This window comes from Heptranchias perlo, chromosome 22 (assembly GCF_035084215.1).
Source record: "Heptranchias perlo isolate sHepPer1 chromosome 22, sHepPer1.hap1, whole genome shotgun sequence".
Taxonomy (NCBI): Eukaryota; Metazoa; Chordata; class Chondrichthyes; order Hexanchiformes; family Hexanchidae; genus Heptranchias; species Heptranchias perlo.
The window spans coordinates 19,282,083-19,858,798 of NC_090346.1; the positions used below are offsets into that span (position 1 = coordinate 19,282,083).

The 576,716-nt window shown below is 43.7% G+C and overlaps 5 protein-coding genes and 1 long non-coding RNA gene across 13 annotated transcripts; 3 read left to right on the plus strand and 3 right to left on the minus strand.

Annotated features, from left to right (window-relative positions):
* The first annotated feature begins 40,180 nt into the window (after nucleotides 1-40,180).
* On the plus strand, nucleotides 40,181-110,726 carry eef2kmt (eukaryotic elongation factor 2 lysine methyltransferase). Of its 5 annotated transcripts, none has more exons than XM_068003107.1 (9): nucleotides 40,181-40,402; nucleotides 40,739-40,801; nucleotides 46,041-46,121; nucleotides 46,519-46,620; nucleotides 58,290-58,423; nucleotides 58,999-59,309; nucleotides 70,737-70,895; nucleotides 70,983-71,011; nucleotides 110,185-110,726. In XM_068003107.1, exons 1-9 carry the CDS (start codon nucleotides 40,196-40,198, stop codon nucleotides 110,197-110,199), a joined length of 1,101 nt encoding a protein of 366 aa, XP_067859208.1. In that variant the 5' UTR covers nucleotides 40,181-40,195; the 3' UTR covers nucleotides 110,200-110,726. The 5 variants fall into 5 exon arrangements, with proteins under 5 accessions (XP_067859208.1, XP_067859206.1, XP_067859205.1 ...); XM_068003105.1 differs by lacking the exon at nucleotides 110,185-110,726 and adding an exon at nucleotides 81,721-81,916; XM_068003104.1 differs by lacking the exons at nucleotides 70,983-71,011; nucleotides 110,185-110,726 and adding an exon at nucleotides 81,721-81,916.
* Nucleotides 81,604-133,489, minus strand: alg1 (ALG1 chitobiosyldiphosphodolichol beta-mannosyltransferase). Of its 2 annotated transcripts, XM_068003101.1 has the most exons (13): nucleotides 133,175-133,489; nucleotides 130,969-131,049; nucleotides 130,490-130,593; nucleotides 130,243-130,391; nucleotides 127,427-127,516; nucleotides 112,357-112,467; nucleotides 111,948-112,069; nucleotides 110,257-110,295; nucleotides 100,148-100,207; nucleotides 99,751-99,861; nucleotides 99,190-99,304; nucleotides 97,371-97,446; nucleotides 81,604-84,608 (listed from the first exon to the last, which is right to left on the minus strand). In XM_068003101.1, the coding sequence occupies exons 1-13, from the start codon at nucleotides 133,449-133,451 to the stop codon at nucleotides 84,465-84,467; spliced, it is 1,479 nt and encodes a 492-aa protein (XP_067859202.1). In that variant the 5' UTR covers nucleotides 133,452-133,489; the 3' UTR covers nucleotides 81,604-84,464. The 2 variants fall into 2 exon arrangements, with proteins under 2 accessions (XP_067859202.1, XP_067859204.1); XM_068003103.1 differs by lacking the exon at nucleotides 130,969-131,049.
* Nucleotides 133,490-170,086: 36,597 nt separating this feature from the next.
* Nucleotides 170,087-255,673, plus strand: c22h16orf89 (chromosome 22 C16orf89 homolog). The gene is made up of 8 exons (XM_068003112.1): nucleotides 170,087-170,495; nucleotides 189,758-189,910; nucleotides 212,558-212,708; nucleotides 223,053-223,170; nucleotides 228,042-228,204; nucleotides 232,729-232,830; nucleotides 249,054-249,137; nucleotides 254,428-255,673. The coding sequence occupies exons 1-8, from the start codon at nucleotides 170,333-170,335 to the stop codon at nucleotides 254,529-254,531; spliced, it is 1,038 nt and encodes a 345-aa protein (XP_067859213.1). The 5' UTR covers nucleotides 170,087-170,332; the 3' UTR covers nucleotides 254,532-255,673.
* Nucleotides 255,624-411,414, minus strand: ift70 (intraflagellar transport 70). 3 transcript variants are annotated; one of them, XM_068003109.1, is made up of 20 exons: nucleotides 411,213-411,414; nucleotides 405,808-405,873; nucleotides 402,608-402,817; nucleotides 401,687-401,743; nucleotides 397,699-397,834; nucleotides 363,661-363,765; nucleotides 359,212-359,340; nucleotides 354,712-354,761; nucleotides 341,205-341,357; nucleotides 333,529-333,594; nucleotides 304,958-305,011; nucleotides 303,188-303,253; nucleotides 294,648-294,724; nucleotides 289,586-289,796; nucleotides 276,640-276,669; nucleotides 269,988-270,059; nucleotides 265,597-265,700; nucleotides 262,782-262,860; nucleotides 257,622-257,751; nucleotides 255,624-256,285 (listed from the first exon to the last, which is right to left on the minus strand). In XM_068003109.1, exons 1-20 carry the CDS (start codon nucleotides 411,264-411,266, stop codon nucleotides 256,149-256,151), a joined length of 1,986 nt encoding a protein of 661 aa, XP_067859210.1. In that variant the 5' UTR covers nucleotides 411,267-411,414; the 3' UTR covers nucleotides 255,624-256,148. The 3 variants fall into 3 exon arrangements, with proteins under 3 accessions (XP_067859210.1, XP_067859212.1, XP_067859211.1); XM_068003111.1 differs by lacking the exon at nucleotides 411,213-411,414 and adding an exon at nucleotides 408,537-408,555; XM_068003110.1 differs by lacking the exon at nucleotides 276,640-276,669 and having other exon boundaries at nucleotides 255,625-256,285.
* A 59,755-nt stretch (nucleotides 411,415-471,169) lies between these two features.
* On the plus strand, nucleotides 471,170-477,963 carry si:ch211-76l23.4 (uncharacterized). The gene is made up of 4 exons (XM_068003689.1): nucleotides 471,170-471,257; nucleotides 471,475-471,613; nucleotides 472,132-472,261; nucleotides 477,469-477,963. The coding sequence occupies exons 2-4, from the start codon at nucleotides 471,514-471,516 to the stop codon at nucleotides 477,713-477,715; spliced, it is 477 nt and encodes a 158-aa protein (XP_067859790.1). The 5' UTR covers nucleotides 471,170-471,257; nucleotides 471,475-471,513; the 3' UTR covers nucleotides 477,716-477,963.
* Nucleotides 477,964-516,471: 38,508 nt separating this feature from the next.
* On the minus strand, nucleotides 516,472-524,143 carry LOC137340578 (uncharacterized). Its single transcript, XR_010966829.1, has 2 exons — nucleotides 523,580-524,143; nucleotides 516,472-523,480 (listed from the first exon to the last, which is right to left on the minus strand). It is a non-coding gene; the product is annotated as an uncharacterized lncRNA (long non-coding RNA).
* Between the last annotated feature and the right edge of the window lie 52,573 nt (nucleotides 524,144-576,716).

Consider the following 576,716-nt stretch of genomic DNA (forward strand, 5'->3'; position numbering starts at 1 on the left):
AGATTTGGCGATGCCTCACTGCAGCAGCTACTGGACGGGGTGAGGAGGAGGAGGGAAAGCTTTTACCCCGCGGACGGGAGGAAATGCCCTGCCTCTGCCACCAAGAAGGCCCGGCTCGAAGTGGCAGAGGAGGCCACCAGCAGCAGCAACATCTCCCGCACCTGGATCCAGTGCAGGAAGTGCTTCAATGACCTAACTAGGTCAGCAAAAGTGAGCACACTTACTGATTCTCCTGCATTTCGTGTTTCACATCACCCCCGCCTCAACTCATTCTGCACTGCCAAGACTGCTCCATCACATCACTCCTTGCACCCACTTAAGGCTCATCCTCAACTTACTTGCATGTCCTCAGCACTTCCTCACCTCCCCATTAGTCACCCCACCACTACCACTCACCCCAATCCTCATCCAATGTGATGGTTCTGACTCATACTCACCCTCTGATGCATCTCTTTCACGGTCAGCCTCACCCAAAGCAATGCATTCATCTGTTGGCCACATCACCATCACTCATTCACATCTGTTCTTTGGCCCCTCTAGGAGAAGAGAGTGCAAAATGCACTCGAGAGGATGAGGACTGGAGGGGGGCCACAACAAGTAGTGGTCCTCACACACGCGGAGCAGAACAAAGGCAGTACAAAGAAGGTTCACTCGGTTAATCCCGGGGATGAGGGGGCGGACATATGAGGAGAGGTTGAGTAGATTGGGACTCTACTCATTGGAGTTCAGAAGAATGAGAGGCGATCTTATTGAAACATATAAGATTGTGAAGGGGCTTGATCGGGTGGATGCGGTAAGGATGTTCCCAAGGATGGGTGAAACTAGAACTAGGGGGCATAATCTTAGAATAAGGGGCTGCGCTTTCAAAACTGTGATGTGGAGATGCCGGTGATGGACTGGGGTTGACAATTGTAAACAATTTTACAACACCAAGTTATAGTCCAACAAATTTATTTTAAATTCCACAAGCTTTCGGAGGCTTCCTCCTTCCTCAGGTGGTGTGGAAATGAAATTTTCGAATCCTTCGCATTTGAAAATCACAGAACAATGCCTGGTGATTACTGCCCGTTGCCAAGGCAATCACAGTGAGCAGACAGAGAGGTGTCACCTAAAAGGCCACCGAATATACAAACCCCCAACAAAAAAAAGAGAGAAGGAAGACAGTCAATGACCCGTTATATTAAAAACAGATAACATTTGTTCGTTGGTGGGGTTACGTGTAGTGTGACATGAACCCAAGATCCCGGTTGAGGCCGTCCTCATGGGTGCGGAACTTGGCTATCAATTTCTGCTCGACGATTTTGCGTTGTCGTGTGTCTCGAAGGCCGCCTTGGAGTACGCTTACCCGAAGGTCGGTGGCTGAATGTCCATGACTGCTGAAGTGTTCCCCGATCTCAGTTTCAAAACTGAGATGAGGAGAAACTTCTTCACTCAGAGGGTAGTAGGTCTGTAGAATTTGCTGCCCCAGGAAGCTGTGGAAGCTACATCATTAAATAAATTTAAAACAGAAATCGACAGTTTCCTAGAAGTAAAGGGAATTAGGGGTTACGGGGAGCGGGCAGGAAATTGGACATGAATTTAGATTTGAGGTTAGGATCAGATCAGCCATGATCTTATTGAATGGCGGAGCAGGCTCGAGGGGCCGATTGGCCTACTCCTGCTCCTATTTCTTATGTTCTTATGTTCTTAGAAGGCGCTGGAACTGAGCCGCACCCTCGAGTGCCCGTCCGTCGGGGACACCAAGACTGGCACCTCACATACGTCTGGTGACACAACTTTAACATTCAGCACACACAATTGATGTTAACAATGCTTGGCATGTTGAACACCTCATCGCAACATGACACATCTGTGATGATGCTTAATATTGCGTTCTGTTCTCTTACAGGCCCTTCAACGACTGCAGTGATGGCAGAGCGCGATTCCTTAGAGGACCTGCCAGCATCTGAGGGTGCACCATCACATCATAGCGAGCCAGTCATCAGCGCAGATACTCACACCTCGGTTGGTCCTAATAGTGAGTTAGTTGAGTTGGCACCTGGTGAGCTACCACACACAAGTGAGGCACGAGCAGACACTGGTGGCAGGGGCCGCTGTGGAGAGTCCGTGTCGGTGGGCACACTCCTCTTCAGGCTCTGCTCAGCTGGTTCCAGGTGCTGAACCCGGGGGTCATCCTTTAAAAGGAGAATGATCAAGGGAAAGCAGCACATTTGCGAGGTACTGGAACAGGTGCCACGCGCACTCTCCACAATAGCGCAGAGGATGGTGTAGTCCAACTCCTGCATGAGTGGAATGGTGGCACAGGTACATGAGGGAATCTCTGAGATGGTGTTGCGGGGACATGAGCAACTGTCTGAGATAGTGTCACAGGTAAGTGTGGGAATGTCTGCGATGGAGAGAAGGTTAGCCTCCGTTGAGCTTCAAGCACACAAATGAGTCTATTCAGGCCCTAACAACGGTCGTTCGGACTCAGGGTGAACAACATTCTGCCGCCTTAAACAGGCGGACAGATACTTTACAACTGGGCTTCCAAGGCATCATACATGTCCTCCAAACTGTTGTCCAGCAGGGTGGTAGGAGTGATGTGGGCCTGGTCCAGGAGAGGGATGATGGCGAAAGGGGACATGGAAGTGGGGACGCCACTCAAAGCGCTCCCACCTCTCACCCGTTGCCCCCCTCTCAACCAGCACCCGCAATGCTGCCTCCTCTCCAGGTGGCTGAGTCTGCCCCTGCACAGGTGCAGGTGGAGCAGTCTTTGGAGTAACCCTCACGGGCTCCAAAACCCAGAGGGCGTAGGCCGAAAGCATCTAAGCAGCCAGGGCATGAACAAGAGCAACCTGCCACTACCTCTGCTGCAGCCATAGGGATTGCAGTACATAGAAGCGGTAGGAAGAGGAAGCCTAAGGATTTGTGAGCATGAAGGGTATGCACAAGGGTATCTGACAGATGGTCATATTTTTCATTTATATTTGTTTTTTGATAAAGTCACACTAAATGTTATCATTCTCACCACTACTGCCATGTTTTGCCCATTCTTGACTGGCGACACTTGATGCCACCCATTAGGTCACTTTACAGTGGGTGTATGTGTAGTTGCAGGACTGTTTTGTGCAGGAGGGGGCTGGTGTTGGCGCTGATCTTTCCAGGTGGTGCGAGGACTGGACTCTTCACACTGTCTGATGTTAGGAGAACTGTTCACATATCAGTGACTCTCTGGCCTCATGAGTAGCCAGGTGAGCCGCTGCTCTGCCCATGGGTTCCTCCTCCTCCTCTACCTCCTCCTCCTCCTCCTCAATGCGGATGGCAGATGTGGATGGGGCCTCCTCATGCGGCACCCCTCTCTGTTGTGACACTTTGTGCAGGACACTCCTCACAACAATAATGCATCCCACTCTGTCTGGTGTGTATTGAAGCTCCCCCAGAACAATCAAGGCATCTAAATCACATCTTGAGCAGCCCTATAACATGCTCAATTGTAGACCTGGTGGTGATGTGGCTGTCGTTATATCGACGCTGTTGCTCGGTGGTGGGGTTCCTCAGAGGCGTCATGAGCCACGTGAGCAGGGGGTATCCCTTGTCCCCGAGGAACCAACACTTAAGGGTGTTCGGTGCGTGGAAGAGGGGCAGGATGTTGGATTCCCTCAGAATGAAGGAATCATGGCAGCTGCCAGGGAATCTGGCGCACATGTGAAGGAATCTTTTGCGGTGGTCACAATTGAGCTGAGTGTTGATGGAGTGATAACCCTTCCTGTTGATGAACAGTCCTGGCTCGTGTGGAGGTGCTCGGATTGCTATATGGGTGCAATCGATTACACCTTGCACCCATGGGAAGCCAGCCATAGAGTGGAATCCCACTGCCCTCTCCATCTGGCTGAGGTCATCTATGAGGAAGTTGACGTACTGCGAGGCCCTGTGAAACAAGCTGTCGGTGACCTGCCTTATGCACTTGTGTGCAGACGACTGAGAGACCCCAGTGATGTCCCTGGTGGCACCCTGGAATGATCCGGAGGCGAAGAAGTTGAGGCAGTGGTCACTTTAAATGCGACGGATAATGTGATGCCACTCGGCCCAGCTGGGAGCAGCTCGGCATGAAGGAGGCTGAAGATGTCTGCGACCACCTGGCGACTCACTCTGAGTCTCCGTATGCACTGCTTCTCAGAGAGGTCCAGGAAGCTAAGCCTTGGTCTGTAGACCCTGTGGCAAGGCTATTGCCTCCTGCGACGTCACTCTCTCTGTTGTTGCCGTCTGTGCTCTTGTGCAGGTGCCTGTGGCACAGCATTGTGTTGTGGAGCTCTAAGTGGCGGATGTGCACGCCGTGCCTGGCGAGGCTGGTGATGTTGCTCGTCCTCGGATGTAGTGGTGAATGCAGCCATGGCACCCCCCCATCCTGATGGCGTCAGTTTGAGGGGGTCCGAAAAGTTGGTAAATATGTGTGAACAGAAGAATTCTGAGTGGAAACTAAGAATTTTCAGTGAAAACATAAAGATCTCGCAGCCAAAAATTTGTCTGCTGCAATAACTCGCCTTTCATCCCCATCTGTCAAACAAGCATTTGAATGTCCAATGGCTGCTGGCTGAAACACATCTCTTGCAACATAGAGTTTTTCCGCAGCTCGAGAAACACGCTGAGGTTGAATGAAAATTAGTCCCCTGCCTGAATGACCATGAAATTAACTAGTTCAAATACTTAACTATCTAACTAACTGTCTTAACTGTCATCCCGCTGGCTTTAATTGCCGGTGGGACTTCCGCATTTGTGAGGCCCGTGCGCACACAAACGCGTCAGTGGGGAACCTGGAAGTCGGCTTCTGAACCCGCTCGGGATTTCCCCGATTTTCGGAGCCCCCCCACCCCCAACGCACCCACACTTTAATTCTAAAATCGGGGCCATAGAGTACAAAAGTATGGAAGTCATGATGAACCTTTTATAAAACACTGGTTCGGCCACAACTGGAGTATGGTGCCCAGTTCTGGGCACCGCACTTTAGGAAAGATGTGAAGGCCTTAGAGAGGGTGCAGAAGAGATTTACTAGAATGATTCCAGGGATGAGGGACTTTAATTACATGGATAAACTGGAGAAGCTCGGGTTGTTCTCCCTGGAATAGAGACAGTTGCGAGGAGATATGACAGAGGTATTCAAAATCATGAAGGGTCTGGACAGAGCAGACAGAGAGAAACTGTTCCCATTGGCAGAAGGATCAAGAACCAGAGGACATAGATTTCAGGCAATTAGCAAAAGAACCAAAGGTGACATGAGGAAAAACTTTTTTACTCAGCGAGTGGTTAGGATCTGGAATGCACTGCCCGAGGGGGTGGTGGAGGCAGATTCAATCATGGCCATCAAAAGGGAAGTACTAAGTACTTGAAAGGAAAAAATTTGCAGGGCTACAGGGATTGGGTGGGGGAGTGGGACTAGCTGGAGCAAGTGGGATGTGCATAGAGCCGGCGCGGACTCGATGGGCCAAGTGGCTTCCTTCCGTGCTGTAACCTTTCTAAGATTCTATGATTCTAATAATGAAACACCATGGATGAATAAAGAGATATGGGCAAAATTGAAAGTAAAGATAAAGGCATGCACTAAGCACATAACAATAACAACTTGCATTTATATAGCGCCTTTAATGTAGTAAAATGTCCCGAGGCGCTTCACATGAGCGTTATCAAACAAAATTTGACACAAAGCCACATAAGAAAATTTTAGGACAGGGGATCAAAAGCTTGGTCAAAGAGGTAGGTTTTAAGGAGCGTCTTAAAGGAGGAGAGGTTTAGGGAGGGAATTCCTGAGCTTTGGGCCTAGGCAGCTGAAGGCACGACTGCCAATGGTGGAGCGATTAAAATCAGGGATGTGCAAGAGGTCAAAATTGGAGGAGCACAGAGGGTTGTAGGGCTGGAGGTGGTTACAGAGATAGGAAGGGATGAGGCCTTGGAGGGATTTGAAAACAAGGATGAAAATTTTAAAATCGAGGCGTTGTTGGACCGGCAGCCAATGTAAGGTTCATAAATATAAGATAGTCACTGATAAATCCAATAAGGAATTCAGGAGAAACTTCTTTACCCAGAGAGTGGTTAGGATGTGGAACTTTCTACCACATGGAGTAGGTGAGACGAATGGCATAGGTGCATTAAGGGGAAGCTCGATAAATACATGAGGGAGAAAGGAATAGAAGGTTATGCTGATAGGGTTGGATGAAATAGGGTGGGAGGAGGCTCGCATGGAGCATAATCATTGGCATAGACCAGTTGGGCTAAATGGCCTGTTTCTGTGCTGTAAATTCTATGTAATTCTAATGATGTGGAGATGCCGGTGATGGACTGGGGTTGACAATTGTAAACAATTTTACAACACCAAGTTATAGTCCAGCAATTTTATTTTAAATTCACAAGCTTTCGGAGGCTTCCTCCTTCACATCGTTCACCTGACGAAGGAGGAAGCCTCCGAAAGCTTGTGAATTTAAAATAAAATTGCTGGACTATAATATGTAATTCTAGGTATAGATAAAGCCATTAAAGAAGCCAATAGCACTTTGGGTTTTATAAACAGGGGCATACAATATAAGAATAAATAAGTAATGATCATTTTATACAAAACATTGGTTAGAGTACAGTGTGCAATGTTAGACACCCCTTTATAGAAAGGCTTTTAATCCCAGAGAGCGTGTTGAGCATAGATTTACCAGGGTGATGCAAGGGATGGGAAACTATCATTATGAGTATGGATTTGAAATCCTAGACTATTTCCACCAGAACAGAGAAGGAAATTTAATAGAATTTTTTAAAAATTGTGAACTACTTTGATAATGAATAGGGCGAGACTATTTCTTCTTTGGGGAGTCAATCACGAGGGATAATCAATTTAAAATTGTCGGTAAGGAAGTGAAAAGATAGGAGAGATTTCTTTAAACAAAGGATTGTTTGAGCATAGGAAAGAACATAGGAACAAAAGTAGCCCATTCATCCCCTTGAGCCTGTTCCACCATTCAATTAGATCACGGGTTCGCGGCAGGGGGGCCATTGCGCCCGTTGAAATCAGTGTGCTCCAGCACGCAATCGCAGGCTAATTGGATCCACTTACCTTTGCTTCCGGGTTTCCCGCTGCTAAGCTGCGCGGCGGGCGGACTGCGCATGCGCAATAATCTCTGTCAGCTGGAGGAGCTCTATTTAAAGGGGCAGTCCACCAATGCTCCTCCTGCAGCAAACAACCAATTCCACAGAATGGAGCAGGCCAGAGGGAAGGCTGCCCCAAGATTCTCAGACTTCTCACTGCAGCTGCTGCTGGACGGGGTGAGGGAGAGGAGGGAAATATCTTCCCGTCGGATGGGAGGAAGTGCCCTCCCTCAACCACGAAGAAGGCCTAGCTGGAGGTGGCCGAGGAGGTCACCAGCTGCGGCAATGTGCCACGGACCTGGGTCAAGTGCCGGAAGAGATTTAATGACCTAACCAGGTCAGCCAAAGTGAGTATACTTCCGCATTCTCCCACACTCCATCTTCCACATCACCTCCACCACCACACAACCCCTTCTGCACTGCCACCACAACGCTCTCGCATCACTCCATACATCCACCCAACTATCATCCTCACCTTGCCTGCACTTACTCACCGCCCCAGTTCCCATTCGAACACTACCACGCAACCCAATCCTCATACAATATCATGGCTATGTTGCACACGCACCCTCCCATGCATCTCCCTCACGCTCACCCCCACCCACACCAATGCATGCAGTGGGTCACCATGCAACCATCACTCAATCATGCTTCTGTGTTTTGCCTTGATTGGAGAAGAGATGCCAGAACGCCCGGGAGAAAAAAGGACCGAGGGGGCCCACCACACCAGGTGGTGCTAACGGACACGGAGCAGCAGGCGTTAGAGATCAGCCGCACGCTGGAGTGCCTGTCCGTGGCGGATGCCGAGGCTGGGATTGCACAAGCGGCTGGTGACAGAAAGCTAACACTCAGCACTCACGATAGCGAATGATCTTAGCATCACTTGGCATCTGCAGCACCTCAACATCTGTCCACATGCCTAATATTGCTTTCTGTTCTCTTGCAGGGCCGTCTGCAAGCGCCGTCACTGTGGAGGGCGAATCGTCAGAGGTCTCTGAGGGTCCATCGTCACATCCGAGCCAGCCATCCACCAGCGCAGATACACACACCTCGGTGGGTCCCCGTCCGCACTTAGCTGGGCTTGCACATGGTGAGTCACCACGCACATGTGAGCACGAGCAGACCCTGGTGGCAGGGGCAGCCATGGAGAGTCCGTGTCAGTGGGAGCACTCTTCTCCAGGCTCTGCTCAGACGGACCCAGATGCTGAACCCTGGGGGCCAGCTGTGAAAAGAAGAGTCATCGAGGGGCAGCAGCACATTGCCGAGGCGCTGGAACAGTAGCCACGCGCACTCTCCACAATCACGCAGGTGATGGAGGAGTCCAACTCCTGCACGAGGGGAATGGTGGCACAGCTACAGGAGGGCATCTCCGAGATAGTGTCGCAGGGACATGAAGGCGTCTCTGAGATAGTGTCGCGGGTAGGTGCGGGAATGTCTGCGATGGAGGGAAGGCTAGCCTCCCTTGAGCATCACGCACGGCTCAACAATGAGTCCATTCAGGCCCTGACAACGGCCGTTCGGATTCAGGGTGAGCAACATTCTGCCGCCTTGAACAGGCTGACAGATACTTTGCAAGTGGCCTTCCAAGGCCTCACACAAGTCCTCCAAACTGCTGTCCAGCAGGGTGGAAGGAGTGGTGTGGGCCTGGGCCACGAGAGGGATGATGGTGAAAGGGGACATGGGAGTGGGGACGCCACTCAAAGCGCTCCCACGTCTCACCCGTTGCCCCCCTCTCAACCAGTACCCGCAATGCTGCCCCCTCTCCAGGTGGCCGAGTCTGCCCCTGCAGGTGCAGGTGGAGCAGTCTTTGGAGGCGCCCTCATGGGCACCCAAACCCAGAGGCCGTCGGCTCAAAGCATCTCATTGGTCAGGGCATGGACAAGAGCAAACTGCCACTCCCTCTGCTGAAGCCACAGGGCTAGCACCATGTAGGGGTTCCCGGAAACGCAAGGCGAAGGTTTTGTGAGCACAAAGGGAATGCACAAGGGTGTTTGACGATTTGTCATGTTTTTTATTTCTATTTGTTTAATTCACTTGCACAATAAATCTTATTATTATCACCACTACTGGCACGTCTTGCCCATTCTTGACTGGCTTGTGGAATAGGTCCCTTTCATGGGGTTCACCATGAACATGCACACTTGATGCCACCCATTGGGTCACTGCAGAGTGGGTGTAGGTGTGTTTGCAGGGCTCTTTTGTGCAGACAACTGAGAGACGTCGGCGATGTCCCCGGTGGCACCCTGGAAGGATCCGGAGGAGAAGTTGTTGAGGGCAATGGTGACTTTGACCGTGACAGGTAAGAAGATGGTGCTCGGGCCAGCCAGGATCAGTTCGGCATGAAGGAGGCTGCAGATGTCCACGACTACATGTCGAGTGACTCTGAGCCTCCATGTGCACTGCTGCTTAGAGGTCCAGGAAGCTGCCCCTCGGTCTGTAGACCCTGTGGCGTGGATAGTGCCCTCTGCGACGCATCTCTCTCTGCGGTTGCCCTCCCTCCTGCTGTGCAGGTGGATGTGTCACAGCACTCTGTTGTGGAGCTCCACGTGTCAGAGGTGGACGGCGTGGCCGCGAGGCTGGTGATGCTGTTCGTCCTCCGAGGAGGTCATGACTGCAGCTACGGCGGCCCCCATCCGGAAGATGTACATCTGAGGGGGTCCGCAAGGTAAGTACCTCCTGACATCTAAACTAGATCTGATCTTGTACAACTTAAAACTGTGACCCCTGGTCCTCCCTAAAGTATTTAATTGGAACAAACTGTCAACTGGAACACAATCTATTCCTTTCATCATCTTATAAAACTCAATCAGATCACTCATAAGTCTACACTTCTCTAAAGTGTAGAGTCCTAGGTCTTTTAGCCTATCTTGATAACTAAGATGCTTTAAGCTGGGAATTCTCAAAAGGTGCATAAAGTAGAAGATTATCTGCTGAAGCACAGAGCTGAAGCACAGAGTGGGCATTGCAAAGAGTGGATCATGAACCGAGTGGGAACTTGAGAATTTGGTGAGAGTGGGAATTAGGCGTACAGGGGGAAGGAGGTGCTAAATCTTTTTAAAAACCGAAAAAAGCAGACCAAAAGGTAATTATCTATAAATAAATATAGACTAAGATATGGCAGAGCAGGTTGTGTGTCTGGTCTGCAGTATGTGGGAGTTTGTGGAAATCAAGAATGTCCCGAGCAAACACATCTGCAGTAGATGTCTCCACCTCAAATCTCTCCAGCTCAGTCATTGAGTGCGAGTTGGAGACACTTTGACACACAATGGAGGGAGAGGAGTATCTGGACAGTTTGCTCCAGACCTTGAAGAGAGATACAGGATCAGAACGGGTTGGTGTCCACCGATAGTGTACAGAGTAAGGGAAACCCACGTGAGAAAGAGAATGAGGATCCGCAGAAGCTGATCCTATCCAACAAATACAATGTACTTGCTACCTGTGAGGATAAGGATAAAGACTGTCGGAAAGACAGCTAGAATGCACTCTGGAGCAGGAGGTTGTCCAAAAGGGGGAGGAGGAGGGGGAGAAGCGTGATGTGGTAGTTGTAGGGGATTTGATAATTAGGAGGACAGATGGCATCCTATGTAAGCAGGATTGAGAGTCCCACATGGTATGTTGTCTACATGGTGGCAGGGTGGGAGATATCTCGAACCTGCTTGAAAGGATATTGGAGAGAGAGGAGGAGGATCCAGTCATTGTGGTCCATGTTGGGACCAACAACATAGGAAAGAGTAGGTAAGAGGTCCTGTTCAGAGAGGACCAGGAGTTAGGAGCTAACTTAAAAAACAGGACTTCAGGGGTTATAATCTTTGGATTATTACCTGAGCCACGTGCAAATTGGCATAGGGATAAGCAGATTAGGGAGGTGAACACATAGGTGAAAGAGTGGTGTGGGAAAGAGGGATTCCATTTCATAGGACACTGGCACCGTACTGGGACAGGAAGGAACTCTACCGTTTGGATGGGCTTCACCTGAACCGGGCTGGGACCAGGGTACTAGTGGAAAGGATAAATAGAGCGGTCACAAGGACTTTTTACAAATAAAAGCGGGGGGGTTGGGCTCAGGTGGAAAAGTAAACGGTGGGGAGGGGGGCTCAGGTGAAAAAGGTAGTATAAATAATAATCCTAAAACAACGAAAAGGAAAAGAGTAAAGTGATAAGTCAGAAATTATGCTTTAGGCGCTATAGGTAAAGGGAAAACTAAAAGATGTAAAGTAAATTAGGAGAGAGAAATAAGAAATGTGTGAGAAAAACAACATTAGAGCAGAAGGACAGGTTAGGGTGTGTGGCCCAAATAAGTGTTCTTAAGGATAAGGAACAAATTGAATGAATTGCAGGTATAAATTCAAATTAGAGGGTACGACATGGTAGCCATTACTGAGACATGGCTGCAAGACGGTCAGGACTGGGAACTGAATATACCAGGTTATAAGGTCTATATGAAGGATAGGGAAACTGGTAAAGGGGGAGGTGTAGCCTTAGTGATTAAGGATGAAATTACTTCAATGATAAGAGAGGACATAACCAGAGATAAACAGGCAGTGGAGACTTTATGGGTAGAATTAAGAACTAGAAAAAGATTTAAGACTGTAGTGGGAGTTGTGTATAGGCCCCCTGGTAGCAGCTGTGAAGTAGCAGAATGTATAAATGCAGAGAGATTAGTCAAGCATGTAGCAAAGGCAGACTGGTTTTAATGGGGAATTTTAATTTCCATATTGATTGGGATAAGCAGACGAGCTCAAGTCAGAAAGGTAGCGAATTTCTTGAGTGTGTTCAGGACAGCTTTATGCAACAATATGTCCTAGAACCAACAAGGGGGCAGGCTGTATTAGATTTAATAATGAGTAATGAGCCAGATTTAGTTAACAGCCAAACGATAAACATTTATCGAATAGCGATCATAATATGATCGAGTTCAACGTTGTGTTTGAAAGGGAGAAACCCGTAACAGCTACTAAGATTCTAAGTTTAGGTAAGGCTGACTTCACCGGGCTGTTCATAGTAAACTGGGCAAATCTGGTAATGGGTAAAAGGACAGAAGATCAGTGGGAGGTGTTCAAAAAAGAATTTAATGTGATACAGAACCAGTTTATACCCCTAATGGGCAAGAGCGCTACTTGCCAAAAAAACAGCCATGGACGACAAAAGAGGTAAGGAATAACATAAAACTAAAAGAAAAAGCAGACAAGAATGCAAAAAATAGCACAGATCCTGGCGACTGGAAGAGATACAAAACAGATAATATGAACTACAAAAAGGGAGTATAAAAGAAACTTGCAAGGGATATCAAAATCAACACAAAAATTTTTTTACAATTATATTGGGAAAAAGAGGGTGGTCAAGAGCAATGTGGGCCCCTTAAAAACTGATAATGGTGATATAAATGAAAATAAGGAAATGCCGGACATGTCAAATAATTACTTTGCCTCAGTATTTACAGCAGAGGAAGAGGATGCTGGACACCCCAAGGAAACTAATTTTGAATCAGGGACGGGGACTCACCATAATTAACGTAAGCAAATTAACAGTAATGAAGAAAATAATGGCACTAAAGTGTGACAAATCCCCAGGACCAGATGGTTTCCATCCCAAGATTTTAAAGGAAGTAGGTGAGAACATTGCAGAAGTCTTAACTGTAATTTTCCAAAGTTCTCTTGATTCAGGAACCGTTCCTATAGTTTGGAAAATTGCACGTCACTTCACTACTTAAGAAAGGTGAGAGAGGGAAACCAGGGAATTATAGGTCAGTTAGCCTAACATCTGTTGTTGTGAAATTACTATAGTCTATAATTAAGGATAGAGTGACTGAACACCTTGAAAATTTTCAGCTGATCAGAGAGAGTCAGCATGGATTTGTAAAGGGCAGGTCATGGCTGACGAACCTGACTGAAATTTTTGAAGAGGTGGAAGTAGTGGGCAGGAGAATGTCTATGGATAATGCTTAAATGGACTTCCAGAAGGCATACGGTAAAATCCCTCATAAGAGACTGTTAGCTAAAGTTGAAGCTCATGGATTTGAGAACAATTTATTGACCTGGTTAGGAAATTGGCTGAGCGGCAGGAGTCAGAGAGTAGAAATAATGGCTAGGTACTCAAATTGGCAGGATGTGACTAGTGGTGTCCCACAGGGATCTGTGTTGGGGCCTCAACTATTCACTGTATTTATTAACAACTTAGATGACGGGATAGAGAGACACATATCCAAGTTTGCCGATGACACAAAGATAGGCAGCATTGTAAGCAGTGTAGATGGAAGCACAAAATCACAGAGAGATATTAATAGATTAAGTGAATGGGCAAAACTGTGGCAAATGGATTTCAATGTAGGCAAGTGTAAGGTCATCCACTTTGGACCTAGAAAGGATAGATCAGAGTACTTTCTAAATGGTGAAAAACTTGAAACAGTTGAGGTCCAAAGAGACTTAGGGGTCCATGTACACAGACCATTAAAATGTCATGGACAGGTACAGAAAATAATCAAAAAGGCTAATGGAATGCTGGCCTTTATATCTAGAGGACTAGACTATAAGGGGGTAGAAGTTATGCTACAGCTATACAAAGCCCTGGTTTGACCACATCTGGAGTACTGTGTTCAGTTCTGGGCAACGCTCCTTAGGAAGGATATATTGGCCTTGGAGGGAGTGCAGCGTAGATTTATTAGAATGATACCTGGATTCCAAGGGTTAAATTATGAAGAGAGATTACACAAACTAGGATTGTATTCCCTGGAATTTAGAAGATTAAGAGGTGATTTGATTGAAGTTTTGAAGGTATTAAGGGGAACTGATAGGGTAGATAGAGAGAAACTATTTCCGCTGGTTGGGGAATCTAGAACTAGAGGACATAGCCTAAAAATTAGAGCCTGAACTTTCAGAAATAAAGTTAGGAATCACTTCTACATGAAAAGAATGGTAGAAGTTTGGAACTCTCTTTCGCAAACAGCAGTTGATGCTAGCTCAATTGTTAACTTCAAATCTGAGATTGATAGATTTTTGTTAATCAAAGGTATTAAGGGATATGGGGCTAATGCAGGTATATGGAGTTAGGTCACTGATCAGCCATGATCTCACTGAATGGCGAAACAGGCTCGAGGGACTAAATGGCCTACTCCTGTTCCTATGTTCCTAATTAATCTAGCGGCCCTCCTCTGTACCCTTTCTAAGCCTCAATATCACCCACCATGTGAAGAGACCAAAACTGGACACAATATCCCAAATGAGCCCTGACCAAGGTCTTGAACAAGGATAAGAACATAAGAACATAAGAAATAGGAGCAGGAGTAGGTCATACGGCCCCTCGAGCCTACTCCGCCATTCAATCAGATCATGGCTGATCTTCAACCTCAACTCCACTTTCCTGCCCGATCCTCATATCCCTTGATTCCCCTTGAGTCCAAAAATTTATCTAACTCAGCCTTGAATATATTCAATGACTCAGCATCCACAGCCCTCTGGGGAAGAAAATTTCAAAGATTCACAACCCCCTGAGCAAAGAAATGCCTCCTCATCTCAGTCTTAAATGGCCAACCTCTTATCCTGCAACTATGCCCCCTAATTCTAGAATCACCAGCCAGGGGAAACAACCTCTCAACCTTTACCCTGTCAAGCCCCCTCAGAATCCTATATGTTTCAATGAGATCACCGCTCATTCTTCTAAACTCCAGAGAGTATAGGGCCATTCTACTCAATCTCTCATCATAGGACAACCCTCTCATCCCACGAATCAATCTAGTGAACCTTTGTTGCATCGCCTCTACGGTAAGCATATCCTTCCTTAGATAAGGAGACCAAAACTGTGTACAGTTTTGGTCTCCTTATCTAAAGAAGGATATACTTACTCCAGATGAGGTCTCACTAAAGCCCTGTACAATTGTAGTAAGATTTTCTTACTCTTGTACTCCAACCCCCTTGCAATAAAAGCCAACATGCCATTTGCTTTCCTAATTGCTTGCTGTACCTGCATGCTAACTTTTTGTGTTTCTTGTACAGGACACCCAAGTCTCTCTGGACAGCAACATTTAATAGCTTCTCACCATTTAAAAAATATTCTGTTTTGCTATTCTTCCTACCAAAGTGAATACCCTTACATTTCCCCACATTATACTCCATCTGCCACCTTCATGCCCACTCACTTAACCTCACAGCTTACTTTCCCACCTAGCTTTGTATCATCAGCAAACTTGGATACACTATACTTTATATAGATATAAAATAGTACGCTTTGTCTTACAGTCAATTGTCCTACAAATGCACCCCAACACCCTATTAACTCTAGCTATCGCTTCACGGCATTGCTCATGAACCTTTAGAGACCTTTGCACTAGAACGCCCAGATTCCACTTTTACTTATCTGATCGTAATCAGAGCATCTCTACTAATAGCTTCTCTTCCCACCCCGCACCATCACTACCAGAGAGCCCAACGATCCATCCTCATTTAGATGCTGCCCCTTGGCAATATCCTCCACAGACATAGGGTCAGCTTCCACATATATGCTGATGACAACCATCTCTACTTCTCCACCAGCTCTCATGCCTCTGTGGCGTCAGAGAGCTTGTCTGACATCCAGCCTTGAATTTCCTTCAGCTAAACACTGGGAAGACTGAACCCATGATATTCAGATGTTGCCACAAACTCCATCAGACATGGTTTCAGACTGAAACAGACTGATTGCAACCTTGACAACCAACCCTAAATCCTCTCCATATCAAAGACCACCTCCGTCCCTACCTCATACCATCTTCTGATGGAAGCCACATCTATGCCTTTGCCCTTTTAGACTCAACATTCCAATACTTTCCTGATCAGCCATCCATCCTCCATTAACCAGCTCATCCAAAACTCTGAGGCCCAACATCCTATCCCACACCAAGACCTCTTGATCAATCACTCTCATTGGCTCATGGTTCCCCAACAGCTCAAATTTAAAATTTGTATCCTTACTTTGAATCCGTCCATGGTCTCTTCCCTCCCTATCTTTGTAAACTCCTCCAGTGCTACAACTCCTCCACCGAACTCTCCATTCATTTGATTCAAACCTCTTGTATTTTCTCCGCTCGCTTTGCCTCACTATTGGCAGCCATGGCTTCAGCTAGGTCCCATACTCTGGAATTTACTCCCTGTCCCTCCATCTCCTCTCCTCCTTTATGACACTCCTTAAAACCCACCTCTTTGAGCAGGTTTTTGGTCACTCCACCTAATATGCCCTTCTTTGGCTTGGTGTTCATTACACATGTTCCATTACACATCTGTGAAGCACCTTGGGATGTCCTTCCACGTTAAAAGTGCTATATAAATGCAAGTTGTTGTTACACAATTGCATTTTCTGTATTTAAAATGCCTGTAACTTAGTTTTCGTAAGAAGCTTGTGCCTCGAGTTCATGCAGTTTCCAGACCCATCACTGTCAGCTGAACAGATTTAAGATAGCAGTCTCCGGTTCCAAGCATTCAACTTTTAGAAAATGTTTTGATTTTCAGCAAGACTGGCCGTTCGCAGTGTGTCAGGACTTACTAGTGTTGCCAACACTCCTGGATTGTCACAGAGTCTCCGAGAAAGGAACATGAATCTTCCTGGCACCGCTGCTAGTATACCAATAGAAAAGTAGAAATTTTCCCCTTAAATTTTCCGCTGCAGCAGCTGCTCCCCCCCGCCCCGTCTCCGCTCCGTGACGCCACCACTTGCCGCCGCAGAGAAACTGCCTCCCATTCGGTAACATCACCCCCCGCCACAACAGAGAGCTGGCCCCAACTTAGGTAGTGACCGAAAACAGCTGGTGGAGAAACAGCCGGGGGTCTGAGGGCGACGAGAAAGAAATTGAGTGGGGATAGGTGCAGGGCTGGGCCAGAAGGGGGTGACTGGGGATTGGGACTCAGAGTGGGGGATAAGTACCAGAGGGTGACAGGGGACTGGCGGTTGGGGATTGGGTCTTGCGTGGACAGGAAGATTGGGTACTGGGAATTGGAGGACGGGGGCCGGGAGATTGGGGCTCCCAATCTTGATCGAGGATTCTCACTGGAAAAACCAAGAGGGAAGGGAGAAGGAAAGCTTTTGCACTGAGGGCTATTACACCATGAGATGCTTCACCACAAGTGGATATTAAGGCAAAGACCAGAACATTATTTAAAAGGGAATTGGATAAGTATTTGAAAAAGAGGAATATAAAAGGATCTAGGTGGTATCTCGGCATCCTCTTTGATCCTGAGCTGAGTTTCTGACCCTGTATCCTCTCCATTACCAAGACGGCCTACTTCCACCTCCATAATATCACCCGTTTCTGCCTCAGCTCATCTGCTGTCTTTGTAACTGCAAGACACGATTATTCCAATGCTTTCTTGCCGGTGTTGGCTAGGGGCTGCAGTAACCTGAGACGTCGGCTGCTGATACACACAGGCTGGAACGACTTTTGAACTAAAGTAACCTGAGTTCAGTCCTGGCCTGAGCTGGCTGGAACCGGTTTGAATTAACCAAGTTTTGTGAAAGACAAAGGAAATGTGATAAGACACAAGTCCTTATTTAGAAAAGGAGTAATGAGGTAATGCTACCTAAGTCCTTGGGACAGAGCCAATGAGGAGAAGACACAGGGTAACCAGAAAGCCTAAACCAACGAAATAGAGAGACAGCACAGCCTGAAGAGATAAGATTCGGAATAAGAATGAAGGATCTGGGGCATGGAGCCAGAGCGAAGACTCCGGAGACCAACCATCGCAGAAGTGGAAGACCCAACGTCAGGGACGTAGAGACGACATCGAGAGAGGGAAAGAGAGAGAATGGAACGCCTGGCCAGCGTCAGCTCTCCTTTTTGGGTATTACCCTTTATATTCTGTGACCACTCAGGGAGTGTCAGAGAAACCTAGTGGGTGTGCGTTCAGATCTAAGTTTGGGTATAAGACTGTATAACCTGGTGTAAACTGCATGCCTATATCTAACCAGACGTATAAGCTATATGTATATGATCTAACGGCGTGAATAAAGTGAATTGAGAGTTAAGAGAGAATTGACTCTTCTCCTCTGTGTACTAAGCCAGTAACCATAACCGGTGACCTCCGGTCAACACCGGCCTCCCACCTCCCCCCGCCTTCGTAAACTTCAGCTCATCCAAAACTCTGTTGCCCATATCCTAACTCGTTGTGCTCGCTGACCTTGTGGGGGTCACAACCCCTTTAACAAAAGACATTTGAAGGAAAGGGTTAACTGTGCCCCTTTTAAACAAAGACATTTGAAAACCTGCAAACACAGTAATGTAATAAACTGTGTTCTCGCAAATCCTGTGTTTCCCTCAGTGACGCTGATGGCATTGGAGAGTATAAGTTTTGAGATCGAAGACATTGTACTGTGTGTATAGATTTCTAGATTATTAAATAAATAAGTTTGATGGATAATATTGTGTTTAAGGGGTTGTTAGGCTTTTGAAAACACAAGCTTTTCATTGCTGTAGGGGGTAATGTAAAAGAAGGAAACCTGTTGCATACATCAAAGGTTGCTTACTACAAACTAGATATCAGGAAAGCAATAATAGATGTGAAAAGGCATGAGGCCTTGTATATCTTTCTGGTAATCCATTTAAAGAACTGGGATTTGTAAAACATCAAATAGTGTTGCATTCAGCATATGGTATACTATAAAAGCAAATGGTACGAGGAACAGATTTGAAATCATTGAAACAATCAAAATTGGAGAATTCAGTACTCTTAAGGATGTCTGTGTATAGAAATAAAAGGGACGATTTCTGCATGAAAGACCATAAATAAAGGTAGTGAAGTGGCTCCCACATTCCATGATTTGAGCACATGGTCTTTTCTACGTCAAATGGTCCACACATTCCAGACACATGATCAAAGCCTAAATTGTCAATCATTAAGGTATGTTATTAGTATCCTATTAGTAAAAACAATCTAAAAAGAAGACCCAGAGAGAAGAGCGGTCTGTCCACCTTACGGCAGTCGAAAGGAATCACGCACACTGCAGTCGAATATCGCACAAGAAGAAGAGGACTTCGTGGACAGAAGAGCTGATCAACCTTCAGGCCTCGATGAGCAAAATCCTTGCTTTAAGGTTATATGTATTTAATGATTTGCCTGATGTGTGTATGAATTGTTATGTCATTAAATAATAATGTTGCAAATTATTATGTGTATAACGGGATTTTATAGAGGAAAGTCATATGCATGGTTTGATTTTGCTTCATGAATGCTCGTATGAATTATAACATCTTTAAATAATTACTTTTGATTAACAAAACTACTGTGAGCGAGGGTGACTTTCTTTGTTTAACCACTCGTCCAGTTCCAAGAAGCACAGGAAATAAGGATTTCGCTACAACCTACATTGGCTCCCGGGCTGACAATACCTCGATTTTAAAACTCTCATCCTTGTGTTCAAATCCATCCATGGCCTCGCCCCTGCCTATATCAGTAACCTCCACCAGCCCTACAACCCTTTGAGATCTCTGCACTCCTCCAATGCTGGTCTCTTGCGCATCCCCGATTTTCATCACTCCACCATTGGCGGCCATGCCTTCAGATACTGAGGCCCTAAGATCTGCAATTCCCTCCCTAAACCTTTCCACCTCTCTACATCACTCTCCTCCTTTAAGTCGCTCCTTAAAACCTACCCCTTTGACCCAGTTTTTGGTCATCTGTTCTAATATTTCTTTATGTGGCTCGGTGTCAAATTTTGTCTTAAAATGCTGTAAAGCACCTTGGGATGTTTTTACTACATTAAAGACGCTATATAAATGCAAGTTGTTGTGTTGTTGTTGAATAGAGCTAGAGGAGAGAGAGTATCAGCACCGGCACAGTCCAAAGCACAGTCCAAGCAGATAGTGAGAGAGACTATCTATGTTAATAGTAGGAAATGACAGGGGAGCCTGACTGCACTTTGTGCAGTGCAAGGGGATTGTAGCTGTAGCTACAGGGTGAATATCAGTGGGTTATAGGTTTATGGGTAGGATATCAGGGCATTACACATATTACCACCAGTTCCATGTAGACTTTCAGTAAGCTATTGTATTGTTGGTTATGAGGAGAATCTGAATGTTACCAGTATTATGATTTCAGTGAGTTACTATTAGTTCCTGGTGCAAAAGAAGTTCCTCCCGACTCTGGTTTCTCCCCTGCAAATCCCTCCCCCACCTTTAATTTCCCCTCTTCCCTGTCCTTGGTTTCCCTTCTTCCCTGCCTTCCATTTCCTCTCCACCCATCCTCTCCCTCAGATTCTGGTCCCTCTGACATTGGTGCCCCCTCTTTCCCTTGTATCTTCTCCTCCCTCGGTTTCTTCTCCCTCGTCCACTGCCCTAATAATTTCTCCTCTTTTCCTCTCCCTTCTCTTCTGTGTTTCTCCTTTATTTCCTCCCCACCATATATCTCACACTGGTGTTTATTGTCCATACATGAGCCTCACCAGGCTATTCACCTTGTAAGGCGTAATAACCGATCCTGATTCTAGCCTCGTCTGACATCAACTGACAGTTTCCAGCAGGATTCACTGGATAGCGTTCCCTCTCTCTATCCCAGGGTCACTGATAATTGATCAGGAGCAGGAACCCTGGCTTATGTTCCCTCTCCCTATCCCAGAGTCAGTGGGTAGAGATCAGGGTTAGGGTTATGTTGTGGACTTTCCCATTTTGTCTGGGAGTCTCTAGGATTGGAAAGTTAATCTGCCAGGCACTGCTGCTAGCAATTCAGGAGAAAAGTAGAGTTCACACTGCATTCGCAGTTCGCACCTATGGTTTGCACCTGTGTACTTTCTTCACCTGCTCATGGATGACCTCCTGGTTCTAGGAATCTTTCGCCGGCCATCTGATGCTGCAAAACCACGAGCAAAGATACCCAACTATAGAGGGCCCAAACTTTATAGAAAGAAAGAAAGTCTTGCGTTTTATATCGCACCGTTCACAACCTCAGGAAGTCCCCAAGCACTTTACAGCCAATGAAATTTTGAAGGGTTGTCACTGTTGTAGGAAACATTACTTTATGAAGTAAATACAATAACATTTCTAAGTGCCACATCATTAGATGTCACTTGATCAAACCTCCAGGAACACTTCCAAGCAGAGTTGTCAAATCTAGGACTTACTGTAATGAAAGCTTGCTCTTAGTCCAATCTACAACAAGAGCAAATTGTATTTATATAGCGCCTTATGTAGAAAAATATCACATTAGGAGGGGTGACCAAAAGCTTGATGAAAGAGGTGGGTTTTAAGGAGGATCTTAAAAGAGGAGAGGGAGGTGGAGGAGTTTAGGAAGGGAATTCCAGAGCATGGGGTCTAAACGACTGAAGGCAACCCTGGGGCAAAGGGAGGGGGAATGTACAAGTGGCCAGAATCACAGGAATGTAGAATTTAGAGGAAGGTTATAGGGCTCAGGGAGATTACAGAGATAGGAAGGGGCGACGCCATAGATGAATTTAAACACGAGAATGAGATTTTAAATTAGAGGTGTTGGGGGATCAGAAACTAATGTAGATCAGAGTAATGGGTGAATGAGACTTGGTGTGGCGTAGGATATGAGTAGCAGAGTTTTGGATGGGCTGAAGTTTACAGACTGTGGAGGCTAGGAGGCTGGCCAGAAGAGCATTGGAATAATCAATAATCAAAGACATGGATGAGAGTTTCAGCAGCAGATGCTCCTCCACAGCTCTTGGCTTTTCATCATTTAGAAAATACTCTGATCTATCTTTCTTAGGTCCAAAGTGGATGACCTCACACTTCCCCAAATTGCACTCCATCTGCCACAGTTTTGCCCACAGACCTTAGCTATCAATATTCTGCGCCCACCAACATTAATTACTTAGTGTTGTCGTCACACTTGGATATAAGGCTCTCTATTCCTTCATCTAAGTCATTTATAAATATAGTGAAAAGCTGAGGCCCAGTACTGATCCCTGGGGGACACCACCACATAGGTTTGGACGTTCAACTCAGGGTTAAATCAGATGCCAAGGTTGCAAATAGTCTGGTTCAACCAGAGACAGTGGCTGAGGAGATAGAATCAGTTGCAAGGGTACAGATTTTGTTGCAGGGTCAAAGACGATGGCTTAGGCCTTCCCAATGTTTAACTGTAAGAAGTTACAGCTCATCCAAGACTGGGGGGGCCGATTTTCGGATGGCCGAGTGGGTGTGTTGGGGGCGGGGGGGCTCCTAAGTTGGCGGAATCCCGGAGCGGGTTCGGAGCCCAGCTCCAACCCGCTGACTTCCAGGTTCCCCAGTGATGTGTTCGGGTGCGCGCGCAGCTCCCGAATGCGGGACTCCCACCAGCGATTAAAGCCGGCGGGATGCTGCTTTACATAGTTATTTAGATACTTGAGGTACTTGACAGACCTCATTCACTGGAGATTTTGGCTGGGGTGCAATTTTGAAGGCTCCTCAGCGTGTTTCCCGTGCTGTGGGAAACACTCTCTGTTGGAGCAGACGTGTTTCAGCCAGCAGCCAGTGGGAGATGCAAAGGATTATTTGACAGGTGGGGGGAAAACCTCATTTATTGCAGCAGGGCACTCTGTCACTTCAGACAAAGTTTTGGCTGCAACACCTTTGTCTTTCCACTCAAAATGCTTAATTTATACCCTAAACACTGCTGTGCAAACACATTTACCAACTTTGCGGACCCCCTCAAACTCATACTGTCAGGATGGGGGGGGGGCGCCATAGCAGCCTTCATCACTTCATCCGAGGACAAGCAACATCACCAGCCTCGCCAGGCACGCCATCCACCTCCGCAACACAGTGCTGCGCCACAGGCACCTGCACAAAATAGTCGTGCAACTACACATATACCCATAAATAAAAAACATGACGAACCGTCCAATACCCTTGTGCATCCACTTTGCGCTCACAAAACCTTTGCCTTATGCTTACGAGTACTCCTACGTGGTGCTTCCCCTGTGGCTGCAGCAGAGGTAGTGGCAGTTTGCTCTTGTTCATGCCCTGACCGATTAGATGCTTTGTGCCTACATCCTCTGGGTTTTGGTGCCCGTGAGGTCCCCTCCAGAGACTGCTCCACCTGCACCTGTGCAGGGGCCGACTCGGCCACCTAGAGAGGAGGCAGCATTGCGGGTACTGGTTGAGGGGGGGGGCAATGGGTGAGACGTGGGAGCGCTTTGAGTGGCGTCCCCACTCCAATGTCCCCTTTCGCCATCATCCCTCTCCTGGGCCAGGCCCACACCACTCCTACCACCCTGCTGGATGACAGTTTGGTGGACATGTGTGAAGCCTTGTAAGGCCAGTGCTAGAGTATCTGCCTGTTTAAGGCGGCAGAAAGTTGCTCATCCTGAGTCCGAAGGGCCGTTGTCAGGGCCTCAATGGACTCATTGGTGAGCTATGCTTGAAGCTCCATGGAGGCTAGCCTTCCCTCCATCGTAGACATTCCCGCACTTACCCACGACACTATCTCAGAGATGCCCTCACATCCCTGTGACAGTATCTCAGAGATTCCCTCCTGTACCTGTGCCACCATTCCACTCATACAGGAGTTGGACTCCTCTATCCTCTGCGCGATTGTGGAGAGTGCGCGTGGCACCTGTTCCAGCACCTCGCAAATGTGCTGCTGCCCCTCGATCATTCTCCTTTTAAAGGATGGCTCCCAGGGTTCAGCATCTGTGTCCAGCTGAGCAGAGCCTGGAGAAGATTGCTCCCACCGACGTGGACTCTCCACAGCTGCCCGCCACCAGTGTCTGCTCGTGTTCACGTGTGTGGTAACTCACCATGTGCGACCCCAACTAAGTGAGGACGGGGACCCACCGAGGTGTGTGTATCTGCGCTGGTGGATGGCTTGCTCAGATGTGACGGTGCCCCCTCAGAGTCCGGCAGGTTCTCTGAAGAATTGCCCTCCGCTGTCACGGCGGTCGCTGAAGGCCCTGTAAGAGAACAGAAGGCAATATTAAGCAGGATGACAGGTGTTGAGGTGCTGAAGATGGCAAGGCATGTTAACATCATTTGCTATTGTGAGTGCTGAATGTTAAAGTTCTGTCACCAGCCGTTTGTCGGGTGGCAGTCTCGGCGTCCCCGTCGGACAGGCACTCGATGGTATGGCTTAGTTCAAGAGCCTCCTACCCCACGCCCGTGAGGACAACCAGATGTTGCAGCCCCCCTCCGGTCCTCGCCCTCTCCCGTGCATTCTGGGCTCTCTTCTCCTATAAGGGGAGAAAGTAGAGAGGTGTGAGTGAGGGATGGTGATGTGGCCAACTGGCTGAATGCATTGGTTTGGGTGAGGCTGACTGTGAACGAGCTGTAACGGAGGGTGAATATGAGACAGAGCCATGACATTGTATGAGGATTGGGTTGAGTGGTCGTGGTGGGATGAGTACTGAGGAGGTGAGTAAGTGCAGGTAAGTTGAGGATGAGCTTTGAGTGTGTGTGAGGAGTGATGTGATAGAGTAGTGTTGTCAGTGCAGAAGGAGTTGTGGGGTGGGGGCGGTGATGTGGAAGACGGAGTGTAGGAGAATGAGTAAGTGTACTCACTTTGGCTGACCTAGTTAGGTCATTGAAGCGCTTCCTGCACTGGATCCATGTGCAGGAGATGTTGCTGCTGCTGGTGACCTCCTCTGCCACCTCGAGCCAGGCCTTCTTGGTGGCAGAGACAGGCCACTTCCTCCCATCCGCTGGGTAGAAAATATCCTTCCTCCTCCTCACCCTATCCAGTAGGACCTGGAGTGAGGCATTAGTAAATCTGGGAGCAGCCTTTCCCCTGGTCTGCTCCATTCTATACTTTTGGTTGTTCGCTGCAGGAGCAGCATTGGAGGACTACCCCTTTAAATAGGGCTCCTCCAGCTGACAGCCTGTGATGCGGGTGCGCAGGTTGACGACAGGAAACCCGGAAGCCACGGTAAGTGGCTTCAATTTATCTGTGATCGCGTGGGGAACGGACGGATTTTACTGGGCTGGTTACCCATGTGCCCAGTCGCCCCCCCTGTTGCCATCTCACCTCCCTGGTAATATCGGGGCCTGGATGTTGGACGAGCAATCTGACAGCGCAAAGGCAGTGGAGGGGGTGAAAGAATGGTGAAGTGGTAGAGTTGGTTGTCATCAGCGTACATATGGAAGCTGACCCCATGTCTTCGGATGATGTCGTCAAGATGAGCTTTCAGAGTGCATGAGGGGAAATAGAAGAAAATAAGAGAAAGATGTAGGATTCAGTTAGGGCGGGGAGAAGCCTGGGGTAGGTTTGGCTTGGTGGATAAGGGGAAGTGGAGAAAGCAGCAGAGGCAACAGAACAGATGGTCTCAATGTTAGTGACAAAGAATTTGTAGTTGGAGGAAAGGGAGGGCCAATAGCAGTTGATGTGGTCCAGCCATCTCTGGTGAAGGATGGCTAAGTTGTGCACCAGATACACTCAAGTCTGTGTCCCTTGAACTTGAGGTATAGAGGATCGGAATCATACCACTCTAATGGAGCAATCGAGAATGCAAATGAATATGGTTTAAATACTAGGAATAATCAAATATGCCAGCTCGCAAAGTGCCAAATCATTTGAGCAAGAGGGCGAATGTTAAAGGGAGGGGGGCAGAGTTCAGCATCTCTGTGAGAATAAGGACAACTTACACAGCACAACATCAGGGAGGCCATATATAAAATTATGACAGGACCAGATAGAGTGGATAGAGAGGATCTATTTCCCTTAGCAGAGGGGTCAGTTACCAAGGGGCATAGATTTAAAGTAATTGGTTGAAGGATTAGAGGGGAGCTGAGGAGAAATTTTTTCATCCAGAGGGTGGTGGGGTCTGAAACTCACTGCCTGAAAGGGTGGTAGAGGCAGAAACCCTCAACCCATTTAAAAAGTACTTGGACGTGCACTTGAGGTGTCGTAACCTACAGGGCTACGGAGCAAGTGGGATAAAGCTGGATAGCTCTTTTTCAGCTGGCACAGACACGATGGGCCGAATGGCCTCCTTCTGTGCCGTAACTTTCTATGTACTCAGATAAGAAGGGCCACGCATTCCTCAAAGGAGCAAACAGCTTGTAATCAGGGAGGAAGGGTTGAGGTCATTGGCTACGTTACATACAACAGCTTATCTTGAGTTGCTAATGTGGCGTCAGCACAGTGGGATGACTTACAAATAGGAGATAAAAGACCAGAGATGCTCACATGCAGAACAACGCAGCCGAATAGCATAAAGATAGGGCATGCTCTCTCCCAAAGGTCAGAGCTCTCGAGAGGACATTCGGAAGTCCACCGCCCCAGGCAGCCATGGAGGTCAGACCTGATCAATCTGAGTCCGAGGGAAAACCAGGTTGTATTAATTGCTTGCCATTTAATGTAATCTGAAGACAGTTGTATACACTTGGATCAGAATCGAGCGGAAGTTGTTGTTGGAGGATTAGCATCCCTTTTGTTGCGAGACAGTAACGGAAATGTCCGCTAACAAAACCTCTGCCCCACAGCTGCAAAACTATTTTTAGGACAGTGAAAATAATTGGAATGTGTTTTTTTTCCAAATTCCTTAAAATCAAAACATGAACTCCAACTTTTTGAGGCTATTTTCCTATATAATAAAAGGACACATCTATGGGATATGCCGTTTTAAAAAAATTCATTCATGGGACACGGGCATCGTTAGAAAGGCCAGCAATTTAAAAAAAATTTAAAAATTAATTCATGGGATGTGGGCGTCGCTGACAAGGCCAGTATTTATTGCCCATCCCTAATTACCCTTGAGAAGGTGGTGGTGAGCCGCATTCTTGAACCGCTGCAGTCCGTGTGCTGAAGGTTCTCCCACAGTGCTGTTAGAAAGGGAGTTCCAGGATTTTGACCCAGCGACAATGAAGAACGGCGATATATTTCCAAGTCCGGATGGTGTGTGACTTGGAGAGGAACACGCAGGTGGTGGTGTTCCATGCACCTGCTACCCTTGCCCTTCTAGGTGGCGGAGGTCGCAGGTTTGGGAGGTGCTGTCGAAGATACCCTGGCAAATTGCTTCAATGCATCTTGTAGATGGTACACACAGCAGCCACGGTGCGCTGGTGATGGAGGGAGTGAATGTATAAGGTGGTGGATGGGGTGCCAATCAAGCGGGCTGCTTTGTCCAGGATGGTGTTGAGCTTCTTGCTTGTTGTTGGAGCTGCACTCATCACACTCCTGACTTGTGCCTTGTAGATGGTGGAAAGGGTTTGGAGAGCCAGGAAGTGAGTCACTCGTTGCAGAATAACCAGCCTCTGGCCTGCTCTTGTAGCCACAGTATTGGTCCAGTATGTAGCTGGTCCAGTTAAGTTTCTGGTCAATGGTGACATCCAGGATGTTGGTGGTGGGGGATTCGGCGATGGTAATGCCGTTGAATGTGAAGGGGAGGTAGATAGGCTCTCTCTTGTTGGAGATGGTCATTGCCTGGCACTTGTCTGGCGCGAATGTTACTTGCCACTTATCAGCCGAAGCCTGGATGTTATCAAGGTTTTGCTGCATGCGGGCACGGACTGCTTTATTATCTGAGGGGTTGTGAATGGAATTGAACACTGTGCATCATCAGCGAACATCCCCACTTCTGACCTTATGATCGTGGGAAGGTCATTGATGAAGCAGCTTAAGATGGTTGGGCCTAGAACACTGCCCTGAGGAACTCCTGCAGCGATAGCCTGGGGCTGAGATGATTGGCCTCTAACAACCACCACCATCTTCCTTTGTGCCAGGTATGACTCCAGCCACTGGAGAGTTTTTCTCCTGATTCCCATTGACTTCAATTTTACTCGAGCTCCTTGTTGCCACACTTGGTCAAATGCTGCCTTGATGTCAAGGGCAGTCACTCTCACCTCACCTCTGGAATTCAGCTCTTTTATCCATGTTTGGACCAAGGCTGTAATGAGGTCTGAAGACGAGTGGTCCTGGCGGAAATCAAACTGAGCATCGGTGAGCAGGTTATTGGTGAGTAAGTGACACTAGATATCACTGTCAACGACATCTTCCATCACTTTGCTGATGACTGAGAGTAGACTGATGGGGCGGTAATTGGCCGGATTGGATTTGTCATGCTTTTTGTGGACAGGACATACCTGGGAAATTTTCCACTTTATCAGGTAAATACCAGTGTTGTAGATGTACTGGAACAGCTTGGCTGCGAGGCATGGCTAGTTCTGGAGCACAAGTCTTCAGCACTACAGCCGGCATGTTGTTGGGGCCCATGGTGTTTGCTGTCTGCAGTGCACTCAGCTGTTTCTTGATATCACGTGGAGTGAATCAAATTGGCTGTAGGTTGGCTTCTGTGATGGTGGGGATATCAGGAGGAGGCTGAGATGGATCATCCACTCGGCTCTTTTGGCTGAAGATGGTTGCAAATGCTTCAGCCCTGTCTTTTGCATTCGCATACTGGGCTCTGCCATCATTGAACATGGGGATGTTCACGGAGCCTACACTTCCAGTTAGTTGTTTAATTGTCCACCACCATTCATGACTGGATGTGGCAGGACTGCAGAGCTTTGATCTGATCTGTTGGTTGTGGGATCGCTTAGCTGTGTCTATAGCATACTGCTTCTGCTGTTTAGCATGCATGTAGTCCTGTGTTGTAGCTTCAACGGGTTGGCACCTCATTTTTAGGTTCACTGGTGCTGCTCCTGGCATGCTCTTCTACACTCCTCATTGAACTTGGGTTGATCCCCTGGCTTGATGGTAATGGTACAGTGAGGGATATGCCAGGCGATGAAGTTACAGATTGTGCTGGAATTCAATTCTGCTGCTGCTGATGGCCCACAGTGCCTCATGGATGCCCAGTTTTGAGCTGCAAGATCTGTTCTGAATCTATATCATTTAACATGGTGGTAATGCCACACATGATGGATAGTGTCCTCAGAGTGAAGACGGGACTTGGTCTCCACAAGGACTGTGCGGTGGTTACTCCTACCAATACTGTCATGGACAGATGCATCTGCAACTGGTAGATTGGTGAGGACGAGGTCAAGTAGGTTTGCTTGTGTTGGTTCTCTCACTACCTGCCGCAGGCCTAGTCTGGCAGCTACGTCCTTTAGGACTCGGCCAGCTTGGTGAGTAATGGTGCTACTGACCATCATTGCCAATCCTCTCTGGCTACAGGTGTAGTGCTGGACGACTGGAGGACTGCTAACATTGTACCATTGTTTGAAAAGGGAGAAAGGGATAGACCGAGTAATTACAAGCCAGTCAGCCTAAACTTGGTGGTAGGCAAATTATTTGAAACAATTCTGAGGGACAATATTAATCGTCGTTTTGAAAGACACGGATTAATCAAGGATGGTAAGCATGGATTTGTTAAGGGAAGGTCATGTCTGACTAACTTGATTGAATTTTTTGAGGAGGTAATAAAGAGGGTCAATGAGGGTAGTGCGTTTGATGTAGTCTACATGGATTTTAGCAAGGCTTTTGACAAGGTCCCACATGGTAAATGGGTCAGAAAAGTAAAAGCCCATGGGATCCAAGGGAAAGTGGCAAGTTGGATCCAAAATTGGCTCAGTGGCAGGAAGCAAAGGGTAATGATCGACGGTTGTTTTTGTGACTGGAAAGCTGTCTCCAGTAGGATTCTGCAGGGCTCAGTACTAGGTTCCTTGCTTTTTGTGGTATATATCAATGATTTAGACTTAAATGCAGGGGACATGATTAAGAAGTTCGCAGATGATACAAAAATTGGCCGTACGGTTGATAGTGAGGAGGAAAGCTGTAGACTGCAGGAAGATATCAATGGACTGATCAGATGGGCAGAAAAGTGGCAAATGGAATTCAATTCGGAGAAGTGTGAGATAATGCATTTGGGGAGGGCAAACAAAGCAAGGGAATACACAATAAGTGGTGTGATACTGAGAAGTGTAGAGGAAGAGAGGGACCTTGGAGTACATGTCCACAGATCCCTAAATGGAGCAGGACAGGTAGATAAGGTGGTTAAGAAGGCATACGGGATACTTTCCTTTATTAGCCGAGGCATAGAATATAAGAGCAGGGAGGTCATGCTTGAACTTTATAAAACACTAGTTAGGCCACAGCTTGAGTACTGCATACAGTTCTGGTGACCACATTACAGGAAAGATGTGATTGCACTGGAGAGGGTACAGAGGAGATTTACAAGGATGTTGCCAGGACTGTAGAATTCTAGCTATGAGGAAAGGTTGGAACAGAGGAGGCTGAGGGGAGATTTAATTGAGGTGTATAAAATTATGAGGGGCCTGGATAGTGGATAGGAAGGACATATTTCCCTTAGCAGAGAGGTCAATAACCAGGGGGCATGGGCAGACATAAGTTCTGCCCTACCACTTTACCAATAGTGTTAGGGAAACCATCCAATTTTTAGCATTTTGACAGAGACACAATTCTCTATTTCTGACCTGAGCTGACATCTTGCATCGACTGACAAAGCACCCATCAGTGATGCTGCACCGACGGACCCAGCACCAAAACTGGCACCTCCAGCGGGCATGGCCCCCAATTTGTCAATGCATCAACGGCTTTACATTCTCCCATTGTCTGGTTGATTGTTTTTGCTAGCCCTTATACAGGAACTACTGACCCCAGCTCCCGAAACTGACACCCAAAGTTCGACCAGAGCTGCAAACTCCCAAACTGCATCAAACCATCCCAAGAAGACTTGCCAATTGAAGCTGTCCCTACACCCTGAGGAGGCAAAGCGCTGTAGGCTGACAGAACACTCACTGCCATTCCAAGGAATTACAACTAGCACTTTCAGCACCACTCCAAACTAATAGTCCAGAAAAACCTACAAGCTATCCAAAGCACTAAGACCTATGGTATGGCCCATCAGCCAAGGTGACCTGAGTACATCAAACCTCCGAGGTTAGACAAGGCAATCTGTGAGAGAACACCCTTCATCAGAGAGCTTTAACAACGCAGGTTTCAACAGCAGCAGTCACAAGATCCGGAAAGGAGAGGAGACAGTTGGAAAATCTCGTGTGGGCCACCCACACCCTGTTAGGCCTACCTGTGACTCTAGTCTCAAAGCGGTTTACTTGTCATGCCCTATGGACTAGCAAACCATCATCTGTAAACCAGTCTCTCTCCTCCATCTTTGATGCCTTCGGCCCCATTAACACATTCCCCTCTACCATTCTGCTCATTCTTCCTGGTATGGCCCACCTTCACTCCTTCAGGCCCAAGGGCACAGACCAGGGATGCATCTAGTGCACAACAGGCTTAACCATCGAAGATCATAATCAGGTTGGACCACATCAAGTGATATTGGGCCTCACCCTGCTCTTCCAAGACCACCCATTCTGGATCATCCTCCACAGCAAAGATCTGCCAACCATCTCCTTAAACCCCTCCACTTCCCTCTTGCCTCCAAGTTGCGAGGAATGCACTGTGGCTGTGGTGCATTATCTCTCCTCATTCTTTTCTACCTTGACCCGTACTTTTGAGTTGCCATCATTCCAGGGGACTAAGTGCAAAGTGCAGTGTGGAAGTGCATCTCAGGAGCAGCAGCAGGTGTACCTTTAAATGGGTTATGAACCTAGCAACGCTGCCATAAAGGGCTGTCTGCATGCTAAACACCAAAAGGCAGCAAGCTCTAAGCAGAGCTAAAGTGTCCCATAACCAATGGATATGTGGCCCTACCTCATTCTTGTCAAGAAAGGTGGACAACCTGACAATTGGGAGGACGCTCCATGAACCTCCTGAATCCTGAAGGGGGTTGAAGCCCTGCACTGGGGTACCGAAGACTGCGGTTAAAGTGTATACAAGCATCTTCAGCCATAGGTACTAAGTGCACGATTCTGCTCGGCTTCCTCCCGAGGTCCCCACCGTCACAGGTACCAGTGTCCAGCCTATTCGGTTTATTCCACATGACATTGGGAAGCGGCTCAGTGCACTGGGCACTGTAAAGACCATGGGCTGTGAGAACATCCCTACAGTTGCAGAAAACCCGTGCACCAGAGCTGGCTGCTCCCCTAGCCAAGATGCTCCAGTGCAGCTATGACAATTGCATTTACCTGTTAATGTGGATGGTCACTTAGAAAAACAGGATAACTCTAACCCCACCACATACTGCCCTGTCAGCTTCCTCCCAATCATCAGTAGTGATGGTAGAAATCAGCAACAGTGTCATCAAGCAACACCTGCATACCTGTTCACCGATGCCAGACTAACCCAGCAATTGATTTGTGGTCCCCTTCAAATATATGATCCCATGCAACAGTACTGCAAGCTCATGTGGGGAGCTGTAGCTGTTTCTCCTCAGTGCTCTTGCTTTGCTCTTGCATGTGTTCTCAGCACAGACTCTAAATCTTCCCAGTAAGCAGGATAACCCCTCACACTGCTCAAGCCCTGCTTATTCTGCTCATTGATATCAGGCGATTGCCAGTGTGTGCTGTGATCTGATTTCAGAGCAGGTAGAGGATAAGCATGTGAGAGGGTTAGTGGGTAAAGTAGCAGATAGTAGAAGGGAAGGGTGCCATCTGCAAGTATATAGCACTCCGGCTAATCTTATCAATTAATAGGTCCAAGAGTCTAGTTTTAGCAACTTTAATGCTTTATTAAGAGACACAAGCTTTAGCTTCTACCTTATCCTATATTGATATATCAATCATAGCAAACATAGAATTACACTGAATGTACAGCACAGAAACAGGCCTTTGGGCACAAATGGTCCATGCTGGTGTTTATACTCTACACGAGCCTCCTCCCATCTCTCTTCATCTAACCCTATCAGCATAACTTTCTTTTCCTTTCTTCCTCATGTATTTACCTAGCTTCCCCTTAAATGCATCTAAGCTATTCACCTCAACTACTTCATGTGGTAGCAAGTTCCACATTCTAACCACTCTTGGATAAAGAAGTTTCTCCTGAATTCCCTATTGGATTTATTAGTGATTACCTTATATTTATGGCCCCTAGTTTTGGTCTCCCCACAAGTGGAAACATCTTCTCTACGTCAACCCTATCAAACCCTTTCATAATCTTAAAGACCTGTCAGGTCACCCCTCAGACTTCTCTTTTCTAGAGAAAAGAGCCCCAGCCTGTTCAATCTTTCCTGATAAGTATAACCGCTCAGTTCTGGCATCATCCTTGTAAATCTTTTTTGCACCTTATCCAGTGCCTCTATATCCTTTTTTTTATAATATGGAGACCAGAACTGTGCACAGTGCTCCAAGTGTGCTCTCACCAAGGTTCTGTACAAGTGTAACATAACTTCTTTGCTTTTCAATTTTATCCCTCTAAAAATGAACCCCAGTGCCTTGTTTGCTTTTTTATGGCCTTATTAACCTGCATCGCTATTTTTAGTGATTTGTGTATCCGTACCCCATAATCCCTTTGCTCCTCTACCCCATTTAGACTCTTATTTTTCAAGGAGTATGTGGCCTCCTTATTCTTCCTACCAAAATGCACCACCTCATACTTATCTATATTGAAATTCATTTGCTAATTACATGCTCATTCTGCAAGTTTGTTAGCAAGTACCATGAATCCGCACCACTTACATGAGTTAGCCCGCTAAATAGAACCTTGGATGCCCTGAGGTTGATCTCCAGTATCCTAGGTTCAAGCTGCACACTTATACCAGTATATTCTCAATTTTATATGCTACAGTGATCTACCTATGTCACATGACCCTCCTTTGTCTTCTCTCCTGCTTTTGGCACAAAACTAGCAATAGCAGCTGGAACAAAATTGCGATTTACAAGGACAGATTCCTTGCAGCGTATCCCCAAACTAGCTTGCCTACTGTTAATTATGTTACAGTATTTCTTATAGTTTCACAATCATTGGTAAAAACATCACACATTATAATCTAATCTATTCTATTATTCACTCTTGCTTAAGCTTGTATTGTAGTTAACAAAGTCCTGTTCTTTATCCTTATCTGATTACGGTTCCAGCTAGCTGACTCGGAGGAATGTCTTATCATTGTTGCCTTGGTGACCTATCTGCAGCAGTGCCTGTCTAACTGTTTCTAACTCAGACTAACTTCTGTAATGCATATTACATCAGCCATTTTCTGTCAATGTATGTTAGCCATTTACCCCTAAAACCTACACGATCCACTGACACTTTCAAGTATGCTGAGGACAGGTGTGTTTTCCATTCAGGCAGTCCCAGAAACTCTCAGCGATGCCTAAGGGACACCATATTTTCAGGGCAGCACTTTAAAGGGAGGCCAGAAATGAAAGGAAATGGGACGTTCATGTGCCTCGGCTCGTTATGATGCCGGGCCCGTCGTATTGCGGGGCTTCAGCTGAACATTCACCCCGCCGATCGGCAGACTCGATCGTCACTGCACCAGTGACAAACTGAAAGGCGACACAGGCTGTAATTCAAAGATTGTATTGATGCAGGATTCAAAGACAATTGGCACAGCATGAATTTTACTGATGAAGGATCTCCGAAAAAGACTTCCATGGAATTTATTGACACAGGATTCAAGAGACAAACAATCGGCATAGTATGACTCTCATGGATTTAATAGATACAGCAAGAATTTCATCCAACGAGAACAGCAGCAAGAGGAAGTGATGTCATCAGAGTAGCGCCGCACATGTGCGGTGTGACATCATCCAATGGCTGTGTACAAATGATGTCATCGGACTGACCGAAAACACTTAGACTGTGTTGCTAATGACTGTTTTAAATTTTGCAAGCTATTTTGCAGAATAGCTTGCAAAATGTCTTTCTTTTTTGTTTATGCTTAGAACTCAAAAAACATTTTCATATCTACTGATAGCAACAAGTGAGAAGGACTACACCACCGTTCAAATTTGGAGGAGTCTGAATTTATCATTTTTACTAAAAAGTTCTGCTTAAATATAGACTCGTGTTGCAGGCATACCTGGTAAAATATTCAAATAAGAAATGATTAAAATAAGATTTGATATATTTTTGCCCTTTGCTAGAACATGTCATATGCTAAACAGATGGGCTCCTCACATTACATGTAAAAATGTATTTATTTTCTTTTAAATGTGAGGGTGGGGTTGCCAACTCTGGTGAGAGGCATTTCTGGAGTGTTGATCACGTGACAATCTGACCACATGACATCTGCAAATGTTATTGCACTTACCTTATAAAGGTTGGGTCCCCTGTAGTTGAGTATGTTTGCTTGTGGTTTCGCGCCAGCAGCTGTTGTGCGAGAAGTTCCAAGAATCAGGAGGCCACCCTCGAGCAGACGAAGAGGGGAAACTGGGGCAGGGAACAAAGGAAGCCGAAGGTGGGGGAGCGATTTGCTATGAGGAAACAAGAGGTGGCAGGAACTTTGATTTCATCACTGAAATTGTGCTGATAACTTTCCAATACTGGTAACACTCAGATTGCCCTCATGACCAACAGTAATACAATAACTCATATGGTAGTCTATATGTAACTGGTAATAATAGGTGTAGCACGCTGATATCCTACCTGTAACTAGTAGTAATCCTATAACCCACTGATATTCACCCTGAAACTACAGCCAGATTCCCCTGCACTGCACTAGGTCCGGTCATGCTCCCCAGTCGATGCCACTTTTAACAGGCTCCATCTCTCTCCCTGTCTCTGTGGACATTGGTTTGGACACAGGTTCTGTGTAAAGGTGATCACTCTGAACTGTCAGAGATAGGGCGGTCAGGGATAGGGGGCTCGGAAGAGGGGATTTCCTTTAAATGCGAGGTGGGGTTGCCGATCTGTACTTGGATTTCACAGGTCAAAACCAATAGATCACACAAAGGGCAATGGCCTTGGTGTTTGAGGCACTTCTCACAGAGCACATCACCCTAAACTCAGCTCAGCAACAACATTTCTAAACCAATCCCTGGGTTTGGACTCAATAAAGAAGAGTTTTTATAGAATGATGGAAATTACAGTACAGGAGGAAGCCATTTGGACCCCAGTGCCTGTGCTGGTGCTGGCACTCTCTCCTGAAATCTCATTCCTCCCAGATCCTTTTATATTTCTCATTTTCAAGTATTATTCCCATTCTAAATGATATTCTAGTCTCTCCCTCAATAGTCATTTGTGGTGAAGCATCTTTCTCCCTTCCTCTTTGGTACTTCCAGTGAGAATCCCCTCCGTCCGCTTGTTCCCCATTCATTTACCAGTAAAAACAATCTTTCACTGTTTTCCCACAGTAAAGTCCCCAGATTTCACTCACCCCTTAACTGGGTGCTCCTGTCTCTATCTCACCTGTTGCTGCAGCTGATCCCTGCTCTGCGGGAAATGCTGATCCCTACATCCATCCCATCCTCCATTCACTGTCTCTCCCCAACTCCTGAGCCCCAATTACTCTCTCCTCCCGACCCCATTCCCCCTCTCTCTCCCCCGAAGGCCCCATCTCTCCCCAACCTCCAGTCCTCTCTCCACGACCCGCATTCTCCCTCTCCATCAATCCCATTCCTCTCTCCCGAGCCCCCATCCGAGAGCGGGAGGAGAGTCCCAGAGGTGAGCGCAGTGTAAAAGGAGAGTCCGAGAGCAGGAAGAGAGTCCGAGAGGTGAGAGCAGTGTAAAAGGTGAGTCCGAGAGGTGAGCGCAGTGTAAAAGGAGAGTCCGAGAGCGGGAAGAGAGTCCGAGAGGTGAGCACAGTGTAAAACGAGAGTCTGACAAGTGAGCGCAGTGTAAAAGGAGAGTCTGAGAGCGGGAGGAGAGTCTGAGAGGTGAGTGCAGTGTAAAAGGAGAGTCCGAGAGGTGAGCGCAGTGTAAAAGGAGAGTCCGAGAGGTGAGCGCAGTGTAAAAGGACAGTTCCGAGAGCGGGAAGAGAGTCCGAGAGGTGAGCGCAGTGTAAAAGCAGAGTTCCGAGAGGTGAGCGCAGTGTAAATCTAAGGCAAATCATGGCAGCACCCGTGATATGCTCCTCCTGCACTATGTGGGAAGTCATGGACACTACAGGTGTCCCTGGCGACCATGTGTGCAGGAAGCGTGTCCAGCTGCAGCTACTGGCGAACCGCATTTCGGAGCTGGAGCTGCGGGTGGATTCACTGTGGAGCATCCGCGATGCTGAGATTATCGTGGATAGCACGTTCAGTGAGGTGGTCACACTGCAGGTAAAGATTACGCAGGCAGAAAGGAAATGGGTGACCGCCAGGTAGAGTAAAAAGACTAGGCAGATAGAGCAGGAGTCCCCTGGGGAGAAGCAATAGTGGAAAGCAGAGAAAACAAGGGCGAAAAACAAATAGGGCCATAGTGCAAAATAAAACTAAGATGACTAGCAATCTTAAAAAGACAAGTCGAAAGGCATTGTGTGTTAATGTGTGGAGCATTCGCAATAAGGTAGATGAATTAACAGCGCAGGTAGATATTAACGGTTATGATATAGTTGCGATTACAGAGACATGACTGCGGGGTGACCAAGGATGGGATCTGAACATCCAGGGGTATTCAATATTTAGGAAGGACAGGCAAAAAGGGAAAGGAGGTGGGGTAGCATTGTTAGTAAAGGAGGAAATCAATGCAATAGCAAGGAAGGATATTGACTCAGAAAATCACGATGTGGAATCTGTATGGGTGGAGCTAAGAAACACCAAGGGGCAGAAAACGTTGGTGGGTGTTGTCTATAGGCCCCCAAACAGTAGTGGAGATGTAGGGGAGGTCATTAAATAGGAAATTAGAGACGCATGCAAGAAGGGTACAACTATAATCATAGGTGACTTTAATCTACATATAGATTGGTCAAACCAAATTAGCAATAATACTGTGGGGGAGGAATTCCTGGAGTGTGTACGTGATGGTTTTCTAGACCAATACATTGAGGAATCAACTAGAGAACAAGCAATCCTAGACTGGGTATTGAGCAATGAGAAAGGATTAATTAACAATCTTGTTGAGCGGGGTCCCTTAGGGAAGAGCGACCATAACATGATAGAATTCCTCATTATGATGGAGAGTGAAGTAGTTGAATCCGAAACTAGGGTCCTGAATCTAAATAAAGGAAATTACGAAAGTATGAGGTGCGAGTTGACTATGATAGATTGGGGAACTTTACTAAAAGGGATGACGGTGGATAGGCAATGGCTAATATTTAAAGAACTTGTGCAGGAATTACAACAATTATTCATTCCTGTCTGGGGCAAAAATAAAACAGGAAAGGTGGCTCCCCCGTGGCTTACAAAAGAAATTAGGGATAGTATTAGATCCAAACAGGAGACATATAAAATTGCCAGAAAAAGCGGCAAGCCTGAGGATTGGGAGCAGTTCAGAATTCAGCAAAGGAGGACAAAGAGATTGATCAAGAGGGGAAAAATAGAGTATGAGAGTAAACTAGCAGGGAACATAAAAACTGACTGGAAAAGCTTCTATAAATATGTCAAGAGAAAAAGATTAGTGAAGACAAATGTAGGTCCCTTACAGTCAGAAATGGGGGAAATTATAATGGGGAACAAAGAAATGGCAGAACAATTAAACACATACTTTGGTTCTGTCTTCACAAACGAGGACACAAATAACCTCCCAGAAATGTTAGGGAACCAAGGGTCTAGTGAGAGGGAGGAACTGAAAGAAACCAGTGTTATTAAAAAAATAGTGCTAGGGAAATTAATGGGGCTAAAGGCTGACAAATCCCCAGGGCCTGATAATCAACATCCCAGAGTACTAAAGGAAGTGGCCTTGGAAATAGTGGATGCATTGGTGATCATCTTTCAAAATTCTATAGACTCTGGAACAGTTCTTACAGGTTGGAGGGTGGCAAATGTAACCCCACTATTTAAAAAAGGGAGAGAAAAAACAGGGAATTACAGACCAGTTAGCCTAACATCAGTAGTGGGGAAAATACTAGAGTCTATTATAAAAGATGTAATAACAGAACACTTGGAAGGCATTAATGGGATTGGACAAAGTCAGCATGGGTTTATGAAAGGGAAATCATGCTTAACAAATCTACTGGAGTTTTTTGAAGATGTAACTAGTAGGATAGGGGAGAACCAGTGGATGTGGTGTACTTGGATTTTCAGAAGGCTTTTGATAAGGTCCCACACAAGAGGTTAGTGTGCAAAATTAAAGCACATGGGATTGGGGGGAATATACTGGCATGGATTGAGAATTGGTTGACAGACAGGAAACAGGGAGTAGGAATAAACGGGTCTTTTTCCGAGTGGCAGGCAGTGACTAGTGGGGTACCGCAGGGATCAGTGCTTGGGCCCCAGCTATTCACAATATATATCAATGATTTGGATGAGGGAATGGAATGTAACATTTCCAAGTTTGCAGACGACACAAAGCTGCGGTGGAATGTGAGCTGTGAGGAGGATGCAGAGGCTCCAATGTGATTTAGACATGTTGGGTGAGTGGGCAAGAACATGGCAGATGCAGTATAACGTGGATAAATGTGAGGTTATCCACTTTGGTTGTAAAAACAGAAAGGCAGATTATTATCTTTTTTTTTATTCGTTCACGGGATTTGGGCGTCGCTGACAAGGCCGGCATTTATTGCCCATCCCTAATTGCCCTTGAGAAGGTGGTGGTGAGCCGCCTTCTTGAACCGCTGCAGTCCGTGTGGTGACGGTTCTCCCACAGTGCTGTTAGGGAGTTCCAGGATTTTGACCCAGCGACAATGAAGGAACGGTGATATATTTCCAAGTCGGGATGGTGTGTGACTTGGAGGGGAACGTGCAGGTGGTGTTGTTCCCATGCGCCTGCTGCCCTTGTCCTTCTAGGTGGTAGAGGTCTGAATGGTGATAGATTGGGAAAAGGGGAGGTGCAACGAGACCTGGGTGTCCTTGTACATCAGTCGCTGAAAGCAAGCATTCAGGTGCAGCAAGCAGTTAGGAACGGGAATGGTTTGTTGGCCTTCATTGCAAAAGGATTTGAATTCAGGAGCAGGGATGTCTTACTGCAGTTATACAGGGCCTTGGTGAGACCACATCTGGAGTATTGTGTGCAGTTTTGGTCTCCTTATCTGAGGAAGGATGTCCTTGCACAAAATCCCCCGGGCTGCGAGGAGCATCGTCCGGGAGATCCATGACCCAATCCGGGATGGAAGTTTCTTTACACCGGAGGGTAAATATTATTTATTTTCCAGTAATCAGTCAACAATCACTGCATTATCCCTGGGGATAGTTCCTTTCCAAATGATGTTACTGGACATTTGCCCCTCCTCCCAGATCAGCTTTACTGTCTCCCCTTTTACTTCTGTTCTTGGTTTGAACAGAGCCAACAGCTCCTCTCTCGACCACAGGGCGCCATTGGCTCTTCTCCATCCACACTGTGGTCACCACCTTCCACCCAGGTGGCACCGCCTGCCGCCGATGACCCGGCAGTGCTGCTGTCGCCGGGGCGGGGCGGGGCGGGGCTTCAGTCGGAGGGAGAAGGGGAACGCGGTGATGAGCGGTGATGGGTCATTGGAGGTCCAGAACAACGAGCTCGAGTGGCGGGAGCGGGAGGAGCGCAGCTTCTTGCTCAATTTCCAACGTTCGTTCTTCGCCATGTGCCGCCTGGACAACTTCCCGATGGCGGTGAGTGGGCCGCGCGCTTCGGTCACTCACGGTCACATCGAGTGGCCATTTTCAGCCGCGCACTTTTGGTGCAACATTTAAACTGACTCCGTGTGGTAACTCCAGCCGGAGCTGTGGTTCCACCTCCACCTCCAAGAACCTCGTTTGTTTCTTTATTTCCCTTCCTCAAGTTACTTTTGTTGCTCTGTTACGAAATATACAACTGTGGCGTTGTATTTTGTAACTCATTTCTTTTTAATAGATGACGTCGTATAATGGCCCCAGTTGCATTTTGAACTAAATGCTGAAGTGCTTTGAAGTTTCAACTTTTAATTTGATTTTTAATTATTTTTTTAGGAACTTGAAGAAAGGTTGAGGAACAACAAAGATTTCACTTTATTGCAACAGATTTTGCGGCAGGTATACAGTAGTACTGGATTCCCGTTGTGTTAAGTGTAATTTGAGATGGGAGGTTATGGAGACAACTTAATCTATTCGTCCTCATTTATAGATAGGTGTAAATCCACGTACTAAGTCCAGCGTAGTTCAAACGTAATTGGAACAGAACCAATAATATCTCAAGGTGCATGGGTGAAGGACTATTAAAGTTGGAGAAAAAAATGAGACTGGGGAGTGCAAGGTAAGTAGCTCACATACAGCACTGTCATAAAAGATTTTAAAAATGTATTCATTTGAATTGTTTTGTAGAGATTCAAACTTTTCCCTTCTCACAGGAGACAGCTGCCAGGAAGAGGGGTTTCAACAACCTGCATGCCCTCCTGGATGAAATAGAGGGAAGGCTCCTCAGCTCCCCAACATCCCAGTCCTCACATGTGGTTAGGAGGTGGACATGGTCGGAGATGGCAGAGGCACTGAGTGCCACATCAATTATGTCCAAGACGGCAGAGCGGTGCTGCAAGAAATTGAATAACCTGACCTGAGTAGTGAAAGTAAGACGCTCACCATGCTGTACCTTTCTCCCTCACCCACTGTGGTCACCATACTTGAGTATCTAAGGCAAAACTAGTTGATCATTGAGAACTCCTGTAAAGATGCAGACCAGTAGTTTGCTCAGTTGTTCCACACACTCAAATGACTGCAAGCTAATTTTCTCTATTTTATTCTTTTCAGGGCAAGAGTGCGCACAACACCCTGGTGAGGGCAAAGTGTTTGTGGGGGAGGTTTCCAAACCTCCGGTCTCTGACCCCACCACCACAAGAGGGAGGATGTGAACCACTGTGGCTGTGGGCAGGGGAGAGGGAGGGGGAGGAGATGGAGGGAGCAGACTCTTGCTTTGTGCCAGACTGGGGTGGGTCGATGGAAAGCTAGAGCTTCACATCGCGCTCTTTACTGGAAGTGCAGTCTCACTCTCTTCAAGCAACCCCCAAGCAGAGTCAGTTACCTGGCTCTCCTCAACCGGGTACCAGCGTGGACACATTCCACTGGGGCAAGCAAGTGCTTCAACACCAGGAGAGCACTCTAGTGTCAGAATCCAGTTTCGGGGAGGTGCCACAACCTCTCCGGAGAGACTGGCTAGAAGGTGGTCATGAACTGCTGAGTCAGTGGAGTGTGACTTGATGGCTGCAGGCTGAAGAGGCCCCTGCTAGTGGAGCATCAGAGGGGTATGTGGACTCTGGGATCCATCAGCAGCAACATGGTGCTTCTTGCATGTTATGCTGTGATGCTCAGAATCAACTTCACACAGGTGATGTTAGAACAGCGAGAACCAATGCAGCAGGTCCCACCCCCAGCAGGGGACGGTGAGGGAGAAGTTGGGGATACCATCTTGATGGAAGCTCAGACCTCTGCTCTTGAGGCATGAGGTGACAGGCTGGAGGGCGTGATGAGGTGTGGCTTCCAGTCTCTTACTGAGGCTTGTGGGATCTTACTGCTGCCATCGTTCCACCCATCAGGGTGATCGCTGGGGCTTTAGATCAAGACCATAGTGAAGGGCAGGAGGTGCGGTCCAAGTGCCTGCTAGCGGCAGCACTGCCCTGGGCTCTGGCATTCCAGCAGCAGGCACGGTGCCCCCTGTACACGGCAGGTTGCACGAGGCATCTCTGGATCTCCATCGTGGGATGCAGGCAGGAGCAGCCCTGGTCCAGGAACACACGGCTGTCAGCCCGGCATCTTATCACCCCGTCCCATCTCTCCGGTCCCGATGGGACCACGCAGGGTGGCATTTGGCTGAAGGGATCGTCTAAGCGTTGGTGCCAAGTGGGGTGCCTTGAGGGAGTAGGGTAAATTTAAATCCCGTCTCTACTACCTCTTTCTCCTCCTTTGTTGTGAAGGAGGAAGCTGCCTGACTGGAACTTTGTATCTGTCACAGTCATGGTCTGCTGATATTGCTGCTAATGTTTAAGATTTTCAAAAGTTGCACAAAATTTCTAATGTTTACATTGTTTGAACTCAGGTTTCCAATGGTTTGTAATGTTTATAATTGTTGATTAAAGGTATTTTCCTGTAAATAGTTCAAATTTCTAAACAGAGTTTAACATTGCAAAAAAAAACTTGTAATTTAAATGTTTCTGGGGATTTATTTATGTAAAATTCTTTAAAATTTCTAAATATAGTTTAACTTTTTCAGTTTGCATTTCAAGTTATGAAACATTTTTGTAATAAAACACTTTCAAGTTTGAGAGCTGTGCCTGACTTGTTTTCTGGTTGTGATCTCTACCATGGCAGGAGTTCATTGAGTGACCTCTTGAAGAGATGCCTCCTGAGGATGTGCCATGTCCCTTTGCTCCGGCTTCACAGGATCTTCTGCCTCTATTGGCTCCTCTGGCAAGGTCCAGACTTCTAGTAATGGCGAAGTTGTGCAGGCGCAGCATACAACAACAGTCCAATCTATTCTCTGGGGAGTTTTGAAGTACACCCCCCAGACCTGTCCAAGCCCCCGAAGCGGCTTTTTAGCACCTGATCTGGTGGACGCATGCAGCTAATTGTACTTCTGTCTCCTCCACTTCGCTCTGTGGGGCGCGAAAAGGTATCGTCAGTCATGGCAGCGGGGATAATCCTTGTCACTGATTATCCATCCTTCCACTGGGCCCATCTCCAAGCATGACAGGTACCTCTGCTGCATGTTCACATGTAATGTGCAGCTGGGCATCACAGACCACTTTGCCGTTGAAGGAGTGGAAGTCCTTTCTGTTCGTGTAGCTTTGCAGGTTCTACAGGGGAACCTTCAGTGCCAATTGTGTTCTGTCATTCACTCACTGTATTCTTGGGAAGCCAGCAATCCACTGCAGACGTTCCAAATTTATGAACACCCCAGCCCTAAGGAACAGGGCATCATTCATTTGCCAAATGCAGGCCCACACTGTCTCTTGACTAATCTGACACAGGTCCCCTGTGGATGCTCGCAAGGATCCAGACCCGTAGAAGTTGAGGGCTGTGGTCACCCTCATTTCTACAGTTAAGGCTATGCTACATGTGGACTGGGGCTTTAAATCAAGTCGCACGGTGGTCTCCTTTGTAAATTGCAGCCAATGCACAGTCAGATCCTCAGACATCTCCTGGAATGTTAGTCGAGGTTTGTATGCTCTTGTGTACATAACTCGCAATATAGTAATTGATTTGCACTCTAGTTAAATATGGAGGAAATTCAAGGCCTCCACTATTCAACCCTAGGGCTTGGCAGTGCACATTGCTGGCTCAGATTACCAGATGGAGGAACAGATTACTTTAAACTGGCCACTGAGATTCTTGAACTCCATACGATTGTATATTTGCTCAGACAATCTGTGTGCTTATTTTTTAAGTTGGTAAGAAACCTAGCAGAACAAACAAAACACAATTGACTAGTGTAGTTTGCCATTTTTCTGTAAGCCCAGACCTAAGGTTCCCATCCAATACAGGAATTGTTATAGGATTGGTAGCCTTGAAATGTATGCTCGTCTTTGAACTTCCCAGGAAACTTTAAATCTGGTCCCCACTGCTTATAGCATGTATTTGTGGGAACACGATTTGCTCGCTATACGTGATGGCTGGTATAATGGAGTATGGTCTGCATGTCACGGCTGGTTAATGTAAGAAATTTCTTTACTAATGGAATAATTCCTCCTAAACATCACCTCATGACCGGTATGCTGACACTTTCCTCATCTTTTTCTCTTTTATCCCCCCCCCCCCCCCGCCCCCCCCGCAACCAAAAAAGAATCATAAAAGAAAGTTTGGGATGTCCGCCTGTTTAAATATCATAGAAAGCCAATAAGTTAATAACACTTGCCGTTAATATAATTTAGCCTTTCATACACATCGGACTGACTGCAATGTTCTCAGTTTTCCCCCTACCAGTTCATGCTGGCACTGTTCTTCCACAATTTTCTCTTTACTCCTACCTGTTGCTCTGGAGCAATTGAAACTTTCCTGCATGCAGTGGGCAGTAGCTTTTGTAGATCAGGAATTCCTGTACATAACAGTGTAGCAGACTTTGGATTCCTGGAGTAGCAGCATCAGGTAGCAGAAGGGGAAAATTGATTTTAATCCACAAATGCCGACAGGCAGATGCGATATCTGAAACATGGGCAGCTGCAATGCACACAGACCAGGGTATATTAATGCCTCGGTGGCTGTGCACCTCTGTGAAATCTGTACCAAACATTTATTAAGTTATTGATCAGGAATTGTAGAAATCTGTGAAGCCTAGAAATTGCCGTTAGTGTAAAGTATTTTGCTGGTTGCAATTGTGCCATATTATTTGTGGAATAGCCTCTTAAGTTTGTCGTATGAGTGAGTAAGCAAAGCTGTTTCTGCCCAAAATAAACGGAGCACTTAAGACATCATAACCGGCAACTTTGAAATTGACGTTAATGCAAATAACGCTGATAAAAGCGACTGCCCATTTCAAATGTGGACGTTTTAGTGATGGGGACTGTACTGACATCAAAATTGTGAATCCATTAGAGTGAGCACATAGTGCAGACACCAAATATCAGTACGCTCCCTATCATGACAGAAATGAACCAACAATAAGATAAAACTGCCGTATATAAAATTGCAATATAATAACACATGGCAAGGTGTGTCTTGAAGACTTCTTTACACAGACTTGTGAGGCTGTAGAATTCACTTCCAGGGTTAATGATTGAGGCAGAAACTATCTTAACGTTCAAAATTAGATTGAATAGATGAATGAAGGGACATTTGAACAGGATGGGTACATTTGATTGGAACTATTTGTTCATGTGGATGGTAAACGCCGATATGTACTGGCTGAGTGGCCTGTTTCTATGTTGTAACTGCTATGTATTTCTATGTATACATTTCAATGAAGACTGAAATTCATGATTAGATTACACACATCGTTGAAGATTCTCGATTGTGGTCTTACAAGTTTGGTGTACAATCTGTTCTCACAATTTTTAAATTAATGGCAATGTTTCTTTTGAAAATGTAAATATTAAATATTTAATTGAGGAAATCCAGAGGATCAGATGACAATCCAAACAAACAAAAACACAATTAATTTATGCCAATGATGTTTCTTCAAATTACTTCTTGCTGTTTAAGGAGTGATGTGCAAGGTATGTGCAGTATAGTACAATGTGTTACAAGTTCGCTTCTGTCTATATCTGCATTGAACACATTTCATTAAAATAGTAGTTCAATTGATTTGTAAGAACTATAACTAATTTGCATTTCTCAATTATTTTGTTAGACAGTTCTTCATCCTCTTTGCAATAAATATCCTCCTTCGGTGAAGTACAGAAGACTTTTTCTAGCTGAGCTAATTAAAAAGGTACATTTTTCCTAACTACAGTCTTGACAGTTTGAAGAATTGCTTGTGTAGGGAAATAATAGTTAAACCTAAAAAAAAGCATATTTACAAGGGATGACACTTGATTATTTTATTTTTCAATTGTAAACCTAGGATAAATGTTGTAAATAGAATATCACAGCCAACCACAAGATATGATAAATATTGCCCTTTTTGAGGTGACCATAATTCAGTTTGTGATTTTTGTAACTGATGTGTTATCCATTAAGCTGCGTCTGTGAAATTACTTACGATGTACATTATAGCTGGCCATGTCACTCCATCTGTTGATTTCATTTTGTATACATGTAGGATATTAGTCATCTGATTTTTCTGAGAAATCATGTCTGCCAAAATAAAATGTTTCTTCTTGATGCAGCATGAAATCACAAGCACTGAGCGTCTAGATGATCTGTATGATGCACTGGGTGAAGTACTAAGATCAGAAGATTCAAAGATGTGTCACAAAAATTACTTTCTGGTAAGTGTACAATTCATTCATTTTGTACAAAATCGAAGCATTTGGCACAAAACCTAGTGAAAGTAGAATTGTAAATATTCAAATCACTGTAAAGTTTATAACAATGCATACAGCACGTATGACTTACATTTAGTGGTTAAAAGTGATTAGTTAGCAGGTGTGTTTGTTACCATACCCAACTCAATAAACAAGCGACAATGCATCTGAGTTCCCATTTCAGTCTTGCTGCCGTGGGATATAATAACCAAAAGTGCCTTGGGGGATGGGAGGAAAAAATCAGATGGTTAGTCTCCAATGGGTCTTGACTCCCTGAAGCTGGCCAACAGCAGCGTTCACTCTAAGTCAGGAGGCATCTAGGAATGTAGGAACAGGAATAAGCCATTCAGCCCCTCTGGCCTATTCCGCCATTCAGTTAGATCATGGTTGATCTGCACCTCAATACTATTTTATCGCCTTTGCTCCATATTCCTTGATAACCTTACCTAACAAAAATCTATCTACCTCAGTCTTGAAAACTCCAATTGTCCCAGCATACACAGCCTTTTGGGGGACAGAGTTCAAAATTTCTCTCACCCTTTGTGTTATAAAAAGTGCTTCCTGATTTAACTTCTGAATGGCCTAGTTCTAAATATAAGATTATGTACCCTTGTTCTTGATCCCCCCCCCACCCACCACCAGAGGAAATAGTTTCTTTGTATCTACCCGATCAAATCCTTTTAACATTTTAAACACCTTGATCAGATCACCTCTCAATCTTCTTTACTCAAGGGAATACACACCAAGTTTAAGCACCTAGCCTCATAATTTAACCCTCTAAGTCCTGGTACCATTCTGGTGAATCTGCGCTGCACACCCTCCAAGGGCAATATATACTTCCTGAGGTGGGGTGCCCAAAATAACGCAGTATTCCAGATGTGGCCGGACCAAGGTTTTACACAACTGAAGCATAACTTCCTCCCCTTTGTATTCCAGCCCCCTTGAGATAAAGGCCAACATTCCATTAGCCTTCCTGATTGCCTTTTGTACCTGTCTGCTGACTTTTAATGATTTATGTACTTGGACTCCCAAATCTTTTTGCTCCTCTACAATCCCTAGTTTCTTACCATTTAGAAAATGCTCCTTTCTTGGGTCCAAAGTGGATGACCTCACATTTGCCCACATTGAACTCCATTTGCCATGGCTTTGCCCACTCATTTAATCTGTCTGTGTCCTATCTGCACTACTTACTGTCCCTCCTAACTTGGTGTTAGCCTGTGAGGGACCAGGAAGGGACGAGGTTGGGGAGGAAGAGGCTGCATTCCCCCTCATAAGGGTACAAAACCTCAAATGAAATAAATTTGGAGTTAGATACTTTGCCACAATTTAGATATATCATCAAAACAACTGTGGAAAATGTTTATGGCTGTTGCAGTACGTAATAAGCATGTTTTTTATTAATGTGGTGTAAACAATGTCAAAATAAGCATAACATCAAATGATGTGGCAAAGATACTGTTTTTTAAAGCCAAGTCATAGAATGGTTACAGCACAGAAGGAGGCCATTCGGCTCTTTATAACAGCAATCCAGTTAGTTCCATTCCCGCGTTCTTTCCCCATAGCCCTGCAAATTTTTTCCCTTCAACTATTTATCCAATTCCTTTTTGAAAGCCATGATTGAATCTGCTTCCACCACCCTTTCAGGCAGCGCGTTCCAGACCATAACTATCCGCTGTGTAAAAAAGTTTTTCCTTATGCCTTTGGTTCTTTTGCCGATCACCTTAAATCTGTGTCCTCTCGTTCTCGACCCTTCCGCTAATGGGAACAGTTTCTCTGTATTTACTTTATCTCAGGTCAACTCAACTCCGGTCAACTCATATTATGGTTATGTTCCATTACTTTTATCAGTTTGATTCCAGAAGAATGTCTCCTTGAGTAGTTAAACTTCGCATTCACCTGTAGAAAGCATGGTCTTTAATATACCTTACTCATTCTTATCTATGTTCAGTTAGAAATAGGCTGGCTATACGTGATTAGGAACAGTAGCTTTAAATTTATTTTCAGTTTTGTTCTATATAAAAGTCTTTATGCAGAACCTGAATTTATATGGTACATATATTGTATATAACCTAATATCATAGTAAATAGTAAAAAGATTGTCAAAGGAAGGGTGGGGCCAATTAGGGATCAAAAAGGAGATCTTGTGGAGGCAGAAGGCATGGCTGAGGTACTAAATTAGTACTTTGCATCTGTCTCCACAAAATAAGAGGATGCTGCCAATGTCACAGTAAAGGTCGAGGTAGTATAGAAATTGGATAGGATAAAAGTAGATAAAGGGGAGGTATTTAAAAGGTTGGCAGCGCTCAAAGTAGAAAAGTCACCTGGTCCGGATGGAATGCATCCTAGGTGAGGGCAGAAAGGGTGGAAATAGCGCAGGCTCTAGCCACAATCTTTCAATCCTCCTTAGATTATGGGAGTGCCAGAGGATTGAAGGGCTGCAAATGTTACACCCACGTTCAAAAAAGGGGAGAGGGATAAACCCTGGAACTACAGGCCAGTCAGCCTAATGTCGGTGGTGGGGAAACTTTGAGACAATTATCCCGGACAAAATTAATTGACACTTGGAAAGACGGGTTGATAAATGATAGTCAGTACAGATTTGTTAAAGGCAAATCGTGTCTGACCAACTTGATTGAATTCTTTGATGAAGTAACGGAGAGGGATGATGAACGTAGTGCATTTGATGTTTTGTATCTAGACTTTCAAAAGGCCTTTAATACATAATAGACTTGTTAGCAAAATTGAAGCCCATGGGACTAAAGGGGCAGTGACAGCGTGGATACGAAATTGGCTAAGGGACAGAAAGCAGAGAGTAGTGGTGATCGGTTGTTTTTCAGATTGGGGGGACAGTGGTGTCCCCCAAGGGTTGGTATTAGGACTATTGCTCTTTTTGATACATATTAATGACCTGGACTTGGATATACAGGGCATAATTTTAAAGTTTGCAGATGATACGAAACTCGGAATTGTAGTAAACAGTGAGGAGGATAGTAGCAGACTTCAGGAGAACATCGAGAGACTGGTGAAATGGGAAGACCCATGGCAGATGAAATTTAATGCAGAGAAGTGTGAGGTGATGCATTTTGGAAGGAAGAATGAGGAGAGGCAATATAAATTAAATGGTACAATTTTAAGTGGTGCAGGAACAGAGAGACCTGGGGCTTTACGTACATAAATCAGTGAATGTGGCAGGATAAGTTGATGAGGCTGTTTTAAAAAAAAAAAAAAGTATATGGGATTATTGGCTTTATAAATGGAGGCACGGAGTACAAAAGCAAGGAAGTTATGCTAAATAAAAAGAGAAATTGCTGGAAAAGCTCGGTAAGTCAGGCAACATATGTGGAGAAAGAATCAGAGTTAACATTTCTGGTCGAAGACCTTTCGTCAGAACTGCAGTATTTTGCTTTTGAAGTTATGCTAAACTTTTATAATGTGGAGATGCCGGTGATGGACTGGGGTTGACAATTGTAAACAATTTTACAACACCAAGTTATAGTCCAGCAATTTTATTTTAAATTCACAAGCTTTCGGAGGCTTCCTCCTTCCTCAGGTGAAGTCAAGTCTATTTTCACATCGTTCACCTGACGAAGGAGGAAGCCTCCGAAAGCTTGTGAATTTAAAATAAAATTGCTGGACTATAACTTGGTGTTTTAAAATTGTTTACAAAACTTTTATAAATCACTGGTTAGGCCGCAGCTGGAGTATTGTGTCCAATTCTGGGCACCACATTTTAGGAAGGAAGTCAAGGTGTTGGATAGGTCGCAGAGGTTTACTAGAATGGTACCAGGGATGAGGGATTTCAGTTATGTGGAGGGATTAGAGAAGATGGGATTGTTCTCTTTAGAGCAGAGAAGGTTAAGGGGAGATTTAATGGAGGTGTTCAAAATTTTGAGGGGTTTTGATACAGTACATAGGGAGACACTGTTTGCACTGGCAGGAGGGCCGGTAACCAGAGGAAACAGATTTAAGGTAATTGGCAAAAGAACCAGAGGGGAGATGGGGAGAACTTTTTTTACGCAGCGAATTGTTATGATCTGGAATGCACTGCCTGAAAGGGAGGAGGAAGCAGATTCAATAGTAACTTTCAAAAGGGAATTGGATAAATACTTGAAAAGGAAAATTTGCTGGGCTATGGGGAAAGAGCAGGGGAGTGGGCTAATTGGATAGCTCTTTCAAAGAGCCAGCACAGACACGATGTGCCGAATGGCCTCCTCTGTGCTGTATGATTCTATGATTCGGTTTAAAGTAGTTGTGGAAAAGGACAAGGAACAATCAAAGATGAAGATACTCAACTGGAAGAGGGCTAATTTCAGTGAGTTGAAAAGCGATCTGGCCCAGCTGGTTTTGAAACAAAGATTGGCAGGTAAAACAGTAAACGAGCAATGGGAGGCCTTCAGGGAGGATGTAGTTCGGGTACTGACTAAACACAATCCTATGAGTGGTCCCAGCACCGATCCCTGTGGAACATCACTTCCCACCTTCTGCCAGTCTGAGTAACTACTCTTAACCCCTACTCTCTTTGTTTTGTAGCCAGCTTGCTATCAATTCTACTACTTGTCCCGTGAGTCTACATATGCTCTGACCTTAGTCATGAGTCTACTATATGGTACCTTATCAAAGGCCTTTTGAAAATCCATGCATATTACATCTAATACATTACCCTTGTCTAACCTTTCTGTTACTTCATCTTCAAAGCATGACCTTCCCTTTTGAAATCCATGATGACTTTTTAATTCTATTTTCATTTTCTATATGTTTTTCTATTACATCTTAGAGTAAAGATTGCATTATCTTTCTTACCACCGACATTAAGCTAACTGGTCTATAGTTCCCTGGACTTGTGCTATCTCCCTAGCAAACCTAGTTGAATTTTTGAGGAGGTAACAAACGTGGTAGATAAGGAAGCGTCTATGGATGTTATTTATACGGACTTCCAGAAGGCATTCGGCAAGGTTCCGCAGAGATTGTTAATAAAATGAGAGAGCATGAAATTGGAGGCAACCTATTGGCTTGGTTAGGAAATTGGTTAGGAGGTAGGAGATAGAGAATAGGGATAATGGGTATGTACTCAAATTTGCAGAATGTGACTAGTAGTGTCCCCAGGGATCTGTACTGGGGCCCCAGCTTTTCACTATATTTATAAATTACTTGGATGAAGAAATAGAAAGCCATATATCCATGTTTGCTGATGACACTAATTTAGGTGGCACAGTAAATAGCGTAGATGGAAGCATAAAGTTGAAAGGGACATTGATCGATTAAGTGCCAGGCAAGACCATCTCCAACAAGAGAGAGTCTAACCACCTCCCCTTGACATTCAACGGCATTACCATCGCCGAATCCCCCACCATCAACATCCTGGGGCTCACCATTGACCAGAAACGTAACTGGACCCGCTACATAAATACTGTGGCTCCAAGAGCAGGTCAGAGGCTGGGTATTCTGCAGCGAGTGACACACCTCCTGACTCCCCAAAGCCTTTCCACCATCTACAAGGCACAAGTCAGGAGTGTGATGGAATACTCTCCACTTGCCTGGATGAGTGCAGCTCCAACAACACTCAAGAAGCTCGACACCATCCAGGACAAAGAGCCCGCTTGTTTGGCACCCCATCCACCACCCTAAACATTCACTCCCTTCACCACCAGCGCACCATGGCTGCAGTGTGTACCATCCACAGGATCCACTGCAGCACCTCCCAAACCCGCAACCTCTACCACCTAGAAGGACAAGGGCAGCAGGCACATGGGAACACCACCACCTGCACGTTCCCCTCCAAGTCACACACCATCCCGACTTGGAAATATATCGCCATTCCTTCATTGTCGCTGGGTCAAAATCCTGGTTCATCAACACCTTCTCAAGGACAATTAGGGATGGGCAATAAATGCCAGCCTTGCCAGCGATGCCCACATCCCATGAACGAATAATAAAAAAAATGAGTGGGCAAAACTGTGGCAGATGGAGTTCAATATGGGGAAATGTGAGGTCATCCACTTTGGACCTAAGATAGATCAGACAATTTTCTAAATGGCGAGATGCTAAGAACTGTGGATGAGCGTAGAGACTGAGTAATTTCTGTACTTGAACCCCTAAAAGCTAGTGGACAGGTACAAAAAATAATTAAAATGACTAATGTAATGTTGGCCTTTATCTCGAGGGCTGGAATACAAAGGGGTGGAAGTTATGTTACAGCTGTACAGATCTCAGTTTAGACCCCATCTGGAGTACTGCATGCAGTTCTGGGCATCATACCTCAGGAAGGATATTTGGCCTTGGAGGGGGTGCAGCGCAGATTAACCAGAATGATACCGGGGCTAAATTATGAGGAAAGGTTGCATAGACTAGGCTTTTATTCCCTTTAATATATAAAATCAAGGGATGATCTAATTGAGATGTTTTAGTTGTTCAAAGGAGCTGGTAGGGTAGATGGAGAGAAACTATTTCCTTTGCGGGGGGAGTCCGGAACAAGGGCATAACCTTAAAATTAGAGTAAGGGCGTTCAGGGTTGATGTCAGAAAGCACTTCTGCACACAAAGGGTAGTGGGAATCTGGAATTCTCTCCTCCCAAAAAGCTGTTGAGGCTAGTTCAATTGAAAATTTCAAAACTGAGATTGATAGATTTTTGTTAGGCAAAGGTATTAAGGGTTACTGAACCAAGGCGGCTAGATGGAGTTAAGATGCAGATCAGCTATGATCTAACTGAATGGCGGAACAGGCTCGAGGGGCTGAATGGCCGACTCCTATTCCTATGTTCCCTTTTTAAATACAGGAATAATATTAGCTGTCCACCAGTCCTCTGCACTAGTCCCTTTTCTAATGAATTTTTTAATATATATATGCTTCTGCTATCTCTTCCCTAGCTTCTTTTGGTATGTGCAGATGCATCCATCCGGACAATGGATTTTATCCTCTCTAAGTTTGACTACTTTATCAATTATCTCCCCCCTTTCCACCTTAAATGTTTTGATATTTTTTTGAACTCTTCTTCTGATGTCAGGTCCACCTTATTAGTCTCCCTGGTAAATACTGAGCTGAAGTAATTATTCTATATTTCTGCCATTTCACTATCATTACCTGGAAACAGGAATAGGCCACTTAGCCCCTCGAGCCTGTTCCGCCATTCACTGAGACCATGGCTGATCTGTGACCTAACTCCATATACCTGCCTTAGCCCCATATCCCTTAATACCTTTGATTAACAAAAATCTATCAATCTCAGATTTAAAATTAACAATTGAGCTAGCATCAACTGCCGTTTGCGGATGGGAGATCCAAACTTCTACCACCCTTTGCGTGTCTCCTAACTTCACTCCTGAAAGTCCTGATTCTGATTTTTAGGCTATGTCCCCTAGTCCTAGACTCCCCAACCAGTGGAAATAGTTTCTCTCTATCTACCCTATCAGTTCCCCTTACTATATTGAAAACTTCGATCAAATCACCCCATAATCTTCTAAATACAACCCTAGTTTGGGTAATCTCTCCTCATAATTTAACCCTTGGAGTCTAGGTATCATTCTAATAAATCTACGATGCCACTGCACTCCCTCCAAGGCCAATATATCCTTCCTTAGGTGCGGTGCCCAGAACTGAACACAGTACTCCAGGTGTGGTCAAACCAAAGCTTTGTATAGCTGTAGCATAACTTCTACCCCCCTTGTATTCTAGACCTCTAGATACAAAGGCCAGCATTCCATCTGCCTTCTTGATTATTTTCTGTACCTGTCCATGATGTTTTAATGACATAGACCCCTCAGTCTCTTTGGACCTCTACTGTTTTGAGCTTTTCACCATTTAGGAAGTACTCTGATTTATCCTTTTTAGGTCCAAAGTGGATGACCTCACACTTGTTTACATTGAAATCCAGTTTTGCCCATTCACTTAATCTGTTAATAGCTCTCTGTAATTTTATGCTTTCATCTACACTGCTAGCTATCTTTGTGTCATTACCTTGAGTTTATCTTATCCCTTAGTGGCCCCTATCCCTATCCTGATTTTCCTTTCATTTATCTGCCTGTAGAATAAGTTACTGTTTCTTTTTACATTGTTTGATAATTTAATTTCGTAGTTTCTCTTTGCTTTCCTAATTGTTTTTTTTACTTCTTTCCTGATCCCTTCGTATTCCCTTTTGTCATCCTCTCCTTTTATTGTCTGTGTACTTAGTCTATGCCTCTTTTTTTAGTTTCAATTTTGCCCATGTCTCTTTATTCATCCATGGTGTTGCATTATTGGCTAGTTTGTTCTTGTTTTTTAGCAGAATATATTTCTCCTGAACACTATTGATTACCGTTTATCTCTTTATTTGTCAATATTTTTAGGCAACCCCTCAAAATTAGCTTTTTTTCCAATCTATTACTTTGGTCTTTCTCGATCATTATGTTAAACCTTATCATGTTGTGATCGTTATTGCCTAGATGTTTCCCTATGCTCACTTCTCTTATTTGCTCTGGTTCATTTCCCATTACTAGATTCCTCTCTTGTTGAGCTTCTTATGTACTGAGTAAGGAAGGAGTCCTGTTTACACTACAAAAACTCCATTCCCTTTTCCCCCTACACTACCTCTTGCCAGTTTATTTGGGACTACTTGAAATCTTCCATGATTATTCTGTATCTTTTGCTCATGGATTTGCCTACATGTTTCTCCCTCCGCTTCCCTTCCACTATCAGGTGCTCTGTAGAATACCCCTATTAGTGTGATCGATCCCTTCTTGTCCTTTGTCCCAATCCATATGACTTCTGTTTCTATCTTTGTTAGTTATGTCCCTTTAATCTACTGCCATTATGTTATCACTCTTTAGTACAGCTATCCCTCCTCCCTTTTCTGTGCTTTCCAAATATGTTAAAACTTGCAATATTTAATTGCCAGTCCTGTTGCTTTATGTAGCCATGTTTCAGTTTTCCCACCACATCGGGTTTCTCGCTATGAATTATTGCCTCCAGTTTCCCTGTTTGTTTCGGATGTTGTGCACATTGTACAGGCAATTTAATTCAATTTTATTAATTGTCCCTCTCACTTTATTTTTAAGACATTTTATACTTTTGTTTTTTAAAAAAAGTATCTGATCTCTGACCATTTATGTTACCCTTATTCCTTACCTTAGTCTGACCTTTATTCTCATGTCCTATTTATTTTATCTTCTGGCTTATGTTATTTTCACCAGATTCGTCCCTCCATGTTACCAGACTAAAGTCGTATCCACAGTGCTATTTATTCTTTCCACTAGGGCCCTGGTCCCATTCCAGATCAGGTGGATCCTATCCCATTGGTACAGCTCCTTCCTGACCCGGTATTGGTGCCAGTTTCCCATAAAGTGGAACCCCTCCTTCCCACACCACTATTTTAGCCATGCATTTACCTTCCTGATCGGTCTATCTCTATGCCAATTAGCAGGTGACTCGGGTAAGTAATCCCGAGATTACCACCTGTAGGTCCTGCTTTTTAATTTAGTTTCTAGCTTCTGATACTCCATTAGCAGGACCTCCTCCCTGTTCTTCCCTATGTAATTGGACCATGACAACTGGAACTTCCCCCTCCTTTTCCAAGTTCCTTTCCAGTTGCTCCGAGATATTCTTTACCCTTGCACCAGGTAGGCAACACACCCTGGACTCTTAGTCGCCTAATTATAGAATCCCCTATGACTACAACCTTTCCATTCTGCTCCTCCGTTTCCCCCCCCCCCCCCCCCCCCCCAAAACCCGGCCCAACTTGGATTGCCTCCTGCTCCACAGTTCCATGATTAGCATTCTGACAACGCTCCCTGCAGCCTTCATCCTTATCCTCACAGGTAGCAAGTACATTGAACCTGTTGGATAGGACCAGTGTCTGCAGGACCTCCTTCTCTACCTCCCCTAGGTTATCCCTACCCTGCTGACAAAGTCACACACACCCTTCCTGCACCTGTGCTTTCCTCTGAGTAAACTATCCAGAAATTCCTCCCCCCTCCCTTATGTGTCGGAGTGTCTCTAACTCGCACTCCAACTCAATGACTCTGAGCCAGAGTGTCTCAAGGCAGAGACATTTCCTGCAGATGTGGGACAATCTCGCTGCCACAAATCCCCACATACTGCAGTCCCGACACACTGCCTGTGATGCCATTTCTAATTTTATTTATTTATTTATTATCAGTAATCAATTTCTAGAACCAATAGAATCATTTGAGGTCTAGATTATATTTAGTAAATAGATTTAGCTTTCGATGGATTTCAAATTAATTAATAATTAATCTCTGATTATTTATTTATTAACATAGAATTTGCAGCACAGAAACAGGCCATTCGGCCTAACAGGTCTATGCCAGTGTTTATGTCCACACAAGTCTCCTCATCTAACTCTATCAGCATAACCTTCTATTCCTTTCTCCCTCGTGTTTATCCAGCTTTCCGTAAATGCATCTATGCGATTCGCCTCAACTACTCCATGTGGTAGCGAGTTCCACATTTTAACCTCTCTCTGGATAAAGAAATTCCTCTGGAATTCCCTTTTGGATTTATTGGTGACTTTTTTATTTATGGCCCCTAGTTTTGGACTCCCCCACAAGTGGAAACATTTTCTCTACATCTACCCTATCGAACCCCTTTCATAATCTTAAACAGCTCTAAGAGGTCACCGCTCAGCCTTCTCTTTTCTGAGAGCCCTAGCCAGCACAGTCTTTCCTTTTCCAGTGCCTCTATATCCTTTTTTATAATATGGAGACAAGAACTATGCACAGGACTCCAAGTGGTCTATTCTATGAAGCGACATGGTGAGCGGTGTTTCACAGGGATCTGCATTGTGGTGGCACTTACTGTACATAGAAATAATCTAAATTTAAGAATTGAGGGAAAAATATTGAAATTTGCTGATGACATCAAATTGGATGATATGACATTGGAACATGGGGTCAAAAAACTGCAGGAGGATAGAAAGGCTGGTGGGATGGGCAGATAGGTGGCAGATGCAGTTTAATGTAGATAAATATGATATAGAGAAATACGATATCATATATTTTGGAAGAATAGGGAAAATGAAATACACGTTAAACAGTAAGATTTTAAATGGAACGGAGAGCAGTGATGTTGGAGTACAGATACACAGGTGATTTAAAAATCGCAGCGCAGGTATACGGCCATGAAAAGGCTAACAGAATCCGAGGTTATATATATATAGAAGTATGGGATACAAAAGCAATGAGGTACAATCTTGTACAAGATCGTAGGACATAGTTGGAGTACCGTGCACAGTTTTGGGTGTTCAATTATAGGAAAAATATAAAATAAATTGAAAAGGGGCACTGTAGATATACCAGGATGTTTGCAGAGATAAGAGGTTATAGTTATGAAGAGAGATCTGTAAAGTGAGTTTTTTTTCACAAATCCCGAGAAGGTTAAGCGGTGACTCAGGTGGAGAAAGTACAGACTTGACAACTGAATGCCCTGTTTCCATGCTGTAATATTCTATAATTAACATCTGTACATATAAGCAGATGTTTAGGTATAGTGAAATGTGTTGTATATAATTGGCCATTTTTAAATGTTTGCTTGTTAAGAAAAATATATGTAATAAATTCCTATTGTCCACGGCATTTAATTGCTCAAAAATGAGCAGTGGGAAAAAATGTTTCTGTGCTTTGACTTCAAAAAAAATTGTTATTCAGTTGTCAGGAGAGTATATTACACTCGCTGAAAATGTGGCAATAATCTCTGAAGGAACCACTGGTCTGGTCACATGGGAAGCTGCACTGTACTTTGCAGAATGGGCGATGGAAAACTCTGAGGTGTTTAACTGCAGGTCAGAATTGTTAGAATCTAAATCCCATGCATAAAATAAACACTGGAAGTGGTAACAATGGGGATTGATTTTACTCCTGTAAAAAGGAAATTAATATTTTCTGATTGTCTTGTACTTAATTTAAAAAGGGATAAAATATATTTTATGTTCTCCCATCTTTCAGTTCTCCCATATACCAAGGCAAGAAGCGACTGCACCTCTGTCAATGCTGCTCTTCTGCAAGTTACAAGGAGGTGTAAGAGCATGGCCCGGGGTGACTTGCTTGGTGATTTTTTTTTATGTAACACATCAAATGCGATTGCTGAGATAGGGAACTCCCTGTCTGAGGAATCATGGGAAATTCATAAATAAATAATACAACTCCATGTTGGTTCACCAATGTATTGAATTGTCTTTCTATTTTTATATATTACAATTTTTTTAACTAATTCTTTTATAGTTACAAAACTCAATGGAAAATGCTTATAGCTCTGTTATAACCTAATTAACTATTTTGTTTGGAAAATTATCAGTCATTAACATGCTGCTAATGATCCATTTTTGAAGGAAGTAATTGTAAGCTTTGTCTGTATCAGAACCATTTTGGAGTTGGGTAGTGGAATTGGCCTCACTGGAATTGCCATCTGCAAGACTTGCACCCTCAAACAGTACATATTCAGTGACTCTCATCCAAACGTACTTCAGCAACTCAGGAAGAATATTTTTAGTAATGGCCTGCTACTAGATTCAGATACCTGGAACTCAGTAGGTTCTGAAGTAGAGGTCAAGAATAACAATGGATCTGAAAAAGGCCAGAGACCAAAAATTACTGTTGTGGGACTGGAATGGGCAGAAGTTACCCAAGAACAAGTTGCAGAGCTTCAATCAGATATCATTATTGCAACAGGTATCAGTTCATTCTTGAAGATTATCAGTTTTCTTGATGATGCATAAGAAGTCATACATATACAGAATGTTCAATGGTTGAAAGTACAAGACTGTGATCTAATCAATACTTTCAGATAAAATAGCTACATAAGGAAAACTAGAATAGTTTATAACTATTATCTGAACCCTGAAGACTTTGAACTCATTAATGCTCATTAAGGTTGCTATTTGTTTCTACTTCCTTAACTTCAGCAATTCCTGTACTAGAAAAGCTCTACAATTGATGTATATAATTTTCTTCTGATGTCATGAGTAATGGCCTGCTACTAGATTCAGATACCTGGAACTCAGTAGGTTCTGAAGTAGAGGTCAAGAATAACAATGGATAACAATGGATCTTGATAAATTGGGCCAGTGGGCCGATGAATGGCAGATGGAGTTTAATTTAGATAAATGTGAGGTGATGCATTTTGGTAGATCGAATCGGGCCAGGACCTACTCCGTTAATGGTAGGGCGTTGGGGAGAGTTATAGAACAAAGAGATCTAGGAGTACAGGTTCATAGCTCCTTGAAAGTGGAGTCACAGGTGGATAGGGTGGTGAAGAAGGCATTCGGCATGCTTGGTTTCATTGGTCAGAACATTGAATACAGGAGTTGGGATGTCTTGTTGAAGTTGTACAAGACATTAGTAAAGCCACACTTGGAATACTGTGTACAGTTCTGGTCACCCTATTATAGAAAGGATATTATTAAACTAGAAAGAGTGCAGAAAAGATTTACTAGGATGCGACCGGGACTTGATGGTTTGACTTATAGGGAGAGGTTAGATAGACTGGGACTTTTTTCCCTGGAGAGTAGGAGGTTAAGGGGTGATCTTATAGAAGTCTATAAAATAATGAGGGGCATAGATAAGGTAGATAGTCAAAATCTTTTCCCAAAGGTAGGGGAGTCTATAACGAGGGGCCATAGATTTAAGGTGAGAGGGGAGAGATACAAAAGGGTCCAGAGGGGCAATTTTTTCACTCAAAGGGTGGTGAGTGTCTGGAACGAGCTGCCAGAGGCAGTAGTAGAGGCGGGTACAATTTTGTCTTTTAAAAAGCATTTGGACAGTTACATGGGTAGAGAGGGATATGGGCCAATTGGGACTAGCTTAGTGGTATAAACTGGGCGACATGGACATGTTGGGCCGAAGGGCCTGTTTCCATGTTGTAACTTCTATGATTACTGCAGCCTTATTGAAAAATAATCTGCAGTTGATAATGAAGAAATTTTTTGTGCAGCATATGGTTAGATGCTCTGTCTACTCCTCAAATCAGTAAGGTTCTTACACATTGAGGTCAGTGTTCATAGTTTATTAAGCATACAGTAATTGCAACAGTGCTTAACATACACTTAAAAGTAATTACAACCACACCAGGTCATAGGTTCCCCACTGAAACGCGTTACAGTTCTGAGCTCAGCATATGAATGTACGAAGTTGATGGGCAGGAAAAGACCAGCTGGTCCATCAAGCCTGCCACACACCACGGTGGCCGGAGCATCGTAACTAAATATTTCCTCCCTCTCCCACCCTGGCAGCCATGTAATCTCCTGGGAGAGGCAAAAAACCCAGGACCAATAGGGAATAAATACTTGGAAAATTCCTCTGACCCTCCCCCCCCCCCCCCCCCCCGGCCAAAGGCAATCGAAACCAGTCCAGGAGATCACATGGACAAACTGTTATCTGTAAAGACACTTACCTTCTATATGATGCGATCTCTGCCCCGGGCAAGCTCCCTCTTGAAGACATACAGGGAGTCAGCAACCACCACAACAGCCAGCAATGTATTTTAGAGGCTCACTACTCTTGGGAAAAGAACCACTGGCTAACATCCAGTCTATTCGTACTCTTACATTGTTTAAACTCGTGTTCCCTGGTCCTCCCTAATCTGTTAAACTGAAATAATCTATCAATAGGGATGCTATCCAGTGCTTTAATTATTTTATAGATCTCTATGTCTGCGCTGCTCTAAAATAAATAGACCAAGATCCTTGAGCCTATCTGAGTAGCTGAGGTTCTTTAAGCTAGGAATCATTCTTGTAGCTCTCCTCTGGGCCTTGTCCACAGCCACTATATCATCCAACATGTGGGGGGACCAAAACTGGACCTAGTACTCCAGATGCGGTCTGACCAGTGACCTGTATAGGTACAAAATGGTGTCCTTTGATTTATACTGAATGGTTCTATTAATACAACCCAATACTCTGTCCTGGATGGTGTCGAACTGCACTCATCCAGGCAAGTGGAGAGTATTCCATCACACTCCTGACTTGTGCCTTATAGATGGTGGAAAGGCTGTGGGGAGTCAGGAGGTGAGTCACCCGCCGCAGCAGACCCAGCCTCTGACCTGCTCTTGTAGCCACAGTATTTATATGGCTGGTCCAGTTAAGTTTCTGGTCAATGGTGACCCCCAGGATGTTGATAGTGGGGGATTTGGTGATGGTAATACCGTTGAATGTCAAGGGGAGGTGGTTAGACTCTCTTGTTGGAGATGGTCATTGCCTGGCACTTGTCTGGCGCAAATGTTACTTGCCACTTATGAGCCCAAGCCTGGATGTTGTCCAGGTCTTGCTGCATGCGGGCATGGACTGCTTCATTATCTGAGGGGTTGCAAATGGAACTGAACACTGCAATCATTAGTGAACATCCCCATTTCTGACCTTATGATGGAGGGAACGTCATAGATGAGGCCGTTGAAGATTGTTGGGCCAAGGACACTGCCCTGAGGAACTCCTGCAGCAGTGTCCTGGGGCTGAGATGATAGGCCTCCAACAACCACTACCATCTTCCTTTGTGCTAGGTATGACTCCAGCCACTGGAGAGTTTTCCCCCGATTCCCATTGACTTCAATTTTACTAGGGCTCCTTGGTGCCACACTGGGTCAAATGCTGCCTTGATGTCAAGGGCAGTCACTCTCACTTCACCTCTGGAATTCAGCTCTTTTGTCCATGTTTGGACCAAGGCTGCAATGAGATCTGGAGCTGAGTGGTCCTGGCAGAAACCAAACTGAGCATTGGTGAGCAAATTATTGGTGAGTAAGTGCCACTTGATAGCACTGTCAACGACGTCTTCCATCACTTTGCTGATGATTGAGTGTAGACTGCTGGGGCGGTAATTGGCTGGGTTGGATTTGTCCTGCTTTTTGTGGACAATGTGGGCAACTTTCCACATTGTCGGGTAGATGCCAGTGTTGTAGCTGTACTGGAACAGTTTGGCTAGAGGCGCGGCTAGTTGTGGAGTGCAAGACTACAGCCGGGTTGTTGTCGGGGCCCATAGCCTTTGCTGTATCCAGTGCACTCAGCCGTTTCTTGATATCACGTGGAGTGAATTGAATTGGCTGAAGACAGGCTTCTGTGATGGTGGGGATATCGGGTGGAGGCCGAGATGGATCATCCGCTCGGCACTTCTGGCTGAAGATGGTTGCAAACGCTTCAGCCTTGTCTTCTCTTCGCTGTTTACTACATTTACAAGTTATGTGTCATGTCCAAACTTTGAAATTATGCCCTGTATACCCAAGTCCAAGTCATGTATATATCAAAAAGAGCAGTGGTTCTCATACTGACCCCTGGGGGACACCACTATATACTTCTATCCAGTCTGAAAAAGAACCGTTCACCACTACTCTCTACTTTCTGTCTCTTATCTAATTTCGTATCCACGTTGCCACAGCCCCTTTGATCCCATAAGCTTCAATTTTGCTAACAAGTCTATTGTATGGCACTTTTATCAAAAGCCCTTTGAAAGTCCACATACACAACATCAACCCTCTTATATACAATTTGACTTTAACAAATCCATGTTGGCTGTTGTTTACTAACTCGTGTTCTTCCTACTGAAAATTCATTTTGTTCTGGATTATGGCCTCAAGAAGTTTCCATACATTAGGCTGACTGGCTTGTTGTTACCTGGTTTATCCCTCTCCCCCTTTTTAAACAGAAGTGTAACATTTGCAACCCTCCAGTGCTCTGGCACCATTCCCATATCCAACAAGTATTGAAAGATTGTGTCTAAAGCCTCCGCTATTTCCACCCTTACTTCCCTCAGCAACCTAGGATGCATCTGTACCGGGTGACTTTCCTACTTTGAGCGCTGTCAACCTTTTAAGTACTTCTCTTTATCAATTGTTATCCTATCCAATTTCTCTACCCCTCCTCCTTTACTGTGACATTGGCAGCATAATTTTTTGTGAAAACAGATGCAAAGTACTTATTTAATACCTCAGCAGGCCCTCTGCCTCCACAAGATGATTTCTTTTTTGGTCCCATATCGGCCCCATCCTTCCTTTGACTATCCTTTTACTCTTTATAAAATCTTTTAGTGTTTCCTTTTATGTTACCCGCTAATCTTTTCTTATATGCTCTCTTTGCCCCTCATTTCTTTTTCCAGTTCTTCTCTGCACTTTCGGCATTCTGCTTGACACTGCTGTATTATGAAGCTGACATTTATCATAAGCCTTCTTTTTCTGTTTCATTTTAATCTCAATTTCTTTAGTCATCCAGGGAGCTCTAGCTTTGGATGCCCTTCCTTTCCCCCTCATAGGAATGTTTTAGTCTGTACCCGAATTATCTCCTCCTTGAAGGCCTCCCATTGCTCATTTACCTGTCAATCTTTGTTTCCAGTCCACTTGGGCCAGATCCCTTTTCAGCCCACTGAAATTAGCCCTCTTCCAGTTGAGTATCTTCCTCTTTGATTGTTCCTTGTCCTTTTCCATAACTACTCTAAACCTAATGATCAGTGTTTCCCAAATGCTGTCCCACTGAAACATGCTCCATTTGTCCCACTTCATTCCCCAGAACGAGATCCAGCTTAGTGGGCTGGAAACATACTGATCAAGGAGGTTCTCCTGTACCCGTTTCAGGAATTCCTCCCCATCCTTGCCCTTTACACTGTTCTTTTCCCAGTCTGTATCAGGATAATTGAAGTCCCCATTATCAGTACTCTATTGTTTTTACATCTTTCTGAAATTTCCTTGCAAATAGACTCTGTCTTTGAACCCTCAAGCACATCATCCCTTTCCATGTCTGTAACATTGCTGCGCTTTTATAAGTCATTGCCACTATATCATAACCCCAGGTGGCAACTTGTGCCTGCAGCTCACCAACCTTTTTAGTCACGCACCATGCACTCCAAACCCTCCTTAGTCTGCTTTGCATTTCTCCCCAGTCTGATCCCCCCTCTTTCTGGACTACTCTTCATTCTAATGCTGTTTGCCTCTCCCAATCCTCTGTGCACCTTGTTTCTCCTCTCTGCATCATCCTGGTTCCCCTCCCCCACAGCACTAGTTAACCTCTCCTCGAGGAGATTGGTCCCAGCCTTGTTCAGGTGTATTTGACCTGAGCTTCCGACCCCATATCCTCTCCATCACAAAAAGTTTGACCTCTATAATATCACCCGTCTCGTCCCCTGCCTCAGCCTATCAGATGCTGAAACCCTCGTCCATGCTTTTGTTACCTCCAGACTTGACTATTCCAATGCTCTCCTGGCTGGCCTCCCATCTTGCACCCTCCGTAAACTTGAACTAATTCAAAACTCTGCTGCCTGTATCTTAACCCACACCAAGTCCTGTTCACCCATCACCCGTGTATTTGCTGACCTACATTGACTCCTGGTTCACTAACACCTCAATTTTAAAATTCTCATCCTCTGTTCAAATCTCTCCATGGCCTCACCCCTCCCTGTCTCTGTAACCTCCTCCAGCCCTACAACCCTCCGAGAACTCTGTATTCCTTCAACTCTGGCCTCTTGTGCATACCCCACTTCCTACACCTGACCATTGGCAGCCGTGTACGCCCTATGCTCTGGAATTCCCTCACCAAAATTCTTCACCTCTCCACTTCTCTCTCCTCCTTTGACCAAACGTTTGGTCACCTGTCCTAATGTCTCCTTCTTTGGCTCTGTGTCAATGTTTGTCTAATTACACTTCAGTGAAGTGCTGTGGGATGTTTTACTACATTAAAAGCGCTGTATAATTGCAAATTATATTGTTGTTGTACAGGTCCCTCCTGCCTCAGAACTGGTCCCAATATACCAGGAATCTGAAGCCCTCCCTCCTGCATCATTTCTCCAGTACAGTTATGTCAGTAATTCAGCATTAACTGCTTGTTGATTTATAAATTTACAGTTGAGATCAGTGTCTGAGATTATAAATTGGTGAGATTAATTTAGGATAACTGACAGATTATCAGCGTTAGAGAGCCAGTTTATTGACTAGATTAAAGTCTATATGCTTGTAGATAGCAGTGTTTCTAGAACTTATACAACCATGTCCTTATAAGCTGATATGAATGAACTGGTTGCCTGGCCTTCCTTTTGGAGGATGGTTACGAGCCTTTTGAGATGTCAGGATGATGAAACTCCATCTGTAGGGATGCATCTGGATCCTCTGCTCCTGGGTAAATTTAACTTCTGCGCAGATAGCTGTATCTGGAACAGCTGGCTTTAATTTCACCTACCTTGATCTCGGGGAATCGCCTGTATCTTACGTAGAATGTACAGTACAGAAACAGATATTCGGCCCGACAGGTCTGTGCAGGTGTTTATGCTGCACACGAGCCTCCTCCTAACCCTCTTCATCTAACCCTGTCAGCATAACTGTCTATTCCTTTCTCCGTCATATGTTTATCTAGCTTCCCCTGAAATGCATCTATGCTGTTCGCCTCAACTACTCCTTGTGGTAGCAAGTTCCACATTGTAACCACTTTCTGGGTAAAGATGTTTCTCCTGAATTCCCTATTGGGTTTATTAGTGACTATCTTATACTTACGGCCCCTAGTTTTGGTCTCCCCCACAAGTAGAAACATCTTCCATACATCTATCCTATCAAACCCTTTCATAATCTTAATGACCTGTATCAGGTCACCCCTCAGCCTTCTCTTTTCTAGAGAAAAGAGTCCCAGTCTGTTCAATCTTTCCTGATAGGTATAACCTCTCAGTTCTGGTATCATCCCTATAAATCTTGTTTGTACCTTTTCCAGTGCCTCTATATCCTTTTTATAATATGGAGACCAGGATTCTGCATAGTACTCCAAGTGTGGTCTTACCAAGTTTTGATACAAGTTTAACATAACTTTTCTGTTTTCCAATTCTATCCCTCGAGAAATGAACCCGAGTACTTTGTTTGATTTTTTTTAAGGCCTTATTAACCTACATCGCTTCTTTTAATGATTTGTGTAGCTGTACCCCCAGATCCCTTTTGTTATAAGCTGGATAGCCTGGTGGTGAAGGATAGAATACTGGAGCCTGGTCTTCAGTTGCTTCCAAGCCTTTATTCACAGAGCTCCACATTACACACCACTCTCTTATATGGATACGAGAGCCCCAGTTGAAACACACCACCTGAATACAATTAATACTAATTGATATAAATCACATGGATACAATTAACACCCTTTGCTCTGCTACCCCATCTGGACTCTTATTTTCCAAGGAGTATGTAGCCTCCTTGTTCTTCTTAACATTTATCTATATTGAAATTAATTTGCCAATTACACGTCATTCTGCAAGTTTATTAATAGCCCAGAAATTACTTACCTTTGGATGCTGTATTGCAATGGCGTCCTCTCTGCCGGCGAAGACAGGGAGCAAGTCGGTGAATGCGCACGTGAGTACTAAAACCCAGAAATCGCGAATTTGCTCCCACTAGTTCGCCTGCGGTTTGACAGGTCTGAATTAAAGCCACACTTTCAAAACACAATTCCTAGCCAATAACATCACTAAACTCACCCATCTGCCCAGCTGGAACGAAGATACTTACGCCACCAAAAGGTACGCTGGAAAATACCAGCTCTACACTATTTTTAAAAGTGTGATGACTGTTAATGACTGAGAAACAACAAAAAATTACATTTTAAAAATGTGGAATGTCATACAACTCTTCATATTTTTTGATCATTAAAAAAAATAAAAATTTAAATTTTTTTACTTTTAACTTCTGTAAGTTTCATTAAATTAAATCATTTGCTTAGCTTTTTATAGTAAGATATGTTAAATTTTTATTTAAACTAACATACAGAAGTTAACTGTAAAGGAATGATCTCTACTTGCCTGCTTGTGGGCATGACTTCTCGTGACAGATTCTGTGGGTGTGGCTTCCATTTCCACAGTCTCTATCGATATGAAGGAACATGTGCTGATTTAAAAAAAATTGAAGAGGGAGCAAGTGGACGTCAAAGACCACGTGGTAAGTATTTTCGTCTTGCCATGCCAGTCGGAGCAATTTCCAGCCCATAGTCGTCTTGTATTTTGTTGCAGTCCTCCTCAGTATTAACTATAACCCCAATTTGGTGTCGTCCGCAAATTTTGAAATTGCACTTCCCATTCCCGAGTTCAAATCGCTTCTGAAAATGGTGATCACTAGTGGTCCCATCACTGATCCTTGTGGAACACCACTTCGTACCTTCTGCCAGTCTGAGTAATTATCCTTAACCTCTAATCTCTGTTTTCTGTTTTTGTAGCCAGCTACTTGTCCCCTGACTCCACATTAAGCGAACTGGTCTATAATTCCCTGGACTTATTCTATCTCCTTTTTTAAATATAGGAATCATATTAGCTGTCTGCCAGTCCTCTGGCACTATTCCCTTTTCTAATGAATTTTTATATATATGTAATCGTGCCTCTGCTATCTCTTCCCTAGCTTCATTCAGTATGTGCGGATGCAATCCATCCGGACCAAGGGTTTTATTTTCTCTAAGTTTGACTAGTTTATCAATTATCTCCACCTTTCTATCTTAAATGACTTTATATCTTTTTTGTTCTCTTCTTCTAATGTCATGTCTGCCTTGTTAGTCTCCCTGGTAAATACTAAGGCAAAGTAATTATTCAATATTTCTGCCATTTTGCTGTCATCTGTGAGTTTATCTTGTGCATCCTTTAGTGGCCCTGTCCCTATCCTGTTTTTCTTTTGTCATTTATGTGTCTGTAAAATACTTTACGATTTCTTCTTATATTCCTTGATAATTTAATTTTGTGGTTCCTCTTTGCTTTCCTACTTGTTTTTTTGACTTCTTTCCTAACCTCTTCGTATTCCCTTTTTAATCCTCTCCTTTATTGTCTATATACTTATGGAATACCTTTTTCTTTAGATTCAATTTTACTTTACCTCTTTATTTATCCATGGTATTTCATTATTGGTTACGTTCTTGGTTTTTTTAGTGGGATATATTTCTCCTGAACTATATTGATCATGTTTTTAAATATTTCCCACTGCTGTTCCATCTTTGTCAATTTTTTTTCCAGTTCACCTTCCCTAGTTCCATTCTCACCCCCTCAAAATTAGCTGCTTTCTAATCTATTACCTTGGTCTTTGTCTTACTCAGTCATTATTTTGAACCTTATTATGTTGTGATCGCTATTGCATAGATGATTTCCTACGCTTACTTCTCTTATCTGCTCTGGTTAATTTCCCATTACTAGATGCAGCAGCGAGTCCTCTCTTGTTGGGCTTCTTACATATTGGGTAAGAAAGGCGTCCTGAATATACTGTAAAAGTTCTATTCCTGTTTCCCCTTTCCCTATCTCTTGCTAGTTTATTTGAGGGTAGTTGAAGTCTCCCATGATTATTATTCTATGTCTTTTACTCAATTCATAGATTTTCTTACATATTTCTTCCTCCACTTCCCTTTCCACTATTAGGTGGTCTGTAGTAGATCGCTATTAGCGTGATCAATCCTTTATCTCAATCCATGTGGATTCTGTTTCTAACTTAATGTTAGTTATGTCCCTTTTTTCTACTGCCATTATGTGATCTCTAATTAGTACAGCTACTCCACCCCCTTCTTTCCCTATCCTTTCTAAATACGTTATATCCTGGAATATTTACTGCTAGTCTTGTTCTTTATGTAGCCATGTTTCAGTTCTCCTTACTACAACTGGCTCCTCCAGTTCCCCTGTTTTGTCTCGGATTCTGTGCACATTGCTCTACAGGCAGTTTAATTTTTTTTTATTAATCGTTCCCCTCACTTTATTTTTGACAGTCATTTTATACTTATGATCTATAACTGTAGTTGTTCCCTGACTGTTTTTGTTACTCTTAATTCTTACCGTTGTCTGACCTTTACTCTCATCTCCTCTTATTTGTTTTATCTTCAGGCTTGTTATTTTCACCAAATTGTATTTAGTAGATGGATTTTAGCTTAATTACAACTAATTAGTAATTATGCTGAATATTTCTTGATTTACTTATTTAACTATTTATTTAATGTTGATAGATTGGTTTATAGTTAAAAATAGTGTGTGCATTGTAAATTGAACACTTAGCTTAATTCTCTCGGGCTCCACCCCTCCTCTCTGCGCTGACTATGATGCCACTTTTTGAGATTTTTCTGTGCGCTTGTTTTACTGGGCTGGGCTGGCGCTGGTCTCCTTTTAAAGGTTTCCATTTTCCCGCTCTTTTTAAATGCTACGCTGGGCTGGCGCTGGTCTTTTAAAGGGATCCGATTTCCTGCTCTTTTTAAATCTGGCTGGCATAGCTGTACAATTTTAACTTTGTAACTTTTTCTCTTGGAGATGTGCTTTCTGATTTTACTGAGGCAAGTTTCTACCGTATACTAGATGAAGACCTCCTACACCTACTCCTTCAAAACCTACTAAAAGCATGAGAAACAAAAAAGAACTGAGGACCAAATACTTTACTATCAAAAACACCATCTTACATATCCACCTCATTTCTATTGAGCAAACTGAGTGACACGTGTTAGAAGAGTTCAGCCCTTTCGCTATTAAGTCACCTCACACAGCCATGTTGGTACCCCTGATAACCTCCAAATCAATGAAACGCTGGCACCTAGACATGCCAGGTAACTCATTTAATCCTTGCTTGCAAAGGGTCCAGATATGTCTCCCTTAGTGGCCTGTAGTCTTGATGGCTTGTCTTCTATCCCTGATAAGTAATGTTTTGTTTGTATAAGCCTTCATGGTTTAATTAGCCCTTTCCTTTCTAAGCATTCAGTCTAACTACTGACTCCATTTTGAGGACACATTTAAGGCAATTTAAATGTTCTAAGGGGCATTTTCCTACAAAATTAAAGATATATGCTTGAACTGAGTAGCGAGTAACATCAGACATCAGATATTGAGCTGATTTGAGGTTCCTTTTGCAGATAACTATATTTATCTGTAATTCATCCCTGGATGGCTGTTCTTTTGTAAAAATGAAAAATATGCAGTGCTTATTTATGTCTGGAAAAATAGCGAGTATCAAGGTAATGAAGAACAATTTGTCTGTAATATAACAAGTACAAAGCTGTCTAACATTGGAGGTGCAGAAATGCAGAATAGTTCATATGTTTGTGAATCTTTCTCAATTAAAACATATTGTGTGTATGTTAAATCAAGAGGCTATTTAGCCAGAAATATGAGTAAAATGTAACTGAAGTCTCATTTCTTTCTTTCGTTTCTCTTCACAAACAGATGTAGTTTATGACCCTGAGGTGATTCTTTGCCTAGTTTCTGTACTGGAAAAATTTCTTATTGATTCATCTGGTGAAAAAACGAAAAGAAGTTCAGTTGTATATTTGGCATCTACAATACGTAACCCAGAGACGTATCACCTATTCAAAATGGAGCTTGGTAAGTGTCTGTTACTATTAAATTTTATTGCTGATCAGTCTTTTTTAAGCATTGCAAGAATTTTATTTCCATCTTTATTCTTCACAGCTATCTTGCTTCCAGCTTCTATTTTGCAGGTGGGTAAGATTGAGAATTCCTCTGGTGTTTCAATGGCACTCCTAGATTTATAGGAGGAACAGCAGGTCTTGGGGAGACAAGAAAGGCACATGCAATTATAACTCATACTTTACATATACATGTGATTACATACTTGGGAATTGGGCAGACGATGAATTAAACCCTGGCTGGAGACAGCAATGGATGAACGAAGCCCTGGCTGGAGACTGCACTGTGTCTCTGGGCTCCCTGTCCCCAGGTTCCCCGCCCCCGGTCTCCCAGCCCCAGTACTTTCACTTAGCTTCACTAATATTGACAGATTACTGGAGCCAACATCCCACTCCATTTATTCTTCTCTTTCTCTCCAGGGGATGAATTTAATTCCTAGGACATTTCTCACCAGAGAGAGGCACAGGGAGAGAGGGGGGCACAGAGAGAGAGAGAGACACACACACACACACACACAGGTGGCAGATGAATCTCAATGTAGAGAAATGCAAAGTGTGTGACAAAGGGAGAAAAAAATCCTGGTAAGTGTAGCATGCTTGGGAAAAACATGCAACTTTAGAACTATGGTTCCCAAAACTCTCCACCACTGGGGTTTTCCTCAAGTCATGTCTGGAACTGTTGCAGACAAATTGATAGAGATTGATGCAATGATTAGTCAACAAGTCCATTATCGTTGTATCATGCCATTACCAGGATGGTAGATGGCGAACTAGATAGACCGTGGTCTTTTTTCATCTAGCAATTCCTATGTTCCTATAAGGTTCAGACAGTTATTCCTGGGCGTATCAGGATATCTGTCTTCAGCGTTGTGCTTCATAAGAGAGGCTGCTAAACGGCTGAGCCAAAGTCCTTGAACGTGTTTTCACCTCCCTATTCCGTACCCATCTTACCAGCAACTCCATGTTTTAATCTATACAATCGGGATTCAGCCCCAGCCATCAGCATTGAAACGATCCAAATCGAAGTCACAAATGACAGCCTGTGATTATGATTATGGTGCATTATCACTCCATGTCCTTCTTGACCTCTTTGTAGCCTTTGACATGGTTCACCACACCATCCTCCTCCAATGCCTCTCCTCCGTTGTCCAGCTGAGAGGGACTGCCTTCACATGCTTCCACTCTTGGCTATCCAGTTGTAGCCAGAGCATCCAGCAAAGGCTTCTCTTCCCACACCTGCACGAGTACCTCTGGAGTCACCAAGGATCTATCCTCGACCTCCTCTTCCTTATCTACATGCTGCCCCTTGCGAACATCATCCGAAGACATCAGGTTCCACATATACGCTACCACCACCCAGCTCTACGTCTCCTCCGGCTCTCTTGACCCCTCCGCTGCGTCTATGTTGTCAGTCTGCTTGTCAGACATCCAGTCCTGGGAAGACCAAAGCTTTTGTTTTCAGCTCAGTCACTGATTTCATCCTCCTTTGTGCATCCACCCCAATCTCTTTGTCCCACCACTGGCAACCATCTATGCCCTATGCTCTGGAATTCCTTCCCTAACCATCACCACCTCTCTCCTCCTTTAAGACCCTCCTTAAAACTTATCTCTTTGGATGCACAAGAGGCCAGAGGTAGAGAAAGGCAGAGTTCTCAGTGGGTTTTAGAGCTGGAGGAGGTCCCCAAAAATTGGAAGGGGTAAGGCCATGGAGGGCTTTCAATTACCCCATCTCATATCTCCTTTGGCTCGTCGTCCAGTTTTGTCCGACATTTTTGTACGTTAGAGGTGCTTTATGAATGCAAGTTGTTCTTACCATAGTAGGTACAGCACAGGAGGAGGCCATTCGGCCCATTGTGCCTATGCTGGCTCTTTGACAGAGCTATCCAATTAGTCCCATTCCCTTGCTCTTTCCTCATAAATTTTTTTCCTTCAAGTATTTATCCAATTCCCTTTTGAAAGTTACTATTGACTCTGCTTCCACCACCCTTTCAGGCAATGTATGCCAGACCATTACATCTTGCTGCATTAAAAAAAATGTTTCCTCATGTCGACTCTGGCTCTTTTACCAATCACCTTAAATCTGTGTCCTCTGCTTACCGATCTGTCTGCCACTGGAAACAGTTTCTCCTTGTTTACGCTATCAAAACCGTTCATGATTTTTGAACACCTCTATTAAATCTCTTAACCTTCTCTGTTCTAAGAACAACAACCCCAGCTTCTCCAGTCTCTCCACATAACTGAAGTCCCTCATCCCTGGCACCATTCTTGTAAATCTGTTCTTGCTGTCATTGTATAAAAGGAACATGAACTATTTCAGAACCAGTACCCTATTTTTCTATAAGCCAGCATAAAAATGAACAAATCAAACATACATACATGCACACACTTTTTCAACTCTCAGCTAAATCTCCAGTGCATTTTAACTGTACGTTAATAAATCGTGAAATCAGTATTTTAGAAATTAGCTGATTTATGGGCATGTGAAATTAAAACGAACAAGCCAAACAAAAGCATGCTTTGTGTTACCATAGTGTTAAGGATTGTTAAAAAGTTCAGGTCTGGTGCTGTTAGCAGTCTGAGCATCTTACGTTCAGGAGTGCGCCTGTGCATAACCTGAGGGTGTAATAATAGGGCCCCTTTGTGATCTGAACGGGATATCATGCTTTTCACGCATGCCCTCGTACGTCCTTCTCCAATCTTTTCAGAGGTGGACCGAAAAACACGTGCTGAGACGAGGCCAAATATGTTAAGCTGCTTTATTTCACACAGGAAATTAGAGTAACAGGCAAAGCACAGCCCTTTTGTGGGCTGACACTTGTTTTAGGCATTACTTTTATAGACAGCTTCTAACTGCAAAAACAGACCTGCATTTTTGCTTCCAGCTCTGGGTTTACATAGTCTCTTGTTTAATACCTGTCTTTTTGACCATTTTTTCCATCTACATGCCCAGTGGGAAGGCTATGACTTGCTAATCAGTCATTCACCAATAGGCCTGTCAATAAAGCTGGCAACCTCTCTTTCCCTCCTTCCCTCCGAGTTCCAGGTTTAAAGAAAACGTGTCCTGCTGATAACGTAATCAAACATCACCAAGTCCTACCTCCCTCCCAACTGCCTCACCCCCCTCTAGTTTCTTTCCCGTCTCCAGGCTCATCTTGTCTACGTTCCCATCTCCTGCTCTCAATCCGATTCCCAACTTCTCTTCCTGTCCCAAATGCTAGCTGACTTTGTGAATGGTTCCCTTTCTTCTATCTCTTTTAAAACTGGTATCACCACCTCCTGGAAAAAAAAACTCTGGAGATGGAGTTTGGAAGAACATTCAGTTTCCTCTCAAGTCCTCCAACGTGTTGTTACCTTCGAACTCTATTTCACTCTCATTGATCAGGTTCTTCCACAGCATCAAATGGCCCTAACCCAAGTTAGAAATGATGTGGAGATGCCGGTGATGGACTGGGGTTGACAAATGTAAGGAATCTTACAACACCAGGTTATAGTCCAACTGTTTTATTTGAAAATCACAAGCTTTCGGAGGCTTTCTCCTTCGTCAGGTGAGCGAGTGTGGGATTCCATGGAAGGTTACTGCATTTATAGTCAGAGAACAATACCTGGTGATTACAGATAATCTTTCCAACTGCCCGTTGTCAAGGCAATCAAAGTGTTCAGAGTGATGTTACCTACAGGACCACCGAATACACAAACGGCCAGAACACAAAACAGAGAGAGAGAGGGAGAGAAACATCCGAAAGGAAGAGAAAGACAGAGAATGACCCATTGTGTTAAAAACGGATAACTTTTTTTCACTGGTGGGGTTACGTGTAGCGTGACATGAACCCAAGATCCCGGTTGAGGCCGTCCTCATGGGTGCGGAACTTGGCTATCAATTTCTGTTCGATTTTGCGTTGTCGTGTGTCTCGAAGGCCGCCTTGGAGAACGCTTACCCGAAGATCGGTGGCTGAATGTCCTTGACTGCTGAAGTGTTCCCCGACTGGGAGGGAACCCTCCTGTCTGGCGATTGTTGCGCGGTGTCTGTTCATCCGTTGTCGCAGTGTCTGCATGGTCTCGCCAATGTACCATGCTCCGGGGCATCCTTTCCTGCAACGTATGAGGTAGACAACGTTGGCCGAGTCACAGGAGTATGAACCATGTACCTGGTGGGTGGTGTCTGTGTCGATGATCTGGCATGTCTTGCAGAGGTTGTCGTGGCAGGGTTGTGTGGTGTCGTGGACGCTGTTCTCCTGAAAGCTGGGTAATTTTCTGCGAACGATGGTCTGTTTGAGGTTGGGTGGCTGTTTGAAGGCGAGTAGTGGAGGTCTGGGGATGGCCTTTGACGACGAACACCTCGCTAAGGCCATCCCCACACCTGCACTACTCGCCTTCAAACAGCCACCCAGCCTCAAACAGACCATCGTTCGCAGCAAATTACCCAGCTTTCAGGAGAACAGCGTCCATGGCACCACGCAATCCTGCCACGGCAACCTCTGCAAGACATGCCAGATCATCGACACAGACACCACCATCACACGAGAGGACACCACCCACCAGGTACATGGTTCATACTCCTGTGACTCGGCCAACGTTGTCTACCTCATACGTTGCAGGAAAGGATGCCCCGGAGCATGGTACATTGGCGAGACCATGCAGACACTGCGACAACGGATGAACGGACACCGCGCAACAATCGCCAGACAGGAGGGTTCCCTCCCAGTCGGGGAACACTTCAGCAGTCAAGGACATTCAGCCACCGATCTTCGGGTAAGCGTTCTCCAAGGCGGCCTTCGAGACACACGACAACGCAAAATCGTCGAACAGAAATTGATGCCTTGACAACGGGCAGTTGGAAAGATTATCTGTAATCACCAGGTATTGTTCTCTGAATATAAATGCGGTAACCTTCCATGGAATCCCACACTCGCTCACCTGACGAAGGAGAAAGCCTCCGAAAGCTTGTGATTTTCAAATAAAACAGTTGGACTATAACCTGGTGTTGTAAGATTCCTTCCATAAGTTAGAAATGGCTGTCTCTATGACTGTGCTGCATTATCCCTCCATATCCTCTTTACAGCCTTTGACATAGTCGACCGCATCATCCTTGTTCAATGTCTCTCCTCCGTTATTCAGCTCAGTGGGATGACTTTGGTTCCGCTATTATTCATCCCACCAAAGCCAAAGCAGTGGCTTCTCTTCCAGCCCTTGTACCATTTCCTCCAGAGTCCTCTAAGAATCCATCTTTGACCTCCCCCACCCCCACCCCCACTTCTATTCTGTATGCTGCTTTGGTATCATTTGCAGATATGGGGTCAGCTTCCACATCTACCCTAATGACAGCCAGCTCCCGCTCTCCACCGTTCCACTGCCTCTATTGTCAGACTGCTTATCCAATGTAGAGAAGACCAAAGCCATAGTCTTCAACTCCTGCCATAAACTCCATACCCTTGCTAATTCCTCCATCCCACCCTCCACGCCCATCTCAGCATGAACCAGGCTGTTCATAACCTTGGCATACTATTTGACCCCACGTCCTTTCCATCACAAACACAACATCCACCTCAGCCCATTTGTTGCTGACCCTCGTCTGTGCCTTTGTCCCCTCCAGACATGAACTATTCCAATGCACTTAGAATCATAGAAATTTATGGCGGCCATTCGGCCCATCGTGTCTGTGCCGGCCTAAAAAGAAGTTTCCAGCCTAATCACACTTTCCAGCACTTGGTTTGTAGGTTACAGCACTTCAAGTGCATATCCAAGTATTTTTTAAATGTGATGAAGGTTTCTGCCTCTACCACCCTTTCAGGCAGAGAGTTCCAGACCCCCACCACCCTCTGGGTGAAAAAATTTCTCTTCAGTTCCCCTCTAATCCTTCTACCAATTACTTTAAATCTATGCCCCCTGGTTAATGACCTCTCTGCTAAGGGAAATAGGTCCTTCCTATCCACTCAATTAAATCTCCCCTCAGCCTCCTTTGTTCCAAAGAAAACAACCCCAGCCTATCCAATCTTTCCTCATAGCTAAAATTCTCCAGTCCTGGAAATATCCTCGTAAATCTCCTCTGTACCCTCTCTAGTACATCTTTCCTGTAATGTGGTGACCAGAACTGTATGCAGTACTCAAGCTGTGGCCTAACTAGTGTTTTATACAGTTCTAGCATAACCTCCCTGCTTTTATATTCTATGCCTCGGCTAATAAAGGAAATTATCCTGTATGCCTTTCTACCTGTTCTGCTGCCTTCAGGGATCTGTGGACATGAAATCCAAGGTCCCTCTGTTCCTGTACACCTCTCAGTATCCTCCCATTTATTGTGTAATCCCTTGCCTTGTTTGCCTTCCCCAAATGCTTCTCGCACTTCTCTGGATTGAATTCCATTTGCCACTTTTCTACCCACCTGACAAGCCCATTGATCTATTCCTGCAGTCTACAGCTTTCCTCTTCACTATCAACCACACGGCCAATTTTTGTATCATCTGCAAACTTCTTAATCATGCCCCCTACATTTAAGTCTAAATCATTTATATGTACCACAAAAAGCAAGGGACCCCACTGGAAACACTCGATTGTTACCCTTTGCTTCCTGCCACTGAGCCAATTTGGATCCCATGGGCTTTTACTTTTTTCACCATCTGCCATGTGGGACCTTGTCAAAAGCTTTGTTAAAATCCATATAGACTACATCAAAGGCACTACCCTCATCAACCCTCCTTGTTACCACTTCTGGCCAGCCTCCTATCCTTCACCCTGTATAAACTTCAGCTTATCCAAAATGCTCACATCCTATGCTGCACTAAGTCTCTTTTATTAATTAACACCAGTCCTTGTTGTCCTACAGTGGCTCCTAATACCCAAATGTCTCAAATTAAAACTTGTCATCATAGTCTTTAAATCCCTTCATGTCCTCACTTCTTCCTATCTCTGGGGCCTCTGCTACTCCTACAAATCTCTTCCCCCACCAAGCTTTGTTCTTCTGACTCTGGCCTCTTGTGCATCCCTCTCTGTTCACCCCACCATTGGTAGCTGTGCCTTTAGCCGCTTAGGCCCACGATCCGGAATTCCGTCTCTACACTTTCCTGTGCTCTTTGACCAAGCTTTTGATTACTCCTCCTTTGACTCTACTGTCCCTTATTTTTATTATGCCTCAGTGAAGTGTTTTGGGACATTTTTTGACATTAAAAGGCACTATATAAATGCCTTTAAGACATATGAAACTGTCTAGGACATCAATAAAATTCAAGGGGCATTTTGTAGGATTATAGAAAATGCAGTCCCTGTTGTGTCTCTAGTAATCCAAAAAATACACAAAAAACTGTATCTAATTGAAGATACATTTAAAAATAAGCACAACATAGGTTCTGAGGTATACTTATAAGATTTGTTTTAATAAAATCCAAAATGTTCTTATAGGATCATACATTAGCTACCTTCATTTCCACCTAAACCATGGTTGTGATTCATGCTGGGAATGGTTCTACAGCTATCTGCTGCCCTCCACTACTATGGCTATGTGGCCCTTCATGTAGCAGCAGGCTTTTCAACCGCAGAATGGGAGTAGCAGTTAAGTTTGATCTTGTTCTCAGCAAAATCCACACTTTCCAGCTAGGCTCACAGGACAGTGGGCAGGAGCAGGATCACTTTTCTTTCTAGCTCAGAGATAGTGTGTGGGGGAGGGGAATAGTTAGATTAATATCAGGACTGGGGGGGGGGTGGTCAGAAAACTAAAATTGAGACTGGAAGGCTGGCAGGAGAAGATGATCAGAACTCGGGGGTTGGGAGAATAAAATCACAATCCGGGGGGGGGGGGGGGGGGGGAAAGAGGAGATGAGAATAAAATCAGGACTGGGGGTGTGGGGAAGAGGGAGATTAAGATCAGGACTCGCTGTGGGGGGGGAGGGGGGACCATCAGGAAACAGATCGGACTTGGGTGGTGGGTCGGGAGATTAAGATTGGAACTTGGTGGGGGGGGGGCGGGGGGGAAGAAGTGGTCGGGAGGCTCAGATTGAGACTAAGGGGGTAAACAGGAGTTTGAGGATGAGGGGGTGAGGAGATTGGGACTGGGGAGGGGGGAGGAGGGGGAGGTGGGCCGGAGAGTAAAAGCAATGAAAGATTGGACCTAATCGTGCTGGAATTTTTTTTCTTAGATTTCCTCTGTCTTTTTTTTTCCTCTCTCTCTCTCTCAATCCAATCTTCCTTTCCCCTCTCTCTTTCTCTTTCTGTACCTGATTTGACCCTAATTCACCCTCCTCCTCAGTCATTCCGATTTCTTTCTCAATCCTTAAATCTCATTGGTTAAGGAGGTAGACTGTTCGTTCCGGCATTCACTAAGGTCCCAGATGCCCCATTGCCATCGCCACGCTATTAGCTCACATCTCCAGTATCACAGGAAGCAGCTGTTCGGCCCATCGGGCTAGTGCCAGCTCTTTGAAAGAGCTATCCAATTAGTCCCATAGCCCTGTAAATTTTTTCCCTTCAAAGTATTTATTTAATACACCTTTTTGAAAGTTACTATTGAATCTGCTTCCACCATCCTTTCAAGCAGTGCATTCCAGATCATTACAACTTGCTGAGTTAAAAAATGTCACCTCACCTCGCCTCTGGCTCTTTTACCGATCATGTTAAATCTGTGTCCTTTGGTTACCTCCCTTCGGCCACTGGAAACAGTGTCTCTATCAAAAATGTTCATGATTTTGAACACCTATCAAATCTCCCCTTAACCTTCTCTGCTCTATGTGCAGTTGATGTGTCTATGGACTTTCAAAAGGCATTTGATAAAGTACCACGTAATACTAGTTAGCAAAATTAAAGCCCATGGGATTAAAGGGACAGTGGTAGCATGGGCACAAAATTGGCTAGGGGACAGAAAGCCAAGAGTAGTGGTGAATGGTTGTTTTTCCAGACAGGAGGGAAGTATACAGTGGTGTTCCCCAGGGGTCGGTATTAGGACCACTGCTCTTTGATAAATATTAAATGACATGGTCTTGGAGGGTATAGAGGGTATAATTTCAAAGTTTGCAGATGACACAAAACTCAAACCTAGTAAACAATGTGGAGGATAGTAACAGACTTCAGGAGGACGTAGACAGACTGGTGAAATGGGCAGACACATAGCAGATAAAATTTAATGCAGAGAAGTGTGAAGTGATGCATTTTGGTAGGGAGAATGTAAACTAAATGGTACAATATTAAAAGGGGTGCAAGAAGAAAGACCTGGGGGTATATGTGCAAAGGTCGTTGAAGGTGGCAGGGCAAGTTGAGAAGGCTGTTAAAAAAGCATATGGAATCCTGGGCTGTATTAATCGAGGCATAGAGTACAAAGGCAAGGAATTTATGCTAAACCTGGTTAGGCCTCAGCTGGAGTACTGTGTTCAATTCTGGGCTCCACACTTTAAGAAAGATGTCAAGGCCTTAGAGAGGGTGCAGAAGAAATCTACTAGAATGGTACCAGGGATGAGGGACTTCAGTTATGGGAAGAGACTGGAGAAACTGGGGTTGTTCTCCTTAGAACAGAGAAGGTTAAGGGGAGATTTGATAGAGGTGTTCAAGATCATGAATGGTTTTGATAGAGTAAATAGGGAGAAACTGTTTCCAGTGGCAGAAGGGTCAGTAACCAAAGGACACAGATTTAAGGTGATCGGCAAAAGAGCCAGAGGCGGCATAAGGAAACATTTTTTTTAATGCAGCGAGTTGTAATGATCTGGAATGCATTGCCTGAAAAAGTGGTGGAAGATGATCAATAGTAACTTTCAAAAGGGAATTAGATAAATACTTGAAAAGAAATAAAATTACAGGGCTATGGGGAAAAAAATCAGGGGAACGGGACAAATTGGTTAGCTCTTTCAAAGAGCTGGCACAGGCATGATCAGCCGAATGGCCTCCTCCTCTGCTGTACCTACTATGATTCAATGAACAATCCCAGCTTCTCCAATCTATCCACATAACTGAAGTCCCTCATCCCTGGTACCAGTCTAGTAAATTTGTTTTGCACCCCCTCTAAGGCCTTGACGTCGTTTCTAAAGTGTGGTGCCCAGTTACGGCGTAAAATAATTTCCAGCTGAAGGGTACAAAAAAAAATCTTAACTAACGGTGCACGCTGCAAGATTTGGCCCATTGTTTCAACTGGTAGGCAAATGGGGAGTGAGGGAATGGAGAATGAGAATTAGAATTCTCACTGCGCTCAGAGCATCACAAGATCCAATACAGGGGAGAAGACACAGGAGAGCCGGCAGTGATGCTGGAAGGAGCACTCCTGCTCCTCCACGCTTCACAGAAGGGGAAGTAAAAAAAAATAATTTCCTAACCATCTCTTCAGGGATCCCTTTAAGGACCATTGTTTAGTCAGTTGTCATGCTGGAAAAACTAGTTGGAGCTTGCACAGCCCATGCTCCACCTAGTTTTTGACACATTTTGCATAAGGGTCCTGAAATAGGCACAGGCCCCTTTGCATATTTAAACTGATCCAACGCTGATTTCAGGCAGCCGCTAGGTCTACCTAAAACAGTGTGAACCAATATCGCAATGTCTATGTCACCAGTGCAGAAGGAACAGTGTACCTGTTTTATGCCCAAAAACAGGCAAATGCATACCAATTTCTACCGGTGTGTTCAGATAACTTTTGCAAAATGTGGCCCATATCAAGTCCACCATTGAGTTTGATACCCCTGTATTAGAAAATAGACTTTCAATATTATTAAAAAAAACAAGCTTTATTTTCAGGACTTAAGAATATTTATGATGAATTTGCTTTAGTAATAGATTAAGGTACATTAAGTAATAAAGTTTGCTTTTTCTTTTTAAAACAGATAAAATTGGAGTTGGACACCAGGTGATTACAGGCCCTACTGCAAAGGTGTTTCCTTACAACAGATGCACAAAAATAGAGCTTCTTAAATTATATCATGAAACTTAAGTGTTTGGCCAACATTTCTGACATTCTTTTAAGAAAAATTGAAAACCATGAAAATTAAATGGGTTATGTTAGTAATCCATATGCTCAAATGTCTCATCTCTCCCTTTTTCAAGTTTCTTACACCACATGCTATTTTTCACACTAAGAGGTTGGATAGGTGTTCTGCTCTTAAGGCACTGCTAAAACTTTTAGATAGTACATGGCCACATTCTGGATTAATTTCTACTTTAGCTTTTCCTCCTTCCATATCTGGAAATTCCTGGCATCCAGCAGCAAAGCAGACATTATAGGGTTGCTGTGTGGGGATTGCCAGTGTCAACCTGAATTGTATTTTGTAATAGATGCATTAGGACATGAACATGCCACCCCGCCCATGATAATTCAAGCAAATGAAAGAATTAAATTTACATTTGACAATCATAGTTTAGCACCTGAGCAGACACTGTGTAGTCCTCTTAGATCAGTAGTGTCTAAGATACGCATCGATTTTTCAAATCAGGAAATGATATTTAAAAAAACATCCGCGGCATTAATAAATCAACACAAAGATGATCTATTTTAAAAAGTTGAAGTTACATCAATTATTACAAAATAATATTTTACCCAAAAAATAAGTCTTGTAGAACTTTGAGTGCTCATGTAATCAAACTACCAAATAAATATAAACAAGACACAAATTATAAATGTCTTTTCAACTTTAAAGATAAGGAGGAGTGAAATTCAACTTCTACATTTAAACCAAACCAAATGAGTGATGGTGATTTAGGAAGTTCTTCAATGTTAGCAAAATTCTGCACTGGACCATCAAATCAATTTAGCAAAATGTTCAAGCAGCCAGACGTTCCCATTTGAAAAACACACTTCAATCCTTATTTTCTTCTGCGGCTTCAAAGACTTTTTAAATTTAAAACTGAAAACGTTGCTGTTAAGTTTTTAAAAAAATTCATTCGTGAGATGTGGGCGTCGCTGGCAAAACCAGCATATATTGCCCTTGAGAAGGTAGTGGTGAGCCGCCTTCTTGAACCGCTGCAGTCCGTGTGGTGAAGGTTCTCCCACAGTGCTGTTAGAAAGGGAGTTCCAGGATTCTGACCCAGCGACGATGACGGAATGGCGATATATTTCCAAGTCGGGATGGTGTGTGACTTGGAGGGGAACGTGCATGTAGTGGTGTTCCCATGTGCCTGCTGCCCTTGTCCTTCTAGGTGGTAGAAGTCGCGGGTTTGGGAGGTGCTGTCGAAGAAGCCTTGGCAAGTTTCTGCAGTGCATCCTGTGGATAGTACACACTGCGCCGGTGAAGAGAGTGAATGTTTAGGGCGGGTGAATGGGGTGCCAATCAGGCGGGCTGCTTTGTCCTGGATGGTGTCGAGCTTCTTGACTGTTGTTGGTGTTGCACTCATCCAGGCAAGTGGGGAGTATTCCATCACACTCCTGACTTGTGCCTTGTAGATGGTGGAAAGGCTTTGGGGAGCCAGGACGTGAGTCACTCGCCGCAGAATACCCAGCCTCTGACCTGCTCCTGTAGCCACAGTATTTATGTGGCTGGTCCAGTTAAGTTTCTGGTCAATGGAGACCCCCAGGCTGTTGATGGTGGGGGAATTCGGTGATGGTAATGCCGTTGAATGTCAAGGGGAGGTGGTTAGACTCGCTCTTGTTGGAGATGGTCATGCCTAGCACTTGTCTGGCACGAATGTTACTTGCCACTTATCAGCCCAAGCCTGGATGTTGTCCAGGTCTTGCTGCATGCGGGCACGGAGTGCTTCATTAGCTGAGGAGTTGCAACTGAACAGTGTGCAATCATCAGCGAACATCCTAATTTCTGACCTTATGATGGAGGGAAGGTCATTGATGAAGTAGCTGAAGATGGTTGGGCCTAGGACACTGCCCTGAGGAACTCCTGCAGCAATGCCCTGGGGCTGGGATGATTGGCCTCTAACAACCACTACCAACTTCCTTTGTGCTAGGTATGACTCCAGCCACTGGAGAGTTTACCTCCCGAGTCCCATTGACTTTAATTTTACTAGGGCTCCTTGGTGCCACACTCGGTCAAATGCTGCCTTGATGTCAAGGGCAGTTACTCTCACCTCACCTCTGGAATTCAGCTCTTTTGTCCATGTTTGGACCAAGGCTGTAATGAGGTCTGGAGCCAAGTGGTCCTGGCGGAACCCAAACTGAGCATCGGTGAGCAGGTTATTGGTGAGTAAGTGCCGCTTGATAGCACTGTCGACAACACCTTCCATCACTTTGCTGATGATTGAGAGTAGGCTGATGGGGTGGTAATTGGCCAGATTGGATTTGTCCTGCTTTTTGTGGACAGGACATACCTGGGTAATTTTCCACATTATCGGGTAGATGCCAGTGTTGTAGCTGTACTGGAACAGTTTGGATAGAGGCGCGGCTAGTTCTGGAGCACAAGTGATCATGTTTATGCATCAAAACTTCTAATCCGGAAATTAGCTAGCATTTATTGGTCTACCGAGGGTGTATCCAGCATCAATACTCTGATCAGCACCGACACTCTTTGGGTTTTATTCTGAACAGAAAAAAAAAGTATTCTGGTCCACAGCATTCCATGATCCTGCCGGCAAGAGCCAACAACAAACAGACTGGACAGTCTGCTAACTAGTCCCAACACAATAGTCACAAATTTGAGTTACTTCCTACCAGAAGAGGAAGTACTGTTTCATCCCAATTTTCATCCCATTGAACCATTTTAGATTCCTTCAGATTTCTTTTAAATATGCTGAGTTTGCTTTTTACATCTTGAAAGTCTGTGAAGAGAAGCTGAAGAGAACACAATTTATAAGCTATATATAGTGTACAAATGGCATTTTTTACTTTTATAGTTGCATGAATAGCTAAAATCTCAAATCAAAATTATTTAAAGAAAAACGTTGCTGGTCACAGTAATAGTACCATATAAATGTAAATGAGAATTCCTTGGGCCCTTACTGAACTGATTATACCTTTAGAATTCTACACATAGCTACTGCAGTGGGACCCTACTTACTTTTTGCATGTTGTTATTCTAATGCAGCTATATATTATTGCAAAAATGTTGGGAATAAGGTTTTATCAAGCTACCAGGCATATCAGCTATCCATAAAATTTTCTTCATGAAAATACTAGATATCCAACATTATATGGACGCGTGAAGTAATGTGTCTTATACTCCTGCCACAGATTAATAGTATACACAAAACCAATCTGCTGGAAATGCCTTGTCAACATTTGTAATTCATAGATTCATATAATCTATAAGGTCATTTGGCCCATTGTGGATTAGATGTTATTTGGATTTTCAAATGGCTTTCGATAAGGCACCGCATTGCAGACTCATTAATAAGGTCAGGGCATGTGGAGTCAGGGGACAGGTAGCAGAATGGAGAGCAAGCTGGCTACACAACAGGGTTAAGGGTAGCTACTCAGACTGGCAAAAGATGGGAAGCGGTGTTCCATAGGGATCGGTGTTGGGACCACGGTTGTTCACAATATACATTAACGATTTGGACTCAGGAATCGGAAATACAATTTCAAAATTTGCAGATGAATTGGGGGGTGTAGTTAATACAAAAAGACATTAAACTTGCAGAACGGGCATATAATTGGCGAATTCGTTTCAATATATAAATGTGAGGTGGTGAATTTTGGTAGGAAGAAAAAGGAGGCCACATCTTGCTTGGATAAGCAGAGTCTAAATGGGATAGAGGAGCAAAGGGATCTAGGGGTACAGATACACAAATCACAAAGTAGTAGGTTAATAAGGCCATAAAATAAGCAAACCAAGCACTGGGGCACATTTCTAGAGGGACAGAATTGAAAAGCAGAGAAGTTATGTTAAACTTGTATAGAACCTTGGTTAGACCAGACTTGGAGTATTGTGCACCGTTCTGGTACTATAAAAACGATATAGAGGCATTGGAGAAGGTGCAAAAAAGATTTACATGATATCAAAACTGAGAGTATATACTTATCAGGAAAGGCTGAACAGACTGGGGCTCTTTTCTCTTGAAAAGAGAAAGCTGAGGGGTGACCTGATCGAGGTCTTTAAGATAACAAAAGGGTTTGATAGGGCAGATGTAGAGAAAATGTTTCCACTTGTGGGGGAGTCCAAAACTAGAAGCCATAATTATAAGATAGCCACTAGTAAATCCAATAGGGAATTCAGGAGAAACCTCTTTACCCAAAGAGTTGTAAGAAAATGGAACATGCTACCATGAGGAGTAGTTGAGGCAAATAACAGATGCATTTAAGGGGAAGCTAGATAAGCACACGAGGGAGAAAGGAATAGAAGGGTGTGCTGATAGGGTTAGATGAAGAAGGGTGGGAGGAAGCTCGTGTGGAGCATAAACACAGACATAGAGCAGTTGGGCCAAATGGCCTGTTTCTGTGCTGTAGACTCAGTGTCTGTGCCAGCTCTTTGAAAGAACTATCCAATTAGTCCCACAACCCTGCTCTTTCCCCATAGCTCTGCAAATTTCTTCTTTTCAAGTGTATATCTAATTCCCTTTTGACAATTACTATTGAATCTGCTACCACCACCCTTTTAGGTAGTGCATTCCAGATAGTCACCATTTGCTGCGTAAAAAAGTCTAATTTCCCCCAGGACTTTTTGCCAATTATCTTAAATCTGCGTCCTCTGGTTACCGACCCTCCTGCCAGTGGAAACAGTTTCTCCCTATCCTATCAAAACCCATAATTTTGAACACTTCTATTAAATCTCCCCTTAACCTTCTCTGCTTTAAGGAGAACAATTCCAGCTTCTCTAGTCTCTCCACATAACTGAAGTCCCACATCCCTGGTACTATTCTGGTAAATCTCTTCTGCAACCTCTCCGAGGCCTTGACGCCCTTCCTAAAGTGTGCTGCCCAGAATTGGACACAATCCTCCAGCTGAGGCCTAACCACTGTTTTATAAAGGTTCAGCATAACTTCCTTGCTTTTGTACTCTATTAATAGAGGCCAGGATCACATATACGTTTTTTTTTTAAAAACAGCCTTCTCAACTTGTCCTGTCACCTTCAAAGATTTGTGTATGTGCACCCCCAGGTCGCTCAGTTCTTGCACCCTTTAAAATTGTACCATTTAGTTTCTATTGCCTCACCTCATACTTCCTACCAAAATGCATCACCTCACACTTCTTGGAGTTAAATTTCATCTGCCATGTGTCTGCCCATTTCACCAATCTATGTCCTCCTGAAGTCTGTTACAATCCTCCACATTGTTTACTACGTTTCCAAGTTTTGTGTCATCTGCAAACTTTGAAATTAAACCCTCTATACCAAAGCCCAGGTCATTAATGTATATCAAAAACAGCAGTGGTCCTAATACTGACCCGCTGGGGAACACCACTATATACTTCCATCCAGTCTGAAAAACAACCTTTCACCACTACTCTGCTTTCTGTCCCCTAACCAATTTTGTATCCATGCTGCCACTGTCCCTTTAATCCCATGGCTTTAATTTTGCTAACAAGTCTGATCATGTAGTACTTTAGCAGATGCCTTTTGAAAGTCCATACACACATTAACTGCACTACGCTCATCACCCCTCTCCATTACTTCAAAGAATTCAATCAAGTTAGTGAAACACAATTTTCCTTTAACAAATCCATGCTGACTTTCATTTATTAGCCCATACTTGCCCATGTGCCAATTTATTTTGTCTCAAAGTTTCCCCACCACCGACGTTAGGCTGACTAGCCTATAATTGCCAGGTTTATCCCTCTTCCCCCTTTTTGAACAGGGGTGTAACATTTGCAATCCTCCAGTCTTCCAGCACCATCCTCATATCTAAGGAGGTTTGGAAGATTGTGGCCAGAGTCTCCGCAATTTCCACCCTTCCCTCTATAGTTCTTGCATCTTTCTGTAATTTGCCTGCAAATGTTCTCCTCTATCTCCTTGTCACTATTTGGTTGCCAATAGCGTAATAACTCCTCTATTGTTCCTTAGTCCTAACCAAATAGATTCTGTCTTTGACCCCTCAACTACATCATCCCTTTCCAGTGCTATAATAGTTTTTTTTTGACAATACTGCAAACCCCTACTTTCTTTCCTTCCCTATCTTTCTTGAATAACTTGTAGCCAGGAATATTAAGTACCTAATCCTCCCCTTCTTAGAGCCAAGTCTCTGTTATTGCCACTATATCATAGTCCCATGTAGCGACTTGAGCCAGCCGCTCACCAAGCTTATTTACCACACTACATGCATTTACACACATACATTCCAATCTCATCTTAGACTGCCTCGCATTTGTCCCCTGTCTGATTCCTCCTATCTCTGAACTATTCTTTACTCTAGTGCTACTTGTCCCTCCCAGTCCTCTGTATGCCTTGTTTCCCCTCTTGAAGGGAAAACATTTCAAGGGCTATGGGAAAAAAGCAGGGGAATGGGACTAGTTGGATAGCTCTTTCAAAGAGCTGGCACAGACACAATGAGCCAAATGGCCTCCTCCTGTGCTGTACCTATGATACTATTTATATGCTTTGAATATGTACCTTTTTATGTTAACGCCCTAATCTTTTCTCATACATTCACTTTTCTCCTTTTTCAGTTCTCCTCTACACTTTCTGTATTCTGCTTGATTCTCTACTGTATTATGAACCTGTCATTTATCATAAGCCTCCTTTTTCTGTTTCATTTTGTTGTAGTCATCCAGGAGCTCTACCTTTGGATGCCCTTCCTTTCCCCCTCATGGGAACGTGTCTAGTCTGTACCCAAACTATCTGGTACTTGAAGGACTCCTAGTGCTCATTTATTGTTTTACCTGATAATCTTTGTTTTCATTCCACCTAGTAGCAGTTTCATAGTATGATACAGCACAAAAGGTGGCCATTCGACCCATCGTGGCTGTGCCAGCTCTTTGAAAGAGCTATGCAGTTAGTCCCACTCCCCTGCTCTTTCCCTTCAAGTATTTAACAAATTCCAATTTAAACTATGAAATTAGGATTCACATTTAGCCCACGGCAAGATGAGGAGTGGAGTTGACCATTAGCTACTGCATCTCCATTGGACCCCTGCATGGTTAATAATTGACTCTCCACTCCAACACAACCCTCCGATTCAATTGGACAACCTCCAGGTCTCACTGATACTCTGTCCCTCAAACAGCTTCTGGATCCACTCCCTCAGCACAACTCTCTCCAAACCGGGACAGTGGTTTGTGAACGTTCCAACTCTACTCCAGCTTGTCTACAGCCAGCAGAACTGTAGAATGTATTCTAAGTGCGGTCGTACCAGTGATTTATAAAGTGACATGATTACTTCACAATTTCGGCTCAATATTGACCTTTTAACGCATTTCAACAAGTGATTTGCTTTAGTCATTACCACTGAGCATTGTTGTGATAGCTTCAATTTAGTGTCATTCGGGACCCCCAGATCTCAATCATTTTCCATGCACATTATTTTCTTTTCATTTAAATAATAGTCCCTTCCTGGATTTTTTGTCCCCATGCGAAGCCCTTTGCACTTCTCATGATTGAATTTCATCTTCGACCTATCTGTCCAATTCCCAAGTATATTCAAACCATCCTGTAGCTTATCTTGTTCAGCTTTGCAGTCTACCACCTTCAATAGCTTTGTATCGTCTGCAAATTTAGTCACTATATTTGTGACTTCTAACTCCAGGTCATTTATGAAGATATTAAACAAAATAGACCCATGAGACCCCACTGGTAACACTTCTCCGAGACTGGGTGACATCCCTGCACCACACTCGCACAGTTCTAACAGTCAACCAATAACATATCCATTGTAAAATATTTCCACTAATTCCCGCTTTCTTTATTTTCACTACCACCCTTTCCAGAGGAACTGTATCAAAGGGTTACTGAAATCCTAGTACATCACATCCACTGCCATATCCCTATCAAACTCCTTTGTCACACCCTCAAGAAAACCAGGAAATTAGATTGGCAACACCTCCCCTTCATGATCCCATATTGATTTCATTTCTATCTGGATGCTCCTCTCCTGTCAAATCCCCTTCCTGTCACCCAGTCATGCCACCTTTCATTTCTCCCTTCTCAGGTACTTTTTCCCCTCCCCAGTTCCTACTCCTATTCCTCATCAGTTTTCCTACTCTTCTGCTGCCATCCCAGGCTGAAATCCCCCTTAAACCCCACAGCTATCCTCTGTGCCTCTCATGGCATTCTCCAAAGGGCCCAATGAAGCACCCGTCACTGCCTCCATACGATCAGCAGCTCCTACTACCTCATCCTTCTCTCTTGCCAACCTTCTAGCCCAGCACATCTGCTGGAGCTAACCTCACCAACTCCTTCCTGTCCCACTCACCCACCACTGCCCTCAAAGTCTGGTAGCGCACCAATAATCACTGCCCCTCTCCGCAGTTCCTTCCAGAATGTCCGTTCACTTGTGAACGAGGATCTTGCCATTTGTGATCTTATTGTGAATGACTGCATTGTCATCCAGGCTTTGACTGAAACTCGGCTGTACTTTCCACACCTGCTCCACTCAAACCAATGTGGTGGGAGTACAGAAAAAAAAGTGGTGGGAGTGGTATTATCGCCAAATCACACTTTAGTTTCTCTCCCTACTCCTCTGGTAATTTCTCCGAGCCGTAAAGAGCGGGGGGAGGGAAGAAAGAGCATTACTGGATGAGAAATCCGGAAGAATGGGTTTCCCGGTCATCCTTACAATTTTGACCTAAAGACGCCTTTTAAATTTTTTCTGCACAACAAAGCAGCCGGGGAGCAGATGCCAGCAGGTAAGTCCAACATCGCAGCCGGGGGGCTTGGTGTCAGACATCGCGGGGAGCTGGACATCGTTTGGGGTGGGGGGGGGGGGGCGGAAGAGGTCAGGCATGTCGTCACTGCATATGTCGGATCGAGGCAGGTAGGCTTGTTGGGCCTGGAGGATACACTCCTGGCCCAGAAGCAGTGCAACAAAGGAACTTACCTGTTCATCCGGCCCTTCTCGCCTCCTCTTACGCCCGGGAATCCCAGCCCCAGGAATTAAAAGTAAAAAAGCTATTAAAATGTAGCCTCCTTAAAAGATTTTAACTGACCAACTCACCTCCTCAGAGCGAATTGGTTGCCCGTCCCCAGACCCACTTCTGTTAAAATAGGAAGTGGGGGGTTTGGGGTCGAGTTTTACATTTTTACCTTTCCATGCAACCGTCCTTGGGTGGTTAAAATTACCCCCATGGGGTCCGCTTCTACATGTACACTGATGACACCCAGATTTACATCTCTACCAGTTCTTTCGACACTTCCACTGCCTCTGAGTTGTCAGACTATTTATCAGACATCCAGTCTGGGATGAACCGCAATTCCCTTCAGTTGAACACTAGGAAGACCCAAGACATTGTTTTCAGTCCCCACTCTGTACGCTTGTGACCAATTCCGTCCCCCTCCTCAGCTACTATCTCAGGTTGAACCAGATTGTTTGTAAGCTCGGCATCTTAATCAACCCCAAGTTGAGCTACCTGCCCCATATGCTCTCCATCATAAAGACTACCTACTTCCATCTCTAACATCGCCCGCCCCCAGCCCACCTCAGCTGAAAGCCTCATCCATGCCTTTGTCATCTCCAGAGCTGACTATTTCAATGCTCTCCTGGCTGGCCACCCATCCTCCACCCTTCGTTAGCTTCAGCTTATCCAAAAATCTGCTTCCCTTATCCTATCCTGCATCAAGTCCCACTCATCCATCACCCGTCTTTGCAGACCTACGCTAGCTCCCGGTCCCCCAACGCCTCAAATTTAAAATTCTCATCCACATGTTTAAATTCCTTCATGGCCTCGTTCCTCCCTATTTCTGTAATCTGGTCCAGTCCTATTCCCTCCCCAAACTCTCCTTTCTTCCATCTGGGGACCATGCTATGGAATTCCCTGCCTCTCCACCTCTCTCTCCTCCTTTAAGACCCTCGATAAAGTTCACTTCTTAATCTCTTAATAGCTCCTTCTTTCTCTGGAATGTAATCTCTGGGGTGTAATTCTACATTAAAGGTGCAATATAAATGCAAGCTGTTGAATGTCTCCTCTCTGCTAGACATATGGTCCTAAATTGAATGAATTTGTACAGTTCTGTTTAGGTCCACAGTAAAAAAGCATTATCTTGGCAACCTCTCTTCGGCCATTATGATGCTGCTGTGACAGGTGGCAAAATTCACATTTTGTGGGGCACAGCACCTATTTACTTTGCTTCTGTTCCTTACTGTAGCTGACCTTGGAGTGTTTGATGCAGGCACTCAGTGCCAAAGTGGGATACTTGCGTTGATGCCACTCAGCATGACTAGCAAAAAATTTAGCAAAAGCCAAATTAAAAAATTTGCCCAATGGTTTCCTTCAGGTAATGATGTGAAAGGACATAGCAATTTGTGCATGTTTGGATTGCTAAGAAGTACAGTTATATTGACACTGTAAATAAAACACTGAAGCTATTTGAAAGAATGTGCTTATTAACATGCATTCCTTTTGTTTACACCTTAAATGAATCAGAAAATAAATCTTGGGGTGACAACTGGAATCGAGCTCTTGATTGTAAAATTCTTGCCATGTTATATATCTTGGGGGAGGTGAGGGCTAACTTGAAGTAAAAATGTTATTTTTCAGTAACCAAAGTGCCAAAAGCGCACTTAATACTTTATGCCGCTCTATGAAACTACTACTGTTAGAAACTAAGGTAAAAGAGTTAGATTTAGAAAAATAGCAAACAAAGCCAGTTATATATGTGGCATGCCATGATGTGGGCCTTCCTGCATCCACAAGATATCCAGGAGGAATACACCATGCATGAAGTGTTGGAAGGTTGTGTTGCTCAAGCAGAAAACTGCTGTGCTTGAACATTAGTTGACCATACTCCACACCATACAGAAGGTATCTAACCCTATCAGCATAACCTTCTATTCCTTTCTCCCTCATGTGTTTATCTAGCTTCCCCTTAAATGCATCAATGCTAGTTGCCTCAGCCACTTGTGGTAGCGAGTTCCACATTCTAATCACTATCTGGATAAAGAAGTTTTTCCTGAATTCCCCACTGGATTTATTAGTGACTATCTTATATTTATGGCCCCTAGTTTTGGTCTCATCCACAAATGGAAACATCTTCTCTACGTCTACCCCATCAAACCCTTTAATAATCTTAAAGGCCTCTATCAGGTCACCCCTCAGCCTTCTCTTTTCTCTTTAAAAGGAGAAAAAAGTCCCAGCTTGTTCAATCTTTCCTGATACCAGAACTGAGAGGTTATACCTATCATCCTTGTAAATCTTTTTTGCACCTTCCCAAGTCCCTCTATATCCTTTCTATAATATCCTTTCTAGAACTGTGCACAGTACCTTGAAGTGTGGTCTGACCATGGTGCTAAAAAAGTTTAACATAACTTACTTCCTGTGTCACGCGCTGGGCAGGTTAGGCAAGGGCAGATTAGAGCCATTAATGCGTGGCTTGAGAGATAGAATCATAGAATGGTTACAGCACAGGAGGCCTTTCGGCCCATCGAGCCCGTGCTGGCTCTTTGTAAGAGCAATCCAGTTAGTCTCATTCCCCTGCAAATTTTTTCCCTTCAAGTATTTATCCAATTCCTTTTTGAAAGCCACAATTGAATCTGCTTCCACCACCCTTTCAGGCAGCACATTCCAGATCATAACTACTCGCTGCGTAAAAAAGTTTTCCTCATGTCTCCTTTGGTTCTTTTGCCAATCAACTTAAATCTGTGCCCTCTGGTTCTCGACCCTTCTGCCAATGGGAACAGTTTCTCTATCTAAACCCTTCATGATTTTGAACTATCAAATCTCCTCTCAACCTTCTCAGCTCTAAGGAGAACAACTCTAGTTTCCCCAGTCTGCCCATGTAACTGAAGTCCCTCATCCCTGAAACCATTCCAGTAAATCTTTTCTGCATCCTCTCTAAGGCCTTGACATCCTTCCTAAAGTGTGGTGCCCAGAATTGGACACAATACTCCAGTTGTGGCCGAACCAGTGTTTTATAAAGGTTCAACATAACTTCCTTGCTTTTGTACTCTATGCCTCTATTTATAAAGCCCAGGATCCCATTTTTTTTTTAAAAACCGCTTTCTCAACCCATCTTGCCTTCTAAGATTTGTACACATATACCCCCAGGTCTCTCTGTTCCTGCACCCCATTTAGAATTGTACCATTTAGTTTATATTGCCTCTCCTCGTTCTTCCTGCCAAAATGTATCACTTTGCACTTCTCTGCGTTAAATTTAATCTGCCATTCCACCAGCCTGTCTATGTCCTGCTGAAGTCTATTACTACCCTCCTCACTGTATATTACACTTCCATGGTGCAGGAGTGAGGGTTTCAGATTCCTAGGATTGACAGACTAGTATGGCAGGAGGGAGGGGAAAGAAGAACAACAGAATTTACCTTAAGAACAATTAGGAAAGAAAGAGCAATGATATTAAAGAATAATCTGAATTGTTCTTCTATGAATGCAAGGAGTACAAGGAATAAAATGTCACAGCTTCAAGTGCTGGTATATAGGGAGGAAACAGATGTCGCAGGAGTTACTGAAAGCTGGTTGAAATAAAATAACGATTGGGGAGTTAACATGCAGGGTTTTATGTGTTTTAGGAAGATAAGGCAAGAGGTGGGGTGCCATTATTTGTTAGAGAGGGATTAGTTACAAGAGTTGGATGCTGGACGTGATACAGAGTTCCTTTGAGTAGAATTAAAGAGCTATATAGAGAAAAAATTAGTAAAAGTTAGTAATGCTACAGGCAACCAAATAATCAAAAGGCAGCTGATGCAGTTTTGTGGGAGACAATAAGACAAATGATTGCCAAGTCTTCAGTAGTAATCCTGGGTGATTTCAATCTTCCTCATGTTGACTGGAGTGCCCAATGGGGACAATCTGCATGCGAGCAGTAATTTACTGAAACCGTGAAGGACGTTTCAAAAACAGTATATTAAGAAACCCTTAGGGGTAATGCAATATTGGATTTAGTTCTAACAAATAAGCAACGTAGAAGTTAAAGAACTTTTGGGATTTCGTGACCGTATTCTGACATTCAAGGTAGAAAACAAAAGAAAGAATTAAAAAGCTGATTTTAAGGGTATGAGAGAATGCATGGGAATAGTAAAATGAGACCAGAATAAAAAGGAAGGAAAGCTGAATAGTTTCAAAAGGATAGTTTTTAAGATGCAGAGGGAATTTATCGCTGAAATAGGCCAGGGATGGAATAGAAGAGCAAGACTAGTGGCGGCTTACTAACTAGGTTGTGAAAGGCATCAGGGAGAAAGATAAAGCGTACAAAATTTTTAAATGTACAGGAAACAAACAGGATAGGGAAATCTATAAAGATAGGTTGATGAATGCCAAGAAACTGATAAGGGCTGCAGAGGGATCACAAGGGAAAAAAATCTGGAAACATGAAGTAGAACAGCATGTCAGGAATAAACAAAGAGTGAAAAGAGTGGCTGGTCCACTAAAAATTGACAATGGGGAAGTGATGTCCGAAGATAGAGAAATTGCTGAAGTACATAAAGGAAATGGGGGAGAAATGCCAGAATTGGGGCTACAGTTCAAAGGTGAATGAGGAGGTTATTGAAGCTGAAGGTAGATAAGGCTCCTGGCTAACTACTTTCATCCCAGGGTTCTGAAGAAATTGGCTCCAACGATTGCAAGTCCTCTTGCCGATATTTTTCAGATTTCACTGGACTCAGGCCAAATCTTGAGGGGCATGAGCTAATCTGAGACGGTCAGCATGGTTTTAAGTGTGAGGTCATGCTTGACTAATTGATTGGACAACTTTGAGGAAATGACACACAGTAGATGTTGTTATGTACTTGGATTTCATTAAATCATGTTACACTGCCCTACATAAGGTTCACATCCATGGGATAGATCAGAATGTATTAAAATGGATTAGCAAATAGTTGGTTGGTAGATAGCAACGAATGGTAGTGCAAGGGCAAATATCTGGTTGGCAGCCAGTTACCAGTGGAATGCCACAAGGTGGGGGCCAATATTCATAAATTATTTGGAGAGAGGAATTGTATCCAAATTTGCAAACGATACATAGGAAGAGGAGTAGGCCATTCAGCCCCTCAAGCCTGTTCCGCCATTCAATTAGATCATACCAATTAGGAGTAATGGCAAATGATGGACATCAATGCACACAAATTCAAAATGAGCTTAACAAGCTCGATCAATGGGTGGAGAAATGGTAGATGTAATTTAATACAGGAAAATGTAAGGTTGAGAAATTTGGTAGAAGGAAATTTGATGTGGCTAAATGGGAATATTCTTGAGGTATCATGGAGCAGGAGAGATCATGGGGTTTTAGTGGACAGGTCACTAAAACCATCCAATGTTCCTAGACTGTTAGGAAAGTAAACATAACGTTGGGACGCGTAACAAGGGTTATAACATAAATCCAGCAAAGTCATTTTAAAACTGTATTTGGATCTGGAACGACCACATCTGGGAGTACTGGGTGCAGTTTTGGTCTCCTTGTTTCAAAAATGATATTCCATTATTAGAGGGGGTCCAGAAAAGAGCTATACAATTGATCCCAAAACTTAAGGGAATGACATGAGGAAAGGCTGACTATCCTGGGTCTTTCTTGAAGAGAAGACTGAGGCGATATGATGGAAGTGTTTAAAGTTATGAAAGGTTTGGACAAATTGGATCCAAGAAAGCTTTTATGCTGTGTACAGAAATTTAAGCACAAGGGGTCGTATTTACAAATTTAAGCATAACAAAACAAAATAGGAAATACAGGAGGAACATTTTTACTAAAAGGGTGACAAGTAATGTAGGATAGTATGTAATACAACAGGTTAATAAACTATTAATCATAGGTTGATATGGGTAAAAGAGCATCATAGGTTAATTGGCATAGAGAGAGAGAGCCTGAAATACAGAGACATTTCTGTGCAAAAACAGACAGCTTGAGCATGGTCTGGGATGAACATAGATGTAATTAACTGTACTCCTGTAGACGATCCTTTAGATGAGAATTGGATCATATGATTTTAGCAGTATACAAGTTTACAATAGTTAAGCAGGGTTACCATTGGATACAAAAGTATAGTGGGAAAGTGCTGAATATGGCAACCTTTAAGAGATAAGGCCTAATGTCCGAACAGCAAGACTGGACAAATCTGGTTTGGGGCAATTTTTCAGACAAAGAGAATTGCACATGGTGTGGTGGTTACATCATATCCTGTGATCAAAAGTAGGTGCATTATAGAAGAGGTATAAAGGTTGGTGTATCCTTGTGTCCTGAGGGAGCTGGAACTGAAGACATCAGAGGTAAAGCTCAAGACGTCCAAGGTTTCATCCAACGCGTGTCACTTGCATGTTTACTATGATTGATGTATCAATTTAAGATTAGGCAAAGGACAGAAAATCTGCTAAACCTTGAATTTCTTAATAAAGTATCAAAGTTGCTGACACTAGACTCTCAGACCTAATAATTGATAAGATAAGGCAGAAGTCAAAATCTTACAAGTATGTGGCATAAGTGGTGGAACAAGAAACCTTAATGGGTTTCAAAGGGATAGTTTTTTAAGATGCAAACATTCAATATTTCTTTCAGTGCAATAATTGCTTTACCTTTAGTTGCTCAGCCAGTTCATGAGAATTTTTAAATATTAAACCATTTTCTTCATGTTTCACAAGTTCATGTAAACTGTAAAATGGGGAAAACAAGAGTTACAGTTTATATTATCAGAGAAGGAACTATTTAAGCACCATAAAAGAATTTCCTACAAGTCATACAAAGTTTCAGGTAACATTTACTAGGTTTTTATGCATTCACCCAATCCTCCAGGTGAAGAAGCTCTTTGCTAAATTTAACCTCGCATCTGAACAGCCTAACTCGACATGTTGTGCAGAGAATGCTTAGGGTATACCTGGTTCTTACACTTGGGAGGGGAGGGGAGGGGCGCGGAGGGAGGGGAGGGGGGCACATAGGAACAGGAGTAAGACATTCAGCCCCTCGAGCCGGTTGCGCCATTCAATGAGATTATGGCCTGTTTCCTTACTTCTTTTACCTGCTTTGGCTCCATATCCCTTAACATGCTTGGCTAGCAAAAATCTATATATCTCAGATTTAAAATTAACAAACGAGCTGGCATCAACTGCCGTTTGCGGAAGAGTTCTCCAAACTTCTACCACCCTTTGCATGAAGATGTGTTTCCTAACTTCGCTCATCAAAGTTCTGGCTCTAGTTTTTAGGCTATGCCCTAGTCCTAGACACCCCAATCAGCGGAAATAGTTTATTTATATCTACCCTATCAGTTCCCCCTAATAGCTTCAAAACTTCGATCAAATCACCCCTTAAACTTCTAAATTCCAGGGAATACAACCCTAGTTTGTGTACTCTCCTCATAATTCAACTCTTGGAATCCAGGTATCATTCTAGTAAATCTACACTACACTCCCTCCAAGGCCAATATATCCTTCCTTAGGTGAATGCCCAGAACTGAATACAGTACTCCAGGTGTGGTCTAACCAGGGCTTTGTATAGATGAGGCAGAAATTCTACCCCTTTGTATTCTAGTCCTTTGGATATAAAGGCCAGCATTCCATTAGCCTTTTTGATTATTTTCTGTACCTGTCCATGACATTTTAACAATCTATTTACGTGGATCCCTAAGTCTTTTTGGACCTCCGCTGTCCAGACATACAACCTAGTTTATATAATCCTTCCGCATTTAACCTTGGAACCATAACATTCTGGTGAATCTGCACTGCACTCCTTCCAAGGCCAATATATCCTTTCTAAGGTGCGGTGCCCAGAACTGTATACAGTGCTCCAGACGTGGTCTAACCAGGACTTTGTGTAACTGTAGCAAAACGTTTTCCTCTTTATATTCTAGCCCTTTAGATATAAAGTCTAACAGTCCATTAGCCTTTCTGATTAATTTTTGAACCTGATCACTACATTTTAGTGATCTATGTACGTGGAGCCCTAAATCTCTTTGGACTTCCACTGTTCCTAGCTTTTTACCATTTAAAAAATACTGCTAGTGTGACTGGGACCATGAGCATAATAGCTGCATACTTAACAACGAGAAATCCTATTGAACGGACACCTGCAGGCATGATGAACTGTTGACATTTTAACAAGGCAAAAACCCATAAGAGATGTTTACCTGCCTCTGGAGCTCATGACCCACTTACCAATTTTATTATGTAGATGAAGGTAATAAATTATTAGAAGAGTAGTGTCTCACGATACATCAACATACTGACAAGTTTGGCCAGCCTCATTTTTAATGAGATGAAATCACTTAGCAGGGTTTGTTAAAATTAAAAGAAAAATAGTGTTCACAGACAACAATCTATAACAAAACTACTTCCATTCAGAACCCTCAGTGATGGATGTGAAAGCAAGAATCAGAAATGTAATATTTTGCCTTATACATACCACTGGAAATCAATTGCACATACAGGCAAACAGCAACCAAACATGTCTACCACCTTCATGGGCAAATCTAGCCCACTGGTTGATTTGTGAAGACAAACTCCAAGATCACCAGATCCTGAAAAATTGTTGCAAAATATAAGTTATGGAGAAAAAATACATTAAAGTAAATGTTTGATTTCAATGCATTATGGAATTTCTGTTTCACTAGAAAATATTTCAGTGAAAATATTTTTCAACCATCTTTGGGAATTTTAAACCCTTAGTGATTTTAATGAACAAAGTTGCAGGGTCCTGTAGCTTTACACAATTTCCAATGTTTGTATGGATACTATAAAATTCTTCACCTTCGGCACCCGATTTTACCACCAAATATTAAAGCTCATTGAGCTCAATTATGTTCCCTAGAGAGCAAATCAACTACAAACTTCATAAGACGAGACGCTGAGGTCTGCATAATGAATGTGTAATGATGGTTTAAACAGATTAATTTTGCTATTCTCTTCCATCAGGTTTGAATAGTAAAGTAAAATAAATGCTATTTAATTATCTGAGGTATTTTACCTATCAGCACTGGATAGTCCTCAGCTTCCAGCCATAGAGTGCAAATTTGAACATATTTAAAATGCATTTCTTCAATTAGATGGTTATAAAATTCCTTTAGTGGACCATTCCCTGAAAAACAGGAAAATAAATTTATGCAACAAATTTATATTCAATGACCGGGTTTTGGGGGGAGGGGAAGCAAGGGGCGGAAAAGAAAGGGAAAAAAGAGAGGGGAAGCGAGGGGCGGAAAAGGAAGAGAAAGAGGGAGGGGAAGCGAGGGGCAGAAAAGAAAGAGAGGGAAAGCAAGGGGCCAGGAAGTAGGTGGGGGGTGAGTGAGGGGGTGGGGGGGGGGGGGGGGAGGAGGAGAAGAGAACGAGGCCAGGAAAGAGGTGATGAAACTTGTATAAAAATATACCTGTAATGACGCAAACAAGGGATGGTAATATTATTCCACTGTTTATGAAACCTTCATACTCTGTCAAAAGAACACAATTAGACAAAACGCTAAATTTAGAAAGGTGTGCATAACTATTCCAGAATTTCAAAAGCAAAATAATACAAAAGTAATCCACCAAGTACAAGTTAATTTCTGTTTCATGAATAACCAGTTTACCACAAAACTAACTACTTATCAGGAGTGATCATACTAAGATTTTAACAGTTATTTGGTTAAGGTGTCAGCTATGGCTCAGTGGTAGCGTTCTTGCATCTTGAATCAGAAAGTTGTGGGTTCATGCTCCATTCCGGAGACTTGAGCACACAATCTAGACTAAGGGAATGCTGCACTGTCAGAGGTGCCTTCTTTCGGATGAGATGTTATACCAAGGCCCCATTAAATGTCTCAGGTGGATGTAAAAGATCCCATGGCACTATTCGAAGAAAAGCAGGGAGTTATCTCAGCATCCTGGCCAACACTCCTCCCTCAAGCAGCACCATCGTTCATGGTCGTTCATTTCATTTGCTATGTGCAAATTGGCTGCCACGTTTGCCTACAGAACAGTGACTACATTTCAAAAAGTAACCAGTTGGTTGTGAAACACTTTGGGATAGAATTATTTCAGCACCGAAGGAGGCCATTCAGCTCATCGAGCCCGTGCCAGCTCTTTGTAAGAGCAATCCAGTTAGTCCCATTCCCTTGCTCTTTCCCCATAGCCCTGCAAATTTTTTCCCTTCAAATATTTATCCAATTCCATTTTGAAAGCCACAATTGAATCTGCTTCCACCACCCTTTCAGTCAGCGCATACCAGATCATAACTACTCGCTGTGGAAAAAAGTTTTCCCTCACGTTGCCTTTGGTTCTTTTGCCAATCACCTTAAATCTATGTTCTCTGGTTTTCGACCCTTGCGCCAATGGGAACAGCTTCTCTTCATCTACTTTATCTAAACTCATGATTTCGAGCACTTCTATCAAATCTGCTCTAAACCTTCTCCACTCTAAGGAAAACAACCCCAGCTTCTCCAGTCTATTCACATAACTGATGTCCCACATTCCTGGAACCATTCCGTAAATCTTTTCTGCACCCTTTCTAAGGCCTTCACATCCTTCCTAAAGTGCGGTGCCCAGAATTTGACAATACTCCAGTTGTGGCTGAACCAGTGTTTTATAAAGGTTCAACATAACTTCCTTGCTTTTGTACTCTATGCCTCTATTTATAAAGCCCAGGATCCCATATGCTTTAACTGCTTTCTTAACCTGTCCGGCCATCTTCAAAGATTTGTGCACATATACCCCAGGTCTCTGTTCCTGCACCAACTTTAGAATTGTACCATTTAGTTTATATTGCCTCGCCTCGTTCTTCCTGCCAAAATGTATCACTTCGCACTTCTCTGCATTAAATTTCATCTGCCATGTGTCTGCCCATTCCACCAGCCTGTCGATATCCTCTTGAAGTCTATTACTATCATCTTCATTGTTTACTACACTTCCAAGTTTTGTGTCATCTGCAAATTTTGAAATTGTGCCCTGTATACCCAAGTCCAAGTCATTAATAAATGCCAAAAAAAGCAATGGTCCTATTACCGACCCCTGGGGAACACCACTGTATACCTTCATGCAGTTCGAAAAACACCCGCACACCACTACTCCCTGTTTCCTGTCACTTAGCCAATTTCGTATCCACACTGCCACTGCCCCTTTTATTCCATGAGCTTCAATTTTGCTGATAAGCCTGTTACATGGCACTTTATCAAACGCCTTTTGAAAGTCCAGATACACATCATCCGCACTGCCCTCATCAACCCTCTCTGTTACATCATTACACCATTTTCTGAAGCAGTTAGCTGGAACTCAACCATTGAAATTTCAAGCTGTAACTAATTGAGAACTGAGTTGCCTAAAATTTCCTTCTATAAATTCCCAAACACTAAATGCCCCAACAACATATGGACATTATGGTCTAGAAATTCCGGAGTGCCCAGTTCCCTCCACGCACAAATGGAGAGATCCGAGGAGCCTCGGACCACAATCGAATAGGAACGGCGCTGCAGGAGGAGCCCAAGAAGGTAAGTGGAGGAAGATCAGGCCACTGCTAGCGCTTCAGGTAAGTGATGGCCTCGGAGGTGGTGGAATTGCAGGTCTTGGGGAAGGGGGACTCTGGGCCTCGTGGGAGGGGGGAGCTATCGATGGTTGTGGGCGATCGGTAGCTGCCGGGGGGGGTGGGGGGGGTGGAGAAAAAAAAAAAGAGAGGATAGTGGCAGCATCAAGACCTGGACGTCGGGAGTCTCGGGGCAAGTAACTAACCTTTTTTGTTGCAGGTGTTCTTTAGGGTTGGTTTCTCGGAGTGCAGCCCGTGATGGCGCTGGCTGCCTCCGGACAAATCAATCTTGCAGCAGGTGTTAGGCCCGTTATTTGCATATGCAAAGGGTCTAACATCTGATTCAGGCGCAGGTAAAGAACGCCACTTATTTGTCCTTGGGAACTTAGGAGGCTACACAGCCCAATTTCTAGGCTCATATGTCCCACACACTCCCCATCAACAACACATGTAATATAATTCCTACCCTATGATACAGCTGATGCAGTGCTTTTAATTGTAACTTTGCACTCATGCAAGTTGGGTACCTCTTTCATTAGACCTGCTCTTCATTTTGATCTCCATCTCCCAGGTTTTGGCGCATGTAAATTCAGGTCAAACCCCAAATTCATAGTAGAATAGAGTACCACCACTAGTTCATTCTTTCCATCACCTTCTAGAATCAGTCTCCTTACATGGGTAGTGTTAGAAGATCAGATTTAATATGAAAGTAAAATAGATTTAGAGTTTGGCTTTACATATATATATATATAAATAAATGTGTATGTATGTTTAGTATTGATAGACTCAGTTAAACAGATGTGTATATGTAAGCTATTGGGCTTGTGATCAATTCAGACTGAAGGCAGTAACAAATATAGATAAACTTTGCTTTTGACATAACAAGCTTTGAATTAGCATAGTTTAAGATTCTGTGGGAGAGCCGAATGGAACTTAAGACTATTTGTCTTTCGAAGTTCACAAGGTAAAAACAAATTTATATCTTAGGAGTGGGAGAGAGGCCTCTAGTGAAACAAGAAGATGGATAAACAACACCATTCTGTTATCCAAGACTATATGGTATAGCTGGCATGTTAAGGAATTTATAGCTCCAATTAGGGATATCCAAATAGCATGGTTGTGGAAAGCACGGAGGCATAAAGATGACTTTCCGAAATTACAGCCATCAAATGGAATGTTTTGTTTGATACGATGATAAGAGAATAACATTGAATTCTTCTGAGGTTCAATGTCCTTTCATTAATTTCACTCTTCAAATGTTTTATTCGTAATTGTCTTGATCGACAGATATAACCAAAGTCACATAGGCTGTACCTTTTTAGGCTTTAAGTACAGGAGCAGTTTCAGTTTAGAGTTAGAACCTACCCCACGGGGGAAGAGACAGCTTGCCAGCTACAGTTAAAGGCAGAACATCTTTTTTTGCCTCCCAGCCTAGACGATTACTAAATCTGATCGGTTATGAATTTTACTATACAACAATATAGTCGTACAATATTATGGTAAGTACAATATTATAGTTAAATAGTAAAATTCATAATCTGACAAGCTGTATCCAGAAACTATCAGATTTAGTATTCCTTTGTAGACCCTCTTATATGTTAAATATTTTGTACTCATTTAGTATACAAGCTGTATTATTGTGGAATCTAGAAATTAAAAATAAAGCCTGACCCCCAGGGAGACCTGTGGAATGTTTCATCGAAGGTCTCGAACCAAACTAGAAATAAGCGTAAAAGATAACAGTAGACCAACTGTTCCAGATGGTTGGGTAATATCCAGTACACCTGAAATCAATTAAAGCATACTTCTAATCAAGTAAAAAATTTCCTGTAACACTTTGCTATCATGCCAATTTCTTTCATGCTATTTCTGTCATCCTTTCTGGCACAATTACATAGAATGTACGACACAGAAACAGGCCATTCGACCCAACTGGTCTATGCTGGTGGTTATGCTCTACACAAACCTCCTCCCGACCCTCTTCATCTAGCTCCATCAGCATAACCTTCTATTCATTTCTCCCTTATCTGTTCATCTAGCTTCCCCTTAAACGATCTGTTATTCGCCTCCACTACTCCTTGTGGTAGCGAGTTCCACATTCTGACCACTCTCTGGGTAAAGACGTTTCTCTTGAATTATTTATTGGATTTACTAGTGATTATCTTATATTTATGGCCTCTCATTTTGGTGTCCCCCACAAGTGGAAACAGCTTCTCTACGTCTACCCTATCAAACTATTTCATAATCTTAATGACCTATGTCAGGTTACCCCTCAGCCTTCTCTTTTCTAGAGAAAAGAGCCCCAGCTTGTTCAATCTTTCCTGAAAGGTATAACCTCTCAGTTCTGGTATCATCCTTGTAAATCTTTTTTATACCTTCTCCAGTGCCTCTGTATCCTGATTATAATAGGGAGACCAGAACTGTGCATGGCCAAGTGTGGTCTAACAAAGATTCTATACAAGTTTAACATAACTTCTCTGCTTTCCAATTCTATCACTCTAGAAATGAACCCCTGTGCTCTGTTTGCTTTTTTTATTGCATTAACCTGCATCACTACTTTTAGTGATTTGTGTATCTGTACCCACAGATCCCTTTGCTCCTCTACTCCTTTAGACTCATTTTCCAAGGAGTATGTGGCTTCCTTATTCTTCCTAACAAAATGTACCACCTCACACTAATCTATATTGAAATTAATTTGCCAATTACACGCCCATTCTACAAGTTTACTAATGTCTTCTTATATTTTGTCGCATTCTCCTTTTTTATTGTAGTGTTAACTACACCTCCAATTTGGTGTCATCTGCAAATTTTGAAATTATACTTCTGACTCCCGAGTCCAAATAGTTAATGTAAACTGTGAACAACAATGATCCCAGCACCGATCCTTGTCGAACACCACTTCCCACCTTTTGCCAGTCTGAGCAGCTACACTAAACCCCTACTCTCTGTTTTCTGTTTGCTATCCATTCTGCTACCTGTCCCCGACTCCACAAGCTGTGACCTTAGTCATGAGTCTACTATGTGGTACCTTATCGAAGGTCTTTTGAAAATCCAAATATATTACTTCTACTACATTACCCTTGTCTATTCTTTGTTACTTCTTCAAAAAATTCAATAAGGTTGGTCAAGCATGATGTTCCCTTTTTGAATCTGTACTATTCAATAGTTACTATATTTGCAGTTTCTAGATGTTTTTCTATTACATCTTTGAGTAAAGAGTCCATTATCTTTCCCACCACCAACGTTAAACTAACTGGTCTAATGTTCCCTGGACTTGTTCTCTCTTTTTAAATATAGGAATCACATTAGCTGTCTGCCAGTCCTCTGGCACTATTCCCTTTTCTAATAAATTTTTATATACATGTGAAAGTGTCATTGCTATCTCTGCCCTATTAATATGCGTGGAAGCAATCCATCCGGACCTAGGGTCTTATCTTCTCTAAGTTTGATTACTGCATCAACTATCTCCCCTCTTTCTATCTTAAATGTCTTTATACCTTTTTTGATCTCTTCTTCTAATGTCATACCCACCTTGTTAGTCTCCCTGGTAAATAGTGAGGCAAAATAACTATTCAATATTTCTGCCAAATCACTCATTACCTGTGAATTTATCATGTGTATCCCATAGAGGTCCTGTCTCTATTGTAGAATCATAGAAAGGTTACAGCATGGAAGGAAGCCATTCGGCCCATCGAGTCTGTGCCAGCTCCATGCGAGAGCAATCTAGTCCCACTCCCCATTTCAAAGGATATGGGGAAAAGGCGGGAATGTGGAGTTGAGGTAAAAACCAGATCAGCCATGATTTCATTAAATGGCGGAGCAGGCTCGAAGGGCCAAATAGCCTACTCCTATCTCTTATGGTGCCCCTCCCTATCTCTGTAGCCCTACAATTTCTTTCCTTTCAAGCACTTATCCAGTTCCCTTTTGAAAACCATGATTGAATCTGCCTCCACCACCCCCTCGGGCAGTGCATTCCAGATCCTAACCACTCACTGTGTAAAAAAGTTTTTCCTCACGTCACCTTTGGTTCTTTGACCAATCACCTTAAATCTATGCTCTCCGGTTCTTGACCATTTCGGCAATGGGAACAGTTTCTCTCTATCTACTCTGTCTAGACCCTTCATGATTTTAAATACCTCTATCAAATCTCCTTGCAACCATCTCTGTTCCAAGGAGAACAACCCCAGCTTCTCCAGTCTATCCACATAACTGAAGTCCCTCATCTCTGGAATCATTCCAGTAAATCTCTTCTGCACCCTCTCTAAGGCCTTCACATCTTTCTTAAAGTGAGGTGCCCAGAACTGAACACAATACTCCAGCTGTGACCGAACCATTGTTTTATAAAGATTCATCATGACTTCCGTACTCTATACCTCTATTTATAAATCCCATATATACTATATCCTGATTTTTCTTGTTATTTATGTGTCTGTAGAATACTTTACTATTTATTTTTATATTCCTTGATAATTTCATAGTTCCTTTTTGCTTTCCTAATTTTTTTTTGACTTCTTTCCTAACCTCTTCGTAGTCCCTTTTATCATCCTCTCCTTTATTATCTATGTACTTAAGAGTATGCCTTTTTCTTTAGTTTCAATTTTATCCTTATCTCTTTATTCATCACTGGTGTTTCATTATCGGTGAGTTTGTTCTTGCCAATTCTACTTACCTATTTATTTTACTTGGTTAGACCACACTTGGAGTACTGTGTACAGTTCTGGTCTCCATATTATAATAAGAGGCATATTAGAGGCACTGGAGAAGGTACAAAAAAGATTTACAAGGATGATGTCAGAACTGAGGTGTTTTTAACTCTCAGGAAAGGTTGAACAGACTGGGGCTGAAGGGTGACCTGATAGAGGTCTTTAAGATTATGAAAGGGTTTGATAGGATAGACGTAGAGAAGATATTTCCACTTGTTGGGGGGGACCAAAACCAGGAGTCATAAATATAAGTTAGTCACTAATAAATCCAATAGGGAATTCGGGAGAAACTTCTTTACCTAGAGAGTGGTTAAAATATGGAACTTGCTACCACAAGGAGTAGTTGAGGCGACTAGCACAGATGCATTTAAGGGGAAAGCTAGATAAACATATGAGGGAGAAAGGAATAGACGTTGAAGGGTTAGATGAAGAGGGGTGAGAGGAGGCTACTGGGGAGCATAAACACTGGCATGGACCAGTTGGGCCAAATGGCCTGTTTCTGTGCTGTACATTCTATGCAATACTCATTTAATGATTGAGTCTTCCAAGGTTTGCCTCCAAGGTAGGTGGCGCTCTGGCCTATTCAGCTTCACGATACACCAGATGCATCGCCAAGATTACTGGCACTGAAGTTACTACAATCAGACCAGAGGCGTATTGCTGCTACCCTGCTCCCGAATACCATCTACCCCCTGTTGCTACTGGATTCCCTCTCCATTGCTGCTGCCTCCCCCAACCTTAGCCAGTCTCTCCTCCTTCTTCCCCTCCCCCTCGGCAAGTAACTGAAGAAACGATTTTAAGAAATGGCATCCACCCCAGCCATGAAAGAAATGAAAAAAAACCCTCCCCCCATTCCATGACCAAACCCAACTCCTAACCTCATCACAGGCTCAGTAGCTGCTCACTGCAGCTGAATGGGGTGTCTTAAAAGGGTTTCCTGGTGACCTATGCAAACCTGTATTATTCAAAATAATTACTCAGCTGGATTTTAGATAATTTAGGTTTCAGTAAGTCATTGCCCGGAAAACCCTCTTAAGAAATCATGTGTCGCAAACTACACCCATCTTCCCGCCCTGCTATTGTCCCCCATCTCTTCCTAGTGCTCCCATACACAACTGTGCCACCTGGTTCTCCCCGACGCTTGCTCCCCCCCCCCCCCATGCTTCCAGATCCCATTAGGTCTGCTCCCAAACCTCAGGACTATCCTTTCAACAGTACTAACTGACATGGCCACCCCAACTCCCCACAACTGCTATATGCAGTTTCTACCGAAAACATCTTCCTTACCATCTTCCTCCACATCCAGGGCTTTTAAAAAAAGTTAAGAAATAAAATAAACTACTGAATTAAAGGGACACTTAATTAAAAACCACTAATTTACAGTTCCCGCACAAATACGGACATGATTCTACCATTTGAGCCTGAAAATATCTCCTACAATACTGTGTAATAGAAACACAATTTGACTTCATCGCAATAAATCAGTAGCCCTGATACTATATTAAATGTTACATAGCATACAACTGCACCATTAGGAACATCTTGACTTGTGTCTAGTTATACTTAAGACATCATGCTTCAAAGAGAATGGCAGTCATTTTATGTTAGTTTCTTCTGACCTAGAACTAGATATTTATAAGTACCCCTCAATCCATCAACTTCACTCACCAAGAACAATTAACCTCTAATTGACATCAGGATTTACAGTAATTAGACTGTGGACAGGCCACCTTAAAACACCACTGCTCCTTAGCAGCAGAATAATACAAATGTAAAAGGAGAAGAAACCTGCAAACGTTGTATATCTGAAACAACAGAAAATGCCACAGAACAGCATCTGTATAAGACGGGTTAATGTTTCTGACAAAGGGTTTACACCTGAAACATTAACCGGTCTTTTTACAGATGTTGACAGATCTGCTATGTATTTTCAGCATTTTTTGTTTGTATTTCAATAGAATAATACATTGTTTGTTACACGCTACGACGCTCGTGTCATTATAAAATATATCTAAGCTGGCCTCTCACCTTCTGTAAACTTCAGCTCATCCAAAACTCTGTTGCCCGTATCCTAACTTGTGCTGTCCGGTTCTCTCATCATCCTGTGCTCGCTGACCTACACTGGCTTCTGGTTCAGCAAAGCCTCAAATTTAAAATTCTGATGCTTGTGTTTAAATCGCTCCATGGCCTCAGCCCCTATCTCTGTAACCTCCTCCAGCCCTAGAACTCAGAATTCTGTGTTCCTCCAATTCTGGCCTCTTGTGCATCCCTGATTTCCTTCGCTCCACCAATGGCGCCCGTGCCTTCAGCTGTCTAGGCCCCAAACACTGGAATTCCCTCCCGAAACCTGTTCTCTCTCTCTCTCTCCTCCTTAAAACCACCTCTGACCAAGGTTTTGTTCACCTATCCTAATATCTCACGATGTGGCATGGATTCAAATTTTGTATGATAATGCTCCAGTGAAGTGCCTTGGGACATTTTACTGTATTAAAGGTGCTATATAAATGCAAGTTGCTGTTAGCAATATCACGGAAAATCTATTTGTATTCATAAAAATTGTCCCCCAGGTTGGGTATATTCTTGCCTACGTACCTGAAAATTTGCCAAATCCAATCCCCCACAGTAAATAAATTCTCCACTATTCCTATTTTACTCTTGCCATACTCCAAAGGCTCACTGTTTAGAATCAACTTCAGAGTTGATTCCCTGACAAAAACTAAAAAGAAAATCCAAAATTAGTTGAAACTGTTTCAATAGTAAAATTCTTACTAATAACAAAAACAGGAAGAAGAAAGCCATAATAATAATGAAAATCTACTGCCCCAACAACCAACCCATATCATCAGTAAGCAAAAACAAAATTACGATGAAGAAAAACTACATGGATTAGAATGGGATGTCCACAATGGGATTCTGTAGAGTACAAGAAGTTCAGCTCACAGCTTAAGAGGCCTTCAAAACAATTATAACATTCTGCAGTTTGTACCAGACTGAAGACCAAAAGTTAATATTTGAAAAATAAAAACTGTGGTGATTCATTTTAATATCTCTTTTTAAATTAAAATGATTTTGAAGGAACAGTGTTCCCATGGTTTGTTATGCCTTTGTCAATGTGTACACAGGAAGTGCAAAGTAAAAGGGTTTTAACAGTTAACTATACAATAATGATCCAGCAGTTATCCATTTAATATTTTTGTATGTGTATTATTCACAGAATTCTTTAAGATAAGGATGATAGTGTGCTGCACACTTAGACCACAAGAAATACAAATGAACAGAAACCTGCCTTCCAAAGCTTTCAACAGAATGGAGAAATCTTCATCCTCTGAAATTAAAGAAAGGTATTCCATTAATGGTTCAAGTCAGAAGTATCCAAGGTGTTGTCTTCCTGGGCCACATAGGTTCAAACTATGGATCCTCAGGAGCCACAAGCCAAGTTTTAATCCATTTCACATTAATTTACATAAATCTCAAGATGGTGGTACAAACAGGTTTTGCTGCTTTGATTCAGTATTCATGCATCAACAGTACTAAAATTAGCCCCCTCTGAACTACCAGGCCCAAAACATTTACAGGACAAACTAGCAAATAAGCATAAATGCAAAAAGGATTGTTGTCTGGACATTAAGGGCTGGAGTGCTAGGATTGCATATGGCCCGAGTCACAAACTGGAAATCCAAGATCTTTATTACAGCATGACTATTCTGGAGAAAATTAAGATTGACTGAATGTTGCAAAATAAAAATGATTCTTGCAGTTGTCATTGATTTTACACCTGAATTGCAAAGAAGTTCAAAACTAGAAAATGAATTCTTTAGCCCTCAAAAAAAATCTTATTTGTTATGCAAAAATCTCCTACTATAACACTAACATTTACAGAGCATTAATAAACTTAGCAAGGTACTAAGTTACACAAAAATCTGGTAAATTATTTTAACATCCGATGTACAAGACTGTAAATGTTAACAGCTTAGGCGATGTTCAACAACCAATTTAGTTTCTACCAAAATACCCAAAGGAAAGCTTCAACTGTGCAAATTTTCATTTAATATAATTTTATGCACAATTAGCAATGACATTATGTATTATACATTTTTTTACAAAAGATGGGGAACCATAGTTTCAATACTATTGAAGTAATTTGTAAATCAGATATCTAAGGCATTTTAAGGTCGGTAATTCTACTTCAAACTCTTCAAAGTCCATTTCAATTTTTTCTTTAGTTTTTATTTTTGGTAGCAGTTACCTTATTCAGCCATAGGGTGGTGATGTTACCCAAGAAATTGTATGTACTGCTGTAAAATCTCATGGGCTATCATGTAATTTAGGAAACGTGCTGAATATATCTCTAGGTATGACTGCAAAATGCTTTTGTTAAAAAAAAGTTGTAATTTTATTTTAACCTTAGTAAATTTTAGGTGTTTTCATAATGTAGGTAAAAAGCAGCAGTGTCAAGGGCAGTTTCCCTCCTGGAAACAAAATCTTTAACATGTGGATTGCGCATACTCCCTCATGTCAAAAAAAATCTCTGCAAAGTTAATACACATCATTAATGATCGCAGATAGCTTCCAAAGACATGATAGATAGGATAGGTTAGATATTGCCAATATCTACATCTATAGAGAAGCCATCTGAGGCTTGTCAATTTATTTTCATTGAATCATAGAATCTTACAGCACAGAAGGAGGCCATTCAGCCCATCATGCCCGTGCCAGCTCTTTGAAAGAGTTATCCAATTAATCCCAGTACCCTGCTCTTTCCTCAAGGCCTTGCAATTTTTTTCTTTTCATCTCGATTTTCTATTCATCCATCTCTCTAACCCTCTCACTGCCACTCTTACCATCTCTTTCTCGCTATTCCTCTCCCACCAACTCTTCCTATATTGCTTTCATATTAATATGCGTAACTATGCTGATATTAACAAGTACAGAAAACAGTACATTAAAACTGGGTATTTTAAAAAAAATCTGACTGACCTGTCCAGCTAGTACTGCTAAGCAGTAATGCAGGTCTTCCTCGGACATGTGTGACATTGCTGGTGCCAATACTCAGTTCTGTAAAGGCTGTCTGCTCCAAATTAGAAGACACAGGTTCGGTCCTAGTTTCACAACAAAAATGTATCAACAGCATCAAACTACAGATTCATCTGAACCACAAAACTATAGTAAAATTATTTGTGTATTACATCATTAAGTAGGTTTACTCTCTACAAACATTTGTTTAGAAAAACACCAGTCACGTCACAAGTGGAAATTTTCTATATTTGATTTCAACCTTTTTTGAAATAAAAATTAAAGTACTAAATTGTCAGGCACTGTTCAGTTTTTCAGTAACAAAATGTTTAGTTACAGTATTAATATTTTCTAGCAAAAATATAAAACATACCTTGCTTTAAATGGGGAAAAATCATTAGCAAGCTTCTTAAACAGCTTATGTTGCAACTCTAGAGGAGTTTCTTTAAAAATGGGAGGTGGACAGTCATATAATGTGATTGCCCTGTGATAGAAATTTTTTTTTAGTTAAAATATATTCAACATATTAAACGCAACAATAAAATGGGGACAATAACCAGTTGTTTGCATGAACGTCTACAAAAGCATATTATGAAAAAGACTGAACTATGTTTTTCCTCTAACGAACTTGAGTGAGATTTCTGTATTTTACTTTAGAAATAACTAGAGCTGAAATGGAAACGGTCTTTCCTAGTTAAATTTCAAGCCAAAAACCAGAGCCTGGTTGCCTGTGAGTCACAGGCCAGGTTGTTTGATCTGTAATTTGGTCAGAATACAGAGAATTTGTCTTGGGTGCCAATTCAGTTCTACTTGGTGAAAGCATCAACAGGTCCTGGGTAACACTTGCTCAATCGTTCTACGTAATAAGCTCTAAGCTCCATTATGACCGTGATCTTGGTTGATTGATAACTCAGTCTGCAGGGGCAGACGGTCTGAAATATATACTGAAGACTTCTCTCTGCATCTTTAGCTCCATATAGGGATCTGATCTCTCAGGATTGGTCATTTCACACCACCAACTTCATATTGTGAAAGTCTATGAAGAAATAAGTCATCTAAAAGTCATATTGTTTACCAAGAAATATGTTCACAAAAGATATTTTTTAGCCCCATGGATCTTAAATGAGAAAACCAGGCAAAAGAATAAAGGTCAATGTTCCAAAAAAAATTGGAGTCAGGATTGATTGCACAAAATATTCAAAACAAAATTGGACAATTAGATACATTCATAACTTGAGGGATATGATTTACTAGCCAAACAGAGATATGGCTTAGCTTTGGACAGGACTGGAAACTTAATATTCCTGGCCCAAATTAACTGGGCAGAAAAGATAGGAATATGATTGACAGATCAACAGTGGGAAATCTTCAAATAGGAGATAGATACAGTATAAATTACATAGTTACAAATACATTACAAATTAAGGCAAGAAGGGAGTGCAAAGAATAGGTCCGGGTAAAGAGAGAATAAACTAAACAAACTTAAAAGAGAGACGTATATGATGCAGTTGTTACGGTAATGATATTAATCATAATCATGAGAAATACAAGTACTGTAGGGAGGTGAAAAGGGAGATTAGAAAAGATGAAAGAAAATATGAAAAAAAGGTAGCAGATAAAAGGAAATAGCAAGGGCTTTTATAAGCATTTATAAAAAATAGTTAAACCACTGCGAAAGTGACAGCATGAGTATACTAGAGGAGGATACATTGGGGAAATGGTAGAGTTCCGAAAAATTCTACACATAGAAGCATTTGGGAGGAGCATAAAGCATGAAAGAAATGGCTGAGGGGAGCACTAGAAAACAAATGCAGAGAAAAATCTGAAAAAGTGATGTCAGAGCAGAGGGAGGTGCGGCGGAGGCCAAGGAATTACAGCTAAGTGTTTTATTTATTATATAAATAAGTCGTGTTTAATTTACTATATAACTGAGCTAAGTTGCGGAGCTGAGAGTTCCGAAAAAATTAGCAGATCTTAAAGTGGATAAATCACGGTAGGCTGTTGAAAGAGGGGAGACAGCTGAGACTCTGGCCACAATTTTACAATCCTCATTAAACACACAAATTGTGTGACTGGACTAGAGAACTGCCAATGTAAAACTTTTGTTAAAGAAGGAGAAAGATAAACTAGTTGGGCTAAAGTCAATTGTGAGCAAACTCGAGATAAAATTAGACAGCATTTAGAAATGCATTTAGACAACTGGTCTTTCACAAACTTGAGGTTTTTTTTGAAGAAATGACTGGTTGGATAAAGGGAATGCAGTAGGTGTATCATTGAATCATACAGCATACACGGAGGCCATTCGACCCATCGTGCCACTTCTGGTTCTTTGAAAGAACTATCCAATTAGTCGCACTGCCCCACTCTTTCCCCATAGTCCTGCAATTTTTCCCTAGCAGCCGAGCGGAGCGCACAGCGCGGGAGGAGCGGCCGAGCGGAGCGCACAGCGCGGGAGGAGCGGCCGAGCGGAGCGCACAGCGCGGGAGGAGCGGCCGAGCGGAGCGCACAGCGCGGGAGGAGCGGCCGAGCGGAGTGCTGTAAAACAAACGCAGGGAAAAATCTGAAAAAGTGACTTCAGAGGGAGAAGCGGCGAAGCCTGAGGAGTTACAGCTAAGTGTTTAATTTACTAAATAATTGAGCTATGTGTTTAATTTATTATATACTGAAGCTAAGTGCTTAATTAATCAGATCTAAGGGGATAAAACAAAAACTAAATAGAGGATAACAACATTAAACGGTTCCAAATTTCATTAAATTAGAATCTGATATTTATAAATAGGAGTTAAGGATATAATAAAATAAAGAAGTTAATAAACAAAAACCAAGGTTAATTAGCTACAAGTTAATCTGAAATCAATTTAATTCCATCACTAAATATAACTAGATGTCAAGTAATTGTATTATATCTAGAACAAAATTAATACTAAATCAATAAATAAAAACTAGAAATGGCAGTGCAGCTATGTGGCGGGACTGTAAGACGTGGGAGTTTGTAGACAGCGAGGCTGCCCGGATTGCCACATCTGCAGTAAATGTCTCTGGCTTGAGACACTCTGGCTCAGTCTTTGAGCTGGAGTGGGAGTTAGAGATAATCCGACACGTAAAGGAGGAATTTTTGGATAGTTTTCACCAGAGTACAGTCACACCTCAGAGGAAAGCACAGGTACAGTGAGGGGAGAGCGTGACTGGTAGTCAGCAGGGTAAGGGGAACCAAGGGGAGATAGAGGAGGTCATCCCGCAGACACTGGTCCTGTCCAACAGGTACAATGTACTTGCTACTGGTGAGGATAGGATGCAGTTTGCGGGGCCGACAGCCAGAATGGTAACCATGGCGCCGTGAAGCAGGAGATAGTACAAGGTGTGTGGGGGGTGGTGGAGAAACAGAGTAGAATTGAAAGGTTATAGTCATAGGGGATTCGATAATTAGGGTGACAGATAGCAGTCGCGACAGAGTCCAGGAGGGTGTTTTGCCTACCTGGTGCAAAGGTAAAGGATATCTAGGAGCAACTGGAAAGGAACTTGGAAAGAGAGGGGGAGGATCCAGTTGGCACGGTCCATATTTAGACCAATGATATGGAGAGGAAAAGGGAATATCAAAAGTTAGGAACTAAATTAAAAAACAGGACCTCACGGGTGGTAATCTCGGGTTCACCACCCGAGCCACGTGCTAATTAGCATAGGGATAGGCAGATCAGGACGGTGAATGCGTGGCTGAAAGACTGGTATGGGAAGGAGGGGTTCCAGTTCATGGGATACTGGCATCAGTACTGGGACAGGAAAGAGCTGTACCACTGGGATGGGCTTCACCTGAACCAGTAGGGATAACTGAAACATGGCTACATAAAGAACAGGACTGACAGTTAAATATTGCATGATATAGTGTAATTAGAAGGATAGGGAAGGAAGGAGGGGTGGGTGGTGGTGGAGTAGTTGTATTAATTACAGACAACATAATGGCAATAGAAAAAAGGGACACAAGATAGAAACAGAATCCATATGGATTGAGTCAAAGGATAATCAGGGATCGATCACGTTAATAGAGATATTCGACCGACCACCTAATAGTGGAAGGGAAGTGGAGGGAGAAATATGTAGGCAAATCCATGAAATAAGTTTAAAAAGGGGAAAGGGGAATGGAGTTTTTACAGTGTGTACATCACTCCTTTCTTATCCAGTATGTGAGTAGCCCAAACAAGAGTGGAATCACTGTTGCATCTAGTAATGGGAAATGAACCGGAGCAGATAAGAGAAGTGTAGGGTAACAGTTAGGCAATAGCGATCACAACATAATAAGGTTTAAAATAATGATTGAAAAAGACAGAAGTAAGACAAAGACCAAAGTAATAGATTAGGAAAGAGCTAATTTTGAGGGGATGATAATGGGACTAGAGAAGGTAAACTGGAAAAAAATTGACAAAAGAGACAGAACAGCAGTGGGAAATATTTAAAACGATGATCAATAGAGTTCAGGAGAAATATATTCCTCTAAAAAACAAGAACTAGCCAATAATGAAACACCATGGATGAATAGAGAGATAAAGGAAAAATTGAAACCAAAAAAAAATGCATACACTAAGTACATAGACAATAAGAGAGAGGATGCCAAAAGGGAATACGAAGAGGTTAGGAAGGGTGTCAAAAAAGCAATTGGGAAAGCAAAGAGGAACTATGAAATTAAATTATCAAGGAATATAAAAAGAGTGAAGTATTCTACAGACATAAATAACAAAAGAAAAATCAGGATAGGGATAGGGCCACTAAGGGAGGCACATGATAAATTACAGGTAATAACACCGAAATGGGAGAAATATTGAATAGTTACTTTGCCTCAGTATTTACCAGGGAGACTAACAAGGTGGGTATGACATTAGAAGAAGAGATTAATAAAGTATAAAGACAATGGGCTCGATGTTACCAGGGCTGCGGGTTCGTGGCAGGGGGGCTATTGGGCGCGTGGGTAACGCGCCCGGTGAAATCAGTCTGCCCCCCGCGCGATCGCAGCCTAATTGGAGCCACTTACCTGGTCTTCCGGGTTCCCCACTGCTGATCTGCGCGTGGGGTGGACTGCGCATGCGCAGTAAGATCTGTCAGCTGGAGGAGCTCTATTTAAAGGGGCAGTCCTCCACTGACAGATGCTGCAACAAATAGGAAAAATGACAGCATGGAGCAGCCCAGGGGGAAGGCTGCTCCCAGTTTAATGATGCCTCACTCCAGGTATCATTAGATGGGATGAGGAGGAGGGGGAGGACAGAGGTCTTCCCCCCGGCGGGCGGGCGGGAAGTGGCCTGCTTCTGCCACCAGGAAGGCCTGGCTCAAGGTGGCAGAGGAGGTCACCTGCACCACCAACATATCGCCCACCTGCATACAGTGCAGGAGACGCTCCAATGACCTCAGTAGGTCAGCCAAAGTGAGTACACTTACTCATTCCCCTACACTTCGTCTGCCACATCACCGCCCCCACCCCACATCTCCTTCTGCACTGCCAACACTACTCTGTCACATCACCCCTCACACCCACCCAAAGCTCATCCTCATCTTACCTGCACTTACTCACCTCGCCAGTACTCATCCCGCCACTACCACTCAACCCAATCCTCATACAATCTCATGGCTCTATCTCATACTCACCCTCTCGTGCATCTCTTTCACAGTCAGCCTCACTCAACCTGCCACTACCTGTGCTGCAGCCACAGGGCATGCATCACATGTGTGCAGTAGGCAGCGTAAGGCAAACGTGTCGTGAGCATGAAGGGGATGCACAAGGGTGTTTGAGGGTTTGTCATGGTTTTAACTTATATTTAATTTCTGACCAACTCACATTACATATTATATTGGCACCACTACTGCCACGTCTTTGCGAATCTTGTCTGGTTTGTGCAATAATGCCCTTTCCTGAGGATCACAATGAAGACCCACAACTGATGACACTCACTGTGTCACTGCAGAGTGGTGTAGGTGTATTTGCAGGGTTCTTTTGTGGAGACGTCGGCGACGTCCCCGGTGGCACCCTGGAAGGATGCGGAGGAGAAGTTGTTGAGGGCAGTGGTGACTTTGACAGCGACAGGTAAGAAGATGGTGCTCGGGCCAACCGGGAGCAGCTCGGCATGAAGGAGGCTGCAGATGTCCATGACTACATATCGAGTGATTCTGAGCCTCCGTGTGCACTGCTGCTCAGAGGTCCAGAAAGCTGAGCCTCGGTCTGTGGACCCTGTGGCGAGGGTAGTGCCCTCTGCGACGCATCTCTCTCTGCGGTTGCCCTCCCTCCTGCTGTGCAGGTGGATGTGTCACAGCACTCTGTTGTGGAGCTCCACGTGTCAGAGGTGGACGGTGTGGCCGGCGAGGCTGTTGATGTTGTTCGCCCTCCGAGGAGGTCATGACTGCAGCTACGGCGGCCCCCATCCGGAAGATGTACGTCTGAGGGGGTCCGCAAGGTAGGTAGATGTCTCTGGACCCCGGGGTAAGTGTGCAAGTTGGTGAATTTTCTTGTCAGGAGGAGGGTGGTGGAGGCCAAACTTTGTCCCAAGTGACAGAGTGGCTTCCTGCAATGAGTGAGGGTCTCCCCCCACCCCCCCGCCACCTGTCAAATGGACCTTTGCAGCTGCCACAAGCTGACAGCTGCAACACGTCCATTTCAACTGGGAGTGTTTCCCCCAGTATGGGAAACAGTCCCAGTTGTTTGTAAAATCCCACCCCTCCTCACATAATCCCTTAATCAGGTCTGTTAATGACCTGAAATAGCTAGATAAATATTGTCAAGTGGCATCCCGCTGGCTTTAATTGCCTGCGGGATTCCCACATGCGGGGGCTGCGCACGCACGTCGGCGCGTCTGTGGGGAACCCGGAAGTGGGTGGGTTGGAGCCGGGCTCCGGACCCACTCCGGGATTCCCCGATTTTCGGAGCCCCCCCACCAGGAAAGCACCCGACAGCGGGTGCTAAAATGAAGCCCCATTAAGATAGAAAGGGGGCGGGGAGATCATTGATAAACTAATAAAACCCTTGGTCCAGATGGATTGCATCCGTTCATATTAAAAGTTAGGGAAGAGATAGCAGAGGCACTATTACATATATATAAAAATTCATTGGAAAAGGGAATAGTGCCAGAGGACTGGCTGACAGCTAATGTTCTATCTCCCTTTTTAAATACAAGAATAACAAGTCTAGGAACTATAGACCTGTTAGCTTAATGTCGGTGGCAGGAAAGCTAATGGAATCTTTACTCAAAGGTGTAACAGAAAAACATCTAGAAAATGAAAATATAACAGAATAGTCAGCATGGATTTCAGAAGGGAAAGTCATGCTTGACGAACCTTACTGAATTCTTTGAAGAACAGAAAGAGTAGACAAGGGTAATGCAGTAGGTGTAATATATTTGGATTTTCAAAAGGCCTTCGATAAGGTACCACATTGTAGACTCATGACTAAGGTCACAGCACGTGGAGTCAGGGAACTGGTAGCAGAATGGATATCCTACAAATCAGAGTAGGGATTAAGGGTAACTACTCAGACTGGCAAAAGGTGGGAAGTGGTGTTCTACAGGGATCAGTGCTGGGACCACTGTTCACAATTCAACTTGGGAATCGGAAATACAATTTCAAAATTTGTAGATGAACCAAATTTGGGCGGGGGGGGGGGGGGGGGGGGGGGTGTGCAGGTGTAGTTAATACAAAGGAAGCCGACATTAACAAACTTGCAGAATGAGCGTATAATTGGCAAATGAATTTCAAGTGTGAGGTGGTGCACGTTGGCAGGAAGAATAAGCTGGCCACATACTGCTTAGATAATAAGTCTAAATGGGGTAGAGGAGCGAAGGGATCTCAGGGTACAGATATACAAATCACTAAAAGGTAACGCAGGTTAATAAAGCCATAAAAAAGGCAAACCAAGCACCGGGGTTCATTTCTAGAGGAATAGGATTGAAAAGCAGAGAAGTTATGTTAAATCATAGAATTTAAACTTGTATAGAACCTTGGTTAGACCACACTTGGAGTACTGTGTATAATTTTGGTCTCCATAAAAGGGATATAGAGGCATTGAAGGTGGTGCAAAAAAGGTTCACAGGAATGATACCAGAACGGAGAGGATATACTAATCAGGAAAGACTAAACAGGCTCTTTTCTCTGGAAGAGAGAAGGCTGAGGGGTGACCTGACCGAGGTCGTTTAGATAACGAAAGGGTTTGATAGGGTAGACGTAGAGAAAATGTTTCCACTTGTGGGGGGAAATCCAAAACTTGAGGTCATCAATATAAGATAGTCACTAATAAATCAAATAGCGAATTCAGGAGAAACTTCTTTACCCAAAGAGTGGTAAGAATGTGGAATGCACTACCACAAGGAGTAGTTGAGGCAAATAGCATAGATGCATTTAAGGGAAAGCTGGATAAGAACGCAAAGGAGAAAGGAATAGCAGGGTATGCTGATAGGGGTAGATGAAGGAGGGAGGAGGCTCGTGTGGAGCATAAACGCCAGCATAGACCAGTTGGGCCCAATGGCCTGTTGCTGTGCTGTAAACTCAATGTAATTTATGCAATTCCCTTTTGAAAGTTACTACTGAATCACCTTCCATCATCCCTTCAGGCAGTGCATTCCAGACTATAACTCGCTGCGTAAAGAAAATTCTCTGAAATGTATCACTTTGCATTTTTCTGCGATAAATTTCAGCTGCCACGTGTCCGCCCATGCCAACAGCCTGTCTATAGCCTCTAAAAGTCTATCACTATCCTCCTCATTGTTTACTACCCTTCCAAGTTTTGTATCATCTGCAAATTTGGAAACTGTGCTCTGTATACCCAAGTCCAAGTCATTAATATATATCAAGAAAAGCAGTGGTCCCAGCACGACCCCTGGGGAACACCACTGTACACCTCCCTCCAGTCTGAAAAACAACCGGTCACCACTACTCTCTGTTTCCTGTCACTTTGCCAATTCTTTATCCATGTTGCTACTGCCCCCTTTATTCCATGGGCCGCAATCTTAATGATAAGCCTACCATACAGCACTTTATCAAATGCCTTTTGAAAGTCCATATACACCACATCAACTGCATTGCCCTCATCTACCCTCTCTGTTACCTCATCAAAAAACTCTCAGGTTAAACACGATTTGCCTTTAACAAATCCATGCTAGCTTTCCCTAATCAATCCACACTCGTCCAAGTGACTGTTAATTCTGTCCCGGATTATCATTTCTAAAAGTTTCCCCACTGCTAATGTTAAGCTGACTGGCCTATAGTTGCTGGGCTTAGCCTTACACTCTTTTTTTGAACAAGGGTGTAACATTTGCAATTCTCCAGTCCTCTGGCACCACCCCCATATCTATGGATATTTGGAAGATAATGGCCAGTACCTCCGCAATTTCCACCCTTACTTCCCTCAGCAACCTAGGATGTATCCCATCTGGACCGGGTGACTTACCTAATTTAAGTACAGCTAGTCTTTCTAGTACCTCCTCTATCAATTTTTAGCCCATCCAGTATCTCAACTATATCTTCCTTTACTGAGACTCCGGCAGCATATACTTCCTTGGTAAAGACAGATGCAAAGTACTCATTTAGTTCCTCAGCCATCCCCTCTGCCTCCATGAGTCGATCTCCTTTATGGCCACTAATCGGTGCCACCTCTCCTCTTACTACCTGTTTACATGCCTGTAGAAGACTTCTGGATTCTCTTTCATGTTGACCGCTAGTCTATTCTCATACTCTCTCTTTGCCCCTCTTATTTCCTTTTTGACTTCCCCTCTGAACTTTCTATATTCTACCTGGTTCTCACTTGAGTTATCAACCTGACATCTGTCATATGCCCCTTTTGTTCCTTGTCCTTTTCCATAACTATTCTAAACCTAATGATATTATGATCACTGTTCCCCAGACGCTCGCCTACTGAAACATACTCTACTTGTCCTACTTCATTCCCTAGAATTAGATCCAGCACCGTTTCCTTCCTGGTTGGGCTGGAAACACACTGTTCCAAAAGGTTCTCGAACACATTCAGGAATTCCTTCCCCTCTTTGTCCTTTACACTGTTACTGTCCCAGTCTATATTGGGATAATTGAAGTCCCCCATTATCAGTACTCTATAGTTCTTTCTGTAATTTGCCTGCAAATGTTCTCCTCTATCTCCTTTCCACTATTTGGTGGCTATAGTATACATCTAGTAGCGTAATAGCTCTTCTTTTGTTTCTTAATTCTAACCAAATAGATTCTGTCTTTGACCCCTCAACATCATTCCTTTCCAGTGCTTTAATAGTTTCTTTGATCAATACTGCCACCTCCCCTACCTACTTTCCTTCCTTACCTTTCCTGAATACCTTGTAGCCAAGAATATTAAGTATCTAATCCTCCCCTTCTTTGAGCCCAGGTTTCCGTTATTGCCACTATATCATAGTCCCATGTGGCGACTTGAGCCTGCAGCTCACCAACCTTATTTACCATGTTATGTACATTTACGCACATGCACTCCAATCTCATCTTAGACTGCCTCGCATTTGACCCCCGTCTGATCCCTCCTATTTTTGAACTATTCTTTATTCTAGTGCTACTCATCCCTCGCAGTCCTCTGTGCATCTTGTTTCTCCTCTCTAATGTTTCCTCCTGGTGCCCACCCCCCTGTCAAATTAGTTTAAACCCTCCCCCCACAGCACTAGTTACCCTTCCAGTGAGGACATTGGTCCCAGCTCTCTTGAGGTGCAACCTGTCCATCTTTAACAGATCCCTCCTGCCCCAGATCTGGTCCCAATGCTGCAGGAATCTGACACCCTCCCTCCTGCACCATTGCTCCCGCCATGCATCAACCTGTCTTATCCTACTATTCCTATTCTCACTGGTGCGTGGCACTGGGAATAATCCAGAGATTGCTACCTTCAAGGTCCTGCTTTTTAACTTCCTCCCTAGCTCCTGAAACTCTGACTGCAGGATGTCCACCCTTTTCCTTCCAATATCATTGATTCCCAAATGGACCACGACTTCTGGCTATTCCCCTTCCCCCCCCCTCTCAGTGATGTCCTTTACCCTGGCACCAGGGTGGCAACACACCATGCAGGACTCACGTTGGTGGTTGCAGAAACGCCTATCGAACCCTGACTATCGAATCCCCTAAAACTGTATTTCTTTTGCTCCCCCTGTGCAGCCAAATCTCCCACAGTGCCGTGGCTTTGCTCCTGACTGCACTCCCCCACATCCTCACCTGGTATTCAACAATGAATACTGGTTGGTGAGTGCCACACTCCAGGGAATTCCTGCACTGCCTGCTCCTCTAGTCTGTCTGGTGGTCACCCACTCCCTCTCCACCTGAACTCTCTGTAGCTGCAGGGTGATCATCTCCTGAAATGAGCTATCCATGAAACTCTTGTGCACATAATCTAGGTTGACACTTTAGTACAAGACTGAGGGACTGCTGCATTGTTGGAGGTGCCATCTTTTGGATGAGACATTAAAACAAGGCCTCATGTGCCAACACAGGTGGAACTAAAAGGTCGAAGAGGAGCAGGGGAGTTTTCCTGCCCAACAACTCATGTTAACCAACACCACCAAAACAGTTTAACTGGTTATTTATCTTCAGAAATGTAATTAATTGGCTGCAAAGCACTTTGGGACGTTTTGAAGACGTGAACTGCGCTATATAAATGCAAGTTCTTTCTTCTTTAAAGACATCAAGAACGTACGAATTAAGAGGAGTAGGCCATTCGGCCCCTCGAGCCTGCTCGGCCATTTGATAAGATCGTGGCTGATCTGATTGCGATCTCAACCCTACTTTCCTGTCTACCTACTATAACCTTTGACTCCCTTGTTAATCAGGAATCTATCTAATTCAGCCTTAAAAATATTCAATGAACCTGCCTCCACCACTCTCTGGGGAACGGAGTTCCTCAGACTCACAACCCTCAGAGAAAAAAATTCTTCTCATCTCCGTCTTAAATGGGAGACCCCTTATTTTTAAACTGTGGCCCATAGTTCTAGTCTCTTCCACAAGGGGAAACATCCCCTCAGCATCTACCCCTTCTAGTCCCCTCAGGATCTTATATGTTTCTAGATGTGGTCTCACCAATGCCCTGTACAACTGTAGTAAAACATCTCTACTTTTATATCCCATTCCCCTTGCAATAAATGACAACATTCCATTTGCCTTCCTAATCACTTGCTGTACCTGCATACTAACTTTTTGTGATTCATGTACTAGGACACCCAGATCCTTCTGTATCTCAGAGTCCTGCAATCTCTCCCCATTTAAATAATATACCACTTTTCTATTCCTCCTGCCAAAGTGGACAAGTTCACATTTTCCCACATTATACTCCATCTGCCAAATTTTTGCCCACTCACTTAACCTCCCTATATCCCTTTGCAGACTCCTTATGTCCTCTTCACATATGTCCTCTTCACAATTTACTTTCCTACCTACCTTTGTGTCATCAGCAAATTTAGCAACCATACATTCGGTCCCTTCATCCAAGTCATTGATATAGATTGTAAATAGTTGATGCCCAAGCACTGATCCCTGTGGCACTCCATTCGTTACATCTTGCCAACCTGAAAATGACCCATTTATGCCTACTCTTTGTTTCCTGTTAGCCAACCAATCCTTTATCCATGCTAATATGTTACCCCCTACACCATGAGCTCTTATTTTGCATAGTAGCCTTTGATGTGTCACCTTGTCAAAAGCCTTCTGGAAATCCAAGTACACCACATCCACATTGCTTCCTCAAAGAACCCTAATAAATTAGTCAAACATGATTTCTCTTTCACAAAGCAGTGCTGACTCTGCCTGATTGCATTGAGATTTTCTAAGTGCCCTGCTTTAACCTCCTTAATAATAGATTCTAGCATTTTCCCTGTGACAGATGTTAAGCTAACTGGCCTGCAGTTTCCTGCTTTCTGCTCCCTCCTTTGTTGAATAGAGGAGTTACATTCGCTATTTTCCAATCTGATGAGACCCTTCCAGAATCTAGGGAATTTTGGAAAATACATACCAATGCATCTACTATCTCTGCAGCCACTTCTTTTAAGACTGTAGGATAAAGTCCGTCAGGACCTGGGGACTTGTCAGCTTTTGGTTCAAATATTTTTTTCAGAATCCTTTCCCTGGTGATTGTAAATGTTTTAAGTTCCACCCTGCCTTTCACCTCTTGATTCACCATTATTTCTGGCATGTTATTTGTATCCTCTACAGTGAAGACGGACGCAAAATATCTGTTCAATTCATCTGCCATTTCCTTATTCTACATTACTAATTCCTCAGACTCACTCTCTAGAGGATGACCGCTCATTTTACTTACTCTTTTCCTTTTTAAATACCTGTAGAAACTCTTACTATCTGTTTTTATATTTCTAGCTAGCTTTCTCTCGTACTCTAATTTCTCCCTCCTTATTACTCTTTTAGTCATTCATTGCTGTTTTTTAAATTCTGTCCAATCTTCTGACCTGCCATTAATCTTCGTGGAATTGTATGCTTTTTCTTTCAATTTGATACTATCTTTAACTTCCTTAGTTAGCCACGGATGGTACACCCTTCCCCTAGAGTCTTTCTTTCTCACTGGAATGTATCTTTGCTGAGCATTACGAAATATCTCATTAAATGTCTGCCACTGCATCTCTAATGACCTATCCCTTAACCTAATTTCTCAGTTCACTTTAGCCAGCTCTGTCTTCATGCCCTCATAATTGCCCTTATTTAAGTTTAAAACACTAGTCTTAGACTTACTCTTCTCTCCCTCAAACTGAATGCGAAATTCAATCATATTGTGATCACTGCTACCTACAGGCTCCTTTACAATGAGGTCATTAATTTATTCCTGTCTCATTACACATTACCAGATCTAGAATAGCCTGCTCTCTGGTTGGCTCGAGAACATGCTGCTTTAGAAAACTGTCCCGAAAGCACTCTATGAACTCATCTTCCAGGCTACCTTTGCCAATCAGATTCTTCCAATCTATATGTGGATTAAAATCACCCATGATTATCGCTGTTCCTTTCTCACAAGCCCCCATTATTTCTTCCTGTATACCCTGTTCTACAGTGTGGTTACTGTTCAGGGGCCTATAAACTACTCCCACAAGTGACTTCTTGCCTTTACTACTTTTTAATGTCTTCCCAAACTGATTCTACATCTTGATCTTTAGAACTAAGGTCATTTCTCTCTATTATACTCATGTCATCCTTAATTAACAGAGCTACCCCTCCACCTTTCCCTAGCTTCCTATCCTTCCGAAATGTCAAGTACCCTTGAATATTCAGGTTCCATATAGTGAGTGTAAATTGTGGTCAGATGAATTTCCCCCATTCTTTGGTGCACCAGAAAGCAATTTTGAAACCCCCAAGTATCACCAACAGCACTAAATCATCATAACGTAAAACAGAAGAGGACCTCCAAGCCAAGCCAGAAAAAGAAATATAGCCTGGGAGGGACCTTCACACCTGAAGTTTGACTTCATTCAAAGAAGAAAGATAACTAGTTTTCTAAAATTCTTCATTTTTGCAACCCTCCACATACAAGCAGTCATCTAACAAAGTACACAAACTGATGGCAGCATTATATGATTGCAATTTTTTCCTGATGTGGAAACAAGAAAGTTATCAGCTGGAAACAAAAAGGAGAAAAAGAACTTAGGGAATGGCCCAGAAAGGTCTTGTGTACAGCACATTGGGGGAACAAGTAGGCAAATTTCTCAAAAGCTGCACTCCGCTGTGAGAAGCAATATCCTATTTTTCTGTAAAGATTAAACGAATGAGGCAGAAAGAATGATTCACTGGGTTAAGATACATTAGTTAGATTCCTTTAAGACTGCAATGTTTCATTGTTCAGGTTGAAAAGGAATTTGTAAGTCAAATGAAAACACATTTATCTATTCTCAAAACATGTGAAAATCTTACAGATCAATTGAGAGAACTGAAATAAATGGACATTAATAACTATCAAAGCTGTGGTGCGTATAAATTTGCAATTATCAAGTTCTCCAGATAAAGAAATACTGTGGGTTTCAACACAATTTCTACAGTACTTGTTTCATGCATACTCTTTATAATTTAATAACTCTGAACCATGGGATGTGTATAAATCCAACTTCTGCCATGATTTTTTTCATCACTATGTTAATGTTACTGTTCATACAAAGCTGCTTCATACTGTATACTATGCCTCAAGTAGGATGATGTGCCAGGCAACTTTCCACAAAAATCAGTATATTAGCTAGCCAGAAACTTCCAAGTTATACAACAGAACACAAACAGTCCATAATGACAGCAACCTATCCCAAATGCACTATAGAAATACTAAGTAATGGATTCCCATTAATGCTCCCCAGTGGAAAAAAATGTTACAAGCTGGGTTTACTCACAGCACTGAATAGTGCAGAATATGCTTTAGGAAATTATGTTCATTAGGCTAGGGTTTCCATCTATAATTTTAAAATATACTTTAAATACAATATATGTGTCAGGACATGCTCACTTGATATTCCAGTTCACTCTCAAATCTTCCTTCATAGCTTCAGTGACACACAGATTTGAATCAGAGAGCTTGCCAAAAAAATGTTCATACCTAATTTTTAAAAAAAACATAGCAAACATTAATCACAATATCATAAATTGTGTAACTATAATAAATGCATTAATTTGGTCTTGAGTATTGAGTGTTTTTAACTTTCAAAATAGATACTTTTTCTCCAGAGAGCGTATGTAAAATATTAAAAAACTATAAATTTCCATTTTTTTTGATAGATCTATAATATATTACATTCAGTTTGTAGGGGGCATCTGTTGCATTAAAAACTCCTACGATAACCTCCTGTGTCAGCTGTGGCCTCTGAGTTAGAAGGCTGCAAGTTCAAATCCCACTCCAGGGCCTTGAGCACAAAATCCAGGCTGATACTCCAGTGCAGAACGGAGGGAATGCTACACTGTTGGAGCTGCCGTCTTTCGGATGAGACGTTAAAACCAAGGCCCCGTCTGCTCTCTCAGGTGGACGTAAAAGATCCAATGGCACTACTTTGAAGAAGACCACTGCTTTCCCTGAAATATACTGATGACTTGGGTTTGGGTGTATAGGGCACAATTTCAAAATTTGCAGATGACACAAAACTTGGAAGTGTAGTGAACAGTGAGGAGGACAGTGATTGATTTCAAGGGGACATAGACAGGCTGCTGGAATGGGCGGACACATGGCAGATGAAATTTAACGCAGAGAAGTGCGAAGTGATACATTCTGGTAGGAAGAATGAGGAGAGGCAATATAAACTAAAGGGTACAATTCGAAAGAGGGTGCAGGAACAGAGAGACCTGGGGGTATATGTGCACAAATCACTGAATGTGGCAGGGCAGGTTGAGAAAGCAGTTAAAAAAGCATACGGGATTCTGGACTTTATAAATAGAGGCATACAGTACAAAAGCAAGGAAGTTATGATGAACCTTTATAAAACACTGGTTCGGCCACAACTGGAGTAATGTGTCCAATTCTGGGCACCGCACTTTAAGAAGATGAGGGTGCAGAAAAGATTTACTAGAATGGTTCCAGGGATGAAGAACTTCAGTTTCATGCATAGACTGGAGAAGCTGGGGTTGTTCTCCTTACAGCAGAGAAGGTTGAGAGGAGATTTGATAGAGGTGGTCAAAATCATGAGGGGTTTAGACAGTAGATAGAGAGAAACTGTTCCCATTGGTGGAAGGGTCAAGATTTAAGGTGATTCGCAAAAGAACCAAAGGCGACATGAGGAAAAACTTTTTTTTAACACAGCGAGTGGTTATGATCTGGAATGCACTGCTTGAGGCAGATTCAATCATGGCTTTCAGAAGGGAATTGGAGAAGTACTTGAAGGGAAAAAATTTGCAGGGCTACGGGGAAAGGGTGGGGGAGTGGGACTAGCTGGATTGCTCTTGCAAAGAGCCAGCATGGGCTCGATGGCCGAAAGGCTTCCTTCTGTGCTGTAACCATTCTAAGATTCTACATAGAAATTTAAAGTGTAAATATAAGGACAGAATGTATGCCTTTAAAATTGGGGCCTGAATTTCATGCCCTGGTCCAATTATCCTTGGCCTCTAACACCACTTCATCCAAAGGCTATACTTAGTCTTAAGACCTTTTGTGCAATACTATGGATGATCTGCACATAGGAGTGTTTAAAAAAAAATCTACAAAATTACAACCATTTATATTCATGGAATAAAAATGTTCATTTTTATTTAGGTGAAAAATATTACGAATTAAGTGCTAAAAATGTTAAAATCCAACCTAGAACAATATACTTTAATCATTCTGCTATTACATTAAAATCATACAATTTTAAAGGGGGGGGGTGGGTAGGTAGGAACCAAGAGAAGTGGAGGTTCACATATACAAATCTCTGACAGTGGCAGGACAAATTGATAAGGATGTTAAAAAAAAGCTTATGGGATCCTTGGCATAGAGTACAAAACCAAGGAAGTTATACTAAACCTTTATAAATCATTGGTTGGGCCTCAGCTGGAGTATTGTATCAGATTCTGGACACCGCACTTTAGGTAGGATGTCAAGGCATTGGAGAAGGGCAGAGGAGATTTAACAGAATGGTATCAGGGATGAGGGACTTCAGTTGTGTGGAGAGACTAGAGAAACTGGGATTGTTCTCCTTAGAGAACTAGAGAAGGTTAAGGGGAGATTTAATAGGAGTTGAAAATCATATGAGATTTCGATAGAGTAAATAGGGAGTATCTGTTTACACTGGCAGGAGGGTCGGTAACCAGAGGACGCAGATTTAAGATAATTGGCAAAAAATCCAGGGGGGAAATGTGAAGATTTTGTTTTATGCAGTGAATTGTTACGACCTGGAATGCATTGCCTGAAAGGGTGGTGGAAGTAGGGGATTCAATAGTAATTTTCAAAAGGGAATTGGATATATACTTGAAAAGGAGAAATTTGCAGGGCTATGGGGAAAGAGCAGGGGAGTGGGACTAATTAGATAGTTCTTTCAAAGTGCCATCACAGATACAATGGGCCAAATGGACTCCTTATGTGCTGTGAGATCCTATGATTATTTATGACTGAGTTAATCTGGAACATTCAGATCGGCTTTCTTTGCATCAAAAGGGAAAGATTTTAATTTTAGTGTGAAAGAAAATAAAGTTCACCAGTTTGTATTCAACATTTTAATCCAAATATTTCAGACTTAGTGATTCTTTAGAAATAACTAGATGTAAAATGACACTACAGTATAAAGAGCTAAAAGATCATTTATATCATAATTAAATATAGAATAAAAGTGAATTGCATACTGAAAACCATTCTGTACTAACCATTTGGCAATCAGCACAATAGGGTGATGATCTCCATGTGTCAGGCTCATAATGGTGTAACCATAATTGTGCCAGTCAATAATAAGTTTACTTCCTCTCAGCAAACATACTGCCCACATAGCTGCCATAGCAGGGAGGCCTGGTGGATTCTGTTTGGAATTGTGAAAGTAAAGCAAAGGAAATTTATCTTACCACTTTATTCAAGTAGTTCAATTAACGGAAAATATAACAAGGCTAAGCTTTTTACCTGTAGGAGCATAAACGAAGGTGCATCAATCTTTAGGAGGACATAACATATTTGCAAACTCTGCACAAAGATCTTGACACCATACTGAAAAATCTTTGATCCAACTACAAAATATAAAAACAAACCTTAATCATCTATAAATTGTGCTGGTTACAGAATGTTTGTGAAAAACAGATACCTGTATTTTCACACAGATATTTACTGTTTTTACCAACAAACTAAACAAAGCAGACGTTTACTAATCAAAAGCAAAATACTGCGCATGCTGGAAATCTGAAATAAAAACAGAAAATGATGGAGAAGCTCAGCAAGTCAGGCAGCATCTGTGGAGAAAGAAACGTTTCAGGTCAAATACCTTTTGTCAGAACTGGAAGATTTTAAAAGAGTTAGTTTTTAAGCAGGTACAGAGCAAATACAGATGCCTACTAAAGGCCATTAAAGGCTTTCAAGGACAGTTGTATAAAGATAATAACACTTACATTTAATTGCTGTCATAACATCTGTTATGTAGACAATGTTAATTTTATCATTATTTAAAACATCTTGATGAGGTTTTGCACCTGAAAAACATAATTCAGACTAAGTTTTTAAAAATTAGTAAATATGCATGTTTTGGACAGCTAAGATGTGTAAAAGCAAATACATCAAAGTAAAGCAACATGGCATTGTGTTTTGGATCCTGTGATTCTCCTAGATAAACTGAACAAATCTCATTCGCAACATTTATGGAATTATACTTGTTCTATTAATTATTGTCTCTCATTGATATGTAATATGCAAAACACTTTATACTGTACAAAATGGTAAAACTTCTGCCTATGGGTGCAATCGGCAATTGGGTGCAAATTGCGTCCAAAAATTGAGCCGGCTGGGTTAGTTCGAGTTTCCGCTAAAATGCATTTCATAGTATCATAAAAGGTACAGCACAGGAGGAGGCCATTTGGCCCATCATGCCTGTGCCGGCTCTTTGAAAGAACTATCCAATTAGTCCCATTCCCTTGTTCTTTCCCCATAGCCCTGTAAACTTTTTCCCTTCAAGTATTTGTCCAATTCCCTTTTGAAAGTTACTATTGCGTCTGCTTCCACCAGTTTGCATGATCACAAACGTAAAATTTTCCTTGAACGAGTACAATGCGGCAGCTTAACAGAGCGTAATCATTTTTTATTTGCAATAAAAAATATACATTGATGTATTTAAGTGTAAGCTGGTGCAGTTGTATTAATACAGTTGAAAATGGGTTTATCACAAAAATTAAACATTTTTAAATAAGGATGTCTAGTCCTCCACCTATGAGTAATCTGATTTAAAAATCACTGAAATGACTTAACTGTACTGAACCATTTACTACTTTCATTGGTGCACACTAGTCAGTTTCTTAGTAAATTAAATATTTTTTAATGTGTAAAAATATTTAAAACATGCCTACTAGTGTCTGTGCCCCTAAGAAAACGAGCTTAATTTGAAGACCCTCCTCGAACGGCCGCAGGAGGGCGTAATCGACGGAAACTCGCCATCTTCGTTATTTCGTTCGGGGGCGGCTTCAGCGCAATGATTTTTGAACCAGCGCAAAAGATCGCGGAAACTTGAATTATGCTGGACATAATTCCTCAATCTTTTGCATTGATTCGGCCAGATTGCGCTGATAAAACCAGCACAATCTAGCGGAAATTCTACCCCAAAGTTTTTAAATGAAAAAAAATCGAATTATTTGTTTCACTTGTTCAGTAATTTATATCCACAGTATTAGCACCCCTAATCTTCCACACAGTACTATCAATATGGAAGATGATAGCAGTTAAGTTAAAGGCAAGACTGCTGATATCAACTTTGCCTGTATATGGCTTCTGTTAAGAGTCTTAACTATTATTTGCACAGACAACTTACATATGGAATAATTTTATCTAAACTCATTTTCCCTTTCAGTGATGATTTACTATTGATCTATATAACCTGTTAAGTTTATATTATTGTTTTAAAATGTACAATAATGGTCTTGTCATCATCCAAAACTCTGCTGCCTGTATCCTAACTCACACCATGTCCCGTTCACTCATCACCCACGCTTGCTGGCCTACAATGGCTGTTGGTCCAAGAATTATCATCCTTATTTTCAAATCCCTCCATGACCTTACCCTTCCCCATCTCTGTAACCTCCTCCAGCCCTACAGCCCTCAGAGCTCTACGCTTCTCCAATTCTTGCCTCTTGCCCATGGTGGAAAAATTAAAGTTGTGGATATGCATGTGCCTTCAGCTGTCCAAGCCCTAAGCTCTGGAATTCCCCCCTAAACCTCTCTCTCCTCCTTAAATCCTGCTTCTTTGATCTAGCTTTTAGTCACCAGTCCTAATGTGGCTCACTAGCAAATTTTTGTTTGACAACGCTCCTGTGAAGCACCTTGGGACGTTTTAACTACATATAAATGCAAGTTGTTATTGATTGGCACAAAACATAGATAAGTCAAAATATTAATGTCCCGACACTAACTACTCGTAATTTTATTAACTATTCCTGACTTTTATACACACACAAATCCAATATACTGCTGTTTTGGTTAAATTATTTTATATAAATGGTATAAATCTCTGATATTTAATTTAATGTTAATGGTGCTTTTATTAAAGATCACTGTGAGCTGCAACATCATACAATTTAACAGGGTAGCTTCTCATTAGAACATTTATCTCACCAGAATATCCGACGACGGTAACGCTGAAGCCGTGCCTGGCGAAAGAGAGTGTGTGATAGAGCATACGGGGGCTGCGGCCCAGATCCCCCAGAACCAGCACACACACTGTCCTGCGGCGGGCAGCATCGCCCCGGCTCCGCTTCCACCTAACCAACAGAACCGACACTAACAGCGGCACTGCCCCATACAGCAGAGATACGCCTAGGTACGTGAAGAAATAACTCCAGACGGCGCCCACCACGAAGAGTAGAGCGAACTGCAACCAGAGCCCGCCCATGGCAACAGGAACTTCCAACCGACGGACATGGCCACCTACTAACGTGACTTCAGGAGAAATCTCGCGAGGCCAGAGGAGAGGCACCCCCCCAACAAAGGCGGTGCATTAAAAGGCTTGATGTGGAGGTCAACCTGCACCTCTTCTTACTGCCACCTTGTAGTCTGGTGGAGGACCCCAATCCAGGGAGGGCTCTCTACGCGGGAGTCCTTCCCTGCACCATTGGGGATCTGGGGTGGAGAGTGTTGCACCGAGCAGTTCCGTCAAACAGATTTTTAAGTCACTTCATGGACTCCCAGACCATCTGTAACCTGGATGAGTCCGTGTTTCACGTTTTTACCCAGTGTGAGATGTTGCACCCCGTGTTCCGTTATTTGAAGGGGCTGCTGCTCAACTTCTGGCTCCACTTCAGTCCCACGCTCCTGATCTTTGGCCACTTGGTGCGGAGGGGAGTGGGCAAGTTGGAGGACCTCCACGTGGGTCTGCTTCTGGGCCTGGCCAAGGTGACCACCCACGGGTCCAGGTTGGAGGCAGCCCGTGGGGGTGGTTGCTCTGGCTGCCTGCCTCTCTTCCGTGGTCTTGTCCGCGCCTGGATGGCCCTGGAGAAGGAGTACGCGGTGTCCGCCGGTACACTTGAGGCCTTCCGCGACCAGTGGACACTGCAACGACTGGAGTGTGTACTGGACACGGGAGGAAACATTTAATTTGTTAAGTTTCCTTTGTCATTTTTATGATTTGGATTTTATTAGTTGTGCCCCTCTAAAAAGGGGGCATTTTTGTTTGATTTTTTGTTTGATTACACTGGGTTGCCCCAGTGTCTCCTAACAGGTATTTTAGAAAAGGCATCTTCCCACTGCCATCTTGCCATCCGGCGGAGGCGAGGGACCTCAAGGGAGGGCCCCCTACACGGGAGTCCTTCCCTGCACCATTGGGGATCTGGGGTGGAGAGTGTTGCACGGAGCAGTTCCACAAACAGATTTTTAAGTCACTTCATGGACTCCTAGGCTGCCTGTAATTTCTGTGGCCTGGATGAGACCATGTTTCACATTTTTACAGTGTGAGAGGTTGCAGTCCCCGTTTTATTATTTGAAGGGACTGCTCCTCAATTTCAGGCTCCCCATCAGTCCCACGCTCCTGATCTTTGGCCACCCAGTGTGGAGAGGGACGGTCAAGTCAGAGGACCTCCTCGTGGATCTGCTCCTGGGCCTGACCACGGTGGACATCCACAGGTCCGGGTTGGACATGACCTATGGCGATGGTTGCTCTGACTGCTTGCCTCTCTTCTGCGTCTTTGTCCGTGCCCAGGTGGCCCTGGAGAAGGAGCACGCGGTGCCCGCTGGTACGCTTGAGGCCTGGGTACTAGAGGGCGTGGTGGATAGTACAAATAATATTATTTAAGTTCTTAAGTTTCCTTTCTTTTTGCTTAAGTTCTTTATTAGTTGTGTCTCTTAAAAAAGGGGGCACTTTTGTTGGTTTTTTTGTTTGATGACACTGGGGCAATCCACTGTCTCCTTATAGTTTAAGAAAAGACATCTCTTCCCACACAATTTAATTCATTCTAGCACAATATGCACCCTATTTCAGCTTTTTTTAAAAAAAGTTTCCGTGCAGTGCCACCAGCACTCGTTTCATGCTTCATCTGTAATATCTTACATTTCTGACAAAGGGTTATTCTGTACCTGAAATCTTAACTTTTTTCCTATACCTCAGGTGCTGTCTGACCTGCTGAATGTTTCCAGCATTTTCTGTTTTTGTCCCTATCTTTTTTTGGTATATATTAATGACCTGGCTGAGTATAGGGAGTACCATTTCAAAGTTTGCAGATGACACAAAACTGTGGTAAATAGTGAGGAGAATAGTGACAGACTTCAGGAGGACATAGACGCAACAAGTTGTTATGATCTACAATGCACTGCCTGAAAAGGTGGTGGAATCAAATTCAATAGTAACTTTCAAAACTGTATTGGATATATACTTGAAAAGGAAAAAATTTGCACGGCTATAGGGAATAAGCGGGGGAATGAAACTAACTGGATAGCTCTTTCAAAGAGCCGGCACAGTCATGATGGGCCGAGGGCTTCCATCTGTGCTGTATGATTCTATGAGAGGCAGAGAGGTGTAGGGAGGGAATTTCGGAGCCTAGTCCTTATACAGCTGAAGGTACTGCCACCAATGATCGGCAAATGGAATGGGGGACGCACAAGAGGCCAGAGTTGGAAGACTTTGGCGTTCTCGGAGGGTTGTAGGGCTTGAGAAGGTTACAGAAGGTGATTGAGAAGATATGGGGTCGAAGTTTAGTTAGGAGGTCGAATAGGACACCAAGGTTGCAAGCAGTCTGGTTCAGCCTGAGACAATTGTCAAGGTGGGGATGGAATCGGTGGTGAGGGTACAGAATTTGTCAGGGGGGCCAAAGATAATGATCATCCCAATGTTTAGAAGGAAATGCAGTTCATCAAGGACTGGACCTCAAACAAGTAGTCTGATAAAACAGAGGTGGTGGATGGGTGGAGAGAGGTCAAATAAAGTACATGTGGAACCTGACCCTATGTCTTAGGATGATGTCGTCAAGGGGCTACATGTAGATAAGGAAGAGAAGGGAGCCAAGGATAGATCCTTGAGAAATTCCAGCAGTAAAGGTACAGGGGTGGAAAGAAGCTATTGCTAGAGATGCGTTGGCCACGATCGGATCAGTAAGAGTGGAACCAAGTGAGGGCACTCCAAGTGAGCTAGACAATGGAGGAGAAGCGTTGTAAGAAGATTATCTTTGTCAAAGGCTACAGAGAGATTGAAAAGGACAAGGAGAGATAGTGCATGGTGACTTTAATGAGGGCCATTTCAGTGCTGTGGCGGGGTAGAAACCTGATCGGAGAGATTCAAATATGGAGTTGCAGGAAAGATGGGCATGGATTTTGAAGGCAACAGCATTTTCAAGGACAGTGCAGAGGAAAGGGAGTTTGGAGATATGGCAGTGGTTTGCAAGGACAGACGGATCAAGGGGTGAGTTTTTTTGAGGAGACCAAGGATGGCTGTTTTGAAAAGGGATGGGGACAGTAGTGAGGAGAGGAAACCATTTACACTATCAGCTAGAATAAAGGCCAGGAAGGGAAGTTGGGCAGACAGCAGTTTAATAGGAATGGGGTCAAGGGAGCAGGAGGTGGGTCTCATGGACAAGATGAGCTCGGAGAGGGCATAAGGGGAGATAGGAGAGAAACTCGAGAAAGATACAGATTCAGGGATAGAGCGGGGGAGTGGTTTGACTTGGTGGTTGCAGCAGAGGGAGCTGAACGATGGTCTCAATCCTTGTGATAAAGAAATCCATGAGCTTCTCACAAGTTGTCGGAGGTGAGGGTGGAGGGGGCAGGGAAGAGGGGTTTAAAGAGACATTTGGTAGTCAAGAAAAGAAGCCAGGGGTTATCTTTACTCTTCATGATGATCCTGGAGGAGAGCAAGACCAGATAGTGATTAAAAAGAATAAAAACAGAAAATGCTGGAAAAGCTCAGCAAGTGAGGCAGCATCTGTGGAGAAAGAAACAGAGTTAACGTTTCAGGTCGAAGACCTTTCATCAGAACTGATCTTTGTGGAGAGTTTATTCCAGAGATAGATAGGAACATAGGAACAGGAGTAGGCCATTCAGCCCCTCGTGCCTGCTCCGCCATTTGATAAGATCATGGCTGATCTGTGATCTAACTCCATATACCCGCTTTTGGCCCATATCCCTTAATATCTTTGGATGCCAAAAAGCTATCTATCTCAGATTTAAATTTAGCAATTGAGCTAGTATCAATTGCCGTTTGCGGAAGAGAGTTCCAAACTTCTACCACCCTTTGTGTGCAGAAGTGTTTTCTAATCTCACTCCTGAAAGGTCTGGCTCTAATTTTTAGACTGTGCCCCCTACTCCTAGAATCCCCAACCAAGGGAAATAGTTTCTCTCTATCCACCCTATCTGTTCCCCTTAATATCTTATAAACTTCGATCAGATCGCCCCTTAACCTTCGAAACTCCAGAGAATACAACCCCAATTTGTGTAATCTCTCCTCGTAACTTAACCCTTGAAGTCTGGGTATCATTTTAGTAAACCTACATTGCACTCCCTCCAAGTCCTTCCGAAGGTGCGGTGCCCAGAACTGCTCACAGTACACCAGGTGCGGTCTAACCAGGGTTTTGTATAGCTGCAGCATAACTTCTGCCCCCTTGTACTCTAGTCCTCTAGATATAAAGGCCAGCTTTCCATTAGCCTTTTTGATTATTTTCTGCACCTGTTCATGACACTTTAATGATCTATGTACCTGAACCCCTAAGTCCCTTTGGACATCCACTGTTTTTAACTTTTTACCATTTAGAAAGTACCCTGTTCTATCCTTTTTTGATCCAAAGTGGATGACCTCACATTTGCCTACATTGAATTCCATTTGCCACAGTTTTGCCCATTCACCTAATCTATCAAAATCCCTTTGTAATTTTATGTTTTCATCTACACTGCTTACAATGCCACCAATCTTTGTGTCATCAGCAACCTTAGATATGAGACTTTCTATGCCTTCATCTAAGTCGTTAATAAATTTCATGAATAATTGAGGCCCCAAGACAGATCCCTGCGGGACTCCACTAGTCACATCCTGCCAATGTGAGTACCTACCCATTATCCCTACTCTCTGTCGCCTTTCACTCAGCCAACTTCCTAACCAAGTCCGTTCTTTTCCCTCGATTCCATGGGCTTCATGGATGCAGAAGGAAGTCAGGTTGGAAGGAGATAGGGGGATGTGGGTGGTGAAGGATACAAGGAAGTGGTCAGAGATGGCCTTGTCTGTGATTGAGATGATGGGAGTAAAGAAGCTACGGGAGATGGCAAGGTTAAGGGGGTGACCATGAATATGAGTAGGAGAGTTTATACGGAGGGTTTAAAGGGAGGACAAGAATGCAGTGAAAGCAGGAGGAGAGAGGGCAAGGTGAGTTCAGGTGGAGATTGAAATCACCGAGAATGAGGAGTCGCTCAGTGCAGAGGTTGAGGGAGGAAAGGAGAGAGGATATCTCGGTGAGAAGCTTGGCTTGGAACTTGGGGGGCTTGGGGCATAAATACAAGGATTTTAAAGGAGAGACGAGAGGGATAGAATAAGGTGAGGTACTCGAAGGAGGAGAAAGGATCAGATTGGAGGGAGAGATCAAGGGTAATTTGGTCATTATTAAGGAAGTGTTAGGAATCAGTGAGGAGAGCTTTTTTTTTTGAAACAGGAGGGCCAATACAAGTTTTAAATCAGTATAAAACTTGGCTAAGTAGCAAACCAGAAATTTAAAAATTGGTCTGAGAGAAAAAGGATAAATTAGTCTATGATGGAATAAAGGAAAGGGAAAGATTCCACCCTATTTCTACTGTTACAAGCTACAGTATTTCTTTTGTTTTAATGTACTGCATCTTTAAATGTGTCTGTGATGTTTGCTTGCGGTGTTTCATGCTGCAGCTCTGCCCCCTTTTCTTTTCACAGCAGCCTAACCCTTAACCCTATGTAATTCCTGTCATTGCTATTAGAAGTAATAAGCATTTTAATCATTGTGTTTTCTATAAGACTCGCCACAAAAATATATCCCTGTGAGGAGGAAAGACTCCACAAAAAAGGTGAACCAACCATGGCTAACTAAGGAAGTCAAGGATGGTATCAGGTTAAAAGTAAAAGCATACAACATGGCAAGCCCGAAGATTGGGAAAACTTTAAAAACCAGTAAAGGATGACTAAAAGAATAATAGAGGGAGAAAATAAATTACGAGAGTAAACTAGCAAGAAACATAAAAACTGACAGTAAAAGCTTCTACAAGTATATGAAAAGGAAGAGAGTAGGTAAAGTAAACTTTGGTCCCTTAGAGGATGAAACTGGGTAAATAATAATAGAAAACAAGGAAATGGCAGAGGAAATGAACAGATATTTTGTATCTGTCTTCACAGTAGAAGACACTAGTAATATACCAATAACAGTAGAAAATCAAGGGGCAAAGGGGAGGGAGGAACTAAAAACAATCACTATCACGAGAGAAAAAGTACTAGGTAAACTAATGGGTCTAAAGGCTGACAAGTCCCCTGGACCTGATGGCTTGCATCCGAGGGTCTTAAAGGAAGTGGCTACAGAGATAGTGGATGCATTGGTTGTAATCTTCCAGAATTCACTAGATTCTGGAAAGGTCCCAGCGGATTGGAAAACCGCAAACGTAACACCCCTATTCAAGAAGGGAGTGAGACAGAAAGCAGGTAACTATAGACCAGTTAGCCTAACATCTGTCATTGGGAAAATGCTAGAATCCATTATTAAGGAAGTAGTAGCAGGACATTTGGAGACTCATAATACAATCAAGGAGAGTCAACATGGTTTTATGAAGGGGAAATCGTGTCTGACAAATTTATTAGAGTTCTTTGAGGAAGTAACGGGCAGGGTGGATATTTGGATTTCCAAAAGGCATTCGATAAGGTGCCACATAAAAGATTACTGCACAAGATAAGAGCTCATGGTGTTGGGGGTAATATACTGGCATGGATAGAGGATTGGCTAACTAACAGAAAACAAAGAGTCGGGATAAAAGGGTCATTTTCAAAATGGCAATCTGTAACTAGTGGGGTGCCGCAGGGCTCAGTGCAGGGGCCTCAACTATTTACAATATATATCAATGACTTGGATGAAGGAACAGAGTGTCTTGTGGACAAATTTGCTGATGATACAGAGATAGGTGGAAAAGCAAGTTGCGATGAGGACACAAAGGGCCTGATTTTAGCAGGCCTGCGGGTTTCCGGCGGGTTGGGTTTCGGGTGCGTGGCCTCCGCGCCCGGTGAAATTAGTGGGTTGCCCGCGCGATCGTAGCAGGCAACACACTAATTGGATCCACTTACCTGCTCATCCGGGCTCCGCGCTGCTGGTCTGCGCGTCGGGCGGGCTGCGCATGCGCAGTACGATCTGTCAGCTGGAGGCTCTCTAGTTAAAGGGGCAGTCCTCCACTGACAGATGCTGCAACCAATGGAACAAATTACAGCATGGAGCAGCCCAGGGGGAAGGCTGCTCCCAGTTTAATGATGCCTCACCCCAGGTATCATCAGATGGGGTGAGGAGGAGGGGGAGGACAGAGATCTTCCACCCGGCGGGCGGGAGGAAGCGGCCTGCCTCTGCCACCAAGAAGGCCTGGCTCGAGGTGGCAGAGGGGGTCACCTGCACCACCAACATATCGCCCACCTGCATACAGTGCAGGAGGCGCTCCAATGACCGCAGTAGGTCAGCCACAGTGAGAACACTTACTCTTTCCCCTACACTGCGTCTGCCACAACACTGCCCCCACCCCACATCTCCTTCGGCACCGCCAACACTACTCTGTCACATCACCCCTCATACCCACTCAAACCCCATCCTCGTCTTACCTGCACCTACTCACCTCGCCAGTACTCACCCCGCCACTAACACGCAACCCAATCCTCATACAATCTCATGGCTCTATCCCATACCCACCCTCTCGTGCATCTCCCTAACGGCCAGCCTCACTCAACCTGCCACCACCTGTGCTGCAGCCACAGGGCATGCATCGCATATGTGCAGTAGGCAGCGTACGGCAAACGTGTCGTGAGCATGAAGGGGATGCACAAGGGTGTCTGAGGGTTTGCCACGGGTGTTACCTATATTGAATTTCAGAGCAACAAACATCACACATTATATTGGCTCCACCACTGCCATGTCTCCACGAATCCTGTCTGTTGTGTCCAATAATGCCCGCTCCTGGGTATCACTATGAGGACCCACCACTGATGCCACCCATTGTGTTACTGCAGAGTAGGTGCAGGTGTATTTTTCAGGGCTCTTCTGCGCAGACGACTGAGAGACATTGGTGGTGTACCCGGCTGCACCCTGGAAGGATGCGGTGGAGAAGTTGTGGAGGGCAGTGGTGACTTTGGCAGCGACAGGTAAGCAGATGGTGCTGGGGCCAGCCAGGAGCAGGTCGGCATGAAAGAGCCTGCAGATGTCCACGACTACATGTCGAGTGAATCTGCGCCTCCGTGTGCACTGCTGCTCAGAGAGGTCCGGGGAGCTGCGCCTCGGTCTGTGGACCCTGTCGCGAGGGTAGTGCCCTCTGCGACGCGTCTCTCTCTGCGGTAGCCCTCCCTCCTGCTGTACAGGTGGATGTGTCACAGCACTCTGTTGTGGAGCTCCACGTGTCAGAGGTGGACGGCATGGATGGCGAGGCTGGTGATGTTGTTCGCCCTCCGAGGGGGTCATGACTGCAGCTACGGCGGCCCCCATCCGCAATATGTGCATCTGAGGGGGTCCGCAAGGTAGGCACATGTCTCCGGACCCCGGGGTGAGTGTGCAGGTTGGTCACTTTGACTGTCCGGAGGGGGGTGGTGGAGGCCACACTTTGTCCCAGGTGACAGAGCAGCCTCCTGCAATGGGTGAGGGTCACCCCCCCACCTGTCAAATGGACCTTTGCAGCTGCCACAGGCTGACGGCTGCAACACGTCCAGTTCAACTAGGACTGTTTCCCCCCAGTGTGTGAAACAGTCCCATGTTTCCCCAAAATCACACAAAGTCCCTTAATCAGGTCAGTTAATGACCTGAACAAGCAAAATAAATACACTCAAGTGGCATCCCGCTGGCTTTAATTGTGAAGTGGGAAAATGTGAAGTCATCCACTTTGGGAGGAAAAATAAAAAAGGAAAATATTATTTGAATGGAGAAATACTACAAAATGCTGTGGTACAGAGGGATCTGGATGTCCTCGTACATGAAACACAAAAAGTGAACAAAAAGTCAGCAGCAGGAAATCCGGAAGGCAAACGGAATATTGGCCTTTATGTCTAAGGGGATGGAGTATAAAAGCAGGGAAGTCATGCTACAACTGTACAGGGTGCTGGTGAGACCACACCTGGAGTACTGCGTACAGTTCTGGTGCCCTTATTTAAGGAAGGACATACTTGCATTGGAGGCAGTTCAGAGAAATTTCTTCTCCCAGAGGGTCGTGAATCTTTGGAATTCTTTATTCCAAAAAGCTGTGGAGGCTGAGTCAGTGAATACATTCAAGGCTGAGTTAGACAAATTTTTGATCAGCAAGGGAAACAAAGGATATGGGGAAAGGGTGGGAAAGTGGAGTTGAGGTAAAAATCAGATCAGCCATGATCTCATTAAATGGCGGAGCAGGCTCGAGGGGCCGAATGGCCTACTCTTATGGTCTTATAAGTGTATGCTATCTTAAGTTTGTTAATTGTCTTCTCTATACATGACATTAATTTCAATTTAATATTGTGCCTCCAAAATCTTGGGAGATTTAATGGTAAAGATTGGGAAACGGTAAAGATTGGTAAAACTTTTGTGCTTTCCCAAAAGAGTGGCTTTATACATTTTAAATTAATGTCACGTAGTATGGATTTATTTTGACTGAAATTTACATTAAACCTCTGTTTAAAAAAAAACCTCTGTGCATTTTAAGAAGCAAAAAGCAGCTTTGATGAATTACAAAGTTGCAGTTATATGTCTGGTTTTAAATCAATTTGAGCTTTTTCAAAGAACTGTTCTTTTTAAATTTGCCCACAGCAAGTCTGAAACTGCTGTTGTGGTGACTGACTCCACCCGCCCCCCAAAGTTTTTCACAGCCAAGAAGTAATTTACTTCAATTTACCATGTAACGCCATTCTATACCGAGGGGCTGCAATCAGGGAAAAAAAAACCCGGGCAGAATGTAAAATTCAAATTGCTGTAATGTACCTGTAATGAATCTGTAATCAATAATCTGTATTGAGTATAATGCAATGAGACACCCCAGAGTGTCATGAACTGTAATTATGTGCAATGTGTTCATTGAACTGTACTTGATTTAACCTGCAAATTGTATAATCTGTATTGTGTACATTTGGAATGTGATATGACAACTGTATTGTATGTTTTGCTACAAATTTTATGAATAAAGTATATTTTTTGAAAAAAAAAGACATGGGGATAGAGTTTCTGCTTGTTTTGCGCTCAGATTTCATTGGAAAGATCTGGGAATTTTAAACGTGAGTTATGCCCAAAACCACTTATGCTTGTGTTTTCCGCTACCTTTTCCGCTGGTTCAAGATTCAATGCACCCGAATCTGGCCCTGCTCACAAAACTGGCCACGCCCTCTGGTCGAAATTGAGAGATTCCACTGATTGCGCTGGTTAGGGATGGCTCTTCAAATTGTGCTCATTTTCTTAGGCACACAGGCACTAGCACGCAGATTTTAAAAGCTTTTTCATATCGAAAAAAAGAAACTGACTAGTGTACACCAATGAAACTATTAAATGGTTCAGTATAGTTTTTTAAAGTCATTTTTAGTGATTTTAAATCAGGTTGCTCACAGGAGGACTGGACACCCTTATTAAAAATGCTTATTTTTAGTGATAAACCCATTTTCAACTGTATTAATAAACTACACCAGGTTACCACTCAAATACATCAAGGAGTACTTTTTAAATGGAAAAAAAAGAAATGATTATGTTCTATTACGCTGCCTGATTGCACTGATTCATGGAAGATTTTGGACCAGATTTTGCTGTAAAAATATCAGTGAGGCTAACAGCGTTCACCATTATTCATGTGCCAATCGGACAAGTAACTTCCGGCGACCGCACGTGCGCGGTTAGACGCGGAAATCCGGAAGTTGCTGACCGAGATGCTTCCTCCCTCTGTAAGCTGCGCGAAAACAGCATCTCACTGTCTAGCTCCCCGTGCATGAAGTTCCTGTACTTACCAGGTAGAGACGAACTAAAGTCGCCAAGAAAAGTTACGTTAAGTCATTTCAAGTCTAAGTACCCCTTTAACAGGGTGGTAAGTCTTAATTACTGCCAAACAACCTCTCTGGCACTGAAAATTAACTTTAACAAGTGTGGAGTCTCATTCCTTCAGATTTTAAATATTGTTGGACATTAAAAAAAATTTAAATAATTTTTTAAACTTTTTCTTTCTGTCTGTTTTATCTCTGTCTCTTAATTCAACCTTTCTTACTCTCTCTATTTTGCTTTCTGTACCTGATTTGGCATTGAACTCATTATTCTAACGTGCACTTCCTGATTTTGACAGTGCTGTTATTAACAATGCTTCAATCTGATTGGTTAAGGAGGTACACAGCTACTTGCCCTGTTCACACAGGTCCCAGATGCCCTGTAGAGGGCACTGCGCTGAATGGATCTCTAATTTCCAGGAACTTACGGTGCAAAAGTTCATAGAAGGTCTGTGGGCAAGTGCAAGTCTAATAAATGGCGCTCACAGCAAAATCCAGCGCTTTACTTCTGTGATTAGACAAATAAATTTTAACAGAAACTTGAAGCCTAACCTAACCAGTGCAATTTTACGCGCATTTCCCGATTGCGCCCAAAGCGGAAACTCTACCTCATGCTCTATTGGATTTTTTTTTGTAAGTGAAAGGACATGTTAAGAAAGTGCCAACTAAAATTCCGAACGATCAGGTACATGAAGCCGCTAAACACGCAGCCATTTCAGGGACCCCCATGGGAACACCCAGCAGCAGCTCCAATAGCTGTTGTCACAACCAGAAGTCAGTCTGACACTTTTGATCTTCTAGCACTTCAATCTGCTGACCCACAGCTTTCTGTGTGGAAAGAACAGTTACAGGAGAGTCAGACCATTACTGTATAAATGGACCCTTTGCCCCTTAGCCAGGACAATGACATTCTTTTTGCTCACCCTGATGTCCCTCTGATTTTTGTAGCTTCTACAGCCCTACGCCGCGAACTCATTCGGACAGTACATGATATTCCATCAGGTGGTCATTTAAGTTTACAAGCTACCCTTGAAGGCCTCAAAATTGTGGTCTGGTGGCTGTAGTGGAAAGATGACATCAAGGCCCATTTTGATAATTGTCTCCCCTGTGCACATCACAATCCTCCCTCCCGAAAGAAGTGAGCCTTGCTCCTTAGTCAACACCCTAAGGGACGTTGGGAACTAATGCAAATTGACTACATAAGTGAGCTGCCTCAGACCGCACAGGCAAATATATATTTTCTAGTTATTGTTGATTCTTTCACTAAATAGGTTGAAGCTATTCCTACTCATTGCTGTACTGCTTTAGTGACTGTAAAAGTACTTATTGAACAAGTTCTTTCGAGATGGGGTATGCCACAAGTGATAGACAGTGACAGTGGTGCAGCATTTGTAGATCAGGTGATGAAAGAAATACGTGCAATACTGGAGATAGACCAAAAAATTCACATGCCCGCACTATTCTAAGACATCTGGTCAGGTTGAGAGAGCAAATCGTATCATCAAAACGATGTTGATGAAGAAATAAGACATCAAAGGCAGACACAACATAGGAACAGGAGTAAGCCGTTCAGCCCCTCGAGCCTGTTCCACCATTCACTTAGATCATGGCTGATCTGTATCTTAACTCCATTTACTCACCTTGGTTCCATAACCCTTAATACCCTTGCCTAACAAAAACCTATCAATCTCAGTTTTGACATTTACAATTGACCTAACCTCAACAGCTTTTTGGGGAGAGAGTTCCAGATTTCCATTACCCTTTGTGTGAAGTAGTGCTTTTTGATAGCACCCCTGAACTGCCTAGCTCTAATTTTAAGGTTCTACCCCCCCCCCTTGATCTGGACTCTCCCATCAGAGGAAATAGTTTCTCTCTATCTACCCTATCAATTATTTTAATAATCTTAAACACCTCAATTAGATCACCCCTTAATCTTCTATACTAAAGGGAACACAAGCCTAGTCTGTGCAACCTGTCCTCATAATTTAACCCTTTTAAAAGGGTAACAGCAATTGTGTCAACAGGATACACACAGAGAGGTAGTGATGACATCTGATCCACATATTTGTCCTACGTAATGAAACATAAGAGTACCAAAATTCTGAAGCTCAGAGTAAAAGGGAACTCTTCGATCTGCTCTTTCTGAGGCTAGAATAGGCAACATCTCCTGAAGTATGTGAGTATAATTGGTTCCTATATCTGATACATACTGCATGTGTAAGAAGTGTATTTCCCCTAGGAGAATACCCCTTCTTTATCTAATGATTCGACTTGACTCCATATTGGTGAAGAACAGATTTATTAAATTATCACACTGATTTGCAATACAACGATAGCTAAGCAGTAACTAACAATTCAAGTAGGCAAACATATTACCCCCTCAGTTGGTCAGCCGGCGCAGGTGGCGAGGGATTGGGTTCTCCCCAGCTCTCTAGGCTACACAGGGTTAGGCTCCAGCCAGCATCCACCTCCCATGCAAGTATCTAGCCTGGTCTCAGTTCCGACTGCAAACCTGATGGCTGAAAGCCAAGCTTTTTTATCCTATTCCTACCTGAGGAACGTGCAATTTTGTATGAACCGTCTTGCATGGGAGGGGCTAAGAAAAGTGAAGCGCAAAAGATCACCCTGCGGTTGCTACAATGTTTGAGGAAGGTTCTCCAAACAAGCTATTGTAACAATTTCTAAAGTGTTTACAGCTTTCCTGTCATCCGACCACATTGTTATGTTAGAAGGGTCAATAGTTTTCATTATACTTTGCCCACTGCCTGGTTCTGTCACCTAGTCTTTTTAGTTCTTAACTCATTTACAACTGACTTCATATTTAATGGACTGCTAACCTATTTACACTTTCTCACACATGTAAGGGGTTATGTTTTATTATCTCATGGACTTGATTTAATAAAGTATTAATCAGACTTTTTTCGGTGTTTCCCTACTTCTCAAACTTGTATTCGAGATAAAGGCTGTATGTCAATCTCCTATAATAGCACCTTCACATAAGGGCAATAGGGATTTATGACAATATCCTATATAAATCCAACACATCTCCGTTCAATATTGCGCTCATTTCAGACCCAGACTCCTAAATTTGTTTGCACTAGTCAGAGTTTGCGATGCACAAGCTCCGACTGGTATTTCTGGGTCTTGAGCAGCCTAACCAGCAGTTCTAAAAGGCCCCAAAATTTGTAAAACTTTTAATACTTTGTGCTTCTCCTGGCTCTACCAAATAACTGTGGGCTGCTACCGGCCCGTACTCGACCTCTGTCCAGATCGCATCCCCCACCCTCCCTCCCGTCTTATCCCTGCGCATCTCCGTTTCAGTGTACTGTCAATATCCGACACCTGAATCGTGCCTGGGAATTTAGGTCTCAACATTTCTCTGCAGGAGTTGCCAAATTGGTAGGGGTTGGTTGGGAGAATTCGAAGAGGGGGAATGGAAAACAGTCATGGAGTCTCAAGACTCTTGCCTTTTTTTGAAGTACGTAACTGGTTCCTTTTTTGTGTACAGGATTTTTTTGCAAAATTGTAAAATTCACTGTTTGCTTGTTAGTGCCCTGTTAACATGTCGGATATTTTCCCACACTCTACCATCATGCACTGGACAAAAACTTGAAATTATATAGGTACAATTATGTATGCAATAATAAATATGGATCATAATGGCCCAGAATTTGCTGGGCAAATAACAGAGAGTTTAATGCACACGCCATTATGGTGTTAAAAAACACAGTAATTTGTGGCAAGGAAGAAGTGAGCTGCAAATCGCCACAAATTGCTGGCCGATTTGCACCGCTTCACTGTCAGTCTCACAAAAACCAGAGCACACTGTCAACCTCCCCATGGGTTTCAAGAAATTGCTGCATTTGAGCTGTTAAAACGAATTAAACTTACCTCAGAAAGATGGGGCTGGTATTTAAGGTATCCTTTTAATGACGAGATTTATCTTCCTGCAATACCACTCAACCTCGGAGGCCCCAAAAAGGGAACAATTGAAACTGTGGAGTCTCATTCCTGCTGGTAGTAAAAGGTTTTTTAAAAAAACTTTTCCTTTCTGTCTTTTTTCCTCTCTCTCTTAATTCACTCTTTTTCCCTCTCTATTTCTCTTTCCGTATCTAATTTGACTCTAATTCACCCCATTTCCTTCTCCGTCGTTCCTGTTTCTCTATCCTTAAATCTGATCTGTTAAGGAGATAGACCGTTGGTCCCGTACATTCACCAAGGTCCCAGACTGATCTCGCCATGCCATTATCAACTCGTACTTCCAGTAATTTGCAGCGCAAAAATTTTTCAAGCTGAAGGGTGAGGAATAAAATCTAACAAAGAGGCCACAGGCAAGATGCCCCGCTCCAGCAAATTCTGGGCCATTGAATTTGCTCCCAATTTCTGCAATAAATGTCTGGGAACTTCTGGCTACAAGTAATTTACCTAGCATATTTAATTAACTACATAATAATTATAATTTATATTTGTGAATGTTTCTTTTGATAGTGATGAAATAAAACAATAAAATGTAATTGATCATGTCGTTAAAAATATGCTTCTTACAGTGATACATTAATATTGTTTCGATCTCCTTATTTGCACTATACAGAAACAACAGTCTTGCTGACCATTAGCCATTAAATCTAAACATACCATTTCACTTATAATTTTAATTATGATTTGAATGTGTAAAATTTGCTAATGCTTATTTTCACATTTATTGCAGCTTGTGTAAAATACACATCCTGATAAAAACACCCACAAAAACTAAGGTTGTGAACCAGCAGATGGCAATGTAGCCTTGCATATAAGAATGTTCATTCTAATCTGTAACAAATATGTGGTGATTTCTCTTCTATTTTGATGTTTCTGAGATACACACAGAAGCTTTTAGAATTAGAAAAGTATAACTTCAGTTTTTTTTTGGGGTGGGGGACAAATTGGAGGAGTTGTGTTCAACAAGATGGAGGAAAGTTCTGACGAAAGGTCTTCGACCAGAAACATTAACTCTGATTCTTTCTTCACAGAGCTGCCTGACTTGCTGAGCTTCTCCAACATTTTCTGCTTTTATCGGAGGAATTGAAATGCCAGTGCTGTGAAACAGATTTGGCACATGGTATCAGCATCAAACACTCTTTAAGATAAGATAAAGCATGGGTTTAGATGGAGGTTAAAGTTTCCTCCACACTGATCCAACAATGTACTTTAAAAGGACTACTACATAGGAACAGGAGTAGCTGAACTATACCTCAACATCCATTTCCCCGTCTTTGTTTCATATCCCTTGATCCCCTTACCTAACAAAAATCTATCGATCACAGTCTTGAAAATTTCAATTGGCCCAACATCCTCAGCCTTTTAGGGGAGCAAATTCTAGATTACTACTACTGAATTTGCTCCTGAATGGCCTAGCTCTAATTTTAAGATTATGTCCCCTTGTTCTGGATTCCTCACCACAGCATATAGCTTCTTTGTATCTACTGTATTGAATCCCTTTATCAATTTAAATTCGTCAATTAGGTCACCCCCTCAACATTCTAAACTCAAGTGAATACAAGTCAAGTTTATACAACCTATCCTCATAATTCAACCCTTTAAACCCTGGTATCATTCTGGTGAATCTGTGCTGTACCCTTCCAAGGAGGTTTGGTGCTCAAAACTGAATGCAGTACTCCAGATGGAGTCTGACTAAGGCTCTATACAACTGAAGCATCACTTCCTCACATTTGAATTCCAAACCCCTTGAGATAAAGGCCAACGTTTCAGAGAAAACTGTCTTTGTGAACTTTACCCTAATGTCTACCAGTTTCTAATGTTTAAATGTATTTCATTGTTCAGTTCAGAAACAGACATTCCCACATATTGATACAATTGTGGCCATTAAACTTGTCTTGCATTCATTTTTGGAACACCTATAATGCTCAAAATTGACAGGATAATTGAGTGCTGGTTCCTGAATTTAAAATGAAATGAAAACTATTTTTAAAAAATGCAGCTTGCTGGGAAGACTGTATATTTGAACAATAAGATTTTATTTTCAATATAATGCGCAAAATGTTTTATTGCTGCTCTGCTCTCCCGATGTGCTTTGCTGCTGCCGGATCGCATGCTCTTTTTATTGCTGCTCTGCTCTCCCCTCCCTAACCAACAGGTACGATGTACTTGTTACCTGTGGGGTCAAGGTTGCAGGCTGCAAGAGGGATGGCTAGAATGCTAACCATGGCATCATAGTGCAGGAAGCAGTCCAAGGGGCACGGGGCGGGGGAAGCAAAATATAAATAGAAAGATTGTAGTTGTACAGGATTCGATAACTAGGGGGATAGATACCATCTTCTGCAGTCGCGACCAAGAGTCCAAGAGGATATGATGCCTATCTGGTGCAAGGGTAAAGGATATCTAGAAGCAACTGGAGAGGAACATGGAAAGGGAGGGTGACAGTCCAGTTGCCATAGTCTATATCAGGACCAATGACATGGGAAAGAACAGGGAGGAAGTCCTGCTAAGGGAGTGTCAGGAGCTCGGAACTAAATTAAAAACAGGACCTCACGGGTGGTAATCTTGGGATTATTACCCGAGCCACGTGCTAATTGGCATAGGGATAGACAGATCAGGAAGGTGAATGCATGGCTGGAAGACTGGTGTGGAAAGGAGGGGTTCTATTTCATGGGTCACTGGCACTAGTACTGGGACAGGAAGGAGCTGGACCACTGGGACGGGCTGCACCTGAACCGGAATGGGACTAGTGTCCTAGTGGGAAGGATAAATAGGGCTGTAGATAAGACTTTAAACTAGTAATACGGGGAGGGGTCTGGTAGGAATAACAAAGAAATAGGAGATGAGAGTAAAGGTCAGACCAAGGAAAGGAATAAAGGTAGCATAAACTGTCAGGGTACAGATAAAGTTATAGAACATAAGTATAAAATAACTTAAAAATAAAGCGAAAGGCACGATTGATAAAAGCAAATTAAATTGCCTGTACGGCATTGTACACAGCATCCAAAACACAACGGGGGAACAGGAGGCAATAATTCATAGAGATGAACCAGATGTAATAGGAATAACTGAAACAGCACTGCGTAAAGTTAAATATTGCAGGATAGAACTTATTTAGAAAGGATATGGAAGGAAAAAGGTGGGGCTATTGTACTAATTAGAGATAATATGGCAGTAGAACAAAAGGACTTAACTAACATTAAGTTAGAAACAGAATCTATATGGAGTGAGATAAACAATAAGAATGGATTGATCGCGCTAATAAGGGCATACTACAGACCACCTAATAGTGGAAGACAAGTGGAGGGAGAAATATGTCGGCAAGTCTATGAAATAAGTAAAAGACATAGAATAATAATCATGGGAGATTTCAACTACCCCCAAATAAACTGGCAAGAAAAGATAGTGAAAGGGGAAAAGGCAATGGAATTTTTATAGTCTGTACAGGACTCCTTTCTTACCCAGCACACAAGAAGCCCAACTAAAGGGGAATCACTACTGAATCGAGCAATGGGAAATGAACCAGAGCAGATAAGAAAAGTAAATGTAGGGGAACATCTAGGCAATAGTGATCACAACATAATAAGGCTTAAAATAATGATTGAGACATAAGTAAGACAAAGACCAAAGCAATAGATTGGAAAAAAGCTAATTATGAGGGGATGAGGATAGGGAAGGTAAACTTAAAAAAAAAATTGACAAACAAAGAGATAGAACATCAGTGGGAAATATTTAAAAAGGTGATCAATAGAATTCAGGAGAAGTATATCCTGCTAAAAAAACAAGAACAAACTAGCCAATAATGAGACACCATGGCAGAGAATCATGGGAGAACCGGCACATTTAAACAGGGTCAGGGTCAGAGCAGCAGATACAAACACAGGGGAAAATCTGAAAACGTGAAGCCATTGTCAGCGCAGAGGGAAGAGCGGCAGAACCGGAGCTAAGTATAAACCAATCTATCAACTTACAGTAGTTAAATAAATATTCAGAGTAATTAATTACTAATTAATTTGAAATCAAGCTAAAATCCAACTACTAAATATAATCTAGACCTCCAGTGATTCTATTAGTTCTAGAAATAAATTACTGCTAACTAACGAATGAATGAATGAATGAATAAATAAATAAATAAAGAATAATAGTGGCAGCACAGGCAGTCTGTCAGGACAGCAGTATGTGTGAGTTTATGGACAGCGAAACTGTCCCAGATTGCCACATCGGCAGGAAATGTCCACGCCTTGAGTCACTCCAGCTCAGAGTCATTGAGCAGAAAGGCGAATCAGAGATACTCCGACACATAAGGAAGGGGTAGGACTATCTGGATAGTTTTCTCTAGAATACCGTCACACCTCAGAGGAAAGCACAGGTGCAGGAAGGGGAGTGTGAGACTGTCAGCAGGGTAGGGGAAACTTAGGGGAGGTAGAGAAAGAGGTCCTGCAGACATGTCCTATCCAACAAGTACGAGGTACCTGCTACCAGTGAGGATAAGGAGAAAGGTTGTGGGAAGGACAGTGGGAGGGGGGTTTAAAGAAGTATTTGGGAGAATACAAGACCTGAACATACTCCCAAAGGGCGAGAGCTCTACTTGTATAATTAAACAACCTTACTCAACAAGGATACTGGGTACGGTAGCATAGTGGTTATGTTACTGGGCTAGTAATCCAGAGGCCTGGACTAAAATCCAGAATCATGAGTTCAAATCCCGCCACGGCAGCTGGCGAATTTAAATTCAATTAATTAATTAAATTCAATTAATTAAATAAAAATCTGGAATTAAAATACTAGTATCAGTAATGATGGCCATGAAACTACCGGATTGTCATAAAAAACCCATCTGGTTCACTAATGTCCTTTTGAATTCAATTCCTCTGGCCTATATGTGACTCCAGACCCACAGCAATGTGGTTGATTCTTAATTGCCCTCTGAAATGGCCTAGCAAGCCACTCAGTTGTAAAATCTCGCTACGAAAAGTCATAATAAGAATAAAACCGGACGGACCACCTGGCATCGGACCACAAGGCACCGGACACGACAACGGCAAAACACCAAGCCCAGTCGACCCTGCAAGGTCCTCCTTACTAACATCTGGGGACTTGTGCCAAAATTGGGAGAGCTGTCCCACAGACTAGTCAAGCAACAGCCTGACATAGCCATACTCAACAGAATCATATCTTTCAGCCAACGTCCCAGACTCTTCCATCACCATCCCTGGGTATGTCCTGTCCCACCGGCAGGACAGACCCACCAGAGGTGGCGGTACAGTGATATACAGTCAGGAGGGAGTGGCCCTGGGAGTCCTCAACATTGACTCTGGACCCAATGAAATCTCATGGCATCAGGTCAAACATGGGCAAGGAAACCTCCTGCTGATTACCACCTACCGTCCTCCCTCAGCTGATGAATCAGTCCTCCTCCATGTTGAACACCACTTGGAGGAAGCAAGGGCACAAAATGTACTCTGGGTGGGGGACTTCAATGTCGATCACCAAGAGTGGCTCGGTAGCACCACTACTGGCTGAGTCCTGAAGGACATAGCTGCTAGACTGGGCCTGCGGCAGGTGGTGAGCGAACCAACACGAGGGAAAAACTTACTTGACCTCGTCCTCACCAATCTACCTGTCGCAAATGCATCTGTCCATGACAGTATTGGTAGGAGTGACCACCGCACAGTCCTCGTGGAGATGAAATCCCGTCTTCGCACTGAGGACACCATCCAACGTGTTGTGTGGCACTACCACCGTGCTAAATGGGATAGATTCAGAACAGATCTAGCAGCTCAAAACTGGGCATCCATGAGGCGCTGTGGGCCATCATCAGCAGCAGAATTGTATTCCACCACAATCTGTAACCTCATGGCCCGGCATATTCCTCACTCTACCATTACCAACAAGCCAGGGGATCAACCCTGGATCAATGAGGAGTGTAGAAGAGCATGCCAGGAGCAGCACCAGGCGTACCTAAAAATGAGGTGCCAACCTGGTGAAGCTACAACTCAGGACTACATGCATGCTAAACAGCGGAAGCAACATGCCGTAGACAGAGCTAAGCGATTACACAACCAACGGATCAGATCAAAGCTCTGCAGTCCTGCCACATCCAGTCGTGAATGGTGGTGGACAATTAAACAACTAACGGGAGGAGGAGGCTCTGCAAACATCCCCATTCTCAATGATGGCGGAGTCCAGCACGTGAGTGCAAAAGACTAGGCTGAAGCGTTTGCAACCATCTTCAGCCAGAAGTGCCGAGTGGATAATCCATCTCAGCCTCCTCCCGATATCCCCACCATCACGGAAGCCAGTCTTTGGCCAATTCGATTCACTCCACGTGATATCAAGAAACGGCTGAGTGCACTGGATACAGCAAAGGCTATGGGCCCCGACAACATCCCAGCTGTAGTGCTGAAGACTTGTGCTCCAGAACTAGCTGCGCCTCTAGCCAAGCTGTTCCAGTACAGCTACAACACTGGCATCCACCCGACAATGTGGAAAATTGCCCAGGTATGTCCTGTCCACAAAAAGCAGGACAAATCCAATCCGGCCAATTACCGCCCCATCAGTTTACTCTCAATCATCAGCAAAGTGATGGAAGGTGTCGTCGACAGTGCTATCAAGCGGCACCTGCTCACCGATGCTCAGTTTGGGTTCCGCCAGGACCACTCGGCTCCAGACCTCATTACAGCCTTGGTCCAAACATGGACAAAAGAGCTGAATTCCAGAGGTGAGGTGAGAGTGACTGCCCTTGACATCAAGGCAGCATTTGACCGAGTGTGGCACCAAGGAGCCCTAGTAAAATTGAAGTCAATGGGAATCAGGGGGAAAACTCTCCAGTGGCTGGAGTCATACCTGGCACAAAGGAAGATGGTAGTGGTTGTTGGAGGCCAGTCATCTCAGCCCCAGGGCATTGCTGCAGGAGTTCCTCAGGGCAGTGTCCTAGGCCCAACCATCTTCAGCTGCTTCATCAATGACCTTCCCTCCATCATAAGGTCGGAAATGGGGATGTTCGCTGATGACTGCACAGTGTTCAGCTCCATTCGCAACCCCTCAGATAATGAAGCAGTCCGAGCCTGCATGCAGCAAGACCTGGACAACATCCAGGCTTGGGCTCATAAGTGGCAAGTAACATTCGCGCCAGATAAGTGCCAGGCAATGACCATCTCCAACAAGAGAGAGTCTAACCACCTCCCCTTGACATTCAACGGCATTACCATCGCCGAATCCCCCACCATCAACATCCTGGGGGTCACCATTGACCAGAAACTTAACTGGACCAGCCATATAAATACTGTGGCTACGAGAGCAGGTCAGAGGCTGGGTATTCTGCGGCGAGTGACTCACCTCCTGACTCCCCAAAGCCTTTCCACTATCTACAAGGCACAAGTCAGGAGTGTGATGGAATACTCTCCACTTGCCTGGATGAGTGCAGCTCCAACAACACTCAAGAAGCTCGACACCATCCAAGATAAAGCAGCCCGCTTGATTGGCACCCCATCCACCACCCTAAACATTCACTCCCTTCACCACCGGCGCACTGTGGCTGCAGTGTGCACCATCCACAGGATGCACTGCAGCAACTCGCCAAGGCTTCTTCGACAGCACCTCCCAAACCCGCGACCTCTGCCACCTAGAAGGACAAGAGCAGCAGGCGCATGGGAACAACACCACCTGCACGTTCCCCTCCAAGTCTCACACCATCCCGACTTGGAAATATATCGCCGTTCCTTCATTGTCGCTGGGTCAAAATCCTGGAACTCCCTTCCTAACAGCATTGTGGGAGAACCGTCACCACACGGACTGCAGCGGTTCAAGAAGGCGGCTCACCACCACCTTCTCGAGGGCAATTAGGGATGGGCAATAAATGCCGGCCTTGCCAGCGACGCCCACATCCCGTGAACGAATAAAAAAAAAAGGAGAGAGATACTATAAAATTAAAAGAAAGGGCTTATACGAATGCAAAGAACAGTTGAGATCCTGAGGACTGGGAGAGATATAAAGAACAGCAAAGGGAGAGAAAGAAAGTAGTAAGAGCTGCAAAAATGGAATAGGATAAAAAATTTGCAAGGGATATTAAGGACAACACTAAAGATTTTTAACAAGTATATTAAGAAAAAGAGGGTGGCTGAGAATAATGTGGGCCCCTTAAAGATGCAGGTGATAATTGTAATTGAAAATCAGGAAATGGCAGACTTGCTAAATACTTTCAGTCTTCACAATAGAGGATGCGGATAAAATAATGGAAAAATAAAAATAAATGAAGGGAGGAACTTACAGTTTAATATAAGTAAGAAAATGATCATGGAGAAAATAAGGAGACTAAAGATAGACAAATCTCCAGGACCTGAATGTTTCCACCCCAGGGCATTAAAAGACGTAGGTGAGGAAATTGTAGATGATCTTCCAAAACTCTATCTATTCAGGAATTGTGTCCTTGGATTGGAAAATTGCCAATGTCACTCCACTATTTAACAAGGGTAAGAGAGATAAATTAGGAAATTATAGGCCTATTAGTCTAACGTCTGTTGTGGGGAAGTTACTAGAATCTATTACAAAGGGACAGCGTGACTGTGTATTTGGATAAACACAAACTGATCAGAGAGAGTCAGCATGGATTTATAAAGGGTAAGTCATGTCTAATGAACCGAGCTGAATTTTTTGGGACAGTAACTAACGTGGTAGTTAAGGGAATGTCTATGGATGTTATTTATATGAACTTATTGACATGGGTATGGAATTGGTTAGGAGGTAAGAGACAGAGAAAAGGGATAATGGGTATGTACTCCAATTACCAGGATGTGACTAGTGGTGTCCCCCAGGGATCTGTACTGGGGTCTCAGCTTTTCACTATATAAATGACTTTGGTGAAGGAACAGAGGGCCATATATCCAAGTTTGCTGTCGATATCAAGTTACGTGGCACAGTAAATAATGTAGATGGGAGCAGAAAGTTGCAAAGGGATATTGATAGATTAAACGAGTGGGCAAAACTGTGGCAGATGGAGTTCAATGTGGCGAAGTGTGAGGCCATCCACTTTGAAAGATAGATCAGAGTATTTTCTAAATGACGAGGAGCTAGGAACTGTGGAGGAGCAGAACGATTTAGGGATCCAAATACAGAAATTACTAAAAGCTAGTGGACAGATCCCAAAAATAATTTTAAAACCTAATGGAATGTTGGCTTTTACCTCAAGGGGACGGGAATACAAAGGGATGAATGATGTTATAGTTATACAAGGATCTGGTTAGGCCCCATTTCGAGTAGTTCAGTGCTGGGCACCGCACCTCAGGATGGATTTATTGGCCCTGGAGGGGGTGCAGTGGCAGTGCAGATTCACCAGAATGATACCGGGACTAAAAGGGTTAAAATATGATGACAGTTTGCATGGACTAGGGCTTGTATTCCCCTTGAATCTGAAAGGTTAAGGGATGATCTAATTGAGGTGATTAATGGACTTGATAGGGTAGATCGAGAGAAATTATTTCCTCTGATGGGGGAATCCAGAACAAGGGTGCATAACCTTAAAATTAGAGCTAGGCCATTCAAGGGTGATCTCAGGAGGCACTTCTTTGCACAAAGGGTAGTGGAAATCTGGAACTCTCTCCAGGTCTAGGTTAATTGAAAATTTCAAAACTGGGATTAATAGATTTTTGTTAGGCAAGGGTTTTAAGAGTTACGGAACCAAGACGGAGTTGAGATACGGATCAGCCATGATCTAACTGAATGGCGGAACAGGCTCGAGAGGCTGAATGGCCTACTCCTGAACCTATGCTCCTGTGAAGTAGTAAAGTATTCTACAGACACAAATAACGAAAGGAAAATTAAGATTGTGCCCTTGCTCATTAGTACAGTGGGCAAGTGAAATAGCTGTAATGGTGGATGCGTAAATCAAGCAGGACTGATATCAAGGCAGGAAGCTCGTAAAACCATTAACTTGGAGGAAAGGCTGCCTTAGAATTCTGCCTTCTGGCCGGTTTACATAAATAAGCTAAAAGATGAAACAAACATCCTCGACTTGGTTAGGGCTGGGACTCTAATCAGATGCTGGGTAGTCGTAAAACAATGAAGCCTTATGGGTTGGTCCAGGACACCTGGCCTGGAAGTTGGAGGAGTCAAAGAAGGCCTGGGGAAGATGGATTCCCATTCTTGACAAAGACAAAAACAGTCTTCAGCCACTGTGTAAGGTGATGATTGGTTAAGGCCAGAGGTGGGACACTAGTTGTTTTTGCAGACTTCTAAAAAGGTGGAAGATAGTGGGGAAGGTTGACCCTTTTTCCTTAAAGAAACAAAGAACTCGAGGCACCATTGGACACCTTGCTTTTTTGGGAGACCCCCAATAGGACAAGGGCCCATGAAAACAGCTAACCCTGGGTCCACTCCAAAAGGGGCATAAAAAAAGCACCCTGCACTGATATCAGGTTGTAGAGACTTAGCAGGAGTAAGGTAACTACGGCTGACTTTGAAGGCCCACCAAACAGCGATACAAGTAGCTCCAGGCGGAGCAGGACTGAGGGCGAGGAGTCCAAGAGGTCACCCCTGGCGGGGCAGAAGACGCGTGAAAGAACGAAGGTACCCCATGCGGGGTGGGAAGCATGCTTTCTTTAAGACACGACTCTACCCAGTGCGGAACAGGTGATATGATCTCTTACTCTGTGTTGTAAACCACTGCCCCAACATTGCCTGTGTTGGTCCTTTTGTGAATTTCAATAAAGCACCTTTTTACCAAATTGGACTTAGGTCAATTACCGATAACTGAGAGTAAAATCTCATAATAGGGCCACTAAGGGATGCACAAGATAAACTCACAGGTAGTGACTGTGAAACGGCAGCAATACTGAATAATTACTCTATCTCTGTTTTTACTAGGGAGACCAACAAGGTGACTTTAGACGAAGTGATCAAAAAGGATATCAACATTTAAGATGGAAAGAAAGGAGATAATTGATAAACTAGGCAAACTTAGAGAAGATAAAACCCCGGGTCCGGATGGATTGCATCCATGCATACTCAAAGAAGCTAAGGAAGAGATAGCAGAGGCACTAATACATATGTATATACATAAAAATTCAATAGAAAAGGGAATAGTGTCAGAGGGCTGGCGGACAGCTAATATGATTCCTATATTCAAAAAGGGAGATGGAACAAATCCATGGAATTATAGACCAGTTAACTTAACTTTGGTGGTAGAAAAGATATTGGAATCTTTACTCAAAGATGTAATAGAAAAATATCTAGAAACCGAAAAAATAAGAAAGAATAGTCAGTACGGATTTCTAAAAGGAAGGTCATGCTTGACCAACCTTATTGAATTCTTCGAAGAAGTAACGGAAAGAGTAGACAAGGGTAATGCAATGGATGTAATATACAATGGTACAGAAATTGCACTGAGCGGTGAACAAACATTGCCCACTGCTCGTTAGTTATAAACTCACCCACAAATTATGTGCGGGCTTTAGTGCGGGAACTTCCTCTAATGGTAAGCTGCAAGAAGTGCAGAGTCCTTTCCCGGGCTTCTCTGAGCTGCGAGATTGGAGAAAGGAACACCCTCTCCCCTCAACCAATCAGCTTGAAGCATCCGTGCAGAATCAGAACCAGGAAGTGAAAGCTACAACAGTAAATTCAATGTAAAATCAGTTAGAGAAAGTGAAATAAAGGGAGGGTAAGAAATATCAAATTAAAAGACAGAGATAAATGAGACAGATAGAAAAAGTAAACATTTTTTTATATAAATGTCCAACAACAATTAAAATCGGAAGTAATGAGACTCCACATTTTTAAAAGTTAATTTACAGTGCCAGAGAGGTTGTTTGGCAGTCATGAAGTCTTACCATTCGCAACCCCTCAGATAATAAAGCAGTCCATGCACGCATGCAGCAAGACCTGGACAATATCCAGGCTTGGGCTGATAAGTGGCAAGTAACATTCGTGCCAGACAAGTGCCAGGCAACGACCATCTCCAACAAGAGAGAATCTAACCACCTCCCCTTGACATTCAACGGCATTACCATCGCCAAATCCCCCACCATCAACATCCTGGGGGTCACCATTGACCAGAAACTTAACTGGACCAGCCACATAAATACTGTGGCCACAAGAGCAGGTCAGAGGCTGGGTATTCTGTGGTGAGTGACTCACCTCCTGACTCCCCAAAACCTTTCCACCATCTACAAGGCACAAGTCAGGAGTGTGATGGAATACTCTCCACTTGCCTGGATGAGTGCAGCTCCAACAACACTCAAGAAGCTCGACACCATCCAGGACAAAGCAGCCCGCTTGATTGGCACCTCATCCACCACCCTAAACATTCACTCCCTTCACTACCGGCACACTGTGGCTGCAGTGTGTACCATCCACAGGATGCACTGCAGCAACTCACCAAGACTTCTTCGACAGCACCTCCCAAACCCGCGACCTCTACCACCTAGAAGGACAAGGGCAGCACGCACATGGGAACAACATCACCTGCACGTTCCCTCCAAGTCACAAACCATCCCAACTTGGAAATATATCGCCCTTCCTTCATCGTCACTGGGTCAAAATCCTGGAACTCCCTTCCTAACAGCACTGTGGGAGAACCTTCACCACACGGACTGCAGCGGTTCAAGGCGGCAGCTCACCACCACCTTCTCAAGGGCAATTAGGGATGGGCAATAAATGCTGGCCTTGCCAGCGACGCCCTCATCCCATGAACAAATAAAAAAAAATGTTAGTTTAGACCTAAAATACCCAGCGTACCTTTTTTATGAAGCGATTAGTGCATTTCCAGCTGGGCAGGAGAGCAAGTTTGCGCTAGTCCATTCAATCAGTTGGGGAGCTGTCCTACCCACGCAGCTTTCAAACGAGCAGGGCAAATGGTATAGCAATTTCTGGATTTCCGCATTTGATTGCGCACGTGCACTCGCTGGAATTTGCTCTTCCATTTGCCCTGAAATAATGGTGAGCCCTGTTCACAACGCTGTTATTTTATGAGCAATTTCCAAAAGGCCTTTGATAAGGTACCACATAGTGGACTCATGACTAAGGTCGGAACATGTGGATTCAGGGGACAAGTAGCAGAATGGATATCAAACTGGCGACAAAACAGAAACCAGAGAGCAGAGGTTAAATGACTCAGACTGGCAGAAGGTGGGAAGTGGTGTTCCCCAAGGATCGACACTGGGACCACTGCTGTTCACCATTTACATAAATGATTTGGACTCAGGAATCAGAAGTACAATTACAAAATTTGTGGATGACACCAAACTGGGAGGGGGGGAATAGTTAATACTGAGGAAGACTTCAACAAAATACAAGAAGACCGTAACAAACTTGGAGAAGGGGTGTGTAAATGGCAAATAAATTTCAATATAGATAAGTGTGAGGTGTTCCATTTTAGTAGGGCGAATAAGGAGGCCAAATACTCCTTGGAAAATAAGAATCCAAACGGGGTGGAGGTGCAAAGGGATCTAGGGGTACAGATTCACAAATCATTAAGGGTTATGGAACCAAGGGGGGGGAGATGGAGTTAAGGTACAGATCAGCCATGATCTAATTGAATGGCGGCAACGGCTCGAGGGGCTAAATGGCATACTCCTGTTCCTATGTTCTTCCTATGTTCCTATTAAAAGTAGCAATGCAGGTTAGCAAAGCCATAAAATGTGCTAACAAAGCACTGCGTTTCATTTCCAGAGGAATTGAATTCAAAAGCAGAGAAGTTACGTTAAACTTATAGAACCGTGGGAATTTACAGACACCAGGGTTCACAAAATACTATTTTGATAGTACTCCTTAAACTTAAACCTCAGAATGTGCCCCCTAAAACTCCATAATTCTGGTAAATCTATGCTATACTGCTTCTGAAGCCAATCTATCTTTCTTGAGGTATGGTGCCCAAAACCGAACGCAGTACTTCATATGGGGTCTGACTAAGGCTCTGTACAACTGAAGCATCACTTCCTCACATTTGAATTCCAAACCACTTGAGATAAAGGCCAACATTTCAGAGAAGGTTCAAAAAAATGTTTTAGTAGTGACAGTTCTATTTCTCACCAGTCATCTTTGTTGCCTTTGAGTAAAACGATCAATCTGTACGAATTAATGCCATTTAAGGGTCGTTATGTGCTGTGTATACGGACAAGTAGATTAAGAATATCCAAGCATATTTCATTCAGCCATCAAAGGGAGAAAACATTGATCTCATCAACTTAGCTATTTTCATAACCAAATTTCAGAAATGGAAAAAGAGTTTTCTTATCTAATGTGACATTGGGTCGCAGCGCATTTTTTTCACTTTACTGGAACTTTAACTCTTGCTGAGGTACATTTCCACAGGCATCAATTGACATTTTTGATCTGCAAGCCTAGGCAAACTATGCAACTATGGAGGGCATCACAGTAAATCTATTCCTGTTGTCATATGATGTCCACTTTCTAGCAGGAATCACTGGGTAGAGATGGGGGGTTAATTTTGAAATTTGCTGCCTGGGTGGTAATCTGGTGGAGCAGATTGCCCGCCAATGTAGAACCCATCTGACTTTCACCAATTAAAATCAATAGGATGAAAATCGGGCAGGGTCTTCAGTGGTGGGCAATCCTCTCCACCGGGTTACCACCCAGGCAGCAAAGTAAAAAAATCGCCCCCAGCAGCTGGAATTCTGAATGATTTGTCTCCTCCCTAACTAGGGTTACCAACCCTCCCGGATTGTTCGAGAGTCTCCTGGAATGGGGCATGGATCTCCCAGGCACTGCTGCTAGCAGTCCGGGAGAACTTACACATTAAATTTCCCAGCGCTTCGTGGTGTCACCAGCTGTTGTCTCGGAGCAGCCTCTAGCTCGGTGACGTCACCCCTCCTGCCCAACGAAGAGCCAGCTTCTGCTTAGGCGTGGCCAGAAACGAAACCAGCTGTTTGTTGGGAGTCTGGGGGGTGGAGGGAAGAGGTCGAGATGGAGCAGAGAGAGGTGCAGGGCTAGGGTGAACAGTGGCTAGAAGGCAGGGGATTGGAGATCGTGGGAGGCTGGGGGGGCAGGAAGTGGGTGACCATGGGCTAGGTGGTTCAGGATGGGGGAAAAAATGTCCGGACTGAGGGTTGGGGAGAGAGAGACAGGGGACTGGGGGCCGGGGGATAGGAATTGGGCGAGAGGAAGACTGGGTATTGGGGCTTGGGGCTTGGGAGAAAAGAGGGAGATTGCAGAATGGGGGTCAGGGAGAGGGAGACTTGGTGATGGAGTCAGGGGATTGGGGATCGGGGCAGCGAGGTAGATTGGGGAATGGGAGTCAGAGAATGGGGACTCAGGAGAGAGGGAGACTGGGGAACGGTGGGGGGGGGGGGGGTTGGGAAATTTGGCCTCGGGCAGGTGGAAGAGAGAGAGACTGGGAACTTGGAGTTGGAGGGTCTGGGGCAGGAGGAGGAGAAGGAGACAGAGGAATGAGGATTGGGAGATTTGGGTTTGGGTGGGAGGAGAGAGGGAGATTAGGAACTGGAGGTCGGAGGGATTGGGTACCGAGCAGGGGGAAGAGGAAGAGACTCGGGAATAGGTTGGGGCCCAGCATTTCCTGCAGATCCGGGAGCAGCAGCAGCAGAACAAGTGGGAGTGGCACTGAGAGAGGAGCAGCCAGTAAAGGGGTGAGTGAAACTAATGAACTTTACTGTGGCTAAATAGTGAAAAATTGTTTCCACTACGGGCTAATGGCGAACAAGGCAGTGGAAACTGAAAATTTTCACTGGAAGAACCAAGGTCAAAGGAAGGTTTGTGAACTGAGAGTGATTAGATCATGGGAAGCTTCACCACAAGTGGCAATTGAGGCAGAGCCTAGAACATCATTTAAAAGGGAAAGGGATAAGCATTTGAAAAGGAGGAATATAAACACCGGCACTGTGCTGTAATTTCTGTTATTCTGTGAAAACTTCCCTTTATTGAGTCTGAGCCCAGGGAGTGGTTTAGAAATGGTGATGCTGAGCTGAGTTTAGTACAACGTGCCCTGTGAGAAGTGCCCCAAACACCGAGCCCACTGCCCTTTGTGCGATCTCTCAGTTTGATTCAGGTCGGTCTGTGCCGGCCGGTTTTGATGTGTGAAGTTCCAAGTACTGATTGGCTCTGACTGAAGCTCTCAGTTCAGATTCATCACCTTTGCACAGCACTCGGTCACAAGGAGATAGGGGGAGAGATTGGACCTGTTAAAAGTGGCATCAACTGGGGAGTCTGAACGCACCTTGGGCAGTTCAGGGGGATTCTGGCTTTAGTTGCAGGATGAATATTAGCAGGTTATTGGATTACTACTAGTTACAGATAGGATATCACTAGCTATTACTACCAGTTACATGGCTCAAAGAAGGGGAGGATTGGGTTCTTAATATTCCTGGCTACAAGGTATTCAGGAAAGATAGAAAGGGGGGGTGGCAGTATTGATCAAAGAAACCCATTGCACTGGAAAGGGATGATGTAGTTGAGGGGTTTAAGACAGAATCTATTTGGTTAGAATTAAAGAACAATAGAGGAGCTATTACGCTATTTGGTGTATACTCTGGGCCACCAAATAGTGGGAAGGGGAGAACATTTGCAGGCAAATTACAAAAAGATGCAAGAACTATAGAGTAGTGACAATGGGGGACTTCAATTATCCCAATATAGGCTGGGACAGTAACAGTGTAAAGGGCAAAGAGGGGGAGGAATTCCTGAAATGTGTTCAAGAGAGCTTTCTGGAACAGTGTGTTTCCTGCCCAACCAGGAAGGAGACAGTGCTGGATCTAGTTCTGGGGAATGAAGTGGGGCAGGTGGAGCATGTTTCAGTGGGGGAGCATTTGGGGAACAGTGATCATAATATCATTAGGTTTAGAATAGTTATGGAAAAGGACAAGGAACAATCAAATGTGAAAATGCTTAACTGGAGGAGAGCAAATTTCAGTGAGTTAAAAATGGATCTTGCTCAGGTGGATTGGAATCAAAAATTGGTAGGCAAAACAGTAATTGAACAAAGGGAGGCCTTGAAGAAGGAGTTGGTTTGGGTACAGAGTAGACACATTCCTACAAGGGGGACAGGATGGGCATTCAAAATTAGAACTCCCTGGAGATATAGAGATTAAAATGAAACAGAAAAAGGAGGCTTATAACATACATAAAGTTCATAATACAGTAGAGAACCAGGCTGAATACAGAAGAGATCAAAAAAAGAGAATAAGAGGGGCAAAGAGAGAGTATGAGAATAGATTAGCAGCTGTCATAAAAGGGACCCGAAAGTCTTTTCTAAACATATAAATAGTAAAAGGGTAGTCAAAAGAAGTGTGGGACTGATTAGGGGCAAAAAAGGAGATCTTCTTGTGGAGGCACAAGGCATGGCTGAGGCACTAAATGAATACTTTCCCTCAGTCTTCACTAGAGAAAATTATACTGCCTTTGTAGCAGTAAAGGAGGATGTAGTAGCAATATTGGATAGGATAAAAATAGATAAAGAGGAGGTACTTAAAAGATTGGCAGTACTCAAAGTAGAAAAGTCCCTCGGTCCAAATGGGATGCAGCCTAGGTTACTGAGGGAAGTAAGGATGGAAATTGCAGAGGCTCTGGTCACAATCTTCCAACCCTCCTTAGATATGGGGACGATGCCGGAAGACTGGAGGATTGCAAATGTTACACCCCTGTTCACAAAAGGGGAGAGGGATAAACCCGACAATTACTCGGTTAATCCCGGGGATGAGGGGGCGGACATATGAAGAGAGGTTGAGTAGATTGGGACTCTACTCATTGGAGTTCAGAAGATTGGGAGGCGATCTTATTGAAACATATAAGATTGTGAAGGGGCTTGATCGGGTGGATGTGGTAAGGATGTTCCCAAGGATGGGTGAAACTAGAACTAGGGGGCATAATCTTAGAATAAGGGGCTGCTCTTTCAAAACTGAGATGAGGAGAAACTTCTTCACTCAGAGGGTGGTAGGTCTGTGGAATTTGTTGCCCCAGGAAGCTGTGGAAGCTACATCATTAAATAAATTTAAAACAGAAATAGACAGTTTCCTAGAAGTAAAGGGAATTAGGGGTTACGTGGAGCGGGCAGGAAATTGGACATGAATTTAGATTGAGGTTAGGATCAGATCAGCCATGATCTTATTGAATGGCGGAGCAGGCTCGAGGGGCCGATTGGCCTACTCCTGCTCCTATTTCTTATGTTCTTATGTACAGGCCAGACAGTGCAACTTTAAGAGACAATAATATGGAGCAAAATAAATTGGCACTTGGAAAAGTATGGGCTAATAAATGAAAGTCAGCACGGATTTGTTCAAGGAAAATCATGTTTGACTAACTTGATTGAGTTCTTTGATGAAGTAACGGAGAGAGTTGATGAGGGTAGTATGTTTGATGTCGTGTATATGGACTTTCAAAAGGCATTTGATAAAGTACCACATAATAGACTTGTTAGCAAAATTAAAGCCCATGGGATTAAAGGGACAGTGGCAGCATGGATACAAAATTGGCTAGGGGACAGAAAGTAGAGAGTAGTGTTGTTTTTCAGACTGGAGGGAAGTATACAGTGGTGTTCCCCAGGGGTCAGTATTAGAATCACTGCTCTTTTTGATATATATTAATGACCTGGACTTGGGTATAGAGGGTATAATTTCAAAGTTTGCAAATGACATGAAACTCAGAAATGTAGTAAACAATGTCGAGGATAGTAACAGACTTCAGAAGGACATAGACAGACTGGTGAAATGGGCTGACACATGACAGATGAAATTTAACGCTGAAAAGTGTGAAGTGATGCACTTTGGTAGGAAGAATGAGGAGAGGCAATATAAATTAAATAGAACAATTTTAAAGGAAATGCAGGAACAGAGAGACCTGGGGGTGCACATACACAAATCTTTGAAGGTGGCAGGACAAGTTGAGAAGGCTGTTAAAAAAGCATATGGGATCCTGGGCTTTATTATTAGAGGCTTAGTGTACAAAAGCAAGGAAGTTATGCTAAAACTTTATAAAACACTGATTAGGCCCCAGCTGGAATATTGTGTTCATTTCTGGGCACCACACTTTAGGAAGGATGTCAAGGCCTTAGCGGTGCAGAGGACATTTACTAGAATGGTGCCAGGGATGAGGAACTTCAGTTATGTGGAGAGACTAGATAAGCTGGGGTTGTTCTCCTTCGAACAGAGATTTGATAGAGGTGTTCAAAATCATGAATGGTTTTGACAAAGTAAATAAGAAGAAACTGTTTCCAGTAGTAGAAGGGTCAGTAACCACAGAACACAGATTTAAGACAAAAGAGCCAGAGGCGACATGAGGAAACATTTTTTGATGCAGCGAGTTGTAATGATCTGGAATGCACTGCCTGAAAGGGTGGTGGAAGCAGATTCAATAGTAACTTTTAAAAGGGAATTGGATAAATACTTGAAGGGAAAAAATTTACAGGGCTATGGGGAAAGAGCTGGGGAATGGGACTAATTGGATAGCTCTTTCAAAGAGCTGGCACAGGTACAGTGAGCTGTACCTACTATGATACACCAGGGGTGTCACACGTATGGCAGGCGTGCTGAGTCTGGCCCATGGAACAGTTTCACCAAGTGCTATCTCAAGTCTCCTGGAATGGGACTTGAATCTCTCAGGCACTGCTTCTAACGACCCAGGAGAACGGAGCCGTTTAAATTTAGTGCCGCAGCGGTGGCCTCCCTGTTCCGTGATTTCACCCCTTCTGCCGGCAGAGAGACAGCCCCCACCTAGAGGTGACCGGACAAGGGACCGGCTGGTGGAAGGGAGATAGATAAAGCGGGAAGAGGCATGGGGTTGGGCTGGATTGGAAGAGGTTGAACAGGGACTAGGGGGCAAGTGTTTGGGACTCGTGGAGATTGGGACTTGGGGGGGCCAATCTACCAAACACCTTTCCCCCCCCCCCCTTGCCCTGGGAGTCAGAAGATTGGGACAAGTTGAGAAGTCTGTTAATAAAACATGTGATCCTTAGCTTTGTAAACAGAATCAGGAGATTGAGTCTTGGGGGGAGGGATCGTTAGATTGGCTTTCGGGGGAGTCAGGAGATTGAGATGAAAGGTGGTCGGGCTTGGGACAGGGAGAGGGTGATTGGACTGGGAGTCGGGAGAGTGATAGGGGTCTGGGAGTCGGGAGAGAGACTGACAGAAGCTGAGGGTCAAGGGAGAGGGTGTCAGAGGACTGGGGTTAAGTGGGATTGGGGTTTGGGCGGGGGAAGAGTGATCTGGCGAATGGGGTGGAGCCCAGTATTTCTGGGGGGGGCGGGGAAAAGAGAGGGAGAAGGAAGATTTTGTACTAAGGGTTATTAGATCATGGGATGCTTCACCGCAAGTGGCTATTGAAGTAGAAACTTAGACTGGACATTATTTAAAATGGAATGAGACAAGTATTTGGAAATGAGGAATATAAAAGGATCAGGGGGAGAGATGGGGTTACAGGAGTGAGCGCGAGCAAAGGCACAGGGGGCCAAATGGCTTCCTTCTGTGCTGTAATTTCTGTTATTCTATGAAAACTCTTTATTGAGTTTGAGCCCAGGGAGTGGTTTAGAAATATTGTTGCTGAGCTGAGTCTAGGACGATGTGCCCTGTGAAAAGTGCCTCAAACACTGAGCCCGCTGCCCTTTGTGCGATCTCTCAGTTCAGTTCACGTGTGAAGTCCAAGTACAGATTGGCTCTGACTGAGGGAGGCTCTCAGTTCAGAGTTGTCACCCTCACACAGAACCTGAATCCAAACCAGAGTCTAACGAGATAGGAAGAGAGAGATGGGCCCGTTCAAAGTTCCATCAACTGGGGAGCCTGATTGAACCTTGTGCCATGCAGGAGGATTCTGGCTGCAGTTACAGGGGGATTATCAGCGGATTATAGGATTACTACTAGTTGCAGGTAGAATAGAGGTGGCACACCTATTACTACCAGTTACATAAAGACTATCGATGAGTTACTGTATTACTGTTGCTTATGAGGAGGGTGTTACCAGTATTGGATATCGGTGCAATTTTAGTGAGCTGCTGTTAGTCGTTCCTTCTGCCTGTGGTTTCTCTCCTGCAAATCCTTCCTCCACCTCGGTTGCCCTTCTTCGTTTCCTGGTTCTCTCAGGGTAATAAACCCCACAAACAACCCTGGGCCTGACACCCCTCCCTCCACCTCAACTGTTGGCTCTTCGCTCTGGATCTCGCAGAGTTTGCAGCTCCAGTCAGCAACAAAAGGGAATAGCTGAAAGCTGGGATTCTAGGGGGAAGACAGGTTGTCCTAGTGTGGGGATCATTTTTCTATATTTCTTTTGAGTAACATATTTGTATTCATTTTTTGAAGAGCATCTCACTCCTCCAGGTATTCTTTTGTTTTTAAATGTTTGGAACAATAGCGAGATGGTTTGAATTTTTTTTCCAAAATATAAAAGGTGAATGGATTTAGAATATTTACCTCTTATACAGGTGAATCCTGCACATCCTGCTTAGAAAGTCAAATTAGCTTTGGTTCTTGTCTTGTTAGGTCCAGGTGAAAGTTGTTTTTGGAGTAGTTGATAAAATTCTAGATCCCACAGGGCAATTTAGTAGCAAGGTATTGTACAGTATGTTAGTAGCAGCACACTGCACTCCTGGCTACTTATTTGGAGGAAAAGGTGAATTTGTAAAGTAAGACCATCCAAAACAGGATGAGTTAAAGTAAGCACACTCTTTGAAACAGAATCCAGAGGAGAGAGGTGCCATCTTTAGTTTGAAATAAAAATGCTGGATTTATCGGTGATTTTGCTACAATTACACAATTATTCTGACTTCATGAGTGTTGAGGCGCTCATCCCTGAGACGCAATGTGTATACTCACTTTAATGGCTTCGCTTCACTTCACTTTTGGATGCCTGCTGCAATAGCGTCTGTTTTGTATAACCAGTGCAAACTGGTTCCATTTTAGACAATCAGTTGCCGCTCCCATCCACTGAAACCTTTTTGTGATAACTATTTTTTAATATATAAAAGACTGCAAGAAATCGCAAAGCCGATCTTATCTGTCGGCTTTGATGAGCATAAGAACAGATAAATGTCAATATAATTATGCAGTAAGTACAGAGATAAAATCCAATAGCGAGTGAATGTAATACACAGAAGTCACGCATAAAGGTAACTAAATCCCAAAGGAAAACACCACACAAGCAAACGACCTCATAAGTACAGCTGGTGGATATTCAGAGGGTGGAAAGAAGACTGAAGAGGAAGTATGAATTTTGCTCTGATCGCATTTACCACACTAAGTTTCGTTTTAGCAAACGAACAAAAGCTCAACGATGTTATTTCCAAATTGGAGAAGGCAACTTTCTTCTTCGAAAGTACATATGATCATATTAATTTGGATGGAGTGGTAGGCTACCGCCTATTACAAGGTAAATTAAATAGACTGCATATATATATTGAAACGGGATGTCAGCCAATGAGTTGCTTACAGCGTGCGGGCTCCAGGCGTGATTGAAGGGGAAATTACCCATTCATCCACATTCTGGCTGGGACTGGTGTCACATTAAGCTGTGCGTTTTAATTTATGCAAGATGAAATAAGGAGTAATTTAAAAATGTTAGCTGGAGTTTTGATAGGATGTGTAAACCTTTAGAAAGCTGGTGTAAAATATAACAGAGGAAAGTGATAAATATATTCGAGATAAAGAGGTAATTCAAGCTGCTCGAACAGTAAATATGGGCTGTCTGATTTATCAACTATGTGCGTTGGACCTAGCACCACTGGGTTGAGTTGCAGAGGACATACAGTGATGGAGGTTTTCACAGCTGAAGGCAAATCATAATAAATAGTTTTGCTCTGGTATATGCTCATATTCATAAATAGAGGATGCTGCATGCCCAACATAAATTTAATTTATCAAATTATTGGTGGACTACAGTTGGATTTCTATATGAAACTGAATTATAAATAGCAGCACTTTTAAAAAAATGATGGATTTAAATGATTGACTATGTGGGATACTGCTTTAATCCACAGTATATCCCACAACACTGTTTTATTTATATATTTCTAAGTTGCAAAGAAGATCTATGGTTAAGGAAATCTAACAATTTTATTTTAGTACCTGCCTACTTTATTCAGAAAAAATGCCAATGAATCTTAAAATTATAATTTCCTCAGATCCTGTTGGGTTGAAAATGAATACTTAAGTGCAAGTTTTCAGGAAAAAAAAAATTCTGTAAGATTTTCGTAACATTTGAATGTATCTGCAGTTGTACAAGTGCTTACATAAAAATTGTTGGTAATAAATCTGCAGATTAGGCTTGGGTTGTTGATGGCACTTTGATTTTCTTTAAGGATCAGATTTAAGATTAGGGTCCAAAATTTGGCTGTTCATGATAACAAATGTGCCAATGCAGTCTGAATCTCATTGCATTATACAGTTATCTGCTTAAACCACTAGATTACATAAACATTGTAGATGTTGCCTATGGAATTTGATGCTGTTTATGTTTTATTAATGAAGATGAACTTTAGAACTTGTTGAATTAAAAATGTATTTTTTTTTATTCGTTCATGAGATGTAGGCATCGCTGGTGAGGCCAGCATTTATTGTCCATCCCTAATTGCCCTTGAGAAGGTGGTGGTGAGCCGCCTTCTTGAACTGCTGCAGTCCGTGTGGTGAAGGTTCTCCCACAGTGCTGTTAGGAAGGGAGTTCCAGGATTTTGACCCAGCGACGATGAAGGAATGGCGATATATTTCCAAGTCGGGATGGTGTGTGACTTGGAGGGAAACATGCAGGTGGTGTTGTTCTCATGTCCCTGCTGCTCTTGTCCTTCTAGGTAGTAGAGGTCGTGGGTTTGGGAGGTGCTGTGGAAGAAGTCTTGGCGAGTTGCTGCAGTGCATCCTGTGGATGGTACACACTGCAGCCACTATGTGCCGGTGGTGAAGGGAGTGAATGTTTAGGGTGGTGGATGGGGTCCCAATCAAGCGGGCTGCTTTGTCCTGGATGGTGTCGAGCTTCTTGAGTGTTGTTGGAGCTGCACTCATCCAACAAGCGGAGAGTATTCCATCACACTCCTGACTTATGCCTTGTAGATGGTGGAAAGGCTTTGGGGAGTCAGGAGGTGAGTCACTGCCACAGAATACCCAGCCTCTGACCTGCTCTTGTAGCCACGGTATAAAAATGGCTGGTCCAGTTAAGTTTCTGGTCAATGGTGACCCCCAGGATGTTGATGGTGGGGGATTCAGCGATGGTAATGCTGTTGAATGTCAATGTATGTATAATATAAAATGTCTTTTCTATGAACATGGACATATGAGAACAAGACTATTGACTCTTTGCCTTTTTTTATTGCTGGGGAATGCAGAGATATGTTCAGACCTGGATCGTTCGAATTGAATGCTAACACCCCTATGAACTGATCAGACTACCAACACAATAAAGGACCTAGAAACATTCTCTACTACTTACCTGCAAAGGAATGGCCATTTCTCTTCCACTAGATTGCCTGGAAAAACCTTATTAACAATTTGGGCTTTCTCCCTTAACACACTTTCACGGTAAAGAGAGTTTTCATAAGCAGGCCAAACGGCCTATGAACTGAAACTTACAATCTTTTATGCATGCAGTGAATGGGATAGTGTGCTATAATTTCCCAATTACCATGGTATTTTGCAGCAACAGACTTTGTGGATTGCTCACCACGTTCCCCTGTTCACTCTGAAAGGCAGTATGTATTATAATGTAGGGCTATAATCAAGTTTAATTTATTTAAAGTGAGATAATTACACAGAAGCAGAAAACACACATAGCAAGAAACTAGAACGACAATATTTGACTTCTACAATTCTCAAACTTTTCCAAAACAACACTCAAATATTTGTTTGATTTCCAGCTTCAGCAGTATTTTGCTTTTATCCTATTGTTTAATTCACAGCCACTTCCCTTCCAGGAATGCTCACCTTGAAGTTCTGCTCATCTCTCCGACAGTTCTAATGAAATGTCATCGAGCTGAAATGTTAACTCACTCTCTCTCTCCACAGATGCTGCCTGATCTGCTGAATGTTTCCAGCATTTTCTGTTTGTGGTCCAAAATATTTATTGTTCTTTCATAATCTTTTAACTTGGTTTTTGATGATCTTTACAGAGCCCTCATGATCATCTCTGCTGGAAATACAAAGTCAAAACAAGGAATTAGAATTCCTAGGTAAACCTTCAGCTCTTGTACAACTTTCTAGAGTTTCCAAAGACAGTTTACAACACCCAACATCAAAAAGCAAGGCAATTGAAATGTTAATTATCTCTACCACTTAAGTAATAATTGTAAACAATTTTACAACACCAAGTTATAGTCCAGCAATTTTATTTTAAATTCACAAGCTTTCGGAGGCTTCCTCCTTCCTCAGGTGAACGTTCACCTGAGGAAGGAGGAAGCCTCCGAAAGCTTGTGAATTTAAAATAAAATTGCTGGACTATAACTTGGTGTTGTAAAATTGTTTACAATTGTCAACCCCAGTCCATCACCGGCATCTCCACATCATGACTTAAGTAATAAGGTATGAACAGCAGCCTGTTAAGCTGTCTGGTTTTAAGTTTAACACCTGGTCATAACAGAGATTCTTATTAGATCAGCCTACAAATTTCCAGGCATAAACACTTCAGAAATATGAGACTAGCAAAACAAATTTGACCTGATTAGTTTCTGAACAGACAGTAATAGCAAAACAATGCCTGGCCACATAACTTCAGAGTTATTTCTAGACAGCTTTGTGTATTGATTTTTTTTTTTCTCCCAGCACCAAGCCAAACGAAACAGAAAATGCTGGAAACACTCTGGTCAATCAGCGTCTGTGGAGAGAACAGTTAATGGTTCAGGTGTAGACTCTGAAATAAAATAACTATGTTGCTGCTGCAGCTAAACAATGTAATTTTGAAAGGCATTATTCTGTCTATTGTAAAATTTATTTTGTATTACAAAAATGTTAGTTGAAGCAGAATATTCTAACCATATATGTCAGGAGAATCAAATAAACATATGGTTCATGGAAATGAAACAGTCCTTAACACACATTTGGCGATATTCAGCTTGCCATGAAATAACCCCAAACCTTGAGTCAATTAAGTCAAGCTCCTTCTAATTTGCCCCAGTCTTAAGTGTAGCTCACAGTAAAGGAGGAGGTAGTAGAGAAACTCAATAGGATAAAAATAGATTATAAAGGAGGTACTTAAAAGGTTGGCAGTGCTAAAAGTAGTAAAGTCACTTGGTCCAGATGGGATGCATCCTAGGTCGCTGATGGAAGTAAGGATGGAATTTGCGGAGGCTCTAGCCACAATCTTCCAATCCTCTTTTAGATATGGGAGTGGTGCCAGAGGACTGGAGGATTGCAAATGATACACCCCTGTTCAAAAAATGGGAGAGGGATAAACCCGGCAACTACAGGCCAATCAGCCTAACGTCGGTGGTGGGGAAACTTTTAGAGACAATAATCCGGGACAAAATTAATTGGTACTTGGAAAAATATGGGTTAATAAATAAAAGCCAGCATATGTTTGACTAACTTGATTGAGCCTTTCATGAATTAATGGAAAGGGTTGATGAGGGTAGTGCGGTTGATGTGTATAGGGACTTTCAAAAGGCGTTTAATAAAGTACCACATAATACACTTGTTAGCAAAATTGAAGCTCCCGGAATTAAAGGGCCAGTGGCTGTGCAGATATGAAATTAGCTAAGGGACAGACAGCAGAGAGTAGTGGTGAAAGGTTGTTTTTCAGACTGGAGGGAAATGTGCAGTGGTGTACCATAGGGGTTGGGACCACTGTTCTTTTTGATGTATATATTAATGACCTGGACTTGGGTATACAGGGCGTAATTTCAACGTTTGCAGATGACACGAGACTCTGAAATGTAGTAAACAGTGAGGAGGATGGTAACAGACTTCAGGAGGACTATAGACAGACTAGTGAAATGGGCAGACGCATGGACGAAATTTAATGCGGAGAAGTGTGAAGTGATTCATTTTGGTAGGATGAATGAGGAGAGGCAATATAAACTAAATGGCTCAACAACAACAACAACTTGCATTTATATAGCGCCTTTAACGTAGTAAAATGTCCCAAGGTGCTTCACAGGAGAGTTTTCAAACAAAATTTGACATCGAGCCACATAGAGTTATTCGGACAGGTGACGAAAAGCTTGGTCAAAGAGGTAAGTTTTAAGGAGTGCCTTAAAAGAGGAGAGAGAGGTGGAGAGGTTTAGAGAGGGAATTCCAGAGCTTAGGTCCTAGGCAGCTGAAGGTATGGCCGCCGGTGTTGGAGCAATTAAAATTGGGGATGTACAAGAGGCCAGAATTGGAGGAATGCAGAGACCTCGGAGGGTTGTAGGGCTGGAGGAGGTACTGATAGGGATGGGCAAGGCCATGAAGGGATTTGAAACCAAGGATGAGAATTTTAAAATCGATACATTCCTGGACCAGGAGCCAATGTAGGTCAGCGAGCACAGGGGTGATGGGTGAATGGGGCCTTGTGCATGTTAGGATACGGGCAGCAGAGTTTTGGATGAACTCAAGTTTAATGGAGGGTGGAAGATGGGAAGCCTGGTTGGAATAGTCAAGTCTAGAGGTAACAAAGGCATGGATGAGGGTTTCAGCAGCAGATGAGCTGAGGCAGGAGTGGAGAGAGGCGATGTTACGGAGGTGGAAGTAGGCAGTCTTGGTGATGGAGCCAATATGTGGTTGGAAGCTCATCTCCGTCAAATATTGATTAAGGAGAATATTGCAGTACTGGAGAGAGAGAGAGAGGATGTCCTTGAGGAGTCAAGGACAGAATCTATTTGGTTAGTGTTAAGAAAAAATAGAGGTGCTATTACACTACTGGGTGTATACTATAGGCCACCAATTAGTGGGAAGGATATAGAGGAGCAAATTTGCAGGGAAATTACAGAGAGGTGCAAGAACTATAGAGTAGATATAATGGGGGACTTCAACGATCCTAATATAGACTGGGATAGTAATAGTGTAAAGGGCAGAGAGGGGGAGGAATTTCTGAAGTGTGTTCAGGAGAACTTTCTTGATCAGTATGTTTCCAGCCCAACGAGGAAGGAGGCATTGCTGGATCTGGTTCTGGGGAATGAGGTGGGTCAAGTGGAGCAAGTGTCAATGGGGGGACATCTAGGGAACAGTGATCATAGTATCATAAGGTTTAGACTAGTTATGGAAAAGGACAAGGAGCAGTCTAGAGTAAAAATACTTAATTGGAGGAGGGCCAATTTCAGTGAGTTGAGAACAGATCTGGCCTGGGTAAATTGGAATTAAAGATTGGCAGGCAAAACTGTAATCAACAATGGGTGGCCTTTAAAGAGGAGATGGTTCGGCTACAGTCTAGGTACATTCCCACGAGGGAGAAAGGTAGGGTAACCAAAGCCAGAGCTCCCTGGATGACGAAAGAGATGGAGAGTAAGATGAAGCAGAAAAAGAGGGTGTATGATAGATGTCAAGTTGATTAATACAAGTGAGAACCAGGCTGAATATAGAAAGTACAGAGGTGAAGTGAAAAAGGAAATAAGAGGGGAAAAGAGAGAATATGAGAATAGACTGGTGGCCAACATAAAAGGGAATCCAAAAATCTTCTCTAGGCATATAAATAGTAAACAGGTAGTAAGAGGAGGGGTGGGGGGATTTAGGGACCAAAAAGGAGATCTACGCATGGAGGCAGAGGGCATGGCCGAGGTACTAAATGAGTACTTTGCATCTCTTCTTACCAAGGAAGAAGATGCTGCCAAAGTCACAGTAAAAGCGGAGGTAGTTGAGATACAGAATGGGTTAAAAATTGATAAAGAAGAGGTACTAGAAAGGCTGGCTGTACTTAAAGTAGATAAATCACCTGGTCCGGAAAGGATGCTTCCTAGGTTGCTGAGGGAGAACCTTTTCACTCATTCACCTGACGAAGGAGATAATCTCCGAAAGCTTGTGATTTTAAAATAAATTTGTTGGACTATAACCTGGTGTTGTAAGATTCCTTACATTTGTCCACCCCAGTCCATCACCGGCATCTCCACATCATGCTGAGGGAAGTGAGGGTGGAAATTGCAGAGGTGCTGGCCATAATCTTCCAATTTTCCTTAGATATGGACATGGTGTCAGAGGACTGGAGAATTGCAAATGTAACAGCCTTGTTCAATAAAGGGTATAAGGATAAACCCAGCAACTACAGGCCAGTCAGTTTAACCTCGGTGGTGGGGAAACTTTTAGAAACAATAATCCGGGACAAAATTAATAGTCACTTGGACAAGTGTGGATTGATAAAGGAAAGCCAGCACGGATTTGTTAAAGGCAAATCATGTTTAACTAACTTGATTGAGTTTTTTGATGAGGTAACAGAGAGGGTTGATGTTGTGTATATGGACTTTTAAAAGGCGTTGAATGTAGTGTCACATAATAGGCTTGTCAGCAAAATTGAAGCCCATGCAATAAAAGGGGCAGTGGTAGCATGGACACGAAATCGGCTAAGTGACAGGAAACAGAGAGTAGTGGCGACCGGTTATTTTTCGGACTGCAGGTAGGTAGACAGTGGTGTTCCCCAGGGTTCGGTACTAGGACTGCTTTTTTTGATATATATTAATGACTTGGACTTGGACTTGGGTATACAGGGCACAATTTCAAAATTTGCAGCTGACACAAAACTTGGAAGTGTAATAAACAGCGAGGAGGATAGTGATAGACTTCAAGAGGACATAGATAGGCTGGTGGAACGGGCAGCCACATGGCAGATGAAATTTAAAGCAGAGAAGTGCAAAGTGATATATTTTGGTAGGAAGAACAAGGAGAGACAATATAAACTAAATGTTACAATTCTAAAGGGGGTGCAGGAGCAGAGAGACTTGGGGCTATATGTGCACAAATCTTTGAAGGTGGCAGAACTGGTTGAGAAAACAGTTTAAAAAAGCATATGGGATCCTGGGCTTTATAAATAGAGGCATAGAGTACAAAAGCAAGGAATTTATGTTTTTATAAAACACTGGTTCAGCAACAACTGGAGTATTATTTTGAATTCTCAGCACCGCACTTTTGGAAGCAAGTGAAGACCTTAGAGAGGGTGCAGAAAAGATTTACTAGAATAATTCCAGGGATGAAGGACTTCAATTACGTTGATAGGCTGGAGAAGCTGGGGTTGCTCTCCTTGGAGCAGAGAAGGTTGAAAGGACATTTGATGGAAGTGTTCAAAATCATGAAGGGTTTAGATAAAGTAAATAAAGAGAAAATGTTCCTATTGGCGCAAGTGTCGGGAACCAGAGGGCACAGATTTAAGATGATTGGCAAAAGAACCAAGGTGACACTTTTTTATGCAGCGAGTAGTTATGATCTGGAATGCTGTGCCTGAAAGGGTGATGGAAGCAGATTCAATCGTGGCATTCAAAAAGGAATTGGATAAATATTTGAAGGGAAAAAAGTTGTAGGGCTATGGGGAAAAAAGTGGGGGAATGGGACTAACTGGATTGCTCTTACAAAGAGCCGGAATGGCTCGATGGGCCGAATGGCTGCCTTCTGTGCTGTAACCATTCTACGAATAGGATGCCAAGGTTGCGAATGACCTGTTTCAGCATCAGACAGTGGTCAGGGAGAGGGATGGAGTCGGTGGCTAGGGAACGGAGTGTGTGATGTGGACCAAAGACAATGGTTTTTGGCTTCCCAATATTTATTTGAAGTAACTGTCTGCTCATCCAGTACTGGATGTCAGACAAGCAGTGTTACAAATCAGAGACAGTGGAGGGGTCAAAAGATGGTGGTGAGGTAGAGCTGTGTCTCATCAACATGCCTGTGGAACAATTTTTAAGGGGATGCTTTGAAGGTGGCAGGCCAAGTTAAGAAGGCTGTTTAAAGGAATACGGGATCCTTGGCTTTATAAATGGAGGCATAGAGTACAAAAGTAAGGAAGTTATGCTAAGGCTTTATAAAACACTGGTTAGGCCCCAGATGGAGTATTGTGGCCAATTCTGGGCACCACAATTTAGGAAAGATGTCAAGGCCTTTGAGAGGGTGCAGAGGAGATTTACCAGAATGGTACCAGGGATGAAAGACTTCAGTTACGTGGAGAGAGTAGAGAAACAGTTTGTTCTCCTTAGAGCAAAGAAGGTTAAGGGGAGATTTGTTAGAGGTGTTCAAAATCATGATGGTTTTGATAGAGTAAATAAGGAGAAACTGCTTCCAGTGGCAGAAGAGTCGGTAACCAGAGGACACAGATTTAAGGTAATTGGCAAAAGAACCAGAGGCGACATGAGGAAATAAAATTTATGCAGAGAGGCAAATTGGATCCAAAATTGGCTCAGGGGCAGGAAGCAAAGGGTAATGGTCAACGGGTGTTTTTGCAACTGGAAGGCTGATCCCAGTGGGGTGCCGAGGACTTGGTATTAGGTCCTTTGCTTTTTGTAGTATACATTAACAATTTGGACTTAAATGTAGGGGGCATGAATAAGAAATTTGCGGTTGACACAAAGATAGGCTGTGTGGTTGATAGTGAGGAGGAAAGCTGTGGACTGCAGGAAGATATCAATGAGCTGGTCAGACGGGCAGAAAAGTGGCAAATGGATTTCAATCCGGAAAAGTGTGAGGTAATGCATTTGGGGAGAGCAAACAAGGCAAAGGAATACACAATAAATGGGAGGATACTGAGAGGTGTAGAGGAAGTGAGGGACTTTGGAGCGCATATCCATAGATCCCTGAAGGTAGCAGGACAGTTAGATAAGGAGGATAAGAAGGCATATGGAATGCTTTCCTTTATTAGTCGAGGCATAGAATATAAAAGCAGGGATGTTATGCTGGAACTGTATAAAACACTAGTTAGGCCACAGCTTGAGTACTGTGTACAGTTCTGGTCACCACATTACAGGAAGGATTGCACTAGAGAGAGTGCAGAGGAGATTTACGAGGATGTTGCCAGGACTGGAGAATTTTAAGCTATGATGACAGATCGGATAGGCTGGGATTGTTTTCCTTGGAACAGAGGAGGCTGAGGGGTGATTTGATTGAGGTGTACAAAATTATGAGGGGCCTAAATAGAGTGGATAGGAAGGACCTATTTCCCTTAGCGGAGGGGTCAATAACCAGGGGGCATAGATTTAAAGTGATTGGTAGAAGGATTAGAGCGGGAATGAGGAGAAAATTTTTCACCCGACGGGTGGTGGGGGTCTGGAACTCACTGCCTGAGAGGGTGGTAGAGGCAGAAACCCTCAATTCATTTTTAAAAATACCTGGATGTGCACCTGAACAGCCATGACCTGCAGGGCTACGGACCAAATAGTGGGAAAATGGGATTAGACTGGGTGGCTCGTTTCTCAGCTGGCACGGACACGATGGGCCGAATGGCCTCCTCCTGTGCTGTAAATTTTCTATAATTCTCTGATTTCTATGATTCCATGTTATGATTTGGAATACACGGCCTGAAAGGATAGTGGAAACAGATTCAATAGTAACTTTCAAAAGGGAATTGGATAAATAGTTGAAGGGGAAAAATTTACAGGGCTATGATGAAAGAACAGGTGACTGGGATTAATTGGATAGCTCTTTCAAAGAACAAGCATAGGCGCACTGGGCCGAATGGCTGCCTTCTGTGCCATATTATTCTATGATTCTACCATCTCCTGCAGCAGAGCTACGTCCTGTGGCCTCTTCGAATCAGATTGTCAAAGTAGGGACAGTTTTGTGCTAAGCTCACTAGGAACTAGCTTGAGACAGCCCAAACTCATTTCACATTGGTCTCTCAGAGGCCTTTCATCCCATCATTCTATCCTAGTTTTGAAACCAGGTTGAGTGAAAAGCCCACTGCACCATCTCTGTTGTTTTAATAGCTTGAATTTTAGAATCTTATAGACATTGCCATCCATGTTGCTTCCTAACCTCTGGATCAGTGTAAAAAAAACATGCAACACAAAATTGTGCAATTAGCATAACAAGTGATTCACCAAATCTCTCTTCCTGGCATTGCTGAGAATGGTTTGTATGTCATGGTGGTGGCCAATTTTCTTGTCAATCTGCCGGGCTGGTTATTCTCAAACTCCTGGCAATCTTGTGAATCTTTAATTCAGTATAGGAAACTAGTCAAGGGTGCTATATAGTTTAATTTTAATTCAAAGTTGCTTTCTTCAAATTATCTGATTCACTTTTTTTTTAAGCACTAAATTCCTACTTAATTCAAATGAGTGGATAATTCATTTTTTTTCTTTTAGCACAAAGAACTTAGAATTATCAGGAGTAGACTGTATACCCACTTGCACCTGAGACTTCAGATACCGATTAATCTGAATTTAATGGATACCAAATTTATCCCAGAGTCTCAAAGCCACAGTTCAAATTTATTCAAATATTGGCCCCGATATTTGTGGGGAGGGGACGAGGGGGGAGGCCGGAAATCCTGGGAACACGGAGCTCCTGCTGAATTTAATGGCAGGACCTCGTTATCATTTTTAATGTAGAAGTTTGGAACTCTCTTCCGCAAACGGCAATTGATTCTAACTCAATTGCTAAATTTAAATCTGAGATGGATAGCTTTTTGGCAACCAAAGGTATTAAGGGATATGGGCAAAGGCAGGTATATGGAGTTAGATCACAGATCAGCCATGATCTTATCAAATGGTGGAGCAGGCACGAGGGGCTGAATGGCCTACTCCTGTTCCTATGTTCATTTCCCGCCTGGCAGCTATCCAAATTGACAGGCTGACCGGCTGTTGGGAGGGAAAGTCAGTGGTAGAAGACTGCAGCCGGGGACCGTTGGGGACGATCTTTGGCAATCAGAAAAGAGGGGGGCTTGGTGGGCGAGGGTTTGGAGCACGGCAATCGGGAGGGACAGATCGTGGGTTGGGGGGGAGGTCAGTCGAATACGGCAGCGAGGAGAGGCTGCGATCAGCGGAACGTTTGCTTGAGGGGCCTGGGGGAGCACTCTTGCTCCTCCTGGCTCTCAAGCAGTGATATAAAAAGCACTTGCCTGCTTGATCCGGCTGCGCTCGTCTCCATTTAGCTGCTGGGTTTCTCGAGCCCCGGGAAATCTGGCCTTCCAGTGTTAAATTTAAATCAAGCTCCCAACTGCACTATAGGAGCCTGATTTAAATATTATAATAAAGTGTCCTGCCTTTCGAGAGCGGCACACAGACATGCCACGCAACCCGCCGCCGTAAGAACATGTCAGGTTGGGGTTGTGTTCGTGTTTTTAATTTTTAACCTGCCCCTGACACACTCCTGCCCATCATGAGGGGTTAATATTGACCCCATTATTTCAAATAGGGGGTAATTGTTTATTCCATGAGTAAGAAAAACCTGATCACTAATCTGGGATAAAGTGCTGAAGGAACCTTTATATAAAGGAAACACAATTATACCATCTTGTACCACAGATTTGAATAAAGCAGAAGTGATTTAGTACTTTAGTCTTGAGAGTCACATAGTTTGACAAACCTGTTTTAGACAAACTCATTTTTTTTCTTCGTAAATCGTACCCCAATTATGTGTTGTCTGTCCCAACATTTTCTTCAGCTTCAGTAGCCATAACATTTTCTAATAGTGTAGGAATATGCTGAGATAGGAGAACAAAGTGATAAATGCACAAAATACTAATCTAATGGTATAACTAGTTCAAGATCCTCATTGTAGGATGGTGTCTCTTCATTAATTTGTTTGAAGTGGGGTCAATGAATGTCTTAACTTACTAATGAACTGCAACATTTGTTACCTGAAATAGGATAATGTGAGTATTGTGATTTATTTATATAGATCATAGAATGGTTACATCACAGAAGGAGGCTATTCGGCCCATTGAACCAATGTCAGCCCTTTGTAAGAGCGATCCAGTTAGTCCCATTCTCCGCTCTTTCCCCGTAGCCGTACAATTTTTTTTCCTTTAAGTATTTATCCAATTCCTTTTTAAAAGCCACAATTGACTCTGCTTCTACCACCCTTTCAGGCAGTGCATTGCAGATCATAACTACTCAATGCGTAAAAAGTTTTTCCTTATGTTGCATTTGGTTCTTTTGCCAATCACTTTAAATCTGTGTCCTCTGGTTCTCGACCCTTCCGCCAATGGGAACAGAATCTCTTTATTTACTTTATCTAAACCCTTCATGGTTTTGAACACTTTTCTTAACCTTCTCTGCTCTAAGGAGAAGATTTGATAGAACAACCCCAGCTTCTCCAGTCTATCCATGTAACTGAAGTCCCTTATCCTTGGAGCCATTCGAGTAAATCTTTTCTGCACCCTCTCTAAGTCATTTACATCCTTCCTGAAGTGGTGTCCCCAGAATTGGACACAATACTCCAGCTCTGGCCGAACAATGATGTATGTATGTATGTATGTATACTGACTTACGTCCGTCCGTCCCCACTGTGGGGGAAGGTTCCCCCACAGTGCTGGTAGGAAGGGCGGTCCAGGATTTTGACCCAGCGGTGATACATGTCCAAGTCGAGACGGTGTGTGAATTGGAGGGGAACGTGCAGGTGGTGTTCCCATGTGCCTGCTGCCCTTGTCCTTCTAGGTGGTAGAAGTCGCGGGTTTGGGAGGTGCTGTCGAAGAAGCCTTTATCTCTCCAATTCTGGGCACCACACTTTTGGAAGGCTGTCAAGGCCTTGGAGTGGGTGCAAATAAGATTTACTGGAATGGTACCAGGGATAAGAGACTTCTGTTTTGTGGAGAGAGTAGAGAAATGGGTTGTTCTCCTTAGAGCAGAGCAGGTTAAGGGGAGATTTAATAAAGGTGTTCAAAATTATGAAGGGTTTTGATAGAATAAATAGGGAGCAGCTGTTTCCATTGACAGGAGGGTCGGTAAGCAGAGGACACATTTAAGTTAAGTGGCAAAAAGCCAGTGGTGAAATAAGGAGAAATCTTTTTTTACGCAGCGAGTTGTTACGATCTGGAATATATTACTTGAAAGGGTGGTGGAAGCAGATTCAATAGTAACTTTCAAAAAGGAATTGGATAAATACTTGAAATTTGCAGGGCTCTGGGGAAAGAGCAGGGGAGAGGGACTAATTGGACAGCTCTTTCAAAGAGCCAGCACAGACACTATGGACTGAATGGTCTCCTTCTGTGCTGTATGATTCTGTTTAAAATGGGGTTCTCCTCTGCTGTGTTGTGGTTGTTAGAGGCAGCTAATGTTACAAATAAAGCATCAATTTAGTCCACCTGCAGCATAGCACATTGTTACTTGCTATTATAAAATACTGGCATTCAAAGATGAAACAAAAACCTTTGAGAATTATTTAGAATTGTGCTGTTTTGAATAGAAATCAATAACTTTGTTCACAATGCTAGCTGTTTGGGATTATATGTGATAGTAATAATATAAGGGGCAAAGAGGGGGAGGAATTTTTGAAGTGTGTTCAGGAGATCTTCCTTGACCAGTATGCTTCTGGCCCAATGAGGAAGGAGGCATTGCTGGACTTGGCTCTGGGGAATGAGGTAGGTCAAATGGAGCAAGTATCAGTGGGGGAACATTTAGGGAACAGCGATCATAGTATCATAAGGTTTAAATTAGCTATGAAAAAGGACATGGACCAATCTAAAGTAAAAAAATACTCAATTGGAGGAGGGCCAATTTCAGTGGGATGAGAACTAATCTGGCCCGGGTAAATTGGAATCAAAGATTGGCAGGCAAAACTGTAATTGTACAATGGGCGGCCTTTAAAGAGGAGATGGCTCGGGCACAGTCGAGGTACATTCCCACGAGGGAGAAAGGTAAGGCAATTAAAGCCAGAGCTCTCTGGATAACAAAATAGATAGAGAGAAAGATAAAGCAGAAAAAAGGGGCGTATGACAGATGTCAGGTTGATAACACAAGTGAGAACCAGGCTGAATATAGAAAGTCCAGAGGTGAAGTGAAAAAGGAAATAAGAGGGGCAAAGAGAAAATATGAGAATAGACTGGCGGCCAACATAAAAGGAAATCCAAAGGTCTGCTATAGGCATGTAAACGGGTAGTAAGAGGAGGGGTGGGGCCCATCAGTGACCAAAAAGGAGATCTACTCATAGAGGCAGTGGGCATGGCCGAGGTACTAAATGAATACTTTGTATCTGTCTTTACCAAGGAAGCAGATGCTGCCAGACTCTCAGTAAAGGAAGATGGAGTTGAGATACTGGATGGGCTGATAATTGATAAAGATGAGGTACTAGAAAGGCTGGCTGTACTTAAAGTAGATAAGTCACCAGGTCCGGATGGGATGCATCCTAGGCTGCTGAAGGAAGTAAGGGTGGAAATTGCGGAGGTACTGGCCATAATCTTCCGATCATACTTAGGGGGTGGTGCCAGAGGACTGGAGAATTGCAAATGTTACATCCTTGTTCAAAAGAGGGTGTAAGGATAAACCCAGCAACTACAGGCCAGTCAGTTTAACCTTGGTAGTGGGGAAACTTTTAAAAACAATAGTCCAAGTGACTGCTAATTCTGTCCCAGATAAGTGTGGATTGATTAGGGAAAGTGTAGTGAATGGTGAGGAGGATAGTGATGGACTTCAAAAGGATATAGACAGGCTGGTGGAATGGGCGGACACATGGCAGATGAAATTTAACGCAGAAAAATATGAAGTGATACATTTCGGTAGGAACAACGAGGAGAGGCAATATAAACTAAAGGGCACAATTCTAAAAGGGGTACAGGAACAGAGAGATCTGGATGTATATGTGCACAAATCATTGAAAGTGGCAGGGCAGGTTGAGAAAGCAATTTTAAAAAAAAGTATATGGGATCCTGGGCTTTATAAATAGAGGCATAGAGTACAAAAGTATGGAAGTCACGATGAACCTTTTATAAAACACTGGTTCGGCCACAACTGGAGTATTGTGTCCAGTTCTGGGCACCGCACCTTAGGAAAGATGTGAAGGCCTTAGAGAGGGTGCAGAAAAGATTTACTAGAATGATTCCAGGGATGAGGGACTTTCGTTATGTGGATAGAATGGAGAAGCTGGGTTGTTCTCCTTAGAACAGAGAAGGTTGAGAGGAGATTTGATAGAGGTATTGAAACTCATGAAGGGTCTAGACAGAGTAGATAGAGAGAAACTGTTCCCACTGAGAGAAGGGTCAAGAACCAGAGGACATAGATTTAAATGATTGGCAAAAGAAGCAAAGGTGACATGAGGGAAAATCTTTTTTATGCAGCGAGTGATTAAGTCCTGGAACGTACTGCCAGGGTAGGTGGTGGAGGCAGATTCAATTGTGGCTTTCAAAAGGGAGCTTGAAAGGAAAAAATTTGCAGGGCTACGGGGATAGGGCGGGGGAGTGGGACTAGCTGGAGTGCAGTTGCGTAGAGCCGGCAAGGACTCGATGGGCCGAATGGCCTCCTTCCTTGCTGTAACCACTCTATGATTCTATTCCCTGTTTGGTCTTTGTGATTTTTCTGTCCCGGATTTCTCTCTCTTTTTCTTGATATGTTTGTTTCTTTGGGTGAATATTTGCAGCCTGCCTGATATTGCTTGAAGCCTTTTTGTGACATAATTTGGTTTTGATCGATCATTTGTTTCTGTAGCTACGTCTGTTCTCGAATTGTTGCGACTATGCCATTTTTCCAATAGTGGGTTAGTGCAATTTGTGCCACATCTCCGACACTGATGAGTGGTCAGTTTTTATTCTTTGTAGTGATGTGTGTGGTGTAGGTGTTTGGGTTAATGTGTTGAACCAATGGGTGTGTCATTCGATTTTTTTTTAGTTTTCGATCACATTGATTGAAATTTCATGTGTTGTGTTTTTGTTGTCTATCTGCAGTTGTTGCCATGTCTGTCTCTGCAGTTATTGTGTTGATCTTGTGTTTATGCATGGCATCTGTCTGTCTTTATCCATTTGTTTTGATATACATTATATTTTGTGGGATATTGGGGATCTTGTACTAAAGTTGTAGTTTTGTCCCTGTGAGTATAAGTACTTGAGTGGAATATATCAGTGTAAGAACATAAGAAATAGGAGCAGGAGCAGGGGCAGGCCATACGGCCCCTCGGGCCTGCTCTGCCATTCAATCAGATCATGGCTGATCTTTGACCTCAACTCCACTTTCCTGCCTGACCCCCACCCCGTCCCTTAATTCCCTTTGTCTAAAAATCTATCAATCTCAGTCTTGAATATACTCAACGACTGAGCATCCACAGCCTTCTGAGGTAGAGAATTCCAAAGATTAACAACCATCTGAGCGAAGAAACTTCTCTTCATCTCAGTCTTAAATGGCTGATCCCTTATCCTGTGACTGTGCCCTCTAGTTCTACACTCTCCAGCCAGGGGAAACAGCCTCTCAGCATCTACCTTGTCAAGCCCTCTCAGAACCTTTTATGTTTCAACGAGATCACCTCTCATTCTTCTAACCTCCAGGCCCATTCTACTCAATCTCTCCTCGTGGGACAACCCTCTCATCCCAGGAATCAATCTAGTGAACCTTTGTTGCACTGCCTCTCTAAGGCAAGTATATCCTTCCCTAGGTAAGGAGACCAAAACGGTACACACTACTCAAGATGTGGTCTCACCAAAGCCCTGTACAATTGCAGCAAGACTTCTTACTCTTGTACTCTAACCCCCTTGCAATAAAGGCCAACTTACCATTTGCCTTCCTTATTGCTTGCTGTACCAGCATGTTAACTTTCTGTATTTCGTGTACAAGGACACCTAAATCCCTCTGAACAACAACTTTTAATAGCTTCTCACCATTTAAAAAAAAATTCTGTTTTTCTATTCTTCCCCCCCACCCAAAGTGAATAACCTCACATTTCCCCATGTTATACACCATCTGTCACCTTCTTGCCCACTTACTTAATCTGTCTATATCCCTTTGCAGACTCTTTGTGTCCTCCTCACATCTTACTTTCCCAACTAGCTTTGTATTGTCAGCAAACTTGGATACGTTACACACGATCCCTTCATCTAAGTTATTAATATCGATTTTAAATAACTGAGGTCCAAGCACTGATCCTTGCAGCACCCCACTGGCAACAGTCTGCCAATCTGAAAATGACCCCTTTATTCCTACTCTGATTTCTGCCCGTTAACCAATCTTCTATCCATGCTAATATATTACCCCCAACCCCATGAGCCCTTATCTTGTGTAACAACCTTTCATGTGGCACCTTATTGAATACCTTTTGAAAATCCAAATATACTACATCCACTGGTTCCCCTTTATCTACCCTGGTAGTTACATCCTCAAGAAACTCTAATAGATTTGTCAAACACGATTTCCCTTTCATAATACCACGTTGCCTCTGTCTAATCATATTACAATTTTCTAAATGCCTTGTTACCACGTCCTTAATGATGGATTCCAGCATTTTCCCGACGACTGATGTCAGGCTAACTGGCCTGTAGTTCCCTGTTTTCACTCTCCCTCATTTCTTGAATAGCAGTGTTAAATTTGCTGCCTTCCAATCCACTGGGACCCGTTCTAGAATCTAGGGAATTTTGGAAGATCACAACCATGAAGGATACTGGCGGAAGTTATAAATATATCGTGCCTTTCATGATGTTAGGACGTCCCAAAGTCCTTCACAGCCAATGAAGTATTTTGAAGTGTAGTCACTGTTATAATGCAGGGAAATGTGGCAGCCAATTTGTACACAGAAAGGTCCCATTAGCAGCTATGAAATTAATGATTAGATAATCTGTTTTGGTGGTGTTGGTTGAGGGATAGATATTGTTCAAAAAGTGCCATGTGATATTTAATGCCCATATGAGAGGGCAGGCAGCACCTTGATTTAATGTCTCATCCTAAGGACAGCTCCTCCTACAGTGCAGGGCTACACTGAAGTGTCGGCCTAGATTATGTGCTCAAGTCTCTGGAGTGCGGCTTGAATCCATGACCTTCCGATTCAGACGAGTGCTGAAGTGAGCAAGGCTGATACCTTGACTTTATTGTTTAAAATATAGGTTATGATATATAGATAATAGCAATATGGTGCTCTGTTAATCCCCAATATAATAATTGAGAGGAACTTTGTATCATTTGTGTATTTGTGGTGTCCTTTCCCTAAAGGTAAGAACTTGTTTAGTTATATTGGTGGGATTGGATTCTGACCAATTCTACCATCCATTAAAATCTCGTTAAAATATATTCTTCCTGTTTGGAGTTTTGCAAGACCTGTGGGAATATTAGTTTCTAAAAAACAATGTAATCTAGGGGCGTGGCATTGCTGGCAAAGCTAGCATTTATTGCCCATCCCTAGTTGCACTGAGAAGGTGGTGGTGGGCCTTTTTCATGAACCGCAGCAGTTTGTGAGTGGCATGCTCGGCCACTTCAGAGGGTCTGTTGAGAGTCAACCATCTTGGTGTGTGACTGGAGTCACCAGCCAGACTGGGTAAAGACGACAGGTTTCCTTCCCTAAAGGACATTAGAGAACCAGTTTCTTTGTCCACAATGGTAAAATAAATCGGGTGGAGAGTACAACAGGCAGCCGGTCCACTACTGTCAGTTTCCCACCTGGCGATGAAAGTTTAAAATCTACCCTGAAATGTCAAAGTATTATCTTGTAGCGATGCATTTCTTTGTTATTAAAGCAAAAAGCTTCAGGATTTGTTAAAACTGAAGTCTGCAAAAGATCAATCTTTTTTTCCACCAAGCTGATATTAAGCAGACACCACTGCATCAAATATTTTTTAAAAATTACACTTGACATTTTTGGCCATCAGATTTTGTAGTAGTACTGGTGCTGAGTTTGTGTATGATTGGTACTGTTTTGATCACGCAGCTCAGCTGGAAGATACATTGAAGAGATGGTCACCTTCAGGACCTGAAACTGCCTCACAGCGTGCAAAGGTGGATGATCTCGTAAGAAGACTGGACATCACAGCAATAAAAGCTATCAAAGAAATAAAAGCAAATGATCCTGTGTATTTCAATGGTAAACTTAAATTATTACATTTATAAGGTTATTAAATGGTAATTTCCATCAGCTTTTCAAGTAAAATTCACAAATCTACACTGTAGTAATTATAAGAGAGATCATAGAATCATAGAAAATTTATGGCACAGAAGGAGGCCATTGGGCCCATTGTGTCCGTGCTGGCCGAAAATGAGCCACCCAGCCTAATCCCACTTACCAGCGCTTGGTCCGTAGCCCTGTAGGTTACAGCACTTCAGGTGCACATCCAGGTACTTTTTAAATGAGTTGAGGGTTTCTACCTCTACCACCCTCTCAGACAGTGAGTTCCAGACCCCCACCATCCTCTGGGTGAAAAAAATTTTCCTCAGCTCCCCTCTAATCCTTCTACCAATCACTTTAAATTTATGACCCCTGTTGAGGGAAATAGGTCCTTCCTATCCACTCTATCTAGGCCCCTCATAATTTTATACACCTCAATTAAATCCATTCGGCTTTCTCTGTTCCAAAGAGAACAACCCCAGCCTATCCAAACTTGCCTCATAGCTAAAATTCTTCAGTTCTGGCAACATTCTCGTAAATCTCCTCTGTACCCTCTCTAGTGCAATCACATTCTTCCTGTAATGTGGTGATCAGAACTGCACACAGTACTCAAGCTGTGGCCTAACCAGTGTTTTATACAGTTCCAGCATAACCTCCCTGCTCTTATATTCTATGCCTCGGCTAATCATAGAATCATAGAAAATTTACGGTACAGAAGGAGGCCATTTGGCCCTTTGTGTCCGCGCCGGCTGAGAAACGAGGCACCCGGCCTAATCCCACTTTTCCGCAATTGGTCCGTAGCCCTGTAGGTTACGACACTTCAAGTGCACGTCCAAGTACTTTTTAAATGAGTTGAGGGTTTTTTCCTCTACCACTCTCTCAGGCAGTGAGTTCCAGACACCCACCATCTTTTGGATGAAAAAATGTTTCCTAATTTCCGCTCTAATCCTTCTACCAATCACTTTAAATCTATGCCCCTGGTTATTGACCCCTCCGCTAAGGGAAATAGGTCTTTCCTTTGCACTCTATCTAGGCCCCTTATAATTTGTACACCTCAATAAAATCACCCCTCAGCCTCCTCTGTTCCAAGGAAAACAACCCCAGCCTATCCAATCTGTCATCATAGCTAAAATTCTGCAGCCCTGCTTTTATATTGTATGCCTCGGCTAATAAAGGAAAGCATTCCATATGCTGCCTTAACCACCTTATCTACCTGCCCTGCTACCTTCAGGGATCTGGGCACAAGCACTCCAAGGTCCCTCACTTCCTCTACACCTCTCGGTATCCTCCCATTTATTGTGTATTCCCTTGTGTTGTTTGCTCTCCCCAACTGCATTACCTCACATTTCTCCGGATTGAACTCTATTTGCCACTTTTCTGACCAGCTCATTGATATCTTCCTGCAGTCTACAGCTTTCCTCCTCACTATCAACCCCACGGTGTCATCCGCAAATTTCTTAATCATGCCCCCTACGTTTAAGTCCAAATCGTTAATGTATACCACAAAAAGCAGAGGACCTAGTACCGAGCTCTGCGGTACCCCACTGGAAACAGTCTTCCAGTTGCAAAAACACCCGTCGACCATTACCCTTTGCTTCCTGCCACTGAGCCAATTTTGGATCCAACTTGCCACTCTCCCTCCTTCCCCCTCATGAGCAAGATGAAGGCTCTTTCACTACTTAGGGTGTTACAAATGATTTACGGATAGGTTGTATGGGATTCCGATCACAATACCAGTAAGAGATGCTGTCCAAAGTTTATTGTTGCCAATATAATCTAATGTTAAATAAAAACAGAAAATGCTGGAAAGCACTCATCAGGTTAGGCAGGATCTGTGGAGAGAGAAAAGGAGTTAATGTTTCAGGTCAGTGTCCTTTTAATCTAATGTTAAGTTAATGCCGCATCTACTTAAACATTACAACAGTGACTACACTTCAAAAATGCTTCATTGGCTGTAAAGCTGTTTGGGAAGACCTGAGATTGTGAATATGAGATATATAAATGCAAGTTCTTTCTTAATAATTAGTTGCTGACAATCATGTCAATGTCTGAGAATATATCACAATTTGCTCAGCACAGAAACTTTATTTTACAGTGCAATTATTAAGAATGCTAACTGAGACCTAGGACAGGGTTAAAAGGATATCAACATGTAGGTACGATATATAAGAAAGTACAGGACCAGAAAAGCTTATGCAGACCACGTGGCTGGTTGCAAAAAAACAAATACTTCTTAAACAGCCACTCCATCAAATATCCATCCAATTCTCCCTTAAATTTTTCCACAATATCTGTCACATTTCACACATTTACTACCCTCTACATAAAGTAGTTAAATCTAAGCATCTGTGCAGCTTGCCTCTTTTATTTTTGACCCTGTGTGGCTTGGTTCTAAAGTTTATGGCAAATAAGGGACCAATTTAGTTATTCCCCTAAGAATCTTCAACAACAACTTGCATTTATATAGCACCTTTAACATAGTAAAACATCCCACGAGCGTTATCAAACAAAATTTGACACCGAGCCACATAAGGAGACAGTTGGCCAAAGAGGTAGGTTTTAAGGAATGTCTTAAAGGAGAAAAGAGAGGAGGAGAGGTTTAGAGAGGGAATGCCAGAGCTTAGGGCCTAGGCAGCTGAAGGCACAATATTCTTGCCAATATTGGAGCGTAAAAAATTGGGGATGCGTAAGAGGCCAGAATTGGAAGGCTGCAGAGATCTCGTCGATTTGTAGGACTGGAGGAGGTTTACAGATACAGGGAGGGCGAAGCCATGGAGTGATTTGAAAACAAGGATGAGAATTTTAAAATCGAAGTGTTGCCAGACTGGGAGCCAATGTAGGTCAGCGAGCACAGGGGTGATGGGTGAACATTTCGAGTTAGCATACGGGCAGCAGAGTTTTGAATGAGCTCTAATTTATGGACGGTGCAAGGTGGGAGGCCGGCCAGGAGAGCATTGGAATAGTCGAGTCTAGAGGTAACAAAGGCACGGACGAGAGTTTCAGCAGCAGGTGAACTGAGGCAGGGGCACTTGAATAACATCTCCTGATGTCTCTCTTCTTCACAGTAAATAACCTCAAACTCTTCAACGTCTTCCCATACCTTTATAGGTATCACTTTGGTTGCTGTTTACTGCAATGTTTCAGTGCTTAGATAGCCTTGCTGTAGTATGGTGACCACTACTTCAGGTGGCACCATACCAGTTCCTTGTACAGACTCCAGCTATACATTCCTAAGATCCTATTAGCTTTCATATGCTGTCACTCACTATTGTTTGTTTCAGTGATCTATGTACAATACGTCCAAGTCCTTCTGAGTTGTGTCCTGTTGCCTAAAGGCATATAGTTTATATTTCCTCTGTTTATTTCCTTTCCAGCCTCATTACTGCTTGACTGCATTAAATGTCATTTGCCAGTCATCAGCCCATCTTTCTAACCTAACAATTGCACTTGTTCATGTACATGTTTAATTTATTTAACTACAAAGGTCCTATGTCTAATTCCTCCACGTTGATCTAGTTGTCTATTACAGAGCCCATTGTTAGTTTCCATCTCCCATGCCTCTCAAACCTGTCCACAGTTTTCACCTCAACCAGAGGGGTTCATCTCAGTTACAATCAAGTTCTCTTTCATATAAATGTTTCCACTTGTGGGGGAGACCAAAACTAGGGACCATAAACGTAAGAGGGTCATGAATAAATCCTATAGTGAAATCAGAAGAAACTTCTTTACCCAGAGAGTGGTTAGAATGTGGAGTAGAAGGAGTAGTTGAGGCGAATAGCATAGATGCATTTAAAGGGAAGCTACATAAACACATGAGGGAGAAAGGAATAGAAGGATATGCTGATAGGGTTAGATGAAGAGGGGTGGGAGGAGGCTCGTGTGGAGCATAAACACCGGCAGGGACCAGTTGGGCTGAGTGGCCTGTTTCTGTGCTGTACATTCTATGTAAAAGTCTACACCTCCTCCAAAGTTTGTCTTTATTTATTTTTATATATATATATCTATTTCTATATCTCTGCATGCTTACCCAACATGTATTGTTGTTGAACTGGATCTCTGATGCCTGTAATGTAATATCCTCCCTCTTCAGCAAGGATCTCCAGTTTTCTAATTTATTTCCAAGACTCCCAGCATTTCTATATAGAACGTTGCATCCATTTCTCCCAGTCTCTGGATTGATTGTTTATTTTGCCTTTATGGTCCAATCAGTGGCCTCTGTCGCTTTAATCCCTTTCCCTTGCCTATCATGCAAAATCTTCCCCCGCCGTAGCCCTGAACACAAGACTGTCTCTACTTTCCTTATTTTGTCCATGAAACCCACCTCTGCTCCTTTGACCCCATTTTTCCTAAACTGTTGACCATGCAGTTTCCCTTCCTGGTCCTGCTAGCTGATGTCACAAATGCTTCCTTCTCAGATACGGTTCCTCTCGCATTTATCATCATTATCATCACCCCCTCATCATCATCATCATCGTCACCCCCTCATCATCGCCGCCGCCGCCCTCGTCGCCCCTCCCCCTCACTGCCGCCCCCTCCCCGCCACCACCCAAATCCATGCCCATCTTTCCTGCAACATCAGGTTTGAAGCTCTCCAATCAGGGTTCTGTCTGTGACTCTGACCATGGACATTTATCTTTCCTCAATCTCTGCAGCGTTTGATATTGTCGACCACACCATCCTCAGTGGGACTGCTCTCACTTAGTTCCACTCCAGTTGTAGCCAGAGCATCACCAGCAATGGCTTTTCTTCCCATCCCTGTGTAGTTACCTCTGAATACCCTAAGAATCTGTACTTGGACCCCACCCCCCACCCTTCCTCATGTACATTCTGCCCCTTGGCAACATTAATTGCAAATGTTGGTTTAGCTTCCACTTGTACACTGACAACACCTCTCCACCACTTCTTGACCCATTCACTGCTTCTCTGATATCCACTCTTGGACGAGCCGCAATTTCCTCTAGTTAAACATTAGGAAGACTGAAGCAATTGTCTTCAGCTCCTGCCACAAACTCTGTACCCTTATCACTGATTCCATTCCCCTTCTCAGGCATTGCCTCAGGCTGAATCAGACTGTTCACAATTTCAACATCCCATTTGACCCTAAGCGCAGTTTCTGACCCCATATTGCATCAGAAAGACTGCTAGGAACTAAATTAAAAGGTAAGATCTCACTGATTGTAATCTCAGGTTTACTACCCAAGCCACGAGCTGATTGGCATAGGGATAGGCAGATCAGAAAGGTGAATGTGTGGCTAGAAGAGTGGTGTGGGAAGGAGGAGTTCAATTTCATGGGTCACTGGCACCAGTACTGGGACAGGAAGGAGCTGGACCATTGGGACGGGCTCCACCTGAACTAGAATAGGACCAGAGTCCTAGTGGAAAGGATACATAGGGTGGTGCATAAGGCTTTAAACCAGCAAGATGGAGGGATCTGGTAGCAATAACAAAAACTTAAAGATAAAAGGAATAGGAGATGCGTGTAAAGGTCAGACCAGAGTCAGGAATAAAGATAACATAAACGGTCAAGGAACAAATACAGTTATAAAACAGAAGTATAAAAGGACTGTTGAAAATAAAGAAAAAGGAACAACTATTACAGATGAATTAAACTGCCAGCAATGTACACAGCGTCCAAAATAAAACGGGGAAACAGGAGGCAATAATCCGTAGTGAGGCGCCAGATGTAGTAGGACTAACTGAAACAAACATGGCTACATAAAGAACAGGACTAGCAACTAAATATTACAGGTTATAACATAATCAGAAAGGAGAGGGAAGGAAGAAGCGGGGGTTTGGAGTTGCTGTACTAATTTAGAGATAATATAATGGCAGTAGAAAAAAGGGACAGAAGGCTAGAATCAGAATCCATATAGATTGAAGCAAAAGATAAGAAGGGATCGAATATGCTAATAGGGCTATACTGCAGATCACCTAATAGTGGAAAGGAGGTGGAGGAAGAAATATGTAAGCAAGTATGTGAAATGAGTAAAGGACATAGAATAATAATCATGGGAGATTTTAACTATCCCCAAATAAACTGGCAAGAAGAGGTAGGTAAAAGGGTACAAGGAATGGAGTTTTTACAATGTGTGCAGGACTCCTTTCTTACCCAGTATGTAAAAAGCCCAACAAGAGTGGAAGCATTGCTGGATCCAATAATGGGAAATGAACCACAACGGATAAGAGAAGTAAGCGTAGAGGAGCATCTAGGCAATAGCGACCACAACGTAATAAGGTTTAAGATAAAGATTGAGAAGGAAATAAGTAATTCAAAGACCAAAGTAATAATTTGGAAAAAAGCTGATTTTCCAGGGGATGAGAATGGAACTAGGGAAAATAAACTGGAAAAATTTACTGATAAACAAAGAACTAGTACAGTAGTGGGAAACATTTAAAACGGTGATCAATAGAGTTCAGGAGAAATATATCGCACTAAAAAGCAAGAACAAACTAGCCAGTAGTAATACACCATGAGTGAATAAAAAAAAATAAGGACAAAATTGAAAGTAAAGAAAAAGGCATACACCAAGTACATAGACAACAAAGGAGAGGATGACAAAAGAGAATACGAAAAGGTTAGGAAAGAAGTTTATAAAAACAATTAGGAAGGCAAAGAGAAACAATGAAATTAAACTATCAAAGAAATTATTAACATTGTAAAAGAAATAGTAAAGTATTCTACAGACACAAAGAATAAAAGAAAAATCAGGATCCAGATGGGGCCACTAAGGGATACAAACAATAAAATCACAGGTAATGACAACAAAATGGCAGAAATATTAAATAATTACTTTGCCTCAGTATTTACCACGGAGACTAACATGGTGGGCATGACATTAGAAGAAGTAATCAAAAAAGATATAAAGATATTTAAGATAGAAAGGGGGAGATAATTGACAAACTAATCATAAACCGCTGGTCCGGATGGATTGCATCCGTGCATATTAAAAGAAGTTAGGGAAGAGATAGCAGAGTGTATATATATATTAGAAAAGGGAATAGTGCCTGAGGACTGGCGGACAGCTAATATGATTCTTATTTTGAAAAAGGGAGAGAGAACCAGTCCAGGGAATTGTAGACCAATTAGCTTAATGTCAGTCGTAGGAAAGATAATGGAATCATTACTCAAAAATGTAATAGAAAAACATCTAGAAACTGAAAATATAATAAAGAATAGTCAGCACGGACATCAAAAGGGAAGGTCATGGTTGACCAACCTTAGTGAATTCTTTGAAGAAGTAACAGGAAGGGTAGACAAGGGTAATGTGGTAGATGTAATATGTTTGGATTTTCAAAAGGCCTTCGATAAGGTACCACCTAGTCGACTCATGACGAAGGTCAGAGCATGTGGAGTCAGGGAACAAGTAGCAGAATGGATAGAAAGTTGACGACTAAACAGAGAACAGAGAGTAAGGGTTAAAGGTTGTTACTCAACTGTCAAAAGGTGGGAAGTGGTGTTCCACGAGGATCGGTGCTGGGACCGCCATTATTCACCATTTACATGAACGATTTGGACTCGGGAATCAGAAGTACAATTTCAAAATTTGCAGACGACACCAAAATTGTGGGGGTGGAGGTATAATTAATACCAAGGAGGACTGCGACAAAATTCAGGAAGACAATAAACTTGCAGAATGGGCGTGTAATTGGCAAATGAATTTCAATATAGATAAGTGTGAGGTATTACATTTCGGTAAGAAGAATAAGGGGGCCACATACTGGATAATAGTGTAAATGGGGTAGAGGAGCAAAGGGATCTAGGGGTAAAGATACACAAATCACTAAAAGAAGCGACGCAGGTCAATAAGGCCATTTAAAAAAAAAGCAAACCAAGCACGGGTTCACTTCTAGTGGCATAGAATTGAAAAGCAGAGAAGTTATGTTAAACTTGTATGGAACCTTGGTTAGACCACACTTGGAGTACTGTGACAGGTCTGGTGTCCATATTATAAAAAGAATATAGAGGCACAGGAGAAGGTGCAAAAAAGATTTACTAGGATGATACCAGAACTGAAAGGTTATACCTATCAGCAAAGATTGAGTAGGCCGGGGCTCTTTTCTCTAGAAAAGAGAAGACTGAGAGGTGACCTGCTAGCGGTCTTTGATATTATGATAAGGTTTGATAGGGTAGACATAGAGAAGATGTTTCCATTTGTGGGGGAGACCAAAACTAGAGGCCTTAAATATAAGATAGTCACTAATAAATCCAATAGGGAATTCAAGAGGAACATCTTTACATAAGAACATAAGAACATAAGAAATTGGAGCAGGAGTAGGCCAATCGGCCCCTCGAGCCTGCTCCGCCATTCAATAAGATCATGGCTGATCTGATCCCAACCACAAATCTAAAGAACACAAGAAGTCGGAGCAGGACCCGGCCACATAGCCCCTGGGCCCTCTCCGCCACCCACAGGGCATTGACCGATCCGAACTCAGCTTCATGTCCAATTTCCTGCCCGCTCCCCATAACCCCTAATTCCCTTTACTTCTAGGAAACTGTCTATTTCTGTTTTAAATTTATCTAATGATGTAGCTTCCACAGCTTCCTGGGGCAGCAAATTCCACAGACCTACCACCCTCTGAGTGAAGAAGTTTCTCCTCATCTCAGTTTTGAAAGAGCAGCCCCTTATTCTAAGATTATGCCCCCTAGTTCTAGTTTCACCCATCTTTGGGAACATCCTTACTGCATCCACCCGATCAAGACCCTTCACAATCTTATATGTTTCAATAAGATCGCCTCTCATTCTTCTGAACTCCAATGAGTAGAGTCCCAATCTACTCAACCTCTCCTCATATGTCCGCCCCCTCATCCCCGGGATTAACTGAGTGAACCTTCTTTGTACTGCCTCGAGAGCAAGTATGTCTTTTCTTAAGTATGGAGACCAAAACTGTATGCAGTATTCCAGGTGCGGTCTCACCAATACCTTATATAACTGCAGCAATACCTCCTTGTTTTTATATTCTATCCCCCTAGCAATAAAAGCCAACATTCCGTTGGCTTTCTTGATCACCTGCTGCACCTGCATACCAACTTTTTGATTTTCTTGCACTAGGACCCCCAGATCCCTTTGTACTGCAGTACTTTCCAGTCTCTCGCCATTAAGAAAATAACTTGCTCTCTGATTTTTCCTGCCAAAGTGCATAACCTCACATTTTCCAATATTATATTGCATCTGCCAAATCTCCGCCCACTCACCCAGCCTGTCTATATCCCCTTGCAGGTTTTTTATGTCCTCCTCACTCTCTACTTTCCCTCCCATCTTTGTATCATCTGCAAATTTTGATATGTTGCACTCGGTCCCCTCCTCCAAATCGTTAATATAGATTGTAAAGAGTTGGGGACCCAGCACCGACCCCTGTGGAACACCACTGGTTACTGGTTGCCAGTCCGAAAATGAACCATTTATCCCAACTCTCTGCTTCCTGTTTGATAACTAATCCTCCACCCATGCCAGAATATTACCCCCAATCCCGTGATTTTTTATCTTAAGTAATAATCTTTTATGTGGCACCTTGTCGAATGCCTTCTGGAAGTCTAAATACACTACGTCCACTGGTTCCCCTTTATCCACCCTATACGTTATATCCTCGAAGAACTCAAGCAAATTTGTCAGACATGACTTCCCCTTCATAAAGCCATGCTGACTTTGTCCTATTAAATTATGCTTATCTAAATGTTCCGTTACTGTCTCCTTAATAATAGACTCCAAAATTTTACCCACCACAGATGTTAAGCTAACTGGCCTATAATTTCCAGCCTTCTGCCTACTACCCTTTTTAAATAACGGTGTTACATTAGCAGTTTTCCAATCTGCCGGGACCTCTCCTGAGTCCAGGGAATTTTGGAAAACTATCACCAAAGCATCCACAATCCCTACTGCCACTTCCCTCAAGACCCTAGGATGGAAGCCAGAGAGTAGTTAAAATGTGGGACTCGCTACCACAAGGAGTAGCTGAGGCGACTAGCATAGATGCATTTAAGGGGAAGCTAGATAAACACGAGGGAGAAAGGAATAGAAGGTTATGCTGATAGGGTTCGATGAATTAGGGAGGGAGGAGGCTCATGTGGAGCATAAGCACCTGCATGGACCTGTTGGGCTGTACATTCTATGTAATATTTCCACCTATACAACATCACCTGTCTGTCTCCTGCCTCAGCCTGTTTGCTGCTGGAACCCTCAACCATGCCTTTGTGACCTCCAGATTTGACTATTCCAATGCTCTCTTGTCCAACTTACCATTCTCCACCCTCCATAAACTTCAGATCATCTAAAACTCTGCTGCCCAAATCCTATCCTGAAGCATGTCCCGCTCACCCATCATCCCTGTCCTTGCTGACCTATATTGGCTCCTAGTCCACCAATGCCCCATATCTAAAATTCTCAACCTCGTGTTTAAATCCCTTCATGGCCTCATCCCTCCCTATCTCTATAACCTCCGCAACTGTCTAGGCCCGACGCTTTGGAATGCCCTCCCTTTCCTCTTTTTAAGGCTCCCCTTAAAACCCACCTCTTTGTCTTGCCATCCATTTTTGTCTGACTACATCTCTGAAGTACCTTGGGATACTTTTTCCACATTAAAGGGGCCATGTATTCTTCTATTCCACACCTTTATCTGCTGTATCAGTATCTACACTTGGACTGCCAACTACCAGTTCTGTACAATAACTTGTAACTTATTTTTTCTATCCCCATCAGTCTTTATTTCCACTTTTTGAATTATCGGTTTGCTTCGTTGTATTAGTTTAAACCCCCCTTGCCCACACTACCTTAAATATCCTTTCTCTACGGAAAATTATATTAGTCCAATTCAAATGAAGTGTGCCCCATCTGTATAATTTCCCATTCCCCAGTATCGGAGCTTGATTGTGGTGATTCTTAATCGCCCTCTGAAATGGCTTAGCAAGCCACTCATCTGTACAATCTCGATACAAAAATTCATAGTAAGAATAAAACCGGACAGACTACCTGGCATCAGACTGCTAGGCACCGGACATGCCAAAGGCAAACCAAGCCCAGTCGACCCTGCAAAGTCCTCCTTACCAACATCTGGGGACTTGTCCCAAAATTGGGATAGCTGTCCCACAGACTAGTTAAGCAACAGCCTGAAATAGCCATACTCACAGAATCATACCTTTCAGCCAATGTCCCAGACTCTTTCATTACCATCCCTGGGTATGTCCTGTCCCACCAGAAGGACAGACCCACCAGAGGTGGTGGTGGTACAGTGATATACAGTCAGGAAGGAGTGGCCCTGGGAGTCCTTAACATTGACTCCAGACCCCATGAAATCTCATGGCATCAGGTCAAACATGGGCAAGGAAACCTCCTGCTGATTGCCACCCACTGCCCTCCCTCAGCTGATGAATCAGTCCTCCTCCATGTTGAGCACCACTTGGAGGAAGCACTGAGGGTAGCAAGGGCACGGAATGTACTCTGGGTGGGGGACTTCAATGTCCATCACCAAGAGTGGCTTGGTAGCACCACTACTGACCGAGCTGGCTGAGTCCTGAAGGATATAGCTGCCAGATTGGGCCTGCAGCAGGTGGTGAGTGAACCAACACAAGGGAAAACCTACTTGACCTCGTCCTCACCAATCTACCTGTCGCAGATGCATCTGTCCATGACAGTATTGGTAGGAGTGACCACTGCACAGTCCTTGTGGAGACGAAGTCCCGTCTTCACATTGAGGACACCATCCGACGTATTGTGTGGCACTACCACCGTGTTAAATGGGATAGATTCAGAACACATCTAGCAGCTCAAAACTGGACATCCAAAACTGTGGGCCATCAGCAGCAGCAGAATTGTATTCCAGCACAATCTGTAACCTCATGGTCCGGCATATTCCTCACTCTACCATTACCAACAAGCCAGGGGATCAACCCTGGGTCAATGAGGAGTGCTGAAGAGCATGCCAGGAGCAGCACCAGGCGTACCTAAAAATGAGGTACCAACCTGGTGAAGCTACAACACAGGACTACATGCATGCTAAACAGCGGAAGCAACATTGCTAAGTGATTCCACAACCAATGGATCAGATCAAAGCTCTGCTGTCCTACCACATCCAGTTGCAACCATCTTCAGCCAGAAGTGCCGAGTAGATGATCCATCTCGGCCGCCTCCCGAGATCCCCACCATCACAGAAGCCAGTCTTCCGCCAATTCGATTCACTCCATGTGATATCAAGAAATGGCTGAATGCATTGGATACAGCAAAGGCTATGGGCCCCGTAGTGCTAAAGACTTGTGCTGCAGAACTAGCTGCGGCTCTAGCCAAGCTGTTCCAGTATGGCGACAATACTGGCGTCTACCCGACAATGTGGAAGATTGCCCAGATATGTCCTGCCCACAAAAAGCAGGACAAATCCAATCCGGCCAATTACCGCCCCATCAGTCGTGTCTCAATCATCAGTAAAGTGATGGAAGGTGTCGTCGACAGTGCTATCAAGTGGCACTTACTCACCAAAACCTGCTCACCGATGCTCGGTTTGGTTTCCGCCAGGGTCACTCGGCTCCAGACCTCATTACAGCCTTGGTCCAAACATGGACAAAAGAGCTGAATTCCAGATGTGAGGTGAGAGTAACTGCCTTTGACATCAAGGCAGCATTTGACCGAGTGTGGCACCAAGAAACCCTTGTAAAATTGAAGTCAATGGGAATCGGGGGAAAACTCTCCAGAGGCTGGAGTCATACCTAGCACAAAGGAAGATGGTAGTGGTTGCTGGAGGCCAATCATTTCAGCCCCAGGACATTGCTGCAGGAGTTCCTCAGGGCCCAACCACCTTTAGCTGCTTTATCAATGACCTTCCCTCCATCATAAGGTCAGAAATGGGGATGTTCGCTGATTGCATAGTGTTCAGTTCCATTCACAACCCCTCAGATAATGAAGCAGTCTGTGCTCGCTGCAGCAAGACCTGGACAACATCCAGGCTTGGGCTGATAAATGGCAAGTAACATTCGCGCCAGCCAAGTGCCAGGTAATGACCATCTCCAACAAGAGAGAGTGCAACCACCTCCCCATGACGTTCAAAGGCATTACCATCACCGAATGCCCCACCATCAACGTCCTGGGGGTCACCATTGACCAGAAACTTAACTGGACCAGCCACATAAATACCGTGGATACAAGAGCAGGTCAGAGGCTGGGTATTCTGTGGTAAGTGACTCACCTCCTGACTCCCCAAAGCCTTTCCACCATCCACAAGGTACAAGTCAGGAGTGTGATGGAATACTCTCCACTTGCCTGGATGAGTGCAGCTCCAATAACACTCAAGAAGCTCGACACCATCCAGAACAAAGCAGCCCGCTTGATTGGCACCCCATCCACCACCCTAATCATTCACTACCTTCACCACCGGCGCATTGTGGCTGCAGTGTGCACCATCCACAGGATGCACTGCAGCAATTCGCCAAGATTTCTCCAACAGCACCTCCCAAACCCACGATCTCTACTACCTAAAAGGACAAGGGCAACAGGCACAGGGGAACAATACCACCTGCACGTTCCCCTCCAAGTCACACCCATCCCGACTTGGAAACATATCGCCGTTCCTTCATCGTCGCTGGTTCAAAATCCTGGAACTCCCTTCCTAACAGCACTGTGGGAGAACCTTCACTGCACGGACTGCAGCGGTTCAAGAAGGCGGCTCACCACCACCTTCTCAAAGGCAATTAGGGACGGGCAATAAATGCTGGCCTCGCCAGCGACGCCCACATCCCATGAACGAATAAAAAAAGAACAGAATGGTTTAGGTGTGCTGATTAAAAATCAGGATCTGGGCAAGACTTCAGTGGTTACGACACCCGGTGAATTTTAACTGTTTACTCACCTAGTTTCCACTGGGTGGATAGGGTTAAAATCCACCCCCAACGTGCATTGCATTGGTACACCAACACACTGCAGCACTACCTCATGTGAGAAGACAATTTGATCTATCTATGAAGACTCTTTGTCTTATAAGTAGCGCATTAAATTCCAGCGACAAGCAAGCTTCCTTACTTATACACATGTTTTTATCAGCCAGGATCTAAGGTGACCTTGTATCTGTTTTCTGTCCTGTCCTATTAAGTACTCATCAATGACCCATGGTCACATGTAGAATTTGAATAGCCTATTTGTAAAAGATGAGAATATGTCAGAATAGCATCTTAGGAAGTAAAGAATTTTATACCTAGTCTTTTTCAATATCTTCCAACAATGAAACTTTTTTGTATGATTTAATAAGTTATACTGCTTTCCTTTTTTAAAAAAACAGAGCAATTTACATCATGTGCCATGTTACAAAACCACAAGTTAAAATGGAAGAATGATTTCTTTACAAGAGATTTTTTGGCTAAGTACAAGATTTCTTTGAAAGCTTTTTGTGATGTAAAGTTAGTTAGTTTTCACCCAGGTGGAATGTTTGGCAGAAACACTAATTTCAGCCCATATTTCAGGAAATGGGAACTAAAATCCAATCTAAAATAAATAACAATATCTATTCACTAATCAGCATAAAGAGCTGTCAGCCAACAGGGTGCTCAGTATTCATATGTTTAATTCACCTTGCAATTAAATCCACTGATTGTCAACAGTTTATACAAAGACATTACACTATGCTAAATTATGCAAGTTGTTGAAGATTATAACTTGATGTAATTTTCAAAAATGAATTCTGAAATAAAGTATTCCAGTGTTGTCAGCTTTGAGGCATCTAGAGGAGTATCAGCTTTATACCATCATGACTACAGTGTAGACAATTGAATTGGTCGGTAGACTCCCATTCTATTGTGCTGTGTCCAGTGAAAGAGCTAAAGCTCTTATTGTTATTCCGAATGAACTCACATTCATTAGATCTAGAAATTGCACAGAACCACCGAAGTAATAGAGGCCTCCCACTGGAAGAAAGCAAGGATCAGTTATGCAAGCTTACTACATATTTACAACTCAAGAACATATTGGGCATTAAAGGAAAGGACTTGTATAAATATACAGTGCCTTTCATGTCCTCAGGACATCCGAAAGCACTTCCCAGAAATTGATAAGTGTAGTCACTGCTATGTAAGAAAACGCAGCAACCAACCTGCGCACAGCAAGGTCCTACAAACAGCAATGAGACAAATAATCAGACAATCCGCTTTAATGATGTTGGCTGAGGGGAAAAAAGTTGGCCAGGTTACCGGGCCATCTCCCCTTCCCTTCCTCAAACAGTGCCATGGGACCTTCCAGGTCTACCCGAACAGGCAGGCAGACAGGGCCTCGGTTCAATGTCCCATCCGAAAGACGACATCCATAACAGTGCAACACTCCCTCAGAACTGCATTGAAATGCCAGGCCAGGCCTTGCGCTCAAGTCTGTGGAGTGGAGCTTGAACCATGACCTTCTGACTCGGAGAGGGGGGGGCGATACCACTAAGCCAAGGCTGACTTGATGTACTACTGAGTAAGTAACTCAAAATTTCTCTTCCATGTTTACAATATTCAGGAACTTTTATTCTCCCAGAAATCTAATCTTGAATTTTGACATTGTTTCTGCCTCAATCACTAACACTGGAGTGAGTTCCACAGCCTCACAACTCTCTTTGTAAAGAAGTTTCTCCTGCCCTTTATTCTAAATCTCTTAAATTTAATCTTGTATCTATGAATCACAGAATCATGGAAATTTACGGCACAGAAGGAGACCATTTGGCCCATCGTGTCTGTGCCGGCTGAAAAAGAGCTATCCAGACTAATCCCACTTTCCAGCTCTTGGCCCGTAGCCTTGTAGGTTACAGCTCTTCAAGTGCACGTCCAAGTACCCTTTAAATGAGTTGAGGATTTCTGCCTCTACCACCCTCTCAGGCAGTGAGTTCCAGATTCCCACCATCCTCTGGGGGAAAAAATTTCTACTCCGCTCCCCTCTAATCCTTCTACCAATTAGTTTAAATCTATGCCCCTTAGTTATTAACCTCTCTGTTAAGGGAAATAGGTCCTTCCTATCCACTCTACCTAGGCCCCTCATAATTTTATACACCTCAATTAAATCTCCCCTCAGCTTCTTCTGTTCTAATGAAAACAACCCCAGCCTATCCAATCTTTCCTCATAGTTAAAATTCTCCAGTCCTGGCAACATCCTCCTACATCTCCTCTGTACCCTCTCTAGTGCAATCACATCTTTCCTGTAATGTGGTGACCAGAACTGTACGCTGTACTCAAGCTGTGGCTCTTTGTTCTTGACCCTTCACCTACTAGAAACAATCTCCTTCTATTTGCCCTGTCCCAGTCTTTCAGAATTTTAAACACTTCTATCAAATGTAATCTGCATTGTTCTAATGGAAAAAGGGCCAATTTTTTAAGGATTTGTTTATATTTGTATTTCCTCATACTTGGCAGCATCATAGTGAATCTGTTATACCTTCTCTAAAGCTTCATTAACCTTCCTAAAGTGTGAAGCTCAATACTGCTCACAGTACTCCAACTGAAGTCTTATTCAAGTTTTATATATGCTCATCATTACCTCTTGGGCTTTTATATTCTATATATCTCTTGTGATTAAAATCTAGAATTTCATTAGCTATCTTACAGCCTTATCAACTTGAGGCTTCTTTTAATGTCCCGTGAACCTATACCTCCAAATCCCTCTGTTCTTCCACAGCGCTGAGCCCACTCCCATTCATTCAATGTCAGCAAGGTGAGGTGATGCATTTTGGTGAAAAAAACAACAGCGGTATAATTAATGTTTTTTTTTAACCGAAGTGCATCATCTCATACTAACTGACATTGAATTCCATCTGCCACTTTTTAGCTCATTCCCTAAACTCATCAATATCTCTTTGGAGCTTCCTTTTGTCTTCTAAAGAATTAACTATGCCTCCTATTTTGGAATCTTCTCCAAATTTCGACACCACTCCCTCCAGACCTATATCCAAATCATTGATATACACAGGAACAGAAATAGCCCCAGGGACACCACTGCCCATTACTCTTTAAAAAAATGCCCTTAACTCCTACTCTGTTTTCTCCCTTCTAACTAATTTTTAATGCAGGTTGCTATCCTCCCTTAATTCTATGCCCATTAATCTTTCTAATAATCTCTAGTGTGGTATCCTGTCAACTTCCAGGGATCAGCCTAATCTTGTGAAAAGTTATAGAACATAAAAATATGGGAAAAACTACTAGAATTAAAATTTATAATGAAATATACTTTGAAATGACCCTGGCTGATGCTGCTTTGGTATATCAAGGCTGACAAATATCTTCATGTGTATTACAGCTATAAATATGGCAGCTAATTTCCACTCTCTTTTAAAACATGAACATTATTTCACTTTCCAACTCTGTCTGGCCCAATTAACCTTCAAACATATTAAGTATTATCATAGTTATATCAAGTTGCTATAGGTAAAATGGCTCAACTAAAGCCTTGTGCCTTTTATCTGATGAACTGTCTTGCCAGCATTTCATGATGTTGATATAATCAGCTATTATAACGTGTTGCCTTTTTAATATTGTCCAAATATTCTCATTACCTGACCAAGTGTTCATGAGCATTTTTGTTTCTATTATCTCAAGATTTGACTATTTTTACATTTATAGTGGAAAACAATTCCTTGTTGAGTAAAACTCAAAAACAGTCTATTATTTTTATACATTTTTTAATTGTACAGTCATTTTCCCCTTTTTGGACTGTTTCTTCCCTCCTTCTCCTGAAGATATTAGTATAGATTTTATAATCAGGCATACGCCAACCAGAGTTGTGGTGGTGAATTGTAGCATCTGTCTTATAGTGTCCCGACCCCATGTCAACTTCCAAGGATCAGCCAATTATAAAATGACTGCTAAGCTCCAGGTATGGGAAACACCTTTGGGAGCTTGGCCATTGGGTTGGAGGCAATCATGTACCGCTGTAGGATTTACAGTCCTGGAACAGTTAAAAGGAAATTAAAACATGGTGATAAAGTTTTAAAAGCTAATAAATTTTCTGGTGGGAGAGGAGAATGATTGGGAGGATTGAAGTACAGTGGCCCAACTTGATATTGGAGTCATCGAGATTCTTCTTGAGGAAATGGGGCAAAGGATTCTGAAGCTGTCCAGGAAAAGCAGCACAGGGGGTTAGGAGGAGACCACAAGTTATCTATTAATACCTCCTCACTAACACAGAAGTGAACATGGAAACAGTGCAAGAAAAAGTTCAATAACCTTACCAGGATAGCCAAGGTAGGAGAACCTGCTATCTCTAACAAGAATCTTGTGTCTGCACATATTTCCTGTCTACAAAACCTTGCTTCCTGTTGATACACTTTGTTGTCAACTTTTACCATTATAAATGTCTGTGTTCATATACATAATGGAAACTGCCTATGTAAACTTGTCATACAGGACAAAGCAGCCCACTTGATTGGCACCCATCCACCACCCTAAACATTCACTCCCTTCACCACTGGCACACTGTGGCTGCAGTGTGTACCATCCACAGGATGTACTGCAGCAACTCGCCAAGGCTTCTTCGACAGCACCTCCCAAACCCGCAACCTCTACCACTTAGAAGGACAAGGGCAGCAGGCACACGGGAACAACACCATCTGCACGTTCCCCTCCAAGTCACACACCATCCAGACTTGTAAATATATCACTGTTCCTTCATCGTCGCTGGGTCAAAATCCTGGAACTCCCTACCTAACAGCACTATGGGAGAACCTTCACCACATGGACTGCAGCAGTTCAAGAAGGCGGCTCACCACCACCTTCTCAAGGGCAATTAGGAATGGACAATAAATGCTGGCCTCGCCAGCGATGCCCACATCCCATGAACGAGTAAAAAAAAATAATTACACCAGTGGTGGCACCATTGCACATTAGTTTTTCACCTCTCAGCTCCTCAGCCTGTATTGGCCAATGTTCCAAACAAATCTGGTTACCAAATTGCTATGTTTTTTGCTACTTAACTATAAGAGAGCAGCCAACTGCTTGGGGTTTATTACCAACTTCTGTTTTTCCTTCTCATCCTATTTTCTCCTTCACTATCTGTCAGCAAAATATATATTGAGGCCCTTTACCATGTCACCCCTTCTACTGAAAGGCTGTTCATAGGACACCATTGTAACATGTCGTCTTCACCTTTCTTTAGATATGTCATGCCCCATATCTTCACCCATGCCAGCAATTCACAGCACATGCCCTCACTCCCCGTCCCTCCCTCCTGAACACCAGCTCCAATACATCTTTTCTAAATCCTCCTAGATAATGTTCCAGTGAGGAGTACGCTGGGTGAGTCATGCAGCATAAGTGATCAAGAGGAGCTAGTTGTGGTATAAGAGTAGGATATCCTTGTTGTCTGGAGAGCTAGCTTGTGGCGTGCCTCAGCTGATGAGCCTGCTTTCAGGGAATCTAGCATTGTTGCAGGCATTGGAGGATGTGCTGAATGACATACTACAAGATGGGGGTAGTTCATTAGCTGCTTTGGAGAGAGTGTTAGCTCCAAGGACATCTGTAGCTGAGTTCCCCATGTCAATGGCCCCAAGGGGAGTAGGGCATTTCCGATGGATGCTCCTGAAGCAGCTATAAAATCCTGGGGCACTAGATTGGAATGGGCTATCTCTTCCAGCCTTAATAAGATTGCTGATCATTATAACCCTGAGAAAGGGCTTCACTGATCTCTTTCAGACTATTAGGTCTTCTGTCATGCAGATGAGTGGTCATGATGAGGCAATGCCCAGTAGCAGTGGCATGGACATGGATGATGGTGCTGCACCTTAGGGCCGCAGTATATTGGGACCCTTCCAATGGCTCTCCAATACCTCCACAGGTGACACAGAGCACACATGGCTAAGTTGCTCATGCAACTGGAAAATTCATGTAACTTGCAGCAGGTCCATCTCAATTGCTGAGAGGGGAGGGGCACCCCCATGCAAGATTCTCCTATTGATGCACAGCAACCTCATATGCCTGCCAACTAGAAGAAGCAAAAAGTTAGGTTTGAGAATGTGGTCACCAAGGGGAAACATTTGTTACAAGCAGTAGTGTAAGATCGTAGCTGATGCCTTGTCTTACTAATTAATAGGTTTGAAAGTGTGGTGTCAGCAAATTTAATACTTTATTAATAAATATAAGATTAGCAGATTTTCCGTCTCCACCGTATCTTCTACTGATACATCAATCATAGTAAATACTCAAGTCTCTGCGTCCATGGTAACTTATATCAGTCAGCCCACTGGACAGAATGTTGGTGTCTCAAGTTCAAGTTGTCCCCTTACATCAGGAAACTCTTTAGTGAACAATCCATGTCACCTGACTGACCCCTGACTTCATGCTTAGTTATAGTGTGAAACCACAGCTGCAACTGAGCCCCTTTCTTATCTGAGCTTTACAAGGACACATTCCTTGGTGCTTAGCAGCATTCAGTTGCTTTTCTTCAGTAATTTTCTCATTATTCCTAAACTAACTTGCTTATTGTTAATTATGTTATTTCTCATAGTTTCACAATCATAGGTATAAACATCACATCTGATCTATTCTATTACTCACTGTCTTAAACTTATATTGTGGTTAATAACAGACAAAGCCCTATTCTTCCTCCTTATTTCATTCTGTTCCATCTAGCTGGCTCCAAAAAATGCCTTATCAGTGTTGCCTTGGCAACCTGTCTGCATTGGAGTGTTTGTCTGTATGTCTAACTTAAGCTAGCTCCAATTTCCCATAATGCATATTATATCAGCCATTTTATGTTAATGTACGTCTAAAAGGTACAAGGAGGCACTCACACAATGTATGGCTATCCAAATGACAGTTGTTAATGTAGCGTATTATTGCCAAGATTTGGAATTAAGATTAACCAGGTGGCATTAAGGAAAGATTTGTGAGTTATGTTGAAAAGAGAAAGAAAGCACAGTGGGGGAAGATGAACTAGGCACATTTCCAAGTTAAGAGAAGATCTCTCTCTCAGCTGACAAGTTCTCTTCGGGCTGCTCCTGCTTCTCAAGCTTGTCCTCGTGGACCTGGGAGCTTTCCTGCTTTAGAGTCTTTATTGTGATTTCACCTTACAAAGAGGAGTTGTGCAGTATATTGCACATTACAACAATCTTAGAAACCCTCACCAAGCTGTATTGCAGAATGTACCCGGATCGATTCAGGCACCTGAAACACTGGTTTACCATGCTTGTAAACTGCTCCAATTCCACTGTAACTGGTATCCAAGTTGTCCAAATTCGGTCTGCTGTTTGCTGCTTTAGTTTTCCCCAAAAAATAAAAAGAAAGACTTGTATTTACATAGTGCCTTTCATGACCTCGGGTCCATGCCTAAAGCGTTAAGCACTTCTGAAGTGTAGTCACTGTTGTATTGTAGGAAAGACGCTCAATTTGCACACAAGATGCCACAAACAGCAATGAGATGCTGACCATATAATCTTTTTTAGCAATGTTGGTTGAGGGATAAATATTCGCCTGGTCACCGGGGAGAACTGCCCTGTTCTTCTTTGAAATAGTGCCATGGGATGATTTATGTCAACCTGAGAGAGATGGGGCCTTGGTTTAACGTCTCACCTGAAAGTGTATCACTCCCTCAGTACTGAAGTGTCAGCCTAGATTTTGTGCTGAAGTCTCTGGAGTGAGACGTGAAACCACAAACTTCTGACTCAGAGGCGAGAGTACTACCACTGAACCACGACTGACACCCAATCACAGGGTGCACCATGAGGACATTGCATCCCATGGAAAGCATGTGGAAATGAGTATGTTTAAGTGTGGTGTTTTGAAACAGTTAATTTGCCAAAGGTTTTTTTAAAAAGCTACAAGACGTGTATTAAAGCCAGGCGCCACTTTGTGGTATGTCGCAGCTCACAGTCTATTTCAAACTGATGCAATGAGGGGCAATTATCCCATCCCAGGCTCATCAAGTGTGGCCTCTAGACATGTTGAGAATAGCAGAAGATGTTTTCCTTATACCCACACTCCCAGAGGAACTCCCTTCCGAACAGCACTGTGGGAGAACCGTCACCACACGGACTGCAGCGGTTCAAGAAGGCGGCTCACCACCACCTTCTCGAGGGCAATTAGGGATGGGCAATAAATGCCGGCCTTGCCAGCGACGCCCACATCCCGTGAACGAATAAAAAAAAAAATTGGGGGTTAAATTAGTTAACAGAAGGAGGGGCATCCTATATCCGCAGGGGGGCAAGAGGCCCTCCAGACATATGCTGCCGAGGCAGTGGGAGACAGTAGGGGACGAGGTCAATGCCAGGAGCATAACACCATGAACGTGGATGCAGTTCAATGCTTTGACACGAGTGGTCAAGGTGCGTGAGTTCAAGTGGCATGTCCTACCAACTGGACCACTAGCCACATCCACTGCTCCACACACTTCCCCCTCCCCACAACAAACCAAATGGCATAAATGTAAGAATGAGCAAGTTAATGCATTAAAATGGGAACAAGTTCTATTGAATGAGTCAATCCGAATGAGGCAACTGATCCAATGTATGCTAAGAGTTAATCGTATTTGGATCAAGTCATCTAGCCTTGTTGTTAATAAAACATTTCTAATGAATGGCATTATTAGATATAAATAATGTGAGATTTTATCACAAAATGTTGAGGCTTTTTAATCACACTTTTATTTATCATTTTGCTAATAGTGCTGCTTTAACATTGAGGTATTTTATTTCTTTACATAGCCTTTGAACAAATACTACACACTAATTTCTGGACTCTCACTCCTGGTTGGACACAAACAGACACCAAATTGGTTTATCCTGAACTGAGGGCTACAGAATGTTTTGGAGAGGATATCAGTGACAAGTGTATCACTCAGCTGTTGGGTACTTGGTATGTCTTGCCTTCAAATTCTATAAATGGTTGATATTATACAACAATGGATATTAGTGACAATTGATGTATGCTTTCTACAGTAGGCAAAATGAATGTTACTGTTCCACTAAAATAATTCTCTACAATGAAATACTTTGTAAAACTTTAATCTTCTAACATTAAGTTAATATTTCTTTTTAATGAACACAAATTGTAATTTTCTATTGGCTACAAAATGTGTAAATAACATATTATTTTATCAATGGATTCTGCCATCAGGGTCCAAGATTATATTTTAACCCCCAAGAATGGGGGTGGGTGTAAGGTTAAAGTAGCAGCTTTTTGGAGTGGGATCGCATCCTAGCTCTGGGTTTAACCCAGGCACGTTAAGATGTGTCCGCAAAACAGAAACCTGGAAGCCCCGTCCCCACTTAAAGCCGGCAAGCCGATATTTAAAGGGCCAATTCAGGTAGTTGAAACACATCAGGTTCTTAAGTTCTTGTGGATTCTGCAACAGAAATGGATTTAACTATTCCTGAACGTGTTTCCCGTGGCTTCTGCAACACTCCACTAAAACGGAGGCGAGTTGCAGCCGAAGCTCATTTGGCCCTTTAAACCTGTGATTGACACATCTCAATAAAAGGTGAGGTATTGGAGCTGGGCACTCAGTTCTCTCAGGTAAATGTTTGATTGGGTGTTCTTTGTGTTTAGACTGAGATTACTTTGTTGAGACTCAGAATTCTTGCGTTCAGACAAATTTAGCTACATTTTGGAGCCCCTCAAACTGACAAGATCAGGAGGGGGGAGATGCAATGGATCTATTCAACAGTACATCTGAAGAGGAGGAAAATTAAGATGGGGAACCCATCGCCAGAGCAGCCGCACACATTGCTGCCTGTGATGCCAGCGATGCCCTCGTCCCTAATAGGCTTTCGTAATGAGATGTGCAAATTGAAGACTTTGAAATACTCAGGCCGCCTGGAACAACCACCTCTGCTAATCTCGCCCCCCCCCCCCAGCTTTGCACAGAACAGTCCACACATGGACTCATTAGACATGTGCCCAATGGGTGGCATCATGTCTTGAAATTCATGATAAAACACATGAAAAGGCGAATTCAAAAAGGGACCCAATAATGGCCTAGATGTGGCAGTGGTGTTGATAATGATTAAATTTAACATGCCATAACAAAAAAATATATAAATTAACAAAATGGCAGCTCATCAAACACCCTTGTGCATACCCTTGGTGAATTACAATTACTTAACCTTTCTCTTTACCTACTGCTTCTACGTGGTGCATCCCCTGTGGCTTCAGCTCAGGTCGCTGCCCTGACCGCTGAGATTCTCTCGATCTATGACCTCTGGGTTTTGGAGCCCGCAAGGGCCCCGCCAAAGACCGCTCCACCTGCACCTGTGCAGGGGCAGACTCTGCTATCGGGAGAGGAGGCAGCATTGCAGGTACTGGTTGAGGAGGGGGCAACAGGTGAGAAGTGGGAGCAGTTTGAGTGGAGTCCCCACTTCCACATCCCCTTTCACCATAATCTCTCTCCAAGGCTAGCGCAATATCACTCCCAACACCCTGCTGGCCAGCAGGTTGGTGAGCAGGTTTGTGACGTTATAAGCCCATGGCTAAAGTATCTGCCTGTTTAAGGTGGCAGGCATGTTGGCATCCAGAGTCCGCACGGCCTGCATGGACTCATTTGAGAGCCATACTTGAAGCTCAATGGAGGCCACCATTCTTTCCATCGCAGACATTCTCGCACTTACCTGCGCCTCCAATCCATTAACGATGGAGTTGGACTCCTCCATCCCCTCCGCTATTGAGGAGAGTGTGTGTGACACTTTTTCCATTACCTCACAAAGTTGCTGCTGCACCTCTATCATCCTCCTTCTCAATGATGGCCTCTGAGGTTCAGCATCTACGTTAGTTGCAATTTCATGCTTAGAGATGTATTTTTAACAGAATTATGTGAGCTTTGCATTTTCTTCCCACTATTTCTGTCAAATAAGATGCTAAGCTTGGAGTTCTTCTTATCCATAGAATAACTAACTTTAGTTTTGCTTGTGGAAGAGGTACACAACACAAAAACTTTACTTAGTTTTTTACAATTCTGCTCTTCCCATGCATCATTCTTAATTTATTGTTTTTCTGGGTTTAGATTGTCTACAATCTCAGTCAATCAGAAGCTAACACTTTTTGGAACAAAGAGTTTGGACAGGATGTCCAGAATTTTCAGGGGAGGCTTTTGAGAATGGATCTGGTGTTGGACAGAACTTTTGCCTGCCCTAAGGATATACCCATGACCTCATCACATATCCTAGGGTCAGGAGCAATAACCAATTGCGATGGATCCTGCTGTCATCTTCGGCACAGGTTTTTTTTGGGGGGGGGTGAGGGGAATTTCATTGTGGTACATCGCCAATGCATTATGGGGACTAGTAGTCTGGGGAAGTGCCTAAAAATAACTTGAAGTTTTCCTTTCCATTTGTCGATTTCTGTAATGCACAATTGTTGCTTGGTCGCAAATGATGTAGAAATACATTTGTTTTTGTGTGACAACAGCTTACGTTTATATAACACCGTTAATGTGGAAGACATCTCAAGATATTTCACAGAGATGTTGAGCCGAAGGACGAGATCTTAGGAGTGTCTTGAAGGCAGAGAAGGAGTTGGTGGTGTTTAGGGAGGGACTTCCAGAACGTGGGTCCTAGGTGGCTGAAAGCACAGCCCCTGATGGTGGGGAGCTTGTAAGGATGGAGGAGGTGACAGAGATCAGGAGGGGCGAGGCCCTGAAGGGATTTAAGCACTGTAAGGGGTTTCTTTTTTACTGTTTCTCGGGCTTATAATAGGTCAGCCAGTTATGTTTTCCTGAGCTGCCCTGCCCGCAGTGCGGTTGCGAATCGCTTACCCCTTCCTGATTCTGAGCTGAGGACTTATCGAGTGGTAACAAAGACAGACAAACAGACCAGTGGATTGGTACAAGGAAAACCAATGTTTATTAATAAGAAAACTAAAACTACAAAGTAAACAGTATTATACAGAAGATAAAAAGAAATCGCTATGGATGTAATACAGTCTTACGCTTAACAGGTTGGAAGAAACGGACACATCGAGGGAAAATTCTAAAATCACAAGTTTAGCAATATCCCCTTTAACCCCCACCCTTACACTTATGCTAGGTTGTCTTGTGGCAGCCAGAAAATTAATGCTCACCGGTGAAAACAGATGAAAAGGCCTGGCCTCTGATGCCCTGCTGCTGCCGTCGACATGTGGTTGCGAGGTTTACTGGATGGCTTCCTTCTTAGTTGCTAGCAGACAGCAGGACCCCGAGCCAGGAGGCGAAGAGAAAAGAGAGAGAGATACTGGGCAGCCCCAGTTATACCCTCTTGGTAACAGGTTTTTTTCATACCTCATCAGCTTGTTTCATTGTTTGATTTAAGCACGAAACGTAAGACAAAGGACCCCATCTCTGGCCCATTTACATTAATGGCCATTTCCTGTATCGATCTGTTTGCTAACTGCTTTACCATTGTTCCGAATGTACCTTGATGGTTCACCTTTTGTCCTGCGATCACTTCCTGCTCGAATTTTGATGTGTTGGCCGGCCATGTTGATAGCTTGCCTCAGGGCTAGAATGCAGCTGCATTGTTTAAAGAAATCTGTCTGAAACACGAAGCCTGCCGAGTTGTTGAGAATGCAATTTCAAATCTGCCGGTCCTCGGCCATGTGTCTGACTGCAGCCATTTTGAGAGACCTTGGATTTTTTAAAACAGTCACACCAGGGTTTCTTTAATAACTCCAATAAATCTTCGGGGTGGGGGGAACATGTGAAATTTTGTGAATCCCTTCAGCACAAGGATAAATTTGAGGCATTGTAGGACCAGGAGCCAATGTGGGTCAGTAAGGATAGGGTTGATGGCTTGGTTTGGGATAGGATACGGGCAGCAGAGGTTTGGATCAGCTGAAGTTTACAGATGGTGGGAAACAGGAGCCAACCAATAAAGCATTGGAATAGTCCAGTCTGGAAGTGATAAAGTTATGGTTGAAGGTTTTGTCAGTAGATGGGCTGAGGCAGGGTCTGAGGAGGGTGATGTTACAGAGGTGGAAGTAGGCCGTCTTTGTGATGGAGAGTATATGGGGTTGCAAGCTCAGCTCGGGGTCAAATAGAATGGTGAGATTGCAAACAGTCTGGTTCAGCCAGAGATGTTAGCCAGGGAGGGGGATGGATATCAGTGAAAGAAACAAGAAAGACTTGCATTTGTATAGTGCCTTTCATGACCTCAGGACACCCCAAAGCGCTTTACAGCCAATAATGTACTTTTGAAGTGTAGTCACTGTTGCAATGTAGGAAACGCGGCAGCCAATTTGCGCACAGCAAGGTCCCACAAACAGCAATGTGACAATGACCAGATAATCTGTTTTTCTTAATGTTGGTTGAGGGATAAATATTGGCCAGATCACTGGGGAGAACACCCCTGCTCTGCTTCAAAATAGTGCCTTTTACATCCACTTGAGAGGACAGATGGTTTAACATCTCATCTGAAAGATGGCACCTTCAACAGTGCAGCACTCCCTTAGTACTGGACTGAAGTGTCAGCCTAGATTTTTGTGCTCAAGTCTCATGAACCCACAATGGGGGACTTCAACTATCCTAATATAGACTGGGATAGTAATAGTGTAAAGGGCAAAGAGGGGGAGGAATTTCTGAAGAGTGCTCAGGAGAACTTTCTTGATCAGTATGTTTCCGGCCCAACGAGGAAGGAGGGATTGCTGGATCTGGTTCTGGGGAGTGAGGTGGGTCCATTGGAGCAAGTGTCAGTGGGGGAACATTTAGGGATGAAGAGAAAATACAGAGGAGAAGTGAAAAAGGAAGTAAGAGGGGCAAAGAGTGAATATGAGAATAGACTGGCGGCAAACATAAAAGGGAATCCAAAAGTCTTCTATAGGCATATAAATAGTAAACAGGTAGTAAGAGGAGGGGTGGGACCGATTAGGGACCAAAATGGAGATCTACGCATGGAGGCAGAGGGCATGACTGAGATACTAAATGAGTTTGCATTTGTCTTTACCAAGGAAGTAGATGCTGCCAAAGTCACAGTAAAAGAGGAGGTAGTTGAGATACTGGATGGGCTAAAAATTAATAAAGAGGAGGTACTAGAAAGGCTAGCTGTACTTAAAGTAGATAAGTCACCTGGTCTGGATGGGATGCATCCTCGGTTGCTGAGGGAAGTAAGGGTGGAAATTGCAGAGGTGCTGGCCATAATCTTCCAATCCTCCTTCGATATGGGAGTGGTGCCAGAGGACTGGAGAATTGCAAATGTTACACCCTTGTTCAAAAAAGGGTGTAAGGATAAACCTGGCAACTACAGGCCGGTCAGTTTAACCTCGGTGGTGGGGCAGCTTTTAGAAACAATAATCCAGGACAAATTTAATAGTCACTTGGACAAGTGTAGATTAATAAAGGAAAGCCAGCATGGATTTGTTAAAGGCAAATCAATCATGTTTAACTAACTTTATTGAGATTTTTGATGAGGTAACAGAGAGGGTTGCTGAGGGCAACGCAATTGATGTGTATATGGATTTTCAAAAGTACCAGATAGTAGGCTTGTCAGCAAAATTGATGCCCATGGAATAAAAGGGGCAGTGGCAGCATGGATAAGAAATTAGTTAAGTGACAGGAAACAGTGAGTAGTGGCGAACGTTTGTTTTCCGGACCGGAGGAAGGTATACAGTGGTGTTCCCCAGGGGTTGGTAATAGGACCACTGCTTTTTTAAATTTATGTTAATGACTTGGACTTGGGTGTACAGGGCACAATTTCAAAATTTGCAGATGACACAAAACTTGGAAGTGTAGTAAACAGTGAGGAGGATAGTGATAGACTTCAAGAAGATACAGACAGGTTGGTGGAATGGTCGGACACAGAGGGCAGATTAAATTTAACGCAGAGAAGTGCGAAGTGATACATTTTAGCAAGAAGAATGAGGAGAGGCAATATAAACTAAATGGTACAATTCTAAAGGGGGTGCAGGAACAGAGAGACCTGGGGGTATATGTGCACAAATCTTTGAAGGTGGCAGGACAGGTTGAGAAAGGTTAAAAAAGCATACGGGATCCTGGGCTTTATAAATAGAAGCATAGAGTACAAAAGCAAGGATGTTATGTTGAACCTTTATAAAACACTGGTTTGGCCACAGCTGGAGTATTGTGTCCAATTCTGGGCACCGCACTTTAGGAAGGATGTGAAAGCCTTAGAGTGGGTGCAGAAGAGATTCACCAGAATGGCTCCAGGGATGAGGGACTTCAGTTATGTGGATAGACTGGAGAAGCTGGGGTTGCTCTCCTTAGAGCAGAGAAGGTTGAGAGGAGATTTGATAGAGGTGTTCAAAATCATGACGGTTTAGATAAAGTAAATAAAGAGAAATTGTTCCCATTGGTGGAAGGGTCAAGAACCAGAGGGCACAGATTTAAGTTGATTGGCAAAAGAACCAAAGGCGACATGAGGAAAAACTTTTTTACACAGCGTAGTTATGATCTGGAATGCGCTACCTGAAAGGGTGGTGGAAGCAGATTCAATTGTGGCTTTCAAAAAGGAATTGGATAAATACTTAAAAGGAAAAAAATTTGCAGGGCTATGGGGAAATTGCGGGGTAAGTGACTAACTGGATTCCTCTTACAAAGAGCCGGCACGGGCTTGATGGACTGAATGGCCTCCTTCTGTGCTATAATGATTGTATGATTCTACGCAACTTCTGTCTCAGAGGCGAGAGTGCTACCACTGAGCCACTGCTAAAACCTGACAATGGCGAGGGTGCGGAGTTTATGTTGGCGGTTAAAGAGGATGGCTTCAGTCTTCCATTGTTTAACTGGAGAAAATTCTGGCTCTTCCAAGAGTAATCATTATTTTACAAGTAGTCCAAAAACACAGAAGTAATAAGGGGGTTGAGAGAAATGTAACTGGGTGTCATTAGTGTACATATGGTAGCTAACCCCATTTCGATGGATAATGTCACCAAGGGGAAACATGTAAATAAGAAAGAACATAAGAAATAGGAGCAGGAGTAGGCCAATCGGCCCCTCGAGCCTGCTCTGCCATTCAATAAGATCATGGCTGAAATGAGGAAGAGGAAGGGGCCAAGGGCAGTGACAAGGCCAGAAACTTCATTGGAGAGATTCAAACATGGAGTTGTGGGAAAGATGAGCATAGATTGGGAGGCGATAACACGTTCAAGGACTTTGGTGAGGAAGGGGAGATTGGAGACGGGGTGGTAGTTTGCAAGAGGGATCAAGGGTGGGATTTTTGAGGAGGGGTGTGATTAATGATGGTTTTGAAAGGTGGGGGGTGGGCAGTACCTGAGGGGATTTATTTTGTCAGCTAGGAAGGGAAGTTATTGGTTTAGTGGGAATGAGAGTCAAGACTATAAATACGAAGATAAGGCAATGTAAACTTACTTCTAAATATTGCACAGTAAAATGGTAGGAAATAATACAAACTAACATAGTAAGGTTTTGAGCAGGAGAGGATCATTAATCCACCTCGCCTACCCTTCCAAACTTCCCATTAGGTTTCATACTCTGATTCTAGAACCAATTACCCTGAATCCTATTTACTAACAGGATTTCATCCAATCCTTTTTAAAAACCTGCAGGAGTATTGTAGTATAGTGATTCCATCACTCCCACTGATAATCTCTTCCACATTTCTATTACCTTCCTACTGAATGAATGTTGCCAAAAGGTCTTTACATAAGAACATAAGAAATAGGAGCAGGAGTAGACCATCCGGCCCCTCGAGCCTGCTCCGTCATTCAACAAGATCATGGCTGATCTTCTACTTCAACACCATTTTCCTGCACTATCCCCATATCCCATGATGCCTTTAATATCTAGAAATCTATTGACCTCTGTTTTGAATGTACTCAATGACTGAGCCTCCACAGCCCTGTGGGATAGAGAATTCCAAAGATTCACCACCGTCTGAGTGAAGAAATTTCTTCTCATCTCAGTCCTAAATGGCCTACACCTTATTCTGAGACACTGACCCCTGGTTCTAGAACTCCCAAGCCAGGGGAAACATCCTCCCTGCATCTACCCTGTCGAGCCCTGTAAGAATTTTGTATGTTTCAATGAGATCACCTCTCATTCTTCTAAACTCTAGTGAATACAGGCCTAGTCTGCTCAATCTCTCCTCATACGACAATCCCGCCATCCTAGGAATCAGTCTGGTGAACCTTCGTTGCGCTCCCTCTATGGCAATTATATCCTTTCTTTGGAGACCAAAATTGGACACAATACTCCAGGTGCGGTCTCAACAAGGCCCTATATAATTGCAGTAAGGCATCTTTACTCCTGTACTCAAATCCTCTTGTAATAAAGGCCAACATACCATTTGTCTTCCTAATTGCTTGCTGCATCTGCATGTTAGCTTTCGGTGACTCGTGTACAAGGACACCCAGGTTCCTTTGAACATCAACATTTCCCAATCTCTCACCATTTAAAAAATACTCTGTATTTCTGTTTTTCCTACCAAAGTGGATAACTTCAAATTTTTCCACATTATATTCCATCTGCCATGTTCTTGCCCACTCACTTAGCCTGTCTATATCCCCTTGAAGCCTCTTTGCATCCTCCTCACAACTCACATTCCCACCTGGTTTTGTGTCATCAGCAAACTTGGACATATTACATTTGGTCCCCTCATCCAAATCGTTGATATAGATTGTGAATAGCTGGGGCCCAAGCATCGATCCCTGCGGTACCCCACTAGTCACAGTCTGCCAACCTGAAAAACCTACTCTCTGTTTTCTGTCTGTTAACCAATTCTCAATCCATGCCAGTATATTACCCCCAATTCCATGTGCTCTAACTTTGTTCACCTCCTGTGTGGGACCTTATCGAAAGCCTTCTGAAAATCCAAATAAACCACATCCACTGGTTCCCCCTTATCTATTCTACTAGTTACATCCTCAAAGAACTCCAATAGGTTTGTCAAACATGATTTCCCTTTCATAAATCCATGTTGACTCTGCCAAATCCTATTATTATTTTCCAAGTATCACCCTTAATTTTAAACTCTGTCCTCCAGTTTTCGGATCTTTTGCCCAATAGAATTTTCCTGGATCCAAATTCTCCATACCCCTGAAAATTTTTACAGAACTCCATCAAATCATCCCTGACCACCTCCTCACAAGAGAGTGAAGTCTCAGGGTAGACAATCTTTCCTCATAATTCATACAATATAGAGACCAAACGGAACACAGTGGTTCAGATGTAGTCTCGCCCAAAGTCAGGAACAAATTCAATATTTCCACTTTTTGACATAAATCACACCTCTAGTTATACATGCCAACATTTTCTTGACTGCTTGTGAGCTCTGGTTTTAATGATCTATTATCTGAAATGACTAGATATATTTCTTGCTTTGTTACCCCAACCACACTGCCATTTAATATGTATGCCCCGTTTTCACCTCTACCTCACCTCATGATTTTACACTTCCAGCTATCACCTCTTTGCCCATTGATCTAACCTGTTCGGATCCTTTTTGGATTATTGCATATTGATTAGCATTGTTGCACGCAATTTAGTGTGATCGCAAACTTAGACACCTGGGCAATATCCTGTCCTCCAAATTACTTATAAAAATTATAAAGTGTGACCACACTGACTCCATCAAATTCTTTTTTAAGAAAGTATATCTAATCTAAACATTTTTGCCCAGTAACTTTAATTGCTGGAGTGTTTTTATAAAGCATGTATAGTGTTAGAGAGAACCAGAATATGAATTTAAATTGATCAATGTGACTAATCAGAAAGGGTCCGGAGGCACCCCATAATTGTGCCAAAATTATTTTTGTAGAGACAAAGCATGCTGCCCAGTGAAAAGTGGCAGAAAACAGAGCTTTAAAGCATGGGGATTTGGAGCTTAACATGAGGAGTTATCAAGATTGGCCAGTTCCTCTCAGCGGCACCACCTTGTCTCTAGCAACTAGGAAACATGTTCAACTTAGATAAACTAGATCTGTTCCAATACCTCCAAATTGATCACTTCCTCTAGAACTCAGCGAACTGTGGAAACTCCAGTAAGAAGTGACACCCACCCAGAGCCACATTTCCTCAGCACCAGAGAAACCCCAAAATGTGTCCTCGTCCCATAAACCACGCTTGCATCTGCCTCAATAGACTCCACAGAAAGTGTGAAGGAAGCCTTAGAGCAAGACCGCAGCTGTTTAAAATGTGAAACAAAATATTTTTAAAGCGACAGGTGATCAGTTTACTATATCATTTCACATGAACTGGTAATGTTTTTGTAATCCACTAAAAATAGTTTTATAAATGTTTGTTCATTCTTTTAAATCAAGGAAGGATTACGGAGTCCCTTGCTTGGAAACAGGTATATGTAGGAGACTGATGACGGCTTTAAATTGCCCAGATTACTCCCTATCACACCAGCTGCTGTATTTCATTATTGCTGAGCATGTAAGCAAAATTATTTACTGATTAACAGCTACTATTGAAAAACAGTTTTATCTCCACTGTCTGTTATTGTAATATCGCTTTAAACTGTAACTGTGATCTCTGCATTCCAATTGTAGGGCATTGGTCATAAGTACTACTCCCATCGTACTTTCCAAAGACCTATGTCAGCATTCCCTGAGCCAACATTTTTACCAATAATACTTATTTACCCCGAACCCTGCATTTGTCTGCTACATTGAGGCTGCTAGATTTGTACTTTTCACTGCATATATACTTGGCTGTATCTGTTCAGTACAATTCACTGGCATTTCTGCAAATAGGCTGAAAAAATCATGTATTCCGAGGCTGAACCAAAAGAATGAGAATCTGGCCCCCTTCCAGCAGTTGGTTGGCATATCAACACCGTTAGATGCCAACCTCCTGTGTGGGACCTGTGTTAATGCACGTCGTTATTAATGCGCAAATCGTCCAGCAAGTTCAGGGGATTAAGCAATAGGAGTTGCAAATCTCCAGAACCTGCTGGACGATTTACGCTGCTTCGCACAAACGGCATCTCGCCCTTAGCCCTCATTATTTTTTTTAAGAACTTACTGGATTTGTACATTAATTGCCCATTAAACTCACCACAGAAAGTTAGGGCTGGTGATTAAGAGCGTAAGTACCCTTTTAATGACTTGATAATTGTTAATGCAATGCCAAACAACCTCTCTGCGCAGAAAGGGAACAATTTAAACTGTGGAGTCTCATTCCTTTAGGTGGTAAATTGTTCTTAGAGATTTTTAAGATATAAAATGTTTGCATTTTTTTTCTTACTTTTCCTTTGTCTCTTTTTCACCCTCTCTTAATCCAATCTTTCTTTCCCTCACTTTACTTCTCTTTCTGTACCTGATTTGACTCTACTTCACCCTATTTCCATTTCCGTTATTCCTCTGTTTCTTTCTCAATTCTTAGGCCACATTAGTTAAGGAGATAGACTATTGATCCCACCATTCACTAAGGTCCCAGATGCCCTGTTGACCTCACCGTGTCATTGTCAGCTCACACTTCCAGCAAGTTATGCCACAAGTTGAGCTGAAGAGTACAGGAAAATGTCTAACTAACGGCATACACCACAAGACGCCCCGCTCCAGCAAGATTTGGCCCAAAAAACAATTATAATAAAAAATATTAACTGAAATATCCATTTATGGGGAATGCGAACTTTTGGCACCAGTTTTTCAGCAATGTTACTATATTTTTTAAGGCATTTGGGGAAGGAGTTTTCTTGTACTTATCATTACCCACACATACAAATTAAGAATTCAGACGGGTAAGCCATTCAATCTAAAATCAACTTAGACCCTAATTAAATGAGCATTGTTTTATAGCTCTTAATTTATATGAACATTGTGTAACGGCCTTAAATTAACTTGTTGCCACTTGCTATTTATATTAATTGGTAGAAATGAGCTATGATTAAATCCCCAATGATCAATTTTCACCTTGGGGTAAAACTGTTCTCTACATTATAGGGCTCGATTTTAGGATCGTGTTTCCGGCGGGTTCCCAGCGGGGTGGCCCCGAAAATCCCGATCTCCGGTCACGTGACCGGATCGCGACGAAATCCCGGCCACTTCCGGGTACCGCGCTGACGTGCGGGGCTGCGCGCGCAAGCCCCGCTGGTGGGAATCCCGCAGGCAATTAAAGCCAGCGGGGTTCCACTTGAGAGTACTTACCTTGCTCGTTGTGGTCAGTTAATGAGCTGAAGCAGCTGTCGAAAGAGGAAGTGTGGGATTTTAGGTTCAAGGCAGTGAGTTTCCCACACTGGGGGAAACAGTCTCCCTCCAACCAGGCGTGTTGCAGCCAGCAGCCTGTGGCAGGTGCCAAGGTGCGCTCCACGGGGGAGAGCCCTCACCCACGCAGGAGGCCAACGCGTCACATAGGGCAACCCCTGCCCTCCACCACCCCCCGCCAAGCCAGAGGACAGACCGACACGAAACCGCAGCCCCAGTCCGAAGAACCACACACCTACCCTGCACAACCCCTCAGACCAACACCTGCCAGTTGGGTGGTGTGTGGAGACCCTCGGAGGGTGAAGAGCATGACCAGCACCAGCAGCCTCGCAGTCCACGCCGTCCGCCGCAGAGACGTGGATCCCCCCAACACGGTGTTGTTGCACGCCCACCTGCACAGCAGGAGGGAGGGCTACCGCAGAGAGAGACGCGTCGCAGAGGGCACTACCCTCGCCACAGGGTCCACAGACCGAGGCGCAGCTCCCCGGACCTCTCCGAGCAGCAGTGCACAGGGAGGCGCAGATTCACTCGACATGTAGTCGTGGAGATCTGCAGCCTCTTTCATGCCGAGCTGCTCCTGGCTGGCCCCAGCACCAACTGCTTACCTGTCGCTGGCAAAGTCACCACTGCCCTCCACACCTTCTCCTCCGCATCCTTCCAGGGTGCAGCCGGCTACACCGCTGATGTCTCTCAGTCGTCTGCGCGGACGAGCCCTGCAAATACACCTGCACCTACTCTGCAGTAACACGATGGGTGGCATCAGTGGTGGGTCCTCATAGTGATACCCAGGAGCGGGCATTATTGGACACAACGGACAGGATTCGCGGAGACATGGCAGTGGTGGTGTCAATATAATGTGTGCTGTTTGTTGCTCTGAAATTCAATATGGGTAACACCCATGACAAACCCTCAGACACCCTTGTGCACCCCCTTCATGCTGACGAGACGTTTGCCTTACGCTGCCTACTGCACATATGTGATGCATGCCCTGTGGCTGCAGCACAGGTGGTGGCAGGTTGAGTGAGGCTGGCCGTGAGGGAGATGCACGAGAGGGTGGGTATGGGATGGAGCAATGAGATTGTATGAGGAGTGGGTTGCGTGTTAGTGGCAGGGTGAGTACTGGCGAGGTGAGTAGGTGGAGGTAAGATGAGGATGGGGTGTGAGTGGGTATGAAGGGTGATGTGACAGAATAGTGTTGGCGGTGCCGAAGGAGATGTGGGGTGGGGGCAGTGTTGTGGCAGACGGAGTGTAGGGGAAAGACTTCGTGTTCTCACTGCGGCTGACCTACTGCGGTCATTGCAGCGCCTCCTGCACTGTATGCAGGTGGGCGATATGTTGGTGGCGCAGGTGACCCCCTCTGCCACCTCGAGCCAGGCCTTCTTGGTGGCAGAGGCTGGCCGCTTCCTCCCGCCCGCCGGGGGGAAGATCTGTGTCCTCCCCCTCCTCCTCACCCCATCTGATGATACCTGGGGTGAGGCATCATTAAACTGGGAGCAGCCTTCCCCCTGGGCTGCTCCATGCTGCAATTTGTCCCATTGGTTGCAGCATCTGTCAGTGGAGGACTGCCCCTTTAACTAGGGAGCCTCCAGCTGACAGATCGTACTGCGCATGCGCAGCCCGACCGACGCGCAGGCCAGCGCCGTGGACCCCGGAGGAGCAGGTAATTGATTCCTATTAGTGGGTTGCCTGCTACGATCGCGTGGGCAACCCACTAATTTCGCCGAGCGTGTTGACCACGCTCCCGGAGGACCACCCGCTGGGAACCCGCAGGCCTGCTAAATTCGGGCCCATAGTGTATTAGATATAATGGGATAGATGGAAAATTGGGTGGGGTCTGTTATGGGTGTGCAATGGTCCCCAGACTATCTTCCTCTGGGTGTGCAATGGTCCCCAGACTATCTTCCTCTATGCACTGTGCTCATGGAATCTTTTGTACCATGTGCAATAACAGGAACATCTGCTGTAATAATTCCAGTTTAGAGTAGTTGACCAATAGTGCACAAACATTTGGGTATGCTCCCAGATTCCAGTTTCAAAATTTTGGAACCTGATAAAGGAATGGCTAAGACTTGAAACTTACATAAGAGGCGATGTTGATTGAAGAGAAAGAAAGAAAGAACATATAACTCCTTTCACAACCTCAGGACATCCCAAAGCACTTTACACTTCAAAAGTAATTCTTTGGCTGTAGTCTCTGTTGTGATGCAGGGAAACGTGGCATCCAGTTTGTGCACGGCAAGACCAAACAGCAGTGAGAAAATGAGATAATGTTTTTTAGTGATAAATATTGGCTAGGATGCCAGGCGGACTCCCCTGCTCTTCTTCATGGGATGTTTTATGTCCACCTGAGAGGGCAGACGGGACCTCTATTTAACATTTTATCTCAAAGATGCAACCTCTGACAGTGCAGCACTCCCTCAGTATTGCACTGAAGTGTCAGCCTGGATTATGTGCTCAAGTTTCTGGAGTTGGACTTGAACCCATGACCTCCTGCCACTGAGCCAAGGCTGACACCTTAAAATCATCCTCACAGCAACAGTAGGAAAATCTGAAGGAGAGTCTTGCTGGGTTGATCTCATTGATATTATGGTTTCCATTTGCACTCATTGACAGAAGTTGGTGAGCAGGCCACCTGTCCAACCTTTTAGTTAAGGGATGGTGCTTGATGTGTGGAAGGGAGAGGCAAGAGAGGGTTAAAGAAGAAAAAAAGCTCACTTTGAAATGTAAGTTTGGAATAGATGATTATGGGAATCAAATGGTTTTTCATTTCATTTCATTATGTAGCCCTTAAGTTTTGATGATCTTCAAAATTTAAAATTGAAACCATTAATAAATTGGGGAGAGGAATAAAAGTGTCCCTTTTTAGACTAACAAGGCTCTTGAGAAAGAAATGTGACTGAATATAAGACTGAGTAAGAAGACAGGGTATTCATTCTAAGAAATGATAAACAATGCTAGATATTTAGTCATTATTTCAAAGAAAAAAGAAATCAAGATTATATATTTAAATATGAGACAAATCAAACTTTATGCTAAAATTAATTTTGATAAAGACAACATCCTCTTCCCAAATAATTTCTTTTTCTATTCAAATTCTAGAAAAGATGCTCAAGTATTGTAGGGGCACAGCACATGGAATCAAAAGCTTCACTCTTTATTCAGGATTATAAGAAGATTTTCTGCTCCAATATGATGCGAAGAAACCTGGAAATCGAAGATAATGACTTTCCATTTTATCTACGAGATTTATTTATGGAAAATAGTAAGTAGCTTGAATTTAAGGACAAATTGCTATGATAAAATTGATAGCTGCTGAAAAAAATAGAAGATTAGGTTTATAGTCTGAAATCTGAAATTCTCTCCATTATTCCCTTTACAAGAATCTTTGCGCTGTGTATCTTCCTCCAGACAGGGCCACTGTCATTGCAGTGCTCTGGCCAACAAGAGGCATCATTTAAGGGGAGGGGTATACTTCCTCTGAGCTATGTGTAACAAAATCATATATTCATTTCTTTAAGCATGGGTGAGTTTGAATAATTCAGTTCTTCAGTTGCTGTTGCACGGTATCTCAAATTGCTGCCTGGCTCAGATCTAACAGAATTCAAATATCTGGGCCAGGCAATTTTGAGTGACTGGTACCTCTGGAACTTGCACTCTATGATCTCTTTGTCTGTCAAGCATTTAGTCACATGAGGTCCTTGGCCACCCTATAAGCTATTGTTTTAAAAGGGCACTGCTTTCATGGAAAAAAAAGCTTTGTTAAACTTTTTACTATTTGGGGAGAGTAAAGAGCCAGAAGTGTCATGCCTATTTTATAATTTAAAAAAAATCACAAAAGCAGGCAGCTGTCTGTTTTTAAAAATAATTTTAAAAGCAGATAATAATGCCTAATTTTTTTTTAAACGTGGTGAGCGTTTAGTTGTGTTTGGGGAACAGAGAAAGTATCTGAAATTGTGTGGCTGTGTATGAGGGAAAGCTTAGATTCCTAAAGCAGTATGAAAATTCAGAAGAGATGTGGTATCTGAAAAGAGAGTATGTACTAAGATCATGTAAGATTTTTATATTTTGGGGTTGGTAATCCTGGATTGTCTTGACATGATTTTTGTTATTACAGCACTCTCAAGAATACAAGATAGAGAGCTCATTCACTCAGCACGCCCTTACAATACCCCAATCACAGCATCTAATTGTTTCTTAAATCATTCCATTGTTTACAATTCTATGTTATCTGGAACTCCATTTTATGTGTTAATCACTTTGTGTGAAGAAGACCTTCCTGAAAGCACTCCTAAATTTGTTTTTATCTCTGCAACCGTACCCTACTATCTCGGTCTAATATGAGGCATTAGTCTTGGTTTTCTTTTAAATGGTCGCTACTCAGTTACCTTGTCCTGTAAAGGCTGAACATTTTTTCCAGTTTTTAATAACTCTGTTCTCGGTGCCAGGTCTGGTCACTCTTCTTTGCACTGTCTTCGAAGCTTAAACTTCTCTTTTGTCTCTTGGTGACCAGAACTGGACACAATAATTAAGATGTGCTCTGAACAGAACATTGTACAGTTCAAGTATGCCTGTAAATAAATAAAGAAAACGTTTTCCAAACACTTTTTTGCATGAAGATAAGTCACCCTTTTAAATATTTCCCTTTACAAACACCTCCAGTTAACTTTTGATATTCAGACAGGGGGAGAGTTTCCACTCATTTACGCCAGTAATATCAATGCAATCTGGGCAGAGTCGGCTGAACCAGCGCAATCGATCAGGGAATTTTAAACCTTAGTGAGTTACACCCAAAATCACTTATGTTCATGTTTTCCGTGATCTTTTACGTTGGTTTAAGATTCAATTCTGGCCAGGTCAAAATTGCGCTGATTGCGCTGGTTCGGGAAGGCTCTTCAAATGGCGCTCATTTTCTTAGGCACTAGTAGGCACATTTTAAGAGTTTTTTCATATCAAAAAATATTTAATTTACTAAGAAACTGACTAATGTACACCTATTAAATGGTTTAGTATCGCTTTTTAAAGTTATTTTCAGTGATTTTAAATCAGATTACTCACAGGTGGAAGACTGGACCATTGACCTCAGTTTTGCTCGGTCTCTTTGGTGCCATACTCAATTAAATATTGTCTTGATGTCATGAGAATAACATCATGAGAACTCTGAGTCTGGCCTCCTCATTTCTGCTAACCAGCACCAATTTAAAACCCATCTGAGGAAACAGCGGAACGCACTATTTTGTGAGATTGAATTATGCTATTAAATTCATAGAGCTGAACTTGTTCATTGTTTCTGGATTTTAGGTTATTTTCCTGACATTCCTTTCACAAAACAGCCAAAAGACATAAATGTACAGAAAACAATCACATTCTTCCTTCACCTTTTTATTCTTCTCTTGCAGTGTCTACTTGCTTTTGGCTCAGCACTGAGGAATGATCGATCTGATTTCTTTTGTTTGCCTCAGCCTCTTTGAGTGTAAGGAATCTTACAACACCAGGTTATAGTCCAACTGTTTTATTTGAAAATCACAAGCTTTCGGAGGCTTTCTCCTTCGTCACCTGACGAAGGAGAAAGCCTCCGAAAGCTTGTGATTTTCAAATAAAACAGTTGGACTATAACCTGGTGTTGTAAGATTCCTTACATTTGTCAATCCCAGTCCATCACCGGCATCTCCACATCTTTGAGTGTAGATGAGGCGATGGTTTGAAGTGAGAGGATGTCCTGTTGACACTCTGCTGTGAGCCCTCCTTCATTTTTTTTGGTGGGGGCTTGTTAGAGCATGATGGGTAATGGCTCCATCAAGTTGTCCTCAGAGGGTGATTTTGACCCACCTTTCACTTATGAAAAATTGGCAGCAGGGGTTTCTTTGGAATGTGTATACTGTTGTGGAATACATCTCCTCTTAAGCAAGTTTTCTCCTGTTGGTGATTTTGCTTATGGTGGGGAATAACTGATTTATCACTGGCAATATGGGCAGTAAATTCATTACAGCCTAATACCATAGTTTTCCCCTTACAGCTGGTTGTGACTATTTAACCAATCCCTTCTGGTTGTGCCCCCAACCCCTCTCCCAGTGCTTCAGTAATTGCTAATTATTGCTGCTGTTGTGAAAGGGAAAATTAGAAGTCCAGAGATGTTGGCAAAAATGCATTATTACCAGGCGGAAAATCAAAATACTACCAGCATTTACACGTTTCCTGCTTGAGGAAAAATCACTTGCCATGTTTTGGATTCTTCCTTTTAATCCATATACTGAATAACCTAACAATCACAGATGACACAAAACTTGGAAGTGTAGTGAACAGTGAGGAGGATAGTGATAGACTTCAAGAGGACATAGACAGGCTGGTGGAATGGGTGGACACATGGCAGATGAAATTTAATGCAGAGAAGTGTGAAGTGATACATTTTGGCAGGAAGAACAAGGAGAGGCAATATAAACTAAATGGTACAATTCTGAAGGGAGTGCAGGAACAGAGAGTCCTGGGGTATATGTGCGCAAATCTTTGAAGGTGGCAGGACAGGTTGAGAAAGCGGTTAAAAAAGCATACGGGATCCTGGGCTTTATAAATAGAGGCGTAGAATACATAGAGCGTAGAGCAAGGAAGTTATGTTGAACCTTTATAAAACACTGGTTTGGCCACAACTCGAGTATGGTGTCCAATTCTATGCACTGCACTTTAGGAAGGATGTGAAGAGAGGGTGCAGAAAAGAATAACTAGAATGGTTCCAGGGATGAGGGACTCATCCAGGATGTGAATAGACTGGAGAAGCTGGGGTTGTTCTCCTTTGAGCAGAGAAGATTGAGAGAAGATTTGAAAGAAGTGTTCAAAATCATGAAGTGTTTAGATAAAGTAAATAAAGAGAAACTGTTCCCATTGGCAGAAGGATCGAGAACCAGAGGACACAGATTTAAAATAATTGGCAAAAGAACCAAAGGTGACATGAGGAAAAACCTCTTTACACAGTGAGTAGTTATGATCTGGAATGCACTGCCTGAAAGGGTGATGGAAACAGATTCAATCATGGCTTTCAAAAAGGAATTGAATAAATATTTGAGGGGAAAAAAATTGCAGGGCTACGAGGAAAGAGCGGGGGAGTGGGACTAACTGGATTGCTCTTACAAAGATGGACCGAATGGCCTCCTTCTGTGCTGTAACAGTTCTATGATTTTATGATCACATTGTTGCAATTATTATTGGACATGTCAGACAACAAAATTGATAGTTCCTTTTTACTTTTTAAAAACAATATAGGGCTCTGCAGATAAGTTAACAGGTCTAATTGTAATACTTTGTACGTTTCATACTTATTCCAACAATAACTCAGTCATGTTATTTTGGAATGTAGTACTGAGCTGACATACAGAACAGGTGTAAAAAAATCAAACAGGAACAAAAAAAGTGTATTGCCCTCACCAACAGGATCAATTGGACTGAACATCAATTCTAGTGAATTTTATTATTTGAACCTTTAGAATCTTGAATTTCTGATCTAAATGTATATATTATAATCTCAATGTTAACCAAGAAAATAAGGGATTCTAAAAACCCATTTAGTAATTTCAAACAGGTATTCACGAAACCAAAGAAATAAGAACAATATAGCCAGCTAAGGGATGATGCACCAAATTTGAAATAGAAAGAATGTTGAAAGACGATAAATTCTTTCTGTACCCTGTTTCTAGAGAGTACCTAAAGGGCGTGAGACAGATTGACAAGTACAGTGAATATACTAGTTCTAGTTTTCCTTTAGTTGTTTGAAATCACAGCCGATGACTAATTTTTCCAGTAATGCTTTGCGGACTGGTTGGATTTTCTGATTTCTACAAGGCCCGATGGCTTGAAACCATTCTGATGTGGCAGCAGACTACTGGTTGCTTTGGAAAGTCTGGTGAGTTGATTCATATTAAACAGTGCATATTAATCAATGCCGTACTGTTCACATGTCTGTGAAGCTGTTTTAAAAGGGTCACATAGAAATATATAGAAGTTACAATATGGAAACAGGCCATTCGGCCTAACCAGTCCATATTGGTGTTTACTGTCTACACGAGCACATAGTCCTAATCGTATTTACCCACCCTGTTCCTCTATCCCTAAATACAGAGAAGTATTTTTGTCAAACCTTGTTATACTTTGTTAGAAGCACTGGATTGGATTCAGCTCTGTGATGCAACATATTAATGTACTAATTGGCTGCACCACAAGAGTCCAAAACTCTGCTGCCCATCACCCCTGTGCTTGCTGACCTACATTGGCTCCCGTTCCAGGAATGCCTCAATTTTAAAATTCTCATCTTTGTTTACAAATCCCTCCACGGTCTCACCCCTCCCTACCTCTGTAACCTCCTCCAGCCCTACAACCCTCTGAGATCTCTGCGCTCCTCCAATTCTTGCCTCTTGCGTACCCCCGATTTTAATTGCTTCACCATTGGCGGCCGTGCCTTCAGATGCCTAAGCTTCACTGCCTCTCTACCTCTCACTCCTCTTTTAAGATGCTCCTTAAAACCTACCTCTTTGACCAAACTTTTGGTCACCTGTCCTAATATCTCCTTGTGTGGCTCAATGTCAAATTTTGTTTGGTAACGCTCTTTTGAAACGCCTTGGGAGGTTTTACTATGTTAATGGCACTATATAAATGCAAGTTGTTGTTGCTAGGATGTCTACGATTCCTCACACAATAGATCTGTTGTTCATCTGTATGAAGTACAGGGTGCTTCCTCCCCTCTCCCATTAAAGGGATGAAAAATACAGAGCAAATTAACCAGGTGCACACTTGGGGACTGGCAAGCAACCAGTTCTAAAGCTGAATGGGATCAGCTCACCTACTCTATTGCAAATGGTGCTTTTTATTATTGAAAAGTTTAGGTGCAGAACACCACCTAGGCTAAGAGAGTAAGACAGAAGGCAATGAGATCATGAAGGAGTAATTAGTGACACCAAGTTGAGCTTTTAAAAACACGTAGATTTTAAGAGACACGGAAACATGAGGGAGCTGAGGAGTTTCGCAGTTTTGAGGTCCTGGGAGAGAGTTGAGTTAGAGGAGAAGACAGAAGTCTTTATTTTGACACAATAGTGCAGGGGATGTTTTTAAAGGAGCAGATAAAATAATCTTAAAAAGTAAGTAACAAATGTAGTTAGGTGAGATAATAGCTGGAATAACAAATTCAATAATTAGGATTATATTTTTCTCAATTCTAGTGAAAAAGTGTACTTTAGTAAGTACAAGGCACAGAATATCACTTCGGACTCGTGTCTGCTTTTTGCTAAAATTAGCAGAGGGAAATGTAACCCCTAGTGTTGGAGTTCCATTGCTGCATGTCAAACGATTTTTATGCGCAATAATCATAAATCAAAATTTGATGTACTAAAATTGGCAGTGCGCACACACACTGTCGCAGTCGTTGCTTTTTAGTAGAAATAACAGCTACATTTTGATAAAGGAGACTCCTCATCTTTGGATCTTTTTGTTAATGTAAAAAGAAGATAATGTGCATTTTGTGACTATTATGGAATTTGTTGTCCAGCGAGTTCACAATTAAGAGGATTACGGGGTCTAGAAGAATGAGTTTGTTTTAATTTCCAGTTACAAACTGCTGCAACACTCCTTAAAAGTAAGGCATGAGTTCAGTGTCTGGATGTTTTGACAGACATCTAGACGTACAAAGAACCCTAGAGGTGAAATTAGATTTAAGATGGGTAAAAGGGAAGCAGGGGTGTAGTGACTAAACATCAACAAATACTTCCATTTATAAATGCTTTGAATGGAAAGAAAGAAGTTTTAAGCTCTTCACAGAATAAATTTATGGAAAATGAATGCTGATCTAAAAATTAAGAGATTAAGTGGGGTGGCTAAAAGGTTGATTAAAGAGATGGGTTTTGAAGTTTCTAAAGGTGTGACATGGAAAGGTTTAGTCAGAGAGTTCAGAATGTTCGGGGGGTGGAGAAACATAGGGCTGGAGAAGGTTGCAGTGACAGGGTGGGCCATGGCCAGGTGAACGATTGTAAATTTAAAGTTCTGAGGGATGTGGAGCCAATGTAGGTCAATAAAGACAGCAATGATAGGTGAAATGAACTTTGTATGGGACAGGATCTGTTAGCAGAATTTTGGACAAGTTGGAGTTTATGAAGGTTGGTAGATGGGAAGCCAGCAATGAGATCAGTAGAATCTGGAGGTGACAAAGGCATGTTTGAGAGTTTCAGTGGTTGAGGTTGAGGTAGAGGCAAAGCTGAAAAAATGCAGAGGTAGAAGTAGGCACTTTTAGTGATGAAGAGGTATACAGTCTTAATCACCACTCAGAGTTCAACAGAACAGCAAGGTTGTGAACAGTCAGCTTCAGCTGGAGACGGTGGCTGGGAAGAGGGGTGGTATCGGCGGCTTCAGTCTCTGCCACAAACTCTGTTCCTTTGCTAATGGCTCAGATCTTCCCAATAATAAGCTGGAGCAAGTTTTGGCTCATCCAGAGTTGGATGGACAAACAGTCTATCTTCATGGAGGCAGTTGAGGGATCAAAGGAGGTGATGGAAAGGTAAGAAGCCAATGATCAATTCTTGGGGGTGACAATGCAGGGACAGGAATGAAGCCATTGTTGTAGATGCTCTGGCTGTGCTCAGAAAGATTGGAATGGAACCAGTCCCACAGAACTGGACAATGGAGGTTAGGCACTGGGAGGAGGATGGTTGGTAAGGAGGATGAGGAGGGATAATGCATGACAGTTACTGTCACAGAGGATGTTATTTATGAATTTGGTTAGGGCCATTTCGATTCTGAAAAGGGTGGAATCCAAACCGGAGGGATTTGAACAGGGAATTACAGGAGAAAGGATACAGACCTGGGAGGTGATGACACATTCAAGGACCTTCGAGAGGAAAGGAAGGCTGTAAATGGGATGTAGTTGGCAATGGTAGCAAGGCCAAGAGTCAGCTCTACTAAGAGGGGAATGATAATTGTAATTTTGAAGGGGAGATGCCTGAGGAGAGGGAGCCATTGACTATGTCAGCTAGCTTTGATGATGTCAATTACAGGGAACATCCATGGCTCCTGGAAATAAAAACAGAAAAAGCTGGAAATACTCAGCATTTAAAAGGAACAGAACAAGGGAAAGGGAGAGAGAAAAACACACACACACAGGAAAAGAAATAGAGACCTGTGAACAGCTTGGGTGGAAAACAGGAGGGGCGCTAAATTGGGACGTGTAGCGCCCATTGTTTTGGCGCTACACGGCCCCTCTGACATCCAAGATGGCGTCTTGGATGCGCATGCACGTTTCCAGCATGATGTGCGTCAGTTGCTATCTTGGTATAGGAGTTAGCGCATTCGCAAATACAGGACGCTGGAAGCATGTAAAGTAAGGAGAAAATGCGTGCAATCAGTGTGCAACGCTGATTTAAAGTAATAGACACCAGTTTGGACCTTAACGCTCAACTCAATGCAAAGTCTTAAGCCCGACCATCTAAACGTTTCTTACAGTGCCTGAAGGAGCCCCCACCAGCGCTATTTAAAGGGGCCATGCAGGTGTTGCAGGTTAGTTGCTGGATTATTGCTTCTGGCTGCTGGAGGAGTGGGAAGTGTTTTTTGACGCTCCCTACTCTTACTGAGAGTTCCTACACTACTTTTGAGAGTGGTTTGGCAGGTACTGCCTTACGGGTCGGAAAGTTACATCTGTGGTTGAACAACATTCCTGCCAACCATTGGCGGTCTGCTAGAGGCTGGGCATTGAGCATGACTGGGAGCATGCAGAGAGGCCCAGCAGGTCAAGCTGTGAGGGGACGGAGGACGAGGAGGTGCAGGGCACTGAGCAGGAGGCCCTACCCAATGAGGGCCTTCCGGGACCAATTCTCTTACCTCAACATGACCGAGGAGGATTGTATCCGACGCCTGAGGTTCACCAAGGAGGCCATGACGGAGATCTATCAACTGGAGCGGCCACAACTGCAGCCTCAGAGCAGGGCGAGGATAGCATTGCCTGTGGCTGTGAAGGTCACCGTGGCACTGAATTTCTACGACTCAGGAGCATTTCAGGCCTCTGCTGGCGACATGTGCAACATCTCACAGTATGCAGTGCACTGCTGCATAAGGGAGGTCACAGACACACTATACCACATGAGGAACAGGTTCATTACCTTCCCTCTGCACAGAGACAAGCAGAACGAGCGAGTATGGGGGTTCGCCTGCATTGCTGGCTTCCCCATGATGCAGGGTGCCATTGACTGCACCCATATTGCCCTGCGTGCCCTGCACATCAACTCAGCTGTCAACCGAAAGAGCTTCCACTCCCTCAACGTGCAGCTGGTGTGCGACCACATGCATCGAACCTCGGAGGTCGATGTCCGCTACTCTGGGAGCAGTCACAACACCTTCGTCATGCGGCAGTCCAACGTGCCAGCTAACTTTCACCTGACTCGGCAAGTCAAAGGCTGGCTACTGGGCGACGAGGGCTATCCCCTCACGCCATGGCTCATGACACCGGTCAGGAATCCACGCACACGAGCACAGCAGGCCTATAATGGGAGCCATACTGCCACACGCAACATCTGGAACACACCATAGGCCTCCTCAAACAACACTTCCGTTGCCTGGACCAGTCTGGAGGAGCCCTGCAGTACTCCCCTGAGCGGGTGGGCAGATTTGTGGTGGTATGCTGCATGCTGCACAACCTCGCCATCATGAGGGACTAGCCTTTGCCACCAACGATTGGAGAAGACCCTGAGCCAGAGGCGGCGGAGGAGGAGGAGGAGGAGGAGGAGGAGGGGGTGGAGCCGGAAGAGGAAGTGGAGGAAGATGCAAGGATGCAGGAGGAACCACCGCCTTGTCTGCAAGGGCTCTGCGTGCTCGCCTGATCCGTGCCCGCTATCAATAATTTGAAATACATCCCCCAACTCACCCACAGTCCTACACTCCCCACCTTTCCGCTCCCACAAGACAATCAAATCGCCCTCCATCTGATGACACATTGGTTTCCCTCTCAGCTCATTGCATAAATAAAAACCACCACCAAATGCAAAATCAAACTCTCATTTATCAATGAATAAATGAAATTATGGAAACATAACAGAACTATTCACCCTTATGCATTCCCTTAGTGCCTGTTGTCCGTGTGCCTTTACCTATCCTAGAGCTCCTACGAGGTGCTTCCCCAGTGGCTGGAGCATGGGTGGTGGGAGGCTGCTGGCCTTCAATGGAGGAACGTCCAGATGGCCTTGGAGGACGACCTCAAGCAGCTCTGGGCCGGGAGGGCCTGGCTTCAGACTGCACCATCTCAGCATGGGCTGCAGCTGTTTGGCCTGGCTGGCCGAGAGGCAACAACAGGGGCACTGGCGGAATGGCAGGAGTGGGAGCAGGAATGCTGTCATCCTGGCTGCTGATGACGTGCGCTGTGTACGCCCCATTTCCAACTTTCTCATTCTCTGTGCAGCATCTCAGCAGCGCGGGTTGTGCGAGCTGCACGGAGATATCATGGTAAGTAGCAGGCAGCACGAAGTTCACGGTCACTGGGTACTAGTGCACCCGCCCAAAACGGACCTTATCCAATTTTCCCCCCGAGATGTTTAAATAGCAGAAGTGACATTAGCAGGAGACAAAAGGAGGCATTGGGGGTGAAATTAGCCTTGGGCGGTAGTGGGAAACAGGCAATAGCGAATTGTCCTGCCCGAATTTCTTTTCCATTGACTTCAGTGTTGTTGTTGTCTGTTTTGCGCCACCACCATAATGAGAAATGAAAGACGTATCTGAGATACGTAGGGGGTTATTTTGACTTCATGCGATTGTGTGAAATCAATGGGAATAAAAATCGGGAGAGATGTAAAATGGGTTGCCGATTCGCTGTCACCCTTTTTACACCATCGCACAAAGTCAAAATTATCCCCATAGTGTGTGAATGGCTAAAGGGAGATAAGTGGGAAGGGATGTAAAAAAGAACGGCAAGGCAGGGCAAACTCCAGTAGCCCAGGAGTCTGGTGGAAGACAAAAAGGTCCACACCAAGGATGCAGACCACTCTGTCAATAATGTTCCGACGAGAGTCCTCATCCTGAATACCAACTCCCCTTACATCTGACCCTTTCTCCTGTCTTCAGCCTCCCCGATCCACCTGGACCCCTCGCTCTGGCAATCTACCCTCTCTTGATCTTTTTATTGTGAACTGGTGGTGTGGTATTGACCATGTCGGTCTTTCCACTCCCCTCACTTACTCTAATCTGTCTCCCTCTAAACTTGCAGCCCTCCGTTCTCTGAAGTCTAATCCCAACATCCTTATCAATCCTACTGACTAAGGGGATGAAACCTCGATCTTGCTGAAGCTGAATACTAGCTCTCTGACAATTCCTCCTACCCCCCCACACCCAGAACACAATCCCACGAATGAACATCAAGCCATCATTTCATAGACCGTTACTAATCTCATCTTTTCTGTAAGATTCTTTTCACCCCTCCCCATGGCTTCCAACCTCTTGTTCCCTAACTCTGCATAGGCCACTTCTACCCCCTCCCCAAGGTCCACAAGCAGGTCTGTACCAGTAAGCTAATCGTTTCAGTCTGTTCCTACTGAACTTGATTCTTCTTATCATGACTCCATTCTTTTTCCCCCTTGTGCAGTTCCAATCTACATATATCCATGATTTTTTTTTGATGCTCTCTGCCATTTTAACAAATTCCAGTTTTCTGGTCCTAACTGTCTGCTTATGGACATACAGTCCCTCTACACCTCAATACCTCACCAGGACGGCCTGCCAGCCCTCCACTTCTTCCTTGAACAGTGGCCCAACTCAGCACAGATTTCTGCTGACACAGGAAGAGACATCCTTGGTTACTCAGGCTGGGTGAGATAAGATTAGAAAGTAGAGACCCAGCCAACTGTAACAATTTGTAGTTAACCATAATACAAACTACAGTAAGAATGCATAATATAATAGATCAGATCATAACATATGATTTTAAAATTATAAAAACTAACAGAATGAAAGCTAGCTATAGATAATTAGAATGCTTAGCTGAGACTTTGAAAGTGAAAAGGTTAAAGTCAGACAATTGAAGTGCTGTCTAGGACAGACTGGCTCCAGCTGTGGCCTAATGGAAATGTACTAAACAGGCAAACCTTGAAGAGATAAAGACTGAGGCCCTGGGCATGATTTTTATTTGAATGCGGGAAGGGAGCGGGGCGTCGATTTCCAAGTGGGAATCCCGAGTGAAGTGAACACGTCAGAATCTGCGATCGCAACTCAATTAAAGGCAATACATTTCACTTCAGGGTTATTAAAGGCAATACATTTCACTTCAGGGTTATTAAAGGCAATACATTTCACTTCCGGGTTTCGTCCTTGGGGGCTGGATTGACGTTGGTGGGGGGCTGGTAATCGTGTGTGGAGGGGGGGGTGGTGATCATTTGGCAGGGGCGATCATGTTGGGGGGGAGGTGAGGACTCAGTGATCTCGGGGGATGGGGAGGTGAGGACTCGGTGATCGGGGGGGGGGGGGGGAGGTGGAGGTGAGGACTCAGTGATCACGGGGTGGGGGGTGAGGACTCGGTGATCACGGTGGGGGGAGGTGAGGATTCGTGATCGGGGGGGGGAGGTGGAGGTGAGGACTCGGTGATCACGGGGTGGGGGGTGAGGACTCGGTGATCACGGGTGGGGGAGGTGAGGACTCGGTGATCACGGGTGGGGGAGGTGAGGACTCGGTGATCGGTGGGGAGGTGGAGGTCAGGACTCGGTGATCACGGGTGGGGGAGGTGAGGACTCGGTGATCGGGGGGGGAGGTGGAGGTGAGGACTCGGTGATCGGGGGGGAGGTGAGGACTCGGTGATCACGGTGGGGGGAGGTGAGGACTCGGTGATCGGGGGGGGGAGGTGGAGGTGAGGACTCGGTGATCGGTGGGGAGGTGGAGGTGAGGACTCGGTGATCGGGGTGGGGGAGGTGGAGGTGAGGACTCGGTGATCACGGGTGGGGGAGGTGAGGACTCGGTGATCGGGGGGGAGGTGGAGGTGAGGACTCGGTGATCGGGGGGAGGTGGAGGTGAGGACTCGGTGATCGGGGGGGAGGTGAGGACTCGGTGATCACGGTGGGGGGAGGTGAGGATTCAGTGATCGGTGGGGAGGTGGAGGTGAGGACTCGGTGATCGGGGGGGGGGGAGGTGGAGGTGAGGACTCGGTGATCACGGGTGGGGGAGGTGAGGATTCAGTGATCGGTGGGGAGGTGGAGGTGAGGACTCGGTGATCGGGGGGGGAGGTGGAGGTGAGGACTCGGTGATCACGGCTGGGGGAGGTGAGGACTCGGTGATCGGGGGGGGAGGTGAGGACTCGGTGATCGGGGGGGAGGTGGAGGTGAGGACTCGGTGATCTCGGGTGGGGGAGGTGAGGACTCGGTGATCGGGGGGGAGGTGGAGGTGAGGACTCGGTGATCACGGGTGGGGGAGGTGAGGACTCGGTGATCACGGGTGGGGGAGGTGAGGACTTGGTGATCTCGGGTGGGGGAGGTGAGGACTCGGTGATCGGTGGGGAGGTGGAGGTGAGGACTCGGTGATCGGGGTGGGGGAGGTGGAGGTGAGGACTCGGTGATCGGGGGGGAGGTGGAGGTGAGGACTCGGTGATCGGGGGGGAGGTGGAGGTGAGGACTCGGTGATCGGGGGGGGGAGGTGGAGGTGAGGACTCGGTGATCGGGGGGGGGAGGTGGAGGTGAGGACTCGGTGATCGGGGGGGGGAGGTGGAGGTGAGGACTCGGTGATCGGGGGGGGGAGGTGGAGGTGAGGACTCGGTGATCGGGGGGGGGAGGTGGAGGTGAGGACTCGGTGATCGGTGGGGAGGTGGAGGTGAGGACTCGGTGATCGGGGGGGGGAGGTGGAGGTGAGGACTCGGTGATCACGGGTGGGGGAGGTGAGGACTCGGTGATCGGTGGGGAGGAGGTGGAGGCGAGGACTCTGTGATCTCGGGGAGAGGGGGGAGGTGAGGGCTCGGTGATCGGGGGGGGAGGTGGAGGTGAGGACTCTGTGATCTCGGGGAGTGGGGGGAGGTGAGGGCTCGGTGATCGGGGGGGGAGGTGGAGGTGAGGACTCTGTGATCTCGGGGAGGGGGGGGGGAGGTGAGGGCTCAGTGATCGGGGGGGAGGTGGAGGCGAGGACTCTGTGATCTCGGGGAGGGGGTGAGGTGAGGGCTCGGTGGTCACGGACATTGGTGGGGGGAGTCGGCTGATTGTGGGGGACCGATGGCAGCAGGTAATTGTCGGGCCTGGAGGAAACACTCCTGCTCCTCCTGGCCCACAAGCAGTGCAATAAAGGCACTCACCTGATGAACCGGCCTTTCCCGCCTGCTTTTAGCTGGCGAGAGTCACAAGCCCCAGGAAAGCTGTCCTGGAGGCGTTAAATTTAAACTAATTCTCAGTTATATGAACGTTATTTAATGCCTCTTAACGACATTAAGTGCCACACTAAAGTGGACACGTCGGAGCTGGGATGCAGTCGCGATTTAAAAACCTACAATTTTTGACCTGCCCCCAACCCACCAGTTTTCGGGGGTTAAAATTCTCCCTGCCCCCTGGGAGTCTGTATTTTGGAACCGGACAAAACCAATTTCTACCATTTTTCAGACAAAGAGAATAGCACATGGCGCTGTGGTTACATCATATCCTGTAATCAGAACTAGGTGTGTTGTAGAAAGGGTTATAAAAGTGAGTACTGGTGTAAGGGGAGCAGCTGGAACGGAAAGCTCCCAAGGTTCCATCCAGGTATGTGGACGCGTGTCACTTGCGTGTTCACTATGATTGATGTATTAATATAAGAAAAGGGAGAGAACAGAAAATCTGCTAATCTTGTATTTCTTAATAAAGTATTAAAGTTATTGGCATTAGACTCTCGGACCTATTTATTAATAAGATAAGGCACAAAGAAAACCTTACACTTGTTCTCACATTGAACAACTTTTCCTTTAACTCCACTCATTCCCACACCACTGACCAGGGCCCTAAATTCTCCTTCTGTGTGAGATAGTAGGTACAGCACAGAAGGAGACCATTTGGCCCATCGTGCCTGTGCCAGCTCTTTGAAAGACTATCCAATAAGTCCCATTCCCCTGCTCTTTACCTATAGGCCTGCAATTTTTTTCCCTTCAAGTATTTATCCAGTTCCCTTTTGAAAGTTACTATTGAATTTGCTTTCACCACCCTTTCAGGCAGTCTTTCCATAAGAACATAAGAAATTGAAGCAGGAGAAGAGCATACGGCCCCTCCAGCCTGCTCTGCCATTCAATAAGATCATGGCTAATCTTCAATCTCAACTCCACTTTCCTGCCTGATTCCCATATCCCTTGATTCCCCCAGAGTCCAAAAATCTATCTATCTCAGCCTTGAATATACTCAATGACTGAGCATCCACAGCCCTCTGGGGTAGAGAATTCCAAAGATTCACAACCCTCTGAGTGAAGAAATTCCTCCTCATCTCAGTCTTAAATGGCCGACCCCTTATCCTGAGACTATGCCTCCTAGTTCTACACTCTCCAGCCAAGGGAAACAACCTCTCTGCATCTACCCTGTCAAGCTCCCTCAGAATCTTACATATTTCAATGAGATCACCCCTCATTCTTCTAAACTTCAGAGAGTATAGACCCATTCTACTCAATCTCTCCTCATAGGACAACCCTCTCATCCCAGGAATTAATCCAGTGAACCTTCGTTGCACCGTTCCTTAGATATCCTTCCTGTACACAGTACTCCAGGTGAGGTCTCACCAAAGCCCTGTACAATTGTAGTAAGACTTCCTTACTCTTGTACTGCAACCCCCTTCCAATAAAGGCCAACATTCCATTTGCTTTCCTAATTGCTTGCTGTATCTGCATGCTAACTTTTTGTGTTTCTTGCACCAGGACACCCAAGTCTCTCTGGACACCAAGGGCTCGATTTTCACGTCGGGTTACCTGCGGGTATCCAGCGGGGGGGCCCCGAAAATCCCGATATCCGGTCACGTGACCGGATCGCGCCGAAATCCCGCCCACTTCCGGGTACCGCGCTGACGTGCGGGGCTGCGCGCGCAAGCCCCGCTGGTGGGAATCCCGCAGGCAATTAAAGCCAGCGGGGTTCCACTTGAGAGTACTTACCTTGCTTGTTGAGGTCAGTTAATGAGCTGAATCAGCTGTCAAAAGAGGAAGTGTGGGATTTTGGGTTCAAGGCAGTGAGTTTCCCACACTGGGGGAAACAGTCTCTCTCCAACCAGGTGTGTTGCAGCCAGCAGCCTGTGGCAGGTGCCAAGGTGCACTCCACGGGGGAGAGCCCTCACCCACGCAGGAGGCCACCGCGTCACATAGGGCAACCCCTGCCCTCCACCACCCCCCACCAAGCCAGAGGACAGACCGACACGAAACCGCAGCCCTAGTGCGAGGAACCACCCACCTACCCTGCACAACCCCTCAGACCAACACCTGCCAGATGGGTGGTGCGTGGACACCCTCGGAGGACGAACAGCATGACCAGCCCCAGCAGCCTCGCAGTCCACGCCGTCCGCCGCAGAGACGTGGAGCCCCCCAACACGGTGTTGTTGCACACCCACCTGCACAGCAGGAGGGAGGGCTACCGCTGGGAGAGACGCATCGCAGAGGGCACTACCATCGCCGCAGGGTCCACAGACCGAGGCGCAGCTCCCCGGACCTCTCCGAGCAGCAGTGCACAGGGAGGCACAGATTCGCTCGACATGTAGTCGTGGAGATCTGCAAGCTCTTTCATGCCGAGCTGCTCCTGGCTGGCCCCAGCACCAACTGCTTACCTGTCGCTGTCAAAGTCACCACTGCCCTCCACAACTTCTCCTCCGCATCCTTCCAGGGTGCAGCCGGCTACACCGCCGATGTCTCTCAGTCGTCTGCGCGGAAGAGCCCTGCAAATACACCTGCATCTACTCTGCAGTAACACGATGGGTGGCATCAGTGGTGGGTCCTCATCGTGATACCCAGGAGCGGGCATTATTGGACACAACGGACAGGATTCGCGGAGACATGGCAGTGGTGGTGTCAATATAATGTGTGCTGTTTGTTGCTCTGAAATTCAATATAGGTAACACCCATGACAAACCCTCAGACACCCTTGTGCACCCCCTTCATGCTCACGACACGTTTGCCTTACGCTGCCTACTGCACATATGTGATGCATGCCCTGTGGCTGCAGCACAGGTGGTGGCAGGTTGAGTGAGGCTGGCCGTGAGGGAGATGCACGAGAGGTTGAGTATGGGATGGAGCAATGAGATTGTATGAGGATTGGGTCGCGTGTTAGTGGCAGGATGAGTACTGGCGAGGTGAGTAGGTGGAGGTAAGATGAGGATGGGGTTTGAGTGGGTATGAAGGGTGATGTGACAGAATAGTGTTGGCGGTGCCGAAGGAGATGTGGGGTGGGGGCAGTGTTGTGGCAGACGGAGTGTAGGGGAAAGACTTCGTGTTCGCACTTTGGCTGACCTACTGCGGTCATTGCAGCGCCTCCTGCACTGTATGCAGGTGGGCGATATGTTGGTGGCGCAGGTGACCCCCTCTGCCACCTCGAGCCAGGCCTTCTTGGTGGCAGAGGCTGGCCGCTTCCTCCCGCCCGCCGGGGGGAAGATCTGTGTCCTCCCCCTCCTCCTCACCCCATCTGATGATACCTGGGGTGAGGCATCATTAAACTGGGAGCAGCCTTCCCCCTGGGCTGCTCCATGCTGCAATTTGTCCCATTGGTTGCAGCATCTGTCAGTGGAGGACTGCCCCTTTAACTAGAGAGCCTCCAGCTGACAGATCGTACTGCGCATGCGCAGCCCGACCGACGCGCAGGCCAGCGCCGTGGACCCCGGAGGAGCAGGTAATTGATTCCTATTAGTGGGTTGCCTGCTACGATCGCGTGGGCAACCCACTAATTTCGCCGAGCGTGTTGACCACGCTCCCGGAGGACCACCCGCTGGGAACCCGCAGGCCTGCTAAATTCGAGCCCCAACATTTAATAGTTTCCCACCATTTAAAAAATATTCTGTTTTTCTATTCTTCCTACCAAAGTGAATAACCTCACATTTCCCCACATTATATTCCATCTGCCACCTTCTTGCCCACTCACTTAACCTGTCTACATCCCCTTGCAGACTCTTTGGGTCCTCCTCACAGCTTACTTTCCCACCTAGCTTTGTATCATCAGCAAATTTGGGATACATTACACTTGGTCCCATCATCCAAGTCAATATAGATTGCAAATAGCTGAGGCCCAAGCACTGATCCTTGCGGTACCCCACTAATTACAGCCTGCCAACCTGAAAATTATCCCTACCCGTTAACCAATCCTTTATCCGTGCTAATATATTACCCCCAACCCCATGAGCCCGAATGCCTTTTGAAAATCCAAATATACTACATCCTTTATCTACCCTGCTAGTTACATCCTCAAAATACTCTTAATAAATTTGTCAAACACGATTTCCCTTTGATAAAACCATGTTGACTCTGCCTAATCAGTTATGATGATCTTACTGCCCTGTTATCACTTCCTTAATAATGGATTCCTGCATTTTCCGACGACTGATGTCAGGCTAACTGGCTTGTAGTTCCCGGTTCTCTCTCCTTCCTTTCTTGATTAGCGGGTTACATTCCAGATCTTAGCAACTTGCTGTGTAAAAGAAATGTTTCCTCATGACGCTTCTGGCTCTTTTGCCAATCACCTTAAATCTGTGCACTCTGGTTACCGACCCTTCTGCCATTGGAAACAGTTTCTCTTATTTACTCTATCAAAACCATTCATGATTTTGAACACCTCTATCAAATCTCCCCTTAACTTTCTCTGTTCTAAGAAGAACAACCCCAGCTTCTCCAGTATCTCCACATAACTGAAGTCCCTCACTCCTGGCACCATTCATGTACTTCCTACAACCTAGTATTCGTGGCTCACAGTGTGGGAACCCGCATGGGTCCTAGTTACGCCTGTCTTTTTGCAGGATATATTGAACACTCTTTGTTCCAGTCCTTTTCGGGTATTCTTCCTGAACTATTTTTCCATTACACTGATGACTCTGTTTGGTGCTGCTTCCTGCTCTCACCCTGATCTAGAGAATTTCATTAATTTCGCTTAAAATTTCCACCCCCTCCCTACCTTTATGTAGTCCATCTCTGAATCTTCCCTTCCCTTTTGGACTTCTCTATTTCTATCTCTGGATATAAACTCCACTGACCTCTGTTACAAGCCCACTGACTCCCACAACTACCTGGATTATACTTCTCCCCATCTTACTGCCTGTAAGGATTACATTCCCATTTCCCAGTTTCTCCATCTTCGTCACATCTGCTCTGACAATGCCACCTTCCATATCGGAGCTTCCAAAATATTCTCTTTTCCTCAGCTGAGGATTTCCCTGCATGGTGCTTGACAAGATTCTTAACTGAATCCGTTCCATTTCCCATACTTCTGCCCTCACATCTTCTCTTCCCCCCCCGCCCCCCAGAATCGTAGTATTGTCCATCTTGTCCTCACCTTCTATTCCACCAGCCTCCGCATTGAACAGATCATCTTCTGCCACTTCTATCATCTCTGATGCAATCCCATTATGAAACACATGTTCTCCACCCCCCCTCCACTCTGCTCAGCATTCCAAAGGGATCGTTCCCTTCATGACACCACCCTGGTTCACACTTGCACTATCACATACCACATGCACTCTTTCCCCCAGCACATTCACCACCTCTCACACCACTGTCCAGGGCTTTAAACAGTCATTCTGTGTGAGACAGCAATTTACACATACTTCCCCAACCTAATGTACTGTATTCACCGCTTACTGTGTGGTCTCCTCTCATCGATGAAGCCAAACACAGATCGGGTGATAGCTTTGCTGAACACCTCATTCTGTCTGCAAGTGCAACCCCGAGCTCCTTGTCGCTTGTTATATCAATTCTTCATCCCACTCCCACTGTGACCTTTCAGTCTTTAGCCTTTTACACTGTTCCAATGAAGCTCGAGGATCAGCAACTTACATTTCTACTAGGTACTTCGCAGCCCACTGGCCTTAACATTGACTTCAACTTCAGAACTTAACTACGGTTTCCATTTTCTCTTTGGTAGGTGCTGACAATGTGGGATGGGTGTGTCGGTGTTCCTGGGGATAGGAGGAGCGAGCAGATTGGTAGTTGTGGTGGAGACCTTCCATTGGAACATTACTGGCGATATGGTCCGCACCCTTGGTGTTGACCTGCTTTTTTTCTTCCAATCAGGCCACTCAAGCCTGCTGTGCTTTGCTGGTTTTTCTTACTTCCCTTTCTACTTATCCCTCTTTAGCTATTCAGACACTCTGTGTTTCATTATATGTCTTTTATTACTCTCATTATACCTCGTTTTGTCTCTTAATATAACTTCTACAATTTAAACACCTCTGTTCTCTACCCAAGCACTTCACAGATCATTTTATTTATTTTCTTGTGTGTGTTTTTATTCTTCCCCCTTTCCCTTCTTCTGTTCCTTTTTAAATGCTGTTCATCTGTAACTTCCTCCGGTCCTGAGAAATGGTCTAAGATCTGAAGCGTCGACTTCTGTTTTTCCATGGATGCTGTCAGACTTGCTGAGTCTTTATAGCATTTTCTGCTATTTTCAGATTTCCAGCATTTGCAGTATTTTGCTTCACATTTCATGGAACAGTGAGGGACGCAACTCCATATCAGCCTGAGAGACTCAGAATATGCCTGACCCTGCTTTTCTATCCGTTGGTCTGACTTCCCGGGGTTGGACAGATCCAGAGCAATTCTTGGGCTGGTTTGAAGTCTCATTTCCCCTTTTGTGCCATTTGGAATGGAGGTGCTGTGAGATGCTCCCAATAGCTGACTTCACTGAAGTGGCCTAGCAGTAACCCTATTCAAATTGTTTCCAGTGCAGAAGGAAGCTGATTTTAAAAAAAAGTTGAAGAAATTTTAAGGGGGACCACCATTTTCTTCTATTTAAAAAAAAAGAATAGTTCCACCTAGATTTTCCATCAAAACTTATCAGGTACATCTCAGGTGTTAAAGTTTATAACATTTTAAATTAAAATTATTTTTAAAAAAATATTATCTGAATATATGTACTATTTTGAAAGCCGTATAGTGCCATAAATTGTAGTCTTTTGCAATATCGAAAGGATTCTTACTGAACTCATGCCTTGTATTTTATTTGAAATTAGATGAGTCTGTATATCCACCAAAGATGATAAAATATGTGTTCACAGAACACAAGCGAGTGAAGAGAAGAGAAAAGCAGTTGAAAGGTAAAATATTTACATTTTTTAATGTTTATTGCAGATGCTGTTAGTGAGATGTTATATTACAAATGTACCGGGTGGTTGACTGGCAGAACCATGAATAAATGACAAAGGCGTGTTAATGTTTGATGATAAATCTCAATACTTTCCATGTTTTTTGTCTCATTTGAAGAAAATACATTACAATTGTTTCATAAACTGACCCAAATCATTCTAATGTTGTCAAATATGTTCCAGTGATTCTTGGAGCCTAAATTTCTGGAGATAATAGTACGGTCATTGCTTCTTTCACCTTTGTTAAGCGAACAACAAACACAGCATATGATGAAATAATGATCACAATCTCTCGCGATACTATTGCTGTGTATTCCAACACACTGTAAAGAAAACCATTTTATATTTGACGATGATGCGGTAGGTAGACAGAAAGGCCGAGAAATTCAATAAATGAGTGTTTGTGGAGGCGATGCACTAATAATCCGAGCTGGTTGATGTTAATGATCTGTGCATACAGCCAGCATTGTTGATTGGCTGCACGCCTGTCGGGGAGGTCTGATGTCGGGAGGAACCCACACTATCAAAGGGAACGTGGATTGTGGCTGCAAGAACTGCTGTGAGGAACAAATGTTTGAAAGTTTGACATGGCTGAAGCTGGGAGAGCAGGTACTAAGGTTCTTGGATGCTGCACTGGAGACCTTGGAGCAGGGAATGGAGAGGAGGAGGGAGATCCTTTATCCCCCAGGGGGCAGGAAGCATTCCAGGCTGATGAGGAGGAGGCAGTGGGAGGAAATCGGCAATGAGGTCAATGCCAAAAGCATTGCTCCCAGGTCGTGGATGCAGCGCCGCAAGAAGTTCAATGATTTGCTTAGAGTTGCTAAGGTAAGACCACTGTTCAAATGCCTTCTCAGCAGAGCTGTACCAATCACGGTCCCATTCATTGCAGCACTCACACCACTCCCCTCACCTGCTCCAATCAGCACAGCACACTTCACAATATTCTTTACCTCATCCTCACACACTCAGCACTATTATAAACTTCACATCCGCAACTCACTCCTCACACACACAATGACATCTATTCAGCCATGACAGCTACATTCCCCAATCACCTTACAAGTCTCTCACTAACACAGTTCCCTCTTCCTTGCAGAAGAAGGTAGCCAACGTGGGGGATCAGCATGTTGATACATCCTTTCCCCCATTGAAGAGACCATGCGGGCAATGATGAGAAGGGGTAGAGTGGAGGCCGTGGCCACTGGCGATGCTGGAGGGCTTGCCGAGCTTGATTTCTTTATACCTAATCCTCTTTGTCTCTTCTGATTTCTCCCTCACCCCACTGACTCTGCATGGCAAGCTGCAGATGCTTTCAACGCCCACTTCATTGTCTCCACTCACCCTCACACCACAACCTAACCTTTGTCTCTTTCTCATTTCAACTCCTCAGAACGTGGAAGCTCCACAGTCAGTGGAGGAAGAGGTTGAAAGTGATCATGAAGACGCACCGTCACTTGATCTGACTCTTGCAACCACCAGCTGAGACACTGACACCACACGGTCTTTAGAGACTAGGGGCGCTTAATTGGGCTGTGTGGCGCCTGTTGTTACGGGCATGACGAGCGCCGGACTTGCGCCATCTTGGTATAGGAGTTAGCGCATGCACAAATACGGAAGCATGTAAAGTAAGGAGAAAATGGATGCAATCAGTGTGCAATGCTGATTTAAAGTAATAGACACCATTTTGGCACTTAACGTCAACTCAACGCAGTCTTAACCACAACCATCTGAATATGTCTTAGATGCCTGGAGGGCCCCCACTAGTGCTATTTAAAGGGACCATGAAGGATTTACAGGTTAGTTGCTGGATTATTGCTTCTGGCTGCCCAGACATTTGTAACTGTTTTTGGAGGTCTCCTAGATTTGAATACCAGGACACAGGGACATGGCCTAACATTTAGAGCAAGGACGTGCAGGAGTGAAGTTAGGAAATGCTTCTACACGCAAAGGGTGGGAGAAGTTTGGAACGCTCTTCTGCAAACGACAGTTGATGCTAGCTCACTTGTGAATGTTAAATCTGAGATTGATAGATTTCTGTGAACCAAGGGTATTAAGGGATATGGGGCTAAGGCGGGTATATGGAGTTAGGTCACAGGTCCAGCAAGATCTCACTGAATGGTGGAACAGGCTCGAGGGGCTAAATGCCACTGCCATTTGCTGCCTCCTGTTATGCGCCACCTTCTTCTGCAAGAAAGCAGAACGTGTGTCTGGGTGATGTGCTTCTTATGGTTGAATAGCTGCCAGTGTGTGTGGCCTGTGAGCTGTGGGTGGGCGGCTTGCAACAGTGGTAATGTGTAAGGGTGAGAGGAAGCATTTGATTGGAAGAATTGAGTACAGCTGGAAAGAGTTTGTTGGTACATGGGGGGTGTAGTGCGTGGTGCAGTTGGTAGGAGATGTTACTTGACATTTGACCTCACTCACCTTGACCACTCATGTCAAAGCATTGAACTTCCTCCTGCACTGCATCCATATTCGTGGTGCTGTGCGCCTGGCATTGACTTCGTCCCCCTCTGCCTCTTGGCCATATGTCTGGAGGGCCTCTTGCCTCCCCTCCCCACCCCAGGGGATATAGGATGTCCTTCCTTCTATCCATCTCTTACACTACAGGCCTTGGTGCATCAGCAGAGAACGCTGGTGCACACACTCTTGCAGACCTGGTACTAACTCAGATTGGCAGATTGGTGAGGTCTGGCGGCAGATTGGAGGATGTGGGATTTAGTAGTACGCAACCTTTATTCGTAACTCATCAGTGTGTAAACATAGGGACAGGACCTGCAACAGTGCTTTATGTGTGCGATGTCTGATCTCCATTCAGGCTCCGTGCAGACAGCAGACTGTTACTTTTAGCAAATGACAGGTACTGGCTACCTTTAAGAGATTTGAAGAGACATCCTCCCTTTAAGAGATTGGGGCTTCTCCCTGCTGGTGGAAAGTGTGAATTGCATTGAATCGATGTGCAAGGCCTGGATTTCAACACAGATTGATGGTGAGTACTGAGGCAGGACGAAGTTCTCATCGAAACTCACTGGGCACCACAGGTGTCAGCTCGCCAGAGAGCGAGGTCGCAAATTAGTTCTTTCTGAAAGTTCTGCTACAGATGACTCAGATGTGGACATTGATGGGTGAGGCTACCGAAGAAGGCTGATGGGTATACACCAGGAAATACTTGGTGCACTGGCCAGCCTGCCGGAGAGCTTGTGCATTAGGTCGTGGAGTATGAAGGAGTCCATCACCAACTTGGTGCAAGGCTTTGCGCAGAGCATAGAGTCCATTCTTTCCAATGTGGAATAAGTGGTCAGGTCCATCTACAACGCAGTGGATGCCACCAAGTTGGACGAATCTGACAGCTTCCACTGGAGCATAAACTGCTGCCATGGAAGCTCAGACGACTGCTATTTTGCGTGCCACTGTTGATAGGGGCTTCCAGGGCATCACATCACTCCTGCACTCTGTTCTCCACCAGAGGCCTCGCAGTTCTTAGGCACCACCACAGGAGAGTGAGCTTAGTGCCAGTGTCCTCCAGCCAGTCGGAACAAACTGCTGCAGACCAGGCCGAGATGGTGCAGAGGACCGGAGAATTGCAAATGTTACACCCTTTTTTGAACAAGGTTGTATGGATAAACCCAGCAACTACAGGCCAGTCAGTTTAACCTCAGTGGTGGGAAAACTTTTAGAAATGATAATCCGGGACAAAGTTAACAGTCACTTGGACAAGTGTGAATTAATTAAGGAAAGCCAGCACAGATTTGTTAAAGGGAATTTGTGTTTAACTAACTTGATTGAGTTTTTTGATGAGGTAGCAGAGAGGGTCGATAAGAGCAATGCGATTGATGTGATGTATATGGACTTTCAAAAGGCATTTGATGAAGTGCCACAAAATAAACTTGTTATAAAAGTGGACAGTGGCAGCATGGATACGAAATTGGCCAAGTGACAGGAAACAGAGAGTAGTGGTAAATGGTTGTTTTTCAGACTGGAGGGAGATATACAGTGGTGTTCCCCAGGGGTCAGTATTAGGACCACTGATTTTTTTTGATATATATTAATGACTTGAACTTGGGTGTACAGGGCACAATTTCTAAATTTGCAGATGACACAAAACTTGGAAATATAGTAAACAGTGAGGAGGATAGTGATAGATTTCAAGAGGACATAGACAGGCTGGTGGAATGGGTGGACACATGGCAGATGAAATTTAACGCAGAAAAGTGCTAAGTGATACATTTTGGTAGAAAGAACAAAGCGAGGCAATATAAACTAAAGGGTACAATTCTAGAAGGGGTTCAGGAACAGAGAGATCTGGGGGTATATGTGCACAAATCACTGAAGGTGGCAGAGCAGGTTGAGAAAGCGGTTAAAAAAGCACATGGAATCCTGGGCTTTAGAATACAAAAGTAAAGAAGTCACGATGAACGTTTATAAAACACTGGTTCGGCCACAACTGGAGTATTGTGTCCAGTTCTGGGCACTGCATTTTAGGAAGGATGTGAAGGCCTCAGAGAGGGAGCAGAAGAGATTTACGAGAATGGTTCTGGGGATGAAGAGCTTCAGTTACATGGATAGACTGGAGGAGCTGGAGTTGTTCTCCTTAGAGCGGAGGAGGTTGAGAGGAGATTTGATAGAGGTATTCAAAATCATGAAGGGTCTAGACAGGGTAGATTGAGAGAAACTTTTCCCATTGGCAAAAAGGGCAAGAACCGGAGGACATAGATATAAGGTGATTGGCAAAAGAACCAAAGGTGACATGAGGAAAAACTTTTTTACAGTGAGTGGTTGTGATCTGGAATTCACTGCCTGAGGGGGTGGTGGAGGCAGATTCAATGGTGGCTTTCAAAAGGGAATTGGATATGTACTTAAAGGAAAAAAAATTGAAGGGCTACGGGGAAGGGGGAGTGGGACTAGCTGGATTGCTCTTGCAGAGAGCCGGCACGGATTCAATGGGCTGAATGGTTACAGCACAGAAGGAGGCCATTCTATGATTCTATGAAATTGCATTCAGTGCTCCCTCATCAACATGTTGGAACATTGTGTGGAATAAAGACAACTATAAAGGATGAAGATGTAAAAACTGAGCATCAACGGGATGAAATATTAAGAACTACCATATTGTACCTAGTTTACTAAATGTTTGTTTTTATTTTTTTTAAATCAGCAAAATGCACAATAATGGATTACAAAATTCTAAGTATTAGCATTTACCTGAAACGATTTGGTGCTCAACTGTTTATTACTTTCTTTCCAGATGGTTGTTCAAGTCATATGACTGCAGTTGCTGTAGGCTCCCTAGGTGGTTATCTTCATTTCTATGGAACAAGCCAGAATATCGCAGAACCACCAGAAATTTAGCAACATGGGCAATAAATGCCGGCCTCACCAGCGACGCCCACATCCCATGAACGAATATAAAAAAAAAATTTAGCAACACATATTGCTTGTCCTTAAGATTCTGTTGAATAATTCACAGTACTTGTTTTATCTATATATTACAACTACAATTTTGCTTTTCATCCCATTTCTGATGACTCTTGAATTGTTTAGTGATAATTATTCATACAACTTGCTCAAGGTGAGGGTAGAAATATGTTTATCTTACCATAGTCGGGGTCAAGCTAGTGTATAGAATTCTAGAATGATACCAATTCTAATTATTAGTTTATTTAAAAAGTAAAACCACAATAGTTTTCAAATGATGAGTTTCTGATCTTATCTGGGGTATCAAGGGAGGCCAGATTCTTTCCCAGATGGAAGTGAAGAAAAATTGACTACGTAGCATCTAGGGGTCATGTCCAGGAGCAATTCAGGGTGGCTAATGGTGGAATGAAACCTGAGAAGCCAATTCACCTACTCCTTTTGTTGTGCATTGGTGTAGGTGATATGACTGGCAGAATAGGAAGTTAAGAAAAAAAGGGGCATCTAATCCAGGATACTTTACAGTAAAGGAAAGAAATTCATTGTTCATTTTTAGCAAAAATGTTAACAAGAGTACAAGACAGCATTTAAAATTTACAGGAAAAATTTCACCCCATAGATTGTTATAGCACAGGATTATAACAAGATTAAAGGAGTGTTCCCATTTCACTGGCAGGCTAAGCGGTCGGAACAGTCCACTTTCAAAATGCTGCAGAAAATTTGCCACCTTGCTTGCAAGAATAAGTTCATGCTGGTACACTATGTTTCTTTCTGTAGGTTTATTTTTTTAAAACTGTCTTCTTCCTCCCTGTTTCTTACTGAGTTTTGTGGAGAATACCAGCAATTCTCACTAGTCAGGACTTTCATGTGGTTTTGTGCATTCCTGATTGTTGTTTTTGTTTCCCTCCTCCTACGCACCCCCCCCCCCACCCCACCACAAAAAAATACTGACGTGGAACATGTTATACAACTCTGATGTAGGTTAAATGATGCAAAATCTTCTGTATTTTTCATTGTCCACTTTATTCAATAAAATATAAAGTGAAGTGCAAAGCTTTTGTCAATATTACAATAAGACAAAGAACAAAGTGTGCTACAAAAGTACATTAGATACATAGACCTAAGTCTTATGCTTCCAAAAATACATGTAACAGTAAAAATAAAAACAACTCTGAGCAAGTAATTTTTCAAACAGCTGGACAGAATTTCAGTGAATTTTTTCCACATTTTCTGTGTGGCACATAATGACAAATGATAAGTCATAAATAAAATTTGGAATATTGTTTTTTTCCCCATGGGGAATAGTAGATTTTATTTTCTAACAAGATGTATAAAGCATGTATTTGTGGAATTTGGAGTGGAATGTAAAATATGAATTCTGCAATGTTATCTGAATTTGTACAGCCAATATTTTAACATTTCAGTGAGAAAAAATTAAAGCCATCAAAGGTTTTCTAAAATTGTATTTGCCTTTTAACCAGGGTTGAAATGTAAAACAACCTTTAGCAAAGTCAATGGATTGGCCAAGCTTGTTTTAAACAAGATAAATACTTGTTAGTTATTCCATCCGATGATCTCATAAATCAGTGATTTCAACAGTCGTGCCTGGTACGTAACTGTATTCTTCCCTGTATGCAGTCTTTGTTCCTCTAAGGGCTGTTCAATCACTGCTAATACATTCTTGCCATAAACTAAAAGGGTCAAATACAAAATGATAATATTGTAAAAACTGTACATTAAAAGAACATGCATTTATATAGTGCTTTTCACAACCTCAGGACATCCCAAAGTGCTTCATAGTCAATTAATTACTTTTTGAAGTGTAGGCACTGCTGTAATGTAAACTGGGCTGAACTGTTAATGTGTAAACCAACAAGCAAACAGTGGGAAGTATTCAAAGAAGTATTTGGTACAATACAAAACCAGTCCATACTCCTAAAAGGCAAAAGCACCACTTGGGTAGTTATGCAACTATGGTCAACAAATGAGGTAAGAGACAGTATCAAGCTAAAAGGAAAGGCTTACACAAATGCAAGGAAAAGTGGAAATGCAGCAGAGTCAGAGAGCTATGAAAGGGGATACAAAGAAAGTAACGAGGTGCAAAAAGTAATATGAAAAAGACTTGCAAGGCGTATCAAAGCAAAGGTTTTTATAAATATATATATGAGAAAGAGAGTGATAAAGGGGAATGTGGGTCCATTAAAGACAGGTGAGATTATAATGGACAATATGGAAATAACAGACTTGTTAAACAAGTACTTTGTATCTGTTTCACAGTGGAGGAAGAGGACAAAATACTAGCAGTACAAGGGAACCTAAAAGTGTAGGGCAGGAACCTAGTGGATTTAATACAAGTAAAAAAAATGGTAATGGAGAAAATAATGAGACTTAAGATACACAAATCTCCGGGACCTAATGGTTTCCACCCCAGGTTATTAAAAGAAATACATTGAGGTGTCAGCCTAGATTATGTGGTGAAGTCTCTGGCGTGCAGCTTGGCTCATGAACCTAAGAGTGCTACTATGAAGCCAAGACTGACACCATAGCAATCTCTTAATAACTAAGCAAATGTCTTAGGAACATTAACATTATATGATCCCAGCTCTTTCTAAAGTTACATTTGGGCAATTCTCAATTCAGTTACATCTCTTTTGTAGTGGTACATTAATGTCAGATACTGTGATATTCAGTTTATATAGATCTCTATACTTTTGGATATTTATAAAAATTATACTAGCTTGTAAACAGTTTCCTGCAGAAACACCATTTTAGCTTTGTTCAGGATGCACTTGGTCCTTCATAGTACTAATAATATTTTAAGGAAGCTTTGTATATTGTGTCTATTCAGAAATAGCTGCTGTTTTGTGAACATAGTTGTCAAAATAGGATACAATTGCCCCAACAATTTTATCTCATTTACATAAATATAGAGAACTTTCAAGGTTATATGTTTACATCTTTCCAGCCACTGGAACATCACTTTTCAAAAGTTTTCTAATAACTTTAGTAATACTGCTTGGTACTTACTTTCACAGTGCTCTAAGAACTGAATACATTCTTGTATAACAGTGTCCCTTAGCATAATCATGTGTTTTGCCATATTTTCCAGTAAAGATAAGAAGCACCGTTTTGCATAATACCAAGTGTCTGTTCCAAGCTGTAAAGAAAAAAATAATTGACTAACTCATTTTTGTAGAGAGCATTGCAGCATGAAACCTGACCAACATTTTGTACTGAACCATCTGGAGTTGCCAACGATATGTAATCATTGCATTTCATGAACTTTGTTGAAGGCGTGTAACACTGCTACAAACTCTTTTGTTAGAAAAGACTTTCACAAATCTTTTCTAAAAGTATAATGCATTGTCTATTTTCAAGGGTCAGGATCAAAGTACATTGCATGAATTGCTTTCACAGAAATAGTACCTGTGGAAAGATGTTTCTGTCATTTTGTAAATCAAAAATTTCCAATCATCCATGAACACTTTGCTTGAAACACCTCACTTGAATGTTTAATGTAGTTTTTTTTTGCCATTTCAACTTAAGAATTTTCAAATCTACTACGCTGCTTTGTGATAAACAATTTTTTTCCCATAAGCAATATCTGTTATCTACTGGTACACCCGTTTTCCCTATGGGTTTCTATCTATCAGTGACCAGGCATTAACAAGTATGCAATTAAACACTCCACAGAGTACATAAACCAGGAAAACAGCATTCTAGTCATTACACTGTAACTGAATTGTAGTTTTAATGTCAAAGGATGTATATGGAAATATAGTAATGGAGAAAACTAATTTTAAAGTTCAAAAGACCAGTTTCATTTACATAAATCCTAATATTTACAGTATTGAAATATTTGGACAGTATCTGATGGTTAGACTGGCCATAATGATTGCCAAAAACAATTTCAGTTTTGGTTTTCCTTTCTTTCCGTTCCTGATGTAAAATTCTATGAAATCCCTCCCCACCCCTGATTAGCTAACGCTATTCCAATGACTCAAACCCTTCTTCAAAGAAAATTATTTCATCCCCTTCTTAAGTATGTGTTTGAATCCAATTCCAAGAAAAGTAATGTTTCAATAAATGTGAATTTGACTTGTGGTCTAAATTTTTACTTTTGGTAGAAGAATATACAACATTGGAAAACTTGAACATGAAATTCATCCCACTTGTGGATTGCAAGGTCATTGCCTATCAAGGAAACTACACGTGAAATTGTTGAATTCAATATTAATTCCATGAGTAATATCGAAAGAATTGCCATAATTACACCTACCATTTACTGACAACAATGGGCAATGCACTGCTGTTTGATTTATTTAAATGAAATTTAATACCTCACAAAGTAGCTCTGATTGGGTTATTGCCTTACATTGAGTAAATTCCCATCGAACCTGTGCCGGCTCTTTGCAAGAGCAATCCAGTTAGTCCCATTCTCCCGTAGCCTTGCAAGTTTTTTCCCTTCAAATACTTATCTAATTCCTTTTTGAAAGCCACGATTGAATTTACATTCACCACCCTTTCAGGTAATGCATTTCAGATCATAACTACTCGCTGCGGAAAAAAGTTTTACCTCACGTCACCTTTGGTTCTTTTGCCAATCAACTTAAATCTGAGTCCTCAGGTTCTCGACCCTTCCGCCAATGGGAAGAGTTTCTCTTTATTTACTTTATCTAAAGCAGTCATGATTTTAAACACTTCTATCAAATCTCCTCTCAATCTTTTCTTTTCTAAGGAGAACAACCCCAGCCAGGTCTATCCACGTAACTGAAGTCCCTCAACCCTGGAATCATTCTAGTAAATCTTTTCTGCATGCTCTCTAAGGCCTTCACATCCTTCCTAAAGTACGGTGCCCAGAATTAGACACAATACTCCAGTTGTGGCCGAACCAGTGTTTTATGAAGGTTCAACATAACTTCCTTGCTTTTGTACTCTATGCCTCTATTTATAAAGCCCAGGATACTGGATGCTTTTATAACTGCTTTCTCAACCTGTCCTGCCACCTTTAGAATTGTACTGTTTAGTTTATAATGCCTCTCTTCGTTCTTCCTAACAAAATGTATCACTTTGCACCTCTCTGCGTTAACTTTCACCTGCCATGTGTCCACCCATTCCACCAGCCTGTTTATGTCCTCTTGAAGTCTATCACTATCCTCTTCACTGTTTACTACGCTTCCAAGTTTTGTGTCATCTGCAAATTTTGAAATTGTGCCCTCCACACCCAAGTCCAAGTCTTAATATATATCAAAAAAAGCAGCGGTCCAAGTACCGACCACTGTATACCTTCCTCCAGTCCGAAAAACAACCATTCACCACTACTCTCTGTTTCCTGTCACTTAGCTAATTTCGTATCCATGCCCCTCTTATTCCATGGGTTTCAATTCTGCTGACAAGCCTATTAAATGTCTTTTGAGAGTCCATATGCACATCATGAACTGCATTGCCCTCATCAACCCTCTCTGTCACCTCACCAACAAACTCAATCAAGTTAGTTAAACAGGATTTGCCTTTAATAAATCCGTGCTGGCTTTCCTTTATTAATCCACACTTGCCCAAGTGACTATTAATTTTGTTCCGGATTATCGTTTCTAAAAGCTTCCCCACCACTGAGGTTAAACTGGCTGGCCTCTAGTTGCCGGGTTTATCCTTATACCCTTTTTTGAACAAGGGTGTAACATTTGCAATTCTCCAGTCCTCTGCACCACCCCCTAAGGAGGATTGGAAGATTATGGCCAGCACCTCTGCAATTTCCACCCTTAGTTCCCTCAGCAACCTAGGATGCATCCCATCCGGACCGGGTGACTTACCTACTTTAAGCAAAGCCAGCCTTTCTAATATCTCTATCAATTTTCACCCCATCCAGTATCTCAACTACCTCTACTTTTACTGTGACTTTGGCAGCATCTTCTTCCTTGGTAAAGACAGGTGCAAAGTACTCATTTAGTACCTCAGTCACGCCCTCTGCCTCAATTTTTAAAATTGTACCATTTAGTTTATATTGCCTCTCCTCATTCTTCCTATCAAAATGCATCACTTTATACTTTTCTGCATTAAAAATTTCATCTGCCATGTTTATGCCCATTTCACCAGTCTGTCCATGTCCTCCTAAAATCTGTTACTATCCTCTTCACTGTTTACTACATTTCTGAGTATCGGGTCGTCTGCAAACTTTGAAATTATGCCCTGTATACTCAAGTCCAGGTCATTAATATATATCAAAAAGAGCAGTGGTCCTAATGCCGATCCCTGAGGGACATCGATGTAAACTTCCCTCCAGTCTGAAAAACAACCGTTCACCACTACTCTCTGCTTTTTATCTCTTAGCCAATTTTGTATCCATTGCTGCTACTGCCCCTTTAATCACATGGGCTTCAATTTTGCTAACAGGTCTATTATGTGGTACTTTATCAAAAGACTTTGGAAAGTCCATATACACAACATCAATCGCACTACCCTCATCAACTCTCTCTATTACTTAATCAAAGAATTCAACCAAGTTAGTCAAACATGATTTGCCTTTAACAAATCCCTGCTGGCTGTCATTTATTAACTCATATTTTTCCAAGTGCCAATTAGTTATGACTTGGATTATTGTCTCTAAAAGTGTCCCCACCACCGACGTTAGGCTGACTGGCCTGTAGTTACCAGGTTTATCCCTCTCCCCTACTTTGAACAGCAATCTTCCAGTCCTCTGACACTGCTCCCATATCTAAGGAGGACTGGAAGATTGTGGCCAGAGCCTCCGCTATCTCCACCTTTACTTCCCTCAGCAACCTAGGATGCAATCCATCCAACCCAGGTGACTTTTCTATAACAAGCCTGTATTACATGCACATGTGACCCATGTTATGAAATGCAGTGCTTTCCCAATGTTTACTGTTAATGTAGTAGAGCACACATTGAGCCAAATCTACTTGGAAAAATAACAGTGTGTTAACGACGCTCGCCGTTATTAATGTGCAAGTCGGCCAGCAAGTTCAGGGGATGAAGAGATACACTGAGTTGTGAATCTCCAGAACTTGGTTGGTTTACACTGCTCCGCTGTTTGCTTCACACAAATGGCATCTTGCCTTTAGCCTCCCTGTTATTTTTAAGAACTTGCTGGATTTGCAGATCAATTGTCCATTAAAATTGACGCAGAAAGTTAGGGCTCATAATTAATTGTGTAAGTACCCTTTTAGCGACATGATAATTGTTAATGCAATGCCAATCAATCACTCCGGCCCAGAAAGAAAATAATTTAAACTGTTGAGTCTCATTCCTGCATGTAGTAAATGGTTTTTTTAAGAGATTTTAAAAATGTCAAATTTTTAATTTTTTTCTTACATTTCCCTTTCTGTCTCTTTTTTCTCTCTATTAATCAAATCGTTCCCTCTCTTTATTTCTCTTTCTGTACCTGATTTGAGTCTAATTCACCCTCCTTCTCTTCATTCCTCTGTTTCTTTCTCAATCCTTAAATCTCATTGGCTAAGGAGATACGCTGTTGGTCCTGTTGTTCACTAGGGTCCCAAATGTCCCGTTGCCCTCACCGTTATCAGCTCACACTTCTAGCAAGTTACGCTGCAAAACATTTTCGAGCTGAAGAGTGCAGGAAAAATGGGGGAAGCTGCGAGGTGCTCCGCTCCAGCAAGATTTAACCCAATAGGTTCTAAGCAATAAAGTTACTATAATGTTGACATGGGATTTGCTGACATACTGACTTCATAATCTACATGTATGGAAACTGGCTTCCTGCTAAAGTCAAATACTTGATCTGTGTTTGACTATTACAACAAAGCAACTTTCAGGTCTCAGGTTTGACTAGATTAAATTCTGCATCTATGACTGATGCAGACGGGAGCAGTGTTGGGGATTTCCAGGTGTTTTACAGCAGAATTATTAAAATAATCTGGAAACAACTGGTATTCTTGATTTTTTTTGTCTCATGTTTTCATGCTACAAGTGATTTGGTATTTCTGCACGTTTGAAGCATACTATCAAAATTACACTGCTTAACACAATGAATGGTTTTAAAGATGTTAATTTGAAAGCCAGAATTGGAATAACAAAATGGTCTGAACTGATTCACTTTGTAGACTATCAATACTGTCTGAATTGTTCTCAATATGAAAGGGATATTGTGGAAGCCTTACTTGGTTAGAAGTTTTCACTTCATACAGTCTGCCCATCTTCGTTTCAGCTTACCTTTTTATTGTATGGCTCCAAGCTCTTTATCACTCTTGAAATGCCAAATTCATAATTTCCTTTAGCACAGTATAAGGTCCTAAGAGAATTGAGAACAAAAAACATTACATAAAAACAGCAAAGCAGAGATCAACGTGGTTTTATCACTAACAGTATAAATGTATAATTGAAGGTTTCTGGAATTGTAATAAGAGTAGCTTTTTATTTTTTAAAGAAAGTTGTTAACTTGCTCAAGAGTAACTAAACACTTAACAGGGTCAGGTTGCAAGCAGATTGGATGTGAATGTACATCTAACCCATCCACAAATATGCAGAATCGTGGCTCAGTAGTAGGAATGTGTTGTGCTTGTATTAAACCACATTTTAACATATTTTAATTTGGTATATATTCCATTAGTGGTATAAAATACAACATGACTCCTAAAACTATCCATTACAGACCTCACAGCCTGCATTTCCATATGTGTCAGAAAATTAACCCCCAAAGGTTCACCCTCAGCCATATTAAAGCTTTTTGTTTCTACATCATACATTAGCATAAGATTGTTCCTCTGGCAGCTCTTTTTCACTGAGGATTCAACTACAATATGACATCTCACTGGCATCTATTATCCTTTGTATCACAAAAATGCTTGTTCAATAGTATAAAATGTTAAACACAATCAATTTATGGATGTTGAAAGTGTTTGTCATATTTTAAAGAGATAAAAAAAGTGGAAGAAAGTCATTTTTTTCTGGTCTCGAACTGGAAATTTATAAACACCTTCCAACCTGCAAACATTCCTCCCTAAACAGCAATCGCACTCTGACTGTAAGCTGTGTTTACTTAGAGCTATAAGTCTTTGTGGCCTTAAAGGACAGGTGAATTTAACTTACCACGAACAATGCCATGCAAAACCTGCTAGCGTAAATAAAATGTGACTTAAGGATACGCAATGCGTTATAATCAAATATGGATTTTTATATCACTTTATACTTGTTTGTATTTATTCTGTGTATGTGAGCATGATCTGAGCTACTTCCATCCATTGGTAATTAAGAAATGAAAATCAAAATATAGAGGACGCAGTGTATATCAGAAGGCAAAAACAACTTGGCTATTGATTTTAATAAAGATCAGTTTTAAGATGGAAATATGTTTGCAACACCCGAATGAGATTGTCCCAAAATACATGCCCTCATCTCTCATCTAACTTAAGAAAATCATCAGAAGGTTCTATATCAAATGAAGAAAGCTAAATCAGTTGGCAGTTAGGTCCTCTAACCTCTGATGTCATTATTCATTTAATGTGACAACTTTTTAATTTTGAAGTGACCTAAAGTGACTGGATTTTGGATAGAAGTCACTAAACTTCTTCAGGACACTGAAATGTGCATCTCTGTAAATTTTGCTACATGCATTCTCTGCAACCTAGCTTTACTTATTGGATCAATTCTAAATAAAAATTTGCATTACTCTTTATTATAAGCAAATGTTTGTGTAAAGATAAAACCAAAAGAGTCAGATAATTGAAAGAACTGGTTGATGTAGCTGATGACACTTCTGAACTGATAATGCTAGGAAGGAGAGCCTTTCTAACTCAGTTTTATCAGAAGGTTTTATTTTTTTACAAAATGCTTTTCCAGATTTCTTTAGTGGCCCAATGACATGAATGTCTATCATTGGCTGCAGTTGTAACCTTCATACCTTTGCCTAAGGTGAGACATTTTATAAACAACTAAAATGATAAACGGATGTGTAATTACACAAACCTGAGAACCATAGGAACTTGCTGTGCATTCTACCAGACAATTTATTTTGACAATTTGTTTCTCTGTTTTCTATTTCACCAACCTGTTTTAGCCCCCCACATTCAGGTCGTCATCCTCAGTGAGGAGGGTGGTGCAGTTCAAATGGAAGATATATTCATAATTTTCACTATTTGTTCCTTGGTAACCTTAACATAAAGTTGTAAACAATTTTACAACACCAAGTTATAGTCCAACAAATTTATTTTTAATTCCACAAGCTTTCGGAGGCTTCCTCCTTCGTCAGGTGAACGGTATGGAAGGAGGAAGCCTCCGAAAGCTTGTGGAATTAAAAATAAATTTGTTGGACTATAACTTGGTGTTGTAAAATTGTTTACAATTGTCAACCCCAGTCCATCACCGGCATCTCCACATCATGGTTAACATAAAGTGCCATTGAACGATGCAGGAAAAACCTTCTCTTCTCCCGGCAATCCACACAAGACTGCCAAACTTTCCACTACATATGCCAATTAAGACTTAGATTCAGACTTAGGTTTTTGGGGGGTGGTTTTCTGATACTAATGGGACTGAAGAGTCTTCGGAATTTGCCCTTTGCTAATTCTTTTTCTATACAAGTAAAAGTTCCAATATTGCTTATTAGTCTATTTTTTTCATTATTATTGGTACTTCAATTGCCAGTAGAAGGACTGAATCACCTCTTTCTAGCCTCCTTTACATATGGTTCATATGTCCTCAAAGCTGAGTTTCAAAGTTTAGCCTAGACAATCACTGTCAGTCTTCATAGCATGATTTTCTGGAAAGCGCCACTGCTGCATTTAACATCCAAGCTCTGGTGTCCATGGCATCACAAGTTGTCTTCCTTACTCAACTGACTTGATTAGAGTCAGCATCTATTTTGCAATGTTATGTAGCCTCCTGAAAATTATTTGCAGCCCCTCAGCAACTACTCCATTCAGTCCATGGTATCATTTATTTCTGTGAGATACAATCAACTGTTATACACCACACATCATTTTGTAGCTTTAGCACTTAATCTGTTTCAATTAAATTAAGTACCACCTACCCTATAACAAGATTAACAATGCAGAGGTGATAAATCTTTTTGTCCGGGTCATCATATGCCAATTGTTCCTCTTCCTTTTCAATCTTCCTCATCAGTTCCTCTGCCTTTCAAGGGAGAATTAGTACAAAGTAAACTATTCTGAAAACTCGTCTATTTTGATGATTTTGTAGATACCTTTAATAAAGACGATTTAAGAAATCAAAATATTTATTTCTCAAAGTGTGACCAAAACAAAAATAGATAATTGAAAATGTTAAAGTAAGTGTTACTAAATGGAAGTACAGAATAAGCTACACGCATTTAAAATGAGTTCATCAACATATATTCCTTCAAGATTAAATAACGCTATGTTTTCAGTTTGTAGTGAATACATCCCTTATGTATACATGTATTGATAATTTACATATTCATCAGCTCAGTAGTCAGAAATGATATATATATATGCACAAAAATTTACATATGAAACACTACACAGCCAATGGTTAATTACAAAATTATAAAAACTTACACTTATAAATGCTTTCATAGAATCATAGAATCTTACAGCACAGAAGGAGGCCATTCAGCCCATCGTGCCTGTGCCGGCTCTTTGAGAGAGCCGTCCAATTAAGTCCCACTCCCCAGCTATTTCCCCAGAGCTGTGTAAATTTCGACGATGCACCATTTTGAAATGCAGTTACTGTTGTTATGTCTCACAGCATCGTGGGAGAGAGCGAATTTAAACAGTGCGGCGAACCCAAGCCGGGTATCAGAGCATTATGGGAGAGGACCGGAGCGAATTGAAACAGAGTGGGGAACCAGAATGGGGGGAGCTTGGCATCACGGGAGAGGCCCGGAGCAAATTTAAACAGCGCAGGGAACCCGGGCAGGGTAGCGGAGCACCGCGGGAGAGGCCTGAAGTGAACCTAAACAGAGCAGGGAATCTGAGGTGGGGGGGAAGGAGCTTGCATCGCGGGAGAGGCCAGAAGTGAATTTAAACAGAGCAGGGAATCAGAGGGGGGGGAGCTTGCATCGCGGGAGAGGCCCAAAGTGAATTCAAACACTGTGGTGTATCCGAGCGGGGGCAGAGCTGAAACAGAGGGAAGAATTTGAAAAGTGACATCACGATCAATGCAGTCGAAGCCAGATGAATAAAAGCTCAGTGTTCAATTATTTATCCATACTCTAATTTTAACTATGCGGGAGATTAATTTAATTAAGCTTAAAAATAACACATAATACAAAGGCAAAAACAAAACTATCAACTTTAAATAGTAAATAGATGTAATAGGATAAATATATTAAACTGAATAGTAGAAGTAACTAATTTAGTATTAAAGATGAATCAGTCAGCACTAGAGCTAAATAATTACTGTATAAACAGTAATAAATAAATATATAATAGATAATGCCAGCACAGGCAGTGCGTCGGGTCTGGAGAATGTGGGATTTGTGGACAGTGAGACTGTCCCGGATAACTACACCTGAGTGCCTTGAGTAATTCTGGCTCAGAGTTATTGAATTAGAGCGCAAGTATAGAGACACTCTGACACATAAGGGACGGGGAGGAATATCTGGATAGTTTATAGCAAGAAGAATTTGCATTTATTTGGCACCTTTAATGTAGTCCCAAGGCATTTCACAGGAGCATAATCAGACAAAAAGATTTGACACCGAGCCAAAGGAGACATTAGAACAGGTGACCAAAAGCTTGGTCAAAGAGGTAGGTTTAAAGGAGCATCTTAAAGGATAAATAGGGCTGTAGAAAGGACTTTAAACCAATAAGGGGAGTGGGTTAGGGTTTGGGTAGAGATAATAATAACCTAAAGATAAAAAAAAGGATGAGAGCAAAGGTCAAAGTACAAAAAGTGATAAAGATAATATAAATACAGGACTGTACCCAGGTGCAGAAAAGGTTTTTGAAGTAATAACAAAACACCTGTTAAAAATAAAGCAGGAGTGATGTAAAATAAGAACATATTAATTTGCAGGTATAACAATCTGCACAGCTACAAAAGGTGTATAAGTCAAGAAATGTGACAAGACACCATCAGGGCATATGGACAGAGTGGGGACAGTTACCCAAATAGGAATTCTGTACACAAATGTACATAGCATAAGGAAAAAACAAGCAAAATGGAAACACATTCAGTTTAAAGGGAGTTTATAGTTGACATAAGGTCAGTAGGATATAAGATCTTTAGAAAGGACAGGGAAATTGAGAAAGCGGGAGGAACAGCAATATTGATAAAAGATATAATTGCAGCCGTAGAAAGCAGGGGCTTTAGTAAGGATGAGCAGGCAGTGGAAACATTTTGGGTAGAATTAAGGAAAAGCAAAGAATGCGCGACTCTGGTGGAAGCTGCCTACAGACCTCCTGATAGTAGTGATGTAGCGGTGGCATGTATAAATATGGAGATCAGGGAAACACGTTGCAAAAACAATGCGGTTATAATGGGTGATTTTAATTTTCACGTGGGCTGGAAGAAGCAGAACAGCTCAAGTCATAAAGGCAGCAAATTTCTAGAGTGTATTCGGGACAGTTTTCTGGAACAATATGTTTTAGAACCGACAAGAAACAGGCCATACTATATTTAGTGACGAGCCAGAATTAGTTAACAATCTGACGGTAAGGGAACATCTTGCGAACAGTGACCATAACATGATCAAATTTAATATTAAGTTTGAAAGGGACAAGGGAGAATCACAAACCAGTGATTTAAATTTAAGTAAGGCAAACATCAATGAGACATAAATTGACCACAGAAACCTGGGCTGAACTGTTAACTGGTAAACCTACAAACATTGAAGTATTTGGTACAATACAAAACCAGTACATACATCTAAAAAGCAATAGCTCCACTTGTGTAGTTAACAAATGAGGTAAGATAAAGTATCAAGCTAAAAGAAAAGGATTACTCAAAGTCAAAATGCAGCAGACTGGGAGAGCTATAAAAACAAAGAAAGTAATGAGGTGAAAAAAGAGAAAATGAAAAAATACTTGCCAGGGATATCAAAGCTAACAATATATTTTAAAAAAAATGTTACTAAGAGAAAGAGAGTGCTAAAGGGGAATTAAAGACAGAAACAGGTGATGTTGTAATCAACAATAAGGAAATAGCAGACTTGTTAAATGAGTACTTCGAAGCCGTCTTCACAGTAGAGGAAGAGGATAAAATACTAGTGATATAAGGGAACCTAAAAGTAAGTTAAGGGGAGGAACTTATTGGAACTTTAATGTAAGTTTAAAAAAATGGTAATGGAGAAAATAATGGGACTCAAGATAGCCAAATCTCCAAGACCCGATGGTTTCCACTCCAGGGTATTAAAAGAAGTTGGTGAGCAAATTGCAGATGGGTTAGTCATAATTTTCCAAAGCTCTCTTGATTTGGCAATTGTGGTGTTGGATTGAAAAATTACATATGTCACTCCATTTGACCATCAAGGGAAGGAGAGAGAAACCAGGTAATTACAGTCAGTCTAACGTTAGTTGTGGGGAAGTTACAGGAATCTGTCATCAAGGACAGAGTGATTGAGCACTTGGACAATTTTGAGCTGATCAGAGAAAGACAGCATGGAACATAGCAACAGGAGTAGGCCATTCAACCCCATGAGCCTGTTCTGCCATTCAATTAGATCATGGCTGATTTGTATCTTAACTCCACCTATCTGCCTCGGTTCCGTAACCCTTAATACCCTTGCGTAACAAAAATCTATCAATCTCAGTTTTGAAATTTTCAATTGATTTAGCCTCAACAGCTTTTTTGTTGGGTGGTGGGGTTGGTGGGTGGAAAGAGTTCCAGATTTCCACACCCTTTGTATGAAGATGTGTTTCCTGACATCACCCTGAACAGCCTAGCTCTAGTTTTAAGGTTATGTCCCTTGTTCTGGACTCCCAACCAGAGGAAATAGTTTCTCTTTATTTACCCTATTAATTACTTTAATCATCTTAAACACCTCAATTAGATCGTCCCTTAATCTTCTATACTCAACCGAATACAAACCTAGTCTATGCAACTTGGCCTCATAATTTAACCCTTTAAGCCCCGATATCATTCTGGTGAATCTGCACTGCACCCCCTCCATGGCCAATATATCCTTCCTGAGGTATGGTGCCTAGAACTGAATGCAGTGTCACTGTTCAAGCTCCAGGTGAGCAGGATGGAGCCAAGCGGTGGTGCCGTGCTCCACATTGTGGTGATGTGATTCCACAAAAAGGTGCTGCCAGTTGAGTGGCAGGCTGGCTTAGAGCTAGAGCCAGGGAGGCGGGCTATACATAGATGAATAAGAGTCAAATTTAAACACAAAATGACTGGTTAAAAAATAACCGTTCAAAAAATTTTAGTTAATACAATAAAAAGGAAACTGCTGTATTCTTATATACCTCATCCATCGATGGATATTTCACTCACCTCTTCGTTTTGACTGGTCATAATATAGGAAACGCAGAGATTAGCAAGGACAATGGCACTCACATTTAAGATCTGGAAACAAAGTGAAATGATTATAAGCATATGCCTACGTAAAAGTAACATTACATTAAAATGGATAAAACAGGGCAAAGGGTGTAAAACCACACTACCAAGTCCGGATCTCGGAATCAAAACAAGCAAAGTGACAATTACAGTGTACACAACAAACAATCACACTTTTAATGGCATGGACAACTAAATCATTTTAAGTAGTACAATCAAATGCATGTACGCATATCAGCATATTTCTAGCAAAGATGCGATATATGCAAATTGTTATCAAGTCACAATTCATTGTTGACACAAGTTTAAAACTGTTATAGTGAAGTCTACTATGTATAAGTTAAGTTATGAAGTGAGTACTAACAGCATTACTTTAGTTGAGAGCAGCCTAATGTTCTATTTTACTGACCAAAGTATCTACCCAGTCATAAGTATAAATGCCACCAGCTTCAGAATATATCAAAAGAAAACTGCTGAAAGGGGGAAAAAAACTTTTCTTAGTTGACAAAGCCTAGGTTACTAAAAACAGCAAGGTATGTAGTAAAATTATGCACTTAAAGGACAAGAAGCCCAAGAAACAAAGGAGAGTGGGGAAAAATATGTTGGAAATTAATTGAGTGAACTAAATCAATTGTGTAATTTTAAATTGTGTTATTGGCCTTGTGTAAATAATTGCTAATTTGCATTTCAAAAACACTAGGGATTCCTTAAAAATTGTTTTATCGATGCATTTTGCAGATTAAATAGCTTTAGAAAACTGTGTAGTTGAGATATGCCCCATTAATACTTTGGGGGAGGGGCAAGTGTTGCAGGAACCGGAGTCTAGATGTTTAGCATCACTGAACCGTGACATCTTAACATTCTAGGGCTGAGAAACACCAGAAAATAGCAGCTGTTTGGCAGGTCACAAAATGGTGCAGGGGTAGGGAAATACATTTTTAATTTTAATTTATCTGCTATAAACAAGAAAAGTACAAAATGGTGAATTATTTTGATATGAACACTCATATCAAATATATTCTAATATATATCCTAATAAGGTAAATAAATAGCCTTATTATGGAATATCTAATTAAAAGCAAACTACATTGAACAAAATACATGAATTCATTAATAAACTTACAGACTGGGCATATAATTGGCAAATAAATTTCAATATAGATAAGTGTGATGTGTTACATTTTGGTAGGAAGAATAAGGAGGCCACATACTGCTTCGATAATAAGAGTCCAAATGGAGTACAGATACACAAATCACTAAAAGTAGCGATGCAGGTTAACAAAGCCATAAAAAAAGCAAACATAGCACTGGATTTTGTTTCTAGAGGGATAGAACTGAAAAGCAGAGACATTATGTTAAACTTGTATAGAACGTTGGTTGGACCACACTTACAGTACTGTGCACAGTTCTGGTCTCCATATAGGATATAAAAGGATATAGAGGCACTGGAGAAGGTGTAAAAAAGATTCACAGGATTGATACCAGAACTGAGAGGATATACTGATCAGGAAAGGCTGAACAGGCTGGGGGTGTTTTCTCTAGAAAATAGAAAGTTGAGGTGTGATCTAATAGAGGTCTTTAAAATTATGAAGGGAAACATAGAGAAGGTGTTTCCGCTTGTTGGGGGAGACCAAAACTAGTGGCTATAATTATAAGGTAGTCATCAATAAATTAAATAATTAATTTATTGATGATTACTGGAGTGATAAGAATGTGGAACTTGCTGCCACAAGGAGTAGTTGAGGCGAATAGCACAGATGTATGCCTTTAAAGGGAAGCTAGATAAGCACTTGAAGGAGAAAGGAATAGAAGGATATGTTGATAAGGTTAGATGAAGAGGGGTGGGAGGAGGCTTGTTTAGAGTATACACGCTTGCATAGATCAGTTGGACCGAATGGCCTGTTTCTGTGCTGTAGATTTTATGTACTTTATACGAATAATATAGGAAGTACTTTGGACATGGGCGTACTATTTTACTTTCTATGGATTATGTTTTATTGCAGTTTGACAATTTCAGTACCTTAAAATTAGAACATGTAATTCTTTACCACAGGTGACTATTGAGGCAAAAATTATAACTTTAAAAGGGAATTTAGTAAGTATTTGAAATTAATATAAAATAATACAGGGAAAGGGCAGGAAAGTGGGATTGGATAAGATAGCTCCAGTTGAAGAGTCAGCACTGGCATAATCACAATGAGTCGAATGGCCTCTATCAGTGCTGTGATTTCTTTGATTCTATCTGGAGATTGCTAACTGACTATTACTAACAGTTTGATCAAACAAAGAAAATAGAAGTTTCAGTTACAGTAAGCAGTTGATTTTAGGATTACAAACTTTTATTTTAACAAAAGGAAAGAATACAGTGAGCTATATCAGTATTTAGAAGATAATGTTTGTGAACTCCAACTTAAAAATCACATTTAAATACAATTTCCTGGAGCTGAACTGGGATGGACATTTTTAAAAATTAGATTCAGTGCTTTACAACTGTTGACAGCAATATCCACTGATTTTTATGAAGAAAATTCCACTGTCCCTTAAGGGCTAAACAATGAAAAGTTAGCACTTGATTTTTACTGTAAATTGGTAGTTTAACTATTAAACAGTGTTGCTATTTAATTCAGTTGCATAGCAAATAAAATTAAACTTTCAAATGTTTTAACTAGTTCATTGCAAGTAACTGTCTACTACAAAGATTGAGAAATAATTATCAATCTATCAGCGAAGGATGTCTCCCATCACTCAGTTATGGTCTCTGACAATCTTAATCATAGATTTAACTGCATGGACAGCCTATGGGTGAATAGAACCACAGCTGGAGATAATCAGCTATTCACTCACTCAAAATTAGCTCTGAAAGCAATTACATTGATTTTATTCCCTTACTTGGCCCTTTGCAGTGCAAGTAACAACAGTTTTGTTTACAAGATCACAAGTTTGCTACAGATGAGGAAGGCCATTCTTAGCTCATTTGTTCAGAAGGATCCAATACTCCCCCATCACAACATTCAACTATTTCTTAAATGATTACTCCTGCTCCCTCTGGCTCCACAAAAATATAACACAAAAAATGTTGTGGCTGTTTTTTTGAGTGGAGTTCCCTTTCAGGACCGCTGATTAGGCCGCTCAAGGCTTGGTACAACCAGGCGGAGCTTGTGCAGTGCAAGCTCTGTCCATTTGTACCTGAATTTTCCTTCGGGACCCTACAACAAGTGTAGGACCCTGATTTGCACAGTAAAGCAGACATATGGCTCTTTCAGGCAGGTCATCTGCTCACCCATCAACAGATCTGCCTAAATAGGAGGGGCTTGGGCTTCTGGTAATTTTGACTTTGGATGATAATGTAAAACGGGCGATATCAATTCAGCTGCCCATTATACATCTCTCCCGATTTTAATTTCCACTGACTTCCCTATCGGACCAAATGCTGGAACTCTATCGGACCAAATGCTGGAATATGGGATTAGAGTAGACAGGGCTGATGGCCGGCGCGGACACGATGGGCCGAAGGGCCACTATCCGTGCTGTATAACTCTGACTCTGACTCTTTGTGTGAAGAATTTCCTCACATCAGTGCTAACAAGTTCACAAGTTTTAACGTGTGCCTCGTCTTACTTTCACAGTATAGTTTATACGTTCCAGACTTTTTCTATAACATTTATGTATCTCTGAGGTCACTTCTCAGTTGCCTCATCTCTTCAGTTTCTCTTCATAACTTAGTCCTCTGATGCTAGAGATCAGTCTCATCACTGTTCTCTGCACTGCCTCCAAGGGTTTGATTTGGTGACCAAAACTGGACACAGCGTGGTCTGACCAGAGCACCATACAGTTTGAGCATGACTACGTCAGACATGTACTTTACTATTTTGGCTGTAACATTTAGCTTTCTACTTGATTTGTTGGTTACTACTTTGCAGTGATTGTACTTGTTGAACAACGAGTCTAATAAGATCTCTGGATCTCTTTCAACTTGTAAGATTCCTTACATTAGTCAACCCCAGTCCATCACCGGCATCTCCACATCTTTCAACTTCACCGTTGCTGTTTCAATACCACTCATGAAGTAACTGATTTTTTTTATTCGTTCATGGGATGTGGGCGTCGCTGGCAAGGCCAGCATTTATTGCCCATCCCTAATTGCCGTTGAGAAGGTGGTGGTGAGCCACCTTCTTGAACTGCTGCAGTCTGTGTGGTGAAGGTTCTCCCACAGTGCTGATAGGAAGGGAGTTCCAGGATTTTGACCCAGCGACGATGAAGGAACGGTGATATATTTCCAAGTCGGGTTGGTGTGTTACTTGGAGGGGAACGTGCAGATGGTATCGTTCCCATGTGCCTGCTGCCCTGGTCTTTCTGGGTGGTAGAGGTCGCGGGTTTGGGAGGTGCTGTCGAAGAAGCCTTGGCGAGTTGCTGCAGTGCATCCTGTGGATGGTACACACTGCAGCCATAGTGCGCGGTGGTGAAGGGAGTGAATGTTTAGGGTGGTGGATGGGGTGCCAATCAAGCGGGCTGCTTTGTCCTGGACGGTGTCGAGCTTCTTGAGTGTTGTTGGAGCTGCACTCACCCAGGCAAGTGGAGAGTATTCCATCACACTTCTGACTTGTGCCTTATAGATGGTGGAAGGCTTTGGGGAGTCAGGAGGTGAGTCACTCGCCGCAGAATACCCAGCCTCTCTCCTGCTCTTGTAGCCACAGTATTTATGTGGCTGATCCAGTTAAGTTTCTGGTCAATGGTGACCCCCAGGATGTTGATGATGGGGGATTCGGCAATAGTAATGCTGTTGAATGTCAAGGGGAGGTGGTCATTGCCTGGCGCGAATGTTATTTGCCACTTATCAGCCCAAGCCTGGATATTGTCCAGGTCTTGCTGCATGCGGGCACGGACTGCTTCATTATCTGAGGGGTTGCGAGTGGAACTGAACACTGTGCAATCATCAGCGAACATCCCCATTTCTGGCCTTATGATGGAGGGAAGGTCATTGATGAAGCAGCTGAAGATGGTTCGGCCTAGGACATTGCCCTGAGGAACTCCTGCAGGAATGTCCTGGGGCTGACTTGATTGGCCTCCAACAACCACTACCATTCTTGTCCATTTTTAAAATTCCTACATGCAGTATATTACACTTGCTTTTGTGTAGCTGCAGATGAAACTATTATCAATAAAACTGCATTCAACCTCTCATGCTTTGTTTGGTATTGGGCTTGGAAAGTTAAGTTTTGCAAAATTAACATCAATTACTGGACATAAGCTGGTGATGTTCTCAAATTAATACTTGATATAGTATATATTTGGATAGGCAATATAAAAACTAACTATAGACTGAAACTCCAGAATCCAGTACTTAACTATAATGTTTTATCACATTGTTGTGAAATTAAACAATAGACCATAAATCTATTTTTTGACCTTCATGCTCCTAACTGGAGTTTTACTTCATTGTATTGCCATTTTCTAAATATTTGAATTTTAAATTTCTCAATTTGTCTAACAATTTTCTCTTGTTGACTGTTGTCACAAAATATTCCATTTAAAACTGACTAGAAATCTATTTTATAGTTAGGGTTTTGTCGCAGCCATTTTCCAAATAATTTAAATGAGTGCTTCGCTACATTTTAAAATTTTACATCTGGTGATTTAAAAAAAAATTATAATGCAACAATATGGACCAATAACATAAGAATCACACAAGCAATAATAAGGAAAGGTCTAATTCCATAAACCGTATTATTATTAATAATAATGGTGGCATTTGTTATGTTTCAGTCATAGACTTGGTAAGAGAATGACAATTTAGCTTAAAAGCTATGATTTACTAACACAATAAAGATATCAAAAGTATAATCAAAATCCCATATTTTAGACTACAGATGCTCTGAAAAAGTTTAGCAGTGCAACAAAACCACTTAAAGTTGTACTATCCCATTACAGTAAAATCAGTGTTCCCCCAACTCATGTAGTTTTCATAATTCAAATTTTTATATGTAATGGAAAACAAAGTCCATTATCATCACCTGAAATCTGTTCCACTGGCAGTTACCAAAATAGATCTTCATGCCAGTTTTAAAGTAATTTAATAAAAAATCAATTTGTAGAATAGCATGTCATTTCACAATAAAAATTGATTTGATATAGAGGATTCAATATAGACGTCTTGAGATGGGATATTGCAACTTTAAATGTCATACATTACAATAAACACACATAATCAGAACACTTCTTTTTAATACAAAGCAACACTTCTCACTCTCAGATCATGCTCTGTTAAATCATACTGTCAGTTGTTAAAAAAAAATCTCATCCACTGTTGAGTCTTTTTACCGAGATTTTTCTCTTGCAGGGACATCCTTGGATGTTACACTGGCCCAACTACAGTAGACAGGTGAAAAGTTCACAGATAAGGGGATACAGGCTTTGTTTAGTTATGCAGAATAAATACATTTTTAATGCATTATTCTCTTCATGTATTAATGTTAGTGGCAACTCACAGAAATACACGTACCATCTGCCCAATGTAGTGATTACTTAATAATGCCTTTTTAATGTTGGCACAGTTCTAAAAAAAATCTGATTAGAATGGACTCTAAATTACCTGCAATTTTGCCATGTTCAAGTATAAATCCTGATGGAATATAGATGCAATATTTTAAGAACAATCTCCCTTAAATTGTAACAACTAGAAATTACACTTTACCAAGTATTTTTACAAAATTTAAAGAAACATTTATAATTTGGAACAATGTACTACAATAATTTTATCTTCTTAAGCAAACCTTTTAATCTTTACTTCCCAATTGTCCTATACCATAAGTGAATAAACCTTTTCTAATGAAGCGTATTAATAATCTGGCCCCATAGAGAATCGAGTGCATGAATTAATAGCTTTGCAAACATATGACTGACAATATTGTGAGGGGTGACATGTATTTGTGCAGGCAATTTCTTAGTGCTGGCATACTCAGCCCCCTGGCATCACCTTTACGTTTATTTTTATGGTAGTTGGTATACAGGACCTATAAGTTTGCCATTTTTATTCTGAAATTGCACTTTTGGTTGAAAGACGTGCAGGTCCAAATAGAAAAGAAAAATAATCAGTACAAAAACAAGGGCACTAGATTGGAATGGGGCAGATTTTAGAAAGATGAGAAGTGAACTATCTAAGAAGGGGTAAAAAGAGAAATTGGTGCACAGAACTATAGATCAGCAATGGGATACTTTTAAAAAAGGAGATTGCAAAGTTGCAGAATAAATATATACCATTCAAAAATAATGAGACTACTTCAAGTTGCAGAATACTACGGCTAAGTAAAGGTGTTAGAAACAAACTAAAATTGAAGAAGAGGATGTGAGGCCTATAGGTATGATACAAGACAAGAGACAATACAAGGAAATAAGGAAAGAGGTGAAGAAAGAGATAGGAAAGCAACAAGGGAGTATGAGGAGAGAATTTCAAAAAAAAATTAAGAACAACAATAAAAGTATTCTCCAAACATATTAGTAAAAGGAGAATTGTCAAATATGAGGTGGGACCCTGAAAGAAGATAGTGAGTTAGTAGAGGATGAGCTGAAATTGGTGGCGATACTTAATTGCTTTGTTTTAGTTTTTATAAAAGAGAAAGATATTGGGGAGGAGGTAAATCCTAAATTGTTTAAAAGGGATGTGAGATACTATAATAAATAAAAAGGGAAGTATTAGCAAAGTTAGTTAAGCTAAAGGAGGACAAAGTACTAAGGGGGATACGTAGAATCATAGAATCTTATAGCACAGAAGGAGGCCATTTGGCCCATCATGGCTGTGCCTGCTCTTTGAAAGAGCTGTCCAATAAATCCCATTCCTCTGCTCTTTCCCCATAGCCCTGCAATTTTTTCCCCTCAAGTATTTATCCAATTCCCTTTTGAAAGTGACTGTTGAATCTGCTTCCACTACCCTTTCAGGCAGTGCGTTAGAGGTTATAATAACTCACTGCATAAAAAAATTTCTCCTCATTCACCTCTGGCTCTTTTACCTTAAATCTCTGTCCTCTGGTTACTGACCCTTCAGCCAGTGGAAACAATTTCTCCTTATGTACACTATCCCTTAATGATTTTGAACACCTATATTAAATCTCCCTTCAACCTGCTCTGTTCTAAAGAGAACCACCCCAGCTTCTCTAGTCTCTCCACGTAACTGAAGTCCCTCACCCCTGGTACCATTCTAGTAACTCTCCTATGTACCCTCTCTAAGGCCTTGACATCCTTTTGAAAGTATGGTGCATAGAATCTGATGATGCTGAGAGAAATAGGGAAAGAAATAGCGCCGACCCTAAAAATTATACTTCAAGATTCCATTAAGAGTGGTTGTGCGCTGGAGGACTGGAGTGTTTTAATTTAATGCCCGTTTTCAAAAAAGGGAGACAGAGCTAACCCAGGTAATTACAGGCTAATTGGTTTAACATCTATGGTATGGAAAATGTTGGAATCTTTCATTAAAGATTAAATTACTAAATAACTGGATGAAGCACAAATAATTAGAAGCAGGCAATATAAATTTCAGTTTTGGGCTTCATAATATAGGAAGGATGTTGGGGCAATAAGAGGGTACAATGCAGGTTCACCAGGAAGCTGCCTCGTTTGAGGAGATACAAATATGAAGACTTGAAAAATTGGTGCTGTTTTGGTTAGAACAGAGGTGATTTGACAAGGATGTTTAAAATTATGAAGGGATGGGATGGAGTAGAAACTGTCTGTTCCCAGTGATTGAGGGGTCTAGAACGTAAAGGCGTAGATATAAGATTAAATGCAAGATTTGGGACAGAGACTAGGAGAAACGATTTTACACTTAGGGTTATGATACTGCAGAATGTACTACCAGAGTTAGTGACTGAAGCAGGGACCATTTTAACATTTAAGAATAGGTGGTGAAAGGAAAAGGAATAAAAGGATATGGGAACAGAGCGGGCATATGAGATCAGGACTATTGTTCATGTAGAGAATGAACATTAACATGGATTGGTTGGGCTGAACAACCAGTTTCTGTCTTGTAATTTCTATCTAATTCTATGCATTTATCCATAAAAATGTACATCAAAAATACCTGCTTTCAATCAAGTGTCTGAACACAACAGAAATTTTATATATCAAAGCATCCTCAACCCTCATATTTTGAACAATTTGATGTCCACTGTTTAATTTTTGCATTTTATTTTTGCTTTTTCATAAGGCTCTATTGTAGCCTTACCGTTCATATGTAAGAAATTCTAGAGAACTTGCTCACTCTTTCAGTGAACCCCATGTTGAATCATTTTGTGGTTGGAATGACATTCACAACTCAAACTCCTTTTCAGTATTTGAGACGAGTAATTCTTAGCCCTTATTATATTCTGCAGATTTGGACTTCCTGGCAATTTTAATCATCGTTTTGTTCCAAAGATGGAATTACCAATATATTAAAAAAGAATTGCACACGTTTTAATTAAAACAAATTCACTACTAGATTGAAAGAGATTTGATGGGTTTGATCTACCTTTTTCTCTTTGACTAATTCATTTGATATTTAAAAACACACATGAAAACTAAAAAGTACATGTTAAAACAAACAGATAATTACGAAGCTTCTTATGACAGGCGAAATTGAAAAATGTATATAGAAAATGAATTAATCTTATTTCCTAAAATGCAATTTAGAATTTCTAAAAACCAAATGACATATTACAAGCTGCTAAGCAAGATTGTAATAATATTAAATTAACCCTTAAGTGGGTTAATTTAATATTAAGTGGGTTAATTTTGTGATTTTAAATTAAGTTTTTGTATGTTTTTCACAGGGTACATTTGTTCTGTAGAATCTATGAAATTCTGTGACATTGGGAGAGCTTGATGAATTGTGTAGTATTTTATACAGCTTTTAGGAGATTTATATGAAATTCATCATTCTCTCTGACTTAGCAGAATGTCATGGATTCTGTACAAAAAAAACACTCCTTAAAAATATGCAGCTCTGACTTTGTCAGTACATTAAATCAAAAGTAAACTGTTAAGAGATAGTGCGTGTGAATTCAATGACTGTATAAAATGTATATCACATACCCAATAAAACTGGTACATCATGTACAGTTCTCACTTAATTGACAGACAAAAATCACCAAATTAAAACATTTCAGTGATAATCAGTCTACCGTCAATTTAAGTTCTTAGGTTTGTGCTCAATAATATGTCACTACTTCAAAATAGAATCTAGTAAATTTAGAGTTTACATTTGACTTGACCTTGAAAAATCTTGATCCTATAATTAACATACATATGAAGAACACTTCCAAAAAACTAACAACTTAACAGATCATAGAATCATACAGCACAGATGGAGGCAATTCAGCCTATCATGCCTGTGCCAGCTCTTTGAAAGAGTTATCTAATTAGCTATCCACTCCATTTCTCTTTCCCCATAGCCCTGCAAATTTTTCCACTTCAAGTATTTATCCAATTTCCTTTTGAAAATTATTTTTGAATCTGTTTCCATCAGCCATTCAGGCAGTGCATTCCAGATCATAACTCGTGATAAAATATTTTTCCTCATGTCGCCTCTGGTACTTTTGCATTATTACCATAAATCTATGTCCTCTTGTTTCCGAGCCACTGGAAACCGTTTCTCCTTATTCACTATCAAAACCCTTCTTGATTTTGAACACCTCTATTAAATCTCCCCATAACCTTCTCTGCTCCAAGGAGAACAACCCCAGTTTCTCTAGTCTCTCCATGTAACTGAAGTCTTTCATCCCTGGTACCATTCGAATAAATCTCCTCTGCACCCTCCATAAGGCCTTGACATCCTTCCTGAAGCGGTGTGCCCAGAATTGGACACAATACTCCAGCTGGGGCCTAACCAATGTTTTACAGAGGTTTAGCATAACTTCCTTGCTTTTGCACTCTATGCCTCTATTGAAAAAGCCAAGGATCCCATATGCCTTTTCAACAGCCTTCTCAACTTGCTCTATCACCTTCAAAGATTTGCATACATAAACCCCCAGGTCTCTCTGTTCCTGCACCCCCTTCAAAATTGTACAGTTGAGTTTATAATGCCTCTCCTCATTCTTTCTACCAAAATGATTCACTTCACACTTCTCTGCATTAAATTTCATCTGCCATGTGTCTGCCCATTTCACCACCTTTCTTACCCAGTATGTGAGAAGCCCAACAAGAGGGGAATCACTGTTGGATCTAGTAATGGGAAATGAACCAGAACAGATAAGAGAAGTAAGTGTAGGCAATAGCGATAATATAATAAAGTTTAAAATAATAATTGAGAAAGACATAAGTAAGGCAAAGACCAAAGTAATAGATTGGAAAAAAAGCCAATTTTGAGGGGATGAGAATGGAATTAGGGCAGGTAAACCAGAAGAAAATTTTGACAGACAAACTGATAGAACAGCAGTGATAATATTTAAAACGGTAATCAATAGAGTTCAGGAGAAATATATTCCTCTAAAAAGCAAGAACAAACTAGCCAATAATGAAACACCATGGATGAATAAAGAGATAAGGGTAAAATTGAAACTAAAGAAAAAGTAGTATCTTAAGTACACAGACAATAAAAGAGAGGATGATAAAAGGTAACGACAGCGAAATGGCAGAAATACTGAATAGTTACTTTGCCTCCGTATTTACCAGGGAGACTAACAAGGTGTGCAGGGCATTAGAAGAAGAGATCGAAAAAGATATTAAAACATTTAAGATAGAAAGGGCGGAGATAATTGATAAACTAGTCAAACTTAGGGAGGAGATAGTTAGCAGAGGCTCTATTACATATATATAAAAAATCATCAGAAAAGGGAATAATGACAGAGGACTGGCAGATAGCTAATATGATTCCTATATTTAAAAAGGGAGATAGAACAACCAGGGAACTATAGACCAGTTAGCTTAACGTCGGTGGTAGGAAAGATAATGGAATCTTTACTCAAAGATGTAATAGAAAGACATCTAGAGAATGAAAATACAATAAAGAATAGTCAGCATTTCAGAAGGGAAAGTCATGTTTGACTAACCTTATTGAATTCTTTGAAGAAGTAACAGAAAGAGTTAGCAAGGGTAATGCAGTAGATGTAACATATTTGGATTTTCAAGAGGCCTTCAATAAGGTGCCGCATTGTAGACTCACGGCTAAGGTCAGAGCATGTGGAGTCAGGAACAGGTAGCAGAATGGATAGTAAATTGACTACCAAACAGAAAGCAGAGAGTAGGGGTTAAGGGTAGCTACTCAAAACTGGTAAAAGGTGGGAAGAGATGTTCCACAGGGATCAGTGCTGGGACCACTGTTGTTCACAATTTACATTAGTGGTTTGGATTCAGGAATCGCAAGTACAATTTCAAAATTTGCAGATGACACCAAATTGGGGGGTATAGTTAATACAAAGGAAGACTGCGTCAAAATGCAAGAGGACATTAATAAACTTGCAGAATAGGTGTGTGATTGGCAAATGAATTTCAATATAGATGTGTGAGGTGCTGCATTTTGGTAGGAAGAATAAGAGTCTAAATGGGATAGAGGAGCAAAGGGATGGAACCATAGAAAAGATACAGCACAGGAGGGGGCCTTTTGGCCCATCGTGTCTGCGCCGGCTCGCAGAACAACCAGGTGCCCATTCTAATCCCACCTTCCAGCACCCGGTCCGTAGCCCTGCAGCTTACAGCATTGTAGGTGCAGGTCCAGGTACTTTTTAAAGAGTTGAGGGTCCCTGCCTCTACCACCAATTTGGGCAGCAAATTCCATACACCCACCACCCTCTGGGTAAAAAAGATTTTTTTCATGTCCCCTCTAATCCTTCTGCCAATCACCTTTAATCTATGTCCTTGAACTCTCCGCTAGGGGTAACAGGTACTTCCTGTCTACTCTATCTGGGCACCTGGTTGTTCAGGGAACCTTGGATGTCAGGGGATATACGAGAATGGATTAGGAAAAAAAGGAGGGCTTTTGGCAGATACAAAAGGCTAAAGACGGAGGAAGCCCTAGAGGAGTACAAAAAGTGCAGAGGGATACTTAAAAAAGAAATTAGGAGATCAAGGAGGGGCCATGAAATAACACTGGCGAGCAAAATAAAGGAAAATCCTAAGATGTTTTATAAGTATATTAAGGGTAAGAGGATGACTAGGGAAAAAATAGGGCCCATTAGGGACAAAAATGGCAATCTGTGTGTGGAGCCGGCAGATGTAGGAGGGGTTCTAAATGAATTTTTTGCATCTGTTTTCACTATGGAGAAGGACGATGTGGACATAGAAATACGGCAGGGGGACTGTGATATACTCGAACATATTAACATCGAGCGGGAGGAGGTATTGGCAGTTTTAGCAGGCCTAAAAATGGATAAATCCCCAGGCCCAGACGAAATGTATCCCAGGCTACTGTGTGAGGCAAAGGAGGAGATTGCGGGGGCTCTGACACATATATTCAGAACCTCTCTGGCCACAGGGGATGTGCCAGAGGACTGGAGAACCGCTAATGTAATACCATTATTCAAGAAGGGGAGTAGGGAAAAACCGGGGAACTACAGGCCAGTGAGCCTAACATCAGTGGTAGGAAAATTATTGGAAAAAATTCTGAAGGACAAAATTAGTCTCCACTTGGAGAAGCAAGGATTAATCAGGAATAGTCAACATGGCTTTGTCAAGGGAAGATCATGTCTGACTAATTTGATTGAATTTTTTGAGGGGGTGACTAGGCGTGTGGATGAGGGTAACGCAGTGGATGTGGTATACATGGATTTCAGTAAGGCCTTCGATAAAGTCCCCCACAGGAGACTGGTCAAGAAGGTACGAGCCCATGGAATCCAGGGTGCCTTGGCACTTTGGATACAAAACTGGCTTAGTGGCAGAAGGCAGAGGGTGATGGTCGAAGGTTGTTTTTGTGACTGGAAGCCTGTGGCCAGTGGGGTACCACAGGGATCGGTGCTGGGTCCCTTGCTGTTTGTGGTCTACATTAATGACTTGGATATGAATGTAAAAGGTATGATCAGTAAGTTCGCTGATGATACAAAGATTGGTAGGGTGGTAAATAGTGAGGAGGATAGCCTCAGTCTGCAGGACGATATAGATGGGTTGGTCAGATGGGCGGAACAGTGGCAAATGGAATTTAACCCGGAAAAGTGCGAGGTGATGCACTTTGGAGGGACTAACAAGGCAAGGGAATACACAATGAATGGGAGGACCCTAGGCAAGACAGAGGGTCAGAGGGATCTTGGTGTGCAAGTTCACAGATCCCTGAAGGCGGCGGAACAGGTAGATAAGGTGGTAAAGAAGGCATATGGGATACTTGCCTTTATTAGCCGAGGCATAGAATATAAGAGCAAGGAGGTTATGATGGAGCTGTATAAAACACTGGTTAGGCCACAGCTGGAGTACTGTGTGCAGTTCTGGTCGCCACACTACAGGAAGGATGTGATCGCTTTGGAGAGGGTGCAGAGGAGATTCACCAGGATGTTACCAGGGCTGGAGCGCTTCAGCTATGAAGAGAGACTGGGAAGATTGGGTTTGTTTTCCTTGGAGCAGAGGAGGCTGAGGGGGGACATGATTGAGGTGTACAAAATTATGAGGGGCACAGATAGGATGGATACTAAGGAGCTTTTTCCCTTCGTTGAGGGTTCTATAACAAGGGGACATAGATTCAAGGTAAAAGGCGGGAGGTTTAGAGGGGATTTGAGAAAGAACTTTTTCACCCAGAGGGTGGTTGGAGTCTGGAACTCACTGCCTGAAAGGGTTGTGGAGGCAGGAACCCTCACAACATTCAAGAAGCATTTGGATGAGCACTTGAAATGCCATAGCATACAAGGCTACGGACCAAATGCTGGAATATGGGATTAGAGTAGACAGGGCTGATGGCCGGCGCGGACACGATGGGCCGAAGGGCCTCTATCCGTGCTGTATGACTCTATGACCTCAATCAAGTCACCCCTCAGTCTCCTCTGCTCCAAGGAGAACAACCCCAGCCTATCCAATCTCTCCTTGTAGTTGCAATTTTCAAGCCCTGGCAACATTCTTGTGAATCTTCTCTACACTCTCTCCAGAGCAATTACGTCCTTCCTGTAATGTAGTGACCAGAACTGCGCACAATACTCCAGCTGTGGCCTTACCAGCGTTTTATACAGTTCCATCATTACATCCCTGCTTTTGTATTCTACACCTCGGCTAATAACGGAGAGCATTCCGTATGCCTTCTTCACAACCTTATCTACCTGTATTGCCACCTTCAGGGACCTGTGCACATGCATTCCAAGGTCTCTCACTTCCTTTACCCCTCTCAATACATTCCTGTTTACTGTGTATTCCCTTTTACTGTTTGCCCTCCCTAAGTGCATTACCTCACACTTCTCCAGGTTGAACTCCATTTGCCACTTTTCCGCCCACTTCACCAACCCATTGATATCTTCTTGGAGTCTACAGCTATCCTCTTCACTATCAACTACACGGCCAATTTTTGTGTCAGTTGCAAATTTGCCAATCATGCCCCCTACATTCAAGTCCAAATCATTAATATATACCACAAACTGCAAGGGACCCAACACTGAGCCCTGTGGCAAACCTCTGGAAATGAATTTCCATTCGCAAAGACATCCATCGACTTTTATCCTTTGTTTCCTGTTACTGAGCCAATTTTGGATCCATTTCGCCACATTTCCCTGTATCCCATGGGCTTTTACCTTTCTGACCAGTCTGCCATGTGCCTTACTAAAATCCATGTAGACAACATCCACTGCATTACTCTCATCAATCCTCCTTGTACTTCCTCAAAGAATTTAATCATATTTGTAAGGCATGACATTCCCTGAACAAATCCATGCTGACTATCCATGCCTTTCCAAGTGACAGTTTATCCTATCTCTCAGTATTGATTCTAATAGTTTGCCCACCACCGAGGTAAGACTGACTGGCCTATAATTGTTCGGCCTTTCCCTCGTACCCTTTTTAAACAACGGTACTATGTTTGCAGTCTTCCAGTCCTCCGGTACCTCCCCTGTATCTAGTGAGGATTGGAAAATGATCCTCAGAGCATCCGCTATTTCCTCCCTGGCTTCCATCAATAGTCAAGGAAACAATCCATCCGGCCCTGGTGACTTATCAACTTTCAAGGATTCCAGTCCCTCTAGTACTTCCTCTCTCATTATGTTTACCTTATCCAATATTTCACACCTCTCCTCTTTAACTACTACGTCCGGATCATCCCTTTCCTTTGTGAATACGGAGACAAAATATTCATTTAAAACCCTACCCACATCCTCTGCTTCTACACACAAGTTACCCTTATCATCCCTGATAGGTCCCACCTTTTCCTTAGCTATCCTCTTGTTCTTAATGTACTGATAAAACATCTTTGGGTTTTCTTTAATCTTACTAGCTAATATTTTTTCATGCCCTCTCTTTGCTTTCCTTATTTCCTTTTTATGTCATCCCTGTATTTTCTATACTCCTCTAGGCTTTCTGCTGTATTTAGTTTTCTGTGACAGTCATAAGCTTTCTTTTTCTGCTTTATCTTGCCCCGTATACTTCTAGACAACCAGGGGGCTCTAAATTTGGCAGTGCCACCCTTTTTCTTTGAGGGGGCGTGTCTGCATTGTACCCGTAGAATTTTACTTTTTAGTGCCTCCCACTGATTTCTCCTCAAGTAGTTGTGTCCAGTCCATTTCTGCCAAATCACCTCTTAGTTCTGTAAAATTTGCCTTCCCCCAATTTAAAACGTTTACTCCTGATTTAACTCTGTCCCTTTCCATAATAATGCTAAAACTGAATTGTGGTCACTATCCCCAATATGGTCACCCACTGTCACTTCACCCACTTGCCCTTCTTCATTTCCCAGGACTAAATCTAGAATTGCATCCCCTCTTGTTGGGCTCGTCACGAACTGGCTATAAAAGTTCTCCTGGACACCGATCAAGAATTTTGCGCCCTCTGTGCCCCTCACACTGTTTGAATCCCAGTTGATGTTAGGGTAGTTGAAGTCCCCTCCTATTATTGCCCTCTTATTTTTGCCTACATATTTGTTCTTCTATCTTTCGCTATTCGGGGGTCTAAAGTACACTCCTAGTAGCGTGACTGCCCCTTTTTTATTTCTTAGCTCAACCCATTTGGACTCGATTGATGATCCATTTAGCATATCACCCCTTCTCACAACTGTAATTGATTTTTTAACTAATAATGCTACCCCCCCTACTTTTTTATCACCCACTCTATGCTGCCTGAAAACTCTATATCCAGGGATATTGAGCTGCCAATTATCCCCCTCTTTAAGCCAGGTTTCCATTATAGCAATGATATCATGCTGCCATGTGTCTATCTGTGCCCTTAGCTCATCTGTTTTGTTTATAATACTCCTAGCATTGAAGTATATACCGTTTAACCCCATCAAATTCCTGTGCTGAACACTATTTAACCTTTGCTTCTTTTGCCTTTCTGAGTCGCTAACTACGTCACAAACTGCTTTTCTACTTCCCGTTTCCTGGTCTGAATTTGTCCTATCTGTAGCTGCCCTTTGGTTCCCATCCCCCTGCCACACTAGTTTAAACCCTCCCCAACAGAACTAGCAAATGCCCCCTCGAGGATATTGGTCTTGGTTCTGCTTGGGTGCAACCCGTCCAGCTTGTAAGGTCCCGGATCCAGGGGTATAGATACACAAATCACTAAAGGTAGCGATGCAGGTTAATAAGGCCATAAAAAAGGCAAATCAAGCACAAGGATTAATTTCTAGAGGGATAGAATTGAAAAGCAAAGAAGTTATGTTAAATTTGTATAGAGCCTTGGGTAGACCACACTTGGAGTATTGTGCACAGTTCTGGTCTCCATATTGTGGAAAGGATTTGGAGTCATTGGAGAGAGTGCAAAAAAGATTCACAAGGATGATACCAGAACTGAGAGGATATCCTTATCAGGAAAGGCTGAACAGGCTGGGGTTGTTTTCTCTGGAAAAGAGAAGGCTTAGGGCTGACCTGATGGAGGTCTTCAAGATAATGATAGGGTGGACGTTGAGGAAATGTTTCCACTTATGGGGGAGTCCAAAATTAAATATAAAATATTCACTAATAATCCAATAGGGAATTCAGGAGATACCTCTTTACCCAGAGAGTGGTTAGAATGTGGAACACACTACCACAAGGAGTAGTTGAGGCGAATAGCACAGATTCATTTAAGGGGAAGCTAGATAAGCACATGAGGGAGAAAGGAACAGAAGGGTATCCTGATAGGGTTAGATGAATAGGGAGAGAGGAGGCTCATGTGGAGAATGAACACCTGGATAGACCAGTTGGGCGGAATAGCCTGTTTCTGTGCTGTAGTTTCGTTGTAACCAGTCTGTCTATATCCTCCTGAAGTCTGTTACTATCTTTCTCACAGTTTACTACGTTTCCGAGTTTCATGTCATCGGCAAACTTTGAAATTATGCCCTGTATACCCAAGTCCAGGTCATCAAAATATATCAAAAAGAGCAGTGGCCCCAACACTGACCCCTGGGTAACACCACTGTATACTTCCCTTCAGTCTGAAAAACAACCTTTCACCACTACTCTCTGCTTTCTGTCCCTTAGCCAATTTCATATCCACACAGCCACTGCCCTTTTAATCCCATGAGTTTCAATTCTGCTAACAAGTCTATTATGTGTTACTTTATCAAAAGCCTTTTAAAAGTCCACATACACATCAACTGCACTACCCTCATCAACCCTCTCTGTTACTTCATCAAAGAACTCAATCAAGTTAGTCAAACACGGTTTGCTTTTAACAAATATGTGCTGGCTTTCATTTATTAACCCATATTTTTTCCAAGTGCCAATTAATTTTGTCCTGGATTAATGTCTCTAAAAGTTTCCCCACCACCGACATTAGACTGTCTGGCCTGTAATTGCTGGGTTTATCATTCTCCTCTTTTTTGAACAGGGGCATAACATTTGCAATTCTCCAGTCCTCTGGCACCACTCCCATATCTAAGGAGGATTGGAAGATTGTGGCCAGAGCCTCCGCAATTTCCATCTTTACTTCCCTCAGCAACCTAGGATACATCCCATCCGGACTGGGTGACTTTTCTACTTTGAGCGCTGCCAACCTTTTAAGTGCCTCCTCTTTATTTTTATCCTATCCAATTTCTCTACTGCCTCCTTCTTTACTCTGATGTAATAGTGATCAGTTGCCTGCCACCAGTCCAGTCTCACACTCACACTCGCCTTCACTAAGTTTTTCTCTTCAATTTGAAAATAAACTAAATTGAAGGATTCTGTGTGTAGCTCCAAAGACAGCAAAAAACTCAGGTTAAGAGCACAAACTTGGCCACTTATTAGAAAGCACATATCAGGATATGGATATACTGTATCCCACAAATGTTGTTTGGCTATGAAAATTAATCCTAAATGCTGGTTGAATACATATACATAACTGACTATTAATATTTAAACAATCAAGCTATAATTTACAGTAGTTTGATAGCTATCAGACTGTAACCAATAAAATCATAAGGAACACAAAATGACCTAAACATTACAATTCACTATGGTTTAAAAAAACAAAACCGCATGCAAATGTTGGTGTCTTACATTGTCGTAATGCTTTTTCACAATTGGTTCATAGAAGCCTATTGCCTCTTTATACTTGTTCTCCTGCATAAAGAGAACATGGGCAACATTCAATTTCCAAACGTCATGCTCATTGCAGAACTCCACTGACTTTCGGAAGATCTTCTCAACCATTTGGTAGTTTTCCAAGTTCCAGTAGATTCTGGCCTGAGCCATAAGCACTGGAATATACCTGAGAAAATGTATTCCATTAGTTCTATAATAGTCACAGTGTAAAGTTACTACAAAGCATACATTTTTAAAAAAACATGAACAGTTTGACTCCTTGCTGGGATAAAGTTTCAAGGGCGGTGTCGGTTATCTTCATGCAAATGAAGGAAACATGTTTTCACTGTATTTTGTACCATTTGCACTCTATAAATGCTGGACACAGGGGCTAGTATTCGGTGGTTTGTGGAAGGATTGCACAGAAATCCGGGGACAGTCACCTCAGGGAGTGCTGCCTTGCACAAACCCTCGGTGTAGGGTGTATTTTTAAAAAAATTGCCATTGCCATCTTGCAGGCAGCATGGGGACTCTGCCACCAATATGATAATGACCCCAAAGTCAGAAATATGGCAGTGGTCAGTGACGCATCTTTGTGGCAGGCAGAGGTTCCGCCCCCCCCGCCACTCCATCCCGGCCATTAGATGGGGGTCAGCAGATTTTTCAATAGTGGGGAAGGGGCTTGTGCATCTCAAACTCGACCTTGTCCTCAGCCAACATTCATACAACTAGAGTTTTTACAGGAGTCACAGAATAAAAGTGGCAAACTGGGCCAATTTTCCTCTTCTCAACACGCTAGGGTCAACAAGAATGATAATGCGCCAGGGCCCCGACAGAATAACTCCTAGGATCCTGCGGGAGCTGAGGGAGGAAATTATATTTCAGGGGTCTACTGAGTGTGGATGTGTGGTGGAATGCTGGAGAATGTCCAATGGAGTATCCATTTTTAAAAAGGGAGACAGAGCTAATCTGGGTAATTACAGACCAGTTAGTTTAACAACTGTGGTAGAGAAAATTGCAGTATCTAATTAACAATGAAATTACCATTTATCTAGATAAAAAGGAAAAAGTTAGAAATAGCTGGCATAGATTTGAAAAGGGACGACAGGGCTTGATAAACTTCACAGAATTCTTTGAGGAGGTCACGGACATGGTAGATGAGGGAAATGCAGTGGATGTAGTATATGTGGACTTTAGGAAAGCCTTTGACAAGGAGTTAAGGACAATTTTTCAAAGTGGTTGGAAGTGTGTAGTCGTGTTCCACAGAGGTTAGTTCTGGAACCACTTCTGTTCACTGTGTCAATGATTTTGATTTAGCCTGAAGGGAGTGGTGTCAACATTTGCACATGATACATCTTCAGAAGACCAAAGGAAACTGCAATGGGATATTGATAAAACGGAGGAATGGGCTAAAAAGTGGCAAATGGAATTCAATGTCAGTAAGTGTGAGATGATACAACTTGATTTAAAAAAATAACAGCAGTATTTATACTTTGAAGGGAAGTAGGCATGGTTTTGTGGAAGAGCAGACAGATTTGGGGGTACAGATTCACAGGACATTAAAGGGAGCACATCAGGTTGCTAAGTCCATAAAAAGAAGCTAATGAAATTGTAGGTTTTATCACAGTAAGTGCCAGAATATAAAAGCCAAGAGGAAATGATGAGCTTATATAAATCCTTAATTATAGCTCATGTAGAGTACTGTAAGCAGCACTGGGCTCCTTTTCAAGACCAGTTTTAAAGAAAACTAAAAAGGATAGGCTAGAAACCCTGAATTTCTTGCTCAAAGAGCAGAATTTGGCTAAAAGTATTAACAACAAAGGACAGAAATCAGAATTGTTAAACTTGACTGTTGAAGATGGCATGCTGGGAAGCTTGACCAAGTTCGAAAGACTTTTCACAGCTAACTAAGACAATGTACTTCCGCAGAGATAAGGACGAGCTAGGCCTTGAAAGACCACAGGGGGCAGGGGAGTGGGGGAGAGGGGAGGGGAGGGGAGAGGGAGTGAGTGAGGGGGAGAATGAATGGAGGGAGAAGGGAGGGAATGAGGGAGCAGAAGGGGGGAACCACAGAGGAACAAGAAACAAGAAACTGTTATACACATTAGCAAACTGCTTTTGCATCAGCGAGAAAGGAAAATTACTGGCAGCCTGTTTTGCCAGCAAGAATTTTAAAACCAGCCATTTTAGTGTGACAGACTGGAGACAATCCAGAAGAAGACCAGAAGGACATCAATGATTAACCCCTCAGTCTCCCAAAGCTGAAGAATTTGATCATTCTGAGTTTCAAGTTGTACTACTGACTGAGTTGTAAGCATAACTATCTGTAAACATGTTTTGTTTTAATATAAATAAAACCAAATATTTAGATGCCCTAAAATAGTAAAGAGAGAGTTAAAAAAAAAACGTACATTTATGAGGGTACAAGGTTTCATTCAGAATACAACGCAGATTCATTAGGATACTAACGGAAATGAGGAAATACAAATATGAAGAAAGACTAGCAAATGGGATTTTTCTCAGTAGAACACCACAGATTATCGGGCGATATGATAGCAATGTTTAAAATTATGAAAGGAAGCGGCAGGGTGCTTCCAGTAGTTCAGGGGTGTAGAACGAGGGCCCACAGATACAATACTAGATGCAAGAGATTTAGAACAGAGAGCAACAACAACTTGCATTTATATCGCATCTTTAGTAAAATGTCCGAAGGCACTTCACAGGAGTGTAATCAGACAAAAATTGACCTGGAGCCAAAAAATGAGACATTAGGACAAGTGACCAAATGCTTGGTATAAGACGTATGTTTTAAGCAGCGTCTTAAAGGGAGAGAGAGAGGTGAATTGGCGAAGGAGTTTGGGGAGGGAATTAAAGAGTGTAGGGCCTAGACGGCTGAAGGCATGGCTGCAAATGGAGGGGTGAAAGAAGTGGGGGATGCACAAGAGGCTAGAGAAGGAGGAACGTAGAGTTCTGGGAGGGTTGTAGGGCTGGAGAAGGTTACAAAGATAGGGAGGGGCAAGGCCATGGAGGGATTTGAACATGAGGATGAGAATATTAAAATTGAGGCGTTGGTGAACCAGGAGCCAATTTAGGTCAGTGAGTACAGGGGTGATGGGTGAACGGGAAACTTCTTTAGAGAGTTGTGAGGCTGTGGAATTCACTTCTATGTCAGCATTCAAGATTTGATTGGCTAGCTGGATAAAGGAAAAGGGGATATGAAATAGGGTAGGCAAATGTGAATAGGATTTTTTGCCCACAGGATAAACATTGACAAGGACTGGTTGAGCCGAATGGACTGTTTCCATGTTGTAACTTCCATGTATGCATTTCTATGTATATTACTACTGCCTTGGCTAAGATTAGCTAACTTAGCATAGACTGGGGATTGAACCTGGGACTTTCCTGGTGTGTGTAGCTTAATTACTGACTGAATGAAGCTGAGCCATTGAAGAAGCACTGCATATATGTCCTAGTAAGTAGGTTTAACTTTTCTGGATGATCTACAATTCCACATTAATGTGGGAAGGGAAGCAATTACATTATAGGGAGGAAATTAACCCCCAGCAAACAAATTAGTTGTGATGTTCATTGGGAAAAGGAGATGAGGTAGTTGAGGTTGCTGCTCTGGAAGAGACAGTTATGGATGCTACATAAGAAAAAGAAACCAGAAGTGCCACAGATTGTCCATTCTCCTGATGCATAAACAATAGGGAGTGTGTATACATGTAGCAACATCATATACCCTAGTGGTGTGGTTAATTGTTATTTCCAATATTCTATTTCATTTAGGTCCAAATTCACAAGCTTACTGTTGTCTGACTGAGGAATTTCATAGTTCATGTAATGCCTTCTTCAGCATTCATTGTTTTATTTAAATTTATGTATTAAATATTTGAACCTTAAAAAATAACTTGACATTCTCTTTTTTAATTCGCAAGAATGAATGACCCATTGATGCTGATCACTTTGGGCAGGATTTTCCACTCAAGTTATGCCATCTCCCTGGTGTAATGCCAGCAGACTACAGAAAAAAAATCTTTAGGGATTGCTCTACCTCTGCCAGTTCTATGATTTTCTTTGGGAAGTTAAGGGGGAAGTTAGGCATAAATCATACCTGGGCAGACATATTGTACAAATACCAGCTAGGAGTTGTTATTTTCTAACAAAGTTTGCAAAATGTTAATGATTTCACTTCTCAAAGCTGAAATTCAGCCTACCAAAATCAAATAGTAAATTTAATTTTAAATTAAGAAACAAGTAAGAAAGGGATACTTAACTAGTTGCAAAAGGCTCAATTTGGTTTAACTCTGTCGTTACAGAAACTGATGCAGAAAGGGGCTCATGATTTTTATATGATTGGTCATATAAACAAAAGCACTGTGAGATCTCTCACCCCTAAAACATAAGGGGAGATTTTCTGCTTCAGCAGTCCTGGCTACGCCTGTCCAGACCTCATATTCAGAAACTGTGCAATTTCCCCAGTGAATGTGGTTCTGCACCAAGAGCACCAAAGTGGAACATATCCCCAGTAATGCTATTTCTGCAACATCAGTTTTTGCAAGTCTAATAATAGGAATTACACCTAGCTTTTCATTCCATCAAATACAATCTTTATCTTCCTTTGAATTTTACTTTAAAAAATGGATACATAGCTTCAGCAAAAACAACTTGTATTTATATAGCACCTTTAATGTAGAAAACTCCTAAGATGCTTCAGAAAGAAAAAAAAATGGATGCAGAGTCAGAGAAGGAGGTATCAGGAGGGGTGACCAAAAGCTTGGTCAAAAAGGTGGGTTTCCTCTTAAAGGAGGACATAGAGGTGGAGAGGATTGGAGAAGGTATTCCAGAGCATGGGCCCTTGGTGGCTGAAGGCATGGTCACCAATGGTAGGGTGAAGGAGGGAGGGGTAGCAACTGTCTGCCCCGTAGTCCTTTTCTGTAGAATATCTATACCTCCTACCTAGCAACTTCCTGCCTTCTAACAATTATTAAAGCACATCTGAAAGCATATTTGAAGGATTTTACTGAATGCAACTCACTTCTCAAGCGCTTCATCATACTCATTTACTGCCTTTTTCACAGCTTCATCATCTCGATTATGTCTCGCTTCCTGTACCTAGATGGAAAACAAGTTTTGCTATTTAATTTTGTCACACTTATTAGCAGGCTTGTTTAAACATGAAAGACACAACCTATCATTCTCCCCTGTAAGTTACAGAAGTGCAATATTAACATGACACTTCAGCAATACTACATTTTTCAAATCTATAAATCAAATCATCAATAATCTTTTCTCACAACAATAATGTAGTCTCCAATATTTGAATTAGGATTGAGATGGGTTAAACTAAATGAAGTAATGCATTTGAGAAAAGTGTTCTCTTCCATGTAAACATATATTCAAGTCCTGTTATCCACATTTAGACTCTCTTACGGTTAGATGAATAAGACACATAAAACTTGAAACTGCACACTTCCATTAACCAACGTCAGGATCAATTCAACCAGAAATTTAATCAACTGTCATAACCATACAGGGCTTGCTCAAAACTGTAACTACAAAAATAATAGTGTTCTGAAAGCAGAAGTCATTGGGGCCGATTTTCGGATGGCGGAGCGGGTGTGTTGGGGGCTCATAAAATGGCGGAATCCCGGAGCGGGTTCAGAGCCCGACTCCAACCCGCTGACTTCCGGGTTCCCCAGTGATGCGCTCGGGTGCCCGCGCAGCTCCTGAATGCGGGACTCCCGCCGGCTTTAATTGCCAGTGGGATGATCATGTACATAGTTAGGCAGATAGTTGAGAGGCCTCATTGAGTGGAGATTTTGGCAGGGGTACAATTTTGAAGGATCCTCTACGTGTTTCCTGTGCTGTGGGAAACACTCCCTGTTGTAGCAAACGTATTTCAGCCAGCAGCCAGTGGGAGATGCAAAGGATTATTTGACAGGTGGGGGGAAAACCTCATTTATTGCAGCAGGGCATTCTGGCACTTCAGACAAAGTTTTGGCTGCAAGACCTTTGTGTTTCCACTCAAAATTCTTGATTTATACCCAAAACTCTGCTGCGCAAACATATTTACCTATTTTGTGGACCCCCTCAAACTCACACCGTCAGAATGGGGGGCGCCATGGCTGTATCCATCACTTCATCCGAGGATGAGCAACATCACCAGCCTCGCCAGGCACGCTGTCCACCTCCACCACATGGAGCTCCACAACACAGTGCTGCATCACAGGCACCTGCACAACAGCACGGAGGGCAACAACAGAGAGAGCGGCGTCGCAGGAGGCACTACCCTCGCAACAGGGTCTACAGACCGAGGCTCAGCTTCCTGGACCTCTCTGAGGGGCAATGCATACGGAGGCTCAGAGTCAGTCGCCAGGTCAGTCGCAGACATCTGCAGCCTCCTTCATGGTGAGCTGCTCCCGGCTGGCCCGAGCAGCATCTCCTTACCTGTCACTTTCAAAGTCACCATTGCCATCAACTTCTCTGCCTCCGTATCATTCCAGGGTGCCACTGGGGACATCGCCGGGGTCTCTCAGTCATCTGCACACAAGTGCATTAGGCAGGTCACCGACGGCTTGTTTCGCAGGCCCTCGCACTACGTCAACTTCCCCATGGAGGACCTCAGCCAGGCGGATAGGGCAGTGGGATTCCACGCTGCGGCTGGCTTCCCACAGGTGTAGGGTGTAATCGATTGCACCCATATAGCAATACGAGCATCTCCACACGAGCCAGGACAGTCCATCAACACTCAGCTCGTTTGTGACCACCTCAAGAGATTCCTTCACGTGTGCGTCAGATACCCTGGCAGCTGTCGTGATTCCTTCATCCTCCGGGAGCCCAACATCCAGTCCCTCTTCCACGCACCGAACACCCGCAAGGGCTGGCTTCTCGTGGACAAGGGACACCCCCTGCACACGTGGCTCATGACAAAGTTTTGGCTGCAAGACCTCTGAGGAACCCCACCACCGAGCAACAGCGTCGATATAATGAGAGCCACATCGCTTCCAGGTCTACAATTGAACATGCTATAGGGCTGCTCAAGATGCGCTTCAGGTGCCTTGATTGTTCTGGGGGAGCACTTCAATACGCACCAGACAGAGTGGGACGCATTATAGTCACAACAGAGAGGGGTGCCGCTGGAGGAGGCCCCATCCACATCTGCCACCTACATTGAGGAGGAGGAGGAGGAGGCGGCGGCGGCAGCGGAGAAGCAACCCATGGGCAGAACAGCAGCTCACCTGACTGCTCGTGAGGCCAGGGAGTCACTGATATGTGAACGGTTCTCCTAACATCAGACAGTGTGCAGTGTGAAGAGTCCAGGCTTCACCACCTGGACAGAGCAATGGCCACAAGAGCCACCCCCCCACCGCCCCCTGCACAAAATAGTCCTGTGAGAGAACAGAAGGCAATATTAAGCATGATCACAGATGTTGAGGTGCTGAAGACGGGAAGGCATGTTGACATCATTTGCTATTGTGTGTGCTGAATGTTAAAGTTCTGTCACCAGCCGTTTGTCGGGTGCCAGTCTCGGCGTCTCCGACGGACAGGCACTCAAGGGTGTGGCTCAGTTCGAGAGCCTCCTGCCCTGCGTCTGTGAGGATGACCAGATGTTGCGGCCCCCCTCCGGTCCTCGCCCTCTCCCATGCATTCTGGGCTCTCTTCTCCTATATGGGGAGAAAGTAGAGAGGCGTGAGTGAATGATGGTGACGTGGCCAACCGATGAATGCATTGGTTTGGGTGAGGCTGACCGTGAAAGAGATGCATCAGAGGGTGAGCATGAGACAGAGCCATGACATTGTATGAGGATTGGGTTGAGTGGTAGTGGTGGGATGAGTAATGGGGAGGTGAGTAAGTGCAGGTAAGTTGAGGATGAGCTTTGAGTGTTTTCGAGGAGTGATATGATAGAGTAGTGTTGGCAGTGCAGAAGGAGTTGTGGGGTGGGGGCGGTGATATGGAAGATGGAGTGTAGGAGAATGAGTAAATGTACTCACTTTGGCTGACCTAGTTAGGTCATTGAAGCGCTTCCTGCACTGGATCCATGTGCGGGAGACGTTGCTGCTGCTGCTGACCTCCTCTGCCACCTCGAACCAGGCCTTCTTGGTGGCAGAGGCAGGCCACTTCCTTCCGTCTGCTGAGTAGAATATATCCCTCCTCCTCCTCACCCCATCCAGTAGCACCTGGAGTGAGGCATCACTAAATTTGGGAGCAGCCTTTCCCCCGGGCTGCTCCATTCTATAATTTTGGGTTTTTGCTCCAGGAGCAACATTGGAGGACTGCCCCTTTAAATACAGCTCCTCCAGCTGACAGCCTGTGATGTGGGTGCGCATTCCGCCCGCTGCGCAGGTTTACGACGGGAAAACCGGAAGCCACGTTAACTGACTCCAATTTACCTGCGATCGCTTGGGGAATGGACGGATTTTACTGGGCGGGTTACCACGCGCCCAATCGCCCCCCCGCTGCCATCCCGCCTCCCTGGTAATATCGGGGCCAATGTCAGCAATTTTGCAAAAGTCAGAACTCAACAAAAACAAAAACAAAAACAGACATTTCAACTTTTACAATAAGCTTCCAGTGTGTACGGCTGATGTTGCAGTGACACTTTTGTTAAAAGTGGCAGTGTGACTTAACATATTGGGCCGGAATTTGCTGAAAAAATAACAGCATGTGAATGATGCACATTCATGTGCAAATTGGCCAGCAACATTTGGCGAGGAAGAGTAACCCAATTAATTGCGAATTGTCACAATTTGCTGGATGATTTGTACCGCTCTGCCGTTAGCCTCGTGAAACGGCAGCTTGCCCATAACCTCCCTGTGTGTTTCATGGAGTTGCTGCATTTGCACATTAATTGCCCATTAAACGGCAACAGAAAATTATGTCCAGTAATTAATAGCGCAAGTACCCCTTTAACAATGTGATACTTGTCAATGATTGCCAATCAACCTCTCGGGCCCAGAAAGTGAACAATTTAAACTGTAGAGTCTCATTCCTTCAGGTTGTGAATCGTTGTTAGAGATTTTAAAAATGTCAAATCTTAAATTTAAATTTTTTTTCTTACTTTTCCTTTCTGTCTTTTTTTCCTCTCTCTTATTCCAATCTTTATTTCCCTTTCTTTATTTCATAGAATCATAGAACGGTTACAACACAGGAAGCGGCTATTCGGCCCAGCGAGCCCGTGCCTGCTCTTTGTAAGAGCAATCCAGTTAGTCCCATTTCTCGCTCTTTCACCATAGTCCTGCAAATTTTTTCCCTTCATGTATTTATCCAATTTCTTCTTAAAAACCACGATTGAATCTACTTCCACACCCTTTCAGGCAGCACATTCGAGATCATAACTATTGGCTACGTAAAAAAGATTTTCCTCATGTTGCCTTTGGTTCTTTTGTCAATCACCTTAAATCTGTGTCCTTTGGTTCTCGACCCTTCTGCCAATGGGAAGAGTTTCTCTTTATTTACTTTATCTAAACCCTTCATGATTTTGAACACTTCTATCAAATCTCCTCTTAACCTTCTCTGCTCTAAGGAATTTCTCCAGTCTATCCACGTAACTGAAGTCCCTCATCCCTGGAACCATTCTAGTAAATCTTTTCTGCACCTTCTCTAAGGGCTTCACATCTTTCCTAAAGTGCAATGCCCAGAATTGGACACAATACTCCAGTTGTGGCCGAACCAGTGTTTTATAAAGATTCAACACAGCTTCCTTGCTTTTGTAACCTATGCCTCTCTTTATAAAGCCCAGGATCTGGTATGCTTTTTTAACCACTTTCTCAACCTGTCCTGCCACCTTCAAAGATATATGAACATATACCCTCAGGTCTCTCTGTTACTGCACCCCCTTTAGAATTGTACCATTTATATTGCCTCTCCTCATTCTTCCTGCCAAAATGTATCACTTCGCACCTCTCTGCATTAAATTTCATCTGTCATATGTCCGCCCATTCCATCAGCCTGTCTATGTCCTCTTGAAGTATATTACTATCCTCCTCATTGTTTACTACACCTCCTCGTTTTGTGTCATCTGTAAATTTTGAAATTGTGGCCCGTACACCCAAGTCCAAGTCATTAATATTTATCAAAAATAGCTGTGGTCCTAGTACCGTCCCCTAGGGAACACCACTTTATACCTTCCTCCTGTCCGAAAAACAACTGTTCACCACTATTCTGTTTCCTGTGACTTAGCTAATATCGTACCCATGCTGCCACTGCCCCTTTTATTCCACGGGCTTCAATTTTGCTGACAAGTCTATTATGTAGCACTTTATCAAATGCCTTTTGAGAGTCCATATACACAACATCACGACATCAACTGCATTGCCCTCATCAATCCTCTCCGTTACCTCATCAAAAAACTCAATCAAATTAGTTAAACATGATTTGCCTTTAACAAATCCATGCTGGCTTTCCTTTATTAATCCACACTTGTGCAAGTGACTATTAATTTTGTACTGGATTATTGTTTCTAAAAGCTTCCCCACCACCGAGGTTAAACTGACTGGCCTGTAGTTGCCAGGTTTATCCTTACACCCTTTTTTGAACAAGGGTGTAACACTTGCAATTTTCCAGTCCTCTGGCACCACTCCCATATCTAAGGAGGATTGGAAGATTGTGACCAGTACCTCTGCAATTTTCACCTTTACTTCCCTCAGCAACCTAGGATGCATCCCATCCGGACCGGGTGACTTATCTACTTTAGGTACAGCCAACCTTTCTAGTACCTCCTCGTTATCAATTTTCACCCCATCCAGTATCTCAACTACCTCCTCTTTTACTGTGACTTTGGCAGCATCTTCTTCCTTGGTAAAGACAGATGCAAAGTACTCATTTAGTACCTCAGTCATGCCCTCTGCCTCCATGCGTAGATCTCCTTTATGGTCCCCAATCGGCCCCGCCCCTCCTCTTACTACCTGTTTACTATTTATTTGCCTATAGAAGACTTTTGGATTCCCTTTTATGTTAGCTGCTAGTCAATTCCCATACTCTTTCTTTGCCCCTCTTATTTCCTTTTACACTTCTCCTCTGTACTTTCTATATTCAGCCTGGTTCTCACTTGTTTTATCAACTTGACATCTGTCATACGCCCCCTTTTTCTGCATCATCTTACTCTCTATCTCTTTCATCATCCAGGCAGCTCTGGCTTTGGTTGCCCTACTTTTCCCCCTCGTGGGAATGTACCTAGACCATACCCGAACCATCTCCTCTTTAAAGGCTGCCCATTGTTGATTACAGTTTTGCCTGCCAATCTTTGATTCCAATTTACTCAGGCCAGATCCGTTCTCAACCCAGTGAAATTGGCCTTCCTCCAATTAAGTATTTTTACTCTAGATTGCTCCTTGTCCTTTTCTATAAATAATCTAAACATTATGTTACTATGATCACTGTTCCCTAAATGTTCCCCCACTGACACTTGCTCCACTTGACCCACCTCATTCCCCAGATCCAGATCCAGCAATGCCTCCTTCCTCATTGGGCTGGAAACATACTGATCAGGAAAATTCTCCTGAACACACTTCAGAAATTCCTCCCCCTCTTTGCCCTTTACACTATTACTATCCCAGTCTATATTAGGATAGTTGAAGTCCCCCGTTATCCCTATTCTATAGTTCTTCCTCTCTCTGTAATTTCCCTGCAAATTTGCTCCTCTATATCCTTCCCACTGGTTGGGCTATAGAATATACCCAGTAGAGTAATGGTACCTCTATTGTTTCTTAACTCTAACCAAATAGATTCTATCTTTGACCCCTCAAGGACATCCTCTCTCTCCAGCACTGCAATATTCTCCTTAATCAATACTGCAACCACCCCCCTCCTTTTATTCGTTCCCTATCTTTCCTGAACACCTTGTATTCAGGAATATTTAGTACCTAATCCTGCCCTTTTTTGAGCCAGGTCTCCGTTATCGCCACTGCATCATATTCCCATGTGGTTATTTGCGCTTGCAGCTCAGCAATCTTATTTACTACGCTTTGTGCATTTACACACATGCACTTCAAACCTATCTTAGGCCTTCTCGTATCTTCTCCTAGTCTGATCCCATCTAATACTGTACTAGTTCTCACTCCAGTGCTATCTGTCTCTCACAATCCTTTGTGCACCCTGTTTCTCCTTTTTAATGCTACATCCTGGTGCCCATCCCACTACCAAATTAGTTTAAACCCTCTCCCACAGCACTAGTTAACCTCCCTGTGAGGATATTGGTCCCAGCTCTATTGAGGTGCAACCCATTCGTCTTGAACAGGTCCCTCCTGCCCCAGAACTGGTCCCAATGCCCCATGAATCTGAAGCCCTTCCTCTTGCACCAGGTCTCTAGCCATGCATTAACCTGTCTTATCTTCCTATTTCTGTACTCACTAGCGCGTGGCACTGGGAGTAATCCAGAGATTACTGCCTTTGAGGTCCTGCTTTTTAACTTCCTCCCTAGCTTCTGAAACTCTAACCGCAGGACTCATCCCTTTTCTTTCCTATGTCATTGGTACCCACATGGACCATGACTTCTGGCTGTTCCCTCCCCCCCTCAGAGGGTTCTATGATGTCCTTTACGCTGGCACCAGGGAGGCAACACACTACACGGGACTCACATTGGCGGTCACAGAAATGCCTGTCTGTCCCCCTGACTTCAAATCCCCTATGACATTTCTACACTTCACTGTACCTCCCTGTGCAGTCCTTTGCCCCATGGTGCCATGCTCAGGACTGCACTTCATCGAGGTGTCGTCACCTTCTCTGGTATTCAATGCTTTTCACCCATTATCACACAGACATCTATAGCGTGTGCGTCTCCTCAGGTCTGGAAGTGCCCTGGGAATCTCTGAAAAAATTCAGAGTCGCAGTAGAACTCTGTATTACTGCTGTGCACTCAAAAACACGCCAGTCTCAAAAATCGTTATGTGCAGTCAAACTTCTCCAAGTTGCACTGACAACAGAATGAACTGCTGGTAATCACCAGAAAAAAAATGGAAGTGAAGAAGGATGGAAGAGGACCATGTGGTTAACAAACTGAAGTGTGGCGTCAGCCTCAAAGCAAAAGCATCCCAATCCCTTTTTAGAAAGAGTCTAAATCACTCAGATAGTTTTTAAGCATGTGAGGAAAAAATGTAATTAAATTCTATACAGAATCATCATGCTCACAAAAAATTTGTAATTTGAAAAACTGAGGAAACAGTTCTTTTAAATTTAAGCTAGGGCAAATCACTTCGATAAAATGACAGCGTTGTTAGTAAGAATCCAATTAAGCATGTGTGAAATTTTTGTACTATGTTCACTTAACAGTGAAAAATATCCAACCGTTATTACAGATTTTGTCCTTCCAAACTTTGGTTGTGTCTAGAGAACAATTTGAGTTGTACAAGACTTGGGAGAAGTACTGGTGATTATAGGTTTGTCACAGGTGCGGTAGTAGTTTGATAAATTAAACGTATCACATCAGCAGTGCATTAAAGCACAGTTATAATTATCACTTTCCTATAGCATAGTGGTACAAATATGCTAAATAGGCCTAGTGATAAGTGGCAATGAAGGAAACTGGCACTAAATGCACACACACCATATAGTCAACTGTTTCTGAAATTGATTAATTACCTGTTTGGTCAATTTCCGTAACTGCTCAGTGAGTTTACCTGCCATTTCATCAAACTTTCTGAATGCCTGTAAAGATGTAGAGAATCAATGATCAATTTTATCCTGTTGGAAAATGTCACTAGTATACATTTTCCATAATATCAAAAGTGAAATTACCTACCATAAGAGTATTTCATTATTTGCATGGAAACCTTTCAACTGGAAAATACTGAGGGCAACATCCTTAAAAGATATTTTCATGTCTCTGACACTATCATATCACTCATGATTCTCTATCACTTTACACATGTGAAAGGTGGTATCTTTTCTGAGAAGTAACGAAGCACATAACTTAATGAACAAAATGATAATGGACAACTAGGCCTGGATTTTTCTCCGGCAAACCACCCAATTTTGTGCAGTTCTCGAGGAATGAAGCAGGGAAAATGTAGATGGGAGGTCCATGAGACTAAAGGCCCACCACTGAATCCCTGCTGCTAACTAGCAGGGCTCTCAGTCACCCGTGCTTTACCATCCCATCACATTTAAATGACAGTGAGGGAGTGGGGCTTAGGAAACTCGCCAATTTTCCTGCCTTCCCGCTGTAGTACTGCCGATCTACAGCTAGATCAGTCCTGGTGGGCGGGCAGTAGGCTGACTTCAGAGATGAGAAGAAGGTGTTACCCAGGGAAGAAGAAAAAGCATCACCTTTCCTTAGCCTAAGTTCTCTGACCACTGGCAGCTCTCCTGAGGGCTCATTTAGAGCCATTAAAATGCTAAGTACTGGAGACCTTCAGCGGGCTTCTGCTCCCTATAACACTGGCCACTTCTCTTTGAGGTGCTGCAGCACCATAGGATTTTTCTTGTTTCAGTGTTGCATTCCCTCTGCAAAGCAGTGACACCATTGGAAGTCCTAACCTGACTCACCTCCGTGACGATACTGCTCAGAGGAAAATCTAGAACCTACAGCCAACATGTATCATGATAACTATAACTACAGACATAACTGGCTTTACTGAAAGGCACAGAATGGGACCAATTGGGCAAGTGTATGATATGTAAAAGATATTATTTTACAAAGTAGAGGACTAAGTGTGTATACCTTCAAAGAAGTTGGGCCTTTCAGGTGAGATGAGACAACTGCCTTCAAAACAGATCTACCAAAAAGCAAATCATCTAGTACAGAGATCCCAGGAAAAGAACCTGCTTGCGGATGACCTCCAAACGTGCTTTTTAAGGCTTCACATTGGCAACCCCTTGTAACTCCCTCTCATATTAAGCCAGATTGCTATTCTTTATTCACCCAAACCATGCCACATTGTATTCCTAATGGATAAGGGTGAATCTTGGGCGCTTTTATTCTCTTATCTTATTAACGCTTTCTCATACATCTAAATAGCAAAGTAATACATTCTGACCTTTTTAACACATACAAACACATCCTACTAACATGAATCAGAAGACAACCAGTAGAACGGTCATTCGTTCTTGTTGGCCATATCACCTCCATCATACACTTGTCTATTCCTCTCTACAATATTTTTGAAGAAGCTTTAACCCATTATTTTACACAGGTTAACATCTCAACTAAGATGATGAAGAAGAATTTGAAAAGAACAAATTAAGCATTCAGACCTATTATCCCACAGTGTTACTTTCAAAGCCTATATAATTAATCATATTTACACTGTGCTTAATACGTGAGAATATAATTGTATTAGGTGAAGTAGAAGGCATGTTTTAGAATTCAAAAGAATATTTAAGACCTTTAGAGGTAAAACAAGTTCTCACCTCTTCTGGTGCTGTCTGACAGGTTATCATGGCGTCCAGGAACTCGTACAAGTACTGTACAATAAAAAAAATCCAGATAATTATACAGACATTAATCAACCTTGAAAAGTATTAATATAGTCAGTCATGCCAATTTTGATATATATTGAGAGAGTGCAAATCAAAAGTATAATTAACCGATTTTAAGAACTTAGGCATAGAACGTTCTAGAAATATACTACTTTTTGTTTTCTGGCTAGCATTCCAAAGGTGCAAGTTACAGAAGAATTTACAAAACTGAAAACCTACATGAGCAAGTAAAATAAAAAATCCATGGATCTGCAAAGTGCTGTGGTGGTGCTGCACAGTGAATCTCCAACATGATAAGTCACAGAGGGATAGAATGTGGGATCACACCTTAACACTGAGTTCCTGATCTTAGACTTGCCTCCATGGAGACCTACCAAGCAGACGCCACATGTCACCCCACCACAAGTGGGAGGGAATGGAAAGGAGAGTTATCCTGGGTCACTCTCAGACACCTCTTTGCAGCTAGCTTCATAGCAGCAAGAGGTCACCTGCCTGCATTCCCAGCTAACAATGGTGCATGGTTCAGTAAATGGGTTATTGGAGAAAATACTTGAAAAAGAATAAACTGACTCATTTCAGTTCATTTGTTGACAATTCAAGAACCCATATATGTTTTACACATGCTGATATCATTTGTGGGCAAAAAGTAGCACAATTTCCTGATTCTCCCCTCATTGCTATCTGATGATGCTGCAGTTCCAGGGTATTGAAACCCTGCAACATGCTGTGGGCAGGAATTCCCTATCTCGTAAAACAACTGGTGGGTGAAAGAGTGAGCAATACTTGAATGGTCTCTATAATAGAAACTGCCTGTCATAGATGTGAAAATGTGCAGGCTGGCAAGTGCAGAAGTTGAAGACATGGCCAATTTATAAGCAATCCTAAAATTTACTTTATTTCCACTCACTCACAAGATTTCACATGGGGCTTTCTAAACACAGCTCCTATAACCCAGAATCATAGAATTTTACAGTACACAAGAGGCTATTCGGCCCATTATGCTTGTGCCAGCTCTCTGAAAGAGCTATCCACTTAGTCCCATTCTCATGTCCTTTCCCCATACCCTTTGAATTTTTTCTTTTTAAAATATTTATTAATTTCTCTTTTAAGAGCTATTATGGATTCTGCTTCTACCACTGTTTCTCGTAGGTTACTGTGCGTCCTAACAACTCTTTGTGCAAAAAAAATTCTCCTAACCTTTCCCTTTGGTCTTTTGTAATCTTAAACTTATATCCACTTGTTACCAACTCACCGACTAGTGTAAATATATTTTCTGTATGACTAGTTTTCTGTATTTACCTTAATAAATCCCTTATTAATTTTGAATACATCTATCAGATCTCCTCTGTGCACTAATGAAAAAGGCCCCAGCTTCCTCATAACTAAAGTCTCTTGTCACAGGGGCAATATCATAGTATCACAGTAGGTACAGCCGGGAGGAGGCCATCGTGCCTGTGCCAGTTCTTTGAAAGAGCTATTGAATTAGTCCCAATCCCCTGCTCTTTCTCCATAGCCCTGTAATTTTTTTTCCCTTCAAGTATTTATCCAAGTCCCCTTTAAAAGTTACTATTGAATCTGCTTCCACCACCCTTTCAGGCAGTGCATTCCAGATCATTACAACTCACTGCATAAAAAAAAATGTTTCCTCATGTCGCCTCTAGCTCTTTTGCCAACTCCTTAAATCTGTGACTATGGTTACTGACCTTTCTACCACTGGAAACAGTTTCTCCTTACTTGCTCTGTCAAAACCATTTGTGATTTTGAACTCCTCTATCAAATCTCCCCATAACCTTCTCTGTTCTAAGGAGAACAACCACAGCTTCTCCAATCTCTCCACATAACTGAAGTTCCTCATCCCTTGTAAATCTCCTCTGCACCCTCTCTAAGGCCATGACATCCTTCCTAAAGTGTAGTGCCCAGAACTGAACACTCTGGCTGAGGCCTAACCATTGCTTTATAAAGATTTAGCATAACTTCCTTGCTTTTGTACTCTATGCCTCTATTGATAAAGCCCAGGATCCCATATGCTTTTTTAAACAGCCTTCTCAACTTGTCCTGCCACCTTCAAAATTTTGTGTATGTGCACCCACTTTGTTCCTGCACCCCTTTAAAATTGTAACATTTAGTTTATATTGCCTCTCTTCATTTTTCCTTCCAAAATGCATCACTTCACACTTTTCTGCATTACATTTCATCTGTCATGTGTCTGCCCATTTCAGTAATCTCTCTATGTCCTCCTGAAGACTGTTACTATCCTCTTCACTGTTTACTACATTTCTAAGCTTGGTGTCATCTGCAAACTTTGAAATTATGTCCCTTATACAGGTCCACGTCATCAATATATATCAAAAAGAGCAATGGTCCTAATAAATGAGCCCTGGAAGACACCACTGTATTCTTCCCCCCAGTCTGAAAAACAATCGTTCGCCACTACTCTGTGCCTCTGTCCCCTAGCCAATTTTGTACTCACACTGCCACTGTCTCTTTAATCCCATGGGCTCCAATTTTGCTAACAATCTATTATGTGGTACTTTATCAAATGCCTTTTGAAAGTCCATATACACAACATAACTGCTCTACCCTCATCAATCCTCTTCGTTACTTCATTAAAGAACTCAATCAAGTTAGTCAATCTTGGTGAATCTCTACTGCATCATCTGCAGGGCCTTTACATCCTTCCTAAAGTAAGATGCCCAAAACTGTACAACTATTCTAAATGCAGCTTAACCAATGATTTGTATAGATTTAGCATTATCTCTTTGTACCTATTTATAAAACCTAGGATCTCATATGCTTGTTTTAAAACTTTTTCAAGTCCTCTCACCTTTAAATAGATTGTACAATTTTCAATCCCATTAACTGTTTTTCAGTCTGACTAAAGAGTAAGTTTCACATTACAGGCATATGATACCATGAGGTAAAATAGAAATTTTATATCAATAAAACAATTTTCTGCTGTAAGTACCAATAAGGATATCAGAGAAAAACCAATACGTCTGCCAAATGTCTAAAACTAACACAAACCCTGCAAAAATGTTACAATAAAAAATGTGAACTTGCTGGTCAAGTAAAGCTTGAGAGTTCATTCCGGTTTCATTAGAATAATAAAAATACTTAAAAGGTTACAATAAAGCCGTCATTCTCTCTCTAATTCCGAAATCTGGGCAGAAATCCCAGGAGTCCTGTTCCGCCGGTGCAAATGCAGCGGAGCAGAACATACAGGCGTTCACACATAAGGTTGCAGGCCTCATTCCCAAATAATGGGAACAGGATCATTTACATGATTGGAAAGGCGGCACAGCAAAGGTGCCTGCCCATATCTGCCAGCAGATGTCAAAGTGGCACCCACCATAGGCGGCCCCTGAGGCTCTTCCTGGATTGAAGACAATGCACAGCAAAAAAATCTTCAGCTCCTACGGTTCCCGTAAGTCTTTTAAATTAAGGTAATTAACCCGTCCAAAATCGATTACCTATGTCTGCAGACCTTCCGGGGTCTTTCCAAGGTCTCAACAGAATTCAGGTCAGCTCTTCGTTAGAAAAAGTTGTGATGAGGTCTTACAAGGATGTAATGAGCAGAATTCCTGGGACCTCCCACAGACTTGTCCCCTTGATGTTCAGCGGGCAGATGGCAGACTTAGCCTCCCCCCTCCCCCCCCCAACCTACACCCCCTGAATTTAAGGTGCTATTTTAGACAGAGTGGAATCCTAGTAGTATCAGGTTCTGCCTAAATTTCTGACCCCTTACAGAAATTTCCATTTCCACCCACCATCCCAGGAAATTCAGTTGGGTAATGGAAGATCATGCAAAATTACAAAAGGATGCTTGCAAAAAGAAGTATTTTAAATGGCATACCGAACAAAGCAACCCAAATAGCTGATTGTTGTTCAAAGCATATCCCCCTGCCTGTTTGCTCTTGGCAGGTTTCCACAAACATATGCTCCTTAAGAGGATTATTATGCACTTATTGACTATTCTGCTGGTATTGAATTTCATCCAATTCTACCAACAGCTTAGCCTATTTAAAATAGACAACCTGTAATCTGTCAATGAGAGGCATAATTCAAGATTATATGAAGGGTTATGATAAGGTTGGATTAAATACGGTATTGGCAAGGCCGGTACTTATTGCCCATCCCTAGTTGCCCTGAGAAGGTGGTGGTGGGCTTTCTTCTTGAACCACTCCAGTCCGTTTTGTAGCAGTTTGCTACAACTGAATGTTTGCTAGTCCACTTCAGAGGACACCAACTACATAGGTGTGGGACTGGAGTCACATACAGGCCAGACCGGGTAAGGTAGGCACAAATTTACTATAATCATCAGAAGAATTAAAGGAAAAGTTAGAAAAAAATGTGTTCATAGCACGTGGTTAAAAACTGGAATCTTGTGCCACAAGTCGCTTATGCAGAGTCCGTGAATTCTTTTAAAAGGGAGTTGGACAGTTGTTTGAAAAAGGGAAATATTGAAGGATTTGGGGAGCGAGCAGGAGAGTGGGATCACACTAAAGGCTCACGTGAAGAAAAACACCAGCACAAATTTGATGGGTTGAATGGGATGTTTCTTTGCTGTAACATTCTATTATTGTATAGCAAGGTAAGTTGTACAGTGGCAGATTTACAGATACAATACTCGTGGCCCAATGAAGAACTAAAAAAAATCATTGCAGTGAGGCAAATTTGATATAAGTAGTCCTGAATTGTAAATTGGAACTTTGTGGGGCCAAAAATCTACAGGAGCTGTATCCTGTCATAACTGATGAGATGTGCTCGAACAGGACCTCTGCCACTGATCTCGTCAGGTCTCCGAGAGGCATTGGAAGTCCCCTCCCATGGCCCACCCTCATCTTGCTGCTGGCCTTGTAAGATGTAGGTGGAATCTCCACCCCTTTCAAGGCTCTGCAAATCCAGGTCCTGGCCTAATGTCAAGCCCTTCTAGTGCACTGCTGCTGGGGTTACAGCAGGAGTTTGTCAGAAGGGCTGTGGGTTTTTGGCCCATGTTGGGAAGCCTAACATTCAGAAATATCTTTTCAAAAATTTGAAAAGTTGATACCACTAAAGAACAAGTTCATTGTCATACATACCAACCTAGAAAATGAGCAAAAGCTGACCAACAACTGTCATTAATATAGTGGCTTTAAAGTGAAGGATCATGACAAAACGCTTCAAAAATAGGTGGAAGAAAAACAGAAGGCAAGTTAATAATAACAGCTTGCAATTATTTAGCGCCTTTAAGGTAGAAAAACATCCCAAAGCATTTCACAGAGGTGTGATTAGTCAAAAATGGATGCCATGCTAAAGGAGGAGATATTGGGAGGGGTGACCAAAAGCTTGGTTAAAGAGGTAGGTTTCAAGAAAGATGTTATAAGGTGCTCTGATTACGATTGGATTGCAAGTTAAAGATGGTTGATCATCCCTTTGTGGCCGGTACCAGCTAGAGTCATAAGGATAGTTGTTTGTTCTTTGTGCAGTTGTGACCTTCTGTTAGATAAATCTATCTGTCTTACAACCATATAGGAGCTACTTTTACTTTTCCCTAGAAGTAGTTAGACAGGCAGATTATGTGATGTCTTAAGCCCACCGTAGTCTTCGATGAGTGAAGGCCGTGGATCTCTAACCCACCGGTACCATAGAAACAGCAATCTCTGGAATGCTGATATAATGGAAGCTAGTGTAAACTACGTGTGAAGGTCATGGAAGGTATATGATATAATGGCCTATAGCTAAGGGTATAACTGGACCATTGTAACGTGAAGTTAAGGAATTTGAGGGCTGATCACCCTACTACTGAGCTCAGTGACTATAACGTGAGGTCTTCCACAGCCTTCGCAAAATCGTGTGTGTTGTCTGTGAGTATAATTTCCTCTAATTAATCTATTAGTGAAAGAATCTGCGTCTAGAACTCTCATTCCTGGCAAATGGAGAAAGAAGGCAGGCTTTGTCTAATCTGGGATTAGCATGGGATTATTTTGGTCAGGGTTGTAGACAGCAAATTTATGGTGCATTCCTAAAGAAGTCCATGAGCATGCTCTCCCAGAAAACTTAGAATTTTTACATTAAAGTAATGCATTCTGATTAACAGGAATATGAGTAGGCCATTCAGCCCCTCGAGCCTGTTCTGCCATTCTGTACTGTACCTCAACTCCATTTACCCGCCTTTGCTCCATATCCCTCCGAACAAAAATCTATCAATCTCAGTCTTGAAAATTTCATTGACCCAGCATCTGTGGCCTTTTGGGGAGTGTTCCAGATTTTCACTACCCTTTGCATGAAAAAGTGCTGATTTCACTTCTAAAAGGCTTAGCTCTAATTTTAAGATTATGCCCCCTTGTTCTGGATTCCCCCTCCAGAGGAAATAGTTTCTCTGTACCTACCCTATTGAATTCATTTATCATTTTAAACACAATGATTAGATCATCCCTCAACCTACTAAACTCAAGGGAATAGAAACCAAGTTTATGCAACCCACCCTCAGAATTTAACCCTTTAAGCCTTGGTATCATTCTGGTGAATCTGCGCTGTTCCATCTCCAAGGCAAATATATCCTTTCCAGAGGTCTGGTGCCCAAAACTGAATCCAGTACTCTAGATGGGGTCTGACCAAGGCTCAGCATAACTTCCTCACTTTTGTTTTTCAACCCCTTGAGATAAACGCCAACATATCATTTGCCATGTTGATTACTTTTTGTGCCTGTGGTTTTAGAGATTCGTTTATACAGACACCCAAATCCCTTTGCTCCTACATCGCTCCTAGTCTCTCACCATTAAGAAAATATTCCAATATATCGTTCTCGGGTCCAAAGTGAATGACCTCACACTTCCCCACATTGAACTCCATCTGCCACAATTTTGGCCACTCACATAGTCTGTCTATGTCCCACTTCCATATTTCACAATGGATAGATTTTTATTTAAAAAAGAGGTAAAAAAAAATATATTTGGGGTTTCAACAGACCAACCAGATCAATACCTCCTGAAAAGCAACCTCAACAGTCACTTGCCCATGTCCAATCCTCCCGCTCCAGTTTACAAAGGCATCGTACCCACTCAACTACCCACTCTATTCACAGAGACACTTTCTCCTCGTCCACCCTCCCATCCTGGGACTCTCCCTCCCTTCAGTTAATGCTCTCCTTCCACCCCCACTTAAAAAAACATTCCTGGCTTCACCCCACTTCCCTTCCCACAAAGCAGTGCTCCTGGCTTCTCCTCTGCAAAGTGCTGGTCTCAGCTTCTCCCCTCCTCTCTCTCAGCTTTACCCCATTTCTTTCATTTCTCTTTCCCCTCAACAAGTCCTGATTCTACATGAAGGGATTCCAACCACCGCATACAGTTGATGGCAATTGCTGACCTCATGAGAAATCGTGCCTACAGTTTGTAGTGGTTGGAATCACTTCAAATCACAGCTGTTCTCAGTAGGCGTGGCATTGAGTAAAGGGAGGCCCGATCTTTGCTGATTTTCACCCAAGAATGCAGGCATGCAGTCTCAAGCCACAATTCACTGACTCTCCATGTCAAATGTGGATAGTTAGCATGTACACAACTTGTTTAAAACAAAATAGATTTAATCAGGAATACGTTGTACCATTGTTTAAAAAGGGAGAAAGAGATAGACCAAGTAATTATAGGCCAGTCAGTCTAACCTCGGTGGTGGGCAAATTATTGGAATCAATTCTGAGGGACAGCATAAATCGTCATTTAGAAAAGCAGGGGTCAATCAAGGACAGTCAGCATGGATTTGTTAAGGGAAGGTTATGTCTGACTAACTGGATTGAACTTTTTGAGCAGGTAACAAGGAGGGTCGATGAGAGTAACGCATTTGATGTAGTGGACATGGATTTTGGCAAGGCTTTTGACAAGGTCCCACATGGCAGACTGGTCAAAAAAGTAAAAGTCCTTGGAATCCAAGGGAAAGTGGCTAGTTGGATCCAAAATTGGCTCAGTGGCAGGAAGCAAAGGGTAAAGGTTGATGGGTGTAATTGCGACTGGAAGGCTGTTTCCAGCGGGGTCCCACAAGGCTCAGTACTAGGTCCCTTGCTTTTTGTGATATATATTAATGATTTGGACTTGGGTGTGGGGGGCTTGATCAAGAAGTTTGCAGATGATACAAAAATTGGCCGTGTGGAAGAAAGCTGTAGACTGCAGGAAGATATTAATGGACTGGTCAGGTAGGCAGAAAAGTGGCAAATGGAATTCAATCCAGAGAAGAGAGAGGTAAAGCATTTGGGGAGGGCAAACAAGGCATGGGAGTACACAATAAATGGGAAGATTCTGAGAGGTGTAGAGGAACAAAGGGAATGTGGAGTGCATGTCCACAGATCCCTGAAGGTGGTTAAAAAGGCATATGGAATACTTTCCTTTATTAGCTGAGGCACAGAATATAAGAGCAGGGAGGTTATGCTAGAACTGTATAAAATATTGGTTAGGCCACAGCAAGAGTACTGCATACAGTTCTGGTCACCACATTACAGGAAACATGTGAGTGCACGAGAGGGGGTACAGAGGAGATTTACGAGGGTGTTGCCAGGGCTGGAGAATTTTAGCTATGAGAAAAGATTGGATAGGCTGGGGTTGTTTTCTTGGGAACAAAGGAGCCTGAGGGGAGATTTAATTGAGGTATAAAAAATTATGATGGGACTAGACAGAGTGGGTAGGGAGGACCTATTTCCCTTGGCAGAGGGGTCAGTGACCAGGGGGCATAGATTTAAAGTAATTGGTAGAAGGGTTAAAGGGGAGCCGAGGAGAATTTTTTTCACCCACAGGGTGGTGGGGGTCCGGAACTCACTGCCTGAAAGGGTGGTAGAGGCAGAAACCCTGAACTCATTTAAAAAGTACTTGGACGTGCACTTGAAGTGTCGTAACCTACAGGGCTGTGGACTAAATGCTGGAAAGTGTGATTAAGCTGGATAGCTCTTTTTCGGCTGGCACGGACACGATGGGCCGAATGGCCTCCTTCTGTGCTGTAACTTTCTGTGATTCTATGAATACTTCATTCTGTGTACACTAGTTGATGCTTTAAGTAATACAGGGGTAGGAGAGGGTGGAGTATCGCGGGAAAGGCCAGTGAGTGAGCTAAAAAGAGTGTCAGAGCACTGACACAAACAGGAGAAAAATGACATCATAACCAACAGAGAGGGAAGAGTGATGGCACCTGATGAATAAAAGCTAAGCATTTCATTTATATTTTCACACTTTAATACCCAACTATTCAGGCGATAAGGGGTTACTAAACTTTATTATATATATATATATATATATGAAAGGCAAGGGCAAAAACCAAGCATCAGCTTTAAGTAAATAGATGTCATAGGCTAAGTATACTAAACTGCCTAATAATGGTAACTAATAGAAACCAAACTAAATCCATCTGATGACCATAAATTAGTATTGAAGGCGATTCAGAAACTAGAGATAAATAAATAACGCAATGGCTCATCGAGCCATAAATGGCTCAAAGAAGGGGAGGATTGGGTACTTAATATTCCTGGTTACAAGATATTCAGGAAAGGTAGGGAAGGAAAGAAAGGAGGGATGGCAGTATTGATCAAAGAAACTATTATAGCTCTGGAAAGGGATGATGTAGTTGAGGAGTCAAAGACAGCATTTATTTGTTTAGAATTAAGGAACAATAGAGGAGCTATAGTGGGAATGAGATAGAGGAGAACATTTGCAGGCAAAATACAGAAATATGCAAGAACTATAGAGTAGTGATAATGGGGGACTTCAATTATCCCAATACAGACTGGGATAGTAAAACTGTAAAGGGCAAAGAGGAGGTGGAATTCCTGAAATTTATACAAGAGAACTTTCTTGAGCAGTGTGTTTCCAATCCAATGAGGAAGGAAGCAGTGCTGGATCTAATTCTGGAGAATGAAGTGGAGCATGTTTCAGTGGGGGAGGACTTGGGGAACAGTGATCATAATATCATTAAGTTTAGAAAAGTTATGGAAAAGGACAAGGAACAATCAAGTGTAAAAATACATAACTGGAGGAGGGCTAATTTCTGAGTTATATAGGGATTTGACCTGGTGAATTGGAATCAAAAATTGGTGGGCAAAACAGTAATTGAACAACGGGAAGCCTTCAAGCAGGAGATGGTTCGGGTACAGAGTAGACACATTCCCACGAGGGGGAAAGGAAGGACATCCAAAGCCAGAGCTCCCTGGATGACTGAAGATATAGAGTTTAAAATGAAACACAAAAATGATGCTTATGACAAGTGTAAGGTTCATAATACATAATACTCTCCACTTGCCTGGATGAGTGCAGCTCCAACAACACTCAAGAAGCTCGACACCATCCAAGATAAAGCAGCCCGCTTAATTGGCACCCCATCCACCACCCTAAACATTCACTCCCTTCACCACCGGCGCACTGTGGCTGCAGTGTGCACCATCCACAGGATGCACTGCAGCAACTCGCCAAGGCTTCTTCAACAGCACCTCCCAAACCCGCGACCTCTACCACCTAGAAGGACAAGAGCAGCAGGCACATGGGAACAACACCACCTGCACGTTCCCCTCCAAGTCACACACCATCCTGACTTGGAAATATATCGCCGTTCCTTCATTGTCGCTGGGTCAAAATCCTGGAACTCCCTTCCTAACAGCACTGTGGGAGAACCGTCACCACACGGACTGCAGCGGTTCAAGAAGGCGGCTCACCACCACCTTCTCGAGGGCAATTAGGGATGGGCAATAAATGCTGGCCTCGCCAGCGACGCCCACATCCCGTGAACGAATAAAAAAAAAGAACCAAGCTGAATACAGGAAGTACAGAGGAGATAAACAAAGAGATCAAGAGGGCAAAGAGAGAGTATGAGAATAGATTATTGGCTAACATAAAAGGGAACCCAAAAAGTATTTTATAAAACATATAAATAGTAAAAGGGCAGTCAAAGGAGGGGTGCGGCCGATTTGAGACAAAAAAGGAGATAGATAATATTGCTGAGGTACTAAACGAATACTTTGCATCGTTCTTCGCTAGAGAAGAGGATGTTGCCCCTGCTTCCTCCTTTACTGCCAATGTAGTGGTAAAGGAGGAAGCAGGGGCAATATTGGATAGGATGAAAATAGATAAAGAGGAGGTACTTAAAAGTAGAAAAGTCACCCTGTCCAGATGGGATGCATCCTAGGTTACTGAGGGAAGTAAGGGTGGAAATTGCAGAGACTCTGGCCACAATCTTCCAGTCCTCCTTAGATATGGGGGTGGTGCCAGAGGGCTGGAGGATTGCAAATGTTACACCCCTGTTCAAAAAAGGGGAGGGGGATAAACCTGGCAATCAGAGGCCACTCAGCCTAACGTTGGTGGTGGGGAAACTTTTATAGACAATAATCTGGGACAAAATTAATTGGCACTTGGAAAAATATGGGTTAATAAATGAAAGTCAGCATGGATTTGTTTGACTAACTTGATTGGGTTTTTCGATGAAGTGACGGAGAGGGTTGATGAGGGTAGTGCAGTTGATTTAGTGTATATGGACTTTCAAAAGGCATATGATAATGTATCACATAATAGACTGGTAAGCAAAATTAAAGCCATGGGATTAAAGGGACAGTAGCAGCATTAGCTAAGGGACAGGAAGCAGACAGTAGTGGTGAACAGTTGTTTTTCAGATTGGAGGTAAGTGTACAGTGCTGTTCCCCAGGGGTCGGTATTAGAACCATTGCTCTTCTTGATATATTAACAACCTGGACTTGGGTATACAGGGTATAATTTCAAAGTTTGCAGATGAGACAAAACTCGGGAATGTAGTATACGATGTGGAGGATAGTAACAGACTTCAGGAGGACATAGACAGACTGGTGATATGGGCAGACACAAAGCAGATGAAATTTAATGCGGAGAAGTGTGAAGTGATACATTTTGGTAGGAAGAATGAGGAGAGACAATATAAACTAAATGGTACAATTTTAAAGGGAGTACTGGAACAGAGAGACCTGGGGGCATATGTACACAAATCTTTGACAGTGGCAGGACAAGTTGGGAAGGCTGTTAAAAAAGCATTTGGGATCCTGAGCTTTATTAATAGAGGCATAGAGTACAAAAGCAAGGTAGTTATGCTAAACCTTTATAAATCACTGGTTAGGCCTCAGCTGGAGTATTGTGTTCAATACTGGGCACCACACTTTAGGAAGGATGTCAAGGCCTTCGACAGGATGCAGAAGAGATTTACTAGAATGGTACCAGGAATGTGGGACGTCAGTTATGTGGAGAGACTGGGGAAGCTAGGTTGTTCTCCTTAGAGCAGAGAAGTTTAAGAGGAGGTTTGACAGAGGTGTTCAAGATCAGTAACGGTTTTGATAAGAGTAAATAAGGAAAAACTGTTTGCAGTGGCAAAAGGGTCAGCAACCAGAGGACACAGATTTAAGGTGATTGGTAAAAGAACCGGAGGAGACGTGAAGAAAGATTTTTTTTACGCAGCGTGTTGTAATGATCTGGAATGCACTGCCTGAAAGGGTGGTGGAAGCTGTTTCAATAATAACTTTTAAAAGGGAATTGGATAAATACTAGAAGGGAAAAAATTTACAGGGCTATGGGAAAAGAGCAGGGGAGTGGGACTAATAGGATAGCTTTTTTAAAGAGCCAGCACAGGCACGATGAGCCGAATGGCCTCCTTGTGTGCTGTAACATACTCTGATTCTATGAACTGCTGTAAGATGAATAAATAAAAAATGGTCGCATAGGCAGTGGGTCAAGAATGTGGGAATTTGTGGACAGCGAGACTGTCCGAGACGATCAAATCTCTAGGAAATATCTCTGCCTTGAGTCACTGCAGCTCAGATCATTGAACTGGAGTGCGAATTAGAGACACTCCGACGCATAAGGGTGGGGGAGGAATATCTGGATAGTTTACTCCAGAACACATTCACATCAAGTAGAGAGATGCAGGAAAAGGAGTGCGTAACTGACAGTCAGCAGGGTAAAGGGAACCTAGTGGAGGGAGGGAGGAACCGCAGAATCTGGTCCTGTTGAACATGTACGATGTACTTGCTACCTTTGAGGATAAGGAGAAAGGCTGCGGGAAGGAGAGCCACAACGTTGACCAAGGCACCGTGGAGCAGGAGGCAGTTCACGGGGGTGGGGGAAGAGAAAGGTTGAATTTATAGGTAATTCAATCTTTAGTCATGATGTGGAGATGCCGGTGATGGACTGGGGTTAACAATTGTAAACAATTTTACAACACCAAGTTATAGTCCAACGATTTTATTTTTAATCCCACAAGCTTTCGGGGGCTTTCCCCTTCCTCAGGCAGTGTGGAAAAAAAATCTTTAGTGTGATAGATAGCATCCTCTGCAGTCACGATCAAGTGTCCCGAAGGTGCCAGGGTAAGGGATATCACAAAGTGGCTAGAAGGGGAGGGTGAAGAACCAGTTGTCATAGTCCACATTGGTACCAATGACATAGGAAAGAACAGGGAGGAGTTCCTGGTAAGAGAGTATCAGGGCCTCGTGGGTAGTAATCTCAGGCCACGTGCTAATTGGCATAGGGACAATCAGATCAGGAAAGTGAATGCGTGGCTGAAAGACCGGTATGGGAAAGAGGGGTTCTCTTTCATGGGCCACTGCCACCAGTACAGGAACAGGGAGGGAGGTGTACCACTGAAATGGGTTGGGACCAAGGTCCTAACTGAAAGGGTAGATACCCTGTAGAAATGACTTTAAAACCAATAAAAAGGGGGGAGGGTTTGGCTAGATATATAGTGGTAAACTGATGATAACCTAAAGAAGAGAAAAGGAAGGGATGAGAGCTATGGTCAGAGTGAAAAATGAGAGATATAAATAATCCAAGTGCCGATAATACTATAAGAATTAATAATATACCTGATATAAATAAAACAGGAATATTGAAAAAGAGGAGTGTGAAAAATTAAAAACTGTGAGTAAAACACCATCAGCACATATGGGCAAGATGGGGATTGTTAACCAAATCAGAGTTCTCTACATTACTGCATGGAACACAAGGAATAAAACAAGCAAATTAGAAGCACAAATTCAGCTCAAAGAGCTCAACGTAGTAGTCATTTCAAAGACCTGGCTACAAGCTGGGCATGAATGGGAGCTTAATATTCCAGGCTATAAGGTCTTTAGAAAGGACAGGGAAATAGGGAAAGGAGGAGACCAATATTGCTAAAAGACAATATTACAGTGGTTGAAAGAAAGGAGACACCGAGCAGACAGTGGAATCACTCTGGTTAGAATTAAAAAAACAAGCCTCTAGTGGGTGCAGTGATGCAGTAGCAGGATACATAAATACGGAGATCAGAGAAGCGTGTACCAAAGGCAAAGCGGTTAGAATGGGAGAATTCAATTTTCACGTAGACTGGGAGATGCAAAACAGCTCAAGCCATAAAGGCAATGAATTTCTAGAATGTATCCAGGACAGTTTTCTGAAACAATATGTTTTAGAACTAACAAGGAAACAGGCCATACTAGATTTAGTTATGAGTAACGAGCCTGAACTAATTAATAATCTGACAGTGAGGGAATATTTTGCAAATTGCGACCATAACATGATAGAGTTTGGCATTGAGTTGGAGGAACAGGAAGATTGCACACAAACCAAGGTTATAAATTTAAGTAAGGCTGACTTCAAAGAAATGAGACATAAGCGGCACATGTTAAACTGAGCTGAGCTGTTAACAGGTAAGCATACAGAAAAACAGTGGGAGGTATTCAAAGAAGTACAATATAAGACCAATACAACAGCAACTTGCATTTATATATTGCCTTTAATGTAATAAAACCTCCCAAGGTGCTTAACAGGAGCATAATCAGACAAAAATAGACACCGAGCCAAAGGAGGAGACATTAGGACATTGGTCAAAGAGGTATGTTTTAAGGAGTGTCTTAAAGGAGGAGAGTTTGAGAGGAGGAGAGTTTTAGGGAGGGAATTCCAGAGCTTGGGGCTTAGACAGCTGAAGGCCGCCAATGGTGGGACGAAGGAAGTCAGCCATACACAAGAGGCCAGAATTGGAGGAACGCAGAGTTCTCTGAGGGTTGTAGGGCTGATGGAGGTTAAAGAGATAATAGGGGTAATGCCATGGACTGATTTGAACACAAGGTTGAGAATTTTAAATTTGAGTCGTTGGTGGACTGGGAGTCAATGTAGGTCAGCGAGCACAGGGGTGATGGGTGAACGGTATTTGGTGCGAGTTAGGATACGGGCAAAAGTTCCACTTGTACAGACAAGCAACCTTGGTCAACATATGAGGTAAAACCGAATATAAAGCTAAAAGGAAGTGGCTTTCAAAACTGCCAAGAAATGTGGTAATCCAACAGACTAGGAGAAATATAGAAAGCAACAAAGGGACACAAAGAAGATATTAGGAGCTGAAAAAACGTAATATGAAAGAAAACTTGCAAGGAATACAAAGGCTAATGGTAAAAGTTTTTATAAATATATTAAGAGTGAGATTGGCTAAGGGAGATGTGGGCCCATTAAAGACAGGCGCAGGTGATGCAGTAATAGACAATGAGAAAATGGCAGATTTATTAAATGAGTACTTTGTATCCATTTTCATAGCAGAGGAAGGGGTTAAAGTACTAGTGGTAGAAGGGGAACTAAAAATAAATCAAGGGGAGGAATTCATTGGGCCAAATTTTACTGTAGCATCAGCCGTTAGTTAGACTTGCCCTTGCACGTCTAGGCTTTAAAATTTTTTTGCAATGGCAAGTTTCTGAAAGTGCGAGTTGATAACGTCACAGCGAGGGAAACAGGGCATCTGGGGCCTGAGCGAACAGGGCAAACAACTGTGTATCTCCTTAACCAATCAGCTTGAAGGATTGTAAAATTAACAGCGCAAGGACTGAGAAGGAAGTATAAATGAGAGTGGGTGAATTCAATGTCAAGTAAGGTACAGAAAGAGAAATAAAGAGAGGGAAAGAAAGTTTGCATTAAGAGAGAAAAAAGAGACAGAAAGGAAAAGTAGAAAAACTTAAAACTTAAAAATTTTACATTTTAATATCTCCAACAATTAAAACCTGAAGGAATGAGACTCCACACTTGTAAAAGTTAATTTTCAGTGCCAGACAGGTGGATTGGTAGTAATTAACACTTATTACATTGTTAAAATGGTACTCAGACTGGAATGGACAAGACTTTCTGTGGCGAGTTTAGTTTGTATCTACCGCGCAAATATAGCAACTTCATGCCATTCAATGCATTTCAATGGTGAGGCAGACAGTGAGATGCCGTTTTTGAGCAGCTACTGGCGGAGTGGCGCAACTCAGACAGCAACATTTGGATATTTGAGTTTAACTGTGCATCTCCCCTCGCCTGAAGTTGCTGTAACATTTGCACGTAAATAACGGCGAGCGCCATTAGCCTCACTGTTATTTTGATAGGAAAATCTGGGCCAATACAAATAAAAAAAATGGTAATGGAGAAAATAATGGGATTTAAGATAGGTAAACCTACAGGATCTGATTCTTTACATAACAGGATATTAAAAGAAGTAGGTGAGGAAATTGCTTAAGCATTAGTCATAATCTTTCAAAGCTCTCTTGATTCAGGAATTGTGCCATTAGATTGGAAACATGCTACATACGAATTAAGAGCTGGACTAGGCCATTCGGTCCCTTGAGCCTGCCCTGTCATTTGATAAGATCATGGCTGATCTGATTGTGACCTCAATCCTACTTTCCCATCTACCTACTATAACCTTTGACTCCGTTGTTAATCAGGAATCTATCTAACTCAGCCCTAAAAATATTCAATGACCCTGCCTCCACCACCCTCTGGGGAAGGGAGTTCCACAGACTCACGACCCTCTAAGAGAAAAAATTTCTCTTAATTTCCTTATTTTTAAACTGTGGCCCCTAGTTCTAGTCTCTCCCACAAGGGGAAACATCCTCTCAGCATCTACCCCTTCTAGTGCCCTCAGGATCTTATATGTTTCAATAAGATCACCTCTCATTCTTCTAAACTCCAGTGTATATAGGCCCAACTTGTCCAACCTTTCTTCATCCCAGGAATAAGTCGAGTGAACCTTCTCTGAACCGCCTCTAAAGCAATTATGTCCTTTCCTAAATAAGGAGACCAAAACTGCACACAGTATTCTAGATGTGGTCTCACCAATGCCCTGTACAACTGCAGAAAAACATCTCTACTTTTATATTCCATTCCCCTTGCAATAAATGACAACATTCCATTTTCCTTCCTAATCACTTGCTGTACCTGCATACTAACTTTTTGTGATTTATGTATTAGACACCCAGATCCTTCTGTACCTCAGAGTCCTGCAATCTCTCTCCATTTAAATAATATACTGCTTTTCTATTCCTCCTGCCAAAGTGGACAAGTTCACATTTTCCCACATTATACTCCATCTGCCAAATTTTTGCCCACTCACTTAACCTATCGATATCCCTTTGCAGACTCCTTATGTCCTCTTCACAATTTACTTTCCTACCTACCTTTGTGTCATCAGCAAATTTAGCAACCATACATTCAGTCCCTTCATCCATGTCATTGATATAGATTGTAAATAGTTGATGCCCAAGCACTGATCCCTGTGGCACTCCACTCCTTACATCTTACCAACCTGAAAATTACCCATTTATGCCTACTCTCTGTTTCCTGTTCGCTAACCAATCCTTTATCCATGCTAATATGTTACCCCCTACACCATGAGCTCTTATTTTGCGTAGTAGCCTTTGATGTGGCACCTTGTCAAAAGCCTTCTGGAAATCCAAGTACACCACATCCACAGGATCCCCTTTATCCATGTTGCTTGTTACTTCCTCAAAGAACTCTAATAAATTAGTCAAACACGATTTCCCTTTCACAAAGCCATGTTGACTCTGCCTGATTGCATTGAGATTTTCTAAGTGCCCTGCTATAACCTCCTTAATAATAGATTCTAGAATTTTCCCTGTGACAGATGTTAAGCTAACTGGCCTGTAGTTTCCTGCTTTCTATCTCCCTGCTTTCTTGAATAAAGGCGTTACATTCGTTATTTTCAAATCTGATGGGACCCTTCCAGAATCTAGGGAATTTTGGAAAATTAATACCAATGCATCTACTATCTCTGCAGACACTTCTTTTAAGACCCTAGGATGAAGTCCGTCAGGACCTGGGGACTTGTCAGCTTTTAGTTCTAGTATTTTTTTCAGAACCCTTTCCCCGATGTAAATGTTTTAAGTTCCTCCCTCCCTTTCACCTCTTGATTCACAATTATTTCTGGCATGTTACTTGTATCCTCTACAGTGAAAACGGACGCAAAATATCTGTTCAATTCATCCGCCATTTCCTTATTCTCCATTACTAATTCCCCAGACTCACTCTCCAGAGGACCAATGCTCACTTTACTTACTCTTTTCCTTTTTAAATACCTGTAGAAACTCTTACTATCTGTTTTTATATTTCTAGCTAGCTTTCTCTCGTACTCTAATTTCTCTCTCCTTATTATTCTTTGCAGTTTTTTTATATTCTGACCAATCTTCTGACCTGCCATTAATCTTCGTGGAATTGTATGTTTTTTCTTTCAATTTGATACTATCTTTAACTTCCTTAGCTAGCCACGGATGGTACATCCGTCCCCTAGAGTCTTTCTTTCTCACTGGAATCTATCTTTGCTGAGTGTTATAAAATATCTCATTAAATGTCTGCCACTGCATCTCTACTGACATATCCCATATGCTAATACCACTCTATTATTTAAGAAGGATGGGGGAGAGAAACCAGGGCCTAAATTTTAACAATGAGGCAGGACCTCAGCAGGGTTGGTGGGGGTGGGGGGGGGTGTCAATAAGCAGGTGGGAAACCCGCTCAGTCTCCACATTCATGCAGAGGCTGAAGGAGTTCACCTCCAGCATTAGTGGACTGGTGGCGCAGGTAAGTGAGGGAATGTCTGCGATGGAGGGAAAGGCAGCCTCCATTGAGCTTTAAGCACGGCTCACAAATGAGTCCATTCAGGCCCTGTCAAGGGCCATGCAGACTCTGGATGCCAAAACGTCTGCTTCCTTAAACAGGCAGACAAGATACTTTAGCCGTGGCCTCCCAGCCACAGCTATTGTCCAGCAGAGTGGCAGGAGTGATGTGGCCGCGGCCCAGGAGAGGGATGATGGAAAAAGGGGACATGGAAGCCACCCAAAGAGCTCCCACGTCTCACCCGTTGGGCCCCCCCCACCCCCAACCGGTACCCACAATGCTGCCTCCTCTCCAGATGGCCAAGTCAGCTCCTGCAGAGGTGCAGGTGGAGCAGTCTTTGGAGGGGCCCTCATGGGCTCCGAAACTCAGAGGTCGTAGGCCGAAAGCATCTAAGCAGTCCGGGCATGAATCTGAGCAACCTGCAACTACCTCTGTTGCATCAATATGGGATGCATCATGTAGAAGCTGTAGGAAGAGGAAGTCAAAAGTTTTGTAATCGTCAAGGTTGGCTGACAGACTGTCATGCTTTTCATTTATATTTGGTTTTTGTTAAATTTTTGTTAAATTTACATTAAATGATATGATTCTCACCACCGCTGCCACACAGAATCATAGAATCGTTACAGCACAGAAGGAGGCCATTCGGCCCATCGAGCCCGTGCCGGCTCTATGTAAGAGCAATCCAGTTAGTCCCATTCCCCCGCTCTTTTCCTGTAGCCCTGCAAATTTTTTCCCTTCAAATACTTATCCAATTCTCTTTTGAAAGCCATGATTGAATCTGTATTCACCATCCTTTCAGGCAACACATTCTTTTTTTTTTATTCGTTCACGGGATGTGGGCGTCGCTGGCGAGGCCAGCATTTATTACCCATCCCTAATTGCCCTCGAGAAGGTGGTGGTGAGCCGCCTTCTTGAACCGCTGCAGTCCGTGTGGTGACGGTTCTCCCACAGTGCTGTTAGGAAGGGAGTTCCAGGATTTTGACCCAGCGACAATGAAGGAACAGCGATATATTTCCAAGTCGGGATGGTGTGTGACTTGGAGGGGAACGTGCTGGTGGTGTTGTTCCCATGTGCCTGCTGCTCTTGTCCTTCTAGGTGGTAGAGGTCGCTAGTTTGGGAGGTGCTGTCGAAGAAGCCTTGGCGAGTTACTGCAATGCATCCTGTGGATGGTACACACTGCAGCCACAGTGCGCCGGTGGTGAAGGGAGTGAATGTTTAGGGTGGTGGATGGGGTGCCAATCAAGCGGGCTGCTTTATCTGGGATGGTGTCGAGCTTCTTGAGTGTTGTTGGAGCTGCACTCATCCAAGCAAGTGGAGAATATTCCATCACACTCCTGACTTGTGCCTTGTAGATGGTGGAAAGGCTTTGTGGAGTCAGGAGGTGAGTCACTCGCCGTAGAATACCCAGCCTCTGACCTGCTCTCGTAGCCACAGTATTTATATGGCTGGTCCAGTTAAGTTTCTGGTCAATGGTGACCCCCAGGATGTTGATGGTGGGGGATTCGGCGATGGTAATGCCATTGAATGTCAAGGGGAGGTGGTTAGACTCTCTCTTGTTGGAGATGGTCATTGCCTGGCACTTATCTGGCGCGAACGTTACTTGCCACTTATGAGCCCAAGCCTGGATGTTGTCCAGGTCTTGCTGCATGCGGGCTCGGACTGCTTCATTATTTGAGGGGTTGCGAATGGAACTGAACACTGTGCAGTCATCAGCGAACATCCCCATTTCTGATGTTATGATGGAGGGAAGGTCATTGATGAAGCAGCTGAAGATGGTTGGGCCTAGGACACTGCCCTGAGGAACTCCTGCAGCAATGTCCTGGGGCTGAGATGATTAGCCTCCAACAACCACTACCATCTTCCTTTGTGCCAGGTATGACTCCAGCCACTGGAGAGTTTTCCCCCTGATTCCCATTGACTTCAATTTTACGAGGGCTCCTTGGTGCCACACTCGGTCAAATGCTGCCTTGATGTCAAGGGCAGTCACTCTCACCTCACCTCTGGAATTCAGCTCTTTTGTCCATGTTTGGACCAAGGCCGTAATGAGGTCTGGAGCCGAGTGGTCCTGGCGGAACCCAAACTGAGCATCGGTGAGCAGGTTATTGGTGAGTAAGTGCCGCTTGATAGCACTGTCGACGACACCTTCCATCACTTTGCTGATGTTTGAGAATAGACTGATGGGGCGGTAATTGGCCGGATTGGAACATAACTACTCACTAAAAAAGCTTTTCCTCACGTCGCCTTTGGTTCTTTTGCCAATTTGTGTCCTCTGGTTCTCGACACTTGCGTCAATGGGAACAGTTTCTCTTTATTTACTTTATCTAATCTAGTCACGATTTTGAACACTTCTATCAAATATCCTCTCACCCTGCTCCAAAGGAGAACAACCCCGGCTTCTCCAGTCTATTCACATAACTGACGTCCCTCATTCCTGGAACCATTCTAGTAAATCTTTTTTACATCCTCTCTAAGGCCTTCACATTCTTCCTAAAATGTGGTGCCCAGAATTGGACACAATACACCAGTTGTGGCCGAACCAGTGTTTTATAAAGGTTCAACATAACTTCCTTGCTTTTGTACTTTAGGCCTCTATTTACAAAGCCCAGGATCCCTTATGCTTTTTTAACCGCTTTCTCAACCTGCCCTGCCACCTTCAAAGATTTGCGTACATATACCCCCAGGTCTCTCTCTTCCTGCACCCACTTTAGAAATATATCATTTAGTTTATATTGCCTCTCATCGTTCTTCCTGCCAAAATGTATCACTTCGCACTTCTCTGCATTAAATTTCATCTGCTAAGTGTCTGCCCATTCCATCAGCCTGTCTATGTCCTCTTGAAGTCTATTACTATCCTCCTCATTGTTTACTACACTTCCAAGTTTTGTGTCATCTGCAAATTTTGAAATTGTGCCCTGTACACACAAGTCCAAGTCATTAATATATATCAAAAAAGCAGTGGTCCCAGTACCGACACCGGGGGAACACCACTTCCTCCAGTCTGAACAACAACCATCCACCACTACTCTCTGTTTCCTGTCACTTGGCCAATTTCGTATCCATGCTGCCACTGCCCTTTTATTCCACGGGCTTCAATTTTGCTGACAAGCCAATTATGTGGCACTTTATCAAACGTCTTTTGGAAGTCCATATACATATCATCCGCATTGTCCTCATCAACCCTCTCTGATACCTCATCAAAAAACTCCATCAGGTTGCCCAAGCATCTTGCCTTTTCATGTGCTTCATTATGAACGGTGAGACTTGATGCCGCCCATTGGACGCATTTACAATGGGCGTATGTGTGGTGTGTGGTTGTAGGACTGTTTTGTGCAACCTGGGGCGGGGTGGCGGGGGGGGGGGGTGTGGTGGTGGTGGTCGTTACAGGTGGTCTGAGTACTTGATTATAGTCGCTTTGCAGATCTCCCTGTGAGAATCTATCAAATATGAGTGACTCCCTGGCATGACGAGCAAGTGAGAAACTGCTCTGCCAATGGTTCGCCCATCGTCGTCATCCTCCTCCTCGTACTCTTCTTCAATGTTGATGGCAGATGCAGCTGCTTCTTGAACGCATGGGACCTCATCTGTCGATAACCCTCTCTGTTGAGCAATATTGTGCAGTACGCATCACACGATTATTATTCTACACACCCTTGCCTGTGAGTACTGTAGGGCTCCCCCAGATCAATCCAGGCACCAGAAGCGCATCTTCAGCATTGCTATGGCTTGTTCAATGACAGTCACATCATGACCAGTCTGTCATTGTACTGCTGCTGTGCCTCGCTGGTGGGTTTTCTCAGAGGTGCCATGAGCCACGTCTGCAGGGGGTATTCCTTGTCTCCAAGGAGCCAGCCCTTAAGTCTTATTTGTGCATGGGAGGGGGCCAGGATGTTGGATTTGCGCAGAATGAAGGAATCATGGCAGCTGCCAGGGAATTTGGCACACACCTGTAAAAAACCTCTTTCGGTGGTAGCAAACCAGCTGCACATTGATGGAGTGATATCCCTTTCGGTTGATAAACATTCCTGGCTCATGTGGAGGTACTCGGATTGCTACGTGTGTGCAATCAATTGTGCCTTGTACCCGTGGGAAGCCAGCCAGTGAGTGGAAACCCACTGCCCTTTCAGTCTGGCTGATGTCGTTGATGGGGAAGTTGACGTAGTGAGATGCCCTGGCAGACAAGCCACCTGTGACCTGTTGTATACACTTATGTGCAGACGACTGAGAGATCCCGGCGATGTCACCGGTGGCGCCCTGGAAGGATCCGGAGGCGAAGGAATTGAGGGCAGTGGTGACTTTAACTGCGACGGGCAATGCGTGCCCACCAGGCCTATCTGGGAGCAGCTCTGCATAAAGGAGCCTGCAGACGTCTATGACTACGTGGCAACTCAATCTGAGCCTCGGTAGGCACTGCTCCTCAGAGAGATTTAGGAAGCTCAGCCTCTGCCTGTGCCTGTAAACCTTCGCACGACAGTAATGCGTCCTGCGACGTCGGCCCCTCCGTTCTTCCTCTCTCTGCTCTTCTGCAGGTACTTGCGGAGCTGCAACTCCCAGAACTGCACGCCATGCTTGCTGCAGATGCTGATATGCCTCCTCCTCAGATGTACTGCTGAATACATCCATTGCGCCCGCCCCATCCTGATGGTGTCAGTTTGAGGGGGTCCAAAATGTAGGTAAATATGTGTGAACACAAGAATCCTGAGTATGAACAAAGAAATCTCAGTCGAAACACAAAGAACTCCCAGCCAAAGGTTTGTCTGAGAGAACTGATTGCCCTGCTGCAAAAACTCACCATTTATCAATCACTGGTTTAAATGTCCGAATGGCTGCCAGCTGCAACTCGCCTCCGTTTCCATGGCGTGTTTCAGATGTCACGGGAGACACATTCAGGTAGAGTTAAAATCGTCTGTCTGCCTCAATCCACAAAAATTTAATCCAGTTAACTACTTCAACTATCTTAATTGCCCCTTTAAATGTCACTTCCGGGTTTCAGAAGTGTGCGTTATTTGGCGGGTTGGAGCTGGGATTCATTCCCGCTCCAAACCTTTATAATTTTTACTGCCACCCCAGCCCCCAACCCACCCGTTCTTCCAGGTTAAAATTTAGGCCGAGGTAACTACAGGTCTGTCAGTTGTGTGGAATCTAATAGAATCTATTAAGGACAGAGTGAATTGAACACTTGAACACATACGAGCTGATCAGAGACAGCCAACGTGGCTTTGTTAAGGGTAAGTCATGTCTGACTAATCTATTTGAATTTTTTGAGGTCACTAGTAAGCTGGATAAGGCAGTGTCTATGGATGTTATCTATATGGACTTCCAGAAGGAATTTGATAAGATTCCACACAAGAGATTATTAGCAAAAATGACAGCACACAGAATTGGAGGCACCTTTTGACTTGGGTTGGAGATTGGTTGGGAGGTAGGAGACAGAGAGTGGGGATAAAGGGTTCGTATGACAGATGTCAGGTTGACAATACAAGTGAGAACCAGGCTGAATATAGAAGGTACAGAGGAGAAGTGTAAAAGGAAATAAGAGGGGCAAAGAGAGAGTATGAAAGCAGCTAACATAAAAGGGAATCCAAAAAGCCTCCAAAGGCATATAAATAATAAACAGATAGTAAGAGGAGGGATGGGGCTGATTAGGGACCAAAAAGGAGATCTACGCATGGAGGCAGAGAGCATGGCTGAGGTACTAAATGAGTACTTTGCATCTGTCTTTACCAAGGAAGAAGATGCTGCCAAAGTCACAGTAAAAGAGGAGGTAGTTGAGATACCGGATGAGCTAAAAATTGATAACGAGGAAGTGCTAGAAAGGCTGGCTCTACTTAAAGTAGATAAGTCACCTGGTCCAGAGGATGCATCCTAGTTTGCTGAGGGAAGTAAGGGTGGAAATTGCAGAGTTGCTGGCCATAATCTTCCAATCCTCCTTAGATACTGGGGTGGTGCCGGAGGACTGGAGAATTGCAAATGTTACACCCTTGTTCAAGAAAAGGTGTAAGGATAAACCTGGCAACTACAGGCCAGTCAGTTTAACCTTGATGGTAGGGAAGCTTTTAGAAACGATAATCCAGGACAAAATTAATAGTCACAAGTGTGGATTAATAAAGGAAAGCTGGCAAGGATTGGTTAAAGGCAAATTGTGTTTAACCAACTTGATTGGGTTTTTTGATGAGTTAACAGAGAGGGTTGATGAGGGCAATGCAGATGATGTTGTGTTATATGGACTTTCAAAAGGCGTATGATAAAGTGCCACATTATAGGCTTGTCAGCAAAATTGAAGCCCACGGTATTAAAGGGGCAGTGGCAGCCTGGATACGAAATTGGCTAAGTGACAGGAAACAGAGAGTAGTGGTGAACGGTTGTTTCTCGGACTGGAGGAAGGTATACAGTGTTTCCCAGGGATCAGTACTAGGATCACTGCTTTTTTTGATATATATTAATGACTTGGACTTGGAAGTGTAGTAAACAGTGAGGAGGATAGTAATTGACTTCAAGAGGACATAGACAGACTGGTGGAATGGGCGGACACATGGCAGATGAAATTTAACACAGAGAAGTGCGAAGTGATACATTTTGGCAGGAAGAAAGAGAGGCAATATAAACTAAATAGTACATTTCTAAAGGGGGTGCAGGAACAGAGAGACTTGGGTAATATGTGCACAAATCTTTGAAGGTGGCATGACAGGTTGAGAAAGCGGTTAAAAAAGGATATCTTTATAGATAGAGGCCTAGAGTACTAAAGCAAGGAAGTTATGTTGAACCTTTATAAAACACTGGTTTGGCCACAACTGGAGTATTGTGTCCAATTGTGGGCATTGCACTTTAGGAAGAATGTGAAGGCCTTAGAGATTTACCAGAATGGTTCCAGGGATGATGGACTTCAGTTATGTGGATAGACTGGAGAAGCTGGGGTTGTTCTCCTTACAGCAGAGAATTTAAAAGGAGATTTGACAGAAGTGTTCAAAATCATGAAGGGTTTAGATAAAGTAAATTAAGAGAAACTGTTCCCATTAAGGGAACATTAAGGAAGGGTCGAGAACCAGAGGGCACAGATTTAAGGTGATTGCCAAAAGAACCAAAGGCAACATGAGGAAAAATGTTTTTATGCAGCGAGTAGTTATGATCTGGAATGCGCTGCCTGAACGGGTAGTGGAAGCAGATTCAATTATGGCTTTCAAAAAGAAATTGGAGAAATACTTGAAGGGGAAAAATTTACAGGGCTAAGGGGAAAGAGCGGGGGAATGGGACTAACTGGATTGCTCTTACAAAGAGCCTGCATGGGCTCGATGGGCCAAATGGCCTTCTTCTGTGCTGTAACTATTCCATGATTCTATTCTGATTGGCAGGATGTAACAAGTTGTGTTCCCAGGGGTCTGTCCTGGGGCCTCAACTTCTCACCATATTTATTAATGACTTGGATGAAGGAATAGAGAGTTGTATATCGATGTTTGCAGATGACACACAAGTTTGGAGGGACAGTAAATAGTGCAGATGGGAATAGGAATGTATCACAGGGACCCAGACAGATTAAGTGAGTGGGCAAACTGAGGCAAATGAAGTTCAATGTGGGCAAGTGTGAGGTCATCCACTTTGGACCCAAGGAAGGTAAATCGGAGTATTTTTTAAATGATGAGATACTAGGAACTGTAGAGGAGCAAAGAGATTTGGATGTCAAAGTACACAAATCATTAAAAGCTAGTAGACAGTTACAAAAAGCAATCAAAAGGACTAATGGAATGTCGGCCTTTATCTCATGAGGGCTAGAATACAAAGAGGAGGAAGTTATGCTTCAGTTATACAGAGTGTTGGTCAGACCTCATCTGGAATACTGCATTCAGCTTTGGGCACCTCACCTCACCTTGGAGGGGGTGCAGTGCAGATTCATCGAAATGATACCGTGGCATAAAGGGTTAAATTATGAGCACAGGTTGGACAAACTTTGTTTGTATGCCCTTGAATATAGAAGATTGAAGGGTGATCTGATCAGGGTGTTTAAAATATTAAAAGGATTTGATAGGAGAAACAATTTTGTCTGGTGGGGAAATCAAGAACAAGGGGATATAATATTACTGCTAAATCATTCAGGAGCGAAATTAGGAAGCACTTTTTCACACAAGGGTAGTAGAAATTAGGAACTGTTCCCTCCCGCCCGCCCGCACCCCCCCCCCCCCCCAAAAAAAAAAGGCTGTGGATGCTAGGACAATTGGAGCTTTCAAGACCGAGATAGATAAATATATGTTAGGTAAGGTGCAGATCAGCCATGATCTAATTGAATGGTGGAGCAGGTTGGAGGGGTTGAATGGCCTACTCCTGTTCCTAATGTTCCTATGAAGTCCTTTTTAACCACTATTATTTACATTGCCATGAAATGCTTCTCAACGAATGTCTGTTATATGGATATGAAATTCCACCTCAAACATCAGGCTTTACATGGGTATGAAAAGCATCCAAGGTGTGTATTAAAGCCAGATGCAAAAATATTGTCTATCTCAGTCTGATACAATGAGGGTCAATTGTCTCATTAGGCCAGGATGACCCTTAGTCATTCTAAGAATAGTTGTTGCTTTTTTTAAATCTGCAGCAAACAGGACAGGTAACCAGATTTACTAACAGGATTCTGGTGAATCACTGATCTGGGAAGGAGTCAGATAGATAGCCTTCCTACGGAGAAAGGGGACAAAGACACACAGGGGGTGGAACTTTCAACTTCGTTGGGGGTGTAAAATGGGCGGTAGCGGATCATCTGTCCGTTATATACCCTGCCCAATTTTCCTTTCTATTGACTTCAGGCGGGGTGTATAATGGCGGACTGATCCGCTACCCCCCATTTTACATTCCTGCTGAAGTTGAAAGTTCCACACAAGGTCAGCCAGCCAACAAGGTCTTGGGAGGAAGTCCAGTGAGGGGAAGATCAAGAGACTAATTAGGATAAGTTAAGTGAAGCCACCAATATGGATAGTGTGATGTACATTTATAAATCATTTTTCTTGTTATTGAGGTGGGTTCTGTAGTTAGTTGAATTGAGATGAGATTTGATTACATCTGTTATTCTACATTCACTTGCTGTCTTGTTAAAATAAAGCAGCTTAATGATTTCTATCTGGCCTCATCGCTAAAGTTTTTCAGTCTGTCTTCGGAAAGACTGGAAAAATGCATGAGGGCAAATGCAAATAACACGATATCCAGTTTAGATCACAAAAGGTCCTACTGTTAAACCCACAGGTTGCACTAAAGTATAATTAAATATTGGGCTGTCCAGACACACTGCTGAATGTAAGACACTCAGGCGCCTTATGGGAGTAACCAACACCATTGAACCTGAGAGAATATACAAGGCAAACTCAAAGCTTGTAATACATGGGTATGAAATCTCTCTCAACCATCAGTTTTCACATGGGTATGAAATCCTTCTCAACCACCGTTTCTTTTTAAACTAGGTATGAAATCCTTGTTAATAATCAGTGGATTATTTTTTAAGCACTAAATTGCTACCATGCCGTGTTATTGCTTAATTCAAACTATTGGATAATTTCTTTTTTTAGTGCAAGAAAACTATTTTGATTTATAAACCAGTAGACTGTATATTGTGTCTATGTTAAAAAGATATACAAGTGTCAAACGATTCAAATTTCTTACCGGTGTGAGGAATTTGTAAGTAAGATGAGCATTTTCTGCCAAAACATCAGCAGCCAAGTCAAAATACTGAAAAAGTAAAGCAAAATAATTCAGTAGTTTTCTGAGTTGTACCATTAAAATATTGTTTGAAATTTATAATCTATATTCTATACCAGTTCTAAACATCCATTGTGAAATTTTAATCTGGTTCTTCTTCAGTATGCCTCATAAATATAATGTACATATTAAAATGATTATGAAATTCACTAGCTTTCATACTGCTAAGATATATATACACACATCTAAAAGTCATATTTCTATTTTTAAAAAACCTTAGACATTTAATCTGCAATGTAACCCTAAAAGCAAACTCTAAAATAAATGATAAAAACATGTTTTAAAATAATTACTCTCTCTACCTGTATGTTTCCAATTCTGCATTGTTATATTAGGATTAATCATCAAGTTTGCTTTTACATGCATCATTTCACAGCAATATTAACACACTGGAAAACTATCAATTAATCCTTTGACTCCAGGTATTTAAGAGGCATTGAGTTGCAAATCTATGTAACTCATAGATTTACATAACCCTGCACAGTGCATTCAGAAAGTCTAACACAATTCAACTTGATAGCTCTGAACTCTGTCATGATATAAGGAACTTTGTTTGTGTTTCCTGTGAACCAACACTTGACCTAGTGTGTGATGTATATAGATTACAGTGGCGCAGATGAAGAATTTACTCTTATACTGCTGAGGTTATATTCCAGAAATAGAATAGGATGCTACGATATACTCCTTACATATCTAATAGATGGAAAAATGCCAGTGATAGATTGTGTACTTCAGGCTAAACTATTAACGTCAATTTATTGTTAGATGTAAATTTTTATAGAAGAACGAATAAATCAGCAGAGAAAAATAATATAGTCCTTAATTCTCACTAGTACATTAAAATTGTTTGAGACTAAGTAACAGAACATTTCAAGATTCTTGGAGTCCTTTGATAATTTTAAGTAGAACACATCTTGGCTTCTATAGGATTTCATCTCACCATAGTTTAATTTCACTAAGTGGCTCAATCCAGTGAACTAGCTGAACTAAAACAATGGCCAGCAGCTGTCATTTATCCTCAGGTCGATAGGCCTTTGGATAGAGGTATCAATGAAGCTGATTTCAAGGACACGGGAGGTGGGGCGGGAGGGTAGAAATTGGTATGTGCTGTGCCGTTTCTTGGGCGTAAAACAAGTGCAAAGCAAAGCATACCAATTTAACCGGTAATTGCCAGGAGGGGGCTGATCATGGCAGTGCACTCCTGCTCCTCCTGGGTCTACATGAATTTTAAAAAAACACCATTTTGGTGACGGCTACTTGCTAGGCTGCGTCCACTTAGGGAAAACCTGAGCTGAGCAAGCCCAATTCCTGCTGCACTCAGGGTAGCCCAATTTCCTTGACGGGTCCTAAAACAACCCTAATATCTCTTTTACGTGGCGCTTAAAATCACCATGACCTCATTCTGCCACGGGCGGAGGGGAAATTAACTGAGTTCTGCAGTTTCCTGCTAGTAACCCACTGGGAGTTAAAATCAACCCCTAGGATCGATAGCAACTTTTTGGAATGCTGCACTTTAGTCAAGTGTTCGACATGTATTACATGTTTGCTTGCCTGTCTTACCTGATCAAATTAAATCACAATTGTCAATTTTTAGATTTTCCAAATATCTTTTTGATATATATTAATGACCTGGACTTGGGGATTGAGAGTATAATTTAAAAGTTTGTGGATGACACGAAACTTGGAAACATAGTAAACAATGTAGAGGATAGTAATAGACTTCAGGAGGACATAGACAGACCTGTGAAATGGGCAGATGAAATTTAACGCAGAGAAGTGTGAAGTGATACATTTGGGTAGGAAGAATGAGAGGCAAGATGGTACAATTTTAGAGGGAGTGCAGGAACAGAGAGACCTGGGGGTGTATGTGCACAAATCTTTAAAGGTGGCAGGACAAGTTGAGAAAGCTGCTAAAAAAGCAAATGGGATCCTGGGATTTACCAATAGAGGTATAGAGTACAAAAGCAAGGAAGTTATGCTAAAGCTTTATAAAACACTGGTTGGGCCGCAGCTGGAGTATTGTGTTCAATTCTGGGCACTGCACTTAGTGAGGGTGCAGAAAAGATTTACTCAAATGGTTCCAGGGATGAGGGACTTCAGTTACGTGGATAGGAACATAGGAACATGAGTAGGCCATTCAGCCCCTTGTGCCTGCTCCGCCATTTGATAAGATCATGGCTGATCTGTGATCTAACTCCATATACCCGCCTTTGGCCCATATCCCTTAATACCTTTGATTGCCAAAAATCTATCTATCTCAGATTTAAATTTAGCAATTGAGCTAGTATCAATTGCCGTTTGCGGAAGAGAGTTCCAAACTTCTACCACCCTTTGTGTGTAGAAATGTTTTCTAATCTCGCTCCTGAAAGGTCTGGCTCTAATTTTTAGACTGTGCCCCCTACTCCTAGAATCCCCAACCAGCGGAAATAGTTTCTCTCCATCCACCCTATCCGTTCCCCTTAATATCTTATAAACGTCACTCAGATCACCCCTTAACCTTCTAAACTCTAGAGAATACAACCCCAATTTGTGTAATCTCTCCTTGTAACTTAACCCTTGAAGTCCGGGTATCATTCTAGTAAACCTACGCTGCACTCCCTCCAAGGCCAATATGTCCTTCCGAAGGTGCGGTGCCCAGAACTGCTCACAGTACTCCAGGTGCGGTCTAACCAGGGTTTTGTATAGCTGCAGCATAATTTCTGCCCCCTTGTACTCTAGTCCTCTAGATATAAAGGCCAGCATTCCATTAGCCTTATTGATTATTTTCTGCACCTGTTCATGACACTTCAATGATCTATGTACCTGAACCCCGAAGTCCCTTTGGACATCCACTGTTATTAACTTTTTACCATTTAGAAAGTACTCTGTTATTCCTTTTTTGATCCAAAGTGGATGACCTCACATTTGTCTACATTGAATTCCATTTGCCACAGTTTTGCCCATTCGCCAAATCTATCAATATCGCTTTGTAATTTTATGTTTTTATCTACACTGCTTACAATGCCACCAATCTTGGTTATGATGTGGAGATACCGGTGATGGACTGGGGTTGACAAATGTAAGGAATCTTACAACACCAGGTTATAGTCCAACTGTTTTATTTGAAAATCACAAGCTTTCGGAGGCTTTCTCCTTCGTCAGGTGAGTGTGGGATTCCACGGAAGGTTACCTTCCATGGAATCCCACACTCACCTGACCAATCTTGGTGTCATCGGCAAACTTAGATATGAGACTTTCGATGCCTTCATCTAAGTCGTTAATAAATACTGTGAATAATTGAGGTCCCAAGACAGATCCCTGCGGGACTCCACTAGTCACATCCTGCCAACGTGAGTACCTACCCATTATCCCTACCCTCTGTCGCCTTTCGCTCAGCCAACTTCCTAACCAAGTCCGTACTTTTCCCTCGATTCCATGGGCTTCTATCTTAGCTAACAGTCTCTTATGTGGGACCTTATCAAATGCCTTCTGGAAGTCCATATAAATAACATCCATTGACATTTCCCTGTCCACTACTTTAGTCATCTCTTCAAAAAATTCAATCAGGTTTGTCAGGCACAACCTACCTTTCACAAATCCATGCTGGCTCTCTCTGATTATCTGAAAATTCTCGAGGTGTTCAGTCACCCTATCCTTAATTATAGACTCCAGCATTTTCCCCACAACAGATGTTAGGCTAGCTGGTCTATAATTCCCTGGTTTCCTTCTCTCTCCTTTCTTAAAAAGTGGAGTGACATGTGCAATTTTCCAATCCAGAAGGACAGTTCCTGAATCTAGAGAATTTTGAAAGATTATAGTTAGGGCATCTGCAATGTGCTCACCTATTCCTTTAAAACCCTGGGATGGAAACTATCTGGTCCTGGGGATTTGTCACTCTTTAGTGCTATTATTTTCTTCATTACTGTTGCTTTACTTATATTAATTTTATCGAGTCCCTGTCCCCGATTCAATATTAGTTTTCTTGGGATTTCCGGCATGCTATCCTCTTTTTCTACTGTAAATACTGACACAAAGTAATCGTTCAACATGTCCGCCATTTCCCCATTATCAATGACAATATCCCCACTTTCAGTTTTTAAGGGGCCAACACTGCTCCTGACCACCCTCTTTTTCCTAATGTAACTAAAAGTTCTTCATATTGGTTTTGATATCCCTTACAAGTTTCTTTTCATACTCTCTTTTTGTAGCTCTTACTATCTGTTTTGTGACCCTTTGTTGATCTTTGTATCTTTCCCATTTGCCAGGATCTGTGCCATTTTTTGCCTTTTTGTATGCCCTTTCCTATACTGTCCCTTACTTCTTTAGTTGTCCATGGCTGTTTTTTTGGCAAGTAGAGTTCTTGCCCCTCAGGGGTATAAACTGATTCTGTATCACGTTAAATGTTTCCTTAAACATTTCCCTCTGATCATCAGTCGTTTTACCCATTAACAGATTTGCCCAGTTTACTGTGGACAGTCTCCATCTCATCCCATTGAAGTCGGCCTTACCCAAGTCTAGAATCTTAGCAGCTGACTCACTTTTTTCCCTTTCAAACACTACATTGAACTCGATCATGTTATGATCGCTATTGGATAGATGTTTGCGTACAGTTAAGCCGTTAACTAAATCTGGTTCATTACTCATTACTAAATCTAGTATGACTTGCCCCCTTGTTGCCTCTAGGACATACTGCTGTAGAAAACTATCCCGAACGCACTCAAGAAATTCACTACCTTTCTGACAGTTGCTAGTCTGCTTTCCCCAATCTATGTGAATGTTAAAGTCCCCCATTAAGACCACTATGCCTTTCTTACACACTTGTCTAATCTCTGCATTTATACAATCTAGCACTTCAGAGCTGCTGCCAGGGGTCCTATACACAATTCCCACTATAGTCTTAGATCCTTTCCTATTTCTCAATTCAACCCATAAGGTCTCTGTTGGCTGCTTACCTCTTGTTGTATCCTCCTTTATCATTGAAGTGATTTCATCTCTAATCACTAAGGCTACTCCTCCCCCTCTTCCATTTTCCCTGTCTCTCCTGTAGACCTTATAACCCGGTATATTTAGTTCCCAATCCTGACCATCCTGCAGCCATGTCTCAGTAATAGCTATCATGTCATACCCTCCAATTTGAATTTGAACCTGTAGTTCATTTAATTTATTCATTATACTCCGTGCATTTGTATATAGAACTCTTAGTTGGGCCACACACCCTAGCCTGACCTTCAGCTTTGATGCTGGGTTAATCGCCTTACACCTTCTAGTTTTCACTTTATCTGTAGTGTCTAAAGTACACTTTCTTTCTGCTGCGCTACGCTTTTCCCTTTCACTTGTTCTTGAACACTGTTTGTACTGTAAATTTCCCCTGGGTCTTCCCCTCTCTTGCTGCTCTCAACTTTACTCCCTTCTGACTCCCCGTTCAGGTTCCCATCCCCCTGCCACTCTAGTTCAGACTTTCCCCAACAGCACTAGCAAACACCCCCGCGAGGACATTGGTCCCGGTCCTGCTCGGGTGTAACCTGTCCCGCTTGTACAGGTCCCATCTTCCCCAGAACTGGTCCCAATGTCCCAGGAATCTAAATCCTTCCCTCCTACACCATCCCTGCAGCCACGCATTCATCCGGTCTATTTTCCTGTTCCTAAACTCACTAGCACGTGGCACTGGTAGTAATCCTGAGATCACTACCTTTGAAGTCCTGCTTTTTAATTTATCTCCTAACTCCTTAAATTCACCTTGCAGGACCTCATCCCTTTTTTTTAAAACCTATGTCATTGGTACCGATATGGACCACGACTACTGGCTGTTCACCCTCCCCCTCCAGAATGTCCTGCAGCCGCTCCGCAACATCCTTGCCCCTAGCACCAGGGAGGCAACATACCATCCTGGAGTCACGTTTGTGGCCACAGAAACATCTATCTGTTCCCCTTACAACTGAATCCTCTATCACTATAGCCCTGCCACTCTTCTTCCTCCCCTCCTGTGCAGCTGAGCCACCCATGGTGCCACAAACTTGGTCTTGCTGCTTTCCCCTGATAAGCCATCTCCCCCAACAGTATCCAAAGCGGTATATCTGCTTGAGAGGGAGATGGCCCCAGGGGACTCCTATTAGTCCTTTTACTCTGTCTGGTGGTCACCCATTTCCTTTCTGTCTGTGTAATCTTTACCTGCGGTGTGACCACCTCACTGAACGTGCTATCCACGATAGTCTCAGCATCACGGATGCTCTACAGCGAATCCACCCGCAGCTTCAGCTCCGAAATGCGGTTAGGCAGTAGCTGCAGCTGGACACACTTCCTGCACACATGGTCGCCAGGGACACTGGTAGTATCCATGACTTCCCACATAGTGCAGGAGGAGCATATTACGGGTGCGAGCTGTGCTGCCATGACTTGCCTTAGATTTACCCTGCTTTCACCTCTCAGACTCTCCTCCTATACTGTGTTCATCTCTCGGACTCTCCTGCATCACCTGTGACATCGCACAGTAGTTTTCTCTTGTTGCAGGTCTGCTGCTGCTTTTATTCCCCACTCTCAGTCTTTTGCCACTGAGGTCCGCCTGAGACTGGAGAAGCTGGGGTTGTTCTCCTTACAGCAGAGGAGGTTAAGGGGAGATTTGATAAAGGAGTTCAAAATCATGAATGGTTTTGACGTATCTGTAATTTCCTCACCTACTTCTTTTAATACCCTAGGGTGGAAACCATCAGCTTCTGGAGATTTGTCTATCTTTAGTCTCATTTTCTCCATTATCATTTTTTAAAAAACTTATATTAAATCAATAAGTTCCTCCCCTTGATTTATTTCTAGTTTCCCTTATACTGCTAGTATTTTGTGTATGTGCCCATTATTTGAAACCTGAATTAAATTAATTGGAAAAAATAATAGATCTTGCAATCTGCTTAGTTATTTTCCCTCAAATTCATTTCTGCCTCATATATCCCCTTTTTTGCTCTCATCCCCTTACTTTCACTATATGAGGGTAAAATTCCACTTCAGCAGGGGTGCAGTAGAGGATCGACTGCCCGCTATACACGCGATATTGATGTTAATGGAAAGGAAAAATTTGGCGGTGTGTATAGCGGGCGGCTAATCCACTACCGCCCATATCGTGTCTCCGAAGTTGAATTTCACTTCCTATGCCACTAAGGTTCTTCAAGCCTCCAAGTTCTCGCTTCGCTTAACATGCTCCTTAAATTTCCCTACTGCCCAATGTAGTTTTGAGTCCTCCTCCGCACCATTGTGGTTCTCCATATCCTCCCACCCTATGTGCCTCCAAGGTGTGAGAGGCAGCAAGATAAATCAGGCGAAAAGGAGACAAGGAGATAACTTGGGCAGGAAAGGAAGAACATGGTGGCACAATGGAAATGAGAAAGTCTCAGCAGATTGTCAGGCTATTTTGCTAACTGAGGAAAAGCCACAACTGAAGAACGCCAGTCCACATTATTTGGATCAATAAAATGCGCTTCTCCATTGCACAGGTATTCTTGTGTTCAGACTTTAAATGGAAGTAGTGCTATGTAAAAATAGAACATGTCTGAAGGACAAATATTTGTTTTCAAACGTAAACAAGCAGAAATAAAAAACTCTTGAAGTAAACACACTTCATATTTGCAGTACAGAAGAAGCAGGTTGCCAAAGGTTTCTGGTGGAAAAGGATTCTGCTGCAGTAAGAACTGTAGTTTTTCAAATCCCTCAGTTGGCTTGGAGTCCATGTTCATCAGAGCTTGGTTGTGAAGAGTGACTGGGTCAAGTTCCTATAAAGAAAATACAGTGGATTAGTGCAGGCTTGATTAGCCTTGCTTGCATCTCCACATCATAAATAAAATGACAAATTGCTAACAAAGCATGCTTTGTTAAACACGCAAGATTTAAAACATTTCTAAATATTACCCAGTTTCTCTTCCTCTGCTGGCTACAGAAGCCTCTAGCTCTACTCACCTCCTTTCAGGTTGGATTTCTCCTTCATTCCCCCCCACCTCCAACCCCTGTCTTATTTCCGTTTCTGCGTTGCTTTGGGCCTGCTCCCAATTCTTTTACAATATGCATCACCTTCTTCCTTGCTCCCTGGCCCATTCCTACTTCTTCAACGTGCTGCACCCATTCTGCCCTGCCATTTCATCTTCCTAGCCACTTTCGATCTTAAGTTGGTCTCCAGGTCTGCCTCCTCTTCAGCACACATTCCAGATCAATCCCACCTGGCGGCTATGGCACAGTCAAATTTCTGTTGCGTTCCTAAGAAAAAATCTCACCCTTCCCAGCCCCATTCATGGCAGCTACTCCAATTCTTGGCACTCTACCTCGTCTTTTCAGCTACATTGCAGGTGGCTCTGACCATCTAAAATTGTAAATGCTGGCCTGGCTCCTGTCCCACTGCTATGTGCAGATATAGTACCAATGGGAGGTAAAGAGGGAAAAGGGTGAGAATGTTTCCCATGGCTGGAGAGTATAGAAATAGCGGACATAGTTGCAGGATAAAGGGTCAGCCATTTAAGACTGAGATGAGGAGGAATTTCTTCACTCAGAGGGTTGTGAATCTTTGGAACTCTCTACCCCAGTGGGCCGTGGATGCAGAGTTGTTGAATACATTCAAGGCTGAGATAGATTGATTTTTGGTCTTTGTCTTACATATGTCCTTCTCAATCTTTAGCTTAAACCTTATTATGTTGTGATCACTATTGCCTAGATGTTCCCCTATGCTTACTTCTTTTATCTGTTCTGGTTCATTTCCCATTACTAGATCCAGCAATGCTTCCACTCCTGTTGGGCTTTTTACATACTGGGTAAGAAAGGAGTCCTGTACACATTACAAAAACTCCATTCCCTGTAGCCCTTTACCTACCTCTTCTTGCCAGTTTATTGGGGGATAGTTAAAATCTCCCATGATTATTATTCTATGTCCTTTACTCATTTCACACATTCGCTTACATATTTCTTCCTTGCCACAATGGAACAAATTATATTTGCAAGTAAATTTACAATGGACTAGGCAAACATCTAACTGAAAATATTTGTTGATATAAATGAAAAGCAAAAAGCAAAATGCTGGAAATCAGAAATAAAAACAGAAAATTGTTGATATAAATAATTCTCTCCCCTCAGGTACTGTCCCTTGAGCTTTCAAAACCACCATCATTGCCCCCTCCTCAACAAACCCACCCTCGACCAGTGTCCTTGAAAACTTCCATCCCATCTCCAACCTCCCTTTCCTCTCCAAAATTCTTGAAGATGTTGTCTCTTCTCAAATTCCATCTTTCCTGCAACTCCATATTTGAATCTCTCCAATCAGTTTTCCATCCCTGCCACAGCTCTATCCAAAGTCACAAATTTCTGCATTATCATAGAATCATACAGCACAGGAGGCCATTCGGCCCATCAGCTCTTTGAAAGAGCTATCCAATTAGTCCCACTCCTTTGCTCTTTCCCTATAGCCTTACAATTTTTTCCTTTTCAAGTATTTATCCAATTTCCCTTTTGAAAGTTACTACTGAATTTGCTTCCACCACCCTTTCAGACAGTGCATTTCAGATCATAACTCGCTGCGTAACAAAGAATCATAGAATCTAACAGCACAAAAGGAGGCCATTCAGCCAGTCATGCCCATGCTGGCTCTTTGAAAGAGCTGTTCAATTTAGTCCCACACCCCAGCCTTTTCCCCATAACCCTGCAAATTAGTCCTCTTCAAGTACATGTCTAAATGCCTTTTGAAAGTTCCTATGGAATCTGCTTCCACTATCCTTTCAGGTAGTGCGTTCCAGATCTTAACTACCCTCTGTGTGAAAATATTTCTCATTTCCCCTCTGGTTTTTTTTGCCTTCTCTGCTCTAAGGAGAACAATCTCAGCTTCTCCAATCTCTTCACATAACTGAAGTCCCTCATCCCTGGTCACCCTGGGATTGTCCTCATCTCCCCTGTTGATTCTTTTGCCAATTATCTTAAATCTGTGTCCTCTGGTTACTGACCCTCCTGCCAGTGGAATCTCCCCTTAATTATCTCTGCCTCAAGGAGAACAACCCAAGTTTCTCTAGTCTCTCCATGTAATTGAAGTCCCGCATCCCTGGTACAATTCTAGTAAATCTTCTCTGCACCCTCTTTAAGTCCTTGACACCCTTCTTAAAGTGTGGTGCCCAGAATTGAACACAATACACTCCAGCTGGAGCCCAACCAGTGATTTATAAAGGTTTAGCATAACATGCTTGCTTCTGTACATTATGCCTCTATTTATAAAGCCAAGGATCCCATATGCTTTTTTAACAGCTTTCCCAACTTGTCCTATCACCTACAAAGATTTGTGTATGTGAATCTGCACGTCGCTCTGTTCCTGCACCCCCTTTAAAATTATACCATTTCAGTTATATTGCCTCTCCTCATTTTTCCTTCCAAAATGAAATAGGCAGTTATAAAGCAGATGCATTAATTTTCATCTGCTTTATAACTGCCTATTTCACCAGTCTATGTCCTCCTGAAGTCTGTTACTATCCTCATTGTTTACTATATTTCAGAGTTTCGTCTCATCTGCGAACTTTGAAATTATGCCCTGTATACCCATGTCCATGTCATTAATATATATCAAAAAAAGCACTGGTCCCAATATCGACCCCTGGGGGACACCACTGTATACTTCCCTCCAGTCTGAAAAACAACTGTTCACCACTACTCTCTGCTTTTTGACCCTTAGCCAATTTCGTATCCATGCTGCCACTGCCTCTTTAATCCCATGGGCTTCAATTTTGCTAACAGGTCTATTATGTGGTACTTTATCAAACGCCTTTTGAAAGTCCATATACCCATCAAACGAACTACCTTCATCAAAGAAGTCAAGTTATCAAGTTAGTCAAACACGATTTGCCTTTAACAAATCCATGCTGGCTGTCATTTATTAACCCATGTTTTTCCAAGTGACAGTTAATTTTATCTCGGATTATAGTCTCAAAGATTATCTGGTACCGCTCCCGTATCTAAGGAGGATTGGAAGATTATGGCCAGAGCCTCCGCTATCTCCATCCACCCGTACATCCCTCAGCAACCTGGGGTGCATTTCATCCGGACTGGGTGACTTTTCTACTTTGAGCGCTGCCAATCTTTTAAGTATCTCCTCTTTATTTTTATCCCATCCAATTTCTCTATTACCTCCTCCTTTACTGTGACATTGCCAGCATCCTCTTCTTTAGTGAAGACAGATGCCTCAGTACCTCAGCTATGCCCCCTGCCTCCACAAGAAGAGGTCCCTAACTGGTCCCATCCTTCATTTGACTACCCTTTTACCATGTACATCCTTATAAAAGAATTTTGGGTTCCCATGAAATTTTACCCGATAATCTATTCTCATACACTCTCTTTGCCCCTTTTATTTCCTTTTTCAGTTCTCCTCTTCTGCATTCAGCTTGGTTCTCTACTGTATTATGAGCCTGACATTTATCATAAGCCTCCTTGCATTTTTCTGAAATTTGCCTGCAGATTTGTTCCTCGATCTCCTTCCCACTATTTGGTGGCCTACAGTATACACACAGCAGCATAGTAGCTTCTCTCTTGTTCCTTAATTCTAACCAAATAGATGCTGTCTTTGAACCCTCAAGTACATCATCCCTTTCCGGTGCTGTAACAGTATCTTTAATCAATACTGCCACAGCCCATTCTTTTTTTCCTTCCCTATCTTTCCTGAATATTTTGTAGCCAGGAATATTAAGTTCCCAATCCTCCCCTTGTTTGAGCCAGGTCTCCGTAATTACCACTATATCATAATCCCATGTGGCAATTTGCGCCTACAGCTCATCAACCTTTTTTAACACACACTGTGCATTCACACATATACACTCTAAACCCATCCTGGTCTGCCTTGCATTTCCACGCCCCCCCCCACCCCACCCCCCTGCTGTCTGAACCCTCCTATTTCTGAACAGCTCTTTATTCTAATACTATTTGTTTCTCCCAGTCCTCTTTGCAACCTGTTTCTCCTCACTATTGCTTCCCCTGCAGTACTAGTTAACCTCACAAGGACATTGGTCCCAGCTCTGTTGAGGTGCAAGCCATCCACCTTGTACAGGTCCATTCTGACCCAGATCTGGTCCCAACCCCAGGAATCTGAAAGCCTCCCTCCTACACCATTTATCCAGCCACACATTAGCCTGTTCCATAAAGTCATTAGCATGTGGCACTGGGAGTAATCCTTTGAGGTGGTAAATGTATCTCAATTCAACTTCAGAAGAATATCTCCTCTGCCTTTCCCCAATGTAATTTTTCATTTCCCATAACAACCAGCATTGCAGCTTCTGATTGAAGTTCTCAACTATAAGCATTCTTTTTGGTGTGGACCCATGCCTTCTAGGGGCTTCAAGGAGAGGAAACTTTCATCCCATTGGTGTGGGCTGGATTTGAAACCAAGATCAAAGGGGAAAGAGAGTTTTCTATATTCCTATGCTACTCAGTTCCCCCTCCCCACTACATATTTCGAATTTCTATCCAGGAAGTTAGATAAATGTCTATCAACATTGAAATTGTGCTTAACAGAGTTTTATTTTAGTAAACATCTTCAAATCACTGGAACCTGCTAGTTTATTAGTAATTGCTGCTTTAAATGTAGGAATTCACATTGACTGAAATATTGCCTGCAGCTGACAGTGTACAGTATAACAAAGGTTCCAAATAAGTCAGAAATTAACTTCCGGTGAAGTAGTGACTCAGATCAGAAGCTACTCAGTAATTTGATCTGCTGCCAAAATTTACTCAACTAACAAAAGTTAGAAGAGTGCAACTGCAGGACAGTTATAGTCTAAATCACCATAGGTCCCTTTGCCATCATCAAAATACCACATTTTATAATATATGTATATATATATCTCCATAAATAAATAACTGCAGTGGTCCTAATACTGTGTTGAGATAGGTATATAAGAGCAGGGAGGTTATGCTAGAACTGTATAAAACACTAGTTAGACCACAGCTTGAGTACTGCACACAGTTCTGGCCACCACATTACAGGAAAGATGTGATTGCACTAGAGACGGTACAGAGGAGATTTACGGGGCTGTTGCCAGGGTTGGAGAATTTTAGCTATGAGGAAAGGCTGGGGTTGTTTTCATTGGAAGAGAGGAGGTTGCGGGGTGATTTAATTGAGGTTTATAAAATTATGAGGGCCCTAGATATAGTGGATAGGAAGGACCTATTTCCCTTAGCAGAGGGGTCAGTGACCAGAGGGCATAGATTTAGCGTAATTGGTAGAAGGATTAGAGGGGAGCTGAGGAGAATTTTTTTCACCCAGAGGGTGGTAGAGGCAGAAACCCTCAACTCATTTAAAAAGTACTTGGATGTGCACTTGAAATGCCGTAACCTACAGGGCTACGGACCAAGTGCTGGAAAGTGGGATTAAGCTGGATAGCTTTTCTCGGCTGGCATGGACACAATGGGCCAATTGGCCTCCTTCCGAGCCGTAACTTTCTATGATTCTATGATATTCCAACAACAACTTGCATTTAAATAGCACCTTTAATGTACTAAAATATCCCAAGGCACTTCACAGGAGCCTTATCAGACAAAATTTGACACCGAGCCACATAAACAGCCATTAGATTATAAGTGCATAATGCAACTGAATATCCTTTTAGAAAATGCAGATGAAGTTCATAGTGTCAAAACTCCAAATTTCTAAATCACTAAATGGAACGGCACATCTGGTAGAGTAAAATTATCCATTGTTTAGCTTATAAGAATTCAAAAATCCTATAGGACCCTATACGTGGAATTACATAGAAACAGACACATTTTGTGAAAATTATACTTGCAATTGCAGAAAGAATTTTAACTTGATGAAGTCAGGAAATAAGTACATCCTTTGGATTAGAGTATAGAGATCATTTAGAGAATATAGCCATTTCAAGTTGACGTTGTCACAGTAACCATGAATTTAAGGGATTTGTACATTGCACTCCACATTGGGTTAATGGATTAAGTGCTATTTATAGTATTTATATGCCTATTAAGAGGTTAGCAGGTAATTGTGCATTTTTTCTGTTCAGCTGCTTTCTTGTGTCATTGTTATAATGTATCGCAACATAGTATTAGGTCCACTGCTCTTTTTGATATATATTAATGACCTGGACTTGGGTATAGTGGGTATAATTTCCAAGTATGCAGATGACATGAAACTCAGAAATGTAGTAAACAATGTGGTGGATAGTAACAGACTTCAGGAGGACATAGACAGACTGGTGAAATGGGCAGACACATGGCAGATGAAATTCAACGCTGAAAATTGTGAAGTGATGCATTTTGGTAGGAAGAATAAGGAAAGGCAATATAAACTAAATGGTACAATTTTAAAGGGGAACAGGGAGACCTGGGGGTGCACATACATCAATCTTTGAAGGTGGCAGGACTAGTTGAGAAGGCTGTTAAAAAAGCATTGGGATCCTGGGCTTTAATAAGAGGCATAGGGTACAAACACAAGGAAGTTTATAAAACACTGGTTAGGCCTCAGCTGGAGTATTGTGTTCAATTCTGGGCACCACACTTAGGAAGGATGCCAGGCCTTAAACAGGGTGCAAAAGAGATTTATTAGAATGGTGCCAGGAATGAGGGACTTTAGTTATGTGGAGAGACTGGAGAAACTAGGATTGTTCTCCTTAGAACACAGAAGGTTAAGGGGAGATTTGATAGAGGTGTTCAAAATCATGAACGATTTTGACAGAGTAAATAAGGAGAAACTGTTCCCAGTGGCAGAAGGGTCAGTAACCAGAGGACACAGATTTAAGGTGCTCGGCAAAAGAGCCAAAAGCCACATGAGGAAACTTTTTTTTACGTAGCGAGTTGTCATGATCTGGGTTGCATTGCCTGGAAGGGTGGTGGAAGCAGATTCAATTGTAATGTTCAAAAAGGAATTGGATAAATACTTGATGGGGAAAAATTTATGGGGCTACGGGGCAAGAGCAGGATAATGGGACTAATTGGATAGCTCTTTCAAATAGCTGGCACAGGCATGATAGGCTGAATGACCTCCTCCTGTGCTGTACCTACTATGATACAATGATACCCTATTAACTCCTTTAATTATCTTAAACATTTCAATTAGATGATCCCTTAATCTTCTATAATCAAAGGAATACATACCCAGACTATGCAACCTGTCCTCATAATTTGACTCTTATAGTCTTAGGTATTATTCTGGTGAATCTGCGTTGCAACCCCTCCAAGGCCAATATATCCTTCCTGAGGTGAGGTGCCCAGAACTGAATGCAGTACTCCAGATGCAGTCTAACCAGAGCTTTAAATCACTGTAACATAAATTCCACTCCTTTATATTCGAGCCCCCTTGAGATAAAGGCCAACATTCCATTAACCTTTTAAATTATTTTTTGTACCTGTCCACTAACTTTTGGTGATTTCTGTACTTGGATCCCTAAGTCTCTCTGCTTTTCCAGAGTTCCTAGCTTCTCAATACTCTGATCTATCTTTCCTATATCCAAAGTGGATGACCTCACAGTCCTCCACATTGAACTCCATCTGACACAGTTTTGCCCACTCACTTAACCTATCAATGTCCCTTTGCAACTTTCTGCTCCCATCTACACTATTTACTGTGTCACCTAACACGGTGTCATTAGCAAACTTGGATGTATGGCTCTCTATGCCTTCATCTAAGTCATTTGTAAATGGCTTCTAATCTATGCTTTCGTAACTTATACTTATGTCTTCTGGCCCTCCATAACCTATCTAGCTCAATTAACCTATACTACAAGGACAACATTTAATCCTTACATTATTTTAAAGACCTCAATTGTATCTCTTCAAAGTCTATGCTTTTCCAGAGTTAAAAAGCCCCAGCTCTCAAAGCATATCCTGATAACTAAGGGCCCTTAAACTAGGCATCAATCTAGAACCCCTCCCCTGAACCTTTTCCAGGCTTCGATATTCGCAGCATGGGAAGGTGCCAAAACTGAACACAGTATTCCAGATGCCTAACGTCAGTGGTGGGGAAACTTTTAGACAAAAATCTGAGACAAAATTAATTGTCACTTGGAAAAATATGGGTTAATAAGTGACAAACAGCATGGATTTGTTAAAGGCAAATTGTGTTTGACTAACCTCATTTGATAAAGTAACACATAATAAACTTGTTAGCAAAATTGAAGCCCTTGCAACTAAAGGGGCAGTGGGTGCGTGGGTATGACATCGGCTAAGGGACAGAAAGCAGAGAGTAGTGGTGAACGGTCGTTTTTCAAACTGGAGGGAAGTGTGTAGTGGTCTTCCCCAGGGTAGGTGTTGGGACCACTGCTTTTTTTGATATATATTAACGACTTGGACTTCGGTATATACAGGGCATAATTTCAAAGTTTGCCGATGACACTAAACTAGGAAATGTAGTAAACAGTGAGGAGGATGGTAACAGACTTCAGGAGGGCATAGATAGACTGGTGAAATGGGCAGACACATGGCAGATGAAATTTAACGTTGTGAAGTGATGCATTTTGGTGGAAAAATTGAGGAGAGGCAATATAAACTAAATGCTACAATTTTAAAGGGGGTGCAGGAACATAGAGACCTGGGGGTGTATTTACACAAGTCTTTGAAGGTGGCAGGACAAGTTGAGAAGCCTCTTGAAAAGGCATAACGAGATCTTTGGCTTTATAAATAGCGCATAGAGTTCAAAAGTAAGGAAATTATGCTAAACCTTTATGAAACACCGGTTAGGGCCCAGCTGGAGTATTGTGGCCAATTCTGGGCTCCACTCTTTAGGAAGGATGTCAAGGCCTTAGAGAGGGTATGGAGATTTACTAGAATGGTACCAGGGATGAAAGACTTCAGTTATGTGGAGCGACCGGAGAAGCTGGGGTTGTTCTCCTTAGAGCAGAGAAGGTTAAGAAGAGATTTGATTGAGGTGTTCAAAATCATGAACAGTTTTGATAGAGCAAATAAGGAGAAACTGTTTCCACTGGCAGGAGGGTCTGTAACCAGAGGACACAGATTTATGGTAATTGATAAAAGAACCAGAAGCGATACGAGGAAAAAAAAATTTACGCAGCCAGTTGTTACGATCTGGAATGCACTGCATGAAAGGGTGGAGGAAGCAGATTCAATAATAACTTTCAAAAGGGAATTGGATAAATACTTGAAGGAACTAATTGGATAGGGACTAAATTGAAAGGACAAATTAGATAGCTCTTTCAAAGAGCTGGCACAGGTACGATGGGCCGAATTGCCCCCTTCTGTGCTGTATTATTCTATGATTCTAAAAAGCATTATTTTGGTAAAACTGAACAAAGTTTTGTTAATATATCATATATTCCTATCCCTTTGTCAAACCCATTCGCACTACGCTCATTACTATCCAACACTGTGGCAAAATGGTTTCCATGGCTGCTTGATGTTTTATTGCATTTTTGAGAAGTGTATGTTTTTTATGAGTACACAGGTTTGATAAGGATTTGGGCAAGATCATCCAAATTCTTGTAGCCCCCGACTACTCTAAAGACTTCGACCTAAATTTTAATCCAGAAGAATGGGTGGGTTGGGGGCGGGGTGGAGCAGTAAAAAATTTTAAAATCTAAAACTCGGCCCCAACCAGCCTCCAAACCACCCACTTCCAGTTTTAATGGAGGCACGACGAGGAGCGGGTGACCAACCCAGTTTTAGGGGGCTGGTCGGTCTCTGTATGCTTTCAAGGAGGCTGTGGGACTCCATTTTTACAGCTTTTTATTTTTAACCCCTGGGGGCTGGGATTCCCAAGCCTCCTTCTTCACGCCACGTGAGAGGAGGAGAGAAGGCCCGAAATAGCAGGTAACTGCCTTTATTGCACAGCTTGTGGGCCAGGAGGAGCAGGAGTGCTTCCCCTAGGCCCAAGAAGCCTACCTGCACGGCCCCCCCTCCCCCATGATCTCCGACCCCCCCCCCCGATGACTCCTGACACCCCCATGCCCCCAAACCCCTTCCCAATGAGTCCCAGCCCTCCGACCTCGACCCCCCGATGACTCCAGACCTTGACCACCCCCCAAATCTAAGACTTACAAACCTTCTCGCATCCGCTTCCCTCCTCTTCTCACGTCCAACTGTCAGCCAGCCTGCCAATCAGAGTGGCCTGCCGGGCGGGAAACCAACTAAAAAAAAAAGACGTCCTTACGTCAAAATCGTAAGGACGTCTGGGAAACTCGTACTTCCAAGTTTCCCATCAGGAATTCCCCCCCCAACCCAGTGTTAAAATTGAGGCCTTTGTCTTGTATCCATCGTGATCTTGCCATGTTAGGTCAGATCCACCATATCAAGGTTAAAACTGTTCGTTTTGCCTCCGCCCAACTAACAGCGATCAAGCAAAAATGTATTAAATGCGAACGGCAAGTCCTGGTGCTGTTCTGGGCTCTCTTCAAATTTAGAATCATTGGCCTGGCTCAAGAAATTACGGTGAGGCTAACAGTTATTTCAGGGCAAATGGAAGAGCAGGTTCCGGCGAGCACGTGTGCTCAGTCAAAAGCGGAAATCCGGAACTCACTCTTCCTGATTCCCTGTTGATCCGACAGCTTTGCGTTAAAGCGATATCGCAGGCTGGAATCAATGGACCAACGCGAACTTCCTCTCCTGCCCAGAACTAACTAATCTCGCCAGAAAAAAGGTACATTGAGTTATATCAGGTCTAAACTAACTTTTAACGGCGTGGTAAGTATTAATGACTACCAAACAACCTTTCTGGCACTGAAAATTAACTTTTAAAAATGTGGAGTTTCATTACTCTGATTTTATCAGTTTTTGGACATTTAAAAAAAATTTAAAAGTTAAAATTTTTTTTTTACTTTTTCTTTTTGTCTCTTATCTCAGTCTTTTAATCTTACCCTCTCTTTATTTCGCTATCTCCATCTTATTTTGTAGTACACTTATTAATCTTATCTGACTCTTCCTCGTCCTTAGTCTGCGTGGTTTGTGAATAAGCTTCACTTCCTGGTTCTCACAGCATGGCTTGCCTCAAGCTGAGTGGTGGAGGGGACAGTGAGATCCTTTCCTCCTCTCCCAGCTCAGAGAAGCCTGGGAAAGACCACTGCACTTCTTGCAGGTCTCAATCAAAGCAAGTTGGTGCCCAGATGCCCGCGAAAGGTTTGTGAGTTAGTTACTTACAATTGGCAGGCAACATATGTTCGCCGCTCACAGCAATTTCCGGCGCATCATTAGGGGACATAGGGTTAAGGTTTATACACGTTACAGCCCTCTGCTTTTCCTTATGAAGTGTCAAATCAAAGATTCCAGTGCGAGAATAACTCAAGTGACTAGCTGCCTTATCCACCAAGACACTTGACATCTGCCCATTCACGCACCCACCCTCTTCCATACTAGTAAGTTCACAGTCAGATCCTACTTGAATTTAACCATTGACTGAATATACCTGCCACTTCTCCACTTTCTCTGTGGATAGCTCCTGCTACCACGTAAAGGGAAATTCGTAACTGGTTTTGTGTCTGGAATACTACAGAACCTGAGCTGAGCAGGTGGAAACCGCCCTCCACTCAATATGTAGCGGTTGCTGTTGCTTTACAGGTCCTCCAGGACACTGCTCAGTTAGAGACATCCATTGTAATATGCTGTGACTGCTTCACCTGCACTGTGCTAACTGAGCACCACGCTAACTGAACTCCTTCTGCTTCACCGACGGTAAACCCAAAAAACACTAACCTCTTCCAATACCTCAACCAGACATCATTTCCCAGTTTGTTATTGTCAAAGTAAAAGACCATGCCTGCTCTGGGAACACTAAAGAATGGAATTATAAGGTAGACAGTGCCGCAAAGCCACTGTAATGTCTACTTGGGTTTGGACCCCTCCAGACCAACCCGCCCCCGTGAATGGTGCAACCACACAGTGCCACCTTGTTACCCTGATCTGAAGTCACTTCAGTCCTCCAATCCAGGCATCCCTGAACTCATAGCACATGTCAGGAATGGCGACCCTTTTCTAATCCCCAGTTTAAGGTGATCGACGACGTTATCTTTACTCAGCCATTCCCAAATGCCCCGCTCATATGGTCCCTTCACCGCAAAATTACTCGAGCTGTCCACGACCTACCAAAGGGGGGACAACCGTCAACTGTCCGCTCTAACCACCCTTGACCAGGTCCTGTGTGTATAGGTTGGTGGCCTATTGTGATTTGGACAAGGAGATGTAAATTCGCAAGTTTCTCTTAAGAGTTACAATAATAATTTCATACGTTGAGAAGGCAACATTTATTTTTGACCTCTTCGTAGATCAGTTCAAAACCACTGGATTCAGTTGTTTGTGCTATTATCATAGAATCATAGAAAGGTTACAGCACGGAAGGAGGCCATTCGGCCCATCGAGTCCATGCCGGCTCTATGCATGAGCAATCCAGCTGGTCCTACTCCCCCGTTGCATCCCCTTAGCCCTGCAAATTTTTTCCTTTCACGTACTTATCCAGTTCCCTTTTGAAGGCCATGATTGAATCTGCCTCCACCACCCCCTCAGGCAGTGCATTCTAGATCCTAACCATTTGCTGTGTAAAAAAGTTTTTCCTCATGTCACCTTTGGATCCTTTGCCAATTACCTTAAATCTACGTCCTCTGGTTCTTGACCCTTCTGCCAATGGGAACAGTTTCTCTCTATCTACTTTGTCTAGACTCTTCATGATTTAAAAAAAAATTTGTTCATGGGATGTGGGCGTCGCTGGCGAGACCAGCATTTATTGCCCATCCCTAATGGGATTTGAATACCTCTATCAAATCTTTACAAGTTGTCTTTACTTTCAAAGTTATTGATTTTGCCTAGTTCTAAAAATTTAAAGGGTAAGTTTCAGAGCAAACAAATCAGGCTTAACCCATTGATGATTTTAATCGATGCAGAGTGAAAGGGTTCTTAGCAACTGAATCTCAAAGGGAACGGGTAATAGCTTTTGTACAATTTTATCCTTTGGTTTTGATTCAGAAACTTCTACAACCAAAATTAGAGTAGAAAATAACTGTATGGGTCAGAGTTACCAGAGAAAATTTGTAGCCACAATCTCAATGATGTTGGGATATGTGTGACCAAATTAGTTGCATTTTAAACAGTTGAGAAAACAGAAAGTAACTAGTATTTTTAAGTGTGGATTTTAATAAAAAATCTTTATCAATCAGCAAATGAGCTTACCTCTTCAGATCGTGGTGGCATGTCTGTCAATGCTTCTTGTGCTGCTTCATCTGTTTAATGAGACGAAAGGACAGGCAGCATAATTGAGGTCAACAATATTCTGTCACTGCAACAATATTTCCCCCCAAAGAAGCCAGATTATATATATTTAAAAATATTATAAATAGCTATAAAAGACAGAGAAAATCTTCAGAACAAACACAGAAAACCCATGTGATATGATTTCTTTTAAATTGTTGAACCGATAATTAACAAAGGCCAAGAATTTCCTTGGCACTGTATCCACTCCACCATTGCAACTTAGTCAGAAGTGTGTATCGGAAATCCTGTTAAGGTGTAAACAGAGTTTCTGGCGCACTTCAGCGAAGCTACGGCACGTGGAGCAGGAGCACCTCCAAGGAAATTCTGGGCCAAGATCACAAGTGCGTTGCAGACAACATCACCAATGGAATATAAATCATAATTCTGCAGACCCACTTCATACCATATTTTAAAACACTAGGTAAAATTAACTATTGGTAAAAAGGAGGTATTGACTAAGGCACTTTGTTACTCTGTGGATTTGTTACAGTGCAGCTATATACCGTCCAAGTGTCAATTGTGTTACAGTTGTATGATATGGGGTTAGAGAAATTATGACACATAGAACTTACAGCACAGAAACAGGCCATTCGGCCCAAATGGTCCATGCTGGTGTTTATGCTCCACACGAGCCTCCTCCCACCCTACTTAAACTAACCCTATCAGCATATCCTTCTAGTCCTTTCTCCCTCATGTACTTGTCTAGCTTCCCCTTAAATGCATCTATGCTATTCACCTCAACCAATCCATGTTCCACATTCTAACTACAGTTTGGGTAAAGAAGTTTCTCCTGAATTCCTTATTAGATTTATTTGTGACTATCTTATAATTATGACCTCCAGTTTTGGACTCCCCAACAAGCGGAAACATCGGTCCAGAATTTACTGTGAAAGTGACGGTGCGGAAAACAGCGTTCACCGTTATTTATGCGCAAATCGGACAGCAATTTCCACTGAGCGCATACGTTCAGTTAAACGAGTCAATCCGGAAGTTGCTGTCTGAGATGCCCTGCCCCTCCCTCAGCTTCGCAAATACGAAAATCTCACTGTCTGACTGACCATTTAAATACATCGAACAGCGTGAAGTTCCTGTACTTACGTGGTACACACGGACTAAACTCGCCACAAAAAGTTAGGGCTTGTCCATTCCAGTCTAAGTACCCATTTAACAATGCGATAAGTCTTAATTACTGCCAAACAATCTCTCTGGCACTGAAAATTAACTTTTACAAGTGCGGAGTCTCATTCCTTCAGCTTTTAATTATTGGAGATTTTAAAAGAAATCGCTTTTTTTTAAATTTACTTTTACTTTGTGTCTTTTATCTCTCTTCCCTTAATTTAATCTTTCTTTCCCTCTCTTTATTTCTCTTTCCGTACTTGATTTGACGTTGAATTCACTATTCTAACTGGTTCAGACTCTGCACGGTTCATAAACGATTTTTCAATCTGATTGATTAAGGAGATACACAGGTGCTTGCCCTGTTCACACAGGTCCCAGATACCCTGTAGAGGGCGGGTGACGTTTGTTTGCCGTTTACAGTAAATTCTGGCTCATCCTCTCTACCTCTAACCTATCGACCTTTATTAGGCCACCCCTCAGCCTTCTCTTTTCTAGAGAAAAGATCCCCAGCCTGTTCAATCTTTCCTGATAGTTATAACCTCTCAGTTCTGGTATCATCCTAGTAAATCATTTTTGCACCTTCTCCAGTGCCTCTATTTCCTTTTTATAATATGGAGCCCAGGACAGTTCACGGTACTCCAAGTGTGGTCTAACCAAGGCTCTATACAAGTTTAACACAACTTCCCTGCTTTTCAATTCTGCTCTTCTAGAAATGAATGCCAATGCTTTGTTTGCATTTTTATGGCCTTGTTAAGCTGTGTTGCTTCTTTTGATGATTTTTGAATCTGTACCCCTAGATCCTTTTGATACTCTACCCCATTTAGACTCTTATTTTCCAAAAAGAGTATGTGGCCTCCTTAATCCCCTACCAAAATGCACCACCGTGAATTTATCTATATTAAAATTCCAATATGTCATTTACATGCCCATTCTGCAAGTTTATTGATGTCTTCCTGTATTTTGAAGCAGTCTTCCTCAGTATTAACTATACACCCCGATTCGGTGTCAGCTGCAAATTTTGAAATAGTACTCCAGAGTCCAAATCATTTATGGAAATGGTGAACAACAGTGGTCCCAACAACGATCCCTGTGGAACTCCACTTCCCATCTTCCACCAGTCTCAGCGCATAACTTTAACCCCTACTCTCTGTTTTCTGTTTTGTAACCAGCTTGCTATCCATTCTGACAAAAGGTCATCAACCCGAAACATTAATTCTGTTTCTCGCTCCACAGATGCTGCCTGGCCTTCTGCATATTTCCAGCATTTTCTGTTTTTATTTCAGGTTTCCAGCATCCACAGTATTTTGCTTTTGCTATCCATTCTGCTACTTGTCCCCTGATTCCATGCGCTCTGACCTTAGTCCTGAGTCTACTATGTGGTACCTTTTGAAAGTCCATGTCTATTACATCTTTGAGTAAAGATTCCATTATCTTTCCTACTTCCAAAGTTAAGCTACCAGATCTATAGTTCCCTGGATATGTTCTGTCTCCCTTTTTAAATCTAGGAATAACATTAGCTGTCTGTCAGTCTTCTGGCACTATTCTCTTTTCTATTGTATACATACTATGTGTAAGAGTGCCTCTGCTATCTCTTCCCTTGCTTCTTTTAATATGCGTGGATGCAAACCAGGGGTTTTATCCTCTCCAAGTTTGACTAGTTTATTAATTATCTCCCTCCCCCTTTCTATCTTAAATGTCTTGATATCCTTTTTCATCTCTTCTAATGTCACATCCACCATTTGTCTCAGTATGTAACAGGAAGACTAAGTAATTATTCAATATTTCTGCCAATTTGCTTTTATTGAGTTTATCTTGTGCATCCCTTAGTGGTTCTATCCCTAGCCTAACTTTTCCTTTGTTATTGATGTGTCAGCAGAATACTTTACAATTTATATTTATATTCCTTGATAATTTAATTTCATAGTTCCTTTTTGCCTTCCTAATTGCTTTTTTTTAAAACTTCTTCGCTAACCTCTTCGTATTCCATGTTGTCATCCCCTCCTTTATTGTCTATGTACTTAGTGTATGCCTTTTTCTTTAGTTTCAATTTTGCCCGTAGTTCTTTATTCATCTTTAGTGTTTTATTTTTGGCTGGTTAAAACTAGCCAAAAGTTAATTTTTAAAGAAAAAAAACTATCCCAGTATACATAATCTGATATGTAATACTCATTATTATCAATTACTATGTAGAGTATTTTTTAAAGCATCTTTACAATTTCGTACCGTTGGTGTTAAATGTAAGTGAACCATTTCCTACATTATTTAGTACAGTAGCCATATAAATGTTAGATTTATATGTTATAAATGTTAGCTCACCACCACCTTCTCAAGGGCAATTAGGGATGGGCAATAAATGCTGGCCTTGCCAGCGATGCCCACATCCCATGAAGTAATAAAAAAAATATATATTGAATGGAAATAAAGTATTGGAACGACATCAAATAGCGAGTGGCACTATCAGGATTCCCCTTTAAAAATCCAATTAAAAAAAGTAAAATAATTATTGCTGCAGTGGGGCATCTCCCAGAGTGCCCAGTTTGTTAGATTTTTTCCTCACCCTTCAGCTCGAAAATGTTTTGCACCGCAAATTGCTGGAAGTGCGAGCTGATAACAGGAAATAGGGTGAATTAGAGTCAAATTATTGAAAGGGAAATAAAGAAAGGAAAAGAAAGATTGGATTAAGAGAAAGAGAAAAAGGAAAAGTAAGAAAAAAATTAAAATAATAAAAATTTAAAATGTTTTAAATCTCTAAGAAGAATTTACTACAAGCAGGAATGAGACTGAGCAGTTTAATTTGTTTTCTTTCTGGGCCAGATAGGTTGAGTGGCATTGCAGGAACATAAATTTTGTCATCAAAAGGGTCCTTACATCATTAAGTACCAGCCCTATCTTTCTACGGTGAGTCTAATTGGTTGTAACAGCACAAATGCAGCAATTTCTTGAAACTCATGGGGAGGTTGATGGCGAGCTCCCGTTTTTTGCGAGACTAACAGCGGAGCGGCACAAATTATCCAGCAATTTGTGGCGATTTGCAACTCATGGCATATTTCTTCCTCGCCACAAATTGTTGGGTTATTTACACACTGATAACGGCATGTGCATTAAACTCGCCGTTATTTTCCCAGCAAATTCTGAGCCATTATGTTTTAAAAGAATAACCAATAGTAACATAGCTCTCATACATTTCCATTTAATCTGCAAGCTTTTTGAAACTTTCAGAGAGAGAGAAATTGGCCTCAGCAAGAAGTGTATGCTTTGGGCTACAAAACAGTTCCAATTACTTTTGTCTTGTACACTTACAGTTCTTCAGTTGGTATTCAATGGCTGCTTTAAGATTAAAAGCTTCAATCAATGCAGTTTCATGGAGCACTAATGTGTTTCCAACACTTCTCACATCAATCCCTTCAGTTGTCATGCCAACACTGAGCTCTGAAAAAGAACAAATGATAACAAAAACTAATTCAACAATTATCAAGAGGTTTCATTCTAGGACCATCGTGTCTAAACCAGAGCCATTAAGAATCTAGCAACACAAAACTATGAAGTGTTTAAAACAAGATTTTATTTAACCCACAGGAGAATCTTAATGCAGTTATCCCATGGTAATAAGATAGGAAAACAAACATCCTTTTAAAAGCTGTCACCTTAAAACATGATTGAAAAATTAAAGTCCATATATATTCAGTTACAGCCAGAACAACACTTAGCATTTGTACAGCATTTCTTATGTGCAGGAAGATGTCTCAGGATTCTTAACAAGAAAGAAAACAATGCAGTGAACATCGAGCATGGGGAAGGAGGGGAATAAAAACAAAGGCTAGGGTGGGAGCTGAAGGCTTGATCGAAAGGAAAATTTTGAAATCAAAAGGGTGCAACAGCAAGACAGAGGGACCTGGATAGAGAGTTGGACCATAGTGGTTGATGTACCGGGATACGTGGATCAAATACAGCTTAGAGGATGAGGGTGTGAGACTTAGTGTGGGTGAGATTGAGGGCTGAAGCATTTTGGTTGAGTTGAAGCTTGTGGAGGGTTTTGGTAAGGTGGCTAGCTAGAAAGATGTTAGAAGTGAAGCCTCAAGGCGATGAAGGCATGGACTGACGTTTTAATAAGTTTTGAGATTGGGGCACAGACAGGCAATGTTGAGGAGGTGGGAAAGAAAAAAATAATGGAGCAGTTTTGGGTAAGGAATCTGAGATCAGGGTCAAGCAGGATGCCAAGATTCCACACCTCTTGACTCAGCTTGAGATGATAGCCAGGGAGGTTCATGGAATCAAGGCCAGAGACACGGAGCTGAATTGACAAATTCAGCTACAAAAAGATACAGCACATGTATGGAAGCAGATTCTATATTTCCAGAGAATGTCATCAAGAGGTAGCAGTTGGAGAGGGAAGAGGAGGTGGGGGCGGGCATGATATACCAGAAGTGACTGTGCAAGTAGAGGAGGAGAAGCCATTTGAAGCAATGAAGCAAAAGCAAAACCAGGAGCTAGCTGCTTCAGAATTGGGAACAATATTTGTGTGTATTTAATACATTAAAAGATGAACTTTGGTACTGACACTTTAGAACATTTATTTCATTGTGTCAGTTAGGCTACTGTAATATTGCAGCTACTGGTCTCACATCAGCATTTGTGGAATGTAATGCACTGTCAGCAGCCCAGAATTACACCACTGATTGTGGATTGCACTAAGGAGCTTTGTTCATGTGTTTGGATGCATGTTGGGAGCTCTGCTTCCAGGATGATTGGAATGCATTGCCTGAAATTGTGGTGGAAGCAGATTCAATAGTAATTTTCAAAAGGGAATTGGATACACACTGGAAAAGGAAAAAATTGCAGGGCTATGGGGAAAGAACGGGACTAATTGGATAGCTTTTTCAAAGAGCTGGCACAGGCACAACGGGCCGAATTGCTTCCTTCTGTGCTGTATGATTCTATGATTTATTTTTAACATTAGAAGAGTGTAGGTAGGATAATCTACTACATTAAAAACATTGAAAAGTAAATTTATGAAGTGCCCAAGGAGTACAATGGGAGAAGGGAGGTGGGGAAGAATGGCTTTGCACTGGGCTGTGGTTATACTGCACCCACTTGTAAACTCAAACTGGCCCGAGATGGCTTCCAGGATGGGTGCTTGACAGTTCTTGACTAGTGGGTTCAGAAGGCAATGTGGACCCAAAACTGTTGTGCATTATGGTTGAAGTGGTTATATAAGTGTACTCTTAATTAACTAACCCTGAAATTAATTGTAACAGAAGTATGTGAATTTCAAAATTGTACAGCAAGTCCTCCTTAACTGATAATGGTAAAATAATCCTAGCAAAAATCTAAACAAGTCAAATAAATTGAAAGGACTGGTGTGCAAGTGAACTGCACACCACTGTTCCCTTTTCTATTGAATTTTAATGTATTAGTGCCTCTGCTATTTCTTCCCGAGCTTCCTTTAGTGTGGAATCCATCCAGATCAGGGGTTTTATCCTCTCTAAGTTTATCAATTATCTCCCCCTTTTCTACCTTAAACGTCTTGATATCTTTTTTGATCTCTTCTTCTGTCACGTCCACCAAGTTAGTCTCCCTAATAAATACCGAGGCAAAGTAACTATTCAATATTTCTGCCATTTCACTGTCATTACCTGTGAGTTTATCTTCCTCATCCCTTAGTGGCCCTATCCTTATCTTAATTTTTGTCATTTATGTGTCTATAGAATACTTTACTATTTCTCTTTATATTCTTTGATAATTTAATTTTGCAGTTCCACTTTGCTTTCCTAATTGTTTGTTGACTTCTTTCCTAACCTCTTCATATTTCCTTTTGTCATCCTCTCCCTTATTTTCTATGAATTAGTGTATGTTTTTTTCTTTAGTTTCAATTGCACCTTTATTTCTTTATTCATCCATGATGTTTCATTATTGGGTAGTTTGTTCTTGATTTTTTAGCAGAATATATTTCTCCAGCACTCTCTTGATTACCTTTTAAAATATTTCCCACTGCTGTTCTAACTCTTTGTTAACTTTTTTTTCCAGTTTATCTTCCCTAATTAAATTTGCATCCCTTAAAATTAGCTTTATTCCAATCTATTACTTTTGTCTTAGGCTTACTTATGTCTTTCTCAATCAATATTATGTTGTGATCGCTATTGCCCAGATTTTCCCCTAGGCTTACTTCTCTTCTCTGCTCTGGTTCATTTCCCATTACTAGATCCAACAGTGATTCTTCTCTTGTTGGGCTGCATACGTACTGGATAAGAGAGAAGTCCTCAACACACTCTAAAAACTCCATTCCCTTTTCCCCTTTTACTACCTCTTCTTGCCAGTTTATTTGGGGGTAATTGAAATCTCCCATGATTATTATTCTATGTCTTTTACTCATTTCATACATTTGCCTACATATTTCTCCCTCCACTTTCCTTCCACTATTAAGTGATCTAGAGTATACTGCTATTAATGTGATTGATTCCTTCTAATCCTTTATCTCAATCCATGTGGATTCTGTCTCTATCTTAATGTTAGTTATGTCCCTATTTTCTATTGCCTTTATGTTATCTCTAATTAGTACAGCTACCCCACCCCCTTTCCTTCCCTATCCTTTCTAAATACATGATATCCTGCAATATTTAACTGCCAATCCTGTTCTTTATGTAGCCATGTTTCAGTTATCCCTACTACATCTGGTTCCTCTATGAATTATTGCCTCCAGTTCCTCCATTTTGTTTTGGATGCTGTGCACAGTGCTGTACAGGCAATTTAATTTGTTTTCATCGTTCCTCTTGCTTTATTTTTTAAGTTATTTTATACTTATATCCTATAACTTTATCTGTTCTCTGGCTGTTTATGTTACCCTTATTCCTTACCTTGGTCTGACCTTTACTCTCATCTCCTATTTCTTTTATCTTTAGACTTCTGTTATTTCCACCAGATCTCTCACCCCGTCTTACTAGTTTAAAGTCTTGTCCACAGCCCTTTTTATCCTTTCTCCTAGGACCTTGGTCCCATTCCAGTCCAGGTGGAGCCCATCCCAGCGGTATAGCCCCTTGATCTCCCAGTATTTGTGCCAGTACTTGTCTCATGTAATGGAACCCCTCCTTCCCTTATTGAAACATATAAGATTGTGAAGGGTCTTGATCGGGTGGATGCAGTAAGGATGTTCCCAAAGATGGGTGAAACTAGAACTAGGGGGCATAATCTTAGAATAAGGGGCTGCTCTTTCAAAACTGAGATGAGGAGAAACTTCTTCACTCAGAGGGTGGTCGGTCTGTGGAATTTGCTGCCCCAGGAAGCTGTGGAAGCTACATCATTAGATAAATTTAAAACAGAAATAGACAGTTTCCTAGAAGTAAAGGGAATTAGGGGTTATGGGGAGCGGGCAGGAAATTGGACATGAAGCTGAGTTCGGATCGGTCAATGCCCTGTGGGTGGCGGAGAGGGCCCAGGGGCTATGTGGCTGGGTCCTGCTCCGACTTCTTGTGTTCTTTAGATTTGTGGTTGGGATCAGATCAGCCATGATCTTATTGAATGGCGGAGCAGGCTCGAGGGGCCGATTGGCCTACTCCTGCTCCAATTTCTTATGTTCTTATGTTCCCGCTTTCAGCTACGCACTTAATTTCCTGATCAGTCTATTTCTATGCCAATTAGCACGTGGCTCAGGTAGCAATCCCGAGATTACCACCTGAGGAGTCCTACTTTTTAATTTATAAATTGTAGCGATCATATCACTTTTAAATAAAGATTAAATTGGACAAAAAAACTTGCCTGGATGTTCCCTGATTCCACGCTCTATTATTTCTGCAATGTACTTCAAAGCAGGTGCATACTGTTTCATGCTGTAATAACAAAGGGCGATGTTGTAGGTCAAATCTGAAAGAGAACACAAGTGATCTGTCAAATTGTGACATATTTAAATAATTTCAGGGTATATTCCAAATAAAGTTGCAAATACAGATGTCAGGTATTCAAAATCATAAATGTCTAGACAGAGTAGATACTGATAAACTGTTCCCATTGGCAGAAGGGTCAAGAACCAGAGGACAAAGTGATTGGCCAAAGAACCAAAGATGACATGAGGAAAAACTTTTTTACACAGCCAGTGGTTAGGATCTAGAATGCATTGCCTGAGGAGGTGGTGGAGGCAGATTCAATCATGGCCTTAAAAAGGGAACTGGATAAGTACTTGAAAGGAAAAAATGTGCAGGGCTATGGGGATAGGGCGGGGAAGTGGGACAAGCTGGATCACTCGTGTATAGAGCCAGCGCAGACTCGATGGGCCGAATGGCCTCCTTCTGTGTTGTAACCTTTCTATGATTCTATGAAGTGATTTTATTAGTCCTAGAAATAAACTACTGATAATAAATAAATATATACTAGAAACGCCAGTATAGGCTGTGTGTCGGGGCTGTAATATGTGGGAGTTTGTGGACAGCAAGAGTGTCCCGGATTGCCGCATCGGCAGTGAACGTCTCTGACTTGAGTCACTCCGGTTCAGAGTCTTTGAGCCGAATTGTGACTTAGACACTCCAACACATAAGGGAGGGGGAGGAGTTTTCTCCAGAGTACAGTCACACCTCAGAAGAAAGCACAGGTGCAGGAAGGGGAGAGTGTGACTGTTAGTCAGCAGGATAGTGGGAACCTAGGAGAGGTAGAGAAGCAGGTCCCACAGACACTGGTCCTATCCAACAGGTACAAGGTACTGGATACCTGTGAGGATAAGGATGAAGAGTGCAGGGAGCATGCCCAGAATGATAACCATGGCTCCGCGGAGCACGAGGCAATCCAAGGGGGTGGGGGGGGAAGGATCAGAATAGAAAGGTTGTAGCCACAGGGGACTCTATTATCAGGGGGATAGATAGCATCCTCTGCAGTCGCAACCAAGGGTCTAGGAGGGTTTGTTGCCAATCTGTTGCAAGGGTAAAGGACATCTCAGAGCAACTGGAGAGGAATCTGGAAAGGGAGGGGGAGAATCCAGTTATGGTGGTCCATGTCGGCACCAATGACATAAGGAAGAACAAGGAGGAGGTCTTGCTAAGGGAATTCAGAAGCTAGGAACTTAATTAAAAAGCAGGGCGTCACAGTTGGTAATCTCAGGATTACTACCTGAGCCATGACGAATTGGCATAGGGATAGGCAGATGAGAAAGGTGAAAGAGTGGTGTGGGAACGAGGCGTTCCTGCACCTGTGCTTTCCTCTGAGGTGTGACTGTACTCTGGAGAAAACTACCTAGATATTCCTCCCCCTCCCTTATGTGTTGGAGTGTCTAACTCGCACTCCAGCTCAAACACTCTGAGCCGGAGTGACTCAAGTCAGAGATATTCACTGCTGATGTGGCAATCCGGGACATTCTTGCTGTCCACAAACTCCCACATACTACAGTCCCAACACACAGCCTGAACTGGCATTTCTAGTTTTTATTTATTATCAGTAGGTTATTTCATGGGACACTGGCACTAGTACAGGGACAGGAAGGAGTTGTACCACTGGGACGGGCTCCACCTGAACTGGAAAGGGACCAGAGTCCTAGCGAAAAGAATAAATAGGACGGAGAACAAGGCTTTAAACTATCAAGATGGGAGGAAGGATCTAGTAGCAATGACAAAAGCTGGAGAGGAGTGTAAAGGTCAGGCAAGGGTAAGGACGAAAGATAACAAACAGTCAAGGAACAAATATAGTTATAAAACAGAAGCATAAATATAAAGTAAAAGGAACAACTATTAAAGACAAATTAAACAGCCTGTATAGCAATGTGCACAGTGTCCAAAATAAAACAGGGAACTGGAGGCAATAACCAAAGCGAGGAACCAGATGTAGTGGGAATAACTGAAACTTGGCTACATAAAGAACAGGACTGGTGACTAAATATTGCAGGTTATAACAGAAAGGACAGGGAAGGAAGAAGGGGGGGGGTGGAGTAGCTGTACTAATTAGAGATAACATAATGGCAGTAGAAAAAAGGGACATAACTAACAAAAGGATGAAAACAGAATTCATATGGATTGAAATAAAAGATAAGAAGGGATTGATCACGCTAATAGGGCTATACTACAGACCACCTAATAGTGGAAAGGAGGTGGAGGAAGAAATATGTAAGGAAATACGTGAAATAAGTAAAGGACATAGAATAACAATCATGGGAGATTTTAACTATCCCCAAATAAGCTGGCAAGGAGAAGGTAAAGGGGTACAGGGAATGGAGTTTTTACAGTGTGTACAGGACTCCTTTCTTACCCAGTACGTAAAAAGCGCAACAAGAGTGGAAGCGCTGCTGGATCTAGTAATGGGAAATGAACCAGAGCAGATAAAAGAAATAATCACAGGGGAACCTCTAGGCAACAGCGATCACAAAATAATAAGGTTTAAGTTAAAGATTGAGAAGGTCATAAGTAAGACAAAGACCAAAGTAATAAATTGGAAAAAAGCTGATTTTAAGGGGATGGGAATGGAACTAGGGAAAATAAACTGGAAAAATTTACTGACAAACAAAGAAATCGAGCAGCAGTGGGAAACATTTAAAATGGTGACCAAGAGGGTCCTGGAGAAATATATCCCCCTAATAACAAGAACAAACTAGCCAGTAGTGATACACCATGGATGAGTAAAGAAATAAGGGTAAAATTGAAACTAAAGAAAAAGGCATACACTAATTATATAGACAACAAAGGAGAGGATGACAAAAGGGAATATGAAAAGGTTAGGAAAGAAGTCAAAAAAAGCAATTAGGAAGGCAAAGAGAAACTACAAAACTACTTAAATTATCAAGGAATATAAAAAGAAATATTCTACCGACAAAAGAGAAATCAGGATAGGGAAACCGCCACTAAGGGATAGACACTATAAGCTCACAAGTAATGAGAACAAAATGGCAGAAATATTAAATAATTACTTTGCCTCAGTATTTACCAGGGAGACTAGCATGGTGGGCATGACATTAGAAGAAGAGGTCAAAAAAGGTATAAAGAGATCTAAGATAGAAAGGAGGGAGATAATTCATAAACTAATCAAACTTAGAGAGGATTAAACCCCTGGTCCGGATGGACTGCATCTACGCATTTTAAAAGAAGTTAGGGAAGAGATAGCAGAGGCACTATTACATTAAAAATTCATTAGAAAAGGCAATGGTGCCAGAGGACTGGCGGACAGCTAATGTGATTCCTATATTTGAAAAAGGAGATAGAACAAGTCCGGGGAACTATAGACCTTAAGTAGCTTAACGCCAGTGGTAGGAAAGAAAATGGAATCCTTACTCAAAGACAGAATAGAATACATCTAGAAACCAAAATTATAATAAAGAATAGTCAGCATGGATTTCTAACCAATCTTATTGAATTCCTTGAAGAAGTAACAGAAAGGGTAGACAAGGGTAAAAAATGTAGTAGATGTAATATATTTGGATTTTCAAAAGGCCTTCGATAAGGTAGTAGACTCATGACTATGGTCAGAGCATGTGGAGTCAGGGAGCAAGTAACAGAATGGATAACAAGTTGACGACAAAACAGAAAACAGAGAGTAGGGGTTAAAGGTAGTTACTCAGACTGGCAAAAGGTAGGAAGTGGTGTTCCACAAGGATCGGTGCTGGACCACTGTTGTTCACCATTTACATAAACGATTTGGACTCGAGACTCGGAAGTACAATTTCAAAATTTGTGGACACCACCAAATTTGGGGGTATAGTTAATACTGAGGAAGACTGTGACAAAATACAGGAAGACATTAATAAACTTGCAGAATGGGCATGTAATTGGCAAATGAATTTCAATATAGAGAAGTATGAGGTGGTACATTTTGGTAGGAAGAATAAGGAGGCCACATGCCCCTTGGAAAATAAGACTCTAATCGGGGTAGAGGAGCAAAGGGATCTGGGGGTACAGATATACAAATCACTAAAAGAAGCGATGCAGGTTAATAAGGCCATAAAAAAGTATACAAAGCATTGGGGTTCATTTCTAGAGGGATAGAATTGAAAAGCAGTGAAGTTATGTTAAACTTGTATAGAACCTTGGTTAGACCACACTTTCAATGCCATGAACTGTCCTGGTCTCCATATTATAAAAAGGTTATAGAGGCACTGGAGAAGATGCAAAAAAGATTTACAAGGATGATACCAGAGCTGAGCGGTTATACCTATCAGGAAAGATTGAACAGGCTGGGGCTCTTTTCTAATGTGGAACTCGCTACAAGGAGTAGTTGAGGTGACTAACATAGATGCATTTAAGGGGAAACTAGATAAACACGAGGGAGAAAGGAATAGAAAGCAATATGTTGATGGGGTTAGATGAAGAAGGGTGGGGGGAGGCTCGAATGGCTTGTTTCTGTGCTGTACATTCTATGTAATTTTATGTAACATGCTGCATGCTTTAAACATTGTAGTTATTCACATTCAATACTACTAAAAACTAAATATGATCTTCAGTGATTCTACACTCAAGAATTCTGTAAAAGTAAATGGATGGTTACTTAAACAGTTTCGGTACCAGATTAACTTTGAGTGAATGTCATATTCTATGGGCTATGCATTTCCATAATTTTAGTTTGTAATAATCAGAATAGTTGCACTTTGCAAGGTATGCACAGCAATCAAAAATAATTTTCTTTATTTTGTTGTAAAGTTTGAACAGAAAATATCTAAACAAAAATCATTCCATTACCTGAATTCAAAATATTGTCCAAGAGTAATTAGTGGAGGGAGAAACAGGAAAATGGTTTTAGTTTTTGCGTTGTTAGTGTTCATCTGTCCATTTATATATTTAAAAAATTGGGGCCAAAATTCCTCAGCCCCAACAGCGCTCTCGTGGTACAAGTCGGAAACAAGAGGCCCAACAAGGGCAGGATTTCTGGCAGGACTCAAGGGGTTTTGTCAATATATTATAATTCTAGAAGCATTTTGACTTCACACTAGCAGAAATGGAGCTAGGTTGGTTGCCTTGGTGATTTTACGTCACTCAGTTGTAAAAAAACAATTGCATCTTCTCAATGCAACTAGGGATGGACAATAAATAAATGTGACCTTGTCACATCCGAAGAACAAAAAAAAAATTCTCACACACCTTTTTACTCACATTTGTGACCAAAGGAAAGCATTTTGGGATTTCTGATCATTTTGCGAGAGAAGGATCTTGGTATGAAATTTATTAAATGTTACTATTAAGTAAAATTTATCTCAAAAATGGTTGAAAATCATAGAGGGAGGCAGATTGATGCCTACGGGAGAAAAGGAGGATAGGTCTGTTAATGAGTTTTCCTGAAAGTTAATGGGGCCGATTTTTGGATGGCGGAGCAGGTGCGTTGGGGGCTCCTAGAATCGTACAAATTCGGAGCGGGTTCGGCAATTAAAGCCGGCGGGATGATCATTTTCATAGCTCTACAGATAGTTAAAGTATTTGAGATACCTGATTGAGTAGACATTTTGGCAGGTGTGCAATTTTGAAGGATCCTCAGCATGTTTCCTGTGCTGTGGAAAACACTGCCTGTTGCAACAGACGTGTTTCAGCCAGCAGCCAGTGGGAGATGCAAATGATTATTTGACAGGTGGGGAAAATTCTTACTTTTCACCCAAAACTCTGCTGTGCAAACATATTTACCTACTTTGCACACCCCTCAAACTCACACCATCAGGATGGGGGGCGCCACGGCTGCATTCACCACTTCATCCGAGGACGAGCAACATCACCAGCCTCGCCAGGCACGGCGCCCACCTCCGCCACAAAACAGTGCTGCGCCACAGGCACCTGCACAAGAGCATGGAGGGCAACAACAGAGACAACAACGTCGTAGGAGGCACTACCCTTGCAACAGGGTCTACAGACCGAGGCTCAGCTTCCTGGACCTCTCTGAGGAGCAGTGCATACGGAGGCTCAGAGTCAGTCGCCAGGTAGTCGCAGAGATCTGCAGCCTCCTTCATGCCGAGCTGCTCCCGGCTGGGCCGAGCAGCATCTCCTTACCTGTCGCTGTCAAAGTCACCAATGCCCTCAAGTCCTTTGCCACCGGATCATTCCAGGGCGCCACTGGGGACATCGCCGGGGTCTGTCAGTTGTCTGCACACAAGTGCATAAGGCAGGTCACCGCCGGCTTGTTTCCCAGGGCCTCGCACTACATCAACTTCCCCATGGACGACCTCAGCCAAACGGAGAGGGCAGTGGGATTCCACGCTGTGGCTAGCTTCCCACGGGTGCAGTGTGTAATCGACTGCACCCATATAGCAATACGAGCACCTCCACACGAGCCAGGACTGTTCATCAACAGGAAGGGCTATCACTCCATCAACACTCAGCTCGTCTGTGACCACCACCAGAGATTCCTTCATGTGTGCGCCAGATACCCTGGCAGCTGTCACGATTCCTTCATCCTCCGGGAGTCCAACATCCCGTCCCTCTTCCATGCACCGAACACCCTTAAGGGCTGGCTCCTCGGGGTCAAGGGATACCCCCTGCACATATTGCTCATGACACCTTTGAGGAATCCCACCATCAAGCACCAGCGTCAATGTAATGAGAGCCACATCGCTACCAGGTCTACAATTGAGCATGCTATAGGGCTGCTCAAGATGCGCTTCAGGTGCCTTGATCGTTCTGGGGGAGTGCTTCAATACACACCAAACAGAGTGGGACGCATTATAATCATGTGTGTTGTGCCCTGCATAAGAGAGGGGTGCTGCTTGACGAGGCCCCATCCACATCTGCCACCCTCATTGAGGAGGAGGAGGAGGAGGTGATAGACCAACCCATGGGCAGAACAGCGGCTCACCTGGCTGCTCGTGAGGCCAGGGAATCACTGATATGTGAACAGTTCTCCTAACATCAAACAGAGCGAAGAGTCCAGTCTTCACCACCTGGATAGAGCAGCGGCCATACCAGCACCTCCCTCCCCCCCACCCTGCACAAACAGTCCTGCAACTACACATACGCCCACTGTGGAGAGACCCAATGGGTGGCATCAAGTGTGGCCGTTCATGGTGAACCTCATGAAAGGGTTTTACTACTGAAGCCAGTCAAACATGGCCAAGACGTGGCAGTAGTTGTGACAACAATAATATTTAATGTGCGTTTAACAAAAAGCGAATATAAATAAAAAACATGACCATCGTCAAACACCCTTGTGCATCCCCTTCGTGCTTACAGGACCTTCGCCTTTCGCTCATGACTACTTCTACGTGGTGCATCCTCTGTGGCTGCAGCAGAGTTAGTGGCAGGTTGCTCTTGTTCATGCCCTGACCGATTAGATGATTTGGGCCTACGCCCTCTGGGTTTCGGTGCCCGTGAGGGCCCCTCCAAAGACTGCTCCACCTGCACCTGTGCAGGGGCAGACTCAGCCACCTGGAGAGGAGGCAGCATTGCAGGTACTGGATGAGAGGGGAGCAACGGGTGAGTTGTGGGGGCGCTTTGAGTGGCATCCCCACTTCCATGTCCTCTTTCGCCATCATCCCTCCCCTGGGCCAGCCCACATCACTCCTACCACTCTGCTGGACAACAGTTTGGAGGACATGTGTGAAGCCTTGTAAGGCCAGCACTAGTGTATCTCCTGCCTGTTTAAGGCGGCAGAATGTTGTTCACTCCGAGTCCGAACGGCCGTTGTCAGGGCCTGAATGGACTCATTTGTGAGCCGTGCTTGAAGCTCACATTCCCGCACTTACCCGCGGCACTATCTCAGAGATGTCCTCACGTCCCTGTGACAGTATCTCAGAGATTCCCTCACTTACCTGTGCCACCGTTCCACTTGTGCAGGATGGAGTCCTCCATCACAGGCTGTCAGCTGGAGGAGCTCTATTTAAAGGGGCAGTCCTCCAATTGCTGCTCCTGGAGCAAGCACCCAAATAGAACAATTGAGCAGCCCAGGGGAAAGGCTGCTGCTAGATTCGGTGATGCCTCACTCCAGGTGCTACTGGATGGGGTGAGGAGGAGGAGGAGGGATACATTCTACCTGGCGGACGGGAGGAAGTGGCCTGCTTCTACCACCAAGAAGGCCTGGCTCAAGGTGGCAGAGGTGGTCACCAGCAGCAGCAATGTCTCGCGCTCCTGGATCCAGTGCAGGAAGCGCTTCAATGACCTAACTAGGTCAGCCAAAGTGAGTACACTTACTCATTCTCCTAAACTCCGTCTTCCACATCACCGCCCCCACCCCACAACTCATTCTGCACTGCCAACACTACTCTATCACATCACTCTTCACACCCACTCAAAGCTCATCCTCAACTTACCTGTACTTACTCACCACTTCCTCACCTTCCCAGTACTCATCCCACCACTACCACTCAACCCAATCCTCATACAATGTTACGGCTCTGTCTCATACTCATCCTCTGATGCATATCTTTCAAGGTCAGCCTCACCCAAACCAATGCATTCATCGGTTGGTCACGTCACCATCACTCACTCACGCCTCTCTACTTTCTCCCCTTATAGGAAAAGAGCCCAGAATGCACGGGAGAGGGCGAGGACCGGCCACAACATCTAGTCGTCCTCACAGACACGGAGCAGGAGGCTTTGCAACTGTGCCGCACCCTTGAGTGCCTGTCCGTCGGGGACGCCGAGACTGGCACCCGACAAACGGTTGGTGACAGAACTTTAACATTCAGCACACACAATAGCAATTGATGTTAACATCCTTACCATCTTCAGCACCTCAACATCTGTCATCATGCTTAACATTGCCTTTTGTTCTCTTACAGGGCCTTCAGCAACCACCGTGACGGCGGAGGGCGATTCCTCAGAGGACCTGCCGGCCTTTGAGGGGGCACCGTCACATCTGAGCGATCCATCCACCAGCACAGATACACACACCTCGGTGGGTCTCCGTCCTCAGTTAGTTGGGGTTGCACATGGTGAGTCACCACACACATGAGCACGAGCAGACATTGGTGGCAGGGGCAGCAGTGGAGAGTTTGCATCAGTGGGAGCACTCTTCTCTAGGCTCTGCTCAGCTGGACACAGATGCTGAACCCTGGGGGCCATCCTTTAAGAGGAGAATGATTGAGGGGCAGCAGCACATTTGCGAGTTGCTGGAACAGGTGCCATGTGCACTCTCCACAATCGCGCAGAGGATGGAGGAGTCCAACTCCTGCATGAGTGGAATGGTGGCACAGGTAAGGGAGGGAATCTCTGAGATACTGTCACAGGGACGTGAGGCCATTTCTGAGATAGTGTCGCAGGTAAGTGAGGGAACGTCTACGATGGAGGGAAGGCTAGTCTCCATGGAGCTTCAAGCACGGCTCACCAATGAATCCATGACAACAGCCCTTCGGACTCAGGGTGAACAACATTCTGGCAGTTTAAACAGGCAGGCAGATACTCCAGCAATGGCCTTACAAGGCTTCACACATGTCCTCCAAACTGTTGTCCAACAGAATGGTAGGAATGGTGTGGGCCTGACCCAGGGGAGGGAAGACGGCAAAAGAGGATGTGGAAGTGGGGACGCCACTCAAAGTGCCCCCACGTCTCACCTGTTGCCCCCCTCTCAACCAGTGCCCGTAATGCTGCCTCCTCTCCAGGTGGCCGAGTCTGCCCCTGCACAGGTGCAGGTGGAGCAGTCTTTGGAGGGGCCCTCACGGGCACCGAAACCCAGAGGGCGCAGGCTCAAAGCATCAGGGCATGAATAAGAGCAACCTGCCACTACCTCTGCTGCAGCCACAGGGGATGCACGACGTCGGAGTAGTCGTAAGCGAAAGGCGAAGGTTTTTTGAGCACAAAGGGGATGCACAAGAGTGTTTGATGGTTGGTCATGTTTATTTATATTTGCTTTTTATTAATTGCACATTAAATATTGTTACTGTGACCACTACTGCCACGTCTTGGCCATTCTTGACTGGCATGTGTAATAAGGCTCTTTCATGAGGTTCCCCATGAACGCCCACACTTGATGCCACCCAATGGGTCACTCTACAATGGGCATATGTGTAGTTGCAGGACTGTTTTGTGCAGGGGGCGGGGCGCTGGTGTGGCCGCTGCTCTGTCCAGGTGGTGAGGATTGGACTCCTCACACTGTCTGATGTTAGGAGAACCGTTCACATATCAGTGACTCCCTGGCCTCAAGAGCAGCCAGGTGAGCAGCTATTCTGCCCATTGGTTGCTCCTCTTCCTCTGCCTCCTCGTCCTCCTCCTCTTCAATGTGGGTGGCAGATGTGGATGGGGCCTCCTCCAGCGGCACCCCTCTCTGTTGTGCCATGTTGTGCAGGGCAAAACACACGACTATAATGCGTCCCACTCTGTCTGGAGCGTATTGAAGCGGTCCCCCAGAACGATCAAGGCACCTGAAGCACATCTTGAGCAGCCCTATAGCATGCTCAATTGTAGACCTGGTAGTGATGTGGCTGTCGTTATATCGATGCTGTTGCTCAGTGGTGGGGTTCCTCAGAGGTGTCATGAGCCACGCTTGCAGGGGGTATCCCTTGTGCCCGAGGACCCAGCCCTTGCGGGTGTTCGGTGCGTGGAAGAGGGGCGGGGAAGACGCCGAGGATCCTTCAAAATTGCACCCCTACCAAAATCTCCACTCAATGAGGTCTCTCAAGTACCTCAACTACATCTCAAACTATGTAAATTATCATCCCGCCGGCTTTAACTGCCGGTGGGAGCCCCGCTTTCAGGAGGTGTGCGTGCACCCGAAGGCGTGACTGGGGAACCCGGAAGTCAGTGGGTTGGCGCCGGGCTCCGGACCCGCTTCGGATTTCCACCATTTTACGAGCCCCCCGCCCGCAACGCACCCGCTCCGCCATCCGAAAATCGGCCCCCAGAAGACTGTCTGCCTAGAACCCATATCTGAGGAGGAGAGGGCAATCAATGGCTAGTCTGATTGGCAGCCCTACTGGCCAACTCCTGGGTAGGGAGAGAGTTGGACGTCAAACTTCTGGCTTGCTGTGCAGATAGGAAGAAAGAACAAGAAACAAGATAGGGACTGGAGTTAGTTTCCATCTTTCATAAGATTAGAGAAGCGCAATATGCAATTCATTTAGCATAGGGCTTTGTTGTTACGTTCCTAGTCATGCTATTGTATGACTAGATATTGGGTGATAAAGGCAAATTCCCAATTGGAACTGACGTGGAATCTGCTGAGAGAGACCAGTGATGTTGAACCTGAATATCTAGAGCAGACCAGAAATTTGTAACATCTACAGACAAAAATTACAGTGAAAGTACTAATACTGGATGAATAGGGGTGCTACACACTGCAACATCCTATTTTCAATTAGAATTTTCTTTCCAAGAGGGAAGAGATACATTTTGTGATCAATTTGAGGGTTACCTGGTTTAGAGATATGGACTGTCTGTCTACTTTTTGCAACTAGTATCAATAACAAGCATGTTCAGATCAGGAACAGTAAGGCGTATATGCAGGATATAGCTCTTACACTGCCCAACAATGAGCTTTAACGGTAGCCTTGAGTGGCACACTCCGCCATTATAATATTTACATTTCCCACATCACCTATCCTCATAATTAAAAAGTGACAGTCTCAATCTAGGGCCAATTAGTACAAAATTATAGAGAGTTCTGGGACACTTGCTCACTCCCATTAGAAGCTCCTCAAATATACTTCACTTAAGGGCTAATTTTGTGAATTCATGCTACCAGCCCTTAGCAATCATTACAACTGATAGAAAACAGACTTTCATACTGGTCCGGATTCAAACCCAATCTCCAAAGGTGAAAAACCAGTGTGCTAAAGAAACATGCCATCCTGCCGCTGGATCGGTATACTTTTAAATAAAATCATTTTCTTATAAAAGTGTCATTTTTACACTCTAATATTTTGTTTTGGTTATTAAGACATTCTTGATAATATTTATTAAGATTAGTTAATATCTCTGACTCTGTGGAAATGCTAATCAACACTGGAAGCAAGACCATTAAAATCAGACATGAAAATGTGCTATTAAAGTGGTCTACAAAATTAGTCAAAAATTGCTGAAACCAGTGCTACACTGCTCTATGGGGAATGTTTTCCATTTTTAGAAATAACGGTGTTAATCGCATCATCTTTATTCATTATTACTTGAGCTTTTTACTGGGTGAGTTCATTCCTTAGGATTTTGCTAGTCTTACCAGCAGAAACCTGGCCAATTAGGACTTGGCTGCAATAATAATAATTCTGTGCCTCTCAAGTGATTTAACAGCTACTTAATTATTAAGTAATAGCTAAGGATGTTAGAGCAGTACAGAGCAGGAAACTGTAGGAAATTAAGCAGAGCAGCAAATTTGTACGTCCTGATTGCCTGGCGGTCAGACATTTCCTGATTTTGAAAGACTGAAAGGCATCAGAACCAAAGTATTTGCTTTAATTTAGAATCATAGAAAATTACAGCACAGAAAGAGGCCATTCGGCCCATCGTGTCCTTGCGGCCGGCAAAGAGCTATCCCACTTTCCAGCACTTGGGCCATAGTCCTGTAGGTTACGGCACTTCAAGTGTACATCCAAGTACTTTTTCAATGAGTTGAGGGTTTCTGCCTCTATCAACCTTTCAGGCAGTGAGTTCTAGACCCCCATCACCCTCTGGGTGAAAAAAATTCTCCTCAGCCCCCTCTAATCCTTCTACCAATTATTTTAAAATTATGCCCCCTGGTCAATGACCCCTCTGTTCTATTCTAAAGAAATAGGTCCTCCCTATCCACTCTTCTACTCTCATCATAATTTTATACACCTCAACTGAATCTCCCCTCAGCCTCCTTTGTTCCAAAGAAAACAACCCCAGCCTATCCAATCTTTTCTCATAGCTAAAATTTCTCCAGCCCTGGCAACATCCTTGTAAATCTCCTCTGTACCCTCTCTAGTGCAATCACATCCTTCCTGTAATGTGGTGACCAGAACTATATGCAGTACTCAAGCTGTGGCCTAACTAGTGTTATATACAGTTCTAGCAGAACCTCCCTGCTCGAATAGTCTATGCCTCAGCTAATAAAGAAAAGTATTCCATATGCCTTCTTAACCACCTTATTTTCCTGCCCGGCTACCTTCAAGGATCTGTGGATATGCACGTCAAGGTCCCTCTGTTCCTCTACGCCCCTCAGTATCCTCCCATTTATTGTGTATTCCCTTGCCTTGCTTGCCCTCCCCAAATGCATTACCTAAAACTTCTCCAGATTGAATTCCATTTGCTACTTTTCTGCCCACCTGCGCAGTCGATTGATATCTTCCTGCAGTCCTGGGTCAAAATCCTGGAACTCCCTACCTAACAGCACTGTGGGCGAACCTTCACCACATGGACTGCTGCGGTTCAAGAAGACGGCTCATCACCACTTTCTCAAGGGCAATTAGGGATGGGCAATAAATGCTGGCCATGCCAGCAACGGCCACATCCCATGAACGAATAAAAAGTCTACAGCTTTCCTCCCCACTATCAACCACACAGCCAATTTTTGTACTTTCTGCAAACTTCTTGATCATGCCCTCCACATTCAAGTCCAAATCATTAATATATAACACAAAAAGCAAGGGACCTAGTACTGAGCCCTGTGGAACCCCACTGGAAACAGCCTTCCAGTCACAAAAATACCCGTCGACCATTACCTGCTTCCTGCCACTGGGCCAATTTTGGATCCAACTTGCCACTTTCCCTTGGATCCCATGGGCTTTTACTTTTTTGACCTGTCTGCCATGTGGGACCGTGTCAAAAGCCTTGCTAAAATTCATGTAGACTACATCAATCACATTACCCTCATCGAGCCTCCTTGTTACCGGCTCAAAAAATTCAATCAAGTTAGTCAGACACGACCTTTCCTTAACAAATCCATGCTGACTGTCCTTGATTAACCCGTACCTTTCTAAATGACGATTTATGCTGTCCCTCAGAATGGATTCCAATAACTTGTGCACCACCGAGGTTAGACTGACTAGCCTATAATTACTCGGTCTATCCCTGTCTTCCTTTTTAAACAACGTTAGCAGTCCTCCAATCCTCTGGCACCATGCCTGTAGCCAGAGAGGATTGGAAAATGATGGTCAGAGCCTCCACTATTTCCTCCATTGCTTCTCTTAACAGCCTGGGATACATTTCATCCGGGCCTGGTGATTTACTTACTTTCAAAGATGCTAAACCCCTTAATACTTCCTTTCTTACTATGTTTATCCCATCCAATATTTCACACTCCCCCTCCTTAACTATACTTTCTGCATCGTCCCCCTCTTTTGTAAATACAGATACAAAGTATTCATTAAGAACCGTACCCACATCTTCCGCCTCCAAACATAGGTTACCTTTTTGGTTTCGATTGGGCTCTACTCTTTCCTTAGTTATTCTCTTGCTCTTCAATGTATTTATAAAACATCTTTGGGTTTTCCTTGATTTTACTTGCCAGTACTTTTTCATGCCCTCTCTTTGCTTTCCTAATTTCCTTTTTAATTTCACCCCTGCACTTTCTATACTCCTCTAAGAAATCAAATTGAGTCTTAAAATCAGAAACAAAAAGGAAACTCAATAATTATGTAATAAATTTATTAATTACATAATTACAAAATTATGAGGGGCCCAGATACAGCAGACAGGAAGCACCTGTTTCCCCTAGCGGAGAGTTCAAGAACTGGAGGACATGGATTTAAGCTGATTGGCGGAAGGATTAGAGGGGACATGAGGAAAAACTTTTTTACCCAAAGGGTGGTGGGTGTATGGAATTCGCTGCCTGAATCGGTGGTAGAGGCAGGGACCCTCAACTCTTTTAAAAAATACCTGGACCTGCACCTAAAGTGCTGTAAGCTGCAGGGCTATGGACCGGGTGCTGGAAGGCAGGATTAGAATGGGCACTTGGTTGTTCTTCGGCTGGCATGGACACAATGGGCTGAATGGCCCCCTTCTGTGCTGTATCTTTTCTATGGTTCCATGGAAACTACAATTAAAGTTTTAAAAATTGCACACATTGTTTGTTTATGCACTTTCTGCTACACTCCAGCAAATGCATAGACAAAGGCACAGTGCCTTTTTTGGCGAGTATTAGGAATTACAGTGAAAATTCCAAAAAGCAGATTAACTGCAGTTGATTGAGTCACATATTAGGGGGAGCCCCACTTAAATTAATGAGTCACATAACATTATGATCACAGCACCACATGCATGCACAATATCATAAGAATGTTGGGATCACTCACTGTTTTTAATATGTAATAGATGGTTTGCAACCTAATCAGCTGACTTACTTGTGCTTTCTATAATCTTATTTCATACAATAAATTCATATTTATAGTTTAGCTTGAATTGTACGATCTGTCAGTGTGGTTTTCCTCTGATTCAGAGAGCAGGAGGTAAATTTTAAACCCTCAAGAATGGGTGGATTGGGGCGGATGGGGAGTAAAAATACTCCGTTTTTAAGAGTGGGACCGCATCCTGGCTCCAACATGCCTGCTTCTGGGTTTAATCCAGGCAGGTTTGTCTGCGTGTAGAGAGCAGACGCCAGGAAGTCCCGCCCCCACTTAAAGCCAGCGGGCCAATACTTAAAAGGGCAAAGCGCCTCATTGAGATACTTGAGGTACTTAATATTTGTGTATTGGAATAATAAAATAAATTTAACCGTACCTGTTCAGGTTTCCCATCACTTCCCATTCACGTCAGGTGAAAGCAGGTGGAAAGGACCAGATCCATGAGGTGAGTGCCTTTATTGCACTGCGTGTGGGCCCTCAGGAGCAGGAGTGCTTCATCCAGGCCCAACAAACTCACCTGGCCGACAGGACCCTCGGAACTGGACGACCACCATGGTGAACCCCCATCTACCTCCGACTCTTCACCCAACCGCCAGAGGCCTCCGATATTCTTCCCAGCCCTCCGATGTTTGTCGGCTCCCCAGTCTATTCCTCAGCCCACCCGACCCCCACCATCGATTTTCTCCCCGCCCCCCACTGATCTTCTCCCCGACCTATGATTCCTCCCTCCCTCCCTCCAATCCCTGGCTGCAGCCTGCAGTAGCAGGCCTTCCTGCCCACCAGCCAGCCTGTCAAACAAGCTGGCTGCCAGGTGTCAAACCCAGAAGTGCAATTGATGGGCCCCGCCCCTGTCCCCTCCACTCCACTCCCTTCCCGGCTAGAAATTAAAATTTATCCTCAGGAGTACATAATAGTATCCCATAGTATTTCAGGGATAATAATCCTGTGGCATAAGGATGGACTGTTCACCCAGCAACATGCTATCCCAGATATTTCACGTAGCAGGTCAAGTTTCAGTTATTAGGAAGCACAGGCTTACCTATGGAAACTTTTGCAGAAAATATTAATACAACATATTGGGAAGTATCTTGAATAGAATCATAGGGTGGAATTTTAAGCCCCCCACAATAAGTGGGTCAGTGGCAGGGGGTTTAAAATTTGAAAAATCTGAAACCCAACCCCAACCCATCTCGAACGGGCCAACTTCCGGTTTTAACGGAGGTGGGTTGGAGGGCGGGCAATCTGCTCTAAAGATGCGGGTCTGTAATTTAAATATGTTAATGAGGCTGCGTGCCTCAGATTTGAGCAGATTTTACATTTAACGGCTGTGGGCCAGGTTTCCCAGGGCTCCGGAAACCCGGCAGCTGAAGAGAGGCAAAACGGCCAGATCTAGCACTGATTGTGGTACAGAAGAAGTGCCTCCCCCGGCCCTGAAGCAAAACTACTTCCCTCCCTGCGATTGGCACTTCAGCCTCCCCGTCATCTCCCCTGCCGTTCCCCCCCCGACTCCCCCCCGCCCAGTGATCTCTCCCTGCCTCCGGCCTTTTAGAGCAGGCCTTCCCACTCGACAGACAGCCAGCCTCTCAATCTGTCTGGCTGCCGGGTGGGAAATGGAGAAAGAAATTTGAAATGAGGTCCTGCCATTAAATTCGGCAGGACCTCCGCATTTCCGGATTTCCCAGCCACTACAACCTGTCCCTTCACCCCCGCTCCTTCCACGCCTCCCCGTAAATATCGGAGCCATAGAACTATACAGAAGGAGGCCATTCTGCCCATCGTGTCTGGATAGCTCTTTCAAAGAGCTGGCACAATTAGTTCCACCCCCCTGCTCTTTCCCAATACCCCTACAAATTTCTCCTTTTCAACTATATATGCAATTCCTTACTATTAAATCTGCTTCCAGATTGTAACAACTCGCTGCGTAAAAAATTCCTCATTTTCCCCCTGGATTGTTTGTCAATTATCTTAAATCTGTGTCCTCTGGTTACCGACTCTCCAATGGAAACAGTTTCTCCCTATCTACTCGATCAAACAAAACCCCTCATAATTTTGAGCACCCCTCTATTAAATTGCACCTTAACTTTCTCTGCTCTAAGAACAATCCCAGCTTCCCTAGTCTCTGCACATACCTAAAGTCCCTCATCTCTGGTATCATTCTGGTAAATCTCCTCTGCACCCTTTCCAAGGCCTTGACATCCGTCCTAAAATGTGGTGCCCAGAACTGGACACAATACTCCAGCTGAGGCCTAACCAGTGATTTGTAAAGGTTTGCCATAACTTCCTTGCTTTTGTACTTTTTTTTTCGTTCATGGGATGTGGGAGTCACTGGCGAGGCCAGCATTTATTGCCCATCCCTAATTGCCCTTGAGAAGGTGGTGGTGAACCGTGGCAGTCCCTGTGGTGAAGGTTCTCCCACAGTGCTGTTAAGAAGGGAGTTCCAGGATTTTGACCCAGCGAAGATGAAGGAACGGCGATATATTTCCAAGTCGGGATGGTGTGTGACTTGGAGGGGAACGTGCAGGTGGTGTTGTTCCCATGTGCCTGCTGCTCTTGTCCTTCTAGGTGGTAGAGGTCTCGGGTTTGGGAGGTGCTGTCGAAGAAGCCTTGGCGAGTTGCTGCAGTGCATCCTGTGGATGGTACACACTGCAGCCATGGTGCGCCGGTGGTGAAGGGAGTGAATGTTTAGGGTGGTGGATGGGGTGCCAATCAAGCAGGCTGCTTTGTCCTGGATGGTGTCGAGCTTCTTGAGTGTTGTTGGTGCTACACTCATCCAGGCAAATGGGGAGTATTCCATCAAACTCCTGACTTGTGCCTTGTAGATGGTGGAAAGGCTTTGGGGAGTCAGGAGGTGAGTCACTCGCCGCAGAATACCCAGTCTCTGACCTGCTCTTGTAGCCATAGTACTTATGTGGCTGGTCCAGTTAAGTTTCTGGTCAATGGTAACCCACAGGATGTTGATGGTGGGGGATTCGGTGATGGTAATGCCGTTGAATGTCAAGGGGACTCTCTCTTGTTGGAGATGGTCATTGCCAGGTACTTGTCCGGCACGAATGTTACTTACCCCTTATCAGTCCAAGCCTGGATGTTGTCCAGGTGTTGCTGCATGTGGGCACAGACTGCTTCATTATCTGAGGGGTTGCCAATGGAACTGAACACTGTGCAATCAGCGAACATCCCCATTTCTGACCTTATGACGGAGGGAAGGTCATTGATGAAGCAGCTGAAGATGGTTGGACCTAGGACAATGCCCTGAGGAACTCCTGCAGCAATGTCCTGGGGCTGAGATGATCGGCCTCCAACAACCACTACCATCTTCCTTTGTGCTAGGTATGACTCCAGCCACTGGAGAGTTTTCCTCCTGATTCCCATTGACTTCAATTTTACTAGGGCTCCTTGGTGCCACACTCGGTCAAATGCTGCCTTAATGTCAAGGGAAGTCACTCTCACCTCACCTCTGGAATTCAGCTCTTTTGTCCATGTTTGGACCAAGGCTGTAATGAGGTCTGGAGCAGAGTGGTCCTGGCGGAACCCAAACTGAGCATCGGTGAGCAGGTCATTGGTGAATAAGTGTCGCTTGATAGCACTGTCGACGACACCTTCCATCACTTTGCTGATGATTGAGAGTAGACTGATGGGGCGGTAATTGACCGGATTGGATTTGTCCTGCTTTTTGTGGACAGGACATACCTGGGCAATTTTCTACATTGTTGGGTAGATGCCAGTGTTGTAGCTGTACTGGAACACAAGTCTTCAGCACTACAGCCGGGATGTTGTCGGGGCCCATAGCCTTTGCTGTATCCAGTGCACTCAGCCGTTTCTTGATATCACGTGGAGTGAATCGAATTGGCTGAAGACTGGCTTCTGTGATGGTGGGGATATCGGGAGGAGGCAGAGATGGGTCATCCACTCGGCACTCCTGGCTGAAGATGTTTGCAAACGCTTCAGCCTTGTCTTTTGCACTCACGTGCTGGACTCCGCCATCATTGAGGATGGGGATGTTTACAGAGCCTCCTCCTCCCGTTAGTTGTTTAATTGTCCATCACCATTCACGATTGGATGTGGCAGGACTGCAGAGCTTTGATCTGATCCGTTGGTTGTGGAATCGCTTAGCTCTGTCCATAGCATGCATTTAGTCCTGAGTTATAGCTTCACCAGGTTGGCACTTCATTTTTAGGTACGCCTGATGCTGCTCCTAGCATGCTCTTATACAGTCCTCATTGAACCAGGGTTTATTTGTGAAGCCCAGGATCCCATATGCTTTTTTAATCGCCATATCAACTTGTCCTGCCACCCGCAAAGATTTGTGCATGTGATCCCCCAGGTCTCTTTGTTCCTGCAACCCCTTTAAAATGGTACCATTTAATTTATATTTCCTCTCCTCATTTTTCCTTCCAAAATGCATCATACTTCACAGCTTTACATTTCATCTGACATGGAGGCTGGTACTGAAAATAAAGAATGCAAGAATCTGTGGAAATACTTCGAAATGAATACATAATTGGCTAACTATAGTGGTACATGGATGTCATCAGCCTGGGAGAATGTTACCATTGGGGTCCCACAGAGGTCTATTTTGGAACCTCTTTTGTTTAATATCTTTATAAATTATGTGGGGCTAGGAGTCACAAGCACAGTGGCTAAATTTGTAGATGATACAAAGCTAACAAAGGTGGTAGACACCAAAGCTGAACAGGATAAACTACTTGGGAAGTGAGCAGACAGGTGGCAGATGGAATTTAATGTAGAGAAATGCAAATTGCTTCACAAAGGGGCAAAAAATCCACAAAGGGACTATTACTTAAATGAAAAGAAAATAATGTGCAAGGAAAATTAAAGAGATCTGGGGATCCTGATTGACAATAAATTGAAGTTATTGCAAATATTCTCGGCTGAAGTAAGTCAAATCAGATGTTAAAATCAATATTAAAAAGGTCAATATTGAGCCGAAATAGTGAGGTAATCCTGCCACTTTATAAATCATTGGTGCGACCGCACTTAGAATACTGTGTAAAGTTCTGGTCACCTTGAGAGGATGGAGGGATTGCATTGCGAGCGATTATGTAAATTGGGCATGTTCTCACTGGAAAACAGTAGGTTGAGAGGTGATATGATTGCTGCTTTTAGGATTCTAAAGGGACTAAGTAATGTAGACCATGACAAGCTATTTCATCTTGTCCAGAACAATAGAACCAGAGAACATGAACTGCGCTTGAAGAGGGTTAAGTTCAAAACAAATCTGCAGAAACATTATTTTAGTGAGAGAAAGGTAAATCTATGGAACAGGGTCCCTAGGGAGATGGTGGAAGCAGTTAGTATAGATCTATTTAAATGAAAATTAGATAGATTTCTTTCAGAAAATAACATTGTGGGATACAAGAGGACTGGAGGATTACAAATGTTAAACCCCTATTCAAACAAGGGGAGAGGAATAAACCTGGTAACTACAGGCCAATCAGTCTAACGCAGTGGTGGGAAAACTACTAAAGACCATTGTCAAGGAAAAAAATTAATTCTCACTTGGAGAAGCATGGGTTAACAAGGGACAGCCAGCACAGATTTGTCAAAGGCAAATAGTGTCTGACTAACTTGATTGAGTTCTTTGATGAAGTATCAGAGAGGATTGATGAAGGCAGTAGATGTTGTATATATGGATTTTCAAAAGGCATTTGACAAGGTACCACATAACAGACATTTTTGGAACATAGGATTAAAGGATCGGTGGTAACTTGGGTAAATTGGCTAAGGAATAGGAGGCAGAGAGTAGTGGTGAACGGATGTCTTTCTGACTGGAGAGAAGTATGCAGTGGGGTCCCCCAGGTATTAGGACCATTGCTTTTCTTGTTATATATAAATAGCCTGGACTGTGGTTTAGAGAGTACAATTTCGACGTTTGCAGATGAGACCAAACTTGGCAATGTAGTAATTAGTGAGGAGGATCGTAGCAGACTTCAGGAGGACATGGACAGACTGGTAAAATGGACAGAAACATGGCTTTTGCAATTTAATGTGGATAAGTGTGAAATGATGCAATTTGGGAGGAAAAACTTGGAGAGGCAGTGTGATCTAAATGGTACTATTTTGAGGGGGGCGGAGGTGCAAGAGCATAGGGACCTGCGGTGCATATTCACAAATCTTTGGAGGTGGCAGGGCAAGTTGATAAGGCAGTTAAGAAAGTATATGGCATACTTGGTTTTGTAAATAGGGGCATTGAATAAAAAAGAAGTAAGTCATGCTAACTGAGTCAGTACTAAATGAGACTTTGCATCTGTCTTTACCAAGAAAAATGATGCTGCCAAAGTCACAGTAAATGAAGAGGTAATTGAGATACTGTATGGGCTAAAAATTGATAAAGGAGGTACTAGAAATGCTAGCTGTACTTAAAGTAGATAAGTCACCCGGTCTGGATGGGATGCATCCTAGGTTGCTAAGGGAAGTAAGAGTGGAAATTGCAGAGGTACTGGCCATAATCTTCCAATCATACTTCGATACAGGGGTGGTGCCAGAGGACTGGAGAATGGCAAATGTTACACCCTTGCTCAAAAAAGGATGTAAGGATAAACCCAGCAACTATAGGCTAGTCAGTTTATCCTCAGTAGTGGAGAAACTTATACAAATGATAATCCAGGACAAAATTAACAGTTACTTGGACAAGTGTGGATTAATTAAGGAAAGCCAGCATGGATTTGTTAAACACAAATCGTGTTTAACCAGCTTGATAGAGTTTTTTGATGGGGCAGCAGAGAGGGTCAATGAGGGCAATGCAGTTGATGTGGTGTATACGATCTTCCAAAAAGGCCTTGGATAAAGTGGCATCAAAGTTCAAGCCCAGGGAATAAAAGAAACAGTGGCAGCATGGATACGAAATTGGCTAAGTAATAGGAAACAGAGTAGTGGTGAACGGTTGCTTTTCGGACAGGAGGGATGTTTACAATGGTGTTCCCCAGGGATCAGTACTAGGGCCATTACTTTTTTTGATACATATTAATGACTTGGGCTTGGGTGTACAGGGCACAATTTCAAAACTTGCAGATACACGAAACTTGGAAGGGTAGTGAACAATGAGGGGGATAGTGATAGACTTCAAGAGGACACAAACAGGCTGGTGGAATGGACGGACATGTGGCAGATGAAATTTAATGCAGAAAAGTTTGAAATGATACATTTCGGTAGGAAGAATGAGGAAAGGCAATATAAACTAAAGGGTACAATTCTAAAATTGGTGCAGGAACAGAGAGATCTGGGGTTATATGGGCACAAATCGTTGATAGTGACAGAGCAGGTTGAGAAAGCGGTTAAGAAAGCATATGGGATCCTGGGCTTTCTAAATAGAGGCATAGAGTACAAAAGCAAGGAGGTTACGATGAACCTTTATAAAATATTGCTTCGGCCACAACTGGAGTATTGTTTCCAGTTCTGGGCACCGCACTTTAGGAAAGATGTGAAGGCCTTAGCAAGGGTGCAGAAGAGATTTAGTAGAATGATTCCAGGGATGAGGGACTTCTGTTACGTGGATAGATTGGAGAAACTGGGGTTGTTCTCCTTAGAGCAGAAGGTTGATAGGAGATTTGATAGAGATATTGAAAATCATGAAGGGTCTAGACAGAGTAGATAGAGAGAAACTATTCCCATTGGCAGAAGGGTCAAGAACCAGAGAACATAGATTTAAGGTGATTGGCCAAAGAACCAAAGGAGACATGAGACAAAACGTTTTTTTACACAGCGAGTGGTCATGATCTGGAATGCACTGCCTGAGGCAGGTTCAATCGTGGCTTTCAAAAGGGAATTGGATAAGTACTTGAAGGGAAAAAAAAATTCAGGGCTACGGCCATAGGGCGGGGGAGTGGGACTAGCTGGATGGCTCTTGCTGAAAGCGGGCACGGACTCAACGGGCCAAATGGTCTCCTTCTGTGCTGTAACCATTCTATGATTCTTCTATACTAAACCTTTACAAGTCATCAGTTAGGCCTCAGCTAGAGTATTGTGTACAATTCTGGGCACCACATTTTAGGAAGGATGTCAAGGCCTAGACAGGGGTACAGAGGAGGTTTACCAGGATGATACCAGGGACTTCAGTTAGGAGAAGCTGGGATTGTTCTCCTTAGAGAAGAGAAGGTTAAGGGGAGACCTGATAGAGGTATTCAAAATAATGAGGGGTTTTGATAGAGCAAATAGGGAGAAACGGTTTCCTCTGGCAAGTGGGTCAGTAACCACAGGTTATAAATTTAAAATAATTGGCAAAAAACTAGCATGGAAATGAGGAGAAATTTTTTCACACAGAAGGTTGTTATGATCTGGAATGTACTACCAGAAAGGGTTGTGGAAGCAGATTCTATAGGAACTTTCGAAAGGCAAGTGGACATGTACTTGAAGAGGACTAATTTGCAGGGTTATGGGAAAAAAGCTGGGGTTTGCGACAAAATTGGACAGCTCTTTCAAAGTGCTGGCACAGGCATGATAGTACAGAAGAAAGCCATTCGACCTGTGAGATTCTATGATTCTAGTAAATGAATAGTTTGAGACATGACATGTAGTAAGTAGCATGCTTGGGAGGAAAAAGGTGACTTTGAACCTATGGTTCTCAAAGTTCTCTACCACTGGTGTTTTCTTCGTGTCTGGGTCTGTTGTAGACTAATTGATAGATTGATTGCTATGATTAGGCAACAGCTCCATTATCATTGCACCATTCAATTGCCAGGATGGCAGAATGTGAAGTAGATGGACCTTGGTCTTTTCTTGTCTAGCAATCCCTGTGTTCCTAAAAGTTTGTCGAAATTACTTAGGAACAAAACAGATCTATTCTTTCACAGACTGTATTTGGAATATATTCTTTTAAAAGAAGTTAGGTCATAAAATTTAAGTTTTCTTTAAACAGTTGTATGGTTTCTACTCTACTTTTTTTTTAAATCAATGGCATAATTTTTGGAACGAATATATTAATCAATCATACTTGGTTACAGAAATCTATATAGTTGATGTAAATCCCCAGAAAAACACCACGAAGTACAAACTGAACATCATTTTCTAATCCTCCCTGGCTACAGGCGTGGTGCCAAGGATTGGAGGACTGCTAACGTTGTACCGTGGTTTAAAAAGGGAGAAAGGGATAGACTGAGTAATTACAGGCCAGTCAGCCTAATCTTGGTGGTGGGCAAATTGTTGGAAACAATTCTGAGGGACAGTATTAATAGTCATTTAGAAAGGCACGGATTAATCAAGGACAGTCAGCAGGATTTGTTATGCGAAGGTTGTGTCTGACTAACTTGATTGAATTTTTTGAGGAGGTAACAAGGTGGGTCGATGAGGGTAGCGCGTTTGATGTAGTCTACATGGATTTTAGAAAGGCTTTTGACAAGGTCCCACATGGCAGACTGGTCAAAAAAGTGACCCATGGGGTCCAAGGGAAGGTAGCAAGTTGGATCGAAAATTGGCTCAGTGGCAGGAAGCAAAGGATAATGGTTGATGGGTGTTTTTGTGACTGGAAGGCTGTTTCCAGTGGGGTTCCACAGGGCTCAGTACTAGGGCCTTTGCTTCTTGTGGTATATATTAATGATTTAAACTTAAATCTGGGGGCACGATTAAGAAGTTTGCAGATGATATAAAAATTGGCCGTGTGATTGATAATGAGGAGGAAAGTTGTAGACTACAGGAAGGTATCAATGGACTGGTCAGGTGGGCAGAAAAGTGGCAAATGGAATTCAATCCAGAGAAGTGTGAGGTAATGCATTTGGGGAGGGCAAACAAGGCAAGGGAATACACAATAAATGGGAGGATACTGAGAGGTGTAGAGGAACAGAGGGACCTTGGTGTACATGCTCGCAAATCCCTGAAGGTAGCAGGACAGGTGGATAAGGTGGTTACGAAGGCATACGGGATACTTTCCTCTATTAGCCGAAGCATAAAATATAAGAGCAGGGAGGTTATGCTAGAACTGTATACATCACTAGTTAGGCCACAGCTTGAGTACTACGTACAGTTCTGGTCATCACATTACAGGAAAGATGTGATTGCACTAGAGAGGGTCCAGTGGAAATTTACGAGGTTGTTGCCAGGACTGGAGAATTTTAGCCATGGGGAAAGATTGGATAGGCTGGGGTTGTTTTCTTTGGAATAATTTGACTATATGTAGCTCCAATCCTACACCAATATGGTTGACTCTTAGCTGCCCTCTGGCTTGCTAGACCATGTCACTCCATGAATTCTAATGGCTTCAGGTTAAATATGGGCAAGGAAACCTCCTGCTGATTACCAGCTACCACTCTCCCTCAGCTGATGAATTAGTACTCCGTCATGTTGAACACCACTTGGAGGAGGCAGTAAGGGTAGCAAGGACACAGAATGTACTTAAGGGGAAGTTGGATAAACATGTGCGGAAGAAAGGAAAAAAGGGTTATATTGATAGGGTTAGATGAAGAGGGGTGGGAGGAGGCTTGTGTGGAGCATAAACACCAGCATGGACCAGTGGGGCTGAATGACCTATTTCTGTGATACACAAAGGATATAGAGGCATTGGAGAATATGATTTACAAGGATGATACCAGAACTGAGAGGTTATAACTATGTAATACTCTGCGTGGGGGGCTTCAATGTCCATCACAAAGAGTGGCTCGGTAGTACCGCCACTGACCGAGCCCAGAAGGACATAGCTACCAGACTGGGCTTGCAGCAGGTGGTGAGAGAATCCAACGCAAGGGAACAACCTGCAAAAAGTACCAACACAGGTTAACAAGGCCATAAAAAATGAAAACAAAGCACTGGGGTTCATTTCTAGAGGAACAGAATTGAAAAGCAGGGAAGTTATATAGAACCTTGGTTAGACCACTCTTGGTGTACTGTGCAGTTCTGGTCTTCATATTATAAAAAGGATATAGAGGCATTGGAGAAGGTACAAATATGATTTACAAGGATGATACCAGAACTGGGAGGTTATACTATTAGGAAATGCTGAACAGGCTGGGGCTCTTTCCTCTAGAAAAAAAGGCCAAGGGGTTTCCTAATAGAGCCCTTCAAAATTATGAACGGATTTGATAGGTTAGATGTACAGAGTATGTTTCCACTTGTTGGGGAGTCCAAAACTGGAGGTCATAAATATAAGATAGTCACTAATAAATCCAATAAGGAATTCAGGAGACACTTCTTCACCAAGAGAGTGGTTAGAATGAGGAATTTGCGACCGATCACATGGTGTAGTTGAGGCAAATAGCATTGATACATTTAAAGGGAAGCTAGATAAGTACATGAGGGAGAAAGGAATAGAAGCTTATGCTGATAGGGCTAAATGAAGTAGAGTGGGAGGAGGCTCATGTGGATCATAAACACCAGCATAGACCAGTTGGGCTGAATGGCCTGTTTCTGTGCTGTAAATTCTATATAATTCTATACTTGACCTTGTCCTCCCCAATCTACCTATTGCAGATTCATCTGTCCATGACAGCATTGGTAGGATTGACCACCACATAGTCCTCGTGGAGACTAAGTTCCATCGTCACACTGAGGACACCTTCCATCGTGTCATGTGGCACCAACATCATGCTAAATGGGATATACCACCACAATTTGTAACCTCATGGCCCAGAATATACCTCATTCCTCCATCACCATCAAGCCAGAAAACCAACCCTAGTTCAATGAGGAGTGTAGAAGAGCATGCCACGCGCAACACCAGGAGTACTTGAAAATGAGGTGCCAACCTGGTAATGCTAAAACATGCATGCTAAACAGCAGAAGCAGCATGCTATAGATAGAGCTAAGCAATCCCAGAACCAACGGATCAGGTCAAAGCTCCTGCCACATTGAGTCACGAGTGGTGGTGGACAATGAAGCAACTAATGGGACAAGGAGACTCCATGAATATCCTCATCCTAAATGATGGCGGTGCCCAGCATGTGAGTGTAAAAGACAAGGTTGAAGTGTTCGCAACCATCTTCAGCCGGAAGTGCCGAGTCGATGATCCTTCTTGGCTTCAAAATCCAACAAATGTCAGTCTTCAGCCAATTCAATTCACTCCACCTGACATCAAAGAAATGGCTGAGTGCACTGAACACAGCAAAGAACACTGGACCCCGACAACATCCTGGATGTAGTGCTGAAGATCTAGGCTCCAGACCTAGCTGAGCCCTTAGCTAAGCAGTTCCAATATACATACAACACTGGTATCTACCTGGCAATGTGGAAAATTGCTCAGGTATGTCCTGTCCATAAAAAGGACAAATCCAACCCCATCAGCCGACTACCAGTCATCAACAAAGTGATGGAAGGAGTCGTCAGCAGTACTATCAAGCAGCACTCACTCACCAATAACCTGCTCGCTAGTGCTCGGTTTGATTTCTACCAAAAGCACTCAGCTCCCGATCTCATTATAGCCTTGGTCCAAACATGGCCACAAGAGCTGAATTCCAGAGCTGAGGCAAGAGTGATTGCCCTTGACATCAGGGCAGCATTTGGCTGAGTGTGGAACCAAGGAACCCTAGTAAAATTGAAGCAAATGGGGATCAGGGGGAAAACTCTCCAGTGGCTAGAGTTATAGCTGGCACAAAGGAAGATGATTGTGGTTGTTGGTAGCCAATCTTCCTAACTCCAGGACATCGCTGCAGGAGTAGCTTCCTAGGCTCAACTATCATCAGCAGCTCAACCTTCCCTCCATCATGTCAGAAATGGGGCTGATGATTGCACAGTGTTCAGCTCCTCAGATAATGAAGCAGTCCATGCCCGAATGCAGCAAGACCTGCATAACATTGAGGCTTGGGCTGATAAGTGGCAAGTAAATTTTGCACCACACAAGTGTTAGTCAATGACCATCTCCAACAAGAAAGAGCATGAGCACCTCCCGTGACATTCAATGACTTTACCATCGCTAAGTCCCCCACTATCAACATCCTGGGGGTCACCACTGATCAGAAATTGAACTGGAACCACATAAATGCCACAGTTACAACATCAGGTCAGAGGTTGGGTATGCTGCGGTGATTGGTTCACCTCCAGACTCCTCAAAGCCTCTCTACCACCTACAAGGCACAAGTCAGGACTGTGATGGAATACTCTCCCCTTGTCTGGATGGGTGCAGCTGCAACAACACTCAAGAAGCTTGGCACTATCCAGGTCAAAGCAGTTCGCTTGATGCGTACCCCATCCACTCCTTCCAACACCAACGTACTGTGGTTGCAGTGTGCAATATCTACAGGATGTACTGCAGCAACTCGCCAAGGCTTCTTCGGCAGCACCTCCCAAACCCGCGACCTTCACCATCTAGAAGGATAAGTGTAAACAATTTTACAACACCAAGTTATAGTCCAGCAATTTTATCACGAACCCACTCAGGTCCACATACAATTAAAATAAAATTGCTGGACTATAACTTGGTGTTGTAAAATTGTTTACAATTGTCAACCCCAGTCCATCACCGGCATCTCCACATCATAGAAGGATAAGGGCAGCAGGTGAATGGGAACTCCATTACCTCCAAGTTCCCCTCCACATCACACACCATCCTGACTTGGACATATATCACCGTTCTTTTAAAACAAAATGTTACTTTCAGTATGTTTATCTTCCAAGTTATATCAAAGTTATCACAAATAATGAACCTATTTCCAACTATAAAACACTGAAACTAGAGTTAGAAATACAAAATGCCTCAAGAGGTATTCAAATTATTCCTTCTAATAAACATCTTTATTATAAAATACCATCTCCATATCAAAGGGTCAAATACTTGAAGCGGTTACACTGCCACATCAATGTTCGCCCACCATCACTCGCACCTTAGCAAAAAACAAACTTCAGTAAATGTGTTAACAGCAATGTATGTTATTTGATATATTGCTATTTCTCCACAGATTTAGATAAGAGTTATTTTAAAATGTCCTTTTAAGTTAAAGCCTGCTTTAAATTCACAGGACCGTAAATGTAGCCAAAGAATCCTGAAATATGACATAAGCCTGCATCATGCTATATATAAAGATACAAAACATTGAGTGTCATGGAGTGAGTTTTGTATTATGTATTGGAGGTTTCAGACAGCATGTAAAACCTGACATCCTTGATACAACGAAAGATAATTTGACATTACAGTGACCATAAATACACATTGCTGCTGGAATCATAGAATAGTCCATTACTTACCTTCTTGGGCTCCTCCTGCAGCGCTGTTCCTATTCGATTGAGGTCCGAGGCTCCTCGGATCTCACCATTCGTGCGCGGGGGGAACTAGGCACTCCCGCATTTCTAGGCTATAATGTCCATATGTTGTTGGGCACATAGTGTTTGGGAATTTATGAAAGGAAATTTTAGGCAACTCAGTTCTCCATTGGTTACAGCTTGGAATTTTAATGGTTGAGTTCCAGCTAACTGCTTCAGAAAATGGCGTGAAGTGAAAAAGGAAACAGAAATTTGTTTCCTTTTTCACTTCACACCATTGTGATGAGGTAACAGAGAGAGTTGATGAGGGCAATGAGGTTATGTTGTGTATATGGACTTTCAAAAAGGTATTTGAAAAAGTGCCGCATAATAGGTCTATCAGCAAAATTGAAGCCCATGGAATAAAAGGAGCAGTGGCAGTGTGGATGTGAAACTGGCTAAGTGACGGTTGTTTTTTGGACTGGAGGAAGGTATACTGTGGTGTTCCCCAGGGGTCGGTACAAGGACCGTTGCTTTTTTGATATATATTAATGACTTAGACTTGGGTGCACAGGGCACAATTTCAAAATTTGCAGATGACACAAAAATTGGAAGTGTAGTAAACAATGAGGAGGAAAGTAATAGACTTCAAGAGGACATAGACAGGCTGTGGAATGGGCGGACACACGGCAGATGAAATTTAATGCCGAGAAGTGCAAAGTGATACATTTTAGCAGGAAGAACGAGGAGAGGCAATATAGATTAAATGGTACAATTCTAAAGGGGGTGTAAGAACCAGAGGACACAGATTTAAGGTGATTGGCAAAAGAACCAAAGGCAACGCGAGGGAAAACTTTTTTACGTAGCGAGTAGTTATGATCTGGTATGCACTACCTGAAAGGGTAGTGGAAGCAGATTCAATCGTGGCTTTCAAAAAGGAACTAGATAAATATTTGAAGGGAAAAAAATTGCAGGGCTATGGGGAAAGAGTGGGGGAATGGGACTAACTGGATTGCTTTTATAGAGAGCCAGCACGGGCTCGATGGGCCAAATGGCCTTCTTCTGTGCTGTAACCATTCTATGATTCATTGGAACTCAGCAGTGGTCAATATCAAGTTAGGTTGGTGGAGGGGAGGGAGTAGTTAGATTTATCTAAAAGCTGTCATTTAATTAGGCTTTTAAAAAAAGAGACAGACACCAAGAAGACAGTTTGACATTTGGGAATAAGACTACAAAGGCAGCCAAGCAGTGATGTGCTGCAAGAAGGGTGAAACACAAGGGACCGCTGGGAGAGAAGTTCTGCCCTGGGCTATAGGACAGGTTGCAGAGATTATTCTGTTTAAATAAGATGACCCACTGTCGCAGGGGTACCTCACGGGTTCTTTATTTTGTATCCTTATGTGAATTGAAGTTGCACTATTTGAACTAAGCGACTCTGATCACACCATTGCTCTGTACATTCCACCTTACTGTGTAAAAGCAGCTAAAATATCAAACTAAACTTTGCCTCATCTAGTGTTAACTCAGTCTGCCTTTAGAGATTGAAGAAGTTGCTGTGTCTAAGACACAGGATCTGATCCAGATCACAAGCGTTACACTCCCGAGACTAGCTATCTTACAAGTAGATACAAGTCAGTGGAAGTCAACATCCATAAAAGTAAGGCACTCAGACCACTTACAGGAGTGACTGATGTCACTGGACCTGAGACGGAATCTACAGTAGACCCAAATCCATAACACCTTTAGTCCTTTGATCTTTAGTCCTTTGATTAATGATTCACCTTGATAACATCAATAAATTACATTTGCTGATCTCAGACCAATTGTTATCATGAGGGGTACCACTTTCAAACTTTGTTTTTTAAATTAAACTTTTGAAATGGAACTTACTTCTGTTGCCATGGATTTGCATCAGAAAAAATTAGTTACTAAATCTAGGTTCCAGGTGATGTGAAATCTTATTTAAACCAATTTACTGTAGAAATATCTCGTCAACTAGCTCATTGGCCCAGATTTTGCTGTCAAAATAACAGTGAGGCTAATGTCGCTCGCCGTTATTTAAGCGTAAATGATACAGCAACTTCAAGTGAGGGGCAGATGTGAGTTGCTGTCCGAGTTGCATCGCTCCGCCGTTAGCTTCGCGAAAATGGCATTTTGCTGTCTGCCTCACCATTGAAATTCATTGAATAGCGTGATGTTGCTGTATTTGCGCAGTAGATACGAACTAAACTCGCCACAGAAAGTTAAGTCTTGTAATTTCAAGCGTAAGTACTCTTTTAAAGTGATAATTGTTAATTACTGCGAATCAACCTCTCTGGCACTGAAAATTAACTATTACAAGTGTGGAGTTTCATTCCTTCACGTATTAATTGCTGTTGGAGATTTTAAGAATGTCAAATTTAAAAAATTTTTATTTTACTTTTCTTTCTGTCTCTCTTAATCCAATCTTTCTTTCCCTCTCTTTCTGTACCTGATTGGACATTGAATTCACCCCTTTAATTTACACTTCCTGTTCAGTCCTTGCGCTGGTTATTTCTCAATCTTTCAATCTGGTTAGTCAAGGAGATGCACAGTTGCTTGCCCTGTTCTCTCAGGTCCCTAATTAGCCTAACTAACAGCAGGTCCTGCTACAGCAAAGTCTGGCCCAATGTCTCTTTTGCTGTCTTTATAGCTGGACAGATTCAAATTTTAGCTGTAAAATTAGAAACAAAGTTAGTTGTTAAACAAATAAAATATATATTATAACCTAATACTTCAAATTAATTTGTTAATGTTTGTGACAAAAACTACATTTTGATTTAGTGGTTTTCTCCTTAAAACTTAGTCACTACGCAGGAATCTTAACAACCATTTAGCGCCAGGGTCTTGTCCCAATATAGTGTTGTGAATTATAGTCGCCGTTAACAGGCTTGAGAAGGTGTCCAATGTGCTTTGTGACTGGTTCAGCTTGTATTTGACTGCCAAGTTCCTTTTTGAGCTTGAGGTCAGATATTCAAAATGCAGTAAGTCCGGTTAACTCCTTTCTGATATATAAAAAAATTGCTCTGTTCAAATGAGTAGTTGGCTTTTGGATAATATCACAAAGGGAACAGTCTAAGTCTTGTAAAGCAACCTGGAGACAGTTTGAGAAGAACCATCAGTTTGAAAGTCCTAAAAGACAGGCAAAGCACCTTGTGTATTTACAGGTCATTTATAAAGGATTAGTTTAGTTCTTAGAATTGCAATCTTTCAATCTTCTGTTTACTAGAGAAGTTAGATAACAGACATTCTACTGTATTATATCACTTAGATTATTCTATTTATTACAGTGAAACCTGTAAATTACAGACAACTTCAGGACTGACATCAACTGTCCTTTTTTTGCAGGTGTCCTTATTTTCAAAATGGTCTTGTAAAACTAGCTGAGATTATGATCAACACCTAATCAGCTGCAACAATGCTAACAATCCCTTTCCCACACACCAGCGTTCAGCTCTGTTCATTTAACAGTTTTGCAGTCTAAAATCCAGTTTCATTTCAAACCGCTCTCTGATAGCTGGGGCTCACATGTTATAAATTGGATAGCCAAGTGGTGAAGGATAGAATTCTACAGCCTGGTCTTTAGTTGCTTCCAAGCCTTTATTCACAGAGATTCCCCTTACACACATACCACACTCTAGATCAGCTCGCCAAAAAAAAAGGATACAAGAGAGTTCCCAATTGACACACACCTGAATACAATGAACACTAATTGATATAAATCACATGATACAATTAACATCACAGGCCTGTCCATCACTCTATAGAGCAGCAGAGAGACCATCCACCGTCACTCCCTAAAGCCAAAGCTCCACAAAGAGTGGATCCACCATCAGAAGCCAAAGGAAAGAAGACGATGGCAGGGTCAGGGGGAGAGGAGCTGCCAGCAGCCACTTAAAGAGTGCGTGGATGTGGCACTGGGGCAGTAAAGGAAAGACCCTCTTGCATGCGCTTTCCTTGAGTCGGGAGGTTCATGAGTCAGGAGGTTCATGAGTAGGGTTGCCAACTCTGGTTGGAAGCAATCCAGAAGTTTGACCTGCTCAACCACGAGCCCCCCATTCCCCATCTGTCCCCGATTCTCTATTCCCCAGGCTCTCGGAGCCTCCATTTCCCATCTCTCCCCGAGCCCCCAGCTCACCTCCCCGAGCCCCTTTTCCCAGACTCCATCTTTTCCCCCCAATCCCCCATCTCACCCTCCCGAGCCCCCTTTCCCCAGTCTCTCTCTCTTCCCCCCCGAGCCCCCTTTCCCCAGTCTCTATCTCTCCCCTGGAGCCCCCTTTCCCCGGTCTCTATCTCTCCCTACATAAATGCACATGATTATCCAATACCTGAATGCAATTACCAAACAGGGCTTACTGTTCATTTACGTAGATGCATTTCCTAGACCTTAACACAAGCATAGGCATTCTCAAAGGTGTGGGGAATCACATCTCCCATGACAATGATCTATTATATGAGAACCAAAATAATCTGGGGTATAAGGCTTAAAAAGATTTTTAAAAATAACAATTTTTGACATACTTGGTTAACCATTAGTTTTTATGTTTTAGACAGTCTACCTGGTTTGTAGCCCACAACCTGCATGGCCGTGGTGAATTTCTTGCATGCCTCTTCATAGTGTCCTTCCTTGTACAGCAAACATCCTAGATTAATCTCAGTGTCTGGATAATCAGTAGGCTGCTGCTCTACTAGGCTCTAACATTATAAGAATACATTTTGTTACACTTCAGTACTGTAATCATATTGGAAAAAATATCTTCCAGAAACAATAATTCAAACAACACAGAATACTTGTTTTATCTGGGACTTCTTTATAATTGCAGAAGTGAATGATCTGTTAGATATGGCGATCAGAATTGAAGTTGGTTACTTTAATATAAATTCTCCCAGGAGTCAAGTCCCTCTGAATTACATAGAAATGACAACAGGGAAACAAGCCGTTTGGTCCAACAAGTCAGTGGGGATGTTTGCCTTCCACTTGAGCAGTAGTTCTAGTCCTACGTGCCCATATCCCTTCATTCCCCTTTACTTCGACCATCTAAACCATTCTTAACCTTGACATGGTCTCTGCTTCAATCACCAACTCTGGTAATGCACGTCAAAGCCCAGCAACCCTCCGTAAAAACAAAACGTTTCTTCTGCTCTCTCTCTCTCTTACATCTTGTGTATTTAATCATATCTACACCCACTTTGTTCTAGACCCCTCAACCACTGGAAAAATGTGTTTCTATCTACTCTGTCCAATTCCTTCATAATTTTAAACACCCATCAAATCACCGCTTAACTTAGTCTATTCTAACAAAAACAGCCTCTGGTACCAATACACTAATATTAAAAACTGTAGCATAGATTTTCTGCCTCCATGGAACTAGGATGCATCTCCAGTGGGGCAGGATCTGCACCCAACACGGATGTGCCTCTGATCCTGCCAAATTAGGGACAGATTTGCTGTGACAGGCCTTCCTTTTGGGCCTATGCATTCCATTGATGTAACAACTATATCACAGGCCCTGCAAAAGGCAACCCTAGTGCCCGGCGTAGTAAGTGACATAAATAAAGGAAAATACATTGATATATTTTCCTTATTTGCATGTAATTTCAATTGCCTGCTGCCTGCACAGCAAGTTGGGAATAGGCATGTGCATCCCCAAGCAATTTTCTGCCCCCTTCCACCCCAAATACGTTGAAAAATCATGTGGAGTAGGTGTAGAATCCAGGCTAAAGTTTCTCCTCTCAACTTCCCCATGCCCTTTCCTTGCTCTTTTCTTCCTTGAGATTCACCTCCTACCCCTAGATATCTTTTTCATTCAACCTCTCCTTTTGGCTCCCATGCTAGTAGACATTGTTAATGGTTCCTTTCTCTCAGGCATTGTCCCGCTGCCTTTTAAAAATCATTGTCATCATCACTCTCCTCAAATAAAACTATCTTTGATCCATCTGTTGTCTCCAACTATCATCCTTTCTCTATCCTCCCTTTCCTTGCTAAGATTCTTCAATGTGTTGCTGTCTCCAAACTCAATGCCAATTTCTCTTCACTCCCTGTGCAAATCCTTCCAATCAATTTTCTGCCCTGCTCACAACAATGAAATGGCCCCGGTGAAAAGCACAAATGAGATCCTCTGTGATTGTAACCATGGTTACAATGATTTCCCCCCCGCCCTTGACCGCTCTGTACTTGATACATTAGACCACACCATCCTCCTCCATCACCCCTCTTCATTGTCCATCTCCGTGGGACTATTCATACCTATCCCAACGTAGCCAGCATATCACCCACATTGTCAGCCAAGGTTCTGGGTTTGGTGCTACTCTTTTCCTCACCTACATGCTGCCGCTCAGTGACAACATCCACTGGCACAGGGTCAGCTTCCATATGGGAGACTATATTAAGGGGGAAGGGACCAGTCTACCCTTCCAAAAACTCTCTCAACTCAATGACTACCTGTACGCATTAAAGTCTTGAATGAGCCACAACTTTCTCCAACTCAACACTGGGAAGACTGAAGCCATAATTCTCAGCCCCTGCCATAAAATTCTCTCCCATTTCACTGATCTGATCCACCTTTCTGGCTACTCGCTCAAACTTAATCAGACCACACAAAACTTTGAAGTTTTGACCCTGGGCTCAGTTTTGACCCTGGGCTCAGTTTTAAACCGTATATCCTAGTCATCACTATGAATGCCTATCCTAGTCATCACCAGGACTGCCTGTTTCCATCTGCACAGCATTGCTGGCATCCTATCTGCCACCAAAATCTTACTGATGCTTTAGACTCCTTTCTGGCCTACCAACCTCCCCAAACTTCAACTTGTCGAAAATGCAGCTGCCTGTAACCTGTCCCAAAATTAATCCACTACTCCCACCCTCACTGACCTAACACTGGCTCCCTATCCCACAACATATTAAGTTTAAACTCTTCGAGGGAGAAATTCGACCTTGTTTCACCAGTTTTTTGGGCGAAAAATTAAGGTTTGGGAGATTAATCTCAGGTCACAATCTCCTACACCCGACCTTTCCCCCACAGACATTAGATGCCCTACAAATTCAAATCGGGGTCCTAATCGAGGTCATAACACCATTGTCAATACTGATCATCAACTGGGTGAAGCATGCTCAGCCCAGTTGTCCTGGGTCTTTGAAGGCTGCCCACAAAGATGTAAGAATTTTTTTTTGGTTTCATTTTTGTGCAGTCAGGAGGAGCCAAAAGAAATTCCTAAGGCCCCGACCAGCAAGCTACATCGGGACAACCAATTTCATACAGGTGAGGCCCGAGGCCCAATTTTGATCAGGCCTCGGAGCCGACGTTTTCAGGTACGCATTCATACACATTTCGTGCCGGTTTCCATTGAAATTGTCCCCCTTCTCTCCACTGCCTTGCACTTCTCTGCAATCTACTCTGGCTTTATAACCTTTCCTCACCCTCAACCTTTGATCGATTTTTATGGGTGCATCCCTTCCCTATGCCCCATCATTGGTTGCAAAACCTTCAGCTGTCTTGGCCCCTTAGTCCATCCCTAATCCCTGCACGTCTCTCTTTTGTCCTTCAAAAGACTTCCCGAAATCCACTTTTCGACCAGGCTTTCGGTCACCCCTCCTAAACTATCACTCAATGGCTCAGGGTCTATTTCCATGTCTAGTTCCATTGTGAAGAACTTTGGACTTTTTTAAAAAAAACCTCTAACAGTCTGATATAAATGCTGCTATGTCAATTTTGTCACAATGGGTAACACTTTTACTTCCGCTTGTTCCTTTGTTTATTCTCCACAAACAAAGCTTCACCATATCTCAAGTGATATGGCAATACCATCAACCATCTTTCTCAGTTTTCAAGAAGCAAAGTGAAGTCTAATGAAATACGTGAAGTCTAATAATGAAATGAAGTAACTTTTTTTAATGTATTTTAAGTAAGTCAGTAACTTAACTTTTTTAATGTAATTTTCTTCCCCGCCCTAGGCCCCCCTTGGTGTCAAATGTAAGGAATCTTACAACACCAGGTTATAGTCCAACTGTTTTATTTGAAAATCACAAGCTTTCGGAGGCTTTCTCCTTTGTCAGGTGAGGTGAGTGTCACTCACCTCACCTGACAAAGGAGAAAGCCTCCAAAAGCTTGTGATTTTCAAATAAAACAGTTGGACTATAACCTGGTGTTGTAAGATTCCTTACATTTGTCAACCCCAGTCCATCACCGGCATCTCCACCCCTTGGTGTCATTCACCATTTCCCAGCAAGGTCGGTAAATTATTTACTCCTAGATTTTTACCTATACCAATTTTGGACTGGGAGTTTCTTAAGAACAATGGTTGAGTCTGCTTGCTTCCTTCAGCTGGTCATTGCTGTATCAGATGCAGTCAGACACAATGTCATTTATACCATCTGGTTCCCATTGGAATTCTACCCAAGGGAGAACCCTCCACCTCACTGTTAAAATGGAAATACTTTGAGCGCACAGGTGGGAAACTAAATCGTTTGGTGAACTCTGCTATAAAAAGACAGGGAACTCATTCCCCAAAGCATTTGAAACTTAACTAGAATTATTCAATCCTTACCTTTGCTCCTGAAAGGTCTTCTTCTCCATATTTAATTGCAGCTTGTAGTTTCAACACCTAATTAAGAAATCAGATTTTATTTTATTTATTGCTATACTATCCTTCAGAAATAATCAACAGCTTTGTACTGTAACATTTGAATTGATGTCAAAAATAAACATTGTTTTGAAGATCCTGCAGGTTAGGTCTGTTGGAGAATCTTTGCTTGGATTGAGAAGCAAGGCATTTTGGAAAGGGAAGTGAAATTGTTTTGAGGGGAAGGGAAAAGGCTCTCTACTGGGAGGAGAAAAGAAAAGTAGTAGCCAATTATAACCCTTGGAACTCTTGAGATCCTTCTAGTAAGTTTCCAGTCCTCCGTTTTGCAATGAATGTTACTTGGTATAAGGAGCCTAAGACCGAGTGAAAAAAATTACCTAAAATAGGAAGACTGTCTATATTCTGTAAATGGGCAACACTGCAAAAATGGAATTGTAATGGACAGAAGAGCTACTACTTGGCACTTTTAGAATACTCCTGTGTTGGAAAGAAAAAAAGCATATCCAACTGGAGTTATAACATAGCTCCACAAATTAGAACTATGGGTCTTTTCACAGAACAACTGCAAAGAATTACAAATAGCTGAGTTCTGAAACTACCTCATTAGTTGGTAATAATATATAATCACAAGATAGAGAAGCATTGAAATTATAGGACATAGTTGCTCTTTAGAGGAGCATGACTTCTGAAGGTGATATAGTTACAATATATGGATATTTGCCACATAAACATCTAAATGCAACGTCTGATATATACTATATTACGTGAGTTCTTTCCTTTTGAATCAGGCAAATGTAGATATGAATCTCCTAATAAAATAATGGAAAATACAACACTTAGGAATAAAAGTGCTAAACATATTGTATAACGTATCTCTAATCTTACCTTAGTTTGATAAACTGGATTATCTATAAGAAATGTTGCTTTCATAGCCTCTGCATACATGCAGGCCTTGTACAGAGATTGTGCATGGTAGAGTTTGTAGTCATCTACCTCTGGGTGAATCTGTATCAATTGTTCATAGCAGTCTGCAGCATTGGAAAAATCTTGCATCTGAAAGTAGCAGTAACCCAGGAGAGAGAGTGCTGCCCGGGACTGAAGACAAATTGATATACATAAAGAAGGGGACTAGCGAATTGATCATTTAGCAACAACAACAACATTTTTTTTTATTACAAAAGATTTTATTTTCAAGCCGAAAGCAGTGTTTGTTTTTTGTTGGTACGTGGGTTAAAGACCAAACAAAATGTTCTGGTATACAACAAAAGTATATGGGAGTGCTATCAACTGTACAGCTACAGCACTTTATTTCTCAGTAAAAACTGCTAACAGCTTACACTGGCAGAAACCAAATATTGCAATAGCACTATATATTCCAGCTAATCCATCAAGCTTGATGGAGATTTGCAGCAGGTTCAGTTTAAGAAAATATGAATAATTCTGTCCATTAAACAAGTTTAAATTTCAATCCCTTTAGAACCATTTAAAAGTACACAGTAAGCCTTTTAAATTAATCAACATATTTGATCAGAGCAATTCTAGGCAATTACTGTGATTGCCTTAAAAACTCTAAAACTCAAGTATACTCTGAGAACACAATACATTGACATGACAGATATTGAGCAAGACAGTAGAAAAGACGTTTTAAGTCTGACAAAATTAACTTTTGAATGGAATGAAGCATGAGATAGGAAATTTTGGTGTAGTAACGTAATTTGTATTTGCATTTTCTTGCAGGAAAGTTTTATGGTGAAATAATATTTGTTCCTTTTCTTGTTTTTTTATTCCTTACATTTGTTTTCAGCCATGCTACTATAAGGTTATACAATCTTAGTTTCTAATAAATACAAAATACTGGAAAATGTCACTGTGTTATAATAGATGGCTATTCGTATGCTATTTTAATGTGTAGCTGATCAACATTGTGGAAATAGTTATCTCAGCAACCTGTATTATTATTAAAAACTATATATAGTTTAAGCCCTGTGAATAAAGACTACTCATCAACACTAACTTGCATCTTATTAGACATTGTCACGGCCTTTAATCCTTAAGTAAACACAGCTTTCAAACTACCTTCTTGACATCTCAAAATAATTTATTTTACATTTAATAATAGTGAAGGCAACAAATGAACTAAACTACAGAACATTTTAAGAAAAAAGTTGTACCTTTTATGTATCAAAATCTTGTATTTTTAATATTGATGTACTGTATTCAACTGATTAAGGGATGGCTGCAATAGCACTCAGTTACAGGCAATATTTTAACAAAAAACCTCCAATAATCATGCTGAATGCTCATAATATTGATAATAAAAACTATCAGAATCCAGCAAGAATAGCATTCATTTACTGTGGAATGATGCCATTATTCTAACTTTCTAAAGGAAACACACTATAGGATAACAACAATGAAAACCACAGATACATAAAAGGAAGGTTTGTGTTTTAGAGAAGACAATTAATTGGTGGCATTGGAAACATTACATGCTGCATTAAATCAACACCAAAAATAATACTTAAAACTGCATTTACAAATTAATGTACTTATTCAAGGCAAAAAATATCACTATGTACTGCAAGTTTATAATAACTTTTAGAAAAATCTCCACATATTCCCAGTGAATAACATTATTTGACACTTATAGTAAACTCCAAGCTCCATTTACTGATGATTGCAAACTAAACATAATTAGTTTGCTTTAAATTCCACTAATGAATTATTCTAGTTTTTTTAATAAAATGTATAAATATTTTAAATACATTCTGATGATGTGAAAGATCTTTCTCTGCATTTGTTTTTCTCTAGAAACAAAATGGATTTTTGTTAGGAAAGCGTTTAAGAGCACACAGTGCAATAACGAGAGAAATTTTATAAGTTTTGTAAAGCCTAAGTAAAGAAAAGGAACACAAGGTAACTACCATATTGTCTACGTAAGTACAATTTGTTTGCTTGTAGAAAATAGCCTTCCATAAGATTGGCAATAATTGAGATTCAAATGAATTAGGATGCACAAATAGTCAGAAATCAATAAGCCGTTAAAAAAAACCCTAGCTAGAAAGCTCATGATGCCATTTTTGCTCAGCTCTGACAGAGAAGCTAAGCTTGTTAGATTTTGCTTGAATTACTCTTGTCCTACCATATTGAAAGTGCCACCAAGATGCATAATTCAGCCACTATGTCCTTGTTTATAGAACTTAGGCAGAGTTTAAAAGCATTGATCAGGTGTAAGAAAATTTATGAAAGAATAAATATACAGTGCAAAGCAAAGCTTCATAATCATTTCATCGACACTCCTTTTAACCCCACGTTTGAAATAGATTATTATAAATAAGTACACCAGTGGTATCCAGCAGCTCAGCAGATTTATTTTCTATAATTTGGTAATTATTTTTTAGTGTAATTACTTTTCTAGAGAAAAAAAATCTTAAATATGTTCAAATTACTAGATCCAGAATTTCTTGAGGGTGTGAGTTCAAGAATATTTTGGAGATACCAAGAGGCAGGTTTGGTATTCCTGAATACTTCAATCCAACAATAAGTCCCAAGTGTAGAAATATGCTCCAGTCCTCACATTTATAACCCATGACTTGATAACAAAAAACAGAAATCACCAAAACAAAGTTCATGTTTTCTAAGCATTCACTAGAAAAGTGATATCAATATAGATGATACCTTTTTAAAGAATAATTGTACTTAAGAGTACACAGAAGATCTAAATAAACTGCACTATAGATAGCATTGCACTGTACTGTTGTTCACACTATATTTTATGGAAACAATATAGTTTTGCTCTTATGTTATACTATTTGAATGAAATACATGAGATAAAACAAAATGGTGAGGTTAACAAAGTGCTAAGCCACTGGAGGATAACTTCATAGATTCTAGAACTTCCCAGTACTGTACTGAGATGTTCTGCATCATTGCAAATGGCTCATCCAAGGTCATTCCATTACTATAATTTTGTTTTTAAGGCACATCTATACCCTTCAATTTACTTTAAATTGGATCTAAGTCCAGTTATTTTTGTCAATAAATCTGGTGATGACAAAAAATACATTAAAAATTACAACAATTACTTTTGAATGTTTCTGAAGTTCATTACTGAGTATATGAATGGCTTCCCCATATCTTCCATCTCGAACCTGAAAAATTAAAAGATGCCATTAGAGATGTCAGTAGTGGAAATGCTCATTACTGATTATTAGCAGAATGTACAATACATACCACTGCTTATGTATATTTCAGATTATGTGTCAATTATAAAATGAAGTTGAAACTTTCACAGCACAGTGTTCTTTCTGTAACAGTAGAAAGTATTGCTAAATAAAATAAATAGCATGCATTGCATGTTGCTTTTAAAAAAACATCAAATAGAAAATATAATTTCTATTCCCTTTCACCCCTCCAATCAGGTTTCCGCCCCTGCCAAAGCACTAAAACGGTCCTTATCAAAGTCACAAATGACATTCTATGTGACTGTGACCGTGGTAAACAATCCCTCCTCATCCTTCTCAACCTGTCTGCAGCCTTTGACACGGTTGACCAGACCATCCTCCTCCAACGCCTCTCCTCCATTGGGTGGGACTGCCCATGCCTGGTTCCATCCCTGTCTATTTAGTCATAGCCAGAGAATCACCTGCAATGGCTTCTCTTCTATCTCCCGCACCATTACCTCTGGAGTCCTCCAAGGATCTATCCTTGGCCCCTCCTAATTCTCATCCACATGCTGCCCCTCAGTGATGTCATCCAAATACACGTCAGGTTCCACATGTATGCTGATGAGACACATATCTATCAGACCGCCACCTTCCTTGGCCCCTCCACTGCCTCTGATTTGTCACGCTACTTGTCCGATATCCAGTATTGCATGAGCAGAAATTTTATCCAATTAAATATTGGGAAGACCAAAGTCATTGTACTCGGTCCCCACCACAAACTCTGTTCCCTAGCCACCAACTCCTCCCTCTCCTGGGCCACTTTCGGAGGCTGCACCAGACTTTTCACAACCTTGGCATCTTATCTGACCTAAGCTGAGCTTCGGACCTCATATCCTCTCCATTACCAAGACCGCCTACTTCCAGCGCCGTAACATCGCCCCTCTCCGCCCCAGCTCATCTGCTGCTGAAACCTTAATCCATGTCCTTGTTACCTCTAGCCTCAACTATTCCAGTGCTCTCCCCGTAAACTTGAGCTCATCCAAAACACTGCTGCCCACATCCTAACTCGCACCAAGTCCCATTCACCCATCACCCCTGCGCTCACTGACCTACCCACAGTCCAGAATCGTCTCGATTTTAAAATTCTCATCCCTGTTTTCAAATCCCTCCATGGCCTCGCCGCTCCCTATCTCTGTAACCTCCTCCAGCCCTACAACCCTTCAAGATCTCTGTGCTCCTCCAATTCTGGCCTCTTGCTCATCCCCGATTTTCATTGCTCCACCATTGGCGCCGTACCTTCAGCTGCCTAGGGCCCAAACTCTAGAATTCTGGCACTAAACCTCTCAGTGCGTATCTCTCTCCTCCTTTAAGACGCTCCTTAAAACCTACCTCTTTTGGTCACCCGTCCTAATATCTCCTTATGTGGTTCGGTGTCAAATTTTGTTTGATAACGCACCTGTGAAGCACCTTGGGGTGTTTTACTACATTAAAGGCACTATATAAATGCAAGTTGTTGTTGTTTCTCTCTCCCAGTCCATGCACCTTGTTTCTCCTCTTTGATGCTTCATCCCGGTCCCCTCCCCCTGTCAAATTAGTTTAAACTCTCCCCGATAGCACTTGTTAACTGTTAAGCTCATCAGTTTTATTAATATGCTGCAATCGTTCTCAGATAAAATTCAACTTCTGTGAAAATACATTGGGAAACCACTAGATATGGTCCAACTAACAGATGGAACAGCATACAATACTCATGGGTTGATTTTAATCCTACCCACCTGGTGGAAATTGAGAGAGTGGGCAGTTAAAAATTAGGTTACCCATTGTAACTCAATCCTTTCATGGCATTTCAAAACCTGCTTGGGTTTAAGATCATAGAAACATAGAATGTTTACAGCACAGAAGGAGGCCATTCAGCTCATCAAGCCTATGCCGGCTCTTTGTAAGAGCAATCCAGTTAGTCCCATTCCCCCGCTCTTTCCCCGTGGATTGACCCCTTATTGTTTTGTGCATATGCAGTCCAGTCAATTTACCGAATATCAGATCTAGAAATGACTGTTGCCAATATTACCGTACAAATCCTCAACTTTCCTTTGTCCACAATTTTAGCAGAGGTTAAGCCATTTAAAATTAGGCATCGGCCTTTGCTCAGTGGTAGCACTCTCACCTCGGAATCAAAAGGTTGAGCGTTTTAAGCCCCACTCCAGAGACTTGAGTATATAATCTAGGCGGACACCTCAGTGCAGTACTGAGAGTGCTGCATGGTCAGAGGTGCTATATTTCAGACAAGACATTAAATTGAGGCCCTGCCTGCCTCTCAAGAAGAGAGGGGGTGTTCTCCCAGTGTCCGGACCAATATTTGTGCCTCAACCAACAACACTAAAACAGATTACGTGGCCATTTAAGTCACTGCTGTTTGTGGGACCTTTCGCTATGTAAAGTAGCTGCCGTGTTTCCCAACATTACAACAGTGTCTACACTTAGAAAGTACTTCATTGCCCGTGAAGCACTTAGGGACATCCTGATGACACGAAAGGCACTATAAAAATGTAAGCTTGCTCATGCATTAAAATAGCTGAGAGAAACATAATTCTACAGTATTAAGCATTCATTTAATATCAGCAACTGTATTTTCTAGGCTTATTGCTAACCTGTATGTTACAGAGTCATTAAATCACCAAAAAGCAAAAAACTGTAAATGTTGGAAATCTGAAACCAACAAAAATGTGCTGGAAATACTCAATAGGTCAGCCAGCATCTGTGGAGGGAACAGACAAATTGATGTTTCAGGTGTGGACCCTTCATCATTACTGGAAGATATTGCAGATAAACAGCTTTTACAAAGGGCAGGGGAAAACAAACAGACATATGCACTAGGATTGCCAACCCACCCAGAGTGCCCGGGGTCTCCCGGAATGAGCATGAATTTCCTGGACATTGCTGCTCGCAATCCAGGACAACTCTAGTGCTTTAAATTTCCCACTGTAGCAGGCTATTTCTAGTGGGGTTCCACAGGGCTCAGTGCCAGGTCCCTTGCTTTTTGTGGTATATATTAATGATTTAGACTTAAATATAGGGGGCATGATCAAGAAGTTTGCAGATGAAACAAAAATTGGCCGTGTGGTTGAGAGTGAGGAGGAAAGCTGTAGACTGCAGGAAGATATCAATGGACTGGTCAGGTGGGCAGAAAAGTGGCAAATGGAATTCAATCTGGAGAAGTGTGAGGTAATTTATTTGGGGAGGGCAAACAAGGCAAGGGAATACACAATAAATGGGAGGATATTGAGAGGTGTGGAGGAAGAGAGGGACCTTGGAGTGCATGTCCACAGATCCCTGAAGGTAGCAGGACAGGTAGATAAGGTATTTAAGAAGACATCTGGGATACTTTCCTTTATTAGCCAAGGCATAGGGTATAACAGCAGGGACATTATGCTAGAATTGTATAAAACACTAGTTAGGCCACAGTTTGAGTACTGCACACAGTCCTGGACACCACATTACAGGAAAGATGTGATTGCAGTAGAGAGGGTACAGAGGAGAGTTACGAGGATATTGCCAGGACTGGAGAATCTTAGCTATGAGGAAAGATTGGATAGGCTGGGGTGGCTTTCTTTGGAACAGAAGAGGCTGAGGGCTGATTTAATTGAGGGGTATAAAATTATGAGGAGTCTAGATAAAGTGGACAGGAAGGACCTATTTCCCTTAGCAGAGAGGTCAATAACCAGGGGCCATAGATTTAATGTAATTGGTAAAAGGATTAAAGTGTAGCGGAGGAAAAATCATTTCACCCAGAGGGTGGTAGGGGTCTGGAACTTACTACCTGTAAGTGTGGTAGAGGCAGAAACCCTTATCACATTTAAAAAGTAGATATGCACTTGAAGTGCCATAACCTACAAGGCTACGGACCAAGTGCTGGAAAGTGGGATTAGGCTAGGAAGCTCCTTCTCGACCGGCACGGACACAATATGCTGAATAGCCTTCTTCGGTGCCGTAAATTTTCGATGAATCACCCACCCACATCCCCACCTCCATGACATCACCAGTAGCCGCCGCAGATAGGCCTGTGGCTCAGTGACATCACCCCTACCCCTTCACGGTGACTGTAAATGGGACTGGCTGGTTGCCAAAAGTCCAGGGGAAATAGACAGAGACTGAGTGGGTAGAGATGTGGAGCTAGGGGGAACAGGGGATTGGGGCTCAGGGAGTGGGGAAAGAGTGGATGATCGTAGAGTGTCAGGGCATTGGGGTGGCGGGAGAGGGGAGAGAGTGTGGGGGCTGCAGAATGAGATTGGGGCTCGGGGGTGGGGGTGGGGGGGCGTGGAGGAAAAACAAAGAGAAGGAGACACTGGAATGGAGTGGGACCCAGCATTTCCTGTAGAGGTGGGCGCAACAGCAGCAATGTGGAAAGTGGGAGCAGCACCTCTGGTTTTCCCCTTGCGAATCCCTCCCCCACCTTCAGTTTTCCCATCTTCCTCACCCTCTGTTTCCTGCTAGCAGGTAGCCTCCCAAATCTCTCTGAAGTTTTAAACAACAGCTGCTGGCACAAAACCACAAGCGAACATACTCAACTACAGGGGACCCAACCTGTATAAGGTGAATGCAACAACATTTGCAGATGTCACGTGATCAAACTTTCAGGAATACCTTCAACCAGAGTTGGCAATCCTAACACACAAAGAAATAAAATGAACTGTAAAGTGTTCAAGTGGAAAACAGGATTCAGATAAATGGCTGAAGTGATATTAGCATGTGAGAGAAATCAATAAAATTATAAAGACAGTCACAAGACAAAGACAACATGTTAATAGCTGAGGCAGTGCAGAGCAAGGCAGGTAGAATTGGAAGGATGAAGAAACTGGCAATGCAAAGCAGACCACTATGCCAGTAAGGCACTTCAACAGAGGCCCTATCCCAAGCACCAACTCTTCCAGACCCCCCCCCCCCCCCCCCCAAGAGACCACGACACATCCATCCCATATCACCAGAACTTCCTGCCAAAGAGAGAGAGCCACGGTCTGAAGTTACTACAGTCAAGTGCCCAACAGAAAGATCAAAAAAGTCAAGTTGCTTATTCTCGTCACAAATGCTGCCTGAATAACTGAGTGTTTCCAGAAGTTTCTGTTTCATACGAATGACGATGTTGACACAATGCTTGTTTAGTATTTGTAATGTCGGCCTTTGTACACATCTAAGTACATCTACATCAAACTGCATTTTCTGATTCGGCCGTTGCAGCGTGTTGTACGGCTAGTCACCAAGCTCCTTATCGAATCAAGCATTAACTCCAGGACCAGCTGCTTCTTCTTGTTGTTTTATTACAAACTCACCAGTCTATAAATAGTCGCAGTGTATTCTCCGTCCTTTATCTGCACAAGCGTCATTTTGATTGTACTGTACCCGAAATAAACGGACTTTTGAATCAAGATTCAAATTATAATTAACTTAATATAAATCCCATTGGTTATCGGTCACACATCAGCCCACGAATCTCTTAAAGAATTGCACTTCTTTGCTTACACTGTGATCATGGAAACCGACCGGAAATAAGGGAGGAACTGGAAATACCGCAGTAAAGATGGCGTCCTCACCTCAAATCCGTGAGGATTTGACGGATTTGAGGTGAGGACGCCATCTTTACTACTGGCAGCCACAGGTTTGTAAGGGCATTCTACAATACTGTTGCATTTTCCAACAAATATAGGTTCATCCAACATTGATTAGCTATAAAGAAATACAGTAATTACATTATTAAAATAATTATCCAAGACCAAAGCTTATTTTTCTGTGACAACTTCACTGACAGCTGACAACTCAAAAATAACATACAACTGAAAAACAGCTCTAAATAAATGCCCAAAACAAGGCGATTGCTTCAAGGTCACTGAATAAGTTAAATTCCTTTTCATTACATAGGCTTTCAGGATTTTTATTAGTGCTTGGAGATTACATTCCACAATTCAGCTAGCTTTTCTGTGAAAACTGAAACTCATTAACCGCATGTGTGACATACAGTGATGGGCCAGAAATCGCTCCCGAAATAACGGAAGACCTCAACAGCACTCTCAGTTTTTAGTGGTGAATTGAAGGAGCAAGTTCCCGCATTTGCACAGGCGCAGTAAAACGCGGAAATCGTGAGCTTGCTCCTAGTGATTCGCTGATATGACAGCTTCGAATTAAAGGACCATTGCACGCTGCAATCAGAGAAATCATTGAAAAAGACCCAACCTGCTTATCTGCCCAGCTGGAAAGTAAACCACCAAATAGGTACACTTAAAAGTACCAGGTCTAAACTAAGTTTTAAAACATGGCTAGTCTTAATGACTGCCAAACAACTAAAAATTAACTTTAAAAAATGTGGAGTCTCATATCACTCCTTATTTTAATAGCCTTTGGTTATTAAAATGTTTTTTTTAAATTACAAAATGTAATTTTTTTTTACTTTTCCCTTCTGTCTCTTTAATTTAATTCAATTATTTCTTTGGATTTTGTTAAAAAAATTTAAAATTTTTATTTGCAATGACGTCCAGGACACTAACTTTAAACGAATGAAGTCTACTTGCCTGCTTGAACAATGCAGCCTGAATCTGTGGACGTGACGTCTCTTCCTGACAGATTTTGTGGGTGTGTCTTCTCCTCACAGACGTTTCCAGCCGTGCGGCAATTCGTGCTGCGTAGAGGATGGGTTGATAGCGCACATTTTGTTTAAAGTTCAAATTCAAGCAATTGGATGCCACAGAGCCCGCAGTAAGTACTTTTGTTAATGAAATTCGCAGGCGCTGTGGTGGGCGTTGCCTCGCCGCTCTGAGTGATTTCTGGCCCAATAAGTATTTAAAATGGGACAGAAAATGACATGTACCAAAATAGATACAAAGAATTACATGGACTGAGAATAAGAGTGTTATAGGACTGATATAGATACAGAGATAGATAGTGACAGGACCAGGGATAGAGGACTGGGCAAAAGTTGAGAAGTAGTTAAGGTCATACAATTGTTAAAATGGGACGCCTTCACATAAACAGGGAATGAATAAGAATAAACAAGAAGCAATGTTGTTGCCAGAAAAGCTGCATGATCTGAGGACCCTGCATTGCAAAACGTGTTTGCAAAATTACCCTGAGCATTAAGCTGGGGTTCTTCCTCTTGCAGCCAGTACAGCTCCACAAGATTAACACCAGCTCCGTAAACTCCAGGTAAGAAATAACAACTTTTTAAAAATCAGTTTTTCCCACATTCTATTCTGACACAAGTCTCACTACACACTCAAGCTGTGATTTACCACTGGTATTGTTAGAGTTCAGCAATCCCAAAACAAGCTGATTTTTGGGTCTCCATACCAATAGAGACTAAAAACACTGACGTTCGCATGAAAAGCGGATGGTTAGCAACTATATATAAATTCCAATATTCCTCCTTTACAAGAGTAAAGCTAACAGGCCTCCAATTCCCAGAATCATACAGACTCATTTTTAAAGACACTTCTATTGCTCTTTTTATCACAAGTGATTAATTGTAGCTCATCTATTTCATAAAAGGGGCAGTGGCAGCATGGATACAAAATTGGCTAAGTAACAGGAAACAGAGAGTAGTGGTGAACGGTTGTTTTTGCGACTGGAGGAAGCTATACAGTGTTGTTCCCCAGGGACCGGTACTAGGATCACTGCTTTTTTTGATATATATTAATGATTTGGACTTGGGTGTACAGGGCACAATTTCAAAATTTACAGATGAAACAAAACTTGGAAGTGTAGCAAACAGTGAGGAGGATAGTGATAGACTTCAAGAGGATATAGACAGGCTGTGGAATGGGTGGACACATGGCAGATAAAATTTAACGCAGAGAAGTACGAAGTGATACATTTTGGCAGGAAGAATGAGGAGAAACAATATAAACTAAAGGGTACAATTCTAAAGGGGGCGCAGGAACAGAGGGACCTGGGGGTATGTGTGCATAAATCTTTGGAGGTGATAGGACAGGTTGAGAAAGCAGTTAAAAAGGCATCCTGGGCTATATAAATAGAGGCATAGAGGCAAAAGCAAGGAAGTTATGTTGAACCTTTATAAAACACTGGTTCAGCTACAACTGGAATATTGTGTCCAATTCTGGGCACTGCACTTTAGGAAGGATGTAAAGGCCTTAGAGAGGATGCAGAAACAATTTACTAGAATGGTTCCAGGGACTTGAGTTATGTGGATAGATTGGAGAAGTTGGGGTTGGTCTCATGGAATCATAGAATCATGGAAAGATACGGCACAGAAGGAGGCCGTTCGGCCCATCGTGTCCATGCCTGCCGAAAAAGAGCTATCCAACTTAATCACACATCACACATTCCAGGACTTGGTCCATAGCCCTGTAGGTTTCTGCACTTCAAGTGCACATCCAAGTACTTTTAAATGAGTTGAGGGTTTCTGCCTCTGCCACCCTTTCAGGCAGTGAGTTCCAGACCCTCACCACCCTGTGGGTGAAAGAAATTCTCCTCAGCTCCCCTCTAATCCTTCTACCAATTAGTTTAAATCTATGCCCCCTGGTCACTGACCTCTCTGCTAAGGGAAGTAGGTCCACCCTATCCACTCTATCTAGTCATAGGAACATAAGAACATAGGAACAGGAGCAGGCCATTCAGCCCCTCATGCCTGCTCCACCATTTGATAAGAACATGGCTGATCTGTGATCTAACTCCATATACCTGCCTTTGGCCCATATCCCTTAATACCTTTGGTTGCCAAAAAGCTATCTATCTCAGATTTAAATTTAGCAATTGAGCTAGTATCAATTGCCGTTTGCGGAAGAGAGTTCCAAACTTCGACCACCCTTTGTGTGTAGAAATGTTTTCTAATCTCACTCCTGAAAGGTCTGGCTCTAATTTTTAGACTGTGCCCCCTACTCCTAGAATCCCCAACCAGCAGAAATAGTTTCTCTCTATCCACCCTATCTGTTCCCCTTAATATCTTATAAACTTCGATCAGATCACCCCTTAACCTTCTAAACTCGAGAGAATACAACCCCATTTTGTGTAATCTCTCCTCGTAACTTAATCCTTGAAGTCCGGTTATCATTCTAGTAAACCTACACTGCACTCCCTCCAAGGCCAATATGTCCTTCCGAAGGTGTGGTGCCCAGAACTGCTCACAGTACTCCAGGTGTGGTCTAACCAGGGTTTTGTATAGCTGCAGCATAACTTCTGCCCCCTTGTACTCCAGTCCTCTAGATATAAAGGCCACCATACCATTAGCCTTATTGATTATTTTCTGCACCTATTCATGATACTTCAATGATCTATGTACCTGAACCCCTAAGTCCCTTTGGACATCCACTGTTTTTAACATTTACCATTTAGAAAGTACCCTGTTCTATCCTTTTTTGATCCAAAGTGGATGACCTCACATTTGTCTACATTGAATTCCATTTGCCACAGTTTTGCCCATTCACCTAATCTATCAATATCGCTTTGTAATTTTATGTTTCCATCTACACTGCTTACAATGCCACCAATCTTTGTGTCATCGGCAAACTTAGATTACGAGACTTTCTATGCCTTCATCTGAGTCGTTAATAAATATTGTGAATAATTGAGGCCCCAAGACAGATCCCTGCGGGACTCCACTAGTCACATCCTGCCAATGTGAATACTTACCCATTATCCCTACTCTCTGTCGCCTTTCGCTCAGCCAATTTCCTAACCAAGTCCGTACTGTTCCCTCAATTCCATGGGCTTCTATCTTAGCTAACAGTCTCTTATGTGGGACCTTATCAAATGCCTTCTGGAAGTCCATATAAATAACATCCATTGACATTCCCCTGGCCACTACTTTAGTCATCTCTTCAAAAAATTCAATCAGGTTTGTCAGGCACGACCTACCTTTCACAAATCCATGCTGACTCTCTCTGATTAACTGAAAATTCTCGAGGTGTTCAGTCACCCTATCCTTAATTATAGACTCCAGCAATTTCCCCACAACAGATGTTAGGCTAACTGGTCTATAATTCCCCGGTTTCCCTCTCTCCCCTTGCTTAAAAAGCGGAGTGACATGTGCAATTTTCCAATCTAGAGGGACAGTTCCTGAATCTGGAGAACTTTGAAAGATTATAGTTAGGGCATCTGCAATCTGCTCACCTACTTCCTTTAAATCCCTGGGATGGAAACCATCTGGTCCTGGGGATTTGTCACTCTTTAGTGCTATTATTTTCTTCATTACTGTTGCTTTACTTATATTAATTTTATCGAGTCCCTGCCCCCGATTCAATATTAGTTTCCTTGGGATTTCCGGCATGCTATCATCTTTTTCTACTGTAAATACTGACGCAAAGTAATTATTCAACATGTCCACCATTTCCCCATTGTCAATGACAATATCCCCACTTTCAGTTTTTAAGGGGCCAACACTGCTCCTGACCACCCTCTTTATCCTAATATAACTATAAAAGTTCTTCGTATTGGTTTTGATATCCCTTGCAAGTTTCTTTTCATACTCTCTTTTTGTAGCTCTTACTATCTGTTTTGTGACCCTTTGTTGATCTTTGTATCTTTCCCATTCGCCAGGATCTGTGTCATTTTTTGCCTTTTTGTATGCCCTTTCCTTATGTCTTATACTGTCCCTTACCTCTTTAGTTGTCCATGGCTGTTTTTTTTGGCAAGTAGAGTTCTTGCCCCTCATGGGTATAAACCGGTTCTGTATCTCGTTAAATGTTTCTTTAAACAGTTCCCATTGATCATCAGTCGTTTTACCCATTAACAGATTTGCCCAGTTTACTGTGGACAATCTCTGTTTCATCCCATTGAAGTCGGCCTTACCCAAGTCTAGAATCTTAGCAGCTGATTCACTTTTTTCCCTTTCAAACACTACATTGAACTCGATCATGTTATGATCACTATTGGATAGATGTTCATGCACAGTTAAGCTGTTAACTAAATTTGGTTCATTACTCATTACTAAATCTAGTATGGCTTGCCCCCTTGTTGCCTCCAGGACATACTGCTGTAGAAAACTATCCCGGACACACTCAAGAAATTCACTACCTTTCCTACAGTTGCTAGTCTGCTTTCCCCAATCTATATGAAGGTTAAAGTCCCCCCTTAAGACCACTATGGCTTTGTTACACACTTGTCTAATCTCTGCATTTATACAATCTAGCACTTCAGAGCTGCTGCCAGGGGTCCTATACACAACTCCCACTATCGTCTTAGATCCTTTCCTATTTCTCAATTCAACCCATAAGGTCTCTGTTGGCTGCATACCTCTCGTTATATCCTCCTTTGTCATTGAATTGATTTAATCTCTAATCACGAAGGCTACTCCTCCCCCTCTTCCATTTTCCCTATCTCTCCTGTAGACCTTATAACCCGGTATATTTAGTTCCCAATCCTGACCATCCTGCAGCCATGTCTCAGTAATAGCTATCATGTCATACCCTCCAATTTGAATTTGAACCTGTAGTTCATTTAATTTATTCCTTATACTCCGTGCATTTGTATATAGAACTCTTAGTTGGGCCACACACCCTAGCCTGACCTTCAGCTTTGATGCTGGGTTAATCGCCTTACACCTTCTAGTTTTCACTTTATCTGTAGTGTCTAAAGTACACTTTCTTTCTGCTGCTCTACGCTTTTCCCTTTCACTTGTTCTTGAACAACTGTTTGTACTATTTGTATTGTAAATTTCCACTGGGTCTTCCCCGCTCTTGCTGCTCTCAACTTTACTCCCTTCTGACTCCCCGCTAAGGTTCCCATCCTCCTGCCACTCTAATTTAAACCTTCCCCAACAGCACTAGCAAACACCCCCGCGAGGACATTGGTCCCGGTCCTGCTCGGGTGTAACCTGTCTCGCTTGTACAGGTCCCACCTTCCCCAGAACCGGTCCCAATATCCCAGGAATCTAAATCCCTCCCTCCTACACCATCCCTGCAGCCACGCATTCATCCTGTCTATTCTTCTGTTCCTATACTCACTAGCACGTGGCACTGGTAGTAATCCTGAGATCACTACCTTTGAGGTCCTGCTTTTTAATTTATCTCCTAATTCCTTGAATTCACCTTGCAGGACCTCATCCCTTTTTTTACCTATGTCGTTGGTACCGATATGGACCACGACTACTGGCTGTTCACCCTCCCCCTCTTAATGTTACACACCTCAATTAAATCTCCCCTCAGGCTCCTTTATTCCCAAGAAAACAACCGCAGTCGATCCAATCTTTTCTCATAGCTAAAATTCTCCTGCCCTGGCAACATCCTCGTAAATCTCCTCTGTACCCTCTGTAGTGCAATCACATCTTTCCTGTAATGTGGTGACCAGAACTGTACACAGTACTCAAGCTGTGGCCTAACCAATGTTTTAACCTCCCTGCATAACCTCCCTGCTCTTATATTCTATGCCTCGGCTTATAAAGGAAAGTATCCCGTTTGCCTTTTTAACTACTTTATCTATCTGTCCTGCTACCTTCAGGGATCTGTGGACATGCACTCCAAGGTCCCTTTGTTCCTCTACAACTCTCAATATCCTCCCATTTATTGTGTACTCCCTTGCATTGTTTGCCCTCCCCAAATGCATTACCTTACACTTCTCTGGATTGAATTCCATTTGCCATTTTTCTGCCCACCTGACCAGTCCATTGATATCTTCCTGCAATCTACAGCTTTCCTCCACGCTATCAACCGCACGGCCAATTTTTGTATAATCTGCAAACTTCTTGATCAAGTCCCCCACATTCAAGTCCAAATCATTAACATATACGACAATATCAAGGTACCTAGTACTGAGCCTTACGGGACCACTGGAAACAGCCTTCCAGTCGCAAAAACACCCGGTCAACCATTACCCTTTGCTTCCTGCCACTGAGCCAATTTTGGATCCAACTAGCCACTTTCCCTTGGATCTCGTGGGCTTTTACTTTTTCGACCAGTCTGCCATGTAGGACCTTGTCAAAAGCCTTCCTAAACTCCATGTAGACTATATCAAATGTGTTACCCTTATCGACCCTCCTTGTTACCTGCTCAAAAAATTCAATCAAGTTAGTCAGACATGAACTTCCCTTTACAAATGGTGACTGTCCTTGATTAACCCGTGCCTTTCTAAATGACTATTTATGCTGTCCCTCAGAATTGATTCCAATAATTTGCCCACCACCGAGGTTAGACTGACTGGCCTATAATTACTTGGCCTATCTCTTTCTCCCTTTTTAAACACCAGTACAACGTTAGTAGTCTTCCAATCCTCCGGAACAGAGAAGGTTAAGAAGAGATTTGGTAGGAGTGTTCAAAATCATGAAGCGTTTAGATAAAGTAAATAAAGAGAAACTGTTCCCATTGGCGGAAGGGTCAAGAACCAGAGGACACAGGTTTAAGGTGATTGGCAAAAGAACCAAAGGCGACATGAGGAAAAACTTTTTTATGTAGCGAGTAGTTATGATCTGGAATGCGCTACCTGAAAGGGTGGTAGAAGCAGATTCAATTGTGGCTTTCAAAAAGGAATTGGATAAATAGTTGAAGGGAAAAAATTTGCAGAGCTGCGGGGAAAGAGCGGGGGAATGAGACTGACTGGATTGCTCTCACAAAGAGCCGGCATGGGCTCGATGGGCCGAATGGCTTCCTTCTGTGCTATATCATTCTATGAATCTATGAGTCAATGATAAAGTAATATATTCATAGTTACAGGACTAGATGTTAATTGTGTCAGATTCTTCTTGGAATGCTTGCATTTCATAATATTCGCATCAGTGGAATTTAGTGACCGACCACAGGCCATCTGTTAACTTTCTTTCCCATCCTCCTGAGAATCTGTTAAATGGACTTAATTAATTTTAATATATGATGTTCTACGTACCATCAATAGCAGCTACCCATTCAACTACTTGAAAGATTGGAATCACATTATCGACCCACTGAGCATGCGACTGTTCCGATCAGGCGAAGCATCCAGCAGGTGAGTGTGAACATTCTGTTCGGAGTTGGGGCAATGTTGGAACAAGATAAAAGGAGGTGGTGTGCAGTGCCTTGTAAATGATGTTGATTTAGTGGAGTAAGACAAACAGTGCGAGTGGAGGTTGAAAACTCTGGCCTCGATTTTAACCTCCCTCGCCCAATGAGAATGTTGCGTGGGAGAGGTTAGAATTAGGCCGAGTTGACTTACCCACCGGAGGCTCCTCCATTCCCGCCCGGCGCCGTTTCATTTTTGCCAACTTTCAAGTCGGCCAAGGCTCCCGCCACAGGCAGGCCTACTTTAAATTCAAAAGTCGTGGCCCGATGTCATCATCTGATCTTAAAAAAAAGTCAGGGGGCGTCCTGCACTCTCTGGAGGGAGGTGCCGACTGGCCAGAAGAAGCCAAGGTAAGATTTTAAAAATTATTTTTGTCAGAATTCCTTATGGCCAAGAGGACCAGTTAGCCTGACATCAGTCGTCGGGAAAATGCTGGGTTCCATTATTAAGGAAGTGGTAACAGGGCACTTAGAAAATCATAAGAAGATTAGGCAGAGTTAACATGGTTTTATGAAAGGGAAATCATGTTTGACAAATTTATTAGAGTTTTTTGAGGATGTAACTAGCAGGGAGATAAAGGGGAACCAGTGGATGTAGTATATTTGGATTTTCAAAAGGCATTTGATAAGGTGCCACATAAAAGGTTGTTACACAAGATAAGGGCTCATGGGGTTGCGGGTAACATATTAGCATGAATAGAGGATTGGTTAACGGACAGAAAACAGAGAGTAGGGATAAATGGGTCATTTTCAGGTTGGCAGGCTGTAACTAGTGGGGTACCGCAAGGATCAGTGCTTGGGCCTCAGCTATTTACAATCTATGTTAATGACTTGGATGAAGGGACCGAGTGTAATATATCCAAGTTTGCTGACGATACAAAGCTAGGTGGGAAAGTAAGCTGTGAGGAGGACACAAAGAGTCTGCAAAGGGATTTAGACAGGATAGTTGAATGGGCAAGAAGGTGGCAGATGGAGTAAAATGTGGGGAAATGTGAGTTATTCACTTTGGTAGGAAGAATAGAAAAACATAATATTTTTTAAATGGTGAAAAACGATTAAATGTTGGTGTTCAGAGAGATTTCGTACAAGAAACACAAAAAGTTAGTGTGCAGGTACAGCAAGCAAAAAGGAAGGCAAATGGCATGTTGGCCTTTATTGCAAGGGGATTGGAGTACAGGAGTAAGGAAGTCTTAATACAATTATACAGGACTTTGGTGAGACCTCACTTGGAGTACTGTGTACAGTTTTGGTCTCCTTAAAACTGGAAGGATGTACTTGCCTGAGAGGTGGTGCAACAAAGGTTCACTAGATTAATTCTTGGGATTACAGGGTTGTCCTATGAGGAGAGATTGAGCAGAATGGCCCACACTCTCTGGGGTTTAGAAGAATGAGAGGTGATCTAATTGAAACATACAAGATTCTGAGGGGGCTTGACAGGGTAGATGCTGAGAGGTTGTTTCCCATGGCTGGAGAGTCTAGAACTAGGGGTCATAGTCTCAGAATAAGGGGTCAGCCATTTAAGACTGAGATGAAGAGGAATTTCTTCACTCAGTGTTGTGAATCTTTGGAATTCTCTACCCCAGAGGGCCGTGACTGCTGAGTCGTTGAATATGTTCAAAGCTGAGATTGATAGTTTTTTGGACTCTAGGGGAATCGAGGGATATGGGGATCGGGCAGGAAAGTGGAGTTGAGGTTGAAGATCAGCCATGATTTTACTGAATGATAGAGCAGGCTCGAGGAGCCATGTGGCCTATTCCTCCTATTTCTTATTTCTTATGTTCTTATGAGAGCTCCCCCAAGGCCCTGCAAGGAGTCCTGGGCCTCCAAGCCCCGCGGCCTCCACTTGATCGTGGTGGAATACCTCTATCGCCTCTGCACCACCGCCCGCCCCCGATCCCCTGATCACCTCCAGAACCCCCCTCCCACTGACTGAATGGGAACTGTTCCCACGGGTCCCCGGTTGTGGCTTCCTGCTGCCAAATTCCTGCTCCTGCCCGCTAACCAGGTAGTGGATCTGGCCAGTTTCAGGCAGGACTCTGGGAACATTTATGTAATTGGGGCTATGCCGTTAAGATCGGCAGGACCTCCACGTCCCCGGACCCTCTGGGAGGGCCACCCCCTTTGAGGCCCATGCACACCGTTCCCGCCCCCCATTTTAAATTGGTTCCTATGCTTCTAAAGAGAAGGATTGGCAACTTCTATTTCCTTGCATCTACAAATAGGTATTTTCCCTTTGAAATATAATAATTTTAATACAGCAAGGTTCCACAAGGAGCCATGAGATAAATGATCGGTTAATCTGTTCTAACTGTGTTGATTGAGGGATCATTGCTGGCCAGGATACCAGAACTCCCTTGCTCTTCTTTGAATAGTTCCATGGATCTTTTGTATCCACCTTAGCAGGCGGATAGGGTCTCGGTTTAACATCTCACCTGAAAGATGGAACCACTGACAATGCAGCACTCCCTTTGTATTGGACTAAATTTTCAGTTTGTGATATGTGCTCAAGTCTCAGGGGGTTTTTGTTCTCAGTAATTTTCTATTGGAGGAGGCGGGACTAGCAAGCTGGAAATCCTGACCGATTCTGTGGACGGCCAGTCTCGTCAATCATAAACATTTTTGAAGTTGTACACACAGCTGCATGCTGAGACCTGTAGCATGCTACCTTGTTGATTCTCTTCAGGTGACCTCTAATAGAGAATTACTGAGAACAAAAACCCCAAGAGACTTCAGCACATAATCCAGGATGACAATTCAATCCAGTACGGAGGAAGTAGTACATTGTCAGTGGTGCCATCTTTCAGATGAGATGTTAAATCTAGATCCTATCCACCTGCATGAACTCAAAGCTTAGGATTCTCTCATAGGCACAAGCCTTGTAAAGATCATTTCAAAAAGAGTACGAGCATTTGTATTGGTCAGTTTAATTATTTTTGTGCAAATTTGTTTTTTCTTGTGTGTGTTATGTTTCTAGTCTAAGTGCTCAGGTTTGTGGAGAAATCAAGATGGTGTTGAAAAGAAATTTCAGAAAAGAAGTTTAGAGCACTTTGATTTGTTCCTCTTCTTTCTTTTATTGATAGATTTTGCTGAGTGTTCACACTTGATTCATTATTTTCATGTGTCCTTACTAGTTTCTTGTTGGAATTTGAGCTCATCCAAAACTTTGTTGCCCGTACCCTGACCCGCACTAAGTCCCATTCACCCATCACCCCTGTGCCCGCTTATATTGAAGGTGGTAATGGCAGCCAGAAGAGGCTGAGAGAGGCTTCAGTCTTGAGGTGAAAGGAGCGACTCCGTGTCACTAATGGGGTAAGCATGCATTGCTGGCATGTCTAGCTCAAGGATTTTAAGCCCTGAAATGCTGCAGGGGTTCCATTGGCCTCCTGTTGAAATTCTGGTGGAAGACTAGTGAAACCACCAGGGTAACAATGTAAGCAAAGTTTTCAGCAGTTTCTGCTGTTTTTCTGAGGTTCCATCAGAACAATGGCATGAGACCAGTAGAACCCATGCATAACTTCAGGCCCTTATATACATAGGAACATAGGAATATAGGAATATAGGAACAGGAGTAGGCCATTCAGCCCCTTGTGCCTGCTCCGCCATTTGATAGATGGCTGATCTGTGATCTAACTCCATATATCTGCCTTTGGCCCATATCCCTTAATACCTTTGGTTGCCATGATATATACATGATATACATGATATATACATGATATTGCTCATGGTCAGTTAATGAATACACAGTTGACACAGCAAAATTGAATGGGAATTGTTGACATAGCAATTTACAATAGTACATGTTGACACAAAAGCATGATCAAAAATTATGACAACACAAAGGTTTCTGGACAGGAAGTGCAGACCCTACACAAGATTTTTCATAATTTATAAATAGTAGCGGATCTCTTGTGACATTGTTCATGTTGAGTCAGAAAATAGGATATTTCATATTGATAGAAGCATTGTACACATAACACACTCCTTAGCATTCGTTATTGACAAGAAAACTCTTCCTGATCCTGTCTTTATTTTCTTTGCCACTCTTGGTGTCATCTGTGGCTCAGTGGTAGCACTCTCATTTCTGAGTCAAAAGGTTGTGGGTTCAAGTCCCACTCCAGAGACTTGAGCACAAAATCTAGGCTGACAACCCAGTGCAGTACTGTAGGAGTGCTAACACTGTCGGAAGTGCCATCTTTCGGATGAGATGTTAAACTGAGGCCCCATCTGGCCTCTTAGGTGGAAGTAAAAGATTTCATGTTTCGAAGAAGACCAGGGGAATTCTCCCCAGTGTCCTGGCCAATATTTATCCATCAACTAACAACACTAAAACAGATTATCTGGTCATTATCACATAGCTGTTTGTGGGACCTTGCTGTGCGCAAATTGGCCGCCGCATTTCCTACATTACAACATTAACTGCACTTCAGAAGTAGTTCATCGGCTGTGAAGTGCTTTGGGATGTCCTGAGGTCATTGGCTGTAAAGTGCTTTGGGATGTTCTTAGGTCATGAAAGGCGCTATATAAATGTAAATCTTTCTTTTTCTGATTCTAATTGTGCCTCGCTCTATCTTTGACTTCCACCATTTTTGTTCTCTCTTTCTGGCATGGCTATCACACTCTTTTCAAACTACAGTGTCTGTAACACTCAACCCAACAGTTTTTCCCATTGTTTTGTCTCACTTTTCTCTACATCTCTCTTCAATATTGACTCCTCTCCTTTTTTTATGTCTCCAAAGTCTCTGTGTGGCTGTCACATACTTTCCTTTATTGATGCACTCAATATTTGTCTCATCTCTTTTAATGCCTCAGCTATGCAAGAAGAGGCAACATATCAAGGTAGAGATAGGGAGTGGCTGTAGGAGAGGCGCTGCAACATGGATAGTGGAGAGAAGATTATGCTGAAGAAGTACTTGGGAAATGTGGTTGGATTAGGACCATAACACACTGGGGAGCTGAGTGTGGGACCATCTAAGCTGTGGGAGGAGTAGTGTCAACTGGGGTGTGTAAATACTGGGGGTAAGTGCAATGAATGGGGGCTGGGTTGTGGGTATACACTGATGGATCAAGGAGCACGGAGGAGGGGGAGAGGTAGGTTCTATGAATTACTGAGGGAAAGGATGGGGACTGAAAACATTGAGGAAATCTTGGAGCCTTGAGGGGGGTTTTGGAGGCTGGGACTAGAAGCAATGAGGGTATGGGGCTGGAAGACACATGGTCAAGCCCTGAGTATGAGAAGTTCTAAGTACTGTCTGGGCACAGGCAGACCCAGAAATAGAGAACAGATCCCAACCGGGAGTATAATTGACATGCTGCGGCAGAGTCATTGGCAGTGATGAGAGTAAAAGCAGCAGACAAGAAACACAGCTGAAGAGTCTGTGGAGACTTTTAGATGGGAAGCATACCAGAGATGCTAGAGGAGAATACAGTTATATATTTTTAAGCCTCTATTCACTCACAGCTCGCTCAAGCAACATGTCCATCCTTAACAATAAAGTCTCTGAAAACTATCCAATTCAATAGTTCGCAAACTTTGTTTTAAACCAAATCCCACCAAGAAGCACTTATACTCTTCCATCTAAGGATACTGGTACTGATAAGTCTGCAAAGTGTCTCTGCTTCATTTGATGCTCTTTCTGTCCTCCTCCTTCATTTCTGCATGTCTTTCCCTCCTCCACTACTTTTGTTTGCTTCTGTTTTTTTTCTCCATCTCTTTCTCCATTTAGTCACTCTGTCCTCCACTCTGTGCCTTTCTATCCTATGGTACTTCTGTCTCCCCCTCTTAAGCCATTTCTTGCTTGCTCTCTCACACTCCTCCTTTACTTCTTCCTTTCCGCTTTCCTCCTTCACTGCTTGCTTTGACTTGTTCTTCACCTTCAGTTCTCACTCTTTTTTTTCAGTCTTCTCCTTCACCTGCAGCTCTTTTTTGCTTTTCTTCACTTCTCACTTCCTTTCATTCTCACCTTTCACCTCTTGCTTTCTTTTTTTCACATCTTGGCAGGATGTGAGGACTCAGGCAGGTGGGCAAGATAGGAAGTACTTGGGGCAGCCAGCCAAGGAAGCCTGTGGGCAAGAAAGCAGTTCTGTACTTGTCTACTGAAACTACAAATACATGTGATAAGTCCAAAGAGAAGGACTGAAAGTAGTAACAGCTGATGAGAGAGCCACACATGAAGAAGGGCTTGGGTGGGAACAGGTCAGGGAAGGTAGTGGATCAGGGATCATTTTGATTGGAATAAAAATAGAAAATGCTGGAAACACTCAGCAATGTAAGGAGTGGTAATTCACAGGAGACTAATGTGGGAGGACTGCGTGGTATCGGCTAGGACATTGGGCTGGATGTGATTACAGACATTGGATCGGTTTATGGAGAGATTGGCAGACAAGGGCAGTGACTTTGAATCCAAGCCTCAGGATAGATAAATTGATGTATGGAAACTTCTTATAAAAGTCAAAAAAACCTTGTTATTTATTTACTGCAATAGAATGTCCCAGGGGCTTCACATGGGAGGGCACATACACATAGTGGTAATGGAAAAGTTAGGAAAACATGGTTGAAAAGATAGGTTTGGAAGAAGCTTTTAAAAGCATGGCAAGAAGTACCAAGATAATGAAGTTTAGAGAGGGAGTTCCATGTGGCAAAGCCAAGACGGTTGAAGGTTCTACCACCATTAGAGCAATGTAAGGAGTGGTAATGCACAAGAGACTAATGTGGGAGGACTGCATGGTATGGGCTAGGACATTGGGCTGGAAGTGATTACAGACATTGGATTTGTTTACGGAGAGATTGGCAAACAAGGGCAGTGACTTTGAATCCAATACACTGGGGGACAGTGAGCCAATGGAAGTTGGTGGGAACAAGGTGTTGGGACAGCAGTATTTGGTGCTGGACAAGATATGGGAATCAGAGTTTGTAAATGGTGGCAGTTCGAGGGTGAGAGGTGAACCGGGCGAGAGATGAATCAGGCGAGAGGTGAACGGGGCGAGCCCAGGCTCCTCCTGCTCTCCTGGCTGCACAGAAATGAAAGTATACAATAGCTACACACATTTTTGCGGCCCCCGTTGATTAGGCCAATGTAAACTCAGAAAAACTGAGCGGTGGATACGTGGCGCATGCTCTTCCCAGTTGATGAATTTCAAGCGGGGTCTTAAAACAGGCATTAGGACCTGATTTGCATATTTAAGGTACCTAACACTTGTTTCAGGCGGGTGACCTGGACACTTGGAAGTTGCTCTCTTCTAATTTGGCAAGCAGCGCACTTCAGGGATGGTTGGGTGCAAAAGATTGTGACCCAAAATTGGTTCCCCGCAGCCCAAGCATTTCCACTTCAAAAATGAACATGATCAGGGCCAATTTCTCAAAGTAGTTTCAAAAGAATGGAGGTTAAACTGGATAACCCTCGAAAATGGGCAAGATGATCATGGTGCACGATTAACCCGCGCCAGTTCATTGCGTGTGTTAAATTCGTGGTGCCTGTTAATTTGACTGATTGCTGCATGCTGATAGTCTGCACGCATATCATGAGTGACCAGCACTACTTAAAGGCAGCCTACACCTCTTAAAGGGGAGCTGCATTGTGACTGGAAGAAGCAGTGCGTGCCCTTTTTGAACTGAATTTGTGCTCTAATACTTTGAAGAATGGCTCAACATGCGAGAGAGGCACTGGAGGCCTTGGTGCAGGAGATGGAGAGAAGGAGGGACATCCTTTGTCCACAGGGAGGCTGGAGGCCCTCAAGACATATGATGAGGAAGCAGTGGGAGGAAATAGCAGTGGAAATCAATCCCAGAATAATAGCTTCAAGAACATGGATGCAGTGCAGGAAGAAATTTAATGATCTGATGAGTTGTCCATGTGAGTTCAATCTTCAGTTGGCATATCCTAACAGCTGTACCACTAACCTCATCAACTGTTCAATTAAAAAAATCCCCATCGTCCACCCACCAACAATCTCTATCAACCAGTACTCAACACTTACACCTCACCCTCACACGCATAGCACTGTTGCAAGCCTCACAACCACAACACAGAGCTCACGCACTATTCAACCACGACAGCCACATTACCCACACTCACTAACACACTTCCCTCTTTCTTGCAGGAGAAGGTGGGTCATAACAGGAGGCAGTAGCAAGAAACTGGAGGAAGAGAAGCGCACATGCGTGTTTTAACCCCCATGGAGGAGACAATCCTGGCGATCATGGGAAGACGCATCGTGACCACTGGTGGCGCTGGACAGGCCGATGATGAGGGCCTCTGCATACCTAATCCTCCTCTCTTCCCACCTCTCCCTTCTCTCTCATCCCACAATCTCATCTGATGCATAAGCTGCAGGTGCTGTAACCATGCACTTCTGACTCTCTCCTTTCCCCTCCACCACAACCTAAACCTTGCCTCTTTCTCATTTCAGATACCCAAGAACGACAACCTTCTCAGCCAGGGGTGGAAGAAGAAGTAGACAGTGAGGATGAAGATACATTGTCACCCGATCGTACTCTTGCAGCTACCAGCTCAGAGACTCACACTGCGCTTATTTTAGAGGATAGGATAGAGGAGGCATCTGCACGTGGTGTGACATCAGGCATGAGTGCGCAGGAGCCAAGGTAGGGGAAAAGGACACCACGGGTGCCAGCTCGCCGGAGGGCGAGGTCGCACACTAGTTCTGCTGCAGAGGAGCCAGATGATGATTTCAATGGGTCAGGCTGCAGAAAAAGGCTAATGGATATACATGACCAAATGCTTGGTGGGTTGGAAAGCCTGCCAGAAAGCTTGCATACAATGTCAAGGAGCATGGAGGAGTCCACCTACAACTTGGTACAGGGCTTTGTGCAGTGCTTGGAGCCTATCCTTTCCAATGTGGAATGGGTGGTCACTTCCATCAGCAGACCTGTGGATTCCACTATCATGTAGCGCCTGATGACCGAGGCCACAGCTTCCATCGCAGCACGAACATCTTCCATGGAAGCTTGGACTGCTGCCATCGTGGTTCTGGGTGCCACTGTTTAAAGGGGCTTCCAGGACATCACAGGGGTCCAGGAATCTGTTCTCCAACAGATCACTGGGATAGCTGAAGCACCGCCCCAGAAGATTGGCATTGGCTCCATTGAAGAGGAATCTGCAGTCCTCTCTCAGGATGACTGCATTCCACCTCCCACCCTTGCCCTTGCTGTTGTCCATCAACCAGCCAGCCCAGACTGCTGCAACCCATGCCAAGATGGTGCAGTCTGTTGCCAGGCACTCTAGGCCCAGAGCTGCTCGAGGTCAGCCTCCGAGGCAATCTGCAGTCGCCTCAATTGAAGGTCAGCAGCCTTCCACCTCCCAAGCTCTGGCCACTGGGGAAGCACCTCATAGGAGCACTAGGATAGGCCAAGGCACATGGAAACCGGCACTGAGGGAATGCACAAGAGTGATGAGTTTCATTTTAGAGTCATAGAATCATAAGAAAGGTTACAGCACGGAAGGAGGCCATTCGGCCCATCGCCCGCTCTATGCAAGAGAAATCCAGCTAGTCCCACTCCCTCGCCCTGCAAACTTTTTCCTTTCAAATACTTATCCAGTTCCCTTTTGAAGGCCATGATTGAATCTGCCTCCACCACCCCCTCGGGCAGTGCATTCCAGATCCTAATCACTCGCTGTATAAAAAAGTTTTTCCTCATGTCATCTTTGGTTCTTTTGCCAATCACCTTAAATCTATGTCCTCTGGTTCTTGACCCTTCCGCCAATGGAAACAGTTTCTTTCTATCTACTCTGTCTAAACCCTTCATGATTTTGAATACCTGTATCAAATCTCCTCGCAACTGTCTCTGTTCCAAGGAGAACAACACCAGCTTTTCCAGTCTATCCACATAACTAAAGTCCCTCATCCCTGGAATCATTCCAGTAAATCTCTTCTGCACCCTCTCTAAGGCCTTCACATCTTTCCTAAAGTGCGGTGCCCAGAATTGGACACAATACTCCAGTTGTGGCTGAACCAGTATTTTATAAAGGTTCATCATGACTTCCATACTTTTGTACTCTATGCCTCTATTTATAAAGCCCAGGATCCCATATTCTTTTTTAACCGTTTTCTCAACCTGCCCTGCCACCTTCAACGATTTGTGCACAGGTCTCTCTGCTCCTGTTCCATTTAGAGTTGTGCCCTCTAGTTTATATTCCCTCTCTACGTTCTTTTTACGGAAATGTATCACTTGGCATTTTTGTGCGTTAAATTTCATCTGCCATGTGTCCGCCCATGCCACTAACCTGTCTATATCCTCTTGAAGTCTATCACTGTTCTCCTCACTGTTTACTACCCTTCCAAGTTTTGTGTGATCTGCAAATTTTGAAATTGTGCCCTGTACACCCAAGTCCAAGTCATTAATATATATCAAAAAAAGCAATAGTCCCAGCACCGACCCCTGGGGATCACCACTGTACACCCGCCTCCAGTCCGAAAAACAACCGTTCACCACTACTCCCTGTTTCCTGTCACTTAGCCAATTCTGTATCCATGTTGCTACTGCCCCCTTTATTCCATGGGCTGAAATCTTGATGATGAGCCTACGATGCGGCACTTTATCAAACGCCTTTTGAAAGTCCATATACACCACATCAATTGCATTGCCCTCATCTACCCTCTCTGTTACCTCATCAAAAAACTCTTATCAGGTTAGTTAAACACGATTTGCCTTTAACAAATCTGTGCTTGCTTTCCCTAATCAATCCACACTTATCCAAGTGACTGTTAATTCTGTCCCGGATTATCGTTTCTAAAAGTTTCCCCACCACTGAGGTTAAACTGACTGGCCTGTAGTTGCTGATTTTATCCTTACACCTTTTTGAACAAGGGTGTAACATTTTCAATTCTCTAGTCCTCTGGCACCACCCCCGTATTTTGTATGTATTATTTAATGATTCACTTGATAAATTTTGCTTTGATTTCTTGTTTGGTGTTGGCTTTTTTGTGTGCGGTCTACTGAAGGAGATACCAATAAGTGTTCACAGAAAGAGGACGATGTGATGGTTATTGAGAGGGGAAAAGTAAGAAGTGTAGGAACGGGAGGTGTAGTTGAGGTTAGTGGAATCGCTCTTCAATCAACTGATCATGTATAGCCCTTGTAGAAAGGGGCTGTTTACATTGTAGTTTCCTTTCCTCCTCTTTCTCCTCATCAGTTTCCTCTTCTTCATCTTCCTCTTCCTCCTCCTCATGCTCCTGTTCCTCAGATTGTCACCTGACAGGTGATGGCAATGGCTGTTCCCTCATAATGACCAGGTTGTGCAGCATGCAGCAAACTAACACAAATCTTGATACCCACTCAGCCGAGTACTACAGGGCTCCTCCTGAGCAGTCCAGGCAGTGGAAGCATTGTTTGAGGACGCCGATGGTATGTTCTATGATGTTCCTGGTGGCTCCCATTGTACGCCTGCTATGCAGATGTGCACCGGTTCCTGACTGGAGTCATCAACCATGTCATGGGGGGGATAACTCTTGTCATCCAGTAGCCAGTCTTTGACTTGCCCTACTGGTTCAAATACAGGTGGCCCAGAGGACTGCCGCAGAATGAATGAATCAGGACTACTGCCAGGATATCGGGCATTTACCTGCATGATGCACTGCGTGTGGTTGCAAACCAGCTGCACATTGAGAGAGTGGAATCCCTAATGAAGATTGCAGAGTTGACATGAGGAGCACATAAGGCAATGTGCGTGCAGTCAATGGCACCTGTACCATGGGGAAGCCTGCAATACTTGCAAAGCCTTGTGCTCTCTCCTCTTGCTTGTCTCTGGCAAGCGGGAATGAGATGTAAGTGTTCCTCATGGTATAGGGTGCTTCAGTGACCTCTCTTATAAAGCAGTGCACTGCAAGCTGTGAGATGTTACTTATAACACCACCTGAAGCCGGAAATGAGCTAGTGGCATAAAGATGTAGAGCAACGGTGACCATGAGGCAGTGCTGTCTTTGCCCTGCTTTGAGGATGCTGTTGTGGCTGCAGCAGGTGACAGATTTCAGTGACTACTTCCTTGGTGAAGCCTCATGCGCCTCGCTGAAGTTGAGGTAAGAGAATTGCTCCCTGAAGACCCTCCACAGATATGACCTCCTGCTGAGTGCCCTACTCCCCCTCCTGCACCTCCCTCTTCTAGCAGCTTGTCGGTACGGCCTCTCTTCATTCTCCCAGCCACCTTCCATGCAGAGAGGAAGCCCTACCAGGCCACCCAAATGTGGAGGCAGTATATTCCAAAATGCATAAAGAGGACTGCAGGAGCAGCCAAAACACTCCCTCTAGATTACTGAAAGTTTGAACAATTTTAGAAATCCTCCAGAAATGTCTACAAGTCGACCAGTAGCCAGGAGAAATAATCCAGCAAATAACCTGAAAGTACTGGCGCTGGCCGGGGGTCCTTCATGCCTTTTAACGTCATGTTTTGCTGAGCGAGGTTGAGCTCCAAAAAGGCAGCAGAGGTTCAAATCAACCTTGCACACTGATCAACGTCATGATCTGCCTGCTCTGTATGCTGCCGGCGGTCGGTAGGTGCACACAAACTCCTTTACCAAGATGGCGTCCTGCACATGCATCTTGGACCCCATTTTCAAACCTTAGGTAGAGCTTAAGAAACGGCTGCTTCTTGGCCCAATTTAACCCCCCTCGTCTTTTACATTAGGTGCAGAAATGTCACAACACCCCCAAATAATCAAATTGTTCAGTAATATTGCAAAAATGCACCATTACCATGTACTTTACAAAGATAACTACTTATTCAGTTGAAAACTCTTTTTTCCAATATTTTGTTTTCTTTGTCTAAGGTCCTCTGCACCACATATTGCCCCTCTGCCAATAGATTAGTTGGGTAATCTGTTCCGGGCCTTTGGCTACACTGCCTTCAAATGGTGTTAAGGAATGATATGGGTGTACTTCACTATCATTTCTCTTCTATTGGCCACTTACGGAGTAGACTTAGGCTCAGAATTCCAGCCATTTATGTTATTTTCCTGACGGTTCCGCTGGTCTCCCAATGGAGTTACAACATGAGACCAGTAGAATCCCTGTGTAATTTGCTTCCACACAGCACTTCCTTACATGATCCATCTGAAGTCAAGAGCACAACATATAAGAAATTGAAGGGCTAAGAACCTACATTCTGTCACTCATGGTGCATCAATAAATTTAACCTGCCAATATTTTATTATGCCAATAGTTTTTTGGATACAAAATTGTAGGTGGTGCTCTTACAAATAAAAGCCTTGAATTTCTGAGGGAGCTTCCAATAGTCTCCCTCCATAACTTTGGTGGGAGACCAATTGGACCCTCAGCAAGACTGGCAGCAACAACTGTTCTTAGCTGTTTCCACTGTTTCTATGGGGGTTCTGCCGATCTCCTGCCAGAGTTACAGTGGGAGACCAGTGAAACCACCGTAGAATTTTATGACCAAACGTATTATTACTTCAGAATATTTTTATTTAAAATATTTAATTGCCACTATGAGGATAGTTCATTCCACGTGACAAAAACAATACTGTAAAACTAGAAGAGTTTACTCATCAATTCACTGCGAAAAAATATTTCAGTCTGCATGGGGAAGAAACCTTTCATCTAGAAATAGACAAATTTGTTATAAATTGATAGTGTTTTTTCATATAACGCTGAGGAGAATGATAGAATAAAAGCGCTTATAGATGTGCATGTGGTAATTATATTAACTACTTATCGTATATTTTGGGATGTATTTCTTTAATTGTGTATTGTAATCTTCTGCAGCACACAAATGGCATAAATGCTAACGAAAAAAAAACTTGGCTTCAGGAAGAACATAACATCATGAAAGTTTGATTAAAGCAGCATGTGCCAGTAATAAAATGGTCTGACTACGTGGCGCTATCATTAAGGATTTTATTCCCTTAAAAAAGGCGTTCTTGCTTTCTTGCTTTACATGAATATATTTAAATAAGATGAATACTTTTCTATTTAAAAAAAATGCTGTTTAGTACCTAACTAGTTTCTGTATATTTTACTGGAATAGTGAAAATTTACATGCAGAAGAATCTCTAAAACCAAAGCAATACAAAGTAATTGCTCTCCAATACAAACTATTATTATTACAATTGAACTCAGCTCATCAATAATTGGATACCCATTTCCGATTGGCATTGGTATAAAAGTACTTTAGTTGATTTATTATTTTATATTGACTTTTGATTTTTTTATTGCAAAAATTTCACCTTGTGGGCTCCATGCTTAATTAGTATTCAAGCATGTTTGTATTAAGTCCATCACATAACATAATAAGGTGAATTATAATATAAATCTGTTTAATTACTTGAAAAGTTAGAAACATTAAATTTAATATACATTTAACTTCATTGTTATGCTGATAAACTGACAAAAGGGCAGGAATTTAATATGTTGGCAGGATGGCAGCGTCAATCGGTGCGTTGGAAATCTCTACCTTTCCCCACGCGATCGTGATTTGGCTGATGGCCCTTAACGTGGTTTCTGGGTTTGCCGCCTGAAAGCTGCGCAGTGGGCGGACTGCACACCCGCATGATCTGCTGTCAGCTGGAGTGTTAATATTTAAAGGGCCATTGCATCAATGGCTTTTGCTGGAGAAACGAGGAACTGGGCAGAAGTGAGCAGCAAAGGGGCAAGCCAGCTCCAAGATTCAGTGATGCCTCACTTGAGATGCTGCTGGCCAGGGTGAGGAGGAGGAGGGAACTATTTTACCCAGCGAACAGGAGGAAGTGCCCTGCCTCTGCCACCAAGAAGGGGTGGCCGAGGAGGTGACCAGCAGGAGCAATATCTCCCGCACTTGGGGTGCAGTGCAGGAAGCGCTTCAATGAACTAACTAGGTCAGCAAAAGTGAGTACACTTACTGATCCTCCTGTATTCCGTGGTGCACGTCACCCCAACCCCTCCCCCCACCTCACATTCTGCTCTACCAAGACTACTCCGTCACATCACTCCTCACACCAACTTAAGGCTCATCCTCAACTTACCTTCACTTCCTGAGAACTTCCTCACCTCCCCATTTCTGACCCCACCACTACCGCTCACTCGAATCCTGATCCAATGTGATGAATCTCTTTCTGATGCATCTCTTTCATGGTCTGCCTCACCCAAAGCAATACATTCATTGGCTGACCACTTCACCCTCATTCACTCACACGTCTGTACTTTCTCCCCTTGCAGGAGAAGAGAGGCTCAGAACGCACAGTAGAGAGTGAGGACTGGAGGGGGGCCACAACAAATATTGGTCCTCACTGAGGCAGAAGAGGAGGTCCTGGAAATCAGCCGCACCGTCGAGTGCCTGTCCCTTGGGGATGCCGAGACTGGCATCCCACAAATGTCTGGTGACAGAACATTAACATTTGTCACACACAACGTGAATTGATATTATTAATGATGGGCATGTTAAACACCTCAGCATACTCATTGCAACATGACATCTGTGATGATTCTTAATATTGCCTTCTGTTCCACAACCTCTGCTATGGCCACAGGGGATGCACCATGTAGAGGTAGTAGGAAGCGAAAGGCTAAGGTTTTGTGATCACAAAGGGAATGTATAAGGGTGACTGACAGACTGTCATGTTATTCATTTATATTTGGTTTTTGTTAAATTCACATTAAATGCTAGAATCATCAACACTACTGCCATGTCTTGCCCACTCTTCAGTCCCTTTTGTGACAACGCCCTTTCATGCGCCTCCTCGTGAATGGCGAGACGTGATGCCACCCAGTGGGTGCGTTTACAGTGGGTGTATGTGTAGTTGTAGGACTGTTTTGTGCGGAGGGGGTTGGCTGGCGTTGGCGGTGCTCGTTCCTGGTGGTTTGAGGACTGGACTATCCTCACTTTGCAGATGTCCTTATGAGAATCGATCAAATATTAGTGTCTCGCTGACATCACGAGCAGCCAGGTAAGCCGCTGCTCTGCCAATGGGTTGCCCATCCTCCTTGTCCTCGTCCTCCTCCTCTTTCCGGTGGTCGTGCGTTGACGGAGTGATATCCCTTTCTGTTGTTGAACAGTCCTGGCTTGTGTGGAGGTGCTCGGATTGCTACGTGTGTGCAATCAATTGCACCCTGTACCCGTGGGGAACCAGCCAGAGAGTGGAAACCCACTGCCCTCTCAGTCTGGCTGAGGTCGTCCATGATGAAGTTGGCATAGTGGGACACCCTGCAAAACAAACCATCGGTGACCTGTCGTATGCACTTATGTGCACCAGGCCCAGCCGGGAGCAGCTCTGCATGAAGGAGCGCACAGATATCTGTGACCACCTGGTGACTCGCTCTCAGCCTTCGTAGGCACTGCTCCTTAGAGAGGTCCAGGAAGCTCAGTCTTTGTAGACCCTCTCACGAGGTTAGTGCCTCCTGCGACATCAGGCCCTCTGTTGCTCCCCTCTTTGCTCTTCTGCAGGTACCTGAGACGCACCTCTGTCTTGTGCAGATGCAAGTGGCGGAACTGCACACTGTGCCTGCCGCGGATGGTGATGTGTCTCCTCCTCGGATGTACAGCCATTGCGCCCCTCAAACTGATGTTGTCAGTTTGAGGAGTCCAAAAAGTAGGTAAATATGTGTAAACAGAACAATTGTGTGAACCAAGAATTCTCAGTCTAAACACAAAGAACTCTCAGCCAAAGGTTTGTCTGAGAGAACTGAGTGTCCTGCTGCAATAACTCACCTTTTATCCCCATCTGGCAACAGCGATTTAAATGGCCAAATGGCTGCCGGTTGCAACCCGCCGAGGTTTCCATGGTATGCTTCACTCAGCACGGGAAACACTTTGAGTCAGCATTGAATTTGTTTCCCTGCATCAGTAAAAATATAAATCACCATTCCAATGAATTTAACTACCTTGATTGATGGTTTAAATATCATCCCGCTGGCTTTAATTGCCGGTGGGACTTCCGACTTCCTGAGAGGGCATATATTGATATATCCTGGACTTGACATTTTGCTGTGGGATACTGTTAAATTAATGCTTACCATATTTGTCTAAAATTCCTCTGTCCTCTTTTAATGGAATTAGTAACCTATTTATTTTAAACCGATTAATGCCTCTGCTAAAATAGGAGAGGAATTTCAGATTAACTTGTTAAGTGTTCTTATGCTAGTATCCCACAATATAGTTTAACGTCCCTGGGTTATATCTAAATGCTACTAATTATTCATCCGTATCTTCTAAAGTCCCAAGATTGTCAAGGAATAGTAGCATGAAAGTTGAAATTTGTTTCATTTTCTGTAAATTTATATGCAAGGTTTTGAAACATGTTTCTAGTGTCCATTGGCACCTCACATGTGACAGCAGCAATAACATTGCATTTAAGGGCTGAAAAACAGAAAATGCTGGAAACACTCAGCAGGTGAGGCAACATATGTGGAGAGAACAGAGGAGTTAACATTTCAGTTGTGAACCCTTTGTCAAAATTGTTTTATTGAAAACTGCCAGCGTGATACTGGCTGCCAGTTTCTCTACTCCCCTCACTCACTCTCATCTATCTCCCTCTGAATTTGCAGCATTGCATTCTTTTATAGTCCAATCCCAACATAATTTATCAAACCTACTGACAAAAGGGGTACTGTGATTGTATGGTGGAGGGCATCTACCTTGCTGAGGCTGAACACCAACTCTCTGACAACTCCTCCTATCTCACCCTGCACAATGAATCCACAGCTGAACACCAAGCCATCATTTCCCAGACTATTACTGATCTCATCCTTTCTAGAAATCCTCCCCCCACGGCCTCCAACCTCATCGTTTTCCAAAACCCATATAATCTGCTTCTACCTCCTCCCCAAAATATACAAACAGGACCATCCTGGCAGACCTATCATTTGAGCCTGCTCCTGTCCCACCAACCTTATTTCATCTTATTTTGACTATTTTTCACTCCTTCGTCCAGTCCCTATCCACCTACATCCGTGACTCTTCTGCCACCCTCTGCCACTTTAATGAATTTTGTTTTTCTGGATCTTGTCTTCATTTTACCATGGACGTACAGTCTCTCCACACCTCCATCCCTCTCCAAGACAGTCTTTGGGCCCTCTGTTTCTTCCTCAAACAATGGCCCAACCAGCCCCCATCCACCACCACTCTCCTCTGCCTGGCTAAATTTGTTCTCATATTGAACAATTTTTCCTTTAACTCCACTCAGTTCCTCCAGATAAAAGGTTTTGCTATGGGTCCCAGGTATGACTGTCTTTTTGTAGAATATGGTGAACACTTTATTCCAGTCCTACTCTGGTCCTCTCGCTGACCTCTTTTTCTACTATAATGATGACTGTGTTGGCGTTGCTTCCTGCTCTTACCCTGATTTAGAGAATGTCATTAATTTTGCTTTAAATTCCCACTCCTCTCTTACCTTTACATGGTCAATCCTGATTCATCCCTTCTGTTCCTGTACTTTTCTATCTCTAGAGATGAGTTTGCCACTGATATCTATTTTAAGTCCCCCCCCACCTCCTACAACTAGCTTGATTATGCTTCTTCCCACCCTGTTTTCTTTAAGGACTCTATTTTCTACTCCTGATTTCTCCATCTCCATTGCATCTGCTCTGATGATGCTACTTTCCACACCAGAACTTCCAAAATATCCTCCTTTTTCCTGAGCGAGGATACCTCTCACTGAGAAGACCCTGGATTACTTCCTTCTCATTTCCCGTGCTTCTGCCCTCACCAGATCCCTTACCCCCCCACCCCAGTGATGCAGCGTCCCTCTCAACCTCACATGCACCAGCTCAGATACCAGCACCACACGTACTTTAGAGGCTAGGCTAGAGGAGGTATCTTCACGCGATGAATCACCGGGCACAAGTGTGCAGCAGCTAGGGCAGGGGATAGGACACCACAGGTATCAGCTTGCCATAGGATGCGATTGCATACTGGCTCTGCTTCAGAAGACACAGATACTGAGGTTGAGAGCCCAGGCTATGGAAGAAGACTGAATGGGCATTTACCAGGAAATTCCAGGTGCATTGGATAGCCTGCCAGCGAGCTTGCGCGCAATGTCGCAGAGCATGGAGGAGTCCTGCTCCAACTTGTGTCAAGGCATCGCGCAGAGCATGGAGACTATTCTGTCCAACATGATCCGAGTGGTCAGCTCCATCAGCACAAAAGTGGTGTCCCTCCCATCATGGAGCCTCTCCCGATTGCTCTCCCAGCTGTCACGGAAGCTCAGATGGCTGCCATCTTGGCTTTGGGGGCCACTGTTGACATGGATATCCAGAGCATCGCCTCATTCCTGCAGTTTTTTTCTCGTGCAGAGCTGGAGGAGCGCTGAGGCGCAGTCCTAGGAGAGTGGCCTTGGCTCCATGGGAGAGACAGTTGCTGTCCTCTCTCAGCATGACAACATGCCTGCTCCTCCGTCACCCACTCCGCCAATGCCCTTGTTAGTGCCACAAGGTCAGCTGGGCCAGACTGCTCAAGCACATACCGAGATGCTGCAGTCTGCAGCCGGGCCTTTAAGACCCAGAGCTGCTTGAGGTTACCCACCACGGCCATCTGAAGGGCCCTCAGTGGAAGCTCAGCAGCCTTCCAGCACCGAGGAAAGCAGTAGAATAGGTAAACAAATACACAGACACTAACGGTCAGACACCAACACAAGGATGATTCTTAATTATTTCTGTTAACTGTTAGATACAGAGGGAATTAAGTTGTTTGATAATTTTTTTTATTCTGGGTTTGGTATTGGTGTTTGTATTTGTCGTGAAGTGAGGGCTGGACTGAAGGAAGGCAATCGGATGGGGGTAGTAAGGATGGTGGTACGGATTGTTGGTGTATTGGCGATAGGAAGGATGGTTTAGATGAAGTGCTGTTTGATGAGTTGCTCTCTGAGAGTTCTGGCAGCTGGGACACTGGTGGTCGATACCTCTCTTTCTCCTGCTCCTCCTCCTGCTCCTCCTCTTCCTCTACCTGCACTTTTTGCTGCCCGGGTGTAGCTAAGGGCTTGACCCTTATAATGGCAAAGTTACGGAGCATGCAGCGGATGACCACAAATCCGGATGCCCGCTCAGGGATGTACCGCAAAACTCCACCCAAATGGTCCAAATTGTTTGTTTGATCATGTTTCTTGTGGCGGCATGACTCTAGTGTAGGCCAGCTCTGCAGCTGTACTTGGGTTCCTGACATGTTTGGACAGGATAGCCAGTGTTGCCCTGTAGACAACCTGTGACCTGATGACCTGGCTGGAATAAAGGCGGCACAGAAGACAGAATAAATCATGACTGCTGCCAGGATATCAGGCACAGACTGGCATGATGTGCTGCCTGTGGTCGCAAACCAGCTATACTTTGAGGGAGAGGAGTCCCTAAAGATGCCAGGCTGGTGATGGGGAGCACACAAGGCAATGTGGGTGCAGTCTATGGCACCATGCACTTTAGGGAAGCCTGCCACGTGGGTGATGCTTAATGTTCTCTTGTTCTGCTTCACTTTCTCCATAGAGAATTAGATGTAGGTGTTCCTCCTAGTGTAGAGAACTTTGATGACCTCCCTGCTACAGCGGTCGACTGGGAACTATGATATGTTGCCAATGTCACCTACTGCAGCCTGTGGTATAAATTTTAAGGGCCATGGTGACCTTGTCAGCCACAGGCAGCACTGTCCGTGCCATGGTGCGAGGCTCGAGTTGTAGTTGCAGTGGGTGACAAAGCTCGGTGACAGCCTCCTTTGTGAAGTGACGGTGCCTTATACATTGCTGCTCCGTGAAGTTAATGTAGAAGTGCTCCCTGAATACCTGCTGTACGTATGGCTCCTGTGCAGTGCCCACCTCCCTCTTGTCGGAGCTGGTCCTGCTCTCTGCTGATTTGCTTGCTGCTTCTCTTCCTCCTCCAGCCCCAAAGGCGGCACTACCAGGCCACCCATGACTGCAGTCAAAAACAGTGCCACAACAGCAAAATCTTTTTCCCAGCAGGCAAACTTAACTTAGTAGGGGGTTAAATTGGATAACCCCCAAAAACAGGCCTGGGGATCACGGTATGTGATTAGCATTTGGGGGACAGTGACCATAATATCATTAGGTTTAGAATAGTTATGGACAAGAACAAGGAACAATCAAATGTGAAGATGCATAAGAACATAAGAAATAGGAGCAGGAGTAGGCCATACGGCCCCCTGAGCCTGCTTCGCCATGCAATAAGATCATGGCTGATCTTTGGCCTCAACTCCACTTTCCTGCCTGATCCCCATATCCCTTGATTCGCCTAGAGTCCAAAAATCTGTCTATCTTAGCCTTGAATATACTTAACGACTCAGCATCCACAACCCTTTGGGGTATAGAATTCCAAAGATTCACAACCATCTGAGTGAAGAAATTCCTCCTCATCTCAGTCTTAAATGGCCAACTCCTTATCCTAAGACTATGCTCCCTAGTCTAGACTCTCCAGCCAGGGGAAGAATCCTCTCAGCGTCTATCCTGTCAAGCTTCCTCAGAATCTTATATGTTTCAATGAGATAACCTCTCATTCTTCTAAACTCCAGAGAATACTTTTACACAAGTATTTTACACAATCTCTCATTGTAGGACAACCCTCTCATCCCAGGAATCAAGGAGGCCAAAAGGAGATAAGGAGATAGCATGTTTCTGGAGGTGATCACCCCGCAGCTTAGGAGTGTGCAGGCAGAGAGGTGTGCAGGCAGAGAGGTGACCGCCAGACAAACAAGGAGGACCAAACAGGTAGTGCAGGAGTCCCCTGAGCGCATCTCACTCTCTAACTTGAATACTGGTGAGGGAGAGGGTTGTTCTGGGGAGTGCAGCCAGAGCCAAGTCCACAGTAACATGGGTGGCTCAGCTGTACGGGGGGGAGGAGAAAGGTCAGGAGAAATGTCATAGTGATAGGGGATTCAATAGATAGGGGAACAAACAGGCGTTTCTTCGGCCATAAACGTGACTCCAGGATGGTGTGTTGCCTCTCTCTGGCGTCAAGGTCAAGGATGTCACTGAGTAGCTGCAGAACATTCTGAGGAGGGAGGGTGAACAGCCAGAGGTCATGGTCCATATCTAGAAAGAGGGATGGGGTCCAGCAGGCAGATTTTAAGGAGCTAGGAAAGAGATTAATAAGCAGGACCTCAAAGGTAGTAATCTCCGGATTACTCCCAGTGCCACGCGCTAGTGAGTATAGAAATAGGAGGATAAAGTAGATGAATGCGTGGCTGGAGAAATGGTGCAGGAGGGAGGGCGTTAGATTCCTGGGACATTGGGACTGGTTCTGGGGGAGGTGGGACCAGCAGAAGCTGGACAGGTTGCATCTCAACAGGACCAGGACCAACATCCTTGCAGGGAGTTTTGCTAGTGCTGTTGGGGAGGGTTTAAACTAGCTTGACAGGGAGATGGGAGATGGGAGTTGAGATTCAGAAGGGAGAGAAGCAGAGCTGGAAATGGAAGGCAGAAAATTAGTAAGCGAGTTTGGAAGGCAGAGGAAACAAAGGTTAGACAATAGACAACAAAGGAGTTTGGCAGTGATTAATGATATATACTTCAATGCAACTCTAGTGAATAAGGCAGATGAGTTGAGGGCACAGATAGACACATGGAAGTATGATATCATAGGTATTACTGAAATATGGCTTAAGGAGGGTAAGGAATGGTAGCTCAACATTCCTGGTTACAGGGTTTTCAGAGGAGATAGAGAGGGGGATAAAAAAGGAGGGGGTGGCAATATTGGTTAAAGAAACAATTACAGCTGTGAGGAGGGATGATTTGTTAGAAGGATCATCAAATGAGGCCACATGGGTTGAGCTAAAGAACAAAAAAGGGGCAATCACACTACTGGGAGTGTACTGTAGACCCCCAAACAGTCAGAGGGAGATAGAAAAGCAAATAATGTAGGCAAATTTCTGAGAAGTACAAAAACAATAGGGCAATAATAATGGGGGATTTCAACTACCCTAATATTAACTGGGATAGAATCAGTGTAAAAGGTATAGAGGGCACAGAATTCTTAAAATATATTCAGGAGAACTTTTTTAGCCAGTATGTAGAAAGTCCAACAAGAGAGGGGGCAGTTCTGGACTCAGTTTTAGGGAATGAGGCTGGGCAGGTGAAAGGAGTATCAGTGGGAGAGCATTGTGGTGGTGGTGATCATAATTCAGTTAGATATAGCATAGTTATGGAAACAGGCAAAGATAGAACAGGAGTAAAAGTTCTCAAATAGGGAAAGCTGAGATGTGATTTAGCAAAAGTGGACTGAAAACAGCTCCTAGAAAGTAAATCAGTGTCAGAGGAAAGGGAGGCATTCAAGGGGGAGATAGTGAGGGTTCAGAGCAAATATGTTCCCACAAAGGAAAAGGGTGGGAATGCCAAATCTAGAGCCCCGTGGATGACAAGTAGCATACGGGGTAAGATAAGGCAAAAATGGGAAGCTTATGTCATACACCGAGAGCTCAATACTGCAGAAAGCCTAGAGGAGTATAGAAAGGGCAAGGGTGAAATTAAAAAGAAGGTTAGGAAAAGCAAAGAGAAGGCATGAAAAAATACTGGCAAGTAAAATCAAGGCAAATCTCAAAATGTTTAGTAAATACATAAAGAGCAAGAGGATGACGAAGGAAAGAGTAGGGCCTATTAGAGACCAAAAAGGTAACCTATGTGTGGAGGCGGAAGATGCGGGTATGGTTCTTAATGAATACTTTGCGTCTGTCTTCACAAAAGAAGGGGATGATGCAGACACTGTAGTTAAGGAGGAGTGTGATATATTGGATGGGATAAACATAGTGAGGGAGGAAGTATTAAGGGGTTTAGCATCTTGGAAAGTAAATAAATCACCTGGACCGGATGAAATGTATCCCAAGCTGTTAAGAAAAGCAAGGGAGGAAATAATGGAGGCTCTGACCATCATTTTCCAATCCTCCCTGGCTACAGGCGTGATTCCGGAGAATTGGAGGACTGCTAACGTTGTACCGTTTTTAAAAAGGGAGAAAGGGATAGACCGAGTAATTACAGGCCACTCAGCCATACCTTGGTGGTGGGCAAATTAGAGGAAACAATCCTGAGGGATGGTATAAATCATCATTTAGAAAGGCACAGATTAATCAAGGACAGTCAGCATGGATTTGTTAAGGGAAGGTCCTGTTTGACTAACTTGATTGAATTTTTTGAGGAGGTAACAAGGAGGGTCGATGAGGGTAGCACGTTTGATGTAGTCTACATGGATTTTAGCAAGGCTTTTGACAAGGTCCCACATGGCAGACAGGTCAGAAGAGTAAAAGCCCATGAGATCCAAGGGAAAGTGGCAAGTTGGATCCAAAATTGGCTCAGTCATAAAGCAAAGGGTAATGGTTGACGGGTGTTTTTGTGACTGGAAGGCTGTTTCCAGGGGGTTCCAAAGGGTTCAGTACTAGGTCCCTTGCTTTTTGTGGTATATATTCATGATTTAGATCTAAATGTAAGGGGTATGATTAAGAAGTTTGCAGGTGATACAAAAATTGGCCATATGGTTGATAGTGTGGAGGAAAGCTGTAAACTGCAGAAAGATATCAATGGACTGGTCAGGTGGGCAGAAAAGTGGTAAATGGAATCCAATCCAGAGAAGTGTGAGGTAATGCATTTGGGGAGGGCAAACGAGGCAAGGGAGTACACAATAAATGGGAGGATACTGAGAGGTGTAGAGGATCAGAGGGACCTTGGAGTGCATGTCCACAGATCTCTGAAGGTAGCAGGACAGGTAGATAAGGTGGTTAAAAAGGCATATGGGATACTTTCCTTTATTAGCCACAGCACAGACAATAAGAGCAGGGAGGTTATGCTAGAACTGTATAAAACACTAGTTAGGCCACAGCTTGAGTACTGTGTACAGTTCTGGTCACCACATTACAGGAAAGATGGGATTGCACTAGAGAGGGTACAGAGGAGATTTACGAGGATGTTGCCAGGGCTGGAGAATTTTAGCTATGAGGAAAGATTGGATAGGCTGGAGTTGTTTTCATTCAAACAGAGGAGGCTGGGGAGTGATTTAATTGAAGTGTATAAAATTATGCAGAGCCTAGATAGAGTGGATGGGAAGGATCTATTTCCCTTAGCAGAGGGGTCAGTGACCAGGGGGCAAAAATTTAAAGAAATTGGTAGAAGGATTAGAGGGGAGCTGAGGAGAAATCTTTTCACCCAGAGGATGGTGGGGATCTGGAACTCACTGCCTGAAAGGGCGGTAGATACAGAAACCCTCAACTCATTTAAAAAGTACTTGGCTGTGCACTTGAAGTGCCGTAGCCTACAAGGCTACAGACCAAATGCTGGGAAGTGGGATTAGTCTGGATAGCTCTTTTTCAGCCAGCACCGACACGATGGGCCAAATAGCCTTCTTCTGTGCTGTAATTTTCTATGATTCTATGAAAACTGTGCACCGTACTCCAGGTGTGGTCTCTCCAAAATCCTGTACAATAACTGGAGGAGAGCAAATTTCAGTGAGCTAAAAAGTAATCTTGCCCAGGTGGATTGGAAACAAAAATTGGTAGGTAAAACAGTAATTGAACAATGGGAGGTCTTCAAGGAGGAGTTGGTTCGGGTACAGAGTAGACACGTCCCTACGAGGGGGAAAGGAAGGGCATCCAAAGCTAGAGCTCCCTGGATGACTAAAGATATAGGGCATAATTTTAGCTCCTAAGATCGGGTGGGTTGGGGGTGGCAGGGCAATCAAAATCGGAGAAATCCGGAGCGGGAAAGAATCCCGGCTCCAAGCCACCGACTTCCGCATTCGACCCATTCACATCTGGGTGATGAAGCTGGAAGTTAAAGCCAGCCGGCCAATATTTAAAGGAGTAATTAAGAGAGTTGAACTTGTTAAAGTATTTAATTTTATGTTTATTGAGGCAGGGAAAGGATTTTAACTCTGCGTCAATGTGTTTCCCGTGGTCTCTGAAACACACCGTGGAAATGGAGGCAAGTTGCAGCCGGCAGCCATCTGGACGTTTAAATCAGCGTTTGACAGATGAGGACAAAAGGTGAGATTTTCCAGCAGGGCAGTCGGTTCTCAGACAAACCTTTGGCTGGGAGTTCTTTGTGTTTGGACTGAGATTTCTTTGTTCACACTCAGAATTCTTCTGTTGACACATATTTGTCTTAATTTTGGACCCCCTCAACTGAGAACATCGGTGGGGGGGAGGGGTGGGGGGGTTCGTAATCGATATATTCACAATTACATCTGAGGAGGAGGCACATCATCATCCGCCCCAGGCATGGCGTGCAGTTATGGGAGTTACAGCTCCACAAGACAGAGGTGCGCCACGAGGACCTTCAGAAGAGCAGAGAGGGGACCAACGGAGAGGCCGAGGGCTCAGGAGACACCACCCACATCAGAGGGTCTACAGGCAGAGGCTGAGCTTCCTGGACCTCTCTGAGGAGCAATGCCTATGAAGGCTCAGTGTGAGTTGCCAGGTGGTCGCAGACATCTGCACGCTCCTTCATGCAGAGCTGCTCCTGACTGGGCCTGGTGGCAATGCATTGCCAGTTGTAGTTAAAGTCACCACTGCCCTCAATTTCCTTGCCTCTGGATCCTTCCAGGACGCTACTAGTGACATCACCAGGATCTCTCAGTCGTCTGCACATAAGCGTATACGACAGGTCGGGAATGGATTGTTTGCCAAAGCATCTGACTACGTCAACTTCCCCATCAACGACATCAGCCAAACTGAGAGGGCAGTGGGTTTCCACTCTCTAGCTGACTTCCCATGGGTCCAGGGCACGCTCGGATTGCACACACGTAGCAATCCGAGCATCTCCACATGACCCAAGAATTGTTCATCAACCGAAAGGGATATCACTCGATCAACGCGCAGCTGGTTTGCGACCACCGGAAGAGGTTTCTGCAGGTGTGGGCCAGATTCCCTGGCAGCTGCCATGATTCTTTCATTCTGCCGGAATCCAACATCCCGGCCCTCTTTCACACACAAAACCGACTTAAGGCCTGGCTCCTTGGAGACAAGAGATACCCTTTGCAGACATGGCTCATGACACCTCTGAGAAACTCCATCGCCGAGGCACAGCATCGGTACAACGACAGTCACATCACCACCAGGTCTGCCATTGAACAAGCCATAGGACTGCTCAAGATGCGGTTCAGGTGTCTGGATCGATCTGGGGGAGCCTTTCAATACTCACCAGCGAGAGTGTGTAGAATAATAGTCGTCTGTTGAATCCTGCACAACATCGCTCAACAGAGAGGGTTGGATGAAGTTCCATGCATTCAAGAAGCAGCCGCACCTGCCATCAACATTGAGGAGGAGGAGGAAGATGTGCAACCCATCGGCATAGCAACGGCTCACTTGGCTGCTCGTGGTGCCAGGGAGTCACTCATATTTGAGATTCTCCTAAGAAGATCTGCAAAGTGAAGATGGTCAAGTTCTCAGGCCACCTGGAACAAGCACCACCAAACACCAGCCCCATCCCCCAACCCTCCTTGCACAACATATTCCTACAACCACACATACACCTACTTTAAAATGAGTGGCATCAAATCTCGCCGTTCATGAAGAAGCACATGAAAGGGTGCTTTCACCAAATGGGACTCAAGAATGGGTAAGATGTGGCAGAGGTGATGAGAATTAAACAATTTCATGTGCATTTAACAAAAAACAAAGAGAGATGAAAAGCATGACATTCTGTCAGACACCCATGTGCGTACCCTTCGTGATTACAAAACCTTAGCCCTTCTCTTCCAACTACTTCTAAGTGGAGCATCCCCTGGAGCTGCAGTAGAGGTAGTGGCAGGTTGCTCTGGTTCATGCAGTGACTGATTAGATGATTTTGGCCTACGCCCTCTGGGCTTTGGAGCCCGTGAGGGCCCCGCCAAAGACTGCTCCACCTGCACCTGTGCAGGGGCAGACTCGGCCATCTGGAGAGGAGGCAGCATTGCAGGTACTGGTTGAGAGGGGGGCAACGGGTGACACGTGGAAGCGCTTTGAGTGGACTCCCCACTTCCATGTCCCCTTTCACCATCATCCCTCCCCTGGGCCAGGGCCATATCACTCCTACCACCCTCCTGGACAACAGCTTGGAGGATATGTGTGATGCCTTGTAAGGTCACTTCTAATGTATCTGTCAGCCTGTTTAAGGCAGCAGAATGTTGTTCACCCTGAGTCTTCACGGCGGTTGTCAGGGTCTGAATGGACTCATTTGTGACCTGTGCATGAACCGCAATGGAGGCTGCCATTCTTCCATCGCAGACATTCCCGCACATACCTCCGCCACCGATCCACTAATGCTGGAGATGGACTCCTCCATCCTCTGCGCTAATGTGGAGACTGAGTGTGGCACCTCTTCAGTACATTACAAATGTGTCGCTGTACCTTGATTATTCTCTTTTTCAACGATGGCCGCCGGGGTTCAGCATCTGCGCCCAGCTGAGCAGAGCTTGGAGAGGAGTCCGTCCACTGACGCGGTCTCTCCACAGCTGCCCTTGCCACCAGTGTCTGCTTGTGCTCACTTGTGTGTGGTGACTCACCAGGTGACAACCCAACTAACTCTCTGGTAGGACCAATTGAGGTGTGAGTATCTGCGCTGGTGGATGGCTCACTAAGATGTGTTGGTGCACCCTCACAGGCAGGGAGCACCTCTGAGGAATCGCCCTCTTCTACAACTTTTGTCCTTGAAGGGCCTGGAAGAGAACATAAGGCAATATTAAGAATCATCACAGATGTAATGTTGCGATGAGCATACTGAGGTGTGCAACATGTCAATCATTAATAGCATCAATTCATGTTGTGTGGGATGAATGTTAAAGTTCTGTCACCAGATGTTTGTGGGATGCCAGTCTCGTCATCCCCGATGGCCAGGCACTTCACTGTCCGGCTCAGTTCCAAGGCCTCTTCCTCCATCTCTGTGAGGACCACTATTTGTGGTGGCCCCCCTCCAGTCCTCGCCCTCTCCCATGCATTCTGATCTCTCCTCCTACAAGGGGAGAAAGTTCAGATGTGTGAGTGAAGGTGAAGTGGTCACCCGATGAATGAATTGCTTTGGGTGAGGCTGACAATGAAAAAGAGATGCATCAAAGGGTGACAGATTGATCACATTGCATCAGGATTGGGGTGAGTGGTAGTGGTGGGTTCATAAAAGGGGAGGTGAGGATGTGCACAGAAAGTGAAGGTAAGTTGACGATGAGTCTTAAGTGGGTGTGAGGAGTGATGTGATGGAGTAGGCTTCGCAGGGCAGAGTGAGAGGTGGAGGTGATGTGCACCACAGAATGTTGGTGAATCAGTAACTGTACTCACTTTTCCTGACCTGATCAGGTCATTGAAGTGCTACTTGCACTGAACCCAACTGCATGTGATGGTGCTGCTGCTGGTCACTTCCTCTGCCATTTTGAGTCAGGCCTTCTTGGTGACGGAGCCAGGGCGTTTCCTCCTGTCCGCTGGGTACAGCATCTCCCTCCTCCTCCTCACCTCGGCCAGCAGTACCTCAAGTGAGGATTCACTGAACTTTGGTGCCGGCTTGGTCCTTTACTGCTCCATTTTCAACATGGACTTCTCACTCCCGCGAAAGCCATTCATGCAACGGCCCTTTAAATACTCCAGCTGACAGCACGTCATTCAGGTGCGCAGTGTGTCCATTGTGCAGCTTGGACAGAAGGAGGGGGATCCTATATCTCTAAGGGGCAAGAGGCCTTCCAGACAAAGCTCAAGAGGTAGTGGGAGGATGTATTGGAGGATATCAATTCCAGGAGCATAGCTCCAAGAACATGGATGCAGTGCAGGAAGAAGTTCAATAATTTAACACGAGTTGTCAAGGTGAATGAGTGAGTAAGTGAGTGAGTTCAATGTTCAAGTGGCATATCATATCAATTGCACCATCCACTGCTCAATTCACTACACCCTAATCATCCTCCTACTGACAATCTCTATCAATCAGTATTCAACCCTTCAATTCATATGGTTTACCTCACCCTCACACACTTAGCACTGTTACAAGCCTCACACCCATAACTCACAGCTCACACACACTGGCAGCTATTCAACCATGACAGCCACATCACCCAAACATCTTGCAGGATGTCACACTTCCCTCTTTCTTGCAGGAGAAGGTGGCGCATAACAGGAGGCAGCAACAAAGAGCCGGAGGAAGACAAATGTGCCTACACATTTTAACTCCCATGGCGGAGACAGTGCAGGCCATCACGGGAAGGGTCAATGCTGAAGCCATGGCCACTGGCGGCGCTGGAGGGATCGATGATGAGAGTCTCTGAATACCCAATCTTCCTTCTTTCTTCCCACTTCTCACTCACCCCACAATCTTTTCTGACTCATAAGCTGCGGATGATGTAAGCACGCAGTCCTTACTTTCTCCTCTGCCCTCACCACAACCCAATCTGTGTCCCTTTGTCATTTCAGATACCCAAGAACTGAAACCTTCCCAGTCAGAGGAGGCAGAGGAAGATGACAGTGATGATGAAGAGACACCGTCACTTGTTTTTACACTCGCAGCCAGATGATGACTTCAATGGGTCAGGGTACAGAAGAAGGCCCATGGACATACACAACCAAATGCTTGATACACTGGAAAGCCTGTCAGAAAGCCTGTGCACAATGTCAAGGAGCATGGAGGAGTCCAGCTCCAACTTGGCACAGGGCTTTGCGCAGAGCTTGGAGCCCATCCTTTCCAACATGTAACGGTGGTCATCTCCATCAGCGCACCTGTGGAACCCACCATGACGCAGCGTCTGACGATCGATGTCACAGCATCCATTGTAACACAAACAGTTTCCATTGCAGCACGAACAGCTTCCATCAAAAGTCTGACTGCTGTATTGGAATCTCAGACTGCTGCCTTAGAGACTCAGACTGCTGCGATTGTGGCTGTCGATACCACTGTTGAAAGGGGCTTCCAGGGCATCACAGCATTCCAGCAATCCGTTCTCCAACAGATCACCAGGATTGCTGAGGTGCCTCCCTGGGAGAGTGGTAGTGACGCCATGGAAGAGGAACCTGCTGTCCTCGTTCAGGTTGACAGCATTCCTGATCCCACCCCTGCCACTCCGCCAGTGCTCTTGCCGTTGCCTGTTAGCCAGCCAGCTCAGACTGCTGCAACCCAGGCCGAGATGGTGCAGTTGGAAGCTGGGGCCTCTAAGCTCAGAGCTACTCAAGGTTGTCCTCCAAGGCCATCTGCTGTCACCTCAATTGAAGATCAGCAACCTTCCACCTCCCATGCTCCAGCCACTGTGGAAACACCTCTTAGGAGCACTAGGAAAGGTAAAGGCAAATGAAAGACAGACACTAAGGGAATGCATGTGGGTGAATTGTATCAGTTTGTATGCATTATTTCATGAGTTAATCTGTAAAGTGGTGAATTTGCATTTGGTGGTGGATTTTATTTCTGCGGTGAGCTGAGGGAGGAACCAACGTGTAATCATAAAGAGGATGATTTGATGGTCATGTAAGGGAAGAGAGGTAAGGAGTGTGGGACTCTTCGTGAACGAGGAGGTGTAGTTGAGGTTACTGGTATCGCTCTTTAATAATCAGATCACGTGGAGCCCTGGCAGAAAGAGTCTGTCTATGTTGTAGCTTCCCTTTCTTTTCCTCTTCCACCACTTCTTCTTGTACTTCCTCTTCCTCCTCCTCTTGCTCATGCTGCTCAGGTTCTCGCCTATTAGGTGGTGACAAGGACTGTTCCCTCACGATGGCCAGGTTGTGCAGCATGCAGCATACAACCACAAATCTCGATACGAGCTTAGCTGAGCACTGCAGGGCTCCTCTAGAGTGGTCCAGGCAGCACAAGTAACATCATAGAGCCAAAGGAGCCAGAGGCATACAAGTTAAGAGCCACAGTTACCTTGACAGCCACAGGCAATGCTGTCCTTGCCCTGCTTTGAGGCTGTAGCTGTGGCTGCATCAGTTGACAAATTTCAGTCATGACCTCTTTAGTGAACCGCAGATGCCTGATGCACTGGTCGTCACTGAAGTTGAGGTAAGAGAATTGGTCCCTGAAGACTCTCCGTGGATATGGACTCCTGCTGAGTGCTCTGTTCCTCCTCTTCCTCCTCTCTCTTCCAGCAGCTTGTCCTGCTCTGTGTGGCCTCTCTTCATTCTCCCAGTCATGTCCAATTCCCAGAGGCCACCCATGTCTGGAAGTAACTTTCTTCAGCACAATATTTTAAATGACACTAAAAGTACCTCAAAACCAGCCAGACCACTCACTTAAACTTCAGCCAAGTATAGGAAACCTCCAAAAACACGTACAATTGCATCAACAGCCAGAAGAAATAATCCAGCAACTAACCTGTGAGTACTTCATGATCTCTTTAAATAGCACTGGTGGGGGGTCCTTCATGCCATTTAACGTTGTGTTTAGCTGTCGAGGTTAAGACAGGACAGGAGTGTGGCGTTCCAAATTAGCAGCGGTGCCTTCAAATCAGTGTTACACACTGATTCGCGCCATGTTCTCCCTACAGTGCATGCTGCCGGCAGTCGTTAGGTGCATGGGTGCAAACCCCTTTACCAAGATGGCGTCCTGCGCATGCACCTCGGACCCCAGTTTTGAACCTTAGTTGTCAGCTTGGTGCCTAAAAAACGGGCGCTACATATTCCAACTTAACCCCCATAGAGTCAGATAACAGACCAAAAAACAGAAATTAACCAGTAGCTTGAAATGACAAACCAGCAACTAACCTATAGGTCCTGCATGATCCCTTTAAATAGCACATGGCGAGACAGGCACTGAGGCATAACAAAATCAGAAAAGGGTTGTCCAACAAAAGCAGGGCCCGAATTTGAATGCATTATTCAGTGTTGTCCATAGTTCTGGTTTGCGTGCTGGACACCTATGGAGAATACCAATCCAATATGGTGGGTGGCGCATTCCGGCTTGAAATGAACATATGCTTCCTGCTCGCCATATTGGACGCTTATACAGTGGTTAGCGCCTGAAAAACTGGAGCAGCACCGTCAAATTTCTAGGCCACAGTCTCCTGCATCCCTTTCACCAAAGTTTGCAAGCACCAAGGCAGCTACACACATCCCAGAGGATGCAGTTAGGGTGAATGAGGAGGATTTATGGCTGAATTCACAGGTGAAAAAGAGCAAACACAAAAAGGGGGAAACTCTCCAGTGGCTGGAGTCATACCTAGCACAAAGGAAGATGGTAGTGGTTGTTGGAGGCCAATCATCTCAGCCCTAGGACATTGCTGCAGGAGTTCCTCAGGGCAGTGTCCTAGGACCAATCATCTTCAGCTGCTTCATCAATGACCTTCCCTCCATCATAAGATCAGAAATGGGGATGTTCGCTAATGATTGCACAGTGTTCAGTTCCATTCGCAACCCCTCAGATAATGAAGCAGTCTGAGCCCGCATGCAGCAAGACCTGGACAACATCCAGGCTTGGGCTCAAAAGTGGCAATTAACAATCGCGCCAGACAAGTGCCAGGCAATGACCATCTCCAACAAGAGAGAATCTAACCACCTCCCCTTGACATTCAACGGCATTACCATCGCCGAATCCCCCGCCACCAATACCCTGGGTGTCACCATTGACCAGTAACTTAACTGGACCAGCCATTTAAATACTGTGGCTACAAGTGCAGGTCAGAGGCTGGGTATTCTGCAGCGAATGACTCACCTCCTGACTCCCCAAAGCCTTTCCACCATCTACAAGGCACAAGTCAGGAGTGTGATGGAATACTCTCCACTTGCCTGGATGAGTGCAGCTCCAACAACACTCAAGAAGTTCGACACCATCCAGGACAAAGCAGCCGGCTTGATTGGCACCCAATCCACCACCCTAAACATTCACTCCCTTCACCACCGGCACACTGTGGCTGCAGTGTGTACCATCCACAGGATGCACTGCAGCAACTCGCCAAGGCTTCTTCAACAGCACCTCCCAAACCTGCGACCTCTACCACCTAGAAGGACAAGAGCAGCAGGCACATGGGAACAACACCACATGCACCTCCCCCTCCAAGTCACACACCATCCCGACTTGGAAATATATCGCCGTTCCTTCATCATCGCTGGGTCAAAATCCTGGAACTCCCTTCCTAACAGCACTGTGGGAGAACCTTCACCACATGGACTGCAGCGGTTTAAGAAGGCGGCTCACCACCACCTTCTCAAGGGCAATTAGGGATGGGCAATAAATGCCGGCCTCACCAGCGATGCCCACATCCCATGAACGAATAAAAAAAATAGCAGAAGAAGAGCAGGAAATTGCTAGCTAGATGACCACATGGGTGCGATATGTGGTTCTAGAAAGTTGATGATCCTGCACTTGGTTTACAGACGTAAAATGGGCGTAAAAACGTCCAATATGGTGGGTGCCGTACGCCCGTACATTCTGAGCCAGAGGTGCTGCTGGGGCAGACTGGGGGGGTGGGCGGGTGGAGGTTGTGGAGGATTGGCACAAGATAAAGCGTCATGGCAGCTAAAATCAGGTACAGACCTGCATGATGTGCTGTTCATCACACACCAGTTGCACATTAATAGGGTGGAAACTCTTGTAATTCATGACAGCATTCGGCTCATCAGAAGGAGCTGCAAGGCAGTGTGAGTGCAGGCAATGAAGCCCTGGGTTTGGGAAAACCTGCAATCTGTGCAAACCTCAGAGTCCTATCTTGCTGCCTCCAGATGTCCATGGGGAAAGTGATGGAAGTTTCTGTATTAGCAAACATGGCATTAGTCACCTGCTTAATGCAAGCATGAACTGTAGACTGGCTGATGTTACTGATGTCTCCTGTGGTAGCCTGGAAAGAGCCATAGGCAAAAAAGGTTGAGGGGTGAAGTGACCTTGACTGCAACAAGCAATGCTTTGCTAGCTGCGGCAGTTGGTTATAGGACTTGTTGCAGGAGATGACACAATTCTGACAGCCTAACTATTTGCTGACCCTGCAACTGGAGCTCTGTGTGTTCCTTCTTCCTGAGCCTCGTCTACTTCCTCTAGCCAGAGTGGAATTGCCTGACGGATCGCCATGATGAAACAAGTGTGTAGCCAGAGTCCCTTTAATAGTTCAGAAGGTTTTATAAGCACTTTGAAATGGTCAATGTTGAAAAAAACACAATGTAAAAGAAGCAAAATGTCGTTCAAAACCTTCTAGTATTTCACTTGAGAGCAGTTGAGGGTCCCTTTAAATACTTCTGGAAGTGGCCGTCTCCGACCTTTTATGAAAATATACAAAAAAGAATGGAAATTAAACTGCAGGTGCCAGGATGTTTGCCAGAACCTTGACCAAATGTTCTACAATTCATCCATAAAAATCACAGCAGGACAGCCTTACACCCCTTCATTAGAGAAGAAAACATGTTTCCAAAGTGAACCTAATAGGCTTGTAAATGAGTCCAGGGATCAGCGTCTAATGACATGGCACTATAACATGATCTAAAACATTTGCAAATAGAATAGAGCTTATTGTATTCATTTTGGAGCTTAACGCCCTTTTAGTAAATTGGAGTACTTGCAAGAAAATGTAAATGTAACAAACTATGAGCCTCAATATTATACCCTGTGAAATAAATACTTCTGTTTTATAATTGTTTAAATTATATAATTTACATTATTTGAATTTTTACATATATTAAATCCCAATATGCAGGCAATGGGCAAGATATCATTTTTTACTCCACATGTTAGTACTTGAAGTCATAGAGTCATGATGCAATATGCTTTATTAGGTGGTACAATATGAATGTGCGCTGTCTGAAATTTCTATATCATGCCATTTGAGTTAACACAATGAGCTGCCATTGTGTGAGTTGTAACAAATTAAAGATGTAGGGGCTAAATTGGGTCGCATAGCGCCCGTTGTGTAGGCGCGATGCAGACTGCTAAGCCCCGAAAATGGCGTCCGAGATGCGCGCACACGCTTCCCGCGTGATGTGTGCAGAACGCCATATTGCTAAAGGCGTTTGCGCACGCGTACCTAACGAACACTGGCAGCATGTAAAGTAGGGAGATTATGACCTAAATCAGTGTGCAACGCTGATTTAAAGGGACCTTTGTCATATTGGAACTCCACGAACCAGCCAATGCATGGTCTTAACCTCGCGCAGCTGAATAGGTCTTAAACGGTATGGAGGACCCTCCGCCAGCACTACTTAAAGAATCATGCAGGAGTTACAGGTTAGTTGCTGGATTATTGCTTCTGGCTACTGATGCATTTGTACCTGATTTTGGAAGTCTCCTATACTTGGACTAGGGGACATAGTCTAAAAATTAGAAGCAGGAATTACAGGAGTGATTAGGAAACACTTCTACACGCAAAGGGTGGTAGAAGTTTGGAACTCTCTTCCGCAAACGGCAGTTGATGCTAGCTCAATTGTTAATTTTAAATCTGAGATTGATAGATTTTTGTTAACCAATGGTATTAAGGGATATGGGGAAGGCGGATATATGGGGCTCAATTTTCAAATGGCAACAGGATGGCGGCGGGGGTGGGTCAGTGGGTGCGCGGCAAACGCGGATAATAAAACGTTACTGTTCCCACGCGATCGCGAGGTAATTGATGCTCATTAATCTTGTTTCTGGCTTTTGCGCCCGTCAACCAGCCTGATTGACAGACTGGCTGCTGACAGGAGCCGCAACGCCGGGGGTTGGGGGGGGGGCATCGAGAAAGAGAGAGAGAGAGAGATGTGATCCAGCGCTGGAAGAGAGAGTGGGGGGGGGGGACAAAAATCGGGGGGGGGGGGAGCGACAAAGTTTTGGGGGGGGACAAAGATGGGGGGGCCAGAAAGATCGGGAGGGGATATTGGACATCGTCAGTGGGGGGAGACATCAGGGGAGAAACATCGGGGGGGGGGGTGAGACATCGGGGGAGTGAGACATCGGGGGTGAGACATCGGGAGAGAGACATCGAGGAGTGAGACATTGGGGGGTGAGACATCGGAGAAGAGACATTGCGGGGGGAGACATCGGGGGAGAAACATCGGGGGAGAGTCATCGGGGGAGAGACATCGGGGGGGTGATACATCGGGGGAGAGACATCGGGGGGGGTGAGACATCGGGGGGGGTGAGACATCGGGGGGGGTGAGACATCGGGGGGGGGAGACATCGGGGGGGGGAGACATCGGGGGAGAGACATCGGGGGGGGGTGAGACATCGGGGGGGGGTGAGACATCGGGGGAGAGACATCGGGGGGGTGAGACATCGGGGGAGAGACATCGGGGGGGTGAGACATCGGGGGAGAGACATCGGGGGGGGTGAGACATCGGGGGGGGGAGACATCGGGGGAGAGACATCGGGGGGGTGAGACATCGGGGGAGAGACATCGGGGGGGTGAGGCATCGGGGGGGGTGAGACATCGGGGGAGAGACATCGGGGGGGGTGAGACATCGGGGGGGGGTGAGACATTGGGGGAGAGACATCGGGGGAGAGACATCGGGGGAGAGACATCGGGGGGGTGAGACATCAGACATTGGAGCCGGGGGCGCAGGTGGGATAATTTGAAAGGTCGGTTTATTTATTTTTTTAACTTTGTGAAATGTTATTTTATTTTTGCCTTATCTGGCCCTTCACGCCATGTTTCACCAGGTATGTATCGGAAACCATGGGAAAGCCGCCCAGATAAGTTGAAAATAACTACCTACTATGTAATAAATAAAGTACCTTGAATACCTCAATGAGGTACATTTGCTTCTTTAAATATCGTCCCACCAGCAATTCCAGAACTGCGCACACACACGGATGCGCCTGCGTGAAACACGGAAGTTGGCGGGTTGGAGCCGGGTTCCTTACCTGCTCCGGATTTTCCCGATTTTCACTGCCCCCCGCCCCCAACGCACCCGGACTTCGATTTGAAAATTCGAGCCCATGGAGTTCGGTCACAGATCAGCCATGATCCCATAGAATGGTGGAACAGGCTCAAGGGGCTAAATTGCCAACTCCTGTCTATGTTCCAATAATAAAGTTTCAATACTTTACCGGGGGTGGGCTGGCTAGCTGACAGTCAACAGCAAGGCACTAGTGGAGTGGCAGGGGTGGGACAGGAACGCTGTCATCCTGAGAGAGGACAGCAGGTTCATAGTCCATGGAGCGACTGCCACTTGCTGCCTCCGGTAATGAGCCACCTTCTCCTGCAGGAAAGCTTGGAAGTGTGTCGGCGAGTGTCCTGCAAGATGTTTGGGTGATGTGGCTGCCATGGTTGAATAGCTGCCAGTTTGTGTGACCTGTTTGTTGTCGCTGTGCAGTTTGCAACAGTGGTAATTTGTGAGGGTGGGATGTCGTATCTGATTGGAAGAGTTGAGTACTGATTGAAAGAGTTTGTTGGTAGGTGGGTGATGGGGGGGTGTAGTGTGTGGAGCAGTGGATGTGGCTAGTGGTGCAGTTGGCAGGAGATGCCACTTGACACTTGAACTCACTCACCTTGACCACTCGTGTCAAAGCATTGAACTGCATCCATGTTCTTGGTGCTATGCTCCAGGCATTGACCTCGTCCCCTATTGCCTCCCATTGCCTTGGGAGCATATGTCTGGAGGGCCTCTTGCCCTCCTGCAGATATAGGATGACCCTCCTTCTGTCCACCTCTTGCACCAAGGCCTCTGGTGCATCATCAGAGAACCTTGGTGCACGCACTCTCATAAGCCCGGTACAAACTCAGATTGGCAGATTGGTGGGGTCTGGTGTGCAGATTAGAGAATATGGGATGTAGTTGTAAGCCAGCTTTATTCAATGTTTTAAAATAAATTAGTACTTTTTAAACATAAGGACAGGACCTGCATCTGTGTTTTACGTGTGTGATTTCTGATCTCCGTTCAGACCTGTATCTTATAGTTTGAAAATATAAGAGTCCCGCAAACTTTGAGCAGCCCAGTTGTTGCTCATTAAAATTTCCAGAGTCCCACCATCACCATGCTTCACTATATTGCAGCACAGGTTCACCTTACAATTGACTTCCATCACTTCCCGTGGCCACAGTGCACCTCCCACGTGCCAGGTTGCCTTTAAGTGGTGCTGGCCACTCCCGATATCTGGGCCCCCTACTGGCGCTTGCAGCCATTTAACAGTGATTGCAACGTGCTGGCTGCACGTTGCAATCACTGAAATCACCAGGCAGTACGAATGTTACGTGCTAGCCACTCCCGCACTCCGATCCCAGCACCCGTTTTTGGCTGTTAACCAATTTAACCCTGTAGAATTGGAGTCAGTAAACAAAGTGATGATTTGCCAATAATATATAAGAAAAATCATCATGTAAGAGAATATTGGCAGGGCCCCACAGTCACAAGCCTCTGAGGTCCTTATGCCACTGAAGATTTATAAAATAACAATGGTGGCACTGCCATGTCACATGAATGCTATTTTGCTTGTCTTGTCTATGGCACATTGCAGAATGGCACAAATATTCTGTGCTGCTGCTAATTGGGAGGGGGAACTGTAATATCATAACAGTAGAATGAAATAAAAGTTACAAATTTCAAACCTGCAGCTGATGTTGGCCGCATCACCAACGGATGTTGGAATTTTGGCAGGGGGCGATGGCAAGGTAATTTTGGGATCTCAGATGCTGCAATTCCACACAAGTATAGAAACAATCTGGTTATATTTTACAAATTTTGCAGACAGCCTGATCAGATAAACAGCCAACCTAGTCCCGAAACAGATGTGTGGCATCATCTTACCAACGCTACTTAGTGGTGACACAAGTAATAAAACTTTGCTCTAATGAATTGGTTTACTTTTATGCATGACAAGTATTTTCCAATGTGGTCAACAGTTATTGGAATCCAGAATGTCTTGCTAGCTGTTTGAAGAGCTGTTGCTGTTCAAACCTGAGAGTGAGTTTGGAATTTCCAAAAGTTATATACCAAGAATCTTCTCCCAGCAGCAGAACTTTAGCAGGTAAGGACTTCAGCTGCCACTCTGACCCCCCCAGAAGCCCAACCCATTTCCCTGCAGACCCAGGAAAATCTCCCCTTTATTTTCTGCAAAACCAGCATAGAAGAGCCAGAAGACATGATTATAAACTAAGGCAGCCATGAGCTATACTTAGCATGAAAGATTATTTTTAGAGCTGTTAAATTATGAAACTAACTGTCCCCAGAGCAGCAAATACTGACTCAGTTGAAGCATTCAAAATTGCAATTCAATTAATTCCTGTTCCAGCAAAGTCTAGAGGCATATTAGTGTGGGGTAGGCAAAGGATGAAAAATGATCAGATCAGATAGTGTGAGGTGTGAGGGCTGAATAGCTGTCTCTTTTTCTTATATTCCTAGGTTTTTAGTATTGGAACCTGTGGTTTGAGAAAATCCCAGTTTCCTGTCTTTATAGACCATGAACTGATTACTTAACAAAGGCAGCAAAGAGTTTTAAAAAATAACAATATGAGCAAACAAGGGTGTCAGAATATTACACTGAATGTATTTCTCCCTGTAGAATCCTTGCCCTTGAGGAATACCTAATAGTGAATTATTGTGCACGGCCATATTATGCAGACTTTTTATTTATCAAGCCGTGGTCTTTTATACATATATAATTGCAATCTCCACAAGACTTTAATGTGTTTCTGCTTTAAAAAAATCAATTTATTTTCAATAAAAATAATGGACAAAAGAATTTCATACATATGTATGTATGCAGGTATTGCACAGCCAAATTTTAGGGCTCTGATTTTAATGTGTTAGAGTCTGACCTAGAATCATAGAATCATACAGCACAGAAGGAGGCCATTCAGCCCATCGTGCCTGCACTAGCTGTTTGAAAGAGCTATCGAATTAGTCCCACTTCTCTGCTCTTCCCCATAGCCCTGGAAATTTTTCCCCTTCAAGTATTTATTCAATTCCCTTTTGAAAGTTATTACTGAATTTGCTTTCACCCTCATTTCATGCAGTGCATTCCAGATCATAACAACTGGCTGCGTAAATTTTTTTTCCTCGTGTCGCTTCTGGTTCTTTTGTCAATTACCTTAAATCTGTGCCCTCTAGTTACTGACCTTTCTGCCACTGGAAACAATTTCTCCCTATTTACTCTATCACAACCCTTCATGATTTTGAACACCTCTATCAAATCTCCCCTTAACCTTCTCTGCTCGAAGGAGAACAACCTCAGCTTCTCCAGTCGCTCCACATAACTGAAGACTTTCATCTCTGGCACCATTCTGGTAAATCTTCTCTGCACCTGTTCCATGGCCTTGACATCCTTCCTAAAATGTGGTACCCAGAATTGGCCACAATACTTCAGCTAGGGCCTAACCAGTGTTTAATAAAGGTTCAACATAACTTCCTTGCTTTGTACTCTATGCCTCTATTAATAAAGCCAAGGATCCCATATGCCTTTTTAACAGCCTTCTCAAATTGTCCTGCCACCTTTAAAGATTTATGTACGTAGACCCCCCCCCAGGTCTCTCCTTAACCTTCTCTGCTCTAAGGAGAACAACCCCAATCTCTCCATGAAATTGAAGACTTTCATCACTGGTACCATTCTAGTAAATCTTCTCTGCATCCTTCCCAAGGCCTTGACATTTGTCCTGAAGTATGGTGCCCAGAATTGGACGCAATACTTCAGCCGAAGCCTAACCAGTGATTTATAAAGGTCCATGCTTTTGTACTCTGCCTCTGTTTATCAAGCCAAGAACCCGTATGCCTTTTTAACAGCCTTCTCAACTTGTCCTGCCTCCTTCAAAGACTTGTGTATGTACATCCCCAGGTGTCTCTCCTCCCACACCCCCTTTTTAATTTAGTACCATTTAGTTTATATTGCCTCTCCTCATTCTTCCTATCAAAATGAATCACTTCACACTTCTTTGTGTTAAATTTCATCTGCCATGTGTCTGCCCATTTCACCAGTCTGTGTACGTCCTCCGGAAGTCTATTACTGCCCTCCTCACTGTTTACTACATTTCCAAGTTTTGTGTCATCTGCAAACTTTGAAATTATGCCCTGTATAACCAAGTCCAGGTCATTAATATATATCAAAAAGTTTTATTTGAAAATCACAAGCTTTCGGAGATTATCTGCTTCGTCAGGTGAGTGAGTGGGATTCCTTGAACATTTCGCATTTATAGTCAGAGAACAATACCTGGTGATTACAGATAATCTTTCCAACTGCCCGTTGTCAAGGCAATCAAAGTGTTCAGACAGAGAGATGTTACCTACAGGACCACCGAATATACAAACGGCCAGAACAAAAGACAGAGCGAGAGGGAGAGAAACATCCGAAAGGAAGAGAAAGACAGAGAATGACCCGTTGTATTAAAAACAGATAACTTTTATTTGCTGGTGGGGTTACGTGTAGCGTGACATGAACCCAAGATCCCGGTTGAGGCTGTCCTCATGGGTATCAATTTCTGCTCGACGATTTTGCGTTGTCGTGTGTCTCGAAGGCCGCCTTGGAGAACGCTTACCCGAAGATCGGTGGCTGAAAGTCCTTGACTGCTGAAGTGTTCCCCAACTGGGAGGGAACCCTCCTGTCTGGCGATTGTTGCGCGGTGTCCGTTCATCCGTTGTCGCAGTGTCTGCATGGTCTCGCCAATGTACCATGCTTCGGGGCATCCTTTCCTGCAACGTATGAGGTAGACAACGTTGGCTGAGTCACAGGAGTATGAACCATGTACCTGGTGGGTGGTGACCTCTTGTGTGATGGTGGTATCTGTGTCGATGATCTGGCATGTCTTGCAGAGGTTGCCGTGGCAGGGTTGTGTGGTGTCGTGGACGCTGTTCTCCTGAAAGCTGGGTAATTTGCTGCGAACAATGGTCTGTTTGAGGTTGGGTGGCTGTTTGAAGGCGAGTAGTGGAGGTGTGGGGATGGCCTTAGCGAGGTGTTCGTCATCATCGATGACATGTTGAAGGCTGCGGAGAATATGGCGTAGTTTCTCTGCTCCGGGGAAGTACTGGACGACGAAGGGTACTCTGTTGGTTGCGTCCCGTGTTAGTCCTCTGAGGAGGTCTATGCGATTTTTCGCTGTGGCCCGTCGGAACTGTCGATCGACGAGTCGAGCGTCATATCCCGTTCTTACGAGGGCGTCTTTCAGCGTCTGTAGGTGTCCATCGCGTTCCTCCTCATCTGAGCAGATCCTGTGTATTCGCAGGGCCTGTCTATAGGGGATGGCCTCTTTGACGTGGTTAGGGTGGAAGCTGGAAAAGTGGAGCATCGTGAGGTTGTCCGTGGGCTTGCGGTAGAGTGAGGTGCTGGGGTGCCCGTCTTTGATGGAGATTCGTGTGTCCAAGAAAGAAACCGATTCTGAGGAGTCGTCCATGGTGAGCTTGATGGTGGGATGGAACTTGTTGATGTTATTGTGTCGTCTCTTCAGTGATTCTTCGCCGTGGGTCCATAGAAAGAAAATGTCGACGATGTATCTGGTGTATAGCGTTGAGCAGAAATTGATAGCCAAGTTCCGCACCCATGAGGACGGCCTCAACCGGGATCTTGGGTTCATATCACGCTACACGTAACCCCACCAGCAAATAAAAGTTATCTGTTTTTAATACAACGGGTCATTCTCTGTCTTTCTCTTCCTTTCGGATGTTTCTCCCTCTCTCTCTGTCTTTTGTTCTGGCCGTTTGTATATTCGGTGGTCCTGTAGGTAACATCTCTCTGTCTGAACACTTTGATTGCCTTGACAACGGGCAGTTGGAAAGATTATCTGTAATCACCAGGTATTGTTCTCTGACTATAAATGCGAAACGTTCAAGGAATCCCACTCACTCACCTGACGAAGGAGATAATCTCCGAAAGCTTGTGATTTTCAAATAAAACTGTTGGACTATAACCTGGTGTTGTTAGATTCTTTACATTTGTCAACCCCAGTCCATCACCAGCATCTCCACATTATATCAAAAAGAGCAGTGGTCCCAACACCGACCCCTGGGGACACCACTGTACACTTCCCTACAGTCTGAAAAACAACCATTTAGCACTACTCTCTGCTTTCAGTCCCTTAGCCAATTTTGTATCCACTGACCAATTGCCACTTTAATGGGCTTCAATTTTGCTAAGATGTCTATTATGTGGTACTTTATCAAACACCTTTTGAAAGTCCATATACACAACATCAACCCTTATCAACCCTCTCTGTTACTTCTTCAAAGAACTCAGTCAAGTTAGTCAAACATGATTTGCCTTTAACAAATCCATGCAGGCTTTTATTTATTAGCCCACATTTTTCCAAGTGCCAATTAATTTTGTCCCGGATTATTGTTTCTAAATGTTTCCCCACCACTGACGTTAAGCTGCCTGGCCTGTAGTTGCCAAATTTTTCCCTCTCCCCTTTTTTCAACATTTGCAATCCTCCAGTCCTCTGGCACCACTCAAGTATCTAAGGAGGATTGGAAGATTGTGGCCAGAGCCTCCGCAATTTCCACTTCCCTCAGTAACCTGGGATACATCCCATCTGGACCCGGTGACTTTTCTATTTTGAATGCTGCCAACCTTTTTAAAACCTCATCTTTATCTATTGTTATCCTATCCAATTTCTCTACTATCTCCTCCTTTACTGTGACATTGGCAGCATCCTACAGTGAAGATAGATGCAAAGTTTTACAATATCATAAGTATGATTTAATATGTTCCACAAGTGCATAAGAAACATTTCCTTTTATTCTTTTGACATTAGTATAGATTTTCCTGTTAGGCCTCCAAGCAGGCAGGATACAGATGGTGTTAATTAGTATGAGTGGTGTGCTGACTGTGACTGAACTTCTTGAGTTAATCTGAGTTAAATAATGTGGTTGAGCTCCCAGTGTGAATAACACCTCAGAATGGAATTTTTGTCATTAGTGTGAAGGAAATCCTGTGCTACTGCAGGCTATGAGATAGTCGAGGGTGACAGAAGAGGAGCAGGATCCTGCTGTCTGTAGGGCCAGCTGATGTCTGTCCTCTGATGAGGCCATAGATCTGGGCCTCAGAGAATCTGCTTTAAAGTGAAAGAGGTTTTCTGAGCATAAATTGTAGTGCTCCACTATGCTGTTTGGATCAATTTTGGTTTGGATTATTATCCATTGAAGCAGAGGGCAGGCCTCATCATACACAAGTTGACTTGATTTTCTTTCTTAAAGAGTTCAGAGAGTAGAAATTTGAATGGTATATGTATCATGTTAACTTTGATTTGCAGGATCTTTTGCATGTTGTCACACACAATCTGTACATTGAGGGTGTGGAAACCCTTTCTGTTGAGGAAGTTGAGGGGATTTCTATAGAAACTTGCAAAGCAATATGGGTGCCATCAATTGCACCTTGGCTCTTGGGGCAATCAGCAATCTCGTAATGGCCCTATCTGCTACCTTGCTGTGATGTTAAAGTTGATGAATTCCCCTGCTCTCCTGTAAAGTGCGTCAGTCACTTGCTGATTGCATTCCTGTACTGCAGCCTGGCTGATATTACAGACATCCCCTATGGCTACCTGAAATGACACTGTGCAATAAAAGTTGAGTGCAGTCATCATAGCCACAGAGAGAGCAGTGTGGGCAGATAATCTTGGTGGCAGATCCTCATGCAGTAGTGGTAGAGCTCTCCTATTGCTGCTTTGATGAAGTACATTCTCCTAATGCACACCAGCTCACTAAAGATGCTTGTGTATTCTTTGGGGGAATTTTCTAGTGGGGAGTATTGCATCACTTTTCTTTCCTCCATCTTCTGCTGCTCTTCCTTCTCCTCCTCCATGGTAATGGCACACAAGGTATGCCCATAAGGAATGTCATACCTGCGTCCGAGAAGCCCTCACTGTGGGATTGGTGTAGAGGAGGGCGTCTCACACTGTCAGAAGCAAGTGTGGGGAGAAATCACTCCATAAAGTCATTCCCAGTGGCAGTAATTTGTACTCAAACTATTAATGCTCTTCAGGCTCAGAAACTCCTCACTTCCACCTGTCTCAGCTGATCCTGGCAACAGCTGCACCTTACATCTCTGATTCGAACTGAACCCTAGCATATTATGAGCAGAACACCAGGAAATTCAGGGCTGCAGCCCCACTGGCCTTTATTATCATATATTATATATTATAATAAGCTGGCTGGGGACTCGAAGTGTGGATTGCAGGAATGGCCAAATCGTGTTTGGAAACCAGCAGAAACATCTTCTGCCCCATTTTGCTGCCCAAAAACAATTATGCCCTGATTTTACATGGAAAACCCACTGAAAATAACATGAAATTTAAGGCCAGCATTGTGTAAATACGACATGAGTTAGTAATTTGGGCCTTCTGTACACATGTGCCTAGAAATTTGGGCGCACCCATTTCTAGGCACATGGAGGGGGGGATACAGGTTGTATACTCTGTGCCATAATGGTGAGGTCTGAGGCGCCCCTAATATTAGGCCCCCGACCTCATTGTAATGGAGCCGGTGAAGATTAGAGAGGACTGGTGATAAATCTGGCCGCTGCTAACGTTGCAGCAGCTTTCAGGTAAGTGGGTCCAGTGGTCAGATCGGGGATGGGGGGGTCAAGACAACCGGGGGACGGGTAGTCACGGGGATCGAGTAGGGGGGCCTGTAAAGATATAAAAGAAAGAAAGACTTGCATTTATATAGTTCCTTTCACAACCTCACGCCATCCCAAAGCAATTTACAGCCAATGAAGTACTTTTTTTTGAAGTGCAGTTGGTGTTGTAATGTAGGAATTGGGGCAGCCAAATTGCACACAGCAAGGTTCCACAAACAGCAATGTGATAATGAGTATGAGTAGATAATCTGTTTAGTGATGCTGGTTGAGGGATAAATATTGGCCAGGACTCCCCTGCTCTTTGAATAGTGGCAAGGGATCTTTTATGTCCACTTGAGAGGGCACTTGGGAGTGTGGGAGGTTGGGCCGGGGTGGGTGGGGGGCAGGAGTTTGGGGATCTTGGGGTCGGGGTCCGGGGGGGGCGCAGGTAGGAGATCGGGGGTCAGGATCATTGGTGATCGGGGTCGGGAGAGGAGGCCAGGGGTGGGGTCCACGATAGGGGTCGGTCATGGCGATGCTTAAATGTGCGGTTGGGAGGAGCAAGCTGCCTCAGGGCAAACCAATGACGGAGAGGGGACTTCAAGCAGGCGTTATGCTTATTTGCAAATGCAAAGGGCCTAACGCCTCATTCAGGCATGGGTAAAGGACGCCTCTTTGTCCTTACCCAATATGGCGGACGGCACTTCCTGCCCACCATTTTGGGGCCTTATGTGTCCGAAAAATGGGCACTACCTGATGCAATTTCTAGGCCATGCAGTTTAAAATAGGTAAGTCCAGTCATGTTTCAGTATTCTAATGGTACATCAGTAAAGCTGGAGGTTTTATCTCTACAAGAGTCAATTTTGTGAAATCAGATGAACATTGCAAAGATTAATAATGTGTGAATAAAGGTCAACCTAAGTAGCTTTAATCCAATGAACAGGCCTAAGGATATCTGTTCAAGCTATTGGTTGGGGGAAAATACATAAATAGTCAGTCAGGCTGTTGTATTTCTCGCAAAATAAATGCCGAATGTAGTAGTGGTGAGATTGAATAGTTACTACGTTAGAAGGCTGATCCAGCAAGACTTACCTCCATTAAAAAAAACTTTAAGGTAAAATAAATGTGAATATATAGAATTGTATATTAAAATATATTTATGTATTTATATATGTTTGTGTAGAATAAATATTTCTATGTAATGTATAAAATATTGAACAGAATTTGTATGGAGTATTTTGTATGTCAATAATAAAATCAATGGGGGAGAAAGTCAACTCACGACCACCCATTTTTCCAGCATAAAATCAGCGTCCAAACTGCGCTGGAAGTGCGCTGGATGGCATATTAGCTTGGGCGCCTGCCCGAAACAAGCAACAGGTTCTTTAGAGATACAAAATTGGGGTCCTAAGCCAGTGCAAATGGGTGGAGCTTGTGCCACACACGGTTCACCTAAATTCACCAGGCATTAAGTGACCTAACCAGTGGTCCTTAAAAGGGACTGCTGGAGGTCCAATCAAAAAATGGACCAGCAGATTTTCAGTATTTATTTTTGTTGGACTAGTAGAAGCAGGAGTGCTCTATCTGAGCCCACAGAAAAACTCATGTCCCCTTCACCACAATTTCTCAGTGTCCACCTTGCTGGCCTCCTGATCTTCCACCCTACATAAACTCTAACTTGTCTAAAACTCAGCTGCCCATATCCTGTACCACTAAATCCCACTTGCATAGGATTCTGGCATAGGATTGACTCTCCATTAAATTTAAAATGCTCGTTCTCAGCTTCAAACCTCTCCATGACCTCAACCCATTCTGTAACGTCTCCAGCCTTATGTACCTCTATCACCCTGTCACCCTGGTCCTCTGACACTGGCCTTTTGTGCATTACCCCCTTTCTTTGCCCAACCATTGGTGTCAGAGCTCTCAGCTACCTCAGATCCACTATCTGCAACTCCCTCCCTAAAAACCTCCACCACTCCACTTCACTCTCCACCTTTAAAAGTATTTTCAAATCCCCTCTCTTTGAACAAGCTTTCGGTCACCATTCTTAATCCCCATCTACTTTCTGTGAAGTGTCTGGGGATATTTTCTATGTTAAATGCACTATTTAAATGCAAGTTGTAGTAGTCAGTAAGCAATATATTATGGGATTGAAATTCTGCTATCAGTGCAATGAAGAGTTTTGTGCCACACTTCTGGTGCAATGCTCACCAATGGAGCATTATACTGATCTCATTGAAATTTTTGCTTCAACTCATTTGAATTATTATCCATGATTCCCAATGCCCTTGTCCCACTGTGTCAAGTGGAAATTCTGGCCAACACACCCAAATTAAAGGCACATGCAGTTCCTGCTTTTCTTAAAGCTGCCTGCACAGTGTTTGGTAAGGGCTTATTTTTTGTGGGTGGGGGGGGAGGTTGCTGGTGGGAGGGTAGGCCTTTTTCCTTTTGTTGCATTTGTTTAAGATTATTGTTTTTTTTTTGAGTTGCACTTATAATGTAGACATTTCTTTTTTCTTTTCCTCTTTTTAGTACCTAGCTGTCAGTAGTGTTTCAATGTGACATGGAACAGCACAGCTGGTAGGATGGGCACTCCCTTTGAAATTCCTCTTGCTCTCAGAGAGGTAGAGGATAGCAAGGATTTGCAGACTTACTACACCCGAAGAAGATTGCTTAGATCCATCATTATCCACAAGGGTGGGGCCACAGACCCTCCCAGAGCTCCTTAGCATGTCAGTAAAGATGTGCCTAGGGAACAGGCTGTTTTGGATCTAGTATTGTGTAATGAGACAGGGTTAACTTGTAATCTTATAGTTAAGGATCCTCTGGGGAAGAGTGATCATAATATGGTAGAATTTCATATTGAGTTTGAGAGTGATGTAGTTAAGTCCGAAACTAGGGTCTTAAATTTAAACAAAGCCAATTACGGAGATATGAGGGGCGAGTTGGCTAAGGTAGATTGGGAAATTAGATTAAAAGATATGACAGTAGATAAGCAATGGTGAACTTTAAAGAAATAATTCATAATTCTCAACAAATATACATTCCCATGATGAATAAAAACTCCACAGGAAAAGTGATCCAACCGAGGCTAACTAGAGAAGTTAAGAATAGCATTTGATAAAAAGAGGATATTTACAATGTTGCCAAAAAGAATAGTGAGCCTGAGGATTGGGAGGGTTTTAGAAATCAGCAAAAGATGACCAAGAAATTGATAAAGAGGGAGAAAATTGAATATGAGAGTAAATTAGCAAGAAATATAAGAACAGATTGTAAGAGCTTCTACAAGTATGTAAAAAGGAAGAGATTAGAGACTGTAATGTATCCAAGTTTGCTGACGATACAAGGCTAGGTGGGAAAGTTAGCTGTGAGGAGAAACCAAAGAGGCTGCAAAGAGAAATAGACAGGGTGAGCAAGAAGGTGGCAGATGGAGTATAACATGGGGAAATGTGAAATTGTTCACTTTGGTAGGAAGAATAGAAAAGCAGAATATTTTTTAAAAGGTGAGAGACTAAGAAATGTTGGTATTCAGAGGGATTTGGGTGTCCCTGTACATGAATTACAGGAAGTTAACACGCAGGTACAGCAGGCAATTGGGAAGGAAAATGGTATGTTAGCCTTTATTGCAAGGGGGTTGGAGTATAAGAGTAAGGAGATCTTGTTGCAATTATACAGGGCTCAGGTGAGACCACACCTGGATTTCTGATTTTGCTGTTTTGATTTCCTTACCTAAGGAAGGATATACTTGCCTTAGAGGGGGTGCAACAAAGGTTCACTAGATTGATTCCTGGGATGAGAGGGTTGTTCTATGAGGAGAGATTGAGTAAATGAGAGATGGGCCTATATTCTCTGGAGTTTAGAAGAATGAGAGGTGATCTCATTGAAATGTAAAAAATTCTTAGAGGGCTTGAAACGGTAGATGCTGAGAGACTGTTTCCCCTGGCTGGAGAGTCTAGAACTGTGGGTCATAGTTTCAAGATAAGATATGGGCCATTTAGGACCGAGATGAGGAAAAATTTCTTCACTCAGAGGGTGGTGAATCTTTGGAATTCTGTACCCCAGAGGGCTGTGGATGCTCAGTTATTGAGTATATTCAAGATTGAGATCGATAGATTTTTTGGTCACTAAGGGATATGGGGTTAGGGCAGGAAAGTAGAGTTGAGGTAGAAGATCAGCCATGATCATTTTGAATGGCAGAGCAGGCTCGAGGGGCCATTTGGCCTATTCCTGCTGCTATTTCTTATGTTCTTATGCCTTCAGCACCTATGCTTGAACAGTAATACCTTTCTGTGCATGCAGATTTATGAAAAGCATGAAGTGTGTTCTGGTGCTTGTGTGCTGCTGCTGACTTCTATGCACCTCCTTTTTACGGTGCAGCCCGACAATGCGTATACCCAGTGCATATCAGTGGAAAAGTCAGAGCATATCTTTTGGAGCTTTACTGAAGTTTATACCATGAAGCAGTAACAGCTTTCTGCACCCTCAGGCAGAAAACTCTGGGCAGCATGTCTGCAGTGCAGTTGTAACACAAGACCAGTATTCCTAATTTCTTTCCCCTTTGAGGCTGGTGTGCAGCTCCATTGCTGGTGCACAAGAATGGAATATTAACCCATACTTCTTAATGGTTCATAGGTCATACATTTATAAGATACAAGAACTATCAGGAGTAGGCAATTTTTTATTATGTTTATCATATGACTATCATAGTCCAAGATTGGAAAAGTTTGAAAACAGGTTGAGAAGCCTTTTCAGATGTGCGTTAGTTACTTTTGCTTCTGTTCATCCCATTACACTAATTCTTAATTTATAGTGTATATTACATTTCACATAAGAATAATACTTTTCTGTCTTCTTTAAAACAATGCATACGTTTTTGTCATTTAGAAATGGTACTTATTTAAATGTGTGAAAGGAATTCCTTTTTGTAAGAATTGGTCCTTGTCATCTGATAAGGATATAGGGTTAACAGAAGTTAATTTTTATTGCTGAATAAATTTAAAACATATGGTAGAAACATTTTTAGCTCTGCCCAGATGTTAAATACTTATTTTCTGTTTTCCACTCCCTGAACATGTGATGCAGGCAGCCATCGCTGCATGTTCCAGCACAACATTCAAATCAATTCCAGATTAAAGATCTCATACTGTTTGTTGCACTAAGGGACTTCACAGTAACTTCTTAGTTCAACACAGGGTAGGGAATTGTATTTACTTCTTCATAGCAATGCATATCACTTTGAAATTATGTATGTTCATGTTTCTGTTTTTAAGTATGTGTTCTAATGTTTAAAAATACTGCTACTCTGATATTTTAAATGCTCAACATTCAGTTTTGTAAAATTAATGTTTTCACTTGATTCTATGCTATATTTAACTTCTGTTTGTTTCTTTTTGCTCTCTCCTTACTTTAGGATAGTCACCAAGGACAGCTTCCTACTTTTAAACTCAGGATGTTTTTCAGACTCTTTGTGTTTTTTCTGTTTCTCTTGCCTGTGGTGCAGGGCAAAAAACGACCTATGCAAAGCGATGAGTGGAATTACAAAGATGGATGTAAGTAATAGTCCCCTTGTCACTGATTAATCGCACTTATACATTTTAAGTTTCTGTTACTATTGCGAAATCCTGATCCAATAATCTATGTGAACTAGCTTTTAATGAAGAACATGACATCTGTCATCTAATGTTTGTAAAAATGAGCAATAAAGTTAAAGTATTAAATAAGAATAATCACCAAAATAAAAGCAGTAAAATCACAAGCACATAGAATATTGTTTTATTATCTTAAGCAATGTTCCAACCTTACCATATTTTGAAAATACTAAAAATATTCTGCTAGCCCTCAAAGTATTAGTTCTATTAAAATAATAAAGATTGCAAGGATTTTAAATTCTGTTTGCATTTTTGTTTGTAATGTGACATGATGATACTCCAAATTGTTTCTCAATGTGTCAAATCAAGCAAAACGATTTGCTTCACAGGCAGTTGTGAGACTTTTTAATGTCAATTTTCTTTTTTAAAACAGTTCAGTTGATATAACGGATATATAAATATTTAACCTATTTTTGTAGCTGATAAAGTTAACATGCGTGGAGTTGCCAATTTGACACAGATACTGGACAACTGGAGATTTGACATTTTGACTCAGATGAGAAATACGCTGACAAACGACCACCAGTCCCTCCTCCCCGACTATTCCAGGTGATGGATGTTTATTGTGTGCTGAAATAATTCAAAACTGATTGATTTAATTACCTTTGACCAAAATCAGGTTACTGTGGAAACTTTTTTTTTCACTGGGGTACAGCGATATCACAGCAGTGCTAAATTTAATTTTATTTAGCTGAATCAAATAAGGATGGAAAACTTGGATTCAGTTTCAGATTCTATGGTCAGTTTGACCATAATTGACTCCTGAACTGGTTCCTGTTCACCTAATTTAAAATTAGATCTGACTCATTGCAAACGTGGCTGTTCTTTTGCCAACTCAAGTTGGGATTTTTTTTTTGTAGAACAAAGAGTGCTGGCATTTTGCGACGAATCTAGACCTTAACCCAATGGTTGAGTTCTATTCATTTCAGAATTATGCTGAGTAAATATTTCTGGCAAGTGTTTGGTTTGGCAACTACTAATGTAGTAGCTAGAACCATAACTTTGCATCTGGATGCATCACTGTTACTTTCTGTATCCCATACTTCACTGAAAACAATTACAAATCAGTCCATGAAAATAGAACTAAAATGGTGTGTTTTTTTAAACGTTTTTGGGAAGTTAACAGGCAGAACGTTGGCTTTGAATAATTTGGTATAATTTATGCCAGGTTGGCAATATCTTGGATGCAATTGCTATAGCCACTGCTAGCAACCAGGAAAATTTTGGTTTGATTTGGCACCAAAGGAGGGATTTTGCTGTAACAAGAACTAGAGATTGAAGCCTTAAAATGGCAATTGACATTGATCAAACCAAATGACTTCAGAACGTTGGAAAGTGGAGAGCAAGTTATAATATTATTTCAGAACTTTAATTAATGACAGCAACATTAAAAGGAATCAGATGTGATGCTGTGTTTTCAAGGCCACATAACAAAACCAAATATTTGCTGGGTGTGCACATCAATAGCTATAGTCACAATTTAAATACAGTTAAAAACAAATCTGCAAAGACTGGAAAAATATACACCTTTAAGGCCACCTTATTTTGCTGAACTGAACAAATGAACCTTTATGTCACAGCATTTCCTTTGCAAATACCCCTGCAGCATATGGAAAATGTCAGTACTGTAAGTAGGTGTGATACAAGGAAATAATCCTTGGGTCCAATTCTAGATTGGAATGTTTTATGATGCTTTTCCTGCTGCATACACACACACACAAATACACAGGCAGACATCATACATGCATTCCTGTCAGCTGTTTATGTGGAGATTTTAATGTGTACATGTACTAAATTACAGTGAAGCAATGCTAAAAACCTTTTATCAAAGATAATGTTTTAAAAAATTATTATAGAACATTTAGAAAAAATACCTGTTGCATCCTCGAATAAAACAAAGATCACCTGGAAGTTTTTAGTAAGACAATATGGAATCAGATGCAAGCGCACCAGTTGATAGTTACAGATCAACTCAGACCATGGGCTCGATTTTCAGACGTCTGAACCGGCGGGTTTGTGGCGGGGGGGCTCCAAAAATCGGGGATTCCCGGGGCGGGTCCGGAGCCCGGCTCCAGCCCGCCCACTTCCGGGTTCCCCAGTGACGTGCTTAGATGCGCGCGCAGCCCCCGCATGCGGGACTCCACTTAAACCAATTAAGTAGATACTTCAGGTCGTTTGCAGATCTGATTGACATGATATTTTAGGAGGGGTGGGATTTTCAACTAAACTGAGACTGTTTCCCGTACTGGGGGGAAACACTCCCAGTTGAAATGGACGTATTGCAGCCACCAGCCTGTGGCAGCTGCAAAGGTCCATTTGACAGGTGTGGGGGGGAGACCCTCACTCATTGCAGGAGGCCAATCTGTCACTGTGGACAAAGTTTGGCCTCCACCACCCTCCTCCTAACGATAAAATTCACAACCTTGCGACCTCAACCCCGGTGTGCAGACACATTTACCTACCTTGCTGACCCCCTCAAACGTACATCTTCCGGATGGGGGCCGCCGTAGCTGCAGTCATGACCTCCTCGGAGGATGAACAGCATCACCAGCCTCACAGGCCACGCCATCCACCTCTGACATGTGGAGCTCCACAACACAATGCTGTGACACATGCATCTGCACAGCAGGAGGGAGGGCAACCGCAGAGAGAGTTGCGTCGCAGAAGGCACTACCCTCGCCACAGGGTCCACAGACCGAGGCTCAGCTTCCTGGACCTCTCTGAGGAGCAGTGCACACGGAGACTCAGAGTCACTCGACATGTAGTCGTGGACATCTGCAGCCTCCTTCATGCTGAGCTGTTCCCGGCTGACCCGAGCACCATCTTCTTACCTGTCGCTGTCAAAGTCACCACTGCCCTCAACAACTTCTCCGCATCCTTCCAGGGTGCCACCGGGGACATCGCCGATGTCTCTCAGTCGTCTGCACATAAGAGCCCTGCAAATACACCTACACCACTCTGCAGTGACACAATCGGTGGCATCAGGTGTGGGTCTTCATTGTGATCCTCAGGAAAGGGCATTATTGCACAAACCAGACAAGATTTTCAAAGACGTGGCAGTAGTGGTGATAACAATTTCAAGATTTTTTACAAAACAAAGGAAAATAAATGAAAAACATGACATTTCGTCTTTCACCCCTGTGCATCCCCTTTGTGCTCACTAATCCTTCGCCTTACGTTCACGGGAACCCCTACCTGGTGCTACCCCTGTGGCTTCAGCAGAATAAGTGGCAGGTTGCTCTTGTCCATGCCCTGACCGATGAGATGCTTTGCGCGGACGCCCTCTGGGTTTCGGTGCCCGTGAGGGCCCCTCCAAAGACTGCTCCAACTACACCTGTGCAGGGGCAGACTCGGCCACCTGGAGAGGGGCAGCATTGCGGGTACTGGTTGAGAGGGGGGCAACGGGTGAGACGTGGGAGCGCTTTGAGTGGCGTCCCCACTTCCATGTCCCCTTTCACCATCATCCCTCTCCTGGCCCAGGCCCACATCACTCCTTCCACCCTACTGGACAACAGTTTGGAGGACTTGTGTGAAGCCTTGGAAGGCCACTTGTAATGTATCTGTCAGCCTGTTTAAGGCAGCAGAATGTTGCTCACCCTGAATCCGAATGGCCATTGTCAGGGCCTGAATGGACTCATTGTTGAGCCGTGCTTGACGCTCGATGGAGGCTAGCCTTCCCTCCATCGTAGACATTCCCACACCGACCCGCGACATTATCTCAGAGATGCCTTCACGTCCCTGTGACAGTATTCCACTCATGCAGGAGTTGGACTCCTCCATCCTCTGCGTGATTGTGGAGAGTGCGCGTGGCACCTGTTCCAGTACCTCGACAATGTGCTGCTGCCCCTCGATGACTCTCCTTTTCACGGCTGGCCCCCAGGGTTCAGCATCTGGGTCCAGCTGAGCAGAGCCTGGAGAAGAGTTCTCCCACCAATGCAGACTCTCCACGGCTGCCCCTGCCACCAGGGTCTGCTCGTGCTCACATGTGCGTGGTGACTCACCATGTGCAAGCCCAACTAAGTGAGGACGGGGACCCACCGAGGAGTATGTATCTGCGCTGGTGGATGGCTGGCTCGGATGTGACGATGGACCCTCAGAGGCCGGCGGGTGCTCTGAGGAATCGCCCTCCGCAGTCACAGCGCTCGCAGATGGCCCTGCAAGGGAACAGAAAGCAATATTAAGCATGTGGACAGATGTTGAGGTGCTGCAGATGTCAAGTGATGCTAAGATCATTCGCTATCATGAGTGCTGAGTGTTAGATTTCTGTCACCAGCCGCTTGTGCGCTCCCAGTCTCGGCGTCCGTCATGGACAGGGACTCGAGTGCCTGCTGCTCCGTATCTGTTAATGTCACCTGGTGTGGCGGGCCCCCTCCGGTCCTTGCCCTCTCCTGGGCATTCTGGCATCTCTTCTCCTATCAAGGCAAAACACAGAGAGGCGTGATTGAGTGATGGTTGCATGGTGACCCGCTGCATGCATTGGTGTGGGTGGGGGTGAGCATGAGGGAGATGCATGGGAGGGTGCGTGAGAGACATAGCCATGAGATTGTATGAGGATTGGGTTGCGTGGTAGTGTTCGAATGGGAACTGGGGCGGTGAGTACGTGCAGGCAAGGTGAGGATGATAGTTGGGTGGATGTATGGAGTGATGCGAGAGCGTTGTGGTGGCAGTGCAGAAGGGGTTGTGTGGTAATGGAGGTGATGTGGAAGACGGAGTGTGCGAGAATGCGTAAGTGTACTCACTTTGGCTGACCTGGTTAGGTCATTAAAGCGCTTCCTGCACCGGACCCAGGTTCTGGACACATTGCCACTGCTGGTGACCTCCTCGGCCACCTCCAGCCAGGCCTTCTTGGTGGTGGAGGGAGGACACCTCCTCCCATCCGATGGGAAAAAAATTTCCCTCCTACTCCTCACCCCATCGAGCAGCACCTGGAGTGAGGAGTCAGCAAACTTTGAGCAACCTTGCCACTGGCCTGCTCCATGCTCCTAAATTGGTTGTTTGCTGCAGGAGGAGCTTTGGAGGACTGCCCCTTTAAATAGGGCTCCTCCTGCTGACAGCCTTTGATGCGGCTGCACAGTGCGCCCGCTGCGCAGGTCTGGAACGGGAAACCTGGAAGCCAAGGTAAGTGCCTTCAATTAGGCTGCGATCGCCTGCGGAGCACCCATGCGACCAGTCGACCCCCCCCTGCCAACCCGCCTCCCTCCTAAAATCGAGGCCCATATCTCATGCAGACGACCGGAATTAACTCGGAACTTGAAATTCATTCACTTTCTTCCGGAAGAAATGTATCACTGGACAACATCAAAAACTATTTGCAAAACGATCAACAGGGTAGATACAAGGTTTAGAAAAATAAAAAGGCACCTACCATTGTAGTAAGGGCACCCTCTTAGATCATCAAGCAAGTTGGTCTGGAGATTGACTGAGCCCAAGAATGTAAAGGAGCACAACTAACATCAGTAGAGATATAAGTACATATTACTTCCCCACACGGAGGGAGGGGAAATCAGAAAGCGAATCAACCTACCCCAATCCTGTGCACCTTCTAGCATCCAGATTAAAAGCAGAATAGGTAGAGGCTTTTCAGTGGGTTAGCTGCTAACCCTATCAGGTGAACAATGATGTTTAATGCAGGAAAACCTAAAAGGAGGAAGAAAATAACTAAACAATGAAAAGAAAGGGGTTTGCTTTCAAGAAATACAACTTTTAAAATCAAACACTGTTGTGTTTTATCATATTATGATTTCTTTCTATTTTAGAATCTCACCTCTTTCGGAGGCGCTTGCCGATCTGTTCAATGAGTTTAATGCTCTAAAAGAGCACCTAAGAGATCTGACTGAAAAATTTAGCGCTCTCGAAATCTCTGTTGATGAAATGAAAGCTAAAGGAGCTGAGAAACGCGGATTTTCTCCTAATGGACCCAATGCCATGACACCCAGGCAAAAGCCGAACCTACCTAAGAAAAAAGTTCTCGTTCCAAAGAAAAAGAAGGTCCCTCAGCAATAAAACAATGTAAGAATTACCTATAAAACTCACAGTTCATATATATTCTATATACATACAAAACCTGAAAGATTTGCATACACTCTTGTGGAAGTTGGTTATGGTTTGATGGTAAACATTTGTCAGGTGTTTACAGAAAGATTTTGTTAGTTAAGAACATTTCTTATTTTGTACTTCCAAAGTCTGACAATCACATTTCTATCTCTTAGCTGGTTTTCTTGAAGTATGTTTTGTTACTACTTTTTCTTATTATCTACATATCTTAAATATATACAATGAGTGTATCCTTGAAAATGTATCTTTTGTTCAGCATTTATACTAAAAGCTGTTTAAATTAAAAAAAAGTACAGCAATAGCTTGCCTTTTCTTTCATTCTAAACGGTATGTATTTTATTTAAATAAAGTGATTAAAATAGGCAGGTGAATCACATTTTCTGATATTCTGGAGGATAAATTCTTCCACGTCCATTTTCAGGCGCGAACCGAATGACGCGTACGCTGCAGGTGCCAGAAGAGGCCAGCACGATGACCACCCAAAATTGGTCCTTAGGCCTCATCTAATTTAGATGAGCTGCTGGCGCCTGTCACACTTCCAGAGGCAGCTCGCCTCTTTGGTGCCCTCCAATTTCTGATGGCTGCCTCGCTGCAAGCAGTCCTATGGTAAGTCCTAGGAGGAGGGAGGAGAACAGGAGGTGGCTGAGCGCGGGCCGGCAGTGATAGCACTCCTGCTCCTCTTGGCTCCGTATTAAGGAAAGTATATATAAAAAAACAACTTTTTGGTTGTGGTTTCCAGAGTCCCTTTAAAGACTGTTGGTTAGGCTGCATGTACACCAAGCAATGCTGAGTGGGGCAGGACAGACAAATTTCTAGAACGAGTCTTAAAACAGTCGTTAGGAAACCATTAACATATGCAAGAGATCCACCGTCTGTTTTAGGTGGCCGCCATGGACACCTGAAAAGTGGCCCAACCCATTTGGCCGTCTTTCAGTCGTCCTTGGGGAACGGAAAATAGCTCCATGAAATTGATCCTTTTTGCCCCCATTTTCTGCCTGGCGAACGGCCGCAACAAAGGTTCAGCTTTTTTCCTCCTGCATCAAAACATAAAATGTAAAAATTATTGCAAGCATATTTTGTTTCTTTAAAAGTAGTTTTTGTTTCAACATCAGAAATTCTTTTCTGTACATTAGAATAGGCTGCAGAATATGAAGCTAGGTTTATGTTTTGTAGTGTTTTAAATACTTATAAATTGTTCATTGTTTAGGAAAGCTAAACACCAATTCGTTTAAAACTATAAAATAATGCTTTCTGAAACAATAGCTATTATAAAGTTTCCCCCCAGTTATTACATATCTTTAAAAAGCATTTCTTAACCCTTGTTAAGTTGGAAAATGGCCTCCAAGATGCACGCACACTTCTGGCTCGAAATGCACAGCGCACAACTTGGTAAAGGCTTTAACACGTGCGAGCCTATCAAACGTCGGCAACATGCTGACCAGCGCTATCATGGAGATTTAATAGAGGTGTTCAAAATTATGAAGGGTTTTGATATATTAAATAAGGAGAAACTGTTTCCAATGGCAGAAGGGTCAGTAACCAGAGGACACAGATTTAAGGCAAAAGTACCAGAGGTGAGATGAGGAGAAATTTTTTTACACAGCGTGTTCTTATGATCTGGAATGCACTGCCTGAAAGGGTAGTGGAAGCAGATTCAATAATAACTTTCAAAAGGGAATTGGATAAATATTTGAGGGGGTAAAATTTGTAGGGCTATGGGGAAAGGATAGGCGAGTGGGACTAATTGGATAGCTCATTCAACTCGCTGCATTAATTGTTTTTCCTTCATGTCACCTCTGGTTCTTTTGCCAATTACCCTAAATCTGTGTCCTCTGATTACCGACTCTTCTGCCACTGGAAACAGTTTCTCCTTATTTACTCTATCAAAACCCTTCATGATTTTGAACACCTCTATCAGATCTAAGAACATAACATAAGAACATAAGAAATAGGAGCAGAAGTAGGCCAATCGGCCCCTCGAGCCTGCTCCGCCATTCAATAAGATCATGGCTGATCTGATCCTAACCTCAAATCTAAATTCATGTCCAATTTCCTGCCCGCTCCCCGTAACCCCTAATTCCCTTTACTTCTAGGAAACTGTCTATTTCTGTTTTAAATTTATTTAATGATGTAGCTTCCACAGCTTCCTGGGGCAGCAAATTCCACAGACCTACTACCCTCTGAGGGAAGAAGTTTCTCCTCATCTCAGTTTTGAAAGAGCAGCCCCTTATTCTAAGATTATGCCCTCTCGATCTAGTTTCACCCATCCTTGGGAACATCCTTACCGCATCCACCCGATCAAGCCCCTTCACAATCTTATATGTTTCAATAAGATCGCCTCTCATTCTTCTGAACTCCAATGAGTAGAGTCCCAATCTACTCAACCTCTCCTCATATGTCCGCCCCCTCATCCCCGGGATTAACCGAGTGAACCTTCTTTGTACTGTCTCGAGAACAAGTATGTCTTTTCTTAAGTATGGAGACCAAAATCTTATGTCTCTCCGTTCCTGCACCCCCTTTAAAATTGTACTATTTAGTTTATATTACCTCTCCTCATTCTTCCTACCAAAATGAATCATTTTGTGTTCGTCCCTCCTGACATGGCTCATGACACTGGTTAGGAACCCACACACACCTGCACAGCAGGTGTACAGTGAGAGTTGCCATAAGAAACATCATAGAGCAGACAATCGGCATTCTCAAACAAAGGTTCTGCTGTCTGGACCGTTCGGGGGCACCCTGCAGTACAGCGCTGAGCAGGTATCCAGATTTGTGATCATCTGCTGCTTGCCACACAACCTCACCATTATGCAGGACCAGCACTTGCCAGCACCTGCCAACAGACAAACTAAGTAGGAGGAGCATGAAAAAGAAGAGAAGGAAAAGTCAGAGGAGAGGCAGCAACCTAAACAGCCCCTTTCTGCCAGGGCTTTATGAGATCCGCTCACTGAGGAGAGCTTCCACTGAAGTTACCGGCATCTCCCCAAGCACCAACAGTCCCACACTCCTCACCTTTCCACCTACAATAAGCATCACCTTGTCCTCTTTGTGACAACAGTTATTGGCACCTCCCTCAATTGACTGCAGAAATGAAAACCAACACCAACACCAAAATCAAAACAAAATTGATCAAATGAATCATTGCACAATGCTTACAAAATGAAATTAATCACCCTTCTGCAATCCCTATCCTGGTGCTTCTACAAAGTGCTTCCCTAGTGGCTGGAGCTTGGGAAGTGGAAAGGCTGCTGACCTTCAATTGAGGAGAGGAGGAGGACGACCTTGAGCAGCTCTGGGCCTAGAGGGTTCGGATGCAGATTGTATCATCTTGGCCTGGGCTGCAGCAGTCTGGGCCGGCTGGCTGACAGGCAATAGCAAGGGCACTGGCAGAGGTGGGAGCAGGTGTGCTGTCATCTAAAGAGAAGACAGCAGGTTCTTCTTCCATGGAGCCAATGCGACTCTCCCGGGGTGGTGCCTCAGCAATCCTAGTGATCTGTGGGAGAACAGATTCCTGGACTGCTGTGATTCTCCGGAAGCCCCTTTCAACAGTGGCACCCAGAGCCACGATGGCAGCAATCTGACTTCCATGGAAGCTGTTTGCGCTGCGATGGAAGCTGTGACCTTAGTTATCAGACGCTGCATCATGGTGGGTTCCACATGCGGCTGATGGAGGTGACCATGCATTCCACGTTGGAAAGGTTGGGCTCCAAGCTCTGCACAAAGCCCTGCACCAAGTTGGAGGTGGATTCCTCCATGCTCCTTGACATTGTGCTCAGGATTTCCAGCAGTCTCTCCAGTGCACCAAGCATTTGGTTGTGTACGCCAATGAGCCTTCTTCTGTAGCCTGGCCCATCGAAGTTCTCATCTGACTCCTCTACAGCAGAACTAGTATGCGACCTCGTCCTCCGGTGAGCTGTCCCCTGTGGTCTTGTTCCCCCCAGCCCTGGCTCCTGCGCACTTGTGCCCGGTGTCTCACCACTTGCAGATCCCTCCTCTAAAGTACGCACAGTGTCAGTCTCTGAGCTAGTGGCTGTGATAGTAAGATGGAGTGATGGTGATTCTTCATCATCACTGTCTTCTTCCTCTTCCTCCTCTGGCTGGGAAGGTTGAAGTTCTTGGGTAACTGAAATAAAAAAGGGAAAAGGGTGAGGTTGTGGTGAGGTGAGAGGAGAGAGTAAGAAGTCCATGATGACAACATCTCCAACTTGTGAGTCAGAAGAGATTATGAGATGAGGGAGAAGGGAGAAGTGGGAAGAGAGAAGGAGGATTAGGTATGCAGATACCCTCATCTTCAGCCTGTCCAGCACCGCCAGTGGCCATGGCCTCCACAATGCCCCTTCCTATGATGGCCAGCACTGTCTCCTCCATGGGATTAAAAAGTGCAGGCGCGCTGGTCCTCCTTCAGTTTCTTGCTGCTGCTTCCTGTTATGCGTCACCTTCTCCTGCAAGGAAGTGGGAATTTTGTTAGTGAGTCTCCTGGGATATGTTTGGGTGATGTGGCTGTCATGTTTGAATAGCTGCCAGAGTGTGTGAGCTGTGAGTTGTGGATGTGAGGCTTGCAACAGTGCTAGGTGTGTGAGGATAAGGTAAAGCATATGAATTGAAGTGTTCAGTACTGATTAATACAAATTGTTGGTAGGTGATGGATGGGGTCTTGTGAATTAGGAACATAGGAACAGAAGTAGACCATTTATCCTCTTGAGCCTGCTCCGCCATTCAATGAGACCATGGCTGATCTGTGACCTAACTCCATATACCCGCCTTAGCCCCATATCCCTTAATTCCTTTGCTTAACAAAAATCTACCAATCTCAGATTTAAAATTAACAATTGAGTTATTCACTTTATAATGTAAAAGGTGACCCCCTCCTTCCACGCTTTCTACCCAATAAACCTGAAAACAATCCATGGCCCGCACACAATGCCCCATCACTCACCACAGCTCTCTCCCACAGTATTTAGTTTGATGGGAGTGATTAGTGACAACCTGCGCACTTTACTTTTTGACCAATGCGTGACATCCTCCTGTGTGTCCGCCGGGCATCTGATGATGTCACTCTCAGCACATGCTGAAAAGCTGCGAATCAGCTTGTGATCACACAATTGAGCAGTTGATGAGGCCAGTGGTGCAGCTGTTAGGAAATGCCATTTGAAAATTGATCCCACCTTGACAACTCTTGTCAGATCAATAAACTTCTTTCTCCACTGCGTCCATGTTCTTGGAGCTATTTTCCTGGCATTCACTTCCTGTCGCTACTTCTTCCCACTGCCTCCTAAGCATATATCTCGAGGGTGAGGAGAGAGGGAGATCAGGGGTGGGAGAGAGGGAGATTGGTGGTGGAGGAGAGGGGGAGATTGGGGGGGCAGAGGGGGAGATTGGAGGGCAGAGGGGGAGATCGGGAGGGAGAGCGGGAGATCACGGGGCAGAGGGGGAGATCGGGGGTAGGGAGGAGATCAGAGGGCAGAGGGGGAGTTCGGGAGGGAGAGGGTGATATCGGGGTGGGGAGACGGGAAGATCGGGGGGTTGGAGAGGGGGAGATCAGGGGGGTGGGGGTAGATCGGAGGGCAGAGGGGGAGTATGGGAGGGAGAGGGGGAGATCGGGGTGAGGAGAGGGGGAGATTGGGGGGGTGGAGAGGGGGAGATTGGGAGATTGGGGAAGAGGGGGAAATCAGGGGGGAATAGGGGGAGATCAGGGTGGGAGTGGGGGAGATTGGGCGGGAGAGGGGGAGATTGGGGGTGGAGAGGGGAAGATCGGAGAGGGACATCGGGGGGGGGGAAGGGGGAGATTGGAGAGGGGGACATCGGGAGCTGAGAGGGACATCGGAGAGGGAGACATAGGCATGGAAAGGTAGATTTATTTTGTTTTTTAGTTTTTTAATTTCACCAGGCGTGAATTGGAAGCCGTGGGAAAGCCGCCCAGGTAAGTTTAAAATTATTTTAACTATCCACCACGTCAGAAATAAAGTACCTGAAGTATCTCAAGAGGTACATTTGGTTATTTAACTATTATCCCCCCGGCTTTAATTGCCAGCGGGACTTTCGGATTCATGAAGCGCACACACACAGGTGCGTCTGTGACAACCCCACAAGTGGGCGGGTTGGAGCCGGCTTCCAAACTCGCTCGGGATTTTTGCCATTTTTGCCCCCCTCCCCCGCCCCAATGCACCCGCAATTGATTTTAAGATTAACCCCAAGATGTTCAGGAAAGATAGGGAAGGAAAGAAAGGAGGGGGGTGGCAGTATTGTTTAAGGAGAATATTGCAGTGCTGGAGAGAGAGGATGTCCTGGAGGGGTCAAGGACAGAATCTATTTGGTTAGAGTTAAGAAACAATAGAGGTGCCAATACACTACTGGGTGTATTCTGTAGACCACGAACCAGTGGGAAGGATATAGAGGAGCAAATTTGTAGGGAAATTACAGAGAGGTGCAAAAGCCATAGAGTAGTGATAATGGGGGACTTCAACTATCCTGATATAGATTGGGATAGTAATAATGTAAAGGGCAGAGAGGGAGAGGAATTTTTGAATTGTGTTCAGGAGAACTTTCTTGACCAGTATGTTTCCAGCCCAACGAGGAAGGAGGCATTGCTGGACTTGGTTCTGGGAAATGGGGCGGTCCAAGTGGAGCAAGTGTCAGTGGGGGAACATTTAGGGAACAGCGATCATAATATCATAAGGTTTAGAATAGCTATGGAAAAGGACATTGATCACTCTAAAGTAAAAATACTTAATTGGAGGAGGGCCAATTTCAGTGGGATGAGAACAGATCTGGCCCGGGTAAATTGGAATCAAAAATTGGCAGCCAAAACTGTAATTGAACAATGGGCGGCCTTTAAGGAGGAGATCGTACAGGTACAGTCTAGATACATTCCCACAAGTGGGGAAAGGTAGGGCAACTAAAGCCAGAGCTCCCTGGGTGACTAAAGTGATAGAGATTAAGATGAAGCAGAACAAAGGGGCATATGACAGATGTCAGGTTGATAACGCAGTGAGAACCAGGTTGAATATAGAAAGTTCAGAGGTGAAGTGAAAAAGGAAATAAGAGGGGCAAAGAGAGAGTATGAGAATAGACTGGCAGCCAATGTGAAAGGGAATCCAAAAGTCTTCTATAGGCACGTAAACATTAAACGGGTAGTAAGAGGGGGTGAGGGGCCAATTAGGGACCAAAAAGGAGATCTACTCATGGAGGCAGAGGGCACGGCCGAGGTACTAAATGAGTACTTTGCATCTGTCTTTATCAAGGAAGAAGGTGCTGCCAGAGACTCAGTAAAGGAAGATGTAGATGAGATACTGGATGGGCTAAAAATTGATAAAGAGGAGGTACTAGAAAGGCTAGCTGTACTTAAAGTAGACACATGGTCTGGATGGGATGCATCCTAGGTTGCTGAGGGAAGTAAGGGTAGAAATTGCAGAGGTACTGGCCGTAATCTTCCAAACATCCTTAGATACCGGGGTGGTGCCAGAGGACTGGAGAATTGCAAATATTACACCCTTGCTCAAAAAAAGGCTGTAAGGAAAAACCCAGCAACTATAGGCCAGTCAGTTTAACCTCGGTGGTGGGGAAACTTTTAGAAACAATAATCCGGGATGGAATTAGCAGTCACAGGAACAAGTGTGAATTGATTGGGGAAAGCCAGCATGGATTTGATAAAGGCTATTTGTGTTTATGTAACTTAATTGAATTTTTGATGAGGTAACAGAGAGGGTAGATGAGGGCAATGCAGTTGATGTGGTGCATATGGACTTTCAAAAGGCATTTGATAAAGTGCCTCATAATAGGCTTGTCATCAAGATTGAAGCCCATGGATTAATAGCGGCAGTAGCAGCATGAATGCAAAATTGCCTAAATAACAGGAAACAGAGAGTAGTGATGAACAATTGCTTTTTGAACCGGAGGGAGGTATACAGTGGTGTTCCCCAGAGTTCGGTACTCGGACCACTGCTTTTCTTGATATATATTAATGACTTGGACTTGGGTGTACAGGGCACAATTTCAAAATTTGCAGATGACACAAAAGTTGGAAGGGTAGTAAACAGTGAGGAGGATAGTGATAGACTTCAAGAGGATATAGTCAGGCTGGTGACATGGGCGGACACGTGGCAGGTGAAATTTAACACAGAAAAATGTGAAGTGATACATTTCGGTGGGAAGAATGAGGAGAGGCAATATAAACTAGAGGGCACAATTCTAAAAGGGGTACAGGAACAGAGAGATCTGGGGGTTCATGTGCACAAATCGTTGAAGTTGGCAGGGCAAGTTGAGAAAGCGGTTAAAAAAGCATACAGAATCCTGGGCTTTATAAATAGAGGCATAGAGTACAAAAGTATGGAAATCATGATGAACCTTTATAAAACGTTTATTTGGATTTTCAAAAGGCATTCGAAAGGATGCCACGTAAAAGGTTGTTACACAAGATAAGGGCTCATGGGTTGGGGGTAATATATTAGCATGGATAGAGGATTGGTTAACGGACAGAAAACATTGATTAGGGATAAACGGGTCATTTTCAGGCTGACAGGTTGTAACTGGTCGGGTGCTGCAAGGATCGGTGCTTGGGCCTCAGCTATTTACAATCTACATTAATGATTTAGATGAAGGGACCGAGTGTAATGTATCCAAGTTTGCTGACGATACAAAGCTAGGTGGGAAAGTAAGCTATGAGGAGGACAGAGTCTGCAAAGGGATGTAGACAGGTTAAGCGAGTGGGCAAGAAGGTGGCAGATGGAGTATAATGTGGAGAAATGTGAGGTTATTCACTTTGGTAGGAAGAATAGAAAAACAGAATGTTTTTTAAATGGTGAGAAACTATTAACTGTTGGTGTTCAGAGAGACTTGGGTGTCTTCGTACAAGAAACACAAAAAGTTAGCATGCAGGTACAGCAAGCAATTAGGAAAGCAAATGGAATGTTGGCTTTTATTGCAAGGGGGTTGGAGTACAAGAGTAAGCAAGTCTTACTACAATTGTACAGGGCTTTGGTGAGACCTCACCTGGAGTACTGTGTACAGTTTTGGTCTCCTTATCCAAAGAATGATATACTTGCCTTAAAGGAGGTGCAGCAAAGGTTCACTAGATTAATTCCTGGGATGAGCAGGTTGTCCTATGAGGCGAGGTTGAGTAGAATGGGCCTAAACTCTGGATTTTAGAAGAATGAGAGGTGTTCTAATTGAAACATATAAGATTATGAGGGGGTTTGACAGGGTAGATGCTGAGAGGTTGTTTCCCATGGCTGGAGAGTCTAGAACTAGGGGGCATAATTGCAGGATAAGGGATCGACCATTTAAGACTGAGATGAGGAGGAGTTTCTTCACTCAGAGGGTTGTGAATCTTTGGAATTGTCTACCCCAGAGGGCTGTGGATGCTCAGTCATTGAGTATATTCAAGGCTGAGAAAGACGGATTTCTGGACTCTAGGGGAATCAAGGGATATGGGGATCGGGCAGGAAAGTGGAGTTGAGGCCAAAGATCAGCCATGATCTGATTGAATGATGGAGCAGGCTCGAGGGGTCATGTGGCCTACTCCTGCTCCTATTTCTTATTTTCTTATATTCTTAACACTTAGCCACAACTGGAGTATTGTGTCCAGTTCTGGGCACCGCACTTTAGGAACGATGTGAAGGCCTTTGATAGGGTGCAGAAAAGATTTACTAAAATGATTCCAGGGATGAGGGACTTTAGTTACGCGAATAGATCGGAGAAGCTGGGGTTGTTCTCCTTGGAACAGAGAAGGTTGAGAGGAGATTTGATAGAGGTGTTCAAAATCACGAAGGACCTTGACAGAGTCGATAGAGAGAAACTCTTCCCATTGGCAGAAGGGTCAAGAACCAGAGGACATAGATTTAAGGCGATTGGCAAAATAATGAAAGGTGACATGAGGAAAAACTTTTTTACGCAGCGAGTGGTTAGGATCTGGAATGCACTGCCTGAGGGGGTGGTGGAGGCAGATTCAATCATTGCTTTCAAAAGGGAACTGGATAAATACTTGAAAAGAAAAAAATTGCAGGGCTACAGGAATAGGGCGGGGAAGTGGGACCAGCTGGATTGCTCTTGCAGAGAGCTGGTATGGTCTTGATGAGCCGAATGGCCTCCTTCCATGCTGTAACCTTTCTATGGTTCTATGATTCTGACAGTTCATTTGTGTGCATTTCTCTAACTGAGTATCTACCATTATGGCAGAAAAGGGGTTTTTGTACAACTGAAGGCAATCAGGTGGAGTTTGATGCCATATGGAAATATGCCAAGGAGCGGCCTGGGCAAATAGCCATCTGCAAGGTCAAAGCACACCAAAAGGATGGCGCCAGTTTGCACAGTGATCACAATAACTTGGCCAATCAGCTAGACAGGAAAGCAGCCATACCTGGTACCCCTTGGATACCGTTGGCGGAGCTGCCGGCAGCTGCTGTCAGGACCAAGCCCGACCTCATGGATCTCGAGGCCTGCCAGGCCACCGATCCTGACATACAACTTACTATAGATGCTCTCCAAAATGGGACAGATCTGCCATTATTATTCCAGCCACATAGAGACTCATTGATTATTAAGGATGATGTATTGTATTATCATTATGACCAACACCTCACATGGGTTACACCGTTATGCTTACACAAGGAGCTAATAGTGTTTTTACACCAAGTAGGAGGTCATGCATCTTCCTAGCGGGTCCTAGACATGATCCACAGCTATTGGTGGCCAAAAATGTGAATCGACATACAGCATCACCTCAGTCTATGTTTGATCTGTGCCCAGATGAATCCAGCCCCTACAACCAAGAAAGTGCCCATGAGTACTTCCCACCTTAACAATGGCCCTTGGGGGTCATTACAAATTGATTACACCGACCCTCTGCCCACTGCTAAGGGTGGATATCGGTATATTTTAGTTGTAGTCGATATGTTTACCCAATGGATAGAAGCATTCCCAGCATGAAAGAATGATACGGTTACAACTGCCAGGATCTTATGGGAACAGATTTTCACCCAATGGAGCTTCCCTATCCGCATAGAGATTGACAATGGATCACATTTTACGGCGGATGTCGTTAAGCAATTGTGTCACCTGTGGGAAGTGCAGCAGCATTTTCACATCCCCTATCACCCTGAATCTAGTGAGATGGTCGAATGATTTAACCACACCCTTAAAGCGGCACTCAAAAGAGCAGTGCTTAAAGGGACGGATGACATGATCGGACACCACACTGGCTGGGTTGCTGCACTACCCAGGGTTCTCATGGCTCTCAGGGCAATGCCCGTGAGTTCCACAGGACGCAGTCCGTTTGAACTCATGACGGGACGCCAAATGCAGATCTCTCACCCCACAGGTGTACCACTTCCTATCATTACCCACCACACCCACCATCAATTCCTCTGGAATTTGCACCGATCTTCAGATTCCACTCTCCTATTGGTTGCAAATAAAATGGGGGCAGCTCATTTCCATACACAACAGGATCATCTACCTGTTCGAAGGGTCTGCTACTCCATTGAGGATCAGGTTATGTTGAACATTTTTTTAAGAGGGGGTGGTTCAAAGCCAATTGGGAAGGCCCATAAGAGGTTATGGATAAATTAAAAGAAGCCAATTTGAAATTGGCCATGCAAAAACGGGGAAGGAAAATACTGTACAGCTGGGTGTCACAGAGACCAGTGCAAGCCCTACCAAGAGGCCGGGATTGCTGCTTAAGGGCAGATATAACATTTGGTCTCTCTTTGTTACATGTACACCATGGAAGCGGTTGTCATCTTCATCTTGACAACGCAACTTGGACCGTAATGAGGAAGGAATAGGCTGTCGGACAACAGCTAAAATGTGGCATTGTGCAAGATCTTAGAATTCCAATAGAGGATAAAGATGAGGTGAACAGAATGTGACTGATCGGGATATAGAGACGACCTGCCCAGGAATAGAGAATAATCCGAGTAAAAATGGACTGGAAGTCTTTGAGTCAGGCACTGTATTGTATAATTATTGTAAACAATTTTACAACTCCAAGTTATAGTCCAGCAATTTTATTTTAAATTCACAAGCTTTCGGAGGCTTCCTCCTTCGTCAGGTGAACGATGTGAAAATGAAATCCTCGAGGATTTCATTTTCACATCGTTCACCTGACGAAGGAGGTAGCCTCCGAAAGCTTGTGAATTTAAAATAAAATTGCTGGACTATAACTTGGTGTTGTAAAATTGTTTACAATTGTCAACCCCAGTCCATCACCGGCATCTCCACATCTTGTATAATTATGTATTATAGTCTTGATCTTTACATTTACTCTGTCAATAATGGTTAAAAAGTTTTTAGAAAGGAACAACTGCTCTCAAAGGCAATAGTGTATGAAGGTTTTTGTTTATTTAAATCCGATTCAAAAGGGGTCAAATGGTATTAGTAAACAATTGGATCCCAAATTTTATTAAAATAAATTTGGAAATTAGATGGGAATATGGTTTGGTGTAAGGTGCGAAGACTCTGATTGGTGTGTTATGCCTGGAAGACACAAGCGAAATGATATTATTTCAAGGATGATTCCTGTAACAGTGGCAACATTATCGCTATCTGTGGATAAAAAAGTGATGAAAATATTTAAAGCGGACTTGATAGACTTTTTGGAAGAGGATATATATGAGGAGTTTGTGAACTATCTAAGGACATTGGATAGTGGGAATGAGGGAATCTGGAAAGCCCCAAATACCTTTTGCTGTTCCAGGAATGGCTATTCGGCTGTGATGTGCTGTAGAGCTCATCGCTAGCAGATGGCTTCACTCTAGATGAAGAATCCCCTAACTCCTCTCTACAGGTCGATTGATGGAACTTGGAGAACGGACATGGCATATTCGAAGAGAGGAAGATATTGCATTGAACCATATATCTGGTTTGTCAATCAACATGACATTTTGCCTCACACCAACCAAAATAGGGGATAAATTATTGGTGCCTGTTACAAAAAAACCTTCAGATAGTAGCCTTATTTGCCCGTCCAATTCCACACGCTTTCTTGAGTTTTAAATAATTGTATTAATTGTTTTAATTATTTTGTTTGTTGCCATAAGTATTTGAGAGAAGAGAGGGAGCAATAAAATAAAAATAGTGAGGTATGTTGAGACATGGATGAGGGGAAGGGAAACAATGTGAGACTGATAGGGTTGAATAGCCACCCAGATAGATGGTCGATCCTGGTATAAATTATACGGAATTTCTTGGGGCAAAGAAGTTGAAACATGTCAATTGACTGCATTGTGTAGATGCAAATTGCGTATCACTCAAGCCTGGGAAAAATATACATAAAAATATCCATAAGAAGATAATACCGGTGACTGTTAAATTAGCCCTGACCTTGTTACTTGCAGAGCAATCAAGTAAAGGGAAAGTAAACAAGGACATAGTAATCTGTGTAAGATCAAGTTTGATGGGAGGAATATCACACATAATTTAAATAAACAAAGACACAGCAATCTTTATAAGGAAATAACCGTTTCAAAGCCGGTTGGCAAAAAGAGACGCTCAGTCTATGTATATTAAATAGGTTTCGGTAGGCATGTCCAAGTATAAGGAAAGGTAACATAAAAAGACCATGCTTTGCTGTTGCTTTTTGGTATAATACTGAAGGTGATGTCTCTACTGTACCCAGCGACAGACTGGAATTAAAGAATGCGTATCTCTGTTTGATTGTACTCTGTTTGTTCAACTGTTCTCCACGCCGAACTTGATAAAGGAGTGTAAGCCAAAAGACAAACTCACTCTTTTTTTGACTAACAATTATTTTTGGCATTTAAGACGACTCTTGTACACGTATTCTTTAACACGTGTCATCTGCAAACTTTGTAATTATGCCCTGTTCACCCAAGTGCAGGTCATTAATATATATCAAAAAGAGCAGAGGTCCTAATACAGACTCCTGGGGAACACCACTGTATACTTCCCTCCAGTCAGAAAAGCAACCATTCACCATTACTCTGTCCTTTCAGTCCATTAGCCAATTCCGTATCCACGCTGCCACTGTCCCTTTAATCCCATAGGCTTCAATTTTGCTAACAAGTCTATTATGTGGTATTTTATCAAATGCCTTTTCAAAGTCCATATACACAACATCAACCTCACTACCCTCATCAAACCTCGCCATTACTTCACCAAAGAACTCAATCAAGTTTGTCAGACACAATTTTCCTTTAACAAATTCGTGCTGGCTGTCATTGATTAACCCATGTTTTTCCAAGTGACAATTAATTTTGTCTCGGATTATTGTCTCTAAATGTTCCCCACCACTGACGTTACAGTGACTGGCCTGTAGTTACCTGGTTTATCTCTCTTCCCTTTATTAAACAGGGGTGTAACATTTGCAATCCTCCATATCTAAGGACGATTGGAAGCTTGTGGCCAGAGCCTCGGCTACTTCCCTCAGCAACCTTGGATGCATCCCGGGTGACTTTTCTACTTTGAGCATTGCCAACCTGTTAAGTACCTCCTCTTCATCTATTTTTATCCTATCCAATTTCTCTACTGCCTCCTTTTTTACGATGACATTGACTGCATCCTCTTCATTTGTGAAGACAGATGCAAAATACTCTTTCAGTACCTCAGCCTCCACAGGAAGATCTCCTTTTTGGTCCCTAATCTGCCCCACCCTTCCTTTGACTATCATTTTACTATTTATATGTTTAGAAATGATTCTAGTATTCCCTTTTACGTTACCACTAACCTATTCTTATACTCTCTCTTTGGCCCTCTTATTTCCTTTTTCAGTTCTCCACTGTACTTTCTGTATTCAGTTTGATTCTCTATACTGCAATATGAACCTGACATTTATTATAAGCCTCCTTTTTCTGTTTCATTTTAACTCTATACTTTTAGTCATCCAGGGAGCTCTAGCTTTGGATGCCCTTCCCTTTCCCTTCATGGGAATGTGTCTAAACTGTACCTGAACTATCTCCTCTTTGAAGGCCTCCCATTGCTCTATGACTATTTTACCTGCCAATCTTTGATTCCAATCTATCAGGGCCAGATCCCTTTTCAACTCACTGAAGTATTTTTATGTTTGATTGTTCCTTGTCTTTTCCCATAACTACTCTAAATTTAATGATATTGTGATCACTGTTTCCCAAATGCTCCCCCACTGAAACATGCTCCACCTGTCCCACTTCATTCCCCAGAACTAGATCCAGCACTGCTTCCTTCCTCATTAGGCTGCAAACTTACCAATTAAAAAAGTTCACTTGTGTACATTTCAGGAATTCCTCCCCCTGTTTGCCCTATACACTATTATTTTTGCAGTCTACATTAGGATAATTGAACTCCCCCATTGTCACTACTCTATTGTTCTTGCATCTTTCTGAAATTTTCCTGCAAATTTGCTCCTCTATCTCTTTTCCACTATTTGGTGGCCTATCTTATACATCCAGCAACGTAACAGCTCCTCTTCTGCTCCTTGACTCTACTCAAATAGATTCTGTCTTTGAACCCTCAAGAACATCGTCCCCTTCCAGGGCTCTAACAGTATCTTTGATCAATACTGCCACCCCTTTTTCTCCTTCCCTACTTTTCCTGAATACATTGTAACCAGGAATGTTAAGTTCCCAATCCTCCCCTTGTTTGAGCCAGGTCTCCATTATTGTCACTATATCATAATCCCATGTGGCAATTTTTACCTGCAGCTTACCAACCTTATTTACCACGCTCCGTGCATTTACGCACATGGTCTTGAAACCCACCTTACTCTGCCTTGTATTTCTCCCCTGTCTGATCTCTCCTATTTCTATTATTGCTCTTTATTCTAATGCTGTTTGTCTCTCCCAGATCTCTGTGCACTTTGTTTTTCCTCTCTGATGCTTCATCCCGGTTCTCCCCCCAGCCAAACTAGTTTAAACCATCCCCCACAGCACTAGTTAACCTCCCTGTAAGGACATTGGCCTCAGGCCTGTTGAGGTGCACCCTGTCCATCTTGTACAGGTCCCTCCTGCCCAGAAGTGGTCCCAATGCCCCAGGAATCTGAAGCCCTCCCACCTGCTCCAGTTCTCCAGTCACACATTAACCTGCTTTACCTGTTATGCTCACTAGTGCCTGGCACTGGGTGTAATCCAGAGATTGCTACCTTTGAGGTCCTGCTCTTTAACTTCTTCCCTAGCTCCTGAAACTCTGTCTATAGGACCTCAACCCTTTTGATACCTATGTCATTGATTCCAACATGGAGCACGACTTCTGGCTATTCCCCTTCCCTCCGCAAAATGTTTTGCTCCTCGGGCCTCCCGTGATGCTCTGCCCTTTAGGGGTCCAGGTACAGGAATAACTAAAAGCTACTGGACAGGTATAAAAATAATTAAAAAGTCTGATGGAATGTTAACATTTATCTCAAACAGGCTGGAAATTGAAGGGCTGGAAGTTATGTTATAGTTATATAAAGCTCTGGTTAGACCCCATTTAGAGTACTGCATTCAGTTCTGGGCACCATGCTTCAGGAAGGATATATTGGCCTTGGATTAGGTGCAGCGCAGATTCACCAGAATGATACCGGGGCTAAAAGAGTTAAATTATGAGGACAGGTAGCATAGACTAGGCTTGTCTTCCCTTGATAATAGAAGACTAAAGGGTGGTCTAATTGAGGTGTTTAAGATGATTAAAGGAATTTACACTGTAGATAGAGAGAAACTATATGCTCTGGTGGGGGAGTCCAGAGCAAGGGGACATAACCTTAAAATTAGAGTGAAGCCATTCAGGGGTAATGGCAGGAAACACTTCTTCACACAAAGGATAGTGGAAATCTGGAACTCTCCCGCCAAAAAGCTGTTCAGACCAGGTCAATTGAAAATTTCAAAACTAAGATTGATAGATATTTGTTAGGCAAGGGTAGATGGAGTCAAGATACAGATCAGCCATGATCTAATTGAATGGAGGAGCAGGCTGGAGGGGAAGAATGGCCTACTCCTGTTCCTATGTTCCTACGATTGCCTGCATGCAGCAATCATTATAATCAGCAGACAGGATGAATTTAACGTGCGGCCTGCAGCGCTATGAAAGGACGCGGATCAATCGTGTCTTTCAATCCCGGCACCCGTTTTCAGGGGTTGTCCAATTTAACCCCCTTGATCTTTAATCAGTGCTTCTTGCAGTGAGCCACGAGAAACAGACCAATGATGTTTAGGGAAAGTTACTGTTTTAGGGTTATTCACCTGTGTATGTACCTGACCATGGATCAGGTTAATCACAGCAGCTCTTGCCTTTGAAAGATTGCGAGCCACTTGAAAGTTATTTACAAACTTCTAACTGGACAAGAGACTCATTTGATTTTTTTTGTAGGTTTCAACTTCATGAAGCTTTCTTTGTAAAATACTTTATTTTAAGATTTGTTCAAGAAAATATAGAATCACATACAAAATACTAAAATTAACACAAAGAGTAACACTAAACTAAATGTTTAATTTGAGGATGGAATCACAACAAACTGGAGAAATAGTGTTCCTGGCTGATCCATGTAGTTTTTAAAAACACCTGAGTGACATACAAAACATACCCTGTACATATTAAATGTTCAGTCAAATAATAAATCATTACTTAAATATCTATGATGAGTATGGTTTGAAAGTACAGATGAGGACAAATTATATGTCATTTTGTGCTATTATTTTTCTTGATTGACAATAAAATCAGACATGCTGGGATATACAAACACATATTACATACATTTACCAATTCCTTTGTCAGAAAAATATTGGAAGTCACTTGTGTTATTATCATCAATAGAAAACAAAAATTTGCCTTGACCTCAGTTTTGCATTTTCAAGATTTTTTTTCTCACTGTGAAGAAGAATTGCTTTGGGGGCAGAAATTCCACTCCTGTCACAATGCTGGTACAGGGGCAATTTTGCTTGGCACATTTTGTGCCACCAATGCATAGAGGGGTCTCCCCAGGTTTTCCAAGTTACCCTCATTAACGTATGGCAAGTGTGGTCCTAGAATGATTTGCATCACACATTGAGAGGTTAGGAATGTGTGATTTCCTGAGCACAGCTTTAAACGTAGAGGTGGGGCCCCTTAAAGCTGTACCTGCACTTCCTGTTCTGGCGGAATTGCTACAAGTCTTCAGGAAACTAACCAAAAGTCTAACAATTTCTAGGAGGGAGACATTACAGTGCCCTTTAGCGAGAGAGCCTTTGGGGTGATGTTAGAGGAGGTCCTGGCAACGATCAGCTCTAGGCTGCCCTCAGATAATGAGTTCTGAGATTCATGTCATCCGGGACCTACCAATAAATGAAGGTGGCTTTCTGAGCACCATCAATTCATTGCGTTTTTTGACAGTGTGCGCGGAACACTGCACAGTATAATGGCTAGAATGGAGGACTGCACCACCTGCATGTGTGCAGTCATTTTGACCAGCTAAGAAGACTGAATTGCACCCTGGAGCACATGGCACTTATAGGGCATCTGTAGGGGAGCTGTTTTCAGGGCATCTGTAGAGGAGGCCAATGGAATATTAGTCTTTACATCTAGAGGGCTATGATATAAAGGGGAGGACATTTTGCTGCATCTATACAAAGCCCTGGTTAGACCACATCTGGAGTACTGGGTACAGTTCTGGGCATCGCACCTTAGAATGGATATATTGGCCTTGGAAGGGGTTCAGCGCAGATTCACCAGAATGTTACCAGGGCTCCAACAGAGAGACTATATAAACTAGGCTGTATTCCGTGGACTATAGAAGGTTAGGAGGTGATTTCATTGAGGTTTTTAGAATTTTGAAAGGAATTGATAGGGTTGATAGAGAGATACTTTTTCCGCTGTTGGTGGAGTCTAGGACAAGGGGATATAATCTTGAAATCAGGGCCAGGTTTTTCAGGAGAGAAGCTAGGAAACATTTCTTCATGCAAAGGGTGGTAGAAGTGTGGAAATCTCTCCCACAAAAAACGGTAGATGCTAGCTCAATTAATAATTTAAAATCTGAGATCGATAGATTTTGACTAGCCAAGGATATTAAGGGATATGGAGCCAAGGTGGGTAAATGGAGTTAGGATACAGATCAGCCATAATCTCATTGAATGCTGGAACAGGATCGAGGGGCTGACTGGTCTACTCCTCCTCCTCCTATGTTCCTATATTTTTTGAGAGGTCCTAAGCGCAACCGTGGATTCTCCACGCTGAGAGATCATCTAACTAGGAGCTTGATGCAGACCTTTGCGACCTCATAGTAGCTCTGAGGACTACCACCATGCAAATGGCCAAATATCTGAGAGAGTGTCCAGCACGAGGATCCGGTAGGAGAATGCAGAGACCAGGGAGGTGATTCTCAGGATGACTCATCATCCATGCCATCCAGGCACTCCAATCAAAGAACCAAACCTGAGCTACAAGGTGAGCTGGCCCAGGCAGCCACCTTAGCACCTGTAGTTGCAGGAACTCCTGATATCCTTGCTGAAAGAGGCGTTGAAGCCCTTCCATCCCTTCCAGACTGGAAGGTTGTTTCCAGTGGGGTTCCACAGGGCTCAGTCTGGGTCTCCTGCTTTTTGTGGTATATATTAATGATTTAGACTTAAATGTAGGGGACATGATTAAGAAGTTTGTAGATGATACAAAAATTGGCCGTGTGGTTGATAGTGAGGAGGAAAGCTGTAGACTTCAGGAAGATATCAATGGACTGGTCAGGTGGGCAGAAAAGTGGCAAATGGAATTCAATCCGGAGAATTGTGAGGTAATGCATTTCGGGAGGGCAAACAAGGCAAGGGAGTACACAATAAATGGGAGGATACTGAGAGGTATAGAGGAACAGAGAGACCTTGGAGTGCATGTCCACAGATCCCTGAAGACAGCAGGACAGGTAGATAAGGTGGTTAAGAAGGCATACGGGATACTTTCCTTTATTAGCTGAGGCATAGAATATAAGAGCAGGGAGGTTATGCTGGAACTGTATAAAACACTAATTAGGCCACAGCTAAAGTACTGTGTACAGTTCTGGTCCCCACATTACAGGAAGGATGTAATTGCACTAGAGAGGATACAGAGGAGATTTATGAGGATGTTGCCAGGTCTGTAGAATTTTAGCTATGAGGAAAGATTGGATAGGCTGGAGTTGTTTTATTTGCAACAGAGGAGGCTGAGGGGTCATTTAATTGAGGTGTACAAAATTATAAAGGGCCTAGATAAGGTGGATAGGAAGGACCTATTACCCTTAGGAGAGAGATCAATAATTTGATAGAGTAGCTAGGGAGAAACTGTTTCCATTGGTAGGAGGGTCGGTAACCAGAGGACACAGGTTTACATAAAGTTACTTAGAATTTACAGCACACAAACAGGCCATTTAGCCCAACTGATCTATGCCAATGATTATGCTCCACACGAGCCTCCTCCCACCCTACTTCATCTCACCCTATCAGCATAACCTTCTATTCCTTTCTCCCTCATGTGTTTATCTAGCTTCCCCTTAAATGCATCTATGCAATTTGCCTCAACTACTCCTTGAAGTGGCGAGTTCCACATTCTAACCATTCTCTGGGTAAAGAAGTTTCTCCTGAATTTCGTATTTGATTTATTAAAGACTATCTTATATTTTTGACCACCAGCTTTTTACTCCGCCACAAGTGGAAACATCTTCTCTATCAAATCCCTTCATACTTATAAAGACCTCGATTAGGTCACCCCTCAACCTTCACTTTTCTAGAGAAAAGAGCCCCAGCCTAGTCAGTCTCTCCTGATAGTTATTACCTCTTAGTTCTGGTATCATCCTTGTAAATCTTTTTTGCACCTTCTCTCGTGAACCTATATCCTTTTTGTAATATGGAGACCAGATTGTGCACATTGCCCTAAGGGCGCTAAATTGGGCCGTGTAGCGCCTGTTGTTTTGGCACTACACAGCCTCTCCAACATCCAAGATGGCGTCTTGGATGCGTACGCACGTTTTCAGCGTGACGTGCGCCGGACGCCATCTTGGTATAGGAGTTTGCGCAGGCGCAGATAACGAACACTGGAATCATGTAAAGTAGGAAGAAAATGGGAGAAAATGGCTTCAATCAGTGTGCAACGCTGATTTAAAGTGATAGACTCCATTTTGGGACTTAATGCTCAACTCAACGCACCGTCTTAACCCCGACCATCTGAACGTGTCTTAGAGTGCCTGGAGGACCTCCCGCCCTATTTAAAGGGGCCATGCAGGATTTACAGGTTAGTTGCTGGATTATTGCTTCTGGCTGTAACTGTTTTTGGAGGTCTCCTAGACTTGACCACTAGAACGCGGGGACATAGCCTAACATTTAGAGCCAGGATGTGCAGGAGTGAAGTTAGGAAATGCTTCTACATGCAAAGGGTAGGAGACATTTGGAACACTCTTCTGCAAACAGCAGTTGATGCTAGCTCAATTGTGAGAGTTAAATCTGAGATTGATAGATTTCTGTGAACCAACGGTATTAAGGGATATGGGGTTAAGGCGGGTAAATGGAGTTAGGTCACAGGTCCACCATGACCTCATTGAATGGCGGAACAGGCTCGATGGGCTAAATGTCTCTAGTGCATCAGCGGAGAACCTTGGTGCATGCACTCTCGCAGGCCTGGTACCAACTCAGATCGGCAGATTGGAGGATGTGGGATTTAGTAGTGCGCAATCTTTATTCAATGTTCTAACATAACTCACCAGTGTGTAAACATAGGGATGGGACCTGCATTTGTGCTTTACGTGTGCGATGTCTGATCTCCGTTCAGACTCCTTGCAGACAGAAGACTGTTATTTTCAGCAAATAACAGGTACTAGCTGCTTTTAAGAGATTTCTAAGAAACATCCTCCCTTTAAGAGATTGAGTTCCCTCTGCTGGTGGAAAGAGCGAATTGCACTGATTTCACGTGCAAGGCCTGGAAAGGAACGCTGATTGCAGGTAAGTCCTTGTGTGGGTCAAAACTTGCATCCTGCCTTCGCAGGGACGATTGGACACGGGGTAATAGCACATCACGCTACCTACGCCCAAAAACGGCCTCTATCGAATTTTTCCCCCTATGTGTGGTCTAACCAAGGTTCTATACAAGTTTAACAAAACTTCCCTGCTTTTTAATTCTATTCCTCTAGAAATGATCCCCAGTGCTTTGTTTGCTTTTTTTAATGGCCTTGTTGACTTGATTTGTGAATGTGAACCCGTAGATCCCTCTGCTCCTCTACCCCATTTAGACTCTTATTTTACAAGGAGTATGGCTCCCTTATTCGTCCTACCAAAATGCACCACCTCATACTTATCTATATTGAAATTAATTTGCCATTTACACGCCCATTCTGCAAGTTTATTAACTTCTTCTTGTATTTCGTCGCAGTCCTCCTCAATATTAACTATACCCCCAAAGTTGGTCTCGTCCACAAATTTTGAAATTGCACTTCTGATTCCCAAGTCCAAGTCACTCATGTAAATGCCCCCAGCACCGATCCCTGTGGAACACCACTTCCCACCTTCCATCAGTCTGAGTAACTACCAATAACCTTTACTCTCTGTTTTAAGATAATTGGCAAAATAGGGGAGATGAGGATAATTTTTTTTACGCAGGGAGTTGCTTTGATCTGGAACGCACTGCCTGATAGGGTGGTGGAAGCAGATTCAATAGGGAATTGGATAAATACTTGAAAAGGAAAAAAATGCAGCGCCATGGGGAAAGAACAGGGGACCTGGACTAAGTGGATAGCTCTGTGGGCTGAATGGCCTCCTTCTGAGCTGTAAGATTCTATGATTCTATGAATTGTGACACTTGCTCTGGGCTGTACTAAGGACTCCCCCTGAGCTGTCCATACAGTGGAACCGTTGTTTCAGGATGGCAATGGCTTGTTCGGAAACCTTTTTGCTGCATGGCTCTCATTATATCTGTGTCTATGCCCATGTTCCTGACTCGCTGGCAGGCAGCCCAATGCGCTTAGTAGCTCTGTGTGGATTGCCATCAGGTGTCATGAGCCTGGTTGGTGAGGGTGGAGCCCTATGTCCACCAGCAGCCAGCCTGCCATCCAATGGCCTGGGTGGAACTGAGGGGGTACTGAGGACAGGCACATTATGAAGCCGTCATGAACACTGCCAGAAAACTGAGCACAGACCTGCACGACTTGCTGCCTGTGGTCACAAACAAGATGAACATTGAGCGAATGGAAGCACTTTTTTGTTATTCGTTCATGGGATGTGGGTGTCGCTGGCGAGGCCGGCATTTATTGTCCATCCCTAATTGCCCTTGAGAAGGTGGTGGTGAGCCGCCTTCTTGAACCGCTGCAGTCCGTGTGGTGAAGGTTCTCCCACAGTGCTGTTAGGTAGGGAGTTCCAGGATTTTGACCCAGCAATGGCGATATATTTCCAAGTCGGGATGGTGTGTGACTTGGAGGGGAACGTGCAGGTGGTGTTGTTCCCATGTGCCTGCTGCTCTTGTCCTTCTAGGTGGTAGAGGTCGCGGGTTTGGGAGGTGCTGTCGAAGAAGCCTTGGCGAGTTGCTGCAGTGCATCCTGTGGATGGTACACACTGCAGCTACAGTGCACCGGTGGTGAATGGGGTGCCCTCTTCATCAGCTGAGGGAGGACGGTAGGTGGTAATCAGCAGGAGGTTTCCTTGCCCATGTTTGACCTGATGCCATGAGATTTCATGGGGTCCAGAGTCAATGTTGAGGACTCCCAGGGCCACTCCCTCCTGACTGTATATCACTGTACCGCCACCTCTGGTGGGTCTGTCCTGCCTGTGGGACAGGACATACCCAGGGAAGGTGATGGAAGAGTCTGGGACGTTGGCTGAAAGGTTTGATTCTGTGAGTATGGCTATGTCAGGCTGTTGCTTGACTAGTCTGTGGGACAGCTCTCCCAATTTTGGCACAATTCCCCAGATGTTAGTGAGGAGGACTTTGCAGGGTTGACTGGGCTTGGTTTGCCTTTGTTGTGTCCAGTGCCTAGTGGTCCTTCCGGTTTTATTCTTATTATGACTTTTCGTAGTGAGATTTTACAACTGAGTGGCTTGCTAGGCCATTTCAGAAGGCAATTAAGAATCAACCACATTGCTGTAGGTCTGGAGTCACATATAGGCCAGACCGGGTAAGGACAGCAGGTTTTCTTCCCTAAAGGACATTAGTGAACCAGATGGGTTTTTACGACAATCCGGTAGTTTCATGGCCACCATTACTGATACTAGTATTTTAATTCCAGATTTTTATTTAATTAATTGAATTTTTAAATTAATTGAATTGAATTCAAATTCGCCAGCTGCAGGATTTGAACTCATGACTCTGGATTACTAGTCCAGTAACATAACCACTGTGCTACCATACACTATGCTACCGTAACCCATACTTCCTGATGAGAAACAGTGCTGGTTCCTGATGGGAATGCACAAAGCCACATGCATGAATTCCATGATGACCCGCACCTGTGGGAATCCAGCAACGTGGGCAAATCCTATTGCTGTTTCTTCCTGCTTGTCAGTCTCCATGAGGAAGCTATTGAACTGTTTACGCCTCGCAAATAGTGCAACAGTGACCCATCAGATCTCTGCGTGCACTGCAAACTGACTGATGTTGCTGATGTCACCAGAAGCTGATGACACAAAGGTAGGTAGGAAAGTAAGTTGTGAAGAGGACATAAGGAGTCTGCAAAGGGATATCGATAGGTTAAGTGAGTGGGCAAAAATTTGGCAGATGGAGTATAATGTGGGAAAATGTGACCTTGTCCACTTAGGCAGGAGGAATAGAAAAGCAGTATATTATTTAAATGGAGAGAGATTGCACAACTCTGAGGTACAGAGGGATCTGGGTGTCCTAGTACATGAATCACAAAAAGTTAGTACGCAGGTACAGCAAGTGATTAGGAAGACAAATGGAATGTTGTCATTTATTGCAAGGGGAATAGAATATAAAAGTAGAGATGTTTTACTACAGTTGTACAGGGCATTGGTGAGACCACATCTAGAATACTGTGTGCAGTTTTGGTCTCTTTATTTAAGAAAGGACATAATTGCTTTAGAGGCGGTTCAGAGAAGGTTCACTCGACTGATTCCTGGGACGAGGGGGTTATTTTATGAGGAAAGGTTGGACAAGTTGGGCCTGTATATACAGGAGTTTAGAAGAATGAGAGGTGATCTTATTGAAACATATAAGATCCTGAGGGGACTAGAAGGCGTAGATTCTGAGAGGATGTTTCCCTTTGTGGGAGAGACTAGAACTAGGGCCCACAGTTTAAAAATAAGGAATCTCCCATTTAAGACGGAGATGAGGAGACATTTTTTTCTGAGGTTTTCTCTGAACTCCCTTCCCCAGAGAGCAGTGGAGGCAGAGTCATTGAATATTTTTAAGGCTGAGTTCGATAGATTCTGATTAACAAGGGAGTCAAAGGTTATAGTAGGTAGACGGGAAAGTAGGGTTGAGATCACAATCAGATCAGCCATGATCTTATCAAATGGCAAAGCAGACTCGAGGGGCCGAATGGCCTACTCCTGCTCTTAATTCGTATGTTCGTATGTAATTACAGAAAATCAGTTATCTTTTACATTTAAATGGAGTGCTTTTTGCCTTCTGTAAACACACGTTCACTATTCATGCACACACTGCAATTCTAACACTTCTCCAGCAGGTGACTGTACAGACCACAGAATCCCCTGCACTTCATTGTTCTGAAACCTCAGTATTATATAAGTGTATTCATGCTTGCATGCTCTGTTGATAGATTTGATAGATTGTCAGCCCATGGGGTGTTTCTGACTACATTGTGTACATGTGTATGAATGTATTTCAAAGGCCACAAGTCATCTTATAAATGAATCTTGCCAGACAGAAACTCCATTAAGAGACAGCAAAGTCAATGGAATCTGGTGTAAATTTTGCAATAACAATATTTTTGAACAGTTTTAAATACCAACCTTTGGAGGTGTTTCATTCATCCTTAGCAAACTTCTGACTGCCAGAAGTCTGGGTACTCTGAAATGGCCAAGCAGAGTTTCTTGTAAAATGTTTTAATTATATCAAATCTGAATTATAGATTTTTAGGGAAAAAATAAACTTTTCCTCATCGTGATCTAGATATGTTCAAAAAATAAATCTTGCAATATTTGTATAGTATGTAGAAAGTGGCTTAAAATTGATTGCAGGAAAGAAAGCAGTAAATCTGCTTTTGAAAATAATAAAATTATTTCTTCTTGCGGTACTCTGCAAACTTATGTCACACCAGACTAACATTCATTTAAAGTTACACAAATATTGGAATTGGGGGATTCAGTGTGTTTGTATACTACTCCCTCACCAGTGCAGCCTGGATAAAGCTAGCCCACACTAATGGAATGAAAATGTGTTCTTTGTTGCTCCCCTATTTACCAATTCATCAACTCATCCCGTTCAAAGCTGCTGACATCACCCTCTCTTCAAAAAACCTACCATCGACTCCTCTGTCCTTGCAATCTATCGCCCTGTCTCCAACATCCCTATCTTCCCCAATGTCCTTGAATGTGTTGTCACCTCCCAAGTCTGTTCCCATCTTTCTCGTAACTCCCTGTTTGAATCTCTCCAATCAGGTTTCCACCCCTGTCATAGCACCGAAACGGCCCTAACCGAAGTCACAAATGACATCCTCTGTGACTGTGATCCTGGTGCATTATCTTCTTCATACTTGTTAACCTTTCTGCAGCCATTGACATGGTTGACCACACTATCCTCTTCCAATGCCTCTTTTCTGTTGTCCAGCTCAGTGGACTGTTACCACTGATTCCAACTCATTGTCTGAAAGGGTGGTAGAGGCAGAAACCCTCAACTCATTTAAAAAGTACTTGGATGAGCACTTGAAGTGCCGTAATCTACAGGGCTATGGACCAAGTGCTGGAAAGTGGGATTAAGCTGGATAGCTCTTTTTCAGCCGGCACTGACATGATGGGCTGAATGGCCTCCTTCTGTGCCGTAACTTTCTATGATTCTATGATTCTATGACCCTCCCCCTGCCCATGATGGCCACCGTGCTTTCTTTGAGGGAGAGAGCATGTGCAGACAGGCTGTGTGGTTGATAGTGAGGAGGAAAGCTGTAGACTGCAGGAAGATATCAATGGACTGGTCAGGTGGGCAGAAAAGTGGCAAATGGAATTCAATCTGGAGAAGTGTGAGGTAATGCATTGGGGGAGGGCAAACAAGGCACAGGAATACACAAAAAATGGAAGGATATTGAGAGGTGTAGAGGAAGTGAGGGACCTTGGAGTGCATGTCCACAGATCCCTGAAGACAGCTGGACATCATAGATAAGGTGGTTAAGAAAGCAGGCGGGATACTTTCCTTTTTTAGCCGAGGCATAGAATATAAGAGCAGGGAGGTTATGCTGGAATTGTATAAAACACTAGTTAGGCCACAGCTTGAGTACTGTGTACAGTTCTGGTCACCACATTACAGGAAAGATGTAATTGCACTAGAGAGGATACAGAGGAGATTTATGAGGATATTGCCAGGACTGGAGAATTTTAGCTATGAGGACAGATTGGATAGGCTGGGGTTGTTTTCTCTGGAACAGAGGAGGCTGAGGGGAGATTTAATTGAGGTGTATAAAATTATGAGGGGCCTAGATAGAATGGATAGGAAGGATCTACTTCCATTAGCAGGGAGGTCAATAACCGGGGGGCATAGATTTAAAGTAAATGGTAGAAGGATTAGAGGGGAGTTGAGGGAAAATCTTTTCACCCAGAGGGTGGTGGGGGTCTGGAACTCACTGCCTGAAAGGGTGGTAGAGGCAGAAACCCTCATCACATTTCTTTGTTTCAATGTTTCTATGTAACAGCAGCAGCAACAGCGAAAACGACAACAGCAGCAGTAACAACAGCAACAGTAATGCCTTACTGGAAGACCCCACACATGCTAGAGCTGGACTCCCCCTGCCAATGCTCCTGTGCTCTGTGAGTCTCCCAGTGCAGGCCCCTTTAGCCTATCCTCTAAAGTTCACAGCATGCCAGCCTCTGATTTGGTGCTTGCTAAAGTAAGGTCAATTGACGCTGTGTCATCTTTTTTTTTATTGGTTCATGGGATGTGGGCGTCGCTGCCCATCCCTAATTGCCCTTGAGAAGGTGGTGGTGAGCCGCCTTCTTAAACCGCTGCAGTCCGTGTGGTGAAGGTTCTCCCACTGTGCTGTTAGGAAGGGAGTTCCAGGATTTTGACCCAGCGACGATGAAGGAACGGCGATATATTTCCAAGTTGGGATGGTGTGTGACTTGGAGAGGAACGTGCAGGTGGTGTTGTTCCCATGTACCTGCTGCTCTTGTCCTTCTAGGTGGTAGAGGTCGTGGGTTTGGGAGATGCTGTTGAAGAAGCCTTGGCGAGTTGCTGCAGTGCATCCTGTGGATGGTACACACTGCAGCCACTGTGCGCTGGTGGTGAAGGGAGTGAATGTTTAGGGTGGTGGATGGGGTGCCAATCAAGCGGGCTGCTTTGTCCTGGATGGTGTCGAGCTTCTTGAGTGTTGTTGGAGCTGCACTCACCCAGGCAAGTGGAGAGTATTCCATCACACTCCTGACTTGTGCCTTGTAGATGGTGGAAAGTCTTTGGGGAGTCAGGAGGTGAGTCACTCGCCGCAGAATACCCAGCCTCTGACCTGCTCTTGTAGCCACAGTATTTATATGGCTGGTCCAGTTAAGTTTCTGGTCAATGGTGACCCCCAGGATGTTGATGGTGGGGGATTCGGCGATGGTAATGCCGTTGAATGTCAAGGGGAGGTGGTTAGACTCTCTCTTGTTGGAGATGGTCATTGCCTGGCACCTGGCGCGAATGTTACTTGCCACTTATCAGCCCAAGCCTGGATGTTGTCCATGTCTTGCTGCATGCGGGCTTGGACTGCTTCATTATTTGAGGGGTTGCAAATGGAACTGAACACTGTGCAATCATCAGCGAACATCCCCATTTTTGACCTTATGATGGAGGGAAGGTCATTGATGAAGTAGCTGAAGATGGTTGGGCCTAGGACAATGCCCTGAGGAACTTCTACAACAATGTCCTGGGGCTGAGATGATTGGCCTCCAACAACCACTACCATCTTCCTTTGTGCTAGGTATGACTCCAGCAACTGGAGAGTTTTCCCCCTGATTCCCATTGACTTCAATTTTACTAGGGCTCCTTGGTGCCACACTCGGTCAAATGCTGCCTTGATGACAAGGGCAGTCACTCTCACCTCACCTCTGGAATTCAGCTCTTTTGTCCACGTTTGGACCAAGGCTGTAATGAGGTCTGGAGCCGAGCGGTCCTGGCGGAACCCAAACTGAGCATTGGTGAGCAGGTTATTGGTGAGTAAGTGTCGCTTGATAGCACTGTCGATGACACCTTCCATCACTTTGCTGATGATTGAGAGTAGACTGATGGGGCGGTAATTGGCCGGATTGGATTTGTGCTGCTTTTTGTGGACAGGACATACCTGGGCAATTTTCCACATTATGGGGTAGATGCCAGTGCTGTAGCTGTACTGGAACAGCTTGGCTAGAGGCGCAGCTAGTTCTGGAGCACAAGTCTTCAGCACTACAGCCGGGATGTTGTTGGGGCCCATAATGCTTTCTGTCAATTCCTCATCCTCCAGATACTCTATATTTTGTTGATCTGAAAGGGAATAGAGGGACAAGGAGGGTGAAGTGTGAAGGATAAGCAGAGACAGAGAAGAGGTTGCTGTAAGTAGTTGCACTTTGTCATGCATAGTGTGAGATTGAGATTTCAGTGAGAAGTGATCGGACATCTCATTCAGGATGCGTTCTCCAGCCTGACCACTCGAGACGCACCTGACACGACCCATCCCCACAATCTCCATGACTTGCTCCTCAAGTAAAGAGAGGACCTGAATGGATGCTCTGCCTCCTCCAGCCCTCGCCTCCTCTCTATTATTGTTTGCCAGCTTTGCCTGCAAGAAAGAAGGGAGATTGTTAGTGGTCGCCTAGTGAGATGGTTTGAGAATGTGCACGTCAAGGTCGAATAATGCGGCTCGTATGTGAAGGCTGGCAGTGTGAGGAGGTGAAGGCAGTACTAGTGAGGAGGGTAGGAGGTGCAGAGTATGGCATTAGGAGCAGGAGGAGGTGGAGTGAAGTGTGCTGCAGTGAATGGAGGAGAGTGCTGGTACTCGGAGGAGAGGAGGATGGTGAGTGCTGGGACTTCAGGTAGGGCATGTTTATGCAGAGAGTGATGTGAGATCAGAATTACCTTAGGTCATTAACAAAATGTTAAAAAAGGTTAAAAAAGTATACGGGATCCTTGGCTTTATTAACAGAGGCATATAGTACAAAAGCAAGGAAGTTATGCTAAACCTTTATAAAACACTGGTTAGGCCTCAACTGGAGTATTGTGTTCAATTCTGGGCACCACACTTTAGGAAGGATGTCAAGGCCTTAGAAAGGGTGCAGAAGAGATTTACTAGAATGGTACCAGGGATGAGGGACTTCAGTTATGTGGATAGACTGGAGAAGGTGGGGTTGTTCTCCTTAGAGCAGAGAAGGTTAAGAGGCAATTTGATAGAGGTGTTCAAAATCATGAAAGGTTTTGATGGAGTAAATAAGGAGAAACTGTTTCCAGTGGCAGAAGGGTCCGTAACCAGAGGACACAGATTTAAGATGATGGGCAAAAGAGCCAGAGGCAACATGGGGAAACATTTTTTATACAGCGAGTTGTAATGATCTGGAATGCACTGCCTGAAAGAGTGATGGAAGTAGATTCAATAGTAAGTTTCTAAAGGGAATTGGATAAATATTTGAAGCGAAAAAATTTACAGGGCTATGTGGAAAGAGCAGGGAAGTGGGACCTAATTGGATAGCTGTACTAAAGAGCCAGCATAGGCACGACGGGCTGAATAGTCTCCTTCTGTGCTGTACCTACTATGGTACTATGATACTATGATTAAACTTCTTACAACATTGCAGCCAGATCTGTGCTCCTGGCACGGACCCCCTCTACCACCTGTGCTCACTGCTGCCGAGCAGCTTGGTGGGATATTTTGCTGCTGCTTGGTTGGAAGAGGACGTCCCTCTTCCTGCCGACCTCCTCCACTAGGACCTTCAGTGCAGTTTCCAAAAAGCGCGGGGCCTTTGAAGCATCTGATTTGTACTGCCATCTCCTGAGATGCCGTCCAGTTGCCTGCAGCCAAAATGCAACTCCTCTTTAAGAGATACAGGCTGCCCTTAAATATTGTCAGGAATGCCAGATATTCAAGCTGAGCTGCCAATCAAAAGCAGGACTAGCGCTGGCAGCCCACCTATTTAATGATAATGAGGGCTCCTGACCAATTTTACTTCCTAGTTCTGCCCATGTGATTAGGCGCCACGGTGCCAGTGCTGCACCGAGTCTGGGCCCGGAGAAAGGGCTGACATGAATTTCTACCCCAGAGGTGCAAACTACCCTGCCAGCTGGGTGTTCTGGCAGCAGGTCCTCACCCCAACCCAGCATCAATCCGTTCTCCCCACGATGGCAAGACTCACCTGGCAGTTGCCCCCAATTGTAGTCAGCTAAAGGTTTCATTTATGAGCTGGAGCTACAGCTGCCTGTAGCTGGCACATCTCAGTCATTGCTCCATAAGGAAGGCACAGATTTCTGAAGCATTGCTGAAGTATACCAGCTGGATCTATAGATGGAGTGGCACGGTTACCAGCAGATAGGGGCCAGAGGCCTGGCATTTCTGCAGTGATCCTCTTGATCCTCCTTTTTTTCTTCTTCAAAGAGACCTTACTGATTCCCGAGGCACAGTTTGCAAGAGTAAACTTTGAAAAATACTTAAAAAATAAAATAAATAACTTTATAAATACTCTGACAATACTGAAAAGGCTGTTCAAAAATGTAAATTAAAATAATTGAAGACTTAACTGCAAGGTTTCTCCCAGCTCAGTTGTGGCCTTTAACCAGTGGCCAGTGCCAGGTTGGGACAGGTGTTGAACTCTGCTGATGACCACTGGGCGGGCGGAGAGGAAGATGGGGCTTTGCATGAAACCCCACCGAGCTGCCACATGGCGAGGATGCGGTGGCAAAGATGTCCGTTCCCAGTGGGAGTGGAGAAAAATATTTCTGATATGTTTCTGAGACAGAGATCTGGGCCTAGAAATTTGATCGTGCTGCCCCCATTTTGTGAGCGCTAAACGGGCGCTTAAGCCTCAATATAGTGGCCAGAAAGCGCACGCTCATTTCAAGCTGGAAGTGCACTGCCCTCCATTTTGGATCAGGCTTCTCCATAGGCGTCCAGAGCACACGCCAGAATTATTTAAAGCAATGAATAACTTATGTAAATAAGATTTCTCCACTTGTTGGAGGACCCTTTTCCAATTTTGGTTTGTCCCAGCGATTGACTTACCACGTGCTAAACTCGCCCAGCAACTCGTGGTGCTAACAAGCAAGAAGGACCTTTCACCAGCACCATTTAAAGGGATCATGCAGTACTAACAGGTTAGTTGTTGGTTTGTCATTTCAGGCTGCTGGTTAATATCTGGATGTTTTCTGGCCTGTTCTCTGACTCTGAAAAGTGAAGTGTTCTCTGCTAAGAAGAAGATTTTGCTGGTGTTGCACTGTTTTCGGCTGCCTTATAAACAGTTTCACTGCAGTCACAGATGGACTGGTAGGTCTGCCTTCGGGGCTGGAGGACGAGGGGAAGCAACAAGGAAGGCAGCAGAGAGCAGGAGCAGCTGTCATAAGAGGGAGGAGGAGGAGGGCACTGTGCCACAGTGGGACTTCAGGGAGCACTTCTCCAACATTCACTTCACTGAGGAGCAATGTCTGAGGTGCCTTCGCTTCACAAACGAGGCTGTTACTGAGCTATATCACCTGCTGCAGCCACAACTCAAGCCTTGCATCACAGCGCTGCCTGTGGCTGTCAAGGTTACCATGGCCCTTAACTTTTATAGCACAGGCTCCTTTCAGGCTGTAGCAGGTGACATCAGCGACATATCAGAGTTTGCAGTCCACCGCTGTATCGGGGAGGTCCCTGAGGCTCAATACACCAGGAGGAACACCTACATCTCCTTCCCTATGCACAGAGTGAAGCAGGACAAGAGAGCACTAGGCTTTGCCACATGACAGACTTCCCGAGGGTGCAAAGTGTCATAGACTGCACCCACAGGGCCCCTATCATCAGGGATTTTACTTCCTCAGCCTACAGCTGGTTTGTGAACACAGGCAGTGCATCATGCAGGCCTGTGCCTGGTATCCAGGCAGCAGTCGTGACTTATTCATCCTGTGCCAGTCCTCTGTGCTGCCTTTATTCTAGTCAGGCAATCAGGTTACAGGCTGACTACTGGGCAACAAGGGGTATTCCCTCCAGACATTGCTCATGACTCCTGTCAGGAACCTGGGCACAGCTGTAGATCTGGCCTACAATAGAAGTCATACCGCCAAGAGAAACGTGATCGACCGACAATTGGCGTGCTCAAGCAATACTTTTGCTGCCTGGAGCATTCGGGTGGAGCTTTTTAGTACACCACTGAAGAGTCTCCAGGTTTGTGGTTGTCTGCTTCACAACTTCACCATCATGAGGGATCAGCTCATACCACCACCTGGGCAGCAAGAAGTGGAGCAGCAACAGGAGCAGCAGATGGAGGAGAAGGAGCTTGAAGAGTAGGAGAGACATCAACTGCCTAGCTATCAGACTCTCAGAGAGCAGCTGATCGAGGAGCACCTCACCTATACAATCCCTTCCATTCCCAATACACCAACAGACCCACAATCCGTACCACCATCCTTACTACCCCCATCCGATTGCCTTCCTTCAGTCCAGCCTTATGGGTCTTGCTCTCACCACTACAAATATAAACACCAAATCCAGAACAAAAACCAAATGGATCAAACAACTCAATTCTATCCGTATCTAATAGTTAACAGAAATAATGATGAATCACCCTTGTGCCAGCCTTTTGTGGTGCTTGTTTATCTATCCTAGTGCTCTTACAAAGTGCTTCCCCAGTGGCTACAGATTGGGAGGTGGAAGGCTGCTGATCTGCCATTAAGGATACTTTACATGGCGGTAGTGGACAGCCTTGAGCAGCTGTGGGCCTTGAGGGCCCGGCTGCAGACTGTAGCATCTCAGCGTGGGTCAGAGCAGTCTGGTCCAACTGGCTGTGTAGTATTAACAAAGACACTGGTAGAGTGGGTGGCGAGGGAACAGACATGCTGTCACCCTGGGACTGCACCTCAGCACTCCTGCAGCTCTGCATGAGAACAGACTGCAGGACTAACATAACGTTATGGAAGCCCCTGTCAACAGTGGCTCCCAATGCCAACATGGCAGCCGTGAAACCTGTCAGGAGAGGCTCCATGATGGGAGGGACGTCACTGTCATATTGATGGAGCTGACTGCTCAGTCCATGTTGGACAGAATGGCCTCCATGGTCTGCATGAAGCGTTGGCACAAGTTGGAGCTGGATTCCTCCATGCTCTGCAACATTGTGCAGAAGCTCGCTGGCAGGCTGCCCAGTGTACTTAGCATTTCCTGCTATATGCCCATCAGCCTTCCTCAGTAACCTATGCCCTCGAAGTCAGTATTTGAGTGCTCTGCACCAGAACTAGTTTGCGATCTCACCCTCTGGTGAGCTGGCTCCTGTGGCGTCCTATCCCTCTGCCCTTGCTTCTGCACTCTTGTGGCCTGTGATTCACCATGTGAAGACCCTTCCTCTAGCCTAGCCTCTAAAGTACGCATGGTGCTAATATCTGAGTTGGTGCTTGCGAGGGTGAGATTGAGTGATGCCGCATCATCAGGAAGGCTGGCCTCCTCTTCCTCCACTGGCAGAGATATCTCCACGTTTTCAGCACCTGAAATGAAGGAGAGGGACAAGTGTTAGCTTTCTGTGTGAAGGGAAAGCAGAGAGAGAGAGAAGTGGCTGGTGAAAGCATCTGCAGTTTAGCATGCAGAGTGTGTGGAGTGAGATAGAAGTAAGAAGGTGTGAAGAAACCCTGCGTGACGTCTCCTCAAGTGTTGCCAGTCACCACGGCCCTGACTCTGCCCCGCCCGTGAATGCCACCATGCTTTCTTCGAGGGGGGAGAGGGTGTGTGGACGGGCTCAACCTTCTCCGCTGGCGGTGTGCTGTTTGGAGTTGTGGGCGACCTTCTCCTGCAAGAAAGAAGGGTGTGTGCTGGTGACTGTCTTGTGAGCTATTTAGAGAATGTGCCTATCATGATAGAAATGCTGGTTTATAGTGTGTCAGATGTGAGATAGTGCAGGTAATGCTGGCTACATGCCTGACTCATGATAATGAGCAGGCAGCACGAATATTCCTCAATGCCAATTTTCCTCAGTTCAGTGCTCTGGGTATACCTGAAAATGGAAGCAAATCTAAGCCATAATTCCTTCCCTTTACACCTTCACACTTTATTTTCCTTCCTGAGACAATAGAATTTACCAATGGTATCAATGCTGCCCAAGGACAAAGTCAAACGTTAGGCCTGGTAAAGTCCAATATGATGTAACATAATATCAATACATTTTGTTGAATTACATTTCACAATTTTCAGTTGACTGCAGTCAGTTGGCAATGTGATAATCTTCTATTCATATTCTGCTGAAGATAGGTAAATGAATATGTTCCTAAAATGTTTGCAATTTCCTTAATCATTGTTCAATTTTCCACAAATAAATTGAGTTCCAAAACATTAATTAGGCTTTTCAGCCTTGTGCTTTGGGCTGTGGTTAACAAAGGGTGTCTTCGGGAGATTGAGAGCCACTCAGATCAGCAAGTTCAATTTGGTTCTGATTGTTTGAGCTATCATGAGAGGGGTATTCTTGTGAGGCTGAAGAAATGGAGTTCAACTTTCTGACTGACCCATGAAGCTGTATCTAATTTGAAAGTCATTGTCACTGGATGCAGTGTAGAAATATATTCCGTTTTCTAACAGGACCAGTCCCGTACTCTATATGAAATCTGATATAATGACTCTGAAATTCTGAATCGTGTGTGTCACTGTTTCTACTTTTTTAATTGGAGGATCTCAATACTAAAATAGATTATAATCTATTGAGAATGAGAATTAATATTTTTATTGTGCATACTTTGTTAATTTTATCATGTTCAGTTGATAATATTTCCAGATAATCAAATTTCAAGACTGTTACGTGCTAGAGTTTCAAATGACACTCAGTGCTCAAAGTTGTAACTTATATAACACAAAATTATTAAACAAACTTTAGTGATGTTCTGTGGCATTGCTTATAGTGAGTTGAAGGATACACTGGGCTGGATTCTCCACCGGTTGATGGGGTAGGACTTCTGCTAGCCCAGGTAACTCTGCTGCTAACCTGCTGTTTTGTTCCTCCAAGGCTATAGTTATACCACACACAACTGGGTTACTGCTGCTGAGAGGGAAGGAAATAAAGGTATATAATGCTAAATAAAGGGAGATGTGACTTTTCGGACAGTGGGACACAAAGACATGCAATGGGGCAGGGAAGAGTTTCAGCAGCGTGAAGAGCTCCCAGATTCCCGATACATCCATGGAGGTTTTACTGGCTGAAGCAAGGGCTAGAAGAAAATGGTTCCTGGAGACTGAGGGCAGGGAGCCTCATGAGAGCTTGGTTCACGTCGTATGGAGGAAGGTCCTGAAGCAACCAATGCAATCTGCTTCATCCCAAGAACTGCCACACGGTGCAGGAAGAGGTTCAATGACCTTAAAAGGGTAGCCAAGGTAAGTCAAGGCACTGTTCTCGAAGCATATCCTGTACTCAACTCCTTACATCTCATTCTCTTTCTGCCTCATCATCTGGATGTCAAGGAAACTGACATATGCAAAGGGAAACGTCTGCAAATAATGAACTACTGTCTAAACTCAAAACCACTCTGAGAACTGACATAGCCTGCCACACGGGGTTCTAAACTTTCCTTGTTGGGTCCAGAGAAGCATTCCTGCTCCTCCTTGCCCTACAAAGGAAAGTAAAAACTTACCTTGAATGGCCTCTTCTGATTCTGATCCTACTCTGACAGGCCTTCATCTGACAGGCTTTGCCGCCTGTCCAGAAGCATTGGTAAAAATCGGCAACAGTGGGATCTGAGCAGGACATCAATTGGTAAGTCACCTGATGGATTTTAACTGCTCACCTGCCCAGTTTTTGCCAGGTGCAGAGGGTTAAAATACCCATCCCCCAAGTGTGTATGAATAGGAAGCTCTGTAGCTAACAGGCAGATAGGAGAGACTGTGGAAGGCAGCAAAGTTGGAGCTGAGATGGCAAGATTGGTAAAGGCTGAGCAAGGCTCATCATTTGTCATGTCAGCTTCATGTGTTTTCTCCAAGTATTCCATACCCTTACACTCAGTTGCTATTTCTTCAAGGGGAAACGTCACTTTCTGCATAGCTAAACAAGCTCTTCATAGTATCATAATATCATAATAGGTACACCACAGGAGGAGGCCATTCAGCCCATCATGCCTGTGCTGGCTCTTTGAAAGAGCTATCCAATTAGTCTCATTCCCCTGCTCTTTCCCCATCGCCCTGTAATTTTTTCCCCTTTTATCTAATTCCCTTTTGAAAATTACTATTGAATCTGTTTCCACCGCCCTTTCAGGCAGTGCATTCCAAATCATTACAACTCGCTGCCTTCTATGTTTCACATCTAAGGCAGTGTCTTGAAGGAAAAGGGCTGCCTCTCAGAAGAACAGCTGGGCTCATTGAGATCTACAACTCTTGACTTATCCTTATTAACTTCCTTGTCCTTTATGGAAGGAAACTAATGCCCTTTAGGGAAGGAAACCTGCCGTCCTTACCCGGTCTGGCCTATATGTGCCTTCAGACCCACAGCAATGTGGTTGATTCTTAATTGCCCTCTGAAATGGTTCAAGAAGGCGGCTCACCACCACCTTCTCAAGGGCAATTAGGGATGGGCAATAAATGCTGGCCTTGCCAGCGACGCCCACATCCCATGAACGAATAAAAAAAAAACTTCATTATCGTATCTTACCTAACCCTGCACTAGCTGAGATACACCCACTCTAGAGGAAGTAGTTAGTGAGTTAGAAGGATTTTCATTGGGTGAAGTACTGATCACTAGTGACCATGAGGATTTGGAGATGGAAGAAAGAGGGAGTGCTGTCCTCCACAGAGGATAAACGAATGATCACTCTTAGCTGAGGAACCTAGAGACTCAGATTGCTAGGGCCCAGCCTTCAAGAGTAGAATTATTAAGGACCATAGATCTCATTTGCAGGCAGTACAGATGGTTTCCATGCACATGGTTGAGATGATGGAGAAGTGGGAGGAGTCTACATGCATCTGCTTCACATTGCAGGATGTTTCTCATGACATGCAGATCACCATGAAGAGATTGACAGTCCAGAAGCAATAAAGCAACAGGAGGGGATACTAAGTGCTGTGGTAGCTTTCAATGTGGCAGCTAACATTGCTTCATTGGATACCTGCAGGGTCAGCCTTAACATTAAAGTTGTACAGGGTTTCCAAAGACCTGATTGGGACTATTCGGTCTTTAATGAGATTGACCAGGAGCACTTTTGAGCTTGTGCCCTGCATGGAGTGATCACTAATGTAGCTTTGAGCCTGCTTTCTTAAGGCTCCCTCCAATTTTTGCATATCAGAGAGGTTCAGACATGAGCCTGACACTCCTCGACACTACACAAGAACAGCTGCCAGAATCTTGTCTGTCTGGGACAGCTGCTTCACTGAAATGTTACCTATCTTAGGTTTCTAAAGCTCCAGGGGTACCACCCTAGCTTACCATTGCTCAACCTTGTTTCACTTAGGAAGCACCTAGTAGAATTAGCAGAGTAGGAGCTCAAGCAAGTGAATCAGCTGGTGGAAAGGTGGTGTCGAAAACTTAATTACCCCTTATATACAATGCATTAACTCCAAACACTTATTTTCAGACAAGAAAGAATTTTAATTCTAAGAAACTTGTATACAAGGGAAGTTCTGCTCTGACAATAGTCAGAACTAGCACTTCCCCGGACAAAGAACACAGCCCACATTTATACAGTTCAATCAGCAATATCTGTCTATCATAGAATATGGGCGTACATGTACATTTCCCATTAGTTGAAGTGGTTAGTCAATCAAGCAGGGAGCCTGCCTCCTCTGGACTCCATAGCTCATTCTTGTTTTGGCACGTAGCAGGCTTCACAGACTCGGGAACATCCCCTCCCTAAATTCCGAAGCTGGTTAATCAGTAGGGCTGAAGTCAGAATCAAGGCTACATGGCCTCTCAAGAAACTGTATTCTCATTATATTATAAGCCAGCAATATCCTTATCTACACGGGGGGAGGGGGGGAGGCCAGACAGTACCAAGCACCTGGACAGCCAGCTTAATTATCAACGTACCAAAGACAATTGTGTTTTTCTGTGTGTGTGTATGAAATTGTAACTACCCTATGTATGGGAGTCAAGGAGTTAACATTGGTCAAATACCCATCATGCTTTTCTCTTTTATGGTCAAGTAACTGTTCACGTATTTCTACATTAATGTGGTCTTTATAGTTTTCCACATTCCCTCCTTTTGTCCTACATATATATATATATAAGGACAATACTCTAATAGAGCATTATTCCACCCAGACGTTCAAACTCCTCCTGCACCTCATCCTGTGTCACCCCTACTTGTACCATCAAATTTGTGGGTGCTATATGTGTACCCAGATTGGACATCATAGCACAGCAACATTTAAGTAAGCAATAAACTATAAGAATTATAACAACGAATATGACTGGTCGCTGAACTAGAGAAGTCCCAATAGAACTCAGCCATGTTTCATCAATACGCCTTTGTACTCTTATCTCTTCCCAGGAACAGACTCCTTCTAAACATTTCTCAAGTAAGCTGGGAATGTCCTTGGTCAGCTAAACCTATTCATGTTAGTTTGAAAAGGGCTAACATAGTCAAATATCCCATGGTGCTTTATATTTTGTTTCCATCCGAACTAGACTGAATGGTACCTTTCAGACCGTTTTATACCTGTGAATTGGGACCCTCCCCTTTATATCCCTTAATCCAAATTTATCCCTACAAAATCCTGTTAGATGCTGTGCCTCATCTTAACCAGGTTCCCTTCGTGTTGGCCACCAGTCCGGGTGGAAGAGAGGCAGAGCATCTGATAATCCTATCAAACTATGATTGTCTTCCCTTTTACATGCACCTTACCCCAGCGGGTGCTACTCCTGGTACCATTAGGATGTTTTCTTAGTTGAAACCACAGAGACAATGGGGACATTCTCACCCAGGCTCTGTTTTACTATCTTTGCCAAACCCTTCATCCTCTGCTTACATTTATTACATGCAATGAAAATCAAGAAGCACATGACAACAAACTGCACTACGACTAATACATATGAAATTAATCTAATCCAAGGATGGATCTGTATATTCAGTCCCAAATTCCAGAGGTCATCTCACCAAGTGGTGACTTTAATTTGGTCAATGTCATGTTTAATATTTTTATTGTCCTGTTGTAGGTTATAATAAACCTTCTGGGAGAGGCGTATCTCCATTCGCAATGCTTTCAAGTATTTAGGCAACAGGGGTGTCAGATACCCAAATGTATCCTGATATTCTTTTAAGTCCTTTTTGACATTCTCAGAAACTTGTAAGGTGGTGAGGTTATGCCGGTGTATCTCTACCAGTTCCTCGGGTCCAATCCGAACCGGGACTTCAGGAATGGAGCAGAACTCTGTACTTAAAATATCACAAGTTAGATTGGCATATTTAAATGTTTTCAAATTAGTTGTAACACAGTATTCGCCCTCTCCGGCATATGCCACTTGAGTGGGTTTTAGATCTGCCTCTAGGGCCTCCATGGTACAGTTAATATCCCGATTGGTACCGGTATTGTTAAACCCACACTGTGCTTCTGGGCTGTGTCCAACATTATGTGGACATAAAGTGACAGCATGTCTCGTAACACATCCCTTTAATTTTGTTCCAGCCAATCAGCTTAAATCTATGTCCTCTAGTTCTTGAACCCTCTGCTAGGGGAAACAGGTACTTCCTGTCTACTTTATCTGGGCCCCTCATAATTTTGTAATTTTGCATCCATCGTGCGGATATCTTCTAAGTATTGTTTCTCTCAATTTCATTGTTAACTGATGGGAACCTAACCCTGAATTTTGGAAATCCAAATTACTATGTCCCTCTTTACTTTAATTGCAGTCCTTCTGATTGGTACCAGTGTTTCCTGACTGTTTCATTAATTAGTCGGTTTCTCTATGGACCATGTGTCAGTGCCTTGTTTAAAAGGATTTCTCACTCGCCTGGACCACATTAACCATTTCATGTTGTGCTGTTGTCAAGTAACTGAGCCTGTCTGAGACTCATTCTTCAGTGTATCTTCTTCATGTATTTCCGCATACTAGCAACATATCATAGGTAGTGTTCTTGGATATTAACTTTCTGCTGGCCAGTCTCTTTTTCCTCATGGTATTTCCGAACGTGTTTTCCATGGCACACATCATATGTCCAGTAGGATTCAGACCTGTAAAGGCAACTGGTTTGTTTAAAGAGTGGTTCCACTAGCTCACCAGGCCATAGGCCTTTGTAATCATGTTCTTCATCCTGGTCTCTGTTTCAGATGATGGGAACATACATTTGTATCTTTTATGTCCACTGTAGCCATTCTTAGGTTTTTCAGGTTATCTTATCAAAAAGATCAGGGGTGTCTAGAGTGCTTATCTCCCCCTGCATGGTCTCGATGTCAGGGTAGTGGCCAGGCTATTGAGTCTAGGTTTCTCATTGTTCATTATAGGCAAGGACACAAATATCTCCACGAGAAAGCTATCAATTTACTATTCTCAACTACACTTTCCTGACTTTCACTAGATTGTATATTTATGCCAGATTGATTTAAAAAAAAAATCATGCCCAGTTCAATGACTTTAGAGAAATTCCCATTTGGTGTAATTTCTCTGTTTCTTTACTTTAATTCTCAATCTCTTCCTCTCATCCAATTTTACATAACCCATTATATTACCTATCATGAGCCCTGGAGGAACGTTACTGTCCGGTACAATATTTACAGTCAGGATCAATATCCCAAAATTTGTTTATTTTACATAATTTCTTCTTGAACTGCTTTTCTTTTCCCAAAATATCCCAGTACATTGTGCCCGAGTCCCTTCTATCATTTCACAATTATCCCAACTTGAGAGCAGTATTGTTGGACTGACAGGACTTGTCAATGTAAAATTTTCTTCCCTCTCGAAATGAGTTCTTCCTTGATACACAGCATTCAATAGGAACCATTTAGACTGGACTTCTTTTATTTTAAAATATAATTTGATTATCCCCTTAAATTACAAGTAAATTTTTCTTTCTCGAGTGCTTGAATAGCAACTCATATAAATTTTTCATATCAATTCCAATTTCAGAAACAATTATGTCCAGGCTTTGTGGTTTTATAATAGAGACAGAAGTACTTGTAATTACTCTTGGAAAAACGTTTTCTAAAGAGGAAAAGCAACTTGGATCAAGGCTGATGATTGCTTTTCCTTCTCTATGTAATTTTGAATTTTTGATAGGGCCTTAAGTCTAGGTCAAAAACATCACCACACAGTGCTATTTGGTATCTGCTGATGTCTGCAGCTAAAGTCTTAAACTCTTTTTTTAAACACCACTGGATCGTTTCCTGCACCAAATTTCTCCAGCAAAGGTTGCACCGTAACTTTGTAAAGCCATTTTATGTCAAAGAACTACTCTTGGTAATCCTGCACCATCAACACTCACGTGGTCCCAATAACCAGGGTCACCTGTTTTAAAAGAAACACAGAAAATCCATTGTGGCTCTTCTTGAGAGCCCAAGGGGTTAATTTGTCAAATCATCATTTATTATTTATTTTGTCCAAAGGAATAATCCCTTTACCCGAAACAAATCCAGAAAACAAAACAGGAGAGAGAAATTGCCTAGTCCCTCTCTCTCTCTCTCTGGAGCACGCAGCCTGTCTGAAATAAACACTGTCTCTCCCACATACAGATGTACGTAGGACTGCAGACTGGAATTTCCAACTCCAAGTCCTAATCTCTGTGCTTTCAAGATGTAACCACATTAAGCAGATGTCATTAGCAGCCGCCTGCTAAGATACGTTATATTCCTCTTTTATTCATTTATTAATGGTTTGGGCATGTGTTTCTAGCACTGTAGCTATCCTTTGCAAATGTATGGTCAGCATTTGATCCTCAGACAATTCCTTATCTGTATTTTCATTTATTTTTTTAATATATCTTTAATGCGAGACCCTAAATCTCTGACCTTTTGATCTAATGTTGTCAAATCAATGGTGTTAACAACTGAGGCACCCGTATTAAAGGCAGTTGCTATATCACTTATCACAGATCTTTACGTCTCCATATTTGTTTTAACACTTGAGTTAGGAGGTGTTGATATAATTGTTGAGTTTTCTTAGCATTCTCAATGCGAGTTATATAATTTGTCAGGGAAGGTCTCCCCTCTTTGCTCAGATCTTGTATTGGAGCTACTATTCGTGAATAGTTTCAAATAAAATTGAATAGCCCCAGAACTTGTCGAACTTCCTTATCATACTGTGGCGGGGTAAAACTGATAGGCGTTTAGTACCCTGTGTCAGTACATAGCTCAAGTAATGGACTTCCAATTGTCCAACCTATGCCTTCTCTTCATACGATTTGCTTTACATTCCTTTCTTATCAATTTTTTTTCCTCACTGTAGCATTGTCTGTGTGTAAACTTATATCTCAGTCAATTGTAGCCTTTGGCATTTCCGAGTAATTGGGTTAATTTTAATAATATATAACCTATACCAATTGTCACCTCATGTTCACCTGTGTTCTGGGCAAGCCTCAGACAGTTCTCAACCGACTGGGTCATTTCTATCTGTTTGAACTGCTCTTGGCATGACAGTCTGGCTTCTTGGGATGGAAGGGGTTAATATTAACTGGCTCCCATGATAGCAGTAACTTGACACTTCTCCCTCTGAGATTAAGTTTCCACATCCCACCTTCAAAATTTCTCTTCACACAGGTTTGACTGATTTTTTTTTTCACTTCTCACATTTGTGGATTGCTTTACACTATATATTTTTGCACACTATTTTTGAGATTTATTTTAATCATAGTGTTTAATCAATCACAATAGCACAAAATGCTTCGAAGATCAGTTTAATTTATAACTAGAGATCATCCTGCAACTGTAACTTGTAATTCTTTAAATCTGCACTTTATCTTTTCTTTTACAATTAAACCTCATTTTGTCTTGGTGAATTGAAAACAGATGTTGGTGTCCTTGGAAGGGGTTAACCTTTTTTTAACAAAACGACGGAGTAAGATATCAGATTCACGCAGCATTCTCAGCATACGTCAACGTAATTTTCACATAAATTCTTTTTTAAAGAAAAAATTCATACCGGGAAACAACATCTCCCATCGTACATTTTACTTTATAGTTAGTCTAGTATTTCCAGATTGTTGTATTCAACTTTTGTTTAGGTACTGATCAACCTTCACATTGCTTCGTAAGTTTTATAATTTGCTGTCCAATTCACTTTTTTTTTCACATACTTTTAGTGGGTATGATTATAATCAACTCTCCAAGCTGTTCCAGCTTTCCGACTTTTCCTATCACGGTGATACCAGATAGCTTTTTTTTTAATCTGTCCCGTTAATTTTTTTAAACCTCTTTTTTTTAAACCACAGCCAATCACAAGATAAAAATTCAAAATGCCAATTTTTTTAGACGATCCCATGTCTGGAATTTAACATGCTCACATTTTATAAGAACCAGAATTTAATAGGTCACTTAACCTCAATAACTCCAATTTTCTTTCAGCAATATCGGAATTGAACACAAGACAAAACAGATACATTACACAAAAGAAGAAAACACGTAAGACGCAGTAAGAAGGGGGCGTGGCCCACAACACCGACAGAAAACACTCACAATCAGGACAGGCTTTTTAAAGAGACAGTACACCGAAAGAAAAGACCCTTTCTTTTTCGGGTCTCTGTCTTTTAAACATTTTTCTAGTCACTTAATTCTATCCATATTAAATGTACCGTCTTTGGGAAAGGGATATTTCTTAGTTTTGGTCCATTTATCAACTCGTCAGTTGTTTCTTTCCCAAAGTTTCTGTACATGTAAGCAGCAGGTGTTCCCTTTGGAGGTATTTTGCTAGCATTGGCGCCCATGGCTTATAGTTTATACAATCCTCCACACTGTAATTACACAACAATCAAGGCCTATCTTAACTATCACAATTCTATACTTGATAATTCAGCTGATTGGACAAGACGTCATGTGTTCTCTACACCTACTTTAGGGTCCTGGCCTTCACGTGGGGTTAAAACCTTCTTAATAACCAGCTCAGGCTAGGTGTGTGAGAGAAACGTCTGCACTTAGTTGAATCAGCTGACTTACGCAAGATTTTTTAAAAAGTGCTCCTTCCCTTGAGCAGGGGGAACACTATTAGTGTTTCTATCTAAACACTTAATTCAGGTAAACCAGAATTTCACACTTTTCCGAATCCGCGACATCCACATCAGTCTGCGTTTGTCGCCACTACAGACTTGTAATTTCACACTTTTCCGAATTACGCAACATCTAGTCTGCGCTTGTCCAAATTACAACTTCACACTAAGAATTTTTTTAACAAGTCTGTAAACTGGTTTACCTCTTTTCCTGGTGCCTCTATCCACTAGGAGCTGACAGTTTGTCGGTCCCATACAGCAACCTCAACTTCAGTCTAGTATCACCGGTATCACAGATCTACTCCGTTATTGCTCTCTCAGCCCGTTACTACAACACCGCAGCTGACAATATCGAGTAATCTGTCGCGCGTCTCTCTTTTTTTTTGTCCCCTTTTTCTTTCCTTGTCTATACGAAACACATTTCCTATGATCGCCTTCCAATTCCTAAAGGCAAACAGAAGAATTAGTCACGTCAGTTAATGCATATACTTATTCAATTGCTGTGTGTCTGGGTTTGTACAGACAACTTGTGTCCGTACTTACCGGAGATCACAAGCGATCTCGGTGGAACCTCCAAGAACTGTCGAAAACTTAATTACCCCTTATATACAATGCATTAACTCCAAACACTTATTTTCAGACAAGAAAGAATTTTAATTCTAAGAAACTTGTATACAAGGGAAGTTCTGCTCTGACAATAGTCAGAACTACCACTTCCCCGGTCAAAGAACACAGCCCACATTTATACAGTTCAATCAGCAATATCTGTCTATCATAGAATATGGGCGTACATGTACATTTCCCATTAGTTGAAGTGGTTAGTCAATCAAGCAGGGAGCCTGCCTCCTCTGGACTCCATAGCTCATTCTTGCTTTGGCACGTAGCAGGCTTCACAGACTCGAGAACATCCCCTCCCTAAATTCCGAAGCTGGTTAATCAGTAGGGCTGAAGTCAGAATCAAGGCTACATGGCCTCTCAAGAAACTGTATTCTCATTATATTATAAGCCAGCAATATCCTTATCTACACGGGGGGAGGGGGGGAGGCCAGACAGTACCAAGCACCTGGACAGCCAGCTTAATTATCAATGTACCAAAGACAATTTTGTTTTTCTGTGTGTGTGTATGAAATTGTAACTACCCTATGAATGGGAGTCAAGGAGTTAACATTGGTCAAATACTCTCTTATGGTCAAGTAACTGTTCACGTATTTCTACATTAATGTGGTCTTTATAGTTTTCCACAGTGGTAACGATGTTAAGAAGTAGTTGTAGATTGGGTGAATGAATTTTTTAGCACTTTTTGGTGAATGTTGTTCTGGTAAGGAAACATGGCTTGACCACATAGGTTGGACATTTCCTCAAAGCTGCTCCCGCTCCGCCGGAAGTGCAGAGGATAAGACGTTTCTGGTGATATAATGGCAGTAGTAGCTCTGTGGAAATTTCTGGCCATAGAGTGCTGAGTTAATTTCTGTGCAACATTTTGGAGTTGGTTGAGGGTGATAGACTTCTGCTTATGAAGGAAATAGTTTGAGGTTTTGACAGTGGGGGAGAGAGTTACAGATTTCCACTACCATTATGTGTGAAGAGGTGCTTCCTGACATCGCCACTGAATGGCCTAGCTCTAATTTTAAGGTTATGCCCCCATGTTCTGGACTCCCCCACCAGAGGAAATAGTTTCTCTCTACCTATCCTATGAAATCCTTTAATCATCTAAAACATCTCAAATGTCTCAACCCTTAATCTTCTAAACTCGAGGGAATAAAAGCCTAGTCTATGCAACCTGTCCTCATAATTTGATCCTTTCAGCCCTTGTGAATCTGCACTGCACACCCTCCAAGGCCAATATATCCTTCCTGAGGTGTGGTGTCCAGAACTGAATGCAGTACTGAAGATACAGTCCAACCAGAGCTTTATACAACTTAGCATAACTTCCACCCCTTTGTATTCCAGCCCTCTTGAGATGATGGCTAACATTCCATTAGCCTTTTTAATTATTTTAATTATTAACTAGTTTTTAGTGATTTCTGTACATGGACCCCGAAATCACTCTGCTCCTCCACAGTTCCTAACTTCTCACCATTTTGAAAATACTCTAATCTATCTTTCTTAGGCCCAAAGGGAATGACACTTGCTCACATTAAACTCCATCTGCAACAGTTTTGCCCATTCATTTAATCTATCAATGTCGCTTTGCAACTTTCTGCTCCCATCTACACTATTTACTGTGCCACCTAACTTAGTATCATCAGCAAACTTAGATATACGGGTCTCTAGTCTGTTGCCTAAGACATTTATAAGTATAGTGAAAAGCTGAGGCCCCAGTATAGATCCCTGGGGGACACCATTAGTCACATCCTGCCAATTGGAGTACATACCCATTAACCCTACTCTCTGTTTCCTAACCAATTCCCTACAAATGTCAAAAGGTTGCCTCCAATTCCATGTGTTTCCATTTTTACTGAGACTCTCTTGTTTGGAACATTATCGTATATCTTCTGGAAGTCCCTGTAAGTAAGATCCATAGGCACTTCTTTATCTGCCACATTAGTGATCTCATCAAAAAATTCAACTAAGTTAGTTAAACATGACTTACTCTTTACTAATCCATAGCATCATAATATCATACCACATTACAGCACAGAAGGAGGCCATTCGGCCCATTGTGCTTGTGCTGGCGATTTGAAAGAGCTATCCTATCAGTCCCATTCCCCTGCTCTTTCCCCATACCCCGTCAACGTTTTCCCTTAAAGTATTTATCCAATTCCCTTTTGAAAGTTATTATTGAATCTACTTACACCACCCTTTCAGGCAGTGCATTCCAGATCATAACAGTTCTCTGCATTAAAAATGTTTCCTCATGTCGCCTCTGGTTCTTTTGCCAATCACCTTAAATCTATGTCCTCTGGTTACCGACCCTTCTGCCACTAGAAACAGTTTCTCCTTATTCACTCTATGAAAACCCTTCATGACTTTGAAAACCTCTATCAAATCTCCTCTTAACCTTCTCAGCTCTAAGGAGAATAATCCCAGCATCTCTAAACTCTCCACTTAACTGAAGTCCCTCATCCCTGATACCATTCTATTAAATCTTTTCTGCATCGTCTCAAAGGCCTTGCCATCCTTTCTAAAGTGTGGTGCTCAGAATTGAACACAATACTTCATCTGAGGCCTAACCAGTGTTTTATAAAAGTTTAGCATAACCTCCTTGCTTTCGTACTCTGCGCCTCTTTTAACAAAGCTTTTTTAACAGCCTTCTCAAATTGTCCTGCCACCTTCAAAGATTTGTGTACATACACCCCCAGGTCTCTCTGTTCCTGTACCCTCTTTAAAATTGTACCATTTAGTTTATATTGCCTCTCCTCATTCTTCGTACCAAAATGTATCAGTTCATACTTCTCTGCGTTAAATTTCATCTGCCATGTGTCGGCCCATTTCACCAGTCTGTCTGTGTCCTCCTGAAGTCTGTTACTATCCTTCACATTGTTTCCTACATTGCCCATTTTCGTGTCATCTGCAAACTTTGAAATTATACCCTGTATATCCAAGTCCAGGTTGTTAATATATATCAAAAAAGGCAGTGGTCCTAATAATGACCCCTGGGGAACACCACTGTATACTTTCTTCCAGTCTGAAAAACCATCGTTCACCGCTACTCTCTGATTTCTGTCCCTTACCAATTTTGTATCAATGTTGTCACTGTCCCTTTAATCCCATGGGATTTAATTTTGCTTAGAAGTCTATTATGTGGTACTTTATCAAATGCCTTTTGAAAGTCCATATACAGAACATCAACCGCACTACCCTCATCAACCCTCTCCGTTACTTCATCAATGAACTCAATCAAGTTAGTCAAACACGATTTTCGTTTAACAAACCCATGCTGACTTTCATTTATTAACCCACACTTTTCCAAATGCCAATTAATTTTGTCTTGGATTATTGTCTCAAAGTTTCCCCAACACTGACATTAGGCTGACTGGCCGGTAATTGCCAAATTTATCCCTCTCCCCTTTTTTGGTTAGGGGTGTAACATTTGCAATCCTCCAGTTCTCCGGCACTGCCCCCATATCTAAGGAGGATTTGAAGATTGTAGCCAAAGCTCTGCAATTTCTACCCTTACTTCCCTCAGTAACCTAGGATGCATCCCATCTGGACCGGGTGGCTTTTCTACTTTGAGTATTGCCAAACTTTTAAGTACCTCCTCTTCTCCTCTATTATTTTTATCCTATCCAATATCGCTCCTCTCTCCTCCCTTACTGCTACATTGGCAGCATCCTCTTCTCTAGTGAGGATCAAAATGCAAATTATTCACTTAGTAACTCAGCCATACCCTCTGCCTCCACAAGAGGATCTCCTTTTTTGTCCCTAATTGGCCCCACCCTTCCTTTGAATACCCTTTTATTATTTATATGTTTATAAAAGACTTTTGGGTTCCCATTTATGTTAGTCGCTAATCCATTCTCATACTCTCTCTTTACCCCTCATTCCCTTTTTTAGATCTCCTTTGCACTTTCCGTATTCAGCCTGGTTCTCTACTGTATTATGAACCTTACACTTGTCATAACCTCCTTGTTCTGTTTCATTTTAATCTCTATATCTTTAGTCATCCAGGGAGCTCTAGCTTTGGATGTCCCTCCTTTCCCCCTCATGGGAATGTGTCTACTGTATACCTGAACCATTTCCTCCTTGAAGGTCTCCCTTCATTCAATTACTGTTTTGCCTACCAATTTCTGATTCCAATCCACCAGGGCAAGATCCCTTTTTAACTCAGTGAAATTAGCCCTTGATTGTTCCTTGTCCTTTTCCATACTATCCTAAATCTAATAATCATATGATCACTGTTCCCCAAATGCTCCCCCGCTGAAACATACTCCAGCACTGTTCCCTTCCTCGTTGGGCTGGAAACACACTGATCAAGAAAGTTCTTTTGTACACATTTCGTGAATTCCTCTGCCCCTTTGCCCTTTACACTGTTACTGTCCCAGTCTATATTGGGATGAGTGAAGTCCCCCATTATCACTACTCTATAGTTCTTGCATCTTTCTGCAATTTACCTGCAAATTTGCTCCTCTATCTCCTTCCCACTATTTGGCAGTCTATTGTACACACCCTGTAGTATAATAGCTCCTCTGTTGATCCTTGATTCTAACCAAATAGATTCTGTCTTTTTGTCTAGATGCTGGCTCTCTCAGATCATTTCATATTTGTCCAAGTGCTCAGTCACTCTGTCCCCAATAACAGATTCTAGTAACTTCTCCACAACAGATGTTGGAGTAATAGAGCTATAATTTCCTTGTTTGTCTCTCCCATCCTTAGAATCATAAAATCATAGAATGATCCTGCACAGAATGAGGCCATTCAGCCCAATGTGCCTGTGCCGGCTCTTTGAAAGAGCTATCCAATTAGTCTCACTCCCCTGCTCTTTCCCTATAGCTCTGCAAATTTTCCTTTTCAAGTATTTATCCAATTCCCTTTTGAGAATTATTATTGAATCTAGATCCACCACCCTTTCAAGCAGTGTATTTCAGATCCAAACAAATTGCTGCGTAAAAAAATTCCCCTTATATCGCCTCTGGTTCTTTCACCAATTACCTTACGTCTGTGTCCTTTGGTTACCAACCCTTCTGCCACTGGAAACAGTTTCTCCTTAATTACTCAATCAACACCCTTCATGATTTTGAACACCTCTATTAAATCTCCCCATAATCTAAGGAGAACAACCTCAGCTTCTCTAGTCTCTCCACGTGACTAAAGTCCCACAGCCCTGTTACCATTCTAGTATGTGCTCCGCAACCCCTCAAAGGCCTTGACATCCTTTCTAAAGTGTGGTGCCTAGAATTGGGCACAATACTCCAGCTAGGGCCTAACCTATGATTTATAAAGGTTTAGCATAACGTTCTTGCTTTTGTACTCTGCCTCTGTTTATAAAGCTAAGGATCCCACATGCTTTTTTAACAGCCTTCTCCACTTGTTCTGCCACCTTCGAAGATTTGTGTACGTAAACTCCCAGGTCTCTCTGTTCCTGCACCCCCTTTAAAATTGTACCATTTAGTTTTTATTGCCTCTCCTCATTCTTCCTACCAAAATGCATAATTTCACACTTCTCCGCATTAAATTGCATCTGCCATATGTCTAGCCATTTCACCAGTCTGTCTCCTGAAGTCTGTTACTGTCCTCCTCACTGTATACTAGATTTCTGAGTTTTGTGTCATCTGCAAACTTTGAAATTATACCCTGTATACCCAAGTCTAGGTCATTAATATATATCAAAAAGAGCAGTGGTCGTAATACCGACCTCTGGAGGACACCATTGTATACTTCTCTCCAGTCTGAAAAACAACCGTTCACCACTACTCTTGGCTTTCACTCCTTTAGCCAATTTCAGATCCATGCTGCCACTGCCCCTTTAATCCAATAGGCTTCAATTTTGCTAACAAGTCTATTATGTGGCACTTTATTAGACGACTTTTCAAAGTCCATATACACAACATCAACTGCATTACCTTCATCAACCCTTTCCGGTACTTCATCAAAGAACTCAATCAAGTTAGTCAAACACTATTTGCCCTTAACCGTGCTGGCTGTTATTAATTAACCCATATTTTACCAAGTGCAAATTCATTTTGTCCCAGATTATTGTCTCTAAAAGTTTCCCCATCACCGACGTTAGGCTGACTGACCTGTAATTGCCGGGTTTATCTCTCTGCCCTTTTTTGAACAATGATGTAACATTTGCAATCCTGGCACCACCCTCATATCTAAGGCGGATTGGAAGATTGTGGCCAGAGCCTCTGCAATTTCCACCCTTACTTCCATCAGCAACCTAGGATGCATCCCATCCGGACAGGGTGACTCTTCTATTTGAATGCTGCCAATCTTTTAAATGCCTCCTCTTTATCCTATGAAATTTCTCTACTATCTCCTCCTTTACTGTGACATTGGCAACATCCACTTGACTACTGAAGACAAATGTAAAGTACTTAACTAAATGAATAAAAAATGATGGTGTACCTTGTGGCTGCATCGTTCTCATTGTAAGTCTGCTGTGCAGCTGTGCACTGGTTTCTAATTGGAGTCATAAGCCATGGCCGGAGGGGTTAACCCTTGTCGCCCAATAGCCAGCCTATAATTTGATGGTCCAGTTCAAATTAGGGCTGCACAGAGGACTGGCGCAGACTGCTGCCGAGATAGCAGGCGCAGATGTGTATGATGCACTGCCTGTGGTCACATACCAGTTGTACGTTGAGGTAGTGTAATCCCTTGCGATTGGTAAATGATTCAGGATGCTGACATGGAGAATGCTCCACTCTGTGTTGTCCACTTGCAGCTCCCTCCATAACACGCCCTTGCTGCTGTGGATGCTGATTGTCTTCCTCATCTGAAGTCCAATCAAAAGCAGCCATGACACCACCCATCCCGATGTTATCTGTGTGAACACCTCCAAACGGTACAAATAGGTCTCTCACAACAAGTACTCTCACCAAACACAGAGAAAGCAGCTGTGAGCACTGAGCCTTTATTCATATTGGGAATCCTGACCTTTAACCATCCCCATGAAGTGATGTTCCAGCTCGCCTCTGTTTCACTATCGAGTTTCACGAGCCCTGGGAAACCCATGGAGCAGACGTTAATTTCAAATCACTGCCAAAATCTCACAAAAGGAGCTTCATTTAAATATTATAATTACGGACCTGTCTCTCCAAAGCGGGACACTCGGACACCCTAATATCCACTGCAGTTAAAATGGAAACAGGCGCCTGCTTGGCGGGTTAGGGTCGGGTTTGGTAAATTTGTCGATTTAACCCCCCCCTCCCACCGACCCTTTCCCGCCCGTCGTGGGGGGGTTAATATCAACCCCAATATATCTATTTAAAAAAAAACATCTTCTCAAATTCATAGCTGTTTCCTTCCAAAAAGAACCCACAACGTCAGTCAAAAGCAAAATACTGCGGATGCTGGAAATCTGAAATAAAATCAGAAAATGCTGGAAACACTCAGCAGGTCAGGCAGCATCTGTGGAGAGAGAAACAGAATTAACGTTTTAAGTTGATGACCTTTCATCAGAATTGGGAAGGAGCTGCTGCTGAGCAGCTTTTAAGCAAATACAACGGGAGGCAGGAAAAGAACAAAAGGGAAATGTCTGTGATAGGGTGGAGGACAGGAGTGATTAAAAGACAAAAGGGATGATGTTGCAAAGCAAAAGGAGTTAATAATGGGACAAACATGGAAACAAAAGATGGGGCCAGAGGAGGTTCAGGTAGATGTGCCCAACCTTCCCATTCAATCTCCCATAACATTGGCTCCAAATCTGACTGCATTTAGAACCGTCACTATAGAAGCAGAATAAGCAACACAGGAGTATCACTGATGCACATACTGCATTGAGAAGGTTATTTGGTTTGCTGGAGCTGAAGGTTTGTGTTACTTTGCCTGCATTTAATTATAGTTGTTTGGTGCTCTGGAGGTTCCAACAAGGATTTTCCTGCCATATTTAGCCAGCCCTGCAGAAATTGCGGGCTCAATTTTGAAATGGTGGCGGGTTGGCAGCGGTGTGGGGGGGGGGGGTGTGGTGGGTGGGTGGGGGTGAGAAGGTGCGCGTGGCAAACCCGAATAAACAAAACTTACCGTTTGCAGGCTGGCTGCCGTCAGGAGCTGCACCACGAAGTTGGGGGGAGAGAAAGAGAGAGAGCGAGACTTCATGAGGCGCTGGAACGGAAAGTTGTGGGGGAGGGAAGATTGGAGGGGGAGAGGGGAAGATCGGGGGGGGGGGAGAGGGGAAGGTCGGGGGTGAAGAGGGGAAGATCAGGGGGGAGAGGGGAAGATCGGGGGGGGGAGAGGGGGAGATCGGGGGGCGAGAGGGGAAGATCAGGGGGGAGAGGGGAAGATCGGGGGGCGAGAGGGGAAGATCGGGGGGCGAGAGGGGAAGATCGGGGGTGGAGAGGGGAAGAACGGGGGGAGAGGGGAAGAACGGGGGGGGAAGAGGGGAAGATCGAGGGGGAGACGGGAAGGTCGGGGGGGAGATGGGAAGATCGGGGGCGGAGAGGGGAAGGTCGGGGGAGAATAGGGGAAGATCGGGGTGAAGAGAGGAAGATCGGGGGGAGAGGGGAAGATCGGGGGTGAAGAGGGGAAGATCGGGGGTGGGCGAGAGGGGAAGATCGGGGGGGGAGAGGGGAAGATCGGGGGGGGAGAGGGGAAGATCGGGGGGGGAGAGGGGAAGATTGGGGGTGAAGAGGGGAAGATCGGGGGGGCGAGAGGGGAAGATCGGGGGGGGAGAGGGGAAGATCGGGGGGGGAGAGGGGAAGATCGGGGGGAGAGGGGAAGATCGGGGGGAGAGGGGAAGATCGGGGGGAGAGGGGAAGATCGGGGGTGAAGAGGGGAAGAGCGGGGGGGTGAGAGGGGAAGATCGGGGAGAGAGGGGAAGATCGGGGGTGAAGAGGGGAAGAACGGGGGGAGAGGGGAAGAACAGGGGGGGAAGAGGGGAAGATCGAGGGGGAGACGGGAAGTTCGGGGGTGAATAGGGGAAGATCGGGGGGGAGAGGGGAAGATCGGGGGGGAGAGGGGAAGGTCGGGGGGGAGAGGGGAAGATCGGGGGGGGAGAGGAAGATCGGGGGGAGAGGGGAAGGTCGGGGGTGAATAGGGGAAGATCGGGGTGAAGAGAGGAAGATCGGGGGGGAGAGGGGAAGGTCGGGGGGGAGAGGGGAAGATCGGGGGGGGAGAGGAAGATCGGGGGGAGAGGGGAAGGTCGGGGGAGAATAGGGGAAGATCGGGGTGAAGAGAGGAAGATCGGGGGGAGAGGGGAAGATCGGGGGTGAAGAAGGGAAGATCGGGGGGCGAGAGGGGAAGATCGGGGGGGGAGAGGGGAAGATCGAGGGGGAGACGGGAAGATCGGGGAGAGAGGGGAAGATCGGGGGGGGAGAGGGGAAGATCGGGGGGGAGAGGGGAAGGTCGGGGGGGAGAGGGGAAGATCAGGGGGGGGAGAGGGGAAGATCGGGGGGGGAGAGGGGAAGATCGGGGGCGGAGAGGGGAAGATCGGGGAGAGAGGGGAAGATCGGGGAGAGAGGGGAAGATCGGGGGTGAAGAGGGGAAGATCGGGGGGAGAGGGGAAGATCGGGGAGAGAGGGGAAGATCGGGGGTGAAGAGGGGAAGATCGGGGGGAGAGGGGAAGATCGGGGGACATCGGGGGATGAAGAGGGGAGATCGGGGGGTGAAGAGGGGAAAATTGGAGGGGTGAAGAGGGGAAGGTCGGGCGACATCGGGGGGCTGAAGAGGGGGAGATTGGGGGGAAATCCAGGGTGTGAAGAGGGGGAAATCGGGGTGACATCAGGGGGTGAAGAGGGGGAGATTGGGGGGAAATCCAGGGTGTGAAGAGGGGGAAATCGGGGTGACATCAGGGGGTGAAGAGGGGGAGATTGGGGGGACATCGGGGGTGAAGAGGGGGAGATCGGAGGGACATCTTGGGGGTGAAGAGGGGGAGATCGGAGAGGGAGACATTGGACATCGGAGCAGGGTGGAAAGTTAGGTTGATTTTGTGTTTCAACTTCGTGCAATGGTTTTTTATTTAATTTATTTTGTTTCTTTTTGCCTGATCCGGACTTTCTGAATCAGAAGCTGTGGGAACGCCTCCCAGATAAGTTAAAAATCGTTCCAACTACCTAATATGTCACAAGTAAAGTACCTTAAGTACCTCAATGAGGTACATTTGGCTCTTTAACTATCATTCCGCTGGCTTTAATTGCTGGCGGGACTTCCGGATTCGGGACACTCGCGTGCACACAGGTGCGTCCGTGGGGAACTTGGAAGTCGGCGGGTTGCAGCCGGCTTCCAAACCGAAACTGAATTTCCCCAATTTTCGGAGCCCCCCTACCCCCAATGCATCCGCATTTTCCTGGGAAAATCGAGCCCTACAGTTTTGGGAAAAAGAGGAGGATGAGGTGGTGGATATATTTATTAGAATAATCCCAGGGATGAGGGACTTCAGTTACGTGCATAGACTGGAGAAGCTGGGGTTGTTCTCCTTGGAGCAGAGAAGGTTGCGAGGAGATTTGATAGAGGTATTCAAAATCATGAAGTGTCTGGATAGAGTAGATAGAGAGAAACTCTTCCCATTGGCGGAGGGGTCAAGAACCAGAGAATATAGATTTAAGGTGATTGGCAAAAGAACCAAAGGTGACATGAGAAAAAACTTTTTTACGCAGCGGGTGGTTGTGATCTGGAATGCACTGCCGGAGGGGGTGGTGGAGGCAGTTTCAATGGCGGCTTACAAAAGGGAACAGGGTAAGTACTTGAGGGGAAAAAATTTGCACTGTTATGGGGATAGGCTGGATTGCTCTTGCAGAGAGCCGGCACGGACTCGATGGGCCGAATGGCCTCCTTCCGTGCTGTAACTGGAATACAATGGAACTATTTTTGTGATTAATGTTATATGGAGGCACTTAGAATGAGGCATCACAGAAGACATTTGTTCCCTACATATAGGTATCCACTCACCAGGCTTTACTGACCTAAAAAGTCTTACGCCACTGCCTCACAAGGGATCCTTGGCTTTATAAATAGAGGCATAGAGTATGAAAGCAAAGAAGTTGTGCTGATCCTTTATAAATCACTGGTTAGGCCTCAGTTGGAGTATTGTGTTCAATGCTGTGCACCACACTTTAGGATGTCAAGGAACTTGGAGAGGGTGCAGAGGGTATTTATTAGAATTGTACCAGGGTTGAGGGACTTCAGTTATGTGAAGAGATTAGAGAAACTAGAATTGTTCTTTTTAGAACAGAGAAGGTTAAGGGGAGATTTAATTGAGGTGTTCAAAAGGTAGAGTTTATCTGCAAGAGCACTCACATGCTGTACTTGTTCTGGGAGTGTTTGATGGTACCATGTAGAGGCAGCTTGACCTATTATTGGCCGTGATGCCCCCTCCAATTATTGCTCCGATGGTCCCACCACTTATTGCCTCTGATGCCCCTTCCTGTTACGGGGAATAGACTGGTTTCAGAACACAGAGAAGGCTGTAATATCCCTGCCTCATCCCAACATCATTCCTTCAAACTGCCTCTCACTGCCAAAGCAGGAGGGAGACACTCTGCTTGATATTAAGAGAAGGGAGACTTTGGAGTATATAAAGGTGGACGTGGGGGCCATTGAATAGTGGGACCTCACATTTGGAGGATGGGAGGGAGAATTCATAAGGAGTAATTTTAGGAGGCTGTGCTCCATGCCTGTAGTCTCAGTACATGAGAGCAGGGTTGGAGACAGCACTGATTGTACAACCTGCGTTAATGCCCAGTGAGACTGCATACTTGGAGCAGAGCCTGGCCATGTGACCATGTAATACCTCGAGTGGGAGGGGCCTGGGCTGCTGTGTGATTGATTGCTGGCTCCTTTGTGATGTCACCTGGAGACAGGTTTACACCATCAGTGGGAGTTACTATGGGAGGAGCTGCAATGACAGCTGACACTGTGGGCTCGATTTTAGGGTCGGGTTACCTGCGGGTTTCCAGCGGGGGGGCCCCGAAAATCCCGATCTCTGATCACGTGACCGGATTCGGATGAAATCCCGGCCACTTCCGGGTACCGCGCTGACGTGCGGGGCTGCGCGCGAAAGCCCCGCTGGTGGGAATCCCGCAGGCAATTAAAGCCAGCGGGGTTCCACTTGAGAGTACTTACCTTGCTCGTTGTGGTCAGTTAATGAGCTGAAGCAGCTGTCAAAAGAGGAAGTGTGGGATTTTAGGTTCAAGGCAGTCAGTTTCCCACACTGGGGGAAACAGGACCATTCAAACCAGGCGTGTTGCAGCCAGCAGCCTGTGGCAGGTGCCAAGGTGCGCTCCACGGGGGAGAGCCCTCACCCACGCAGGAGGCCACCGCGTCACATAGGGCAACCCCTGCCCCCCACCACCCCCCGGCCAAGCCAGAGGACAGACCGACACGAAACCGCAGCCCCAGTCCGAGGACCCACACACCTACCCTGCACAACCCCTCAGACCAACACCTGCCAGTTGGGTGGTGTGTGGACACCCTCGGAGGACGAAGAGCATGACCAGCACCAGCAGCCTCGCAGTCCACGCCGTCTGCCGCAGAGACGTGGATCCCCCCAACACGGTGTGGTTGCACGCCCACCTGCACAGCAGGAGGGAGGGCTACCGCAAAGAGAGACGCGTCGCAGAGGGCACTACCCTCGCCACAGGGTCCACAGACCGAGGCGCAGCTCCCCGGACCTCTCCGAGCAGCAGTGCACAGGGAGGCGCAGATTCGCTCGACATGTAGTCGTGGAGATCTGCAGCCTCTTTCATGCCGAGCTGCTCCTGGCTGGCCCCAGCACCAACTGCTTACCTGTCGCTGGCAAAGTCACCACTGTCCTCCACACCTTCTCCTCCGCATCCTTCCAGGGTGCAGCCGGCTACACCGCCGATGTCTCTCAGTCGTCTGCGCGGACGAGCCCTGCAAATACACCTGCACCTACTCTGCAGTAACACGATGGGTGGCATCAGTGGTGGGTCCTCATAGTGATACCCAGGAGCGGGCATTATTGGACACAATGGACAGGATTCGCGGAGACATGGCAGTGGTGGTGTCAATATAATGTGTGCTGTTTGTGGCTCTGAAATTCAATATGGGTAACACCCATGACAAACCCTCAGACACCCTTGTGCACCCCCTTCATGCTGACAAGACGTTTGCCTTACCCTGCCTACTGCACGTATGTGATGCATGCCCTGTGGCTGCAGCACAGGTGGTGGCAGGTTCAGTGAGGCTGGCCGTGAGGGAGATGCACGAGAGGGTGAGTATGGGATGGAGCCATGAGATTGTATGAGGATTGGGTCGCGTGTTAGTGGCAGGATGAGTACTGGCGAGGTGAGTAGGTGGAGGTAAGATGAGGATGGGGTGTGAGTGGGCATGAAGGGTGATGTGACAGAATAGTGTTGGCGGTGCCGAAGGAGATTTGGGGTGGGGGCAGTGTTGTGGCAGACGGAGTGTAGGGGAAAGACTTCGTGTTCTCACTGTGGCTGACCTACTGCGGTCATTGCAGCGCCTCCTGCACTGTATGCAGGTGGGCCATATGTTGGTGGCGCAGGTGACCCCCTCTGCCACCTCGAGCCAGGCCTTCTTGGTGGCAGAGGCAGGCCGCTTCCTCCCGCCCGCCGGGGGGAAGATCTGTGTCCTCCCCCTCCTCCTCACCCCATCTGATGATACCTGGGGTGAGGCATCATTAAACTGGGAGCAGCCTTCCCCCTGGGCTGCTCCATGCTGCAATTTGTCCCATTGGTTGCAGCATCTGTCAGTGGAGGACTGCCCCTTTAACTAGAGAGCCTCTAGCTGACAGATCGTACTGCGCATGCGCAGCCCGACCGACGCGCAGGCCAGCGCCGTGGACCCCGGAGGAGCAGGTAATTGGATCCTATTAGTGGATTGCCTGCTACGATCGCGTGGGCAACCCACTAATTTCGCCGAGCGTGTTTTCGACGCTCCCGGAGGACCACCCGCTGGGAACCCGCAGGCCTGCTAACTTCGAGCCCTGTGAGTGAGTTTAGTCCATATAAATAGGGGAAAGGAAAGAAAAAACAATTTCGTATTAAAGTATTTCAACCAAAAGACATTAATTGCAAATATAGACAAATTAAATATAACATTAATCACAAAAATAGTTCCATTGTATTCCAGTTACAGATTCTAGAATTATTATTAATCATTTTTATATTAAACTTTTCTTGGAGTGAGCAATATTGCAGGAAGGTGGAGAGAGAGAAGTTGAATCATCACAACACTAACTGGGACTGGAGAAATGTCGCTGGGTTCACAGAGCAGATCTGCTGGGACCAATACCCCCAATGTCGACGGGTTAAAACGGGAAGCTTCATCAATGATTGGAAAGGTGAGGAACTCTACTGAGAATCTCTTCAGTCCAGGATTTGACAAGGTGAGAGTGTAACCAGCTACTGGGAGCTTCTTCGAAAGCTGCCATAAGATTCGGTCTTTGATGCGGCAAGTTGACCGGAGCTTAACTTGTATGTAAACCTTGCTAATACCTCATCTGGGAGCGTCTGATGCTTACATGTAGAGTGATTTTTATTCTGTATTCATCCCATGCTGTACCTGAGCTGGTGTGCTTCATTGGGTAGTGTCAAGGGAGCTGTACGCTGCATTGAACACATTCTGTAAGTGAGTTGGCTGTGCTTGGTGAAGCAATTTAGAGAGCGTTTATACTGTGCTCTAGCTGACCTGGAAGTGTTTGATGGGACAGTGTAGATGGAGCTATCCCATTGTTGCCCATGATGTCCCCTCCAATTATTGCTCCGATTGTCCTACCACTTCATAACCTTGATGATCCCTCCACTTATTGCCTTTCATGCCCCTTCCTGTTACAGGGAATAGACTGGTTTCAGAACACAGAAGAGGTTATAATATACCCGCCTCATCCCAACATCATTCGCTCAAACTGCCTCTCACTGCTAAAGCAGGTGAGAGATAACACTGCCTGATATAAAGAGAAGGAAACTTTGGAGTGAATAAAGTGGGAGGTGGACATGGGGGCCATTCAAAAGTGGGGCCTCACATTTGGAGGATGGGAGGGAGAATTCATAAGGGGTAATTTTGGGAGTTTGTGCTCCCTGTCTATAGTATCAGTGCATGGGAGAGGGGTCAGAGGCAGGACTGATTGTACAATCTGCGTTCATGCCCAGTGAGACTGCACACCAAGAGCAGAGCCTGGCCATGTGACCATGTAATACCTCAAGTGGGAGGGGCCTGGGCTGCTTTGTGACATAATTCCTGGCTGCTGTGTGATTGGCTTCTGGCTCCTTTGTGATGTCACTTGGAGACAGGTTTAGACTCCTGGTTACTATGGGAGGAGCTGGAGTGACAGCTGACACTGTGAGTGAGTTTAGTCCACGTAAATAGAGGAAAGGAAAGAAAAAGAATAATTTAATAGTAAAGTAACGGGAGCTGATCACGGGGCGGCGAGGGCAACGGGAGCTGATCACGGGGAGTCGAGGGTAACAGGAGCTGATCACGGGGAGTCGAGGGTAACGGGAGCTGATCACGGGGAGTCGAGGGTAACGGGAGCTGATCACGGGGCGGCGAGGGTAACGGGAGCTGATCACGGGGAGTCGAGGGTAACAGGAGCTGATCACGGGGAGTCGAGGGTAACAGGAGCTGATCGCGGGGAGTCGAGGGTAACAGGAGCTGATCACGGGGCGGCGAGGGCAACAGGAGCTGATCACGGGGCGGCGAGGGTAACGGGAGCTGATCACGGGGCGGCGAGGGTAACAGGAGCTGATCACGGGGAGTCGAGGGTAACGGGAGCTGACCGCGGGGCGGCGAGGGTAACGGGAGCTGATCACGGGGAGTCGAGGGTAACAGGAGCTGATCGCGGGGAGTCGAGGGTAACAGGAGCTGATCGCGGGGAGTCGAGGGCAACAGGAGCTGATCACGGGGCGGCGAGGGTAACGGGAGCTGATCACGGGGCGGCGAGGGTAACAGGAGCTGATCACGGGGAGTCGAGGGTAACGGGAGCTGACCGCGGGGCGGCGAGGGTAACGGGAGCTGATCACGGGGAGTCGAGGGTAACAGGAGCTGACCGCGGGGCGGCGAGGGTAACGGGAGCTGATCGCGGGGAGTCGAGGGTAACAGGAGCTGATCACGGGGAGTCGAGGGTAACAGGAGCTGATCACGGGGAGTCGAGGGTAACGGGAGCTGATCGCGGGGAGTCGAGGGTAACGGGAGCTGATCACGGGGCGGCGAGGGTAACGGGAGCTGATCACGGGGAGTCGAGGGTAACAGGAGCTGATCACGGGGCGGCGAGGGCAACAGGAGCTGATCACGGGGAGTCGAGGGTAACGGGAGCTGACCGCGGGGCGGCGAGGGTAACAGGAGCTGATCGCGGGGAGTCGAGGGCAACAGGAGCTGATCACGGGGCGTCGAGGGTAACAGGAGCTGATCGCGGGGAGTCGAGGGTAACAGGAGCTGATCGCGGGGAGTCGAGGGTAACAGGAGCTGATCGCGGGGAGTCGAGGGTAACGGGAGCTGATCACGGGGCGGCGAGGGTAACAGGAGCTGATCGCGGGGAGTCGAGGGTAACAGGAGCTGATCGCGGGGAGTCGAGGGTAACAGGAGCTGATCACGGGGCGGCGAGGGTAACAGGAGCTGATCGCGGGGAGTCGAGGGTAACAGGAGCTGATCGCGGGGCGGCGAGGGTAACAGGAGCTGATCGCGGGGAGTCGAGGGTAACAGGAGCTGATCGCGGGGAGTCGAGGGTAACAGGAGCTGATCGCGGGGCGGCGAGGGTAACAGGAGCTGATCGCGGGGAGTCGAGGGTAACGGGAGCTGATCACGGGGCGGCGAGGGTAACAGGAGCTGATCGCGGGGAGTCGAGGGTAACAGGAGCTGATCACGGGGCGGCGAGGGTAACAGGAGCTGATCGCGGGGAGTCGAGGGTAACAGGAGCTGATCGCGGGGCGGCGAGGGTAACGGGAGCTGATCGCGGGGCGACGAGGGTAACGGGAGCTGATCGCGGGGAGTCGAGGGTAACAGGAGCTGATCGCGGGGAGTCGAGGGTAACAGCAGCTGATCACGGGGCGGCGAGGGTAACAGGAGCTGATCGCGGGGCGGCGAGGGTAACAGGAGCTGATCACGGGGAGTCGAGGGCAACAGGAGCTGATCGCGGGGCGGCGAGGGTAACAGGAGCTGATCACGGGGCGGCGAGGGCAGCAGGAGCTGATCACGGGGCGGCGAGGGTAACAGGAGCTGATCGCGGGGCGGCGAGGGTAACAGGAGCTGATCACAGGGCGGCGAGGGTAACGGGAGCTGATCACGGGGCGGCGAGGGTAACGGGAGCTGATCACAGGGCGGCGAGGGTAACAGGAGCTGATCGCGGGGAGTCGAGGGTAACAGGAGCTGATCACGGGGCGGCGAGGGTAACAGGAGCTGATCGCGGGGCGGCGAGGGTAACAGGAGCTGATCGCGGGGAGTCGAGGGTAACAGGAGCTGATCGCGGGGCGGCGAGGGTAACAGGAGCTGATCACGGGGCGGCGAGGGTAACGGGAGCTGATCACGGGGCGGCGAGGGTAACAGGAGCTGATCACGGGGCGGCGAGGGTAACAGGAGCTGATCACGGGGCGGCGAGGGTAACGGGAGCTGATCACGGGGCGGCGAGGGTAACGGGAGCTGATCGCGGGGAGTCGAGGGTAACAGGAGCTGATCGCGGGGAGTCGAGGGTAACAGGAGCTGATCGCGGGGAGTCGAGGGTAACAGGAGCTGATCGCGGGGCGGCGAGGGTAACAGGGCACCTGGGACCTTGATGACCGACGGGACCAACAGTCTACCTCCTTAACCAAACAGAGGAAGGACTGAGAAGGAGGGTAAATTAGAGAGGGTGTATTCAATGTTAAATCAGGTACAGAAAGAGAAATAAAGAGTAGGAAGAAAAGATTGGATGAAGAGAGGGAGGAAAAAGAGGCAGAAAGGAAAAGTAAAAAAAAATTAAGATTTAAAATTTGGCATTTTTAAAATCTCCAACAATTCACTACCTGAAGGAATGAGACTCCACACTTTTAATTGTTCATTTTCTGAGCCAAAGAGGTTGATTGGCAGTTATTAACAATTATCACATCATTAAAGGGGTGCTTATGCTATTAATTACTAAATTAACTTTCTGTAGCAAGTTTAATGGGCAACTAATGAGCAAATGCAGCAACTACATGACACGGAGGTTAAGGGTGAGATGCAATTTTCGCGAAGTTAACGGCAGTAACTTGTGGCGATTTACAGTTCACGGGGTATCTCTTCCTCACCACAAGTTGCTGGCCGATTTGCACATTAATAATCGCGTGTGTCGTTCACACGCCGTTATTTTTTTCAGCCCATTCTAATTAATCAACTAACCGTTTCTGCTTGTTTTAACAGTTTGGCATTTCTTAAGGATGCAAGTTGTTCAATTTTGGAAGCCTTCTACTTATCATGGGAGCTGAAGGGGGTGGTATCATTACATGAGGATTGGGATACGTGGCAGTGGTGGATGGAGGAGGGGAGGATGAGGATGTGAGGGAAGTGAGGATGAGAGAATGTGCATGTAAACGGAATGATGGATGCTGTTAAAAGTGAAGAGTTTGCAATGCCGCTGACTGGGCCTGCGGGGACTCATTTGTGCGCCCTGATACAACTTCCAAAGAGGCGGCCAGACTCTCAATGGAAGATTGCATGGTTGAATAACCCTGCAACATCACTTGCTTGACTCCTCCATCCTCTGTGCTATTGTGGAATGTGTGCCTGGCAGGACTGCCAGTACCTCACCCAGTCACTACTGAGCCTCTAGCATTCTCCTTTTAATTGATGGACACTGGGTTCAGCATCTCTGCCAAGCTGAGCAGAGTTTGGAGAGGACTGTGCCCTCTGATGCGGACTCTCCACAGCTGACCCTGCCATCTCTCTCTCTGCTTGTGCTCACTTGTGATGTGCAATTCACCAGGTGACATCCCACCTAACTGTCTAATAGAATCCACCGATGTGCTTGTATCTGTGCTGGTGCCTGTATCGCATGTGGCCTGTGACGATGCACCCTCAGTAGGAATGAGCTCCTCAGAGGAGTCCTCGTCATTTCCATTTTCTTCGCATGATGGCCCTGGAGGAGAGAAGAGACGGATATGATTTAGTCATGGAACTCTACAAATGTTGAAATGCACATGATTAAAGTCATCATATTTGATATTGTGCTCAAGTCAACTCAAGATGACTTTGTCTTGTAGGAGATGTGAGTTTGAGAGATTAATGCAGTCACCCTGTTCCAATGCACAACCAATATCACCATCAGTAATGGCCAGGGCGGCAGACATGCCGCTAATCTCCAAGGCTTCCTCTTGTGCCGGGTAAAGCTTCACGATCTGTGGGGGTCTGCCTCTGGCCCATGCCCTCCCCTTGCATTCTGCACTCTCTCTTCTGCAAGGGTGGCACAACAGACCTATGAGTGGCTCTGAGGCGTGTGTGCATCTGATGGATGCAGTGTAGTCAGTGAGGGAGACAATCAGACGAGTAGCACTGGCATGCATTTGAGGAATGTGTTGGCTGTGCCATTTGAGGACATGTGCTGAGAATTGGGGGAGCTGAATGAGGTGGTATCAGAGTGCATGAGGATTGGAGTGAGTGGCAGTGGTGGATGAGGATGCGAGGGAAGTGAAGATGAGAGGATGTGTATATAAACAAATTGGTGGATGCTGTCGAAAGCAAAGTGGGTGTGAGGAGTGCTGTGAATGGAGTATGCTTGACAAGACAGAGTGAGAGGGGTGCACTACAGGATGCAGAACTTTACTCACCTTTCCTGACCTGGCCAGTGCTTCCTGTACTGGATCGAGGTCCTCATGGTCACGCTCCTGCTATTTACCTCCTGTGCCACCGCAAGCCACACCTTTTTTGTCGTTGCAGCAGGTTTCTTTCTTCCAATGCTGTGAAAAATGACCTCCCTCCTAGTCCTTACTGCATCCAGCAGAACATGCAGCAATGATTCTCTGAACTAGGGTGCAGCCTGTGCTCTCTTGACAGACATGTCCCGCAGTTTCCCCCTTCAAATAATTAATTTTCAATCTCCATACATCCTCCTCCATTGCATCTGTGAACCGGGCCTTTAAATAGTAGAGGTAAAATTGCATTATGCATTGGAGACATATACAGGGCCTTGGTGAGACCACACCTGGAGTATTGTGTGCAGTTTTGGTCTCCTTACCTAAGAAAGGATATACTTGCCATAGAGGGAGTGCAGCGAAGGTTCGCCCGTCTGATTCCTGGGATGGCAGGACTGTCATATGAGGAGAGATTGGGTCGACTAGGCCTGCATTCACTAGAGTTTAGAAGAATGAAAGGGGATCTTATTGAAACGTATAAAATTCTGACAGGGCTAGACAGACTGGATGCAGGGAGGATGTTTCTCCTGGCTGGGGGGTGCAGAATGAGGGGTCACAATCTCAGGATACGGGGTAGGACATTTAGGACTGAGATAAGGAGAAATTTCTTCACTCAGAGGGTGGTGAACCTGTGGAATTCTCTTCCACAGAAGTCTGTGGAGGCCAAGACACTGAATATATTTAAGAAGGAGCTAAATAGATTTCTAGACACAGAAGGCATCAAGGGGTATGGGGAGAGAGCAGGAATATGGTATTGAGATAGAGGATCAGCCATGATCATATTGAATGGTGGAGCAGGTTCGAAGGGCCAATGGCCTACTCCTGCTCCTATTATCTATGTTTCTATGTGACACAAAACCTGGAAGTAAAATGATAATGAGGCATATCTGTTGAAATCGGATATTCCTGGCCATCCCACGATGTTGCGCGTTTGTTACCCGCTATTGGCCTCCCTGGCTCCATTTCCATCCCCACGTTAATATCAGGGCCATTGTGTCTATTTCTTTGGTTGTCTGCTTGGTCAGTGTCTGCTATAGTGTCACTAAGCTAATCTTGAGAGGTGTCTCTGGCTTCCTGAAGGGTTTGTAATACTTACTGTGAGATCTGCTGTGCTCTTATTAATCAGGTACTGTGACCATAACATCCCCTGTTTTTTAGCGGATGGTACAGAGGTGCACATAATAGGAACAGCTCAGTGACAGGGTGTAGGGTGGCAGGAACATAGGAACAGGAGTAGGCCATTTACCCCCTTGAGCCTGTTCCGCCATTCAATGAGATCATGGTTGATCTGTGACCTAACTCCATATACCCGCCTTAGCTCCATATCCCTTAATACCCTTGGTTAACAAAAATCTATCAATCTCAGATTTAAAATTAACAATTGAGCTAGCATCAACTGCCATTTGCAGAAGAGAGTTCCAAACTTCTACCACCCTTTGCGTGTAGAAGTGATTCCTAACTTCACTCCTGAAAGCCCTGGCCCTAATTTTTAGGTTATGTCCCCCTAGTCCTAGATTCCCCAACCGGTGGAAATAGATTCTCTCTATCTACCCTATCAATTCCCTTTAATATGTTGAAAACTTCGATTAAATCACCCCTTAATCTTCTAAATTCCAGGGAATTGAATCCTAGTTTGTGTAATCTCTCCACGTAATTTAACCCTTGGGGTCCAGGTATCATTCTGGTAAATCTACACTGCACTCCCTCCAAGGCTGGTATATCCTTCCTAAGGTGCGGTGCCCAGAACTGAACCCAGTACTCCAGGTGTGGTCTAACCAGGGCTTTGTATAACTATAGCATAACCTCTACCCTTTTGTATTCTGGTCCTCTAGGTATAAAGGAGGAGCGGAGAAGAGCAGAAGCCCTAAAGGTAGAATGGGGTCAGCATGTAAATTTCTGTCCTGCAGACTTTTGGCGGGCAGTTTGTAATTAGAGCCAGTATGGAAGTGATTTTGCATTTTCAAGTGCAGGGTTAGCATTGGGGATCAGTAGAGGTTCAGGTGAGCAAATGTCTGCTGGATGCTAACTGTTCTGCCTCAAACCAGAGATTCATCCTAAAGCACAAACACACAAGCTAAATATCTAAATAAGCCACTCCTCTTAAATCTCTGTCCTGCCCCACAAAGTGCCAGGACAGTTGAATACCATTAATCTTTGAAAAAACAGTTTGCAAATATTTTCTAAGTGCACAGAGACTAAAAAATGGATAACAATGACAATTTTAGCTGCTGGCAACAAACTGAACACCTAAGTTAAAGAGAATTATCATTTTCTATTCACTCATTTATGTAGTAGATCCAATTTAGGACCAAAGTAAATCTTTTTAGCACTCTTTTTGAATAAGTATTTTGTTGTATTGAAATTGTTTATAGATACAGTATGATTTTATCTCTGGGTGGGTTTTGGGTGGGTAGGGTCGAAAGGTCAGTTGGAAACTCACCCGCTGCCTGAGAAAGGAGGCCTGGGAGATTTTAACTTCTTGGCCCCATTTAAATCTCGCTGGCCAACTTCCTGCCCGTTCCATCCATGATTGTGTGACCTGGAGGCTGCCTTCACCTGGCGGGAAAGCCAATGTGGCTTCCCCACACTGGTCAGCGGTTTACGGGACCCAACGTGCATATGTAAAGGAGAACTCCTCCGGCTTTGGGCAGATGCCCATGTTAAAATTTGGAACGGTGAGTTCCTGGCAGCTTTCTGCTGGATAGGTAACCTGGGTAATTTTAACTGCCTGCCACCTAGTTTTTGCCAGGGTTAAAATTAACCCCCCTACATCTTGTTACATTCAATGTGTGTACACATTACAGAAACTGAATATACAATTGTGGAAACTTGCACCGGTATATTTGTAGAGGGGTTGAATTGGAGGATCCAGTAGCAGTTGGTTAACCCTATACACTGAGTTCCTGTTGGTTTCTTACAAATGGCATGCATGCAATTCACCTTTCCAGCTTTAGTGTTTCAATTTATAAAGGGTATATATGGTGTGGCCATATGTCGCAGAGGCAACCTGGTCTGTTTGAACATAATTTTATTTATTATAAGTCAGAGAACAGTACTAAAAAAAAAGAGAATGGCCGAGAAACTCTTTTTTCATAATTATATATAGTTGGAAAATATGATAAGTAACACCAACTTGCAATTATATAGCGCGTTTAATGTAATAAAATGCCCAAGGTGCTTCACTGGAGCATAATCAGACATTGGGACTGAGCGAAAGAAGGAGATATTAGTACGGGTGACTAAAAATGTGGTTTTAAGGTATGACTTAAAGGAGCAGGAAGGGGTGGAGAGCTTTAGGGAGGGAATTCAAGAGCTTAGGGCCAGGACGGCTGAAGGCAAGGCCGCCAATGGTGGAATGATGGAAGTGGGGAATATGGTGTTGGGAACTCAGCTCAGGGTCAAATAGGATGCCGAGGTTGCAGTCTAGTTTACCCTGAGTCAGTGGCCAGAGAAGGGGATAGAATCACTGACTAGGGAACGGAGTTTGTGGCAGGGGCCAAAGGCTTCAGTCTTTCCAATGCTTAATTGGAGTCAATTTCTGTCTATCCAGAGAAACCATCGAACCATAGAAAAGATACAGCACAGAATGGGGCCATTTGGCTCATTGTGTCCGCGCCGGCTCGAAGAACAACCAGGTGCCCATTCTAAGCCCACCTTCCAGTACCCGGTCCGTAGCCCTGCAGCTTACAGCACTTTAGGTGCAGGTCCATGTACTTTTTAAAAGAGCTGAGGGTCCCTGCCTCTACCACCAATTCGGGCAACGAATTCCATACATCCACCATCCTCTGGGTAAAAAGGTTTTTCCTCATGTCCCCTCTAATCCTTCCGCCAATCAGCTTAAATCTATGTCTTCTGATCTTTGAACTCTCCGCTAGGGGAAACAGGTACTTTCTGTCTACTCTATCTGGGTCCCTCATAATTTTGTACACCTCAATCAAGTCACCCCTCAGCCTTCTCTGCTCCAAGGAAAACAACCCCAGTCTATCCAATCTCTCCTCGTAGCTGCAATTTTCAAGCCCTGGCAACATTCTTGTAAATCTTCTCTGCACTCTCTCCAGAGCAATTACGTCCTTCCTGTAATGTTGTGACCAGAACTGCGCACAATACTCCAGCTGTGGCCTTACCAGCGTTTTATACAGTTCCATCATTATATCCCTGCTTTTGTATTCTATACCTCGGCTAATAGCCATTGCAGGAGATTGGAGATTGTCTGGCTATGATAGTCGTAGCCAGAGAATCACCTGCAATGGCTTCTCTTCCCGGTGCCGCACTGTTACCTCTGGAATCCCCCAAGGATCAATCCTTGGCCCCCTCCTATTTCTTATCTACATGCTGCCCCTCGGTGACATCATCCAAAAGCACAATGTCAGATTCCACGTGTAAGCTGATGACACTCAGATCTACCTCACAACCACCTCCCTCGACTCCTCCACTGGCTCTCATTTGTCACATTGCTTGTCTGAGCAATTTTCTTCCAACTAAATATTGGGAAGACTGAAGCCATTGTCTTTGGTCCCCGCCATAAACTCCATTCCCTAGCCACCGACTCCGTCCCTCTCCCTGGCCACTGTCTGAGGCTGAACCAGACAGTTCACGACCTTGGTGACCTATTTGACCCTGAGATGAACTTCCAGCCACATATCCGCTCCATCACTAAGACCGCCTACTTCCACCTCCGTAACATTGCGCGTCTCCGCCCCTGCCTCAGCTCATCTGCTGCTGAAACCCTCATCCATGCCTTTGTAACCTCCACACTGGACTATTCCAATGCTCTCTGCTTCCACCCTCCATAAACTTGAGCTCATCCAAAACTCTGCTGCCTGTATCCTAACTCGCACCAAGTCCCGTTCTCCCATCACCCCTGTGCTCGCTGACCTACATTGGCTCCTGGTCCAGGAATGCCTCGATTTTAAAATTCTCATCCTTGTTTTCAAATCCCTCCATGTCCTCACCCCTCCCTCTCTCTATAACCTCCTCCAGCCCTACAACCCTCCCAGAGCTCTGCGCTCCTCCAATTCTTGCCTCTTGCGCATCCCTGATTTTAATCGCTCCCCTGTTGTCGGCTGTGCTTTCATCTTCCTAGGCCCTAAGCTCTGGAATTCCCTCCCTAAACCTCTCCGCCTCTCTACCTCTCTCCCCTCCTTTAAGACCCTTCTTTAAAACCTCCCCATTTAACCAAGCTTTTGGTCACCTGTCTAATACTTCCATTTGTGGCTCGGTGTCAAATTTTGTTTGAATACGCTCCTGTGAAGTGGCCTTTGGACCTTTTACTACATTAAAGGCGCTATATAAGTGCAAGTTGTTGTTGTTGTTGGCTAGGTAAGAGTGGAACCAGGCGAGGGCAGTCCATTCAGCTGGAAAACAAAGGAGAGATGTTGGAGAACGATGGTTTGATCTACCATATGAAAGGCTGTAGTGAAGGATGAGGAGGTATAGTGCACCACGATCACAGTCACATGGAAAGGAACCTGCTGTACAAGAGTGATGATGGGAGTCCTCCCTGAGAATCAGGTAAGTAGAGAGTCCCGTCTGCAACGAAAACATTGCAGGATACATAATATTAAAATGCTAAGCACGGGAAAACTTATTAGTAGTCAAAAAATCCATTTGGAAAAATTGGAATGCAGCCTTAAGATGACAGTGGGTCACCTTTAACAGTACCAGGGACATTTGTGTTTATTTCAGTTTCCTGGCAGCACTACTGAAGGAGCCAAATTGAAATTGACAAGAAGGCATGCAGGAGCTGGCAAGATAAGTGAAGATCTGAGAATGAATCTGGCTGGCAGGTTGGAGTGGCAGCGGGGGAAATCAATGCAGGAGTGTTCTATCTAGGCACGAATCTGGAATTGGACCCAGGACGTGGCTGCAATGCCGGAAGAAATTCAATAATCTCACTGGAGTTTTTAAGGTAAGAATACAGCTCGCTTACTCTCTGCTCACAGCTGCACCGCTCACAGCCTCATTAATTACAAGACTCACAGCATTCATAAGAATCCGCTCTCCCAATTCCCTTCACTCTACAATCACTGCACCACATTTCACCTCACCTCCTTCTCCCCATACTCTCACACTTACCACTATTACAACCCTCATTTCCCTGAAACTCACATAGGAACAGCAGTATGCCACTCAGCCCCTCGAGCCTGTTCCACCATTAAATTAGATCATGGCTGATCTGTATCTAAACTCCGTCTACCTGCCTTGGTTCCATAACCCTTAATACCCTTGCCTAACAAAAAACCTATCAATCTTCGTTTTGAAATTTTCGATTGACCACTAGCCTCAACAGCTTTTTGGGGGAGAGAGTTCCAGATTTCCAGCACCGTTTGTGTGAAGAAGTGTTTCCAGACATCACCTCTGAACGGCCTAGCTCTAATTTTAAGGTTATTCTCCCTTGTTCTGGACTCTCCCACCAGAGGAGATAGGGTAGATAGAGAGAAACTATCAAATCCCTTAATCATTTTAAACACTTCAATTAGATCACCCGTTAATCTTCTATATTCAAGGGAATACAAGCCTAGTGTATGCAACCTGTCCTCTTAATTTAACCCTTTTAGCCCCGGAATCAATTTGGTGAACCTGTGCTGCACCCCTTCCAATCCTTTCTGAGGTGCGGTCTCCAGAGCTGAATGCAATACTCCAGATGGGCACTAACCAGAGCTCTGTACAGCTGTAACATACTTTCACCCCATTGTATTCCAGCCCTTTTGAGATAAAGGCCATCATTCCATTTGCCTTTTTAATTTCACTAGATTTTAGTGATCTGCTGATAGTGATCTCTGCTCATCCACAGTTCCTAACTGCTCGCCATTTAGAAAATACTCTGATCTATTTTTCTTAGGTCCAAAGTGGATGACCTCACACTTTCCCACATTAAACTCCATCTGCCAGTTTTGCCCAGTCACTTAATCTATCAACGTCCTTTCTGCTCCCATCTACACTATTTACTGTGCCACCTAACTTAGTGCCGTCAGCAAATTTAGATATACGGGTCTCTAATCCTTCATCCAAGTCACTTATGAATATAGTGAAAAGCTGTGGCCCCAGCACAGAACCCTGGGGGCCACCACCAGTCACATCCTGCCAATTTGAGTACATACCCATTGTCCCTACTCTGTCTCCTACCTCCTCTCTATCCAAGCCAACAGGTTGCCTTAAATTCCATGCGCTCTCATTTTTGTTAACAGTCTCTTATGTGGAATCTTATTGAATGCCTTCTGGAAGTCCATATAAATAACTTCATAGACACTCCCTTAATGACCACATTAGTTACCTCCTCAAAAAATTCAACTTGGTTCTTTAGACATGACTTACACTTTACAAATCCATGTTAGCTCTCTCTGATCAGCTCATATTTGTCCAAATGCTCAGTCACTCTGTCCCTAATAACATCTAACACACTGACCATCAGCTAATCTACTATGACAGGCACAAGTCCAAACACCTCACAGGACTTTCACTAACACACTCCCTTCTTTCTTGCAGGAGAAGGTCACTCAGAATAGCATGCAGCAGGCTAGGTACCGGAGGAGGAAATGCTCGCCTGCAGACCCTCTCCACCCTCGAAGAAAGCGTCCTTGCCATCGTGGGCAAATGCAGAGTTGAGGCCATGGCGACTGGCAGTGCTGGAGGAGACATAGCGCAGGGTTTCTTCATACCTAATACTATTTCTCCCTTCTGACTGCTCTCTCACCCCAAACACCCTGCATGACAACCTGCGGATGCTTTCAACATCTGCTTCTCTCTCTCTCCGCTCTTCCTTCACACCACAAGCTAACCCTTGGCCCTCTCTTTCATTTCATTGGCTGAGAAGTCCCTGTGTCAGTGGAGGATCCAGTTCTTGCATGCATCAGCTCAGATACTGACACCACGCGAACTTTAGAGGCTAGGTTAGAGGAGGGATCTGCACATGGTGAATCACCGGGCACAAGTGTGCAGCAGCTAGGGCAGGGGGATGGGAGGCCACAGGTGCTAGACAGCTGAAGGGCGAGGTCATATGCTAGTTCTGGGTCAGAGGACTCAGATGCAGACTTCAGGGGCCCAGGCTATCAAAGATTGACGATGGGCATCTACCAGTAAATACTAGGTGCACTGGGCAGCCTGCCAGAGAGCTTGTGCATAATGTCATGGAGCATGGTGGAGTTCAGCTCCAACTTGCCTCAAGGCTTTGTGCAGAGCATAAGACCATTCTGTCCAACATGGACCAAGTGGTCAGCTCCATTAACAACACAGTGGCATCCACCATGATGGAGCCTCTGCTGCTAGCTCTGACAGCTTCCATGGAAGTTCAGACAGCAGTTATGGCAGTTTCCATTGCTGACATGTAATCTCAGATAGTTGCCATCTCGACTCTGGGGGCCAACGTCAACAGGAGCCTTCAAAGAATCCTGTACTCTATTCTCACGCAGAGCCATCCTCGTAGAGTAGCCTTGGTTCTGTGGGAGGGGCACCTACTGTTCTCTTTCAGGATGACAGCATGCTTGCTCCCCTGCCAGCCACTCCGCCTGTGCCCTTGTTAGTTCCACAAAGCTCCGGCCTCCGCCGAAATGCTGCAGTCTGCAGCCAGGCCTTCAAGTTCCCAGAGCTGCTCGAGATCACCCACCACCGCCACCAATGGAAGCTCAGCAGCTTTCCGCCTCCCAAGCAGTAGCCATTGGGGAAACACCTCGTAGGAGCACCTAGATGGGAAAAAGAACACGCACGACAGGCACTAAGGGCTTCCATAAGGATGATTCTTAATTATTTCTATAAACTGTCACATAGAGATGCAATGAAGTTGATTAATACATTTGGTTTTTGTTCTGGGTTTGGTGTTGCTGTTTTTTTTTAGTGAAGTGAGGGTAAGATCCAAAATACTAGATTGAAGGAAGGCAGTCAGATGGTGGTTGTAAGGACAGTGGTAAGGATTGTGGGACTGTTGCTGTATTGGGATGGAAGGGCTGACTTAGGTGAAGTGCTCCTTGATGAGCTGGCCTCTGAGAGCTCGGGCAGGTAGCGGCTCTGGTGGTTGCTGTCTTTCCTCCTCCTCTTAGTTCCTGCTCCTCCTCCTCCTCCTCTTTCTGGTCCTGCTCCTCCCCCTCTTCGATTTCCTGCTCCTCCTCCTGTACTTGTTGCTACCCAGGTGGTGGTAAAGGCTCGTCCCTCATGATACCGAAGTTGTGCAATGTGCAACGGTCGAGCTCAAGTCTGGTTACCCATTCAGGGGTGTTCTGCGAAGCTCCCCCAGAACGGTCCAGGCAGCCGAAGTGTTGCTTGAGCACGCCAATTGTTTGCTCGATGATATTTCTTGTGGCAGCAGGTCTCTCACTGTAGGCCTGCTCTGTGTGCGGGTTCTTGACAGGAGTCATGAGCCATGTCTGGAGGAGATGGAGCTTGTCATGACTGCTGCTGGGAGAGTGGGTACAGACCTGCATGATGTGCTGCCTGTGGTTGCAAACCAGCAGTACTCTGAGGGAGTGCAATCCCTTTTGATTGATGAAGATGCCAGGCTGGTGATAAGAAATGCGCAAGGTAATGTAGGGTCTCCTGAAAGGTCTCATGTAGGTATCATGAAGGGTCTAGACAGAGTAGATAGAGAGAAACTGTTCCCATTGGCTGAAGGGTCAAGAACCAGAGGACATAGATTTAAGGTGATTGGCAAAAGAATCAAAGGTGACATGAGGAAAAACATTTTACACAGCGAGTGGTTAGGATCTGGAATGCACTGCCTGAGGGGGTGGTGGAGGCAGATTCAATCATGGCCTCCAAAAGGGAACTGGATAAGTAGTTGAAAGGAAAAAAATTGCAGGGCTACAGGGATAGGGCGGAGGAGTGGACCTAGCTGGATTGCTCTTGCATAGAGCCGGCACGGACTCGATGGGCCAAATGGCCTCCTTCCGTGCTGTAACCTTTCTATGATTCGATGATTCTATGTGTATGCAGTGTATGTCATCTTGCACCATGGGGAAGCCTGCCTTAGTAGGCCAGTTGGTGCCCGAAAAATGGTGATGTGTGGCTGAATTTCTAGGTCATGTTTTCTGTGACAGTTATAAGCTTAGAAAAATAGTAGTAATTTGAAATTAAATAGTTAGATTCACCACCAAGAAAGGCATTAAATATCTGCTCAGAGCTCTTGATAATATAAAGCTGCTCTGCTTCATTGGCCATCTTTTTACTTTTCAATGTTATTAAACAATTGGAATTAATAGTGAACTGATTTTAGTTTCCTTTTCATCAATGGCATTCATGTGAGCAAAAACGAAGATGGGAATGAATTTGATTATTCAGCCATAATACATTAAGTATAGATGCAAGCTGAAACAGGAGGATGCCAAGTAAATGTACACAAAATCACTTCTGGCAAGCCAAGGAAATTCCCAGCCTGTGTTCGGTTGAGGATTGCATCAATTAAAATTAATTGCATCCAGTGTGCTGAACGCTACTTTGCAGGCCAGCAGTTAACAACGGTAAGTGAAATATTAAGTTTCCATAGACGTTGCTGTGACTCAACAAGCCGACACATAGGAGAATTCATTTTAGTTAATTGAGGTATTCTGGGTGGGGGACTTCAATGTCCATCACCAAGAGTGGCTCGGTAGCACCACTACTGACCGAGCTGGCTGAGTCCTGAGGGATATAGCAGCCAGACTGGGCCTGTGGCAGGTGGTGAGTGAACCAACATGAGGGCAAAACCTACTTGACCTCGTCCTCACCAATCTACCTGTCACAAATGCATCTGTTCATGACAGTATTGGTAGGAGTGACCACCGCACAGTCCTCGTGGAGACGAAGTCCCATCTTCACGCTCAGGACACCATCCAACGTGTTGTGTGGCACTATCACCGTGCTAAATGGGATAGTTTCAGAACAGATCTAGCAGCTCAAAACTGGGCATCCATGAGGCGCTGTGGGCCATCAGCACCAGCAGAATTGTATTCTAGCACAATCTGTAACCTCATGGCCCAGCATATTCCTCACTCTACCATTACCAACAAGCCAGGGGATCAACCTTAGTTCAATGAACAATGTAGAAGAGCATGCCAGGAGCAGCACCAGGCGTACCTAAAAATGAGGTGCCAACCTGGTGAAGCTACAGCACAGGACTACATGCATGCTAAACAGTGGAAGCAACATGCTATAGGCAGAGCTAAACGATTCCACAATCAACGGATCAGATCAAATTTCTGCAGTCCTGCCACATCCAGTCGTGAATGGTGGTGGACAATTAAACAACTAACAGGAGGAGGAGGCTCTGTAAACATTCCCATCATCTATGATGGCAGAGTCCAGAACTTGAGTGCAAAAGACAAGGCTGAAGCGTTTGCAACCATTTTCAGCCAGAAGTGCCAAGTCGATATTTCCACCATCACAGAAGCCAGTCTTCAGCCAATTCGATTCACTCCACGTGATATCAAGAAATGGCTGAGTGCACTGGATATAACAAATGCTATGGGCCCCAACAACTTCCCGGCTGTATTGCTGAAGACTTGTGCTCCAGAACTAGCCGCGACTCTAGTCAAACTGTTCCAGTTCAGCTATAATACTGGCATCTATCCGACAATGTGGAAAATTGCCCAGGTATGTCCTGTCCACAAAAAGCAGGACAAATCCAATCCGGCCAATTACCACCCCATCAGTCTATTCTCAATCATCAGCAAAGTGATGGAAGATGTCATCAACAGTGCTATCAAGCGGCACTTACTCACCAATAACCTGCTCACCGATGCTCAGTTTGGATTCTGCCAGGACCACTCGGCTCCAGACCTCATTACAGCCTTGTTCCAAACATGGACAAAAGAGCTGAATTCCAGAGGTAGGTGAGAGTGACTGCCCTTGACTTCAAGGCAGCATTTGATTTGAGTGTGGCACTAAGGAGCCCTAGTAAAATTGAAGTCAATGGGAATCAGGGGGAGAACTCTCCAGTGGCTGGAGTCATACCTAGCACAAAGGAAGATGGTAGTGGTTGTTGGAGGCCAATCATCTCAGCCCCAGGACATTGCATCAGGAGTTCCTCAGGGCAGTGTCCCACCATCTTCAGCTGCTTCATCAATGACCTTCCCTTCATCATAAGGTCAGAAATGTGGATATTCGCTGATGATTGCACAGTGTTCAGTTCCATTCGCAACCCCTCAGGTAATGAAACAGTCCGTGCCCACATACATCAAGACCTGGACAACATCCAGGCTTGGGCTGACAAGTGGCAAGTAACATTCGCGCCAGACGAGTGCCAGGCAATGGCCATCTCCAACAAGAGAGAGCCTATCCACCTCCCCATGACATTCAACGGCATTACCATCACCGAATCCCCCACCACCAACCATCCTGTGGGTCACCATTGACCAGAAACTTAACTGGACCAGCCACATAAATACTATGGGTCAGAGGCTGGGTATTCTGCGGCAAGTGACTCACCTCCTGACTCCCCAAAGCCTTTCCACCATCTACAAGGCACAAGTCAGGAGTGTGATGGAATACTCTCCACTTGCCTGGATGAGTGCAGCTCCAAGAACACTCAAGAAGCTTGACACCATCCAGGACAAAGCAGCCGGCTTGATTGGCACCCCATCCACCACCCTAAACATTCACTCTCTTCACCACTGGCACCGTGGCTGCAGTGTGTACATCTACAGGATGCACTGCAGCAACTCGCCAAGCACTTTGACAGCACCTCCCAAACCCGCGACCTCTACCAGCTAGAAGGACAAGGGCAGCAGGCACATGGGAACAACATCACCTGCATGTTCCCCTCCAAGTCACGCACCACCCCGACTTGGAAATATATCACCGTTCCTTCATCGTCGTTGGGTCAAAATTCTGGAACTCCCTTCTTCACAGCACTGTGGGAGAACCGTCACCACACGGACTGCAGCGGTTCAAGAAGGCGGCTCACCACCACCTTCTCAAGGGCAATTAGGGATGGGCAATAAATGCTGGCCTTACCAGCGACGCCCACATCCCATGAATGAATAAACAAAAAGGTTCATGCTTACGTTTTGCTGCTAAATCCTACAAAAAGGAAGTAAAGCAGACATGAATGTAGGAAATGAAAGGGTAAGAAAGCAATGATTGATATTTTAAATGCCTGCTTGAAGCTCGATGCAATGTTTAGTAGTAAACGTTTCCCAGTTGAAAAGCATGCCTCCTCGCCTGCCACAAGCCTGGCAAGTGGAATGGCTCAAAATTCCTTTATTACGGATGGCAATGCCAACCTTCTTATTGAATTAGATAGAGACCTGGAGCAGACGCAAGATTGTGAAGCAGTGTGAAATTCGCCAATCCCCCTAACCCGATTTCCCCATTACCACTGCGTCTTGACTCAATCTATCAGTGTCGATAAATGATACCAAGTTTGAAGTTGATGACGCAGATGACATTTGAAGCTCAGAAGACCAGTCTGCTATCCCAACTTCATCTCAAGTGAGAGAAAATTCACGACAACCATCCGATGCTAGTTCGGCAGCCATACCTGAAAAGAATTCCAGACCTAGTGCTTGTCCAAAACATATGCCCAAAGATGTGATAGAACTCAAAACTTTTTTCCCTCACCACCCCGTGCAGCCTAGTTCAGGAATTCCATTTCTGAGAAAGTTTTTAAATGTGTGAATGGAACTCGGCATTTTTGGCTTTCATACTAAACTGAGAAGAAGGCATTATTTTGTTCAGTCTGTTTGGCTCACGCAAAAACTAAAGTTGAATGCATTCCTCAGTGGAATGAAAGATTAGAAATATCTTAGGATTCAGGAACATGAAAAGAAGAGATTCGACCAATTTTCATGTGAAGCTGAAATCACTGGAGAGAAATTGGAATATCAATTCAACTTTGTTTGGTACAGCTCAAGAAAAAAAGAAAAGAATTTGGAGAGCGATGTGTGGTTTAAGACCACATTATTGAAATAGTCAAGCTGATTGGAAAATGAGAGACGACTTATTGCAAACAGGTATGAAAGAGAACATAAAAACTTGACGAACCAAATTGCAAAGAAGAGACAGTATCAAGCAAGGGCTGAGGCTATTTAGTCACTTTCTTCCCAAAAGTCATGAATTATATTATCGATACCATTAAACAAATAGTACAAGACAAGGGAGCTGATGAAGTCAGAAAAGCTAGCGTTTGTTCAGATCCAAAGCACACAAGACCACCACCGACCAATTCTTAGTTATTCTTAAACATGTAAACAGCAGAGAGGCGCGTGTGGCTTCTTGCTTTAGTAAACTACTGAGCGGGCAGTACAGTGGTTTTACCGCTTGGCTCGTAAAGACTTCTCCAGGTCATATTCATATTTGGTGCTATGCCCAAGCTCTGAACCTGGTTCTATCTGACATAACAGTCATGAACATTGCATCTGTGAATCTTTTCAACCTTCTAAGCAACTGTAAAATCTTCTTCATTGAATCTTATCTCAGTGAATGTATGGCACAAGCGGATGGCGTCCAAAATCAGAGTTGAAAAGCTGAAATTCTTGTGTCAGATCAGAGCAACTAGGTGGTGGGTGAAAGATCATTCTTTACGTAGAGTCTTTGGTGAAAAGATCGCAGATGCATCCACTTCCCTTTATGTCGACCCAGTTTGGGACACTGGCCACCATTACTGGGACAGGAAAGAGTTGGGACGGGCTCCCCCTGAACCCGAATGGGACCAGAGTACTAGCGGAATGGATAAATAGGACTGTGGATAAGACTTTAAACTAGTAAGATGGGTGGAGGGATCTGGTGAAAATAATATAATCCTGAATATAAAAGAAATAGGAGATGAGAGTAATGGTCAGACCAAGGTAAGGAATAATGGTAACATGAATGGTCAGGGAACAGAAACAGTTATCGAACATAATTACAAAATTGCTGTTAAAAATAAAGTGAGTGGAACGATAATCAAAACAAATTGAATTGCCTGTACAGCAATGTACACAGCATCCGAAAGAAAACAGGGGAACTGGAGGAAATAATTCATAGGGAGGAGCCAGATGTAGTAGGGATAACTGAAACATGGCTACATAAAGAAGAGTTAAATATTGCAGGATATAATGTATTTAGAAAGGATTGGGAAGGACGAAGTGGGATGGAGTAGCTGTACCAATGAGATAATATAATGGCAGTATAAAAAAGGGACATAACTAACATTAAGATAGAAACAGAATCCATATGGATTGAGATAAAGGATAAGAAGGGACCGATCACGTTAATAGGGGTATTCTACAGACCACCAAATAATGGAAGGGAAGTGGAAGAAGAAATATGTAAGCAAATCTATGAAATGAGTAAAAGACATAGAATAATAATCATGGGAGACTTCAACTACTCCAAATAAATTGGCAAGAAGAGGTAGGGAAAGGGGAAAAGGGAATAGAGCTTTTACAGTGTTTTTCTGGACTCCTTTCTTACCCAGTACATAAGAAGCCCAACAAGAGAAGATTCGTTGCTGGATCTAGTAATGGAAATGAACCAGAGCAGATAAGAGAAATAAGCATGGGGAAACTTCTAGGCAATAGCGATCATAACGTAATAAGGTTTAACATAATGATTGAGAAAGACATAAGTAAGACAAAGACCAAAGTAATAGATTGGAATAAAGCTAACTATGAGGTGATGAGAATGGAACTAGGGAAGGTAAACTGGAAAAAATGTTGACAGATAAAGATAAGGAATCTTACAACACCAGGTTGTAGTCCAACAAATTTATTTTAAAATCACAAGCTTTCGGAGATTATCCCCTTCGTCAGGTGAATGAGTGAAAGGTTCTCAAATCACATATCTTATATTAGGCTGGGACAGCATCACACCAATCAAAAGGTGTCGTTGTTGTTCAAACAGGCCAGTCACGGAGAACAGCACGTCCCAGTACACTGGATATACATTGTGTCAACTACACAGACAGAAAGAAAGAGACCCAAATGGCAGAGAGAGAGAGAGAGAGAGAATATTAAAACACCTAACTTTTTTTTCCCCTTTTTGCTGGTGGGGTTACGTGTAGCATGGCATGAACCCAAGATCCCGGTTGAGGCCGTCCTCATGGGTGCGGAACTTGGCTATCAACTTCTGCTCGACGATTTTGCGTTGTCGTGTGTCTCGAAGGCCGCCTTGGAGAACGCTGACCCGAAGATCAGTGGCTGAATGTCCTTGACTGCTAAAGTGTTCCCCGACTGGGAGGAAACCCTCCTGTCTGGCGATTGTTGCGCGGTGTCTGTTCATCCGTTGTCGCAGTGTCTGCATGGTCTCGCCAATGTACCATGCTCCAGGGCATCCTTTCCTGCAACGTATGAGGTAGACAACGTTGGCCAAGTCACAGGAGTATGAACCATGTACCTGGTGGGTGGTGTCCTCTCGTGTGATGGTGGTATCCGTGTCGATGATCTGGCATGTCTTGCAGAGGTTGCCGTGGCAGGGTTGTGTGGTGTCGTGGACGCTGTTCTCCTGAAAGCGGCCTTAGAGACACACGACAACGCAAAATCGTCGAGCAGAAGTTGATAGCCAAGTTCCGCACCCATGAGGACGGCCTCAACCGGGATCTTGGGTTCATGTCACGCTACACGTAACCCCACCAGCAAAAAGGGGAAAAAAAAGTTATGTGTTTTAATATTCTCTCTCTCTCTCTCTCTCTCTGCCATTTGGGTTTCTTTCTTTCTGTCTGTGTAATTGACACAATGTATATCCAGTGTACTGGGACGTGCTGTTCTCTGTGACCGGCCTGTTTGAACAACAACGACACCTTTTGATTGGTGTGATGCTGTCCCATCCTAATATAAGATATGCGATTTGAGAACCTTTCACTCATTCACCTGATGAAGGGGATAATCTCCGAAAGCTTGTGATTTTAAAATAAATTTGTTGGACTATAACCTGGTGTTGTAAGATTCCTTACATTTGTCCACCCCAGTCCATCACCGGCACCTCCACATAATGACAGATAAAGAGGTAGAATAGCAGTGGGAAACAGCAGTGAGAAAGGTAATAAGAACAAACTAGCTAATAATGAAACACTATGGATGAATAAAAAGATCAAGGAAAAATTATCTTTTACATAGACAGTAAAGGAGAGGATGACAAAAGGGAATACAAAAAGGTTAGGAAAGATGTCAAAAAAACAATTTGGAAGGCAAAGAGGAACTATGAAATTAAATGATCAAAGAATATAAAAAGAAATATTAAAGTATTCTACAGACACATAAGTAATAAAAGCAAAATCAGGACAGAGTAAGAGCCACTAAGGGATGCACAACAACAACAGCAACAACTTGCATTGATATAGCACCTTTATTGTAGTAAAATGTCCCAAGGCGCTTCACAGGAGCGTTATTAAACAAAATTTAACACCGAGCCACAAAAGGAGACATAAGGACAGGTGACCTAAAGCTTGGTCAAAGAGGTAGGTTTAAAGGAGCGTCTTAAAGGAGGAGAGAGAGGTCGAGAGGTGGAGAGGTTTAGGGAGGGAATTCCAGAGCTTAGGGCCTAGGCAGCTGAAGGTACGGCTGCTAACGGTGGAGGGATTAAAATCAGAGATGCGCAAGAAGCAAGGACTGGAGGAGTGCAGAGATCTCAGAGGCATGTAGGGCTGGAGGAGATTACAGATATAGGGAGGGACGACGCCATGGAGGGATTTGAAAACAAGGATGAGAATTTTAAAATCAAGACGTTGCCAGACCGGGAGCCATTGTAGATCACTGAGCACAGGGGTGATGAGTGAACGGGACTTCGTGTGAGGTAGGATATGGGCAGCAGAGATTTGGATGAGCTCAAGTTTATGGAGGGTGGAAGATGGTAGGTCGGCCAGGAGAGCATTGGAATAGTCAAGTCTGGAGATATCAAAGGCATGGATGAAGGTTTGAGCAGCATATGAGCTAAGTCGGGCGGAGAAGGGCGATGTTACGGAGGATGAAGTGGGCTGTCTTAGTGATGGAGCAGCTATGTGGTTGGAAAGTCAGCTTATGGTCAAATATGTTCCAAGGTCGCGAACGGTCTGGTTCAACCTCAGACAGTAGCCAGGGACACAGGTAATGACAGTGAAATGGCAGAAATATTAAATAGCTACTTTGCCTCAGTATTTACCAGGGAGACTATCAAGTTGGACATGACATTAGAAGAAGAGATCAAAAAAGATATAAAAACATTTAAGATAGAAAGGGGGGAGATAATTGATAAACTAATCAAATTTAGAGAGGATAAAACCCTTGGCCCAGGTGGATTGCATCAGCGCATTTTAAAAGAAGTTTGGGAAGAGATAGCAGGGGCACTATTACATATATGTAATAATTGATCAGAAAAGGGAATAATACCAAAGGACTGGCCAACAGCTAATATGATTTGTAAATTTCAAAAAGGAGAGAGAACAAATGCACGGAACTATAGACCACTTAGCTTAAAGTCAGTGATAATGGAATCTTTACTCAATGATGTAATAGAAAAACATCTAGAAACCGTAAATATAATAAAGAATAGTCAGTGCAGATTTCAAAAAGGTAAGTCATGCTTGACCAACCTTATTGAATCCTTTGAAGAAGTAACAAAGAATAGCCATATTTGGATTTTTAAAAAGCCTTCAATAACGTACCGCATAGTAGACTCATGACTAAGGTAATTATTCAGACGGGCAAAATGTGGGAAGTGGTGTTTGACAGTGATTTATGCTGGGACCACTGTTGTTCACCATTTATATAAACGATTTGGACTCGGGATTTGGAAGTACAATTTTAAAATTTGCGGATACCACCAAATTGGGTGGTATAGTTAATACTGAGGAAGACTTCAACAAAATACAAGAAAACATTAATAAAACATGTAGTATGGGCATGTAATTGGCAAATGAATTTCAATATAGTTAAGTATGAGGTGGTGCATTTTGGTAGGAAGAATAAGGAGGCCAAATACTTCTTGGAAAATAAGAGTCTAAATGGGGTAGAACAGCAAAGGGATCTAGGGGTAGTGACACAGGTTAATAAGGCAATAAAAAAAGCAGACAAAGCAGTGGGGTTCATTTCTAGAGGGATAGAATTGAAAAGGAGAGACGTTATGTTAAACTTGTATAGAACCTTGGTTAGACCACACTTTTTATAATATGGAGACAGAACTGTGCACAGTTCTGTCTCCATATTATAAAAAGGCTATAGAAACACCGGAGAAGGTGCAAAAAAGATTTACAAGGATGATACCAGGACAGAGAGATTATACCTATCAGGAAAGATGGAAAAGACAGGCTGAGGGGTGACTTGATAGAAGTCATTACGATTATGAAAGAGTTTGATAGGGTAGACATAGAGAGGATGTTTCCACTTGTAGGGGTGTCCAAAACTAGGGGCCACAAAGACAAGATAGTCACTGATAAATCCAAAAGGGAATTCAGAAGAAACTTCTTTACCCAGAAAGTGATTAGAATGTGGAACCAGCTACCACAAGGAGTAGTTGAGGTGAATAAATGCATTTAAAGGGAATCTAGATAAACACACGAGGGAGAAAGGAATAGAAGATCATGCTGATAGGGTTCAGTAGAGAGAGGTGGGAGGAGGCTTGTGTGGAGCATAAACACTGGCATGGACCAGTTGACCAAATGACCTGTATATGTGCTGTACATTTAATGTAATTTTATATAATTCTGTCTCTCCCTCTACTTGACTTCATTTCCTCAACACCAGCAATTTGATTGGTTACAGAAAGAAAGATCATCTATTTATTTTGTATCTTTAACATTTTCAGGATGTCTCAGAGTGCTTTACAGCCAACAAAGTTGTTATTAAATGTTTTTAAATGCAGCCACTGTTGTAATGTTGGCAAATGTTGCTGCCAATTTGCACATAAGAAGGTCCCACAAACAACATTGAGATAAATGACCACTTGATCGGTTTTGGTGATGTTGGCTGAGGGATAAATGTTGACCAGGACATTGGGAGAACTTTCCTACTCTTCTCTGAATAACACCAGGAGATCTTTTAGCTCCACTTGAGCAGATGAGACCATAGTTTAACATCTCAGCTGAAAGATAGCCTTTCAAACAATGCAACAATCCCTCAGTACTGCCTAAATAATGTGCTTAAATCCTGTTGTGGGGCTTAAACCTATGACCTTCTGATTCAGAGGTGAAAGTGCTAGCTACAGGATAAGCTGGTATGTTCATTTTCTTTCTTTTGTTGGTGGATGTTGCTGACTGCCCAATTTTGATTTTCTAATTTGTTGAACTTTATGATTGGTGATTTTCATTCCCGCCAATACTTATTGATTGGTACATTCCCTGCGTGCTACTTGGTGATTGGTCCACTCCCTGCGTGCTACTTGGTGATTGGTCCACTCCCTGCGTGCTACTTGGTGATTGGTACATTCCCTGCGTGCTGCCGTTGAAATTTAAGTTAATTAACTCATTAATATATACATGTGTGATGCCCAAAGTGTGACACAAGAAATATGATACCTGAAATGTAACAGACAAACGCCAACTAGATTCAATTTTTTAAAAATTACATATGAGCAAATCTCCTGTGGCATTGCTCATGATGAGTTGCAAGGGAAGAGTGCTATGGTATGGAAGTGGGGGGAAAAAATCTGGAAATTAGCTTGGAAGAAATGGTCCAAGAGTCAGTGAGGTAAATGTTTGTTGATTGGTTAACGGAAAATAAATAGGGGTAGATTGTCCACGGAGGTTCTCCCAATCATCCACATGACTTCACGGAAGATTGGCAGAGTACCAGAGAAACAGTGTAAACTGCTGTTTATGCCCTTTCACCTGGATTTCTGCTAATTTTCCGCTGAAGCTACAATGGACGCTTGGGCGATATCCCAGGCGATATTGTTGTCCTTATCCGTTGCTGCTAGGTAAAAAAGATGTTAAAAATCACTTAAATAAATATTTACATTTTTAAAATTTGTTCATGGGATGTGGGCGTCGCTGGCGAGGTCGGCATTTATTGCCCATCCCTAATTGCCCTTGAGAAGGTGGTGGTGAGCCGCCTTCTTGAACCGCTGCAGTCCGTATGGTGAAGGTTCTCCCACAGTGCTGTTAGGAAGGGAGTTTCAGGATTTTGAACCAGCGACGATGAAGGAACGGCGATATATTTCCAAGTCGGGATGGTGTGTGACTTGTAGGGGAACATGCAGGTGGTGTTGTTCCCATGTACCTGCTGCTCCTGTCCTTCTAGGTGGTAGAGGTCGTGGGTTTGGGAGGTGCTGTCGAAGAAGCCTTGGAGAGTTGCTGCAGTGCATCCTGTGGATGGTACACACTGCAGCCACTGTGCGCCGGTGGTGAAGGGAGTGAATGTTTAGGGTGCTGGATGGGGTGCCAATCAAGCGGGCTGCTTTGTCCTGGATGGTGTCGAGCTTCTTGAGTGTTGTTGGAGCTGCACACATCCAGACAAGTGGAGAGTATTCCATCACACTCCTGACTTGTGCCTTGTAGATGGTGGAAAGGCTTTGGGGAGTCAGGAGGTGAGTCACTCGCCGCAGAATACCCAGCCTCTGACCTACTCTTGTAGCCACAGTATTTAAATGGCTGGTCCAGTTAAGTTTCTGGTCAATGGTGACCCCCTGGATGTTGATGGTGGTGGATTCGGCGATGGTAATGTCATTAAATGTCAAGGGGAGGTGGTTAGATTCTCTCTTGTTGAAGATGGTCATTCTGATCGGCAACTCTCTACTGTCTATCTGCTTAGGGTGGGGCTTTTAATAAAGGCTATGAAATATCTAAAATCTTAAAATGCCCTTTATCAAATATCTCAGCAAGGGTATTTGGTATCAAGAGTATTTGGTACACCTGTTGGTGAACCACTTTAAATTCAGAACTTTTATTCAAAATTCTCTCCAAACTTGAATAATAGTGCACTTCTTACTCAATTTCTTTATAAGAACAACCATCATTTTTGAGTGCTCAGTATAAGCATCAAAAGGAAGGCAGCTGCTGTACCATTAGTGTGCATTTACACTGCAACTGTAGCTCTGGTGCCTGACCTGACTGTAGTGAAGGAGGGAGTCTCACTCCGCTTTTCTTTAGAATCATTTTGATTTACATGGGAACATAGGAATTGCTAGGTGAAAAAAGACCAAGGTCCATTTAGTTCGCCATGTAGCGTTTTGGTAATTGCGTGATGCGATTATATTGGACTAATAGTTGCAATCAGTCACTATCAATTAGTCTACAGCAGACCCAGACATGACATAAGGAAAACCCCAGTGGTGGAGAGCTTTGGGAACCATTGGTCCACAGTTACCTGTTCCTCCCAAGCATGCTACACTTACCACATGTTATAGAATCATAGAATCATAGAATCATAGAAGTTACAACATGGAAACAGGCCCTTCGGCCCAACATGTCCATGTCGCCCAGTTTATACCACTAAGCTAGTCCCAATTGCCTGCACTTGGCCCATATCCCTCTATACCCATCTTACCCATGTAACTGTCTAAATTTACTCATGTGTTGTATCCCAAAATGTTATTTTCTGAAAGAAATCTATCTAATTAGTATTTGAATGAATCAACACTAGCTATTTCCAGCTTCTCTCTAGGGAGTCTATTCCATAGTTTGACCACTCACCCACTGAAATATTGGCTGGGATTTTAATCCCCCTCGCCCAGCGAGAATGGTGCATGGGAGTGGATAAAATTTGAAAATTCTAGCTCCAGGCTCCAACCCGCTGCGTTCCTGGCTGTCGCAATTTTTATGATGGAAAATCATACCATTGACGAGGCTCCCGCTAAAGGCAGGTGGGGACCTACTTAACATTGAAAAGTCACAGCGCTGCAGCATAACCTTTACTTCAAGTCAAGGGAAGTCTCGCACTGTCTGCAGCCCAACAGCAGAACCACGGTGAGAGGCACCGATTGGCCAGAAGAGGCCAAGGTAAGTCTTTAAAAATTATTTTTGGAATGCCCCCTGCCCCACCAAATGTCACCAGCCTCTGCTTCTACTGATTGCTGGGAACCATTCCCATGGATCTCCTGCTGTCAAATTACTGCTCCCATTCACCGGCCAGGTAGTGGATCTGGCCGGGTTCGGGCAGGACTCTGGGAGCATTTATTTAAATACGGCCTTGCCGTTCAGATCTCTCTAGGTGCTCCGCCCGCCTTGGGGCTCGCGAGCACTTTACCCGCCCCCCCCCCCCCTTTTAAAATCGGGGCCATTGCTTCCACAGATTAATGAATTTGAATTTAATTCCCTTCAAGCACAGGCTGTGTCCTCTGGTTCCACTGATCTGGGCATTCCACAAGTTTAACAAATGATAAGCAAAGTCAAAATTTCTTTAGTCCAATGCTAAACTTGCAGTGCAAATCCACCATTAGAATACATCAGAAAGTATAAAGATTCCACCTTGAAATTTGGCATTGTTTAAAGTTTTATTTGTCATACATGTAACATGCTGTAAACAATCACTTGAATGGTGTTACCCATGTTCAATTGTAAATACTCAGCTTAGCAGAGAAAGCAAAATGGTATTTGAAAGGAGTTTAAAAAATATTTGGAAGGATTTGATTCTCTGTAGATTTACTGATAGAATTCTAGAATTTTCTAACTGCTTATGCTTGATTTGTTGTTTTCAAATGACTTTACTAGTACCTCAGTGAAGGTTTTCAATTTGATTTGTGCTTATTTGTTCTGTGCTTATTTAGCTGTGAATGCAAAGTTTGAGCCAATCAGGTGCAAGTACAACACAAAAATTAGCATGTAAAAAAGTGTGATGCCAAAGGCAAATCTCATCCTCAATGTTTTATATAGACCAGGAGTTTCCAAATGTCAAAGTTCATTATTGTCTAATACAACTGTGACTGCTTTATGTTCCTGGGCTGGCTGGTACAAGCCAAATCCTGAGTAAAATAAGCATTAGAAAGTTATACGAGATCTTCATTTTTTAATCAAGAAGAAATTTGTGATTCTGAAGTAAATCCCTTTTAAAATAGCTGCTGAAGGGATTAACACAAAAAAGCAGATAAATGGTTTTACACTATTTGTCTAATCACAGACCTTTCCCAGGATGTCTGAGCTTGAAGATTGTGCTACATGTTAATACTCCTTAGAGTTTAGCATTTGACTTTCAGCTTTGCTCTTTAATAGAAACACTTGTATCTTGCACTTGCTTCCAGCCTTTCAAAAGCTGCAGTAAAGCTGGACAAATAAATCAACTGTCCAGTATGTTGAACTGATGAATTATCCCCAGAAGTAATTCAGAATGTCATTTTGGGATCTGCTACCATTTGAATTCCAGCGATGATTGAGATCAAAATGAAAGCCTTGAATACTGGATACCTTAAATAAAAATAAATTACTGGAAATACGCAACTGATTAATCAGCATCCAAACAGAAAGATAGGCTAACATTTTGGGGTGACCCTTCATCAGAATTGATGAAATGTCTCACCTGTTAATGATGTAGAAATTCCATCGCACTGTGCCCATTTTACAGGTCCAATATGGTGGGTGGCATCCGTGCGCTCATTTTGGGCCATAGGTGTGCCCACCTACCATACTGGATCGGGCTCCTCCGTAGGTGTGCAGGGCACGTGCTGGAAGCATTTAAAAGGCTCATTATAATTTTTAAATAAGCGTCCTATGCTTGTTGTAGGACTCTTTTGTGAGATTGGTCTGTTCCAGTTCCTGACCCGCCTCGGTGATAAACTCACCCAGCAACTCGTGGCCTTAACGGTCAGCAAGGATCGTGCAGGAGCGCTACTTAAAGGGCTCATCCTCGACATACAGGTTCGTTGCTCGTTTGTCTTCTTCGGTTGCTGGTTAACTTCTGGGACTTTTATCGGCTATTTTCTGCATTCAAAAACTCAATCCTGACTTCTGCTAACAACTTTTTGCCGATACTGGGCTGCTTTTGTTTGCCTTGGAAACAGTTTTATTGCAGATCTGGTTGTTCTGCATTTTGGGGCTGGCAGACGAAGAAGACGGGATGGAGCAAAAACAACTGGGAGAAGAGGGAAGAGGAAGGCATTGGGCATGAAACTATATCCACAGCAGGTCTTCAGGGAGCAATTCTCATACCTCAACTTCACCGAGGAGCAATCTTTGAGGTACCTGGGCTTCCCCAAGGAGGCTGTCACGGAGATATGTCCCCCGCTGCAGACACAACTAGAGCCTCAAACCAGGGCATGGACAGCACTACTTGTGGCGTTCGAGGTAACCGGGGCCCCTAACTTTTACGCCATGAGCTCCATCCAGGCTGCGGCAGGTGACACTAGCATCATCTCCCAGTTTGCTGTGCACCGTTGTATCAGGGAGGTCACCGAGGCTTTCTACACCAGGAGGAACACCTACGTCTCGATCCCCATGGACACAGCGAAGCAAGACGAGAGAGTACCAGGCTTCGCCCGCATTGCAGGCTTCCCCTAAGGTTCAGCATCCAGTTGCACTAAAAAAGTCTATTTTGAGCAAATTATATAAAGGATGCCAGCAGTCAGATGTATCCATGTAAAGTTAGAGTTGACCTCTTTTATGTGGCATTCTTGTATGCCATAAGCTTTTCTGCAACAAATACTCTTGTTTTAATTTCAAGTTCATTATTTTAAGGAGATGGTGATTTTTGTGCTCAAGGTAAACGATATCAATGTTAAGGAATGACACAATGGGGGTTAAATTGCATAGAACGAGCACGGAGAATTGCGGTACACGATTAACCCATGCCCATTGATTGCAATGCAAGCAGCACGTAAAATCAGTGCTGCATGCTGATTTCAATGATTGTTGCGTGCAGCCAACACTACCTGTGCTGTTCTTTGGCTGCGTGAAGGAGGAGGGAGCTCGATATGGGGAATGGCTACAAGTCAACTGGAAGTTGCTTCTGTGTGGTAAAATGGTACAAGGTGGCAGAGAGTGCGCACCAAGGTTCTCGGATGCTGCACTGGAGGCCTTGGTGCAGGAGGTGGAAAGGAGGAGGGACGTTTTGTAACCGCTGGGTGGGGGGAGGGGGTAGGAAGCCTTCCAGACACCTGAAAAAAGAGGCAAGTGTGAGGAGCTCATGGACGTCTTTGTCACTAAGATTGAGACCTAAGTTTCCTCCCTGTCCTAGCCCTGAACTCGCATCTTTCTCTAGTTTCTCTCCTATCTCCCCTCATGCCCTCTCCGAGCTCATCTTTTCCATGAGCACTACCTCCAGCTCTCTTGACCCTTTTCCCACCAAACTGCTGACCACCCATCTTCCCATCCTGGCCCACGTGTTAGCTGATATTGTGAATGGTTCCATCTCCTCAGGTACTGTCCACCTCCCCTTGAAATCTGCCGTCATCACCAACAATCACAAAAAAATCCACCCTTGACCCCTCTGTCCTTGCAAACTACCGCCCCATCTCCAACCTCCCTTTCCTCTCCAAAGTCCTTGAACGTGTTGTCGCCTCCAAATCCGTGCCCATCTTTCCAACAACTCCATGTTTAAATCGCTCCAATCAGGTTCCTGCCCCTGCCACAGTACTGGAACGGCCCTTATCAAAGTCACAAATGACTGTGACCGTAGTAAACTATCCCTCCTCATCCTTCTCGACCTGTCTGCAGCCTTTGACACGGTTGACCACAGCATCCTCCTCCAGTGCCTCTCCTCTGTCGTACAGCTGGGTGGGACTTCCCTCCCCTGGTTCTATTATTATCTATCCAGTCATAGCCAGAGAATCACCTGCAATGGTTTCTCTTCCTGCTCCCGCACCGTTACTTCTGGAGTCTCCCAAGTATCTATTCTTGCCCCCCTCCTATTTCTCATCTACATCCTGCCCCTCGGTGACATCATCCAAAAACGCAATGTCAGATTCCACATGTACGCTGATGACACCCAGCTCTACCTCACCACCACCTCTCTCAACCGCTCCACAGTCTCTGATTTGTCACACTGTTTGTCCAACATCCAGTACCGGAATAAGCAGACATTTCCTCCAACTAAAATTTGGATGGTTTCAGTCCCTGCCATAAACTCCGTTCCCTAGCCATCGACTCCAACCCTCTCCCTGGGCACTGTATGAGGCTGAACCAGACCGTTCGCAACCTTGACGTCCCATTTGACCCTGTGATGAGCTTCCGACCACATATCCGCTCCATCACCAAGACTGCTACTTCCATGCCTTTGTTACCTCTATACTTGACTATTCCAATGCTCTCGTGGCCGGCCTCCCATCTTCCACCCTCCATTAACTTGAGCTCTGTACTCGCTGACCTACATTGGCTCCCAGTCCGGCAACGCCTCAGTTTTACAATTCTTATCCCTGTTTTCAAATCCCTCCATGGCCTCACCCCTCCCAATCTTCGTAACCTCCTCCAGCTCTAGAACCCCCTGAGATCTCTGCGCTCCTCCAATTCTGGCCTCTTGCGCATGCCTGATTTTTAATCGCTCCACCATTGGCAGCAGTGCCTTCAGCTGCCTAGGCCCTAAGCTCTGGAATTCTCTCCCTAAAACTCTCCGCCTCTCTCTCCTCCTTTAAGTCGCTCCTAGAAACCTACTTCTTTGACCAAGCTTTTGGTCACCTGTCTTTATGTGCCTCAATGTCAAATTAATAACGCTTCTGTGAAGTGCCTTGGGACATTTTACTACATTAAAGGCGCGATTTAAATGCAAGTTGATATGTGAGGATGGTTGGAGACTAGGGAAAAATAAAGACTAACAAGGCTAACATTTTCTAATAATTAACAAAGGAGTCCATTGGATTGCATTGATGTAAAAAAGGAACGTATAAGGTCAAAGATCTTTATTCAGTTTTTTCATCATTTTGAACAATTGTGCCAAATTCACAATGCTTCAAAGCATACAGTAAGATCAAAAACTGTTCTCATTTACATTCATAGGGAGTAATGTTAAAGTACCATTAAATCCTATGATGGAACCTTCAGAAACATTGCAATGTTACACAGGTGATATAAAATGCATGAGTCTTTTTATTACATTTCAATCCGGCCTTTGATGGTACTCAGCACATCATTTGTGCTCCCTGCTGAATTGGATCTTTAATCTTGCAGATTTTTATGGTTTCTTTTTGCCGAGGTGTCAATTTCTTTGAATCAATGCATTATTTACTGCACATTTTTTCCATGATGGTCAATATAGTTAGGGATGTCTGTGCTAGAGAATAAAATTGCTTTCCATTGCATACGGTCAAGTGCGCTGCGGCTAAATTAGCTTGATATGGCTGAACAGTAATATACATGAATAGAGTCATAGAATCATAGAATCGTTACAGCACAGCCATTTGGCCCATCGAGCCTGTGCCGGCTCTTTGTAAGAGCAATCCAGTTAGTCCCATTCCCCCGCTCTTTCCCCGGAGCCCTGCAAATATTTTCTCTTCAAATATTTATCCAATTCCTTTTTGAAAGCCACAATTGAATCTGCATCCACCACCCTTTCAGGAAGCACATTCCAGATCATAACTACTCGCTGTGTAAAAAACTTTTTCCTCATGTCGCCTTTGGTTCTTTTGCCAATCACCGTAAATCTGTGTCCTCTGCTTCTTCACCCTTCCGCCAAGGGGAACAGATTCTCTTTATTTACTTTATCTGAACCAGTCATGATTTTAAACACTTCTATCAAATCTCCTCTCAACCTTCTCTGCTCTAAGGAAACAACCCCAGCTTCTCCAGTCTATCCACGCAACTGAAGTCCCTCATTTCTCGAACCATTTTAGTAAATCTTTTCTGCACCCTCTCCAAGACCTTCCTAAAGTGCGGTGCCCAGAATTGGACACTAAACTCCAGTTGTGGCCGAACCAGTGTTTTATAAATGTTCAACAAAACTTTCTTGCTTTTGTACTCTATGCCTCTATTTATAAAGCCCAGGATCCCGTATGCTTTTTTAAAACTGCTTTCTCAACCTGTCCTGCCACCTTCAAAGATTTGTGCACATGTACCCCCAGGTCTCTCTGTTCTTGCACCCTCTTTAGAATTGTACTATTTAGTTTATATTGCCTCTCCTCATTCTTCCTGCCAAAATGTATCACTTAGAATAGAATCATAGAAACGTTACAGCAGAAGGAGGCCACTCGGCCCATCGAGTTCGCGCTGGCTCTATGCAAGAGCAATCCAGCTAGTCCCACTCCCCCGCACTTCTCTGCATTAAATTTCATCTGCCACGTGTCCGCCCATTCCACCAGCCTGTCTATGTCTATATCCTCCTCACTGTTTACTACACTTCCAAGTTTTGTGCCATCTGCAAATTTTAAAATTGTGCCTTGTACACCCTAGTCCAAGTCATTCATATATAACAAAAAAAGCAGCGGTCCTGTTACCGAGCCCTGGAGAACACCACTGGATACCTTCCTCCAGTCCGAAAAACAACTGTTCACCAGTAATCTCTGTTTCCTGTCACTTAGCCAATTTTGCATCCATGCTGCCACTGCCCCTTTTATTCCATGGGCTTCAATTTTGCAGACAAGCTTCACCAGTAATCTCTGTTTCCTGTCACTTAGCCAATTTTGCATCCATGCTGCCACTGCCCCTTTTATTCCATGGGCTTCAATTTTGCAGACACTTTATCAAACGCCTTTCGAAAGTCCAGAAACACAACATCAACTGCATTGGCCTCATCAACCCTCTCTGGTACCTCAGCATAAAACTCAAATAAAGTTAGTTAAACATGATTTGCCTTTAACATATCCACGCTGGCTTTCCTTTATTAATCCACACTTGTCCAAGTGACTATTAATTTTGTCCTGGATTATCGTTTCTAAAAGTTTTTTTTTTATTCGTTCACAGGATGTGGGCGTCGCTGGCAAGGCTGGCATTTATTGCCCATCCCTAGCAAGATTTTACGACTGAGTGGCTTGCTAGGCCATTTCAGAGTGCAATTAAGAATCAACCACATTGCTGTGGGTCTGGAGTCACATATAGGCCAGACTGGGTAAGAACGGCAGGTTTCCTTCCCTAAAGGACATTAATGAACCAGATGGGTTTTTACGACAATCCGGTAGTTTCATGGCTATCATTACTGATACTAGTATATTAATTCCAGATTTTTATTTAATTAATTGAATTTAAAATCGCCAGCCGCCGTGGCGGGATTTGAACTCGTGACTCGGGATTTTAATCCAGGCCTCTGGATTTCTAGCTCAGTAACATAACCACTACGCTACCGTACCCTTATAAGAACAAGGGTGTAACAATTGCAATTCTCTATTCCTCTGGCACCAACCCTCCCCCCCACCCCCATATCTAAGAAGGATTGAAAGATTATGGCCAGCACCTCTGCAATTTTCACCCTTGCTTCCCTCGGCAACCTAGGATGCATCCCATTCGGACTGGGTGACTTATCTACTTTAAGCATAGACAGCCTTTCTAGTACCTCCTCTATCAATTTTCACCCCATCCAGTATCTCAACTACCTCCTCTTTTACTGTGACTTTGGCAGCATCTTCTTCCATGGTAAAGAAAGATACAAGGTACTCATTTAGTACCACAACCATGACCTCTGCCTCCATGCGTAGATCTCCTTTTTGGTCCCTAATTGGCCCCACTCCTCCTCTTACTCTCCGTTTACTATTTATATGTCTATGGAAGACTTTTGGATTCCCTTTTATGTTAGCCACCAGTCTACTCTCATACTCACTCTTATTTCCTTTTTCACTTCTCTGTACTTTTTATATTCAGCTTGGTTCTCACTTGTATTATCAATCTGACATCTGTCATATGCCCCCTTTTTCTGATTCATCTTACTTTCCAGCTCTCTCTTCATCCAGGGAGCTCTGGCTTTCCCCCTCATGGGAATGTACCAAGACTGTACACCAACCATCTCCTCTTTAAAGGCCGCCCATTGTTCGATTACAGTTTTGCCTGCCAATCTTTGATTCCAATTTACCCGGGCCAGATCCGTTCTCAACCCACTGAAATTGGCCCTCCTCCAATGAAGTATTTTTACTCCAGATTGCTCCTTGTCCTTTTCTATAACTAATCTAAACCCTATGATACTATGATCACTGTTCCCTAAATGATCCCCCACTGACACTTGCTCCACTTGACCCACTTCATTCCCCAGAACCAGATCCAGCAATTCCTCCTTCCTCGTTGGGCTGGAAACATACTGATCAAGAAAGTTCTCCTGAACAGACTTCAGAAATTCCTCCGTCTCTTTGCCCTTTACACTATTACTATCCCAGTCTATATTAGGATAGTTGAAGTCCCCCATTATCACTACCCTGTGGATCTTGCACCTCTCTGTAATTTCCCTGCAAATTTGCTCCTCTATATCCTTCCCACTAGTTGGTGGCCTATAGAATACACCCAGTAGTGTAATGGCACCTCTATTGTTTCTTAACTCTAACCAAATAGATTCTGTCCTTGACCCCTCCAGGACATCCTCTCTCTCCAGCACTGCAATATTCTCCTTAATCAATTCTGCCACCCCACCTCCTTATTTCCCTCCCCTATCTTTCCTGAACACCTTGTATCCAGGAATATTTAGTACCCAATCCTGCCCTTTTTTGAGCCAGGTCTCCATTATCAACACTGCATCATATTCCCATGTGGCTATTTGCGCCTGCAGCTCATCAACCTTATTTACCACGCTTTGTGCACTCATAGAATCGTAGAATCATAGAAAGGTTACAGCACGGCCTATCAAGTCCATGCCAGCTCTATGCAAGAGCAATCCAGCCAGTCCCACTCCTCCACCCTATCCCTGTAGCCCTGCAAATATTTTCCTATCAAGTATTTATCCAGTTCCCTTTTGAAAGCCATGATTGAATCTGCCTCCACCCCCCCTAGGCAGTGCATTCCAGATCCTAACTCGCTGTGTGAAAAAAGTTTCTCCTCATGTCACCTTTGGTTCTTTTGCCAATCACCTTAAATCTAAACCCTGTGGTTCTTGACCCTTCTACCAATGGCAACAGTTTCTTTCTATCAATCTACTCTATCTAGGCCTTTCATTATTTTGAATTCCTCTACAAATCTCCTCTCAACCTTCTCTTTTCCAAGGAGAACAACGCCAGCTTCTCCAGTCTATCCATGCAACTAAAGTCCCTCATCACTGGAATCATTCTAGTAAATCTCTTCTGCACCCTCTCTAAGGCCTTCACATCCTTCCTAAAGTGCGGTGCCCAGAACTGGACACAATACTCCAATTGTGGCTGAACCAGTGTTTTATAAAGGTTCGTCATGACTTCCTGGCTTTTCTACTCTAAGCTTCTGTTTATAAAGCCCAGGATCCTGTATGCTTTTTTAACCGCTTTCTCAACCTGCCCTGCCACCTTCAACGATTTGTGTACATATAGCCCCCGATCTCAGTTCCTGTACCAGTTTTAGAATTGTGCCCTTTAGTTTATATTGCCTCTCCTCATTCTTCCTACTGAAATCTATCACCGCATTTTTCTGCATTAAATTTCATCTGCCATGTGTCTGCCCTTGCCACCAGCCTCTGTATATTCTCTTGAAGTCTATCACTATTCCCCTCACTGTTCACTACACTTCCAAGTTTTGTGTCGTCTGCAAATTTGGAAACTGTGCTTTGTACACCCAAGTCCAAGTCATTAATATATATCAAGAAAAGCAATGGTCCTCGTACCGACCCCTGGGGCACACCACTGTATATCTTCCTCCAGTCTGATAAACAGCCGTTCATCACTATTCTGTTTCCTGTTACTTAGCTAATTCTGTATCAATGCTGCTGCTGCCCCTTTTCTTCCATGGGTTTCAATCTTAGTGACAAGCCTATTATCAAACGCCTTTTGAAAGTCCATATAGACCACATCAACTGCATTGCTGTCATCGACCCTCTCTGTTACCTTATCAAAAAACTCTGTCAAAGTAGTTAAACACAATTTGCTTTTAACAAATCCGAGCTGGCTTTCCATAATTAAGCCACACTTGTCCAGGTGACTGCTAATTCTGTCTGGGATTATCGTTTCTAAAAGTTTCCCCACCTTGGACGTTGAACTGACAGGCCTGTAAATGCTGAGTTTATCCTTACACCCTTTTTTTGAACAAGGGTGTAACATTTGCAATTCTCCAGTCCTCTGGCACCACCCCCTGTATCTAAGGGTGTTTGGAAGATTATGGCCAGTACCTCCGCAATTTCCACCCTTACTTCCCTCAGCAACCTAGGATGCATCCCATCCGGACCGGGTGACGTATCTATTTTAATTACAGCCAGCCTAGTACCTCATCTTTATCAATTATCAGCCCATCCAGTATCTCAACTCCATCTTCCTTTACTGAGAGTCTGGCAGCATCTTCTTCGTTGGTAAAGAGAGATGCAAAATATTCATTTAATGCCTCGGCCATCCCCACTGCCTCTATGAGTAGTTCTCCTTTTTGGTCCCTAATCGGCCCCACCCCTCCTCTTACTACCCATTTACTGTTTACATGCCTATAGGAGGCTTTTGGATTCCCTTTTATGTTCACCGCCAGTCTATTCTCATACTCTCTCTTTGCCCCTCTTATTTCTTTTTTCATTTCC

What these genes read in the sequence shown, in the direction of transcription:
- eef2kmt (XM_068003104.1), top strand. Translation starts at nt 40,196, where the DNA reads ATGACCCGGCAGTGCTGCTGTCGCCGGGGCGGGGCGGGGCGGGGCTTC. An exon ending in TGGACAACTTCCCGATGGCG is followed by an intron (nt 40,403 to 40,738) that starts GTGAGTGGGCCG and finishes TTATTTTTTTAG; the next exon opens with GAACTTGAAGAAAGGTTGAG. An exon ending in TCTGAGGTGTTTAACTGCAG is followed by an intron (nt 58,424 to 58,998) that starts GTCAGAATTGTT and finishes TGTCTGTATCAG; the next exon opens with AACCATTTTGGAGTTGGGTA.
- alg1 (XM_068003101.1), bottom strand. Translation starts at nt 133,451, where the DNA reads ATGGGCGGGCTCTGGTTGCAGTTCGCTCTACTCTTCGTGGTGGGCGCC. An exon ending in TAGCAGTACTAGCTGGACAG is followed by an intron (nt 110,296 to 111,947) that starts GTCAGTCAGATT and finishes CTTTAATTTCAG; the next exon opens with AGGATGAAGATTTCTCCATT. An exon ending in GGACTATCCAGTGCTGATAG is followed by an intron (nt 99,305 to 99,750) that starts GTAAAATACCTC and finishes ACAATTTTTCAG; the next exon opens with GATCTGGTGATCTTGGAGTT.
- c22h16orf89 (XM_068003112.1), top strand. Translation starts at nt 170,333, where the DNA reads ATGAATTTTGCTCTGATCGCATTTACCACACTAAGTTTCGTTTTAGCA. An exon ending in AGATTTATTTATGGAAAATA is followed by an intron (nt 228,205 to 232,728) that starts GTAAGTAGCTTG and finishes TAATTTTTCCAG; the next exon opens with TAATGCTTTGCGGACTGGTT. An exon ending in TGGTTGCTTTGGAAAGTCTG is followed by an intron (nt 232,831 to 249,053) that starts GTGAGTTGATTC and finishes ATTTGAAATTAG; the next exon opens with ATGAGTCTGTATATCCACCA.
- ift70 (XM_068003109.1), bottom strand. Translation starts at nt 411,266, where the DNA reads ATGACGCTTGTGCAGATAAAGGACGGAGAATACACTGCGACTATTTAT. An exon ending in CTTACAAATTCCTCACACCG is followed by an intron (nt 305,012 to 333,528) that starts GTAAGAAATTTG and finishes TTTATTGTACAG; the next exon opens with TACTTGTACGAGTTCCTGGA. An exon ending in TGAAAAAGCATTACGACAAT is followed by an intron (nt 276,670 to 289,585) that starts GTAAGACACCAA and finishes ATATTCCATCAG; the next exon opens with GATTTATACTTGAACATGGC.
- si:ch211-76l23.4 (XM_068003689.1), top strand. Translation starts at nt 471,514, where the DNA reads ATGTTTTTCAGACTCTTTGTGTTTTTTCTGTTTCTCTTGCCTGTGGTG. An exon ending in GTGGAATTACAAAGATGGAT is followed by an intron (nt 471,614 to 472,131) that starts GTAAGTAATAGT and finishes CTATTTTTGTAG; the next exon opens with CTGATAAAGTTAACATGCGT. An exon ending in CTCCTCCCCGACTATTCCAG is followed by an intron (nt 472,262 to 477,468) that starts GTGATGGATGTT and finishes TTTCTATTTTAG; the next exon opens with AATCTCACCTCTTTCGGAGG.